General features: G+C 43.6%; 7 protein-coding genes and 3 long non-coding RNA genes across 30 annotated transcripts; 5 read left to right on the top strand and 5 right to left on the bottom strand.

The window, feature by feature from the left end:
- Positions 1-3,368: 3,368 nt before the first annotated feature.
- Positions 3,369-48,381, top strand: COX16 (cytochrome c oxidase assembly factor COX16). 3 transcript variants are annotated; one of them, XM_085062199.1, is made up of 6 exons: positions 3,400-3,528; positions 9,799-9,909; positions 10,754-10,793; positions 15,952-16,029; positions 34,189-34,251; positions 48,013-48,381. In XM_085062199.1, the coding sequence occupies exons 2-6, from the start codon at positions 9,863-9,865 to the stop codon at positions 48,127-48,129; spliced, it is 345 nt and encodes a 114-aa protein (XP_084918325.1). In that variant the 5' UTR covers positions 3,400-3,528; positions 9,799-9,862; the 3' UTR covers positions 48,130-48,381. The 3 variants fall into 3 exon arrangements, with proteins under 3 accessions (XP_084918326.1, XP_084918325.1, XP_084918327.1); XM_085062201.1 differs by lacking the exon at positions 10,754-10,793 and having other exon boundaries at positions 3,404-3,528; XM_085062200.1 differs by lacking the exons at positions 9,799-9,909; positions 10,754-10,793 and having other exon boundaries at positions 3,369-3,528.
- A 32,645-nt stretch (positions 48,382-81,026) lies between these two features.
- SLC8A3 (solute carrier family 8 member A3) lies at positions 81,027-192,077 on the top strand. Of its 7 annotated transcripts, XM_085062187.1 has the most exons (9): positions 81,027-81,182; positions 81,357-81,606; positions 101,699-103,510; positions 167,288-167,394; positions 178,029-178,046; positions 186,787-186,911; positions 187,445-187,544; positions 188,583-188,858; positions 189,182-192,077. In XM_085062187.1, the coding sequence occupies exons 3-9, from the start codon at positions 101,745-101,747 to the stop codon at positions 189,556-189,558; spliced, it is 2,769 nt and encodes a 922-aa protein (XP_084918313.1). In that variant the 5' UTR covers positions 81,027-81,182; positions 81,357-81,606; positions 101,699-101,744; the 3' UTR covers positions 189,559-192,077. The 7 variants fall into 7 exon arrangements, with proteins under 7 accessions (XP_084918313.1, XP_084918316.1, XP_084918315.1 ...); XM_085062190.1 differs by lacking the exon at positions 167,288-167,394 and adding an exon at positions 168,762-168,865 and having other exon boundaries at positions 81,037-81,606; positions 188,586-188,858; XM_085062189.1 differs by having other exon boundaries at positions 81,037-81,606; positions 188,586-188,858.
- A 7,675-nt stretch (positions 192,078-199,752) lies between these two features.
- On the bottom strand, positions 199,753-365,772 carry SMOC1 (SPARC related modular calcium binding 1). 8 transcript variants are annotated; one of them, XM_085062182.1, is made up of 14 exons: positions 365,606-365,772; positions 364,192-364,360; positions 289,864-290,035; positions 281,021-281,133; positions 271,347-271,446; positions 268,829-268,876; positions 249,016-249,105; positions 244,151-244,231; positions 226,620-226,812; positions 225,492-225,574; positions 222,898-223,003; positions 212,056-212,303; positions 204,941-204,991; positions 199,753-203,221 (listed from the first exon to the last, which is right to left on the bottom strand). In XM_085062182.1, the coding sequence occupies exons 3-14, from the start codon at positions 289,931-289,933 to the stop codon at positions 203,205-203,207; spliced, it is 1,200 nt and encodes a 399-aa protein (XP_084918308.1). In that variant the 5' UTR covers positions 289,934-290,035; positions 364,192-364,360; positions 365,606-365,772; the 3' UTR covers positions 199,753-203,204. The 8 variants fall into 8 exon arrangements, with proteins under 8 accessions (XP_084918308.1, XP_084918310.1, XP_084918311.1 ...); XM_085062184.1 differs by lacking the exons at positions 364,192-364,360; positions 365,606-365,772 and adding an exon at positions 331,932-332,197; XM_085062185.1 differs by lacking the exons at positions 364,192-364,360; positions 365,606-365,772 and adding an exon at positions 331,932-332,193 and having other exon boundaries at positions 249,016-249,072.
- Positions 365,773-367,614: 1,842 nt separating this feature from the next.
- SLC10A1 (solute carrier family 10 member 1) lies at positions 367,615-378,735 on the top strand. The gene is made up of 6 exons (XM_085062176.1): positions 367,615-367,892; positions 368,868-369,547; positions 370,250-370,460; positions 371,417-371,595; positions 372,526-372,722; positions 373,798-378,735. Exons 2-6 carry the CDS (start codon positions 369,144-369,146, stop codon positions 373,962-373,964), a joined length of 1,158 nt encoding a protein of 385 aa, XP_084918302.1. The 5' UTR covers positions 367,615-367,892; positions 368,868-369,143; the 3' UTR covers positions 373,965-378,735.
- SRSF5 (serine and arginine rich splicing factor 5) lies at positions 376,092-380,639 on the bottom strand. 3 transcript variants are annotated; one of them, XM_085062173.1, is made up of 8 exons: positions 380,480-380,639; positions 379,888-380,034; positions 379,655-379,725; positions 379,370-379,465; positions 378,951-379,020; positions 377,571-377,644; positions 377,140-377,250; positions 376,092-376,981 (listed from the first exon to the last, which is right to left on the bottom strand). In XM_085062173.1, exons 2-8 carry the CDS (start codon positions 380,011-380,013, stop codon positions 376,732-376,734), a joined length of 798 nt encoding a protein of 265 aa, XP_084918299.1. In that variant the 5' UTR covers positions 380,014-380,034; positions 380,480-380,639; the 3' UTR covers positions 376,092-376,731. The 3 variants fall into 3 exon arrangements, with proteins under 3 accessions (XP_084918299.1, XP_084918301.1, XP_084918300.1); XM_085062175.1 differs by having other exon boundaries at positions 376,092-376,978; XM_085062174.1 differs by having other exon boundaries at positions 379,888-380,031; positions 380,480-380,636.
- An 11,391-nt stretch (positions 380,640-392,030) lies between these two features.
- Positions 392,031-472,538, bottom strand: SUSD6 (sushi domain containing 6). Of its 4 annotated transcripts, none has more exons than XM_085062169.1 (8): positions 472,422-472,538; positions 465,279-465,371; positions 439,838-440,025; positions 435,366-435,395; positions 403,941-404,138; positions 400,905-401,043; positions 399,311-399,732; positions 392,031-398,293 (listed from the first exon to the last, which is right to left on the bottom strand). In XM_085062169.1, the coding sequence occupies exons 3-8, from the start codon at positions 439,956-439,958 to the stop codon at positions 398,268-398,270; spliced, it is 936 nt and encodes a 311-aa protein (XP_084918295.1). In that variant the 5' UTR covers positions 439,959-440,025; positions 465,279-465,371; positions 472,422-472,538; the 3' UTR covers positions 392,031-398,267. The 4 variants fall into 4 exon arrangements, with proteins under 4 accessions (XP_084918295.1, XP_084918297.1, XP_084918296.1 ...); XM_085062171.1 differs by lacking the exon at positions 472,422-472,538 and adding an exon at positions 472,004-472,238; XM_085062170.1 differs by lacking the exon at positions 472,422-472,538 and adding an exon at positions 469,308-469,492.
- LOC146436309 (uncharacterized) lies at positions 410,596-413,523 on the top strand. Its single transcript, XR_014852622.1, has 2 exons — positions 410,596-410,936; positions 413,434-413,523. It is a non-coding gene; the product is annotated as an uncharacterized LOC146436309 (long non-coding RNA).
- Positions 472,539-474,193: 1,655 nt separating the features above from the next.
- LOC146436307 (uncharacterized) lies at positions 474,194-486,010 on the bottom strand. The gene is made up of 5 exons (XR_014852620.1): positions 485,896-486,010; positions 484,016-484,151; positions 479,808-479,925; positions 478,620-478,732; positions 474,194-475,458 (listed from the first exon to the last, which is right to left on the bottom strand). It is a non-coding gene; the product is annotated as an uncharacterized LOC146436307 (long non-coding RNA).
- CCDC177 (coiled-coil domain containing 177) lies at positions 485,050-490,798 on the top strand. Its single transcript, XM_085062167.1, has 2 exons — positions 485,050-485,272; positions 485,920-490,798. The coding sequence occupies exon 2, from the start codon at positions 485,928-485,930 to the stop codon at positions 487,824-487,826; it is 1,899 nt and encodes a 632-aa protein (XP_084918293.1). The 5' UTR covers positions 485,050-485,272; positions 485,920-485,927; the 3' UTR covers positions 487,827-490,798.
- On the bottom strand, positions 488,777-499,485 carry LOC146436305 (uncharacterized). The gene is made up of 2 exons (XR_014852621.1): positions 499,327-499,485; positions 488,777-491,792 (listed from the first exon to the last, which is right to left on the bottom strand). It is a non-coding gene; the product is annotated as an uncharacterized LOC146436305 (long non-coding RNA).
- Between the last annotated feature and the right edge of the window lie 515 nt (positions 499,486-500,000).

Below are 500,000 nucleotides of genomic sequence, written 5' to 3'. Positions count from 1 at the left end.
CAGGTCCCTTCTCTCCCTTGCAACTTCTCTTAGCTACACAAAGGAGGATAAAAAAGGAACAGGCACTGTGTTGAGACAGAGTTGCCATTTTACAAATGCTGTTCTCAACAGCTACTACCAAGTCAGGATTTCCACCCCACACCCAGAGAGAACTACAAGTCCTTAAGATGGTGGCTGTTTCCTTTTTTTGGTTGCAAACGCATGCTAAGTCCAACCAGCTGTTTCTTTAGCTCAGGTATCCAGGAGTGGGTGCTTTCAGGGCTGAAGGTCTTGGCTATGACATACATCATGTCTGCACAGACAGCATTTTATGGTTTGTTATATGTGCATGCCCTTAGTGAAGCAGGAGGCTCTGGAGAGATCTACTGGATGGAAACATAACTCACAGGATGGCCTCACTCCACTGCCTCCTGAAGTGATGCATGTTTAGGCAACAAAACCTTTACAACATGCCTCTCATTTTCACCCTCTGTACAAACTGCTGCAAGCTCTGTACTGAACAAAAATCGTGTTCCTTATTAACCTTGGCTGCCCACAGCCAATGCTGCATTGTGAGCAATTCTGCAGCTCCTGGTAACCAGTCCAATACCAATCTTGATTAGTCTGGCTTGTCCAGGGATGTTGGTAAGATTTCCATCCTGATCTCCATCCTGATCTCCATGCCGCTGCCCAGAAACCATGTTACACAATGTACTGTTTCACTCTGTATTCCCCTGCAGTTGTGGTCATTGCAGCCTAAACCATTGCAGCAATGCAAGCTTCATTTGTCTGAAGTTCCCAGGGTTTCTGCCAATAGCCAGCAGCACATTATGTGCAGTGAATTTTAAAGGTCCTTCTCAGGGGGAAAGTGAGAAGAGGCTTTCCCAGAGCTTTTGTCTAGGCCAGGGAAACTGCAGTGAGAGGCACCTCATTCCCATTGTTGTGACAAAAGCCAGCCAGCCATCACCCTTGTGTTTCTGCTCTGCACCTGACCTCCAGATAAAGCATCATGTATACATCTAGGAGGGAACTAGGGCTCCAGAGGCACATTTCACACAGAAAAGCCTCTCACATTACTTCACAAATTTGAAAATGCTTAACTGGCTGTATGGTAACCTGGACAAGAAAATGACATTCAGCCTACTTGGGCTGAATACTTGAAGTATTGGGAACAACATGGGCAAGCTGTGAATATCATAAAACCCCCAAATGTTTGTTTACCTGCTTTTATGTTTGTCTATCTGTTTATGACAGTAGGGGTCACATCAAGGAGGCATCAAATTTCTGCTGTAAATCAAACTCAGAATATATTCCAGTCTTCAAAACTGTTTCTCCCTACCCCTCTCTGTTCAAGGTGACTGATCAACCAACAATGACAAGAACAAAACGACACTGTGGAAATAAAATATATATTGATGATGGCTTTACCTCTGTAAATTAACAGCATTTTAGATTATTAAACATGAAGACATTTTAAAATGATAATTTACTGTTCATCTCTGGCACAGTGTGTTTGTTTTAGGCATTTTTATTATCCTTCCCATTATTACAAAATTATTGTCACTATTACATAATTACATCATATTTGTATTTAGTTACTCATTTGCTTTCTCTTGCTGCTTTGTCTGCATAATACCATGTGGAAAATTTTAGATACCAACAGCAGTTATCAATGAAAACAAAAGAATACCTTATGAATCTTAACAAGAGTGCCCCACTGCAATGGAACAAACTCTTAACCCTTCTTCTTACTGCCAGGACTTTTGGTGTCCCTTTAAAAGCTGGGATGAGAGGGCACCAATTCTGCACGTGGGCCTCAGCAGCTGTGGGTTATGCCTCTAGCAGTGGCATAATAGTATTCAAATGGGACACTAAAACTGGAGGTGAGGTTAGCCTAACACTGGAATATCAGAGGTACAAAACAAACTGATTCTAGGGAAAGCATGAGAGGAGCGAAATAAGTAATAACCTCTTTCCTCAGCATGTTTTCATAGTAGCAACTTCCTTAATTTTATTACATGGTTCTTACTGGTTTCTTTTTGGTCAGTTTGGTCAGACTCCTTTTCACAAGTCTGTGAATTGAGGCCTAGTTTTCTCAAATTCTTACAAAGTTTTAGAAGGGACAGTTGTGCTTTCAGAGGCCCTGGTTAAGCTGGTTTCCCAGCACTGAGCCTGTGGTATATGATGAGTTCATGCCAGGCTCAGCACAGCATGGGGATGGACACAGACCTGATCTCTTGCTCTCACTGCTCCCAGCTGAGTGTGCATCTCTGGAATTCAGACCCATGTTGTCTTTGTGGTACTGAGGTACTTAAGAAGGAGTCATTTCCTGCTATGTGGGTTGTTTTTTTTTTTCCATTCTTCAGTTCTGCTTATTTGTCTCTAGACTGGTAAGGCTCTCAGAATAAGTTAGTGGACACTGGGTTACAATAATATTATCATCTTATTATATGTGTTTTATTTTCTTCTCATTTTAGTTTGTATGTACATGTGCGGGCTTATTGACATGTTCAGAAAATAAAGTATCTTCACCATTTCCCTGACTAATGGAGAAGACCAAAAGAAGGGATCATCAGTGTCCCATTTTCAAATGTTTTTAAATTACTCTTTGAGTTGAGGCAGCAGATGCCTTGTTCCACTTTGTCCCTGCCCTGCTTGCCATTAGCAATGTCTTGGAACGTGAAAAGGCTGTGTAGTGATTCAGAAGTATGCAAAAGAGGACCTGACATTCTCCTATCTCCACTCTGCCACTGCCCCAGGCTACCAGAACAAGGCAGAACCTCTGGCTAGAGTAATACATAAAACCAGTGCAGCCCTTGCGTGGTGCTCATCGGTAACAGGTCAGCACTCCAGCGTGGTGTGTGTGGCTGTGGCTGAGAGGTGCTGGAGTGGATGGCACAGCACACTGAATTCCCAGCAGGCAGGGCGGACAGCTGGCTCTAAATGTCACAGTAAGGCTGTCCACTAGCGCTGTGGCACTCAGCTTTGTTTTGAAAAGTTTTTTGGTTTCATTTTGACTGGGACAAGGGATAACAATGCAGAAAACCAGATGATCACGGATGGCAATCTTCTTTCCTTAGCAAAGCAGGCTACAGAATGAAAAGATCTGGCACGGGGCTAGGCCTTCTCAACCGCGTTCATCAAGGAGCTGTGAAGGACAGCGCGTGGGGTGTGTGTGGGCGTGGGGATGTGAGTGTCGCCGCGGTGTGTGTGAGAGAAGCGGGCTAAGCCGCAGCCCCCGCCGCCCAGGCCGCAGCGGAACCGGGCTCGCCGGGCGCCTCGCAGCGGAACCGGGCTCGCCGGGCGCCTCGCAGCGGAACCGGGCTCGCCGGGCGCCTCGCAGCGGAACCGGGCTCGCCGGGCGCCTCGCAGCGGAACCGGGCTCGCCGGGCGCGTTCCCGCCGTGGCGGCGGAGCCGAGTCCCGCCGGAAGCGCCGGGGCCGGGCCGGAGGCGGGAGCAGTGCCGGGCCCGCGGGGCGGGAGCAGGGCATGGAGAGGCTGCGGAGGCTGTGGAGGGGCCGAACGATGACCTTCGGGCTGCCCCTGCTGGTGAGCGGCGCGGCGGGCGCTGCCGGGGCCGCGGCGGGCGGAGCCGTGCGGGCAGCGAGGAGGCTGGGCGGCTCGGGTGGGCGCTGGGCTGTGCGCCGCGGCTGGAGCTGAGCGGGGCCGCGGGAGCCGTGTGCCCGCGCTGCCCGCAGGCCTTCGGAGCTCAGGGACACTGTTATGTGTCATAAGGCATTCCTCTAAAGATATTCCTAACTGGAAGCCGAGGAAAACGCGTTTTGCTGGTGGTTTGGTTTTGTTTTGTTTTGGCTTTTTTTTGTAAAACACCGCTTGTGTTTCTTGTCTTACTTTCTTTAGCTTTTCAATGGATTTTAAATTGCGGTGGTACTGTTGGTCTGATAATCTGTACCTCTAAGTAAGTGGGAAGATTTTGAGTGCAATGAGCTGATGGGTTACAGGTCACAGCTGTGCTCACAGTGGTAAGTGAGGCATAACTTTTTAGAGTAGTCGCGGTTAGAAAATATCAACAATGTCAAAGGAATAAAACAAAATTATAATCCTTTCTTACACACATTATCTCTGTACATAGTGCACGTTAGATTGCACTTCCCTGTCCTGAGTACCTGTGTTCATTAGGGGAAAAATGAAACAACTCAGAGATGGATAAAAACTCAGGAAGGAAGACAAAAGCAGCACCAAGGCCAGTGTGGTTTCTGTTTGTGCAATTCATGTGTCATTTTCCATATATACAGTTTTGCGAAAAGTAAGCAAATTTCAAGGTGGATAAAGAAAAGGCAAAGGATAATCCCAACACTTTTATAATGCTGCTAGAGAAATCACTGTCATCTTCCCCAAATATTCAGCAGCATACCTTGGAAAAATGGAGTGGACCAAAGGACACTGACCCTTGTTAGAGTATAAAAAGTTTAAGGCCATTATTTTAAAGGGATATTACAGAGGTTCTAGAGTAAGGACTTCTATGGAAGTTATTCATGCAACTGAACACACTGAAGTATCTTTTCTCAAATATTGATGAAGGCATTTGTAAGAAATGGAAACAGTTAAAACAAACAAATCAACAAAAGTGTGATAATACCCCAACTTCTTCATTTGCGTCAGCAACTCCACTCCGTGCTCTTGCACACAAACTTTACCTGTAACACCTTTCTCACAGTGATTAAGCATGGCATTACAGCTGTCTGGATATCATGCTGCATGCATGTATAGCTGAGAGGCTGTCCAGAACTGTGCTGCTTTCATGCTTAGACTGAATTTATTTTGTTTTCAGATTTTTCATGTAATTTTTTTTAGTGCTCTGACAGTATTCTTCAGTTTAATAACACCTTGCCTAGATGTTAAAAGTTGGATATAGTTTTAGCTCACAGTGCTTTTGTTTATGTAATTATTTGAGGTTTTTTTTATGTAATTATTTGAGGCTTGCTACTTTTCTCCCAAAGTGGGGGAAGACCAGGCAATTTAGTATTCTCCAGCTCAACTTTAACTCTGTGGAAAGCCTGGGGAAAATATTATGTGATTAAATTATAGATACTTAGAGCTGGTGACCTGGTGGAGGAAGAAAAAACACCACTGCTTTTTAATAATAAATATATCAGATTAACTGGGGCAGTAGGTGAGAAGAGTAAACTGATACGCAAGATTCTGATTTTGATAAAACTTTCTACATTATCTTCCCTGTGAGAACTGCATTTCAGAGAAGTAGAGCAAATATATGCTTCTTATCATTTGTGTTCTCAAAAGGATTAAAAGGTACTATAAGATGTAGTTGCCATGTGCTTGCCAAATGAAAAGGTATCTTTGGAGGTAAGGTGGGTCATGCAGAAATAATGTGGGCTGTAATATTGTGAAAAAACAGAAATGTCATTATAAGACAGAGGAAGTTGTCAAAAGTTGAGTAAAACATGAAACAGAACTCTTCCAGTGTACTCAGTCCTCAGCTGTAGTAGTTTTTGAGCTCTGTGGTGTCATTGTGGAGATGATGAAGATGAACTGTAAAGTCTAGAGGAGTGCAATATAAAAGGTGAGCAGGCATTCCACCTTTAAGGAATGCTTGAAGGAATTAAAAGTTTATTTAGAAAAGTCTGCGAAGTTCTATCTATTGTACATTGAGAGTGGTGGTTGCTCTTCATAACTTGGGAAAGTACCCCCAAAATAAAAGATCAGGTGTTAGGAAAATACTGCTCTTTTTTAGGAAAGAGCACTCTGATACATAACTAGGGTTTTTAAGATGAGGTTAAATAACTCTCTGGCAGCAGTGGCATAGATTGTCTCAGTTCTGCCTCAGTGCTGGAGCAAGGACTTCAGCATCCCTGGCCAGGCCTGTGGTTGTCCTTTTGGCCATCCCAGTGCTTTTGCATGATTTTCCGTAGGTCATAGCAGGAATTTTTAAGACTGGTTTCTTTGACTGCCTGATTTCATTCTGTTCCTGTTACAACATGCCTATTTCCTCCAGACGCAATATTATATATAGAGAAATAGTCTATTATATTTCTTCCCAGAGTTTCATTTCTCCCTGCCTTAAAATTGTTCTCCCTTGTGAATACTTCAGAATGTTTCTGTCTTGCTGCCCAGACTTCTTAGGGAGTAAGAAAAAGGAAAATTCACCCAATTGTCAGTTACCCAGCTGTCTGCTGAACTCTGAAGGCATCTCTGAACAGAACTGATCTAAAAGATCAATTACAAAAAATAAAAAAAGGCAGTAAATCTAGACAAAGAATCAGAAGGAGCATACCTTTGCAGCCCAAAGGTTTCTGTTAGTTTCTTACATTCTGTACATTTTTTTTTCTCACTAGACAGATGCAGGACTGTTCTTCAGTACTGCTGAACTTTTCATCACTACCATATTTGCTTTTTTGGCAGAAAAAATCAAATGGGTTTTTTATATCTTGCCTTTTTATAGTGCATATTTGAATGAAAAATCCCTGTGCCAAAATCCCTAAGGCTCCAAGGTTTGAAATCCTAATTCAAAGAAAGATGAGTGTCTCATTATTCCCCCTCTCCCCCCCCACCCCCCCATATATATATCTTTAAAATATTTCTTACTTTTCAATGTCAGTTATCTTGATCGTTTTTTATTTGTTCATTTGGTCTTGGGGCTGTTAGACTATTACAGTGGAGAAGGAATTTTCTTGGTTGATCTTTAAACCCCATACTGACAGCAGCTTTCAGAGTAATATGTGTAAATCACAGTTTTCAGTCATACTTTCTCAGTAGCTAAAAGTGTTTCTTTGTGAGAACCAACAAAACCATAAGGGGTAGGACTTAAACCTGCAGGAGACCTTGATTTGTGAATTTTTCCATAACTTTGTAAACTTTGCAGATAAAGTATCTCTGTATGGCATAAAATAGTAAACATGCAGGAGGGAGTGATGTAACCTGGAATGGAATGTCTTGAGGGCTTGAAAGCTGTCAAGTGAGTAGTCCCAAAGCATTTCTGGAGATGGTGACATCTGTGTAGATACTGGGATGAACACCAGCAACATTACAGGTGTATCTAAAATTTGCTGTTGCAGTAGAGGGCTCTGCCACTTCTGTGATAACTTAAACATCTTTGTCACCTATATTGACTTCTGTTTCCTGTCTTGATAATGAAAACTCTTTTCTTATCATGCGAAGCTTAACTTACAAGTCTGCAGCACACGTGGTCCTATTATAAAAGGAGAGCTTCAGTCTCTGCTGCTTAATATTCCACATCCAACTCTACCTGACCAAAAGAGATGTGTCTGTCAATGTCATACTGCTGGAGTGATGCTTCTGTAAGATCCTGAGAGAGCAAGGCTCCTTGGTTTGCAGCTGGTGGATCCAGCGTCAGACCTTCCTGATGAGACACCGAACATGTAAGGTCAATTCACTGGTGCAGTTGGAATGTTTGAAGGCAGTTGCAAGGTTTAAATGATGGCTTGGTTGGAAGGTTTAAATTATTTAAACCAACAGGTTTAAATGATGGCTCTATATCGCTGCGGAAACAAGTTTGGATTTCAAAATTGCAAAGTAGTAACAAATCTAAAACACATATTAAAAAGCACCATGCTGCTTCATGTGTTCACACCACTTCCCTAGACTTGCCTTTGTGGTTGTGTCTCCATCTGATTCTAGGCAAGGATTTTTCAAGCTCGCTAAGCTGCAAAATGAACGTATAGATGCAATTCCAGTTCTGTCAGCATGTTACAAGGGAAAAATTACGTTCTGAGTATCTGAAATTACATTTTAGCAGAAAGAAGATACAGTCTATGGTTCATTTGATGATTTTTATTGCGCACCTAAAGTAAGTATATTGCACTGTGTATGTAGTAATGCACACTTTCAGATTCACTCGATGTTGTAACATTCTCCATACCTGTTGCTGGGGATTTTGACTTTCATTTTTCTGGGGTTTTGTGAGTTTTTTTCTCCTCATCCTGTAATGACTGCTTTTACAAGTACTTTTCTTCTCCTTCTGGATCTTGTCTTTGGTGTTTTCCATGGCATGCCTAGTGTTGCCAAAGGAGATGGTACAGGTAGCTTAGAACAGTGAAAGATTTTTCTACGAATAAATATGTTTCTAAAATCTATTTCCATCAGTGATTATGAACGCAGACTGTATTACAATGCCATCTACACTGCTGTCTTGAACAGGGCAAGTTTACTTTGATAAATGCTTTGTCAAGGGATGCCAAGAATGCATGTTTGTACAGGACAAGAAAAAACATCAGATTAGAGCAAGTCCCTAACAATGCTGCAGCAATGTGGTCAGTGCTTCCAGGCACCGTTAGAGAAGCTCAGTGACATCTCAAGCTCTCATTAATGAGCCAGTTGTTTTGACAAACAAAACAAAACAACTTTTCCAGACAACAGGACATGAAATTACATGTCCAAGGATTAGTTTTGTTCACTGGTGAAATCAGGGTCATCTGGGAGCAAGGATTTATGCCCAGAAAGGTTTTGCAGATGTTGTGAAATGATATTTTGTTGTCCTGTGAGTTACTGAAAGTTTGGAGGCTTAATGGGTTAAATTTTCATAGATTTCTTTAAATTCAGCATTTTTAGTTCATTTCATGAAAAAAATGCTGAATTTGGAGTCCTGGGGTGGGCTAAATACAAGGCCCACTTTTCCCCACAGATTCTGGAAGATCTGCCCATGAAGAGATTATATGAACACTAGGAAATATGGAAAATTCTTCTTGGGAGTAATCACGATTCTGAGATCTTATTGTTGCTGTCAGTGCCTATGAGTAGAAACTGTTATTACATTATCTTCTGATGTTGTTTAAAGACAGATTACTGCAATCAGCATTTTTCACTTTTAGATATGTCAGTGTTATTGGTAACATCTTTCACATTATTGCCTTGAACAATTTGTAATACTGAATTGCAGGACTTTTATTAATATCTATTACTTGATGTAACTTTACAATAAAATTTGACATATGCAGAGCAGTTGATTTAAATGCTAATACATTTTTGAGAGATGAATAGAAGTTAACATTCACCCATGAGAAGATAATTCTGACTTCTAGTATTTGTAGATAAATTGTGATTGCCTGTAAAAGTCACAAGTATTACATTTACAGCCTAGAAGAGCAATAAATACAAAACTGTTTTTAGAATTTTAAAGTTGTTGCTCCCAATCAGTGAACAACAGAGTGTTGTTTTTATGCTTCAGTGACTTGTATTAGACATATTGGGTCTCTAGGCCTGTGATGAGATATCTTCGACTTCTGCTTTGCATCTCCTGTTTGTCTCTGTGTGTTTGAATCCACAGTGTGGAGCTGTTCCAGACAAAACCCTGGAGCTGTTTGGGCTGGTGTGGAAGTCAGAGTGTTCAAGCTAAATGGACTTCTGTGGACTCCAGTTGTGCAGTCTGAATTCGTTGACTTCCATCTTTCAGTTGACTGTTAGGTCTTAAAACTTCTGAGTTCTCCTTTTGAATTTTTCATTCTTAATCTTTGAGTACCATTTTCCAGATACATGTGACAAACAAATAGGCACTCTTTAGTACTTTACATTTCCCCTTTGTTTCATTTCAAAACATAAAGAGTGAATTTGCATTTTTTAATGCTGTTAGAATGGACTAATCTGGCATTGGGGGGAACTGAGGTTCTCTGCTGAGCCTCAGAACAGAAACAGAAGAACAAACTTGGCTGTTTTCACCGTGTGTTTTGTCCTGCTCTAGGGTCTCCAACTTATTCAAGGGATTGTGATGGTAAAAGTGTAAGATTTGTGTTTACTCTATAGAACATTTAATCTTCATTCCCTATCCAGGATTAGCAAAAGGGAAATAACACTTCTTGTGGTTTCTTTTTATGTGCTTTCATGCAGGTTTCAGTTTATTGCAGTTTTGAGCAGGGCTTGACACATCACAAGAGCACCAGCTTGCCACAAGATGAAAACACTTTCTCATTGTAGCTTATGTTGGCTAGATTTGAGCCTGTGAGTAGGAAATGATAATTTTAATAAGGAATTGAAATTTTGTATTTTAGAAGCTTGTGGAGAAAAAATGAAGGTGGTCAGAAACTGCAGCTTGACCACCAGGGCAGACTTGGATTTCAAACAGCTGCAGCTGCAGAGTGAAATTCCCTTGCTGTCTGACCAGCCTAAGCAATGTGTATAAAGCAAAATGGCAGTGCTGTGGCTGAAAATGCCCTTTTTTGCTCATGCTCATGTTGAGGAACATACGGGTTTCTATCTCTTCTGTGTTATTCTTAGCTTGGTTTCTATTACATGCATTTTCTTTGGTTTAAAACCTATTATGAATTGGACATTTTAACAAACAAAGCTTTTGTTTTCTCATAAGAAGTTGAATAGTAACATTGCAAGGTTATGGACGGGAGCTTTTTTTTTGTTCACTGGCCTGTAGCCATTCATATTTGCAATCTTTAAAATCATTGCTTTGAACATTCTCTTACACTGAGCCAATTAACCTGACACATTGGGCCAAGTTTAATATTCTGCACATGTTGTACATGCTGTGCAAACTACACTGTTCTGCTTTATCACTCAGTTACAGTTGGCTCCAGTTTGTACCAGCTGCTGTTCCTGAATGCTAGCATGGTATCCATGTGGTCATCTACTGCCATATTTCATCAGTTTTTTAATATAATGCAGTTCAGTCTTTCTACAGTGTGTGATTTTAGTATATGCATTAAGTTAGAGCATTCGCTTGCTTGATGTGCCTTTGAATGAAATAACTGCTGATGGATGCACAGTTTTGGTTTCTGTTTTCCTGCAAAGGAGACCTCTGATGTGAACTAAAAATTATTTCCATTTTTTGCAGGAAGGATATAAAGGTAGACCCTCTTTTACTTCCACTGAGGGTGAGGAGAGGATTTAGTAAGTTTCTGAGAAGACTTTGCACCATTTTTCCCTCTTCTGTGCAGTTTCAGCATTCGAGCCAAGTGCAGGAATGGCTGTGGGAAATAAACTTTTGAGAGTTAGAGCTGGCAGAGGGGGGCGCTTCAGGTTAAGATGACTTGCCTGGTCTTTTCTGGGACTGGCAATTTGCCCTGCTACTTTATTTAGGGGAAAGAAAAGAGACTTCAGTCTTCTGGACTGCCAGATTGTCATCTTTCACCAGTCTTGCACTGCACATCTGACAGTTCTTTAAAAAGGAGCCCCCCAAACTCTCTTCACTGTGATCACTGAAAACTGAATTAAAATAATTCACTACTGCTGTAGTTTTGAAGCTCCTGGTGAATAGCGGGAGAGTTCTGCAGCAGCAGTCTTGAAGAAGAGGTTAGAAAATTACTGTGTTCCTTCTTGTATCATAACATTTTCTACCACTGCATGATCTGTGTTGCCAGTTCTAAACATTGTGATTTGGTTAATTTAGGGATTTATGACTTTGTAATAATGTCTTTCACAATTGGTACTGTAGTAGGAATAGCTTTCTCTAACAACAGGGATGCCTATACATGGCAAATTGCTGGTTCTGCCAGAGAAACAGTTTCTTATTACTTTGTTAACCCAATGAAGTTGGCTGCTTTAGTTTATGCAGGAAACTGAAAAAGGGATCTGTTGGAAGTCCTAAGTTCTGCTATTATAAGCCCTCAGTGACCACCCACTGTAGCTGGTGACAAATACAAGTATTTCCCATCCTAAGATGCAGTTCAAGGGATCAGTCTGATGCCATCCCTAACTGATTGCATAACATACTTCCCAATGGAGACATGAACAAATAGAATTTTTAAAAGAATGTTATTAAAGAGAATTTTATGTCATTTTTTTACATAAAATGTTTATTGAGGTTGCTGAGTGTATGTGACAGATGGTGCTCTTATGTCACATCCTATCTTTCATTTTGTTTTGGAACATGCAAGTCTTCCATGCATGCATAATTGCATTACAACATTGTAGGGGGGTTTTTTGTGTACTCACTGAAACATAAAGGAATAATCCAATGTGGGATCTTTAATGGGGGTTGTGCTAGCAGTGCTGTTAAGCTCTTTGCTTGGTGTTAAGTGCTGGCTAAATAGTATGATTAATGATTTTTGCCTCCAAAAGTTAAACTTCAGGTGTAAAGGAAAAAAATTAGAACTTACTATCGTTGCATCAATCTGCTGAAAGCATTTAAATAACTAGATAGATGATGTTCACTACATAATGTTTTTTCTCTGCATTGTGAAGCAAATAAAATTAATAGTTCCCTCACAATAAAATTATGCAGGTATATATGAACTTTCCAGTTTGGTTATCCTTCAGATGCCAGTGCCTTAATATTTTATCATGCACATTAAGTATCTGAATGATTCTAAAATTGTAATGAAAAGAATCTATTTTAATTTTCATTATATGTGACATTACTTTTCCTCTTCAGTTAACTGGAGATTGAACTTGAACCTGACTTCATCAAAATGTTGCCAACGTAACTTATATTTATATGGCATCCTGAATAGCTTCTACTGTTTCTTTGTGCCTGGACTAGTGGATGGAACATACTGGACTTCACTGTTGCCCTTGGCTTACACTGGGCAAATTTGTCCGTTGTAGTGCTTTTTTAACTGAAGAGTGTTTTGCAACTAATCTAGAGATTCTCTGATTTACAGATTGGAGAACTAGAAATGTATGTGAGATTTACAGAATATGCAAAGTCAATAAGCCGATAATGGTGCTGAAAATTTTGATTCTTATCCCACTTCTAATTATTTTGACTGGTGATTCTTGCTGGTTCATTATTGTTTGTCTGTAAATACAGCTAACTGAAATTAAGGTAGCAAGAACATCTTCCCTCATAATGCAGCAGAAGAGAAAGGGAGCAGTTAAAACCAAGATTAGTATTTCTACTTGATGCATTGTCAGTCACTGAGTCCTTTGCTACCTTTAATGCTATTACAGTTGCACAAATTCATTTATACCTTCTTTTATTGGCTTTTGAACACAGTTTTCAAAAAGGTAATTGACTGAATAGCTGTCCATTGCTGCTCTGGCTTGTGTAGATGAATGTGATTCCTGCTCAGGGCTGTCAGCTGACTGTACTGACAGTTGATTAAATAAGTGCCTCAATATGCCTGATTCTGGTCTGGTTTTGCAATGAAGTCAGACATCATGTTTGGTTCTTTAGAACATTGGTCAAGTGAAATTGTATACATATTATTTATATTCTTTGTGTATATTCTGTGTTTTGGAAAATTACTTAATCTTAATCCTAACCTTCCAGCATTACACTGGGTAATATTTCAGCAGGATTTGTACTTTCTTACAGCATCAATGTGCTTTGTCTCTGATGGAGCTTAACTGATGTTTCATGGTAAGATAAATCAGCCATTGCAGTATTGGAAATGTAAAGGCAGCTGTACTGGTAATGCCTGATAAGCTAAATGTGCCAACTTGCCAGCCTTGTTATGCTGCTTCTGTTCTACGAAGAGCAAAAGTAGAAGAACAAAGATCAGAAACCAAGTGGTTTTTTTCCTCTTAATAGTACCATGGTGATGTGAGTAAAACTGCAATGTCAGGCCAAAACATGAATTCCAAAATAGGAATTGAGAGGTGTGTGTATATCAACTTCTTTACTGTGTGTAGCTGCAAGTGTAAAATGCACTGTGTCATGGATGGTTGCTGTCAAACAAGTGATAGAATGTGATGAGACAAAATGAGTAGCACGTGACTTACTTCATGCAACAACCTTCAACTTGATTCTCCTTAGTTGCAGTGTACGTGATAGAGTTTTAAAGCTAAAGAATGTAATATTTCTTTTTTAGCTTGGAGCATGGCTTTGTAAGCCATAGTGTACTTTCTCACCATGTTAAATAATAGTTGGATTATGAGGAACATGCCCATTAAAAGTCTGCCAATTGTTCATATTGCATCTCATAACAGGATATACTCCATGCAAGTTTATTGTTGGGCAAATTAATTTTTAATTGATGTCACAAGTAATTGCTGCTTTCTGCCTGGTTTAACAACTGAACCATTTCTAGCGCAGTTGCTTTTGCCCCTGCTGTAGACAACATACTAATATGAAAAAAAGGCAATAAGCTCTGGTTTGTAACAGTCATAAATTCATCTATAGCATTTTAGATTTGTTTATTAGGACTTAAAGTTTATTAATACAGTGGCTGTTAATTAACATAATACTTGTTAGGAATTAAAGGAGGTCAGCTAATGAAAATTCATACTGAGGCGTCAACCATGTTAAAATTCAATTACAGTCTGATCCATATCTTCATCTGACAAATCTTCTGATTTGATTGAATAAATTTTGAATAATGTTCAGGTTCTTTTTAACCATTTTGAAGACTTTATTTTCTGCGTTCTGTTATTTTTTCTTACCAAAATACTGACATAAGGAAGATATTCTTTCCTCTTTTTTTCTACTGAGTATTTTGATGATTCAATATCTGCAAGATCATCATTAATTCCTTGAAACAGTTACGGCACAAGTATGGTGCCATCCAGTTCTTGGTAGTTCATATTTCTAGTCACTGGAAGTTAACTTGCTACCATATGATGATTTTCTGACTGGCTTTCTGAAATCAGTGGTCTGTGGCTGAGCAAATGGATGTTCACATGGCAAAATTTATGTCTATTTGTTTCTAATTATCAGCTAGATTTTTAGGCTTACTGAAATGGCCAGAAAGAGGCTCTGGAAGCATTTAACTCCTGGCTATTGGTGAAGGGTTTCTTCTTCTTTGGACAGAGTACCTCAGTTCTGGGGTAGCAGTCTGTACCAACATACGGGTGTGTGTGGAGAGAGTGTTCACATGTTCGTGAGTAGTTTTAACTGCTTGGTGGGAAATAATACAGTCCTGCAACTTTGAAAATGAGTAAGTGTAGAAGGCTGTTTTTTGTTTTTAATTCCTGATTGTTTGTGCCCACAGTGACATGAGCTTCTACTTTTTGGAAAGAACATGCACTTTGACTACCTGTGCAGCATAATTATAACAATTCTTGGATGCAGGCCATTGCTGCAAACCTAATATGTAGTAAGAAAGCAGCCAGCAGTGTGTAGAAAACAGCAGTGCAGCAACAGCCTGTAATGAAGGACTGTAACAGCAAAATTGCATGATGAAAGAGGGTGGTGGTGATGGGTTTTGTTTGTTTGTTGTTTTCTTTTTTTTTCTTAACTCAGGTCCTTAGAGCTTCCTCTTGCTTCCACATTCCTTAGATGTGCATCTCTAGGTGTGAAGCCTTTTGGCCTCCTATGTATGTGCATTGTAGAGAACAGCAGACAGTCAGTCAGGTCAGAGCAGTAGCAAGGAACCTGACTCTTACACAAACCAGCTAGATTTCTAAGCTAATTTTCAAGTCACTTCTTTTTTTTTAACAGTATTTGATCTTTTGATGGTCTATCTATTTCTAATGGTAAGAATACATAGAGAGTTTTGTGATATCACTCTGTCATAAGAAAGAATAATATAATGATTTCATATGTGGATATGAAGTCCCCCCATTTCTTCCTTTATTATTCTTAAGCTTCATAGGCATGGAGGAAATTGCAAGAGAACTAAGGAGTAATAAAAGTGTAGGTGTGCTGGATATGATTTCTTAGCCTGGGTGATAATATATTATTGAGCTATAGCTACAGTCGTGGTCTGTTCAGAAGCTTAATTAGATCTCTCACTCACAGACATCAGAGTAAGTCAGTGTGGCATTGTTACTTCCCCACAGAGTTTGAAAATTTATGAGAATAAAACCTGTGGCAGTGAGGTAAAGGTTCCTTTGCTGCCAGTTTATCAGGAAACCACATGGGAAGGGAAAAGAAGGGGTAAGAGGAAAGGAAGTCCCTAGAAAGTCTGAGTCATGTAACAGTTGTCTTTGTGTGAGAGAGGAAATAAGTGAAATGCAGGCCCAGAGAGTGGAAGAAGGCACCTATACTTATCTTCTGATGTATTATTTTCTTCAACTCCTGGTGGTTTTGTTGGAAAAATAGAGTCTCTTGGTAAATGAATTGAGTCAGTATGCACAGTGGTTTTTATAAATATGCAAAGTGTTCTTTTCATAATAGTCCTAACATGTCTGTTTTCATTTTGTTTTCAGCTGTATCTCATTGGAGGATCTTTTGGACTTCGTGAATTTGCTCAGATAAGATACGATGTTCACAAACTACATGGCAAGGTAGCTTTAAATTGTTTTCTTTACTTTTCATTTCATTATGCCTACATGCTGCTTTCTAAAGAATTGATAGGACAAGCATACTTGGTGTAGGGTATTTGCCTTTCAGTGCTTGGCCCTGAGCTACAGCTGAGTCTCCAAGGCAATAGGCAGAGTAGGTAATAATAAAGGGGCTGACATGATGATGAATCCTTTTACCATCTGTGAAAAAATCAACATAAATAATAGAAACATTTTATTGCTTTGGTTAATTGTGAGTGGCAATTCCGAATCCTGAGAAAGAAGTGAGCACATCTACAAGGAGGTTATTACAAGGGTACTGCATTCAATTTAGACTAAGAAAACTGATATTTTAAAAGGTTTGGTTTTCAAACAATACTTGACAGTAAGTATATAATGTTAGATGGTTTCTGGGGCTTGGCTTTGCATTGACTGAAACAAGCAGATACCTTTGACATTGTGCTACATCCTGTTCTTTAACCCCTGTGAAAGAAGCAAGAGCTAATCTCTACCGAGTGTGTCAGAATATACTGTATATAAGAAGCCTTTCTTTAAATGAACCTGAAACCTTCTGTCTGAGGGAAATAGCGTGTTTACTAGTGCTTACACCTCCAAATGTAGCACTAGTTCCAAATTGCATATGAAATGATCTGAAAGGAGTGTGTCAGTTCAGGGGAAAGTAATATTGACTTGCTTTCCTTGATTTGGTAATATGCGGGTCTGCTGTTGCAATGCAGAGAGACTTTCTGGTCTCAGAGCTGCTGACTTGCAGGTTGCACAAGTCTTGTTTTAAAGACTGTAGCCACTTTGTATACTAAAAAAGAAATTGTGCAGGACTCTGGATGTTGTGGCTTTCTACTATGGTAAAATCTTTGAGATCCTGAGCTGTTGAGAGTTTGGAGAGCCCTTTGTTTTGTCTTAGACACTTGTGGACCGTGTAAATTACTTTTATCTTTCCTCATTGTTCTTTTTGTTGCATACCTGGCTGTGGCCTTTCATCCACCATGTGGCTGACTCCTGCTCAGTCCTGTGTATGACAGAGCCTGTAGACTGGGCAGAGTAGTCTTACAAATCTTTTCTCCAGTGCTGTCTTCTGGGTGGCTTCTTTTTATAATTTCTAGCTTTTTAGGACTGGTTGGAGCCTTGAAGGTTTTCCCCAGCGAGATGGGGATTGCAGCAAGGGGCAAGAATTTGCCTGTTTTGTTTTTGTTATTTTTTGGTCAGATTCATACTGAATCTGGTGAATTGGTGAATTGTGTTTGACCTCGTGATCTGCACTGTGACTGCAGCCCAGGGAAAAACACTGTTAATAGTTGTGCTCATTCAGATCTATGAGGCTCTTTGTCCCAGCATTTATAATCAAGGAAAGCACCACTGAATTAGTCAGTAGTACATGAAAGCTCTGAGTGGAAGCTGCTTCACCCTGGAGTTCTTAAACTCTGAAAGGCTACAAGAGGACTTCTGAGTTGTGTGCTAAGCAGTATTACTTAAGTCTGCAACGTCTCTTTTGTGTTTTCTTTTTCTATTCCTTGCAATTTTATTAGAAGTAGATGACATTTAAATAAAGACCAATGCAATATTGGCTTAGAACTAGCAACACTAACTTTGGGCTGGTTTGTAGACGGGCATATCAAGGCAGTGTGTTCCATTCATTTCTGTTTCTGTGTCCATAAAAATAGTGTTGAAAGAAACTCTAATTCACTAAATAAGAGAGCAAAGGAGATTAAAATGTATTTTAATGGATAAACAAATCTAGTTTAAAATGTACATGAAACTCAGGAAAATAACTTTATAATAAGTAATTTTAAAGTGCTGTTAAAATCCTGATGCTTTTCTTTTATAACACAGTTTGACTATCATAAATCTTTATCAAAACAGGGACAGATGGACAAGTGCACATTTTGGGGGGTTGGACAGGCACATGCAAAATGCAACAGGCAGTAAAAGAAATAAGATTTATTTTGTTACAGTTACTCCTTCAGAATAATAAGTGTATTTAATTAAATAACACTTTCCATACAAGGACCTCAAAAGACTTTCACAGAATTTAAGTGAATTAAGCTTCATACTCAAACTGTCAGAAAAGACAGGATTATTATTCACATTTTACTGCTGGAAAAATGGAGGTTGCACAAATTTAAGCAACCCATTTAAAAGTAGGCTAGGGTTTATAATACCTGACTGCCTGTCTTTTTTTATTATATTTTAAGGATGTGCAAAGTCCAGTATGTCATCTTCTGTAAACATGGTTCCTGAACTTGCTTTCTTGTTAATTCAACTGCTAAAAAGACAGAACTTAAATAATCCTTTTGTGGTAAATCTCTAATACATTTCAGATGCCATACTATGATCCTTTGCCTTCAAAAGTACCTTTCTTTTCCTTTTTCACTTGTAACTTCACACTGTGCTTAGAGGGAAACTACATTAATAAGCAACTTCTCAGTCAACAGTAATATTTCAAAGGCAGCACTACAGTAGAACTGCTGCTCTGTAGTCTGTATTTTAGTGACTGAGGGGCTAGCTGCCACTTTGTATTCTTGTGGCTTAATGGAAAAAGCTGCATTAGTAATAATGACTAGGCTATTAATGTCAAACTGACTTTTGAAGATCAAGGAATTGAAATTCAAGAGAAAATGGTGATTTGGACCCTTGAGGGGGTATGCTTTGGTTGTGATGCATTGGGCTGGGGCTAGCATTAGGGCTGGGAGAGAGACAGAGCCTAGAGCTGTAGGTGGAGTGGGGCTGAGAAGGGGCTGCAAAAGGAATTGTGTCCTCTTGTTTATTTGGGCTGTGTCTTGGGATCTTGGACTGCAGCTCAGCCAGTGTATAGGATAGAGCCTAGAGCTGCAGTTGAGGAGGGGCTATTAGTGGCTAAAGAACAGATATTTCATCCATTTAGTATAACATCTTTGGATATCAGGGCCTTGGATATGCCCATCTCTTGCAAAAGCAAAAAAACCATTTTGGCTACACTTTTATCCTCTCAGGATCCCTAGATCAGTTATATGCCCTCAGCACAGTGAATGCCCTGCATTTAAAGGAAGCTTGCTCTGAGGCTCTTACTGATGTAATGCCTGTTTATGCTAGTCAGAATTCTCCTGAAACTTATCAAGGATTTCTCCATTATCTATTGTTGCCAAAATGTCCATTAATGGAGAGATCATTAGATTAGGTAATTGTTCACTTTCTGGGAAGAATTTATGCAAATCAAAATTGTTTACAGAAAACCAGGTATGCTTATGGGGAAACCATGTGGAATTAACAGAGAAGAAATTAGTAGGTTTGTATAGGCATTATTCCAAATGCCTTTATTCATGAATGGAAGACTAGGCCATTTCTTTGTCTTACTTCTTGTGTATGTAATTGGAGATGCTTATTAAATTTTTTTTTTACAAAAAATGTTACTTCTATTAAATATACAGAAAACGTTTTTTTCAACTATATAACAAGAAATTATTTTTATTTACTGTGTACTCATTGTTGTCATTCCAGATGTTGTAGAGACTTGCTGATTCAGATTTCATTTTGGATATAAGAGTCTTGGAACATGTGGTGTGGTCTGTACTGTTGGCTAATAGCTCCTGTAGAGACTTGAAGGGAAGTGACATATTAACTACCTGGAAAACTTTATGCTTTGCCTCATCAGCAAACCTTTTAGAATAAGACAGTTTTTAAGCACCAAAATGACTCTGTTGAAGAAGTGTCATTGCGAGGCAGGTTCTCGGACTTTTGGGACAGGATAGGACTGAGTGAGCTCCTCCAGGGTAATATGCAGCAGAAGCACTTCTAAGAAAGCTGGAATCTCAATGCCATTTTGTTAGGAAAAAAGACAACAATTAGCCTTTGAAGTTTGCAAATATTTCCTGCTGTGGGTTATGTACTGTAGTGTTACATACTTATCTCTTTACAAGCTATGTAGCTCCTGGTCACTTTTCCTTTGTCCTTTACAAAGCGAGTGCACCCCAAAAGTAGCATGCTAAGAAATAATACTGATGTTTTCTGTCTTACTGAGGTAGAAAGTAGAGGCAGTAAAGAGTCAAAATTACAGAATTTCAATTTCTCCTCCATGAGTTTTACTCTTGAATCAGTTGTGCATTTAAATATGTATGACTGTTGCATGGCATACCAAGAGTTGAAATCCAGATGAAAATGAAAGTTCCTGACCTGTTCTTTCACCATTCTCTATGAGCAATAAAACTGTAAACCCTGAAGGAATACTAAAGGAGTGGTGGTGGTGGTCGGAAGCATACTCAGTGAGTGTGCTAGGAGTATAAAGCCTGCTTTATGCAGACTGAAGATTGCCTTTAAAATTTCTTAAGCTAGTGTTTTTAACCAATTGACTGCCATGTAGTTACCCATGAGGCATTGCTTGACACCTGTAGAGTGTTAGTGTGGCCACTGTCAATCTTCATTTATTGTATATTTTCTTTGTCCTAAGGTCCTAATTCATGAAATTGTGTGACTGTGAGTATCTCAGCTTTCATTTTATGATCCTGGACCTTGAATTGGGAAAAAGACCACATGTGGCATGTAGAGGATTATTCTGGAAACCTTGCTGTCCTTTGAAAAGTGAAAGAACGAGGAGGAGAAGAGAAAAGAAGGTCAACATGATCACTTATGGCTGTCTGACTTTGATTCGTTTACAGCAATTCTCATAATTGGGCTTGATAGTGATGTAAGTGCATTGACTGTCTGGCTGGTTATAGTTGGTATTACAGTTTTAGAATATTGTTGGTTGGTGCCTAGTGCTGTTCTTTAACATCATGTCTTTAGTCTCATGAGTGGGTGTCAGGAGACCCACAGCAGCATGTCACTTAAGTAACACCCATTGATCTCACTGAAATTTTATATCCATCTTGTTTAGATTCTTCAGTTACCTCCTTTACCACAGAGCTTTCCTCTGCCTATCTCACTTTCTTGGTCTGTAGAATATAGGTGATTAATGCTGCTCTACTTTACATAGGAAATAGGAAAGTTCATTAATTCAAATAAAAGGAATTATTTAAATTCATATGAGTATTAAAAAATTTTCTCAGGTGAGATCCATTAATTCAAGTGTTCTGGGGCAGGGTGAAATAGCTAGGAAGAAGTAGGAACAGAGAACTGACCAGTTTCCATGAGACCTTTATGTCAAGCAAGAGCACATCTGACATTTGCCTCAGAAAGGTGTAGGAAGTCAGTCCAGCATTTTCTCATTGTTATAAGTGGATAGTTGAGAAGTGGTATCTGCCTATTGGAATTCTTTCATGTTGCTGTCAAAACATTGCTCTGGTTCACACACATACTGCAATGAGTTTCAAACTGTTGAGCTGAGATGGTTGCAACTGCAGCAGCACAGTGTTTAAATGAGGTCCAACATCCACCCAAAAAGGGAGTACATCTGCAAGTGACTGGTCAAGTCTGTGCCTTGTTGCTGGCTGGCACATTCCTATTGCTGTCCTTAGGTAAACTGCCTCAGGTATGTCTATGGGAGTTGAACATACGGGCACATCCTGAAGTATTGCAGTGGAAATGGTCTGTTGCTTATTGCTTCTGTTTTATCTGCCTATAAAGTCCACCTGGACAGGATTTCTGTGCCCCAGCAGAAGTTTGGTTTGTTTCTTTGGTTTGTTCTGTTGTTTGTATGTTTTCAGAAAAAAGAAGCATTACAGAATCAAGTGTGATTTCAGTGTTTCGTGTTATGTTAGTATGGTTTAAGAATAATGTCATGTTTTTATCTGTCACATCATTTTTTCCTTTAAATAATGTGTTTCATATGAGGTGAAAATTTAAAAACAAAATCACTTTAATCTCTGAACATGCCTGTAGTGTTTAAAATTGCACAAATCATGTGATTTTTTAAACTTGGATTTGCAGAATGTCAGTGGATTGCCCCCATCACTACACATATTGCAAGGTACTAGATTAACCTGGTTTACTGCAAGCTGCCTTGTTTATCTTATTTGAGGACCTGCTTCCATGTTAAAAACAGTATTTGCTGTTTAAAAGGCTGTCAAAGATACTAAGAATTTAACTGAAATAGGTAGCAAGATAAAAAAGCGTGGTTTTAATTTTCTTCCACAAACTCTTCTTTTGACGGAAAACTGCAAGATATATTTATTGGAGTTCTTGGTGGATATGCATCCATGTTTGAAATCCTATTACACTTTGGTGTTCCCCAGGATCCTCAGTCTGACCAAAACTTGATGGACTTCACCATTTCAAGGAGTAATGTGGATAGGCCAAGTCATTGTGATTGGACTGGACTGGCAAAGTCCACGGTGTTCTAATGACAATTAATGGACTTAATGCTATTGCTGCCAGCCCAGATTGTTTCATGCAGTCAATTATCCTGTGTGTTCTGCAGGCTTTCTGCTTTATTTTATTCCATATGGATTTAGATGGAGTTAGAGTTGTCCTCTAGACTTCCTGGTGTGCAAACATGCCCTACCAATGTTAAGGTCAATTTAAATTAACACTTAATACTCAAAAGACTCTAAATGGGTCATTTGTATTGTTAAAGATAGGGAAGTGAAATTTCAGTATCTGCTCAGCTAAATCTAAATGTATGTTTGTGGTGCTGTGCACTAAGTCAGGGTTTCATCTTGCTCATTTTTCCATTGTCTTAAATGAAATGCCTAGTTTGAGGTAGCTATCCAGGTAGTCCACAAAGGTGGTTTGAGAGGAAATGCCCCCACCACAGGCTTCATTAAATTTTAAAATAGATACTTGAGAAATATGTTTTTCTCTTTTGATGGATTGAAAAGTAGAGAGATTGAGCTCAAGATTTTATTACCCCATTGTAGCGAGACAAGTACTTTCCTTAGTATATGAATATAGTTATATTTTATTTGACCAGTGAATAAGAGGTGAGATAAAGCTCTACCTAACTTCAAGGTGCAGACAAGTTAGGGTATATATCTTCAAGGGGGACTGACTTTTTCTAGGAATGCCTATCTACAGCTGGCTGGAGGAATAGCCTAAATAGAGACTTTATGCTTCAAGTCAAAAGTTTAGATGGATGAAATTAGGTGAGATGAAGCCTGCCCTACATACTCTTTCCCTGGAGCTTCATTGGCAAACTAGCAGATGGCTTGAAGGTAGAGGAACTCTTATTTAATCTGTCTGTGCCTGCGGTATTCCTGCATTCTGGAGAATCTGATTTCATAGGAGTTTGTATTAAAAACATCCTGCTTGATTTGAGTGTGAACAAATGCAGAATATCTTCAGTTGGTGTCTGGTGAAATATTTTGATTGAGAAAGGTATCCTTTCTAAACCTGTCAGCCAAGGAATGTGGAATCATTTTAGTGTCTGTCAGTGAACTTGGCAGAATAATCAAGTCTTCTCATCTAGCATTTTAGCATTTATTTATTTATAACTGCATCTTCATTTGTTTAATTGGTTTCAGTAAGCTAATGAGACAAGTGCAGCATGGCAAGGAATTGATGTTGGCGATTATTGTTTTCTTCTTTTTCTTTTCCTTAAGCAGGTCAGGTTGGCCTGGGTCTCAAGTCTAATGATAAACTGGCTAATTTCCTTGTGTAAGTAGATTTAGTTGATTTTCGAAGACTAAATTCGTTACTGAGCTTGGCCCTAGGTCCTCCGAAAATTAAGAAAAAAATACACTGAAATGTTTGGTGCTATAGAGAATGTGAGAGACATACATTTAGGATTGTATACATTTAGGTCAGGAGAAAAGGTCTTTGTCAGTCAATTACCTTTATGTCATGAAGCACATTTTACTCAATTAAAGCAAACCTTGCTTTCAGGCATGGCCTGCTTAGCAGAGGGGTTTAGAATTATATGTTAAGTCAGGCAGCTTGGCTCCTTATTGATGGCTAAGTGGTCACCCTTACAGTGACTCTGTCCCTGTTTGCAGGAGGAATTTGGAGCTTTTTACATCTTTTGACCATGGTTCAGAGCTATCCAAGGTAGTAATTTCAGTCCTGCAATGTGGCACAAAAATGAAAGGGAAGCAAGAGCTTTTCATACCCAGTATTGTGGTGGTACCAGATGTTCAGATGTTTTCTTTCTCATTTCAGTTCAGTCCAGAGGGATTGAATGGAAATGAGCTCTTTATCTAAGTTATTCTTGATGGTTCTAAGGTTCAACTGCTAGTGCTCGGTTCATGTTTTTGCATCGATTTCTGCAAAAACTAATCCATTTTACTTGAGCTCAGATGACTTCTCTACGTTGTCTGTGAATAGCTGCTTACTGAATTTGCTATGATACCAGACAGAGATGTATGTTTTCTTTTTTCAGACATTCTTCCAGTTTGGCATATAAACTACCATTTTTCTGTAAAAGGTAAAAACGGAGTTAGCTCTGGGATTCAGTAAGATTTTTGTTGCCACATTCTGAAGCACACTTTGTATGCATACTTTTGAATGGTTTGCAGTGATTGGATCCACCTAGACCCAGTACTTTTTGTCACCACAAACAGCTTACAGCACTGTAGGAGGGCTTGGAGTTAAGATACTACCTCAGGTTATTGAGCCTCGCTGTGGTGAAATACAATATACAGTGCAAGTATTAAGAGTTCCTTGTTTTAAAGACAAGCAATTTTTCCAGTTTTTACTTCTTGATGGTGGATCTGTTGTCAAGATTAGATTCAGATGAAGAGAGCAGTATTAACTTGAGAAACTCATTCTGATGCCACTGCAAGTGGAACTAATTCTGATACATAAAATGTTGATAGCTTTCAGATATTTACATTTTATATACTACCAAGAATTCTGTTTGGTTTATTTAAATCCTGTCACATTGCCACAATTAACTACTGGTATTTTTGCCTTGCAATTGAAGTGATTACATGTGTGTAACTTAGCTTCAGCCAGCTTTTAGCCAAAACATAATTTAATATCCAGCTGTTTCTCCCAACACCTCCCTAAAGCACCAGAAAACATCTTGCTTTCCTGACTCATCTTGAGAAGCCAATAGGCATGATGTCAGCAGATTGAAGCTCAAACAGAAGTGCAAGGGTCCCAGTCCCTAGAAAGTGTTGAAAGCCTTTTCCCAGATGTGTTTCCATTTTAAGTGCAATGTTTGTCTAAATGGACCTTCCCTTTTCTCTCCTTTGTGTTTTGAGGCTTGAAGCCTCATTTGAAGCCAAATAGTGCTGTTGCAAACTGCAGCTGTATGACAGTCTGAACAAGCAGAGCCCAAACTCATATTGGAGTGAAACCAACTAATGAGAGGGGGAAAATGCATTATCTGTCTCTCTTCAAGTATCTGTCACTGCAGAAAGCATTTATTGGTTTGTTTGTCATTCAACAGGTGATGCATTTTCCCCAGAGTCAGCACTAAACCTCCTGTATGTTATGTCAGGCAGTGCTCAACTGTCTTTTTTCTGATGAGGCATAAAAATGAGAGTTTGCCTTTAGAACCTTAATGAGTTCTGAAATTAATGTTGTAGCTGGTAGAGCATCATGTCTTGCCTCCCTGGAGCACAGCTCAAGGAGGGTAGAAGGTATCTGAGGTTGTATCTTGTCCCTGTGTGAGTAGATGGGCAGCTCTGGGGTCAAGGAATTCACATGCTGTCCCTAACAGTCCTTCCATTTCTGCACCCTCAAAGACAATGTGTGCTGTCCATACAGCCTACCAAACCTGAGCTCTGGGATGATTCAGGGCAGGAGGCTAATTAGATATGCCCAGAGGAGCCTTTCTTTCTTCATTGATTACAGAGAGAATGTAGGAATACAAACTTTTTGGATACTGCTTAGAGAAGAGAGATGACTTGTCTTATTAAATCAAAAATGTATGAATTAAAATATTTTGCATTCATAATTCCCACCAATTTTAGTAGAATTGTTTCATTAATGTTGGATGTTAAGCCCTTATCAGGAAAACACTTACTTTGCTATAGATGTTTTAAACTTAATTACACCAGATTTTCCATTGTAACTTTCTCTAATATACTCATCAGAATGTCTGATCCTTTGGCAGGTAAATATGTTATTTATTAAAAATAGTGGCAATATATCTTTCAAAAGAAAGTAGTGTGTCATGTACAAGTGTGTTGCAAATTCTAGTAATTCAAAGTACAAGTAATTTGGGAAATTAAAAGCTTTTTGTAAGTATAAAGTATTAGAATATGAATTTTCTTCTTACTGTAAAACTTCACTAGATGTCAGTGTGGAAAGTATTTTTACTTAAATGCAATGTGAACTTTAGAATGAGAAGTGTTAATTCCTTCAATACATGCAGATTTTAAGATGACAGTTATTAGAATTTGGTGGTAATTTATTTGTAGAAATGCAGTTTCAGAGCACTGAAAATAATTTTATTAAGTTCACACTGGATTCTAAAAATTGTTTCTGTTCAAAAAGACATTAAAAAGTCAAAATTTGTTTTAATACTCACTAAATTTCTGAGATACATATTGTAAATCAAAATAAAACTTTAAAACATCATTTAAACTATTTTAGGGTTAAAAACAGACCTTCTGGTTTTGTTTTATATTCTTGATTTTTTTCAGTGAGAAAAAATGTTAATGTATCTTTTCTTGCTGTTGGTTGGTGGAGACTGGAGTTGTGTATGTGAGGGTAGCAAGGGTAGCAAGTATATTTTCACATAGCTAAAGATGGGGCTTAACGTATACACTTAGAGAAGAAAAATATGCATATATATTTATAGATGTTTAACTCTGATCAAGGAAAGCATTCCTAACCTGTAAATGTGCTTGTGCATTTTTTAAACTGTGTTTTTATATTATGTTTGAAGGATCAGACTATCTCTGTTCCTATGTGAGAAGGTTGATTATTTGAAGTTTTTTGGGAGCTGGGTTTTTTTTGGGTTTTTTTTGTGTGTTATTTTATTGAATCTTCAGTGCTTTTATTGAAGGTTTTGTCTCCTATGAGATTGACTTTTCCCTTTAAATTAATTCCTTTGTGTTTCTGAACTGACACACCAAGCGAAAAATAGTGGTTTAGATATTGTATGTTGCCTTTGGTTTCACTATGTTGTTCAAGTGAGCAGCTGCCAGGAGTAGTTCAGAGATGAGCCTAGTTGATCAGTCAGTGAGAAAACCTGAACACAGGTATTCCTGCTCAAGTACAGAACTAACAGGACACCCTCTCCAATCCTGCCTGATAGTACAGCAGTGAAAAGATTCTGATGAGATCAACACAGGCTGCTTGCATGCTGCCTTCAACTTCCAATTCACCTTTTCTCTCTTGGAGTTGCTTACTTTGAGCAGAAACTCAAGTGACCTTCCTGTTTTTCAGAGTTACCACAAAAAGGCTGATTCTGTGCGAAGTTATGATATGATTAAGGAAGCCATAAGGGAAACAAACCCTCTGTAAACTCTATTTGCACTAGTTCTCCAGCTTAAACTTGCATAGTAGGTACATAGCCATTAAAAAGGAATCTTCAAAAATTTATGCCAAAAAAAATTGACTCTGCTGCAGTTGCATTGGAAGTTGGATTTTGGACTGTCTCAAGCTGTTAAGTATCTTCTATTTAGAGGCAAAAATGGTTTTTTCCCTAAATGTTGGCATCACAAATTTACATATTTTTTTAATACCAAAAGGAACATTTTCTGAATTTTACTGTCAAATTAAATTTTTGCTAGCATACTCAGAGCCAAGGTTTACAGCACTAATTTGGTACAAATCAAATAAATAAATGTGCAACTGAAAATCAAACTGGATGTAAAAGCATACAAAAATTCATTAAATGATATAGTACTTTCTTCTCAGAACTGGAAATTCTAGAATCCTTGTTAGTTTGGTTGACCATATATGTGAGAAATCTAGGTATGTTTAAATGTTTGCTGAAGTATGGAATGGTTTGGTCATCATATTAGCCTTTAACTTAATTGCATTTCCCATGTCTTTGGGATTGTAGGTCTTTTTTTGATCAATCTGGAAGCAAGTACAAGATTTGGATTTTGAGAGATCACTGGTGCACTGTGTACTGTAGCTCTGGGAAGTGCTGCTGTAACAATTTATATTGCTCCTTTGGAAATGTCTGCATCGATTTCTGTCAGAAGCTGGATAAAATATTTTTTTTATTTAGCTGTCTGTGTTCTATGCAGATCATAGGAAAAAGTCAAAGAACACAAAGCTAGGGTTTACATGTACTCTCAGCTGTCTCCTCACTGTTCATAAGTATTCCTATCCAGTTGATATCCTTGGATCTTACCCTATGCAGTGTAGAATCACATAGCCATAGAGCCGTTTGGGTTGGAAGGGACTTTAAAGATCACCTAGTTCCAGCCCCCTGCCATGGGCAGGGGCACCTTCCACTAGACCGGGTTGCTCAAAGCTCCATCAAACCTGGCTTTGAACAATTACAGGGATGGGGCATCCACAGCTTCTCTGGCAAGCTGTTCCAGTGCCTCACCACCCTCACAGGGAAGAAAGCAACCTTACGTAAGTGGTTTTTGTGTATTAAATATTGTAAACAATATAGTTAAAGGAGTGTTGTGAATGAAGTTGCACAGAAATGGTATGTTTTGCCTTGCCCTTTTCTGTTACCTAAGACTGTATGCCAAAGAACTTGGCATAAGTACAACCCTTGTTGTACCTTACAACCTCTACAAGCTTTGTTCCTTTAATTTCTTAAGTAGAACAGCACTCAGCTTGGCTGTAGTTTACACTGCATTTCCTGAGTCCTGGGATTTATCCTTTCTTGTCTACAGCTTCTCACTCTGCTCATAAACCACAACTTAGAATATTTGTGACAGTCTTTTGTAGCAATTTATGGGAGTCTTCTCAAGGAAGATTAAAGTTGACTGATCCACGCAAGATTGCTGATTTTCCGTTTAGAGGAGTTAGGCATATGATAAATGTTTTCGAAGAAGATACGCTGTGGGAGAGCTAGAATTGGTGATTGTGGTTTACTCTTAAGTTTACAAAATTGGTGGGGAGTACAAATTGAAGAACTTCATATAAACAGTAATTTTGTGGACTCTCTAGTGTGGATACTGCAGGAAAATTGTGTCCCACATTTTTATGCTGGGAGGGGCAGATGAAAACCAAAAAAGCTTAATTCATGTTCATTAAATTCTGGGCACCACCTTCTCCCATTTCCAAAGCTGACATCTTTCTCAGTGGGGCATTATTTTGTGGAGGATAGGGTAGGAACAGAAACTCATGTTTTAGTAAAAACAACAAACTAGTTTTAGAGTAGAAATAGCTTCTACTGTTTTCTGGAAATGCTTGCTAGAGGGAAGGTTCTGTAAGGCTTTGGCTTACAAATATTTGGTCAGTACATGCCAGGACACAAGTATACAATTTACTGCACAGCCTTATGTGAGAGGAGATTGTTAAAAGCACAGTCCTCTTCTCATGACGTGGCTGTCTCCTGACAGTTTCCTTGTGTAGTAACTGAACCCATCATTTTAGAAGATGTAATATTTTTAAGTCTTGGTTTGCTCTAAAGCCCATGGCCACAAATAATACATGGACAAATAAATAGTAATGTTTATAGCATAGAAGGACTGCTTGTGAAAATGGGCTATTTGAGTTAAGATCCAGGCATATGTGTACTGTGGACAAATGGGATGTTAACCTGAAAATTATAATGTGAATCAACTTGTTCCTGCTCTCTGAATGTTGAACAGGAGTGACTCTGCTAATCTGCTTTGTATTCCTGTGTTTCATGGAATCATACAATAGTTTGGGTTGGAAGAGACTTTCAAAGGCCTTTTAGTCCAGCAGTCCTGCAATGAGCAGGGATACATTCAATGAGATCAGGTTGTTCAGAGCCCCATCCAACCCGACCTTTAATGTTTATAGTGATGGGGCATCCACCACCTTTCTGGGCAATCAGGGCCAGTGTCTCACTGTCCTTATTGTAAAAAACTTCTTTCTTATACCTAGTCTAAATCTACCCTCTTTCAGTTTGAAACCATTAGCCCTTTTCCTATTGCTGCAGGCTTTGCTAAAAAGCTGGTCTATGTCTTTCTGTAAGCCCCCATTATTGAAAGGCCACAATCAGGTTTGCCTGAAGCCTTCTCTTCTCCAGAATGAGCAACTCTAGTGCTCTCAGCCTGTCCTCACATGGGGAGGTGTTCCACATCTCTAATCTTCAAAAGGGGTAGTGATGGGGTTCTTTGGGTTCCCTTGTGGAAGAGCTATCCTTTCCTTATCCTGGAGCTGAAGTTTGTGACATTCACAAATTTCTCAGTCACTCTCTGCCCATATTATTGGCTTCTGAGCCAAAATGAACTGTGTATGAATGAACTGAGTATCAATACAAAACTGTTAGCTGGAGAATTTTTTTAGTAGCAGCACTTTTAGGTTTGTAGCTGTACCAGAAATACTTGTGTCACAAACAAGAAATTCCCTTTACTGAGAGGAGTGTACATTTTCTGCAGGGCACTGCAGGAGTCCCTGGTTTGGTAGGGGCTACAAGCACCAGGTATTCCTGCTTTGCTATGTAATGATTTGCCCATTATCTGCACCCCAAGGTGCACCGTTTTTAACTCCTAGAAATGCTGTCCAGGTTCTAATTGAAAAACTGAAATGTTAGCCTTAAAATGTGATGCATCAGCCATATTTTAAAAGGTTTTTAGTTACTTACAGCCTCAAGTAGCTGCCTACTAAGATTTCTAAGAATGTTTCTGTGCTTAACCTCTATTACTTTTAGCCATGTAAGAATCTTTTAAAAGTCTGTTTCTTTGGGAACCTTTTGAAGTTAAGTAAGGGTAAATCTGAAGGAATGGTGGGAGTGTGAAATGGGACAAAATTCTAATTTGAAACCTGTATTCTTAAACCTTCTTTGAGATTTTTCTGTATTGCACTTGCCCTTGCCCTTTCAGTTGATGTAATATGAGATAAGCCTGTATAATGCAAAATACTCTGGGAATGTTTCATTCATTTTTGCTGCAAGTGCTAAAAAAGAAAAAAAAAACAACCCACCCCAGATAAAAAAAAAGTAAAGCCTTTAAAATTGCATCTTGTGAAGGTTGTCTAAATACTTGCATCAAGTATTTCACTAGTCTGTCAATCAGAATTTAATGTGAAGTTATTCTACAATTATAGATGCACACATCTTTGAATTCTACATTTAGGGACGAAGTTTGAATTTAAATGGATCTTAAAGGAGCATCTGAGATTTTGCTGAACAAGAAGAGTCCTCTAATGTAAAGGAATAGTTTTGCTGTTCCTTCCTGCCTCCTAAATCATGGTGGAGAGGACACTGTTATGGCATTTGGGCTTTGTCTGCTGCCATCATCATATTTGCTAATACAGATTTGTACCCATAATTTAGCTGAAGATTCATTTGCCAGAACATAGCTGAATACTTCTAGCTCATTTGGCAGTATGTGTTGGCATAGCAGTCATCATGGAAGCAAAATGTATGTTTGTATTGGGATCTTGTGCCAGATATGTAATACAATGGAGCTACTGCTTTGGCATAGGCACTTTCCTGGCTCTGCCCCCATTTTAAGTGTTCCCTGGTTATGATCTGTGATTGTGGCTCAGACTGATGTTTATCTTCCTTTTCAGAATGAAAATAGCATCATTCTCTTTTCCTTTTTTTTGTTCTTGTGTTGTTTCAAAAATAGTGCAGCATCATACAAACACAGTGGAAATAGAACTTCATAATACATTTCTTCTCAGCTGCTGTGTGGGTTCCTGAAACAATTTGTAACCTATCTGTCTCACTTGGTAGCTGAAAAGCAGGGGTTTGCAGTCAAGGCAGGTGACTGAATTGCTGTGCGGGCTCAAGTATGTTTAAATTATTCTATATGAGTAAATATGTATGTAGAGAACAAAAAATGATAAAGATAAGGGGAAATACATACTTGCTCCCCTTTTTAACTCTTTTTTTTTGTGGAACTTGCAGCAAAAGAACATGTTTTGCAGAAGTGAGCTCAAGATGCGTATGTAGTTTGCTCTCAAAACAGGATTTGACTAGTCTTTTTGGGTAAATTAATTTGCTGAATAAAATTCCTGCTTCCTGAGAAGCAGCACTCTGTTCATTTCACGTTTACAGGATACTTTTTAAAAGAAATTTCAACTAGGCTCCTTCATTTCTGCATTTTTGTTAATATTAAAGCTACAGCATCAAACTGGAATGCTGTGTGTCAATTTTAGCTGCCTTTGTGCAAGCAGAGGAGAATAAAGACAGGAAAAAGTAAAGACAGAAGGGGCTGGAAGGGAGGAGAAGCAGCAGTAACTTGACTGATTATTTGCCTTTGCCTTGCACAAATGTGGCCATGCAAACACCACACATCAGACAAACACTCTAAAAATTGATAAAATAAAAATTGATAATGGGGATATTGAACTGTCTTTGTAAGTTAAATTCTGGCTGTGGTTAATTAGGTAAAAACGATATTCCAACCGTGTTACTTTGTCTGCCTTATTATTAAATGAAGGGGAAATGTAGGATGAAATAAAACTCTGTTTCTGCCTTACCTACTGGAGTTTTTATTTCCCCTTGTCCATATGTGTATTGTGAGAGCACAAAGCATAACAAATAGTGTTTGCATTTAGTTCTGAATACACTGAGGTCCATGATCACTCTTCCCTCTGTGAAAGCAGGCTTCAAAGCCTGTCTGGCTGCCCAAAGACTTTGCATTTCTGCACATGTGATGGATGGGTTCGTTGTTCTAGTGAAGCATGGCTGTTGTTGGAGGATGTGGTGGCCACGGGAGAGAGGCAATCATTCTTTGATGAGGGGCAGTTCTACAGAGGCCTTGAATGCCAAGACAGAGCATTTAATTTTTTTAATTTGATAGAGAGGGCCAGTGCAGAGACACTATATTCTATATTCTTTTACAATTTTTTTTTTTAATTACGAAGAAGGTGAGAGCTGTATCCAGTATAAACATTAACCATTTTAGATATTTTGGCTTAGTTCCCAATTGTAATGAGTCTGGAGGTTGCAAGTGCATGTATTTCTATGGCCAGATCGCTGATGAGATAGAGAAATCAAACCTCTGGCCATGCACAGATGGTGTTAGACTTGCCTGTCTGAGCATCAGTCCTTAGGAACTGAGGTCTCACAGGCTGCATGCTAACTAGCAGACAGTGTCTGTAATCAAGGGGAACATCATGGCCTAGGGAAATCCTTCAGAATAAGTCCCATCAATACAGATAATAGGTGAGTATTTTAAGTACCTCTGATGAGTAAGAACTTGAACTAGGGGAGAATCTGAAGGTAGATCTTCTCATTGAACAGGCAAATTCTGTTATGTGTATTCCCTCCTTTTTGTTTTCTAGACTGCTTGTAGATGTTTGACATTGGTTGTGATGAGAGTAACTGAGCCATTTTCATTCAGATCAAGAAGCAGCAAGTTAACAACTTCTCTTCACTAAGTTAGTTATAGTTGGACTAGTGTACCAGGGGTGTGGAACTACACACATTACCAGTTGCCTTAGACATCTATTTTGGCTTTTAAGGTCTAAAAATGAGATTGTTCTCTCATGGTAGATTTATTTGGTGTTTTAATTAGTTTGCCTGAAGACTATGTCTGAATACTGCATATGTGGCTGTTCAGGAAGAAGGTAAAATGCTTTCTATAAGCATGAAGAATGCTAATTGTCTTTTTCCCCTCTTTGCTTCTACTCTTAGGCCTGTGGGAGACAGATGTTATTTAGCAGAGGGAGGGATGAACATCACTTCTTCCGGGCTCAGAAGAAGTTAAAACATAAAATGTGTCTGCTGTGGTTCATTGACATGTCTGTTCTTAGATTTGTTCTTTCAATAAGCTTCTCTGAAAGGTGGCAGGAAACACCAGCACTGTCCGTACAGAATCAAAACTAGGAGAGAGTTTTGGAGAGAAAATTGAAAATTCAACTCATGCTTAGACTCTAAAAGCCAAGATATATTGTATACCTATTCACTGAACTCAACATTCAGGAGTATAATATGTTACATGATCACAGTTTTCTCTTTCTTTTACTTGTTTCATTTATTTAAGCTTTGTTTAGTTTAACAGTTTTAAACTAAGCAGGTACGATCTAAGGTAATGCAAGTGCAGGGCTGTAGTTGAAAATGTATTTCCCTTTGGAGTTTAATAATTTGGCTGTTGACCTGTTCCTTTTCAACCTGATCTTGTGCTGTTCTCATCATCCTGGTGTCTGAACAAATGGCACATAAACTAATTTAGAGGAGAGGAGGGTTTGCATGTACCAATATTTAGTTTATTTAAAGTCAAGATTTCTTTAAAACAATATTGTTAAAAGCAAACATTTTTTGCTGTATTTTTGTTTGTCTTTCAGGTTGATCCAGCTTTGAAAGAAAAATTAAAACAGAACACTGTGACACTGGAATCTGAATATGAGGTAAAATAAATTTGTTGCTTGGGGCTCATAACCTTGGCTACCCTTGATTACCCTGGCCGCTGGTGGGTTGTATCTGTCCCTAACTAAAATTAGATCAACCATCTGCCTTTGACTCACTGATGTCCAATAAAAACAAGGGTTTATGTAAAGAAAGGTTTTTGAACACACAGTGCTTCTTTCTGAACACAGCTTTACTTTGATGTCCAGGCCCCAAGTACATTGGTACAAACAAATTCAGTATTTCTGTGGTTAACCTAGTTTATAAATGTAGAGCTGATATTGCCTTAGATGGAATGTGTGTGCATGTAAGTTAACACTTCTACTGCATGAGTTTTGATGACCTTTAGAACAAATACAGAACTATGTGCATGATGTACTTTAGGTTATTCCTTGCTTCTGAAATATATGTGTATCTTTGAAACAACTGTCATTCTGTTTACATGGTTTCAGAAAATTTTATAAAGAAATAGTTCACTCTTTTCTCAATATTGCATTTTCTTCAAATATTGCTGAGCTCTAAAATGTCTGTTTTGACCAGTTTAATATACAGAGTTTCATAAATTTTCAGGCCTACAAAAAGCCATGTTAGAAAAACTGGAAAAAGCCTTCCTGTGACCAGAAACCAAGCATAAAGCTAGTTAAGATAATTCCTAATGTTTTAAAATTAATTGAATCAAATGTCTGACTAACATCTCATTTATCTCTATGGTCCTTATGCTGAACACAAGTTTTTTCTTCCCAAACCACATTTCTGTCACAAGCCTTTGAAGATCTTGATTGCACCCATTGCTCTCATACTTAGGTATGCCTACTTAGGTATGCCAAATGCCAGCACACAATCTTGATAATAAAACTTTACTATTCTATTACTCTTGTGATTTGTCTGAAATAAAGATAAAACTTACTTTTTTATATTTTCACAGGCCTAATTTCACAAAATATCTGCCAGCTTTTACCATTATTGCAAATAGTTCTGGGCTCTCCCCTACTATAAAGAACTATAGTATGTGTAGGGAATAAAAAAAAATGGAAAGTTCCAGTGGAGACTCAAAACTTAAAAATCTATTAAATTCTGATTGCCTCTGGGATTATTGTCTCTCAGTTTCCATTCAATATACTGTAAGACTGCTCTGATTTATTTATGTGGAAGAAAAAGTAAAAAGAACCACAGGCGGTAAAAAGAGCCACATCTCAAGCTCAATACCTAACCTCAGAATCAACCAATCTGTATTCAGATATGCCTTACTTTATTCTTCAAGATAATATTTAAATAGCCATAATTGCATTATCTTTATGGATAAATCAATGGTAATAAAATACATCTGGCATAACAATATATTACAAGCCTATTTGGGTAATGAGGCTCTTTTCTGGTGGACAGAAATGACAGAAGCAATCTCATTTTTTTCTTAATCCAAACTGCAGAGAGTTCCCAGACTGAAATTCTACCAGAGTTTGGGTGTTATACAGGGCAGATCAGTTCAACAAAACAAATGAATTTACATAATGAAAATAGATTTGGATTATTGTTTTGAACTCTAATATCAATACATACTTAACTATGGGCACCAGCTTGCAAGCACATACTAATTTCTTGCTTCAGTGAAATTCATGAAACTACCAGCAGCCATGCACATACTTTGCAGGCTCCACACTGTGTGACAATTTTAAGTCACTCTATATTCTGGTGGACAAAATCTAACCAATCCCCAAGTCACAGCTGACATTTAGAAGAGTCGTTTTCTGTGGATCCTGTCTCTTCCAGACTAGAAGGGTTTGGGTGGACATTTTTCTCCTTTCTTTATTTTCTGACTTGTCCAAAATACAGCTCTTAGGAACACCTTCTAATTCAATATATAGGTCACATTGAAGGATTACACTGGTGGCTGTTACTAAATATGGTGTGATAAGAGATCAAGGGCAGTCAAAAAAAAGTTGCTGTTTTGATATGTAAAGCCTTGTTTTACAATATTGTTAGCATTGTATCTGCAGCTGTTACTGAGGATACCATACCACCTCCTTTGAAGAGTGGTTGCCTGATACATGCAAATGTCCTTTGTCCCTCCCTAAGACTTTAAAAAATACCTCACTGTCCTTATGGATATGTACATATTGAATACTTACTGAATTCTTCCAGAACATCATAACTTCTTCTATAAGCATACATATGCCCTTACGGGCATATTGCAGAAAATGAAGACATTTTAAATATTTCAAATATGTTGAAGTCTGCATTTTGTCTCCAGTGTGGAGGTGGTGGTGATGTAAAAAGTTCTAATTACAGACCTAATTTATTGTGAGAAAATTAACATAAAGCCATTTTATTACCTTCTAATTTACTAAATTATATCTCCTCAAACTATAAAAATTTTATTTCATACAGGAGCATTTCTGGTGAGGACACTATTTTGAGGAAGGAGGAATTTACATGTGTAGTTCATACTGCATTTCTTTTATCTCAGATTTGTTAATAATGGAATTTATCATGTGCCATGGGACATGTCAGAGGAGCAACTACCTTTGCATACACTCTCCATTGTTTATGCATTCCTCTCACTCACTTACATGTCCTCTTATGACCAATTAGTCCCTGCTGCTCCCCTTTGCCTAATAAATCATGGCTCTGTCCACTAGTGACACTGGTGCTAATGTGAATGTAGTTCTGCTGCTGAGCTGGGCCTTGTAGAACACACTGTAAAAAATGTCAAGTGTTTGACCTGTGACAAAAGCCTAGAGTATTTTATTTGAAAGGGTAAAAATACTGCTTGAAAAAGGAAGATAAAAAACCTGATTAATGTGATGAGTGAAAAACATTCTCTTGGTTGTTTAACAATCATAGTACATTCCTCTTCATGCATTTAATGCAGTCTCAAAATAGCATTCCTTATTCTAGCACTTGGTTTTTGTATTTCTGTGAAAATAACGGTCTAGTAAACACTAAAAAATCTGGCTTCAGTCAGTTACATCAGACCCCAAATTATAGAATCGTTCTTAAGGATTTTTTTAGCAAATAAAAATGTCCTTAAGAATTTACTAACATTTTACAATGGAATAAAATAAGTTTCAATCAAATATGTGATATTCAGTGGGAATCAATAGCAGTTGAAAGTAGAGGAAAAAATATCACAATAAATAAAAACGTGAAGGATTGCTATGGAAACAGTAAATGAGTTATAAAGCAGGGAAGACTGATAAAATATGCTAAGGGCATCAGAGCTATCTGATAAGTAAGCTGACAAGGATAAGGGTAAGAGGATGGTGTTGCAGCAAACCAAGAATAAAATAATGAGGATGTAAAATCATGAGTAACCATGTTGGCAAAGTAACAACATTCAAAAAAGGTTTCTGTTTTTTTTAGAGAAAGAAGCCCTTTATGTTTGAATCAGATACAGTCCCAAATCCCTTAATAATCAAGCAATATGTTAATTAATATCTACTAGACTCTGATGGTTTATAGCCATGTTCTAAGAATGTGCTTGGAACACTCCAGTGGCTGCTGACAATTTCAGTCTGGGAATGCTGGTTCTCTGAGAAGCGTCCCTGGGCAGGAAGGTGCTACTATTAAATGAGTCCTGTGAGATTTGGGACATATAGGCAATGCTGAGTACTTTTTTCAGTGATGTGAAAGAAATTGTGAAATCATTACTAATGCACAAGTGATATGAAAATATTGTGATAGTGAATGTATGGCAAGGCAGGGACAGAGAACTGTTCATAATACCTGCTAAGATGGGCCCATTAAATGTGCAAAGTACCTTTTAAAGTAGCTGATGTTAATTTATTTAAAAAACTGAAAATGGAGGCCAGAGTGGACTGTATTCTGAAAAGCAGCAACTCTGGAAAAGATTTAGGAGCCAGTGAATAAATAATTCAGCTTGATCTTCTACTGCGATGTTGTGGCACAAAGAGCTAATTCAGTGTATGGATATAAACAGGAGTGGTAGATGTAGGAAGAGGTGATTTTACTTATGAATGTGGCACCGATGAGGCTGGTACTGAAATTCTGTCTCTCCTTTTACTCTTTGCATTTTGAACAGGGCTTTAAGAATGGATTAGGTTGCAGAACAGGCTGACTGTACTAACTTAAGGCTCTAGAAAATGCCTTAAAAGAAACTTACAGATTTAAATAATATTAAAGAAGAATGTTGCTTTCCTAAGAAGAAAGTGATAGCTATAGAGAAAATTTTTATTGCAGAAAATATACTAAAATTATAAGTCAGATCCATAATTAATAGATGGGAACATCATTTGAACACGACAGCAAAAAAATGAGTCCTTTGTCTTTCAGAATATCAAAACTGTAAAACTTTCAAAAGTTTTCCTTCAGCTGGTTACAGGGATGGCATAATTGACATAATATGCTGGTCTGCAAATGGTCAGACTAGAAAATGCTGCTTTCTTGACTTGAAGAGTATGAATATTGAGCAGGGTTTGTTCCTTATAATTTGATAACTCCCAAAAGGTCAACATTAGCTCTGGACAAAAGTTTTTTAATTGTTTGTCCTGAGAATTACAGCAAAGGTCTTGTAATTGCAGTATTAAAATGAATATTGAGGACAGTTCAAAAATTAAAAGTAGCTATATGGAGAGGTGATTTTGGAATATAACCTCTATATTTATTGTCTTAAAAGGAGAATTTGAATAAGCTCTTCTGAAAAAGATTCAGGCCACTTAATGCTCATTGAACTTAACTTCAGGGGTTAACTTCTGGTCTCAGCAGAATGGATGAAACTTTTTTTCAGGGAATGACAGTGTAATAACATAGTAATTGCATCCAAGTGTGTGGACATCAGGAGTACTCTAGAAAGAAATTCCTCTATGCCAGTTGTTGAAATCTGCAAGTATCTTGTTGCTGTCATTATCAGTACCAGAGGATTACTGATTTTGTTGCTGTTTAAGAATGAACATATTACTGTATTGAATTGATTTGCTTCAGCGTCTGTGAAGATACTAGTGGCTTAATGCCTTGAGCTGTTTGAGGGCAGACAGAGATGTTGGGAAAATACCCCTCCTTAGTGACTGTTATGACACTAAATTAGGTTTCTAATACTAAAAGAGATACTTTTCTTCCCCCTTTAATCACTCTGTTCCTTCCACACTCTCTTCTTTCTTGGTGCATTGTCCAGCCTAGCCATTAGATTCCAGCTGCCCTGCAGGTTGTGTCTGGGACGAGCTGAGTGTCTTGCATTTCAGTTTATTCACATGTGAAAAGGTCTTTTATGTTTTTATTTCACTGTGAATCTACAACACAATGTTTTGTAGAGAAGTACAAGGCTATGTTATTTTATCATCAATAGAAACTGCCATGGGAAAGGATTTTAGTTCAAATAGATTGGGTTAGGCATTTTTTTCTGAGTGGATGTACAGTCCATAGCCAGCCTATAGTTTTGATCTTGTCTTCTTGACATCTCAAGAGTTTTCTGTATCATAGGTCAATGTGTTCAAACTACAAACTATGTTCATAGTTTTTCATAGAGAAACACAAGAAGGTGGAATTTGGGGATGAGTATGGCACAGGAAGAGTTCTGGTGGAAAAGCCTTCTTGCAGGAGGAAAGAGCCTCCAGAGGAAAGTTAATGGGGTATCACTTTTTACTGGTCTTACTTCTGGAACTCATCTCTATTGAATAGTCCTGTAAATTATTTCCTGGTCATCTCTTAGCACAGGATTTTTCGTAACTGAGAGTTGTTTCTTTCATATGTGTTGCGTTTGTACATTTTTATCCAACAAGAAGACACAGATTTCTCATAGATGGAAAGCAAAGTGAGTGATTAACAGTCAGACAGCAAACATGGTTGAGACATGCAAATGCATGTTATAAATGATCTCTTCTCATCACCCTTTCTCCAAAATAGAGTGCTTAGTACCAGGCTGCATTCCCTGTGTGGTTTTTTTTGTTTTGTTTTGTTTTTATTGCCACATAAATTGACGAACTCTTACCATGTTAGGGCCAACACGATGTTGTCTCAGTCAGAAAAACCTCCAAAAGTTTGAGTAGGGCAAGTTGTATCCACACATCATGGCTGAATTCTTTCATTTATTGTGTTAAGGAATGCTGCTAGCTTCTGCCAGGCAGACAGTATTTCTTGTGCAGCTGGCTAGGTGGAAATGTTAAACACTTCTGCCATACTAATGGGCCCTCAGTGGGGAATTGTTGGATCTTTGGTGTGAAATATCTCTGAAGTAACTTTAGTGTAGCTTGTGGGAATTTAGCTACACTGCTGAGGCCATATACATTCCTCTCATTGTCTCCTTCTGAAGACAATACAGCAGAACAGATAATTTTGAAGGGAGTTCTTGTCTCAGCAACCAGGCAAAGTGACTTATTGCAACAATATCCCCCTGTTTATTTTTCTTAAATATTTTTCTATTTTTTTGGCCAATTTCATAAACACTACCTGGAATGTTTTGAGATTGGCAGTGTATTTCCAGATGATGCCCACAGGGACAATCAAGTCTAAATGTCAAATGCTTTAAAAGGTTATTAGACAATTCTTTAAAAGGTTATTATACAATTCTTGGATATTCTTTGCTTCTCAAATTATTGTTATCCATCACTATTTAATGTTCAAAATATACTATACAAATGTACTCTGCTTTAGCAAGTTACTGTCAGAGAATGGGTCACTGCTTGTGCTAACAGATTTACTGACCAAACAGAAAAACGAGATGCAAGATTATGGTGGAGGCTGACCATGCAAACGCACGCTTCTTAACTAAATAATAAAACTTCTAAAAATTGAATGGAAAAGTTCCCAAGTTTAACCCCTGACTTCATTGTGTGTCTACTGAAACTTGTTCTTTGCCCAGGTATAGGTGGGAGGCATCACTGAGAAGTTCAAAGCCTGAGGGAAATGCTGTTGGTAATTCAATATGTAATAATCCATCTTGTTCGTAGCATCTTCCCCTCAAGTCATTGGAAAGCCACAGTCCCTCTGTGCCATCTTACAGCTCTAACATAAATAGTCTTTAAGCACAATGCCATTCAAAACCAAAATACCTTCCAACTATGGAAAGACTCAGCCCTTACCTTCTAAACTTCATCTTGATTCTTGTAAAAATTTTAAAAGATGCTGTAATCTTTCTAAGATAGAAATCTTTCTGATTTGATTTGAAGACCTGTTGGTCTGATAGAATGAAAAGAGTTATTCAGAAGTTATTTTGAGCTTTACATCCAACAGTATTGCTGTGTAGTTTTACTGTCACTGGCAGTATAGTGGGGGACTAGCACTCCTATTACTGTCCTCATCAAATAGACAAGGGGTGTTAGCCACAGAGAAGAAACAGGAGGATATTTTTTTCCCTACGAGAAATTGCCCATCAGCACAAATCAAACAGTAGCCATTGATGTTACTGAAAAAGTGTTTATGGCTGAAAAATTTGAAATTGCCCTGTAAGCATTTAGCCCAAATCATAGTTCCTCCACAGAGAAAAGCATTCTGTTTCAACATATAAATTGATAAGCAAGTTCTGAAAGAGAGGTGAGTGGAAAATGAAAAGGGAAGTGTAGATGAGAACCAAAGGTCCTAAACTACCCTAACTGTGAATGTTATCTGAACTGAGATCTGGATAGAGAGGGAGCATGTGAGAGGCAGAAGATTTAACCGTCTAATTCCAAAGGGTCGACTGCTTAGCAAGGTTGACTTCTGATTTGAAGGAGTGTGGTTACTTTAAAGTAGTTACTTAATGGCCTGGATTGAAGTTGAATTTGATACTGTATTGTATACCTTCTCTAGTAGTTTCTTTTCTGATGCCCACACACTTCTGTTAGTAGTTTCATAGTGGTAACTGATGATTTCCTGTGGTAGTCTCTTAGCCCTTTGCTGTGGTATTTATTGCAGCTTTTTCTCTCATGTAAGAAACCTTGCTTTTCAGATCTCTTCAGAAGGAAAACACCATGTGTGACTCATGGGTCTCATATTTTTTTACCCAGGTACACCTCATCCTTTTTTTATTAGAGTATCTTTTTATCTTTATTAGAAGGACATACTGTGCCAGGTTTTTTATACAGAAAAAAAAAATTGTCCACACTTCCAAGTATTCATAGTCCTAGGAAGCTGTTTGAAATAAACCAGTTCTGTGGTGTCAGGAGGGTTTTCTGGGCTCCAGATAGACACATGCTGTAGAAGTCTATATGCTCTTCCTAGCAGCAACAGAACTGTCATTTTTTTACTCTTACTGGTCTCCTGCACTGTTAAAGATCACACATCCCCTTCAGTCAAGTTCATGATAATTTAGTTGAAAAAGATGCTGCAAACATCTCAAAAGTCTGTCCCTGGTTGCTCTTATTTTAGAGAGTTGTGCTGCAGTAACTAGGACATCCCTTTACAAAGTTTAATATGATACAAAGTTAGCAAGATTAAGCAGTCAGACTTGGGAAATTCCTTGATACTCTTGACTTGGCTAGGTCTCCCAAGTTGTACATATGGGGATAAATCTTAGTAAGCAGCACCTCTCTTTCTGGGGCAGAATAACCATAGCTTGATTACACTTTCCTATATGAGGGAAATGAAAACTATCCAAAATGTACTTAAATGCTTAATTAAAAGTGGAATTTGCTGAATTTTGGATGTTTGATCTTGAAGTTGTACTATTGCACTCATGCTATTATCTATGTGAGATCTTCCTGAGCTTCCTTTTTGCTTAAGAAAAGAAGATACACTAAAAGTAAATGACCCTTGCAGGAGTTCCCTTGAATTTATCATAAAGCTTGTGAATCTTCTGGACTGAGAAGTCCATCTTGGGTGATCTGCAGGTGTAATATGTAAATGGCACTGGGTTATCCTCTGAGGTTTAATGCATTTTTTAAGAGATTCTGAATTTTAAGAAGGAAAACTGCTTGTAAATTAGGAGGAGATCATGGCAAGGCCTAATTCCTGATGCAGGACTGTCTGATGTTATTTTCTGTTATGTTAAAAATTCAAGGCTGTGTAATCATGTAGTTTTCACTGAGTGATAAAATTGTTTAGTTTACTGAACACTTTGTATCACTGTAACACCTTTACACAAAAGTATGAGAGTAATGCTCTGTGAGCATTAATTATACTCTGTGACACCTCTGAGGTGGAAGCAAATTCTGTTGGCATGCTTTGCATTGGGAAAAGGTTGTACAGGCAAATGGGTGGTGCAGTTCCTCAACACACATATTTTACGACGTAGTCACTCAAAGATTTTTCTCTTCTGTCTCCCTGCAATGTTCCTTTCAGCTGTGCCAGTTCAAGTGTTTGCATAGTGCTATGCATATATAAGATTTGTTCATAAGTAGTACTTTGTTTTCCTAAAGTATTTTCTTTTTTTTTGTTTGGAGTACAGCCCCACATAGTTGAATTGACATAATTAAAGGGAAAATAATGCATGGGGAAAGAGTCTCTTAAACCAGTTCACCACAGGTTAATTAATTGTGCCATACATTAATGGTATTGGATCCCATTGAAGTAAGCCACAAAACCTCTGTTGGTTTCATCATTGTGGTTTTTGCCAGTCTTCAGCAAAGCCAAAAAGAGAAGCAGCTCTCTGGGTGCTTACATGCCAAACCCCCCACCCATTTCTTCCCTTAATGAACAAAAAAAATCTTATTCTGGCCATAGTTTGCTGCTTGATAACTTGCTTGTAAACTAATATGATAAAAACTAAACATTCTCTAATTGGAAAAAATACTTCTTTTTAACTGAAGAATAAATCACTAATCATGGGCTATTAAATCCCAGATTATTAAATCACTAATAACAGGTATTAAATTATGCCACTTCCTAAACAAAGTAAGTAATACCCAGTTTATATTAAGAAAATGAGATATCAAAAAGATGGCTCTGGGAAAGATTTATAAAAGAAAAAACCCATTATGGCCATATCAGTGTGATGATGAAGTTAAGATTAAGTCATGCACAAGAGAGCAGATTCAGTATTAGCTGTAATTCTGTACCTCTTCATCTGTATATCATCACACAGCTCCTCAATATACCTTTTGTCTCTTCAATCTTTTTTGACACCTTTGCAAAAACAGATTATTCAATTGGTTTAATTCTTTCACTGCCTCTTTCAGCTATGAGGATATTTTTCCCTGGCTCATCTTTTGTCTGCAAATGGGTTTGCTTACTATAATGATGGGAAATAATTGTCTCTCTAAATTAGAGCTATTTCTTTCTGTGGTGCTCATCGCAGAATTTATTTCATCAAGCTGTAAAGTAAACAGGATTCTCTTATCTCTCCTTTGACATGTGAGAAGCTGATACGAAAGCCAAACATTTTTTGCAAGCAGCCACCTTGAATTCACTCAGCCTGAACACTAATAGCTCTAAATGAATTTCTGCAGACTTCAGTTTGTGTATTGTGGCATGAAGACTATCCTGCTAGAGTAGAATTGAAATTTTAATTTTTTAAAAATTTTTTAATTTTTATTTTATTTTAAGGCTGACAGAGGATTGTGACTTCTACTTAAGCCAGGCATTTGAACCCGCAATTAAGAACTGAAAGTCTCTTTATGTCCTTTTTGGTACCTTTGCACCAGTCAAGCTGTTTAACAAGTCTTAAAAGTCAAGTGTGGCAAACAGTTGAACATATTTTTCTTTTTCACTGTTCCTGTCTGAGTAACTGCATTTTTTTCCTTGAATTTACAGCTTCTGTCAGTCCTGTACTCTTAAGAGGCAGTTTAGCTGATTTAGGGAGTGAATCAGTAGATTTAATGGACTATACTGATCTTACTTTAAACAGCTAATTTTCAATATCCTTTGGGCTATTTAAGACAAGCAGGGAAAAGTGCTGCTGATCTGATCTGATTACATTTCATTGTAGTCTCCAATGACTGACTGTTTAGTACATTTAAATTGGGAGAAGAAGTCTTATGGTTTTAGCCTTCCAGTTCATAGGAATTTCAGTTTAGTAAAAGCTGAAAGTAGCTTAACATCTTTATGTGATGTCTTCATAAAGTTAGGTAGGCAGAGTCCAAGTGGCTAAAATGAAAAAAAGAGAAATAATAAATTAAGAAGACTTAGCCAGATAGAATGAAAGATTTTGACTTCATCTGAGAGCAGAACTAGCTGCTTAATTCTTACTGTACAGCTCAGGAAATCTGCAGGAGCTGAGTAACTTTGTAGCTGCACCAAATTAAGAGAAGGACTGTTGATCTGGCCTTACTCTCATCACTAAGATGAATTTAAAATGTAGCTATGTGCATGTCTTTAGCCTACATCTAAAGTAGGCATGTATTCTGGGAGGATACTGTTGTAAGAATTTTCATGTCAATGACCAAGCAAAGGGGGTAGGCTTTTTATTCAGTTATGTGTGAGAGACTGTCCTGGTTTAAACCCAGCCTGCAGTGAAGCCCCACGCAACTGCTCACTCACTTCCCCAAGATGGGATGGGGCAGAGAATCAGAAGGGCAAAAGTGTGGAAACTCTGAGATTGAGATCAAGACAGTTTAATAGCTAAAGCATAAGGTGTGGGTGTAAGCAAAGCAAAATGAAGAATTCGTTCACCACTTCCTATGGGCAGCAGGTGTTCAGCCATTCCCAGGAGAGCAGGGCTCCATCATGGGTAAAGGTTACTTTGAAAGACAAATTCCATCACTCTGAATGTCCCCCTGTCCCTCCTTCTTCCCCCAGCTTTCCATGCCAAGCATGGTGCCGTATGGTGTTGGATATGCCTGTGGTCAGCTGGGATCAGCTGAAAATAAAAATATAGTCTTCCTATATATGCATTAGAATCTTTATTTCTATTTTAGTTGATCAATAGATCTTATCTGTCATGTCAGGCAATGCCATTCACTGCACATAGCCCTTGGTTGTTTTATGCTGTCAGTATATCAGAGTGGGTTTTCTAGGTACTTTATGATTTCTATCAGAAACTTTCAAGATACTCTCTGGTAGTAGTTTGTTTAGATAGTGTAGTTTTTAAATACTTCCTGTTTTTGACAAACCTCCTCTCTGTAAAGCCTTTGTGATGTTTCAGGGGCAAATCAATATGAACGTTTTGGTAAAGATTTTCAGTATGCATGTCTCTTTTGACAGACTTCTTTATGTAGCCTATCTTTAGATACCACAAGTTCTGTTGTACTTATTGTAAAAGTTGATTAATGTTCCCAGGCTTTGGGAGCCAAACAGCTTTGGGAATAGTTTAGATCCTCACAACTGTGTGATACCTTTGTGTTTAATTAAATCAGCATTTCAGTTAAAGCACGAGGTTGTTTTCAGTGTAGTTTCCTTGAAGCTTCCATCAGAATCAGATGTTAAATTCGGAATTTGAAATCAGAGGGAAGAGACACTGTTGTGTGGGATGATGAGTACCTTTCCTCCTCTCTCCTTCCATGTCAGCTCAGATCCCTTCTGGTTGAAATGAAGTACCAGCTAAGCATAAGATGTATAAAGTAGTAAAGACAATTCTTCCGGAAGACCTATTCCAACTCTACTGTACAAAAAATTTAGTTGCTCCTACCTTGTGAAAGTCTGCTATGTTTGTGCATGTGTTCTCTTATGTCTTCTCTAGAGTGTTGCCTAATTTCTTTTGATATCTGACTAACCTCATTGCAATTTCCTCAGTTGTAGAAGTGGCAGGAAACTTTTAAATAACATGAACTAATAGCAGGTCTATTGTGTTATGGCTGTTGAATTATTCTGCAATTATTATTCAGGTCCCTGGGTATTTGCCATTTATTTGAATGATTGATAGTAGACAAATTAGGCTGCAGGCTCAGGACAAGGTTTAAGTATTTTCTGGTGTATTTTTACAGCATTTGCTGAGATGAGGCCCTGATCACAGATCAGGTTTAGGTCCCACTGCAGTACGAATCATTTATTACTGGAATGCAATATTCCAGTAGGTGTGGAACAGCCCTGATTCTGGCTGTGGTGCAGACCCTCTCCTCAGTCTCCCCATCATGTCCAATATGCTGTTCCTCAGTTGGTATGTGAGACTTGAGGTCTGTGTCCTGGGAAGGGACAGTTGCGTCTCTGCCAATAGGACTGTAAAGATGTAATGCATGTTTGTGTTATTCGACTGCAGCACAGGGTAGGTGACGTCAGAAAGGCGCTTGTTCTTTTTTGTTGCCTCTAAGTCTGGATAAATACTTCAGTCATTGGTAGTTCTGAGTGGGGATGATAAGAATAGGCAAGGAGGTAATTAAATCTAGATAGTGTTTAAATACCTGACAGTTCAGTCAGTTAGCATATCTCACGTCTGACTTAAGAAGAGGCCTGTCTGGTGGCTGGGTGCCATGGGAGACTAGTCAGCAGAAAGTATTGCATACTGCCATCAAGTTAAAGCCACATGGTTTGCACTGTTGCTGTCCCTCCTTGTGAGATGCTGAATCTTTTCCAGCGTGCTTTGTATTTGTGCTGACAGGATACTTCAGGTCACTAATTACTAATCTGTCTGTTTGAGCTGTACCAATGCTCGTCACTCCTACTACTTCAGTGCTTGGCAGACTTGCTGTTGAAGAACAGATCTGGAAAACAAGGTGAGAGGAGAAAAAGCAAATACAAGGTATCTTCTGTCTTGTTTAGATGCTGCAGTGCTTTCTGTCCTAAATACTATTTCTCTCCTGACGAGCAGAAGCAGTAATGCCCATCTTAGTCATTTATGTAGCTATATGGATAACTACTAGGTTTTTTCCTTCTTGTTGAACTTCTCATGCAGGGTGGATTGAAGTTCATCAACCCAATGGTGATACTGAGTTTCTTGTGAAAAAAAGAAATCAATTTGGAGTCATACGTACTTTAAATCATGGATCACTCAAAGTGACACTGTTATTTTTGCTGTTTGTCTGCAGAAGCTGGAAAAATCTAAATTGGATAACTGGGAGAACATCAGAGGACCCAGCCTGTGGGAAGATTCCAGGACTGTTCAGAAGCAACGGCGGGAGGCTCTCCGTCACAAGACAGAATGACTGACCAAGACTACTCTGGTGCCTCTGAAAAAAGTCTCAGGCTGGACTGTCCTAATTTTTAATCCAGTGTCACAAACAGACATGGGAGTAGTTGCACTGAACAATTCAGCTGGTGTATATATTAGTAACTGTGAGATCAGTCCAAAAGGCACTGTATTATATGAAGCTCTTTGTTTGCATCCATTTGCATAGAGTACCACAGGCTGTATATATGAATTTTCAATTAAAAAAAGCTGATTATTCTACTGAGAATATCCCATTGTTTTTCAATCTCTAACATTCAGAACTGCTTCAGCAAGGAATAACATTTCAAGAGTCACTTGTCAGTACCAGAAGTTGTCATCCTAATGAGAACAACAGTGCTGTCATCTAGATGTGTGTGACCAGATAAATGCTGCTTCAGGGAGCCCCTGCATGGCTTCAGGCCCTTTAGCTTGGAAGGTACTCCACAGGCATATGAGCTGTTCAGAACAGTGAGTCCAGTTTTAGCTAAATAATACTCTTGTGTTTCATTTCCAGGGGCTTGACTGTACAAAGGCGTGTACTGAGTGTCAGCTGGTAATTGTTCAAATAACATTTGTTTAGCTGTGGTTAAATTTTTGTGATTAGTTTATTGATACCTTCATGCAGGCAGGACCTCTGCACTGGAACTTCTCAGTTTAAATTGGAAGAACTCTTCCTCACGAAGAGCTGTGCTTCTTCTCTGTGAGTAAATATTGCAACACAATCTTCTTGAACCACTGTATAGTGGCAAAGCTCATCTTACATGTATTATTACATGTATAATATTTGTGCATGTGCACAGAGATTTTTTGTTTCAATCAATTCTTCTGAAATGCTTGTTTTTTTATATTTCTCTTAGTGTGCTAAATATTTGCTGCTAGAGGACATTGTGCTAACATTCAGGACGTTCCTGCTAAGAGAATTAAATGAAGAAGCATCTACTCAATTTTTCAAATGAAATTATGCTTTTGATAAGGTTTTGCAACGGACTTGTGAAACTCCTCATTAGAGCAATGGAGCAGTAGAGCACACATTAACAGTAGATTCTAGTTTCAAAGCTCTCAGTGACCCATATGTAAATCCTTTTGGAACTGTCTTTGGAAAAGGTGTGGCCTCACTCCCCTCTGCAGGATGTGTCAAATGCAATCTAAATGTCCCTTTGGACACTTTTTTAGGATAGTCTCCTTGCCATCATGTAATTTTTCCTCAGCACTTAATTTCTTTAGTCTCTCAGTGGTGAGGTCCAGGCTTTCACACAGGAAGAACAATGAACATTGATTTTTAGGGAGTTATAAAGGAATTTATAAAGCATCATATGAAATATCTTAGGCATGTTTTGTGCATGTTTTCTTCTCACAGAGTTGTGAAAACCATCAGAAAGTGGTGGATGAAATCTGGAACAAAGCTGGAGCTGTGTGTTTGTGTATTTCGCTGCTCAGTGTCATAGATATCCCTACTTCTAAATCAAAGTATGAACATAATAAATCAACCAGGAGAGAAATAAGAGGAACAATACAAGAACAGGTAATAATAAATGCTATAGGGAAACCACTGAAAAACTAGAATACGGAGACATTAAGCTGTGCTAGACCTAGACAAGGAGGAAATTGGTTTAAATGTTTTGTCATTAGGCAAATAAAATATAAATATGACAACTAAAGAGTAATTAAAATTGCATAACTTGTTAAGCACTTTTTCAACTCTTAAATATAAGTTGGGGTGCAGTTCCACTGACTGCAAGATTGTTCACTCAAAGGACATTAGAGCTTTGGCTACACTGACATGTTCTCTCAGTTAGGACTCCTGGAGCATTGCTGCTATTGTTAAGATGAGAGCTGGACCATTGGAAATGTATCTTTTTATTCTCCACTTGTGTGGACTCCACAAATTCACTGCCATTTTCAGAGGATGCACATCTTCCTTTTCCCTGCTTTAATTGAAGGATATGGGAAGCTGCCATTGCTTTGCATATGGAGAGGCGTGCTCAGCTCCCAGGCTTGCACGGTGGCTCACAATATGGACCAGCACTGCTCCTGAAATAAACACATGGCTTTCTAAGAACAGCATGTGTAGGAGAAGCAGCCCCTTCCCCCAGGGGAAAAAGCAAAGATATTTCTCTTGCATGAAGCTGTTAAGCTTATCAGTTTTCTTGATGAGCCAAACACTCACTGAAATATCCTGTGTATTTTTAGTAATTTGATATTCTGCAGAGACCGTTTTGGGAATGGTCATCTTATTTCAGCAGGTTTGGAATGTAGTTGTAAATAATTACTTATATGGAGCACATTTCATGTGTCCTAACTTAGGAGCCAGTTTTAGCTGGTTGTTTGCTAGTTGTGGGGCCCCTCCACCTTTCCCTTTGTCTTAGGCACTAAATTCTGTAGTTTCTGAGGGCATATTTGTAACTACCTTTGAAGTGGTATCTCTGGAAAGTGACAGATTTATCTTAGCATCTCTGAGAAACAATGATATGCAGTTGGAAAACTTTCCAACTTGTCCTTCTTTTTAACTTCCATTTTAGAAGACATCCTACATCTGTTTATTGTCCACTAAAATAAAAATCCACCATGTTTTTTAATGCTGACTTATTTTAATAATCTTTTTATGTTGACTCATTGATGAATTAAAAAAAATCCCCAAACCAGCAATAGCTGGTACAGAAGCTGTACTTTTCATAAAATGGGAAGAGCCATTTCAGCAATTCATCTTTATTGTCATGCACTTGAACAAAGGCTTGATGTTTTATGCTGTGCTTTTCTTACCCATTGAATTGGAAGTAATATTTTTGAAAGGCATGTTGAGAGCCAATTAAGTCTCTTAAGTTGTCATGCAACCTAGAGTAGAAGGCACTCCAGAAATGTGGAGAATTATAGATCATAACACTAGCAGGAGAGGCAAACTTCAATTAGTTCAGAATTCGTACTTAGTTTGGCTGCTTATTTGAACTTTCTTTTCAAAACCAGTTAGAGCACTTCTGGTTGTCTCTAAGGCTCCTGGAGACAATCTTGTTCAACTCCTGAATTGTAATTCTAAACATCTGTGAGTGGATGGGGTCAGAGGTAATTAAATACAATTGTCAGTCTGAGACACCAACTGACATTTTTGCATCCTCTTTGATAACTGGCATATACAGGTCTGAGGGGAGTGAAAACAAGGCTTTAGTGAGAGGTATTCAGTATTACAAGGATAAAAGCGAGGACTGAAAAAGTCAGATCTTCTAATCAGTGTTGCTGAAATTAATTAGAAATAAAAGAAGGAAGTTTGGCCAGGTGTCTGTGTGTATGTGGGCTGAAAACTCAGTTTCAAAATCCCTGTTCTGACAGTAAGGGAGAAGGTGTTTATCTCTCAAAGAAATTGAAGCAAGGTTGGTCTTTGGGATCTTCCATAATGAGTAGGGCATAGAATTGGAGGAAATCTGGGGCACCTGTCTCCAGGGATAGGGAGAGGTCAGCATAGCACTGCAGATCCGTGGTTATCTGCTTGGATGATTCCCAGTGGCAGCTGTCTGCAACTCAGAATGCTGATCAGACCTCTTTGTGAGATCTGCCCCATGGATCCTGCTTATTGTGTGTGCTTTTCCTACAGCACTTTGAATGTGCTGACACGTGGGTGACCCAAAAGGCTCCATATCTCAATTCAGCTGTAACAGATGAAGGAGAGCTTTAGCAAAAGCTGTAGCTACCATGGTGCAAAAAGCTTTTAAAACTACTGAATAGTACAGTAGTAGATCATCTGGATGAGCAGTTGGATGTTAAAAACTAACAGAAGCAGAATGCAGAGAGCTATCTTGCTCACAGTGATCCTTCAGGGTCTTGAAAAAGGGTCCAGCTACCAAAAAAAAAAGATAGGCCATGGCGTAGTAAGACATGATTGATGGGAGTGTTAGACCAGAATATAGAATGCAGAAATTTCTGAAAAGCAACTTAAATCTATCCCATCAACAGCTGGGGACTGGTCCCAAACAGCAGAGGAGGAAATCCATTTCTTCATAGAGAACAAGCAACTTAGAGAGATTTAAAGGTTAGTGTTCACTGGATGTTTTACATGGGCACTTTGTGTTTCACTGTGCTTGCTTGTGTATAGAAAATCAAAACTGTAGGTTTCACCTTGTGAAATAAATACAGAGACCCCTGTACTTCTTTATGATCTTGCATTTGCTCTGAGCTGCTATGTTTGCATTTCCGGCTTGAATCCAGGGCAAGTTTCATTTTATATTCTGTATTTTCCAGAGGCACTTATTTCTGCAAGAAATGGGAGAGCCTAATATTATCCTTTGCTACTAACTACTTTATGTCCATTTGGAAAAAGAAAAAAAAAAAAGAAGAAACAGAGAAGGGCATGATTTGAAGCCTTAGGAAAGCAGAATAACTATTTTTACATGAAGATGGTCAAAGAATTTTCCTTAAAGCTTTCATGGTTAGAAAGGCTGCTTATTGCCAGTTTTTTCAGTGGAAAACCACCTTTCATCATCCTCTAGTAGAGTAAGGTTCACAAAAAATTTCCACTCTTATTTTAGACTAGCTAACTAGAAGGCTTTAATCAAAGGAAGGTAATTGCTTAGTGTTAGGCCTTCATTTCTTACAAGGACTTGCAACCAGACTCAGCCAACACAGAAATAATCTCTAGACTTAGAAACAAAAATTCCATGCAGATGTTTTTCTTAAAACTTGTACTCTCCCCAGGAGCCAAAAGCAGTCTTTCATACCATTGGAATCAGACTGACCAAATTTTCTTTTTAAACATGTACTTTAACTGCATGTGTAGCTGTCTTGCTTAACACAGTCAAACAAAGTTTCATGCTCACCGTTTCCATGCTGCTTGGGACGTGTTAAAATTAAATGCAACCAAAGCAGCAGGAGGTAGTGCTGCAGAAAGGACATGTAAAATAGCTTATACATTGCAAATGTGAAGAGTATATGTGTCATAGTCACAGGTCCCTTGAGACAGAAAAAAAAAACCACATCAGAGAAATCCCCCAGAAATAAGAGAGTACTGTGCATTGCCAGTGCCTCCGTAGAAGAAATGCCCTTTCACCTGGCATATTTGGAGTCTGGCATGATGTGCCTCAGTTGATGGAAATAATGACCATAGCTTTTCAGTATGTCTGCTTCAAGGCAATTGATGAGATCCTTGATGTTCAATACCAACTCCATTGTGAGTGTTCAGTATCAAATCCATTATGGTATCAACCTCAAGGAGGCCCAGTGGCTCCCAGGAGTATGGCTTAATCCCACACAGAATCAAGGTCAAACCCACCTCTCTGCCCTACAGATCCATTCTCCTTCCTCTTTCTGTCCTGTCTTCCAGTGTTCCTCCTAAAAGATAGCAATTCAGTCTCTGAGCTGCTCTTTTCTAATGGAACTGGCTGTAAAATGTCACCCTCTTTTTTTAAAAGTTCACTGTCTACCACGAATTGAAGAGTAGTTGTTTCTAAATGAATTTGAATATGCCCTGTAAAATGTAAGCTCAGAACACAGACCCAGTATTATATCCCCGTAAGGATGGTACCCAGCAGACACTGGGGTCTCTTTTTATCTTCAGATACACAATGCTGTGCTCTCTATTTTATGTACAAAGGAAATTAAATGTACTTTTTTCTTTAAAAGATGAGATCTTCATCTGTCTCCAGCTGTCAGTTCCTAATAATGTTGCCCAGAGAAGTGTTATCTGTGATTTAGTGACTCTAGTGGACTATCTTTTCTTCAACAGAGGACAGCAGAATAAAATTTCAGCTTAATATAGCTCTTTTCTTACTCCTTCTGAATAAACAGAGGAAAAGAGGAGAGCAAGAGCAAAGAATCTTGGGTTCCAGACTCAGTTTTCTTCAGCTTTGCAATAGATAGGGCATTTTAAGAAAGGAAAGGAAGGAAAGTAGAGAAACAAGAAAGTAAAACAAATATGGAAAGAAAAAAACACTTAGGGACAAAAATAGTAATAGAAAACAGTATTTTTTCTGACTGGTCCCTCTGGATAGAGTAGAAAGGAAATTTTTTTTTGTCTTAAGAAAAAATTCTGAGGTCAAAAAATACTCAGGTCCAAATGAAAAGTCAAGTATAATATTTTTCAAGTTAATGGCTTTAGAAATACTTTTATTTGGGTGAAGTACAATGTTTTCTTCTGGTTTTCATGTGTTTCCATTCTTGATTTTTCTTCCTCAGGTACCTTAACTCTGGAAATGAAAAACCATCACTGATCTTAAAAATGTAGTTTTGACTTAAAAGATTGACAGCATGAAATACTTCAACAGTTTTCAAAACTTTCCACAGAAACTGTTCTCAGTAAGAGTAAATCTATAAAAATAAGGTCTTTCTCAATGAACAGATTGCAAAATGTCCATCAACCAGATTAAAAAAAAAAGTAAAATGTCTTTTTCCAGTGTTCACCAGTCAGTTCCTCTGTTAGTTGGCAAGTGCTGATTTACTGATGAGGATGTGACTGCACAGCCCTGTGGCTGGGTGTGCCAGCCTTCTCCCCACCAGATGTGCACACCTGCATTTGGAAAGTGGCACTCTTGTGGTTTGACTGAGGACTTCACTACTCAGTAACTTGTAAGAAAAGTCCTACCCCATACTGCATTCAATATTCTGCTATGCCAGGTCATGACAATGTAAGTTTTACGTGAACTGATGAAATATCTTCAAAAACTAGTTCCTTTTCCTCCCTGCTTTTGCTAATTCCACAACCTAAATTTATTTAGTTAGATCCTGTTTAATGTCACTTTTTATTAGGTGATCAAACAGCATGCTTATATGTCATGATACATCAAGAAGAAACCAAACATTCTTCCCAGTCTAAAAAAAGGCTTCACCCCTGCTTAAGTGCTTGGTTCAGGGTTTCCATAATTTTAAGTTGCCTGTCTAGCAACAAATTGGCAATCAAAGATGGGAATACTTCAGTCCTACTCATATTCATATGTATTTAAGTGTCTCTAGTCCATACAGTTCAGGAGTCAAGTGTCACTATTATTTGGTTATCCACCCCACCACCACAGATACTCTTTTGCCTTGCAAACATCCTGACTCAGATGCGATTAAAGATATGATTAAAGATAAACACGTATTTTCAGTATGAAAATCTGAGACTGCACATTTCCTGCGTGTGCTGAGTGCTCCCTGTGAAGTACACACATCCTAATCAGCTATGCTGGAATAAGAGACAGCAAAAATTGTATGTTTTGTTTTTATCATCCTTTGAATTGAGATGAACTTGAATATAGTCTGATCAAATTTTTAGAGGTTCACCCTGGCCCTGATATGGGTCTTTTGGGAAGGTTTAAAAGAGGATTATGACAGACAGTGTTTTGCAACTTGGCTTAGAGAAGTCATTGCAGAGGAACAGCTGGGAATATTCCCAGTATGTTTCAATGAATGTATTCCCCCCTGTATTTTAAATAATCAGAAATTGAAATGTCTTAAATACTTCTTTGCATGTTTCAATTTTAGTGTGTCTTTCAGGACCAGCATAGAACAAGTCCATTTTTCGTAAGTGGGCTGAAGTTTCTGACTGCAAGAAAAAGCTGGATATGGAAACTTTTACTTTGTATGGACAGACCCAGGTGGCTGGGCAGAGATTTGGTATATGAATAGGAGAAGGAGACCTTTATCTCCTATCTTTCATCTATTCAGGAAGATTTCTTACCCCTGTAATGAATTATTCACAACAGAAATTAAAAATTGAGCAGTCTTTGTGCCTTGAAGCTACACAGGGTTGTGCAGTGTTACCTGACAGGTCCATTTTTCTCACACATACTGCTCATGATCTTAAAAGTTCTGTCACTGGTGTGCACTATCCACTCTAACAGCCACATATTCCATACAGTCTTTATGCATTTCCCTTTCTGTGTGTTCAGGTAGTGCCAAGAAACTAGGAGGAGAACAGGTGTTAGTTCTGTGCCCTCTGCCCGGAGATGCTGTGATCCAGGAACTGCTGCAGCAGTCGATAAAGGTATCTCTGTGCCTTGTTCTTTTGTCCTTGTAGAGGTTTCTTTTGCCCTAGAAGAATTCACAACTCTGCTTTCTTTGCATGAGGAATGTAGTAGAAGATCTGAAATTTAGAAAATAGGTAATACCTTTAAGTCTCTTATGTGTTGTCACATGACTGTAAAGCTGTCGTATGACTAAAAGCAGGCCCTTCTAGAGGGCCTGTATTATATACCAAATATAGGTGTAGATAGAAACACACTTTAGGCAGCCCCAAAGACTGTTTCTCCCTCTCTGTACACACACAATGGAGAGCTGGAGCATAGTGTCCCTTCCCCATCAATGCCCTGCCAAGGTGGGGCAAATTGCAATCCCAGCATTGCCTAGTACAGAAGCAATGTATGTAAGCTACCTTTCTGAAAAAAATCTGGACAAAAAGGACAAGGGGAAGTCATATTATAGGCAAGACTGAATGCAGTCCTGCCTGCTGGATGAAATAAGATAAGGAAATATATCTTTCCTACTTCAAAAAGCAAAGTTTTTCCTGGGCCATCCTTCAGCCAAAGCTCGTGTTGTCTGGACAATAAGGTCAGAGGATACACAGTATCATCTAAGTCACCAGGGAGCAATAAAAAGATACTTTCTGCCATTAAAGATAACCTTGTATACAGCAAGGGCACAAACAGAGTGTCAGCAAACTAGCCCTGTGGGACTACTTTATTGATGCTGCTTCAGGTTTCTTGTAACATGCAAAACAGCATTACTATTACAGTAGATAACTACAACAGACCTTTCAGGATTATGTATTAAGAGCTGCAAGTCAAATGCCATCTGCCTAACATGATAAATGCTAAGTGTTATTCCAGAGAGGTTTGCCTGCATCTCCTCTGCAGAGGACACAGAGGCAGCTGCAAGTCACTTTTATTCTCAGCCCCCTCCCCATCATCGCTTCTTGACCTTTTGGCTAAGATCAAATGTAGTATCAGTTGGAGTCTTGGCTTGTGCTCTCTTTGGGGACTCTGTCCTGGCCTGGCAGGAGGCTGGGCTCAATAACCTCCTAGCTCTTACCCATCTGTAACTACTATCATTCCTGCTCTTTAAGAGACCTGGCAGCTTTTAGAAGTCAAGTCCTGTTTAACATGCCTTGCAAGTACAGCTGAAATGCATTGCCCTCAATCACTTCTGTTTCAAAAGGCAGGTGGGTCTCAGTGTTCTGGAGTGGGAGAAATTGTAATGTAGCTTGATCCCCTTCTGTTGAAAGCCATAAAAACATTTATCTACAATAGCAGATTCTTTACTTTTTTAAGATTGTTTTAGTGCTTTGAGGATATGAGGATAGGAATATTTTTGGAAGAAGATAACCACAGGTAAGTCCTTTAAGAGCTTTGTACCCCTGCATGAATGGGGTTCTGAGGCCAGGCAAAAACATCTCTTATGTAGGAAGACCTTAAAGTCCTGTGATAATATGTTTGTACTTGGCTAGGTTTGTAAACTTCCTAAATCCAGAGCTAAGTATCCACAAGGGACACAGTAATTGCCAGCCAGACTTAGTGCCTGAAAACCTTATCTAATCCTGGCTTTTATACACAGATCTATTAACTTGTTCTGGGTGGTTTGTTTTGTTTTGTGTTTTTTCCCAAGTCACTTGTGGAACCGGAAATAATACATATTATCTCTGGGAGAGACCATAAAATGATATAGTGGAACCTTATGTGTAACTCAATTAAAGGCATTTCACTCTAGCATTCCTACATCAAACACAGTAACTAGAGGATATCTTCCAGTCTTTGTGTCAGCAGCGATCACTTAAAAACTCCACCTTTGTCTCTGCAGCTGTCCTTTGTCGAGGAAGTACATGTAGGATGCTGTGAATTTGCCTTTCACCTAGGGAGGGCTGCCCATGTGCCCTCCAAAGCCATTTTCTGGGGCAGCACCAGCCAGCTCTTTGCATGGAGAGGGATGGAGGGGACTTCTGCTGTAAAAACTCTGGCTGGCTCTCATAGGAAGGCAGCAATACCTTCCAGAGTGTTAGTCTCTCAGCTGATTTTGTCTCAAAGATCTCTCTGGTCTAATGACACAAATTGTGGGAGGCCAGGTTTTGTTCACTGTCTCTTGCTGCTATTTTTAGGATGTGATTTTTCTATTTTGGTTGGCTGGGTGTGGAGGGAGTGTTGCTATGCTTTAGAGAGCACTGCAATTAGATTCTCTCAAAACAGTCATGATAAATAATTATGACTGGTTTGTTACTAAAAAAGGAAAAGGTAGAAATAAATAATATAGTAAGCCACAGTTAATTTGAAGGCAATCTCTGTCTCTTTGAAGAGCTATGAGCAGACCTAGGAGCATTTGGGCACTCCTTAGGGGATAGGAAGGCCCTTATTTCTGTACATGGCACTTGCTCCAGTGTAAGTAATCTGATGAGTTCTCTGATGGAAGAACCTCATTTACCAGTCGGTGAGTCCCAGATAACTGCAGCAGCTGGGCAAGTCTCAGCTGTGTTTCCCATAAATAGCAGAAGTATTTGAATCAATAATGGCAGGGAAGCCAGTGAAACACCTTTCCCAAAACAAATCGGTGAATAAACACTGAAAATTTTCAGCCCAAGTGAAATCTGTTTACCCAGGATAGCTCTTTTCTTCCTGTGAGTCCATGGCCTCAGGCCTGCGACGTGGAGTAGGAGCTGTTACTACCTGAAATGGCACTTCATTATCCCATTAGAAACGGGACAGAGAAGTGTCATACTAGCCTCCAGCCCTCTTGCCCTCCTATTGCAGCGGCGGGGGGATAACTCCGTGTCAGGAAACAGTGCTGACCTGGGAAGCTGCAGCCTTGCACTGCTGGCTTGGTGCAGAGCCTCGGGCAGGCCAGGGGAAGTGATAGAGGCCAAACGGTGACCCTGTGCGTTGGGAGGGCACTGCCAGCTGCTCCGTGGCAGGGGGACACTGCATTCCTGTAGAAATAGAGCGTGCTGTGCAGGATGGGCCTGGCAGCGTTGCTGTCAGTCTCTCACAGATGCTGCAGCTCAGTGCCTGGGTCTTGGCAGCACTAAGACAAGCAGTAAGTTCAGGGGGTGGGTGTGCAGGCCGCGCTGTCCTTGTGGCAGCAGCTCCGCAGAATGTCTTTGCAGCTTTTTGAAACTCTTAGATTTTGTTTATATATATATACACACACATATATAGTCAGTTCACTCTTGACTTTGTTTTATAGGAGCTGAAAAACTGTTTCAGTCGATTTAAACACATGTGAAAGTTCTTCATATTATCTCTTAAAATAATGGATTTTATATCCTGTAGTTGAAACAAAAGATCATCTTCTCTCTGCTTAATTTTTCTGTAGAGAGAGTGCTTGTTTCTGGGTTTACTAAGGAACTTGCTTCTATGCTCCCAAAGGAGTAATTCCTTAGCCTTTAATACAAACTCTATACTTAAATGATCTCTTAATCAATAATTGCAACATAAAGTGAATGTCCTGGGTTTGTACTTAAAGGTGTCTTCACAATGAAGTTTTTATATGAGGCTTATGTGTTGCTACAAAATGTCCACCTTGAAAAGCTTTTCTGATGTGTAAATGTCTGGTTTTAAGAGAATCAAAAATTTGGGGGCAACAAAAAATGCTTTCAGTTGCCCTTTTCGTCTATGACATTTTGAGAATTTTGGAGTGCTTATTTAAAGAAGTCTTTCAATAGTTCTCTGCTTTTGTCTGTACAAATCAATGACATAAAGACATTTTCTTTTGAAAAGACAAAGAAAAGCCAATGTCAGTCCCTGAGTTGTGAGATACTGACAGTGGTCCCGAGTAGAAATGTTTGTATTTTCTTAAGTGTCCTAATACAGAAGTATTTCATAGAATCTTTCACTTGAGGGGAAAATTTTCCCCCTAACAACTGAGGTTTTGTACCCAACTAATGTGTCCTGGTTTTAGATAAAAACAACCATGTGACTGGGTATTCTTTCATTTTGATACCCTGTTGTGGAGATTTATTACCTGCCATTTATAGCATTTGCAGCTTGCAATTAAGCCTTCTGTTTTGAATACCTAATGCATAAGCAGGAATTACCATAACTTAGTGTTTGGATATGTCTTTCAAACCACAGCAGAAAAATAACATGTTTCAGACATTACATAAAAGCATTTAAAGCTAGATAAAGATTATAGTGACCTAATGTTACATGAATAAATTGTAACTTTATTAAATTCTTTCCCATCATTTAGAAGATCTGCCCTGGAAAAAGTCTGTCTGATATCATCCATAGGCTGATTTTTAAATTTTGTTTTTCCCCAAAGAGTTGCAAGTGCATTGAGCATTTGGAGCAAGGAAAGTTTAATGTTTGTATAGTTAACTCTTTGTTTTCTTAAACCCTCTTGCTTTTCAATGCTCAGCTGGCTTTGTGCAGGAGAGACTGACTGAGCATTCATCTCTTGTCTGGAATGAATATTGGAGCACCTGATCAATGCATCCATGAGTTGTATTCCCTCTGGAAGGATGACTTACCCAGCCTGTGAACTGGCCCCCAGGGCCTCCTACAGGTGTCAGGCAGTTGGCTGCACTTTTGTGGTGCCCAGCTACTGGGAGGCTTTTGTTCTGGGTGAGTGTCTGACTGCTGCATGTGAGATGAACACGGGCCCTGTGTGTCTGCCATGTCCTCAGCCTAATGGTGAGGAAGGGACTCTGAGGACCTTGGCAAGTAGCAGAGGTGGACAAAAGCAAGGGTAATTTGGATGCTACTGGGCTAGAGCTTTAATCCTGCTGAAGGGCTGGAAGATTGAAGGATGGGCAGCAGAAAGGTTCTCTCCCCTTTGACTGGACTAAGACAGTGCTAACTAATGGTCATCCAAAGAACTAGACTGGACTCTAAGTCTGAGCCTTGGTTGATAGTGTGGTGTAAAAGGAGGAGATAATGAAAAGAAAGCAAAGGTCTTGTTTCCCCAAATGCCTTTCAGATTAAATCACTCTTTGTGGCTAACAGGAAAGCTGGAAATTTTGTTCCACCAGGGACGGGGGAGTGGAATGAAAGCCCATGTGTATTTTTAGCATTCCTTGTAATCATGTCACCTTTTGAAATGAAAGCATCAGTGCATTAGAGCAGAGAAAGTGGGGAGAGGACATTTTCTACCAAGAGAAATGTCATGCTCAGGGTGGATTGACTGAGTCACACATTGACTGAGTGATATTTGTGCTGGCCAGGACAGACCCATCTCCTCCCTGCTGCACGCTTCCTCCCCCTTCCAGCTCCTCAGTTTTATTTGGCTTCCTCATTCATGCATCTCTGCTGGTTGTCTCCTCATGCATCTATTCCTAGGTGATCCTATCCTCTGAGCTATATCCAGCCGGAATAAAACCCAGCACATGCAACATGCTTTGGGACGTTCACCTGGTTTCCTATGCAGAGGGTCAGCAGCCCTGGCAAGGTGACATTACATGCCTTAATGGAAGCTACTTAGCAATGCCTTTTCTTTTTTATTTTCTTTTGTCTATGAAGAAACAATATCTAACACAAGGAAGAGGGCAGGGTATCTGTTCAACTATGAATGTTTACTTGCTGTTCACCTCTGAAATGCCAATGAGCATTTGTGCTGTCTAGCTTGAACTGACTATTGGCCTTGGAGAAATTACTAATGTTCCTCTTGAATGAAATTGTCCCTTACTTTCTAAGGAGGTAGAATTAGTCTGTCAGTGTTTCCCTTTGTAATTAGACACATCATGTCTTTGCTTTGTTCTTTGCTACATCAAGGCAAAGGGAGTAATTCCTTCTTGTTGCTAACCTTTGCCTAGCCTTCATACACTGGTAAGAAGGCAAAACCTAGTTCACACTACTCAGAACAATGATCCTCTGCAATGGATAAATTCCTTGGTTCTCTTAGGAGGCAGCTCATGTGGTTAGAGGTCACTTGTAGCTGTTCACTCTGTGTCCCCTGGCTCAGCTTTTGCAGGGGTACCACCTGTGAGAACTAGAGGAGTGGTTGGCACTAGTTTTTAGCACATTATTCAGTGCTGGGTAGGATGCTTTCACCCCTGGAAGGTAAAAAAACATAAGGGATACAACTGCTTGAGGAGAGTTGGCTGCCACATGCCCATGCCATTCACTGCACCTCTCTCTCTGTGCTTTGGGGAAGGTGTCATCTGTGGCTCAGGTGACCTTCCTTACTGAACAAGGATGTGCAATTGGTGCTGTAATCCTTTAAACAGGTCCTGTTGTCACAGATCTTCTTGAGGTGCCCAAAAGTGTCAGGCAACCCTCAGCTCTACCCATTCCTTCCTCCACTTCTTCTGTTGAGCATTCCATTAAATCCCATCTCCACTGTACTGGCACAAGAAGTGTGTTGTTTCTGCAGTGTGCTAAGGCTTTGGTCTCATGTTTACACTGCCTCCTGCTGCATGGCAGCCACCCATAAGATTAATTAAGCTATGGCACTGGTTTTCTCCTCTTTCTTGTATATTTTCACTTGATATCTGGCTTCATGACTTGACTGAAGGTAGAAATGGAAAATTTCATGCTAAGTGTATGGGGAGTCTCTGAGAGCAGCCAGGCCACAAGTCCAGCTAGCAAGCACCAGTGGAGGGAGCTGAGCAGCAGCATGGTCCCACAATCACTGTGCCGCCCCTGGAGCTCCTGAGACAAGATGTGTGTTCTGCCCCTGTCTCCCAGGGCAAGATGATGCTCTTTTGGCACCTGGGGAGGGGTGTGGGTTCAGAGGCAGTCACAGGGAGGCTGCCTGCCTAGTGGTGTTTTCTTTAGCCTAATGAAGGATGAAGACCTTTCTCAAAGACTAAATGTGGCTTTAATAGGTAACTTATCCTTTTTTTCCCAGGCAGCAGGCCTAGCAAAAGGATCAGCATAAATCTTCCACCTTGCTTCTTTTTTCATTGTACCTGGTTATTAGTGATGACAATTTCTATTTGCACAGCACTCACCTAAGGATCTCCAGGCGTTTTTCTGAAGGTGGATATCTATTTTTAACCTTATTTTATAGAAGTGAAACTAAGATGTAGATGGGTTTTTGCAACAAACTTCATGCAATGCAGCTGTGCTGAGGTGAGCTGCCTGGCTGCTGGAGCCCTGCTGGCAGGTGGAGAGGTGCAGAGTTGGTGGGAAGGCTTTAGGGCACTGCAGTGTATGAATGGGACTGGATAGCCTTCCTCAGCCTGCATCTGTCCCCCCACCTCCCCTTCTTCCAGTAAATGTGGGTTATTTTCATCCAGAGTTGCTCTCTTGGTGACTTGGGTTCATGGTACAAATTTGGGGCATGGCTTTGTCATCCACTTGTGTGCACACCAGTATGGTACCTTGCTAAAGCATCTCCAGTGCCACCCAAGCAAGGCCTCTGTGGCTCCCCAGTGAGTCTTGGCTGAGTTAGGGAGCAGCCCTGTGTACACATAAGCATTTGCTTTAGGGACTCACCCATCAGTTTAAGTGGAATTACATGCTTAACTTACTAAATTACTCTAGGCTTTGCTTAAGTATGTAATTAAGAATTGTGCACTCAAAGATAACGATTTGTAGGGCTGGGGCTTGCTGTCCTGCTTCTATTTCCTTAACAACACACACAAGTTACTTGTGTTCTTGCATTGTTCTGCCTTGGCAATATTTCAGCTGCTGGGATCAGAGTGTACTGGAGACAGGAGGAGAGACAGAGCACACAGGCCCATAGGAACACCTCATTGCTCTGGGAAGCCATCTGAAAACACAGGAGCATTTCAAAGGTCCAGACATAACTGAAGAAACTTTCTTAAATGTTGCAGGGGGCCAAATACTGGCTGTCTTCCACCTCAAGTTCTTTCTTTGAGGCATCCTTCCCTCTGTGGGAGGGTTGGGAAGGAACTGGTGGCCATGGTTGTCCTCCGCCAAACTGCTGGCAGGGCTGTATCCCAGAACTGCCACCTGGCTGAGGACTCTGTGGTGTTTAGCAAGCTCAGCTTTGCAGACCAAAGCGCTTGTGCATGTCCCCTGCCAGTGGTTTCTCCCGATTCTGTCAGCATCCCAGGCAACAGCACTGGGGCAAGGCAAGCTGCTCCTCCCTTGTGGTTAAACAAGCATTGAAGGCTCTGGACAAAGAGTGCTGACTGGGCACTGTGACCACAGCCTCCTCCTGGAGATGCCCATCTGCAGAATAAACCCAAGAAGACCATTTTTCTGCATGCCCAGACAGCGGCAAGCAAGGAACTACCAAGTAAGAATGGGTCTGAGCCAATAATAGTCACAGGAGATGCCCTGGATCCATCAGCTCCTACATGCTGATGTCTCCCAACAGTGCTTTTCAGAGGGAGATGTTCCCTGGTCCCTCTGTGATTTTGACAAACTTTGGCTATGGCAAGAGAGCAGTCAGAGGACAGCTGTATTGCCTCCTAAGAAAAGAAGTGTGCTTTGGTGATGCCCATTGCTGTCCTTTCTTGTCACCCCTCTCACCTTTGTCCTTTTATCTGCATGACCTGTATTTGTAAAGATGGAGAATACAGCTTAAGGAGCTAAAACCCATCTAGAGTTTATGTGATTTTTAAATACAAGAGGCAGTTTTGGGGACAGTTTTTCCTTATCTTCTAATGATTTGCACTGCCTTTCCAGGGCTAGTTTGCCACAATTCAGAAAAGGTTTGGTTCAGTTTTTGTTTTGGGGTGCTTTTTTTTTTGCTTTTCGTTTGGTTGGTTGGTTGGTTGGTTCTGGGTTTTAAACCCCTTTAACTATGTTTTCTTGTACTCTGCTCTTTTCTCCCTTGCCCAGACTGGACCTGATGCTTTGTGGTGTCTCTTGCACCACCATCTCTCCCTTTGGGCTCCTCAAGGTATTATTGCAGATGGCATGTGGTGGTAGGCAAGGACCACTGCATGGTTCCTGTGGGCAGCTCTTCCTCTGCCCACATTGCCAGTGCAACCACCTGGGCAGAGCTGAAAGAGATGTCATCCTGTGCACGTGCTGTGCAAACAAATAGCAGGGGCTGTCAGAAGTCCTTGCTTCTGATGGTTGGCATTGTCACAAAACCTTGGAAAAGAGTTGTACTTCCTCCAGGCTGTCTTCTTACACAAGCCATGCTATCTAAACACATTGAGTAATCCCTGCCTCAGGCTCAAAAACTTCTGCTTGAAACAGTGTAGGTCAGTTAAAAATACAAGATATTAATTCTAACATCTTAAGTTACTGAAAGCTAGCTATTTTCCAGAATGCCTTGTACCAGAGGCTGGTTGTTCCCACAGCTCAACATTTGGGACCTGACTCTATCCAGTTCTTGGCTACTGTCAAATGTCACTTGTCTAGGCAGGTGCTTCCAGGTGTAAAATCCCATGGTCCCCTAAGAGCTTTCTCCTAAGCAAGTCCAGTGATGGTGACCACCCTTCATTGGCAGAAACATATTCCCCAGTGATATTGGGGTGTTGCCTTCTCCATGGTGGCATGGCTATGGCTAATGAGATCTTTGCTGTGCTCCTTTAGACCTTTTCATTTCTGTGGTGGAAGGAGTGATTGTGTTTGGTTTGTGTAGGTTCATGAAGATTTTTCTTTGACTCTTGGGAGAAGATGAACTGCACTATGGCTGGTGCCTACCCTTGTTTCTGCAGCAACAAGCTGTTTACAGTTTTTCTCTGTACTAGACAGCAAACCAGCTTGAACAATAATTTAATGGTGTCATCTACAGTATTTCTAGTATCTAAGGAAAATCAAACCAGATATCTAAAAATATGCCTTTGAAGCAGGCACTCTACTACAGCCTAAACTGGAATGGAAGATCATGGCCCACCAAAAGAGTGCCATGTTCAGTGCCCTTGGACTAATCTGGTTCTCACAGTAAACCTAAAAATGTTGCATCCATTAATCAAACAGAGGATTACCTGCCCACACTGAGTAATTTATACTTCTTTCTTTTTCAGTCCAGAGATCACAGTGACAAACTTTGTGTTGCTTCAGTGTTATTGTTCAATTCATCCTATACACTCAATTCAGTCTTCTGCAGCTTTTAGCAGCACTGTTTGAACATTGCTTCATCCCACATCTCCTTCCTGCATAACTCCTCTTTGAAATAAGCCAGAGAAAGGCAGGTTTGTGCGCGTGTTTGAATGAGAAGCAGCTCTGTCCAAATTCCTGCCCATCACACAGCTGTTCACCAGCCATTCCAGTGTTGTTTTTTTACGGAGGCGCCTCCTTGTCTCTGATCTGATACCAAATGTCTCCTTTCATGTCCTACATCAAGGCTGCTACTTTGGCCTCCTATTCCATTTACTCCTCTTTTTTAATGCTGTGCCAAACATATTAATCTCAGGCAGAGCTGCCCTGCATCCCCTGGCATAATTCCAAATGCAAAGCCCTCCCTTTGCCCACATGTCCAGGGCTTCTCTGGGCCAGCTCCTCCCCAGCCGCATGTGTGGGCTGTAGTGGTGGCACCATCCAAGCCATGGCCTGTGTATTGTCCTGTTTATTGTTCTCGAGCATCCAGAGGACTGGATGCCTTTTGGCCCAGCTGGCTCTGCTGCATCCATCTCTTAAGTGCATCTTGCTGCCCTCTAGTGAGAACTGCCCGTAGTCAGAGCCCAGCATTTGGGACCAGAAGGAGAAGTGGGCCCATGGAGTCAAATACCTGTTGTGTATAGACGGAGGTGTGCTGTCAGATCATGGTGGTGAAGGGCCTGTTGCTGCCCAGCTCCTTTAGGTGTCCATGCCACCTCCTGCTCCAGGCTTTGTGGGTACCACTGCCCCCAGTTCACCTGCTCACGTGTCAACTTTATCCTGAGGTTACAGACTGCAAACTTGAAAATCAAGAGCAGGCTGACAGAGAGTGGTGCAAGGGGCAAGATATTTGACAGGTGATTCTGGTTGGGGATTTTCTTCCTATTTATCCAGGTGTAGCTGCATGCAAGCCAATTGGAATGCTCACTATGGGCCCTGGTGAAACTGAATTTTTGCTGCAGCATTATGAATGTTGCCCCATTGCAATACGGAGGGAGAAGCTCCTCATCATCCACACGTCTAGTGCACAGGAGGAGTTTATCCAACCCGAGGGATGCCTTGCTACACAGCGCTGATGCCCAAGTTGTTAAGGCAGGGGAGGATCCGGTCACTGCATTACTGACAGCCCCCCTGGGCAGCCAGAGCACTGCGCAGTGTGACAGCTCTTGCTGGCTCCGGCTTAGCTGGCGATGAGTCACCTTGAGTGCCTGACTTCATGATAAATCCTGGGAAAAACAGGGCAGTTAAATGTCAGCCAATGGGGAAAATTTTCAGCTGGGGTAAGTTAAACTAGCCCTGCAGCTGTCAGGGCCACTTGGCCACCAACCACCCACCTGCAGATATGGCTGGTTCAATAGCACTCATCTGCTGTGAATCTGCTGGGAGGAGGATGGTGAGATGGCCCGTAATTTTTAAGGAGAGCCTGAGATGGTGGTATAGTTTTCTCTCTCCTGAGGCCTCAAAGTTTGTCTTATTTTTGAGGACAGGTGGGTAAAGAAAGAGCCTTTGTCTTTCCCTGCTTTGCAGGAATGTAGATGAAGGTAAAATGAGAAAATGCCTCTGTTTTTGCCTAATGTATGGTTTTTTCCAGGTTCTCAGCTGTTTTGTAGTCACTTTAAAAGCTGATGGGAATTATTGATCTGATTTACCTTCTGTATAGCTTGAGTGACTCTTTATTTGGAAACTGGATTCTTGAGATACTAAGAAAAAGCAAAGCTTGTCTCATGGACTGGAACAAAAATGCACTTTAGACTATCTGAAATCTGTCAGGTGGCTTTGTGTTTCTATGTGGTGAAATACCAAGAAGCGAGGGAGCTGTGACCCACTTATGTGCTGTGGAGGGGACTCTGGCCTCCTGGTCCTCTAGAGAGAGGCTCTTTTGCTACTGTCCTTCTGTACTTTTTCTCAACTTCCCTGAACTTGCAGCTCTGGGGAATTGCAGCTCCTGCTAGGAGAAAAGGAGTAAAGCCACAGCAGCATTTCTGCCTCTGCCCAGGCAGCTCTTGCCCTTTAGGGTTGATGGTTCTAACTGCGACGAGACAGACTGCAATGAGACTTAAGAGACAGACTTAACCCTTCATTCCCTTCCTTTCTGCAAAGTTAGCTTTGCACAAGCTTCCCTCACAGCTGTATCTCTCATTTTAGGTCTTTTAAGTGGGCTTGATGGTCAGTTATAAGAGCACTATGGGAAAGCTCAGTAAAGAATATGGTTGACTCTTTAATGCTGGGAGAAGTGAGAGCCACCTTTTCTAAAAGCTGTGCTCAACAGTGAGAAGTTTCAGATGACTCACCTGCAGGAAAGAAAAAAAAAAGTAAACTAATTCCTAATTCTGGACACTTCTTGACCTACTTCCAAGCCATGTTCCTTCCCTACCACCACCCACTGTGAGAGCACAAGCTTTGCAAGAAAAATTGCCTTGTGACTGTTAATAGTTAAATGCAATCTTGTTTATTGGATGTTTTGGAAAACATAAAAAACAGCTAAGTGCACAGACAGACTGTTGCATCCAAATGATTTAGGGCTTTGCCTTTTATAGCTCTTGATTACATCAGGTTGCTGCATCAATATCTTGTCTGTACAGTCCAGCCTGGTGGGGTAGCAAGGCAAAGAATATTGTTACTGGGTAGTTTTCCAGGTGGTGTGGCAATTAAAATAGCTTTCCTGGGGGATATAGGGCAGATCACCCAAATCTGGGACGCAATTTAAATTTATGCATGTTCAGATGCTTGTCCAGCCCATAGATGTAAAATAAAAATACACTGTTTTAATGAAATATTTGGGGCATTTTGCTTAGAACTACCTGGCTGTACTTGAGTAAAATCCTTGCCTGAGTATTTTACTACATCTGTCTTTGTTCAGGTTGCAGTCTACAAGCATAAATATCTGTCCATAGCTAGGGATGACTGAAGGCTGTGAACCTGGTTTTGGCCTCTCAAGCCTCTAGAATATGAAGCTGTTTGCATCCAGTTCAGAAATAGGCACCAGTAGTAATGCCCTTCCCCAGGCTGAGATTCACAGGCTTTATCTTCTCCAAAGTATCAGTAGAGTAGGATCCAGAATTTAATGTCCCAGTGCCATGTCATGGCTGTCTTTGCACCTGCAAGTCTCACGGTCCTTCTAGAAGAGTGTCTTCCCGACACACTGCCTGAGGAAGCATGGGATGGGATTTGACTTGGAGGACTCAGCAAAGCCCACAACAGGAACAGATTCCTAATGTTCTGTTATCTCCTGCAAGACCAGATCTGAATCCAAAGGAGATTTTTTTCTTGAATTAGAAAATCTACCCCTGCCCCATTGTTGTTCCGCTCCCTTCAGCAGACAAACCAGCTTTTCCTGTAGGATGCAGGAGGCAGCAGAATTAAGGTGACTAAGGTGGTGTGCTCCATGTATTACCTCCACAGTGGTCCAGAGGAGCTGGAACAAGAAGGAAAAGAGAGGGAAAGGGACTCAGTGCACTGAAAGAGCTTTCCTCACAGTGGACAGACAAGGTGGGGCTAGAAAAGCAAATACTAAAGCAGTTCTCTTGGTGAAAGAGGCAATAGTTGTGACTTTAAGCCCCAGACAGTACAGAATGGGGAAGACCAGGAGAGGACAAGGAGGCTCCCTGGTGAAAACCATTTTCATCAAGAGTTCAATTTCCTACTGTAGCCAGAGCTTGTGTCTGATGAGTGCACATCTCTAAATCAGATACACTTCATACTCCTGTTCTTTGGCTGTGCACTAGACACAAGCAGTGATGACAGGAAATTGAACACAGGACTGCATGTCTGCGGCTGTGTGGAATGTGATGGCATTAGCAACCCAACCAAGGGTCTCTTTCTTGTGGCTCCAGAAAAAGAGCCAGAGTACATCTGTACAGAGCCTCAGATCCAATTTCCTGCTCCCCTTTATCCTGGGTGTATATGTCAGTCAGAGCGACCTCCTGTCATTATCAAGTGATCCATCATATTAAAACAAGGGGGAAGGAAAAACCATAGCAGAAAGGAAGATTAATGTGTTGCAGACTTTGAAGTACTTTCCCTTTCATCCTAGCCCATAAAACTTTGATTTAGTTTTGTATCCTGGCTCAAGGGTTTCTCTCTGTCCCAGTGTTCTGATCTGATCAGCCCTGTTTGGACAGTGCTGAAAATCAAGCAGTACCTGCACAAGTGTGCTAACCTGGCCCAAGCTACCTTTGCCTTCTGGACTGGGTCAAGACAGGTGCCCTGGGGGACTGTCAGTCCATGCATACTGGTTAACATCATTCCATGCCCCAGGTTCATTAAACAACAGTCAGAGTGTAATACCAGGGGGAACAGTGACCTTGTTCCAGGCTAGTGTGTGAAGGAGGAGGACCTGCAGCATACAAGGGGAATGCAGGCTATTGCAGGAGGTCTCCATGCATGTTGTACTCTTCTTGTTGAGAGGCTCAGGCAGTGCCAGTGGGACTGCAATAACTTCCAGTCCAGTTCAAGGTCAGGAGGAAACCAACGAACTCTTTGTCTGTGATCTTGCATATTAGTAGCAGACATCAACTAAGCAGTTGTTATTAAAGGTCTGTTGTAATCCATGAGGGGACTGGTGGCTGTGACATTCTGATCAGAGTACAGATTTCATTCTGCTTCTGTGAATTCCCCTTGGAAGGTGTTGGATGCAGCATGCTTTTCTTTCTGCCCTTCACTGTTCTGCATGGCTTCTCCTGGCTCTTCAGCAGCTCTCATAGAGTGGTGTGGACTATACTTCTCACAGGGACAAAGTTCCACCTGATTTCCATAGGATCAGGATTTGGCTTGATCTCATCATAATCTGTACCCTGTGGCAGGGACTGGAAGCTCCCTGCACTGCTCTCCATGGGTTACAGTTAACACCAGGCTGGTTGGGACCTTGTTGCATGTGGCCCCGTAAAGGCATCAGAAGACAGAGATGTCTCACATTGGGCAGCTGTGGGTGTGGGTCATGATGGATTGTCTGCAGGTCCTCCAGCTGTCCAAAGTTCATGAACTTGCATTTCCTGAGCTGGTCTTACAGGATGTGGGGACCCTTGATCTGGCCAAGAGCAGTGAATGCTCAGACAATTCAGATAATGCCTGCATGCTGAGTCAGGTGCTTAATGTTTCACAGCTGGAGAACCTGGGCTCAGAGCTCTGTCCTCACTGCTGCTGAGAAGTGCAAGAGCCAGAGGTAACATGAATGTGTCTTATTTACTCTGTGCTGGTGAGAAATCTGTGAAGGGAACTTCCCCTGCTCAGTATTTCAGTATCCTGAGAGGTTTCTGTAGCAAGGACTGGCACTAGTCTGCCTGCTTTCATCAAAGAAAACAGGTGACCTGGTTTGGACTATTTTGTCTCATCCCCCCCCAGTGGTACCCAGGGTAAGGAGGAGAATAGCGGAGAAGTAAGGTAGCTGAGAATAAACCCACTGCTGCAATTGCATTCAGAAGAAGGTTTCTCATCCCCACCTTCTGTGATGAAAACCTATGTCATAAAATTAATCGGTGATTTCACACTTCCTGATATACTATGAAAATGATTAGACACAGCAGCAGCTGGGGAAGTGATGAGACTCATTGAGGCTTTGCTCCTTCTAATAATATATTTTTTCCTCTTTTATTTTTTTCCCTTTTCTGAATGCACTTTCATCGTTCATAAAAACTGACAAAGTACTTAAAATCGCAGCATACCTACTAAACAAGTCCAACAAGGGAGCTGTTCTTGCAGCCTGTCCATACCACATGGCAACAGCTCTGTCTCATCAAAGCGGTAAAAACCCATAAAACCACCAATAAAGAAATGAAGAGGAAGCTGTCTATACAGAGGCTAGATAAAAGGTGCTTCTGGTTTTTGTCTTCCTGAAGGCATGATGAAATGAGCTTCACCTCATGGCTCTGTTGCATGCTTTTGTCCCTGCATGCTGTTATGGGGATGGGATTAAAATCCTTACAGCAATGTGAAGTGGAAGCTCTGCCCTTCACTTCTCTTGGGAGCACAGCAGGTCTGACACTGACCTGAGCTAGGGAGCTGCTGCCAGGCTTCTGAGGGTGGTAGGTGACAGGTGGCAGTCTGGATCCCTAGAGACGTGGTGATCCTCAGGATAGTATTGGGCAGAGGGGAGATGCTAAGGGAGTAATTCTCCACCAGCCGGTGGAGAAAAGGGGACCATTGGTCTTTTCCCCAGGGATGGCTGTGGCAGCTGATGGCTTTTCTTCCCCTAGTAGCCCATCAGCAGTTGCAGTGCTGTCTGTGTCCTGGAGGACATGGAGCCATCTCTACATTTTCCTTCTCAAGAAAGTATTTGAGGAGGCCCAAGAAAGATGTTAAATGGAATACCGTAGGAATATAATCATATGGAGTAAGTGAGGGCTCAGTCTATTTCCAGATGCAGCTGAAACCTACTGCATCAGTGAGCTGATGGCAGTAGGGACAGCAGCTGAAAGGGGAGTGCAGTGGTTCATAGCAGAATGAACTGAAAGGGAATCCAAGCACTGCAGGGTTTACTGCACTTGCAGTGTGAGCAAAACCACATGATGCTGGGGAAGGAGGCTGCTTAGTAATGCTGCCGCTCCTGGGATGCCACTTTCCTTGCCTAGTAAACACACTGGAATGAGCCATATAACGAGTGTGTTGGACCACACCTTCATCTTTGAAGATGGAGAGCATCGCAACCAAGGGTCAAACAATTAGCCCTTGCAGTGGCTTTGGGAGATCAGTAATGCCCCCTTGCATTTGATGAGTTGCCTGGTGCTGCTGAAGCTCCTGGAGCAAGCCTGAGCAGGGCTGGAACCAGCAAATTTGTCCTTTCCATAGCTCTGGGGCTTGCTAGCCTACTGCAGGGAAACTTGGTAGCCAGGTAGTAGTTTCCAAAATTCTAATTTCCCAGTTGAGAGCAATTAGGCAGATGGAAGGACAGGCTTGGAATGCCCAGTCTGGGGGAAGTACATGGTATGTTAGGGCTCTGCTACGAGACACTGAGTGCTGCCAGCTGGGTCTTGTCTGCTGTCATCTGTGCTGAGTGATGCTGGGTCACTCCTGTCATGTGTGGCTCAGGTGGCTGGTACAGTGGTGAACCCTGAAAAATTTCTTACTGGTTTGTGGAGATGAGGTGGGGTTTTTCTACCTTGTTTCTGCTCCTGGCCTCTGGGGTGAGGTTGGTGTATTTGGTAAACAGCGCTGTGAGCAACTTGTGTGACTGGGATTTCTTGAAGCTACTTCTCTGTAGCTGCAAGATGGTCAGCAGTGCAAAAATGGGTGTGAGAAATCACACAGACCAGAGCCTGTGCAAAATGGCCATAGCCTCCCTCTGCCAGGAGCGCCCTGACAGCCAGAGAAAGGCAGCCCAAGACTCTCCAGGCTGAAGTGCTTCTGCCATTCCAAGTTATTCCCCCTATTATCTCCAGAGCAGAGCTGCTTCTGCACATTCTGGGATACAAATCTGTTATCATGGAGAGTGAGAGTTACTTTGCGCTCACATTTTAAGTGAAATGTTGGCAAAGAGCAACAGCTAAACCCATGTTCCCACAGGAACAACACAAAGAGGGGCTCAAAGAGGGTGTGTGGGGAGAGCAGCAAGGGCAAGAGGCATGTAGAGGTGGGAGACAGTGTACAGAAAGGGGCAGAAGAGAGGGCAGAGGCTGAGTGTACGTCTGTGTACAAAATACAGGACAAAATACACATTGCATGCAAAAGAAACTCTTTAGAAAGAAACCCTAGGCTATGGAAGACCACCTTATTTTTTGCACATAGCTGTGTCTTTCTATTCCACAAATTAACTTATTTCTTATCTATCTATAAAATTCTTTTGACTGCTCTGAGGGTGGGATCCTGTTGATGAGACTGTGGGACTGCTTCAGGTTGTGATGGCATGTCTTGGGCAAGTGCACTGTGTTCAGCAGGATCTAAACATATATAGGTGCTCTAGAATGACCCTGCTTGAGCAGGGAGGTTGCACCCAATGACCCTCTGGATCCCTTCCAATCTGACCCATTCTGTGGTAGATACATGTTGCATGTGCCAAAGTCCTTTTTGTGGCTGTACACTTTTTTAAAACAAGAGATCATATTCTTGTAAACTCAACTTTTAGGAGAGCCTCAATAAATTAATATTTAAAGGGATAACCGGTGCTTTATCATCCACTAATCCCAAAACATGACATATATCAGAAGGATGATTTTGCAACACCATTAGATACTATAAGTCAAGTCTTCAGTGCTGAGGGAGGTGGCAGGACTTGTGTGGTGTCCCAATGGCCAGCCTCTTCCCAGGGAGACTGTCTACCACCATCATCAGAGCAGTCTGGGGTCAGACTTCACACCAGAAGTGCTCATCCCATTTGTGTTTCCTGGATCCTGCCAGATCTGGACAGGAGCCACATGTATCCTAGAGACGGATGTGTCTCTCCATGCACAAGCTGCTCACTCCTTTAATTAAACTGTTAACTTTCATTAACAGCTGATCTTAATTTACTTTATAACTTTTTCACACACATACCCTCCCCCCCACAATTTTTATAAACCAGATTCTCCTGGAGGGAAGCACTGCTCTCTTCTAGCTGCTCAGGGGGAAGAGACAATCTGGCACTCTTCACTTTGTCCCAGATTTGTAAAGGAAGAGACACTGTTCCATAGGAGACTTTTTTTTTAGTAAGTCTCAGCTGTTTTGCTAAGAAAATTACAGTGACCTTAGGGGAATTGTAAAATTTTATTCTATCTTTATCCAGCATTTATTGTTATCCCCATTGGACAATGCTATCAAGGTCTGTAGCTGTGCTATCTGGTAACATCCCCTGAAGTTGGGGACCTTCAGTTCTGGCATTTTGCATACTCAGAAGTGGAGACAAATCATAGTGTGAAGCCCTGTTTGCCAGCCCACCAACAGCTGATGTTAAGGGAGGGGCACCCTCCACCACAGCAGCACTTGCTGCCTGTGAGCTGAGCACCCACAACCCCATGCCAGGAACTGCTCATGAAGGTGGGCAGCTGCAGCACGGCTGTAGGAGAGTGAATTGCTGGGGAAGACCCTTTGGAACTGGAGGCCAATCCAGGGGGTGACGTGCTCCTGCTACGGCTATGCTCTCCACAATGTAATGTAACCCAAACCATTTTTCATTACAGCATAGTTTTAGCCTGTTAGCAAACCCACTGGCCAGGGAGTAGCTTACCTGGAATGTGAAAGTACAGGCACAGGATGCAGAAGGAAGGGTTTGAAAGAAGTGTGAGAAAGCCTGTGTGTTGGTGCATGGCTGAAGGACCAGCTACTGCTCTAGAATCACTGTGAATCCTCCTCTCCATGAAGCACTGGCTTAGTTTAAGAATCATGGATATTTTGTCTTTTCATGCTGTTAGCCAGCATGTGGTGCAGTAAGCAGAAAAAAACGCCTTGGTTACAGTGTTTAACAGGGAAACCAGAGTGGTGGAGGTGCAATTGATTTTTGTCTTTGTTGGGTTTCAAAATCAATGAAATATGAACTTTTCCCATTGATTTTTTTAAATTCAAAATTATTTTGGGAAGCTGTTAAATGAATTGACAACTTTGTGAGCTAAATCCTCTTCTACACTTTGTAAGACACATGTGAGAACCCATCAGAATGTGCTGATGTGCTTACAGGCTTCTCACCATGTTAGTATCTGTTGCTATCTTCTGTCATACCAAACCTCTTCCTCTGAGGCCAGACTCCTTGGTCCTCAGTGAGAGTGGGGGAGGAGCAGATTCAATCCACAGGTGTAATCTGAGCCTCAAGTTCTTGTTCTGCAACTGAGAAAATGGATGTATGTCTAGCAGTGTTGGTGCTGGTTGCTCATTACTAGTCACTGCAGTTAAAATGGCCTTTTTGAATGTGCCCCATGTCCTGGCACATAGCCTGATGCTGTAAGCCATAGAGTCCCACTGGTCCTTCTGGGAAAAAGCTCTTCTTACAAAAACCCTCTGAAAACTGTAACGTAGTTTGTAATAGAGTTGCTGTTAAGCGATTCTCTAGGACACCAAAAGGAAGGAAAGCCTCAGAGCTCCTCAACCTGAGAAGGTCCCCCTGACCACCACCCATGGATGGCACTTAAAATGCTGAAAAAATCCCCTTTGAATGAGTCCTGTTTCCTGCCCCAGGTCACACTGGCTTGCCAGGCCAAGCCCCAGAGTGTTTGTTCTGACCAAAAGGTATGCTCCGCCACAGATGTCCACTTCTCTGCACCCTGCAGTAGTCAATCCATGGATCAACACAATTTCTGAAGCCAGTGCTAAAATTGGAAACTTTGGAATTAACATGTGTCCTGGATTCCACCATGATCAAAATCTGGTTGTGAGGTGAACCCTCATTTTCCATTGTCAGGTAGATTCTTTGGAAAACGTCACTTCTCATCAGATGTTTTCAAGGGTCTGACTTGCCCTGGACTCCCAGTGACTGGTTGCTATCTTTAGTTAGGTTTTTTATTTTTTGAGGGTTTCTGCATGGTGTCTGAATGCTGCCAAAAGTCTCTTCAGGCCCATGTTTACTTGCACAGAAAACCCTTGGTAAGCCTAGGCCAGGACGTGTTTGTGGTATCAGTAACCTACATGTGGGTTTTTCTCTACATTGCTCTGCAAACATTTGTGATAGTGAAGATGACTGCACAAAGTACTGCCCTTCCTTACAAGCTAGACCTGAGGAACATGACCTCTGACCCCGTACTTAATCTCTTGGGAAGGTTTGCAATGAGACTAAAAGATCTTGTTGCAACCTACAGCTGTCACAGACACATCTGTGGGTCAGAAGGATTAAACCCATTTTTTGCTCCTTTCTAATCATACACAAAGAATCCTTATCTATCTGTGGCAAGCCCCCCGTCTGCCAGGACCTGGTTATGGGGAAGTGCCCTAAAGAGTGCATGGACTGTCCCAGGTGTCCCATGACTTGTTTGATAGCAATTTGCACACTGGTGTGTGTATAAAGCCCAGCTTGGCTTTTGGAGCTCTAACCATGTTTGCAAAACAGACTTTCATGGGAGAAAAAAACGCACAGAATTTTATTATGAACTGCATTCATTTGCTTTGTAATCATGGATAGGCTTGAAGCTGCCTTCTACAGGGTGGCTCCTCTCCTCTTTTGCCTAGAAAGTAATTTTTTCTCAGATTTAAAATTTCATTTCAAGGCGCTGCAAATGCATCATACTAATAAAATGTCACATTATCTCATCCCTGACACAAATGTGAGCAGGCACCTGATGAAAGCTGATGAGAGAGGAAAAGCAAAGCTATGGAAAAATAGCCCAAAACATAACATAGGTTCACCAAGATCAAATCTTGAATGAGAGAAGGGGGCTGTGCCAGGCCCTACGTACAAACTTGAGGTCAGGAGCAGTTGGTCTGCTTGTATTCAAGGAACAAAGGCCAGTATAGTGTTTCTGGCAATTCTTGGGTCATTAGGCCAAGAGCTAAAAGATTGCAGGAGGACAGCAATAGTGGAAGCAATTCCTAAGGCCTAGCTTAGCCAGAAATTTTCCAAGGAGGAGCTGAACCTACAGCTCATAATGTCTGCCACAATAAAACAGTAATATGGCCCTATCCACCTGACATTTTGGATGGCAACTGTGTGGATTCTTATCTGTATGTGCTAGGTGCTTAGCTGGTGAATGAAGGGGAAAGAATAAGTCCTTTCAGACTCAGCTAACACACTCCCAGAATTTCCTCTGGAACTTGTAGGATGCTGGCACGTTTTTATGTCAATAGATGCTGTCTGTTGGCCTGGCAGAGCAAGTCAATGTCTGCTATGTACATTGTCTTTAACAACAGCACTGTTTTTGACTACGTTCTGCTATCAGCATCTTTATAATCAGCATGGCTGCTGGCAGAAGGCTGAAGTCATGGGATGTTGAAAAAATCTTCTCCGTTTTAGGTGGACAAGGAAAGGAAGAGCAAAGCCCCCATTTCTTGTCCTGCTTCAAATCTCAAGAGCTTGGAGACAGGTTTTAGAGAAGTATTAAGGTTCTGATTGTTCATGGGAAAAGTCCTCATGCTTTTATTAAGAACTTCCTTACTTATGGGGGTGACTGATCACTGGAACAGTTGCCCAGAGAGGTTGTGAAGATGTCCAAAAGCTAGCTGTACTCAGTCCTGAGTAACACGGCTCTAGGGGACCTGTGTGAGGTGGGAGGTTGGACCAGATGACCTCCAGTCGTCATCCTACCCATTCTGTATTCTTTTAATGAACTGGTGTTTGGAAGACTTCAAGTGGTTTTGGTTAGAGTCATACAATAGTTTGAGCTGGAAGGGATCTTTTAATGGTCATCTAGTTCCAGCCCTCTGCAATGAGCAGGGACATCTTCAACTAGATCAGGTTGCTCAGAGCTCCATCTGACCTGACCTTTAATGTTTTCAGGGATGGGGTGTCTACCATGTCTCTGGGCAACCTAGACCAGTATTTCACCACCCTCATTGTAAAAAACTTTTTCTTATATCTAGTCTGAATCAGCCCTCTGTCAGTTTAAAACCACTAGCTCTGGTCCTCAGGTGAGGTAACATTTGAAACATCAAGTGATCTTGGTAGTCGTTACAAAGTAGTATCCGCATTTATTAGTGAGATTGTGCTAAACAGCCCAGGAGTCTGAAACCCCTGTATTTTAATTGTTTAAGCTAATATAAACAAGAGGTGGTTGGTTTTGTTTGTTGTTTTGGCTTTTTAAAATTTTAAATAGTATTTTTATACAAATGGTTTGGTTGCTTTCATTTCAGGTTAGTACTTTTCAAGCACACCTTTAAGGCTAAGGAGATAAAAAATTTCATATACTCCCTCTTGTGATGAAAAAATTCTGCCTGAGCTGAGCAATGTAAGATCAGGCCCATATGGAAGGGAAAGGAAAGAGGGAAATGCCTGGGAGCGTTTCTTAAGCGTATTAGGCATGATTTTATGTACTGGGATGAGGTGAAATGAAACATCTGTGTACCATAAAGAGCTCTGTCTGTCTTAAGTTATTGTCAACTGTAAATTTGTGTATTGCCCCCAGGGCTTGCTCCTGCTGACGAGCATTTTGTACTGCAGTTCCTCAGCTCCAGACCCACTCTTGCTGAGCCTTAAACACAAACAGTTGTTTGAAAGTGCCTGATGATGAGCTCTGGGTTGGGAGACTTTCCCTGTGCCAACTGGGGCGATTTCCTTTGCTTGGTGTTGGAGGTGACTGGAGAGCTGCCACCATCGGGGGCTGTCCTCCCTGGCAGGGGTGTGAGGGGTGTGAGGTTTGGAGGTGGCCACCTGGAGATCAGGTGATGCTGGCCAGTGCCAGAGTCCCTGCATCCACACGGTTTTGGGTTTCAGTTATTGATGCTGTGCTGTTGATTTTGTGATGATGTCAGTAAGGGCTCTTCTGCAGCTTGGGTGAGACTGCTGGGCACTCAAATGTCTTGAGCCATCCATGCACATGTGCCTGTGTTCCCCCAGGCAACGGGAAGCCCTTCCCCTCCCTGACATCACACAGGAGCATCATTCAGAGTTGCTGGCCAGTGCCCTGAGCTCAGGCACTTCAGCATACATTAGATCTTGCCATGTTTCCTGGCCCATGTGCATCCCATACCGCGTTCCTACCTGGAACCCAGCTGCCTTGCTGGGTTATTTGAGGATATCAGTAGTGGCAGGTAGCATTTGGGGAGATAAAAGGCTGAGTCTGGGACCCACAAGATGTTCTGCTGCCATCTTGTACTTATTTGCAGCAACTGTGTTCTCTTGTGGCCTCTCCTGCTGTCCATTCACCCTGGACTTCCACACCCTGCTCTAATAACAGTGGGTAGCCAGACCAGAATGGATAACTGCTCTTCCAGGTCTCTGGATCCCATCTGTGCTGAGGTGTGGGGCCAGGGGCTGCCCTGTGGAACCATAACTAACATAATGTACCAGCTGACTTTCAGGGCCTTAGTTGTCTGTGCTGTCCTGCAGGGGACCACAGCCCATTTGCAGCTTTTCTTACCCATTTTTGTCAGCATGAAGCAGGTACAACTCTCTTACATGTCACCCTCCCAGTAAACTGTTCTGCTGCCCTTTCCTCTTCCCTCTGTACGTCTGCTGCCTGAGGTAAAAGTTCTTGCCCAGCGTAGAACTTGGGCTCAGGTTTCTCATGGCAGTTTATTCAGCTGCTTTTGACAGGGAGGGTTTGCACTTGCACATGTGCTTGGGTCTCACCAGAAAGCTTCTGTGCCTTCATCACCTCAGGGGGTATGAGGAGTCCCTGTGGGCTCCCAGTGACAGACCATTCTTTGGCAGGATAGCCGAGTGTCAGGGATTGTTGCCTTGTAGTACCTGGGCTTTAAAGAAGTGCGAAGTCATGCCAGAAGGTAAATTTCATGGAGGCACATGTCTGCCCATAACTGCTGTGGCATAAACAGAGGGGATCCTAAGGGGAGACAAATGTGTGCAAATACCATGCGTCTTGTGTGAGGCATAAATGTTCTGCTTTGTTCCATGGTCTGGCAAACTAACCCCCAAGCAGTCTTCTGCCATAGTCAAATAGCAGCTTTGGAGGCAACGTGTATTTTTTACCTTAAAATTACTTGCTGTCTCACAACTGGTTATTTGACTTTGGTTAAAAAAAATAACTGGGTGGTTTCTGCAGGCACAAACTAAAGCATGCAGCTTCAAATGGATACAAGGACCAACTCCGGCTATGTAATTATATTGCCTATATTTAATCTCTCAGAAGTGTTTGGCAGATGCTTTAAATTTTAGATATGCAATCAATTTCTTCTCTGAGGCTCAACTACCATGTTCTTCCCCTCCTTGCTTGAAATACACAAAGTCAAGTCAATATACTTGGAGGGTACAGGAGTGATCCCTGCTCAGTGAGTGTGTATCTCTATCTATATATACCGATGGAGACCTCGTAGAGGTGTGTGTGTGCGCGTGTTACATGCAAGACGTGCTCTGCCTTTATTTATTTTGGAAAGGGTTTGCCTTGGTTTCACCGTGCCTTGTTTTAAACGATCTGAAAATCCAACCCACCCACCCCCCCACCCCGGATTCAGAGGAATAAATATGCATGGCTTGTAATTCTGTTGCAGCGCTCGCTCCCAGCTGATAGGTGACGTGGAGTTTGGAGGCTCGCAGATTGGCTTTTTGATTTGGCTTCTTGCTGCAGTTGTGCAAACCTCGCTGGCTCCCAGAAATCAGGCTCAGCGCTTTGCCGTGCACCGTAATGCTGGGAAGCCTGCACCGAGCCCCGATGGTGTGAGCACGGGAGCGGGGGAAGCCCGGCAGATTCAGTGGCAATCTGGGGTACAATCCATTTTCGCTTCCCCCCTCCCTCGACCCCCATTCATCTCCGTCCTCCTCGCCCTCCTCCCTCTTCGCCAGATCTCCCTTCCCTCCCCAAACTCCACTGCACGGAGCTGAAGATCAAGGCTGGTGGATTTATCAACATTTTACCTCCACCCCCACCCCCTTTTCCAGATGCACCTCCCCGCTCTCCCTGACAGCTGCAAAAGGGAGCACAGGTTTTGTAGCGAGAGAGGCAACTTGGACTGACATGCAAAGGCGAACCCCCCCGTACCCGCACACACCGTCGGTGAATCACCGGGAGATGCGATGAGCTCCCTTTAGGAACCGGAAGGATTTGTGTTGGGGAGCCAGCGGAGCCCCCTCCTCCCCACATCCCCCAGCCCGACCCTCCAAAAAAAAGTCAGGAAAGCCGCCAGAAAGGGTAAGTAAGGGGGTGCCACCCCCGCTCCGTGGGAGACGCGGGGCTGGCGGGCAAGTGTCCTGCTGCCAAGCGGGGCTCCATGCCTTGCACGCGAATGGCCGTGGAGCGGGGGGTGCTGGGGGTGGGGGGACGAGAGCTCTTTGCAGGCTTATCTCCCGGGATAGCGGGGGGAATTAGCGTTGTCCAGGCGCTGGGAGCTCGCTTCATTCCCGCTGTCTTCCCGGCGCCGAGGCGGCTCCGTGCCCGTTTGTGTGTGTATGAGGGGGGGTGCGTGTGTGTGTGTGTGTGTGCGTGTGTGTGTGTGTGTGCTGCGGAGGGAGGGCTTTGCCTACGGCGCGGAGCGGGCGCTGCGGGGTGGATGCTCGCCGAGGAGGGGGCGCCGGGCCGGGCAGGGCCGGGCGCTGCGGGGCCGGGGCCTGGCGGAGCGGGCGGGATCCGGCGGGGCGTGCGCGGCGTGGGCTGCCCGGTCCCGCGGCACCGCGCGCGGCCGCCCCGGGATCCCTCCCGCCGCCGGGCGGGGGTGCCCCGGTTCGGCGGCGCGGCGCGGCCCGCAGGGATGCCGGGGAGCCCGGGGGTGGTTCTGCCCGGGGCTGCCAGGCGGGGGAAGCGGCTCTCATGCAGTGCTATAAATTTCCTTTTAAAAAATTTCCCCCCCTACTTTAAATTTTCCTTTTTTTTTTTTTTTTTTTTTTTTCCGCCGGGAGAGGCCGGGCCAGGCCATCCCCGGCCGCGGGGCGGGGGCGCCGGGGCCGCCGTCCCGGGCAGCTGTCGCTCTCCGTCCGCCGGGGCCGGCTTGTTTACCCCGGGTGTCAAATATAGCTGCTGCGCCAGGCGCTGTCCTAAATAGGGCACGGGGCCGCCGGCGGGCCAGCAGCCCCCCATGGCAGGGGGACAGCAACTCTCCACACACACATGCACACGCATCAGAGCTGACCTAAATGTGGGCTCATTCCATACTCTCAGCGTTGCTTTATGTTTTTTCACCTGTGTCTAAAGTATCGATCACCCAATCACCCGGGTGAGATGAAACCATTGCAGTTGGTTTTGGGGTTTTTTTGCTGTTATTCTAAAGCATGAGGCCATGGCCGTTTTCCCCTCTGCCTCCTCCAATGGAGCTATAGTGTAATGGTTGAGTTCCTGACTTCTTGGGTTGTTCCCGGACTTGTTCCAGGGATTTCACCCTAAAAATCTGTTTCAAATTTAGGGGGAGACACTAGAGGGACAGTCAGGATGAGAAGGGATGCCTTACACACATCTGCCCCCTCTTTGTGCTTATATGTATGCTCCTTTAATTGCACACGTCTCTTTGTGAAGCAAAAGGGTGATTTTGTTGAGCTGTTTTCTTTTTATTCCTGGAGATGACAGGGCTGGAAGACTTAGGTAACAGTCAGTAGCATCTTCCCATTCAGGAATGCTCATGTGGTGCTCACTGGGAGACTGACGGGAGGCCCAAGAGAGCAGAGCTGGCTTTGAGGGACATGAGACACAGAGAGGGGATGCAGAGGCCTTTAAGGTGCTCTCTAGGTTTGGTGTAGTAGGGAGAGGTATCACTCCCCTGCGGCACAGGCATTTCTAGGGAATCCCTTATCCTACTCCATCCACTGCTTTTGGAAGCATTTGTTTACCCTGGTCATGGTTTAGCTGAGAAAGTCATGTTTGGTGCTCATGTTCGTGCTTCTGTGTTCAACTGGAACGAGACTTGTTTCCAGAATAGAAGTAGTGATATTGGAAAAGACCATGTCCAGCTACTGCTGGGGGCTGGCTGGGGAGGAGCGAGACCAGGCCAGGAGCCCTCAGCTCTGCCATGAGTGTGCAACATGAGGCAAATTGACTACTCTGTGTTGTAAATAAAAGGGTGTAGTATCAAGCAGTGTGGGGAAGGAGAGGACTGATGGGGATACAGAGCCTTAGGCAAAAGGTGCAGTACAGCAGTCTGGGATTTTTTTATCTAAAGCCAAATACGAGTCCTGCTCTAATAAGTGAGTAGTTTAAGCATTACCCAAATGTCCAAGGTAGGACAGATTGTAGTCATACCACTGCTGAGAGCCTGTGTGAGAGTGACGGAAATGCAAGTAGGCTTCTGGTCTTTTGCATACCTCCAGTGTGCTGGTAGGCACATTTCACCTCTTGGGTCTCATTTGTATCATTAGTGGTATTTTTCTACCTGTGTGGTGATTTGGTAAGGACATGGTTACAGTAATTAGTGGGTGACCGAGAGGGAAGGCAAATGTGTAGCTGACCTAACACCCCTCTGCGTTGCACTTGTTTTTGCAGAGAGGTTGTGCTCTTGCTCTGCAGAGCTCCCAGCTGACAGGGTGGGATGGCAGATGCCATCATCAGGTGGGATAGTCCTTTCCGTTGCCCTGGGCAGTGTGGGAAACAGTATTTAACACCAATACCCAGAACAGGAGAGCACATGTGGAGCAATACCAGACACAGGCTGGGTCGTGCACAGTTCTGTGCTCCATAGGCTCTTGCTTGGCCAGTGTGGGGCAGGAGCTGCCTGTGTGATCCAGTCAGACTGGCGCAGACTGTGTTGTTGGGAGTCATGGGCAGTTGTTCTGCATGGCAGTCCTAGGATGCTCTGCTTCTCTGCTTGACTGGCTTGGAGGAAGAAAAGAGGTACCCAGAGATGAATCTACCCTTCTTTGCTTCCTCTGCTTTCCTCTGAAAACTGGCGGGTCTGGAGTCAGATGAGACTCGTCTGAGCTTGGCAGGTGCTGTGGTATTGCAGGTTAGAAGATGGAGAGATTGCTAAGGGCCTAGGCTGACCTGCTGCTGTGTTGTGCCTGATCCCACATGCATCCCTTATTTTTGAAGGGTCTTTCCTGTGAGAAGCATCCTCCATCCCCAAGATAGAGAAAGGCCACAACAGCATGTGTCAGCACTTTTATTAGAAACCAAGTGAAGATGTATTCCCTTTGCCAATATTTTCAAGTGAAGCACTATACAGATAAATGGTCTGTCTGTCAGGGTTTTGTTTGCTTGTTTAAACAAACAGCATCAGTCTCCTCCCCTAAGCTTCCCCAATGACCAAGTGGCGTTGACAAATAGTTCCTTGTTCTTTGCTGCTGTCATGTTTCAGATGCCTTTCATGTGCTTCACAGTTAAAAAGATGGCTTTGATTACTGGCCAATTTTTTTTTTATAAACCAGGCAGTAATATCTATTTCTATATTAAAAAAAAAGTGAAGGAAATTAAATTACAATGACAAAAACATCTTCTTAATAGGGAAAAAAAGTCTCTGAAGCCAGGAAATTGATAGTTGTGATGCTCCATCTACCATCACCCACTGTGTTTAGGTATTGTGGCATAGATTAATGCTATCGTTGATTTACTGTTTAGATAACGGTAACTCCTAAAGCATCAGCCTGGTTGGGGGCCCATGTTTCCAAGCATCATACAGATGTCTAGTAAATTATAGTCTTTGTCCTGAAGAGTTTCTTGCATTGAGAGATACATGAGATGATCAGCTGTTCTTGGGGAACCTTTAAAACACCTGCACTGCAGAGCTCGTGGTCCTGAATCTGCTGATTTGGGGTGACCAGTGACATGGGGCTGTGGGGTTTGAGGCTGGAGAGGAGCTCCTCATCATATCCCTGCTTACATGCAGAATGAGATCCAGGAATCACCTCAAGTCTCCTGCAGCTTCAGTGAGCTTCTGGGCTGCTTGAGGACTGACATGGTATAGATGGTAGTCGGCTTCTCCCCATCTGCCTTAAAGCTTTAAGTTGTGGTAGAGAGCCATCACGGATGTGAATGCATGAAGTTCAGCATGATGGCCTCCCCATGAGGCACTTCTGCCATAGAGTTTTGCAGGAATAACAAAGCATGAGGTGGCAGAGATGTGTTGTGCCATTCTGAAGGTAGGACCACCACCCCATCTGGGCGGTGGCACAAGGAGACCCAGGTGCCGTTGTTCCTGCAGTACAGCATCATAAAGTAATTAGTTTGCCCCATAAGACACATTTATAAAATGGTGATGATTGTGCCCCCATGCTCCTTCAGCTCTCAATTTTCTGGTAATTCTGTCTTTAAATCCGCTTGCTGAAGCCTTTGATCACACAGCTGAGCTGTCATTGATGTCTCTGACAGTTGACATCATGGGAGAGAAGGGAGCTTAGGGCTCTTAACATTTCTTTTATGATGGCTTGTTTTCTAACGAAACACTCCAGTGAGGATTTTCCATCATAATAAAACAGGGAGCTCTTCCAGAGCACTCAGATTTAGGGAGAAGCTTCTGTTTCCATTCACTAGCAGATGATTTCAAGGCTACAAAACTGAACTTGCTGTTTGCTGCCTTCCTGTACTCTGCTGTCTTTTTACCTAAGCTGCCTAACTCAGGACAGCAGCAGAGACAGCCAGGTCAAGAGCAATCAGAAATACTAAATATCCTATGCTGCTGGGCATGTTTTGCAACCAGCGAGGTGCCAAAGAGTTTTAGAAACTATAGACGGATGAGACTGCATTGCCATTGCTTTCATCTCCCCTCTCCTAGGCTGGTACTTAGAGGCTGTCTCAAAGCAAACAGCAGCATCACAGAATACAGTTTTAATCAAAAGAAGTGTAGTGATGCAGGGATGTACCTGCAAGAGGGCACTTAGATCTGACTGCTGAGGCTGTGTTGAAGGTGACATGTCCGGGAATGAACGTGGGACTCCAGTGCCGACAACACAAGGTGCCCTGCCAGTGTGTTCATATGCTGTGTAGTGGTGAAAGCTGCTTTCCACCTCCAGAGTAGGGGCAGAAGCAGGGAGGGTTAGAGCATGTCTTGCACCTCGCTCTGCAGTCAGGCAGCAGCTCACTCTAGATGTGTCCTAGCTCCCCTCAATGTGAGTAGCGCTAGGAGAGAATCTGTCACCAGGGTCCAGGCAGGCTGTGGAATCCACCACTGCCCCAGTGACACAGCTCCCCACAGACAAATTAGAGAAGGCAGCTTTGCCGCTGCCATGCGCTGGTGAGGGTACTTGGAATAATGCTCTGTGTGAAGTACCTGTCCTTTTGCGCTCCACACTGCTGTCAGGAAAATTTGTCTGGTGTTAAGACCTGGATATCTTAGTTTTCCACCTTGAGGGGGGGGCCTTCCTTGTTGGGAAGCAATATCTTGATGTTGAGCTTCAAGTTCATGTTAATAAGCACCTTTATCTTCTGTGGCTTTGGCTGGAATTACGCAGTGACTCTTGAACACATGCTTTAGTTGGGAAAGATGGAGTCAGAGATATGTCTCTGCCCTTGCATAGCAGGACAAGGCTATTCCATGGTCCAGGAGGTGTCACAGGATTCACTGCTGCAAGAGGCAAACCTGCCTCTGCCTGTACAGCTAATGCACTTGTCACGCTTTTCATCCGGACCTTGTTTTCTACAGCTTTCCCACCCTGACTGCTTGTTTGTGCTCCCGTCCCACCCCTGCAGGATACTGGCACAGTGGCACCTGTGCCTGGGTGGTGGGTTCAGCTTGCTTTTCTGCCAGGTAGATTCCTGGTCCTTATTCATGCCCCAGCCATGCAAACAGTTACACCAATAAAAAGAGGAGAGCTAGAGCAGAGTGGTAACAAGTGACCAGAGGTGGAAAATGTTCAGGTTGGCTTAAGAAGCCCTGCTTCCACCTATGAAGCTGCTGCCTGAATTGCCTGCAGCAGTTAAGGCTTGGAGTTGGTTCAGCCTTGAAGTCTGCGCTTGGTGAAACGGATAGTACTGAATGCAAATTAGTTGCAAAGAATCTAAGAGTGATGGGGTCTGCAAAGCACTTCTTAAGCTATTAAGAGGTACAAAAAGCAGAAAAAAAGAGACAAAATAATTTTTAATATAAAATCTTCCCAAGAACATGCACAGGGGTTGATCCTGATTAAAAAATAATCAGAGAGTCTAGGCCAAGCTATTTCTCAGATGCAACATGCCAAATGGACTCAGGTTTTTCAAGAAGAGAATAAAATGAGAACTTCCCCTCTGCTCTCAATTCTTTCAAGTCCCTTGAAAGCTTCACACTAGCACTCAGCACTTCATCAACAGCAATCTCTCCATGTCGAAGCCTCAGACTGCATTCCCTGGCAGTGCAAGTGGGAGCAGTGCCAACTGTTTTATTAGGTTTGCACCCACGAAACCCACTAGCAAGGAGGGAGGACCTGACTCGTCCTCACAGGACCGCCACAGGCTCAGTTTGTGCTGCTGCTGTGTGCTCACTACAGGTGCTACACTTGGCCAGGGTGAGAGTTCTGGGGAGGCTGCCCGCTAGCTGGGGCCCTGTGTGAGGACATGGGGACCTGAGTGAGGTGGAGCTCTGAGTGTTGTCTTCAAGGTGTGGTGCAAGATGTGGCTCTGTGTGTTTTTCTTTGTGACGGATTCTGATGAGGGATAAGGACTTGCTGCTGCTTTTGTTTGGCAGCCCCTAGACAAGATGAGCCTTTCAAAGCTTGGGTCATAGGAGGCAAGCAGAGGGAATGCTGCTGGAGTTAGCCATGATGGCGTATTCTCCTGTATGAGTGTTTTAGAGATGGGTGCACTGGACGTCAGCCTCACATAAATTACCACCCACTCTGACTCTTTAAGCTTCATTTTTCCCTTTCATTTTAACCTTCCAGAGTAGTTTCAGGTTCACTTCTTCTAGTAAATGTTTCCTTTGCTCTTAACTTAAATAATCCATCTCCCCAAAGCTGACCTGACAGATGTTTCCCCTGCAGTGACCCTGCGCACACAGCACACTTCATGAAACCCTGGCTTCCATGGGGAAATGCAGCACCAGCAGTGACCCTGCTGGTGTCCCAGCTAAAAATAAAGCCTGTCCCTCCTGGCAGTGTTGGGGTTTGCTTTTAAGTAGGTAGGCAGTTTTACCCATTGGCTGCAATGTGCTCTTGTGCCAGGCAGAAGGCACAGCTTAACCTTCAGAGCATGGTGGAGCTGCCTCCCCTCTGGGGAATCACACGAGGAGACTGAAGGTGAGAAGATGCTCTGCTGCACTTGGTGCACCTATGTCACTCCCAAAAATCTTCTGGCTTGCCTGCTGCCTGTCTAGATCCATCTCTTTCCTGCTTTGTGCATCCTGGTGAGCCACAAACACCCCTCTTTCCCCCAGCTGTGGCCCTTCCTCTCCTCTGCTTTTCCTTCTTAGATACATAGATTTCTTCATGATTCTCAGTAACTGCCCCAGATGCTGACTTCCCTCAACAGCTCCATGTCTTCTAGCTTCCCAGTGTTTTAACAGCATCATTCACATGGTCGGTCTGACATGTATCCTCTGTTTGTGCCTTTCTGTCTTCTCTCAGGTCCATGTGGGTTTGTGTGCTGGGACAAAGCAAGAGTTTGGCCCAGTCAGGATGCAGATGCCCAGTTAAGAAGGGCCTTTCCAGCTTTTGCTGTGCACGCACATTAGCAATTTTCCAAATCACTGTGAAGTTGAAATATGCACTGAAGCAAGAGGAGGGATGCATCCTGTGTGGTGAATCTATGGGTATTTTTAGTGTTCTCTGCACATCTGTTTTTCCTCTGAGTCTTAAGAGTATGTTTTTCTTACAGCATTGTGTTCCACAGATTGCGCAAATGCACAGCATAGAATTTTAGAAGTTTCCAGTGCTCACTAGATAAGGTAGCACAAGTCTGGGAGCTTTCTTTTGATGTTGGCCTCGAGCTTCCTTTGGCTTGGTTGACCACCTCTGTCCCTCAGACCAAAGCTAATTTCCCAAAGAAGGCTGAGGGAGGGGATGTGGGAGTTTTGCTGTGTTGTGCAGTATTCTGGGAACCTCATCTACTTATTGCTGCAAAGAGAGCATGAAGAGGTGGTATGGTCATCATTTGGAAGTATCTGTATGGGAGCCAACAGCTGCCAGCCGTGGTAGGCTTGCTGCAGTCACCTCAGGGTCTTGGTAGCCAGATTTGGGAAGGACCACAAGGGTGCTGTGGGAGGAGGTGTCAGGGGGATGATCCATAAGGGTCTGTATGTGTATCTGCAGAGAGACCACAGGTCAGGGAGAATGGGCAGAGGACGGGAGTCTGCAGAGTGGAGGGTTGTTTTGATACAGGGCTCAAATTCATTGAATACCCACTTTTATTCGTTTGTGTGTTCATTGAGCTCCTACTGCAAAATGGATTCATTTCCAGGCTTTGTTTGTCTTGAAAAGTGACCATCATTGTGTAAAAGATCATTTGTGCTTGTTCTTTTACCTATTCAAGACATTGACCTGAATGCAATACTAATGGTAGCTCTGCCTGGAATAATACTCTTCCTACCTCATTGCTCCTCACTTGCTGGTGTTGGGGGGCTGTTGCTTCTGTTTCGGCAAAGCATTTTTCTGTGACTTGTGACAAGTGTCAGCAGCAACGTCAGGAAGAGCTGGATTCAGGACACAGCCAAAGAAGTATGGCTGGGCACAAGAGGCTTTCTGGGCTGAGGCAGGAGGGCTAGGGAGTGAGTGTTGAGTAAGGGTGTGAAAACAGGCTGTTTATTCCCACCTCAGCTGTTACTTAAGTCAGTCCATTGAAACTCGCAGCAAGAGCGGGATCCTGCCATTTTCTTGCCAAAGCACTGTTTTAGGAGAAATTTGGACTTGAAAGCAAGTTAAACACATCTCAGTTTTAATCTTCTCTTTGCAGAAAGGATGAAAAGATAATTTCTGCTGTCCCTGTCCCTGAAGGGGACTCAAACTCCTGAGTAAAAGTGATGGAGATACAGGACCAGTAGCATCCATAATGGAGGCTATGCCCCTCAGTGGCAGGATGGAAGCTGTCCTCTCTTTTTGCCCTGGTTACATTAAATAAATTGTATAGCGAGTGCTGCATGGGATGAGTATGTTATTCAAGCACACACATTATGCCAGTGACTCCTGTCATTTTACCTCAGGATGTGCTGATCCAAGGTGACACCAGGCACACAGTGGAGAAGAGAGACTCCAAGCCTTGTTTGCTGTGATCTGGGATTGTGGGGAGAAGGAGAATTTTCTCCTTCTCTTGTCTGGTTTCAGTGCATTTGGCTGAAGTGGTCATCTCCCATGACTCAGCTGCTGCTCCTGTTGGCAGGACTAGTTGTAGCAAATCTGGGGCCAGCATGGAATATTGGGAGGCGGGAGGAATCAGGGCAGGATGGCCAGGAGTATAGTTGGTATGGAGGAAGCAGGAAGATGCCCCCAGCTGCTGTGTGTGATGTAGGTTATGAAGAAGGAATAGATAAGGTTTTCCTTTTGGAGGTTTCTGTTGTATGAAATGGTGCCAAAGTTCCTCAGGCAGCTCTTTCAATAGAATAAGCTTGCTCTGCTGACTTGGGCTCACTGGACCTGTGCTGATTTACGCCAGAGAAAATCTGCTCCTAAGTACTCTGTCTCTCTTCTCTCTTGCCAGCCTGCTGATGGTATGAGAATTGACTGGGCTGGAAAGATAGTTCCGATTTTTAAGATGACTTTGTGTAAAAACAGGCTTTTGGAGGGGAGGGTGAAGGGGAGGAACCTGGTGTAAGTGCTCTGAATACAAGGAAAATGCTATTTCTTCACTTTGGGGGTAAACAGCGGAATGATTATTATATACATTGCTAGAAAATTCCTCTGATACACGATGCCCTGCATCCAGTTTTCCAATGTTCTGTGGTGATATCTAAGTTAAGACTTGCTGACTGCTGGGAACTGGGATAATATCATTGCAGGCATGTTTGAAATGGCAAGGGAAGAAGTGTCATCCTTTTCAGACAAGGTGCTTTGTTGTATGCACTGTCCCCAAGCTGGCAAACACATATAGGTAAGCTTGATTTTTTTGAATCTTCTTTATGGACCAAGTCATATATTTACCTGGCTTAGCCCTGTGACATTTGGGTATGGAATCTGCCCAGTGCTCTTGGTAGGAAATCAAGAAATAAACTCATGTTGTTCTTTGGAGAAAACAGCAGTAGCCTCTCACAGTAATCTGTTTGGTTTTCTGCAGGAATTTCAAATCATGTTTAGGTGTCCAGGGGCAAATCTGTGATTTCAATGGTTTCCAGGTGTGCAAGTGCAGTAAAAGGAGCTGCTCTGTTAAGCTTCTAACCACCCTTTGAAATGTGGTCCTTTGTGACTCCTTTGTGGGAATATCTGAGGCACACTGAGACCATGGATGAGGCAGAGGAGCAAGTTAGTGCTGTTGTAGTGGTGAGAAAGAAGATGTGGATATTGAGGGTATCTAGCTGCAGACAGTATTTCAGATTACCTGCCCTTGGCAGGACAGAGTGGGGCAGCCAGCCAGGGAGGGCAGACCTGCAGTTGGAACACAAACCAAAAGGAAAAAGGTGAATCAACCTGTCTGGTAATTCTGTAGTGAAAAACAAATTTCTGCCTGTCTTTGCTGTAGACATCAGAGTGGCATATGGCTTTATACAGCCCACAGGGAAAGCTGTCAGAGGGTGGGGAGAGAAGAAATGGAGGTGGGGCAGCAGATAGCCTGGAGACTGCTGCCACTTACTGTAATTGCCGTAGCAGCTCAGCTTCCACTGTTTGTTGTCCATGTCATCTCTGCAATTACCATATGGTAAATATGACTTGAGTCTCTAGCAAATAACAGAGCTAATATTAAAAAAGAATCTGTAAACAGCTAGTGCATAAATGAACAAAGAGCAATAAACAGCCTGGACTTATGAAGAATGAATTAATCATGGTGGATGCGAGGGCTTATTTTTTTAAAGCAGTTGCAGAATTAGCAGCTGAAAAAACACCGAAGGATTAAGATATCTAAATTGTCAATAGGGGAGACGTGGGGATATACAGCAGTAAAGAGCGAGGGTGCTGTGTGGAATCTTATTTGATAACTGTATTCAAATTGGGTGAATTTACAGGTTTTGGCACCTTCCAAGTGAAGTGGGAGGTATTTTGAGGATAACCCATAGCTCAGTGCATTTTTCATGCCTCCTGCTGTGCTCAGATCTGCAGAAGCAGTGGGCGTGTTACAGTGTATTTCCCTCATCTCAGCTGGAGACCTTGACTTTTTGGTTGAAACTCTGGAAATCTCTGCTTTCATTCCGCATATGCCAGTCAGCGCAGTGCTCCTTGTGCCAGCCCCACTGTGCTCGGGACACACAGCGAACAGGTGGAGAGATCGTAAAAAGGGAGCAACACAATGAATTTCTGTGTATCAATCTTGATTTAACCTTTGTAACAGTCTAGTATCTTGTGGAAATCTGCTGTATAGCAGAGCTGAGAGGCGAGTTTTCACTGCCCAGGCTCAGCTTTCCTGCTCCAAAAAGTGCAGATCTGCTGCTGGTTTTGGTGGGAGCAGGCATTGAGCTAGGGCTCTCCCAGATACCCATCTGACTGCCTCGAAGATGGAGAATCAAGAGGAGATGAAGATAAATGATTAAAGGGCAGCGTGGGCTAATTTATAAAGATTAAAATAAATTTGTGTGCTTTGGCCAAAGAAAAGCTGTGGAGGAGAACAGCTATTTACAAGTATCTGAAGCATGTAAATCTCAGACAGGGAGGAGAATGGTTGAGAGTGCTCCAAGGACATGATAATGAGAACTAGCAACATAAATTTTCTTAATTTCATCCTAAATATAAGGAAGATGGCTAAAACTTCCAAGATAAATTACATAATGGCGGAGTCTCTATGGGAAGTTGTGGAAATGCCATCACTTGGATAATTTAAAACTCAGCTGGATAAAGTACTAGGAAATAATGGTCACAAGGGGAACAAAGCAGTGGCAGTTTCTGAGGCATGGACCAGGCGACTCTTCAGTCTCTGGCCTAGCTAACTCTGAAATTAGTGAAATCTGTGCTAGTTAGGCTAAGTAAGGGTGTTTCCTATCTAACATGACGAACAACAACCATTTGGTTTTGCTGCAGTAGTAAAGATGCTTTCTGAAGTGTAACCTTCTCTCCCCTTCTGGTTTTCTGCCCAGTTTCCCACTGCCCCATTTGCTGCTTCTGCCTCCATTCACTTTTTAAATATTTTCTTTCTTACTGAGCCAGGAACAAGCCCTTCTGAACAGACTTGTGGGGGGCTTATAGTTTCTCTTGTATGTGATGTGGCATTTTTAATTAAAAACTTTTTTTTTTGCTGTTTATTGACAAAAAATAATAAATTTTGGTTTTATTTTTTCTTGAAGGAGAAGTTAAGAAATATACAGGCTGTTCTGCAGGATGGGAACAGTGTGTGCCCCAGCTCCTGGGGTTAGCACCCAGCATGGCTGGCTGGTGGCTGTCCCAAGAGCTGGCCAGGGACAGGCTCCTTGCCTGCCTACTTGTTGCATCAAATCCAGCACATCACATGATTTGTTTTGTCTGCCTCAAATAGGTGCTTTTTGTCAGAAAACTTGTGTTTTTCTTAACTAAGTCTGGATCTAAAGATGAGCTATGACTAGAGCACCTCTTCTCTTCCTATGTACTATTTAGCCTGCCTCTGTGTGCAAATAACTACAGGCTCTGCGGCACAAATGTACTGTTGACAACAAATCCTAGGGTCTTTAATTGTAACAGTTGCAGATCTGTCACCAGAATGCTAAAGAAATGTCACGAGTTGCCGCTGTCATCTGTAGGATGCTGTGAGTCACTAGGTGATAAGTTGCACTCTGATGGTAGCACCTGAACCAGCAGTATAATATTTCTGTGAAGCAGGAGCAGTAAATAACACACCCTGTGTGCTGCCACGGGCAGTACATAAAATGTCTTTCATGGACAAGAAGTTTTCCTCACACTGCTGGAATGTTTTTCCCCTTCCCCCACTGCTCCCCAAATGGACTCCACTGCTCTTTATAAACCAGCAAGACAGTGTGATGAAAACCAGTGCCTTGAAAGCTGCACCAAAGGAGCCATTGCCTGGTGCAATCCCTTGTGTTGTCAGGTGCTCCAGGTTGTCTCCTTAAGCTGCAGTCCATGGAAGAGGCAGGGGACCACCAAGCGGGTGACCAAGTAATTCCACTTCTTTACTTCCCTCAGCCTCCTGAAGCTAAAAGCAAGGACTTTCAGCCTCTTCACTGGGCCTTTCACATCATGAGCATAAAATCAAGAGTGTGGAGAATGTGGTTGAAAGTACCTGCCGTCTCAGTTTGAGGCCTTTCATACTACGAGGAGTGGTGTGTTCACCTGCACTGGGATTCAAGCACCTAAGGGCATTAATTGTGTTTTGAAATTCCTCTAAATGCATTGAAAAGACAGATGCTTGAAAATCTGCCTCTAAATGTGCAATGGAGGCTTCCCAGTGACTTCTTGCTAAATGCACATGTGGTTGTCACCAAGACACTGCAGTGAGCTCTCAGTACACAGGGTGAGTTTGCTCTGGTTCCCATTCACTAACACCTGCACGTGGTGCTCAGAAGCAGGTCTGGACCCCATAGCTGTGCTTCTTACTCTCTCACCATGTGGGTGACTGAGCACTGGCAGAGGTTTACCAGAGAGGTTGTATTTGAGTATACTCAAATATATTTTTTAATGTATTTTGAATATGTTCAAAAGCCAGCTGGATGTGGACCTGGGCAACTGGCTCTAGGTGGCCCTGCTTGAGCCAGGGGGTTGAACTAGATGGCTTCCAGAGATACTGCTATCTCCTGTGTGAGCTGCCTGCTTGGAAATCCTGGAAAAACAACAGTGAGATTGTGTAATATGCATGAAAAGAAAGAGCCCTCATCTATATCTGAGCAGATAATACTGCCTTTTAAGTAAGAGGGTGCCCACTATTAATCTGTATGTCAGCCTAAATACCAGGTTTTGGTTTTTGAGTGTAAAAAATGCTACAGTTCTGGGGGGGGCGGGGGGGAAAGAGTAGTTCTTGCTCTCTCTCAGGCTGAGGAATCTCAGACATATGGATGTGTATGGGGAATGGAAGAGCAAACACACCATGGCTCTGAAGGAGGCTGTGTTACCCCACTCCATAAATAAGGATGGCTCTTAAAGTGTCGCTGTGGCTGCCCACTGAAGGTTTTCTGCAGTGTCTGTCACCTCCTATACATGTCTGTGTACAAAGCATAAACTGCAGCTTCTCTATCCATATATCTGTCTCTCCTATACAGATATTTTTCAGGTCAGGTGTGAGCAAGGAAATAAAATGCCTGGCCAGTCAAGTGCAGTCAGTGGGGTATTGGAAGGGGACAATTAAGTACAGGCATCTTTATGGGTTAGCTATTTATTCTTCTGCTTCTCCAGGAGCATCATGGATACTAAAATACAGAAAAAACAGCATAGTCTGGTTCTCTGGGGCAAGTTGAGTGTTTGGAGGTTGCTCCTAGCTGTACACAGACTTGTGCTCCTGCTTGGGCCAGTCCCTGGCACCACCAATTGTTACTGGATCCCATCACTGCAGCATTTCTGTAAGGAATCAGTAGACTTGAGTAGTTATGTCAATTAACACCCATTTACCATGCTAGAAGAGTAGGTACTACTCAAATTAGTAGAGACACCAGCTTGTAAATATTAAAGACTTGCTAAGAGAGCTGGTAGCTTTTTTAATGTTAGCTTTTTGCACAGTGTTGAGAGAAAAGATAGGTTGCTTTTGACACATACCAAGGGGATTAATCCGTAGGCAGCTAATTCTGGGCTTTGGCATGTTTACTGTGAAGTGCAAAGCAACAAGCACCTACAGCTCTCTGCCATAACTTTTCCATTGGGCAGAGCTGTGGGGATCTGTCATGGCCTAGACATGAGTTATGGTACTGTTTCCCTCATAAAACCTAGCTGGTGCAGTAGTACAGAGGTAAACTACCTATTTGCTGTGTCATAACCTGTGTGAAGTCAGCTTGGTTGTGATCGTTTCAGATGGGTGGGTGTGTGCCATCAGTGTGACAGTTTAAGGCCTGGTCTGTGTTGGAAATTTGTACTTGTCAGACAAAATGGATCTAATTACACTGCTGTAGCTTTTGGCTTGCAGGTAAATCTTAACTTGCATTCTGGACACTACTCTTGTAGTGATGAGCAAAGGGCTCAATAGCATTTCAATTGAGACAATTGAAAAATAGGCTTTGTTTTGTATTAAATATTTTACTGTGCTTTTATTTTGAGGGAGGGAGGAGTGTGCATTTGGTGTAATACCTCTTCTGTGAAAACTCAGTTATTTGTGTTCTTTGGCAGAAAGGCTATAATTTGAATTTTTGCTCATGGTTATAAAAAACTCTGTGTGTTCAATCAAAAAGATTTTATGTGCTTTGGAACTGAGGAATGTGAAGTAATGTTACTAAGCTGAGTATTTCTGTCTCCCCCAGCTTCAGAGCGGGGCTATAAGACAATGGCGATAGCAGTGCAGTATCTGCTCTGTGCTGGGACTGATGCTTGTCAAGTGCATCTTGATCTTGAGCTGCCTCTGCCTGGCCCCTGTGTGGTGCCCACACCTGTGTGGGGCTCACCCATGCTGAGATCTAATCAGCTGCCTTTCCTGGCTAGTCTCGAGTCAGGGAGAGAGGATGGATGTCCACAGATGTACTCTTGTTTCTCATTTATTTGGGAGGTGGGAGGAAGAGGGGAAGGAGAGGGAGGTGCCAGAAAGCCTAATCTTATTTGCAGGTCAAATCCAAAGGTTTTTGTGGTGGTTTAAGGGGTTTTTTGCCTAAATAAGAAATTAATAGGGACTTAGGGAGTTGCCTTTGGTTTTGTATTTAATGAGCAGTGACGTTGGGAATTTGGCATGTAGAGGTTACGTGTTATCAGCCATCGCTGTTTTATGTTGCCTCTTGATTTAATTTCTTGTAAATGTTTCCTTTTGAAAATATCCTTACCTTCAGAGTCATGTGAGAAGCTGTATACAAAAAACTAAATTATAAGGGATCAGAATGGCCTTGCCAGCTTTATGCTAAGTATAGGTCCACAGCAGACAAACCATCAGTCTTCTGAAACTCAGCTATTGTAAATATCACGGAATTGTCTCATAGAACCATAAAGTGGTTTGGGTTAGAAGGGACCTTAATTGTGACAAGCATGGTCCATACTGTCTTCTGGAATGTCTTCAGAAATATTTCAAGACTCATCTTTTTATTTATGGGTTCTATTTATGCATTTATATGTGGCCATTGTCAACTCTTGTAGAATGAGCTTCTGCTAAAATAACTATTGTGTGACTTCCCAGAGCCTTGCCTGCTGATTGCTAGCTCATCCTGGTGCAGTGATGCTCACAGGACTTTGTCTCTCTTTTTCATTGATTGATTGCTTTGAACTTACCCTACCAGACAGGGGACCCCCTCTGGTCCCCTGGCTACCAATGCCCTTATTTGCATGTATTCAATCTGGAAGCAGTAACAGGGCAGAGACTTGTGGGAGAAAATTATGTCTGGTAGCAAAGGGGTAGTGGAAATGATGATCCTCGAGATGACTCAGTACCAACTTTTAGCTGTTGCTGCAGCCTTCCGTTGTTTGCATCCCACAGGGCCAGGACAGTGACATTGCTGGAATGACACCTCTCTGCGCTGGACGTGGATGTGTTTTGTTGTGTTGGTGTCAGAGGGGTGACACCATGATGCCTCCTGAGTGCCTAGGAGTGACTCAGGATTGTGCTGCAAGCCCACGTAGAGGCCTGGTGCTCAGAGCAGGTCTCACGCTGAAGGTTGGCTCCTGTCACAGTCAGCCATGCTGAGATCAGTGCCTCTGCTTAGAGGAGGAGTGGGGGACATGTCTGCTGCACTCTGGGTCAACCAGAGCTACAGAGTTCCCCTCCACTGGTTTTTGGACTGAGTTTAGTAGATATATCTGAGGAAGAACTTGCACCTTGTATAAGCAACCTTGCTGACCTGGAGCTACAGAGTGAGTTTTAACTCTTCTATCCTTTGTTACCTGAGCATTAAACTGTTACCTCAATGTTTATTAAGAGCAGTTTTAAAATTTAATGCTTTTGTTCTGTAATAAGGCATTTTTGCAGCAGTTCTCAATAGGGGGATGACCATAAGAATGTTTCACTGTGTTTTTCAGATTGTTTAGGTTACTGTTTTTCATGTTAATGAAACATATTAAGATCTTATTAGACAGCATGGCTGTGAGCAAAGTTCCTGTTGATCCCACTGGGGAGTTTTATGTGTGACAAAGAATTGCAGGATTGGGTCATTTCTGTATCATTTTAGAAAAATGACTGTGACCTCCACTTGATGTCAAAGCAAGTGAAAACCAGTGAAGCAAAATACTCCCATATTCTGAGATTTTAGTTGCAGCACATAGCCTGAGTTTGGAGGTCTTAAAACGTAAACAGAGACTACCCTGATAGAGACTGTCTTTGAAACAATGCACTATTAGTTTGACAAATAATAGTAAAATTACCCTCTGCTTAAAATCAAATTAAAAATTTAAGCAGAACTGGCAAGGTCCTGGAGTGTGTTGAGGAATGCCTAGCAATAGAAACCATCATGGCATTACAGAAGGTAGACAGTGTTAATTACAGGAGTTGTTGGTCCTGCAGAGAAGGAGGTTGGTGGTAGCAGTGATTTATTTCAGAGGGCAGTTTAGTCATTGCCCTATTCCTAGACAAAGCTCTGTATTTAAGTTATACTTAGACCTCTGAATAATTTTTGAAACCAAATTTAGGTGCTTGAGTCAGGTAGATGTTTTTCAAATTACTTCTTTCTGTCAGCCATTTCTACATGGCTGATCTTGGAAGACACTGCACCTACTGGCTGTGGTACAGTTAAGTAGGAGCTGGGAGCTGAAAGTGTCAAGAGGTTGGTGGATACCTGCCAGCAGTTGCAGTATGGAAAAGGATGATCTGATGTGCCTGGGGTGTTTTTAGAGCTGCTGTGCTTGTGGAGCTGGTCTCTGTGTTCACCTTGCATCAGAGGCACCTGGAATGTGTCATCTTTGCTGTTATGTGCACACATCTACTTTGCAGCCCAGAGATCTCGGGCTTGTGGCTCATAGTCACCCTGCACATACTCACTGGTCCTTTCTCAGTGGTTTCCCAACATTCTGCAGCTGGAAATCTAGGCAAATACCATGCAGAGAAGGAAGGAGGACAAAGTGGGAGCATCAAACTGAATCTAAGTCATATGTTCCGGGTATTTCAGTTGTCCCTGTGACCCTGAGATGTGCAGGCAGTGGGGCATTTTAACGAGCCTTCAAGGCTGGGGATGGAGCTGTCTAACAGCCCTCACTGGGGCTGAGGTCCCTCTGATCACTGGGAGTTCAGTCAGGCACCAGGGCTAGGGAGACAGGAGGATAAGTAGGCATTGGAGTGGGAAAGTATGTAGGTGAACATGGGAGAATCTCGCTCTTCTGAATTAGTCCATATAGCATGAAGAACTGTATTGTTTTTTAATATCAAGGGTGTCAGATATGGATTTGTGATCCTGATACTGCATAATCAATTCTCTCCCCTCTGCTGTGCTTTGTCAGGAACTGTTTTGTTCATTTGCAGTCCTTGTTCACGCTTTCCTTCCTGTTTTGCTGTCTTTATAGATTTTTATCTGAAAGTTGAAAACATTTTTTGTTGATATTGGGAAGATTGTACCCACTTTTGGAAACAGGCAAGCGACACAACATGATGATAAAATAGCCATTTGAGATGCATTTATTACTGCTGATAACACAGTAATGTTGCCTGGAATATTTACAGTTCAGAGAGGGAGGATCTCGTCAAGTGTTCAGGGGCCAGTTCATCTCTTTGAACTGCTGCCATCTGAAGTTTAGGTATCTGCTCTAAACTGCCTGACTGGGCACCCTCTTGAGACAAGAGAGAGAGGTGGAAGGGACATAATCCCTTCTGGAGATGTGTGTCTTAAATACATCTTCTGTGTCAGAACAGGATGGGACAGGAAGGATTGTCTCCTGGAAATGACTGTCTCTTTCCTCTGACTACAAAGGGAGACTAACAGACTTCGTTTGACTTGCTGCCCAAGATTTGGGTAGTTACAATAGGGGAAATGAATCCCAGGCCTGCTCATTTGGCAGTACAAACCTCAATGAAAGTAAGTGGGAGTTAAGGCTTTTGAACCTTCCAAGTGCTGTAGATAATGCCACTATTAAGTTTGATGTTTCCTGTGAGATACTGGGCTGTGTCTGGACTCACAAATGTGATTTGTCAGTTAAGCCCAAGACCAAATTCTTCCAGAGGCCTGTTATGAAAGAAGGAGAATAGTGTGATCCATGATAATGTGAAGGGTTCAGAATCCAATTTTAAGCAGTGCAAGCCCTAGAGCAATGTAGTCTGTAAGTAATAGAAGGTATTATTGGGCAGTGATATGCCAAATCTGTGTGATACAAAGATCAGCTCCATTGTTTTTGTATGGTATTTTAGGTTAGAGATTATTTTCATTTCTTTAGAAGATATTTGAAAATACATCAATTTCTTAGGGATGCAGAGAGAATGTTGGTGGGTATGTGCATTTTGATCTGTCTTCTGAGTTTTAGGAGGACAACTTTTCCTAAATGTGGCATTTTTTGTAGGTTTCTGTGACCATTTAAAAGCAGGATTATTGATGTAAAATGTGACTGTCCAGATGGCAGAGGAAAGGCTAGTGATAAATGGCCTTTGGCGCTTTGCCGAGTGTGAGTTTTCTGCCCTATTTCTGGGTTGATATCTTTACCTTCTAACATGGAGGCTCTGTGCCTCAGAAGCTGGGGGAACCCTAGGACCCTTCTGCAGACTCTGCAGCCTATTAGGAGGGGCTGTTTGTGGGGATTGTTGTGAGCCACTAAGGTACTCAATAATTTATAACTGAATTACGTCCTACAAATGGACTTCATTTGCAGATTGCTCATTGGCCTTAAACAGTAGCTTTTGTGGTGCTAGGAATTGCTCGATTTGTTTTATTCCCTGGGTTCTGAGGCAGGGGAGTCCTTAGGTTTGACTTCTTGTGCTGAGTTGAAGTGCTGTGTGCTGGGGATCACCATGGCATCACTAGGTGAGTGGCAGCTGAGCACTCAGTTCTCCTGTTGCACATGCTGTAGGTCCAGAACGAGCTATTACATACATATACATATACATATACATATACATATACATATACATATACATACACACTTTTCCTCTGTAGTACTTTTCTAGCAATTGATCTTCATCTGCAGGGCATGTAAATGCTGCTGTTTGTTAGAGTCCCTGCTAAACACCTTCTTCAAAGTGACAGAGAGACAACCCATGCATCTCTACCAGTACTCTTCAGTGGTGAGATGCTAAAATGTGTTTGGGTAAATGTTGCATCTTCCTTCTCTCTCATGCTTCCCTCCCCCCCTCTCTGTTTTGTTTGTTTCAGGTTCTCGGCCTTTTTGGATCTACACAGTGGAAGCTGCATCTTGTGTATGGCGTGGTTAAGCTTGCAGCCTGTCACCTCGGCCTTCCTCCATTTTGGGCTGGTTACTTTTGTGCTGTTTTTGCATGGTTTGCAGGTGGATGCTGGCCTGACGGGAGACTCAACCAGTACAGTACAAAACAGCTCGTGTTCAGGATCTTTTGACTGCAAGGAGGGTGTTATCCTGCCAATATGGTACCCAGAAAACCCATCCCTTGGGGACAAAATTGCCCGTGTTATCGTATACTTTGTAGCGCTGATCTACATGTTCCTTGGAGTCTCCATCATTGCAGATCGTTTCATGGCATCTATAGAGGTTATTACCTCACAGGAGAAAGAAATAACAATTAAAAAACCCAATGGAGAGACCACAACGACCACCATTCGGATTTGGAATGAAACTGTTTCCAACTTGACCCTCATGGCTCTGGGCTCCTCTGCTCCTGAGATCCTCTTGTCTCTGATAGAAGTGTGTGGGCATGGATTCATAGCTGGAGACCTGGGGCCATCTACAATTGTTGGCAGTGCTGCTTTCAATATGTTTATCATCATTGCCATCTGTGTCTATGTGATCCCTGATGGGGAAGCCAGGAAGATAAAACACCTGAGGGTTTTCTTTGTCACAGCTGCATGGAGCATCTTTGCTTACATCTGGTTATACATGATCCTTGCTGTCTTCTCTCCAGGCGTGGTTCAGGTTTGGGAAGGCCTGCTCACTCTTTTTTTCTTTCCACTTTGTGTCATTCTGGCGTGGATAGCAGATAGACGTCTGCTTTTCTATAAGTATATGCACAAAAAGTACCGTACTGACAAGCACAGGGGCATTATCATAGAATCAGAAGGTGATCACCCTAAGGGAATTGAGATGGATGGCAAGATGATGAACTCTCACTTTCTAGATGGGAACTTAGTGACTGTGGAGGGGAAGGAGGTGGATGAATCTCGCAAAGAGATGATCCGGATCCTAAAGGACCTGAAGCAAAAGCACCCAGAAAAGGACTTGGACCAGCTGGTGGAGATGGCCAACTACTATGCCTTGTCTCATCAGCAGAAGAGCAGAGCCTTTTATCGCATTCAAGCAACCAGAATGATGACGGGAGCTGGCAATATTCTGAAGAAGCATGCAGCTGAGCAAGCCAAGAGAACCACCAGCTTGCATGAGGTGCGGCCAGAGGAACCTGAGGAATTCATCTCCAAAGTTTATTTTGACCCATGCTCCTACCAGTGTCTTGAGAACTGTGGTGCTGTTCTCCTGACAGTGGTGCGGAAAGGAGGGGACATGTCCAAGACCATCTATGTGGACTATAAAACGGAGGATGGCTCTGCCAATGCTGGTGCTGACTATGAGTTCACAGAGGGGACTGTTGTCTTGAAATCTGGGGAGACTCAGAAGGAGTTCTCAGTGGGAATTATTGATGATGACATATTTGAGGAAGATGAACATTTCTTTGTGCGTCTCAGTAACCTCCGTGTGGTGGAGACTGAGGAACCTCCAGAGCTCAGTAACTCCCCATACCCAAAGGCCATATTGGCTTCTCCTTGTGTGGCCACAGTGACTATCCTGGATGATGACCATGCTGGCATCTTCACATTTGAGTGTGACATTATACATGTCAGTGAGAGCATTGGTGTGATGGAAGTCAAAGTCCTAAGGACATCAGGTGCACGGGGTACAGTCATAGTGCCATTTAGGACAGTAGAAGGGACAGCGAAAGGAGGTGGAGAAGACTTTGAAGACGCTTATGGGGAGCTGGAGTTCAAGAACGATGAAACTGTGTAAGTACTCCATTCATTTCTGTTCTCAGGTCTAGTTTTGGTGTTTAACTCCACATTTTGCATCCATTACAGGTGAATGCTGGCAAGGGACAGGCTCCTTTTTTCAGCTTTCCATCAGTTCCCCTACTTACCTTTTTCAGGCAAGAGCCCACAGCAGGATTTAAGAGCTCAAAGCTCTTGTCCCTTCCCTCTTGGGAATGACAAATTGAGGCTCAGAAATACTGAGGACCAGGGGATAGGAGGAAAATATATTATTCTCTGAGGTCCTGTACTAAAGCTAAGGGTTGATGGAGAATTAAGGTAGAGAGCGAAGGAAAAGGATGGGGTTTTACTTGGCTGGGCAAATATGGGAAAGCCTCTTTCTGAACACCATAGAGAACACAGGACTTTGTTGCAATCCTTAAATGAAAGGTTCACAACAATTATTCCCAGGCATGCAAGAGCTGCTCAGTAGACATGGGGTTTTATTTTCACAGGAGTAATATTTCATACCTGTGTCCCTAGGCTTGCCTGTGCAACTTGCAGGTCTGTGTGGCAGCTAATTCACAGCACAGGCACAGCTGCAAATATATTCTGCTGGACATGAAATCCTTCCAGCCTTTATGACTCTGTGGTCTACCCATATTCCACACATCACTTTTTCTGTGATCTCTGTATGTCTGTTCATTTACTACTGGTGGTTTTTCCCCTTAAAAAATACCATGGCAAATGGCAATAATGGTCTAAAGCATTGCAGATCACAGCCTGCCTATGTGGCTCCATGACCCAGTGTTTTCATACAGGATAAAGGGAAGCAGCACCCATCCTATTAATTCAGCTTTTTTTATTGCGTACTAAGTAGCTGATACTAAGCTAGGAAGTAATAAAGACAAGAGAGGTGATAATGTCTAATTGCTCTAAGTACCTGTTGTTAACATTAGTGAGAATGAGAAAAATCCCTTAGCTGAGTAGGGAGAAGGACAGAGGTGTGAGCCTGGTGCCGAAACTCCCAAGTGTTAAGTGCCTAGGTTCCTTTTGTTAAAACCTAATCGCTTGACTTATCACAGGAAGAATTGTGCATCTGACATCAGAGAAAGGAAATATGTGTACCAAGCCTCCCAATACTGTACCTGGAAGGATGTTAATATATTAAATTCTATGAAGTAGGGATGTCCTAATTTGATAGCACTTTCTGTTTTAGCCCACTAAACCATTTGATCCAGCTAACATCCACTGTCCTAATGCTTGATTATAAGTATGTGCTCTTCCTCCTAAAGGAAGAGAAGCTCCTGTTGGCTGGCTTCAGCCACTGTCAGGGCTGGAAGAGGATCAGCCTCCTGATCTGGCCTTTTTTGGGAAGATGGGCTATGCAGGTTGGTCTCCTTACTTGAGCCTCAAGCTGATTTGTCTGGAGAAAGCAAAGAAGAATGTTACATTTGTGGTTATAGTCTCCTGTGAGCAGGCTACTTGAAACATAATGGGTAGTACTTTGCTTCAAGCAGGTCTTGAAGCAAAGAGACTTTCCTTGCTTGAAGAAGACCCATCAGTGAAAGGCCAGCAGATTTGGGGTACTAGAGACTAAGCCCATGAGCCATCTTACTCCAAGCTGTACTCCCTTTTTCTCATCTGCTGGCCAATGGAAGACTTCTTTTTGTCTTTGAAAAGTGTGACAGAAGGTCAGAGCATACTCATATGGTTTCTTCACTTGGGTTAAAACAAATCACTTTCAGCAGGACCAGGTGCATGCATCCTTGTGGCACAGACTCTAATGAAAAAAAATGGCAGTCCAGAAAACAAGTATGTGTAGGTTGCTTAACACTGTAGTTTTTGATCCAGCAATGGCCTAGAGCATAGACAACACATTTGTAGTATACTTAAAATGGTGCTCCCAGCTGATGCATTAATGTGACTTTCACCTCTGCATCAGAGGCCTGCTGGGAGCAAAGCCTACTACCCCCAGTGACCATGGAGACCACATGGCTAGCAGAGATTAATTTCTTTTGAAGCTAGAATTAGTGTACTGGCTCAACATAGCACTTAATCAAAGTAATAAGCCTAACAAGGAGGGAGATCATATCAGCCAGCACGTATCTTTATTTACTTCCGATTTACTCCTTTGTTCACACCTCCAGGAGTTATAGAAATGGAATTTTGGTCTGGAAGTGTGGAGGTAATTTTCAGTAATCAGTCCTTGGCCTGTAAATTCAGTGAATACAGGTCAGTTGCTGCATTTTGCTAGCTCTTCTCTGAGGTGCAGGTTGTAGCAGCTATAGAAACTTGGAAGCAGTAGTAGGTGGGTTCCATATTTTCTTCATTTTCTGCTGTCTAAATCTGAATGCAGAAAAATAATTTTGAGCAAATATTTAGGCTGCAAACAAATTTGAGGCGATTTAGGTCTGAATTTGGAGTTCAGACCCATAATGATACTATTCCAATGAACAATTTGTTCAGACCACTTTGGGAAGATTGGTGGATAGGGTGTTTGGTACAGTTTTGCTGACCCAGAGGGCAGTGAGTCATTGCATTGCTTGGTACAAGGCTGTCTGAAGACACTGGGTCACCAAATAGCCAGAGCATTGTCTGGCTGAATATTTGAGGCTCTGTCTCCAAGATGCCTTGCCAGTGAGGGGAATCCACCACGAGGTACTGACACCCCCTGCGCACTGAGGGGAGTCCACCAAGAGTCCACCAAGCCCAATACAGAACAGAGAGGAAAGCAGGGAGACTACGATGATCAGTAGGCAATACTAAGGGGGTCAGAAAGCAGTGAAAAATTACATGCTCCCCACTTCAGCCTCCTGATTAGATGCCCGCCTAGGAAAAGTGGAACTTGGGCTCTAGTTTCCATGCTGGTGTAAAATTCCTATACCAGCATGCCCACCACACTGCCTTAACCTTCTCAGTCTTCTCATGGAGTCACTTTGATAAAATTTTTTGACTCATGGAAGAGGGAATTATTTAACAGCAACTTGCAAACATGTAAGGCAGTGCTAAACTTTACCGTGGCTATGCTAAGGATCTGCAGAACTGCAGCCGCAGAGAAGCACTGATCTGTGTAAACTGAAGGAGAGCAAAAGCTCCAGTTCATGCTCTCAGCTTGTTCTCCATCAAATGCACAAAAAAACTCAGTCTTGCGTTGTGCAGCAGCAGATGATCTGTAAGCAGTTTGTAGGTTGACCTCCTGAAGTGTAGCAATGGCTAAATTAATCTGAGGGGCACTAGATTACACAGCATCCCTGAGATTAAACTATAGGAGAGGCGCTGCCACCTACCAGATTCTGAGGGCCAAGGATAAGCACTTTCCCTAGAAACTAAATGGAGAACAGGTCTTCACTTAGATATAACAAGATAAAATAAACTATATCTGGGTTGTCTTTGAGAGGCTTTCCCTAAAATATATGGGACTAAAAAAAGCTGAGTTGATGTGAGCATTACAGAACAAGAGGGAAGTGGATCCTGCCAGCGGGTCTTGCTTATTGCCTCTGTGATTCTTTCTAGACTAACACAGTCAAAGTTTCCTTACTCACTTGTGGGTGGGAGCACAAGAGAAAGGCTGAGATGAGGGGGCTTGAAACAATGCCATTGTTACTGAAATATGGTCCTATGCAGTGTGTGTGTGTATGGGTGTGTTTGAGTGTTGGATAGCTATAAATCAAGCCATGCAATCTTGAATGCTGTCATCTGTTGAGAAGGGAATTGATCAAGTCTCAAATATTTGATTATACTGCCTCCTTTTCAATACATTTGTTATTTCTGAACTCCTGCCTTAATGAGGGCCAGATATAACCTAAGCAGCTGAAGTGGAATCCTAGCTCTCTTGTTGACTAAAAGGATCAATCAAATCAAAAGCTTCTCTTTTTTTTGGCAAGATGACTGAATACTTTTCTTTTAAATGATTTTGCATGGAAATAACTGTTAGGTTCTTGAAGGTATGAAAATGTAGAAGAATGATTGACCCTGCTGCTTTATCATGTCTAAGCAATAAAGAAATCATTAAGAGCCAGAAGCAAAAAATGAATTGAGTTTTAAAGGATTTTCTTTTTACGTTATAAAAAGAACTCCTATTAAGTAATTAAATTTAATTTAAATTTTCTCTGTTTAAGTTGTTTCCTCTGTTTAAAACTGTTCAAATTCATATGGAAATTTCTCTATGTCTTGTTTTAGAAAGTTTGGGAAGATACACAAGTTACCAATAGCTAGTTGATATGCCAGCTAGGCAATGAAGTGACCTGTGGCCCTGTCACTTGCAGCAGCTGTACCAAGTTAAGGCTTGGGTGAAGAGATCTACTTTGTTACATGCCTTTGTTGCTTTCTAAGTTAGTTGCAGGACCAGTAGGCTACTAGAAGTGTAGCCATTTGCCCTGAGCCTTCACAGAGTGTTGCCTGTGGCTCAGGAAGGAGCTGGCTCTTGAGAGATGCTGCAGTGTTGGACTGGTATACAATGGCCTGCAAAGCCTCTTTGCAAAGTCAACATGGCTAAATTTTGGTAACATGTGGAAACCTATGTTTTCTTATGCTATATAACCTATGTAACCTTATCTATGTGTGTGTTAGGCACAGCAGTTAATATCAGAAGGGCTCTCTCCACCTCTCTTACAGAGACTGCTGGAGACACATATAAAGCCTGCCTTGATAGGCAGTGAGATACTATTCCTTCCCTTCAGGATTTGGGCAGGATGTTGTGCAAGTTGCATGTTACCTCTCCTTGTCTGCTTCTCCCTAGAGAATCCCCCAGGCTGCTATGTGCATGGCTGGGTCTGCACCATGAAGTCACTGTGAGCCTTGGGCTGTCTCCCAGTATGTGCTTGGTTTGGTAAGGCTGGTCTTCCAAAGTGCTGCCATGACAGTGAACAGTGAAAAATCATCTTCCTGGTGGGGGCTTCAGACACTTTCTGGCAGGGGCCTCATGAAATGTGTCTCTGTGTGCATATGTGCACCTAGAGGTGGTTCTGTCTGGGTCAAGGTCATGTTGGTGCTGTGCCCCAAGGTTGGTGGTTAACAGTTGCCCCAGGGCAAACAGCACATGCTGGTGGTGCTGTCCTCTCTCCTGTGTGTTGTGCCATCCTTTTTTGGTAGAAAGGTCAGTATCCCTTCCTTCTCCTTTTCCTCTCTTGTACACCCATGCCTGGACACAGACACAGCTGGGCCCTAGCCCCTTGCTCATTCTCCTGCCGTGATGGCTGTTGCCTTCTCCCAGCAGATCTGGTGAAGGTGGTAGTGGAGAAAAGGGAGGGGCAGTTTTCTGGTTGAAGGATGTCACACTGAGGCTTAGCATCATTGATTGGCCTTCCTTTTTGCCATGCAGCGCTTGAGGAAATTGTCAACTTAATTTTTTTAATTTGATCACCTACACAGTCATGATTGTGTCATTTTGAGGGGAATGCTACTATTGATACTTAGCTCTTTTGCTTGGTGTTTCATTAGTAGATCTTATAGCACTTTGCAAAGGAGATTGAGAATCAGTATTCCCATTTTGCAGATGGGGAAAAAATACAGAGATAGTGACTTCTGCATTACCCAGCAGATCAAAGATAAAGACAGGAATAAACACTGATCTCCCTGAACTGCTGACCTGTGCTCTATCTGTGTAGATAGATAGAAAGTCTGTGTACATCAAGCTTATAATTTCCTGTTACTCAGGGCCCCACTGAATTCATGCAGATTCACTGACCTCTCTCTAGCTGTTGAGAGTCGGGTTGGTACAGGTGTAGGCAGTAACTGGAATATCTCACTATTCCCCCAAGCTGACAACAGGAGCTGCAGTTTTGGATGCTCATTTTCCTAAATTAAATTTTGGCTACATGACATGGAGGTGTGCTGCATCAGCAGACTTTATTTATATCAGCTGTGATGACTGCAATTAAGGACCACGGTAATAACAAAATTATTTTGATACTCTAGTCTGTTCTTTGGTGCTCAAGTCAAATCTTTTTCAACAGCTCTCATACGCCATACGCTGATCCTAATGCTCTGGGCTTTGAGGAGACAACTTTCAAAAAATTAAGACTTATTAGTGGGACTCCGGGCAATGAGAATTTGTTGCGTGAGGCTGATACTTTCCTTCTCTCAGAACATACTTCCTTCCTGTTAGAGCCTGTTGAGATTGAATCCTCCAAACCTTTCTCTAGTTTGTCTCTGTCAGTGGGTAGGCACATTCTGGCTTTCTCTTCCTGCTCCTACACATAAATTAGAGCTTCTTGATCCCTATTTTAATTCACATGAAGGGAAAACAGTAGCAGCTGCCCTCCAGTTTAGCAAGCTTTCCCCCACTATTTTGCCAGTGGTGAAAGGCTGTTGTGTTTGCCTTTTGCAGTGAAATTCTCCTGTCAGTTCTCTTAGCAGTACCTCGATAGTATCTAATTTAATTGAATTCCTTTATTTACATGCACAAATGCTTTAATTTCTGCTGCAGTCTGTCCCACTGTAAGGTCTAGGTGATGTGACCTGCAGGGGATTAGTATAAGGCGTCAGGGGACTGTCTCTGGAGTGTCTGTAAAATCAGCCTGCAGAAATGTGAGACCTTGAAACCACACTGGGAAGAAGAGAAGCCCTGAGCTGACCTTTACCTTCCCAGATAGTCCTGTTGGCAGGTGTCAGGGGGACATATTTGCCCTCTGTCCATGAAGGACAAACAACATCCTGTCTCAGGGACTGTGACTTCTTGCCCATCAAAGGAGGCATTATGTGACAGCGCAAAACAGGGGAGGCCTGGGATCCCAGCTCAAAAATGAGGCATGTGGCAGAGATCAGCTCTTCAGCAGCTCCTGGGAAGCTTATGGATTCTTCAAGAAGAAGGCCCTGTAAAGGGACATTCTGGGATGTGTAGGAGAGAGCAGTGATATTCCTAGTTTAGGGCAAGCACAGGGAAATTCACCCTGACAAATGACACAACCATGTTTTGGGTTTAAAAACAAACAATAGACCAGAACTGATCCAAGATAAAACAAGTTTACTGTGACTTTGCCTGCTTTACTCCTACTGACTCATGCCTTAGTGAGTGGAGCACCTTTGCAAAATCAGTAACTTAGAGATCATGCCCTTTACACACAAGGTGACAGAGACACGGGTTGTATTTGTTTCCCACATGTAAGGAAGGAGGAGAAGCCACAGTTTGAATGATGCAGCTTCGGGGATAAGAAGAGGTGCTGGTGGCAAACTTGATGGACTCGCATATCATTCCAAGTACGTGCTGGGATTTTTTTTTTGTACCAGCAGTGGGAATGCTACTTACAGCATCATTATAAGGTGTCTGTGACTTTTAACAAATCAGAGTGCCAGTAAAGTTCGAGTTAAGTATGGGCTTATCCTTCTGTAAATGAGATCAGAGAACAACAGAATGTAAAGTCTCCCCAAGCAGAGGTCCTTCAGCACATTTTTGATGGTTAAAGAGAAGCAGCTCGTCCTGGTGCAAGGTGGCAGCTGTTTCAAATAAGAGGTAATTTACCTGTTGCTAGCAGTATGATTTGGTTTTTATTTACCTCATGTCAGGAAAAAAGGTGATAAAAGAATTTGCTATGCTAGCTGATTGAAGCACTAGGGACCAAGTTCATCCTCCATTTAGCTTCAGTGAAAACAGCAGATTTAAAGCTGGGAGGAATGTGGACTAGTGCATATTTACAGCTGTCTTAGCAGATGGGCTGTTGACAGATGAGGCCCCTCAAGTCTCTGCCTGGGTGCTGGGTGCCAGCATGTACTGCTGCGAGCATTTCAGCTGAAGTCAGTCCTGGTGTTGAGCAGGCACTGGCTGCTTGGTGGGTTGGACCCTTTGGGTGGATTGTGCTGGAAGGGCAGTAAGGTGGCAGTCGGAATATCAGAAAGTACCTGTTCTTCCTGCCAGGGTTTGCAGGAACTGTCCCTAGGAGGTCAGCGGAGATGTCTTCTGAGGTGCCTCAAAGCCTGAGCAGCTTCATGTGGAGCATGGTGCAGCCCCAGAGCTGGACTGCAGTGACTGGAAACTCCTCTGGACAGCACACTCCTGACAGCCTCTGCTTGTCCTGCCATTCTCCTTCCACATCCTCATGTGGAGACCTTCTGTGTGTTAAAAGGAGGCCAGGACTTGGTGCTTTACTCTGTGTGGGCAAAAGGCATGACTCTGATCTCCTGCTCCTTCTGTTAGATGGTGGAAGATCTCCTTTAGTGTTTTCAGGTCCTGAGGAGGAAATAGACTTGTTCTCTACCCCCTTTCACCTCTCCAAAAATTTTCCAGGAGTGGTTGCCCCTGCCTGTGCTGCAGCTGTTTGGCTGAGTGTGTTGTTGATGGTTTATCTGCTCCTACGCCTCTTCAGAGCTCTAGGTAAAAGTATGTTGTTAAAGTGAAATGGGTTACGAATTACCTTTTGTGCTTCTGTTTTTCTTTCCATGAGATAAGCAAGCCAAATATGTCCTACCTGTAGAAAAACACCTACCTGAGCGTTGTGCTGCTCTGCTTTTATCCTTTATAGAAAAAAGTGTGATAAAACTATCACTATTTAAAGTAGAAATTTTGCTCGACTTATCTCTGCTTTACGTGTCTTCCCTCCTGGGTTGGTCTCTCCTTTACCTCATCTGCTTGAGAATTTCGGTTTAATACTGCTATCTGTTTCCCTCAGTAAAGACAACTAGACCACAATGCTATTTAGGAAGGATGAGCCAGGACCAGTGTATTGGCTTTGCATGACATCAAATGCTCTGTTTTCTAAAACATCAGAAATGCTTACTTTTGTGTTGGGTTGTGGTGGTCTTGGGTAGTTCACCACTATACTAATAATACTACTTGGGTAGTATTTTCTCATTCTGTCATGGAGCTGGGGCGAGGGAACATGTGGATTGGCAGTTTTTCCCAGATGTGTCCTGTGAGCTGACACCACTGGAGGTGGGCAGAACTTTGAATAATGCAGAAGCACAGTGAGCAGACTATGTATGAGCAATAACTGCTTGCCAGATAACGGGGCTCCTAGGGCTTCATCGGCTGGATCCAGCCGTGGCAGGGTGGAGGAGCCTGGCTACTGCTGGTGTGAGAGGCTGTAGCACTGGGAAAGTGCGAGGAACTGAGCACATTATCTCACTGGCAACTGCGGTGCCTGTCTTATTGGAAAGTCTTAATTTTCTATAATCAGCAAATTCTTGACATAATTGTCTTTCTTGCTCTTTTTGTGGCCTGACAAGTGGAGCAGTGCTAGACATGGTCTGTGGGAGTCAGAGCTGATAGCAGCTGCAGTAGGTCATTAGACTTTGTGGTGGGCAGCTGGTGTTGCTTTCCCTTGAGGTAATGTAATGAAAAAAAGATTAGAGGCCTGATTAACCCATCCTATAGATGGTATGGGGCAGCAAAAAAAAGGCGTAACAGATGTGACATCTCCCCTGGCTTGACAGTAAGTTGTAGACAGCAGTGGCGGAGCAGGAAAGAAGTGTAGAGTGGTTTCTTTGGAGCACAGTGCCCAGAGGAGAGGGTAAAGAGCAAAGGATCTGCTGCCTTTAGTGCTGGGAGAACACCAGTAAGTGGCAGGTGGGTTTTTTTCTTCTCTGATCTCTGTGGGGAGCAGCAGCTCCCCTGTGTGTTCCTGTGCCGTGCCATCCAGGTAGAGGTGAAGCACCATGGTACAGAGACAGCAGAGCAGCTGGGTTTGCAAGCCTAGTGCTGCAGCTCCTCTGGAAAGATCTGGTTCATGAGGGAAAAACTGAATGAGTCCAGACTAAAATGGAGAGCAAAATCCAAGGATGGAAATAGGCCACTGGCTTTGGGTGCCCAGGTAATGCAAGCATGGCCAGCCTCAGGGGAACATGCTGCTTTGTGCTGGGGTCACTCCATCTGTCTCTGAGGGACCTGAGGGTGGCTATTCACAGCTCTGGGGCATTTGAAGGCAGGAGAAATGAATGAGTAGGCTGAGGGAGGACCCTCCCCAGCATGTGCCATATTGACTGGAGCCCCTGATTGGCCTGGCCTGGGACAAGGTCAAATGCCTTTGGAGACTGCTTCTTGGGATCTTTCTGAAGGAGGCTGAGACTCCCTCGTACAAGTAGCCTGGACTGTCATATCTCATGTGGTGCTGTATTTCCTGTCCCCATGGTGGCAATGGAGACCAGCAGTTACTTGTGCAGGCAATGGTGACTGCCTTTGGCAAGGGATTTCTCCCTTGTGGTATAGTGCTGTCCTGGTGGCAGGCAAAGGAGTTTCCCAGGGCTGTGAGGTTGTGGAGGAGGGGCCTGAGGAGCAAGTACGTAGCATCAACAAACTTCTGCTCAAGGTACCTTTCTTCCAATTTGAATGCAGGGGAGATGTTTTTTTAAAGTGAATTGCTGTATAAGGTAATGGCCTGCTCCCTGGAGAGAACATCTAATGGAATGAAAGGGTATCTCTGTCTTGTTTTGGGCGGTGAGAGCTTCCTCGAACCGCTGCCCAGAATACTTGTGAGACACCCTATAATTCAATTAGAAGTACCCTCCAGGGAGCATATAATTATATCATATCTATGAAACATAATGACAGCCCCCTCGTATCACATGGTGAGCAACTGTCTGCTGCTGCCCAGAACCTTTCACCGGTAAGGAACTAATCTGCTTAGCACAGATTGAACTCGGCAGTGTACAGTACTTACCCAAATGCTTCTGAAGGGAATCCCTGCCAGCAGAATAAACCTGTTAGCAGCATGTGAGCATCTCTGCACCGGTGTTCCTCTTTCCAACCTTCAGACCACTGCAGCCAGGGCTGCTCACCTACACCTTTGCCATCTTCTTTAACGCTTCTTGGGAATTTTAAAGATTGGGATAAGCTCCGCTGCTTGCTTTCTGCTGTCTCTACTCCCCCAGAAACAAACTCCCCCAGAAAAAGACTAGCACCTTGGACCCTACCTGCTTCCACTACTTATAGCCAGTGAATGCTTCAGGTCACACTGGAAGGGCATCTGTTCTTTTTCTGGCAGAACTGCTGTTGAGTATGGCTTGGAGCGAAGAGAAAATCAGCATTCTTCCCCATGTTCATCTTCTTACATCTTGGCATCTAGGTATCTGTAATGATGATCCCCAGCTCCAAACACTGCAGCAAAGCAAGAGTTTTTGCATGAAAGAAAACATTGAATCATTGTGTAAATCCTGTTGGCTCTTGAGCACCATATCATGGTCCAGAACAGGAGGCTTAAACAAACACTTGGGGCAGGCTCTTGCTGGCTGCATTTGACTTGTGTTTTTACCTCTGCTCTGGAGTAACTCTCACTGCTCCTATGCATTTGCTGTGGTGTAATGCCTTGGCTTTCTGTTTCTAAGGAAACCCATTTTACCAGCTGTCTCATGCTTCACTTGGCCTTAGGAGCAGTTGCATGCTTTTTCTTTAACAAGGAGATGGGACAGTAGCATAGTCAAGGTTATCTGACCTCCTGTAGGCATTGAGAGGCCCTGAGGAATATTGAGGTAATATTATTTGATTACCCTGAGCAGTTTCTCATAGAAATTAAAGATATACTGTGGTTTTATTCCTTCTTTTGTATGGAGAGAATTCCAAATTACTGAACAAACTGAGCAGCAGGATCATTTTATCTTCTGAGAAAAAGTGAGTGCCCATGGGCATGCTGTGTTTGGCAGACTGTGGTCCCATGAGGTACTGTAGGGCAGGGGGTTATCAGGACTAGGAGATGCCTGTGTTGGGCAGGTTTGGGGACTGGCACAGTCAGCAGTAGTGTGTCTGTCCCATGAGGAGGAGTGTGCTGCCCTTGGGAAGCATGCAGTGAGTGAGGTGTGAGCACCTCAGTGCTGAGCATCCTTAAGTGCTGGAAGGGTGATTGGAGAGTTTGTATGGTGCTCACTTGAAAACACAGGCTCTGGAGAGCAGGGTGGTTGACATGGCTGGGATGCAGGGACTAGAAACCAGACAGTTTCTTCATCAGGAACACAGATGAAGATGCTGCAAAAATCACAGGCTTCCTTCCTTCATGGGCACCAGGCACTGGGGACAAAGCCTCCCTGAGGTGGCCTGTCCAGGGTTGCCTCTGAGATGCTTCTGTTGCTATGCCCAGACGGGGCACATTGATCCTCTTTGGGAACAGTGATAGGTCGGTGGGCTTTATGTCATGCTGTGGCACTGCTGACCCTGGCTCCCACAGCCCTCTCCAAGGAGCTCGCTTGGATCTGAATGTCAGCTATTGCTGCAAGGCTCCTGCAGGGATGTGGTGTCTCACCAGAGCCCTGCCGTTTAAAGTATCAACCTCTTTGTAACCCCTTAGCAGCTGTGGAACTCTTGATCTGTGTCTGCCTTTTTGCAGCAGCTGGGCACACCATTCCCTCCTCTCACATGCATGTCACAGTTTTTGTGCACAGAAGGTGATGCCACTGTTTCCTCCATTCCTGCTTCCTCTACCATTCCATTCCTTGGAAACAAGTAAGGACTTGTTTCCAGATTCTGGTAAGCACCTCTGAGAACTGAGGGGACTGAAGTCCCATCCGTAAAGGTGCCAGGGTCTCACTCGCTGCCCGTTTGTTGGCTGATGTCAGGGTGTGTGATGTGGTCACATGCCCATCTCAGCTTGTGCTATAAACCCTTATTCACTCAATCCTTTCAACAGAGACCATCTGGGTCCTTAGCAACATTAAATTGCTTTTAGCCTTGCCTAAACTGAGAACCGATAAGGGAAAGCTTTCTTACAGTGAAGGACAACCAGCTGGGAGTGGATATGTGCTAGATTGTGCTCTTTCTAGCTGCAGGTGACTGGGCACTGTCAGCATGAGTTTACCATAGCAGGTCATGCCTGACTAACCTAATGGCTTTCTGTGGTGAGAAGCTTGCAACAGTGGTCATGGAGAGAACAGTGGGTGACATTTATCTTGACTTCTGTTTTTTGATGTGTTTTGATGTGATAGCATCATTATAGCCAGAAGATATAGCCTTTACAGGTGATACTAGATGGATTAACAGGCTGTCTGGTGTCCGCTTGAAAAGGCAGTGGTCAGTGCTGTAAGGTTTAATGGGTAGCCAGTTCCTAATCACAAGCTTGAGAAGTCAGTGTAAGACCTGAACAGTTCAGCCTCTTAATCCATGCCAGGGATGTCCTGGTGAACCCATGTGCACCATGGTCCAAGGGAAAGGTCAGTAGGTCGGAGTGTGGGCTGCTGACCAAAGGGACCTTGGTGTTCAGCAGAAAAGCACCAATGGGCCTTGGCAAGGTGGGAGAGAGAAATGCAGGTCCTGTGCCTGGGATGGGGTCAGCCACTGCCCTGATGCAGGCTGGAGGCTGGCTGGCTGGGAAGGGCTCTGCAGAGAAGGAGCTGTGAGGCAGGGAGAAACTGCTTGGTTCATGCAGTTAAAAGCAAATCAAGATTGAAGCAGTGTATTGATTTATCAGCAACATATAATTAACCAGCAATCAGTGCACTATATAAGAAGGATCAATATTAGCAACACAGGGAAGAAACCACAGTGCTGGACACCCATGCAATGCTAATGTTCAGCTACAAATTTCCAAGAGTCCTTCTGTAACTGACTCCCAGAAGTTATGCTCACACACACACACTATTCTGTGCCTCCATGGTGTTCCTGTCTCAATGGCAATTGGTACCTAGGGTAAGCTCTGTGATATCAGTAAGCAGCATAGCATGTCTTAAACATTTGCCAGAGTTGTCACTGCTACTGACTTGTGATTTTTGCAGGCAGTGGCAGAGGTTTATTCCCTTTAAAAGATGGAAGTAGCTCTGGCCCTCATTGAGATGTCAAGGAAAAGTTTCCATGGGCTGCCCACCTCCTTCCCTAGCCTCGGTAATGCCCAGGCAAAGCTGGTGAGCTTGAATTTCCCACCCAGTGCCCATTTAGTGACTTTCCCCCATCTGAAGTAGGTGAGTGCTCTTACATGCTGGCCAGCTGAGGAGCAGGTTACTAGACACATAGCAGATCTCCTGGGAAGAGCACAGCCCTGCAGTGGAGCCTATATACCAGTCTGGTTAGTGTTCTTCTTGCTGAACGTCCAGGCAGTGTTAGAGAATGTCCCTTTGCATGATACATGTAATAAGTGCTCACCATGTGTTACTCAATTTTCATCTGCCCAGGTGTACACAGCCATTGTTGGCTGCTGGAAATAGCTGAGGACATGGAGCAACATCCTCTCCTGATGATCTGTTGCTTTGACCTTCAGGTCTAAATTTCAAGTGTTCATCACACACAGAAATTGTGGGGCAGAAATAAGGTCCCCTGGTCTATGGTGTGTGTGCTGGTTGGAGACCAGCAGTGGTCTGGTGACCACAGAGCGGGTTTCTCTTCCAGACATTAGTGTTGTAGCAGATTTGGCATAAAGGGATAAAAAGCAGGAGAAGCTTTCCAGAAATAATAGTCAAAAAAAGGGCTAAAGATGAGGAGGGAAGAAGCACCATCTTTTTGGGATCTCAGATAATATGTATTTCATGTGAAGTACACAACAGCCAGCCTGGCAGTCTTTGAACCCTGATGTCTGGTTGAATTTTTTTTTCCTGTTAACATTCAATTTTAAATAGAGTAGCCCTCTGAGGGCCTGAGCTCAAGCATCTCAAATGTAGTAGAAAGACTCCTGCAGTTAGAGCGGGTAGAGTGAGTTGTGTTAACCATCTCTTTGCTGGTATTTGCTGTTTTGTTGGCAAGTTACTTCCATGTCATTTGGACTTGATCGGTTGGAAGAGCACAAACCATGCAGTCATGACAGCTTATTTAAAGCTTCCTTACTCAGGCAGTCTAGGTATCCGTAGATGGCTGTGTGCCATGAGGACATGTCAGTAAATAGCCATGAAATTGGGCTATTTACACAAGATTTTAACCAAGGTCTGCCAGGACTGGAGTGCAAGTAGGCACTGAAATATTTAAGTCCCCTGTGGAGTGAAAAGACTTTACTTTTCTGGCTGAAAGGGTGTGGAAATTTCACAGGCGCAGAAGAGCAGTCTGTGAAATGCTCTTTGAGAACCTTAGTTTTTAGTAGTGTTTCTTTGTGAAAAATGGAATTAAAGGGCAGTTCAGATTCTTTTGGCTGCATAGCATTTTTGTTCCTTGTGGTGATTTGGAAGCACAATAGGAGTCCATGAGAAGGTGCAATAATTCCTACTATTAGGAGCCTTACCTGCAATTGTTCCTCCTCTCTCTGGATCTCAGTCAGAGCAGGAATTTGGCTTTTCCATTGGCTTTCTTGACCTGGATGGAGATCGGGAAATTTTCTCTCAAGCAGCAGTGGGTACATACTTCAGTTATTGGAAGGGTTAAATCTCAGTGATTTGGGTTGAAAATGTGATATGAGAGATTAGAGCTAGAATCCCATTTTGCTGGTGCACTGATAACAGGATCTTATCAGCCTGCCACTCTTATTTGATTACTAACACTTGCTACTGCAGAAACTGAGAGGGAGAGATGGGAAGTGACTATTGATTGGCAATCAATAGGGGCTGAGGTGCTTACATCAGCCCCTGGGGAAGATGGCACATTCACCTGCTAATTGCAGCCTGCAAATCCCAGAGGGGATGCTCTGGCATGGCATAGCAGCATGTTGTACTATCAGACCAATGCTTTAAGGGATCAGTCTTGAAATTAGTACTTTTTGGCGCTGTCCCCATGTAATCTGTGCCATCCAGTGACAGAGCCACCCATGCTCCAGCCTAAGGTTAGGAATATTGACTGAATTCATCAAACATGCCCTGAGAGGATGCCAAACAACTGGATATTGTACAGTGGGGCTGACTGTGATTATTGCTTGAATACTGATTCTTCATTAAACAATAGGGGCTTGTGCAGTTGGGAATAGGACCAAGCCTCCATTTTTCTTGGTAGAAGCCAGATGGAATTTCATAATCTTTTTCCTCTCTCCTTTTTTCTGTGTGTGCTTCTATATGCATATTTTATTTCCTCTCCTTCTCTAACCCTCTTTTTCTCAATCCTTGTGTGTTTTACCTCCAAGTGCACTTCTGCTTCATATGCTTTGAAAGTCCTTGGAGAAAGGAGTGAGGATTGGCAAGTAATGCAAATATAAGAAAACCTGAGGAACATCCTACCCAATGGTGGTGTCACCTCCAGTAAGTAAGCTTTAAGGCATTAGAAAGGGCAATTTCTTGCACAGCCCCATGTGTTCAGCATGTTGTGGTGGATACAGACTGGGCTGAAGATGGTCCCTAGTTCCTGGTGACTGGGAGCCAGATTACAGAGGGGAGGGCCATCTCATTCCCTTCTGCTCATTCCTGAATTAGACTTGATGCTGGATAGGGCCAAGGTATCTCTTGCCATTGCTAGTTATCCGTACAGACCACAGAATGCTGCACCCTGACACAGGACCATTGCAAACAGGGACATTGCTGGGCCCAGATAAATAGTTTTTAATGTTCTGTACACATAAGCAGGATGGACATTTGATGGCATTTTTGGCATCAGGAAGGGAACATAACTTTGTTCCATGTGAAACGGAGACTTTGGACACTGCTTATTTCTGATATAGAGGTTCATGAGCACTGTGTTGTTGCAGCCACTCCCACTTTGCTTCCCCTTAGCCTGCCTCTCCACTGTTAGCATGACTTTTGTTCTCCAGTAAACTGCATGGAGCTGAGCATGGTGACGCTGTGCCCAAGTAACCCATACTGGGCAGGCCTGCCTGAAGTGGGAGCTGGGGCAGGAGGCTTGCTAAGGAAATCTACAGGGGTGCACCTCTGTCCGATGGCCTCCTAAGTGCAGTGGTCCAGGGCAAGGATGTGGCATGTCCAATGAGAGGTGGTTTTGTGTGAAAGCCTTCCCTGGGACAGAGAGAAATGCCCTTTGTCTCCTGCATTCTCCATTTAAACTCAAGAGAGGCAATTTAAAAAAATCTAGTTAAGAGAGTGTCCCATTTGCATGATTAAGTCCTAGAAGTCAATAATGCCAAGCAGAAAATTAATTCTGCCCCCAGTGTGTGTCATTATAAAATGATATTTAATGATACAGTTACAAACTGTTTATCTGATAATGAAATGTACTCTGTGTCTTCTACATGCAGAGCTTCATATGTGAAACTTCTCATTGGATTTTTGCAATCTGCTGTACTCTCATCATATTAATTACCCTGATTCTACCATGTGCAGCTGAATTGACCTGTGCCTCATTCTCTCTTAATTTTTACTGAGCCAGTGGTGTACATCAGAAGATGCTCCTTTCCCATTAAGAGAGTTACACTGGTGTAAACCAGGCAAAATAAAATAAGGAGTTTGTCCCTTGCATAGGGGTTGTCAGCCCTTTTCAATTTTTGCTATCTTCAGAATATTCTAGGGGGATATATGAGCCCCTTTAGAGACAACTGACTGTCTCATAGAGTACAGCAATCTTGTTTTTTCCAGTAACCTTTTGTGAATCCCTCAGGAGCAGTCTGCATCCTGCCATCAAAATGGCAGGCTGAAAGCCACTGCTCAAAGCCTTTTAGGCAAAAATTCCCTTCCAAGTCAATGGCTGTGTATTATGCCATTCACTGTCCATTAGCACTTTGCTTTGGAGGGTGAAACAGTTAACTTCGGAGCTATTTTAGCTGCAAAACTTCGGTGGCCTAAATAAGCCTGCAGCGGTTCTCTCATTATGTGCTGTTATACTTAATTTCTAGTATGTTGTGTAAGAGTAGTGTACTAAGCTCTTTTCTCATTAGGGACTCTGGGAAGTTTGGTCTGTAGTACATAGAGATGCGCTGTACTGAGCAGTATTGCACTGACTGATAGATTATGGCTTCATGGGATTTAAATAATGAGATGTGGCTGTGTTGTTGGTGTCTGCACTGTGTGTGGAGAGTAAGAATTACTTTTGGGAAAGCTTCTCTGTCATGCCATGGGACAAAAAAATAATTCTGCCATCACAGTGTTCTCCTTGATATTGCCCCTTAATTTGGTTGATATAGCATATGTGCCAGAAGGCTGCTGCGTAAGGCTGCAGGCTCAAGCTTCACTTTCCATGGCAAAACTAAGTCGTGCTTTTTAGTAGGGATCTTTTTTTTCAAATGGTTGAGTACAGATGTCTTTCTCTTGATTTACTGTTGCAATCAAGAAACAAGCACTAATCTTGGCACTACAAAATAGTAAAATAATATTCAAATGATAGTAATAGGCTGGCATTTAGAAATGTTCTGTGCTGACCAGAGCTTGTGGGGTGGAGCATGACTGCAGTGGTTAGTAGTTATTTAAACACCCTCCAGCTGTATTGGTACCAGCTGAATGTTGGTAGTGTTTGAGCACAGGCTGTGGCCATGCTGCTCTTCAGGAAGCGTCGGGTGGTTCTGTAGAGATGGTGATATGACTAGAAACTGTGGAAAACTTTGAAAAGGAATGAAACCACAGTGTGGTGGTTCTGGTGTCTTCGTTGGTGGCTATACCCTGAGCACTGTCAAGAGTTGAGTCTCTCAAAACAAGGCTGAATCAGTTCTAGTTTTATTGATTGAGGCTTTGTCTGCAGACATTAGTTAAAGTCTGTTAACTTCTTGTGTGGGTGAACTCATTCCCAGGACCTTAGTCCAGCTTAATTGCCTTTACAGGGAGATTAAGCTAAACTGAACTGAGGTCATGTTACTTCAGAGCATGATCATCCACATGGGGCTTTCTCATGCTTTAACTTCCCATTCCTAATTAATTCAGCTTAATTTTCCAGAGCATCCCCAGGCAGATGAGGCCTTCCCAGTGTTGCTACATTATATTTTTTTACATGATGTTGGAAGCATATGTCCTTCCTCATGCTAAACCTAGAAGATGGGGATTGAAGACAGGCTGTGGTAGGTCTTGACTTCTCAAAGAAACCAGCAGAGACTACTTGGAACTTCTGCCTAGGACTGTGCCATCATGCTGGGGCACCCAGTAGCAGCCCCAAGCTCCGGCAAGAGTGCAGCTCCATGGCAGTGCTGGCTGTGGAGCACCCGGTACAGGTAGTGCTTGGATTTTGGATTTCAGCCTGACCCAGGTCTGTTGCACTGCACTCCCAACAGCCACTGGGGTAATATCCATTGTTGCTGCCAAAAGAGAAATCACACCTTTATTATGGCTTCATTTGCCATAACTGAGTAGACTCAGATTAGATTAGACACAATTTCTGTTGGGATTTTTTCCCAATGGTGATGCAGCTAAGCATCTTTTCCTATTCTGGCCATGTTTAATAGCCAATAGTATATGATGCAGCTCTAAAGGGAGTAGTTGAGGAAGCATCTCTGCTAAGTTACTAGTAGTTCTTGCAGCAAAATGGTAAAAGGGTGTATGACGGGCATCTAGTTCAGCCCAGGACCAAGGTTCCCAGTTTAAGACTGCAGTGGTGGTTTGACTGGCCAGACTTGGTGAGCTGGGAGCACTTGTCGGGCAGCTGAGGCAGCTGCAGGCAGGAAAGTCTGTTTCAATCTGTTGCTAAAATGCCTGAGGCTACTTAAGGTCTGTGTGGCTGATTCACTTTTTCAACCATTGCTTTGTAACATGTAAAATGGGGTAAGCTGTGTTCTCCTGGACCTGACTCTGGTTTGCTGTGCAGCTGTGGGGAAGCTGCATTACTGCTCTGTGCCTCAGTTTCCCCACATGGAAGGTGGGAGTAATATAGCAGCCATTACCTTTTCTAATGCTGCAATATCATGGAAAGTCTCTTGCTCTGGGTCTTGTCCCTGGTCACTGCTTCCTGCACTGCTCTGTTCCAGGGAGGCCTAGCCCTGAGCATCTCTGCCCTAAGAGAGGACATGTGAGAAGGGTCAGAGTGATTTTGAGGAAGACTGGAACTGAATGAGAAGAGCTATGGGTAGGGATAAAGCTAAAGGCATCTGTTGTGCGCTGGGTGCCATATGGCAGGACACTGGCTTCAGCAGAGCAATGTGTAGGGTCAAGTCCTTATATGTATCCAGTGGCATGGACTGCAGTCAGGGGAATGCACAACTAAATTCATGTCAGACAGGGCATCTTCAGTGTCATGACCCCCACTACACTGACTATCTCTTCCTTCTGAGGACCTAATATGTTTTTCAAGTACATTTATTGAACTGCACGTTAGCTCACAGCTTAGCATCTTTCAGTGATAATGGAGAAAATTGTCACTAGGCATTGGGCTGAATGGTGGCAGGGTGACAACTTGGAGCCTTGGGAAAAATTCCAAAAGGTTTGGTATGAATTCCCTTGTGGCAGAGAGGTGTCCTGCTCCAGCCTTCTGGAGAAGGGATGGCCCCTGAGATCTGCCACTTCCGCATGAGGTGCTGGGAGAGTGGTGGGTAATGGTACGCTGTCTCCTCCAGGCTTGGTGGCTGGCATTCGTGCTGTGGTGGTGGGCTTTTCCCACTGGAGATGGGCTCCATGGCTGTGGCAGAGCTGTTGGTATGATGTTGACTGCATGGTAGGGTGCTCTTCCTGGGCTGCGCTGGATACAGGGGACGTGATGGATACCAGACTTAAAAAAAACAATATCTGTTCCCTTCTTTTACCAGCTTCTCAGCTTTAAAGTTTTCCTGGCCTGGCCTGGCCTTCTCTGTGTGAATTGCTTCTGTTTGTGCAGGCAGCATGGGTAAACTATTCTCAGTCCATCACAAACAGGATAGCTGTGGAAAAACAGACTGGGATGTCTTCTGGCTTGTCTGTCAGCACCAGGCTTTCCTCTATAATTACAAGGGGTCTGTATTACCAGGGAAAGCAGACAAGGTCATGTCTGACTCTCAAATCCTAGCCTGGGTTTGCAGAAGTGACAGTTAATAGCAAATAAATAAAAATGGTAATCTTTTGACTTGAAAACTGAACCTGTTTTATATGGGAACCAATGCAGGGGGAAACCCAAATGAGCAAACAAATAACAGCAACAAGAACAAAAAAAAATACAGAGTACCTCTAACATTGACCACACTCTGGGGAGCTAAATGGGTCTTTCTCTGACACTCTAGTATTTAAAGCATCTAATTAGCAAAACCACACAGTTACAAAGGAGACTACAGGTCATCTCTGAGCCTGACACCTGTGACTTGCTGGCAGTGTTTGCAAGGTCACCCATTTCCTATCTTTCCCACCCCTAAACCTGACATAGCAGGGAGCATCTACCATCCATTTCCCCCCGGCAGAGAGTGACAGGAAAGGTGCACTAGGAAGATGAGAAGTGTGACTGGTGGCAGCGTAGCTGTGCTGAATTATTGCCTATTGTGCAGGGAGCGGAAAGTTGCTTTTGGGATGTTGGACTCTAAATCATCCATCTCTTTCTTTTAAAGGTGAACTGAAGAGCTTTGCATGGGGGAAAGAACTAGCCAACTATTTAAGAGCACAGAAAGCTTGGAGCACTTACTTATTGAAAATGAGGACTGAAAATCACCTCCTTCTTTATTTACTCTTTGCTTTTTGGTTGTTGCTTTTGTATAGTCAAGAGTACCAAATAAGTCAGCGTTGGAAAGGGTTACAGTATTACTGTGCTGGACTTTCCAAGGTACTGCCTGTTCCCTCCTGTTCTCTTTAAATGCAATGGTCCTGGAGTGAAGTTGCTGTTATATCTTGAGATCTTTGAGATGGAATGGGGGTGGCTGATCAGCACAACCCCAGTGTGCACCCTTAGATACACTTCATCTAGAGCTGTTCAGGGCATACAAATTGGTTACATGTTTCTGTGTTGTCAGAAAATGCAAGTGTGAATACATATCTGCATGTGAGACAGGATTTGGAGTGCAGAATAGCTTTAAACCAAAACTTGTGTGTCACCTTACTGTGTGGAAATCCAGGCTTGGGTTAAAAGGGGTTAACCTCAGGGAACATCTGTTTCTGTGAATATGAAAATCTCAAACAGTAAAAGGATTCTTAAATTATCCGAATCTCAGTGTGATATCCCACTGTGGACCCACCCACGCTGGGTCAGGAAGCAGCAGGGCAGGGACCCTGCTGCAGGTAGGAAAATAGTCTGCCTTAAAGCCTCCATAAAAGCAGCAACTTTGCTCTTCAGTGGCACCTTCTAGAATTCTTTACAGATCTTGCACCCTGTTTTGTGCTAGCCACATGAACTAAGGCAGAAAGGCAGTTTTGTGAAGTTAAACCATGAAGCTCTGTGGAGGGGAAGAATGTGACTAAAGCCTCTAGGGCCGCCAGGGCTCTTCTCTGCTGCACTACTTTCCCTTCTTTTTCCTCCTGCAGGAATACGTTTTCTCTTTCCTTCTTTCCTTGTCAGGCTTGAAGGATTTCTCTCCCTTCTCCTTAGGTGCAAAAGCACAACCCTTAATGTGACATTACACCACACATGGCATCTGTCCAAGGAGAAGGTTGGTGGGTGCCAATCTGGCCTTGAGGAGCCAGTCTGGGTGCTGAGGGTGATGGAGATCTGTGTGGAGAGTGTTGCCTAGGGAATTTCAGGCTGCCAGTGTGTAGGTCCCCGTGTGGGAGCATGTGGACCTGAAGGGGCTATGTGAAGGAAAGGAATGAGTTGAAAGCCCTGCATTGTGCCTGCCACAAGAGAGGGAGACCTGATCTCATGTTCCATGTATCTGGGGACCTTAGTAAAGAGCCCTGGGAGCTGGGAAGAAGGGACTGGGGTTTGTGGGAGCAGAGGTGAGCAAAAGGCTCCTGCAGAGAAGTCTTCATCCAGACATCTTCCTGCAGCAGTGCAAAGCACGTGGTGATGGAGGAACCATTCAGACCCTCAGAGCCACCCTGCACCAGGAGAGCAGGTAGTGCTGTGCCATGGGTAATGTGCCTTGGTAGGAGTATGTGAAGTTTTGGTATCAGAGTAATGGTTATAATCATGGCCTTAGCCTGAGGTGCAGTGATGGGAGTAGGAGGATGGGAGTGCTCTCATGTGGCTACTTCTTGACTCCCCTGCTTGAGCATCTCCTTTCCCATCTGGTTTCTCTTCCACTCGAGGGCTTGAAAAGCCCAGAGCCCAGTATTCCCTTCTGTTTGAATTATCTCTTCTAGCCTTCTGCTGGGGTATCACATGAGTGTGGGCTGACATTTCCCTTTCCAGTGGATGAATTGCTTACTGCTGTTTGGTGTGGTCTCTCCCAGAGATCAGCATCCCCCCAAGAGCCTGCTTGGGCTTTAATGAAGCACTGCCTGCCTTGGAGACTCCCCCAGAGCTTTCCATCTCTTTTGTTTTTATTGCTGTAATAAATCTTCCCAGATTTCTCTAGCTGGAAGAGTGGGAGGGTTGAAGAGGGGAGGTTTCCTGCCTAGTGCACTGCAAGCTTTTATTGACTGCCAGAAGTAGCAGTAAATCTGAAGCGGGAGGTGGGCTGGCATCAATGAGCTGAGCACTGAGTCCCCAGTGGGGATCCAGCCTAGTCCCCATGGGATCACTGCTGCTCCGCAGTCCCCATCAGCAGACAGAGCTCAGCTTCAAGATGGAGCTGGGCTTACAGCTGTGGTACAGCTGAGTGAGACAGGTCATCCACTTCTCCAGGACTTGGGTCACTGTGTCTCTGCAGATCTTCAGCAATTGGGGAGTGATATAAATCTGACAAAAACCCCTACCCTGAAGTGTCCTGACTGGCACTGATTGAATGCTTGGCCACCTGGCTTCCAGGAGGTTAGCAGCTAGCTGTGTCATTTTAGCCAATTTTTTTTTTTTTCTCCAGCCCTAAAGCGCAAATATCTTTGTTTTTAGGATCACTGACTTTTTTCCAGTTAAAAATTTTTCTCTGTGGTTCTCAAAAGCAGTATCAAGGACTGGCACTGGTAAAATTTGTGTTGCCTGGGGGAGGTGGCTGCCAGTGCTGCTGAGGGGGTCTTCCAAATTTCTCCAGTGAGATTCCTGCCCTTAGGCATCAGCACTTCCTGCAACATGGAGAGGGGACTATTTCGGCTGGAGCAAAGTCAGCAGCACCAGTGGTTGTGTGTCCTGGAAGGGTGCAGGCTGTCGCTCTGAGAGCACAGCAGGATCCAGGCTGGGCAGCAGGAGGGATGGGAGAAAGGGAATGTTGAGTTATGTGTAGATCTGCACCCTGCCTCTCCTCCTGCACCACGCGTGGAGCAAAGGCACTGGATATGTTTTCAGAAAGCATTAATGCAGTCAAACCTTGGGGTCATCAAATGGATGTGAGCTCTGAGCGTAGGTGTCAACAGTCCTTCTCAGCAGGCTGCAGAGACAGCACACTGTATTCTGTAGTAAACAAATATTTAATACCCACCAAAACATTGTAGCTAGTATTTTAAATACTTATTAAAAGCTTTTTTCAGAAAAAGCTATTAGGCTAAGTCTAGTGGGGTTCTCTATGCAGATCTTCTCACTTTGTCAGGTTTATATGTGAGGCTGCAGTGTAACACTTGTACTTAACCTTAGCACATGCATACATAATTACATACTCCTCTGATTTTGTTTCAAAGATGCTTTCTCAGACTTATAAGGACAGGATAGGGGATGTGTGTCACCCGGATTCCTCTAGTCTGGGAAGAATGACAGTGTCTCATGTCTCATTTTTGCCATGGCTCATTAGAACTGTGTCAACCAGGTGGAGTCCAGGGATCCCTACAGCTAGCAACATTCTGCTGTTTGGTAAGGTTAGAGTGCTGTTCTTGTTTGCTAGTAAATCACGAAACTTCTGGTCTGCAGTCCAGGTCAGACAAATAATAGAGACCTGCCGAGAAGAGATCCTTTCCTTGGATTTCTCAATGCATGCCATTTCCCACCCACCCCACCCCATTAAGTCCAGCAGGTTAGATGAGAAATCTCCATCTCTCTGCTTCTGTGATCTCTTTGCTGTTCTCTTTTAAAGGCAGAAGAATCACAGCTCAGTGTGATGACAGAAGTGGTTGTGGCCCCTCTAGCAACAACAGTCACTTCTTCCTCTGATGTCATTCAAATGAGCATTAGAGGCAAAATGTAACTAGCAAAGGGACTGTTAAGCTAGAAAGCCCAGCTTTTATAAGTCATGGCATGAAAGGTATTGATGTGGCTTGTATCTCATCCTTCTGGCTTTAATGTCCTTTAATTACCACCCTAAGGAACTCTTCAGAACATGGCTCTGCACCCATTAGGAAGCATCTTTGCAGTCTGGCATCTTAATCCTTGGACAGGAAAGATACACACAGAGGTCTGTGTCCTCTCTCTATGCTGCTCTCATTTTTCTCCCCTACAGATAAATGCCTGTACGCAGGCTCCACACCTAGAAGGGATGTTCCTGTCTTTCTTGTGAAATTTGGATACTTCTTATAGCAATTCAGCTAGAAGCAAGACTATCTTTTCAAATTAGATTCCAGCACACTGACTGAATTTCTAGCCAGGATCTGGCAGTTTGTTGGCAAGAGAACAAGGAAAGAAATAAGGGAGAAGTTTAAAAAACGTCAGATTCTTAATGATGTTTCTAAAACTGGTGATGCTACAAAAATGGACATGGATCTTAACTCCGTAAAATCAGTTCTCACATCCTTAATTCATAGTCTGTCTTGCCCGAACAGTGGGGCCAAATGTCTCGGCAGGGCAGGTGATTGATAGCAACTCTACCACTGCATGCAGTGTAGTGCTCTGGCGTTCTGAGGTCAAACTGGGTAAGCAAAGGGCTTTTTCATCTCCCAGCTAGCCAGCTCTCAAATTAGCCTTGTTGCTCATCCTTTGTTGGCTCTGGTATTTATAGAGGAAAATGCCACTACTCTGCTCTTGTAGTTTGTCATCAACATTCACCATTAATGCCTGCTTTAACTGGGAAGAGATTTCTTGCTTCCCAGATATGGCAGTCAGTGCAGTGCCCTGTCTTGTGGAGGGAGTGGACAGGCAAGGAGACAGCGCTTAGTGAAATCCCTCTGGAGAAGCAGCTCAGTTTGTGAAGTGTTACAAGGATGGCCAACAGTTTACAAAATTCAAGGGATGATCCCTCTGAAGAGAGGAGTATCCCTCTTTTGCTTTCCTAGTTAAGCACAATGACTGTTGGTTGATCAGCTGAGAAGCATGGGCATAAAACAGCCATTAAAAAAAGGTGCAACATCATCTCAGCCTAGGGCAGAGCCACTTGCACCTTTGCATTTTCTGACAGATATTTTCCCAGTCTGTTCTTGAAAATCTTTGGTGCAGAGGCATGTACAATACCCTCTAGAAATTCACATCCTAACACTTTAGAAAAGGGTTTCTGATTTTTGAGCTAAGTTGGCCTTGCTCCAAATCCAGCTTCATATTGTTTATTCTCTCCATCAGGAACATGGAAAATATATGTTTCCTAGATCCTTTCTTTCCTTGTTTCTTCCTGGAGAAGTCTTATACATCTTTGAATGCTGTGCCTGAAAGTTGCACTTCCTCTCTTGTGTCTTCCTCCTCTGTGTGGTAATCCCAGTTGCCTTAACCTTTTTTCAAGTAAACCAGCTCTATTTACCATCCAGTTGTTCTCCTTGTTTTTCCATGAACTTGGTCCATGTCTCTCTGGAGGTACGGCACCCTGCAGTGGGCCTGCACTCCAGTTGAGGCCTTTTAAGTTGTAGGTGGCATGGAGAGATGGATTTAGTCTCAGGATAGGTAGTCCATATCTATCTCTGCCACCTTCTGTAGGTCCTGCCAGCTCATGTTGGTAGAGCGATCATTCCAACCCATATTTTTGCCTTGTTTCCTAGGCAATTAAAAGTGGCTCTCAACTGTCTCTGTAATTAGCACTGTGGTCAGCAAAAACTTCCCCTGTTTGATGAGGCTGAAGGCATACCTGCTGTGGCTGCTTTTTCTCTTCTCATCACTCCCGCTCAGCTTCGTGCCACTGTTATTCCTCCTTGTCTTCTTTTAATGCTCTCCAGGATATCTGCTTTCCTGCCTCTGCCAGGTTGCACTGGCTGCTGAGCACAAACCCTTGAGCCCTTGAGGGGCTATTCACTTCACACCTTGCCTATGAGGAGGTGGTTGTTGATCATACTTTATAAGCCACAGTCTGTTACAAAGCTGAGCTCCATCTGTCCTAATAAACCTCAATTCAGCCTTAAATGGTGGGATGGGGTAAGAAGCAGAAAAGGCCTTGGTGCTGTGTGAGCTCTGCTTGGAAGTAATGAAAACGTTCCTGTGTTACCAACACTGTTTTCAGCACAAATCCAAACCACAGTCCCATACTAGCTCCTGTGAAGAAAATTAACTCTATCTCTGCAAAAACCAGCACAACTTCCTATTACATCTTAGTTGTCACTAGGATGTAATAGGAAGTTTCTCCCCTCTGGATGCGGGAGAAAGGACTTCCCTAGTGCCTGTCTAGCTCTCTAAATTTATTGAAGAACTGTGAAGTCTGTAACATTGTGAAAATATCCTTTTTCATACATAGATAATATTTTGAAATGTACTTTTGGTCTGGGACAGAACCTTGATCCTATTTTTGGAAGGTCATTTGGCTATTGAAGAAACCTCCTGGTGTGCCTGAGGGGATACCATATTCCCACCAAGCCTTAGTTTGAAGATGAAGCAAGGAGAGAGGTATGCTCTTCCCTGGACAGAGGACAAATGGGAGATTATCAGACAGGATGTGCCTTCCAGTGCTGTCACATGTACTGTCTTGGCACTGGTCCTCTTACATACCCAGGAGACCTCGGGGTGGGATTTGCACATTCACAATGTGCTTCTCCCAGGCTGCCAGTGGCAGGGGGGATGGGAGACACTGTGGTGCCCTGTGTGTTTGCAGAGCTGTTGGTGACTTCCCATGCAGGGGTAATGCTGCTACATTGCTGAGCCCCACTCACAAGGGCTGGCAGAGTCTGTCCCTTCCTAGTGCCTTCCCTTGCTATGGGAACTTGCCCATTCATGTAAGGCAGGCTCATGCCTGAGTCAACAGCTCATGGAATCAAAGGAGTTTGTTCCCATGCCAGCAGTACTCCATAGAGGTGAGTGTCTGTGAGGTCAGGCCAGCATCACCTATCTTCTTTTTCTGTGTCTTGCCTCCCAGTGTAACACAGGCCTGGATAAGTGTGATACTCCCTTCGGTGAACAGCACAAGACCCTAAATTCTCCTGGGTCTCATCCCTCATTATTGCCTCCTCCTATTTTTCCTTTTACTTTCTGTCTCACCTCTCCTTGTCCGTGTCCATGTCCTGAGGGTTTTGGAGAAGACAAAGCTTAAAGAAAGCAGCTGAATTCCCACCATTTAGCCAAGATACAGGCACAGCCTGGACTTAGCTGTGTAGGTCTTCAGAGAACTCAGGTCGTGATGCCATCCCTTAGCCACATCCTCCATCCCCAAAAAGCTATGTCCAGGCAGAGTAGCTGGAGCAGCAGATATGACTGATCTGTTCCAAAAATCCTCTGAGATGCCAAGAGTTGCCAAAATCTTACAAAGAAAGGAGCAAGAGTCTCTTGCTTTCTCCTGTGGCCACCTGAGTGAGGTGGTGGCACTGGGTATTTCTTGGAGGAGCCTTTTGTTGCCAAATCTGAATTCAGTATTGTACAACACCAGTAAGCAGTCAGTTGAAGAGCCATTGAGATAATTGGAAAGAGACTAGAGAGAGTACTGGGTCCTTGGGGAGAGGAGTTAGGGAGAAGATATTTCTTTTGCAAACTAAATGTCTTAGATTGGTCTGTGGATCTGCTTGGGGACTGGAGGTAGCCCAAGGGAAAGGACTGGTGAAAAAGGCTGGGAAGGAGGGAATAGGTGGCTATGGTCTGTCAGTTAATGCCCATCAGGGTAGCAAACCCGTGACAGATGGGGCTGCCACAGGAAGAGACAGCGTGAGCTCTGCTGCAACCTTGCTCTGCAACCAGCGTGAGCTCTGCTGCAACCTATTTGGTAAGAGCTTTTCCTCCAGTGCACAAGGCTTTTTGCTCCCATTTGTGAACCATGTTTCTATGAATTAGACATTTCTCTGAATAAGAATAGCATCACCAGTTGTACAAATTAGGATGAAAGGAGTCCTCAAGCTTTCAGACAGGAACTGAATGCCTGCCAGGGCCAGGAGAAAACAAGACTGTTTAGAGACCTCTGATATCAGGTTGGTGTGCCGCAGGCACCATGCCCAAACCAGCTGGAGTTGGGCACTGCCAGGATGTTGAGGTGGATCAAACAGCTTGATGTGGCAGACGTCTGCTATTCTGTTGTGAGAAGTAGGGTAAGGACAGGGTCTGTCTAGCACTCTCTGGGAAGTAAGGAATTCCAACTGGCTTTTGCTCTTGGAAAAGCAGTCACAGCTCTTGGTGACAACTGCAGATGAAGAGGTAAAGGGATTGTCTGGGATGCCTTCACTTTCTGCCTTTTTGAAGATCTCAGGAGGCACTTCTAGGAGACTACCTCAGCAGCAGATATCAGGCAGAGAACTCAGAATTGTTCCTGCCCCTCTGAGACATAGGGAACTGCACAGAACTTTACTGCGGCTGTTTATACAATATTGCTTCCATAGTTATCTTCTAAAAGGTAACTCTTGTATCTTGGTGAAATGTTTGCTTTACACATAATTTCTAGCATTAGTTATTTTTAACTGCATATCTTTGATACACTCAGCATGTCTGAAGCTTGCTTTTCTTTCTGGGATGTTACAGTTGTTTATCCTATGTAGATGAACCTCAGGTTGGCCATCAGCTGTTAATCTGCCTTCCTAGGGAGGCTGTGTAGGAATCAGCTGCTTCAAGATTAAAGCTCCCCAGATCTGCTGGCAACTCTCTGAGTTATCCAGGCCCTGGAAACTGTCTTGAAAACATTTGTGTCTCAGTTCTCATGGTAGGCTCTTACGTGGTCAGTGCCTGAAGTTCAGAGGAGACAATCTTGTATGGGTCATGTCATAAGGTCATGATGGCACCTGTCAGACCAGGAGCTGCAGGTAGGAGGAGAGATGCTGTAATGGATCTGTAACTATTTGATTCCCAAGTGGCAAACAGTGGGGAATTATCCCAGCTTTTCTCCCATTCATTCCCTCAACAGGTCTTGCATGGACCATGTATTGCTGGGTTTTGTGCAAAAGAGGAATGCTGATGCCACTCACCTTAGTGCCTCCTAGGCAGGAGCAAGCTCTGCATGAACTTGAGCCCATGGGGTTCCCTTTTGTCCTTCAGGAAGTCAGGATTGGGTCACCAAAATTTCATGTCACCATTCACATGTATACATTGACCTGAGCCTGCTGCTGCAAATCTGAGTGCTTCCTCACCTCCTCAAAGGGTGTTAACCACAGCAGAAATATCATGCATGATACTTCAGCTATCAACACTATGGAAAATGTGATGGAAAAAGAATTTTAGTCCTTGGTAGGAAGCTACACATCTAGACATGGTCTTTTTAACTTTAATTTTCTAGGTAGCTTGAAATTGAACCTTTCATTTCTCTTCATTCTGCCATATCTCCACTAGCCCATTGAGCTCCTTCCTCTTCCCATGGACATGGCTTTTGTCATGTAGAGTGTTTTTTGTTCTGAGATGTCTCCTGTGCCTGCTTTCCTCAATGGACACTGATGTGACATGCAGAGCTGAGCTGTCAGAACTCGGGGGTGTTTTTTTCTTCACCCTGTGATGAGCTGTGACACTCCAGCATCCCAGCTCCACAGGCCATTTCTTTATGCTTTTGTTCATGTTTTATTGTGAATGCAGCAAGGCTCTGAGGGCAAAATGCAGTGGCTAGAGGTGTGCCCAGTTCAGGGGGGATTTTTGAAATATAGTATTTTTCATTTTTACTTGAAGAATCCACAAGGTACCACTGCAGATTACTCTTGCTCCCTTTCTTCACAATTCTTCCCCTCCTGGATTTTTTCCTGTTACTCTAGATTGTCCTGATCATTATTTTCTTCCCTCTGCTCCTCTTCTTTTGGCTCAGGGGAGAGTTTTGTGGGTGGATCACAGGCTCTTTGGGGCAAATTTACATCCCTTGGTGATGCAAATGAGGAAACACATTATTTGAGTTGGTAGTACTGAGCAGCATAAATGAAATGATCCCTGCAGGCTTATTTCCATGAAGTAAAAGAAGGCTGAATATGGGAAAGAAAAAAGTGTGAGTGCAGCTTCTTTGTTGGATCTTGTTTAACAGCCATTGCAATGATGGAAATTTCACTTGTGCCCCATCCTAGGGCCAGCTGGTAGGCTGGGCAGTGTGAAGGCATGATCTGGGTCTCCAGCCAGGCTTTGGAGCAGGGAGAGCCAGGAGCCTGGGAGCAGCTATGTGGGTCCAGCTGAGAAGGAGCAGGTCTGGGACAGGTGAAGCTGTGAGCTTCCAGGGCTGGAGGGGACAGTCTGGTGCAGTGGGGGCATCCAGCCCCTTTGCTAGCTGAAACACAGGCACTGACCTTTGGATGAGAGTGAATCCTGTCGACTGATCCTATTAAGATTTTCAGCAAAAGTCCCCCTGAGGCTTTTGCCCCCAAAAAATTAAGGCTGAGCGCTGTTTCATCTCATATTGCCTTTGAAATAGCCTCTCTGGCTTTAACCCTTTGGTGGCCTGCTGCTGTTTAACCCTGGTGACTTGACATGTTGGAGTTTTTCACAGAGGACATGTGGTGCCCCACTCTGGTGCCTGGAAATGTAGGATCCATCTGTTCCAGGCAAGGGGTCTTCAGTCAACACTGGTAGAGGTCCTTCCTGGGAAGAGGCCAAGCATACACTGTGTCTATAGGATGCTAAGAGGTCTGGGGTGAAGAGAATGTGAGGTTGTCTTTGGGACACCCTCTAAAGGGACCCAATATGCAGGGGAGGTTTGATTTTAGAAATCCTGCTGAGCAGTTATACTAAATGGGTGCTTGCATGGCTTCAGCCAGTCATCAATTTTGCCTGGCATTATTTGTCCCTTTGCCAGACAATCCCCAGAGTATTTTTTTAGAACAGCTGGTGTGCACTGGCACTGTTTCCCCTTGCTGCACGGGCACTAACATTGCAGGGGGCAATGCTTCCAGTGGGGAAACATTGGGGTCTCACAGGGGAGACAAGTGGTTATAAGAGAGGCAAGGTTTCTGGCTAGAAACATGCATCCACTTGGTCCCCAGTGATCCCAGCTGTGCATCAAGGCCAGAGAAGCCGTGAGCTGCAGACAGCATCACAAGTTGCTCTCACCTTGAGTTGCAGCTTCTAAATTTCAATTTCTTTCGGCTGTGGGCGAAGTCAGAAAGTGTGAGTGGTACCCTGGTCAGTGGGAGTTGTGGGAAGAAGCAGCCCTGTACAGGGAGCAGGCCAGTGCAAGGGGAGACTTTGCTTTTGTCACATCCGCTTGGGCAGAACCAGGAGGAAGTAGAGAGGGGAGCCAAGGTGTGCAGCCAGATGGGAAAGCAAGATTCACACTGTAACACCCCCAGTAGGCTGCTGGAAAGGGCAAGCAGGAAAAAAGGCATTTCCTTGCTCCAAAATCTGTAATTTTTACCTGTAATCCAACTATGTTCCCCACTCAGAGGTCCCAGGCAAGGACTTGTTTGAAGAAACCACGCATCTCAGCCATGTTCCTGATGGGGTAATATTGAACAAGATCAAATACTGGCAAGTATCAGCTGTCATCCAGCAGATGCCCTGGCAGGGAAGTCGACTGGAAATCCTCTGAGATATTATTCTGATCTTCTCACAAACACTGAAGCATGGAATAGAATAACTTATTTTAAATATTAATGCTAATTTAACATTAATTTTGACTTTGTTACTGGTAGGAGGTACTACTGTGACACTCCTAGCAAACTAAAATCCCCTTAGCGCTACAAAACTGAGATGGGAGGGACAGAACACAGCTTTGCTGTGCTCTTCTGCAAACTCATGGAAAATCTGCTGTTCAGTTGACTATTCTTCCACTTTGGTGATTCTTTGAATAGCATAGAAAAGCTTTTGGAAAGAAAACCACCCACCACTTTCTTGTAGTGGTGGCTTTTTAATTTTTTTCCAGTTTAGGAAAAAAAACTATAGTCATTCCAAAGGAAACAGTTTAATTTGTTGATACAGCATCTCAGAAGGTTTTCTGCAGAAAAAAGAAAACCTTTCTTTTGTTTCCGGAGTAGATAAACCCACTTGTTGGGAGACAGGTTCTCCGTAAGTAGCAGTTTGCACAGTAGCACAGATAACTAGAGATACAAATAGATATTAGAATGCCTAAAGATCTTCTAAGACCTGAATACTGAGTCTTGTACTGCGGTAATTATGTTGAAAATATTGCTGAATTTGGAAAAGTAATCTGTAAATTAGATTTGTTGCTGCACACCCACTGCCAATGATGGGACTTGTGCTGTGTCTGCAGAAGTAAGGGCTAACTTTAGCATTCCTTCCAGTGCACCTTAGGCTGAGCTTGAACTCTGATAACTTTGAGACTTTTGGGTGGATGTTTGTTGATAAAGCAGGATTGCAATATTGTGGCCCAGATCTTGGGAAGTGCCGGGCCTTCTCTGCACAGGCCTTCTCTACACACAGTGCAGGGCTCATTACTGGTTTTGCTGGGACACTGCAGAGCTGTTTGATGGAACTTGTCACAGGCTCTCCCAGCAGCAGAGCAGGGCTCTGCTCAGGTCAGGGCATTCTGTTAAAAGAAATCATTGTCCTTTGTGGCTCCATTAGCCAAATTTGATGAGATGTAGAAATACCACTCTCCCCAGCCCATTGCCTCAACATCCTAACTGTGCTAGAAATTCATCCAGGTATGTATTATGTCAAAGTGTTATGTAACCTTGGCTTTAGAACAGCACCTCTGTCTGTCTTGCAGCAGTTGAGAGTTTCTTCAAAGCATGTAGCAGCAAGCAGAACTCATAGAGCCATACAAGCACCCATGACTGGGCAATTCCTGCATCTCTTCTGGATGCAGTAGTATCTGTTTGCCTCTGTGAACATATTGTGTGATCCTTTTTGTCCCCCATTCCATGAATTTTGCAGATTTGCTAATAGAGATAGTTGAAATACAACCAAACTAATATTTGTTGGGATATTTCCTGAGCAGCACTGAAATATGAGGCTATTATCTTTATGTCCTGGCTATCTGGAGAAAAGAAATTTTGAGATATATCCCTTGGCTCCCCTGGGCCTTGTGTGAATGTGTATATGCATGTATTTAGAGATCTTTTTTCCATGTGCTGTTTATCTCACAGGTTTACCTCCTGTAAGATTTTTTTCTTGCTTTCCTGTAAGATAAGATTTTACAGACCTGCTGTTTACAGCATGCATTGTAGACAAAAAGGTTATGATACAGCCTCTGGGGATCAGACTCTAGCCTTGGTCTTGTGAAGGGTGAGGGCAGAACTGAGCACAGTGGTATCCACAGAGCACTGAGGCTGGGCTGCCTTTCAAAATAAGATGCTTCAGATTGTTCTAGTAAAAGTAATGAAAAGTCAAAGAAAAATAGAAGGTGACTCCAGGGGTTTTTTTTCCATGCTCAACCAAACCAGGCCTTTGGCCTTTAAGCTTGAGGCTGTATAACCTCTTCCCCTCAACCCAGCTATCATGCTTTTGGGATGGCTGCTGATGACCCTATTTCACTTTGGCAGGGATGAATCATGCCTGTGCATATGTCATGGTGCAAGAAACAGGAAAGGAGGGAATGAAGGAAGAGAGGAAAGGTCTCTCTGCTGTAGGGCACTTCCCCACTTCTATTGTCCTTGTCCCTTTCTGCTGGCATCCTATCTGGATGCACCTTTGTCCTGACAAAATAAAGGGAGGGGGAAAAAAGCCCTGGTGCAGGTCTCCTTTGTTTGGGTGCAATGTCTGGGGTAGAAGTAATAAGGTGCAGAGCATTTTCAAGGGAAGTCATGTGCCTGCCACTATTCATGAGCTACAAGGGTTAAGGAGATTAGCTGTTTCAGTGGATTAGCAAGGGGCTGCGAGATCTGTTCGTCTCCGTGTGGCTAGCTGTCTTGCAAATGAATGTGTTGAGTATCTAAAAATAATTCAATTATTTGTGCAAAATATCTGTCAGGCTTGTTTCCCTCAGGCAGGCATTTGCTTCCAGAGCAGTGCTCTTGCAGAGCAAGGTCCCACCCGAAGAGAGATGGGAGCAGATCCCTGCCATGGCTGTGGAGCGTCAAGCTGCTCGTTTCCCTCTCCTCCTCCTCCTCCTCCCTACAAACCAAGGAGATGCTGCCCCCGATGCTGTGTCAAGTGGTGACCTTCTCCCTTTCCCCTTTTCTCCACAAGCCCCCCCCTTGCTGTCTGTTCCTCAGTGCTGATGGCTGGGCAGGGTCACTGTCAGCAGCCCTCAGGTCTGGTGCTGCCCTCCCACTAGTGTGACCGTGGGGAGCATGTGCGGGAGCTCTCCTGGGGACAGGGCAGGCAGGCTGGTGAGGACAGGGCCTCCCTTCTCCTCCTCTGGCTGCAGGGGATGTTTCTCAGTAGGAATAACTCTGTGCCCAGACACCCAGTATTAGTCTTCTCCAATGTGAGTGCAATAAAAATCAGTGGCTTTGGGTGGTGTGAAATGAACTTTGGAGGCGTTCTGAAGCCTTGGCTGTAGATTCTCCGCCTGTTTCAATATATGAAAAATAATAAAATTTTTATAGATTCCTGAGGCATCTCTTAGGCAGAGCAGAACATTTCAGCTTTCTGTGCCAGCCTTACTCCCACCCACATGTGGCTGCTTGAGCTTAGAGGTCCCTGTGGTGGTATCTGATCAAGGTTAGAGCTGTGGGGTAGCACACGGGGTGGGGAGCAGCAGCTAGGGAATGGGGTCGGAAGGCAGCAGGACCTAGGATTCTGTCCTAATTTTTCCACTGAGCTCCTAAGTGTGCTGGCAAGTCACTTAGTTCACTATGTCTCATTTTTGCTGTTTGTAAATGGGAACACGTTTCACCTCGCAGGGCTGCTGCGAAGCATAATGAAGATTTGCAAGGTGCTTTGGTGCTGTATAAATGCCAGTCACTTTAATTAATAAAATGAAATGGCTGTGCTCTCTTGGCTTCTTTGTTTACCTAGGTGTGTGCAAGCAGCTGTTAGTGCAATGATATGCAATACAGCTGATATTCACACAGCTCTGTTTTACAAATGTGCTGTTTTCCTGAAGGCACCTTGGGATGCCGTACTGACCTGCTAGACTCACCCAATCCCAGACTGGACATCACCTTTGGAAATCAGGCATGAGTAACATGAAGCCTAAGTTGCAGGAACTCCCTCACTGCTGCAGATGGTCATCTGGCAGGGTATGTGGGAGAATGCAGCAGAAAGCACGTGTGTCCGTCTGTGCTTCAGTGTCCTGTTTTCTGGTGCCTAGAAGACAGAACAAGCTGCCTGCGTGTGCCTGGAGCCAGAGGGCTTGGCAGTATGTGGTGTCAGTGGTAAACAGCAGCTGCACAGGTTGAGCATGTCCTGATGATGGAGAAGCTGGGATGTGCAGGAGGAGAGGTCTGTGGTGATGAGACAGGGATGGGGAGTGGGTCAGTGTTGGCAGGATGTATGCAGCCAGGCACAGCCATGATAGACACACACCTGCAGCATAGCTCAGGTAGGGACTGGGGGCAAAAGCTGAAAAGCAGCTCCCTGATGAAAGAGAGGGTGAAGATCCAAGGTGAAGCTCAGGAGGAGAGCTGGTTTGGGGAGTCTGCTGAAGCTGCTCCTGGTTTGCTCCTTCACTGCAGGTCTCATTGGCTGGAGCTTGGGGAAGTGGGAAGTGGAGCAGCTCGCTCCAGGTCCTGTGCAGTAGAAGATGCAAAGAGTACCAAAGCAGCCCGCAGAAATGTCTTTCCTTTCCTTAGTTTTCCCTGACTGTGTCCAAGGAAGGATTTTGCCAGCTGTGTTATCAGCTTCTTTATAGAAAAGGCTTATTTTACATTCATGAGAGCCAAAAATGTCCATGAGGAAGAAGCTAACAAGAAGCTTGTTATGAGGTCTTTTTCTCAGACTTCCAGGTGCCAGATGTTCCAAAGAGTGCTCTTGGGTCTGTCTCTCAGTGCCTGGCCCAGATCTCCAGCAGTTGCTATGTCCAGTGCCACAGAAGCCAAGGTTCCTTCATTCTTCAGTGACCCAGTATTGTCACATGCTGGTCCAGTAAGAGGAACCCAGAGACCAACAGCCCTACATTTCTGGCTACTCTAGATATAGATCTGAGCATCCTTGCTCTGAAATCAGGAATCAAAATAGGATAGTGGCAGTCTCTTAGAGACTCCAGGTTTGACTCTGCATCTGGAAGATGCACTGTGGTCATGTCATTTCTGAGATCTCTGCTCTTTGGATAACAGAGGGTAGATTGCTCAAAGAGGAGTCTGAAATAAATGACTGTAGGAGAGGAGAAAAACCCGCATGGGTGCTCTCTGTTCCTGGACAGGTGTCCCAGATTGAAGCTGGTGGAAAGAGCCCTCTGAGAGACCTTTCTTGGACTTAATAGCCTGATTTTGCCCAGACTCTTGTCTGACGTAGACACTGAGGACAAGGCTTCTTCTATTCTTTATTTTTTGTTTGTTTGTGGAAATTGAATGATGTTCCCCTTGTGAGGTTGTCATGGTTAAACCCTAGCCAGCAACTAAGCATCACCCAGCTGCTCTCTTTCTCTCCCCTCGGTGAGACTGGGGAGAGAATTGGAAGGGTAAAAGTGAGAAGACTGATGAGTTGAGATAAAGACAGTTTAGGAATAGGAAATAGGAAAATAGGAAAAGCAAAAGCTGTGGGTGCAAACAAAAGAGAACAAAGAATGAATTCATTGCTTTCCATGGGCAGGCAGGTGTTTGGCCATCCTCAGGAAAGCAGGGCTCCATCACACATAATGGTTATTTGGGAAGACAAGCACTGTCATTCTGAATGTACTGCCTTCCTTCCTCCTTCTCCCAGCTTTCCATGCTGATCATGGTGCAATATGCTGTGGGATATGCCTGTGGTCAGCTGGGGTCAGTTGTCCCAGCTGTGTCCTCTCACAACCTCTCGTGCCCCCCCCAGCCCTCTGGCAGAGGGAGTGATACAAGAAGGAGACAAGGCCTGTTTTCAGCACAAATCCAAACCAGCCCCATCCTAGCTATTGTGAAGAAAGTGAACTTTATCCTAAAACCAGCACAGAAGTATAGTTCCATTTGTGGCTCAGACCTGTCCCTCTCCTTCACAGTAAGAAGGGTGGAGCAGCAGTGAAGCCCCATCTGTATGGTGATAAAGAGCTGTTGTCTTTCAGCCTTTACATTTGAGTGTAATGCAGCATGGGTGGGTCAATACCATAAAGACCTCAGATTCCTCAAGTTTGCTCTCCTGCTGTTGATTCTGATCCTAAGATATTAGGCCAGATGATTTTGTGAATATGCAGGTTTCCCGTTACTCTGTCCAAGGCCAAGTCTGCAGAGACTGCTTGGTTTGATGGATCCACGGTCCTTCTGCCTCCTCCTGTCTCTTACATCTTCACCCTGGCCTCCTGGGCAGCAAGAAGGAGAAGGAAGATGCTCTGCCTAACGTTCACTTCCCCATCCCAGGATGGTCACTATCATTCACCCATCAGTAGCTGATGCTGCCGCCAAAGGCACTGCAGTCTGGCACAGCAGCACATCCTCTCCTGGAGGAAACAGTGTGGGCAGGCAGAAGATCCTGTGACTCCCAGTGAGGATGATGTTTAAGCATGTGGGTATCAGTGTTGGTACACTCTGTTAGCATGCATTGCTGTGTGTATCTCCACACCTATCATTTGTACTGTAGAGAAGCACTACCTCTTATCTGGAAGTCTGCACCACAGGGATGAGTAGGCGTGTGTGTAGATGACTGCTTTTTATGAGCCGCCAAAGATTTGTACGTGCAACCCACTGGGGTACTTGTAGTTGAAAATCAAGCACACCTCTCTCTCTTTTCCACCCTAACCCTCTGGGTCAGAGTTTTCTGGATGATTTCTTAGCAGTCACCTCTGTGATGGACTAAAACTAACCTTTGGCTTCTGATTATTGCACCGTGGTTCAGGCTTCTAAGCAGAAATCCATATCATCTTTCTGCCCTTGCAGAATACGAGTAACTCAGAGCACAGGCAGCAGTGAAAGATCAGGGTGCTTACGGGCTCTCATATTGCTTCTTACTCATGTCTGTGTGACCCTGCTGTTATGTCACAGCTTAATATGCTGTCCAGAATGTAATGGGTTGGCTTAGTAGCAAGTACTGGAGAGAGTCACAAGATCAAATTAAACTCCATGCCACTGACAGATTTGATTTCAGGAGTGAATTTACAGCAGGGGATGGATATGTAGAGTTGAATTCTGAGACCAAAATGAATTACAAAAATATAATTGTGATCTTTAAAGACCAATGGGAATATTTTAATATTTTTATGTTTTACATAGCCATTTCCAGTATTAGTGATCATAGAATTGTAGAATGATTTGGGTTGGAAGGGTACTTAAGTATCATCCCTGATGCTTAAAGCCCCATCTGATGTGGCCTCAAACGCTTCAGGGATAGGACATGCGCCACTTCTCTGGGCAACCTGTTCCAGTGTCTCATCACCACGACAATCAAATTTCTTCCTAACATCTAATCTAAATCTCTCCTCTTTTAGTTTAAAACCATTCCCCCTTGTGCTATTGCTATATGCTGTGTAAAAAGTCACTCTCCCTCTTTTTTCAAAGCCTCATCTAAGTACTGCAAGGCAGCAATAAAGTCTCCCCAGACCCTTCTCTTCTCCAGACTGAACAACCCCAGCTCTCTCAGCCTGTCATAATATGCTGTTGTTTAAATTTAAAAGGGTGATCAACAGTCAGATCTAGCACAGATAGCCCTTTAACAGGTTATTGCTTTTTGCAAATCTGAATGCTAATACTAGATTAACCTTGTAACTTGAACACCAAGGAACAAATCATGTTGTTTCTTAAAAAATATATGTAAACTAAGGATCTAATTGATGTCTCTACTGGGGTTTGCACCAGATTTTAACCCCATTTTAATTAAACCACCACAATTTCTTTTGTGGTCAAAGTCAGTAAGAATGAGTACAAACTACTTGAAAGTAGTAAGTGTAATTCTGTGGTGAATATTTCCTTAAATCAATGTTACAAGGCTGTCAACACTTCCTATGCAAGATACAAAGGAGTGTGCTTTCCTGGTGCTTTCCTGGTGATACCTCTGTTGGTGAGAGGGTGAGTGGCCAGTAAAGGACACTGTCTGGGTGCCAGCCCAGAGAGGGGGTGAAACCATAGAAGTTCAGTGGGAGGGGTTAACTCTTTTTAGAGACACCCAGACCTCAGGGGACAGGGGACATCCTGAGAGGTAGGCAGAAAGCCACACCACCTTTGTCATTAGTGGTTCAGAGTTCAGCCCCCCTTACCTCAGAAATACCGTCAGGAGTGGACCAATGATGCACAGTGACCGAGTTGTGATGGAAATGCTGTGGGGGCCTCATTATTACAGGACAAGCTGGTACCATACAAAGCAAACGCAGAAGCCTTGGGTTTGGTCCTTACTAGTGCTGCTCAGTCTGAAAAGAACCATTGACTATGGCTGAAGTCAGAGCAGCATAAAGGTGTGAGACGTGCTCTTGGCTGCAGAACAAAGACAGTGAGCCTCAAAGGTGATCTCAAAGGATTTGATTAAAAGCATAGGCAGAATTGGAGTGTTTAAATGAGTTCAGGTCTCTTCATAGAAGCTGAAGCTAGAACTTCAAGAGGCCTGGCATTGCCGGGATGATGCTGAACACAATCCGCACACTGTGAAAACAGCATTAGTCTACTTAGCCTTTTCACTGTCCAGGCATGGAATTGCAAAGAGCAGGGAAAAGTTAAAAAGCTAAAAAAACTCCTTTGAAATCTCAGGAGTGGGCTTCAGTTCAGATGCTAGTAACAAAAGTTCAGAGAGTATTTTTTTCCTAGCTATAATAACATTTTATTCACAGGAGCAATTGGCTGAGAAACCCAAAACACACTATTCATTCACTGCCAGTTTTGACTTCTCAGAAGTACTGCATGACCATCCCATCCCACCATCAGCTGGAATGCCCTGCAGGCCCTGCGAACAAGAGGAAGGTGGCTTCTCTCACTGAAAAGTGGAGCCCACAGCAAGGCTCCTGCTGGCTGCTTGTGTTTGGGACCAGCTCTCTGCATATACTCTGGCCCAGACCAAGCATTTTTGATGGGTGTGTTGACTGCCTTAAGGGACCTGCCTTCTCTTAAGACATTTTTTTGGTAACAAACTGGGGTGTCCCATCTTAGTTGCAAAGCTGTGAGCAAGCCATGGGAACGGGAACATTTCCACGATCAGGGAGTTGCGGGGCTGCTGACTCACTGTGCATGCCAGCGGCACTGCTCTGCCATCCCCAGCGTGGAGGGGGAGGGAGACAGAGCCATTGCAAAGATTGGTTGATAAGGTCACCTACTGCCTCAGGTCATCAAAGCGAAGTAGCTGGGATTTTCATGATATTGTTTGCCCACACCAATGTGGGCAAACACCACCGATTTTCATGATGTTGTTTGCCAGTTGTGCTTAGATATGTGAGGTGTTTCGCACAGCTTTTAGAAGGTTGTTAGGTTTGTTAGGCATAGGTGCCCTCTCCTCCAGCAAGAGGCATACACCACTCTAATCCTATGCTCGGGATCAATTACCTGTTATAGTGATGTTTGTGGTTAAATCCAATGCAGGCTCGAGCTGTACCTGCCAAGGTGCTGTGTGGTTTTCTCTGCCAGGTGCAGCCCATGCCAGGCAGTGGAGTCACTTCCCGCTGGAGCAAGGGACCTCCCCAGACACTGTCCCCTCCCTCTCTAAATGTGGGGCACCCTCCTGTGGCCAACAGAACCACACAGCAGCAAGTACCCTGAAAAAAGAAAACCACTAAAGCCCACAGAGGCAATACTCTGTGCTGCATCCAGAGTACTCTGCACCCAGAGCCTGCGGGGAGGAAGGGAGTGTTAATAAAGCACGTGTGACAAGCGTTAGTCACGTTGCTTAACGAAGGGCTAGAAGGCACTTGCAGACCCAGAACAGATGAAGACAGCTATGTGGATTTTTCTGGCCTTGAAGTTAAAGAAAATAAGAGACCTTGTTTTTACAAGATTTCAGGTGAACTTTTTCTATCAGAGCTTTTTCTATTCAAGATAACCCTGTAAGAGAGCTCTTCAGAGTAAGCTGAAAATGAAGGAGGTTTGGGAATTTCTGTTCTTTTGCTTTGAAAATCGTCCACTAGGGTGGCAACCAGGGATTTCCTTGAGTTGATCCTCTTGACATTTTTAGCTTCCCCATCATCTTCCTCTCCTCTTCAGACTTTCATTTCTTGACCCCATTTCTTCCCTCAGGTAAATACAATGCCAAGGCTAATTATCCAAAAGGGAAACATTAGTGAAAATCATAGGTAGAATATAAGCTGAAAATCTCAGAACAGTGGGCCTAGCTGGCTGGTTAGAGCGCCCTGCCCAACATGATGCTCACACTGCTTGCTTTCTTTACAGACCCTTTGACTGACGAGTTGCAGTGCTCCTGCGATGGTTTGTAGTCCTCTGCTTGGCATTTTTGTGGCTCACTCTACACATTTCAAGTCTACCATCAAAAGGAGCCTCAGGACAGACTGGTGCAGAGAGACAGGCTGAGGTTCTCTTTTAGCCCAGCTGGTCAAAAATAGTGTTGGGAAAGTCTGTGAATCTTGGACAGGAGTAGAAAGAGCAGGGCATCTCCCTGTTTAAAAGTGAGAGATACTTTGTTATCACAACAGCAGCTGGTCTGGTGACCATGCAGGGACACTCTGCAGGCCACTGGTGCCCCACAGATGATGGTCTAAGAGCCACTGGCTAGCATATGGATTTTTAATAAGTTGGCTTTTGTGTTTTTTCAGTCACTTAAATATTTAACATCCTTTTATCACTTTCCATTGGCTGTTCTAGTTCAAGATCCCAGAATTGCATGGTTTGACTTTTCTCTTAACAATTTTCAGCCTTCATAATGATCAGGAACAGAGGGATAGGCAGTCATTTCTCTTAAGCTGCTTGTGGAAGTCCAGCCAGTGGTTTAATCCGTCTCAGAACAAGGGTCACCAATCCTCTTTCCTCTGTGGACATGTCACTGAATCAGGGGAGCAGAGAGGAAATCATTCCCTGTGTTAATCCAGTGGGATAGCAAGCATTTTCAGGATGGAAGGAGGTAGGTACCAGTGTGTTAATTAAAACATGCAGGCCAGTGCAATGGACCTTGCAGTAGAGACATTATTGCTACCATCAGCTTGAGTCTTACCAGCCCTTGCACAAGTCCCAGACAGAACATCAACTTGTGCTTACTCTGCCCGTAGAAGTTTTCTCACGGTACTCCCAGCACACGGCAACATATTTGGGCCATTTTTGGTTTGTTGTGCTCTTTGAAGAATGTTTATTCCATTGAAGAGAGGAATCTCACAATGATAATTTCACATTTTGTCATGCTGCTTATTCAGTTTTCGCAGAATCATAGAGTGGCTGAGGCTGGAAGGGACCCCCAGAGGTCATCTGGTCCAATCCCTCTGCTCAAGCAGGATCACCTAGTTATGCAGGAACTTGTCCAGGTGTTTTTTGACTGTCTCCAAGGATATAAACTACACAGCCTTCCTGGTCACCCTTGCAAAAAAGTGTTTCCTGATGTTCACAATTAATCTTCTCTGTTTTAATTTATGCTCATCGCCTCAGATACACTTACTGGGCGTCACTGACTGGAGCCTGGCTTCATCCTGCTTGCAGCTTCGGTATTTATATACATTGATAAGAGCCTTTTCCTCTCCAAGCTGAATGGTACTGACTCACCTAGCCTTTTCCCCCAGGAGAGGTACTCCAGTCCCTCAGTGGGGAGATCAAATGCTGTCTGCTTCAGCCCTCACTTCCCCACAGGGGTAACAGGGGCAGCCATGGTGGTGTAGGCAGCAGCTGTAACCTGACATCAAGGAAGTCCTCCATCCATGGTTGGCAGGACATTTGTATAATCCAGTGAGCAGCCTGGAGAATCTAAAGCCAAAGCTCTCAAGCAGAGGTAACAAGACTACTATAAATGTGAAGAGAAAGCAGGACCTCTGTCCATGTAGCACCTTGGGGGGTGGTTGTGGGGCAGAAAGGATAAAACCTCTATTTTAGGCCTTTGATTCTGGAGACTTTTGTGCAGGGACTGCAGCTTTTCAAAGAAGACCTGTGAGTTTTTAAACTGTTTTAAACAATTGCAGTAATTTGGAGAGCAATAGTGTCAATTAATTTTTCCCCAGACTTGCAGATAGGTTTAGCCTGTGGGGAGCCCCGCACTGCTGTGGCTATGTTGCTAGCAGCTGATGATAGCCAACACAAGGAGCTTGACACCACCTGTAGCTATAGCAGTGATTGCAGTACAGATGCAGCCCTCAGCATGCAAGCCTGAAAATATTGGCCTGTCTACCCGTATGTAAATCTCAGTGCATATATTTATTTCTGTCAAGAACTAAATTAAATAGAAATGGATGGTTTGCCAGGGCTATAAAAATGTCAGGTCTTCAGAAGAACCCCATCTCTGCAAGAGCATTTGAAATATTGCATATATATTGGAGGGGATTAGAGCCAAATGAGAAGATACCAGATAGAGCAATAAACTTAGCCTTGCAGCCTGTTTTGTCGGGTCTTAGGAGAAAAGAGACTGCAGATCTACCTTGCGTCAAATGAGTTATTCTTAGGGAGCATGGCAGGCTCCCTGTGTGCATGGAGGAGTTGACACAACTTCACTACATATATGTGAGGTTTTTTCTCCTCCCACTGAGCTTAACAGACAGGGTCTCATTCATGAGTTCATGCTCAGCTTTTTCAGAAAATGGGGTTAAAGCAGGGGGTAGGTTTCTGATATGGGGTTGGACGTGAGTATGGCATGCTAGCAGTGATGTGGGAGCTAGTATAGGCCCTCAGAAGTGTCTTCTTTAGGGCTTCAAGCTAAAGATTTCCCTTTTGACAATAAAGATTCATGGTGCCCCTTTTAACTTGAGCAGTTATATTGAATAACAAAACCCAAAAAGACAAAAGCAAACCCTTCTCTGGTCCCTAGTCCCAGGATTGTGCTGGCTGAGATAAGAGAACATGGTGAGAGCCAGATATTTGCATAGACTGAATCCTGTTTCTCACTCAGTCTGTAGACTTTCTCCTATTGCTGCTTTAGTCTTTGTCTTATATTCCCTCCTTTTCCACCACAGAGGTTATTGTTCTTTCCCTTTCACAAAGCAATAGCTGCCTATAAATGTCTTCATTTTGGGTAATAAGGCAAGGCTCAGTTTAGGCATCATCTCTTAGCTACCTTATGCAGAAGATAGGCTTTTATCCAAAACACACAGTACACATCTGTCACCTTTGGTGCTTCTGGCAGGCTGTTCCCCAGAGGTGATCAGGACTCAGATTGAGAGAATCACTTATGCATGAGCTGCAGACCAGAGTTGCTTGTTAAATGTGCTTTAGCAGGAGCTTTATCTCTAACTCCTTCTCTAAAATCCAGAGTATGGGAAGGGGAAAAAAAGAAGTGTGATGATTTTATTCTCTCCTCTCCTGTTGCCTGACCCAAATGCAACAACAGCCTGCAAGGAGGGTGTAATCTGTAATGTACTACAGACTTCCTTTACCATCAGCACACCAGATTGTGTACCTATTCTTAAGACAAAATAACAAGAAAAAAACCCTTTCTATCTTTGTGTATAGCCTTGTCTTATGAGCTCTTGTAAGTCAAGCCAAATACAAGGCAAATTGACTCCTCCTTGCCCACGTTACTAATGTTTGAAGAGCAGTGAAGTAGAAAAGATGCCTTTTCAAGGCATTCAAAACTGTAGCACATTCTCCAAGCCTTGGGCCCAGCTCTGAGTGCTCCACACAAGAAGCAGGCTGCCTAGCTCTCTGCTGGTAAGTATAAAAAACATACCTGTTCAGTAAGTTCAGCTCTAACTCACCTGGCTGAGAGGAGCGCATTCCTGGTGTGGCTGTGGGGAGGTATGCATGCTTCTGATTTGCAGGGCGGTAGCTTCAGCCAACAAAATCTCTCTGGACAATCTGGTTGAAGGCCTCAGACCCTGCCAGTGTTCAGGCACTGAACTTTTTCCGTCCCTAGCTGCCATCTATAGCAGCCCTTTTCTAAGGACAGGTCTTCTCCCCAGACAGGAGCCAGTAGCCAGGAGCTCTGTGGTGCCAGTGGGACACTGTGGATGGGAGCCACAGCTCCTACCTTAATTCTTCCTTTGGTTGCCATCTCATTGGCATTCTGCAAGAGTGAATGCACGAAAGTGTGTAAGACATTAGGGCGTGAGGAGTCCTGTAAGAAACCAGATTGCCAGAAATGGCTGTGGCCTTCCTATTCACAGCAAGCCTGTAAATGCTGCCAGCAAGCCTCATAATTGATAACAAGCAGAGGTCTAAGGGTCCGTGGCTAGGTTTTATCATTCTTGACAGATCTGCTGACTTCTTGGTTTGTGAGAGCTGAGGACGCAGCAGGGTTCCTGAAATGGACTAAGGAGCTGAGCCGACCACAGCCTTCATTCAGGTTATGTGCCACATGTCCCTGTCACGGTGTCATGCTGCTGGACACCCTCCTGCCAGCAGAGAGAAGATCCATGGAAGCCGAGTTTGTCCTGTCTTGACAGCTTCATTTCCCTTACAGGCAGCTCCCTGCCGGTCTCTGCACCACTGACTAGTCCCATGTTGCTCCTCCTAGGGATCCAGAGAATCTTGCCCAGGAACTCCTGGGAGTGGAGCCAGGAAGGGTGGGAAGAGAAGAAAAATGGGGCCAGTGTCCAGGAAGACTGTGCTGCTAAGAACATCCCTAAGGAAAAATCCTGGAAAGGGAGAGAACACAAAACAGCATGGAGAATATCTGAGGCCAGGTGGCTGAGCTGCCTGGTGAGGTGGAAACCTGCCAGAGCTCTCTACCACACAGTGAGGTGTGAAAACAACCCATGTGCAAAGCCTGTGAGAGTTGCTTTGGGGCCAAAAAAGGTGTTACCTTGTTTTGTATATGTAGTAAAGCAAGATTTCCAGTCTGTCTGGGAAAGACAATGCTGACAGCATGATTGGAGGAAGGCGGGCAGGAGAGGTGGTACTTCAGGTTGTCCTCTTTGGGGCATCTTCTCTGCTCCCATCCTCCAGGGCAGGGCCCTGGGCTCTGAAGGGAATCTTAGGGATGGCTTACATGGTTCCAGTTTCTGCACTGTGACTGCTCATCTCCAAACATACTGTGCTTTTCAGATGTCCTTGGCAGACTCACCTGGGCTCTTGCTCTTTACAAGAGATGAGGATCACCTTTGTATTTTTTAAAAGCTAGCAACTGCCCTTGCTGTGAGACTGTGGTCAGTCATATCGGAGCTTGTCTCAGGCAGGCTCTCCTCAGTCCTGGTGATGACTGAACAGACAGTCAAGAGCCTTCTTAAGGGCTTGGCCTATTAAGTTCCATGTCTTGCCATTTTCTGAGAGTTAGTGTTTGTTTCACCACATTGTATGAAATTGTTTTGCAAGGTTGGTGGTTATAGGACAAATTATCTCTTTGTGTGTTGCCTTCCCTATGACTGGAGCAGCAAATATAGTGCAATAATGGTGGAATGCATCATTGCAGCAAACATAGTAGGTTTCATCTTAGGTTGTCTGAAGCCAGAGCTGTGGTGGACAGCTCAATTGTTTCCAGAAGAAATTGAGGATGCCTTCTTATTGCTTTCTTACTTTTAAGTAAGAAGTTAATTAGCTATTTATGTTGTTGCAAACTGTGATGGCCTAAGGATATAAGTCTCTAGGGAGAGGAAACTTGAGCCCAGCTGATTGGTATTAGTTCCATGGAAAAGACAATTTAAGGCAATAAAGGCCTTTTTATACAGGCTTAAACACAAATCCCAGTTTTGAAACTGAGTACAAATGGGCACAAATCCCGTATGTTAAGATGCTCATAGAGCAATATTAGTTGAACTAGTAAAGCATATTACCCTCCTTAAAAACTTTGCTTCTATTTATTTATGCATTTCAAGTGTTCTCTCACCCATAATATTGAAGTGTTTTGAAATATTAATGCATTCATGCTTATGACATGTTTCAGAGGCCAAGGAGCACTTGCTCCCATTTTACAGGTGGGGAAAGAAGTGACTTTCTTAGAGTCACAACAGAGGACACTGTCAGAGGCAGAGCAAGGACTGCATGGTGGCATCCGCAGTACTGTGGTTCCTTTGATTAGGAAGTCTAGGTTAAGCTAAGGATCTTGAGATGGAAGGGGCCTCTGCTCTCCCTATATGCCATTCATAATTTAACTCCACGTTATGGGGAATGATAGTGGGTCATGCTGTAATTTCAAGTGAAATTTGGCCTTTGTGTAAGTAAAGGTGTGGACATGGCTGACTTCCCCATTCCCCACTAGTGCTGCACTCCTGCAGCGCAGGCACCTCCTTTGATCAAGAAGATGCTGCACTAGCTCCTCCTTTGCACTGTCATCTGTCAACCCAGAGAAGGGCATATACAACTTTGATGTCTGCTCATTTAGTTCAGAACTCAGTGGGGTAATGAAATTGGGTTTTGAACTGCACTGCTGTACAATGCAAAATGACTGTCCAGGCCTATTTCATGTCAAACGTTATTTTTAAGAGCTCTCAAGGGAAAGGAGAAAAATCTTGACGTGTGACCATTGAGGTTCAGACTACAGTATCCTCAGAGCAGGTTTGTATGGTCTAACCTGTGCATCTATCACTTTTGCAAAGAAATGGCACAGAGACCAGAGTGAGCTCCAGCGACCAGCTGTACTGAATTGGCATAAGCCATGGTGCCACAGAGGAGGGGAGATCTTGCCATCACGGGGAGACTGATGGTGAGATGACAGCCTAACAGCCTTATGTCATGAGGAGCAGGAAGGAAGGAAGGAAGATACCTGAACAGTCAGTATTTTCATTCCAGCTTGATGACCACAGATGGGGAGGACTGGGGCTGCCACAGTGCTGGTAATGTCTTTGCCTTAGCAAGCAGCTGTGGACAGTTTTCTGCATGGATTCCCTAAATTTTCCTGGTGTTGTTGACATTTTAATTTGTGGCAACAGTTTTAGTGCTGTGTGTAGTTTACCATGGGCCATGTTTCATCCTAGCAGCAGGCCCTTTTCATGGGGCAGAGAGATGATTTTCTAATACAGTTTGTGAAATGCCTCTCTTTGTGTTTCAGTAAGCTTGTAGCAGGACATGAACCTGGTTTAGTAGGAAAGATGTAACAGATGTGAGCTAATGTATACAAAATCAGCTTATATAAGGGTTCGGTGCCTCCAAGTGATGACTTTTCACATCAACAGGAATGGCTTGTTCTAGAGAGAAGGATACTGGGCAGATTGCTTTGAGTTGAAGGATGCCTGAATACAAGGACCTGAGCAGAAAGAAGTAGAAAACAGTGATTTTTGATTTTAACAAAATCAAGTTCAGATATACTGGGTTCAAACCATATTTGGGTGCCTGTCTGTGTTCCTTGATTTTAGGGATGCCTTTGTTTAGAGGCACTTGATTTTGCCAGAATCTTCCTTAATAAGCAGCAATTCCAAGGGCCTTGATTTATAAGTTCTCAGTGCCAAATATGTAGATTTGAGCAGAAGTTGGACATTCCTTTTTCCCATTAGATTTTATCATGCTTCAGTTTCCCATGACTGAAGTGAAAATGTTACTATTTACCTTTTTTTTTGAGTTGCTTTTATTCTTATTAGTCCTTAGGTAGGAAGTAGTGTTTCAGGACAAAGAGGAATAACACTGTGTGAAGGAAATAATAAGAAACTTCTGGGGAAAAAAAAATCTGCATTTTGGAAAAATACTGTGTCTTTATAATGGAAACAGAAACTTTGGTCTGTGACACTTCAGCAAAGGTGTCACCTTCTGAATAGCAAATTTAATCTGACTAGTAATAGGCTAGCTTGTCCAAGTATTTTCCACATTTCACAGAAATAGTCCATGGATCCATAAACATGTGTGAGGACAGGAGCTGCTGATCTGGTACTTAAAGCTGTGCACAACAAAGTGGGGTTTTGGCTGGCATATGTCCTTACTGTTGCACACAGCATAGGAGGATCAGAATGGAGGACAGGATGCAATCATCTCAGTTTTGTTCTTATTTGAAAAGCCATGCTTGCAACATCTTTTTATCCCAGATTTTTCATCAACAGTGTTGTTTTTTCACTGTGTTTCACCCCCCTGCCCCGCCCCCTGCACTGGCAGAGAGGATGTCACCCATGAAATAGAAACCAATACCACTTCCTCCGTGACCTTAGCTGTCCCCAGGTCTCCTGTCTGTACCGCCCAGTTCTACCACTACCTTTTGTCAACTCTGTGAGAAACCCACTTTTTACTGAAAAAGTTGTTTATACTATTGGCGGACTGAAACAGCCTCCTTGATTTATCCCTGTTTTAACATTTCTCCCTGTGGGTGATTGAGTTTAATTAAGGCTGACTAGTAAATATTTATTCTCTTGGAAGAAATAGGTCCAGGTTTGTCTGTTAAAAATACTACACAGCTTGCCTCTTTGATGGCAGCTAACTGAACCAAACACTCCACAGTTCTATTAATATCAGCAAGGAAAAAACCCTCAAACCCCACCGCCACAAGCTTTTAACTGTGCAGCTCTCCCCCCGCCAAGGAGCACCTCTCCCCCCAAGCATCCCTGTCCCCTGCATCCCGCTCCCTGCCGAAGTGAAGCCCGTTGCCATGGAAGCCTCATTAAATCTGCATCTCGCCTGGCCAGGGCTGCAGGGGCTGCGGCTGTATTTTTAGCCGGCGGTGGTTGCATAAGGGGGGCGGGATGGGACCGGGATGTGCCTTGTATCTTGCTTTGATGGAAGTCTGCCAGGAACCACCACCAGCCAAAAGACATGTCCTGCTCAAGAAAGATCTCTCGGGCAGGCAGCCCTTGGCAACCCCCAATGTTGCTAGAGGTGAGCATGGGGAAGATGCAGCATGCAGAGCTGAGCTTAATGGCCAAGCAAGCTTTAGGGTGCTGGCATCATTCTGCCACGGGCTCCAAAGAATGAGGGTCTCTTTAGATTAGACTAAAAGATAACAAATCTCTCTTGACTTGAGCAAAACCTTAACACCTGGAGGGGCAGGAAGAAACTCATCAGAGCACAGCTGAAGAACAGCACTGCACTCCTAACCATGAACGTTTTGGGGAAAACAATGCAACATTTAAGTGCATAGCTGTCAGAAGAAGAAAATGGAGCTAGATAGTGTCAGAGATGCTCAGGGGGAATCCAGTCTTGGGTGTAATGTTGCCTAAATCCATTTTTGGAGGGACTGGATTGGAGCCCATCTCCCTGTTTGATGAATGTAAGACACTGAATGATCTGAAATCTGCACTGAAAGCAACACACAAACACAGACCAAAAAACCAAACCAAAAAAAAAACCCACTATACGAAAAAAAAAATCAAAACCCCCAAACTGCCTCACATATACATTCCTCATAATTTCAAATCAGTGTTGCTGGAAGTAGACAAAAAAAGAGGTTTTAGCATCTCTGCACCATCAGGATTTCTTGGCTCAAAACATGGGGCTGGGCCCTCTCTCTGTCTCTCAGCACTGAATCACAGCAGTGCTAAATGTTCCAAAAATCAGATTTTTATCCTGAATTACACCTGGGCAATCTTTCAGTCTTCTGTGGGTCTCACAGATGGCCAGGAGAGCTTTGTTTAGCCTGCAAAACTGTTATTTGTGCTGAGGCATGAGAAGGAAGGAGTCCAGCTTGACTGTAAACTAATAACTCTTGCCTCTAATAAAAGCTGTGTCTTTCGTTGGAGGCTGTGAAAATTTGATCTGGAGCAGTTGGGCTAAAATTAAACAGTTCCCAATGCCGCTATCTTGTACAGTCACACTCCATCAGAGCAGAGTCATATGTGAAGCTCCGAGGGCTAGTAGGGACTGTTACTATCATTGCTTTTTAAAGAGATGGCAATATCATTAGTAGCCTTTTCTGTCCTTTTCCCAGTCGCAGATCTCCAGATACCTGTCTCTGCAGCAGGCACTAACTGGTAAACAAATGTTTAATAACAAAACCAAAAAAGAAAACAACAGCAACCTCAAAAACATGAAACCACCAACCCCAGCATTATTTCTAATTTGCTGGAAGTGGGATGTGACCTGGTTGTTGTAGGCAAGTGTGCCTGACAGAGCCAGCTTTTGCTGCTGCAGGCTATCTCTGGCTGTAGATCATCTCTAAGTCCTTCATGGGCAGTTATTTCCAGCTTCAAGGCTGGCTCCACAGGCCTTTCTCAACATTCTCAAACCTCAAAAAGGTTTGTAGGGGTTCACAGGGACTGCTTTACAGTTGTAGGACATGCAACTCACCTTCAGTCTTGCTGTGAGATTAGGCCAAGTGATGTTTTGCCCAGGCAGCCTCATTTCTCCTGATTCAGTATCATGATTGTGAGTCTTTCACAGCTCAATTGAAAGGAAAGTGGGCTTTTCAGACTACTTCAGAAAGCTGTAAATGATTTCCTCTGACTCTTGCTCTGAGCCTGACTCTGGTTTCAAAGACTTAGCCCGGTGAGCTCCTGCTTGGCAGCACCCACCAACCCAGGAGGGCACACGTAGGTACCTGGGGAGCCCAGGGTGCTCCTCGTTGGAGCCTTGCAGCAATGGTTCTGCAGATGGACAGAATTAGCTGCTGTACTGCAGCCTGGAGTCAGCACCACACCAGCAGCAGCCCCAGGTGCAAGGGGTATTCCCCAGTGGCAGAGAGGCCAGGCGGGTGCCTGGGGAGCCAACAGGGGGGCTCTCACGTGTGTGTTTCATTCCTGTCAGCTCCAGCTGATTGCTGCCTATGAAGCCAAGCAAGTCTTTGATATTCTCTCTGCTTCAGCTCTGCTTCTGGATGGCAAAGATAAGTGCAGTCTACCCACAGTTGAGAAGCCAGGGGAGAACCTCAGATGAATGAGGTGCATGTTCAAATGCACAAAACCCCTGGTTTGTGGCTGACTGGCAACTGTTTGCAGGTCTTTTAACATTTAAATTGTTTATTTCTCAGCATGTATTTTAATCCACTCCCTTTCGAGGGTGGTAGAGGAAGTGTGGGGCAAAGTGATGGCAAGGAGCAAGGGACAGCATCTGAAAAATAGAATAAGCCATTGATAAACACAGACAGACACCTTGGTAAACAGACAGACAGAGCAGAAGGCTCGTGCTCCTGACAGTCTCCCTGGTGTATAGCAGTCTCCTTGTAAGAGCTCTGACACTCACTGCAGGGCACATGTGAACAGAGCTGGAAGAAAGCAGAGGCTGGAGCAGGGAGGAAGCTCTGCTCAGGCACCAATGGCATTGCAAGCCAATTATGTCCTGGCTGGGCAGAGAGCTGGCATGGGACCTCCTTTCAGCAAAAAAATCAAAATCAGCATAAAAAACCTCAGGCGCACCTTTTCCTTTTTCTTCAGAAGCCCTTCATCTTGGGATTTCATGTCCTAAAAAGTTTTCTAGGTCCCAAAATGGGAAAAACTCCTGATTGAGTCATAGCATTACATTTTTAAAGTGAGAGGGCTAGGAGGGCAAAGAGGGAGCCTATTAAACAACAGCCCTTCCTCTGATACCACAAAGGGTTCATCATTGAGTTCTTTATGAGGTTTTAGCCTTCAGAGCAGTCATGTCATGTTGCTAAACCCCTGAGGACACGTTTACTGATCCTGGGGTGAAGGGTGCTGCATCCGCCACCAAGCTGGGTATCAGACCAGGGCTGAGAGTGATGATTTTTTCTTACTAGTTGCTGTTCCAACTGCAGATGAAGTATGTGAGACCAGCCTACAAACCCAACATTCAGTGAGTGTTTGATATATGCCAGAGGGTATCAAGATTATGGCTGGCCTTTGACAGGACAAGTCATACAGCTCAGTGGTGTTACCAAAACTTGGAAGGGAGAAGACAGAGTATCATTTATTAAATGTGAAGTGTTGAGTGTGTTGTAGTGGGAGGGCTTAGACAGCAAGAATGGGATTAAGAGTTGAGAAGCATGTTGGAATGAGGGTAGGGTAAGTTTTTAGAATGGCTGAAGGGCCTTGTTGTTAACTCTTGCCACAAGGTAGACATGACAGGAGGAGATTCTTGCCTGTCAGCCAGGGAACCCATGAGGAGTTTAGGCTGTCTCTCATGTGGGTCAGTCAGTATCTTAACCAAAACCAGATCAAGAGCAGCCCCGGGGAGAAGGACTTGGGGGTGCTGTTGTATGAGGGGCTGGACATGACCCAGCCATGTGCACTCCCAGCCCAGAGAGCCAGTTGTGTCCTGGGCTGCATCCAAAGCAGCATGGGCAGCAGGGAGAGGGAGGTGATTCTGCCCCTCTGCTCTGCTCTGGTGAGATCCCACCTGTAGTGCTGCATCAGCTCTGGGGTCCCAGCACAGGAAGGATATGGACCTGTTGGAGTGTGTCCAGAGGAGGCCACCAAGATGATCAGAGGGATAAAGCACCTCTCCTGTGAGGAAAGGCTGAGAGAATTAGGATTGTTCATCCTAGAAAATAGAAGGCTTGGGGTGACCTAATTGTGGCCTGCCAGTAACCAGTACCTGAAGGGAGCTGACAGAAAGATGAGAGGGACTTTTTACAAGTGCATGTAGACACAGGACAAGAGAAAATGGGTTCAGACTGAAAGAGAGTAGGTTTAGATTATATATTGGGAGGAAGTTCTTTGCTGGGAGGCTGATGAGGCCCTGGAACAGGTTGCCCAGAGAAGCTATGGGTGCCCCATCCCTGGAAGAGTTCAAGGCTAGGTTGTTCTGAGCAACCTGGTCTAATGAAAGGTATCCCTGTCCATGGCAGGAAGGTTGGAACTAGATGATCCTTAAGGTCCCTTTCAACCTAGGCCATTCTGTGATTCTACAGGAGACCTGCATGTGTGGGTGAGTGCTGTGCAGGCCATAGTGTGTTTGTTCTGTTGGGTGGGGTTGTGCCAGTGTGCAGCACTCCCCTGTCTGGCTGAGCCAGTCTATCTGCAAGGGGCCAGGCTGTGGTGAGGCAGGGAGGCAGTGCAGCAGCCCATCTCTCTGAGCTGAAGCTGAACATTAATTGTGGCTTGAGGGTTGCACTGCTCCTAGATTTAACTCTGAAGCACTGTAGTTCACTGCAAAGCTAGCTGATGGTGTGATTTTTGTTCAGTTTATGAATAAGGAGGTGGTTTTTTAATGGTGCAAAGCTCTGGATTCTGAAAGTAAAAGCCCAGCAGGGCTGGCCTCCGTCGGGGAATCTGCAGCTTCTCCCAAAGGGTGAGATCCTGGAAAATCAGAAAATGGCCCTGTTTGGTTTTTCCAGTGTGTTTTTATTCTGTAAGAAACAGAAATGAAACAGCCCCAAAGAGCGAAATGAAATGGTATAACTGAGTATCATTTGGCCTATTTTCAGTGCTACAGAAGAGAACTGTGAGTCCGATCAAATGCACAGGGCCTTGGATAAAGATGCAGTGTCTTGGCTCTGTGTAAATGGTTGGATATGCAACTTTGATTTTGCTGTGGCAATTCATTGTGCTGCCCCTTATCTTGGTCACAAGAAACCTGTGACTGGAGCCAAAGCACCCCAGCTCCGACTCCAGCTCCTTTTGTTCATATATAATAATTGTATCTGCGGTGTGCAGAGTGGGCTTGTTTCAGGCTGGCAGCTGCACAGTGTTGTTTGCAGCTCATTAATTTCCTGCAGATTGCTGCCTTGCTGCTTTGGATGTAGTGCAACTCCAGTGGCTGGGCTGAGTGCCGTCCTGCAGAGCTGAAAGCACCTTCTGTGTGGGTGTGTGGGCAGAGCAGGGTGAGGGAGGGGACCGAGGGACTCGTGAGGCTGTTATCTGGATGCATTTGTGAAGGGAGAGTTGGCTTCACTCTCCACCCTTTTTGATGTGCTTTGAGTGCTGAAATCTGTGGCTGCTGTCTCATGCAGGAGCCAGAAAAGACTGGGGTGTTGAGATATGCTAGCTTCTGTGCTGGGAACTGGGGGGACTATCCTGACCTTTCTTGAAAAGCCAAATGTCATTGCCAGTGTTATCCCAAAACAGGTTCTTTCATCTAGTATGCAAGAGGCTGATTCACACACAGAGTTGAGGTATTTGACTGATTTACAGTTCTGTGCAGAAAGGGGTGCTGGGTGACAAATTTACAAAGCTAGCACAAGGGCTATCAAAACTTTTCACTATTTACACATTTTAGCAAACAAAGGCATTAATGTTCATTGGCTGCAAGTTTTGTAGTGCTCTTACTAATTAGTATTCTATTGTCTATTGGTTAAATTATTTCAGTACTCCGCTCTATCCACTTTTCATTGCTTCTCATGCTAATTAGTCCATGTGCTCAGACTTTCTCTTCTTTTGAGTCTATTGGTTTCCTGAGTTGGTGCTCCATGAGTTGGTGGTCACAATCTACCCTTGTCAGAATTACCTTTTGCACAGTCAGAGCTGATATCAGCACAGTTGCTGAGTTGGCTTTATTAGTTTCTTCCTTATATTGGGATTTCTGCCAAATGTCCTTGTGGCCTGTAAATCCTACATTCTTTCTGTCCACTGTCAGTAGTATATGCTTCTCCCCAGGCTTTGTTAACCTCCCCCTAGGTCTGAGATCATTGAAGCATGTCAAGCCCTAAACTTTAACAACACAATTTTATCAACAAGTAATTTATCTTTCTAACACCTGGACATTAGCAGTGCAGAAACTGTAGGACAGTGAGTCTTGAACAGCCATGTTAGGAGGAGCCCTTGGTCTCACCTGTGTTGTCTCTGCTGGGAAGAGCAAAGTTGTTGGTAGTAGATGTCAATCTGCACATCTCTCTGTGCCTGCAGCTGGTGGCAGCCCAGGGGATGTGGACATGCCTGGCATGGGGGAGATCAAGGACCTGTAATCCCTGACTGTAGTCCACCTTCACTCCCACCATAGCCTGGCTCCTGTGGCAGTAGGATCAGCAAGCTGGGGTCTCTGTGGCCATCAGCATTCTCTCCTGTGCTGGGTTGTTTGTCCCCAGTGTGCCCCTGCCCATGCTTCTGGGGAGCCTTGGGCAGCTCTGTCCCCAGCTGCAGCTCCCTGTCTGCATCTACTGTTGGCAACAGAGACAAAGCAACCCCAGCTATGGCAGGAGCCCACCAAGTATGGAGTAAGTATGAACTTGTGAAGCAGCATGGCAGCAGTAGGACATGCATGGAGTTCCCAGAGTTCTGTTTTTAGCACCCAAGCAGCAGTGGCTGTTGTGTCTCTGTTGGGATGCCATGCAACACTGCAGGTTTTGCTTTGGGCACCCCACATCAAAAGGTTTTTTGCAAATTCAGTGGGAGTTCAGAGAACTGAATTTTGAAGAAGCTGTTTAGAGTTCAGCTGAGCTAGTGAGTCACATGCAGCGCTTCAGAGCCATGTCCAGAGAGGAGGACATGAGTGGTTGTCCTCTGCATGCTGGGGATGGATGACCTGATGGTGCAGGTGGCTATCAGCACTGAAGACGTGTGATGAACTGAGCAGGAACTGGTGCTCAGCACATGCCTTGAGGCAGCAAGCTCAGGTCAATGGGGCCACGCTCTCCCAGTGCTTGAATGCCAGCCCCTTGGGTCTCTTCAAACCTGCCATGACAAAGCGCTGAGCAATGCATGGCAGGGTCATGCCATCAGGCAATGCCAGGGGCTCATTTTGACTAACAAGCTCCAGCAGTTTTTGCCCTAGGAGGAATTTAAAGCCTTCCTAGGCTGGTGAGGGTTGTTTTGAATCTGGTATTTCTCATTCCTCGACTTCCTCTCCCCGTCTGTCCCCACCTTCTCATCCTCACCAGCATCTCCATGGCAACCCTGTTGCTGAAGAATAGAGAAGACATCTAAATATAGCTTTCAAATCTACATGCCTTCAGCAAAAAGTCTAAAACCAGGGGCAACTGCTTGAAGCACTGATCTGCCAATACCAGCCAATGAAGACTGTCTGTCTTGCAGGTGGGATTCAGGAGCACTGTGGTGGGACAAGGGGTCACTTTCAGCTGAATCCTAGTTTTGTGTTTGCTCAGGACATCTCAAGAGGCTTTGAGGTAGTCCAGCCTACCCTCTCTTGTCCAGGGCACTCCCAGTCCTACACCCTGTCAAGCTTTGGAGCCATTCTCTAGAACAAACAGAAGATCTTCAGTACTTTTTTTTGGCCATTGATTCCCATGATGGATTTTGATATCATAGGCATTTATTGTGGTGCACTAGACTCAGATGGATGCTTAGGAAGGAATAAATGTCATCCCTTCCTTCTTGCCTTCCTTCCTGCTTTCTTCTCTTTCTTCTTCTCTCTGTCCCTCCTTCCCTTGCCACAGTGTGGTTGTGACTGAAGTTTTGTTCCTTCTAAAATTCCTTTCTAAGAGAAAAAGGGCACAGAATCCTCAGTGAAGCTGTTCCCCTGGGAACCTGCCCAAGGTAGGGAGGAGAGAAATGTCTATGCCCAGGGCCTGGGTGCTGCTTTGCACCTGCACCAGGCTGATACCCACCTCAACTCTCTGGTTCATGGGCTGCCAAGTTGAATTATTGCATGTACAAAACACGTACTTATTGTACAGACCTCAACAAATAGCTCCACAGGCTGTTGAAATTTTGTCTGTTCTCCCCTGGCTGTGAAGCATCAAGTCTTGTAGGGTCAGCAAGAAGAAGCCGACTTGGAGCAGGCCAGACAAGGGCCCACATGTGTCTGTGCACGCAGCTTCAATATTCAAACCCAAGTAGCTTTATCAGACTGAGTAAGGAAAAGAAAACCTGTGGAGCTGGGCTATTATACCTGTACAACTCAAATAACTCAGCTAATCAGCAACATGGATTCAGCTGAGAGAAGCTGGGTTTAACAAACTGTGATTTTCCCTTTTTCGCAGAAATTCTTAAAAACAAACTGTGGCATCTTTCCAACCCTGTATATTAGAGCATTTATCATGTTTGAACAAAGTGAAATATAGAGTGCTTTGGAAATCTTGCCTGGCAGGGCAGACTGCATTATGGAAGCTCACAGAGAATTTTTTGGTGCTTCCTTACCATGGCCTTTCCAGCTCTCTAGGGCTTCCAGCTTGAGTGTGAGACATTTGCAATTCACTAGCTCAAGTGCTGATTCCCATGGCTCTCACATGGATATACCACATCTCTTGAGTTGCCCTGAATAACATATTAGGTACTCAGGGATTTTTTGACATGGCATGGAAGTGCTTAATGGGCTCACTTGCAACTTAGCAGCTCTGATTTCTCATTGCTGGTGCAGTTGTTTGCACTGGTACCAAGTAGGTGTGAAACACTGTCATGTGAAGTTGGCAGCATTTCACATTTCTTGGCAATGTTGGGTGGCAGTGGGAAGCGAGGGCTGGGCTGCTGTGCAAGAAACAGGCACAAACTCAAAAATGAAGATGACCAGAAAGACAAAGAAAGCCCTTTAGTGTTGTCATCTGGGATGGAGGAACCATAACAGTTACGCAGTTCTTTGTTTTTAAATTTGGTTTTATCTTTTTACCGGCTATCACTATAAATCTTTTCTGGTAACACTTTAAAGTTTTCTTACACAAGTAAGGACTAAAAAATACAGCTCTTAGTCTTGGCAATGTCCCTTTAATTATCATGTGTCAGTTACTAAAGCATTTTCAATAGTTTTAATTGAAGCATGAGCCAATTTACTAATTAGCCAAGATTACATGAGGAATACACAAAGGGAAGATGCCTTTCTGTGTCTATTTCCTCCTTTATGCCTTAGGAGATCTGGTGTGATGTGAACAAACTACACTGCTAACAGCCAGCCAGGCAGAGCCCTTGAGCTCCTGGTGGTCCTGTACGGTGTCCCACACATTTACCTTGCTGTCCTGCTTGCTTTTCATCCCGGCTAACAGCATTCCACAAGGGACTCTAAATTGTGCCCTTGCATAGCCCTGCCTCTTTCAGTGGTATACACTATGTGACGTCTCCTGACTCGCACTGTTTTTAGAGCTGAGCCTTATTTCACATTCCAAAGTCACACAGACACATCCTCTTAACCTTCTCAGCAATAATTCCTGCAAATGAGAGTGTCCACACAAAGAGATACTCAGTATTTTCTAGCACATTAATCAAATAACCATCCAGTTGTTGCCTTATGTGTTGGAAGTGGACGTGTTGTCAAATAAAATGATCTTATAGATTATCCTCTGTACTTCCCAGATGGGGAATTTAGCAACATCATGTGCACAAAGTCCTTTAAGAGAAGATAGATGTCTATTCATTTCATCTTCTGTTGCTTACTCAGGGAAATCTCATTTTTAATGTTGCTCCCCAGAGGAGTGTTTCCATCCCTAATATTTAAAAGCAATACTTGTTTCTAAGTGTATGTTGAAAGGACAGCTTATACTGCCTTCATCTGAGGGCTGTTGGTGGCAACTTGCAATGACCTCAGAGAAAAAGAAGCAAGCGAGCAACTATCCTGACTTCTGTATGGCCCAATGTTCCCTGGGAGTGCTGGCTTTTGTCTTGCCCTGCTGTGTCACAGGCCAAATTGAAAGCATTGCTCAGTCTACTGAAAATTCCACTAAGAACTGAATTAAAGAGTCCTTCCCATCACTGTACTCAGGCAGGTGTTGAGATGTGACCATTCTGTGGCTTGGTGCTGGCAGTGGGGCTTTGTGTTTTGCAGAGTTGCTCCTTGCTGCAAGTAGAGGCTTTTGGATGGTCTCTGTTGTTCTCTGCTTTTGAGCTGTCTGAGGTATGTCTTGGCCCCAATCAGGCTGTTGGAGAGAATGGGGAAGGCTGGAAAATGTCCTCCTTTCCTCATGTGAAGTGGCCAGAGGCAGGGGAATGGAAGCTGCTCAGCTAAGCAAGGTTCAGCTTCCTTGCTTCCCATTGTGGTGAGTGTGCCCATCAGGGCTACTGCACTGCCAGCCCTTCTTGTGCCTGCCTCTGCCTCCATTAATTTCAAGAATCTGTCATGATGTTCTCGCAGCAAAATGTTTTGAAGCCTCCCGCTCCCAACGCTCTCTGCCTCTCAGTGTCCTTCTGTCACATCTCTCACATTAACGTGATGCCTTCCTGGGGCGGTGTTACACTCCAGCCCTTCTCTCCATCCATCTCCTCTACTCTTCATGCCTTCTGAGGAGGCAGCTCTCGGTGTGGCTGCAGGTGAGAGATGAGATTGTGTGGGAGCAATCTGTGTTTTGGCCTCCAGACAATTTATGACAGCTCAGGACGCAGCTGTATTTATGGTTGCTTTCATAGCCCTGGAAAGGAGCGAAATGCTCGCTGTGCTAGGGAAGCTGCAGAGCCTGGGAAAGGGCAGCCCTCATCAGCCACAGCGGACTGGGAGGGGTGGCCTGATGGGCCACCACAACCCCCCGTCCGTCAGCACTGACCTTTCCGTGGTGACAGTCGCAGGAGCAGCCAGCTGAGAGAAGGGCACTTCCCCTCAAGGGAGCAAACCCAGCCCTGTGTCCCCATCTGTGCAGGCTGCAGAGCGGCCCAGGAGCAGGGATGCTGCTCTTCTCTCTGCCACAAAATTCCAGTGAAAGGTTAACCGCTCCCCATTATGTGGCACTGGGTCTGTGAGCCCTCGCCCACCTCCCTGTGTCACTGCACAGTCCTTGCCGACTTCCGCCCTTCTCCTTTCCTCCTTGCACAGGGAGGTCTGGCAACACACTGGCTCTGGAGCAAGAGCTGCAGTTTGGCTCCCATCACCCCCATCCCACCCCACCTGGGTCCCCGGGCCACACTTCCGGGCTCCTGCTGTGTCCCCAAGGCTTTAATGGGGTGGAGGCCCTGCTGAGCACTCATCACCTCTCAGCAAAGCTGAGAGCAAATCCCATCTCCTTTGGGATTCAGTCAGGTGGGGAGAGGTGGTGCAAGGCCCTGCCTGTGTCCATGCAGGGCACCTGTGACTTTGGTCTTTCTCTTCGATCTGTCCTTCACCTGTTGTTTTAGAGCTGGTTAAAAGGTCATTTTCTTCTTAAAGGCTTGTAGCAAAACGAGGAAACCAGGAATTCACTGGATTGGTCACCAAATTCAGACTTTCTTTTTGGAAAACCACCTAATGCTTGAGTGTTTGGTAATGGTGCAGTTTGCAGCAGAACTGAGTTGGTCTAGGAGCCCAGATGGTTTGCACTCCTGGAAGAAAGGAAGGAGGGGTTGGGTATATGGAAGCAAACTCAAATGGTCTGTGTGCATAATATTGACTGCATAAAGCCTTAGGGTAGCTTTGGTGCAATACCTAACCTGGCCCCCAGGAAACAGGGTCTGTGGTGTTTTGTCCAAATTTTTGCAGACAAGCAATACTGAGTGTTTTGAAGGTCCTGGAATGGAAAAACCATAAGGAATGGTACTTATGAATATGATTTTTAAAAGCAACCCACATCCAGAAAGCCCTGGCTGCTTTTGAAAATCCCACCTTCTGTTTTGTAGTAATGAGCAAGGAGAAGATCAAAGCTATGAATCAGCTGTAGGTTTAACTCAGCAAATTGAACAAGCTTTGCAAAGTATCAGGGGCCCAGATAACATCTGGTTCAAAAACCAAATTCAACATTTCCAACAAAAATGAAACAAAAAATCATCATTATAAAGTCTTAGCAGAGCAACAACATTTATACCAGAGATATACCATTTAAAATCCTACATCCTTCAGGCTGGATTAGCGGAGATTGAAGGCATCTAGAGAAGGGAAAGGAGGCTTGCTGGCATTGTTGCAGGGTATGGGTAGAGCAAGCACTGGCAAAAATAAAGCTGTTTTAGCTTAGAAAGAAGAATTGGAGGGGGTTTTTCTTGCATCTTCCTGCACTGATGGATAGGCAGAGGTTGTCCAAACTCTACCCCTACCCTTATGCCAACATTTGAAAGACAGCTGTTGGGACCAAGATCGAGACCAGAGTCAGCACAGGGAACAGGATTTCCACAGCCAGAGAGCAGGAGTAGTTATAACTTGAGGATTGAATTGTAGGATGATCGAATAATTTTTTGGTAATTAATGGTATTGGTAGGAATGCAAGCTGCAGTGATGATTCTCCTATTCTGTGCCGAAATAGTGATTTACCAGAGGCTGCTGGCCATGGCAGCATTCCCAGGGTGGGGATCACAGCATCCCCAGGATGCAGGGCTGGACTGCTTATTCTCTGAAGCGGTGTGGGACCAAAGATACCGGGTATATTTAATGCCAAAGGCTACAGGCTGAGGCACATAGAGATTTGAATTTGGGTCTATTTTTCCAGACTCGGTGATTGCCAGTTCTGCATTTCTCCTTCCCAATGCCAGTCAAGACTGTTTGGGCACAACACGCACCTTGGGCTGATCTGACTGTTGAGGGTAGGCAGGAAGAAAGAGGAGGTTGTAGCCGCAGGGCCACATGTGGATACAGAGCTGTGGGAAGCAGGGGATCTTTCACTGGCAGGAGGGGCAGCTGGCCTGGTGGCTCTTGGGGCAATTGCTTTGGGATAAGGGAAATGCTTTTTATGTGGAACTGACTTCTGGTTTAAAAAATGCAGTTCCAGCTTGGGGTGGGGGTCAACTAGAAGTTCGGGAGCCCCAAGATGGCAAGTGTGTGGCCATTCAGAGGAGTTACACATGCAGACAGTGCTGTATTTAAGAGTTTGTTATGCCAGCTCAGAATCAAAGCACCAATCTCTTTAGTCATGAGCGAGGGATGAGACTGCATGAAACTTGGCAGCCACTGGGAAAATGAGGGGGACTGCAGGGGTCATTTTGAGCTTGCAACAGTCAGTGCAGCCTGGGTGTAAGGAGGCAGTGGGTTGGCAGACCCTTTGACTCATTTTGCTTGTTCTCTTTGGGTTTGAAAGTTGTGGGACAATAACCTTTGCATAAAGCATGTATTTGTTTTGAAGGAAACCATGGCACAGTGAGCTCTTATTTTCCTACAAAATGGTCCAAGAACTTGTACAGAATTTGCCAAAGGAGAGACACAGGATCTGCTGCCCAGCTGCTTCTCAAAGCAGGCCAATGAAGCTGAGGCAGCAGTATGGTGCCAGTGGGGTGTGTGTGCTTGTGTGGCTGCTGTTGTACGTGTGTGTGTGCATGGGGGTAACAGGGTGAGGGAAGCCTGCTTCTCTGCTGGCCATCAGACCTCACTGCACATAGGCTGAGCCCTGAGACAGTTTGCTGGGGGGTTGTTTTTGTCTAACTTCACTTGGCACAGTATAGCCTGCCATTCTGCCTTTGGGTCAAACAGAAAATTGGCCACTGTCACTTGCAGAAAGGGGGCTTTAGCCTTTCTCAAGGGCCATGTTGAGTTTGTTCAGTGGGTGAGAAAACTTTGACTCTCTAATGTACCCATTTAACTCCTTCCTTCCTCTACTTTTGCTTCTCTGTTCCCCTCTGCCCTTTATGACCCTTATTATTTTTCCATCCACAGCAAAACAGTTCACATCAAGGTAATTGATGATGAGGAGTATGAAAAAACCAAGAATTTCTTCATTGAGCTGATGAGCCCCCGCATGGTGGATATGAGTTTACAGAAAGGTGTAGTACTGGCCCTGCAGACTAACATTAACGTTCTTCTTTCCTCCTCTCTTCCATCTTCTTCCTCCTCTTCTCCCCCTCTTCCTCTGATGTCTCTCTGTCTCCAACTGCTCTGCCCTAAACACTGCTGTACGCGCACACCGTGTCACATGGTACCCGTGGGGTGGCATGGGGAGTGGTGCTGGGGCTGCTGAGAGGCAAAGTGGTGAGGGGAGCAGAGAGAGAAGGATGGAGAGCAGTCCTGCTTGTCCATATTTCTGTGGTGACTTGAGAGGGATCTTCTGCCATCCCCACTGAAGGGCCCAAGCAAATTTTGTAGTGCCAGTGGGAAGATGCTGGCTAGAAACACATCCAGTATCTCAGGAGATCATCACCCAGCCCTGGTCCTATGGGTTGTTCCAGTCAGACCTGTGTTAGAAAAAGACAGGAATTGAGGCCTGGCAGAGAAGCAGCTCTGTGACTTCTGAGAAGGACTGGCAAAGGCTGTGCAACCCCTGGTCTGGTTGCCACAGAGCAACTCTGGAAGCAGGAGCTGAGGGCAAGGAGGAGCTGATGCCCCACTTTGCAGCTGTGTGCCTTGCAGGGGTACTGGAGGGGAGCCAGGTGAGCTGCCCTCAGGGGGAAGAGACTAGCCGTGCTACAATGCCCAGGGCATTTCCTTTTGAGCCTCAGAGGCATTGTCCCATTGTGTCCCCTGTGAGGTCCCAGCAAAGCTGTCCACCCCCTGGGAAGGCTGCATCCTCATTTGGGGAACAGGTCAGGAGGATGAGGCAGATACTATCAAGGAGAGAAAGGAATAAGATGTGCCATTTTAAAATAGAAGTTAGAACCATCAGCCTCCTTTGCAGCCATGGGCAGAGAGCTGCCTCACCCCACTGGGGAAGGTGTCTCTCTCGTCTCCTCAGGCTCCCAGCCCAGAGTCCTTGCAGATTTATTATTAATCATGAGGGTATTATTACTGTATTTATTATTAATGGTAAGAAGAAATTGGTCTTCCAGCTAAAACACAGTGGGTAACTCAGGGTGGTGGTCCTTGGTGGTTTTCAGGCAGCTGATACCCTTTCCATTACCATCTGACACTGAAAAAAAATGCGCTGCAGAAGTCGCCTTCCACTAACCATGAGCAAGGTCCTCCTCCCACTTTTCCCTCCTTCCTCACTCCCTTGCCATCTCCCTCTGCCCCTAACACCCCTGCTCTCAAGGAGCTGCTGCGAGGATGCCGTGTCCGACAGGCAGGCCGACGCACACCACCCCAGCGGGAAGGGGCTGCGTGCCAGGAGCCTGCACCGCCACTCTGCCGCTGCTGCTGCCTCGCCTCCAGCCAGCCGACCCGCTGTACACGGTTGTCTCTCTTGTTGTCCCTACAGGAAGACCATAAGGGTTAAGATAGTAGATGAGGAGGAATACGAAAGGCAGGAGAATTTCTTCATTGCCCTTGGTGAACCGCAATGGATGGAACGAGGAATATCAGGTGTGAGATTCTTTATGAAAAAAAATGAAAAAAAGAAAAAAAATCAGAATCAAGTATCCAAACCCCAAATCCAGAAAATATAACCTTATTTCTCCTCCTTACCCTTCCTCCTTTTCTCCTCCTCCTGTAGAGGGATCGACTTTTACTCTTTGCCCTCCTGTATTCTTGCTCTCACCCTGTTCCGGTGTCGTCTCTGCCTTTAAGAGCCCAGCTTACTTCTGATCCTCCTTTTGTGCAATGCTTAAGCCTAGGAGGCTGTATTATTTTTACTGGGTTTCCTTGTCTTGATCTGTTTTTCGTTCTGAGCACACCTTTGCTGTTCTCCCTGCTCCTGCTTCTTTGCCAGGACCTTGGGGAATGTAAAAGGCAAGAGAAGGGTGTAATGCATGGCTGCCCCCTTCAGCTCCTCCTGTACTCCCCCCTGCCCTTCCTTCTATTGTTGCCTCCAGTGGCATTGCCTTGGTGCTCTTGGGTCCCTATGAAGTGCAGTAAGAAGCCCACAGGAGAAGAGGGAGGGTGTGAAGTAACTCAGGTTGCTTTTTTTTAATGGTCCTTCATGTCTTCCATTTGAAAACCCCTTTAATGTGTCACAGACAATCACAGTCTGTCATGCAGAGGGTGTGAAGCTCTGCTGAGGTGTCTTTCCTACATGTATGTCTGTCCTTGTCCTATTTGTGTTTGACCACTTTCTCACTAAGTCTTGCCTCTGGCTTCACTAGCTTTGGGGTGGCCTGGAAGGGCCAAGATTTAAACAGAGGCACTTTACAAAAAGGAATTCAAATCCACCCTCTGGGTGCCTGTTACAGAGTAGAGCCAGGTGTGTGAGCCCACAGGTTTATTTCTGCTCCCAGGTACTGCAGTCAGTGATGGGACACCTGGCAGCTGCCTGTGCACAGCACAGCTTTCCCTTGCTGAAACATCTTCTGTCTCTTGCCTCACCAGCACAGCAGCAGCCCTCTGGCCAGTCCAGGCTCCCATACACAGCTCCATAGGATGTTCAGGATAGACACAGGTTCCATTAGCATGTCAGTATCATATAGCATCTGTGGACTTGTAAAACATAAACCTATAATTTGATGCTGTCAGACCACCTCCTGCAGCCCACAGGCAATGAAGAATAATAAGGTTTCACTCTGTCAAGCACAGGCCCTCAGCTTTCACCAAAGTCCAACTGCTCTTGAGCAGAAGCAGTGACCAACCTTGCCATATCCCAGCAATCAATTGCCCTCCAGGATAAAGATGTGAGCACAGCTTCTAGGTGGAGTTGTCTGGACTCAGCTTGTAGGCACTAATTATTTTACTACTTGTCTCCATCATATAAAAGAGCTATATCATGCCACAACTTCCGTGTAGGTATCTGCTCACTACACCTACTGTGTGCCCATATTCCTTCTTGGGCAATATGTAAGCCAAATATTCAGTCCTGGATCAAAGTCCTCAGTCCTAGAACCACACTGGGGTCTCCTCTCCACATGTGTCTTTTCCCATCCATGGGTCTCCCACCTCCATCTCAGCAGGTCTAGGAGGAAAATCACAGGCCCCTGTCGCTCTCCTGCTTATCCACTTGGCAGCTTGGAGCACCACACTGAATTTTTTTTCAGCTGTCTGCTCTCTTTGAGTCCTACATCCTTTTGTAAACCATGAGCAGCATCAGGACACAGAGTCAGAAATGGGCTGCATTTATGAGGTTCCGCATTTCTTTTTCCTATACAGGTCACGTTGCACCTGGCTGAATAAAAAACAAGCATTTGAAAAAAATCCAAATGGCCCTTGAAGTGGACCAGTTGTAAAACATCCTCATTATTATTAGGACTACAAAGCCAGTTTGCTGTATCATATGTCTCTCATTTACATCTACATCAGCTGGAGTCAGTGTGACTGTCTGATTTGCAACAGGCAGATAGGAGATCAGGGCTGGACTAAATTGATCTGCAGCATAGAGCCTGCAGGCCAGGAGGTGAGGGCACACCCTTGAACAGACCCTGTTTTACCTGGAGAAAGTAAAGGACCATGCCAGGGAGGAAATGCAGAGCCCTGATTGGCCTCATTAGAGAAAAGCCAGAGTGAGAGCACCGTGGTTTTAAAATCTAAGAGGCAGGAGATTGAACTGCATTTGCAAATGTTGCTGGCACAAGGTGGCACAGTCGCTACACTAAATCCAGGGCATCTGGAAAGATCCCCAGCTCTGTAGTGCTGCCCATTGCGGCATCTCTGATGAGCCTACCTTGTGCCTGGCATGAAGAATAAGGAGCTACGTGAGGCTTTTCCAGTGAGAGCATTGTGAGCGATCAAGAGCAGATGCTGTGGCCAGCAGCTTCACGGAATGCATGCATGAGCAGCTGGCTCCGGGCGGAGAGGAGGCATCCTGGGCTGTGCACAGCCTTGCACATGCTCGGGCATCGTGCAGTGGGCCATGCGGCTTGGGGATGGCATGCTCGTGCTGACGCCAGCACATGCGTTCCTGCCAGCAGGTGCAGGTGCTGCCATCACCCTGTGCCCCCAGACAGGGAAAATCCCACACTACAGCCACCTAGCTGGGACTTTGCTAGCTTTTCTTGTGGTGATGGACGTGCCCCCATGTGACTCACACAGCAAGGACACAGCACAGCTCCTGCCTCTCCTTGGGGGTCCACATCTGGTTGCTTTTGAGATAGAGTCTCTCTGGATTTTGGCTGCTCGTGCATTTGCTCCTAGTGCTGCAAAAGATGTGGTTTTCCTGACAGTGTGTCCTCATTTTGTTGTTACTCCCTGCTTAGCTGTGTCACACTGAGCCTGTGCCTAAGGAGCTGTAGGAGTATTGATGTTCTCAGCTATTCGCAGTGTCTTCAAAACCTCCTGGCTCTTCTGGAAGCAGGGTGGTCTTGGGCACCTCAGATGAATGGCAGTTGTGTTTGGAAGTAATCTGCAATCTGGGTCACGCAGAGACAGCCAGTTGTTCCTGCACTACCATAGCTTCCATGCTGAGGGCCTGTGCCCAGCCCTGGACCTCTCCATAGAGAAAGCAGCTCCTAGCTTACCTTGGAGATACAAACTGAGTGGCAGTGGTGAAATCAGGGGTGAAATGTCCCCTGAAGTGATGGCAGAGCTGATGACAGGGAGAAGTAGTATGTGCTTTTCAAACCAGCCTGGGGCAGAGTTTGAATGGCTTATTTTGGGATGCAGAACTTGGTCTGGAGCCTGGTGCTATTCAGACCCAGTGTGCTGTCCCTGAGGGTACCCACACTGCTGCAGGCTGCAGTGGCAGGGGTTCCTGACAGACATGCAGTGGAGGAGGATGGCAGGTGGGAGCAGGGCTCGCTACCACACGGTTGATTTGCAGTACTGTCTGTGCTGTCCTGTACACCTGCCAACACAAAGCAGTCACCTTCAGTCAAGGGAACTTCTCCTTGGCCCTCGTCAGAGCTGTGGGGCACAGGGGTCTCCAGGAGGGTCTCTGAGGGTCAAAGCTCAGTATGAAATTCATCCTATTGCTCTTGCTCTCTGCACCTGCTAGCACCTTACTGGAGGAAATATCACGTCTACTCAGAAGTGTGCCTGTGGTGATCCAAACACAAATTCCTGTCTTCAGGTAGATCAGGGCTTGCAGAACACAGAACAGCCACTGATACAGCCTTTTAAGTGAAACATTTTGCACCATCTGCAGATGCTGCTCCTTACTGTTCACCTCCAGTTACATCAGGGTCATGCTGCTTTGATCCAGGGGACACCCTGTTGTTAACCCTTGCTGTAAGGAGAGCTGACTGCTTACTGCTGTTATACAAATGTTACATCTACTTTGTCTCACAGGTCATCTGTTCTTTTTCACCAATCACTTTCTGCAGGTGGAGTTTTTCAAAGCCTTTCTGATCATCCAAACAAATCACATCGAGTAGTTTTACCATGGCAGCTCTTTTTGTTGCTGTGCTCCAATAATTCAAAGAGATCAGAACAGATCTGAGATTGGTATTTTGCCAGCCTGGCCTGTGATGACGACCAGGACTGACTCAGTAGTGGCATATCAGATTGCACAGAGCACCGGCAAAGATGGCGCTTGCTGCAAGCTTGTTATATTGAAGTGAGTGACTAAAAAATCAGACAGACTCACATTCTTTACTTAGCCAAGATGGTAAATGCTGATTTTCTCTATTTTCCTGGATGTTTCCCAGGTTTTCTGACTTTTTTGTCCTCTCCATTTTTAAGAAACTAATCTTCAAATCCTTGTCTCACCTTTCCTCCATACGCACAGTCATATAAACTGAATCCCTGTTTACTGAGCACTGCAGAGTTTTGAAACCTCCCAGCACCCTGAACCACATTTCTGGACTTTCTTTTTTCAGCACCTTTTTAAAGGGTTCCTGCAGTGAAACTAGTATCTTCCTTTATGATAAGGTGCTGTCTGTTGGTTTGACTCTTGCTCTCATGGCAATTCTGCTGTTGTGTTAGGTCACAACTCAGAATGAGGATTTTGCTGCTGTCCCAGCAAGATTTTGGAGTAATATGTCTTCACACATCAGCTTTCACACTTTTTCTACAGCCCTGGATCACAGCAGAAAAACTTGCTTTGCTTTCGCTTTCTGAAGTTGCTCTTCTGCTTAAATTGTGGCTAACCTTAGCATTGATACAGTCTGAATGGCAAGTGAGGCTACTTTGGAAGATATCACTTGATTGCAGATAATGGTGAAAACAGCATTTGGAAATGTGTGTTACAAAAGGGTAACTGGGAGTCAGCTTGTGAGAATTCAGCTCATGGCACAGCGGTGGAAGATTCAGCCTCGGGGCTGCTGATTGAAGGTTGAGTCTTGATGGTTATGTTTTGTAAAAGGGACTGACAACCTTCGCGGAAAGTTTTGTTTCAGAAAGCATGTCTCTCACAAGATACGACTTTGCTGGAAATGGGAGTACAGATGGCTGGCAAACACTGTTAACAGCTGGTTGGCATGCCCTGGCTTAGGAAGATGTTGTCTGAAGTCTTCTCAGCCCTCCCAGCACAGAGTCAACTGGTGCAGACAAATCTCACAGCCCATCTTCTAATCGAGTGTCAGCACCTCTGATGGGAAAGCTTTGCGCCCAGAGGGAGGATTAAAGTGCAAAGAAGGAAGGATTCCCAGCTGGGATCGATCTAACAAGTTACACATATCAAAACATTGATGAAATTATTTGACTTGGTGTAAAGATCCATACCCGTTTAAAATAAGCTGTATTGATACATGAACACATGTGCTGCGGTTTTCTTAAGGGTGGGCAGATGCTAAGAAACACCTTCTTCATTAACTCGCCCAGCTGCTGATGAGAACAGCAAAAAAAAGTTAGATTGCTGTTACCTCATTCCCTCAAGGTTTGATAATTTGCTCACAGCTCTGTGATTAAGCTGAACACTGCTGATTCTCCTGATGGAGAGGAGTTTCTTGGAGTCTGCAAGAGCTTTGCTATTGACTTCAATAATAATAGCATTCAGGTTAATGCTGCAAAATCTCTGTCTTATTTAGCCTATAAAAAACCCCGTGTTTACAGCTCTTCACAATCTCTTAGGGAGAAAGTTTGTTTGCCTCAGTGAACAGATCTGGAGGTGAGCCTGTGGACAGTTATACCTGGAAGATGGAGGATCCTTATCTCTTTGGGAACTGAGCCTGTCCTATGGTCACTTCATGTTCGCCTTTGAGTGTGCAGGGGGTGGAGGCAGTGTGTTCTGCTTGCCTTTGGCTTCCTGTGACTGCCCTGCTGTGTGACTGAGAGTGTCCTCAAAATTCATCCTCCCCTCTCATTTCAGCTCACTCTCTAAATCCCAAGCCTTTAACAAGGATACTCTTATCTACACAGTGGCTTCTCCGAGTCTTTAGGGATACTGATTAGAAAAGATTTATGTTAATGAAGAACGAGTGTAGAATAAAGCATGCAGCGCTGTCAAATCTCTCAGTGAGGTAAACAGCAGAGAAAAGTATTTCACTGTTTAGAAAAAGGCTGGGACACACATTGAGCACATCGGTTTGCTGTAAGCTACAGGATTGCTGGATTGCTGGATTGCTGGTTTACTTCAGTCCCAAGCCTGGTTCCTCTTGGTTTAAGCTCTTTGGAATTAAAACAGAAGGGAATTAAATTCCTGATCTGTAACCCACACCAACATGCATGTCACAGCACAATTTGACCCCAAAGTATACCAAAAACGTGCAGATGAAATAGCTTATTAGAAAACAAGTTTTTTTAACAGCTTTTTAAAATTCAAATCTAAATTGTCCACTTTCAGGGATGGCAGGGGAAGCAGAGTTCGTGCATGCAATTTTGACTGCACCTAGTCAAAATGAAACCTTCAGGGCAGAGAAACCCCAGTGAAGAAGAAACTGGGATCCAGAGCTGAAGGCTTTGGGTCCTCCTGGGTGAGTCAGTGTCACAGCCCCTTATCTGCAGGCACACGTGTTTGTCCACAATCACACCATGCAAGGGTTAGGTAAGGGATACTTGGGACTGCTATTTTGGATTTGGCTGTGGAGCTAATTTTAGCAGTTCCCTGTAAGAGTACGCATGTCAAGCCTCTGAGACTACCTGAGATGCCAAGAGCAGTGAGGTGGCCTGGCTTGGCCTCACAAGGAGCATGATGTGCAGAGCAGCAGTGCAGGAGAGGGAGAGGTGCCGTGGGGAGGACTGGAGGGATGCAGCCCAGGAGAGGGAGAGTGGAGGGAGGCTTGTGGGATGGGAACAGCACGGAGGCCGTCAGTGAAGCTGGTACAGGTACAGCATCCCCAGATGGGCTGTCAGGAAACATTACAGGTCAGGGCTAAGGGCACATTAGCAGATGTGTGTGCAGGAAGGAAGCTTTAGTCCGTGAAATCATTTTCTTGCTTGCGTGCACAGCATTCACTCAGAAACATAAAGATAAAATAATCCCTTGGTTTTCTGCATGCTGTATTTTTGATGTTTCATTCATAGCTTTATAGGCTTCTTCAAATATTCATGTATCATATCATAAGTGAAAGGGAGAAAAATTGTTCTTTTGCAGGCTCCTCATTTGAGGAAAAAAAATAAACTCAAATCCCAGAGTAGTATAATAAAAGTTTTAAAAAACATGAGGGACCAATGATTTTTTTTAACCACAGTAGCTTAGGGTCCCAGTAATATTTCATTGTATTATATTTGAACACCAAATTGACCCATTGTACTAATGCTTGTAATTGCAAAAGGCAAATTAAATTTCCGCACATTGTCTGGGGAACCAGAAGACCATGGAATAGTAAGGAGGTCACACGACAGCATGAATTGCAGCAGAACAAAGTTACAAAGAGACTCCAGATTCATGCTACCAGGGGTAGTGATGAGCCTGTTGGAGACTTCCAGGAGAGGTGTGTGGAAGACAGGAGGTGGTACAGGCAGAGTGAACATCTCATTGCATCTTATGGCTCAGTGGCACTGTACTTGCTGAAGAACATACTCATGAACATTTTCCCCAAAGGTTTTTGACTCTCAAAAGGAATTGACCCTGAAACACAAGGGATGTTCAGTAAGGAGCCTCTTCATTGCCCCTTCCCCTTTCACTGTGCCTCTCCCTGCCTGCATGGACAAAGGAGATCTCTTGGAATGCCCACAGTATTTCCAGATGGGGATGAAGATCTTGACTAGGTCAGTGTCTCTCTGCAGACGGCTGGGAAGGCTGTGCCCATGGATGCTGCTTAACAGAGCAAGGAAGTGACTGGGTGTCAGGACTTAGGATTAGTTTCCCTGGTTCTGCCATGGATGCGCTGTGCAACCTTTGATAAATTGCTTAGGAAATCACTTTCAAATGGCACAGATACAATTAGGTGCATCTATATAAAAGTGCCTGCTTTTCAGAGGCCTGAACCGGCAAGTCTGGGAAAATCAGCACTTTTGGACTCCAGCCCACTTCTGAGTTTGCAAAATGCTCCCTTTAGCTTCTTTTTGCTTGCTTCACCATCTGTCAAATAGGGCTGTTAATACTGACTCAGTCTTTGTACAGAGTTTTAAGCTTCTGAGACTAAAAGTGCATGATAATAAGTGTTAGTAATTACAATACTGTCATCACATGCAACCAAGTCTTGGGGGACTAGTTTGCTGTTTGAAAGACAAGAAGTTAAAGCTAAGGCACAGAGTTGGTGCTTGGCCTGTCTCAAAGAGCATTCAAGGTTTTTTGCTATATGGACTCTGCTGTAGCTAGTTTGATACCTGGATGTAGGCAGTGGCTGTCTCTGGATAACACTTCAGAGGGATCCAGCCAGATCTTTCTTTGTGACAGCTCTGGGGAGTTGGAAAATCAAGAGAGGAGAGGGTCAGGGGTTCACTGCCCAAGGGGGCTGGGCTGTGTCTGTATGGAAAGCCATGGTAAGGTCATCCCTTGCAAGGACCTTTGCCCCTTTTTCTCCTTTCCTCCCACCTCAAATCTTACAGGACCATGCAGCTGCCTCCCACTGCGATGGGATTGCATGGCCTGTGTCCATGCAACACTGTAAGGCAGACCAGCAATTTGGAACAAAGATAGCCAGAAGGACTCAAACAGTGATGCTTTACATGTGCCTATGCTCCTCTAGGCAGCCTGACCCTCTGAAAGTGGTACCTGTGGGGTATGGGATAGGTGTAGGTGAGCCAGGGCATCATCCCAAGGGATTGTGCATGGCCATGTTACCCCCTGCCTCTTTTGACACTGGAGGCCACCTGTTTTATCAATGCCTCCCTCTGATGCTGCGCTTCTCAATGAGCTGCCCATCTCCTTTTCTTAATACCTACAAGTTTATTAGGGCTCCTCAGCTGTGTCAAGCCCTGCCATAGCCACACATACCTGGCTTAAGAGGGGGCACCTCCCATGCCTTTGGGTCAGTTAGGGTTGTGTCAGGCCCCAATGGCAAGTGTAACTGCCCTCCTCCCTCCCTTTCCCTCCTTGCCACTTCCCCCCAGCTGCATCCCATCCCTCTGGCTTTGCTTGGGGGGAGGGGGTGACTTTGGGTATCCAGTGCCATGGTGCTCACTGGAGCACTGCAGTCTCCTCTCCATCTTGCTGCTGTGGTGTCTGCTCCCCAGCTTGTGCCCGACATGCAGCCCTGGTGAGCTTGCACACTGCCTTGCACCATGTCCATTGCTCACTGACAGCCTTCATCTGCAAAACAGCTTTTTCCCGTTGAATATTAACTTTTTCCTTCTTTTTCTTCTCTCTCCCTGTCTTTCTCATGTTTTTCTCTCCCCACAGCCCTACTGCTCACGCAAGGTAAGTGCTTTTTCTCCTTTCCTCTGGCTGCTCTGGCTCTCTGTTTGTCCCCTTTGGTCAGACCCTCCCCCCCTCCAACGTTTGCTGTGTTGCTGTTTGTTTGTGTTTGCTGTGCTGTAGACAAACCCCAGCTCATGGTGTTTGTGTCTAGCAGGAAATAGTTAAGAGCAATACAATTAAGAAAATAACAGTGATTGATTGACATCTAGGAGCATTTCCCGCATTCCAGATTTTTGGAATTCCCCCTGCAGTTTGGGGGAAATGACCCAGACAGAGTTGCAAAGCAACACATGCAGCTGTGGCTAGTCTCAAGCTGTGACTTAAGCCTCTCCATAGGTTACTCTTAGGTACCTAAAGTGTTTGGGTTGTGTTTGGTGTACCTAAGGTGTTTGGGTTGTGCTAATGCACTGGGGAACACGGGGATTTCTTCAGGGAGGTAGCATTCCTGAAGTGCAGGACAGTGTTGCCTGGGGTGGGTGAGGGTACAAGGTTATGCAGGTGTCCCCTTCCCGTGGAGGTCACATGTCACCCCTCGGTGCCTTCACCCGTGTGCTCTCCACCTCCCATCCTGGGGGGTCCCTGGGGTGTGCCCAGCGCCAGAGCAGTACTGCCAGAGCCTCATCAGCATCAGCACCATTTCTGTCCTCGACCTCAGCTCTGGCTCTGCATTCTTCATCTCCTCTCCCTGTCTCAGGATATAATGTGTTTTAATACTGAGCCTCTCTTCCTTGCCCGAAATCCCCATTACACTGGTCTGTCTTTATCCCGTTGTGGTGCAATGTACGCCTCCTGTATTGTTGTTATTCCTTCGATTCCAGATGTGATTGGTGTTGAATTTGCACTAAAGAAACATTTCTTGAAAGATAAGGGCAGGCATGCAGGGTGCAGAGAGGAGCTCAAAATCCCACAGGTTTGTGAGCAGAGCTGAAAACCAAAGCCATTTGTGATGCCTGAGCTGTGCTGCAAATCAAAGGAGCAGCATCTGCCACGCAGACTTCAGACCTGCCCCTTTTCAGAGGATGCCGAATCTGCTGCGCAGGGGATGTCCTCAGCCCGTTGGCTATTGGACTAATTAGAAAATTTCTAGTGGCAGGCAGAAATCCCCAGTTCCCCAAATACCAGCTTAGGGTGTTTATAGAAAACTCCTCAGAATGGTCTGGATGGTTTCCTTTGTTACCCCTTCAGATCCGGGAGGACTGGAAATAAGTTGAGCACAGCCTCCTTCCCAGTAATTTCATTGCTTTAATTCAGTAGCTGCCTAATTTGATCAGAACCCCAGGAACCAAATTATTTCTATTAAAATAACATAACTTTCCTCCCTCTGTTGTGATCCAGCCTGATTGCTTTTGGCAGCCTGTATTGGAGAACTTGGTCACCAGCTATGAAAAGTTACTTTTCAGTTCATAAGGGAAAGCCTCCTGTGTGTTTGATGGGGGTCCCTGGCATGCCCCAGGCTGCCCTCTGTGCATGTGACGTGTGTGGGGCTGGTGGTGCTTGGCCTCCACATGTGCTTCAATCCAGCAGCCAGCCAGCAAGCAGGCACGTGCTGGAGTGTCACTCAGCAGCAATCATGGCTAATCAGCAGGGAGAGAAGTGACGTCCTCGTTTAGTCCATGTCATGTTAGATTTAGGTTACATGGGCACGTGGGAATCTTTGTTTAAAAACTGCATTATTGAACGTTTCGGTGGAATCCGTCAGTCCCACGCCTCGTCCCTTTCCTCCTAGAGCAGCTTGAGCAGCACTTCCTAGGCAGCACTCTGTTCCTGGGGATGTGTCCCTGGGACTGCTGGGTGTCCTGGCTCTCCTCTGCAGCCCTGGGAAATTCCCCCCACCCATGGCACTGCTTTTGCAGCCCCCGCAGGGCTAGCAGCTGTACAGCCCTTGCTCACAGGGGTGACCCCTTCTCTTCACTGAAGCTGTGGGTGCCCTGAAGGATGAGCCCAAGTGACAATCCCTCTCTTGTCCCAGGAGCCCTTACCTGGGGAGAAATGAGGGATCCTGACTTTGGCCCCGCTGGCCTCGCAGGGCCCTCAGAAAGAAAATAGGGCTGTGAATTTTACACAAGGTGAAGTAGCTGGGAAGGGCACAGGTCCTGCTCAGCATTTACTTCTTCGAAATAGGCTCTCTGAGCCAGACTTGCAAGGCCATGCGATGCTTGGCCGTATGTCCAGTGCCAGTGTTCAGGCTTCAGAGTAGTATGGGGTAGCTGCGGAGAGACTCAAGAGTCTGGGGGTTTTTTTAACTTTCTGTTTTGACGCTGGCAATGATGTCTCTGTATACTCTTTATACAGGGAAGTATTTGATACCAAAGTGCATGGGTACTCCAGTTGTCCCTGCCTTTGCCAGCAGTGGAAGAACTGCTCTGAAAGTCCTTCTGGCCTTTGCAAAAGTCACTGAAAGCCTGAGCACTGCCTTTGTTTGAAAGTTCTTGGGCTCAGGTGTTCCAGATCTTTAAAGGGATGTGGAATTATCTAAATGGTGGGTACTTCTATATCATAATTTCTATATATTCACCCAGTTCAAAGAAAATATTTCTAAATATGTTACTTTATTTATACATTAAAACTCCCATGTCCACTTTGCAGTGGGAAAGACTGGGGAACAAAGATGCTAGTTGTCTGGACAGTCAGGGATGGTCATGTCAGCAGCAATCCCAAGGCAGAGCCAGAAGTGGAATAATGCTCAGTTCCCAGCCCTGTGCCTTAGCCTCCCTCTCATGAATGTGCATCATTTCCCAGTTAGCACTAAGGAATGCTGGGGCATGTATATGGGGTGTATCATGTCTCAAAAATAGCTTTCAGGCCTAAGTAAGCAGATTCCTTATATTTTAGAAAGCAGCCTGGGCTGCCAGTGCTTGTACATGTGCATGCGCCTCAGTAAAGGGTATATCCATATGCTAATCTCCAAAGCCAGAGTGTCTTTTAGCCAGAAGTCTTCCCCACTTGTGACTGACAGCTTGACAGTGCTCTGGAGAGAGGAACTCATTCACACTCACTATTTACGTTGTTTAGCCAGGATTATATCTTATTAAGCCACAACAACAAAAAAAAATCCCATTTTAATTGTTGTTTCAATTTCTTCCTAGCAGCACAGTCCCCAAAAGGGGTGACCTTCATGCAGATACATGCCCACTCCAGAAATGGATAGAGACAAGATAGGTGAAGGAGTGTGAAATCGCCTTCATAGCAATCTTTCATGAATACATTGCTGGGTTTAATTTAATTTACTCAGCAAGTTTCAGGGAATAAAAACTGGCCCATGGTTGTTTCGTAGTCTTGCAGGATTGCCTAGGTGAAGAGTATCTACCTCTCTGATGGTGTTACAGGGCCTTACCATTGCATGTTTTAGCTCCAAAGATGCAGTGGTCAGATTACACCATGGAAATGGGCTTTATCTAATTTTGATTTTTAATGTGTCCAGGAGGCCATGTCTAGTTCCTGTTTGATCCCCCCGCAGTCTGCAGGAGGTTGAGTGGGCAAGCAATGCACAATGTGGGAACACTGTTCACTACTCCCCTTTCCCTGGAAGAAACACAAGGAGGAGGGGACATGCTTACAGTGTTCTGAGCCCAAGAAAAGGCCTGTCATATGCAGGTCTGAAAGTGCTTTGCAGATCACTGAAGTTCAAGTCCTCGGATGGTCCTGCAGGCATAAGTTGAGAGAGACAGACTGAGACAGACATGGGGTGAAAGCTGAGCAGTGAACGTGGCAGGGACATGCCCAGGGCTGCAGAGCACAGCAGTGGCAGGACCATCACCAGGAGCTGCCAAGCCCCCTTGTCTGTCATAGCTTTAAGGGTCTGAACAAAGCAGAATAAGTGAGAGCATGGAGTGGTTTATCCAAAAACCTCTCCTTGCTTACTGCAGGGTCCAGCACCTGGCGGCTATCAGCGGTGGCCGTTGCTACAGCCCAAAGCAAAAGTAGACTTTATCCTCATTCCTCCCACCTGGCCTTTGATTTCACCAGACCTGTTGTCTCACCTGCTTGCAGCATCTTCTCTCTAAGCCATTGGCTCTCTGGCACCAGGAGCAGGGTACCTTGGTGCAGCAGCTGGCACAGCAGCCCCAGCTTGCCTAGCCTCAGCAGCCTGTGTGTGCCCTTGCAGCCCAGAGAGGTTCCTAACACTCAGTGGCAGCACACAGCTATGTGCCAGAGCAGGCAGGGTCTAGGGGACCCCTTTCTGGCCACCTTCCCCTTCCCAGGGAGGAGGTGGAGGCAGCCTAGAAGATTCTGGCAAGCTCTGTTTTCGATAAGCACAGCCAGACCATATCAGGCTTAATTGGAGTTGACAGCAGGGAGTCCAGGGTGCAATCCGCATTGAAAAGTAGGTACTGATGCAGATACAAACAGAAATCAGGCTAGTTAATAATTAAGCTGCAACTTGGCAGTATTCACCTTGACAGAGTTGACCTTCCAAATTAAAAATCTGTCTCCTAACGCACACACCCTTTGTGTTTTATTTATCTCAGCCTTGGTAGTATTCTTTGCAGGCTACCACACTGGGGTGATGTGTGACACACCTCATGGTTGTCCTGCTCTGCTTCCTAGAGGAGCCCTCCAAGACTCCAGCCCTACACCAGAGTACCACAGACTGCATGGGAGCACATTCCACTCTTGCTGCAGGGGCAGCAGCCTATTGCAGCTCCACAGGTGGGCTGGTGCACCATGTGCTGCCTGAAGTGCTTTTCTGAAAGGCAGGAACATTGGTATTGTTCTCTGCCACTGGGTAGTTGCAAGAGTTTATTCCTTCTCAGCTGTTGGGTCAGTACACACAGGCTCAATTAAGCCCTCAGTATCCCATTGAAACAGGCAGACCCAACAGGCCTGGAGCAGGTTTAGGATGGGATCTGGTTTTGCAGAGGTTGACAGTGATTCCTCCCACAAGATGCTTATGTGTCCTAAACAGTAGGTGGGCAGAATTGATGGAATCATGTAGGTGATTCATATCACTCTGGAGATGCTTAGCTCTTTCCCTTAACTGTATTGCAATATGGGTTGGGGCAAAAATATGTCAGCTGGGCTCCTAAATTTGTCCTTCCTGCTACTGCCCTAATTTCAGAGGGCAGTCAGCAGCCTGGTATTTGGCACCTATGGGTCACTTGCATGAGTGCATTGAGCAAGATCCAGCACAGTGCTGACATGTGAGTCCTGATCTGTGTTTGTCTCTCACATTAGGATGGAGGTTCAGTAAAAATACAATGGCAGCTTAAATGTTTTCAGATGCATCTTTGACATTTGTTAGGTTTCTGTGCTTTGCTTTTGTGTTGCACATTCACAAATGTGACTGTGTTTTAATGAGACATTAAGGAATTACCTCCTTTCTTCCTTTTCCAAAAGCTATTAACATTTCTATGAGGTACCTATTTGGATGTGCTGCCTGTGCCTGTTCTCCTGTGGTTTGCTTGCAGTTGACATTGAAAGACTTAGCTTGGCAGTCATTTTCAATCATCTGTTCCCACAGGATGCCCTTGATTTGCCTTCTTGGGTGCCCATGCTCTCTCTGTGCCCCCACACACATGGCAGAGGAGCTGCATGGTGACATCAGGGCCTCCATTATTCATGTCTCTGTGGATGTGCTGTCAGTAGGCTGAAGGTCTCCATTGCTGCTCAGCTTGTCTCTTCACTCCAAGTGGCCTACCTAGGGCTTGAAGGTGCCTCTGGTGGCACTCAGTGTGCTGGGAAGGTGTCTTCCAGAATAGCAGGGGTCCCACCACCTTCACTTTTTCGGGTGTCTGGTCCCATGCTGACACTAGCATCCAGCCCCTAGGCTGACACAACACTCTTGGACATGGTTGTGTTGCTTGATTTACTCTAAGAGCTGCCTGGCAAGTGATTGCCATGCTCATGGAATCAGTAGGTGATCCACAGGTGGCTTGCAGAGACAACAAAGCCACCTGCTAGAAGGTCATGTGGACACAGGCATTCCCTGCCCAACAGCCCTGGACCTGGCACACACTGAGGAGAGATGCAGGAGATCTTCATCCACAGGGAGGGCTTCAGATCTTGCACTGTCCTGCCTGGTGCAAGTACATGAACTAGGATAAGCAAGATGCCAAGTTCTGGGACAAAGCTGTGTTGGATAGCATTTTGGTGGAGATGAAAAAGTTTGCTGCACTGCATGTGCCTACAGACCTGCCTGCAGTTCAGCCTTGTCTGGAGGCATAACATTTGCATGAAGCTCTATGTTCTCTTGCCATGCCAAAGGCTTTTGTCATATCAGTTAGATTGGGGACTAAGGTTTCATTGCATCGCTTTTCCTGGAGTTGTTAAGCAGGGGAAATCCTGCCTGATATTCCCTATTTTCAAAGCATTTTCTCAGATTCCAGACATTTGCTCTCTGCACTCTGCAACTGCAACCAGTAGGTGGGAGCCTAGGGGATTGTGGGAGCCTAGGGGATTGTGCCACCAACTGTGACCACAGCTTTTCAGATGTAGTTACTTCCAGGGAAGGCTGTAGTGGGTCAGACTGTCACCAAGTCTGGGATTTGCAACCCTACCGGGATGGCTGTAGTGCTCTTGCTCAGCTCTGTATTGTCAGCACACGTCAGCATGAGCTCAGCTCATCTGCCGAGCTGGGCTTTGCGGAGCTGAGGGTTCCTTTGCCCCTGACCTTCAGGTTATGGGGAGCTCAGACAAAAGCTAAGTCATGTATGCACTATGGCAACTGATGTGTGAGTACCAGCATTTTCATTGATGGACACTGCTTGTCATTTTCACACACTCTCAGGTAGAGGAAGAGACTGGACTTTCTTGTTCTGTGTCTTAGAAAAAAAGATGTACATTATATCTGACTCCTTGTTCCAGTGTATATAAGTATCTTGAATCTTGTTCTTGATAATTATCAGTTCATGCCTCCAAGTGTAGCATAAAGCAGAGCATTTTGATGTAGTCATGGAATCATAGAATCATTAAGGTTGGAAAAGACTTCCAAGATCGAGTCCAACCTTTGACCAAACACCACCATGTCAACTAAATCACAGCACTAAGTGTCACGTCCAGTTGTTTATTGGTCTCTTCCAGGGATGGTGACTCTGCCACCTTCCTGGGGAGCCCATTCCAATGTTTAACCACTCTTTCAGTGAAAAAATGTGCCCTCTGCATCCTGCATTGCCCATCTACTTCTCCAGGTGCTGTGCTCCTCTGTCTCTGTAATATTTTTGTAACCTTATGGGGATTCCTAAATCCAGACTATGTTGTCTTGCAGCTAGTTGATGGTTTTGATGTACGTCATTGATTTCAAATGATGGATGCAACTTTTCTGTTTCTATGACGGTTTATAATAATGTCACCTGCCACAGGCATTATTATATGTTTTATAAACTTTGCAGGTCTTGCAAGGCTTACAGTCTCTGCAGTCAATCTAGCCAGGCAGATTAAGAGAGAAGTCAGAGTTTATAAATAGATTTCACTGGTACTGTGTAATTTCTGTGTGATTTTTGGTGTGAAGTATGAGATCTGCTAGGGTCCACATGGGATTAATCATGTCGTAGGCATTATTTGGGTGTTTGTAACCTCTGCAGGAAACCTCGGGTTTCCTCTGACCCCCCTGTTTAGCCAGAGCAAGAATCTCTGCCCTTATGATGTGCCCTCCCAGGTTCTTAAGAGCTCCAGCTCCCACTCCCAGGCTCACTCCCACTCCTGGGCCCTGTATTGCAGCTCTTATACCCTGACTGGTCAGGCACAGGAGAGCCAGGGGAAATCCAGCCCCTTTCTTGAGATGTCAAAGTTTTACAGAGAGCCCATCAGCATGTGCTTGCACTTGGGAATGTGGGTGGAAGAGAAGACCTGGGTCAGCTCTAGGGACACTGCCTGGGCACCCTTCCAGCTGGTTGGGATGCTCCTTCCTATCTGGGCAACCAGAACCCTCTTGAGGCACCTTGCTGGGTTAGCTGAGTCATCAACGAGATGAGCCTGACACAGAGTCATCTCAACATGCTGCTGACCCAGGGTCCTGGTTTAATTTCCTTCAGCAGAAAACTAAATATAGAACCACAGAATAGAATATGTTGGAAGGGACTTTAAAGAACATCTGGTTTCAACACTGCCCCCCCATGGGACACCTTTCCCTAGGTTGCTCTATGCTACATCCAACCTGGTCTTGAACTTCCAGGGATGGGGCAACCACAGCTTCTCTGGACAACCTGTTCCAGTCTCTCAGCACCCTCACAGTGTTATGAAAGGAAAAAACTACTTGTTTCATGACTTACTTCTTCTTGTTCATTTTTCCAATTCACATGTGTCATTCTGAGTGTAAGATCAAGCACCTAGTGGCACAAAGGACCAATGTGATTTTCTGCTCAAAGGGGGAAAAAGGGTTCTGTCTCTTGTTCATTTAAAGCAGGGAACACATCAGGGTGTTAGAAGTGTCTTAAAGGGCACTTCTGCCAAATGGCAGAATGAGTTGATACCTCGGTCTCACCAAGGCTGTGGCTGCTGTGGGGGTGATGGGAGGGTGTGTGTCAACCAAGAGCACCAATGCAAACTGAAGAAACATTCAAGGGGCTTTTTAAAATAAATTAAAAACACATTGCGTATGTTCTTAGTGACAGATATCCAGAAACCTTGGTCCTTTGTTTATGTGGTCCAGCACCCCACCACTGTCCCCCAAAGTGCTGCGTGAGCTTAGCAAGCTGTGAGGGGGCTGCAGAAGCCCATGCTCAGGCCCCATAGACAAGTCCATGTGGTGCCCTGGAGCTCCATGGCTGCTGCCCACAGCTTGATGTTGGCCTTGCTTTCACAGAGGTGGCTGAGAGGAAGATGACGGTTGAAGAAGAGGAAGCCAAGAGAATTGCAGAGATGGGCAAACCAATACTCGGCGAGCACCCCAAACTGGAAGTCATCATTGAGGAGTCCTATGAGTTCAAGGTCAGTAGGTGTCCTAAGGGTCCTTCAGGAGGGGAAAGCCATACAGCACTGGTGAGCAGCCTTGGAGAGCAGGACTGAGAGGGTGGCATGTGCAGGGAAAGGGCTGTTGAAAGAGGAAAATAAGTATGTAATGCAGTAAAGAGTGGGTAAAGGCTACAAGAAATGTCAAAAGTAGCGGTTGCTGGTTGGAAGGGGTGGAGGGAGAAAGGCAAGAAGGCCCTGCTGAAAGCAGTAGAAGCCAGTGTACAGGAGAAGGCAGGAGCAAAGCTGTCTCTGGTGAGAGAGGACTGAGGGAAGAAGAAACCTTGTCAGGATTAAGGTGTGGCAAACAAGCTGGCTCTGGTGAGGTTTGGGTCAGCCAGTCCAGGGAGAAGGTGGGCTCAACTCCAGTCATAGCCTGATCTAGCTGGTAGGGGAGTGCTTGTGATGCTCCCACAGTTTGGAAAGGGTCTGTGAGACTGCAGTGCACAGCAAGATCATCCTTGCCCACTAGCAGCTGGTTTAATTGCTATGCATCTTTATTCCCACAACAGAGCACCGTGGACAAGCTGATTAGGAAGACAAACCTGGCTTTGGTTGTAGGGACACATTCCTGGAGGGACCAGTTCATGGAGGCCATTACTGTGAGCGCAGGTGAGTGGGACATCAGAAAATCCATATGAACATCCAAAGGGTTCATGCAGCCTGGAATTATAGCATCTCCCTGGTCAGTGATGCTCAGCTGTGGTGACCATCCCAAAGAGCATCAGAGAGCTGTGGTGACCATCATCAAAGAGCTTCTCTGCTCCAAATATAGTGGGCTTTTGCAGGTCCATTAGTGAGGAGCCCAGGAGATCCATCTTCTGGTGCAGAGCCATCCAGAAGGCCAGTTTGCAAAGACTGCATCAGCTGGCAGTGCTCCTGCTGCTTCAGTGATCTGATGAGTAGTGCACAGGCAGCAAAATCCCATCCTGGCTGGGATCCTGGCCAGTGCAGGTAGCTCCTACTGGAAGATGCCCTGTCAAGCCAGTAAAGCTCCTGGGAGTAGGGAGGGTTACCACATGCAGACAGGAGATGTTGCCCCATGAGGCAGCAGCTGGTGAAGGGAAAGGTCCAGAGACCTGCGAGCTATTGCCTGAGGAGAGAACTCACTGCTTTCAGAGCCAGGCAGCTGTGGAGAAGGTATTTTAAGCATGTCTGTGCCATTAATGGCACTTGGGCATCTTTCTGAACCTTTACTCAATAGTTTGGCATTTTCCCCGAAGGGGTGGTTTCCACCCAGCTGTAGAGCAGGCTCTGGAGCAGGAGGATCAAGAGATCTCTCCATTTTCCAAATTCAATTACTTTCCACTAGTTTTTGGCCCAGAACATCACTTGCCTGTGTAATTTCATGGTGTTCTCAGTAGTGATCTCCACAGGTTGACTACCTCCTATGTGACTGCCTGTGGATGGGGACAGGGCTGTCTCTTTGTGGGTACAACACCCCACTCCATCACTCCCCATCCCTCTGGGCTCTGGGGTGGCTCACCCATCACTGAGGGACCTGGTGTGCCTTGAATCCACTGTCATGGCCAGCACCATACCACCTTGTCCCAGGAGAGCAGAATCCCTGGAGCCCTGGAGTGGAGGACACAAAGCACTGGCTGCCCCAATGGACTGAATGCTGGACCTGTCCTTCCATGTTGTTTGCAGCAGGCGAGGAGGATGAGGATGAGTCCGGTGAGGAGCGCCTGCCATCCTGCTTTGACTACGTGATGCACTTCCTGACCGTCTTCTGGAAGGTGCTGTTTGCCTGCGTGCCACCCACTGAGTACTGCAACGGCTGGGCCTGCTTCATCGTCTCCATCCTCATCATCGGCATGCTCACGGCCGTCATCGGCGACCTTGCCTCCCACTTCGGCTGCACCATCGGCCTCAAGGACTCGGTGACCGCCGTCGTCTTCGTCGCCTTCGGCACTTCTGTACCAGGTGGGGTGGCCGTGGGGCAGGGATGGGCTGGGGGGTAAGTCCTCCGGGGATGCTCCTGATTCCAGGGGACAAGCTCTGTCATGGGATGGGGTTTGGGCTGGGAAGGATATTCTCAAAGCCCTGTCCCCAGGCAAGGTTTGCACCCAGCTTAGTGGCAACACAGGGTCGCTGAACCCCAGAGGGGTTGTGCACAAGAAGAGGCCTGTGTCCTAACCTGGTTCTGTGCCACACCTGAGCCTCCCTTGTCCCCCAGACATGAAAGGTTGGCTGTTTTTCCCATTGGCCCCCAGTGATTTCTCCTTCCCTCCTCCCTCAAACCCCAGACACCTTCGCCAGCAAAGCCGCAGCCATCCAGGACATGTACGCTGACGCCTCCATCACCAATGTCACGGGCAGCAACGCTGTCAACGTCTTCCTGGGCATCGGGCTGGCATGGTCAGTGGCAGCAATCTACTGGGCGTCGCAGGGGCAGGAGTTCCAGGTGTCAGCAGGCACCCTGGCCTTCTCCGTCACCCTCTTCACCATCTTCGCCTTCATCTGCATCAGCGTCCTCCTCTACCGCCGGCGACCCCACCTCGGGGGGGAGCTGGGTGGCCCGCGGGGGTGCAAAGTGGCCACGACATTGCTCTTCGTCAGCCTCTGGCTGCTCTACATCCTCTTCGCCACCCTGGAGGCCTATTGCTACATCAAGGGGTTTTAGGTGGTGGAGGGACGGTGCTGCCGGGGGGAGGAACCTCCTCCTCCGTTACCTCACCGGACACCAGTTCTGGAAGCGCGGTTTCGCTGCAGGGCACGGCTGTCTGTCGGGGGCTGCCACTGCCCAGACGGTCAGACAGCTGCGTGCCGAGAAGGGCAAAACCATCACAGAGCGAAAAAAACAAAGAGACAAAACCCATCCAAACACGGTACAAAAGAAAGCAACAATGGCAAGTGTTGAAATAAAACACAATAAACCCAGGCACTGACCCTGTTCAATGAAATTATGAAGTTTCAACCATCTCCAAAGGCCACCTCTCCCACAGGGGTCCTCTCCTTTCCTGCCAAGCACCCCTCCACTGTAAGGAGATGTTTCCTTATTTTTACTAGTTGAGAATTGCAGAAGTCTGGTTCAGGACTTTGGGTTTTTTTTCTTTTTTTTTTGTTTGCTCATTGCTTTTTGGTTCTGGGGGAGCACACTGATGGATTTTTTTTTTCTTTTTTACTACTTAATCCAAAAAATGTTAAAAATTTAAAGTCAAAGCTTCAAGCTGCCGTCAGTGCTGGAATTAAACATGTATTTCTGAAGCCACAAAAGACTGTGACACAGTCAAAAAACTTTTTCACTATTACCGGTTCCCTCCCCTGCCGCCTTCCATTTCTTTCTTTTTTAAGAACATCACAAGACTGATATATTTTTAATACGAACACAGACACACAGTCACACACATTTAGTGACAAAGGCTGGAGCATGTAGCATCTCAATCACCTGCCTGGGCTAAGAAAAAAGAAGGAAAAAACCCCCCAACCCTCTAATACAATACGTGTCATGTATATTTTGACTATGGCATTTCTCTTTGTATAATTAACTTTGAGCTTGTGGTATTGCAGGGAGAGAAAATTGTGCTAATTTACAACTGTTAAAGAAATAAAACAGCCTGCCCTGTGGGGAGCAAGGGGCCCAGGGAAAACAGCACTGGCTCCTTGGGATGGTGGTGGCAGGTTTGCTGCGTGGTCCTGCTACTCAGAGGTGGAAATGAATTCAGGAAAACCTGGATAGTGTGCCCATATGTTCCCAGCACCATCCCACCCAGGGCTGTGGTGTGGCTGCCCTTCCATTCAGTTGCTACCCCAGTTTTCACAGCACCCACACCTCGCTGGTGGTCTCCAGGCCATTGACAGGTATGGGCTTAAAAACTGCCACCCACGTCAGGACTCCTGCGTCATCTCAAGTACCTTTTAGGAACACCAGACAGACAAAAAAAAAGGATCATTTTAATTTGAAATGCATTTCTTTTTAAGGATAAAGAAGAAAAAAACCCACCACCATGAGAGTATGTCATGAGTTACATCAACTGCAAATTGAAATGTTGGGTTGGTAATAAAAGAAATAAAAACTATACCTATATCTATATAAACAGTGCTATCTAGAAACATATTTCTTAATTGAGACCCCTGGAAGAGAATGTTAAAATCAGACTCTTTGTAAAGTGTTTGTGAGATGAAGACCATTTCTTCTATCAAGAAACAGGTGCTGTAAAGGGAACCATTTTCATCAAGTTCCCTATAATAACCCAGGCTTTGGGAGGCAGCAAGTAAGAGAGGGGCTGCCAAAAGGTACAGTTCTGCCTCCTGCGGTGCTTTTGGCTGCCCCAGGAGGCAGGAAGGAGGTGCCCGTGGGTTAGGGAAAAAGCAATGGGAACAAGATTATCATGGACAAAAAGAGATGTAACATTATAGCAGGTGACCAGATGGAGGCAACGATGGTCGTTAACACACAGATGAAGTATTTATTTTCATACAAAATGTTTATCAGATACCTATAGCTCTATATTAATGTGCACACCTAGGCAGATGAGCAGAAGAGGCAGAAGAGCTTTGTTGGTGGGAGCCCACAATGAGCAAAAGCCACTGGAGCTAACAAGCATCCGACATCCTGCCTCCTTACCTTCCCTTTGCCATGCCTATGGGGAAGGGCCTGAAAAACATGGGCAAGAGACCCTGAGGCCAGGCTCCCACCAAGCTTGCTGCTCCTTCTGGCTCTGGTAGTGCCAGCAGCCACCAAGAACAGCTGCTGCCACTGTCACCCTGCCCATCAGCCAGTACCCCAGAGCTCACATGTGTGACACTAAAACAAAAATTACAAGAGTCCCCACGTATTTTTCGTGGGGGTTTAAAGTGAAGCTCTCGAGGGGAGATTGTTATTGTTGCTGTTTTTAATTGGGACATACAGAGTCTGTTGAGCTTTTATCTTACTCATGCCAGCATAGCCATCCCTGGCTAAAGCCCAGCCTGGGCTCTTCTTCTGTTGCTTGTGCTGTATCCACTGTGTGCTTTTCATGCACTTCTTTCTCCAGCTGACTGCAGGGAAGGGGTGTGGGGGTAGGGCTGGCTGCCATGAGGGGACCCTGGTGCCCTCCATGCACAAGGGCAATTTGCACCAGGCTGACATCTGTGGCATGTTTCTTTTATTTTTCTTTTTTACTTCATTAAAAAAATATGCAAGCTAAAAAAACCACAACAGGTTTGGTGCCTTTGGGGATTTTTTTTTCTTAAGCTGTTACATTTTATTCCAGGTCTAGCAGTCTGCTTGCTTCTGTTTTCCTTGGGGCAGGAGCCTGGACTTGGTTGCAATGGCTCTGGCTGGTTTGCCTCACCACCCCAGCCCTCCAGCTTGGTTCTGCTGGGAGGACCCTGCAGCACTTGCCCCTGCCTAGCTAGCAGAGAGGAGGTTTTGCTGCTGTTTTTGTTGCTGCTGGTCTTTCCCCTTTGTTTCTCCCATCAGCTTCCCATGACAGCCTGCAAGAACAGCTGCTGGCCCCTCGCAGCAGCCCTCGTGCTTTGGGCTGCACATCTTCCCTTTGTGTCTTCTCCGCTGCATCACTGCTGTGGTTGAGAGTAAATAATATGTCCTGACATCAGGAGGGAAAAGCCAAGGTCATCAAAGGAATTGCTTTGTCCCTGGGGCCTACCATGGTATGGGGACATAGTCTGAGGGCCACACGTGGTGTGGGGACAGGGGTACCTCTGGCTGCCTTCCCATCACTGTTGCCATGGAGGACACACAGGACCCCACAGGTTTTGCTGTCCTGGTGATGTTGCACTGCATGGATGCTGGTCAAAAATCAGCCTTTGGGTAAAGAAGAGTTTTGCAAAGAGGAGACACTCACCTGTTCCCCAAAAGCCCTCCAGGATCTGTGCCCCAGTTTTGGCCAGTCGCATGCTGCTTCCTCACCTGGCATCATCACTGACTGATTTTTTCCACTTGTGTTTGGGCCTCAAAGTGTCCTTTACAGTGGCCCTTGAACTAGAACTGTTCCCACCTGCTCTCTGCAGCAAAGGGATTGCTGGTGCAACCCATAATCCCAGTCTCCCATTTTTACCTGACAGGGGGCCTGCTTATGGGGCTCCAGGGGAGCAAGGGACTTGGGCACCTCACGGAGCAATGCAGAATGCCCAGATGGGGTGGAAAGACTCCTAGCTGGACCCTCGTGCAGTAGGACAAGCAGCCCTGGCAGAGCAGCCATGGGAAGGCTGCCCTGGACGTCGCTTCCTCAGGCAGCCAGAGCTTGGCAAAGCCACAAAGAGATCACTGCCCTACCGAGTCCTGCACACTCCCAGCCCCTTCCACAGGCCTGTGGGGTCACTTCCCACCCCTTGACCTGCTGGATGGCTCCTGCCAATGGAGAGCACACCTACTTCTGACCTAAAGGGAAACACACAAGTTCCAGCTCTGGCTCTGGGAAAAGCACATTGCCTTGGACTCCAGTGAAGGGACCAGGAAGGGATGTGGGGATGGTTTGCTGCCACTGCTGCATAGAAGTTTCCTAGTCCCCACAGGTTCTGAGGCTTAGATCCAGGACCAAAAGGGGACAAGCCAGAGAAAGATGGGATGAGTAAGAGGAGTGTGCAAGCATCAGGAATCTGCTGTGGTACAGTACAGAAATGGAAGTGTTTGTTAGAGATATTGGGCAAAGTTTTTAAGTTAGGAAGGAGGCAATTACAGCACGTGGATTGGGTCTTTGTCACCTTTCTGGCAATTACTGCGGTGTTGGTGTGATCAGGGCTCTTCTGGACAAGCTCAGACAAATCACAGAGATATTCTGTGATATATATTTCCTCTGGTTTGTGACTTACTAATTTGTAAGTCACTTGTCCCTGGCGCAGAAGGACCACTCCACTGCTCTTCATCCCTAGGTACCAACACGATGCCACTTCACAGCACCATCTGCAAGGAGAAGCCCCATCACTGCATGTGCCACTCCAGGGTTTAGCTGCTGTAGTGGGATGATGCCTACCTGCATGTCTCCACCAGCACAGCCCTTTGCTTTGGAAAAACATTTTGAAGGACACCCAGTATTGTTGTACCTGGACACTAGTGAGATAAATTATAGGCAACAAGACCTTTGTTCACCTACAGTTCACCTCATCCACCTCTCAATAGCAGTACAGGATGTAGATATAGATCTAGATGGTAACAGAAAGGCATCCAAGAGATCTGGTCATGCTTGAATATGGCGTCAGTGCAGGAGCCAGCCTGCACAAGTGGGAGCAGCAGTTGGCTCAGCCCTGGCCACAAGCTGAAAAGCACTTGTCACCAAGAATAACCTTCTGAGTATTAAATGGAAAAAAATGTTTTTAATGACGTTGCCATCCGTGTGCATGTGCCAGCAGCAGCCAGCTTGCTAATGACAGAGCTGAGTGTGCCAGTGTTGCTTGGCGCCCAGCAGAGCACACAGTGCTCCCAGCCTGCCTCTGTGGCAGGAGGGCATTAACTCCTGGTATTTAAATGAGTCTTTTAAAACACACAAATAGTTAACACCATGAGTAGATTTACCCCTCCTCCCTGCCTTCCCTTGACCCAGGAGGTCTGTGCTTTGCCCAGAGGTAGGTGGCAGGGGCAGACCAGCCCCAAGGACCCCAGGGCATCCCTGCAGGTGGCTGAGGGGGGGAGGGGTTTGCTCATACTTTTGCCCCCCTGCCAGCAGCAGATAGCCTTGGTGCCTTTTCCACACTGCACGGGGAAACCCAGCACTTCCCCACGTGTGACCTGGGGTGTAGTTTGAGCTTAAACATGGAATCTAAAGGCATGATGTGAGGTGGATGAGCTCAGCAGATGCTCCCACTGCACTTAAATTGTAAGCACTCACCCATGTCCCAGGCTGCACCATTGCTATTGCCTTGTAAATGGCAAGTTGAGGAGGAGTTGTGGCTAAAAGAATAATCATGACCCACCTATTTGTCATTGCTGGGCATGCACTCAGGAATTGGCCCAGTTTCAAGAAGCTATAAAAAATTCCACAGGCCTAGGAAGTGCTTTGAAATGTGTGTGAAGTTTGGGTGAATTGAAAGAAATAAAAACCCTTTAAACAAAGGTTGTTTTTTTTTTTTAGGGTGTGAATTTTAGAGTTAGAAAAATACCTTCCCAGGAAGATGCCTCTGCTGAGGTGGAAAATAAGCTTACATTACAGAAACAGTGGTCTCATTTCATGGGAATTATGTGTGCAACCTGGGTGCATGTAAAAGCTATAGCAGGGGTAACAACAGGAAATCTTCAAAGGTGTTCTCAGAAAGTCCCCATGGCACATCCTTGGCACTAAGGCATATTGTACAGAGCACCTTTGTGTCTCTATTAACACAAATGCTGTCGAAATAAGCTCTTAAAGCTACCAAAAGAGATTTGATAGCCTCTTTTTGTGGAGCATCTTGTGCAGAAACTAAAAGTAAAGCCAAATGTGGGGTTTCTGTTGGCATCACTATTTTTTTTTCTTCTTGTTTTATTGACAAGGGCATAGAAAACAGCTTATTGTTATCCTTATGGTAAGAGGATTTTGTATGTGGCACTGTCCTTCAGGTTCTCCACTTGCTCCTTTTCCAGCCTCCAAGAAGTCATTTCTACAGGATTTCTGTCCAGTGGGTCTCACTTTGTGTTTGCACATTGTCACAGCTGCCACGTGGCAGATCATCCCTTGCCTCTGCTGAAACTCATCCTGTTGACTAAGATTGTTTCTTCAACTTACCAAGCATTCTGGTCCAACCCTCCATAGGTGCTGACAGACACCTCCCCCAAGCCCCCCAGTACCCCACCCCACATTGGATATCACCAGGAAAATTTATAGTGAAGCAGTTTGCAAAAGTTACTGCTGAAAATACTGAACAGATCTGTACTCTGGACAATCACTGGGAAGATTTCCCCAGGAAGCTCTCTGACTTTGACACTGAACCCAGCGTATTGTGAATCTAAATAGGCTGCAGTTCTTCTGCTCACTTACGAGAATGTCTTCTGGGACAGTGCCAGAAGCCTCTCCAAAGTCAAGACATATCACATCTAGTGCTGTTCCCCCTCGCCATGAGGAGAGTTATCCTGTCAAAGAATGGAATTAAATTAGTTGGAAACTATTTGTCCTCAGTGAAACCTCAACAAACCCCTTCCTGCCACTTATTTACAAATTTATAAATGTATTTAGAGGGTTAGGGAATAACTGGCCAGTAGCTTGCTCCTTTAAGTTTTTAGAGACAGATATCAGGTCTGTAATTCTCTAGGTTTTTCGTCATCACCAGTTAGGTGATGTTGCTATGCTTTCAAGTCCCCTGGCTGCTCACATGTAGTCTGCAATGCTCCAACATCCATCCCACGTTTCATATTTTTCCTTCTCATGCTTCAGGCGGTTGAAGAGCTCTTGATCCACTTTATTGATCTCTGCTTACTCTCCCTTCATTTCTCTTGCAGCAGGATAGTTTCTTATTTGGACTTTGGCTCCTTTTATCAGTCCCTAGATCTCTTTTATCATTTAGGACATCTCTTCACAGATCCTGCCCACGAGTTTTCTGAATTCATTTATATTTGATATCTTGATTTTTTGGAGTCTAAGTACTTTAGATTAACTCATTTTACAAAGGTCTGGTATCCAAATGCATTTTGAGGAGAAAAAGCTTGCAGCAAATATCTGAACACTTGTGTTATAACCCACTACAGAAGGCAGGGGTAGGCCAGGTTCTTGTTAATAGATCCCTTGGGGGCAAATTAGAGTGAAAAGACACTGAATTAGTGGTGTTTGTAAATATACACAGGTAGGCATTATTGTAGAACCATTTGGTTGCACTGTAAAACAGGGTATGTATGGTTGTTATGTATAGTAATATGGCAATATAAAAGCATAAAAATATCACTTTAAAATGTACAAGAGAAGGAAAGAATAAGAGTAGATCTAGCCCTCACAATGAGGCTTGGTTGTTGTAATTTTGGTATCTCTTGGTCACAGTGATAGTTGTAGACTGGATCCATTGGGTGGTGGGGAGAAATCCCCAAAACACAACATCTATTGTGTTTATATTCACTCAAGTTCAGGTGGCAATGCCCAGGTACCTCCTCTGGGGCAGGGAGTTGCAACTGGATGATATGTTGTGAATCACTTCTGGAATCTTTGACCTTCTAAGACAATAGAGGTGCCCATAACATCAGTGCAGCTGAGTCCATTGTGGCCCATCAGCAGAGATGAAAATCTTCAGGCTATGGATGAATGTCCCAGTACTTGCTGGGCAGGGGTGTTATCACAGCCGAGTTCAGATGAGTAAGGACAAAGAGACAGTGCCCTCCTCACAGGGTTTACCTCTTTCCTTCTCACAGAAAAGAGCTGACACAGCCTCTGGCTGAAGAGAGAGAGCTATTTCTGAAGTGACTTGGATGTTCCCACTCTGAGCTGGCAGGTTGTCTCAGAGAAAGCTGTGTGAAGGTGGCTGAGGCTGGATTTGTTCACCTGTAGCTTGCCCCATGAACGTTGGAGCCATCAGCATTCCTGTCTGTCTTCCAGTATCATTGGTGAATACATTCTTCTCCCCAGACCTGCAATGACTGGACAACAGTATCCTCTTTGTCTTATCTCAAGTTCCTGACACAGTCCACATTACAGCTGGCAGGCATATTTGGGGAGGGGTAGGCTTCTGTGGTCATAGATGGACAACAAGGTTTCTTTGCAGTCTGCTACAGTGGGCAAAAGTCCTCTGATATTTTGAGCAATATTTAGGCCATTAACTTGAAACATCTGGAACAGCTCCAGAGATGCAAAAATTCACTTTCATGTTGGGCTGCAGGTGAACAAATCCAGCCTCAGCCACCTTCATACAGCTTTCTCTGAGACAACCTGCCAGCTCAGAGTGGGAACATCCAAGTCACTTCAGAAATAGCTCCCTCTCTTCAGCCAGAGGCCATGTCAGCTCTTTTCTGACATGGTGAAGGCAGCAGGAATCACTTCAGTGGTCCCAGCCAAAGTCATGACTGAGGGAGATAGCAGGGGCACTTTGTGCCATGCAAGGCCAGAGCTGTGCTGTGAAATGGGATACTGGACACCAAAGATGCAATTTTTAAGTGCATGAAGCACAGCACTGAGATGCTACAGAACTTGTTTCACCAGTCTTTTGTTTACACACCATAGAGCAATGAGTTGAGGATCTGTTTTGTACTGGGACTGAATTTCTTTATTTTAATAAGGTGAGCTGAATTCATCTATATTTCAGACTCCCAGATCATGCACTGAGAAACCACTCAGAGGTCCAAACTAGGGCCACCTGGTCATGGGTCATATGCAGGAGACCTGAGCTGTTCCTGCTGGCACCAGGGAGGAGGTGAGGTGTGGAAACCTCAATCTCCACCAGAGCCACAAGCAGCTGCCTCCCTCATCATCCAGTGTACACCCTGTGTGCCTCTCTGCCTGCAGCACAGTGCAGGTCTAGCTCAGCTGGGCAGAGAGCAACCCACCACCTCTGCCTGGCCTGAGCACACTGTAGGGCCATGGCTCCTCTGCCTTAGCTGATGACCTTCAGTGCAGTCCCAATGTGCTGAAAAAAAAACATAATGTGGATCCTAACGTGGCATTTTTTTAACCCACTTTCTATTCAGGGTGTTCTCCAAACTAAGGAGCATCACTTCTGCAGATCCTTCTATCCAATTTAATATCAGCTTTTGAACAGTTTCCAAGTTACTTTGCCTGAAATGGCTTGTAAAGGCTGGCTGCTGAGAAGTCAGAAGGTGAACATTCTGCATGTCCATTTTGTTAGTTATGTCACAGATAAGAGGAAAGAAGGCAGGGGAAGGAGGAAGAGAATGAAGTCTTCCGGCAGTATCACTGTTGGAAGCAGAGGCAGAAGCAAGCCCTTTGAAGTTCTTTGACTTGCTTACAAAATGGCAGCACAATCAGGGAAGGGTGAAGACCTCTTGGGGTACCTTACACTGACTCCAGAACCAGGAAGCATGGCCAAGGAATTGCTCTTTTCTTTTTTAAAACACCTTTTTCCAGCTTTTAGCTAAGACTTGCAGAACTCCAGAGATGACAACTACTGCTCTTCCCTTAGCCCAAAAACTTGTTACCTCGGTAATACAAGGAAATTAGCTTGGTTTGCCAGCTTATTCCTGACAGATGCACGTTGGCTGTCGCTCACCTCTGCATTTTCTTCTTTTATTGTTGAATTTGTATCTAAAGACTTAGCAGAGCCCTCTCTGGCCATCTACAAACAATCCAGCCTGTGACTACCATACAAGCAGAAACTCTGCCTTGGGACTGCAACTGCCTTGCCTTGCATGTGCAAGTGATTTTGAGTGCTCCTTATTCATTGCAAGAGATTTCCATGACAGTGATGATAAAGCTGGTCACATGCACTTGAAGGGAACAGTGTGTGGCCTCCTGGACCTGGTGCTGCAGCCTCTGATGAATGCCACTTCGTTGTAGCCTAGGAAAACCTATGTTTTACAATAGCAGCAGTTTTCTAGCATGGCTCGTTACTTGTCTTCTCTGAGGATTAAAAGGTTTTGGACACCAGCTAGAAGATACTATCTCAGGCTCCCAAGGAGTGAGGCATGACCTGCTAAGGTAAAGGACAAAGGCTCCCACGTGAAAGGGAGGGGTGAGGACATGCAAGGTGCAGTTCCTGTCTCCTACCCCTGGTGTGGTGAGACTGTGCGATGAGATCCACCTGGCTGTGCAGATTCAGACAGCTGTCATCAAACCACAGAGATGCACTCTGGAGCTTGCTTTAATTCAGCTTGGAGGCTTACACACAGGGAAGAAACATCACAGACCTTCAAACCCAACCACAGACTGACACTTGACTCTGCAAGGAGGAAAGTCCCCTTCCCTCTCCTACAGCACTATAGGCATAACTGGAAATCAAGATTCAACAAGAAACCACCACAAGACACTGGAGCAAAAGTTATCTATTTTATTACAAAACCAAACAGATGCCTTTCAGTTTAACAAATGATACCATAGGCAGAAATGTGCTGGAGCAGGGTAAGTTCAATATAAACTCAGGCCATGGAAAGCAGTGCCTTCACACACATGAATCCCACTGTAATGCAATTTCCTACAACACAGTATGCCCTTGGAAGATCAGTAAGAAAGAAAAGTTTTTTTCTTCTGGCAGGAAGAACAGATGACTTGCACTGTCTAGTCCTGGTTCTCTTCTCTGTCCCAGCTGTTTTCAGCCATCATTCAAAGTAGAGCTGGAGAGGCCCAGGAGGACTTGAAGGACGAGGAGACACATGCCCAAGGGTCTGCTTTCAGACACAACACTGACACTGCCTGTGTCCCAGCTTCAGTAAGATGCTACTGACGCAAGACAGAGCAGAAGATTGCTTATGGCCACCAGATAAGGACAATTTGGCATGGCAGCCAGGCAGACTAGCAATAAAACCAAGAGGGGGAGTGGGCAGCCGAGTGAGCTGTACTCTTCTGATGAGTACAGGTTGTTGGAGAGCTCATAGCGTGGGCTGTGTGAATCAGGACCAGTATGGTCTGCACAATCCTCCAACACAAAGTAACCTGACCTCTACCTGGACATTACGCAATCATGCTGGTTGGGCCTTCCACGGCAGTGGACAAGTGTTGCCAGAGGCTGCTCAGAGACCCACACAAATTCAGCAAGTCAAGATGTGAGGACTTGGACTCGTCTTGTGAAAGGGGAAAGCAATGTAATTCTTGGTCCCCAATCCATCTGTAAAGTCAGCCATGGCCTAGCAACAGGAATACCCATGAATACCAAAATTAACCAACAGCCACCCCTTGTTTGCCTTCCTTGAAGAATCAACCCAATTTTAGTTGCAAACCACATAAGAATGCAGGCCTTTTGGAGGGGAAGGACACAAGGATGAGAAAAAGGAGGTCAGCAGAACGATTTATGTGACAAGCAGGAGTGGTGCCTGGCTGGTTCATTTCCAGAAGATGCAGTGAGTTTTAGTAGCTTTGCAGTCCCCTCACAATCTTGTGGGGCATTGCCCAGCCCCAGTGCCTGGCTGATAGAACTCCTAGAGGCATCCAGTTGTCTGCTTCTGCTGGATGTAACTATACATTAAAAAAACACCAACCAACAAAAAAAAAAACCAAAACAAAAACCCACCCCCAAAAAACCCCAAACCACCAAACACCAACCAATCCAGCAGCCAGAACTTTTAATTCCTAAAACTAGAACATTAAAATGGAGAGGGCTTTTTTAATACAGTTGGTTTCATTCTTTACTCCCTACAATAGGATTAGTGAGTGTTACAGGGACATTTCTAACTATACACTAAACCAAATCATTTCAACACACAAAAATGTGCCCTGGGCATTAAAAAAAAAAAAACAACATGAAACAATGACCAAAAAAAGAAGAAGCAGCAAGAAGGTGGGAGTGTGCAGGCCAAAAAAGCACATACATTGCATGTGAGAAACCACAAAGATCCAGCAGTAGGGTCTGCTCTTGCTAAAGAGATGACTTTTTTATATTATGGTGGTATGATGTATATTTCAGGTATTACCAGTGGTGTTTTCAACCATTCCATATGTTTTAAGTAGCTCTGATATACTTCCCAGAGGAAGAGTTACTACTCCTAAATAGTTATTTATAGAAAGGTTTGCTAGTTTTTCTTTTTTTTTTTAACTTTTCATTTTGTCAACAAACACTAACTTACTGCATCAGGACACTTTTTTTAATATGATATGTATTTATCTCACGTGACTGTCATGATGACATGCAAACTGAAAAAATACTGTGTTGTATCATGTTTTACCAAAGCAACAGAGCCTTGAGGGATGAATCAAGTCTCTACAGGAACCCATTGCTGTTACAAGCAATTGTTGGTGTGATGTCATATTAGCATGTAATTTCATCACCTTCCCTACAGTTTCTTCTAACAGGTTCTTGGTCCAGAGATAAGTGGCACAAGGATCACCAGGTCTGAACTGGGAGGCTGCTCAGAATGGCAAGTGCTGCCAGTGGTTGGACATACACAAAGCAAAACACTGCATGTCCCATCACACTCTGCCCAAACCTAGGATTGCTGATATGGGCACCCCTACCAAAGAAACAATTTTGGTAAAACTGCTAGTGGTTGAAACTGCCCCTGTGGCCTCCAAGAACACAGGACTCCTCACTCCTAGCCTTCACTGTTACTGCTAATCACACACCAGTGTCAGAGTAACCAGGAGGGACTGATAACAGCAAATCAGGCAAAGTGGGCAGGCACACCACTGTGCAGGAGGGGAGCTTGGATTCACAACTGCAGTGACAAGAAAAGTCACTGCTGACAGATCTTCACGGGTGAGCATGGCCCAAGCTGCATTGTTCAAACATAAGTAAAGCAGACTCTTGGGGACCAGCACCATGACTGTGTCTGTCTGCACTGACAAGTATGTTCTTTGCTCTTCAGCAAAGCACAAGGCAGGCTAATGCTGCTTTTAGTAGGCTTCTCAAAATGTTTATTGTTGTACAACATACAGATGAACACTTTGCCTGAGAGGAAGATCCAAGACTTCACTCCGCTGGCTGTACTAGGCTTATGGCTCCCACATCCTTCCTACAGCTTTAGATTCCAGAGGCATGGCACATCTTTGCTAAGCATGTTATCTGGGCCTGAATAGCAATGCATTTGTAATTCATTTCTGCCCAACTTGCAAGAGATGCAGAAACTACTTTTGTGCATCCCTAACACAACTCTTTTCTATCCCTACTTTAAGCAGCTTTGCAGTGCACCAATACTTAAAATCTGTGCTCTAAAAAGCCCAATTGCCTGAGTTGCACAGGGCTTTACAGTAAGAAAAGGGGTTCAGCTGCTCTCAAGAAGCATTTGGTATCTGGGGCACTGTGTGCTCATCTGCAAAAACAAGTGATGCTGATACACTGGCTCCTTTCTGTATGGGGGTGTTAAGGTTTGCCACTGAATGATGGTTTGGGGGCAGAAATGAATGCATTACTATAATCCATCAAATGCAAAGTGTCCCTCTAACCCTAACAGCCTTCAAAAGCAAAGGGAGGAACAGAACAGTGACTCCAACCCCTGTACAAGACAACTGTACAATTTACATATATATTTATATACAGTATATAAAATTCTTTGAGTCCCAGTGAGCTCAATTTTACATCATCAGTAGCTGTTCCAATTTTAAAAAGTCATGATCCTGCTTCCCTCCGCTTTCCAAAGTATTAGAAAATGGCATTGAAAAGCAATTAAAAACCCAAACCAATTTTTAAAAAGTGCAAACGTTCTGGGTGCCACTTCTGCTACACTGGATGTTGCTGGTGCTGCATGCTTGCTCACAAGCAGCAAGGTGTCTGTCTGTCTGTCACTGGATGTTTTCTTCCTGTGGGTCAGCTCCTGCCTTCCCTTCTTGTCTTCTGCTGCTACACCAGGCGACCTACTGAAAGGGTAGGATGGGGTGGGCAAGGAGGGAAAAAACAAACACAACATAAGCAGGACAAATCAGGGAAAAAGGCAAATTAAATCAAAAAGAAACCTGACATATAAAGATCCAGTATAGCCTCTGCTGATGCCATGGCCCCAGAAAGCTGAGATCCCAGAGTAAGCTGTGAGGCTGAAAACAGCCAGGGGCTAATGAGACAGCCTTGCTGAAAAAAAGCATTGAATGAGTCACATGGAGCCTTAGGGACTGGCATATTTTTAAACACAAAACACCATGTTCCTCCCCCTCCTTGGAAATGGGCATGCAGTCTACGGAAACAACTGGTCCAACATCCCTTCTTCTGCTCTTCTGCCTGGCACAGCTGATGCAGAAGCCCACAGCTGCCAGGCTGTCTTGCCACCATCTTCCCATCAGCCACAGCCAGCTGCCTCCTCTCCTAGCAGACAAGCAGGTCTTGGAGGAGGCCTTTCTTCAGAAAGCTTTTGTTAAGCCACTCATCAAAGGTCCTTAAAGATCCAAACCTCTTACAGGATCAGAGCTAGAGCTCTGTGTATTAATTACAGGTGAAAACATGCTAAAGCAAAAGTAGGGATTTGATTTTCAAAGAGGAGAAAGGTTACCTCACTGGGAAGAAAGGCTTCAGTGGGATCAGTGCTGATCAATATGCCCTGTCAAAGGGGGCAAATATTGTCAAATGCAAAATTATTTCAGGTAGCCATATTTGCAATCAATGGCACAGCTCTGCAAAAGGCACCTGCAGGGCTCAATGTCTGGCTCACAAAAACAGGAGATTGTTTTCCTGTCTGTAAGTGCAGTGCAGTGTGGGAGTGGGCATGACCTGTCCTCCACTTAGCACTCTGAGTGACTAAGAAAGAGGCTGAAGCCACAGCATGCAATTTTTCACATGCCTTTGCTCAGCTTTTAGCAGTAGGCTAAAATCAAGAACATAGTCAAAACAGAGGACACACCAGGAACCATCACATCCTCAATGTACAAGGTGTAGCTGATCTTCATCTTCAGTCCTCTGTTCAGCCCATGTCACCAGGACCAGATACATTCCCCAGAAAGATAAGGAGGACAGCAAGAGGTATGGGAAGACTTCTGGCATTAAACAAATACATAGCCTAGACCTTCTCAACTCAAAAAGAAGTCTAACCAGACACATGTAGGACAGCTATAGAACAATTGGCAGAGGATACAAGCAGGGGAGAGATTCTCACTGCTTCTTACCATCCAAAATGAGAAGTACCCAACAAAACCATGAGGTAGCAAGTCTCAGTGTTGTTGTTCATGCCTCATTAAAGGGTCTGTGTGATTCAATGCCACAAAATACAGGGGAGAGCAGACCTTCACCAGGGAAGAGTCTTTATGTGAACTTGTCCATGGAGTAATGTAATGTGAACAGAAGGTATCACCTAAATTATTGCTTGATAGAAGAAGGGAGAATAGGATAGGATTCATCCCATAGCTTCTTTATCCTATTCTAATTCCTTAGCAACCTATTGTCTGCTCCAGCAAGAGGCATAGAGCTGGACTTTGAAATGATGCAGTGGAGCTGCATGTTGGTATATTTATACCTCTTAAGAACAATTTTGTTGTTCTGGTTTCCAGCTGTTTCTATATTGCTGTTCGTGAACATGGGAGAGCAGGGGAGAATGAATTGTTCAATAGATGCTTATCACAGAAAAAAAAGAAACATTTTGACAAGATACTCACTGAAAGGGTTAAGGCCTTGTCTTTTTCCATTGGGCAGACTGCTCAGGCTACCTGTAAAATCCAAGAACCACATTAAAGGCAATAAATGCCATGGCATGACAATGGAGACTTCCCTTGTCTGTTGCCACATGGCAGGTTCAAGGGAGCCCCTCTGAGCACGCTCACAGCAAGTCCTGCCAACATTCCTTAAAGATTCACATACAAGAGTCTGACCAATGTGCCTGAGATGAGAGATGTTTGATACCTGGTGCTGTAGTAGCTGAATATCATGAAATCCAGAGGTTTTGCATGGACAAGAAATAACAATTACAAGGTTAAACTGAACTGTGGAAGGAGAAAGAAGAAAGGAAGGATGCAAGTAGCATCATGAAATTTCCCCACACAAGCAAAATAATGCCATGTAGAAAGGGACAGCCAGAAGAGAGTGAAGGTGTAGGCAATACAGATAGCGAAGGTTTATTAAATCTTCCACCTGGACCAAACAAACAAACAGGTGCCTAAAATCAAAGACTTGAACTTGTACCTGGCAAAAGGGCAGAGCTGTGACTGTGTTATGAGACAACAAGCACACACACCCTACACCAGATGGAGCTCATAGGAAGGGCCTCACCTCAAAAATAAACCTGTTCCTACCATGCACTGGGTACAGACAGCTCAGGGATTACAGGAGCTCTCGAAAGCATGTCACATTTCCTGCAAGCTGCTTAGTCTGATTTCAGAGGAGGGATTAGCTGAAAATGCCAGCAGCAGCATCAAGCCTGCTGCCACCCTCCACTCCAGCCTATGACTTGGATTGGTGCACACATGACCTGACCGCACTGCTCACTCTGCACATCAAGTACTCTACAGCACATTCTGCTCTGTGCAGGGATGATATGGGCAGAAGCTCAGAGGGCAGGGGTGAGGTGTAGGAAACCCTGAGGACCAGGAGGCTAGGCTGCAAGACAGGAGCGGAGCTGCTGGGAAGAAAACACATGGGGGACAGAAAGGTGGCAGTGGCTAAGACTGAAATGGGTCACAAAGCACAGCCTGTTGGCTTTAGAGAACATTAATACGAGAAACTGTGTCAGCACAGTAAATTATTCCAAGGCCCCCAAACACCAGCCCGGTACCAGCCACCTGCCCTGCTGGGATCAGCAGAACCGCAGCTCGCTGACGCCCACGTGTCAAACGTGGCACTGCTGCCATGAGCAGAGGCTCCACTGCCAGGGGCAGAGGATCTGCCCTGGCTGACCAGCACTCACAGCCTGGCCCCTCCATGGATGGCTGCCAGGCCCCCGGAGGGCACTGCTAGGCTATGCATCACCACTCTGGCCAGCAGCCTGGGAAGCCAGAGGGCATCCAAAGGAACCCTCTCCACTTTAACACCCAGTGCAGGTAAGCCTACAGCACAATGCTGTGCACGAGCACAACCTATCTTTAGAAAGGGTGAATCAGCACTGTCTGTCTTCAGAAAGAGGTGGGGAGCTCCAGGCCAGTCTGTGCAGAAGGCAGGAGCATCCCTCCCTGCCATGGCCAGTGTGGTCGAGGGCATGGCCCCGTGCAGCCTGCAGGAAACCGTGCTGAGGCTCATCCCCTGCCACTCTGGGGGCAGAGAGCGCTGCCTTCAGCAGGGCAGAGAGCACAGCCTTCAGCTGTCTGCCTGCCATACAAACCAGGCCAGCCATATACACCTGTGGAAGGCAAAACCCTGCCATAACATTGCATTGCTGACACAAAAAAGAGGAAGAAATATGGCAGGTGGTGACCGTGAGTTACTACCATATAGCTGGGAAGCCCTTGAGCATCATTCAGTAAGTTTCACAAAGCAGAGTATTTGCTCATCCTCACAAGTACACTATTTTGGATAACAGTTCTAGTCACATTGGATTAGGCCAGGTGTCCTTCAAAAGAAAAAGCCCCAAGGAAACCCCAGCAGCTTTTTATAGAAAGAAATTATTCCTCAGACATACTGAGCAAGTCTTTCACCTTCTGGGGAAAGAAACATGCTACCACAAGCCTTATCTTGTGTTCTCAACACAATACCGACGTCCTGATTCATAATATCACTAACTTTTCCCAAGATTAAAGGCAAATTATAGCACCTCTACAAAGCTCCAAAAGAGAGTATCTGAACAAGACAAACAAAACCAAGCACTGAACAAGTGCAGGTCCTTTGATTCTAATCTAATAGCAATTAGATGTACTTTGAAATTCCTTTTTAATTCAGTCATTACCTGGTTACAGTTTTCTCATGGCCACTCAGATTGTTATTTTCTACCATCATTGGTCCAGAGGCCTTTCCCAGATGACTGCTCTTTGCTACCTTCTTCCACACAGCTGCTTGCACAGTAATGATATAGAGCAACTTCATTCCCAGCCTCCCAAGTATACAATTACTTCTGAAGAAAGCAATAAGAAAGGCCCAAAACACCACTGAATGAAATCTGCTGTTCAGATTGTCCTTTACTTTTCCTTCTTTCTGTAATTTCTTCAGATTCAGTAGAAAGTGACATTCTGTTTAATTACACATACATACACTTTTTAATTAAGATATTTTGATCCTCTTTCTGGCCTGCACTCTTGGTGGCTGGGTTCCACCTCAGAAGTGCTCATGGCCTGTGAAGCATGCCCAACACCTACCATCTGACAAGCTCTTGGATAGCAAAGCAATCACGGGATCTGAGCTGGCAGAAGGGAACTTCCTGTCAGCTGGCAGAGGGACATTTCTCTGCTGTTTATTCCCTTAGCTCCTCTTTGGGCAGGCACAAAATGCTGACTTTGTCTTCTGAATTTGGAAGAATATAGAGGTACAGCTCAACTCCAGCATTTTGCAGCCAGCACAACTAGCATAAGCCTCACTCAGATCTACAGCCCTCCTCTCCAACATCACTGGACTCAAAATAATCTTGGGTCCAGTAACTTTCCAGCAAAGCTTTACAATGTGTGTCTATCTCCTCTTAAGGATCCTGCCTTTTGACTAATGCAGAGAGCTAAATTTGTTCTTTGATCACAGATGGTTCCCCCCTTAACTCAGGCTGTGCAGACTACACTGAGGAATGCTAACTTTTAACAGGCTGTAAATCAGTCTGTTTTCCTTCCCCAGTTCCTCAGACAGACAATCCTAGATCAAGTGATGGCAAAGACTGTTTCTGGCATACTCCAAGCTAAAAGCCCTGCCTGCCTGTTCTGCCCCAATTTAAGAAATTGTTTGCAGGCTTCTGCAAACACTCAAAGGCTGACTCTTATGTGGCTACTCCATTCTGAGATCCATGAATGGCATTTTTCCATGCAAATGGCCCCTGATAGAAACAAGTCTGGTTTAAAGAGGGCCAAGGGCTGTGCAAAGTGGCCACCAGACCTAGCAGATTTGACAGCAGCTTTCTAGGTCACCATAAGGAGGGAAAAGAGGAAGGGTTTCTGATGGACTGGGCAGTTATTTTCCTCGCTGGAGAACCACTGGTTGGCAGTACCCACATATTAGTTTACCACAGGTATAAAGAGCCTGCTCAGGAAGGGAAGACAGAACTATGCATCTCAGACAGATTTGATTCTAAGCTGGAAAGAGCTCAGATTCAGGTTTGTCCTTATAAATATCCCAGCTGAATCCCCACATATAAATCCTATTTGGTCTCTCTGGGCCCTGAGAGGCATGGAACAGTAGTGCATTATCTATGCCCTATGCTTCTTTTAAGCAACACTATTTCCACATTTGGTGGAACTGGCCACCAAAAAACAAACAAACAAACAAACCACTGACAAAAATGCAGAATGTTTAGTATTTGTTTTCCTCAGCATCCCAAATACTACAGAACTTGTATTATGTTTTATTTTCAAAACTATTACAAGTGTTCAATTTGCCTAGCAAGAGGCATACTTACCATGAATGATGACACACCTCATTTTAGTCTGTATGCTACTGGATACCCAAACAAGATTTGGAAAATCTAAGCTAAATTCACTTGTAATGAAGTATAGGAAGGAGAAATTATAACTTTCCTTGCCTCCCTCCAACCCCTCCTCATCCAAGCCAGACAGAAAAACCTTTCAAACAAAGCTTTTGTTGAAACAAAAACATTTCCATGAAAAGTTTTGTTTTCATCTGACTAGCAGTTTACAACTGAAAGTACTCAAAAAGGTTTCCAACTAGCTCTTGGCTTGAACCCACAGTGACTTCAGCTCCAGCAGATCTTTGGAGGCTACTGTACAGAGAACGAAACAGACAGCAAATACAGGGACTGACAACATGCAAGTATGACCAGGATAAAGCAAAGTTAGAAGAGGGGTAAGATCGCAGACTCTTGGAACAGTTTGGGTGGGAAGGCATCTTAAAGCTCATCTCGTTCCAGCCCCTTTTCAGGTCACCTTTCACTAGGCTAGGCTAGTCAGAGCCCCATCCAGCCTGGCTTTGAACACTTCAAAGGATGGGGCACACACAGCTTTTCTGTGCAACCTGCTCCAATGCCTCACCACCCTCACAGTAAAGAATTTTTGCCTCATACCTAATCTAAACCTACTCTCTTTCAGTTTGAAGTTATTCCCCCTTGTCCTGTCACTCTGAGCTTTTGTAAAAAGTCCCTCTCCCTTTTTCTTATACACTCCCTTCAAGTACTGGAAGGCCACAATTAGGTGACCCTAAGCCTTCTCTTTCAGGGTGAACGATCCCAATTCTCTCAGCCCCTCCTCACAGGAGAGGTGCTCTATCCCTCTGATCATCTTGGTGGCCTCCTCTGGACACACTCCAACAGGTCCATGGCCTTCCTGTGCTGAGACCCCAGAGCTGATGCAGCACTACAGGTGGGATCTCACCAGAGCAGAGCAGAGGGGCAGAATCCCCTCCCTCTCCCTGCTGCCCATGCTGCTTTGGATGCAGCCCAGGACACAACTGGCTCTCTGGGCTGGGAGTGCACATGGCTGGGTCATGTCCAGCCTCTCCTCCACCAGCAGCCCCAAGGCCTTCTCAGCAGGGCTGCTCTCAATCTGTTCATCCCCAGCCTGTGTTGATACTGAGGGTTGCCCTGAACCAGGTGCAGCACCTTGCCCTTTGCTATCTTAAACCTCATGAGATTCCCATGGGGCCACTTCTTGAGCTTGTCCAGGTCCCTCCAGATGGCATCCCATCATTAAGGCATGGCAACTGCACCACTCATCTTGGTGTCACCTGCTCATTTGCTGAGGAAGCACTCAATCCCAGGATGTCATTAATGAAGGAATTAAGTAACAGTGGTCCCAGTATGGACCCCTGAGGAACACCACTTGTCACTGGTGTCCATCAGGACTCTGAGCCATTGACTACTACCCTCTGAACGTGACCATCCAACCAATTCCTTATCTACCTAATAATCCAACCATCTCTCTCCAATCTAGAGAGCATTTGTGGGGGACCATGTCAAAGGCAAAGATACTGATTGTTTCTAAATGTAGCAGTTCTTATGAATAGTAAGCAGAGAAAACATGTCATCTACCACCTCACACTTCATGATTTCCCAAAAAAGATCCATCAGAAGCTTGATTACTGCCCCTCTAGAATACTCTCCCTCAGTTCTTTCTTACATGTTAGTACCTGCTGTCTGCACTGCCCCCTCCACTCCTTTTTAGTCTTCACCATCCTTTCACTTATCCATTCATCTTTGAACCTCAAGGCTTATCAGGTCTGTAGTAGGTATAGGGAGCTGTATGATGAAACAAGATCAGAGCCCCTTTTTGACCACAGTCCTGTTCTCATACAACAGAAGAAACTATGAAAGATCAAGGTTGTATTCTCAGCAAACAGTTGGACAATCAGGCACTCCCAACAATGTTTTGCTGCTTTCTTTTCCTTTCACATGGGCTCAAAGTTTCACATTTTCTTCCTTCTCTCCCTTTGATTTTTTACCCCTTCCATAAACTAAATTTTGAACAGTAAGTTGGCCAGGGCAGTAGATTCCAGAGAGTCTTATTCCAGGCCAAAAAGCAGTAAAACTCATTTGGCATATTTGTCTTATTGGAAAGGTAATAAAATTAAGGATTGCTATTTTTGTATGTCATTCCTCAGTAAGGTACTGATGACTAAAAAAACACTTCCACTGGGCTAGGGAAGCTGAATGCTCCTCACAGCTGACAAGTAACACTATATGCTTATTATGGTAATTAAGATGTTTTCAAAGCACCTAGAAAATGCAAATTCCCAACACCCAAATGTATTGACTCCCTTCCCACTCATGCTAAACCTGAGAAAAGAACTAAGGAAAGACTAAGATGGGAGAAAAAAAAAAAACTACCCACCTTTTCCAACTACCATGATACTTGTAACAACAGCTGTCTGCATAGCCAAAACACCTGCACAGGAAATTAGTCCACTGGAACCTCCCTGTTTGCTTTCCCCTGCCAAGCAAGTCTGCCCACAGTCAAGAATGACTGAGAATTTTTGAATTTGGGTTTAACAATTTCAATTCCTAAAATTTCCAAAAATATCAGTTTGGTTTGGGTCCCAAAGATGACGAGGTAAAGATGAAAAAGGAAGGAAAGGTAGGAGGTTGGGTTGATTACTCAGACACTAACCAGAAAAGAAAATAGGTTATTCACATGCCTTATTTCTCCCCCAGTCTTGAAGTACAATTTACTTCAAGAAAAAGGGCAACAGTACAACCCTGCTCTTTCTTTCTGGGTTGTTCTCTTTGCATCATCCACTTTCTTGCATGCTGAATTTAGCAATGAAAATAAATATTATTCCTGTTTGTCAACAGGGTCTCCAGAGAAAGACTGGGTCTGTGCTGGCTCATATGTCATCCAACCTGCATGGCTGAGACAACAGAATATTGTTAGCAGGGTATTACTCAGAAGGGTCCTGATTTGAACTGTGGTTTCCAAGGACTTCTACAGTACAAGCATAATTCTGGCCAAGGCTCATCTGTTGCCCTATTTCTGTACATTGCTTAGCACAAAGGTCTGTGATAATGCATAGAAGATGGAGCCATAACACAAGTAACAAACTATATTTGCATGGCAGTGTAGTAATCCCCTTCATTTGCTCACACAAACTGTGGCACTTTTGAAACAGCTGGGAGAAAAAGGATTCCTGAGTTTGCTGTAACTCAGTTTTTATTGGTCGTTTGTCAATTTTTATTGCCATGCAATGGAGAAGAAAAGGTACTCACCTCCTTCCTTGCTGACTCCCAAACACCCTTTCAGCTCCTGAAGTGAGATTGACTTGTCCTTGTTGAGGTCACAGTAGTCAGTGAAACGCCGGGCACATTTCTTGGGCTTGGCTTTCTTCTTCACGTAACGTTTGAAAGGCTTTAGCTCCCGCTTGTTGATGTCATTGCTGCTGTTGTTGTCCAGCTGGCTGAAATACCAGTGCACCACTCGCTCCTCTAGTGTGTGGCTGGGGTCTGGCTCAGAGAACCTGGAACAGAGAAAGCACAGGCCCCCGACAAGTGGGTGCTCTCACCAACACTGCCAAGAGCATGCTGAGGAGCAAGAGCTGCTCTCTGAATCAGGCAAGTGCTATGCTGTATTTAAAGAAAGCAAAAAACACAGGTCTTCCAATCTCCTCCTTTTAGCTGGGCTCTTTTGAGACAGATGAACTTTTTCTAAAAGTGTCCTTTAGCATTAACAAGTGAATTGCCAAGAGAATCTTGGAGTCTGATACCCTCAGTAGCTCTGGTTCTCCTCACATCAGTTGCTGAAACTCTGCCTAATCCCAGAACAATTCTCATTAGAGGGCAGGAGACCATCTCCTTGGTCCTTTTTACCCTTGGGCTCCCATTCAAGTTAACAGCAGGAGAGCCATGAGTGTCAGCTGTCAAGGTAGTTTCTGTGACAGTAACATCTAGACTTCAGAAAAGAAACAAATTAATTTAATGCAAGACACATTCATTATTTGAAAATGTCCTTGGCAAGATGCAATATTCTCCCTGTATCTGTTTATATAATCTGAACTCCTGTGCTGTATTCTCAGCATTTTTAATGCTTTTCACATAGCTGATTTATATGTAAGAGTTCCATAGCAGACAAACACCACAAATCCATTAAAAGCAGTATTACAGAGCAGGCAACTTCAGTTTGTTTCATTTCTTAACTCATTGTGGTATTACAAGTTTGATGCTATTTGATTCACATTTTCTTTCTGTAGACAACAATATCAGAGAGGGGGAGAAGGGAAAAAAAGGAGGAACAGCAAAAGGTGTAGACATACAAATAGAGAATGTTGCCTTTCAACATTATGCCATCGCTGAACAGGCACTGTTAAGTCATCCCATTCAAGCAGTGACTGGTGCTCTGCAGCAGCAGTGGGAAAGGGGTTATTCCTCAGTGATACTGAAAATCAAGGAAGAAACTCTTTCTAAACTAGTCTGCCTTTTCTCCATATAATGAGTATGCCAACAGTGAAAGCTGAAAAGATGCTGAAATGAGGCTGAGACCTGAGCCTTTCTTTCCTTCCAAGAATAAAGCATTTCAGTGCATGGAAATTAGTGGATAGGTAGTCAGACATGCTACACTGGCACTGATTGCTCTGACTTATTCCAGGAGACATATCCAGCTGCTGTATAAATTCCTTCCCCAGGAAAGAGAGAGGAACAGTTGCCTGCTGCAGACAGCCAGGTTCTAGTGTGAGTTTGGGGCATTCTAGCTGGGGAAATATGAACCCAAGTACCTTAATAAAATGCTAAGACTGTCACTGACCTTCTTTCAGAAACTAATAGGATCAATACTTATATGGTCACTGAATATATTTTTGTTGGGAAGTAGGAGAGAGAAAGTATTCAACTTTCTGGTGTGACCATTTTTACCTTTCAAATGCAGCTACAGAGCCTGCAAAATACCCCCTCCCATACTCTACCATCATGGTAAATTAAATCATTAGTGAGGGGGAATCTGCAATATGCAGAAAGCAAGAACTTGCACTTAGGTGGAGAACAGAGATCCTCACTGACCTTCTCTGATGCCTTTTACAAATGAGGACAGAAATTAGAAGAGTAGCCCCTATCCAGAGATACATGAATCCTTGCAACAAGTAAACACAGTACAGAGAGGCAAACAACCTGCATAACATTTTTCCCAGGGTTTTACTTGAAACTATTTCCTTAACTTAATTCTTAACTGAGAGGCAGGCTGGCATTCAGTCACAGCATGTGGTCAATGCACAATAGGATAAACACTGTGCAGGAGGAAGAAGGGGTCAGGAATAAGTCTGGCTTAGTTTGGGGAGCCAATATACCAGGTAACCCCCTGGAGTCACCTATGGACAAGCAAAAATTGCAAAATTCTCCCCAGGAAGTTAAGGGAGTGCCCAGATTTTCCAAACTGTATGCAATGACCAGGAGGACAGGAGAGAATATAAAGACATCCTGTGTCTTGTTTTTATGACATTTATTAACATAGCTATTGGACTCTCTCATTTTGGAAAAATTTTGGCTATCATTTGAAGACTAGAATGTTTCCAACAGCCTAGGGGAAGTTCTGTATTGCCTGGGGCAATACCCTGCTTTTGCTGAGAAAGAAGAATAAAACCTGAGCTTTTACATGTGAGATTCCCCTTGCCACACCTTGGCTTGCCCTCTTTTACTGAAGGCCCACAACTGGAGAGGTAGAAATGGAGAAAAGAGCAGAGCATCTTAGAACCAACAGCAGAAAGACAACAGAGTTTCTCACTATCTACTGAAGAGGCATTCAGAAGCAGGATTTAAAAGTGCCTCTTTTCCAGAGGCACTCCAAGGAGGAGCTCTTAGGAGTTATCAAGAAAGGCAACCTGGCTCTCTTCAGCACTTTCACAAAGAAAATCAGGGAAATTCACAGGCTTATACAAATACATTGACTCATGAGGTGACAATCTTTGCCATTACAAATATGCTGAGAGCTCATGCTGAAAACTGTAGCATGCTAACAGAGCTAAAAGGAATTAGTTTAACAGCTATGACTTTAGGAAAAGGGAAGATACAGCCATTTCTGAGTTTTTACCACAACATGATGGCCGGCTTAGCAGGATTGCAGTTCCTGAGATGGCTCATTGCCTGCTCTATCTGGTTATCATCCAGAATCCCAGCACAGGAAGCATCCCCATCATCTCAGGCTGGCCATATCTCCCTGGCTCATGAAATTACATGACACACTACAGATGGCTGAAGTTACAATACCATGTATAACTACCTTGACTGACTTGACCACTGCCTGTGCAAGGCACCTAGGCACCACCCATGAAACATGAATTTATGCAACTACACAGCACTGCTAGGCCACCTAGCTTTGCTGTTGTGCCATGACACCAGCCATGCCTGCTGGGTCAGCTGAAATAAGTCTGGGGCCCTAACTGCCCTGCAAGCACAGACTGGCCAGTATTCCAGGGCATTGTCCTTCTATTTCCTCCCCACTACTGTTTCAAGAGAAGTAAATCAGCCCTCAGATACAAACTTCATTATTGGGCTGTCTCTCATTCAGACCATAAAGGAACCAGAAAAAGCAATACAGAACAAAGCTGCCCTGTACATTCTCAATTTCCAACATCTTTTGCTCTAACACCAATCACACTAAAATCCACTGAATTCCAGTACCTCGCTTCTGTGCTGTAGCAGCTTTGTAGTATCTGTAGCAGACACTACCAAAACGTAGACAGCCTTCTCAACCTTCTCATGTTGACTGCATTACAGCTGTACTTACTTTTGTTCCAAATTGTTCCTTTTTAGCACTCTGTGGCAAAACAACCAATCCTAAAGAATGAGTGGTAGGGAAGAAAGGAGGTCTGTGAAGGCTAGTTTTCCAAATGTAACCTGCTGTTGCTGGACTGCTTTTGTACACAAGCCAACAAGTTTAGCTTAGTTATGCAGCATAAGCCCACCAATATTCCAACAATGAAGAGAAGCATGGTCTGTCATTAACAGCCTAGGACAGCAAACCGACTCTCTCAGCTTTCTTAAAAATTTGTTGGCATCAAGTATATAGTCTTTTCCAAGCAGGCTCTTGCTCCTCCTTCTGTAAAATGTGCTAAGAGCTCCCTCATAGCAGAACACTTATTTCTTAGGTGGCTCATGCTTGGAGATAAGTGTGTTAAGGTACTGCAACCTTTAACAATACTATCTTGTAGCTGAGGCACTCTTCCACAGAATACCTTCACATCATCTGATGTAACTGGAAGAATGCAAAGAGGGTATGTAAAAACATGGGCATACACTTTTGTGAGCTGCACTGAATTCTGGATCAGAGAATGACTGCCAAAATATCAAAAAGGCAGTGTGAATATGTACTTTGGGTGCAATCTGTAATGCTTTCCAGCCCTCGAGGCCCTTGCAAGAAAGGAGCAGTTAGCTCAGTGTGAAAGAGCAGGGAAGAAGTGGAGGTATTTAGGGTAAAGTATACAAGAGCAGCAAATGTGAGACATCACTCCCCTAACAGAATCATGTACAGTGTGCAATCACATTATGCTCCATGCAACTGTGCTATCAAAGTGTAATATGTCCCACGAAATTTTACTAAATAAATTGAAGTCCATTCCTACCAAAGCTGGTCCTTTTCTCCCTGAATACTTGCAGCCCCACTGCACAGGCTGCATGGATCCACAGCACTGGTGCAGTGACAAAAAAGCCTAATATAAACTACTGCTTGGACAGAAAGCAAGGTTACAATCTCTGAAGTACCCATCATGTGATCATCTGTTTGAAGACTTAGAAAATCTATTCTTTTGTAATACAAACTTTATGTAGCAACATTAGCAGTTGAGGCAGAAGGAGGGAAGGGCAATAAGATCAGCTCATCACCTAGCTGGACTGCAGAACCTATCAACCAGAGATCCTATTCCAGGATGAAAGAATAGTGATGGCCAAGAAGCTGCTAGCAAATGCAACAGAGTGAAAAAATAAATTAGTCCAGCTTTCATTCCTAACACACAAGGTATGTTTGTGGTCAGGATGTCTAAAGGAGTGAAAGCTGTAAGTTCCTATGACTTGAAAATATTTTGCAAGGATATATATGTACTTTGCTTGGTGCTGTTGTTGAATGAAGAATGGCTGGACAGTGACTGAACCCTCCAGCCAATGACCATAACAGCATTGATGATGTTCACCAAAGTGCCAGCACTGAGCAATGGAAAGCAATGAGTTTAACAAACTGAGATAAAATTCAAAATTGTTCTTGCTCTGCTTCTACTTCTTACTCCCATTTTGTTGTTCTTTGCAGTTGCCTAAAGTCTGTAACAGTGGAACATGGTTTGAATCAGAGAGGATTACTCTAACGGAATTGCAAAAGGATCCTGTATTTGTTTTATGATTCCCCCTTTCCTGTAGCCAAGGATTCAAGAAGCCAACAACAAAAAAAAATAAGCTGCGTTCAGACTAAACAAAAGGGTACTACACAGTCCAAATTCATTACGGGAAATGCATAATTCCTCTACAGTTAAAACTTATCTCCCTGTTACAGGCCAGTTTCTTCCTCTCCTCGGGCTAAGTTGTATATGAAACGTTACTCTGAACACAACTTTTCTAAAGATTGTAGGACAAATAATTTAGAAGGTTAAAAAATCACCTCCCTTCACTCCTCATTGATTGCTCAAAGACCCTCATCTTACATGAACCCTCCTGTATCTTTAATTAGGCTGGAATTTCCATCAGAGGACTAAGAGAAGTGTGTATCCAACATCAATTGAAATGCAATAGGAGTTGAGCATCAACTTTCCTGCACTGTTTAAAAGTGTCAATCTTTATTAAAACATGGATTGGCTTCAGAACACCCTGGAGATGTGCTGAGCTGTGCTTGCCTGCTTCAAAATGCTCAGCTAGAGCATGAAAAGGAACCTCAGGGCTATTTTCTGCAGTACTTTTTGGGGCTATTACATGGGGAATAATTGGCAACTTTAAGGGACTGATAGCTGCTGTGTTACATGATAAGGGTGGCCGTTGTAAACTGCCCATTTACCTTAAATTCCACAGAGCAATAATATTTTTGCTGATAACACAGCAAGCCATAATGCACACATTTTGGCAACTAAATCTCATTTCTGAACTGGCAGCGACCAAAGAGAATTTCTCAGATAAGGGAAACCCAGGCTGGGATTCCCTTTGATCTAGTTTAGTTTAGACCCTGTGTAATACAACTGTATCAGAATTAGAAAGTAGACTAAAATATACTAAAGCAAAATCTAAATTTTTAAGTGCTGTACCTATCACATAGTACTTGCTTGTGAACAATTTCAACACTGCTTTTTTTTCAATAAGGATACCAAACACTGGCTAATAAACCAACTCCCTACAAGTGCTCCCTTAATTACTTTGAAAACATACAGTAACAAGATGTGCCTTGGAGTTATTACATAAACTTAAAATTAAGAACGAATTTTACCAGAGATTTTCTGTTTCAAAACCCTAAATGAAGTCTATTTGGCTATTATGCTGTAATATAAACCAGGTCCATAAGGAAGGGAAATTCTCATCTCATTTACATTATTGTAAAGCAAGAGTAACTCAATTAAAGTCAAGAGCTTTGAACTTCCTTAAACAAGACAAGACCTATAAGGGATTACAAGGTTGTTTTAAGCATGCCCAGTTTTAAAAAAAAAGTCTTACCAGGTTTTGCTTACATGCCCTGCAAGAACCCAAACTAACTGCCTCAGTTTGCTGCTACTAGATTGTTTTTGGGTGCAATTTAGCACAGCTCTATGTAGTATTTCAAAGGCCAATCCCTAATTTCTCCCCATGCTTCTCCCTCCCTGCCAAACAAAACAAAAAACAAACAAAAAAACCCCCTCCAAAACCCAAAAAACCCTCCACAAAACAAACAAACAAACAAAACAAAACAAAAACAACCCAAACCCCAAAAAACACCCAACCCCCCCCAGCTAATATGGACATTTATTGCAAAGACACTCAGCAAACACAGGAAATTCTCACTCACATATGCAGATTCAAAATGAAGGCAGCAGGGTAATCTAATCTGATTTCCTGGATATCATACCCACAGAATGTGAATCAAATTAATCTTGAGACCATAACTCAGGTTTGACTAAAGCAAGTTTTTCTGAAATACATCAGGCCTAAGATGAAAGCCTTAGAGAGGGGGAATCAGTCACCTCCCTCATGATTTCATTCTGGCTTAGAATTGCCCTTGCTTTAAAGAAATTTTGATCACAAGTTTGTTTATATTCAGTTAATCATGTTTTTCCCTGCTAGGCCTGCAGAGCCTTTATCCCTATAGAGATACTCAGCTTTTATAAAATCAACTTCCAACCTTCTTTTTTATTTTTTTCTTTTAGTACTCTAAGGAAGTCTGACCTCTTTAAGACTCTTACTATTAAGCTTTTTAGTCCTTGACACTTTGGAAAGGCTCTTCTCTGCGTTTGGTCCTTTATTTTAATATTGATACTAAAGATGCGTATTGTACGCCTGTACCATCTCTCTGCTGCCACAGAGAAACAGGAATACTTCCCTGCCTTGCCCTAAAACTCCTACATGCAGCTTCTCTGTTTGGTTAAAATACATAGGACAAGATACAGCTGACATGGGGGTACAGCCTGCTGTTTACCTGGCCTGTCCCCTGCATCGGGCGTAAGTTTTGCTGGTGATATGTTAAAAATTTACCTTCGATAATGGGATGCATTTGCTCAAAATCTAAAAAAGGCCCAGGGGCATGAAACGCTGAACACTATAAAGGATCAGAAAGGAGGAGGCTACAGAGGGAATCAGTGTGTGTTTGAATACAGAACCTATTCTGTCATCATGATGGCAGTCAAGATGAAGAAGAACCTTTAAAAGTGAAGCTTGCCTCACAAATAAGAAAATTGACATTAAGACATTAAAACTGACATGACTGATGTTAAGACATATCAGATAGTCAGATCTCTAGTTTTTGTTTTCAACATGAACTTCTCAGTAAATCTGGGCCAGGGAGATATAGGATAAGCACTGTCATAAAAAGTTATTTTGTTAGCTGTTAAAGCTGAAAATTAATTAAACATGTAACTAACCCAATAGGTAATATACCACTTCACCTTGGAAAAGAACTTTCATTTCCAGTGCCAAAGTCAAGTTAGGTCATCTAGACAATTTCAGATATACCCAGAATCATAAAATTGTTAATTGGAAGAGACCTCCAGCAGAATTGGAAAAGACCTCCAAGATGATCAAGCCCACCTGTCAACCCAGGATCACCACCATGTTCGCCACTAAACCATATCTTTGAGCTCCACATCCACATATTTTTTAACTCTTCCAGGGATGGTGATTCTACCACTTCCCTGGACAGTCTGTTCCAATAATTTACAACCATTTCTGTGATTTTTTTTTTTTTTTTTTAATATCTAACCTAAATCTCCTCTGACACAACTTCAGGCCATTTCCTTTCATCCCGTCACTTGTTACTTGGGAGAAGAGACCAACCTTCACCTCACTACAGCCTCCTTTCAGGTGGTTGTAGGGAGAAAGAAGGTTTCCCTAGTGCTTCTTTTTCATCGGGCTAAACACCCCCAGCTCCCTCAGCTGCTCCTCTCATAGGACTTGTGCTCCAGCCCCTTCCCCAGCTCCATTGCCCTTCTGTGGATCTGGTCCAGCACCTCAGTGTCTTTCTTGCAGTGAGGGGCCCAAAACTGAACACATGGTTTGAGGTGTAGCCTCACCAGTGCTGAGCACAGCGGGACAATCATTGCTGTGGTCCTGCTGGCCACACTGTTCCTGATCCAGGCCAGGATGCCCTTGGCCTTCTTGGCCACCTGGGCACATGCTGGTTCATGTTCAGCTGCTGTAGACCAGCTCTCTCAGGTCCTTTTCCGCTGGGCAGCTTTCCAGTCACTCATCCCCCAGCCTGTAGCAGTGCATGGGGTTGTTGGGACCCAAGTGCAGGATACAGCACTTCACCTTGCTGAACCTCTTATCGCTGGCCTTGACCCATTAATCCGGCCTGTCCAGATCCCTCTTGCCCTCCCACAGATCAACACTCCCACCCAACATGGTGTCATCTGCAAACTTGCTAAGCCGGCACTCAACTCCCTCCTCCAGGTTGTTGAAAATTACATTAAAAACAGGGCTGGCTCCAATACAGAGCCCTAGGGAACTCCACTTGTGACTAGCCACCAGACACTCTCTGGGTCCAGCCATTTTTTACCTAATGAAGCATACATCTGTTCACACCATCAGAAGCCAACTCCTGAAGAGAGAATTCAAGATATTCCTCCCCTTGGGACTCCTGGAAAGGAGAGCTCACTGCACAAAGACAGCTTCCCAACTCCAAACACAAATGAAATGAAAGATGTACTGATTAAATTTTTATATGAATATAAAAAATTCTCTGAAATCACTTTAAAACAAAATGGTCCCATCATGGCATATTGGAAAAACTTGGCACATGTTCTTAGGGGCACATGCTTAGCCTAGCTGAGGCACATGGAAAATTACACCAGAGCAGTTATCTGAATTTAATCATGGCTCTGGGCAGGCAGATTATTTGGGTGGTAGCAGTCTTTCACCTTACCAAGGACAGCCTGCTGAAAGATTTCATTTTCCCCTCGCAACTGGGCTGCCGACATTGGAGTGGAAAATAAATCAATGTGATGACTGTGTGAGGACCTGGGCAGTGAAAAATTCCACCAGAAAGGCCTCTGTTGAAAGCTGAGAAATACACAAAGCTTGGGGAACATTAGGAAGCAAGCCTCCTGGTTTATAGAAGTGCAGTGGGGGTATACATCTCTGGTCTCTACAACACTGGTTTATATTAAGCTTTATTTTAAGAGTGATGATTACATTGGCTGTGTTTCAGTCCCAGTACCAAAGATGCCAAATAAATATCAAATACTCTCCAGGGCTTCCTACCACCCCTACCCACTGCATTTGAACCATCCAAATTAGACAGAATTGACATTGGAATGCTTAAGTCTGGGAGAGAGCGATGTATTTCCCATCCTTCGAGCATTTTTCATCCTGTTTATGTGAATACAGACATGCGTGGCATAGAGTGCTAATTCAATGGGTTACAGAATATTCAGCATTCAGGCACACATACAAGTCACTGGCCTGATTTGTAAGGTCCAAATGCAAAGTTAAAACCATATGAGTTCACAAGTAGTCCATACTGAAGCCAAGGGACGCAGCCACGCCACCCAGGACTTTGAATAGTCTTAAATAGTTAAAAGATGGCATTGATTCCTTCTCCATTATGAAAGGGGAAAGCAGGTGATCAACATTACTGTCAACACATTGGAGCAATACCCACAGAAGTAACATATGTGCCGAGGCACTGCCATCTCCAGACCCCTATAAACATGAGCACATTAGTCATTGTGCCACCCCTGCAAGCTGCCCCAGCACTGACTCCTTTTATAGTCAGGCAAATCCAGAACCACAGAAGCCTTGCCCAGCTGAGGCAGTGCAGCACTTTTTCAATCCATCACGGTTTGTTCGCAATGGCCTGTCCCGATGCAGCGCTGCAGGGAGCTGCTGTTACCAAGCAGGAGGGGGAGACACAGCCTCAGCTTTCCTCCAGTTCCCCACAAACACAGACTTCTGCCCACCTCTTGCTACAGGCCTGTTGCTCCTTCCAAAAGAGGTGGACAGGCAGCTGATCAGAGAGGAGGGCCATGAAAAACAGCTCCTCTCCTCATTGGCAGGCTGGCTGCAGCCTCACAGCAAAACCACAGTGCTGGTCCTGCCAAGAATTTGGTTCACATTCTTCACTCCCTGTGGTAGCCACTAGGCCACACGGTCTCCTTCAATCCATTTGCATTTTATTAGGTCTTTTCATGCACCAAGGGACAAAAGAACAAGCCACTTCCTCCCACTGAGCTCTCATTTCACACTTCAAATGGGCTATACTAACCTTTATGGCGGAGCAGCTGCCAGGGAGGAGGGGCAGGAGGAGGCAGGCAGTGCTAGGATGACAGGACAAAGCAGCCTCAGATCCTCTCCCAGCAACCCAGAGGAACCCATATCAGTCACAGCAACCCCTTTCCCTCCTGCCCCCACCTCAGGGGCACCCAGAGCTCTGCAGCCACCTGGGTGGCATTCAGCTGGAGTGTTTTCTGGACTCACCTCCCACCCCCAGTAGGTGCTGCTGAGTTAATAGCCTGTACCATGTCCGTAGTCAGAGCATCAAGTAAGCTGGTAATAAATTCAACTTTCTTCCCTTCTGGGCAGCCTGCAGAAAGAAAAGAGGAGGTTTAATGCAAGAACACACAGGCATGGTCTCCTACCCTGATTCAGCAAGAAACAGCCAGAACCTCCTTTGTTTTTAAGACAGCAGCCATCAACACAGTCCCTAAGGAAAGGCAGAAAAATCCCTCAGTGGGTTTCTTTGCGTGGCAATTTGTCCTGCAGCTTTTGTCCAGACACATGCAGGGTCATCAACAATATCTGGCAGGAAGACTGTGTGGTTTGCTTTATGGTCTCACCCAGTTCTCTACCAGCAAAACCACAGGGATGTGCTGGAAGTGCCTGGCAGACAGGAGCTCCCATAGTGACACTTCCAAAGAAGTTTAAAAAACAATTCAGTACCTCCTGGGTCATCTTCTGATGCAAACATGGCTGTTCTGAGGCCCTAAATGACAGAATAAAGTATCCCAGAGCATAAGGCAAGTTCTGCTGCTTGCATTCTCCTCTTCAGGCACAGAAAGCATTGCCTGCCAGCACCTACCACAATAATTCATTCTTTTCATGATCACACTACATAGGAAATACGTCAAACTGACTCAGTATGTGGTAGTCAACCCCAGTCACTGCTGGCTTAAGCAAGACAAACTGTGTTAAAGATGAGCTTGGTAACCATTTCCATTACTTAGTGCTGAGGCTGTCTAGTTCCCCACCATCATAACCACAGACTGACAGAGCCTCCTATTATAAGCAGTGCCAGGCCATTACAATGAAACTGTCCACCTCCTCACCTTAAAAAGGCAATCTAAGCTATATCCTTGCCACTTAAAACAAGCTTCATTTACTACCACATAAACCCTGTAACAATTGCTCTAGCCTGGAACAAGCTCAGGAACAAGCAACCAAGGAACAAGCATGCTTAACTTCAACACATCACCTCCAAAACTGTTGTCCAAAACCCATCACCTCCCATCCAATTGTTTTCTCTTGATATGACAGAGAAAGCATCACCATATCCCTCACCTCTTTGCCCAAACCACCAGGCACTACCAATTATTCAGCTGATTAAGGCAGCAGACATCAGCAAACAACCTCCCACAGCAACATAGAGCAATGTCAACACTTTCTGCTTTTCTTGAACAAGCAAAGAAGAACATGTACCCCAAATTGAGCACCAGAAACGTACTGTAATCCCTTGACAGCTGGAAGCAGCTTGCAAATTGATCTGACAAAAGTCCCTCCTTTGCAGGATTACAGGCTCTATCCTCTGCAATAGCTAACCAACAATCCCTTCACTGTCTCCATATTATGTACATTACACACACGCACACCTCTCAGCACTCATTTGGAATGTGATCCAGAAAATGTCAGCATTGTAATGGGTAAGCTGCTATTGCAGCCAGAGTAGACCACACTTATAGGAGCTTTTTGTTGAGGTAATGAAAAGGCTGAAAAACTACTTGCTAGAAGTCATCTCCCTGGGGTCTCAGCATCCCACCATCTGCAGGAATTAGCAGCTTGCCATTTGCTATGTACAAGCAACATTTTCCTTCCTTTTTTCTTTTTTACTTCTGGCCACAATCATGACAGGTTGTGAAGAGAGTATGTGTAGGTGTGCAATGATCTGAACTTATGTCTTTCCCACCAGGGCCTCTGCAGGGTCTCTTCACACAAGCCAAGAAGCATACTGCCTGCAGCACTGAGAGTCTAAAGAATGGACAAACCTTTACAAGAGGAATAAGGTAAGTGGTCCCCCTGACAGTACTGAGTGCAAATGATACAATCAGTCTTAAATTAAAGGAGGAATTTTTCTTAACATTTAGTTCTGCTAAGAAATAAGTGCAGAAAAAAAAGAAAAAGAAACATTCTCTCTCACGCCCTGGAGTTCTGGCTCACCAAGAAATTTTTGCATACAAGAGCAGCCAATCAAACAAACCTCAGACTGCATAAAAAGATCATGAAGTGCAGCATTTCTCAGGCAGACAAATCAGGATCAGATCCTCCATCTCCCCATCTCTCCATAGACAGGGGTATTTTCAGTGATAGAAATCACAGAATCCTAGAATGTGGCTAGGGTTGAAAGGGACTTTAAAGATCATCCAGTTCCAGCCTTCCTGCTATGGGCAGGGATGCCATTCACTAGTTCAGGTTGCTCAGGATCCCATCCAACCTGGCCTTCGGCACTTCCAGGGCTGGGGCATTCACAACTTCTCTGGGCAAGAATCATGCCAACCATTCTTCCCCCAGGAAGTCTCCAAGCATTCTGTTTTCTCTCCTGAAAATTCTAATCCCAGAAATGTTTCCAAAGGGCAGACAGGCAATAAACATAACCCCCCACAGGACACACCCAGCCTTTTCCAGTTCACTGTTGAAACTGGAGGTGATTTTAAAAAAAACACAGAATAAACCCCATGGTAAAGCATGCACTGTGAGGAAAATCCCCCATCTCCTCAACAGTGTTCTTTGCCTCTTAAGGTCCCCCCCTCTCCAAGGTGAGACAAGGTAAGAAGGCAGAGACAGGATCTTGTTCCTCTAACCTGGAAGTTCTCTGTCCTTGAAGGGATCATCAATCTCTGTGCTCTTTGATCTGGCATCGCTTTCACACACTGGGGTCTCATACCTGAAAAAGGAGAACAGCAGAAGCTAAACTATGGGACACAGGTTTAGTGTCATCACATGGTCACTAATCACAGACTATTCTGAGCTGGAAGGGACCAGCAAGGAGCATCGAGTCCAACTCTTAAGTGAGGGATCAAACCCACAACCAGGCCATTATTAGCACCACAGTCTGACCAACTGAGCTACTCTCAGGGTCAATGGGTTTTGCCTTGCCTGCTTACTGCAGGGGAAACCAACAAACCTCCAGAAGAAATACCATTCTCAAGCACCTGCTATTGGACAGTCAGCAACAGCAGCAGAAGTGGAAAGGAAGATCAAGCTTTGAAGTCCAGTACCAGCTATCAACTGAAACCCACAAACAGCACAAGACCCTCTTCCTATTCTTGTGGGCATAGGCTGAGATTTTTTTCCAAGCTATCCATGCTATGCAGAATCACAATTATCTAGCAGAGTTTAGGTCTCAGCTCTTACTATCCTGTCTTTACAGCCTGCCAGACCCACAATTTGTTTCCAAACTCCAAGCGAGAAAAGATCCCTCAGATAGTTTCAGATAGAGAGTAACTCAAAAACAAAGAAGATCTATTACTAGTTTAAAATCTACCCATGCACAACAAGCAGTCTTCTAAATCCCTACTGGTCGGGACTCAAGTGGCTACAACATGGAAGTCTAAAGCAGATAATAATGCAACAAAGACACTTGTCTTTTCACTGCTCATACCCATAATCTTTATTCTTAAGCAAAGCCCTTATTGCTCCCTACCTCACAAAAGCTGCAAGCCAGAAGAAAAGAAAAGGCTACTTTGCATGAATACTTAACACAGAGAAAAGTAAGGACAGTAGTTTCTGTCCACCAACTCCAACTATAGAGAGGGAGTTGCATAGTAATGCTCAACAGGGAACATCACATACAGCACTGCTTGCTCTAGGGAAGGCAGTGTAGAGCTGACTCCTCTAGAGCGAGGCACTGATTTCATATTGCAATAGTATTTTTTAATATCTCATCTTCTGCAGCCAGGCACCTCACCAGGCCTGCCTATAGCTCTCACCGAGTGGAGGTACCAGGGAGGGGACGTCCCGTGTCCACCAGGACACACCAGCAGTACCCAGTCGACTGGTGGCATTGCACTGGTTTGTAGAGTCCTCCAGGAGCACACTCAGGGATGACAATACCCTCCCGGGGGTTCTGCCTGGCCTCCTCCAAGGCGCTCTGCCTTTCCTGGTCACAGGAGTGAACTTTTTCTGGAAGACAGAAGGGAGGTTGGAAGGGGTAGAAAAAGAATCAAATCAGTATCACTGTCCTCAGGTCAGCATGATATGGGGTATCCTTCACATCAGGAGCCCTTTGTGTCTGTCTCCTTTGCATCAAACATCAGTATGTCTATATTCTCAGGTACTTTTGGGTTGAGAGCTTTCTCCTACATTTAGCTGTGACACAAGAAGTTTATGGATTATAGACATTGACTGCCAGGTGCCCAGGATACCAGAAACAGCAGGAAAAACTCTTCTTGATCATTTGGATCTTGGAAATGAACTATCAAGTAACAATAATTCACTATTAATGCAGCCATGAGGTACGCATTTCCCAGATTATGTTTTCACAAACTGAGAGATCATAAACTGTGACTTATATTTTCCAGTTAAACAAGGGAGGCAAACATCCTGCCCTGCCCCTCTGTCTCTTTCTCCAGACTGCAAAACACTCCTCCCTCTCAACAGCACCTCTCCAACATGATCCCAAGAGGAGCAGGTTATGTTTTAACATAGCCTTATCCAGTGTGGACAGCATCTGCACACACCTCAGCAGGGAACAGAATGGGATATCCCATTCTACCCACACTATCATCACCTCTCCAGAACTCTCCACTGCTGTCCTCACCTGGAAAACAAAGGGCACCCAATGCTTCTTTCTACTGAGGGGCAGCTAAGGCCCTGTCCCTTAATAACCTATTACACAGAAAGGGCTATTTCCAAAGATGTTGTCAAAGAGAACAGAAGTGCCAAGCACCAAAGAAGAGGAAGTAGCCCAGAAGGCAGCCAGAGGCAGCCAGCCTGCCACACAGAGCCCGAGCACTGCCCACAAAGGAGTGACAGGTGCATGTACAGTGCCAGGCTGCTGCCTCCAACAAGGACCAGCCATCTAAGGGAGGGAAACTCTGTTTCTACACAGAGTACCTGCAGGATGATAAGACCTATTCAGCTCAACAGCCAGAAATTCTCAGTTATATGTATTCAAGCATTCTTGCCCTGAGATGAGTTTGATTCAACTTGAAAATTATTTCAACTCTGTAAACTACTGAAGGTATCACAGTGAGGAAAAGCAAGCAGTTAAGATAGCTGAAAACACATCTAAGTCTAGGTTAACAAAAGACAACAATCTAACTCCTAACTTTTACCCTTAGGAGAGTGATGAAAAGCAGAACCAGGAACAGCTGTCCTCTTCTTTCCTAGCCTTCCTCTCCCCCACAGTTTACTGTGTTTTTTCTTTTCTTTTTACAAATAAGCCACAAGACCTGTAATTACTTGCCACAGCCAAGAGCCACCTCAGGCTTTCAATACATAAAATGCTTCCACTGACCACCAATGATAGCATAGGTTCATCCCAAATTTGTAGATGTTTGCATCATCAGCCCGCAGACATGGCATAACCTCAGCATCCTGCTCCCAGGAGTGGCTCAGCACACAAATAACACGTGCTCAGGCTCCCTATATTTTGCCTACCTGTTGGTACACCATATCTTGTATTTTGGTGATAAATTATGCTGTAGAGAGTAAGTTTTGTTACGTATTTGGGGAACAGAAGGGGTGCCAATTTGCAGCTTGGTAACAGCAGGTACAACAAAAAACTCCAGCAGATCTGCACAGCATCACCTGAGTACAGCATGCCTGGGAACCAGAAACATTTTTACTGGTTTCTAATTGAATTGTAGCAGCTGAAAGAGTCTCAGAGACCCCAAAAAGTCTCACTCTCCTCAACATTTCAGATCACTGTCAAGGCTGGGAATGCGAAGGGCACCTGAACTTTGCCACACACAAACCCATACAATAGAAACATAGAATAAAAACTTTTAAGTGTTGGTAAATCTGACTCAAGCAGAGAGAAACTTGACCATGAAGAAGCAGGAGGGGATAAAGTCAACAAAAACTGAAAGGGAGCTCAAGCTTCAGCTGATATTTAAGCTGACTTCACTTTGCTGACAGATTTCACATCTGAGGAAAAAAAAAAAAAAGACTGTTCCTAAGCTGTATGTGGACAGAGAAGTCATTGAGGCAGAGGCCTGCAGGCTCCCTAACAAACCACTCACATCAAAGGGGCCCCACTTACCCACAGTCTGCTGACAGCAATTCACACCTTGGCCATCAGGTGAGGCAAATCATTCAGGCAGCTTGGGGAAGCAAAAAAGCAAGAGCAAAATTCCCTATCATCATTTTATTAAAAGCAAAAGGAAAAAACCACAAACTTCTGCTAAAGTGAACTACATTCCGGGAATTTTTCTATCTAAATCCCAAAAGTTTCCCGAGTGCACAAAGTCAAACCAAGATTTCTCAAGTCCTTTGAGTCTTGCAAAACTCTCAGTAAAATTACTCTGAAAAAAATAAAGTGTGTTTTCTTTGTGTGTCAGAACAAAGAAATATGCCACTTTTATTGAATCAAGAGAAAAAATAATAAATGTCTTTAGTGAGTTAGTATCTTATTTTACATACATTTGCAGTTAGGTATGCAAATTACACTGAATAAATCTGCATACTTACACATTTGTGCTATGCCATAAAAAAATGGAAAAATTCTCTGCACATATTAGAAATTTGCGGGAATTGAATAGTCTCTACCAGAATACATAACTAATTGGTAGCTGTTTCTGTTTGAAGGGTGTTTAAAGGCTGAGAGAAACAAATCTTACAGGCTTTGTTCAGTTAATATCAGATAGATATAAAGATGCAAACTCTGCCATTGTCACCAGCATTCGGTAGCCCATCATTAGCAATGACAGCACTCCAACTGAAACATCAGGGAGATCCTACTTTATTAATTTCTAACATACATCTAGAAGTAGCTGCTATGGAAGTTCCTCCCTGCTTTACAGATTCCTACTTCATCTCTTTTACACGCTGAAGAGTCCCACATGGCACAGTTCTTCTCTGAACCCCTTCCAGATCCACCATGCCTTCCATGAGCTACAGGAGATCACAATAGCAAACACATTGACAACAGCCTTGTGGAAATTTCCTTCAGTGACATCTGTCTACTAAGCAGAATGTATTAACTAGCACTAGTCCCCAAAGAGACTCTTTCCTCCAGGATACCACTCTCTCAGCACTTAATTCCCTTAAAAAATAAACATTAATATTAACAGTTGGGGTATTCAAAAACCAGCAAAATCAGCTGGGAAATGCATACCAGAAGTTTCCCTAGCAAGGGTCTTGGCATGAACTGCATGCAGTGTCACCCTGAAAGATGGTCTCATGGGTAACAAAGGAACCATCAAACACTATCCAAGCTCCAGTACACTGGAGTCCGCCTGTTCCAGTCAAACTGCTTACTGGAAACTTTGCTGTTGTAGCCAAGGCCAGGTTAATGGAGAATAGTGAAAACCTATGGCCAAACTAGAAAGTGTAATGCCAGGTATGAAATTAAGCTGTCATCTTAGAAAGTAGCATGTATTTATTATATGTGCAGGGTACTTAAAAGCCTATTCCCTGTTAATGGGAGTTGCAGGCATAGAAAGAAAGGTTTTCCTTCTTTCCCTAAATTAAACATTTAGAGAAAGAACATTTAAAAGAGCAAGTCAGTGGGACACAGTCTTTCTAGAACAAATAATAATATTATACTAATTTATTTCTTTATTTTAAAGGCACTGTCACATTCTGCTGTTTTCTGCCATCTTTGCTTTGACTTGAGACAACCATCAGCAAAGAAACCAAGTAACACTTGCCAACTTGCTGTTGCTGAGGAGTGAAACCTTCATGAGACAGCAAATCTAGATTACCAAAAAAACAATTACAGAAAAAACAATAAGGAATCTGTGCACGCACACAAAAAGGAGAGCCATTGGCAGAAATATCCATTTTACCTCAACTGCTCAGCTCAAAAATTCTGTTTGCTCCTTCTTATTCTTGACTGCTTCTAACACTCATTAAAACATACTTTTAAGGTAGTGTCTCTGAAGCCATGAGCTATGGCAGGAAAACAGGGCTTGGACATCTGCAGTTGCACACTACTTATGCAACAATTTTCCCCTAGTAATGGCCTTCTGAGGAATACATCGTCAGATTCATAAAAAGGTCTCTCATTCCTGGTCTCTTAAGTATAGACATTCAAACATACATCTAGTGCCTGCACAATACAAATAAAAATGATGGATGAGGTAAGGGACTCATCTGACTGTCTAATAAACTATATGGTTATTAAAGAGATGGGGTGTTTGTTTACCCTACAAAGCTGAGAAGAGAGGGTGTCTAGTTGCATCTAGCCAATGTCTTGTGCTTAACACTTCTCATGCTCTTTTTGCAGGGCTCTGTGCAGCCACTGGGGACAAGGCAGCCTCCCCTAGCTGCTCTCCTGACACAGAACAACCCTCATTTCTACCAGAAACGAAGCACAAAGCATCATTCACTGTGGCTGTGAAGATGCTGTGGATGATTAGGGTAGGACATAAGGAACATCTGCCATCCAACCACAGCAGATTATTTTTTGAATGTTGCTCTTCTGCACCCTAATCTTTTCTTATTAAAAGAAGAGAGAGACTGTGACACCAAAACCAGCCACATTGAAGAGATTCCTACATCCTTAAGAGACAGAAGTCTTTCTTCCAAGTCAGGCAAAAGAGAGGCTCTAACCTCCCTCTGTGCTTCTGCCCAGCTCCAATGAACCCATGTGAATAGCCTAACCCCATAGCTACAGGCCATACCAGGCAGGGCAGATTTCCTTCCCTTTCTCTCTCTCTCGTTTCTTTTGACCAGAAATTCTGTCTGGACCAGCAAAACTTTTCCCATGGAATTTCCACAAAAAGCTTCAGTTTTAATGAACAAGCATTCATCACAAGCAGAGGAAAAGGTCTTTTACTGAAGAATTCTTGACTAATTCCCATTGTTAGTGCTGCAACAGGGACCTCACCTCAAAAAAACATTAAAAAAAAAAACAAACCCAAACACATCTCCCCCAAATTTTTTTTGTTCAACTCCCAACTTTCCCCTCAGTGAGGAATTAGTGCAGCACAGAACAAAGGGCAGCAGCATGGATATCTAGTGCCAAGTTCCCACTGACATCCTGTGCCAACCCAAACATAAGGACTATGTCTTTGTGCCTCAGTTTTCCTTTCAGTGAGAAAAAGTGCTTGCCTGTCTCCCAGGGGAGCTTAATTCAGACAGGGTCAATTTCTCATTTCTACTTAGTATGTCTTTACACTGCTGTGGCAGTGAACAAGAGATTTGAACTCTTATTTTATCATAGTATGCACACCAGCTTAAAGCTGCTTTTACATTGCAGAAGGAAGCTCTTACGTGAACAGGACCCAGGTCCACTCCAGTTCAACAGGTACCTCATCCCAGTACAGAGCTTACAAAAGCTGTGGGCAGAAAGCACGGTCTGATTCCACAAAGCAAGTTCAGGACAGGGTACATCAGCAGCCCAAATCTGCATCCTTTCCTGCTTGGAGGGGAAAGAGCATTTGAAAAGTCTTGGGTATGCACACACACAAGTGCTGGCAGGACTAGCAAAGCAATGCAGTGAACAGGCCCTTACTGCCTGTCCCCTGAGCAGGGCTGTGGGTGGAGGGAGAGAAACAACCCCTTCTGTGTTTACTGGGAGCACAATAACAGCTGAGCAAATACGGCTCATGGGGATAGCATAAATCTCTCCACACCTCTGTTAGTCATCGGTACTGATACCCACTCCACCCTGTTCTGTCTGGGATCATGGTCCCTCCAGAGTTTTCTGGCTAATGTGAAGATGAAAAAAAAACAAACCTTGCAGGTGTTCCCACACTGTACCAGTTGAGCAGTCCTTGCTTTAGCTTGATACTCACTCAGTTTCATTTCTCAAGGCATAGACTACAGAGGAAGCAGATGTTACTACATGTTCCAGTGCTGAACAAGTACAATGCAAAGGTTTAACAGGTGGGTTATAATTTTCAAAAACACATTATTCCAAGTGGCTCATTAAACTTCAGCTATCCAGGAACACATGCTTCCCCTGCCATTTTCCTTCTGCTCTAAGAGATAAGGCTGCACTGCATTCCCACCAGTGTTATATAATGAGAAGCCTGTCAAAAATCTACCCTCTAGCTTGAAATAGAGGCTGAATAGATGACTGAAGGAAGCACCATCTCAGGGATTAGAGCAAACTTAGTGAGGGACTTTTGGATGCGCAACTTGTGCTCATTTTGCAGAACCTGTGGGCATTGTACGCTGTCCAGCTAAGAAAAAAGACTGCTCCACAGGGTTTCCAACCCATAGAGAAATAAAGATCCACACCTGCACATCTTGAAACCTGTCAGCTGAAAGCTACCTGTCCTTGCAATTCTAACTCAACTGCCTTTCAGGCAGGCCTTGGACTCTTTATATCACCCCATCTCTCAAGCAGTCAGTCACATGGTCCTGGCCCTCCTAGAGCTATAGCCAGACTCGCTGAAGGATGGCAAAAGGAGAACATTGCATTTTTTATGGCTATAGTACATTATCCTGGAAAAAGCTGTGAATATTTTCACATTCATATACCATGCATTGGCTAGAGCTCTGACTAAATTCTGGCTCATTAGAGCACAATTTAAGTTGTGTCATTCTCGTAACCAAATGAGGAAAATGCAAACTACATACAATTACCATGACATAGCTGTCTAACACTGCAGGCTAAGAAAAACATGCTCTCCAAGACAGGAGGTCTAAAAAGTTCTCTGTGAAACAGTTGCTCAGTTTTGAAAGCTATCATGAGACTTGTATCAAATTAAATGACCAATCTGGCCAATGGAACAGAGCATCCAATTTACAGACTGAACTTCAGGAAAGAATTCAGTCACATTGATAAATGGCTTTAAATCAGCGGAATCACAACTTACAAGTACAAACCATAACAACCAGCAAGGAGAAATCCAGCGCACTGAGAGGAAATTGCTGGCCAGACAGCAAGACTTGGAAAAACTGGTCAGCAGCTTAGGTAGACTACCAAAAAAAGCCTGCAACTTCATAATGCTGCAAACAACAACAAAAAAATCAAAACAGGTAAATCCAGCTGTGGGATATAATGACAGGGGCTTCACATAAGGAACAGGAACTAAGTACTGGTGAGCCTTTAAATCAGCCCTGTGTACAAGCACTGGGCACTGCACTTTGAGGGACAGGAAGACTGTTTAGCAAGAAGGCGTGAGAGAGCAAAGGGAACAGGCAAAGGTCTAGGAAATGATCAATGAGGAAGGCTAAAAGAATTCAATTTGTTTAGTCTAGAGATGACATTCAGTCTTCTGAGACATAAAAGCTGTTCTCTACGAAAAAAAAAATAGCCATAAATAACTTTCTTTCCTTCACCATGGGTAGTTCAAGTAGGAGACAGTTTACTTGAAGAAAGGAAATTTAAGTTTGACATAAAAAAGCCCTGGCGATTAATAGTTCACTAACTGGAAGAGGCAGTGGGATCTCTGTTGCCACATTATGAACAGGTTACATATGTCAGAGCTGCTATTAATTAGATAAGACCCTGGGTTAAAATGAAAAGAAAAAAATACATGCTCTCTTCAGGTCTTTTCTGCTTTCCTCACACAGGCTGAGAAGCTCCAGCAGAGCCTCAATGACTGAGACAACCTCTTTGCTAACACAAACTAAAATCTTGAGTATATTTGATCTGGTTAAAGTTTCCAGATTTTGGGGTATGATCCCCTCTAGTGCTTCCATATTCTGTAGAACAGCTGTACCTGTGCAGTACCTTCACAATGACAACAGTTTCCACAGTCTGAGCAGAGAAAGTTTGACATCATAATGCAGCCTCTTCACTTCTTGGCATCAGGATAGTTCCTCAGCAGTAGAAAAATCTTTCAACCTTAGACACTGCCCTTGTCATTTTGAAACAAAGCTACACAGTCTGTGCTTTTTCTTCCCTAATGCCTCTTTTCCGTTTCACATAGTTTCTAAGCACTGTGGCATACCTAGCTTTGAGATAAGCCACCTGTCTCTGAACACATTCATTTTCCCTATACTCCTTTTTCACTTCACTTCACTTCACTCTTTCCATACTGAAGAATGCTGTTCAATAAAACAAAAAGCAATAGGTGTTTCCACTGGAGCCTTTGCATTATTGGGAAAATATTTTCACTTCCACACCTGTTTTTAATAGTCCTTGGAACAACTAGCACAGCAATTATTGGAGAACTTGCCTACCTCTTCTAGCTAGAGTTTACAAGCACACTATTTTTACAGTATTGTAACTGTGCAATTATAGGACACCAAATAGAAAGCCTTTGAAAACTGTCATAGGCAGGTAAAAAGTGGTTCAGACTGGTCTTCCTACCTCCAGCAACATTTTATTTAATGCTGCTACTGGTGAGGCACAGAAGGCAAGAGAGACAGGTTTATAGTGTGATGAGCCTTTTCATGTAGTGACAGATCAGCTTTTTCCTGTAATGTTTCGCACTTTACAAGGAGGCAGAGGGAATTGCCTCTGACAGGAGGCCAGCACTCACGTTTGGATATTTAGCTTGAGTCAGCTGTATCTGGGCAGGATGTCTGGGCTTTGGAAGTTCAGTGACGTAACATGGGATTCAGACATCAGCCATGGGACAGAGAAACTGCTCCCACTTTGTCAGTGCCATGAGATGGATGTCCATGCTCTGGCTTAAAAGGCAAGGGAAGTACTACACACTGACATTATAGCTGGAGTTGCTGTTCCCAGTGGGATTTCTCTGAATTGCAGCCTTACACAGGCAACAATCCCTCCATTTGTGGGAGCCCATGCATTCTGGGGGACTGAGCTCTGGACAGAAGCTGCAGCTTTGTGCTACCAGAACCTGTTCAGTCAGCCTAAGGTGAGGTGGGAGACTGCTGACACCAGTAGGACCACAGACTTCCCTGCATTATAACAACTGGTGAAACCAGAGAAATATCACTCTATTCACCCAGAGTAAGGCCAACCAGTTTAACACCTCCTCTCTGAAGTGTCCCAGAGGATCAAATGCTACCTTGCTTTTTAAACATACTCCCATCTCTACTCTGAAGGTGGATTCTCTGCCCAGCTTCCTTCCTCTTTAGGTGCAACCCCTGGAATCTTCCACCAAGGCCTTTCCAGCTACTTATACACCATTTCAACAGTCTGAAAAACATGTATATAAGCCACTTCTGCACTGCACCACACCACAAAATGTACTTATGTGTTCCCACTGATTACTTGCTTATTTTGGTGGTCTGGCAAAAAGCAAAAATAAGATGACGACCAAGGGAAAGGGAACATAAGGATGGCAGCCCCATGACCTCCCCAGTCTATACACAGGACTCAAAATACAGATCACAGGTCTGATAACATCAGTTTGAAAGTGAAGTGATGATCAACAAAGCAAGGTGGTTGCTGATCTCTTTTCCTATCTAACAAGTGAGAGAAGGGAAGGGAAGGGAAAGGGAAGGGAAAGGGAAAGGGAAAGGGAAAGGGAAAGGGAAAGGGAAAGGGAAAGGGAAAGGGAAAGGGAAAGGAAAAGGAAAAGGAAAGGAAAAGGAAAGGAAAAGGAAAGGAAAAGGAAAGGAAAAGGAAAGGAAAAGGAAAGGAAATAGCCTCCAGTTGCACCAGAGGTTGAGATTGGACATTAGAAAAAAATTTCTTCCTCCAAAGGGTTGTCAAGCATTGGAACAGGCTGCCCAGGAAAGTGGTTGAGTCACCATCCTTGGAGGCATTTAAGAAATAAGTAGATGTGACAATTAGGGACATGCTTTAGTGGTGAACATGGGTTAATGGTTGGACTTGATCTTAAGGGTCTTTTTCAACCTAAATGATTCCATGACACTTTCCCATGCTGCTGCTCCACAAGCCCTATTCAGGGGCCTCACACCATTTCCCTTATCTACTCACTCCACCTCCAAGACCCATCAAAGTAGAGAACTTCACCCTAAGCCTGGCACCAAAACATACCTACCATGGGAGGGGGCAGGGCTTTCCAAAGCTTTTGAATGCAGCTCTTCTCCTTCACAACCTTATGCTGTACTAGGCAATATTCATGGCCTTCCTGAACAATTCTGGGGGCAGCAGACACTCATAGGGATACACTGACCTGTGTTCTGAACCCTTTTTTTCTTCACTTGTCTCTTTGCAAATCACTTGCAAGCCCCACCAAGGCTTTCGGGTTCAGGAGAAGCCTACCTAGGGTCTAAACCTTTTCCAGAGGTTACCTAGGAGCTAGTAATGACAGTTACCTTAAAACAGCTCCTTTTTAATTGTGACACCTCAAAAATGTGAATTTGACAGGAACATTTCAAGAGAGGCAGGAAGGTGAGTCAATAGTGCAGTCTTTCTGCAGGCATCAACATACATTCAAATGAATGTCTGAAGGGCAGATCCACAAATGAGCCTGTGCTGAATGTTGCTATTACATACAGCAAAGAGCACTTTGGTGCTAAGGAAACAATTCACCAAATCAATGCAGCCCCTTCAATAACAAACCTGTATGTCCAGGTAATGCCTGGTGCTGGAGCTTATTTTCTCTCCCTTCCCCACCAAATCCCCAGTGGTTTTAAATATGTGGTTGTTTTCTATTTCCCCTTTTACCCCAACTTCTTATATCTTTACTCCTCTCCAACTGCTCCTTGTCCGCTTGCCTTAACTGGCAGCTGCAGAGTAGTAGTTATGACTCCACATCTAAAGTAATTTGTTTTCTTTCTTTGGGGGAAAAGGAGGGGGAAGTGACTGAATTCTTTGGGAATGATTTATCGCACAGCACTCAGGGGGAGCTTCATTTATTTGCCTAGCTGCATATGGTTTAACACCTATGGTTGCATGCTGATTATTATACAATGTCATTTTTCCCACTTGTATACTTTGCACCTTTTCATAGAGCAGATTAACTGGTCCCCAATGGCATGTTATTTATGACTTTATTTGCTGGCTGTCTGGGAAGGGTCCTGGTCCTAGATCTTTCCATTCCCCTGGCTTTTGCTCTCTCCTACACACTCCCTTCTTCACCACACACACCTGTCACACTGAGACCATGGGAGAATCACCCTTGGGCATCACACATATCATACTTCTCATAACTTCCAGAAGGGAGGAAGAGACAGAGGCCTCCCAAGCAGCAGCCAAGACAGGAGAGAATGCCTGAACCACAGATGGAGACAGAGGGAAGGGAGGGATAATAAGTAATGAACGAATATCACCTTTTGGCTTGCAAGGAAGCAGGAACTCAGCAAATAAGAGCATAGGTATTTGTTGTGAAAATATAATGGAATTAGTAAGTTTTCATTTCATATTCAACAGGAGCTTCTCTTAAAATTGCTTTATTTGATATCACGCCACAATCTAAATTAAAATCAATTCAAAACAAAACCAAACCAAACCCTCACAACAACAAGGGCTGCTAGCACTAATGCAGAGGTCTGAAGATAAATAGTTGTGGTGAGTGGGACAATAGTCACAGACTTCTAGCCCAATAGTTTTGACAGGTCAGAAGAGCACTGTGTTGGGAGGTACTGGCTCAAGATGCAGGAAGTGAAAAGGAGGATACATTAACAGAGGATAGTAGAAAAGGCAAAAGCTTTCTGATGCACTGGTTGCCCTCCATGAACTCTTGTTCTTGACACCATCGCTGACACTTTTTGCGTCTTATGCTATGGAGAAGTTCAAAAGCCATTAAGTAATCCCAGGTGTTATGCCCAGAGGAAGCAGAAGCATGAAACTGTTTACCAAGGAGGGCTGCAGTCAGCATTAGAATGTCATCCATAGGCACCACAATTTTCCAATTCAAATGCCATCATAACATCTTATTCAGGTGTTCCTAAAGCACAATTATTGCTGACTACAGCCCCTTTTCAACCAACCTGCTTTCTTGCCAAAGTGATAGCTATCTCCTCCGCTTGGTATCCTGACTAACACTAACCAGCCACAGATTTTGGGGAAGAGCCTACAATCCTGTATGAGACATCTGGACAGCAACATTAACAGAACTGGAACAGAGAGAGAGACAGTCAGTTTGGAACTAACACAACTAGTTTAGTAATAGTGGAAAATAGGAAAAAAGCACCAGAAGAACCAGAAGTCCGTGGTCTTTAAATAACATGGCGGTGAGTGCTGTGCACCAAGAGTCAGACAAGACACCTAAGCAATAAGGCTGAGAAGACAGGATAAAGACACGTGTGAAATTACACCCATTCAAAACACTGCTTTGCTTTTCAAAATCTTCATCTGAATCTACCTGTGGCTCCCTGTTCTCTGCACTGTTCCACATTTCCAAGGCATGAAGAAATTTGCTCCAACTCCAGATAACTATACATTCAACACATAGCTCCAAGGTCTCCCCACTCTGGAAAATAATATAGGCATTCAAGCTCTTTGTATTTATCCTCATTTCTGAAATGGAAAGTCCTAATAACAAATTAAACTCTTGTCTAACTTTGGCTATTTTTGGGGTATTCCACTAAAACTGCCATATTCCTTTTCAAGCTCTGTCCCATTATATGTTCATCTCACCTGACTCAAGAGGAACTACACTGATTCTCAATACAGTCTCAAGCAGACTCCTTTATAATGTATAGGATCACAGAAAGCCTCCATATGGCTAAGGCAACATACCCATGAGTACATTACCCACTTGAAGCAATTACTACCCCAATCATTAAGAAAGGCATGCAGCAAAATGGTGTAACTTCCTAGCTGAGTATTAGAAAGAACATTTTTGGGGGTGCCATGGGTGCTTTCTTATCGTTTCTACCCCTGCAAGTGGGAAAAAAAAAAAAAACCTTAAGGAACACAGACACACCAGAGAACCCAGGTCCTGGCAGTAACACTTGGTATAATTACATCCCACCTCACTGTGCAGATCTCTGCAGACAAACTGCACCCAAGAGTTAAGAGATTCCCTTTCAGGTGGATGGCGTAATATATGCAGCTGTGAAATTTTCAAATTGTTTCCCCCTTTGAAAAGCCCTAAAGTTTGGGCTCTGAGTAGACTCAATTAAGAAAAAGAAACATGAATACCACCATTCTTGTTTTCAAAGCTCATTCAGTTATACTCTATCCACTAAGAGCTCCTGACAGAAGAAAGTTCTATAACTGTATTGCCATCATGAGATGCCAGCACGATGCCTGGCTGCCAGAGCTGAACAGAATAGGGCACACGGAATAGGTCCTCATTCACCAAGCAAGATTTTGAAATAAACAGCTGTGGGTTTTTTCTTTTCTTTTCTTTTTTTTTAAACTAGGCACAGCACACACAAACCTGTCTTCAGCTGCTAACCTTAATATATTACTCATTCTTCCTTTCAAATAACGTCATTTTCAAAACCCCAGTAACTGAAGAATATTTACTTGAGGCTGCTACTGCTGGTTTCTCCAGAGCTGTTTATTTTTCCATGCAGGGGCTCATTACATCATTCTGTGGTCTTCTTAAAGGTTGTCATGGTAAGCTGGATACAGGCTGGAAACTCTTGCTAACTAAAACCAAATCACTAAGTAGCACAAATTAATTTGGAGATAACCCAACTCTGGAAGCGAGGAAAACCCTTGGATTCCTCAGCGGAGATAGGGTTCACTTAAACAAGTAGCCATTAGATTTTCTGGAAGTGGAGAATGTTATCAAGTGTTTCCCTAGATTAAGAACCTTAAAAGAAAATCATCACTTGGACTGTTGCAGGCTGGAATAGGATAAGGGTGAGGGGAGGTGGCTGAAACAGTAAAAGTAGAATAAAGAGTTCCCAGCCATGCTGATTAGAGAATGGCCACTGCAAGAATCCCATCTGAATCACCTCCTGCTCTGCAGTGTTAGAAATGACATATCACAGAGATAACTGTCTTAGCCTAGGGTATCCATGTGCATGCAAGTGTGGATGTGCATGTTTAGGAAAGGGAAGAAGGATCAAAAAATATTTTTGTCATCTTTCCACAACAATATTGTGTTGATCTAGACCTTTCACTTTTCACCCAAAAAGAAAAACGGAATTTGGGACTTGTAGGATACAAACAGACAAAAGATGTCATTTCTAAGTGCAGAAAAAATGCTTTTCTGCTGTGCAACAGTTTCAGATGTTCATATTTTGGTTCCTGCCTCTGGCTGAGAAGTTTGAACCTGCAAATCACCCTCTGAGAAAGGGCTGCCATTTAATTCTTTAAGGTGGGCTGGCGTAACAGCACTAGCAATCCCTCCTTGCAATGCTCTTTTAGTAAGCATAGAAAAACTCACCGGCAAAATGCCTGGAGACATATAGATTCTCACTCAAGTGCTCTAATCACCAGGCTGGAGTCATTCTGCTTTTCCTGATCCCTAGCTTAATTAGGATTTACACATGCCAAACAAAGTGCTCAAAAGAACAAACAAACAAAAAAAAACCAAAAAAAAAAAACCAAAACAAAACCAAAAACCCATTAAAAAAACAGTTTCAGAAGAATGTCTTCTCTTTGTCAACACTAAACAGAAGATGGAACACTCAGATTTCAAATGCAGCTCTTACAGGATACAGGCAGCATATATTAACGTGTGGTGTCACCAGCTCTGCAACGCTCAGCTGCCTGGTGGGTGGCTCATCTAACATTGACAAGGGAAAATGACAGCTAATTAAAGTGTCTATTTGACTTCATATAGTAATTCTTAATTCTCCTTACGGTTAACAGAGTTCTTATTTTTCAAGATGTCCAATGTCAGTGCTGATGAGAGAACAGCACACACCCCCTGAGAGCAGTATCTGGATCACTCTTCTCTGCAAAGGGCAGGGCCATATAATGACCACAGGGAGAAGAGAGATCAGTTCCAAATGTTTCACTATACAAACTCCAAGGAATGGAAAGTAAAAGAGTTAGGCTGGATATTACAAAAAGAAAAAACCTGAGATTGAATTCGGAGAGCAGAGCACCTTCCTGTGGGAAGAAATAAAATCTTTATTAACTAAGGCATTTATGATATCGTAGAAAATACTGCTCTCCTTACAGTATAAACATTCACTAGCCCTACAGCAATAGATTAGATGACCTAATACGTCTTTTCTCTTTTCTCACTTCCAATTTCAGTGATCCCATTAAACTGCTGCAAAAGCACACAAGGCTGTATCTGCTCCAAGACTGAGTGTAAGCTCAGATAGACTATACAGCTGAGACAATAGCAAACCCAAGAATCCAAATCTTGTGCTAGCAAAACTTATCTTAACCCTTTAAAAACAAATTTAAAAAATCTGACATGTGATAAGCATTAGTATCTCAAGTTGCGCCAAAGGCAATTAAAAGCATCTCCCAGTTTTGCATGCCCATCTCATGACAGCTGTTTCATCATCTACAGCCAAGACGGACTCGAAGACACTTGAAGAAACATGATTCTAAATTATAATTATCCCCCCCAGTTCTCTGCAGTTTGATCCCACCTACCATACATTGCCTTTAACCTACATTACAAGGGATGAAAAGAATGTAAGATACCAACCAAGGTGACTAGGCTTCACTATTTGAAAGAAACAGACTGAAGTAGCCCACATTTTACATCACCTAAACCACAGCTCTAGGCACCATTCCTTAATATCAATAACTTGCAAGAAACTGAGATGGCTGTGTATTTGTATGGCAGCGTGGGGAAATTTGGGGATAAAAGTTGGCAACCCAGTCTCTTAACAAGACCCTACATACAGCAAGTGAGCATCAGAGAGATCAGTAAGGCTGAGTCAGATGAACCACGTCTCTTTTTAGATTGATATTGTATAAACCACCTCTTACAGAGCTCTTGAATTTTCCAGAAGTTCATTTATTTTTCATTTGCAGCATGCACTCACAATAATTTTGTTTGAGTAACAGAATTGGCATCAGAAAAAAAACTGAAAAAAGTGGACAAAAGTAAACTCACACAAGGAACTGTTTTGTGGACAAAATTCCAGTTCACATCAGGCAGCTTCCTGACCAAACAAAGTGACTGCCTTTACAACATGAAAGCCAGCCTACTTTGGCTCTGTCAGGCCAAGAAAGGGTGGAAGACAGACCCTCCTGCTCCCAAGTCCCTTTGCAACCTCTTAGCACTCACTCTTCTTTCCATCAGAGCTACCAGGTTTGTGACATTAGAAGGAAAGTTGGCCTCTAAGATAGGTAGGACCCATTACAATGGATTTTAATATTAAACTGTCACCTTCAATTGCACTGTCAGCTGCTGGCTGTCCCAGCAGCTAACAGAAAACAGAAGCTGTGTTTGCTTTTCCCTGGAAGACATCCTTAAAGAAGGATGCTGATATTCACACATCATCTGAAGCTTCCTGATGATTCCCACTGCCAGATCCTACACAGACCACCCTGCTACAAAAACAGCTGGGAGGTGAAGCACAAGAAACTTGTTAAAACTGTGGTCTGGGCAATTCTGGCTGTTTTCCCACCAAGAGCTCTTCATTCTGCAGCAAGAGTTTCACCCCACCTAGCACTGATTTCACCCTGCAGCTTGGTAGTGGCAAAGCAAGGTTAAAGCAACTGTCATGAATGTTCTCTAGCTAATCCAGAAATATCAGATGATGAGGCACTTCAAGATATCACACTTTATCTGTTCAGGTGAATGGAATTATTCCCAACAGCCATTCTAGGCATGTATGTTTCATCAAATATATGTAATAGTAGTATCTCCTATTCAAACCCAGGAGTTTAAGTAAACCCATGGCTTCTTAAAGCAATTCTGTTCGTTTATATTCCCTTTAATTTCTTCATTTCTCCCACCTCAGTTAAAATATCAGACAGAAACCATTCTCACTAAGAATGCCTACCCTTCCTCCTCAGATTCTCCAGCTTCTTCTGATTTCAATGACTTCACACCACCATTTCACTCTCAACTCCAATCTCCAGTTTTACACCCTGACTTCACATCTTCCTGCTGCCCCTTTCCCCACTCATATTCATGATCTCTTCGCTGCCATTTTTAGGCTTGGGTCTTCCCTCATCCACTCCATTACCACAAAACAATATCAACATTTTCTTAGGCCCAAACATAAGTAACCTACTTTTAGTAGTGAAGTAATCCAATAATTTTTCTATCAAAAAATATCCCCTGCAGAGAAGAATCTTGAATTCACTGGAAAAGAAGCCCCTTTTTGTATTTTTTGCGACTGCCTAGACCAAAACCACAGCCCAGATTTTTGAGCCAAATGCATGAGTTCATATATCCATGCTGAACAGCAAACAGAATAAAGATGACAGATGGCTGAGATGAATTAACAGATTAAGAAATCAAGAGATTCCCCAGTTAGGGTTTGTGGAAACAAACATCCTTCCTCACACATTGATTATGGCCCTTTGGACACAAAAAAGGATGTTATCTGCAGTCATTTTAGAGCCTGGCTGCAAGTGTCCCTAGCAGCTTGATAGATACAATGAAGAAAGAATGAAGCAAGAACAGATGGTGAGGAACTACAGACTAGTTAAAATAATTATTTTTTTTTTTAGATGGAACATTACCTGAATTCCTTATACTGGAGCTGTTCATTTTGGAATCTTTGATGACCAAGTGCTTAATCCAAAGGGTGGGAGCTGTGATTTCTGAAAGAATAAAAATAACAGCCTTGAAGAAACTGCAGCAACTAGTAAATACATGATTGTTGTTCAGAATCATAGAATAGTTTGAATTAGAAGGGACCTTAAAGTTTATCTCATTCCTGCGGTCCTTGCCATGGGCAGGCAGCCATAGCAAGGGCAGGGACATCTTCCACTAGACCAGGTTGCTCAGAGCCCCATCCAGCCTGGCCTTGAACACTCCCAATCATGGGGCATCCACAGCTTCCCTGGGCAACCTGTGCCAGTGTCTCACCACCCTCACAGTGAAGAATTGTTTTCCTCACACCTGATCTGAACCTACTGTCTTTCAGTTTGAAGCCATTCCCCCTTGTCCTGTCACTACATGCTCTTGTAAAAGTCCCTCTCCAGCTCTCTGGCAGGCTGGCTTCAGGGACTGGAAGGTGCTAGAATGTCTCTTCTGAACAACCTCAACTCTCTCAGTCTGTCTTCATAGAAAACAAGATGTTGGCTACAATCATGCCTTAACTAATCTATCATCTTTGAAGAGATAGGTTCATCCCCTGGTGAGGTCTTCCACCTCTTGTGAACCACCATTTGTAAATCTTTCACAAGGTTCTCTCATTATCTTCCTGTTACAGAAAGTATATCTCTGCTGGCAAAACACTTTTTTTCCTCCTTCTTCCCACCATTTCCTAAATTCTCAAGTCTAAAGCCTTTTTCCTCAAGACTCACAGATCTCAAACATTGCATTGGGTGCTATATTATATGCTGCTTCCCCCGAAAGTACTTATGAAATCCAGATTTTAAAAAGTCAATCCAGACCTTAAATATTGCTTTAACAGCCCAAGAAGATCTGGCCACAGTCAGTTCCTTAAAACATGCAACAACAAAATCCGAAATAAATAAGCAGAGACATGAAGATATTTCTGGAAAGACTTGAAAGGAAGTCTGTTAAAGAAATAGGTTCTGGTTAGAAAAGCATGTCTGATGCACTAACCAAGACATCCAAACATAAATTTGTGGAAAAAAAATGCTTAGAGCACCTCCTCTGAGGTGTTATCATCAACTTCAAAACATATCTGAACCTGCCCTAAGCCACAGAAATGACATAACCTCAGCATTTGATTAGAACTGAGCAAAGCAGTACTTGCTACCATGGGCTAGAGCACCTCAAGTGACATTTTCAGGACTGTTATTTTCTGAAAAATTTTCAGTTTCCACAGGAACACAATTTAAATAGTACATCCTGAGGTTTTTCTGAAGTTCCTCTAAGAACTTTTCATATGAGTTTTCCTGCTCCCTTGTTGACATTTACATGTCATTACTCAGCTAAGGGAGAAGCTGGCTGACTAAAGAGAAACTGATTTGAAACTACAAGAGCATGAAAAGAAATGAAAAGAAATTTCTTCTTCCTAAATGTTTTCAGCCACATTGATTGTAGACATTATAGTAATCATGTTCAGGACATTTTTGTCACAAGGAAGTATAGGCTGAACACTGTTAAACAAATTTTTACTGTGCTGTAATGTCTAAAACTGCCTCATCTGCCAGTTTCACTACACTGATTTATCAACAGTCAGCCATTACGTGCTTCTACAAATACATATATCTGCATATGGTTTATGGACTTTGGTTTATGGACTATTTCTAGTTTTGTGCTTCTCCCCTTCCTAGCTCTTACTCAATTTTTAATTTGAGGTAGTTCTCCCCAGAAGGAGCATAAACTCCTAAATCTGGGATGAAATTAAGCTCTGACTCTGCACCATATGGACCAGGTATGTCTAGAGCTGAAAAAGGAGAGACAATCCAGTTAACCTGGACTTTTTTTTTTTATTAGAGGCAAGTAGCACAGACACCTCTGAACAACAGATCTGTGGAAAGAGTAGATTCCCACTGAATTAAGAGGTGAAGTTTACCAAAAAGAAGAGATGTTTAAAGAAGGTATCTTTAGGAAATTATTACACCTTGCACATGGAAACTATACAGATGGTGAAAGAAAAATAACAGAGCCTGGAAGTGCAGGAGGGAATACAATCTTTTAAAACTATAGCAAGGACATTAATAAAACACTCTTCAGCAGAGGAGAATCTTGTCCCAAGAAAAGATTCACTATAAACATCTCTAAGATCTGCATTATAATAATATTAAATAATTTTTAGAGAGATGGCTGTGTTATGATTCAAACCTTGGATGGGAGAGTTTAAGTTATCTGATTTACATTATCTCTGGCACTGCTCTATTATGCCCTCAGGGAAGATGGTAGGGAGTGGGAGGGGAATTTATGCATGAAATGTGAATTTTCATTATGCTCTAATGAAGGTGAAAACATGAGAAAGGTGAACCTTCATCTTAGAGATACTGAAGTCCAAGAGGTATCACACATTTCAGGGGCAGCCGAGTGTATGTAATGCCCTTTGAAAAAAGTTGGCCCCTTGTGCATGGAAGGTAGACAACCAATGGCAAAACATGAAAAAAAATTCTACATTGTTATTGTCCATTCACATTGATATCAGCTTCACCCTGGCCACCTGACTTTGAATATATAGGTTTACAGGAACCCACCAGTTCTCAATTTCAGCAGAGTGGAATGGGATCTGAACTTTAACCGCTTTGAACATCTATGAAGATTTCAGACCTGACAGGTGAATGGATAACTCTTTTGCCCTTTTCTGTCATTTGTGTCAGACACCAAGTACAAGCCATTCCTCAGGAAGACCTACCCAAGATACTGGGAGAGCATTCTAGTGAAGTATCACAACATGTTTGCTTCAGATATAATCAAGGGATTGCTCAGGATGTCCAACCTTCTGCGCCAGACCGGGTCAGCTAAAAGAACACACCAGGTTGCGCAGGACTTTCGAATCACAAAATATCCTGAGCTGGAAGGGACCCACAACAATCACTGAAGTCCAACTCCTGGTTCTGCACAGCATACCCCAAGAATCACACCACTGTTTACTGTTACAGCCACCACTGAAACCTACTCAGTCCTATTTTACTAACAGAAATGACAAAATATAGAGTGACAAACTTAGAAGAGGTTATTCATTGATGCATAGCTGGATTAACCTGCCTGTCAGGCTCTTCTCTGGAGTCATAAGGGACACTGCTAATACAACAGGAACCCATTGCATTGGTCATTCTTTCTCAAAGTCTAGGAGATAAGGTTTTACAAATATATTGCAACGTTTGTGAGAGGCAACCTGTCATCATACCGTGCAGGTCCATTTATCAGACTTGAGTTCACCCGCAAATTGATGCAAAGGTTTTTGATTGAAAATGTTTTTCATAGAAGATGGGATAACACTTTTTTTCAGATTCTGCTTGTCACCGGAAGAACCAGAAAAAGTGTGTTCACTACAACACTTCGAGAACTTTGCCCAGTTCTATCTGAATGACCAAAACATTGACCCTCTCCTAGAAGGAGCTTCTGAATAGGCTGTATTAGCCACATCATGTTCATTCCTGCACTCTACTAGTGCATTCTTTCCTTTAAATATCTACGAGTACCCTCTCGGGAAAACTTAAAGGTCAGAAGTTTGTGATTGCCAAAAATAATTTAATACAGTATCAGCTTACTGCCAGGAGGAACTCTCTTTTGATATAAACAAGCAAGAGCCAGCATGGCTTCAGTCTCCTTTGTTCATTTGAGATTGTTTTTTCGCTCAGAGCTTTGCTGTTCCTTAAAGCTTACAAGAAGATTCTTATAACAATCACTAAATATGAAGTGATAGGACTACAGTGTTTTGCCATTAAATAATATTATTTTAGCAACAATAAAACCCCACCACAGCACCTGTTTTTTCAAGAAGGCAGGAAATACCAACAGAAGAGTACCTGCTACTCTTGCTTAGTAGTCTCCCTTTCTGCCTTTGATCCAGCTTAAAAAAAAAAGTGAAGTACAGCAGTCCCCTAAGAAAATGCATAGGCTTTCCCTCACTGCCTTATGCTCCACAGTTTCAGATGGGTCACAGAAAAATTCATACTTCGGCCCATAGCTTTACTATAATTGTGGTTTAAACCTGTAGAAAACATGCATTACTTCTAAGCAATGTGAAACATAAGCAGCTGCTATTAAGCCCATTCACTACCAAAGGACCACTATTCCCACTGGTATTTAAGTTTATATGCGTAAAACGCTTGAACCCTCTGTGATGACAGCCATTTTATCCTTGTTTAAAGGCTTCCAATAGACTAAGGTCCAATATTGCCTCTCCAAAATAATACAGTTGCAAGATTGCCTATTTGAGAGGGAAACTGCCTGGGTGGGCCATGAATTAAGTGGGCCCAGGACAATGACTTCTTTTGCTTAAATAGTATGTGCGTCAATGAAAGCATTTGCTAAATAAAGAAACCTCCCAGCAATTTTCTTCCAAGTCAACATTCACAAGCTGTGGTTTAGCATTACCCTTCCTTTTGTGAAGCTGTAACACACTGCAGAGGTTATGAAATTCCCAGCATTAGTATCATAAAAGTTGAGATAGTAAGGGGGTAAGGACAATCTAAAGGAAGTGGTCACTTCTGATTTGATGCACCTTTTTTTTTACTTGCTGTGACACTTATTCCTCCAAGATTACACCAGGAATCTGATCAACTGGTGTTATTGTTGGATTCCAGAAAAGAGGGGAGGACATAAAAGGATTAGGGAAAATGTCTGAGGTCCCAAGGGCACTCTAAAATTTGGATAACTTATGAGATTCACTGACTTGTCTGCTTTGCAGGATAAAGAAAGCATTTGAACCATAAATCCTAGAGAAAAGAGAGAGGAAAGTAGCTTTTTTTGTTGTTATTTTAAGGGATGTTCTTACCTTCTCCATCGAAAATAGGTTGGGTTTCCATGGTGGGCGTTGGCTTCGAACCATCATCTGAATTGAGGGTTAAAAAGAATCGAAAAGAAACTACCATTATTGAGGTAAATACTATCTACTCTCCAGTACTGTTGAATGATTGGGATTTGTACATGGCCCGGCCAAGTTTGGAAGAGAGAGAAGACAGACAGAACAACATCATTTTATGCTAAAAGCAATAATGTTTTACTTAAAACATGCACCAAGCCCTCTCAGTACACTTAAAAAGCCTCCCCTCTCCCTCCACACACCAATGGTGTGTATCACCTGGTAGTCTCCCCAAAAGGCAATTAATTGCCTTTTTAGTTTTAGGTAAGTTTAGTTTTATACAGGCCATTTCCTGAGACAGTAAATGTTCTGGAGATTGCTGTCCCATTTTGCTCCCATTGCGTCTTTCTCCTCATTTCTTTTGCTCAAAAGAAAAATTCTTCTTCTGAAACTTACCTGTGTAGAACCTGGCACCAGCATTTACTGCAGAGCTGTTAGAAAGGGATGGTCAGTAGTAAATCTTTTTTCTTACAATGACTGCATCAAGGTGTTCTCTAATTGCAATGCGGTGGCAATGTCTTCCAATGGCAAAATTGTGGAAAAATAATTTCTCTTACATTAAGTTAAGGTTTAGTTGAGTTTGTTTTGCCCATGACAGTATTTGGTGAGTGATCTCTCCTGGACATTATCTCAACTCACAAACCTTTGATACATTTTCTCTCCTGTCCAGTTCCAGAGCAGAGTGATAAGAGCAGCTTTGCTGGGCACCTAGCATCAAGCCAGGGTCAACCTACTACACTTACTTTTTTTTTTTTTCTTTTTAAAATATAGTGACTCTAAACTTCTGATTTCTAATAACAGTTCTTTGCATGTGTTATGGGCAAGAATGACACTAGGCAGTAAAATAGGCACTAATCTAAAATGTAAAATCACACTGAAAATCTGTTGGATGGAGAGGTCCATGCCAGAAAAGCCAGGCTTTCCTCAATCTCTATGAATATCAGATAAAGAGGGAAAACACTGTTTGGAGGAGAGGTACATGGCACAGTCCTTCCTAGAGATAGCAATAACTGCCCTTAGACTTCTCTTATATCAGTTCCACCAACAAAAGTAAGAGACATTTGGAAGGGGAAAGGTGGAGATGAAAAACAGAAGCTTGTGGACTTTTTCCACCCATACCTGTATTTGCAGTTTTATAAAGTGAGGAAAAGCTTGAACACCTCTTCCACAGTTCATCAGTTTTATGCACTTACACACAAAGTAGGCTAATTCACAGAAAACAAAAACATGCTGATAATTCCATTTCAACCTCAGAGATCCACTGAAGTAAAGGTTGCTGACAGAAATGAGCAAGAGACACCCTGTTGCCATTTTCCCTCTTCACCATTGTATTTGACTTTATGCTTAACTGCAAGCATAACAAAAAATACTTGGAAGAAAAAAATACTTACCATTCCTCAGTTCTTGTTCTGAGCTTTCCTGTTATTGGGCATTACCAGTAATATGGATAAGCACTATTTATTTTTTTTTAAGTTTGAGCAAATGACTAGGAAAAAATTCCTGAATATTGGTTAAATTACAAGGAGGAAGGGTTTGCCCTTTAAAGACTCTTTGGATTGAAGTAAATAGCTGATCTTCACTTTTTATGTTAGAATAGGTTGCTCTGCTTCTGCAAGATTCCAGGAGCCACAGCTATGGCTTGTTATTTATTTAGGATGACACTTTACACTGTAATGAAGCAGTGAACAGTATGTAATTAGCATGATTGGCTTTAGAGATTGAGAAACCAACCCAAAACTGCTGAAGACACTCAGAACAACTAGAAAGGTGAACAATTCTTAAGTTATACAAAATAGGAAGAGACCTGGCATTAAAAAAAAGGCCAGTACAATAGTAAGTTTCTTCTTATTGTTCTCATGAATGCTTCTACACCAAGTAATTACAGAATTGCTTTTCAGATTTAAAGCAGAAACCCGGAAGCCAACAATGGGGAAAAACTGGAAGTGGATCTGAGCCACAGCACTTTATCCAAATCATTATTTGAACTTCGGCAGAACACAGGATGTTTCAGGTTCAGAGGGGTTCTTTTACATTCATGTATGTGCAAGGAACACAGACAGCAGCAATTACAATTTGTTACACACATTCTCATTAAAGAAAGAGAATTTTGCAGCAGCTTTTGTATGAAGTTAGCCATTAAGCTACTGGAAGGTATTAAATAAACCCCTCAGTTCAAAGCTACTGTTTAAGATAATCTCAGTAAAAAGGCTCAATGAATTACACAATCATTTCCTTACTGGATTACTAAGGCCAAATTGTCACTAAGTCCACACTGTAGCAGCACCCAGTACAGTACTAAGCGTTCTGCAAATAGAGAGAAGTATAATTACTCCCCTGTTGTTCAAGCAAGTACAGTTCTTTCATCACACAAACAAGAAAAAATGCAGTAGACAAGAGCCCTGTAATTACATTCACCATATTTCAAAAATCAAAAGCCAGGGATATTTCTGATTATTTTTTAAAGGTCATGAAATAGTCACATAAAAGACAAAAATTGCACTTCATTAAAAACACCACACTCACTTTCCCGCTGCCAGCTTCTTACTCTGAAACTACCAATTCTTTTCTTAAACTGGAGAATTCCCAGTAAGTCTCAGTGTTTCAAATTAGCTTATGGCAAAAAGTTTCACTGCTGTTCCCTTTCAGCAGAAAAACCTCCCTAATACTTGTCTGCTCTTATTTGATTTTTCCTCTCGCTCAATACTCTGTTCATCACACTGAACATTTGTTCCACTGGCCTGTTTGCTCCTCACAAAGAATAAGTCCTATTTTACATAACTGAAAGTTTTGAACAAATATTTTGTATTCCTAAATAAATATTTCAACACAGAACAAAACCCAAATTATTCCAGAGGCCTAAGATCTCCTGTGATATTATATGAGAAGTACAGAATACTGTTACTTTGAGTACAAAGATAATGAAGTATGTTCACTGGGTACAGCCTCTTTCTTTCTTCAAAGAGCTGTTAAATTCCACACTTTCAAAAGAGACATGTAACTGCAACAGTTCCTTATACACAGCATGTCACAGAGAGATTAAAGAGATCAAGTGTTACTTCCTAATCCCTCCAGATAGCAATGCTTCCAGATCAGGAACTCATTTAATTCAGAACCGCTTCCCTTGGCTGCAGAGTATTTTCAGAGCCTTGAGGAAGGGTTCACTGGCATACTTCTCTTCCAAGTTTTACAACCCAGCATGAATACCCACTTTCTTTTCCCAAGACCACTGACTACAGACAGTATCACTCAACAGAACACTTCTTCATAGGACATTTTAAAGCTATAAAACTCCTCCAGTAGATCGCCTTTTCCTAGGGTACACTTGCAAAGGTTAAGCAGATTTTTCTGGCTCAACTGCTGTCAACTTTAGAATGGTATTTTTATCTTGCCACAGGATAAGAGTGAAACAGGCAGGTCTAAATGAGACTCCCTAAGCCATTTTCATGCCAAGTTACCTTGGCTATAAACCAGAAGCCCACTTGCTCTACTAGTGTCAGAAGCTCATAAGCAAGAACAGTTTTTTTTGCCTTTGACCGACAGTAACTCAAAACAGGGACAATTACTTGCATGTCCAGATGTACTACTAGTGCTGAAAAAGAACTCGTTATGCTCTCACTAGAATTCCCCTCCCCATGTCTTATCCTTGAAAAATATCTAGCAAGCATCCACATCTGGAATGACTGTAGTGTACACTGGGGTTGAGGGAGAAGGAGATCCAGTTCATTCAAAAGACAACTGTTAAAGTGATCTTTCTACTCAGAATGACAAGCACTGAGGCCATGAGCAACTCAAGTTATGTCAAGAGAAAAGGAAATTCCTTGACATAAAAAAAGCATTAATTACTGTGGAAAAATCTGACGTTAAGTGCTGTAAACTACCATTTTTGACTCAAGCCACCTAATGGAAGCTGTAGAAAGGGGAAAACTTAGGAGATAAAAAGTGATGTACCAAAAAAGGTTGATGTTGCTGAGGAAGCACATAGGTCTTGGTCTGCCAATGTGATGCAAGTATACAGATGACTTGTGCACTGAGTGTGTTTTGCCTGGATAGGAGATGAGACATGGGAGGCTAATGTCATGCTCTCACTGGAATCCATGAGACAATCTGTAAACATTTCTTCCATTTTGAAGACCACAGGCATTTATGGAGTCAACCATCCAGGCTTTATACAAAATTTAGTATTTTTTGTAAGTCTATAGCTTCAACATCAATGGTTTCCAGACTTGAGTCAACCTGATAGAATAAGCAGATGACAATTTTAAGTGCATAGCTCTGCTCTGGGAGCAGGCAGCCTTCTTCCAGTGTCAAGTGATTCCTTCATCTACCATCATCTGGTTTTGGCTGTTATTAGAGAGTATAGCTGAAGCTAAATAGGCAAATTAGAGCACAGAGATCCAGGACAAGGAGTGAACTCTTAGCATGCTCAATGCAGCAATGTCCACCTTTAGCAAATCTGTCATACCAACAGCAAGGCAGAAAAGCATTCCTAGGCTTCAGTACTCCTGAGGGACTTAAGTCATACAAACTCATTCCTGTGGCTTTAGTAACTCTGGTCAGATGAACAAAGACCTGCCAGGTCAATTAGGCTCCTTGCATCCACGCAGCTCCTGAATCTTGAAGAAGCATTTTTGACTTTGACATTTCTACGCACTATCCCCAGGGGTCCGAGGGTGATGTTTAGGGTTTTTTTTGGTTTTTTGTTTTTTTTAATTAAAAGAAAAATAAGACAACAAAGCTTTTGTTTGCACTACATGGGGTCTTAGACAAAAATACATGTTTCTTCTAGTATTGCAGAGGAGGAGCAAATTGTTGCCTTAACCACAGTCCTTCCCTACATTAAATGAAACAATTTCAGCAAGTCATAATTAACTTAATAGTCTGTGTGACTTTTATGTACAGACATATATTGCCAATATAAGTGCAGAAAGTTAGCATTCATGCAAAAAAAATTCTTATAATCTGGCCAATCAAGGTAATTTTTTGCAAGCAGTTGAAATGGAAACACACCAGTGCAGATAGACTTCCCTGCCAAGTTTTCCCACTTCTGTCCATAGAATCATTTAGGAAGACCTCTAACATCATCAAGTCCAACCACTTCTATGCATGAAGATCCCACAGCTGTTAAGGAGAAAACCCCAACTTTTTAAACCAAATCAGCAAAAGCCAAGTTCACGCTCTTTACTCCCTTAATTTTAAGAAACAGCAGCAATGTGCTGCTTTTGGATATAACAACCCCCAAAGACTCAGACATGGATGACTGAAGTAAAGTTTTGCTTAAAAAGGTGAAAATATGTCTAAATTCTAAACATGCACAGGCTCTGTGAACTCTTAACTGCAAAGGTTGACTTGCACTGTCACTACAGCAATTTTTCTCTTCCTACATTCCGTATGCCATATGGACACAGGCAGCCTTTACTTCAGCACTGCACTCCAGGCATCAACCAGATAGGATGAGGAGCCTTTCCCTCTGCCTTCTGGAAGGCATTAGTTCCCCCCATTTCCTTCTCACATCTCCCTCGCAGGTGCATCAACATGAAAAAAGCCACTCAAGCCCCAAGGACTTTGTGGTCCAATGTACTCAGGGTTTGTTTGGCAGCACAATTCTTTGCCCTGCAAGAAAGCCTATCCCATGCACAGACAGCTGGAAGTAACTCTGACCTCTGTGACACAACTCAAAGCCTCCTCTGTTTAGCTTTTTGATTCCTGATTGACACACTCACTGCCAGGCGGAGATAAATGCTGCTCAGAGGACAATGTTGATCTGCTCCAACTATTCTTGTGAAGGACTTTTTCAGAATAATAAACAAAAAACACTGGTGTGCTTAAGTGTCTGAATAGAACTGGAGGTAGACAGAGAGGGGAGTGGAGTGCTTTAGAGAGGCTGGCAAGTCGATTGAAGAGTTAATTGTCTGGGTGTACAATGAGTTTATTCTGCCCACAAACAAAGAGCTCACTCTTCCTGGGCCTGGTCCTTCAAAAGCAAACGTGTCAAAAGGGGTCTGGAGCAGCACTCATTAATAGCAATGCTGTGGTCTCTGGGATTCAGTGGCTTTAAAACTATTGAATCTTGAGATTGATAGAATCTCTCTAAAATCCAAAGTCCTTATTTACTGCATAAGTTCTAAAGGTAGTTCTACAGTAATTAGCCAAAAGAAACCTGCCCTCTAACCTCACATTCTTTGCAGCCTTTAAACAGCTTATTTTGAAAATAAAGACATAGCAAGATACTACCCTTCAGACATAATGCTGCAGACACCTTCCTCAACACAAGATCCAGTTTTATATTATTTCAATTATGTGTCATGCAAAAGCAACCCTGAATATCTCATACTTGGGAAGATACAAAATCCCAGCCCACATCTGGGCCTGCATTTCAGAGCTTGCACTGTAATACGCCAAACCAATACAATGTCCAAACATAGCCCCTGCCTCTGGGAAACTTCAGATCCAGATTCAGATTTGAAGTTAGCAGGTTGAACCAAGCCCTATGGTAATTACCATTTAAAATACCTGACTCCCTTCTGTTAGTTATGCAAACCTTTCTGGGGAGGAAAAAGATCTTCCTAGTACTGCTGCATGAGGACAAGGCAGTTGATAACTGAGACATTATACTTTACCACTTCGATGGCAACGCTCTTAGGGATTTTGGGGTCAATGCAAAGACACTACATGCTGTTGAACAAGCACCAGCTATAAAGATGAGAGAATTAAGCTGCGCCGTTAGTGAACATCCTGGTGATGTAAATTTACTTCACTACTTGTGAACAGTTGTCATTTTAACACACTTCTAGAAATGTAACATTCCAAAGAACATTTTCCTCAAGTATGTGGGCTCACTTCCAAGCAGAAGACAAACTACCTTAAGATTATTAAAGCCATTATTTAAGAGCTCTTAACTAATTCAAACTTGAGATTCACCAGTTGCTCTCCCCTTTCTCAAGCTAAAATCCCAAATATAGTGCAATCAACTAATTTAGGAGGACAGCAGGGAGCCACAAGTTTGTGTGATCTCTCTTTTGTTCTAGTGAGTAATAAATGAGGGATTCAAAACCTCAAAACCTGTGAAATAAAATTTCTTGGTTTGCAGCCAGTTTCTCTCCAAATTGTAAACAGTAAACTGCAGTCTTAACCAATTTGCAGACTTGGAGTTTTGGACAAGAAGCAGCAGAATCCCTCAAGTAGCCTGACTACAGATGTAACTCAGAATATGGAACCTGCATGCAATCCTGTCGCTTAGAACTAGAATTCTCAGTTCACTTTTGGGTTGATCTCCAATATAGAAATGATCTTCTCTATCAAAGCAATCTGTACATAAGATATGGGTTAAAGAAGCAGATGATCAGATTTTAGTTTGGTAAACAGAGCATTCCTGAGGTCAAATGCAAGGAAGCTTGAATGGAGAAGACCTGTCACTGCGCAAAAAATGTACCTTAATGCAGTTTTACAGTTTTTAGGCTTCACAGCCAAACTCCTTCTCAAAAGGCAAAACAGGTCTCTTCAAAGATTTGAAGTAGTATGAAATATAAACGCCCAAGGCCAGATTAGAACTTTATCTGTTAAAAAGGTGAAGTAGGTAATAAAGGTCAGGTTACTTTTGAGACCATCCTCAGTTTAAATTTGCACAAAAAGCTGTATTTTTGATAACCATGGAATCACTGTCAAGATGTGAAGACATTGTCCTCACTGTGCCCTCCCCCACTTTCAGAAATTTATTATTCTCACCCTCCTGCAACAATTTCAACAGCAGTTTTATTCATCAAACTATATAGAAATCATCCTATGACTTAGAAATACATACTCGTGATCAGCTCTGACCTACAGAACCATGTCTGCAGTTATCTCGCTGTCCCAAAGAGAATGGCAACTAGCTTGCCAATGGTTTTAATTATCTTGATATAAGTCAAAAACTTTAAGTTCACTCACTGAGTGGCTCAAATTGCCAGAAGGGGGGAAAAAAAAGTAAAAATATTGAAAGAACCTGCATATCCATTCAAAGGCTCTTGAGAGAGCTGCTAAGATACAAGCAATTTTTCTTAATCTACCATTTCCACTCGATCAGATTCAAGCCCACTCTATCTGATTCAAGCCTTTCTCCCTCTGAGCTCAGTTCCTCCCTTCCATCATAAGCGAAGAACTGCAATTCTTTGGAAGAAGGGACAAATTTTTCTGGTATTGCTGCATCTTTTCTATCTAACTGCTGTTCTGGTTACTTTGCTGAGTTAATAATCAAAACTGTCAGTCTTTAATGACTGTATAAGATATACAGTATTTTTACCTTGAGAAATTACCATATTCTCAATCCCATGGTGCCAAAATTCATTCTCCTTTACATTGTTTATGTATCTTCTGAAATAAACTAGGCAGCAGCAGGGACAACACTAGAATTCCTCTTTGGCCTAGAGTCCATTAGCCCCACTGAACAGCTTGCCTAGAAATGCTACATGTAAGTACCGTATGTTGACTTGCATGTTTATTTCACAATAATAATGCATTATTAATAATTAAGATAATTTCAGACCGTAGTATTTAGCAGCAGACAAGCTGTGAGCCCATCCTCACCAGCAACACAAGCATGGTTAAAACACTCTAGCTCAATTACTTGTTGAGAAAGGAGAAGGCAAGTGAAGCTCAGAGTCCCATCTCAGCTTCCAGGCTCTGTTTCAGTCATCTGGTAAGTTTTCAGACAGGATCTCAGCCTGCCTGTCATTGCAGACTGATGTTTCACAGCTGCCAGCAATGTTCTGCATGGCTAAAGAAATGAATCTTGACCACCATGGAGTGTGACTCTTCTCCTTATGTACCAGCAACAATTTCAGTGTTTAAAAACCCAGCTACAACACCTGGGAAGGCTATTGGAGTGCCTTCAAAATTAAAGAACACATACAGGCTGCAGAAAGGGGCTCCCAATGGGAGCAAAGAATATTTTTCATTCAGCTGTGTACTTAAGCTGTCCTTCAAGAGTCTAATATCATCCCCCTACTCAGACACATATTGAAGGCAAAATGGACACACAGCTAAAAGAATCAGGGTTTTTGGGCTGGCCACAACACACAGCACCAAAAACTACCTGTCACCAAAAACCATGACTACCTAACACATACTGAAGAATGATGACATATTTGCCAAGTAACAATGGCAGCTCCTGTAGGGATGGCACTCAGTTTCGAAACAGCCTCCAAGGCTCATTTTGACCAGCAGACACCTTCACAGGACAAACGGCATAGAAAAGCTTTGCTGTGGTAAATACAACCCAACAATTATACAGCTGTAAATCCAGCACTTCCCTTTTTTTCCACAGAAAAGGATCAAGGTAACAAAGATGAGAAGAAGAATTGAAATAACCTTATTCTGCAAGGAGATTAACAACTGAAAGGAAATAAGCTGTAATAAAATAAACACAGAATAAAGAAGAATCAGGCTCTGTATCTGTGTAACAAAAAATGTATCCAAGCACATATCAATGTAGGCTACAACCAAACTGTTTGGAAAAGCTAATACAAATCCACAGAAAGGATGTTAGGCCATCTTGTTCCAAGGAGTAGTACTGTCTGTAGTAACAAACTGAGAAAAGGGAGGTGAGTTAGAAGAGGCCATGTAATATATGGCTGCTCCAGACAGCCCTGGCACTAAGCTTCACAAGGAAACTGGAGAGAAGAGGCACAAGACAGAAAAACAGAGCAGCAATATTTTACAGGCTGGGTAAGTCACAGTCAGCAAAAGTTGGAGTATAGACTATTAGGAATATGTTTGTTGGTGGCATTTTTTTTTCATCAAAGCAGAAACACCTCCAAAGTGTCAGCATTACTTACACTGTAGAGTGAGTGATGAGATCAAGAAATCAGCAATAGGTAGCACTGAGAATGTTTAAAAATAGGTTGAAGGAGGGAAGGTAAAGGAAGAGATGCTTAACTTTTATATAGCCTTCATACTTGGTTGAAGAATATATTTTTATTTCACCCTGTAAACACCACAAGTATTATAGATACTGCAGGATTTTAAGCCACAGTATCTTAATTTTGAACCATCTTCCATTTGGCTCACTGCCTTGAGTGACATTTGAAATAAAACAGGGAGCAAAAAGTTTCCACACAAAGAAATATTTTGCTTAAGGCACCATATCTCATAGCAAGATTTTAGCACTTGACATTGCCCCAAACTTTGAGCGAAGTTTGCAAAAAGCTCTGTAGCACTGTCAACAGCTGCCTGATCACTGCTGGCAAAAGCAACAACCACCATATGATTGTTTAGTTTAGCTACTCTGTTTTTATTCTACCTACAATATATCACTTTTTTTTTCCTCAGGAGCCTCTGCTTTGATGTGAAGTACTCTCTGTTTCCACATAGCCCAACAGACGCCCCCTCCTCAACTACCTCTCCTGAAAGGCTGCTCAGAGTCCACAATCAACTACCACCTTGTCACTTTTAGGCTGTGTAAGAGCCCAGATATCTACAGCTGTGGAAAAGGGAGCACATCTGAAATGCCCACCAGGACACTGGGATTCTGATCTTAAACCGCTTTGCTGAACAAGGAAAAAAAATTAACAATTGTTATGCAAGCTTTACATAGTAATAACAAGATTCCTAGCTTTGGGAACGCTTTAGAAGATACCCGAAAATATATGGTGAGCTGAGGCAAGGAGCATGAAGGGTGTGATTAGAATACCAGTCTCTCTTCCTTCTCTCCCCAATGTCACACACATTCCCTTTCACTCCTCTCCTTCCAGCTCTGGTCTCTTCAACGTAAAGACTATAAATTCCCCCACATCTTCAAGGCCTGTAAGTGGGGGGTTGCAGACGGCAGCAAATTTCCCAGATCAATGGCCATTTGAAATTCAGACATATGGCTGAAGCCCTACAGCTGCATGTGTTAATTACCACACGTGTCCCCTGTAAAGCAGTCTGTTAAACACAAAAGGAAAACAGAAGAGAAAAAAGCCTTTCCAAGGGATTAAGTAAATAGTCTAAATTTTTGACCCTGCTCCCCCAGACACATGCCTGTGTAAAGCTGCCTTCCTTTCTCCCAACACCTGCATACCGAGGAAGCACAAGACCCCTTCCACCTCTAGCCATGTGCAGTCAGCCTATCTCAGAGTGTACCTTCCCCCTTCTAGCTCCTCATTTCCAGCCTCTTCTCTCGCCAGCCCCTCTCCCTTTCTCCTTTAGAAAACTAATTCCTGGCTGACAACCAGACTAGCCTTGGGCTTACAATACGCCTTTTCATTTCCTTGCAGGCAAAGAGAATGGATACCTCACTGTTATATCTGTATTGCATGTGTGAAAATTAAGAAAAATAGTGGGGGGGGGGGGGGTGAAGAATATATGGTTTTCCACTGCTTGTTTCCACAGGTTTTTTCCTCCCCAGATCATTAAAAAGGAGTTTCAGAGCTTTAGTGAATAAGCACAATTTTGCTCTCCAACTAAATAGCTCCAGCTATTTCACCCCAGGATCTGAATTTTGGCTAAAGGAGGTTTTGTATTTGATTATGAAACCAAAGGAACACTTCTTCTCTATGAGGGAAGGAATGGAGAACAGAGGGAAGCAGATAGGGTAAGAGTACTGCTGGAAGGACTTCCAAAGGATCTAAAGTACTTCAGAAGGAAATGTACATGTACAGAACAAAGCATCTCACTGTACACAGGGTGTAAGTGACAACACATTCTCAACATTAAAATATTTTTATTTTAAGGTGAAGGTCAATCCTCAAAGTTACAGACTGCTAGACATCTATAGATGGATTGTTCAAAATGAACCAGAGACAACTGATTTTAAGAACCACCTCATTTAATGGCATATTTGTGAGCAGCTGAACAGTCAAGATGAAACCTGTCAAGTCCTTACATAATGTAACACGGTCCGGGAGGGTGGCACAGGCCGGCTGCCCCCCCCGGACCGGGTCTCTGGTTCGTGTTATTCCACCAGGTCTGAGGCGGGCGGCCCCCGAGGTCAGCGGCATGGCGTGAGTCTTCCAGCCACGTCAATTCAAGCAGGAATATCGTGAGGCAAAGGAAGAACTGGACTCCATCTCTGTTCTGCTAGAGAGCTTTATTTGGGGTAACGGGGAAAAGGGGGTTGCAGGGAAGGAGAAGGGGGAAGGGAGACAAGGCAGGTAGCATATCCTAGCAGCCCAGAGATGGAAGACCTTGAGCAGATCTGGACATTGCCTTATAAAGGGAAAGGAAGGGGAGGGACTGTCTCCCCCAGAGCCAGTCCCAGGGTGTCTGAAAGGAAGATAGGCATAGGGAACACACCAATAGATTTCGGGGTACAGCAGAGCATATTCCAAAATGAACCAATGGTATACAAAGCAGAGGGACAAAGAAGCACATGGAATCCTAAAACCCACGTTGCTACACTTACACAAACTGCTTTGCTGCAACACCTAAAGGTCCCATCAGAAACTGAGCACCAAGCTGAGCACAGGAACATGTAATAAAAGACACAGCCCAGAAAAATTCAGTCTGTGGGGAAGACTTCTCCCATTCTTAGCCTTTATCAAAGCATTTTGCAGTACATCTCCCTTACTGTCAACATAGAACAAAAGCCCAGATGAGCACACAGAGGAAAGCTATTATTCCAGCTAGATCTGTTTTAAAGAGCTTTAATTCCCCTAGTCTTCTCAGGAACTTGAACAAACATTAGGGTTGCCTCTCTATCTTCTCCCTACCTTATTTACAAGCACACATGGTCTGCACACATTCTAGCTACCCCATCACAGTTTCATAGTTTATCTCTCTTATAGAGAAACTTTGACAGAGCTCATGGGGCAAAGGAGTTGAAAGGAAAGTACTTCCAGCCCCTTTGACCAAACACCTGCACCACAACAACACACATTTCCTGGTGCATTACTCTGATTTGAAAGAAAGCAACACTAACATTCAGATGCCTAGATTCTATAGAGCATGAGAACAATAATTTCAACAATCCTTTAAAAAAAAGAAAAGGTTTTGAGCTTACATAAAGTATTTAAGCAACAAAACCAACTCACAGAGCCCAGATTTATTCTGTTTCTCTGCAAGCTGAAATGATCTGACACCAGAAATCCACATATAGGACATGAACAGTTAATAATACCTGAACAGATGTTGCTTAATCAATTGTTAGTTGACTTCTTAGATCAACTCACCAGGTTGCTCAATACTGAGAGTTAATAATTTAAAAACATTTACAGCTGTCCTTAAGACATTACAGACATGAGTTGTCTGTAGATGGCTATAATAACACTTGTAAACTACAATTTTATTAAGTCATATTATATAGACTAAGCTACCAATTGGAACTGTTACTTTATAGATGAAAGCAGAATTCTTGCATTGTATCAAACAAAATATACTTTAAAACAGAATTAGCCTTCTTTTTATACTTGCCAATGAAACTTTCTTCAGTCTCAAATTTGATACATATGTTCTGAGGCCCACAAAAAGTCTTGACGAAAACCAAACAATTTCAGACAAGGCAGTGATGTGGGAAACCAAAAGGTTTGGTTTTAGTTGTACTGCTTATGTAACAAATTTGAGGTTTTTTACTTCTAGACTTCAAGATTTCAAAAATCTGTTTGCTTCATGTGTTATATCTAAGTGTTTTCTAGAATACTGCTCTACTCTGGAAAAGTGATCCAATGTACACAGTATTGCAAAATTACATTCCTCTGTTCTCACAAAAATTGATCACAATTCCCAGTTAAAAGATGGGTTCTTGCTATCTTATAATATCTGTAATATTGGCAAACTACAGTCCACCATACCTGTGAAATTGACAGGCTTTCTACAGTTATATTTAACTGGAACTAAATAAACAATTTTGTAGATGATATACAGTATAGAGATAACAATAGGAACCAGAGAGAATTCTATTTACAAACTGGCAAACCTACTGATTAAGTTAATAGTATTTTTTACAGTACTCTTTTTATAATAGAAAAGCAAACTTCAATTCCACTGCTAAGTTTGCTTGGAAATATAAACATGAGCTAACCAAAATCTTATGTGCCACAAATTCCATCTACAGAAATTTTTGCTCACAGCCCACTTGAGCTGTTGCAGGACAGTTTTTGTTGCACTAACCTCTCCCCATAACTTCTCAGTCAACTGCGTTTTTATCCCAGTTTCATGGAAAGCAGCACATATTCATGTTTCTCCCATAGACTGCTTCCTAACTCCATCAGATTTTAACAGGGGAGACTGAGAAACCGTCACCATCAGTGTGTGGAAGGACAAATCAAGCTTTTGCACATCTGAAGGACTTGGACACTCTTGTAGCGCACACACATAGCAAATTTGTTGCTTTCAGGAAGCAAACTTATTACATATGCGTTGCACAGTCTGACTTTCCACGTAGCTACACTACACACTCAGCTCTATCCACAAGCATCAAATGGTTTGTGCAAATTTCAAGCACACAAGTATATTTCGCCCACAAAAGACATGACAAACATATCAGCCCTGGTCTAGGAATATTACATGATGAACTTAGTTCAGAAAATGGTATCTGCATGAAAATTCTCCTTCATCCAGATTTCCAAATTAGTATGTATTGTTTATTTTCAAATATGTACTTTACATAAGGGATCCAGATGAATTGTTTGGGTAGCACTGCAGACTTGATACCTGGTAATGTTCTGCAAAAAGTTAATCCTAAAATGATGTTCATCAGCTAGAACCATCACTTGACTTCATACTGCCCCAGTGAACTTGTATTTACTTCATCTTACTGATGAAGGCCACATAGTATTTATCTGTCTTTCCTATATTCTTCACAAACTGCTAAAGACATCAAAGCATTTTCTCAGTATTTATGAGGTTGGAGAGGCAGTTGAAGCTCGATTTGTGTAACAACACAATCGTACTTCAGATTTGATCAGTACCTACTTGAATCCAGAAAGACCTGGAGAAGGTAAAGACTAAAGTGCCAGTCTGGTGTTTTAGTCACATTTCAACTAAATGTTTTTGTCAAGATATTATCTGCCTTCTGTGAGACATTCGAGCCCCTGTGGAGGCCATGTGTTCCTCTCCCTGAGAGCTGAGGGCAGGTGAATTAGTGCCAGCTGCACCTGACTTCTTACCACCAGCAGGCAAAGCTTCCAGGTCCCCAGGTACAAGTGGCTCTATTTATTTACACCAGCACAAGCAGTCCTTCTCTTGGGTTTGCCTGAGGAGAGTGTTCGCCCTTTACCGCTCAGCCTAATTACTGACTCACACTAATGGCTCATTACTGATTCAAATTGCTCAGTCTATTGGCTGCAAAACTGGGCCATTAGCATTTTCTAGAGGTAAGACTCTTGGAAAACAGCAGGGAAAAAGCCACAGAATAGGCCAACTTGCCCATAATTGCAGCCCAGAATTTTCCTGCCAACAAAGCCTGCCTTTAAACTTATTTCTGACAGTTAAACCCACAAAAAGGAACCTAATTCTACATGTTTAATTGGCAGGAATTTCAAGTTGCTCATCTTAGTTTTCTCAGACTGCTTCAGTGTTTTCTTGCAGGCTGCAAAACTAATTGAGGGAAGCTTTTTGCAGCTCTATACAAGAGTCATGTCTACATGTAAAGATGCTAAGTGTACAACAAGCTCAACCTGGGCTTTGCTTTCTGTGGGGCTACCAGAGCTTACATTTCACCAACCGTTCAGGGCATAGCAGATGCTATTGTCAGCTTTTGAAATAGGGAGACAAGTCAAAACAGGCCTGGAACTTTTTGCACTGCAAGAGACTTTATGAAAGAAAAAGGGAGTTCATACCACTCAAGACTCTTCATGACTGACACTGAATGTTACTCCAGCCCAAATTTACCCTGCAGCTGCATCATCATTAAATTCCTGATTATAGAACCAACCATCCTTTCCCATTTCCTTCATTCAGTTGATTTAAAAATGGTATAACATAGTGTCCAGAACAGTAAACTACCACTAATGAACCCCACTTCAATATATTCCTCTTCACTCATTTCCAATCTTTACACTTTCAATTCACTCCGTTTCCAGTTTTAACAAGGAAGACCAAGTGACTTTACAGAGCTAAGCAGTTACATGTCTGACTTTTACATGCCTCTGATTCCTGACGAGCCTACTTTTAAAACCTTCTTGGTGACTGTAAATGACCAAAGTCCTGATTGCAATATGCTAAATCAGAGATAAAGCCTCAGCACTCCCCAGATAAAGAAAATAAAACTTTATTTTGTTTCATGTTTACTTCTTTTGTCTCAAAGTGTGGCACAATTTCCCTTTGGCTGGAAAGGAATGTTCTGCATTCCTCAGGCAGGGAAGAAATCCAGTAATGTTGGCTCCAAGGATGCCTTTCACTGCTTCTTAAAACATTAACATCCTAGTGGGAGAGACTGGAGAGATCCAGACCTCTAGAGGACAGCATGCATTTTCCAAGTATCTCAAGACTTTCAAACTAAGCAGCAACTGGAGCAAATTAATGCAAGAAGCTCCTTATGAGAAAGGACTGCATAAAGAGCAAGTCATAATAAAAAATAAAAAAAAAAGAGACAGCAATAGAAGTCTGCAGGTTCTGGATATCCTGATCTCACAGAAGAGTAATTGCATTCATTGGCAAAGGTCTTGGGAACATGTTCTTCACTTGCAGGACAGAATCAGCATAGAAAGGACAGTGGTAAGTGTTTGAGCTGCAAAGGCACACAACAATCATGTTCTGGGGAGCCTGGGTTTCCATTCCACCTTATGGAAATGCCTCCATCTCCCCAGGCCCAGGTCCGCTCTGCCTTCCAGCAGCTGAATGCTTCTCAGACACAGAACAAATCAATATGGTCTATTTCATAGTTTTACGTTTGGTGCCAATTTAATTTTATTTAAATTACCTTACGGGGCAAATTGTATGAGTAACTGGCATTGCATCACACAGCAATAGCAGCAATGCAAATATGGGTAAACAGAGCACGGAATTTGAAAATAAAAAGTATCTCTTGCCAGCGTGCTTGCTTGTTCTCTGCAGAAAGCTCCACAGAGCCACTTCTGGAACTACATGCCAAGCCACATGAACATAAAGCCATTTTGTTTTCTTCTCATCAGTAGTGAGAGCGCCTGTGAGTGGAATCGTATGTTACTTCACATCTTCTGGTACTCCATCATACCTACTGAGCCCCAGAAATTAGAGCTAAACAGGAAGGAAAAGAGGGCAAAAAATTTGAAGAAAGAGTTATTACCAATAACCAGCCTTTTTCTCCTTCCAACATTAATTTGCCTCTTCCAAGGAGAGATAATATGCTAGTAAATATGCTCAATTATTACCCAGCAGCATAAGCCTACTCATCCACTCTGTTTCTAAGGCAGAGCAGCCTCCACCCTTTTGCCCTGAAGACTTGAAAGGCACAAAGTTTATTAGCTCATATTTTACATTCCTGTATGAATGAGACAAAAGAAATCACTTTTGAGAGTCTTAGCTATTCTTTTTCTTCTTCAGAGTACCTATTCTGTGCCAGATTATGTTCTTTAACTATAAGACCCTCACTCAGGAATAGAGAGATGGAGGAGTCCACTGTGCAACAGGAAAATTCCAAAAGCTCCCTAATCAGATGACAGTTGCCCAAAGACATATCAGAAGTTTCCAGGTTGTGCCTCTACAACAGAAAGGTCATCACTGACTCAGTTCCTCATGGACCCCTCCTCATCCTGCCTGTTTTGTAACCCTGCAAAGGGCAATCTTTGCAAAAAGTCTCTGAATACTCAGCAAGAACAGATGTTTATGCGCATGCTGGCTAGCCAACAGTCTTCAGAGAAGTCAGAACAGCAGCAACCACCTTGCTTCAAGAAAGCCAGGCTGTTCTTGATTCCAGCTTCCTTACAACAGGAACTGATACTAAAATTTTCAATCAAGGTAACTTAAGAAAAAACACTGATAAGAAAGATTAATTCATTCTTAGATTAGTCGTTTTCATCACTATAGGAAAAAGTAATGCTATGTCCATCAAATTTTAAACCAAATTATTACAGCTTCTAAAAGCCCTCTTGACTTTAAAAGACCCATTTAATAGCAGCTCATAAGTATTCTTCTGACATGATGGAATAGGGCTAGACTTGCTTGTGTGTGGGTTTCCAGCAGATATGAACAGATTCAGAACAGGAGGAGACAAAGTTTACATGACTGCTTGAAGCACGCTGGCCCAAAGGGAAATGTTTCCCCTTTGGGAAACATGCACAGCTACTGCACAGGATGTTTCTGCAGACACATGACCTAGCATACCATCCTTGAAACAGGATGCCACAGGCAGCACCATGGAGAATCAATTTATATTACAAATTTTGAATTAATTCATACCATTTACAGTTCTTTTTGCATGTTCCAACCTCTGAGTTAATAAAGGAAGCGAAGAAGAAAAAACAAGTTCAGATGTTTTCCCCTTTTGCTCCTGTTTCTTATGAAATCCAGTGTCACCTGCTTTCAATTCTAGAACAACAGACCAGGACTATCCAGGTAAAAAGCCTACAAATAACTCAAAAATACTGCCGATTTCAAGAGCTATTTGATTTGCTTGTACTTCAAGTTAGACTGGCAATGACTGCATTAACAGAATTATAAGGATGTGTTCAGGTGCCAATTATACATTAATGCATAATTACAGGTTTAAAGACACATATCCTCACCTAAAATAAGAAACAGGCTTTAGCATTCAGTCTCAACTAAGTGATTTTCCCTTTCATTCTTCTCCTTACCTTTTCCTAAACTATTAAACACAAGCAATAGACTAGAGAGCAGATATGCTCAAAACATATCACTGCTCTGAACACAGCAATCTAATCCCTATCAAGTGCCTTCAGGACTTGATTGACATTCCCAGCATGGAAGATGTTCCTCAAATGAAAGTATTGGCATCAAAATCAGTATTTTCCTGGGTTGTGTCAGGAATAACTGGTTTAGAGCGTTAGCACTAAAAATCTTGCTTCAGTTATCAAAACAGGAACTTCTCCCAGAAAAGAACATTCATTCTCACCATGGAAGTGAGGATGCATTCAACATTGTTTTCCTGGAGTAAGAAGATAAATTCAAAAGTTGACTCTGATTTGGGGCTAGAGGGAAGAAAGGCTGAAGATTAGGGTACGGAAAAGGCCTAAAGACAAATTTGACTGTTCCTCAATGTATACTTCAGTGGTCAACCCTCCCAAAACAATTTCAGTGAATGCAAACCAGAGGACATTAGGGAAGAGCTATGAACACTGACAGAAGAAAAACAGTGATCCATCTAACACATTTCTCAGGAAAGGCAAGGAGTGAAGACAGGAGTATAAAGAAGAAGAATCAATGCCTGTGAGGTTTCCAAGCACAGCTCCAGCTGGCCAGAGGGTTTTTATGTGCTGTTAGAAAAACCCCACCTTTCAATGCACACAAAGCCACAACCATGACATTGGCACTCCTGTTTCCTGGAGTACTAGTCATGTTGACAGCCTTCCCGGTCTCTAGGGATTTTACTAAGAAATGCTCAGTATGTTACTTCAAGGTGAACAAGCAGAAGTTATTCTGGGCCAGCCACTCCTTTGGGAAGCTTGGCTTTCTTGTTCTTCAATTCAGCTGAGGAGCGCAGAGCAGAGCGCACCCTTTTCTACTCCACAGGGAGCAGAACAGTCATCTTATTCCTCCGCCTGAAGGGAAGCTCTAATGGCACATCCACCCCCGCACCCTGAGCTGGTTAGGAACCCACAGTCTGAGCTATCTTGAGGGACTTAGCTGGGCAGCTGCTATTACAAAACAAATTATTGAAGCACAGGACTCCACTCACCTTTCCTTCCTGAATTACCCTGGCTTGATGGTTTATCAGTTACAGAACCTAAAGGGGAGAAAAAAAAGATGAAAAAAGAAAAAGACATCCATTTAGATGTTTCACAATCACACAGAGCATATGATGTCACATTAATACAGTCAATATCTCAACCCATGAAACATCTATTTTACTTGACAACAGCTCCACTTAGGACTCAGAGAGCCTGTGGCTTCAACCAATGTGAAAAGCACAAGGAAGTTTTATGCATTAAGATGTTAAACTGGGATGAGGGTAAACAAGAAATCTTTAGTAGCTGAAGCTAGTGATTTGAAAGACCTCAACAGAGCAGCATGCTAGTAAGAAACCTGGAATAAATCCAAGGGCAAGAAGGAAAGATCAATAAGAGTCACTTCTGTCATTTGCAAATGTCAGGAAGAACAAATCAAGAACAGATGGGGAGAGTGTGCAGGGAATGCAAGCGCATTCTAAAGGAAAGGGATTAAGTGGGACAATTTGCAGAAAATGGATTTCAACCAACCCCTGAACATCCCCAGCTGTTTGAAATGGGACACTGAATAAGATCCAACATGTACTTGCATAGAACATATCTTGGTTTGTTTACTACAACTTAGATCTTCACACAGTATATATGAGTCTGCTTGTTTCTGCACTCTGCTTTAGTGCTTCATCACAGTTTTCTACTAAAACTTGAATGGGTAATAAAAGCTTTTCAAATAAATCCATTACCAAAGTGTATAAAAATCTATGACAAGCTTTTTTTTAAATAATTTTATTCACAGGAAACTGATTCTTCCATGCGCCATTACTAAAGAGTTCCAGTGATTACTGAACATTCAGGAAACATGGATCAAAAGTCAGCTCTAAAGAAAGCAGCTCTGACAGGCCCAAGAATCTGATCAAGACAAACTCTGAAAGTAACCTCTATTGCCTGGGCACTTTCACTTGCAGATCAGTTCATCACACATCTACTGTTGAATTACAAGTAGTAAGCACAAACTCAGTATTAGTCATTATATGCCTTACATCTGCGTCCTACAATACAACATGATCTTACTTTTCTGCAACACAATTTTGTAAACAGTGCAAGACTAACTGAATAGATCAGTAAAACTCTAAAACATGCCCTACCAAAGTGATAAGCTGGAAATGGTGCCATAAAGTCATATTCTAAAGGTTTAAGTCAAATTACTGTAGCATTTTACCTTACACGAAAATAGGATATTAATAATTTTTTCTTTCCATATGCCTGTGAAAAACCAAGCATCTCCTCAAGGTACAAAAGCTCACTGGTTCTCAGACAGCTCTCCCACTCAACTCAAACACTTATGCAAGTCACTTACGTTTGCTTATTACCACAGAACACCATATAGCCAAGAGGACACTGGATAAGGTGAGAAAAATTCAAAAACCCAATGGTTTGACTGCTGTCATGCTCCCACCTAAAGGGCAAATGCTGCAAGGGGTGAGAGGAGAAATACAATAAAAACCCCTGAGGTGCAGATGGTAGGGCATGAAGCCAGATGCAGCAGCAGTGCTTAGGTAGCATCACTGACCAAGTTAAAAACACATTCCTACACTTACTGCCTTTTCTTTCTTCTTTAATTTATTTTTTTCTTGGGGGGGGAGAAAAAAGTGACAAGGGCAGCACAATTCTAGTGCTGTCCTACAATCCTCCCCAAAGTACAGAACAGCTTCCCACCCCTGCCTGTGTCTACTGCGGTGTTGTCACAGCAGCACGGTTCACCACAGCTCACAAAGCCAGAACACTACTGATCAGGGCTAAATGAAAATCTAGAGCCCAGTCTCAATCCGCTTGAGCCATGGGCTCATATTGAATGGTCAGAGAAGAAAGAAAAACAGCATTACTCTGTTTTAAAGAAAATTGTGGATTTGGTCTCAATAAACCACAGAGCAACAAAGTAATGTCAGGCTCAGCGCCCAGAAACACATCACTTAGTAAACACGACTAACAGCCTGGTCTGGACCTCCTTCTTGTGAGCTGTAGTGCAAGCCCAGTGCTGCTCACCCCGTGACACAAACACAGGGATCCTAAACTAAGCAACATGGTCAAAAAACCCAAATTCATTATAACAGTAGGACCCCAGAAACTGACTGTTTCACACAGAACCACCTTCACTAATTAACTGAAATCACTCTGGACAAAAAACTACTCCATGTCCCACAAAATACAGCCCAAGAACCATTTCTTTAAAAAACAGATCATGGAAAAAAGTTATCCCATCTGTTCAACAAATCTTTGGTTTTAGTGTGCACAGTAGCAATGACTCTTGACCTGGCTGCCACAGGTTGTTACCCTAGTGGTTTTTCTCACTGAGCCTTGCAGAAGTGTTTGTATCCTAATTGCAGGGTGGACATAGCAGAGTCCAAACTGCAGTGTTAAGTGGGGCAAACTGGCAAAGTCACCTGAAAAGATCAGGCTCTCTCAACAGGATGCATTCACCCCAGCCCTCTTCGGTTATAAAATTAGAATTTGTTGAAGCCACTCCCACAGTACCTGAACATACAGGAGTTTTGTTCTGTACAGAAGAGCCGCTAATAGGCTTGCCATCAGGTGTCACACACCAGCAGTATCCAGTGTAGGTATGGCACTGCACCTGTTTAATAAAACAAAGAGCAGGCATTTCATTTCTCTATCACTCTATCACCAACCACTTTTATTATAATTCAGCATCTTTTTGGAAGTCCCAACCCAGATTAACCACAAACACATGCTTCAGAGCAAGAAGGTCTTACAGAAGACTACCTTTGATGTCATTGTCTTTTCTTCCCTCACCTTCCCCCCCCATCCAAAGAAAGGTTATTTCTCCTTCTCCAACTCCTGTAGCTGAAATTCGGGAGACAAAGGAAGTTACAAGTAATCACCTGAGAACACTTTAGTTAGTGAATGGAACAGTTGTGTCTCAGCTCATTCCACCTTCTGCTATATCCCTCTTACTGTTTATTGAACAGTATTTGTTACTAAAAAGTTGTCCCACTGCATCCCAGCTGGGTCATGGAAACGCCACCCTGTCCCAAACTGCATAGCCACTACTTGAAAGCACCATCTGTAGGCATTTCAAAAGCATTTTGTTCAGTAAACATCGCTGGAAAAATACAATTCTGACTTATGTTAACAAACCCTCTCCAGATATATTTAAGCCCTATTGTGTTACTATGTCAAACTACACAGTAGGAGCAAGATCCAACATGCTTGCTCCTCATATATTGACGTGGACTTCAGAACATTTGATGAAGGTTCTAATTAGTCAAAAGGTACACAATACAAAATTCATCTTGATTGACTTTAAAGCTCTACTTCTGAATGGAATATCTAGAGTTGCCCAGTCCCTTCCTTCACCACAGGAAGACACCAAAATTACTAATTCAGGTATAGAACCTCTCAAGTGAGAATATATTAGTCCTAGCAGACTGATATAAGTAACATCTATGCAGATATTAATTCAGCAGCAGTAGAGTTTCATTCTAACAAATCTAATTACAGCCTTTGCCTCAGCTTTCAGAGTGGCCAGCATTTAGATGAAATTCAGGATGCCTTTGACATCTTTGAGAAAAAAGTAAATTATCATTTACAGGCATCTGTGTAAATACTAATAGGTCCCAAAATCCTTTCTAGCAAACATACTTTCAACTGTGGCTAAATGTGCACATCAGGATCTTGAAATGGTACAGGAGTGCACATGTTACTATAAAACTAGAGATGGCTCCTTCAATAAATTTCTGGAAAAAAGCCATGACATGAGACCACTTCAGAAACTACCTTTTTATTTTACTTATAAAATTAATTCTGTCCATTCTCTGTTTTTCCAAACAAGTTCATTGAAACCAATTTCCCAGTCCAGTCCTCTTCACACAGAAGAGAAGAGTGATGGGGTGTTTGTGCTGTTCCCCTCATTAGAGATCCTTCTGAGCTAAACCAGTCATTCCCCCTCGCTGACAGCTGGCTTCAATGCCCTAAGGTAGCAAAGTTTGTTCAGAGACTTAATGACAGTTTTTTTAAAAGGCTTTGAATATCACATAAAACATGATCTAAGAGCAATTATAACACGGTATGTCGTGTTTATCTTGGGTTTTACTTGTTTATCTTGGGTTTTACTAAAGTGCAAATCAATCATTTTGCCTCAAGCATTTACTTTTAGTAGCCAAAATCAACAGTAATCTCATGTACCCATGTTACTGCAGTCACTGTCACCACTATTTGCAGTTTCATTTTTCTTCTCTCAATATATCAAAAAATTAATTGCAAATTACTTAAATGCACTATGACTATAATTAGCAATAATCAAGTTAGAAAATATTTGTTATTGCTCAATCTAATCAATTGAATACTCAAAACAAAGGTGATGGAACTGCTTGGGTTTGTGTTTAGAGTTTATCTTTGCTGATCACACACACCTAAAACTGCATTCCCAACAGCACAAGAAGCTGTCTTTACATCTGAGCATTAATTGCAAAACTCCTACCAAGAGATAAAGCTAATTTCCAGGACAGGGTCTTCAATTCGTAGGGCAAGACCATTCCATGTTACATTATATAAAAAAATCCAGTGTACCCAGCATTTGAAAAATTCAAGTATTAGTCACTTGAGAGTCCTTTAGCCAAAGCTTCAGAAAAATAACAAAGTACATAGCAGAGGAGTAAAAAAAAAAAAGTATTGACAAATTTAGGATAGATGCATTAACTAAGAGTATGTTATGTAACTCACCTCAGTGGAGAGCTATCAAGTACATACACTCACTTATGCAAACCAAGCACATTACATCCTTAGAAGTGAAATAATTTTGTAAATAACCAGGCTAAGGAATGCTAGTCTTCCTTGGACTGGTATCCCATTCTTCCTCCACATTGCCATTAAAAAAAGGAAGGGAAAAAGTCTGAGACTGACTTTCACAACAACCACAACCACACGTTCTACTGCAGCACCAAAGTACTCCCCTATGAGAGATAACTGCAATTAAAGCTCATTATCCTAAAGGCCAGACAGCTACCCAAGAAGAATGGACACTTCAGAAACCTCAGGAATCAGTACGCAGTTGTTCTTCCTGAATGTCTTCACTTTGAGACACACTACTTTTCACCATGATACCTGACCAGTTCTCAGCATATTTTGGTGTCCTAACAACAGTGGCCTACAGCTCTAGAATTTGCAACTTAAAGGCTGAGGGGAAAGGTATACTCCTCATCAGTTACACAGGACTGGTATGACACTGAAAAAATGTAAAGGCAGTGGCTGATCTATTACCATTTCTAAGCATTGTGTGTAAACAAATGTAAAATGTCAACTATTTCAGAGCACTTACAGTAAGGAATCTCTAAAATGTGGGGGTTTACTTTGAAGTTTTCCATTTATCTTATGTTTGAGCTTTTATTTCTAAATAAAATTTCAACTGTCAACCCAAAATTCAACCTCATTCTAAACCTACTCCCAAAGTAGTGAGATTTTTAAACACTGTTATAATCAGAAAAGTAACTACACAAGCATGACAGATGTTTAATGCACAGATTTGATCTTCAGTTATTGCATTAATTTTGCCTCTATCAAAATAGATGTCAGAGAAAGTGTGTTTGACTTATTTGGCTCTCAGTCTTCTAAAGCTAAGCATTGAAACTGAGGAAATACAATCTTTCATACTAAAATACAAACTTATCTACTACTTAATAGATTTGATTGTTAACCAAGCTGCAGCTACAGAACCCATTACTGCTAGAAAGGCACATGACAGAATTTGACATCTCAAATTAACATACACCTGTCCAACAGCTGAACATTGTAAGTTACATAATAGGAGATGAGACAAATAAAACTTGTAAATTGCTTGAGGTCTTCAACCGATTCCCTGTTAAAATCTACATTAAAAAAAAAATACAAATGCATTTTAAAGCACTGTAAGCAGCCAAATCCCTGATCATGCAGTAGGACACTGTTCCTATTTTTTATGGAGAGAAAGGATATCTCATCTGTGTCTCAACTGAAGGATGAAAAGCATGAGGAACAAACACAAGAAAAATTACTCCATCATCACTCCCGAAATTAAAAGTGAAGCAGCAGCTTCTCTATTTCACCCTGCCATTACAATGTGTGAAATCAAACAGCAGCCAATATACTGGCCATACAATTAAATATCTGCTCTCATAAAATTCCTTAGAATATGTAAACATTAAAAGAGCAGTCACTGGTAGATGACTATGCCTCTTTAGTTCCTGAAGGGAAAACAAAGCCATTCTTTGGGTTTCCTCAGTATCTCACTGGCAATGCCAGAACCAGATTCCCAAGTAGTCCAAAGCTTCTAAACAAGCAAGAAGTATCCCTTCACAGCTATTTGACAAAGAAGGATCAAATGCAAACTGGAAGTGAGAGAGAAATTGCATGCACATATATGACAGAACAGAGGCAAAGGAGCAATTCTGTGATGGCTGAAACCATTTTCCATGGAGTTACAGAAAGAGGTAGTTTTCTGTAAGAGGCTTGAGAGCACCTTAGACAAGCACTTGCTTGGCTGAGTGCAGGAACAGCAACACTCACACTAGCCTCTCACTGCTGTTCAGATTAAAAGTTTAGCAACCCATTCCCATCCCAGATCAAGCAAACATTTCCTGGCTCCTTCCACAATAGAGGGCAGAGATGAGAAGGGATGAACATTGCTTCTGTATTCAAAGCTACATTCCTATGAAAAAAGAAAAAAACATATGTAGTTTTTGAATGGCACTGCTGAGGGTAAGGGCAGGCAGCAGAGCTACTGACTACACTCACAGCACAAGGTAAGGCTCCAAATCCTGGCTGCACCCAGGTGCTCCCTGTAAACACTGTAAAAACAGCTAAATAAGTCTGACCCAAGAAGCAGAAGCCAGCTTCACACAGCAATTCTTTAATCAAGTCTTTCCTCTATTCAAGCCATTGAGGCTCCGCTAGAAAGTCCTCTGAATGCAAGTTATTGGTGTTCAACCGGCACACTGGCCTGATGGCTATTTATCTGAACTCTAAATGGTGATGCCTCTGTTCTGGTTCACATGTCTTGCTGTAATGCTTAGACCCTGGATCTTGCCATACTTTTTGCTACATTTAGAGTCAGCTGATTATTGTCAGAAGCCCATCCCACCCTTATAGGCAATTTTAGGCAGATATAAATCAGCCTGCATCTTGCATTTAAGCTTCTTTGGGACTGCAGCCCCTTAAATAATTTTTGTCACTTTTTCTGTTCTCCAGTCGTATTTAATTCTTCACAAATGATGTTGTGCAAATATTCTCACCAGGGTTTTACACAGCACCCACTTCCCTCAAGTCTATGCATCATTCAAGAAATGCTTGCTCCACAGGAATTTTACTATTCTTGTAACCTGGGAAAGAAATTATTTGAAGCAAAAGAATCTTAGTCATGATCAAGGGCATTCCCATCACACACACTGACACATATATTATTTTTAGCTCAGGAGAGGGGTCCCCAAGAGAGGCTTTTTACTTCTGACACAGAATGTGACACTTTGAAGCTAAGAATGATCTTACATTGTCACTTTCCTAAATAACGTCCACTCCCACTTTAAAAACCTGTTCCTTTGCTACCTCAACTGGTGCTTCTTTATGGCATTCTTGAAGAAATGCCATAAATAGCCAAAGGTCTTACCTCTTTACCCATTCATGGGTTATCTTTAGCACAACATACAAATGAGAAACATAATGAAAGATGCAGGAAGAAAGCAAGTGGACCAACCTCGAGAGGAGTACTCACTGAGAGCTGCAACTAGAATCTTTTATAGAAGTGATGTCTTTTAATAAAAAAGCCAGAATCACCTACCAATTAAAACACAGTTATTTTTATAAAGAGCTTCTTTAATCTAGCAAGATAGACTGTGCTCTTCTCTTCTGAAAGGAGAGATGAAGTCCTGGAGAGCTTAGTAGCGCTGGAATATGAACACTGAATAATGGAATAATAGACAGCATGCAGAGAATGTGGGACATGTCTACACAGTACCTTGCTGCATTAAGAAGTGAGTTTGTAATTCTGCCCAGCATCACACTACACTAGCCAATATAGAGGAGCCGACTTGGATCATGAAGTCACACTAAGGGCTGAAAGGGTTCCCCGTATCTTTAGAAAGGGCTGTTTGCGGAACTTGGGAGAAAACAGAACTCTGTATGTGCATTAGCATAGTGTGGAGTGACACTATTGCTATGGACCCTAATACAGATCACTTTCCAAGCAGACTTATCTTACTCAGACGTGAGAGTGCTCTGGAAGCTCTCTGATAATGGAGAACTTGCTCTGATAGTCAGCCCACTCACTGATCCTGTCATAAGACAACAGGTTTGACTGATGCTCTCGCTTTAAGAGAAATCTTAGTGCTGCATCATAATTGCACCCAGAGCCAGATTTTAAGAATCCTAAACTCAAAGAAACTCTCCAAGGAGACTTGCCCTCAGACACTTGTATGCAGTCTTGTGAGGAAAAGAAACCACAACTAGACAGTGAAAGGTGGCAGCAAATAGCAAGACATACCACAAAGTCCCACAAAACTACATCCCCAAGGCAGGATTAACATTATTCATGTTGATATTAATCTGTCTGAAACAGATCCCATTTAAAATCTCAGCAACCTTTTCTGAAAAACTGCTTGGGGAAAACTATAAAGAATGTGAGACTCCCTCAGCCCATGGCAACAAGCCCAATGGCACTAGGCAGCAAAAGAAAGTGTGCAGATTACCCACTAGTGCCTGTTGTTTATGAAAAACAGATCACAGCAGGTTAAGTGCTGCATGGAAAAGGAATGGCATTTATGCAAAATACAGCATAACAGCAAAAAGGCATAAGTCTTGGGAACAAAAACTGGTTTTAGTGATATTAAATTTTGCACAACAATACGTGACCTCCATTTTCTACAGTTAATCAAATTACTCATATCTAACAAATCTATGTTGTGAGTAACTTGGATTTTATCTGCCTACTTATGTTACTGTGAGCTAAATGCAGTGAGATTTTGTTATAGGAAGTAATACTCCCCACACAGACTTAAATTTAAAGACATAGCAATTCCAGAGGATATAATCAGGTCTGCTCCCATTTACAGTCATCCTACCATGCCTGCAGTGCCACAACCTCTTCATGATGCAAATCCACGTCACGTTTTTAGATACGTAAGCACTAAAAAGGTATTTGATAAGATCTTTGTAATACACATACTCAACAACAAAGGAAGCAGCACACACAGTGCATTGAAACAGTTATGACAACCAGTGAGCTGACAAGTGTCTGCTCCTCTTGATGCAGTACACAAACCCCACTATACCTAGTCATGCATAGGAAAACTGGAAAACTGATCAGCTGAGCAACAGAATCAGTAGCAACACTGCTTTTAGTCTAAATTGCACAGACAGTGAAAACCAGGCAGATCATACGAGTGTTTAAGACAATGCACAATGTCTCTGTAAGACACGGTTTAAATGCAAGACAAACTAAGGTTTTTGCCTTTAGGCCCTCCTCCCTTTCACCCTTGTTCCCACATCTAACTGTGGTAAATCCAACCCTACAGGGAAGCAGGAGGAGGTAAGGTGAGCACGCTCTTCCTCCTGCAGCTGCTGCCCATGTGGTACACGCTGCCGCTATCACAGCAGCAGAGGAGCTGTGCTCCCATCACCATCCTACAGCCCCATCCAATCTGCAGTGGATCCACCCCCAAAATTCAGTATTGAACTGGGTACAATTCCAGGAGCTGAAAGCAGGTCATCTACATCTTGAATGAGTGCTGTAACAATTCAGTCATTTAATATTCTAAATATATGCATGCATCTGTGTTTCCTCTCTGATCAGAATTTTTCTTCTACATAGAACACTCTTTCAGTAAAAGTTACACAGAAAGGGAGAAGCTGTTGAAAAAGTCTCCGTAGACAACTATACCCTGAAACATGTGACTCTGCTTAGACTCTTACTGGGATGGGGATTCCATGTTGAAGAGCACAGTGGGTATCTCCACTGGAAACTTCATTGAGAGATGCTGCTCTGTTGTAGACTTCCTAATTGAGATTCTGCAGTCTAGACAGAGCAACATTCTGGGTACTGAACTAGAATAAATTAGCAACAGTCCAGAGCTGACTTCAGCAAGGCCTAGGGACTCCAAGAACACAGCCTCCCTGTAGAACAGAACCCAGGAGCACCAATTCTCTGCACAAGAGATTCAGTTCCAAACAACCTCCCTCAGGCAAGATCTATTCATGAGTTGCTGAAAGCAAAACTGTTTAGCTTGTTCACCAAAATTGTAATTTTTATACATAATTTTAAAAATCAATTTAATTCATTGCAACCAGAAGCTAAAGGAAATATTCACCTCAAATGCAGGTTGAAATTAGTAAGCTTTCTTGGACATTATTCTTCACTTTAAATCTTATGCAGGGACTATTACCTAAAATGCTGCAATATAACTGATGAGGTATTTGGAACGTAGGGTATTTTTTCAACCCAAGGAATGATATGAATTTCAGTTAATTCCAGATACAAAGAGATCAGAGGCTTCCTTCATCAGGCCAGGTAAAACAAAAGCACTTTAGTGTTCACAGATAGAACTGAATGAAGGAAGAATGTGACATATCACTTGGCTGCCAACTGACAACACACAATTTTTGTAAGCAGTTTCATGCTGCCCCTCAGCTGACAACCAACACTAGCCACGGAATGTGCAGGAAACGTCCAGCAACTGCTCCACAATCCAGACACTGCCATCAACCTTCAAAATAAACCTGTCTGAAACAAAGCTTTATCAACTATACTATCGGTCCAGCTTATAAAGAAAAATTTCACCAACTTTACTCTCCAAGAGATTGATGGACAGGTGATAGACATTTCAAAGTCACCTTTCTTGCCTTTTTCTCTTGAACTGTGAAGTTTAATGTGGAACACTTTGTTCCATGTTGGCCCACTGTGCTAGGTTTTATATTCTCCTCCAGTGCCAACACAATCTGAGCAGCTCTACACAAAACCAAATTTCAGCAATTCACAGTGCACTTAAACTGCATGAAACTGCAGCCATCTTCTCTTACCCCAACCTTCTCATGATGATTCACACTGTACAAAAATATGATGCTGCCCCAAAGAGCATGCAAAGTTTGCAGGATGAATAAAACTTTTTCCACCTCACCATCAAAAAACAAAAACACTCCCACACAGCAGGGAGGGAGGGTACGGCTGAGGAGGGGAATAAAAATTTTGGTGGGTTATCACAAAAAAAAAATCTTTCCTCTCCTATTCCCCCAGGCATCACAAAATGTTTGAACCAAACCCAAAGCTCTCTGCCTTTCTCATCTTTTTTTAAGCCAATATTGATGTTCTTTTGGAATTTCTTTTACCTTCAAAAGACTTTGAAAACAACTAATGTATCTAAAATTTCTGAGGAAGAAGGTGTGTAAAGCAGTACTAAATGTATGGAAGCTAAGGCAAAAATCATTCTGTAATTTACCTGAATTCACAAAGTAGAGGTCACAGGGTTGCAGGGTTTTGGCTTTTTAGATGTGTGCAAAACTTAGCAGACAGCATAAAACTGTGTCAGGAAACCACGCATGAGCCACTTTTAACAGCCTGTTCAGTCAGCACTAGGACACTACTCAATATGCTAGTGGTAAGAGAACCAAGTATCACTCTTCATTTCTACCCTGCTTTGGCAAACTTCAGCAAGTGAACAGTGAAGAATCAAAAAACCAAACAAAGCAGTCTCATCTCCTCTCTGCCAGACCCCCAAATCACAACAGGGCATAGGACAAGAAGTACCCTGCAGAAGGAATTGGCTGAATAGATTGCTTTTTTCCTGGGATAGAAGAAACAGAGGTAACAGCAGAATCAGCTGGGCCCATCCTGCTCTGTGTAAGCCACAGCTCTCTTTACAGCTCCTCTTCACGGAAATATTGACCTCCCCTGCAACTGTTTTTGTTTCTATGCAATGCTGAAGCTTAGTGCCATTTGTCCCTGTACTGTATTGGAGCTGAATGCTATAGCATATATATGTATGTCCTTTAAGGTAATGTGATAGAATCAAAGCTTCCATTTGATTAAAGTCCCCAGCTTTCAAATTTTTACCTGAGTAACTGAGTCAGAGCATGCACCCACTCTGCTATCATCACTTGGCTCATGCCTTAAAACTGAATCTCCCACAGACACATAAAACCTGGCTGAAGGAAGTAAACAGAAATTTTACCTGCATGAATGATCCATCCTCGTTGCATTCTGGGATGAAGACTGCTTCCTGGGGCTTCTTTGCCTGTTCCAGAGCTTGAGCTCTCTCTAATCGACACTTGCTTTGGCCAGCATCTACAAAGAGAAAAACAAAACTTACATCACAAACACCATTTGGCATTTCCACAAGCTACCAAATGCCCCACACAGCTGTGAGGGAAAACCCCGCCCCAAACAAAAAAATATAAATCATAAAGGACCAGTACCTGCATGTTCACAAGGTAGATATGGAGTTAGCACTCACGATCCGAAAGACAAATATGAACCTAGACAAGCAAACTACAAGCCAGTTAATTAAGAGCTGCCTAATTTCCTAGTCAATAGTTTTCGTAACCATCTAAGAATCCTGGAAGCTTCTTTCAACAAGCACTGGAGCACAATGTCCATGCAGTGAAAGGCCATTAGCATTAACAGACTGAAACAGGATGGCTGAATATAAACCAAGGAATTCAGGCCCAGCAGTGAGCAATGTGGAATAGAAGTGATGACCCCATCAAAGGTTCTTCTCTGACCAACTCTCCCAAGAAGATACTCAGATAGCCAGTCACCCCTATGAACTTCCATAGAGGTGAACTTTGTGTGGTTCAGATGAGGCAGATATGCCATTTCATGTGCTTTCCTGAAACTCAGTTTCCACCTCTAGTCCCAGGGCTTACAGCCAGGAGTGCATTATAACTTTCTCCTATCAGCTACTCACTTTGGATCTAAAAAAAACCAATTCTCTACAAGCAGATTTTGAAGGGGTTAAGATTCCAGTTCTTACTTCAGATGATGGCAAAGTGTAGCAGGACCTTAACCCCTTCCAGGTCCAGTGCACTGTTGCAGAGTATACCAAGGTAAGTCTAACTCCAATGACTGATGGGACAAAGAGGAAAGTTCTGCCCTGCAGAGATCCACACTGACTCAGTGTTTATATTTAAAAACATGAGGTCTAAAAGTACTGCAGTTCAGTCTAGAATGAGAAGGAAAACAGTGAATATCTGTTTCCATGGCACTCAGACACAGGAACTAGCACCTTCCTTCTCCCATGAATCCACTGACTAGAGATTTTCAGTGCAGAAACTGCAAAATCTAATCACCAAAATCTTTTAGCAGCACCACAGAGAGTGAACAAGTTTCAATCCCCATTTTACCAGGTATGGAAATCATATTGGTTAACAAAAAATTCCACTGGACCCCTGAAGATCACATTCTGTTTCACAGATCACATGAACTTTGACAACAGAATCACTAATTCTAGCATTAAATTAGAAGTCAGTCTGGGTTCCTAAATCAACTGAATTCACATTGTGTGGCAATAGAAGCAACTTCCATCTAGGCATCTCTAGATCTAGAAATCAGTGACAGTGCTGTAAATAGTTTTGATAAAGACATAGACCAAAGTTTTCAGGCTGTAAATAGTTTTGATGAAGACATAGACCAAAGTTTTCAGGCTGAAAAACAGGCTGTGTTTATTTACACAACTGATGACTCTAACAGATTAGGTTTCCAGTTTGCCAACATCGTTTCATTTTAAACACATCACATTACTTCCCAAGAACGATTTCACAAGGCTTCTGAAATTACAAAAATTAAACCCTTCTCTCTGGAAGAAGAATGATTCATAGCAATAGTAAACAGCATAGATGCCAGTTTCTTAGGCACTGGGTTAGAAAGCAACAGTACCTGTATCAGTGCTGCCACTGATAATTGAGTGACTACAAGTTGGTGACCTCACCCCCCTGTGACCTCATGTCACTTCTGATCCTATGTCACTCATCTTCAGACGAATTTGTTGGTTGGGTGTTTGCACTATACCAAAGCACACAGAGCTTTGATCTCAGGTGGACGTTTTACGCACCTGTATAAAGTGAAATTGTTACAGACTAAAAAGACTTGAATAAAATTTACATTGGGTTTGGGTTTTTTTTTCCAGTTATCCATAAACTCTAACATGGATTTCTTTTTTGCCTGCTTGCCAACATGACCAGATGATCAGACTTTGTTTGCATATCTCCTGTGGAGGATAGTCTTGCCAATTGACCTTTACAAACACATCCTCACTCTTTCAGCTAAAAAGGAAGCACTGGCAATGCTGTTAACTGGAACACCTATCACCTGCAGATCTCCTGTTCAAGCTTAAGAGTCTAATCTTGCTTGGCATGGCAGAGGACATTATCTCAAAACCAGATGGTGTGCCTGCACTTTCTGTTTCATAGCTAGCTGCCTGACTGAAAACATTTTCAATTTCTGCTTCACAGGAGACAACCAAGTAGCAAAAAAAAAAAAATCAGCACAGATTATGCAGATGTACACTTGCAAGGAACAAAACAGGTGTGCATTTCTTACGTGACAATCAAATCACAAGTTCTCAAATGAAAGTGTTTTCTAGTCTCTGCATCTGAGGACACAAGACTGCAGACAGGCATTTCTGGTTCCCCTCCTGAACATAAAACAGAAGCATAAAGCATTTCCACACAGCATCTGCTTTAATGCTGGCATACTCACAACTACATGACTGAAACTGGATGCTTCAGCACAGAGCTGGTAGAAACAAACATTCTGTGATATCCCCTGCAGTACAAATACATTAGTAGCCCAGGCAGAAGGGAAACAAACCCAGATCTTTGTCCAATTTGTGTAATGAACAAAGAAACATACACACAATCAAGCCCTTAACGTAAGGAGAAGATAATATAAGCACATTCCTGCTAAGGCTACCATGTCCCTCCTGCCAATTTTAACTGGCCTTTATAGATTGAACTCCCTACTCCCACCCAGCAGAGCACACCACCACTTCATAGCACACCACGACTACTGTTGTTGCAGCATCTTTTGCACTTCAATCCTTGGCTCAAGTGGTGACTCTTCACAAATTGCTGCTGAAGTACAGAGAAGACAGACAATTTTTCTCCTGTTCACAGACATTTAGGACTGATTACTTCTCCTATCCTCCCTCATTGATTTCCAAAGGTCCTGACAGTCCTTTTACAGCCTTCATTTCGGACAAACATCTATATACCACACTAGGTGTAGATGTGCGTGCATATTGCTATCTTTTTTGTTGGTCTTCCACAGTTCAGTTCCAGTAAAAACAGTGCCTTTAAAATCAACATTTACCAGTTTGCTTTTAAAAGGACTGTCAATCCTTCTCTTCTCCACTTCACAGGCTGGTATTTTTATAATGTTTGCAACAACATGTGATTTCAGTGGGATGACTTCACCTTGCTATTTTTGCTTTGTTAATTAGAAAATGTAAAATATTACATAAGTGCCAAGTGTTTAAAAAGTAGCTGCCAAATAGCTCACCCCAAATAAGATGCATTACGAATTTTACTAAAGCCTGATCTTATTATTGTAGGTTCATATACCTTATTCTGCATTTTGACTGCTTACCCAAGTACTTCAGCACTTTCTTCCCTGTTTTTAGAAATGTTCTCTGGAATATCAACACCATGTTTATAAACTAGAATGGCATTAATGCATTCCAGTTTCATGGTTCAAGAAGACTGAATTCGACATTCTTCCCTCCATTACATTAGGTAAAAAACCAAAACAGCATAACTTCTTTTGAAAGCAGACCTCCTTCATTTTACTTTAAATATCTTCAAACTTGGGACAGATTTACTGTAGCTCAGAAACCTGGCTTTTAAAGAAAATTAATTCTCAAGCTGGCAGGAGTTAACAACCAGGAGATTGTTAACTGAAAGTGATGTTTTTGACATCCCTGGCCTAATCAGCACAATGCAGGTGCACATGATTTTGGATTTTGCAATGAAGTTGGCTAGTTACCATGGCTGATCTTATCCATGAACAGTTTATTCAAACAAGACCACCGTGTCCCTCATAATATACACAGTGCACTCCTGAATAGGCTCCAAGAATTCCAACATCCTCTCTTCAACAGGAAGAAGCAGTATTGACACCACACAACATCATGGTACAAAGAGCCAAGCTCTCCTAATAACACAAAGTAAAATATCTCCAGGATCCACATAACACTAGCAGCAAATCAATACAATGCAACCACTGAAATCTATCTATTCAAGCCATTTGATTTTAACTCTCCTATGTTTGTATCCAAAGTTTAAAGAACAAAAATTGATCCAAGCAGCTTTTTAACTACTTCCAGTTCCATTAAGTAACTATCTCACATACAGGCCAGGTCTCCACCAGGCACGAAGCAGTTCAGCTACACTCAAGTCAGCAGGTTCATAACCATTTACTCAGTCACCTGTGTATTTGCATAAACCAGGCAAAATGGAATCTGAGCAAACTACAAAAACATGCCTATCTGTTGTATAGGATATCAACCATTACTCACTCTCCCCACTGCATTCCACTTCAAGTTCTACACCTGGAATCTCAAACTTCTTTCATCCACAGAAACTGGATCAGGTTGGTAAGGACCACTGGAGGTCATCTCATTCAAACTCCCTGCTCACGCAGATTCCCTTAGAGCATGCTACTCAGGATTGAGTACAGATAGCTTCTGAGAATCTCCAGTGAGGGAGACTCTACAACCTCTTTGGGTAGCTTTTCCAGTGTTCAGTTACCTTCACAGTAAAAATTTTGTTCCTCATGTTCAGGTGGAAGTACCTGTGTTTCAATTTCTGCCCATTGACTCTTGTCCTATTGCTTGGCACTACCAAAATGCCTGGATCCATCCTTGACACCGTCCCTTCAAGACACTTATATATATTGATGAGGTCCCCTCTCAGTCCTATCTTCTCCAGGATAAACAGGCCCAGCTCCCTCAGCCTTTCCTCACAAATGAGGTGCTTCAGTCCCCTCATCACCTCTGTCATCCTCTGCTGGACCCACTCCAGAATCTCCATGTCTCTCTGGTACTGAGGAGCCCAGAACTGGACAGAGTGCTCCAGATGTGGCCTCACCAGGCTGAGAGGAGGGGCACGATCACCTCCCTTGACCTGCTGACAATACTCTTCCTGATGCACCCCAAGACAGCACTGGCCTTGGCCACAAGGACACTGCTAGCTCATGGACAGACTGCTGTCCAGCAGGACCCCCAGGTCCTTCTCCACAGAGCTGCTTCCCAGCAGGTCAGCCCCCAGCCTGTACTGGTGCCTGAGGTTACTCTTCCCCAGGTGCAGGACCCCATACTTTCCTGGATTTCAAAAGGTTCCACTCTCCCCATCCCTCCAACCTTCAAATCTTTCTGAAGAGCTCCACAGCCCTCCCAGCTTTGTGTCATAACCAAACTTGCTGAAGAGGCATCTGTCCCTTCATTCAAGTCACTGAGGAACAAATTAAATTATACTGAAGCCAATACTGAACCTTGGGGGACACCACTAGCGACATGCCTCCAACCAGACCCTGTGCCACTGATCCCAATCCCACCGAGACGTGGTGTTCAGACAACTCTCAAATCACCTCACTGTCCACATGACCAGCCTGCACTCCCTGAGCTTGCCTGCGAGGATATAACAGAGGACAGTGTCAAAAGCCTTGCTGAAGTCCAGGTGGACAACACCCACTACTTTTCCCTCATCTCTCCAGCCAGTTGTCCCACCATAGAAGGCAAACTACTTGGTTAAGGATGACTTCCCTACCTATGCTGACTGCTCCTAATCACCTTCTTGTCTTCTTTTCATGCCAATGCACTTTGCTCCTTTTTTGATACCCACACACCATTTCTACTCCAGAGTTCCCTAATTTATTCAGAGCATGACTAGAAACATGCCTAAATTTGCAAAGTGATTGCAAGTGACATTTTAGATTTTACTAACTGCTGCCAAGGAAGGACATTCTTATTCACAGTCAAGGGAGAATAAAGCAAATTCAAAGACAAAACACATGGATCTAGCAGGCAGACTAAAAGTGATTTCAAAACATCATCTCCTGTCCAATGAAAATAGTAGGTAGAGAAGACTATCTTCAAATAACTCATCAGTCAGAAGGAGACCTGCCTTTCTTACTACATTAGCCAAAAGCTGTGTTCATTTCCTGTGTTCATGTCCCAGGAGAAAGGCTACAGGTCCCGTTAAAATTTCCACCAGTAACTTACAGATGGTTTACTCTATACAGTGACTTTTGATCTATGAATGAACTCTGTACCAGCAGGCTTATTAACCTAATTAATAAACCTACAGGGAATTTTTTAGAACACTTCTACATTGTAATTAAAATCAACCAGTTAATACAGAACTTAAATGTATTCTAAGCTACAGATATATACCAATATAATAATCCCTGCATAAATGACTCTTGGCAAGCTGTCAAGATTAACAAGTATTTGTCCTTCGCGCCTGCAAAATTCTGAGGTATAACTCTCATTTAATATCAGATTTTATGAAGCCTCCTGAGAAAAGATACAGGTAGGATTGCTTGACTGTGTATTTTAGACACAGCTATACCATCTGGAACTATTCTCTAGAACCTCATCAGTGAGGGATGAGATTTGTCAGGGATGCCATAATTTGATCATTTTAAGATACTCCTGACTTTTAATCCTTTGCAATGTGTGAGTGAGGGTTTGGAGGGAGTTCAGATAATTTAGCACTGACGGAATTTCATTGAAAAGCACGTGAGGAAGCTAGCAAGGAATGAGAGCTGAATAAGGGTTACAGCTCCCAAAGGGCTGGCAAGATTTCATCCTTAAAGATCCTTAGTTTCTTGAGAGAGAACAGAGCTTAAAGCTGAATCAAAAAGGTTCTGTTCTCACTATGGAAACCATTCTGTTTTCCTTGGCAAAAGCACGGTTCAAGTCATCAGCATATACATTAGAAGTCTATGGTAATCTGGGGTGCAGAACTATGCCTTGCTGTCCACAACATACTTTCTCTTTTACTTATTTCAGTTGCCTGTTTTTTTCCCCACTCTAGAGAGTGAAGTGTAAGTTAAAAATTCTCATTCCATGAGGGTAAGTTCTTAGACACAGTATCTATCACAACTGACTGAGCTCCATGACCCATGGGATCCCTCACAGCCCATGGGGGCTCTCTTGTAGAGCACCTGTCACACAGGAGAAATGAAGGCTGTTCAATGTATACCCGGTGCCCTGCTGCAGTACAAGGTGCTCAAACACTGTTGGCAACACCTTCCTTTTTGCAAGTACACAATACAGACCTGGCCAACAGCCTGCAGTTCAGCACAGCTGTCTCACAAATGCGTGGATTTGCCAACAATTGTGATCTTTATGCACCAGAGGTCATGCTCCTTATGCAGCTAGAAAAACAAAATACCTTTGAATAGCAGCACATGTGGAAATTACCAGGAAGGTTAAATTTGCATGTCATAGTTGAAAGAATGTTCCTACTTCACAGGGATTGATGAGAGTGTTAAGTGGGTTAAAAGCAAGACTTGCAGTTTACAAACATTCCCAGGTTGTTAGCTACTCTTTAGTACCACAGGATAAGAGGAAAAAGGAAAGGATAAAGAAATTAGTTTCATCTAAACATTTCAGTTATATCAGAGAGCAGAAAGAGTGTACTTTACCCGTGCCCAAGACAAGACAGTCTCAGTTACTTCTCTGGGACTCTGCAATCAATATGCAGTAGGCCATGTAGTTTGGCAAGCAAATTTTGTCCAATTCCAGAAACAGACACTTCAGTATATGGATGAATTTCAGATCTCATGTTTTAAGCAAATGAACAGTGCCAGTTTATATGCCAGTATCAGCCATGGAGCTGCTTCTCTAAGCCACTGTGCTCAAGGGATGAAAGCAAAAACAGGGCTCTCACCCTAACACTTCTTATTGTGATACTCAAAAAATGCATCACTTGCAAGAACAATCCAAGTGTTTCCTAAGCCCTGGGAAGAAAGCTTCTGGGTTTCCAATACTCAAAAAGCAGCCCAATTCAAAGGCCTCAATCTATGCTATGGGAGAAGCTGCCATAAATCAACCCAGCAGCAGTGAAAAAACCAAACAAAAAAAAATCATACAAGCAAGCTTTTTTCCAATGAGAAACGGTTTAAAAGAGAGCAATATTTGAAGCCATGCTCATAATTCACCTACACTATAAATTCTGTCAAGACACTGAAAAGGGATTTCCATTTTATATCAAGTAATTATAACAAAAATACATTTTTCAACAGTAAAAAAGCCTTCATAAACAAATGCAGGCTTAAAGGAATGTCTATTTATTCTTTAACACTGATTTTAATGATTTTCTCCTGTCACTTTAATCAATTGCTAAAAACACCTGTACCATCTGCCCTCTGAGTCAATTGTGCTCTCAGAAAATGGACTCCACTTTATTTTTCACTTCACTGCAAAAGCCAACAATATGTGTGACATGACACCAATATTCATTTTAAAAGTTTCAACTTCATCTTTAGACTATGCTGAAGAGCTGAATTGAGGGACATTATTCGTACTTCTAAGGAGATGTGTAGCAGAAACAGGCAAAATAAAAAGCCATATAAAGCTTAGCATGCACTGTCTTCCTAATAAGCTCAGCACAGAAAGGCTGTGTATGCCTGAAAAAGGATTCAACGTCTAGTGTGCATCAGTCAAAGGTATCTCAGTTCCTCATCAACGCAGGTAGCAAGTAAGAAGTCTGCTTTCAGGATTTGGTTTTGTACTTCCATGGGGCCAGTTGTTTCTGCCTGCAGACACATATTTCAGCCCTTCTTCAGCGAGGCCTGTGGCTTCTTTGCCTTCTTTCATTGATAATTCAGTCAGCTCTTACTGTGTTCCCTAAACCAAGACTCAGATACCCATGCTTGCAGGAATGCACAATTCCAAATCAGATTATTCTCAGAACATGGTACTAAACTCAAGGGTCTAAGAATTCAAGGGTCTAATTTCTTAGGAGATAGGGCTCCCATTTCTCCTCTCAGAGGCTTTTGAAATCCACCTACCTTTGCACCGGCCACGATGTGTCACACTCAGACTCGGCTCACGGCATTTGGCTCTCTGGTAGTCGCACATCGACTCGTATGTTCTGCCATCAGAGGCACAGAGTGGTTTGGATTGGGACCTGGAGCAATGCAGGTTACACTGAGGGTCTCTGTCACGGTCGCTTATTAAAAACTGAAAGAAGTGAAAAAAGGAGGGAGAAAAAAAATAGTGGTTTTGTTTGGTTTCCCAAAGCATGGGTTTCCAGAGCATGGTGTATATTTTTCTTTATGACAATAACAATATGACTATAATGCATTTTAAGCTGCCTACCAAAGCTGACTTTGCCTGAAGGGAACTTTATATGAAACACGTACATCTCTAAAAAAATTAACGGTCTTTGCCATTCCATTTTCTTTAATAAAACGGAAACATTACTCACTCTGCCTCACCTCTAAAAAATAAGATGTGCAAAGCCAAACACAACCCACACGGGAAGGGCAATACTGAGTCACAACAGCCCAGCTTGCCCAGTGCTGTGCCACAGACAATATCTGGTACTAGATAATTTTAGTCAGTGGCACAAAAAACTTATCACCAAAGCCAGAGGAATCCAAATAATCTATCAAGATTGGCCTTGGTAGTTAAACCATGCATGTGACCAGTTTTATATCACCAGTGATGTTTTTGAAATCATTGTTTATATCATCTGTGAATACCACCGGCAAGAACATACCTGCACACTATGTGAAAACCTATTTCCTTTCATAAGTTTGAATTTATATCATCTTCCTGCATACCTCCTCTTCCTGAGCATTCCATTAGGATACAATCAATTTGTACAAATATGGCATTCCTTGTCAGTCTCCTGCAATTTGAACAAACCAAACCTTCCAATTTCTCACCCAGATCACTTCCTCCATATCATGATCACTACTGTTTTCCTTGGCATTCTGCTTTATTTTTGGTGATGCGGAAGCCCACAATGTACGAGTCCCCATCTTCTGTCTGCTTGTTCCCTGCAAATCCGAACAGTTGGCAGTAGTTTACTCCTGGGTATCCCTAAGGGCAGCTCTACTCTGAGCTGCCCATAGGGATACCCAGGCCTCTTTCCCAAATTCATATTGTCTTCCTGAGGATCCAAACTGATGGTCATCTTTCCATAACCACTTGCATAAAATTTTGGCAAGGTGTGATAGTAGCCAAATCCTTTTCTCTTCCCATACAACCCCATTCAGTGGTTCATCAGACCTTTAATTATTACCCAAAGCCAATCACCTGCTCACAGGAAGATTTCAAGTTCAACTTCAAACAACTTCCATGAAGATTAAGCAAAGAAAAGGGAAGTAAAACCTGCCTTGCACTTCCCCTTCCCTACCTCCCATTTCTACAGCCTCTCACAAGCCTGGGGGCACCAGAGCTGCTGCGCTGTAACACACTGATTTCCCAGCTCGCTGTCAAAGTAGTTCTGAGCTCAGCAGTTCAGAGCTGGCTGGCAAATGGGCACTGACTGACACCCTGCCTGCATGCACAAAGCCACAACTCTCCAAGTGTGTTGATAGCTGGATGCCTTACAGGGAAATGTGAGTCATTGCCATAATCACCTTGGTGTTACAGTTTCCTACAAAGCTGTCTACTCTGTGCTTTGAGGTTAAAGCTGTTGAAAAAACATTGCCCGAAGCCTAGTTTGGGTTGGTTTTTAACCACTCCAAGAACATGCACCTCTGAATTTGGTTGTTGGTGGGTTTTTATTTAAAAAAATCTTCACCCCTTTACTCTCCCTATTTAAATGAAAAACAATTGAGAAGTTTCATATTTTCATACAGTACTGCTGGATCTTTTGAAGACTAATGCATTACTAAACTCCTATTTAAACCTGACAGCTGGGAAAAGTAAGCAAGGTTTCCATTTGTTTTACTTTTGGTGGGGCAAACTTTTTTAAAAATCTCATCTGTCACAGACTTGACATATTTGTTACAGTACAGTGTTTTTGAAATGTTTTTGTTCCTTTTCTGCAGCACATTCTATAACCTGGCAACACCTGCTCCAAATGGGAAATTGGAAAATTTAAACCTGAAGGCAATTTTAAATGGTTTATAGAGACCTGGACTAGACTATAAAAACACTGTAAAGCTGGACCAGATTTTTTTCTTTTCAGGGGTTGGACTAGCGCAATTTAGCTTGGAATTGCTCTGGCTACAATATGTCTTTCTGTAGTCCCCAAATTGCAAAGATCAGTAGTGACTGCAAACATACAGCAAAAAGCAACAGACTGAAGATGCTGAAGCTTCCTCCCAGTGTGTAACATCAGAGACCCTGAAAGGCTCAGAAGGTTTTTCAGGTGTCTCTATGTATAAACAGACTTCCAAAGCAGAGCTCCCTGACAGGACAACATGGTGCACATGCAGCAATTAAATATTCAGTTCAACATAGGAGTCATTCCAGTTTAGAAGGAACACACAGATCTCCCATTTATCAAAACTGAGGGCTTGAGCTACTAGCATGACATTTTTTGCAAATTCCTTGTCAGAAGCTGAGTTCCACATGTCTTGAGTTATCCAGAGGTTCAACAAAAAATCTAGAACACTGGTTCTCAGCATCAAACCATATTACCAATTTACCGAAAGTCATCTTGTATCATGAAAACTCACTTAAGCCTGCTGCAACCTGTATCAAAATATTTAGAACAGAAGGGGCTTGTGCATCAAGTACACCTCTTCTTCCAGAAAAGCCATCTCTAAAGAACAGAAAGTTATACTCAGGGCTGACAAACAAGTTAAACCTAAGGCTGTGGAAGAGCTTTCCTCGGGTGCCTCCTCACAGACAGAGAAACAACTTGACATTGATTAATTATGAGGGCCTGAGGAAACACGCAGAGCACCCCAATGCAGTCTGTGAAGTTCTTGCCTACCCAAATTAAGCCAAGAACCACATTATTACAAAAAAAAAAAATTAAAAATCAAAGCCTTTTTAGCATTTGTAATTTGGATTACAGTAGGGAGCCCACACAGCATGTTCGGTGCTTTCCAGACACTGAAGATGCCACACCTGCCTTGCCAAAAAAGTTTATGGTTTACGTAGTCACACAAGATGGTGCTTGTTTTGTTCAGGTAGATTGTAACTGTGTAAGTCTGCATTAAATTCAAGAAGGATCCAGGATCACACCTGTCTGAGCAGGGTTCTTCTCACGCAGGCAAACAGCACTGCCAGAAAGGCCAGCTGTATCTCCAGGAGATCCAAAGGGCTTCAGAAACTTCCCCCTTACACTAGGACACCTGCTCCACTCTAGCTCACAGCCCACATCTTTTCTCAGCAGCACTGACAACATTCAGGTGTAAAACGGTGGTTCTCTGTGCCATTTCTAGAACGTAAGCATTTATGCCACAGAAGTGATGGTTGATACAGACCACCCAGTGACATTTAATATACTAGATATTTTGAGAGTACATCCCCTCCTGCCCAACACAAGAAGTCTTCCTTTAGCATTTTGGCTGTATGACAAAGCAACCTCAGTGGCATGAAGAACACTGGATGAATGCCGATACATGTCAGCCATGGGGAGACCACTTGGTTCTGTAATTTTAACAGCTAGAACTACAATCTGTATGTAGTCGTATTTATTTTTATAATTCCTACTTTGAGCAAGCAGGCACTGCTTTCCCAAGGGCACAGCCCTGCTCCAGAAGAGCTCCTTAGTCACTGCTGGAGATACTGCTGAGCTTCACTGAGGGCTGTGAGAACGTGCACAAGGTGCCCTAATGCCGGGTATCCACCCTGCCCAGACACAGCCGAGACAGGAACATGATTCTCTGGTCCCTCCAGGGGAAGAGCAGCAAGGTAAATATTCTGCCTTTAAATGCCAAATATCCTATGATGACCACTGAAGCTCAAATCAACGCTTGATGTCCCAGCAGCTTCAAGACACACACACAAACAGGCTTTGCAAACTACAGAATCACTACTCACAGAGCAGTGCTCAGTGCTCTACACACAGACACACAATGCAAGTAGACTTGGACTCGGGGAAAAAGGTCTGCAAACATGTGCAGCACCAGCAGGTTTCCAAGCTTCATCTAGAAAGAAGAGGAAAAAATTATCTTAACTCTGAAATTTCTCAAAGCTTCTTCCTGATTTCTGTGATCCCATTTGTTTCAGAACAGACTACATCCAAAGCAAATGGGATTGCAGATGGCTTATCAGTTCTTATCTCCTCCCTTTTCCTCCATGAGAAAAAGCTATTAAACGTAGAACTAAAAGGAAAACAAACAAACCACCACAAGCACAAAGCTCCACCAAAAAAAAACCAAAAAAACAAACAAACCCCCTCCCAAAACTGGAAGGAATAATCTGTTTTACAGGAAAAAGTTAAAATTGACCAGATTGCAAATGGGATCTGTTGAATATAGACTCAACACTAAAATAAGCATAAGTAACACTAGAATTAAACAACAGTATTTGTATTTATGTAACATTTGTTTACACTAAGGGAGTCTGCACAATTCCTATTCCAGCCAGTTTGAGTCCCTACCCTAAAGAGTTTCCAGTTCAATGCAGCTCTCAGAGCATCTTTTTATGTCAAATGTTCTATCTGTATAAGGACACAAACCTCCTCCTTTAGCAAATACATTTACACAGGTGCTTGCAGAAACCACTTCCCAAACTGCTTTCTGCTTCTTCGGACTTGAAAAGAAAAAGGAAAGATAAGAGGTCAGAATGAAGTTAACTTTGCCAACACAGCATATCTGTTCTTTTTCTCCACACCTCAACACCACTGCTGACAAACAACAAACACTGATTAAAGGGGTTTTAATGCCTGTGAAAGAAAGCAGACTCCCTGCAGCTGCACAGCAGCTGGGAACACTTGTGTTATTTAGCAGAGAAAAGGTCTGACCCCACAAGTGAAAATGAGCTTGGTGGTCACTCATTCTATTCACCATCTGGGTACATTATAAGCACAAACAGAACAGCACAGCCCTTTGTGATGGAGGTAACGAGAAATGGCCAAGGCATTGTAGTACCACAGTAACATGCCTTAGCAGGGCTTCAGGGAAAAGAGGGAGCAAGGGACACAAATGACACGAACGTGAGAAAGTGGAGATCTATTGAGAAACAAATCTAGAGTTCACTACAGATCAAAACAGAGGTGCCTCTGCTATTTAGGAGCTTCACTTCAGATTAGTACTGCAGAGTGCTGCTGCCTAACAAAACTGAGATAGACAAAACAGCACATGCAATACTTTAGTCCTGTTTTGGCAGATTTCAAGTTTGAAGACCCTTAGAACACATCTTGGGAAAGAGTGACTCATCTATCATATGGCACTGATCACCCACTCATTAGTCAAAGTACTCAGACTGGCCTGATTTAAGTACAAATAATCGAGTCCTTCCCAGAGAGAATTCCCCAGGAAAACCATACCGTTTTACACATTAAGGGAGACTATAAACTTCTCGACATTTTTGTTGCTGTTGGAAAGAATCATTTCACATATTTATGCCTTGGTTTCAGGCTCCAAACTGGTGCAACCAGCCATTCTGGAGGCAGAGACGGAGCCAAGTTCCAGTTTTAATCACAGCTAGACTCTCAGCCCCATGGCAGGTTGCCCACGGGGCACAAGCACTTCAACTTCAACCACTAGTTTTGGACCTCAGCCAAGTTTCCTGCCACTGAACCATAAGCCTAGCAGGCCTCACAGGGGTCAGAGACCCTGTTCTGAGCCAGAGACCCAAAATGGCTTGCTTCTAGAAATACAAAGAGGAAAATTTGAAAGTCTTGAAAACGCTGTCAGGGTTTGCAGTCTTACATGTGCAGAAAGATATCAACCAGCCAGAGCCACCAAACTCCCAACAGCTGACCAGGCTGTCCAGCCTCTGAAAATGCCCATGTAGCCCCAGGATCCATCAAGTGAAAAAAGGCTTTTAAAGTGAGCTTCCTGAGAAGTTTGTCATGTGTTTTGGGACAGGGGAAGGAAGAGATTGGTTTATTTTAATATACCATTTTTGGAAATGCTCACAAGTTTGTATTTCACCAGCAAGTGGGTAACTTTGGTTTAAGAATATGTTTTTAAAACAAACTTTCTCAAAGTCCTGCATCTTAACAAGTGCCTGTCCTTGGATGGTGTTTTCTAGCATCCTACAGTTTTGTACAGAGACTTAAGGCTTTCCCAACCAATTTTAGGAGGGTACTTTCCCAAAAAGAAGGTACTGACAAGAAAGATATTGTAATACTTTTATTCCTTGACTCATCCCTCTTGCAAAGTGAAGAGTCTAGCCTAACTTAAAGCACCACTTATCTTTCAACCCCAGGCCTCCAGCTGTGCAAATAAGAGCCGGTTCAAAGCACAGAGCCTGGGCCTGAGGATGGTAAAGGCTGGGCAAGTGTATGGGATCACACATTATTTACATGACTTGGATTCAAGATGGTTTTCTGCTCTTGCAGGCTAGAAACCTCACTTTTCTACAGTGATTTTCCCTTTCCTCACACTGTACTCCCTCAGTCTTTGTGTAAGCCACTACAATGAAGGGCAGCACTTAAGTATTATGCTTCATCCGTTAGATGACTTTTAGCTAGAAAATAATACTTTTGCTTTCTGTGCAAACTGATCCCCAAACATGATCCAGCAGCTGTGTTCTGTTTTCAGAAGATGGCATACTATATCCAGAAAAGCTGCCTAATGGAGTATTTGAAGTGCCCACCAAAGGTTTGGGAGAAAAGCCCATCAAAGTTCAGGAGAAACCCTTAGAACTGGACTTCGCCTCAGAGCAGCTCTCTGTTGGGGTTTGCTGTTCACAGGGGAAAAAAAAGAAGTCATTGCAGTCAGGGTGTGAACTTCTAAAATACTGTCTTTTTGCTTTAGACATGCAAGTTTATGAAAGTGCAAGTTTTACATTTGATTTGTGAGAAAGAAAATGCTAGAGACATCAGGGACAATAAATGAATTTCAGATTTTAAAATAATCCCTTCTCCCACACAATTTTTATATCCACATACTTGTATTACCTTCATAAAATCTAACACCAATTTTCTAAGTCACAAGTTTAGACATCTCGTAAGCTCAGTATAGCAATCATCTGAACAGAGGAGGAAACCAAAACTTAAACACAAACCAGAAATTTCATCTTAAGTCTCACATTTCTAACACACAACTTCTAAATCTTTCTAGTAAGTCTGGCCATATTAAGGTAGAGACTGATTTAATTCATTTGAAGTAATTACTTCAGTTTCTGTCAAAGCTCACTCTCCTGCTCAGAGTATTCCTGCAGCCAAGGTGACATGTAAGCCTAGAACAAACTTGAAATTAAATTTAATTTGTCAAACACATTGACAAGAGAAGGTATGTTTAACTTGGACTATTTCTTCTCTTTACCTTTGCTACCATACATGTTGAACCAGATAGAAAATCCAAATGTTTGAACAGTCAGGCAATAAACTTCTTGTCCTAAGACAATAACAGCCGAACTTCCATTAATATAAAAGGTGGAATCTTGTCTTTAGTAAATTGTATTGTTTAATAATATGATCCAGTCTTTCTGGTTTAAGGAGTCCTGTGCTTATTCAGCATAACCCGAAAAACAAACTCAAAACATCCTTCTGTATAACTTATGCCAAGTTAATCTCTCAGTAACCATACCCCCTACTTCGGTCAGTCATAATGGTAGCTGAAGCTGTTCCTCTCCGTCAGCAAATGTAGCAGGATTACAACTTCGTGCTGTCACTAGGTGAGAAGTCAGCTATTCCATTGTAATGGGATATGTTTTTCTCAAAAGAAATTCTCAGGAAAGAAGGGCTGAAGTAATACCAGGTGTATACTTCAACAAAGAACAGTAACTCAAGCAAGAGTTCTGTGAAGACTGATCCCCACGCTTACCCAAATGTTAGCCTACGGAATGCTTCAAACCATTGCACAGACTCTTCCCTCTTGGCCCCAGTTGTCTTCAGTCATGGTGACTGAAGTACGTACTTTCTTACCTTCCACTGTATAAACCACTAAAAGTCCGTTCCAGGATTTGTAGGGTTCTGTGCACTGGTGTGGGAAGTCTAGCCACTTACAGAAAGTGACTGTGAAATAATACTTTCTTGAGCCTCTTTTCCCTCTTGTACCACTTTTAGCAGGACTGGTTATGCAGTCAGCCTAGGAAACCTTCCTCCCCATTTATAAGAGCCTGGAGTACTGGAAACAGAATGGTCTTGATATAAGCTTTTCACATATGTCTTTGCTAAGTTCTGTGGGGTTACACATAAACTGCAGGCATGTGGGTGACAACTAAGTTTTGCTGAAGCATTCTTAAATGAATAATCTGATGAAGTACAAATTCTCTGCTAATTTTCCCTAAGCAGATGGATAGGTATAAAGGGCTTCCTTTTAAATCCAAAGTCCCTAAAATTTGTCTTCATCGCCTGACATCAAGTCATCCAGACCCCCTTCTCTTAAGCACCTTCTCAAGTTGTCTTTTTCTCAACTCAAAGTACTTTGCCCTGTACTTCCACAGTGTTATTGCAGAAGAGTAGATACCTACTTTAAGTGGAGTCTCCAAGTTAGTTGACAAGCTTTCTAAACACCCCAAACTAGGAAGATAAAAATGACATTTTCTCCTCCCATCACCCCTTCTTCCCAATAAGACAAAACTTCCTATCTACACCAGAGACTACCCACTGCAAAAAGCAGCTATCAAGTCTTATCAAAGACAGCTTTCTAACCTCCTGAGCACTGTCTCCTAGGTAAGTACCATTCCCTTTGTCATGCACACAAGGTACATAATGTCAGTACCCATAGCAAGACAGATACAACTGAGTTTACCTCAAGCCAGACACCCTTTTCCCACTTTCTAGTCTACACCACAACCACTGTCTCCCGTCAGTCACAGCCATATGTATTAGATACTACTACTGTAAACAAAGCAAGTGTATGAAGACCACCACCATCTCTGGAACTGCTCTATTCTGCTAGGACATAATCTCATAAGGAGACACAATGATTTAACATAGTTTACAAACACAGTTTGGCAAACACATCTTCAGGGGTGAGTGCAAATAAAAATAAAACTGTACAAAGGCACTTCTTCCATCACAAATGTTTTGTTCTTGTAGAACTTCCAGGATGGAGAATGCCATCCATTATGACTTGATAGCTCTACAAGTTTTGGTCCCTAAATCAGTTCCTCAAAAATGCTGAAAGAGGCATTCAAACTGAAGCTGGCATCCAGCCTTCATTATGTTTGGTGTTACTCCTGCCAACAGCAGAACCAAGAAGTAGATATTAGAAATAGCTGAGCTCATTAGCTCAAAACCTATCAAGGGCTGGCTGCCCATCAGGAGACACACTGGCACTCAATGAATGCTAAGTCTTAAATTCCATTGCACAGAAGGGATATTTAAAAAAGAGGTACTGGGAGCACTCAGGGGTTCACTTTCCTTAACTGTATTCTTACCCCTATATGATCCAAAGACAACAATTAACCAAAGATGCCTGCATCAGGACCTTCTCCCCATTTCATGTGGCTTTACAGGTATTATCATCAGCACTTCAGTGCCAAAGCTTCTGAAACAGTGTCTGGGGACAGACCTTACACACATCTCCTTCTACAGGCCTAACTTGCCATGTCCAGAGAGATGTTCAGAGTTGGGCTCTGGCCTGATCAGGGATACAGAGTGGTAGTCGTCACAGCACCCATAGGCCTCAAAGCTATACACAGTAATAAAGGAAATTGACCCTATTGCTCTATTAGTCCTCTGAAGTGTCAGAGACAGAAAAACTGAAGAAAAGACTGGAATTTCACCTTGTTCATACATAATATTATGTACTCTTATTAAATACAGAACAGCTTGTGAAAGCAGCAGCAGCTGTCTTACACTTAGTACTAGCATTACTCCAGTACTGTTAAAAAGAAAGGGTTTTCCTAACATCATAAAAGATGTGTTATCCCTGGACATCTAGTCAATAGATTAAGAGGCAACAATAAAGACATACTTTCATTAACAGAATGAGAGTATGTTCAGTTAATAGATAAATTAACAATTCAGTTAAATGCTATGAGGTACTATTCACTCCTCCTACAAATCACTGCAGCAGCGATATCCACCTACCAACAGACATTGTCTAAATGCAGTTATTTCACACTAAGATCACATGCATCTGATCTATAGACAAGTAGTTTCAGAGACTCAACTATATACAAGTCAGATGATAACATTTAAAAATGCCCTTTAGAAATCTTAACTCTTGCTTCAGCGGGACAGCAGAGACTCTTCTGAATAGCCCCTCAGTAGGATGCTGTTGACATCATAAAGATCCCAGGGTTGGCTTAACACTTACTGCTTCAAGTGCCAAACCCACTTTGGTGTAGTCCACAGTGACCCAAAGAGACATTATAATGCAAGGCAAGGTTTAAATTCAGAACAAAATAACCCCATCCTGCTAACCAAGAAGAAAGTTATCAGCCAGGAATTGTCAGAAAGAAAATTATCAGCCAAGAAAGTTGTCAGCCAGGAATTTAGACCAAGAGGGAAAGAATCAGGAAAGGACGTACAAAACAGAAATGAAACTCCAGTAAAAAGTCAGAAAAAATAAACTTTTCCCCCCAACTCCCTAAGGGAAAGATTCATTGTTTCATTACTTCGTTCAGTAGTTCTGTTTGCATTGTATTTTACGGTCTTTAAAAATAATTCTCATCTTTCTACTTACACTTAACTAAATGCTTCCCTCAGTTTTGTAAGGGTAACCATCCAGTTTCACCCTCTGTATGAAGAAAGTGCTGGACAACACTTTCTTTGACTGCCAGGCAGTTATAGCCTTTTGGGACAGCACAGGCAGTAGAAGAGAAGATTTCCCCACTACCAAAATCTTTCTGGATCGCAAATTGAAGAAGCTGCCGTTCACAAAATCTTCAGGATAGGAACTTCAGTTCTGCTGGTATGCAACTAACTCTGCTCTCTGCTCCTGCCTCAGAAAAATAGTCACTTAATATGACAGTCTAAATATATGATAAAAACCTTTCCAGAATAGACAAGATACTTGAACTGGTTGCTTCTGGAGTTAGAAGCTCTACAGAGAAACACTTGAAGGTAAAATGTTTGCATGAGGCAAAAAGGAAGGACCCTTGTTAGTGGCACTGTGGTTAGCTCTAATGCCACCATCTGCTGTTAGTGACTACATTCAGAAGAGTAAATACACTTTCTGATTCCTGCAGACAGAATTTGTTTATAATAATTACTTGTGCCTTTGTTAAAAATTGTAGCAGTAACCTAGGCGCTGAACTTGGAGAGAAAAGAACAACAGGTCAATCATTTCTACAGCATGGGCATTCACTGAAGAGCCAAACTAGGCAACACCACTCTAAACTTCTAAGTTATAAGTGTGCAAGGTTTTCCAGACTGTTCAAGTACAGTTCACATGCTTGGGAGTAAGATGCTGCATTTTATCACTACTGCTGAACTACTCAGCAATATGACTACATACTAGCATGAAAACCTGCTTTAGCATGAAAATCAGTTTACATAGGTCAGGCATATTTTCCATATTAAAGTGACAGATGTGGTTTGTATGATGTTCCCAGCAGAACCCCTCCTGCTGAGATCTACAAGGAATCACAGAACAGAATCATTTAGTTTGGAAAAGACCTCTATAATCAAGTCCAACCATTAACCCAGCACTGCCAAGTTCACCACTAAACCATGTCCCTAAACGCCACATCTACACATCTTTTAAATGCCTCCAGGGATGGTGACTCAACCACTTTCCTGGGCAGCCTGTTCCACTACTTGACAACACTTTCAGTGAAAAAAATTTTCCTAATATCCAATCTAAACCTCCCCTGGTGCAACTTTAGGCCATTTCCTCTTGTGCTGTCACTTGGCACCTGGGAGAAGAGGCCAACCCCCACCTGGCTACAACCTCTTTTCAGGGAGTTATAGAGAGCATCAAGGTCACCCCTGAGCCTCCTTTTTTCCAGACTAAACAACCCCAATTGCCTCAGCTGCTCCTCAGACTTGTGTTCAAGACCCCTCCCCAGCTTCACTGCCCTTCTCTGGACAGCCCTTCAATGCCTTTCTTGTAGCAAAAGGAAACATCTCTAAGCTGTCAGGTTGCTGCTATGAGGTCTGCAGTTTTATTATGCAGAATGGGAAGCAAGGACAGTGGTGACTTCAACACAAGAAACATTTACAGGTATCATGTTACTGCCCCAGACTGTTGGCATGAGCTTCTCCAGCAAGATACAAAATCCCTTTCCCCGCAAAACACTTCTCTTCCTCCCCACAGTGCTATACATGCATTTAACACCCACACCCAAGCAGAAAGGTGTTAGTGACTGATGTTCAATAAAGGCTGTTCACTCTCACATTGACAGCTTTTTCACAACATTTTGTACTATAGAACTGTTTATTTTTGTGTGTTTACTTTCAAGCTGCAGAAAGGATGATTCCAGCTACACTGAACTATTTTTCATACTTCCAGTGAGGAGCTGCAGAATACTCATGCTGCTTCCTTACTGCTAGAAGCAGACATGCTTTCTTTATCTTCTGGGGAAGTAAGTCTTCAAATATTTCCAGTTCTACAGTATTTAACCTTAAACACAAGTGAAGTTAACTTCAATTGTCACCAAGCCACTTGCAGTTAAAAGCTATCCAAGCCAGTGGCCTTGGATATCTTGGATATCTTTTTTGTCTTTTCATACACGAGTTGTTCTGTCTAGGATTGACAGCATTCCTTACAAGTAGCCATCTCTAGTCCAAATTCACACAGCACTCACCAGGTTAACTTTCCTCCAATTGCACTCACTGGGGTTCTGGAAATGCTCAGCCAACTTTATGCTGCGATTTGTGCGTCTCTCTAGAGGAAAAATTTCTAATATACATATCAGTCTATTTTTGCTGTCTGCCTCCCTGAAGGGAGAAGGATATCAGTCTTAATACAAGCAAATACGAGACCTTTGCACAATAAAATCTTTGACACAGATAATTGGCGAGATTATTGCAGTCTCTCATCTTCCTTTTCAGGGCATGTTATTGAAAAAGCTATGGGAAAACAGCTGCGGTTTTATCTGGATTCCTCAGATGTTCTGGATCTCTTTCTGTCTGGTCTAAGACCTGGCCTCAGTACAAACACATACTCAGGCTCACTGGTCAGACTTCTCACAGTGGACAAAGACCAAACTGACATTTTTAGTTGACAAACTTAAAGGAGGCTGTGATACCAGCTGCCACATTCAGCTTTGTGACTGCATCAGACCATTAAGAGTAAGTAGTACGCACACCATCACCACATCTAGAAGAATATAGTGAGCTTCTGTAAAGGGTTAAGCAGTTTTCTTTCTTTCTTCATGCCCTCAATAGCTTAAGAGGCGACTGGGCCTGATCTCATCTGAAGAAATTTGTTTTTCTGACCCAAGTAATTGAGGTTCCTCTTCTCATTGGAGGATATTGCCCACCTTTACAGCAGCCTGGACTGTGACCAATAAGATGATCCTAGGAAGAAGTGACACCAGCAGGAAGGACCAGAAGAAGCAGGACTTGCTTCATCGCTGAATAGCGCCACTGAAGGGTAGGCTGCTTACTGCTCATGTGATACTATACTGATTGAGAGGACAGCAGGAAAGCTAATGTATTGGCAGGGAACAATGGAAATTAAGTATTAATAATCATTTCTCCCCATTCACTTGCAGCCACCCATGCAAGAATTACAGCATGTATTTTTCCTCATCCAAACAACACAACAACAACACATTACACTCCCTCACCCAGCTCAAATGTAAGCCTCAGGACAGCTGCAGTTACTATAGCTATAAAGTGCTGCATGTCCCTGTTGAGGCTAGTGACAGCAGAATCCATGGCAATCAGTTCTCAGCATGCTTCTGGCTGACAAGGAGCCTGTTCTGGTGCAAAAGGCCTCTCTTTTCACCCCAGAGTATGAGAACCTCTTGCAGCTGAAGTTATCCCAGCCACTAGCTGTCTCAGCAAACATTGCTAAATCCTAGTTTCACCTAAAAAAAAAAAATCTTGACATGCTGAATCAGGTATCATTCAACTTCTTACAAGCATTTTGGTCTACATCAGGAGGCAAGAGATAATTGGAGGAGTAATCAAGTTTAAGAAATTGAAGAAAATCCAGCCATACAAGTAGGAAGGAAAGAGTTAAGAAAAAAAGATTTTATGTTGTTTGATAGGACTCCAGGCAGATACTGTCAGTTTAGGTCAACTGTGACTGAAGAAAAAAATATCTGGGTTTAAGAACTTAAGAGTGACAGTTTCATTAAAATTGGTTTAATAGGTGCATGAGAAATGGCTATGTGTCTGGCCTTGCTATAAGGTTTCATGGACCTTAAAGATGTGTGCACCAGTAAAAATTCCAGACTGATTCTGTCTGAGTTAAGTTGCTTATCCTTGTGAATCCTGCTTTTGCTGTGACTGTTTGCTCCACACATTTCTCCAGTCAAGTCTCCTTGTAACCAGATGTTCCCCATTCCTTATTCTTACCTGCTCACTCTTTGTCTTTGCTCCTTTTTAATTGCAGTCCTCTTAAGATTCACAGGTCTTACACATTTCATCTGCTCTCTTTAAGTATTTAATTAGAAAACACTGAAACATTTGAGAAAACTATTAAAGTCAAGAAGACTCATCTCTGTTCCTCCCTGCTGAAGTTTGCCAGCTCTCTCACACAGAAAGACCACACTGTACCTGACTCTGAAAAGACATTTTCCTCCTAGCAATTACATTAACATCTTACACACACAAATATTGTTACCAGCTCCTGCACCACACATCTTCTTCCCAAGTTTATTCACATGCCAGGCTGCCAGTTCATTTCTGTCCCTCATCACTGTTCCAGCTCCTCCACATCCATTCTAAACTTCTGTAGCTTCCTAAGCCTTTTCTGTCTTCCCATTTACAAACCCAAACAATTTCACTAGCCAGCTTCTCATTTATAATTCATGTAAAAGGAGGAAGTTATTAACCAGACTCTCAAAAACTCTAATTATACTCAATAACTGAGCTCCATCACTGGATATTATTTCAATCCCCAATCCTCTGTTACTGGTTACAGCTCAAGTACCACCATATTCCTTTTTTTTCCCAGGACTTCTGACTCCAGACTACAGAGAAATAAGTCAGTTCAACGTTGGTGTGTTTTGCATCAATCAAGCCAGATGACAGATTTTACATCTTGAAATCTGATATTTTATTCCTCTTAGTTTTTAGTGACAGAGAAAGATAAGTGTTGCCTAGTTTCCAATTACTAACAACCCCCTGGATGACACAGAGTTGCTGGCCACAGGGCAGTGAATCATTAGCTTAGTTTCTTGCAAAGATTTTTAGAAGTGCCCCACTACTGTTACACCTGGATATCAAGACAGTGTCAAGAAAGCATTAGCATTACCTAAAATAAAAGCAGAATCGGGAAAAAAAATGCAAACGCTAATTATCCTTAAGAAAATACAAACTATGTGAAAGCAATACTGAGCTGTCTTGCAGAGACTCCACTCTCTGGATTCAGCTGCCTTCATCCTGTGTCAACAGAGCCTGCTAAGAGCACAAGTACATTAGAGCTCACACAGGACTAGGACTCATTGCAATTCCCAGGTCTGTCTGTGAAGATTCTGCCAAGAAGCTTCCTTCTTCCCTCTCCCTCCTTCACTGGAATTCACTCATTAGTAAGCAAAGCCCAACACAAACTTTCTACAAAAAAGTTTGCAAGAAAATTTAGTCATCATTAACCCCTAGGCAAAAGGGAGGGAACACTTCAGGAGGTAAAAACCAGACCCAGATTTTGAACACCTGTGAGCAAGGTTTAAGGGAGGAAATTCTGAAGATTACACGCAAAGTGGCTGAGAGCAGCTTTTGGCTACAATACAGATTTATATCCCTTGATTATTTCACCATTCTCCATGCTCATACTCAGAAGCAGATTCCATTACAGAGTGTGAGAACTGCATCAGAGAGGTATCTTCATCTGAGAATTTTTCTTAAAATAGAATCACCTAAAGTCCTCTAAATTAGATAAACCCTGTGTTTGAAGTCAACAAATGGACTACTTCTGTGTGGCAACTCTCATGAGAAAGCCTCAAAGCAGGACCTGCATGTATCCTTGAGCACAGAAAGAAGCTTTCCCAGAAGTGCCAGAATGTAAGTAGGAATCCTTAAAAGCCTGTTACTGAATGAATTGCTAAAGAGCAGAAAGCAAAGCTGGAGTGCCTGGTCTCCCCAAAACACAGGTAACCTTGTGATAGTAACTCTTGCCACAAACATTCTTCTTCAAGTCAGTACTCTGAACTGGCATGCTCTGAAGATGTGTAATGCTTCAGGCGACTAAGGACTAATAAAAAGAGGTTTAGCTTGAACTGGGAAGACATCAAACCAAGGGACAAAAACAGCATCCTCACAGAAACTCAGTATAATGTGAATTTAGAGATGAGATTTTTGTTAGAAGGTGATTACTGTTGCTTTCCCAGGAAAGTTCAAGGACCTGAAGATTCTGTGAAATGGCAGCCCCTCTGATTTTAATATTTCTATACAGAAAAGATCTCTTTTCCAGCATTTAAGTCAACTCAAAGAAGCAAAAATAGTGTATTCTCTTCAAAACAGCAGCCTGCAAGGAAGAACATCCAAAAGACTCCTTTTTAGCTCAAATCCAGGAGACTGCTCTTATAGGATGATGCATAAATCATCTAGCCTTTGCAAAATTTTACGGCCTAGACCATATGGTTAAATGGGTAGCAATTAATCCAAATTATTGGTCAAATTTATTAGGTACGCAGTGAGAACATAGGAAAAACAACCCCATCAAGTCACTCTTCCTAGTCAATCCTATTTTTCTCATCTTTTTTCTACTTAAGTATAAGTCATCTTTAGCAGCAGAGGCAGCTCATGACAAACATTACTTTCAGACAATATTCTTCCCACTAGTATTAAATAGTCCAGGCAGAAAGAGATTGTTACTGGTTCAGAGTAGCATTACTCTTCCTGGTGGTGCCATGTGATAGATTCATAACTAGATACTGGAACTGCTCATCTTCTTTCTCAGTACTTAGCCAGGATTCCCCAAAACATGGAGTCAAAATCCATAGCAACAGCTACCCAAATGGACTGGTGCCATAATATATTCATGCAGGTAATGCATAATTAGGAACCTACCTGGCAGGTTCACTCTAGCTACCTTGTTGACTTAAGACTTGTCACCTTGTCTCTGGGCATCTCACTCCATTTTCTACTTAAAATCATTTCCCCAGCATAACAGTATTTTCTGATAAAGTTTACCCCTTTCAGACTTACACCAGTCATTCTTCTCCCCATGAGCACCAAAAATCACATACTACTCCACCCTTTTGATCAGCACCACCCTATCAAAAGCAGCAGCACCACAATCCTGAACACGCTGCTTTTTGCATTCACACAGTCTACTTTCACTAACTGGAATACTGGATGCAAGAGCCACAGAAAACTGTCCCCTGCAGATATGTACCACACTTCCACTGCAGAAGTATCACTAAAGGTCTGTTCTGAGGCACCTAATGAGCAGCTAGTAAGCTCCTACAATAACTTTCTTCACAGACGTTCTGACTACTCAACTACGTATTTCTATTACCCTTATGCAATATCGATGTATGCAAAGGATATTTATCCAAATGCAGAAGTTAATTTCATTTTTGTAAAGTCAGATATCAAAGAATTAAATTAGTAGCCAGAAGACAGTAGGTAGTTGCTTGGGACAATTCCCTAAGCTTCATGTTGCTGTGTGCCTATTTAACGAAGGAATCAGCTCAAGGTTTTTACAACAGCTTGTTTGGGAGAGAACTTACTGTTATGGTAATCATTAGAAGAACCATTCACTAACCTCTAGAATTCCTCCCACCTGCTAAACTGTTTGCACTGGCTTTAAGTGCTGGAAGAATATCTGTGTCCTAACCACAGGGAATTGGGATTCTCAAGTCCGCTGATCTCTTCAGCTTGCTAAGCTTAAGTTCTCCTCAAGAAGAGTGGAGAAATGTTGCCTGAAAAAGTTATTTAATCTTAATGAAATTAGACTGTTAATAAATCAGAAACACCAGAGAAATCCTGTAACTTTTTACTGTCTTAAGAACTGTTTTACATGGTGATATGTGACACTGGCTTAGTACCTAGCCTACACCAGCACAGAGCTTCAACTCTGCAATTAAGGAAAAAGTATCATACTTGCAAAGAAAACTTGCAGCAAAAACAACCTGAAGATCAGGAAAGATACTGACAGCTTTAAAGGACAGCAGGCAAATTGGCAAAGGAAAGGGTCAAATGAAAGGCCAGTAAAAGAGTTACAGAATTCAACTCTGAAGATCTTTAGGAAGACTGTATGAGGTTCTCCAAACACTGCCCACCACAAAGGTTTTTTTAATTCATGTCTAGCCAACCCATATATGGTTTATCAGCAGTGATCTCTATCTGCTCGAGCCTCAGTCCAAGGCCCTTGTCCACAATCTTGTAAGATTTAGCTTCCTGCACTTTACAGTAAAGAGAAAACAAGGCCAAAAATAAGCCTTTTTCCTTCTGAGATGTTTTAGAAACAGTGAGGACAGCACGTCTAGAGCCAAGGCAGTTCACAGATAGTATCACTCTTTTAGATCTTAACTTCTTCCCTATCGTAGGAATTCTTACAAAGCAAGCATGTCCTTCTACAGCAGATCAATGCATCAATTAGCATGAATTCTGTTTCAGACACTTAATTTCTATAAATAGGTAGCCCAAAATAACTGAGGATTACAGAGAACAGTGAGAGACTACTGCCATCTGAGGCATAACTTGTCCGGACTCTTCAGCTGGTAGCCTACAAACTGCATCATCCAGACAAGAAGGACAAGTCATCTCCTGCCACTCAGCAAGCCTACTCCTTGCACTGGGGCTCTCTGGTGTGGAGGAGAAGGGCAAGTTCTACAATATTAGCCTGTCCTTTCAGTAACCAGCACTTCTGAGTCAACAAGCACTGCTGTATACTGATGCAATGGAAACAGTGTTCCCAGAAACATCCTCCAGAAGAAACGGGGAGGAACACATCTAGGCTTCCATTCCAAGACATTGCTATTTCAGAGGCTGCAAACTAGTCCCAAGGCACTAGGGTGCAACTGCCTGTAGACTATCATAGCCTTATGCACCAGATATGCTTCCCTCATTCTTCTCACCCTCAAGCCTGTCTCCCTTTCCCAAAGCAAGTGTCTTCAGTAGACACTAATCCTCCAGTTCTCTCACAGACACTGGCCTTCACCCCCGACATTTGTTTCTAGTCCATCTGTCCAAAAATCTTTATTTTCTCTCTCAATTACAAAGGACTATGCTTACTTACATCAGCATCTTTTTCAATTTCAGATTTATTAGAAAGCATGAGATGCTTCTGTGATTATGTGGAGGAGTTTTCCTGTTGAGAATGTTCCCACTCTTAAATTTGAAGTGAGGATAAAGCAGACCCCCTAGTGTATCTTACTGCAAGTTTTACCAGACTGCAGGAATGAGACTGGAAGAATTTCTCCTCTGCAGTTCCCAAGCCAACACAGAGAAAAACACCCCAAACATTCTTTGCTCTTGTTTGAGCTTCCAGGCAGGAATGCTCCTAGGTGCTATGCATCACTTGAACAAGAATAATTTGAGGTCCTACTTAGGAAAAGGAATGACTAGGATCCCATCAAATGCAACAGGATACATACTTGGCTGCCTCTCGTGAAATAAAGACGACTTACTTAAAAACAGTTTAAAACATCCCTCATTAACTGGAAATTGCATTAGACATTGCCAAACAGCTGTTTAATGGGGATGTATTATACGCATGCTGTGCAGCTTCAGAGGTTTTGCACTTCTAAGACTTCTTTTATCTGTGGACTACAGCATGTTTACTAGGAAAAGGGCTCTGACACACACCTGTAAGGCAGGTATTATTCCACTCAAGGTGAAAAACTTTAGAGATGGTAACTCAGTCAAATTCACAAAACAAGCCAGTAGAAAAGATAAAAGAGAGCACAATCTACCACCATTCTTCAGGCACTTAATGCCTGGAAAGCTATCCTCCTTCAGCCTCCAGTCACATTCATAGTTACTCACCAAAAGCATGTCCAAGAAAAGAGTACGAAAATGCAGCGCTGTGGTCAGTGTAGTATGTAGTTAGCGCCTTACACCTCAGAGCTCTTTCCTCTTACCTCTGAGCAATTACAGCTTCACTTACATGCAGTGTTTGGACTATAGGGAGGCACTTGCTGATGCAGCCTGAGTGTCTAACGTAGGAAATAGGTGGATAACACTGGACAGCAGGGAATGAAGCAGTGCTATTGCTTTAAATCAACCAGTACAGCCAACACCCTTCAATAGGGAAGGGTTAACCAAAAATCTATCACTGTTCTTTTATACTGCTGCATGAGTATTACACTGGATCAAGACAGATCACCACTATGCATTGTCCTCAATTTTTTATCTATCGAGGAAAGGTTAGGTAGAAATATGCAAAAAGCAACCAAAGGAACCAAAGCTAGAGTCAGGCCAGTTGAGTGACTAGGTGGCATCCTTATTGTGGAGTTACTTGACTTGTTTGGGCTTTCAAAGAGGTTACATATGTAAGAATCTAAATACAAGAATGAAACTGCATGGATCCAAGTCTCAAATTCCACTTAAAAGTAACGTGCCAGTTTTTCTTGTAAAACTAGCTTATCATTTCATTAGTAGCTTACCCAAAACCCATAAAATACTAGCCCTCATTAGCAGAGGGGCAAGTTATTTTTTTACTGAGCGGCAGCAGCCTGCTAGCCCCTCCAACAACAGTACAAACAACAGTTTGTACCTTCCCCATCAAACCAGACTGCTCAAAATAGTAGAAATTCAACACTATCCTGGTGCTCCAATTTTGACAAAGATACTGAGAGCATCCATGTAAGACTCTGGAGCTTTCCATCACATTTGACATATTTACTCTTTGTTTGAAAGACTTGAAAATCCTCTTAAGTTGCCTAATCACATCCTCTGGCAAGTTGAAGACATTTGACATTCCTCTCTTCTCTTTCCCACCTTTGGGGCAAACTAAGTGTAAACAGGGCACCAACCCAACTACAGCAGAGCCAACTACTATTTAGGATCTCAAAGGAGTACCCTCTGAGGTTAGCACAACACAGAAGATCCAGGCACTGTCCCTTCCTATCACCTAACTAACCTGTAGGATAGAAAGCTCTGGGAGAGGCAGTGAAGGATGCATTTGCTTTTGCTTCCAGTGATGGCACTTCCACTCAGCTCTAAGTCTAGAAACACACTGTTAGTTCCTCTGTAAGAGAAGATTAACACTCATCCACCTAACCAGTAACAGAAATAGCATTAGGGTAAGGCACCCCAAAACAAGCAATGAGGAAGCACATGAAAAAAGGCAAACATCTCCTTCAAATTCTCAATTTAAAAGGGGCAGACAAGAACAGAGAAGGTACCCAGTCTGATGGTGCATTTAATTCTCAAGATGGCTCACAAGATAGCTCAGAACTCAAGTTCTTCCTGAAAACTTCCAGGGCAATTTCTTTAGATTGTTCCCACTCTGCAAAACTGTGGCAGAATACACACACTGTTGACAATCCATCTTAGTATACTTATGTACAAAGAGAAGGTCAAGTAGGTACTGTTGACATCATTGCCTTTCACAGAGAAATCCACTCAGCTGCTGACAAGCCCAGAGTTAAAAATATCACATCTCAGGCATGTACTTTTGTGGGAGACCAGCAGTTACAGGTTTGGCAGATGCATCCAAGCCAACTGCTCAAAGAGGCTACAGAAGTTGCATAGCTGCTTTAGGAACTGTCTTGCCATCTCAGTACTGCGTTTCCCATCCAACACAAGAATGTTCACCAAGTTCAGAATCAAACAAGATTGACTGGAGAAATGCAACAACAACTGTAAATCAAGTGTAGTATGCATGATAAAACCAGAAGCTGAACACTTCCAATTCAACACTTAATTATTGGAGCAAAGATCTGCTGAAAGAGTAATTGAGAGTCTTAAAGGATTCTCTCAACTGCTAAATAATGACTCTGTTTCTAGGCTTGAGCAGAACCCTGACTAGTTTTATTTTGACAATGTAGAGCCCACATTGTACAGACTGACACAGTAGTCAGCATCTGCTTACCTCCTCAGTTGTCCAGCCCTGACAGTGCAGAAAGTACAAGTTTAGATAGGTAAGTTTAGATAGTTTATAACTAGGAAATAGAAAGCTGCAGTAGCCTTGATAGGAAAAGAGACACCATACTGAGTTTGTTCAACAGCTTTATTCTCTTACTACTGAAGCAAAGAAAACACTGAACAGAAAAAATAAGTATCAGGCGTGCATCTTGGCAATTATACATCCACTGTATTAGTATAGGACAAAGTACCTTTAGAACAAAGTTCTTACCAAGCTTGTGATTTACTTTGTTGTATGGTAAAGATCCTTAGCATAGTGAATTTAAATCCTTCAGTTTTTGGTACAAAGTCTTAAAACACCGGGGGAGCACCCTTTCAAAGAACACAATCTACAGAGAAAATACAAGTCTTACTGCATTTTAGGCTCTTTTTTTTTTTTATCATGTTGCAGCTATTTAGGAGTCATCCAACTTAAAACAACCTGAGCAAATTACCAGAACAGAGATTCTCCGGTCTACAAGCACACTCAGATGGGGCTTGAGACTGTCTTCAAAAGCCAGATGCATAACCCAATCTTTGTTCATTCAGTACAGTCATCTAGCTACAACTTCCACATGCCTTTTTTAGCTGCTTCCAGAGGTAATTGCTCAATTTCCAGTTCAAAGAACTTTATAACTAAGCATGCAAGAAAGCCATCTCTGAGACACCTTATCAGTATGCTGCACACCAATGCATACACCTCTAAATGGCACAGTGAGTTCATCGTATTATTGGTCAGGCATACTATTCAAGTGGAATTAAAGCATCTAATTAACTTTCACCAACAGCATGCTGAATGAAAGTTGAATGAATACATCATTATTAGAAGCCACAGTAAATTTAAAGATTAGATTTAAAGGCAGAGTCTTGCAAGCAGTTTTGATCTTGGAAAGTCAAGGCACACACCAGTTTTTCTTCTTGGTAGTAAGCAAGTACAGATAGCCAATCATGCAACCAAACACCTTTTAACCTTCTATAGCCACACAAACACTGAACTGAAAGAAGTTTTATTCTTCAAAAGAACAAGAAACAATGTTGGAGCGCACACAGGCAACAGCATTCAAAGCTAAGCAGTTCCTTAAGGAGATTAACCTAAGGGTTGGTAGAGCACACCTGAAGCTAACTTGCACCTACAGACCTCCAAATGCTCCAAGTTCACAAACCTGTACAGTCTTCCATGGCACTGTAAATAAAGTGGTGTGCATTTTATCTACACGGTTTGAAGTAAAACAGGTTTTACGACACTGCTGATGCAGTTCTGCACTGTGTGATTCTGAAATTCTGTCTTGTCTGACTTTCCATTTGATCATCAAAGTATCTGATTATTTGCTCAAAACCCCAGGCTCTTTGAGAAGGGAATGCTGCCACTCTTCCACAGTGGGCTCCTCCCAGAAAGGGTTTATTCTCAGACAAAAAGGTATAAGTACCCCCAGATCTCGCTTCTGGAATGCTTGGCATCCCGTAATATTTAAATAATTCAACTTGGGAAGTCTTTCCTGGATGGTTTCCATTGTTTCTCCTCCCACCGTTAGAGCACAGCTGTGTGCCCAGCACACCCCCTCGAGCTCCCTCGTCCTACTGAGCAGCTCGCCTGAGGCTGGTGCTCAAGGTGACAAGGCAGCCATTCCCTGTACAGCCAGAGCCACGAGAGGGCAGGATTCCGGGTGAGGGACACACCCGGCCCTCTGCTTTACAGGGAACTCAGACTTCCCATCGAGCTCCCTCTATGTGAAGTGCTCTCTCCACAGGGATCACATCACCACTAGGATGTTCATGCCTAGAACCACATGAAAAACATCCCATGGTTATCATAACTTCCTCCATGCAAGACTTCAGCCTTTAGCTTACATCAGCCAATTCACCTAATCAAGCCACACAACACATCAACCCATATATTCCCACCATGATACACCACTGTGTACATTGGTCAAATTTTTGCCATCTTGTTCCAACTTCTTTGGTAATTTAGACAGCAGAAAGGATTTCTGAGCATTCTCTGCCTCATCTGAAGACAGCAATCATCTCTTCTTTATTTCCAGGCTAAATTCAACATCGCTACAAATTCCAGATCTCTTCCCTCATTCCCATCAAGGACCTTATCCACACTTGCAGACTAATTTTCAACATACTGTGTTTACAGACACCTATTAGAGATTTTCACTTTCCCATGCTGCAAACCTAAACAAGAAGAACTGAAGGCAAGTGACAATCCTGCGTTCGCATTTAACAAGCAACAGATGAACAGAGAAGCCCTGCACTCACCAGAATCATCTCACTGTTCTATTTCAATGAAGTACTTAAGTATTTGACAATTGAAAATAAAAAGCAGCTGTCAAGAGCCTTGCACAGGTTGGCCATAGGACTTAATAGCAGAGAGAATATAGATGTTAGAAGTCTGAATCAGTAGCATGCCCTAGCTAGGCTAGATCTGGTTCATTACACCTGAGGGCTTAGTTTCTTTTCCCTATTCAAAGACTTTTCAAGGTATATATAGGACCAAAGTCATCCACCAACACCTCTTGAAAATTCAGTTCCCAGTGCACTGTGGATAGCTCTCCCATGTTCTGAGGAGCCACATCATCCCCTCAAGTGCTGCTCCACATTCAGTTTGAAACCAGCTTGCCCAGGCAACACACAGCAGCATCATAACTAGTGTGATACAATCACACTGTGCAGTTCAGTAAGTGGAAGTATGACATGACCAGGTATGCCAGTTCAGAACACCTCGAGGTCATCAACCCAGCTTCATGAAGTCCAGACAATACCCTTATCAGATCACAGGTGTGTGTTCTACAATTGTTGGCAAAAGGTGGCTATCCTTGCAGAGTTCAGAAGTACATGTTATCAATCTGGGTCTACCCATCAACCACTATACTAGGTTTGTAGGGAAAGCTTCCAAACAACTGGCAGGATAAAACTAGTTATAATGCCAAGGTTGGGACATAAAAGTCACCCCAGACCTCTGCTGGAGAGATGGGTAGTTTTCTTTTAGCAGATAAACTCTTGTAGATAGCCCTGTGTTCAATTATATCTACTCTAGGTACAGTGCAGATAGGAAGTTCCGCCTGCACAGGACACCAGCAAAGTGTGCCTGTAATAAAAGTAGAATCTCCAACTAAAGTCAACCCAGACACCCTCACTAGTCTCACATTGAACTGGTCTTCCTCACTTCACATTATCAAAGAAATAATCCACTATTGCTTTGAGACATAGACCCTATTCAAGGAGGGCGATAAATTCTCTCTATTCAACAAGTTCTACATAGAGCCTTAGCCTACTCTGAAAGGCTGAAGAAACAGTTTGTCTCACACTTCCTTGGAAGTAAAGTTACTTCTCATGCATGTAACACTTAGCTGGAACATCGTAACAGAACACTGCAATTTTAACACAAATCTCTGTGGACTAGGGATCTTCTGTGATTTTAGCAGACATAGACATTTATTCCTATTCTCAACTATCAAATCATGGTGAGTACACACAAGTTCTGCTTTCTCTAAGGAGTCAGCACAAAAGAAATAGAACTCATTATTCTGGACAGAAGGTAAGAAGCATAGTTAGGTCAGTATAGCTCCTAAGAGAACAGGAATGGAAAACAGTGTTTTCTCTTTAACTTGCAGCAGAACCTCAGAGCTGTAAATCCTATTTGCATGGGGTTTATATAATAGGACAGCACTAAAGTTCATAACTAGCACTTCCAGACTTCAGCTGGTGTTCTTAAGTGTTCATAAGTCATGCCATCACCTCTTGCTTAGAGCCAAACACCAGGTACTATCACTGAATTAAGACCTCTGATCCAGTGATGTACAAGCATATGAATGGTGGAATGAGTTGTTAAACTACTCCTTGAGAACACTGAAGAAGCTGGGTTTCTGAAACAGGAGAAATGTACCAACTGTCACTAAGTTGAGTGTCCAGTCTCCAAAAGGTAAAAGCTGCAAGCAGCCACAGATTTATAAATTAGTGGGCTTCTGGAAGCTATTTCAAAAGTTAAACTTACTTATTTTTCCCTAGTATGAGGCACAAAAGGAACACCTGAAGCCCTTCCAAGGGTTTTAAGTTGCCAGATAACTAGAGGTGCTAAGCCAGTAGAAACAAAGAGCCCATTTTCAGCATGGTCCATCCCTACAGCCAGCACAGGTTGGCTATGAGAAACTGCAGTATCATAATGAGAACCCTACACTCAAAGCTGCTCCAGTTCCACAGTATGTCAGCACTTCAGCCAGGACGCCAGAGCTGTCTGGACCACCTTCAGTAGCTGTCCTTCATCCAGACTTGACCACCAAGACAAGTGACTAAATCCAGCTCCAGCCACACAGCAGGCAGACAAAATTCGTCAGTCTAGCCACAGCAGTTGCCTGGTTATTGCTCACAGCAGGCCAAAACAACATGTTCAGCCATAGCCAGGGATCAGAAAACATGCTCAGACATGAGCTTGGAAACACAGACCACAGAATGGATGCAGCATAAATGATTGTTTATGGGCAGAAAAACAGATGGGAAACTGGAAGCTGTTACAGCATGTAAGTACCCAACTAAACCTGTTGCCTGTTGCACTTAATTGCCAAGAATCTTAACTCAAGCAGTGGTATTGCTATAGCTAGGATAGATTTTTTTTTTTAATAAAATTACTACATTTTACTTACAGTTTGTACCTTCCACAAAACTCTGCCAAAAGGAAGGAAGCATTGCAAGTAAAGTAATAGAATTTCATTAGTGCTTTAAAGTGTAAGGTCAGTAAGTGTGAATTACTACAGGAGCTTAGTCTTCTTGGGGCTTTGAGAAGCAATTTGGTAAAGGTTTAAAACCTCAGATTAAAATGTTAAACTGTCAGATTCTGGTAACTTAAAACCACTTATTCCTATCCTGTTTGGAGATTGTTGGTGACCAAAACTACTAGCTCCTGTAAGTTTCCCAGGTCAAAGCTTGTCAGGAGATACAATATTTGGCAGTCCTTTTTCAGAATTATTTAGCACCAGGAGCAGTTATAGTGCTTATGATTAAGTGTGTGATCTCTTCCCCTTCCAAATGGGGAAGACGAAAGGCCAGTTCCAAGGTTTGAACGTGACAGCCCTGCCATATCAAAATTTTCAGAGGCTCTTCATGGAGCCAGAATTCACACAACTAAAAACCACGTGGGTGCTTGAATTTATGTGGGATTTAGCACTCAACTCACTGCCAGAGAACCTGCATCTATATGCCACAATCTGAAACACCAGTAGTGTGTAGAAGCTAGAATCCCAAAGAACTTCAAGGTGATCAGGCTTTCTCCTTCCTTACTATGGGAGTCACCCCCCATAAGTCACACACATGCCTGCAAAGCAGCTGTTTGCAAACTGTACAGAACTGCAGTGCTCTGGAGGTAAAGGCACTCATATGGGAAAAAAAAAAAAAAAGAGTAACACAATCAGTCTGAAATTTACATTCATATGGTAACAGACCTTGAAAATACTCAATCAATTTGAGGCTATATCTTAAAAAAATTAAAAGCACAGAGTAGAAGTTCAACTAGATGACATCTTCTCTGATATTGCTTAGGTGTGCTGTCACCTTTCACAGCAAAACCACATGCAGCCTCTCCAGAACATCCATACTGCCTTGACAAGGATTGACACAGGTGACTTCAAGGCACAACCAGTTTGACTGTCATGTGAACTCCATGTTGGTGGTACTTCCAGAAGCATGGCAAAACCATTGCAGACTACTGGGAGCTTTGCAATCCAAGGCAGCATTGCAGAAGAAGCAATGCTGACACACAATGTAGAACCTGGTCTGACAACGTGTTGGGTTGACAGGGTAAAGTTTTGGCAGCAGCTGCAGAGGTGGTCTCTGTGAGAAGTCAGGGGCTGACCTGTGCTGGACACAGCTGGTTCCACAGCACACCCACTGCAGCCCAAAGACCAGCCCATCAGCCAGGCTGACAGTGCCTCTGAAAGCAAACTTCAAAGGCAAAATGTCACATGGCATGGGAAGCAGAACAGGAAGTGAGAAGCCAAAGCACAATCAAGGTCCATGAAGGAGGTTCTCTAGATACCAAAGCGGAGATTCCTCTGCAGCCCACAGAAAAAAACATGGTGGAGCAAGTATTGCCCTGCAGCCCATGGAAAGGATGCCACAGTTCAACATTTTCTGAAGGAAGCTGCAGCCCATGGAGAGGCCATGACAGAGTAGATTTTTTTCTGATAGATTGCAGTCAGTAAGAAAAATCCATACTGGAGCATGGGAAGAAGTGAGGAGGGGTCTGGCAGCTGGACAAGATCAACCAACCACACAAGGAAGGAGAAAAGCAGAAACATTTCCAATTTGCAGATTCTAGGCACAATCCTCACGCTCCAGTCAAGTACAGCCCACGTTGTTTAGTCCTGTGGATAACTTGGTGCCAGCTTGCTTGTCATTAGAGGCACTGTCACGTAAGTGAGACTTAAGAAATACAGGGATGGTCTGAAATCTAGAAAGGAAGCTTTCCCTGGCACTGCTGAATAAACTAGTAAATAAATTAACCAAGGGACGGAATGAGGAAATCAAGTGAATGCAAGTGATTAATTACAGTTCTGTTTAATTTTGTCATTGTCTGACACCAACTCAGAGATTCTGAGCTATCCTGTGTTTTTAGAACTGTTGACCTTCTGTAGCCTAAGAGCTTATATTGCAATTACCAAAGTGGATTCCAAGCTTCAACTGAGACAGACACTTGCCATATATTCATTCAGCCCTTCACAATTCCCTCTTTAGTATCTTGTAGCATTTGTTGAATCAATGCCATTTGAGCTTCAAAGTGGATGACTTTATAATCTTACGCAATTTGCACAAAAACTTTCCCCAAGCAGGAATCACACTTGAAGGGAAGCCTCTTACAAAGTCAGGCTCACTGTCTGAAAGCAGTAGGTCCAACTAAAATTGTCCAAGCTGAGCAGACTCTGCATACAGCATTAAATATAACATGGATGTTACCCTACAGTACATCTAGAAAGATTTCCCAAGAGTCAGCTTTACATTCTCATAATCTCCACCTAAGAACAAGTTGTCACTGGGCACCATCAACTTCTTCCACAAAGAATACCGGAGATAGAGACATGTCACTTGCTACAGTAAGGGGGAACTTCCTGGTGCTTTTCCTTGATTTCAGGGATGTGAAGCTCTAAACCAAGTGCTCAAGATGAATAACAAACCAGGGCAGCAGCTTGGTATGAGTTTCAATTAAAGAGCTGATACTGAAGCATCAGCTTTATCAGGAAAATATAAGGTCAGAGCTGGGGAAAGTAAAACAAAGTACTCCCTGCTCTTTGGGTAAGAAATACTTCCTCAAACTCTGTCCTTCGCCTATTTTAAGAGGTTTCCTCTATTTAAATCCATCAGATCATGACTGCAATTCTGTACAGGGCATCAACTAAACAAGCTTCATCAGTGTCAGCATTTATAAATGCTGTCTTCAGCATTTATAAATGCTGTCTTCAGTTAGTATTTTTTTGAATCTAGTTGTGACTATATTCAGATGTTTTGTGTAAACAATGCCTAGCACTGGTGTCAATCATCTCACAATAAAACAGATGCCAAGAGAATCTTGTATTTTTACATCAACATCTTCTAGTGAAACAAAAGCCACTAGCAAGTCCCACTAACGCAATTTCATGTAAGTACAGTTCTACCCATCTGAACACTGGCATGAGATTTAACAAGATTATCTCTTCTCATTTGATCCTAATTGGTTGCCTTAGGAAATACATGGATATGCGTGAACATCAGTCTGCCATACACTGAAGAATTGACATGCTTGGCTTAGACTGTTTGTGGTAATCCCTAGGTTTGCTTTCTAATAAATACTAACCAGAAACAAGCCAAAGATAACACCCTGTTTTGTCCTCTTAATCTGAGGTGACCTCATCACGTCTATCATCAGCCTTCTGGCACTTCCTGTATACAAGTGCTTATATTCTCCACAGTTTCATGCAAGGTGAAGACAAGGAAAGAAGTTAAAGTCATCTTTAGCTTTTGCTCTGACATGCAGCACTTCATCATTGCCCTGAAAAGCTGGTTATATCTTTACAAGTGAGTTTATCAATGCTGAACAAACTGAAGGAAAACATGTCAAGTGGAATACATATGGGCAGTTTAACTTGATTTACTTGCCCCAATGATTCCAAAGAAAAGCATGAATTCCTGAAATTGGACACACCTTTACCAGAAGGAAGGCTTCAGGCAGAGTTCAGTAAAAACGACCAAGTTCAGAACTGTTCTCCCACTTCTGCTGTCCTGCCTGAACAGAGGCACACCCAGAGAGCATATATCTTAGAGGGAATGAAGCAGATTTTGACAGGAGTCTAGACAAAGGAAAAGCTAGTCAGAAGCTTTTAATCTATAGCTGTTCTGTAGGTGACGCTCTTAGTGGGCAGGCTAACTTGGAAGTAGTCATAGTAGAGGCTTCCCATTTAAGGTCAGATGTCATTTACTTAAGAAAAGCAATAAAGAGCTATGAGTTGCATGGGATACTTGAGAAGGTATGACATTTAACAGGAAGACCAATTACTTTGGTAAGATACCTACCTTTTTTAAACATGAGGGGGAAAAATATGGCTTTGTAACTCATTTTTTGCTACAGAGAAAAAACTTGCTGATAGCTGCAGTTAAAATTTCTATTTGTGACTGTCATTCACTTAAGAGCACACTGTTGCTTGATTTCTTTTTATCAAATCCTTCTCTTTTCAAATTGCATGAGGTTCTACTACTGAACTCTTCCAGATTCTGGGACTTCAGCAGGGAGTAGGGGGAAAAGTCCCTGGATTATGTGAAGCAACTGTGGTAGCATTTTTGCTTTTGTTTGCCAGCAGAACTACAAGCAAATTTGAAGACTTTTAGGTAAATTCTTAAGAGTTCCAACAAGAAACTTAAAAACTTAATTTGTTTCTGATAACAGCAATTCAAGCTAGATCAGATTCTCAAATCTTTGGGCTCAAAATGTACTTGTCATACAACTGGTCCAAAGCCAGAAACATTGAAGGACAGGTTTTAGGAATGCTCAAACTTACTCAAGTGTGGTGAATTTTTTCCTCCCACTCAGTTCCAGTCTCAGCACCCAAAAACCCCAATGTTCTAGAAGTCATACTGCATTTTTCTGAAGTTAATTATACAGGTAAAACTTGTTTTGGAAGTTTGGACTGACTTGGGTTTTTTTTTGTAATTACTTTCATGCAAGAACCACATACACATGAACCAGGATAGCTTTTATCCTAGGAGGATGAAGGTAACAGCTACACCTGTTTACACACCAACAGATTTTACAGAACAGTGCAGATGAGTTAGGATGCTTTGTCCTATGGGTGCTTTCAAATCCAGATTAGAAATCTGCAAAACATACACTGCAGTATACTGATTAGCAACAGCTAGTTTCAGCTCCAGTACTGCTGCCAAAGTGCTTCAGGTGAAGAAGAAATTTTGTGGTAAAGAAAAGCTCAACTCCTCTTCACAATCCAGCTAGTTTGAAACTTCTTTAGGTATCTATTGTTCACAATAAAAATCCTGACATTTGTTTAGTCTCATTGAAGATGAAGACAAGAAAAGTCAAAATTTCACACTGATTGCTTTTCACTCCCCTATTCACCTTTAAGAGACATCAATTTTAGTAACAAAATGGCAAGTGTTTAATTTGTCCAGTTATTTAAAGCTCTATAAGCCACCTTAAATGCAATCCTGATTTTCCAGGCTGATAGGTGAGCTAGGGAACTTCAGGAGAGCTCCAACAGTTAGATTTTAACACCTCTTCACGGTTTAAGAAGTGTAGTCACTTAGGTGACAGCCTCAAGTCCAGCAGAACACAATTTTTTTTCTACTAATACATTTTTTACTTCAGGGGAACTGAGGAGAGGACAAAACCTGACAGCCTTGGAAAACTTAGGTCTTCAACAGCTACAACCAGAAACATCCAGATTACTTCAGAGCCAACTAGATTACCTTGATGTAAGAGTCCTTATTTTGGAAAAAGGAAACCACCACCAAGCTGGAGCATAAAGCACTTTCAGAGTTCACTGTGAAGAGAACACTCGACTTCAGGAAATTCAAAAACAAAAAAATTGGGCTGTCATACTTCTAGACAACAGGTTTAACAATATCATTAATATGCTACCACCAGCAAAGCATGTTTATGTTCATTTTGTAAATGCCCGTAGCAATTACAGCTACTATTCCTTCTACAGTTAAGCTTAAACTGGCAAGGTAAAGGAGTGCAAAACCAGTTACTGCCACTGAGAGAACATCCTGCCTCTATGAAGGAGAACATCCCTGGCTCTACAAAGCTTTAGCCCCTAGAAGACAGCTTTGACTTTCAAACCTAGACTTAGAGGCATGATTCTTAAATCTCCTAAAAATACCCTCTGTACCTATGCAATAATAAAGAAGGAAAGATAGCCGATAGACACTGATGAAGTCAGAGGAATGCTAGTGGAGCACCCCTAATTAAAAAATCATAGAAAAATTCTTCAATGTTCACCCCCTTTATGGAAAGCATGAGACACATGTCAGGTAGCACAGCCACCAGCCACTACTGAAATACTTTATTCCACCATTAGGCATTACCTATGCAGATAAACAATGTCATTTTGCCATCACTTCAGATTTTTACCGACAAAGTTGCAGGCTAGCATCTCTAGAATAACCTGAGGCCTTTAGGTACCAGCAGCCAGAAGCACCATTCTCTTAGTCAAAAAGTAAACCCCTGGACTTCTACACATGTGCAGTGCATTTAAGAAATCCTATCCCATGGCAAGTACTTTCAGAAGCTATGTTAAAGCTCTAGTCAGACAGATTTCTGCATCTAGTCTAACTTCCAGGAATATTTCAGATGCATTGCAGCTAATTGAGGGCAAATTACACCACCAGCAGCAGCACTGAGAATCCAGTTGGCTACAGTTTACTACAACAGCAGGAAGATATGGCAGCACTTACACCCAATCCCTTACCTGACAGAACTCCAAAGTCTTGGCTGTAGGTACTGGTATTGTTTTTAATTTTAAAAGGTGGATCAAGTTCTTCTAGACTTTCATATTTTGAGGTTAAGACACAGAAAGGGAAATAAGCTTATCTCTAGAACTGTGGAGCAAAAAAAAAACAGTAGAGCAAAAAAAAACCATTGCATTAACATCCCTGTTCATTTTACATATACCAGTCTTACAGGTTTCAATGTTAGAAGTAATTTTTTTCCACTAAGCCTGAGAAGCATACACATTAAAACTCACATTTCCCTTCAAGTCTGGAGCGCATAAATCCTCTAGTGTTCCAGATGCACACACATTTTTAAAAGCTAATTTTGCACACAGCTTATCTACTTTTGCAACACTTGTCTGCTCACTTTTAAGAGAAAAGGAGTACGCCAAATGCAAAACTTCAGGCAGAAGCCAACAGGAGTTACCACCATTCTGTATGGTAACTAGACCCAAATCAGAAGCAGCCTCTTGGCTCAGACAGAAACCCCTTTTTCTGGCTAGTATCCACAAACTCCAACTCATTTAATATCCTCCACTTGGAAATTACACCCAAGAGCTTCTGGCTTTTTAGTTCTTAACTTGCACCTAGTTCTACCACATATTTGTTTAAGCCCAAGTGTAGAATGCATATAAATCTGCTTCAAAGAAATGGGAATGGAAGTGGTTTGATGTACTAGCTAGGGTAGGTTCTTTAATCTTCATGCTACTCAAGGGAGCCTATGCTGCAACAGAAGATTACCATACTACATGTTTCTGACTAGCATGTATATGGTACACACAGAAGCAAGATCTAGAGATAGTGTACATCTGGACATTATAGGACACCACTGCCTCTACCAGGTGTTTTCACCTAAGGATGCTTCCTTATCTGTTTGATTCCTGGTTCACTCCCCCTCTATACCATACATGGTCACACTGCTTCTTCTGCAACCCACGACAGCTGTAGAATTTAAGACAGTTACCTTTACATTAAGACTGTATTGGATTGTTTTAATTTCTTGCAGTGTCAAACCCTAAAGTATTAGAATTACAACTGAAGGATCATGTGATCTTGTATTTAGGGTTCTCTGTATAACCAAGGAAAAAGTTCTTAATCAGCTATTCTGGAACTCCATTAAATAATAGAACAAGCAACTATTCCATACATCACAAGCCTACATATAGCAGCTAGGTTAGTGGACTTTCTTCATCAGAAGGCAGAATATGGCTTCCCTGTGCAAGTCAAGTGATTAATCTCAGTCATGGAACAGGGAAGAGAACAGGGATGGACAACATTTTCCACATTCCTCCTAGTCTGTGACCCAAGTAATGGTAACAGAGGACTGGTGGCCAAGAGAAACTCTGAAACAGAATCTGCCCACTAAGTGTTTGGAACCTCTCCTCCATATTTGAGGATCAGCACTTCCCTCTGGATATAATTCCAACTATCATTAACTGGACCAGTGGCCAAGAAAAACCATAGAAAAACAAGTTATTTCATCTGTCCTACTTCCCCATCTTTCTTACCCTTACACACCTTCCGTTCCACTTATTGTGATTCTTTCTATCAGAGGTTCTCCCATGAGAAAGCCCTCACCTTTATCACCCCCTCAATCCCAGCTTTAATCAACATTTCAGTGGCACAGAAAGAGCAGGCTTCTTCCACTCTGAGTAGGGTGAAATTACATTCTTTCAGTTTGTCATGAGACTGAGAATAGAGAAAAATTATATTAGGCCAATGCTCCTTTAGCAGTGAATCAAATTTAACTTCAGACTGACAAGGGCTGCCATGTAGCCTACAGAGCCAATCTCAGTAGATTCTCAGAATAGAATCTCAATAGTCTATGCCTTCCACAGAAAGAATGTTGCATGCAAGTAGTCTGCTCCTTTTCCCTTAGCCACTTCAAGTCAAAAGTCTGTGGGGTGAGGCGACCCAGTTTACAGAACCCTGCACATGTTTTATGTCTATATACTCAAGTACTGAGCAGTTGTCCTCTGTGGCAGTTACTCAGGTACGATGTCCTGCTCACATTCCTTCATCTACTTCATCCAGAAGCAACAATTGTTTCTTCAGAACTCTAGCTCCAGCCTAAGAGGGGAGTCTGGGTGCCCATAGCAGAGCAAGTTATCTGCCTACACACACTAGTTTCTGTATGATTTCCTCCACCTGCATGAAGAGTCTGCCAGGAGCACTGGTGGATTGCTTGTCTAGGCTTTGCAGCCAGACTCTACTTGCCAAAACCCTGAGCCAACCTTTAATGATGCAGCCTCTGTTACTATAGCACCTAGTGTTATTTTCCTATCTCTAGGCACAGACCTTGGGGGGAAGTACCTGAGTTTGCTCTCGTTTCACACCTACCACTCACTTCCCCACTGCATAGCTACGTGCCACTCCAAATGAAAACCCCTGTCAGTCAGTGGGCTCTCAAAAACAGCTGGCCCAGCCACAAGCCTGTGGGAAGCAAATATGCACAAAACCAAAAATGCAGGCATATCCTCCTGAGCAGGCTACAGCTGGGAGACCACCGGCAAAGAGTTTGACAGTCCAGACAGCTGGAGGCTTTACGGGGCCTTCTAGGCCACTGCTGTAAGGACAGAAGAACAACAGAAACACCTGACAGAATCACAGAATGGGTCAGGCTGGAAGGGACCACAGTGAGTCATCTGGTCCCACCGCTCCGCTTGGGCAGGGCCATGCTAGAGCACATGGAACAGGTTTGCATCCAGATGGTTCTTGAATATCTCCAGTGAGGGAGACTAGACAGCCTTCCACCAAGGGTGTTACTCCAGGCTGCTGCTGTCACCTTGGCATCATCCAGCCAGGCCCAGGCCAGTCTTCAGACTATCCTGAAAGTGGTAAACAGACTAGAGTGAATCCCTTCACATGCCAAAGCCAGTTTACTCCATTGCCACTCCTGACACTGTAGGGATGGCACTTCCAGCATGAAGGCCTTGTACTCAGATAGTACAGGCTTCCTTTGGAGCAGTTCTTGTAAGGGAGCATAACAATCATATTTGTCACCTCAATTTTTAAAGAAATAGCATTTGTCAGAAGACAGGCCCACTATATGAAGCATTGTTTTCATCACCAAACAAGCAGATGACTTTTTTCTAATGCCCATGAATATTGCTAACATTTTCTATATTGTTACTGCAGCATCCCACAGGACCCTAGGTTGCATCAGGAACTTTAAGAAGGAGAAAAACCATCCAGGATAGGAGGCATGAGGCTGGTTTCAAGGTAAGGCCTTATCCTGGGAAAGCTGCTTCCAGGCTGCAGGGCTGCTGATAGCCTATCTGAGGCCATATACAAAGAGCTCTTTTGTATGGTGGGTGGTTTTCACTGTCCTGAATAAAACTTTACACCCTGGTGTGACCAGCTATGCTTTCCTGTTGTTATTCTCTTAAAGCTACGCCTCCTCCCCTAACCCAAAAAATAAGAAAGAAAAAAAGAAACGAGGGCAGAGGTGCATTCTTAGTCAAGGTTTTGGTGCCAGAATACTCCTTCCTCATACCTACAAGCAGTATAAGTCATCACACACAGGAAGCTTCACATGGCTCACATATAAATACGTTGCTGAACACAAGTTATAACTGTGCATGTGAGCAAGTCAGAAGAGTCAGACAGTTACATACCACTTCCATCACATCCTGGTAGTTTTCCTGCATAAGCAAAGATTTCACACTGACCTCTCACGTTATCCAAAAAGCTCCAGCACGGAATGGACACACCCACAGGAATGGCAGCCTTCACTGTTAAGAGCAAGAACTTCATAAACAGAAGTACTTCTCACAGGTGAGCACAGGAAGCTTACAGTCTTACCAATGCAATGACAATACTTAAGCTTGTAGGCTTCATAGCTGAAGTCACAAATTACAACAGCTGCTACTCTGCCAGAATGTCACTTGAAGACCAAAGCAGTAAACAACTCCCACTGCACACCACACTTGGCTCAAGGTCTGCTGTGCCACAAAGAGACCTTGTGGCAGCTGCTGGGGGACTCTGACAGGAAGCCATCACACTGTGACACAGTATGGTTAAGTATGGCTGTCAGCACAGCAGCCTTTAGGGATCAGCTTCAGTTCCACCTGTATTGCTTCCATGTTTAGCTTTTAATGTTAGCATAAAGCTTATTGTGTAACACTTAACTGCACTGTCAGATGTGCCAGCACCAGAAGAACTGGGATTCAGCAGCCAAGTAAGAGACAAATGGGGTTTTGTTTGTTTGGGGTTTTTTTGACATAGTAATGTCGCAATTAGTTTGAGATAACAGGATAAGAACATCTAAGATATTTAAATAGCAGTATTAATATTTCAGAGCTACTATACTACCAAAATGAGTTTACAGTCATCTTACCAATTGCTTCAGGCCATCTGGAAATGAAAGAAGCCAAGAGAGCATCTGTTCTGCACTGTGAATATTACCTTAGCACATGACTAGAGCTAGAAACTAGAAAACTTGTCAAAGAGGTTATCATTGTAGGTGTTCCACCAGCTACAGAGCTTGCTGCCACCACCAGCAAAAATAGATGAGAGCAGTTTCTTTTTCTGTATCTCATCTTTTGCTGGCCAGAAATCTTTCATTAACAGCACAGCTCATTAACATAAGTGGAAATATTCTTGTAGCCAACTCTGAAGCTCAGGCAGTTAAAACACCAACTCTGAGACAACACAGAGCAAGTCAGATCCTACAGCATTTTTCTGTTTAGAACAGGACCTGCTGTTCCAATTCGAATGGCATGTTTTAAGACTTCTCTACACAAGAATTAATCCTGTTCTTCAAAACAGTTGCATACTGTTTAAAAAACACAAGTCAGGTCAGTTTCTTTAGTACACACAAATTCAGCTAACATTAAAGACCTAAATAGGAGCAAGGAGAAGAAAAAATAAGCAGTATATATCTATATAGAATTAGAGCTTCCACTTGGGTGAAAAGCATCTCTCACCCAACCAAAACAGGGTATCTGTAACCAAATGCTGCTTGCCATAGAGTAACAAATCTGTCCTATCTCTTTTCTGAGGACTTGCCTTTGGGTAATTGTTTCTTCATTAAATCAATCTCTCCAAAGGTAAAGAGATCTAAAAGCATTAAAGTGCTTTAGTTGCTAGTTAGTGTAAACCTTTGCAATGCAGAGTGGTGACTGAGCTCAAACCAAGAAACAAAATTCAGTCATTGAAAACCTATCCTAGGGTTCATTCTTTTGCTCTAGATCTCCTGTGTATGAAGACCTCTGCTTTATACTTTCTTTACATGTGCTTTTCTAATTTCTTCCCACCCTAAAGAACACAAACTCCCTAATTTTGATAGGGCATGCATAAAGATACCTGCTTCGTGGAACCCTTTCAATGGGGCTGCAGTGAACACAAAGCAGAACTCACTTCTTGTGCCACTCCTTGGCATAAGCTGCTATGCTGCTTGGTCCTCCAGAGGGAACAACAAAGCTGCAGGAGCCTTTTTAGCACGTTTTATCAATATTCTTATTTGGTGTTCTAACTAGTAGCGAGCTGCAGCAAGGAATTCCCAATGCTCTGTGGCACTACAATTTAGGCACTGGAATCTGTTGGTAGCTTCACAATTTTACTATTTACTACCTTCCTTTGCACCAGCGCTGAAATGTAAGGTTCCCCATGCCACCCCATCACCAACCAGTGTGCCTTTTAAGGGAGGATTTTACATGCTTCCATGCATGAAACTAGGAGGAAAGTTATAGTGACTACCCAGTCCTCCCCTCCCATCTTACGGCATATCCCATTCTTACGGCATATCCCATTCTTACTCTGAAGTCACTGGAGGGGTACAGGTCCCCAGTCTTCCAGAAATCTAAGCCCATTCATAGGTCGGCTTTTGACTGCTACAGACACATTCTGGGCCTTCTGCAAGCATCCACCATTTCTCTGTGCTAGTATTTGTCATTGTCACCAACAGTTCTCTGCCATAAATGGATGAAGTTCATAATGGTCAGGAGTTACACTCAGAAAGCAGAGGGCCTACACAGAGCTCTCTCTCAACTAGAAAAAACAAAGGTCACAATTGATTGTCCAGATGGATGAAAACAGAGCTTAGTGGCACAATCTATACAATCTACTATGAAAGAATACTGCTTAAGTGCACCACGCAGTAGGAGATGCAAGAGCCAGCCCAGTCAAGCTCCCCATCTATCACTTTGGGATCAAGGAGGGGGGAAACAACAAGACCTGGCATGTCACACCCTCCAGATCTCATGCCAGCAGAGAGAGAAGCACACAGGAAGATAATACAAACAGCGAACAACACCTGATTGTCTTTTCCCAGAAGGTAGCATCCTTCAAACAGAGATTTTCCAAGCATAGTCCCACAATGCTCTTCTGAGCTACAAAAGCAGAAGTGACCAGGTGATTGTGTAACACAGCAGAAGCTTTACTAGAGTCTGTCAAGTGAGGAAACAAGTCACACAGCAGCCTTGGGCTTCCAAGTTATTTCTAGGACAAGATATTAGACTTCCTATGTGGCTTCACTTAGGACAGTTGTTATGAACTGTCATTGGGCAACAGTGTATATGCAAAAGCCAGATGTTTCCTACAAGTCACTGACACCAAGCCTAAGGAATTCACATCACTGCTCATAGTTTCACTATAACAAGAAACAGCAAGCTTCATACATCTTTTGAGAGCCAGAAGTTCTCTGCAGACCTGTAGGTACTAGCTGCACTTGTAATTTACCTTGGTATTCAAGTAATTATCCTGAACTCACTTCATCTGAAAGTTTCATCCCTTATTGGCACAAGAGATGCTGATATATGTATTTCTCTTCAATACTTACAATTTTTCAACATTTTCTGCAAACAGTAGCAAGCCGTGCTGGCTGCACAGCTTAGAACACTACAATAGCAACGGGGAAATGCAAGGAGGAAGATCTAGAACTTGCTTCAAGCTTAATTGCTGGCCACTTGAATTTACTGAGTAGGACTAAAAACTAGTTTTCACCTTCAAAAACATTTCAGCTTGCAAATATTGTGGTTCTAATACTTACCATTCAGAAAAGAAAGTGTGAAAGAGCAGGTATCAGACCTAGCAATTGAACACCTATAAGATCAAACCCCCAGAACTGCAGCACTGACACCCCCCACCACATGTCCAGGGAGATTTCCTGACAGGAATACACCCTAAATCGCAAGTCCACATGAGAAATACGTACTGATGTAACCTGGAGGTCGTTATTTAGGAAATTAATAATAAAGTATTTTTGTTTTCATTAGAATCTAAAGTCTGGCACCTTTACACTAATGACAACTTTAATGGCAGTGTCTAATCGCTGCAAGGGATGAAGCTCACGGGCTTATCTCAATCAGCCTGGTTGCACACAAGTAAACCAAACTCCTCACCTTCACATGCACTTAATCATGACACTCCAAGGAGGAAAAAGACAGATTTCATGAGTTAGACATCCTGGAAATGTACAGCTTTCCATTTTAAAATCTTGTAAGTTAAAACACTAAGCTAAAACTTTAACACACATCTTCCTACAGAATTGTGGATGTTAGTGCTTACAGCTGACATTCTCTCCCAGCCAAGAAGGAAGAAACAGCAAAGTCAGTTCACCTACTTCAAGCAAAAAGTAAATCAGTAGTCCTTTGTATTTCGTTTTCCACTTTCCTGAAGTAGCTCCCACTCCAAGACAGCACGGCACAGGGAGCAATTAAACTGCCTTGTAAAGTACAGTATATAAAAATGGTATATATGAAACTGTTTGATATACAGGCTCATTGTACAATCATGCACTACCATCAGGATTTTTTTATTCTGTTATTTCAATTGCTCTTCATTAAAGCAGTTAAGATACTTGTGCTGATGAAGGCCCTAGTCATCCAGCAGACTCTTACTTATCACCTCAAAGCTCCTCTCTGTTTGGAATCACTCCAATTTTGAGGTTTATGCTTGATATTGGTTAATAAAGATATATGCATAAGCACCCCTGTGTTTCCTGATCTTTTAAAGCAGGTCTCCAGTAATTTATGGCACATACCAGCTCTGACTTAGAACTGGTGAGATCAGAACTAACAGCTGCTGTTACACATCTGGCCATAAAAGAGGCTATACAGCACAGCTGAACACAAGGACATCAGTGCAGCCAGTAGTACACTTTCCATAGCTCTGAGAAGCATTTAATAGCCATGATGGTCACACAAAACTTCCATCAGAAAAAAAGAACACTGCACTAATGTCCCTTGTTGTAATACTTTGGCCACGCAGGGATTTCAAAGACTCCTGGTCTTGCCTAACCATGGTCTAAGTTAATTAGGTCCTACACTTCACAGGATTTTAGACTGCTGGGTCAAGAATGCACATGGCCAATGAATCCAACACGCCTGCAGAGAGATAAGTTTTTCCACTTACCCAGAGCTGTGCTTTCATTGCAGCATTGGCTGAAGAACAGCTACTGTTTTGCAGCTTTATAATTGAAAACTCTCACGCTACTCCGTAGTGGTGCTGCAGTGGTAACACTCACTGGGAGAACCATATTTAGAAAAATGTTGCCTTCTCCCCCAGAGCAATGTAATAGTTTAGTAAGTGAAATTAACAGCCCCAGTAAGAGTCAAACATTGTCAGATTTAAAAAAACAGAGCTAGACTCCTACAGGGAGAAGCCTGGGCTGAAGGCATCTAGCTTTATTGCAGGGATTCATTTAATCCCCGCTCGGGAACATAAAAAAAGAAAACTCCTAAAGCTATGTGCTGGGAACAGGGGCTACGTTAAATCCAAGTCGAGCAATATACAAACACAGCCTGCCAACCTCCCCCCTTCCGTGTTTTTCTGCAATAAATACCAACAAGTTAATACCGGTGTATGAACTCGCATGCAGCCGACACCCGGCTTTTAACAAGCGAGCGGGGAGGCCCTGGCGAGGGTCTGCGCCCGGGGAGCGGGCCGGGGGCGGCCGGGGCTCCACCTGCGGCGCTGACAGGGCGCGGGGGCGGCGGGCCGGGGCAGAGCAAGGCAGGGCAACCTGCCGCGCCGGGGCGGCAGCTCACTTACCCGGGGCCCCGTGGCTCGGTGGCCGCGACCCTGCAGCAGATGCACCAGCAGCAGCGCCAGCAGGAACGGGCGAGCCCCCGCGCTGCGCCAGGCCCGCGGCGCCATCGTCCCTCGGGGCGGCGCGGCTCTGCGGCCACCGGAGGCGGCTGTCCCGGGCGGCGGCGTGTCCGTCGGCGGGCGGTGCGGCGATGCCGGTGCCGCAGGTTCCCCGCCTCGGCCATGGGGATGCCCGTTATAAAGCCGCGGCGGGGCGGGGCCGGCCGGCACTGACCGCGCCGTGCGCCTATGGCCGTGCGGCCGCCGCGGGCCGCTGCCAATGGCGGGGCCGCGCCGCCTCTCGCCCCTCCCCTCAGCGCCGTGGGGCGGCGGGCGGCGCAGGTTGGCCGCGGGCGGCGCGCGGAGGGCGCGGGGCGAGTGCCGTGCCCGTGCCCGCGGCACCTGGAGCCCTCGGTGGCACCCGGGAATCCCGGCGGCACCCGGAGCCCTCGGTGACACCCGAGGATCCCGGCGACATCCGGAGCCCCCGGCCGTCGGACGTGTGCGCGGGTGCCGAGCAGCCCCGAAGGGGCCGCGGGAGGCGGCCGGCACTCTCCGCGGGGCTGCCGGGCTGCGCCGCCCGCCTCAAAGCCCTGCAGGGCATAGCCGGCCCCGGCTGGCGGCGGTGACAGCTAAGCCGTGCAGCCGGGTCGGGCTGGCGAGCGAGTAAATTGGGCATAGGAAGTCACCTCGTGGTCCACAAACTGTGTTTCTTTGGTGCTGCGCTCTGCGGCCAAGGCTGCCGTAGGAGCAAGCTCGTGTCTCAGGGGGTGCAGGTCCTCGTGTCACCTCCGTGCCGGGGCTCGGGGCATGGCTCACCCACAGCCACGGAGTCTGCGCCTCGCTGAAGATCTTGCTCTGCGGTCCCAGCTGCAGAAGTAGCCCCACAGGCCATTGCTTTGCGTTGCCCAGCAAATCCTGGGGACCTCGTGCCAGTTATGTGGTCAGGGACTTTGGTAATACATGCCTTGCACCTGGGAAACCATCCCAAGTCCAAGTTTGGTACTTCTTGAGACGACAAGCCCTTAGAGAGTGCGTGTGGATGCTTCACCCAAGCACCAGGCGCTCAGTAATGCGAAGTTTGGGTAGAAAGTGACCATCATCACAGAACGGGCAAGGTAGTGCAGCTGTAGAGCAGAAGCAGGAGAAGAGGGGGAAAATGGAGATACATCTACCGGCAAGGCCCAGGCTCTACAGGCGTGTCTAAAGAGGGAGCAGTACCTTGGTGTTGTAATGACATCAAGATGAAGGCCCTGAGCACTGGAGGCAGAGTAATGCCAAGCCCTCTACTTGACAGAGGGACTGAGTGGTGGAGATATCTTGTGAACCAGGATGGCTTGCATTTACATCAAGTCCTTAATTTTCAAATTACCAGTTGAGTTTGATGGAGGGCAGGGCAGACGCCCAACATTTTGCAGAGTAATACGCACGGGAGGTCATTGCTGTGCATGTAATACTGATAACAACCTTTATGTAGGACTGCTTTGTGGTGCTCTTATGGAAACACACAAGACATGACATTTTTTTCATATAATGTATTAACTTTCTTGACTCAGTGACCTTACAAGAGGCAATACTCACACTTGCAAAAATTCCCTAGAGTGTATCCGCTAGGTATGGGGAGGGGCTGCTACACCCACACAAAGAACCTTGTTACACAGTAGAAGTCATGTAATTCTGGCATCTTATCAGAGCAAAGCAGAGTGTTTAGGTATAGCGGTTGCTTTAATCTTTCTTTTCCTAAAAATAAAAAAAAAAACCTTAAAAAATGCCAATATGTAACATTTTGTCATTAGCCTAGACAGGATAAGCCGTTTGTTACTCATATGGAGCTCCGCCAGTATTCATTATTCTTGGCTTGCAGATTTCTCTGGGACTCCAAACACAGCACCCTGTACAAGCCTACATTAGTCCTAACCCTCACCACTCTGCTAGCCTAGTGCTAAGCTTTGCCAGTTCTTCTCCAATAAGGCCTGTGGTATCCTCTGATTTTCCATTTCAAAGTCTCTCTGATCCACACCTGAATTTAATGCCATTCCACGTGACATGAGCAGAGAGACCTTGAAGGGAAGAGCAGGAGAAGAGCTGGGAAATCTGAATATGAGTATTCTTGTGCAAGTTATGCCAATGCACACCTGAGTCTATGAAAAGACAGGCAGAACCTAGTACAGTTTTGTTGAGGTGGTGATCCCACCACTGCAGTACCACATCACCTCATACTTAAGTGTTGATTAAATTCCAGTCCAGATAACAGTATTACATTTGCCTGCATTCTCATCTCCAGTTTCATAGGGGGGTTTTTGCATCTGGCCTGTTTTGTGTTTTGCCTTCATGTGTTCTTTATCACTTGTACTTTAAACATGAATGTCTTTCTTTTGTGTATTTTTTACACACAAACACAAGGATATCGGAATCTCTATGCTAGATAAATGTTTGCTACCATCATGAAAAAGTAATTGTTTTTTCTTAATCCCTAATGGAGAATACCAGCTACACTGGAAACCTACCCACCAATACCTATGAGGCCCTGACACCAGGAGCATCTTAACACCAAGTAAAAGTTCCAGAGAGGGTCAGAAATTCATGGTAACAGAGCCCTTTGACCTCTTCATGGTCAAAGCTGTTCATAACCTTGCCACATGTACTTCCAGCCATGGCCAGGTGTTTCTCTGTAGGGTCATATATTTCCTTTGCAGATAGTAACTGCCTTAGTGCAGAAGAGACATCATATGCCTGGCCCATGTATCACCACTAAATTTCACTGAGCTGTTCCAAGCCCAGAAATCTCAGCAAAACACCATTCAGGTGGCTGGAGGGACATCCAAGCTCTGTTTAAAGACACCATTAAGAGAGAAAACACATGGTGTTTTTTCCAGTGGTGAGTCACTTTCACCATTGAAAATGTGTGCCTAACTCTTTGGCACACTGGGCCTGGTACTCTAGTTGGTATAGGTGCACTTTAATGGTGCGTCATCATCAAAGAAAAATCTAGGTAAATAAAATGAACTGCAGAAACAGAAAGCTTTGTGCCATTAAATTGTCAGTTATTTCTCTCAGGTTGCTGGCAGGTAGGAAGAGCCTGCACTGGGCATCAGTGGTATTGCAGAGATGTTGATGAGCCAAGAGAAGGCTATTGACCAAGCGTAAGTGGAATTGGGCACCTAATTTTCTTACTTGAACTCTTCTGAAAATCCCTGCCATCACTCAGAGTGCCAAATACTGTGCTGGCACAGTGCCACTTCAATCAGTGGTGTCTCACTAGCAAAGAACTTGCCCAGAATCTGTAACTGAAAACCACAAAGAGAGAGGGACACAGAATGGGAAGCGAAGTTGTTCTCCATGTCCCGGCATTTGTATACCAGGCCCAACACATGGATCCTTCAGAGGAAGGTGTAAACGCAGCCATAATGAATTCAACTATGCAATGCTGCTGAGGTAGTGCTGAAACTAGTACTGTTGAGGCTTGTTGTATACATGAGATACAGCCTACGACTTGCACCTCTGAAGACGTAACCCCAACCTGTGCCCGTCAGTGTTGATGATTAATATCTTGTTGCTATGGTGCTTGCATATCATGTGCACCACTGCAAACTCACAGCACAGGACGTGTATATTGGTGGTCTTGACAAGTGTTCAGGGAGAACTGTTTGATTGCTTTGATTATTTGCCTCTGCTTCTACTTGTCTTGTCCTCAAACAAGTTTCAGAAGATCGCTGACCTCTTTTGAACAGCATTGGCACTCAGAACCATCATGAGATTTATCTGCCACAGCTTCCACCAGGGCATGAATCCCCTCTTGCACATGTTTAGTAGAAATGATTACTTCCAATAGAGAACAATCTGCTTCCTCCAAATATGAGATGATTGCTTTTAAGGACTGATTACTGTTGGAGGTTATTTTTTAAGTCAGTGGATGCTACAATCACTTCCTGCAAGAGGTTTAGATTTCACTTGTCACAAGTAAAAAAAGGAGTAAAGAAGAACGTGGGAAATTTGCTGGAAGATTTGTTTTTGTAGGTTGTAAGGTTGTAACAATGCAGAATTTAGAGCTTTGTTTTGTTGGGGATTTTTTTTAACTTTGTGCCTGTTTAATCATTTGGACCATTTTAATCAGACAATTATCCATTGCTGCCTTAATTACTGAGGCCTTAATTGCTAAGAACCTGCAGTAGCAGAAGAACCTTTTCTACTATGCTGACACCTGCAAATCTCCATCCAGAGACAAGTTCAGGGCAGTCCAGAGTAAAGACTGAGAAGCCACATCTGAGCACAATCATGACCCTAATGCAGTTAGGAATAGCAACCACAGGAAGAGAGAGTCTGTGCAGTCACCCTAAAATGAGGTAGAAAACAATTTCCCCAGCTACCCAGACATAGCTAGAATATGGGGAGTAAGTTTGACTCATTGATTATGAGGGTGGAAATCAGATGCCACTGGGTTCAAAAGCAACAAAATATAGTCCCAATGTCATGACTTGTTGAGCTCACATCACAGCATACAGCGATTTTACAGTGTCACAGCACTGTCAACACAGCTTTTTACTACATCTTACACTTTACTGCTTTGTTGTATGTTGGTGTATGGCCAACAACCTCTTCCCATGGAATGGAATAAGAGTCTGTTGCTTCTGAGTGCAAAGTACTGACTCTTGTTAAGAAGAAGAGACACACTGCTTTGGGGTGTTCAGCATATTTTGGGGTGCATTTGCTGGATTATGTCAACAAAAAGGAGCCTCAGCTTTTTATAAAAGCTATTTTTTTATTTTTATATATATATATATATATATGTATACCTGAATGAAACAGAAACCTGTTTTTTTCAAAAACATTACAGGATTTTGAATATTTTCTCATGAAATCCATCTAGAGTCTGCCACTTCATTCATTACACTTCATACAGAAGTTCTGTTCAGACTTTTTCTCTAGAAACTATATTAAATTGTGTTGGTCCTGGCTGCACTACTTTTTTTTCCCAAAGACTTGCTAGTAGTCCTGATTAATTCCCACCACTGCCAGACCCCCACCTCTCACTAGTGTCCATCCATCTGATCCAACTGACCAGCCATACTTTCATGTACCTATGTTATCCCATCATGGGAAGAGGCTGTTGGTCATACACCAGCATTATTATGATAACAAAACAAAATGAAAACAAAAAGAAAGGGATGCACTAAAGTGCAAGATGTAGTAAAGAGGCAGTAATTCTCATTTGATCTTCGGTATGTTTTTTCATGGTGCTGCAGCACATACATATTTTTAAGGGTGGAACCACAACAATGACACGGCTGATGTTAGTCTGTAATCTGCCAGCTCCTTGAAAACAAAGATATTCTCCTTTTTTGTCCTTTTTACTCTTACTTATGTTTTGCAAATACTAGGCTATAATGTTAAAAATCAGTATGAGGCCCACTGCAGTGGTGGTGAATGATGGGTATATATGTGGCACTGGAAAATTGAATGACTCTTCCAAATATCTATCTAATAGATTTGTAATGTTAATTGTACACTTCTTTGAATTCTGTGAAGCAAATATAACATCACTCCAGGCTCTAAAAGAATGCCAATCGACCGTATCTTTAACCTTTAGAATCTTTAAAAGTACTTAAGGACTTGCCAATTTTTTTTTTATTTTGTCAGCTATGAGTTTGAAGTTGTGTTGGACTCCATATGGAGTCCAGAAAAGAGGAGCTCTGTTCCAATCTCATTTATCAATTTTATCAAGGCAAGGATTCTTTCTGCTCATCCTGTCTACCTGGGTGGGATAGATGGAAAGTGGGTGGGGAAAGAACTACCTCTGCACTGAAATTTTGAGGACTTGGTACTCTGGGCTCCAAATGCGGAGGAGAGCAAGTGGTGAATCTGCCATGAGAACTCTCTGCCCATGCAGAGTGGGCTCAGCATCAGCAGTACAAAAGAACCGTGGCGGGGTGGGGGGAGTCATGCTGGGGCGCATGGAAGGCAGGTCTCTTGCCTGACCTCTCCTCCACGTGGTCCTCCACCAGCACAGACAATGACAAAAAGGAAGAGGAAGCAACTGAGGAGCAGGCTCTGTGAGCTCAACAAGTCATTACATTGGGACTATATTTTGTGGCTTGAGCTCATTTATCTTGTCTAAGAGATGCTCAGATGAATGCAATAAAGTATTTTGTCTCACGGATTGGCACCTGCCTCATCTGCCTCTCTCCATTAGCAGTCCATTTCCTCAGGAAACTCAGAATCAGATTTATGTTCTAAATGGTATGAAACAGCTCAGAAATATACTCCAGCTAAGAAACCCTGACATCATATCAGACACTCTTTGTCTTCTCAGTTGTGGAGGCAAAATGGTGACAAAACAGCAGAATACTTTCTAAGATGCCTTGATCCTGCAATTTTTCATCAGGGCCAAGAGTAACACTCATCGGACAGGCAAAGTTTGTTTTTTCTTCCCTACCAGTTTCTGAGCACTGATTTAAGTTTCACACTGACACCAGTGAAACAGCACTTAAATCACAGCCCTGAGAACCAGCTACATGTATCCAAAGCTGAGCAGAGTTCAAACCTCAGCCCTGTGCTGATACAGAGTCTTTTCTGTTTTAAATTGCCCACCCACTCACTATTCCCAGCTGCCGAGCCACATAACGTTCAAAGACCACACACAAGGTGCAGGAGCAATAGGGGCCTGTTGAAAATTAAAGTGCAACAGCTTAGTCGAGAGGATAGACTCCAGCGTTGCTGCCTAGAAAATGGGGGCAAGGAATGAGACGGAAGGGCAGACAGGACCGTGGGAGTTCCATACAGAAAGCGATGGGAATCTAGAGTGTATTTTACAGAAATCCCCTACCCTCAGCTCAACAGATCAGCAGAGACACACAGAGCTTCCCATATGAAGACAGGCAAGAATCAGCTCAGAAACAGAGCTGCTGCTTTCCAGAAGCTAGACATGATACTAGGGCCCCAGGGCTTGTTCTCAGCTTGGCTGAAAGCACCTAGAGCTGGTCAAAAACTCTCTCTGTACCTTATTTCCCCTTCTTGAGCAAGTGTTAAGAAGTGTAAGAGCCTCACATGAATGTTTTGCTATGTCCCACTGCCCCCAACAGACAACAAAACTGTCAAAGAGCTCTGGTTTCTTCTCTCCAGCACTGCTGATGAAGGTACCTTGCTCTGAAATGCACTCATTTGAATGCCAGATAGTAGTGTCACCTGTTTCTCTTCATCCCATTGTAATAGCACATTGCCTTTGAAAACTACAGTGTTGCATTACCACTCAGTGGTGACACAAAGGCAGAAGTGGGTCAGCACCGTCACACATCACAGTGCAACACCCCCATTTTTAGAAAACAGCGTGGTCCCCCTGCTGACTCCTATCTAGTACTCACAGGGTCTGAGGCAAACTGATGAAAATAGACCTTATCCTGAACATATCTACTTATATGGTCAAGTTTGCAAAGAGTTTTGCACAAGAAGAGACTATTCACCTCAAAATGTTTTAAAACATTCTTAGGTTTTGTCCTGTTGCTTCTATACATAAAGAATGTGTGTTTGTATGTTTATACATTGAGATTTTGTGCTTCGTCACTAACCAACGCTGAATACTTAAAGGCTGAGTCAACCTGTACTCTAAATATGGGCTATTTAATCCATCACTAAATGAAACAGCTTCACTGCTGAGACAAGGCAATGTTGTACCAGCACACGGTGCAGCCCAGCAGTCGGAACAAGAAACAACGATGGTGGTTTCTAACAGAAAGCGCTCAGGGTGTTTGAAGAGGCAGACTGCCAGCACTGTACAGTGTCATCCTACTCCCTACTTCTCAGCTGGGACAGCAGCTAAGGCGAGAAGAAAGGAGGAAAGATGAAACACAACATGCCATGAACTTTCTCACTGCAGCTCTGATTACTGCTAGCAAAAAAAAAGCAAGTCAAGGAAGCACTGGAAGGAGAGACTCAGGGAAGTACCCCATACCAAATACACTGAGAGGGTGGTTTGAAGCCAGAACCACATAGGGTAGCTAGCATGTGTTCCTGTAATGATCTAAAATAGAAGCACAGGTACAAAAGTGCTCTCAGCATTGTCAGGCTCTTACATTTGGTCCCAGTTTTGGGCTTCAGAACATGCACAACAATAAACAGAACAAAAGATACCAAGACTGGAATTTTGGTTGTTAACTCTATTGCTCCATTAATTTAATTTCATTCCTAAAAATGGGAAATGCAAAATAAAATATAGGTATACATGCACACCATTTTGACCTTTTGATTCCTGTCAGAAACTCAGTGAAGAATAAAATCTTCCAGCACACAATTGTTTGCATCCAGCTTTTTGAAATATCCCACTGTGATACATATCAACCTTTTCCTTTTGATTGATAGACTTTGCTAGGGGAACACAGCAGAACAGATGTGTGTGCATGGGTGCCATCAAATTAATTTTAACGCTCTTTTTTTTCCTGCTCACCCCTCCCACCCACAGGCTTATAAAGTTATTCTGAAAGACATGAGAATTCTAAATAATGGGGGGAGGAAGAGCGGGGATTAAGGGACATCTGAAGAAAGTAGTATAAAATTGCACTGAAAGCAAAAAATCCTCCCACCATAACCTACCCTTGTCCACCCCTGTGTCAACAAATATGCAACCAATTAATGTAATTGCAGAGTTATTTATGGCACACAGGAAAGTGTAGTCAGGGACCCTGAGAAACAAGGTTTTGGGATAGGAACGCCTGGGTTTCCCCCTCACCTCCCCCTTTGCAGATGTTTAAGTTGACTTGTGGTGTCCATGTGTCTCATAACCAAGAGCTTGTCTACTTTGCAGGTGTTGCTTGCTGCATGGGGGTGGGTAAAGTGGATGAAAGGAGACCTGCACAAAAGTTGGGGTCTTCTGATTTCAAACTGTGACTAAAAGATATTGGTTGGGTTTAGATATTCCTCCCTCCATCCCCCTGCCCCGTCAATTCCTGCCAACTTTGTAGCCTACAAAAGCCCCATACTTAATCCCTTCAGATGACCCTTCCAACAGCAGCAACAACATTTAAACAACAGGGAAAAAAAATTTCTTAGCTCCATGATTTGATTGTTCGGGGTGACAGTTTTGTTACTGTTCAGTGCCCCGCACAAGAGAGGTTTTAATTAGAGCTATTGACTGGTTTGAATTGGCACAATTAGGGTCAGCATTAATGATTGCTGCATGTGTTCTTTTGAACAGTAAGGGCTTTTTTTTGCCCATGGACAGGAGGGGGTAGCAGCTAATGAACTAGGAGAGTGCAAATTATCTCTGCAAAACTGGGGCAAGTGTAATACACACCGGGGATAAAGTGGAGAGCAGGAAGAGAGAACACAGCTTATGGAGCTGATCAAGAAGGCTTCCCAGGAGTGTGCTGAGCACATCAGTCCCCAGTATGTGTCATTTACTTCTGAGGTGCTAAGGCTATGTAAAGCACTTACAGAGATGTGTTTCTTGTATTGCAAGGAACACCTCACAGGGCAAAGTATATGCAGTGTTTTCATACTGAAAAATACAAAAGGAGAAGGGGAAAGGCTGCTGTCTGCTGAGAACAGTAGTCTACTTCAAAACAAGGACATGCTCATGCAAATTGGTACTGCCATGAGTAGGCTTGTAGGCTTTACCCACCTCCCAATCACTTCAGTGGGATATTGGATCAGTTCAAAGGAACACAGCCACATAAGAGATAGAGATATATATTTGTGTACAAGCACCCTTCCTGTGTGTGCATAGGAATGCCTCCCAAATACACACACCTGCTTTAGCAGTACTGCGGGTGGATACCAGAGCCCCACACCCATGGCACCTCTGCTAAAGGCTGCTCCTTAGAAAACAAGAGTCTCCACAGAATGTGCTACTTGACTTAATGAGTAAACCTCTTGGAGGGCATACCTGTGGTCTTCTCAGAACTTGTAGATCTCCCGAAATGTGCGTATTACACAGTCCCTTCCTGATCCACAGACTCCCTGAAGGTCTTCAGAAATGCTCCCAGGTTTCAGGAGGAATACATTCCCATGTCATCCCAGCATAGCCAGAGACAATTCTCTTCTACAAAGCTACTTGGGGAAGAGGCATGTGGGTGATAGTGACAATATCCATGTGGGTGCAGCACTCACTGGCAGCACAGGACCTGCCCCATTCGTCTGAAGAACATCCATTGCTTCTAGACTGTGCATGTCCTCCCCAAAGCACATACTATTTTTGCCTCAGGCCTACAACAAAAATTTCCAAGTGTTCTCCGTTTACTAAAACAAGCTTTTGGTCAGGCCTTATATTAGAACCACAGGCCTCTCTTCATCTTCTAGGCATAAAAAGAGTTTGTTCCTGTGCCAGCTGCCCAGTGGTGGAGCTGCCCTCCCCCAGAGAGACAAGCCATTCCCTACTTATGCCTGCAATACATCCCTTTTTACTGATGGAAGGTTGACCCTTTGGTACCTGAATCAGCCTAGAAGTCTCTTCTGGGCTCCAAAAAGCCCAGATAGGACATCACTGCTAGGGGCAGCCGTGGGGCTTCCTCAGGTCTGGCAGTACCAGCTGAGTCAGATACTGACACTGGTGTCTGGTCTGGCCCCTGAATACCTGTGCAAGCCATCAGGCCTGCAGTAAAATGTCCTCTCTCATTGCATGTAGTGATAATGTCTTCTGAATGTAATCCGAAGATGGAGATACATTGCCAGGCACCATGAATCAAAGAAAAGGCTGATTGTTCAGTAAATTTAGTTGGTAGAGCAGAAATGTATATGCTGTCAGAGGACTGATCCTCATGCATTTTTGAGAAAACATTTTCAGCCAAACTTTCTGCAGCCATCCCAGAGTGTGGTCACCAACACCTAACCACTCAAATTTTTGAGGCTGAAGCATTGGCACCAGCCAAGGCTGCACACCCCACCAGTGCCTTCATTGGCAAAGCAGGTAAAACTGTGTGCACAACTGGAACGGAGGAGCAGGGTGGAATCCTGGGTGTGCAATCTTGGCTGGGAACTAGCCAAATACTTCACCTTTCATATATGCAAAGGAAGACAAAGGTGCCCAAAATATGGAGAGAATTAGACCTTTTGGTGTGGTTAAGCACAGATTTCTGTGTATTTCTATTAGGAGATATTTTAAGGTCTTTCAGTGTCTCACTGTCTCTCTAAACATTACCTTCTCTTAAAAAGAATCCAATAATCCAATTTCTCTGGCTTTTTTAAGTAGGTAATATAAATTGTGTTATTATTACCTAGGATACACAGTAGCCCAACATATTTGGGAAATAATTACAGGCCAAAATCTTGCCATGCAAACAGAGGTTAAACAGACTGTGCATAAAGAGCTCATATTCTCTAATAGGCTTAATCCAGTAGGAATTTAGTTTGCAACATGAAGATTTAAGCAGTGATGCTGTTGCGATCCATTTGAAGCCTGTGGATGGATACAAATCTAATGGGCAATCACAGCTAGGATAATCTCACTTAGTTCTCAAGGCAGAAAACTACCTTAGGCAGTAGCCTAAGGTAGACCCCTTCCCCTCAGGTGTGGGTTACCTACTCATTTGCGGCCTCACAAGTTCTTTACCTTATTACAAATTTTGTGGTGCTCGTGCCCAAGATTCATGAGAGCCTGCCTCGTAAAGCATCTTTCCGCAGGTGTGCCAGCCTCCAAGGCATAAAGAGCCCAGCAGCGCCAGGCAGAGGTCTACTGCTGCCAGCAGGAGCTGGAGGTGAGCAGGTGGATGGCAGGAGGGTGAGAGCAGAGATGCACCAGTTGTCCCTCTTGGGAGTGAGCAGTGTGGCTGCAGGTGCTTCATTTCACCCGGCCCCCCAAATGGAGAACACTTCCCCCTGCCCTCAGCTGGGCAGGAGGAACTGGTTCTGCTGGGGCTCAGCAGAGGAACAAAATTGGAGTGCTGAGGAAAGGGCAGAGACACAAGCAGCACCTCACAGGTGCTTTTGCCATTGGTTGCTTTCGTGCCCTCTCCCCCAAGTCTCTCTCATAAGGGCTTCAACTGTTCCCATGGCCAGCAATTTTGTTTGGGCAGGCATCCAGCATTGCTTAGCAGATCCAAAATGACACCTCACACATTCTTGAAGGTGTGAAAGAAACAACCAAGCTGCATAGTTTCACCACCCTCAGGGTACTAGAGGTGGTACCATAGACTTGCCAAGGAATGCACGAGGACATCCACAAACATTTCACGACCACCTTCTTTAAGTCTGCTTTGTTATTAAACAGTCCTGGGTTTTGGCATTAGCTGGAAAGCAGAACATACAACTGCTCAGACAGGACCTCTGCTTTGGCTTTCTTGTCATATATCCTCAAAGGCAAGACTTTTTTGTAACAAGTTAGATTTATGTCATGAAATAAATATATTAATAGTGTTCGTATGGATCATTTACAAGCAAATAATAACTCCACAGGCTGGAGGATGGGGCTAACACTGTAGGCACCAAGCTACCAGCTGGGCCCTGGCCTGAAGTTGAGCTACCTGGAAAGGGTCTGGAAGCTAATGGGTGAGAGAGTGGGTGTGACATGGAAAGCTGAATGTGAGAGGGAATATTGTGAGAAGCTGGCAAAAGGCACAGATGGTGCTGTGAAGGCTGGCTGGATCCCTCGTGTGGTTATGGGGAACGTGTGTGAGCAATAGCTGAGCCACACAGCTGGAGTGGAGCACTGAGGACATTCTGGGAAATAGGGCCTTGCTAGGCCAGCGTGCCTGGTAACCATACCCTTAATAGCACACAAGCCTGAGATAATCCGGTTAGCAGTAACAGAAATAACAAACTCAGAAATGGATATGGCAAAACCAGGAATACAAGGAAAAAGTAATTAGGTGCAAGTTGTGTCTCTACACTGAAGAATGGAAAGGGAGATGCAGGGGTGGTAAAGAAAAAGCTCAAGAAACACAGAAATGGATAATAAGATACATGATTCATGTGCCTGGGGGCATTTGTCAAGCAGCCCTATCCTTGACCACTGCAGCTGGAGCCAGACAATGAATCAAACCCAGTGTTTCTGGTCATGCCAGCAGAGTCAGACCTGCTTACACCCCAGCCAGAGTACAGAGGTTGGCAGTGCAGGTGATTAGCTTTCATTTGCTGGACAGACAGATTGAGCATCCCAGCATAACCACTCCGGTGCCTGTTCCAGAGCAGATCGCATTAGCAACCACCTACCACTGTGTAACAGCTAGGATTGTGGTTTTTTGGTTTTCAGTTCAATTAATACAGCTAAACTATTGGAACTAAGGAAGGTGTTTTGTTTACCTTCAAACTCATGGTCTACACCCATGAGAGGTATCTTCCAGGAAAACTATTTGCACTGAGAAATCAGTATTGCATGTCCTGTGCCTTAGTGCAGGCACTGATTAGGAAATACAAAATATGCAGTGAGCCTGTCTATGAAGTGGTACTTAGAAGTTCTACAAGCACTCCCAGAAGAAGCTATAAATGCAAAGTTCATAAACTTGCCAGGAAAAAGCAAGTTACTCAGAATGTACTTCACCTGAGCATTGGCTGAACATTTGACACAGACTAATTTTACTGAAATTAGTTAACCCATCTCCAGCTTGAGAGAAGTATATCTTGTCTTTAATCTCTACAACATTTTATTGTACCTCAGATCACCTATAAACCCGCAGAGGCTGTGCTTTCCATAAGTTCTCTGTATCTGTGTTGCCGTACCACTGCATGTCTGTGCTGCAGTCAGACCAGCTCAGAAAAGGTGATGAACCAGTCATGGAGACTGAGCTATGAGATATCTTTCATTGGCCTGAATATTGAGCAGTGAATTTACCCTCACAGCCTTTTCTTGATGTTCCCAGGTCTCCTTCCCCTGGCAGATCCCAGGTTTGTCCTAACCTGGACCTCTTGTAGGGAAGCCAGTAGCCCTATGCACCCAGAGCTTCAAGTCTTCTTTCCTAGGGCAGACCTCTCCATCTTACTTCAGCACTCCTTTTCCTTGCCCCCTGCTGTAACCTCTTCTGAAGGCATCTTTTGCTCCAGCTTCACTACAAGGAAAATAAGTTACTTAGATTCTGTATCTAAGAGCACTTTGGAAAACTCCATCATTGCCAAGACACTGGCAAGGGGATGAAAGCAGCCACGTTTTTTGCTGAATGCTCTCAGAGCTCAGAAACATGTGCAAAGCTGGACTCAGTATATCATCAAATTCATCAGATATGATAACCAATATCAACTGCAGAAGTGTTCATGAGAAAGCAACAGAAAGCTGGGGACCTTTAGCAGAGCTGGGCAAACAAACCACCATTAAGAATTCTACACAGTTTGAACTATTTATCCCATTGCCTTTTTATTTAGTTTTAAGCAACATCCCTTTTGCTGCCTCAGAGATTTTTTTCCCACTGTTATGGGGATTTTTCAATACTGTTGCCTTGGTTTGGGAGAAGGGTACATTTCTCCTTTTGTCACACCAAGCTACATTCTCACAGTAGAAAGAAAAGCCAGAGAACCAAATTGATTTTCAGCTATATTTCCTTTTAGAGCAGAGCTCTTCCCCTAGTTAACCAGTGGGGCACATCAGAAGACATAGCTCAGGGTGCATGGGGGTCTAGGCCTGGTCAATAAGCTGATAGGCCTCAAAAAGGGCAGCTGATGTGAGGGAAAAGCACTAAGAAGAGCAACATTAACTGCACAATAACTTGAGAATACCATCAGGAATTCTAATGTAAACAGTTCAGATTTTTGTGGGTAAAGCCATCACTCAAACTCACAGTCACGACCATGTATTCAAGGGTTTCTGCAGCCTGGAAGGGCAGCAGATCCTCCCACCTGCACCACAGCTCAACCAGCACCTTTGCAAAGATCACAGTGCCCAGGAACCCAGCCCCTTCACCACCACCCTGGCCAGGCCTGGACCCCATGCTTGGTACCACAGACAACAGTAGAGCTGCCTGAAGAAGGGGTACATCCCTGTTTGACTTCCAAACTTCCCTCCCTGCTCTGATTTCTCATGAAGCCTGAGAACCTCTGCACTAATTGGAGATCCTTACAAGAAAAGGTAGTTTGTTACCACAGAAGCACGTTTCACATGCAACACGAGTTTAGTGTGGTGTGAGTATTCTGTAAAATTTCGAGCTGGAACTATGGTCTTAAGTTTAACGCAACTGACTGGGGACCCACATTGTCATTTTCTTCAGCTATCCCATTTTCACTGCCTACAAATTACTGACCTTCCTGTAGCCCCCTCTCCTACACGCCTGAACTAACGCAACTCAACATAGCCTTTCTTGGTTCTGTGGCAGCTCGTGGCTTAAATATAGTATAAGTGAAGGCCCAGTGATGCAGCTCTAGAGTACAAATGAAGAACATTTGTTGGATTCTCTACCTGGTGAAGTAGTGCAACCTGAGAAACCAGACTCTGTTGGTATATGTGTACTGCCCCAGTTAGTTCATAGTGTAGGATACAGACTGTCTGCCTAGAGACAGTCCTGCAATAGCCCCCAGCTCAGGTGTCTGTGGAGCTGATGTCTTTAGCTCCTGCAACCCTCTCCCTTCCAGAGGGTAAATTACCAGCTGCGTTACTGGTGAGATTTCTAGCACATCATTCTTCCTCAATGAAAAGCAGAATTAGAAAGGTGAGCAAATGTTTCTCAAAATAATGATTAAAAAAAAAAACCCCAAACCAAACACAAACAAACAAAAAAGGCACTTAAAAGGATGAGCAGCAATTGGCCCTGAGAAACAGCCATATTGCAGCCAATGCAACTCTCTTTCCTAAATGCCACAGAGAGCCAGCATCTCAGAATTCATCTGGGGCAACAAGGCAAAAAACATCACATTCACCTTGGCGAGAACAGCCATTACAGAATTACCACATTTCTAATGGTTTTTTAAAAACTACCTTGTACAGTTCATAGGAAGAAGAAATGTGTCTTTTCAGCACAGTGTTTCCCAAGGACAGCTGCACTCTGAGAGGGCAGATATCTGGGTGCCAGGAAGCAAGAACATTTGGTTGGGAGGCAGATCAGGGGAAGAAATTCTAGTAGCACTGATCATCATTTTTGGAAACATCATTCAGTCAAGCAGACTGCAATGAAACAAGTGTTGTTCATTCCTGTTGATGGGTTGTAAATGAGTGAGGTGCTGCACCCTCCCAAGTACCAGAGAACAGAGGTGAATGGCTTCAGCTGGCTATCCAGCTTTTGGGAAGTTTTTCATGCAGAGAGGGTCTCAAAGCTGTATGCTTGCACTGCATAAAGCCTGTGCCATTATTTCTTGTTTCTTATGAATCTAGGTATCACTGGGCTTAATAGCAAACAAGTTTTGCCCTTCTGCCAACAATTTAACTGAGCATACAAGCATTGCCAGGTTACTTCAGTGCTTAAGGAGTACCTTTCCCACATAGCCATTGCTATTCACCAGAGATTTACCAGAGAAATCATCTGCAATTGCCACAGTCAGGACCAAAAGCATAACTTCCACTGTCTGAGCATGGAAACTCTGTGTTCCTTCAGCTCCACAATATACCTTGAAGACAGCAATAGCCTCCACCAGACTTTTCTCAAAAGGATGCTGAACTAGTCTGTCATATAAGTGTGAGTTACTGAGCAAAATAAGTAGGTAATTTTCTGACAGCAACTAAGTGCAATTCTGAATTTGAGGTGGGATTTCTGCTGAATACACAGGCCTTCATGTTTTCTGGGATCTCTTCAAGGTGAAACAGCCTAGGAAGGGGCTGATCCACCATGCCTCCCACACAAATGTCTGCTCTGCCAAGCCAGCACCAATAGCAATACCCTTTTTCATCACCAGGCCATCAAGAGCACAACCTCACATCCACAGGTATGTTTGCAATTAGAATAACTTTTAATTTTGTTATATTATGTGAGGCTCAAGCCTTTGGGATGCAGTGGTCTAGGGAGTGCAAAGCTGGGAATCTCAGCAGGCACGTACACAGCACCCCTGCCATGCTGCCCAAGTCACAAGATAGGCAGGGAAAGGATTTCCAGCAAGGAAGAAAGAGCATAACAGAGTCCAGCAGAGGCACTGGTATTCATGGTAGTCCTCATCAAGTTCTGTCCTTCCCCTTACATCATTCTTATCAGTGGGAACAGATACCAGTAACCTTGTCTACTCTCCACAGGTAACTCCCCTGCTTGGATGCAGAAGGCCAGGCTGGCACAAGGAACATAATTTAATAGTGTCTCACCTCATGCTTGGTAAATTGGGCCCCTTACACAATCCCCTGTCTGTATCACTGTACATATGGAGTACGTATTGATGAAGCAGGATTTTTGCCTGCTGAATAACCTCCATATGATACCCAGGAGATATTTCCTATTCTCAGCACTGTTGTGTCATTAACTTTCCTGCTTGTTTTGACTGTCTCTCAAGCTGAAGTGTCTAGAACTGGGAAAGCCACAGCCAAGAAAAGTCATTAGTACAAACATCACTAATATTTATCACAGACACTCAAAGAAAAGCATTCCACAATGCATTATTTTGTTTTCCACACAGCTCAGTAAGGGCTACAGTGCCTCGGAGTTCTATTCTGCTTTAGCTCCCTTCCATTTTCCTCCAAGCAGTGAGGGCACCTCAGAGCAATGAGGATTTTCTGGCCCTTTAACAATCCCCTTGTCCGCCAGACTTCCTCCTTTCATAGCCCCATGCGCTCCCTCCCCTCTCCCCCAGGGCTAGTTAATATGTGCCAAATCCTGACACCCTGAATGGTTTCCCAACGCCGACACTAATCACGTTTTCGGGAGCAGGTCAGCAGTGAAGGAGCTGAAATTCGTGTGAAAAAGTCCCCAGGATGGCCCCGGTGCCTCACACCTGCATGCCCTATTCATCTGCACTGTTTACACATTGTCATCCACAATTAATTCTTTCCAGGGACGCTCCACTGCCTGCCCTCCCGTTGCACAGGGACCCCATTCTGAGCTGTTGTGTCTGTTAAATTGAGCATGGGGTGCTGCGATTAAATTAAGTTTTGTGGCACTCTCTCTCTTTCTCTCCCTCCCTTCCCTTCTCTTTTCTCTCCATTAATAACGATGCCTGATGGAAGATTGCTGGCACTGGAGTAAAGAGGTAATTACAGGCACTAAAACTAGGGAAAGAAAAGTTTCTATGTGGAAATGTGAATGGGGACATCTTTTCTGTCTAGCCGACATTTCCTTCAGTGTGAGGTGGGAACCACAGCCACATGCAATTCCAGGGTAGAAGCAGGAGAGAGGAGAGGAGGGCATGGGGGCATACATGAAAATCTCCCATAGAACAAAGTGCCAAAATTTGGATTTGTGAGGGTCTTCAGCCACTGGCCTGAATACAGGTTTTCTTTGGCAATTTACATTCTCACCTTCTACTACAGCCACATTTGTGCATATACATAGTATACACCAGCCCAGCTGCTCTTCTCGCAAAATATCATACCCAAAGGCACCCAGAGAAATTCGCTGGCTAACAGGCCAGAAAGTCACCTCCTCACACTGGCACACTCCTGCACTGTTGGGTAAAACATGGGATGAGAACTGCTCTCTGGAGATGAGAAGGAAAACAACAGGAGAGGACAGGAATTTGACCAACTTCTGCAAAACCTCAAGGCAACAGCTTTTTCTTTGCCAAGTGTTTTGCTCATGCATGAAGTGGACAACTGGTTTTTATTACTGGGATGTCTTCAAAGTCAAAGAGCCATTTTTGCTGAGAACAGAAATGTGCAGCTTTCCGAGCAAGTGGAGCTGGGTGGATTTGGCTTTACATCTTTGTTCAGCTTCTTGCAGGACTTGTGGTAGTAACCACAATCAGGCTGCAGCCCCACAGCATGGCACACCAAGTGTCCCCTTCATAAGAAGGGCAGAGCTCAGACCCTTCCAGACAGCAGCCTGGAGTAGAGCTACAGCCAAGCTAAAGAGAAGCCTCTGTTTGCTCATGTCAGCCATACACCAAAAAAAAAAGACCTGAAAATCTCCTGAAGTTCTGAGGCCCCAATATCCAAGACATACATGAAACATAACAAAATTAATTGACTACAAGCACAGTCTTTTAAGGCTTAGCAAATAGCAGCCTCTCTGATTTTTATCCTATGCAAGAAAATTACCCCTGCAAGACAAAAATCTTTATGTTGGCAATTAAAGAAACAGCCTCCTCATAAACACCACTGTAAAATATTGTTGCATGCACATAGGAAATGTGCTGGATATAAAGCACGTGCTACATCCCCCTCTAGTGCTGAACGACTACAGAATAACAATCTCATACTGCTACTGCTTTCTTCAGGTGGAGCAGAGACTTTTCTGCAGCAATCCATAATTAAACCCATAGACATACCTGAACGGTGGCTGCCACATGTGAAGGCATCTTTATAGGGTGATTGCTCTACAGAAGAGGGATTTACAAGGGCTGAGATATCCAAGAGTCCTTAAAATTAACAAGGTTTTGAAACCTCCTAAATACCAATGGGAGTCCAGGACAAGTTTGTGTTGTTTTGCAAGCCTCCTTATCCATTCTGTGCTTCTTCTTAAAAACCAAGGGGCTGTACACATCACACACCTAATCAACACTAATCCCATGACATCACAGGTCTTTAGTGCTTCATACCAAGCACCTGGGCAAAACAGCCCCTCCAAGGGCACCAGCCATAATTATTACCCTCCCAATCAGCCTCTACCACAGCAGCCATGGTCTTGCAGGCCTTACTCAGGTAAGGAGCCTGGCTGAGTCACGCAGGGAGCACCAGCTTTCATCAGCTGCCTGTATTCTATTGCATCATCCTGTCTCATCTCCTGCACCTACAAGGACTATCAGGATGACATTGAGGGCGTACCAGCCCTCCAAGTCTCCAAGGAGCATGACAGCTCTCACCAAAGCCATTCTGACTGCAAGTCTTAGTTCTCAAGCATGCATGGCAGTGTGGGTTGCATGTCCCAGACTCTCCCATGCTCAGTGACACAGAGCTTTTCAGGCAGCCAGTCTACGTTTACCTTGCATCCCGCTGGGCAATAGTCACGGCTTGTTAACAGGAGAGGGAGAAAGCCAGAGAGCAGTCAAGCATCAGGGAAAGTCAGAGCCAAAGAAGCTCCTGGGGTCTGGAGAGGGGAGAGGCAGAGTGGCTTCAGCAGGTTACCTGAGTCAGCCTGGGTAGAGGTCAGGATTTACAACCGGCATGGGCAACAGATGTAGGTGGAGCTGGCATCCTCAATGGACATGGGAACAAGGCAGTACACCACAACACCAGCACCATGCTCCTTGTCTCATCCTTCCTCACCCAGGCAACACAGCCTGCTTACACAGTCCTCCCAGCCTGATACTACAGGCACAGAGCACAGAAATTTTATCAAAATGCCTCCATGGCCTCCTGACAAAAACACCATCACTCGGCACAGTGGAGCAGCTGAGGCTCCTATACCAGCCACGCATGTTTCACCACCAGCTGCAAACACTCTCTGCCTCCTCTTTTTATTCACCCTCAAGAAGAAGTAAGCTCAATCCTTCTTTCCAGGTGGGTGAAACTTGCCAAAGAACAGCTGAACATAGGTCTTTATAATGGAGGTGTTTGAGTAACCTTAGTGGCAGGTGTTGAGAGGGGCCCCACCTATGAAAACCTGAAGCGAAGGCTCATATTTTAATTGTTTTCCTGAAGCAGAAGTGCTAGCACTCTTAGTAACATAACTATTACCGCAAGCTGCCTACCCCCTTTCCTCCCATTGAAACAATGAGAGCAGAGGATGTTCAGCAAATTATACTGCTTGCCCAGTTAATAAACAATTCACAAAATTATGCATGGTTTTGAAGTGCTCTATAAACATATAATAATCAATCATTAAATAATTAAGATAACTCTCTGTTCTTTTTCTCTGGCACTCCCAAGTTGATGGATGTTCCTATAGCAACAGAGGAGCAGGACTGAGGGCAGGGGGAACGCAGGGCTCGGGAGGCAATGCTAGCACAGGACCTTTGCTCTCCAGCCCTCCAAAAGTCACGCAGGGCAAGCGGAAGGGGGCTGCAAGAGGTGACATGCAGGAAGGAGGCTTTCAATTTTAATGGAAATTCTTACGATGACAGTCTATGCAAATAGGTACATGAAAGAGGAGAGGAAACAGACGGGGGGGAAGGGGGAGAGAAATTAACCCTGGTTCAGATTTCAAAGCAAAGCCAGGAATAATTTTTGGAGCTAAGAATAGTTGCAGTGCACCTTGTTCTCCCTGGGCTCAAGCCTTGCATAATCCTTAGATTTGGGGTCTGAAATTACAGCCGGGAGGGGGAGGGAAGCCAGCCTGCACAGTCCAGGAAATGTGGCTGTCCAGGCTGCAGCTCCATCACCTTTCTGATTCTTTTGTGTCACCAAAAGGCACTATTTAACAAAGGAGCTGTCCTTCTGCTTTTGCAGGGCCCTTGCAGTTGTTTTGCAAATGAGATTGCTTGATTGGTGAGCAAAATCAGAGATCTTTTGAAGCTGTTGCCCAGGAAAGGGGGAGGGCAAGGAGTTCAATTATCCCTCACAGGAAGTAGTAGGACCTGCCTGGTCCTATATAGAGCTGTTCAGAACAAACCAAAGCAACTTCTGAATTTACTTTTATGTAAAGTTCATCAGAAATCCCGGAAAGACCCTAGAGCCACCTGTGGAAAAGAGCAGAGTCTGCTGAATACCCAGGAGAAACTCCTGTCCCTGTTGCAGCTCTCTCACCTCCCTGGGGGACAGCCAAGCCAGAGGCTGCCTCAGCCCCAGCCAGCCCCCAAGCAGGCAAGTGGAGGTCTTTAGGGTCTTTAGCTTGTTGGGAAATCTGCTCAATCAACACCAAAGAGCAGCTCCTCCAGTAAGTCCAGGGATCCAGGCTGCAGACCTCCCAGAGCTTATTGGTGTAGATCACATCAGCACTTATGTGGGCACTCACTGGGAGATCTTTTTTAATCAGAAAACAGTTTCTGCAACACAAAAAGTGCCTGTGGGAAGATATGGATGCTGCTGACAAGAAATTATATTTTGTGGTGGTGAACTGGAACAGAGCACTTTGCTTCAACTGCTACAAAATTTTTCATTCCAGTGAATTCAGCATGGAAAGGAACTTTCCCGAAAAGGCCTCTTTTTTCCTGTGTTTTGGGCTTGTGGCTGAGTACTCACTGAGAACAACGTGGACCTTGCCCAAGCTTTATGGGAGCCGGGCAGAGCTGCCAGGGAGCGCAGCCCAGAGGAGAGAATGGGACCCAAACCCAAGGAAAGGCACAGCCTACTTTAATGTTAAGCAGACTTGAAACTAAACATTTCATGTCAGTTCAACAAATTGAAACAAAACATTCCTACCTCAGAAATGTCAAAATGCTTCACTTTGATCCAAAAAATGTCAAAACAGAACATGGAAACATTTCTGAACATGACTGTTATAATTCCAGGAAACAATTTTTCCTATTTTTTTGCCCCAGTTTGTTCTGTTCTGAAAAAACAGAAACTCAGAATTTCACAAAGCTCTACTTAGAGCCATTTATCACAGGAGGGACCAATACTGCCTATATATGCATGTGTGTGTGAACACTTTCACTCACACACACAGCACATCCACTGTGCCTTTCAGTGGCACCCCCAGGACCCTCTCAGGGCTGGTTTCACCACCACAGAGCTGCCAGGCCTCCAGCCCCATGACCAGAGAATGCCCTTCAGTCTGTAGGAGGTCCTATGTGCCTGGGAATACCCAGTCCAAGCGCTGTCAAACACAGGTGGTGGCTGTCCACAAGATACCTTAAATACAGGAGTTTTAGGGCTGGCAGAGCCATCACTACCATCACCACAGGGTTCACACACAACCCAGCTTCGAGTCCTCCTGCTCTCATCCAGGGTGGACCCAGGGTTTGGTCTGACTAATTTCAGACCTCATAGTTTGGTGCTGATGTGAATAACAAGAAACTGGTTTGAATAATCTCCTGTTTTGGGAGCCAGTGTTAAAAACAGCACATACTTAAAGAAAAGAGGGAAGGGTGTAGGAATTTCACAACTTCAGTACAATTTGACCTGTGATGTTTATTTATATTGCTGAGGATCCTCTCCCGTGAGCATACATGCAAGTATGGAGAATGATGACATGCTCCTAATCATGCACTCCATGCCCAAGGTGGATCCACAGATCTGCTTTCACCTCAGTAAGTGTAATCATAACACTACATCCAGTAACAGTTTGACAACTTTGTATGGACATTGCTACAGTGTTCTTGCTGTCCAGCTGAAGGCTACAAATATGGCTGGCTGTGTCACTGGCCTCTTAGAGAAAGTGTTCCCATTGTCTGTGCCAAGTAACAGCTAACCAGGGAATAAAATCTTCCCCTGTGCTCCCTCTCTGCCCGCCAAAGGTTTTTAGCTGTTCTGTTTCCCATTTGCTTAGGATAGCCTCCTTCTTCCAAAAAGCTACAAAAACCCCCACATTTTAAAACATCTTTGTACATTTATCTTTCACAGTCTTTCAGTGTTGACTACCTCTCCAGGCCATATCTCCAAACAGAGTCCCCTGATGCCAGGTCCTGTCTTGCTTCTGTGAGGTGGGGACACTGTAAGGTGTACACTGGTAGTCTTGCACTGGTAGGATAGCTGACATGACCAGATTAGCCACATACACCATAGCCCTCTGGACCAACCTGGCCGGGACTGAGACTCCATACTCCTCTCCTGCCAGACTCTCAGCACCCATTGCCTAGGTTTCCCTGCTATATACAGTCTTTCCCTGGTACCTTCATCTGGGGGAATTTTCTGTATCTTGGTCTCTTCCTTACTGAGGAAAAAAAAGCTTCTTTTAAATATTTCCCACCTGGCATTTCTGCAAAAGCAGCACCTCTCATCATCCCTGGACATATAATGTTGCACCAAGAGATATATTTCTCTCTTTTTGTATAAATAACGCACAATAATGATTCATTCTGCTAATTCTCTGATTCTCTCCAAAGCTAACAAACTCATTCACCCTCTAAGCACGTAAAAATAAACTACAGGAACAATTCATATTGCATCTACAGCTAAACACTCTCTTTGGTTCCGCTGTTGCCCAGACAGTACCCTCTGGACTCGTTCCCTGTGGGTTGGCAATAGCTCAGGACTTACAGGCTCTCTGAGGCTTGTATCTGATGCAAAATCAGTTTCTTGCTGAGACCTTGCAGTTTCTTCACAAGGCTTCTGCAAAAGCTTAAAAGAAAACGCAGAAGACTTTATCCATCACGGGGCTGTCCTGGGCTGCAAGAGGAGAGTGGATGTGAGATGGGCTGCTTTCCAGGTGATGACTGTTGCCACCTCCTAGAAACATCTTGCAGCAGCCTTGCCAATTGCTGGGTTTCATCCCTAAATATAGGAAGGTTTTAGGCTTTAAAATGTGATGCAGATGAATAAGAGATTTTCCTTTTAGGGATAAAAGTGTAGTGACACTTCGTGGAAGCAGTATATCACCTTTGAGAACTAAGGCATGCATTGTTTTAAATATAGAAGATAATAAAGTAAAGAATAACCACAGGAACATAGAAAAACGCTGTGTAGGTTATGTTCCAAAAGTCTCCTCAGTGAGGCTTCAGATGTGCTCTGTTGCCACCATCCCCCTTGAAGATTATTTCAAGACTGTTCTAATGTGTGGATCTTGAGTGTGGCTGTTACCATGGGCACATATCTAATCAAATGGGTCCTAATTATGTGTATTACCCAATTTGGCACTTTGGGAGCACTTCAGTAATGATACTTCTGCCTGTCTGACAAATAACATGATTATTCAGTAAGCTGCATATGTTTTAATGCTTGGTTTTTGTTCTTCGATGAGAAACTGTCTAGCTAACCAAAAGTGCTTTTCACTTGCAAAGTCATAGTCATTAGCAACCAGATTCAATTAATTATGTTTAATAAGCTAATAAATATATTTAGGACTCTTTGTGCTATGCTCAGTCACCTTTAGAAAACACTTCATCATTAGTCACCAAAACATGAAGTGTTCTCTTTTTTTCAAGGATGAGAGCACTTCAAAAACTTCAGTTTAACATTATAAATTATAATGCAATTTGCTTTAAAAATAGATTTTAAAATTGATGCTTGTCTTCCTCTTCAAGACTGAAAACAGATTCTTCATATGTGTCTCAGATTTATGGGATATGCAAAGATTTTTTCAGAAACATGTCAGAAATAAGTTGGTGATGCTCATTCTTGTGGCCTCACATTAATATATTAAAATTGTGGAGAAGTTTGCTGCTTCTCCCACCCTGCTACAATGCCCCCAGGCACAGGCAGAAGGCAAGGTTTTTCCTGTGACACCCACAGAAGAGGAGATTGTCAGCAGAAGGACAGCAGGATGGGTAGTGACCGAGGCTGCAGAGCTGGGCCATGCTTTAAACAATCTGTGGCAATGAGCTGGGAGACAAGACAGGAACCTGACAGACTTGGATCAAGGTCTCAGGGAGATGAGCAATCCTACCTGTGCATACAGCAATGTGCTTTCCTCCTCTGTCTTTCTGCCAGCTTTACTCAACTATTTTTCTCATAATTATATTCAGGAAAAGGACATAGAAAGGCCCCTCTGGAATTATGTTATCTTACCTTCAACACCCATCACACCCACATAGCTGCCAGGACACATGGCTGGGAGAACCTGCCAGCTAGAGCAGCCTCTTTCTTCCCCTCTTCCATGCACTGAAATGATAATGAGAGAAGAAAGAGACCTTGTAAATCACTGTGTGACCAGAAGCATGTCACCTTCTGTGCTTTTCTTCATGTGACGAGAATTCCTCAAGTTTGTATGAGAGAAATATGCAAAGCGTGGAGTTGAGTACAGGAATGAAACAAACTCCTGAGCTGCAGGAGGAGCAGGTATAACAGAACAGAAAACCACCCAAACTGAGAGGCGTCTAGTCAAGATTAGCAAAAAGAGAGACAAAAAAGGGACACAAAAAAAGTGTCTCTACCAGAGTCAGCGATGAGTAGGTAAGACCATGACAAGACAGAGGAAGTACTCCACAGGATGCACCATGTGATGTCCAGATGAGCAATCACTAATACTGCCACAAGTTGTGGCAGGTTGGCTTTGGCACAATTATTTTAGAAACCCATTGGTGAATACAGCTGCTGATAGGAAAGAAGACAAGGACCCTCTTTTGCAGCCCCAGTGTGGACATATGAAAGACCCCCAGGTCAGCCCCAATTGCCCACTGTCCTCAGCATGAGTGGCCTCCCCAAACCACCAGACAAGTGGTCTGCAAGGGCATGACTTACCTGGTGCTGTGTTGAGTGCTCCTGCTCCAGCTGCTGAACTAGCATGTGAGTGAGCTGGTATGATTGGAGTTCGTATGGCTGCTAGGGTAACACTTAGGTTAGATGCCGTTTGCGTAAAATTTAAGCATTCATAATAAACCACAAAAGAGTAGTTGGAATATGGGTATGCTAGTTAAAGATGGGAGCATATCTTTCAATTCTGGTTGTCATCCGATTCAGCCAGCAGCCTCTGTGCAAGTCAATTTGGAAGTTCCCAGCTTCAGCTGCTCTGTGACACCAGGCAACACACGGCCTCCTCTCCCTCCCCCAGCACCCCACATCATTAAAAGTAATTAAACTTTTGTACCGTGGTGTCCAGGTGTCACAAGACACCTGGTAAGTCTCACCTCTAACTACCCATGTGGCTGTGCTGAAATAGCAGCACTGCAGATGCTGCCTGTGGGGCTCAGTCTGCTCACAACAAAGTGCTGGACAATGTGCTGGTGGGGCACCCCCAGCTCTGCCTGGCTTCCAGGGCACAGTAGGGAGCTGCAAGTTAATCAGCATGCCCCACAGCAGGTCAGCACACCCAGCTATCTGTGTTTTCCCTTGTTTGTCATTTTCCATCAGCCTCCATTTTCCTCCAAATCTCTTTGGTGTACCAATTAATCCAGAGGGTTTTCATTTACTCGGGCTGTCCAAATCAGCAACACACGAATACCCCCCACAATCACTGCCAACAGCTCATAATACATTTTAACTGCTCCTTGGCCTTTGATGTGTTAGCCTTCTGGGCAACATTATCATTACCCTTTATATACCTCTGTGGATGAATGCAGCGCTGCACAGCCACTTGCACATGCTAAGTGTGACGGGTTTGCTTGTGCTTGAAATAAAGCACATTGTCCTAAGAACATGCAAGAACTGTGCCCTCTTTACTAGCAAAACCCTGAACAAGCCCAAAAAAACCACCAATAATATCCTGGGTTATGTAGAGCTTATTTTCAAAGTGGATGAGCAAATATAGAGGGGAACAGGACGAACCAAAAGATGTGTTTGCCTGGGGAGAAGCCTTAGTGGGAGAAAGGAGTCCTGATATAGTCTGGAAGTGTGGGCACCATGTCAGGGTAAGCAGATAGTGTGCCATGCAGATGTGCACATGCTGGAAGTACATGTGGAATGAAATACATCATTCCATCTGAAGCCTCAGATGCAGGCAACTTTAGGAAAATATAATGGGGAAAATTTAGGGAGGCAGGATCATTGGAGTCCCAGACTGCGGCATTCTTCACAACTTTGGAGACATTTATAGTTTCGAGGGCTTTTGTAATTGAAATATTTACAATTGTATTTCTTAGGAAACATAAATCAGTGTGGGAGGAACCAGGCTGACATTTTGAAGGGTGTTCAGCCCAGCTAGGAAAATGTGAAAACACTCAGAGCCCTGAAAGATTAGTTGGAGATGGCACAGGTTAGCTAAGGGTGGTTCCACAGGACCACATGACCCACCGGTGCTTACAATAGGGGGGTGGAGAAACAAGCTCTCTGTAATAAGACATTCTTGTGGGAAATTATGGATATGCAACGTTGATATGGGTGCACCATATTAATGCTCATACAGAGTCCCCAAACCCAGCCAGTGAGAGAGAACATATGGACTTTGCCCAGCCAGCCTGTAGCCTCTGAAGTTTTCTGCTTATCTTGCCAATTCTCTCACCAAAGGTAATAAATGGCTCCCCCAGTCTCCATGGTCATCCTCTAGCTGTAAAACAAAGTACTGCTCCTTGTTGCCCTCCTCTATCCAGAGGGCTGATACTTTATTTTTTATAAATTCAAATCTTTGATTGGGCAGTCCAAAGCATAACTTCCCTATTGCAGGCATCATTGTGCAAAGGGTGGGCTGGCCCATGCCTATGCAGCACAGACCTTGATATAGTGAGCATGGCCAGTCTCCAGACCCTCCAGCTCTGCAAGAGACTCATGCTAGATTAAATTAGGATTACCTCAGAAAGCTGGGAAGCAGAGAAAGGGGCTGCTTGCAGCTTGTTGGTGCACTGGTCCCTAAACTAGGAATGAGTGCTTCCCCACTACCCCTGAAAGCAAGTGGGGATAAACAGATCACAGAGAAGAGCTATCAAAACACATCTGTGGGAGGCCTGGTTTCATGCAGGGCATGGGACACTGAACAATAGCTGCCATTTTGAAGCAACTAGAGCCAGGAGTGCTCTTGACGAGGTGGCAGAAAACAATCACAAGGAACGACCCTTGCTTGCAAAATAAATGGCCCCTGAGAGCTCATTGTGCAACGGCTGCTGGCATGCAAAGCCAGCACTGAAAAACACCAATTGTGCTTTCTAAAAATATGAAAGAGCAGTGCCCAAGGGAGGTGGCTTGGGAAGGGAGAAGCAGAGGGAAGAGCCCAGCAGTGTTGCTGTATCCCTGCAGGATTTCTGGGAAGGCACCATGCCTTTCTGTGCCCTGCTGAGAGCAGGGTCACGCTGTGGCCCCGCTGGCAGGAGTCACCAGCCATGCAAACAAGCCCCTGGAGGAAAGAGCTCCTGCCCGCCCTTCATGAGCCCTCGGGGAAGATCCCATCCCGACAGCAAGCTCCGCAGGTGGGAGACAATCCTCCAAGCCAAGCTGTTCACACACCCTGGCTGCAACCGAGCGGGGGACAACGTGTGGTGCTGCCCCTGCTGAGCTCCCCAGACCTTCCCCACCAGGACAGATGGTGGCTGCAAGACCTTGGAGAGGCTTTGCTGCCCAGCAGGTGTGAAGGACGTGGCCAGACACAACCAGGCAGGGCAGACCAGTCTCCGCCACTGGGGCGATGCTGGCCACTGTCACCACCTCTGGCTGCCCCTCCAAGCCCCCAGAGATGGGGCAGGCTCCTCAGCTGCAGGACAGGCCAGCCAAGAAAAAGGGAAAGAAATAGTTAAAGCTGGTAACTAAAATTCCCAGCAGAAAAATATGATCTGGGCAGAGAAAAGCATCCTTTCCAGCGCTGCCAACCCCACATACTCAAAAATTATGCATCAGGCTCCAGAGAATCACAGCTTTAAAATCTCAAGGCATTTTGTTCTGTTTTTTAAAGAAAATTATAAACATTTGAGCTTTTCATACTTGCACTCTGGTTTTGTGAAGTTTATAATCACATTTTCAAACTTTTCTGCAAATGCCTGAGGGCTAAAAACTTCTTTTTTTTATAAAATAAAATTGAGTAACTTACCTAATGTCCACAGCTTTGGGGCAAACAGCAAAGATCAAAAGATCAAAAGACTTACACTGAAAAGGGGAGTATAGGAAACATTGGAGGTCTCAAGAATGAAGACCCTTCAGTATACATCTCATTTTTCTCCAGGGCTGCACAAAAATTTTTAAGATGTCTTAACCAACATCACATTGCTTAAGTATTTTATTTGTCAGCATGAAGAACAGGTCTTCAGTGTCCTTTTGCTTCCAATAATAATGTTGCTCGCAGCCAAGTACTGCAGAAAAATTAAAACTGAGACTGCTGTCCCTGGCTTAGGGGCCAGAGGAGCACACAGTTTCTAGGACCATATTGTGTGCTCAAGGCTGCTGCTGCTCATGGAGCCAGGAAGGCTGTGGAACATTATCCAATGTCAAACCCAGACCCAACCTTCCATCTTTAGCCTGATCCATACAGAAATGTCTTGCCCAAAAGGGGCAGGTGGGTGCCATCAACTTATTTTCTTTGTGTCCAAAGGCACTGAAAGAACTGCCACATCTCTTACAGGGAGACCTGTGTTACAGGGCTGGTAAACTGTGGGAAATAGATCAGCCAGTAAAGAGGTCAGTGATCCTCCAAGATTAAAATCTGATCTGAGCATGAACTCGCTATCATGCCTCTTGAAAGGATTTGGCATCTAACAGCCTGATTATCGATTGCTGTCCTTAAGAGAATGTGATCCTCTCCTTTGCACTGATCCTGTTAGCTTGATTTACCATAACACTTGCTGAAACATCCTCTTGTAGAGATAATGGCTTCCTTTGGTTGCTGTCAGAATGAACAAATGGAAACAAAAACATGCTGCTAATAAATGTGTCCTAGTCTAATTAATTAAAGCAAGACAAAAGCACTGCACTGCTGGGTTTGGCTTGCCATTGCCTGGGTGCCTGGACAAGCCCCAAGCACAGGGGCTGACCACAGGAATACCAATAACACTGCAGTGCCTAATACACGAGATTTTCACCAGCCCAGAAAATCAGCAAAACATTCATGAGGACCAGGAATGTGTTTGGCACCCAAACTGGGATCTAGCCACCCAGAGGCTGCTGTTCTAGGCACACCTCAGCCCACGTGGGCCTAAGAAGCTGCCAAAGGTGGCAGATGGGTAAAGTACGCAAATTAGCAAAGGTTTTTCAACAATCCTCTTGAAATTTTGTGGCACATCTGCACCATGCAGAAGGACCAATAGCTCAGTTCAGGCAGGCAACAACAGGGCTTTAGCAGGATGGTGGAAGAGAGGCACAAATTGGCTGGCCTGCGTCCTACAGCAGGATGCTAATCAAGGAAATAGGTCCAGCTCTCTTCCCCTGCAAGTGAACACCATAAACTCTGTACATCCTGCCTCTGCAGACTGAATCAGGGTCCAATCACAACAAGTACAAGTTGAAGAAAAAGGGAACAAACAAACGGAGTGCACAAACCCAAACTAAAAAGCAGTGGCATAGCCACAGCACTGAGCACTCACAGAGCTTATGCTGTAAACAAACAGGTCACCATATCCAAGTGCTGCTGTACACACAGATACTTATTTAGGATTTGCTCAATGACGGACTGTGGATCACAAGAGCTTGGCCAGCAGCCCAGGACTACCCAGGCTTAAAACATACCTTGGGATGTGGTTTCAGGTGTCCCACCTCAGCTATAGTGCTGCCTTGTGAATCCCTGCTGTCCTCCATGCCTACCTGGGGTGCTCCCTCAGGCTGGGACACTCAGGACACCCCAGTGAGTGTCCTATGGGAGCCAGGCTTTCACACTAGCCTTTCTGTGCATGCTGCAAGCAGAAGAAGGCTTAGAAGGAAGCCCTTCTGTGACAGAAATGTGCTGTGCTTATCTCTTAGTAAGCTCAAATCACTTCAGAAGCCTTCCCCACTGCTTTTCCCACACAGGTGATGGTGACAGAGCAGGGAGCAAGATCTAGAGTGACTCCAACCATCCTGTCAATGGTGTTTCATTCCTGAGCCTCATGAAAATGTGCAGTGAGGCTGCTGCAGCCATTTCTGCTTCAAGGAGTTCTTTACTGCTGAACAAACTAACATGTCCTCGTCTTGAACATCCCAACACCTTTGGGAGAGAGGGAGAGAAGTCTGATCTCCTAATATACACACTCTACGGCTTCCCTTCAAAATCCATGAGTAACCACAAGTGTAGGAGAGAAGATAGGCAAGGTCATTTCCAGGCATGGCAGGTATTTCCAGTGATGCCAGGATGCCCGAAGGGGCAGACAAGAACCAAAAAAAGCCATGGGCTCTACAGTAGCAGCACCCTTTTCCTCCTTATTAGCCCTGTAATTCCAAGGGTCAGCTTGGTCCTACAAGGTGAGGTATGCTTTTATATATAGTTCTGCTTTGGACTGCATTACTTAAATTGTTTCTTCTTTCTGTTTCCCCCAAAAAAAGAGGTTTTTCCTCTTCATGATTTTAGAGGTCTCCCACACAGCCACCTGGGGACTCATTTCTAAGATTAACTCTGGTGGTAGTTTCCATACATTCTCCTTTACATGGGAATTTCTCTCACTTATAAAGTTAATTTGGCTGCTCTTCATACGGGAGCTTGGGGACTAGAAGGAGAGGAAAAAAATTGGTGATGAGTCTACCTTGTCATAGACTTCCTGAATCTCCCCAGGGGTTTGCAAAAGAGTCTTGTACTCTTTCATTAATCCTTGGCTATTCCTGAACACCTTATTTCTAACTTTTCCACTTTCCTAACCATCTCATTTATTTAATCTTCATATTCATTATGTAGGAAGGAGGACAAGTTCATGTCCCTAATTGAGCAGTTTAAAGTTATGACGTTAGAACTTGAGCACAGTCTACTCAAAGACGTAATTTAAAATGTAAGCTTTGATACAAAAGAAGCACACTCACCTCAGCTCAAGGTGCAATTGCCCTTTGTAGGTGTACAGCATCCACAGCTGGGAGTTAGGCAAGCGACTGGGCAACCTTCTGCTGCCCAGACCAGCTCTTACAAGTTCATGACAAAGAGGCTTTTCATGTGACCCAAAGAGAGCACAGCATTTTCTGTATAGTTATCACCCTGCAAAGGTCAAAAGAACAGGTTCATTTCTCCTGTGAAGCTAAGAGCAGTAGTTAAAGCTATACAGATTGGAGACAGGCTTAGGGAACGTCCTGCTGACAGCATTTTATCAAAGCTGCAAGAAAACTTCAGCTGTCAAATTTTTCTGAAGCTGTCTTTGACATCTGGTCCCTAAAGAAATCAGACATTCAAGATTAAGTAGAGCCACTAAATACATAGTAAAAACTAATTACATTGGACAATAAAAATATCTCTTCCTCCAGAGAAAAATAAGCACCACAGACATGAACATGCTTCATTTTGTAGAATTTTCTCACAAAAAATCTGCCCTTGAGGTGAACCTGCTTCAACACCACACTTGACACCCTTCCTGCAGGCAGAGGTAGGAAAAACAGAAACACCCTCTGTATCTAGGAACATGAGGTGACTCAAGTGCTCCCCTCAAACAATGAGCAGGGGTGTTTCTGCCCCAGACCTACAGCTTGCTTCCCACCAGGAGAAAATAGAGCCTTTCCCGTGTATCCTCACATTGCCCACTGCTACAGGTTCCTTAGGGAAACAGAGAATCTATCACAGCAGCCAGAAATCCATGGCAACCTGTGCTTGCCTACCATAAAAATCACCCTCCTGCAGCAACAGAGCTCTCTGTCTGGAATAACTTAAAATTCCTTAGGGTAGCAACACCACTGGAAGGATGAGCTAGGACCCTTCCCACCCAGCAAGGCCCTTTGGTACTTCCCAGTGCTAGTGGAAAGCCTTGTTCTAGAAATTCAGAGAAAGATTCAGGGTACTGATGTCATAGAAATCTTGGTCTAAATGACTGAAGCACCTCTTACTCTTGGGAGCAGCATTTCTTTCTCCAGAGTTTCCCACACTCCTCAAGGTATAAACAATACCTACCTAGCCAGCAAACTCAAATTTTAAAAAACCTCCTTAACACATAGAAAAGGCCTCAGAGCAAGCTTCTTTTTCACTGCTGACCAACTGGACCACACTCTGGCTGACACTACCAAGTCCATCCTAGGTCTCCAGCTGGGTTGAAGCCCTCAGCCACAGCTGGAGCAAGTCATGACAAACCATGATTGTCTTTTGCACAGGCTCTCCTTGTTCCATCCTCAGCTCAGCACAATGTCCCCATGTGGGCAGGGCTGTGGGGGGCAAATTGCCTCAAAATCACTCAGAAATGAGCAAACTGATTAGCCAAGCACATAACTGTACAGTTCTCACTGTTTTCACAAATCTTACCTGAGCAAAATATGGACACCAGAGGTCAAAGTCTTGTCTTGTATTGTGGGCCAACAGTGTGAAGTCTGATATAAATCAAGCATCGCTGCTCCTGTCGGGCACATCTGCTGAAACAGGGCCTTTGGGCAACCACTGGACTGAGCTCAGGTCACTCTCTAAAAACACAGAAGAGATGATGATGCCAGCTGTAAACTATGAAATTGGGTTTCAGCTCCCCACCACTGAAATGGGCACACAAGCCATTTTGTATTTATCAGATGAATTTATGAAGCTGCATTATGAAAGCATGAAGCACTAACTCCAAAAAAAAAAAAAAAGTCCACAACACAGCTCATTTTGAGCGCCAACAGGAAGTCTGTAAAGTTGTGTACATTTTCTTATTCCTTTTTTAGATACTCCTTCAATGCCTCCGGCTGGTTAAGGATCCCGCGGTGCCTGCTGCGTTAGACCGTACCTCTGGATGTGGGGATGCGAGCCGTGCGCGGTGTGCTCTGGGCTCTGTCCCGGGCGAGCGCGGGGCGCTGGGCATGCCAGCACTGCCATCCAGCGGCACCGGCCGGGCAGCAGCCGCGGGGCTCCGGGGACCAGGCTGCTGCAGCCCCTGTCAGCTCGGAGAGCAAAAACGGACAGCATTAGAACAGCTGGAAGTTTAGCTTTTAGGAACTGAGCCCTTGCAGGATGTGGCCGAAGGAAGGAAAAGGCACGCTTTGCCCCGGGGTTAAACAGGCGGCTTGTGAAAGGGAAAAGCATACCCTGAAGCAGGGCAGGTGACTCGGGCAGCAGGTCAGCAGCGTGCCCATGCAACACCCGGGGCCACTGCCCTCCGGAATGGGAGCACACTGCTTCCTCCAGCCATGCCGTCAGCCCTCCCACCTCCCCGCTCCACCGCAGCGAGCAGCAGCTTCAGAGCTGAGATGCAGCTCCCATTTGAAAGCAAACTCCCAGGGCTAGTGCCCATGTCAAATAACTGGATGTCCAAGCATGAACCAGGGTGAAATAATGATCCTAATTTATCCTGCTTTCCTCAGCCAGTCTCTTCCTTGGCTCCGGTGGCATTTCCTCCATTAACTACTGGAAACCAGTAGGAGTGCTTGAACAATGAACAACTAGCAGGCATTTTTTTAATTATTAGAGTAATTGAATTATTCTTCTACAGCCCTGCAAAGGCAAAGGGTGGCCGTGTTTGAATACTGTCATTTTGAAAACCTGAGCTACACTGAGTTTAGGGGAAGAGGGTGTGCTGCCGAGGCAGTGACACTTTATAACCACTTAATTGCTTGTCTTGACTCTTTTTGCATTTCTTAAAAAATTCAGCACACAGCTAAAAGGCAAACACAGTGAAAAACAATCATTTCTTTAGGAAAGCTGGGGATTCACAGGGAAAAAAAATCCTGGAGAGGGATACAAAGAGATAAGGAATTGCTGTGGGCTTTGCTCCTGGACATTTTCTTAATTCTTATGGATCTTGCCCATGTGCTACTTAAGCAGCCCTTGCTTGTGCCTGGCAGTCTTGCAGATGCCCTCAGAAAATGGAAATGCATGCAGTGCTGCAGACCATCTCACCCTGCCTGCTCAGCAATGAGCCCAGGCACTACTCTGCCACCACAGTGACCCAGGGGGCTCAAGGCACCACCTGTGGTTTGCTGAAGGGGCCCTTGTCCCCAAGAATGGCTGTGGGGTGGTCACAAAGGTGTAGGAGAAGCCATGGGTATGGATGTGCAGAGCCACTGGGAGCTGTAGGCACTGCTCCTTCCCAGCCCATGGGCGATGCCTGTGCTGGCCTCCTGAGCTGTTGTTGCTTTTCCGGCCTGGCTGCCAGCCTGGAAAACAAAGTTCCCAACCAAAGCAAGAGCAAGTGGGGAGGAACATAGAGAACAGCTCTGACATTCCTGCCTGCCTCCAGCAGTGTTTCCAGAGCAATAGGGCTGGAGAGGCTGAGCCTGCTGAGCTCCCAGATGAATAGGAGCAATAGACATGCTATTGCAGCATCATAATGCCCTTCAGCAAAGGAATTAGAGCTCAGCCAAAGTGCAGCAGATCTCCCTGGTTAAAATCCCTTCCCCAGTCCTGTTAGTACAACCATCATGTAGCAACAACTTCCCTATCTGTGAGGCTCTTTTAGACCCGGGCTTTATACCCTGCAAGCAGAGGACAGGATTTTACCAAGGAGGATTTTCTTGAAGCAGAGGGACTGAAGAGTATTATCTCTCACCAAGCTCAGCCAGGAAAGGACGGAGCAGCAGCTGACCTGCCAAAGCTTCCTCCAGCCGTATCCACTGGAGTTAAGGTAACGGCATCCACTTTGCTCTAGTTTAATGTGCTCAGCTCTGTCTGTTTCTGGAGCTCCTCCCTTGACCTCGGGGATGGCTCAGCTCGATCTGAAGGCAATAAACACCTTAAATGAAGGCAAAACCTGCTGAGGGATGAGGAAGCATGGCACCTGAGGGCAAGGCAAGGCAACGTGCCATGCCTCAGCATGGCAGGTGTAGGGAAGCACATCCCCTGTACAGCCAGGGACAGAGAGCAGTGGCAGGATGAGCAGCAATCACCATTGCAGAAGCTGGAGGATCAACCACCTTTCCAGTCTCTCTTCCCGCCCCAGCACCAGCTGCCCAAGCCCTGCTTCCCTGCACACCAGAGTACTGAGTGCATGTCATGCCATGCAGATTTGTACTGAGAGCACATGGCAGGTATGTCTGGGGGGGATAAAAGCTCCATATTTGGCTTTACTTAGAGAGTTTGTGTGATGTCTGCAGCCCCAGCTGGATCACAGTGCAGAATGTCCCAGGTCCCAAAGGCAGCACTGCTGTGCCCATCGAGCCCAGCCTTGCACTGCAGAGGTCAGGTGAGGTTCCTACCAGGCAGAACTTTCCCCCAGTGCCAAGGAGGGAATAATATTTTCAGTGCTGGCAAGGCTTGGAGAATTAATTCCTATACACAAGCAAAAGATTTCTAGACAGTGTCAGACTTAAAACATCAGGAAAAGAGATATGAAGGCCCCTAAGAATTTAGTAGAGAAATTACTCATCCACAGAGAAATTTCTTCCTAGACCTTGCTATCAAAAGGTTACTTTATGGCCAGAAGAAAAAGTATTTTATAATCTCATTAAAAACTACGTACCCTGGATGCATATTTTCAAGCATTAGCCTCAGCAGTGTCTTGTGGTGAGAGGAGCTCTGATTCATTTTCCTTTGTATGAAGTGCCCATCTTTACCTGTCTTCTCTACCCACCTTGAACTGTCTCCCTCTTGCTCTCACCAGCTGTCTCATTGTGAGGGTGGATGCTGGAAGAGGTGGAGGACCAGAGCAAAAACTACACAAACTGCAGAGGATATTTCCAAAGTGAGTGGGGCTCACAGCCAATTGCTCTAAACATGGATTTATGTTTCAACAGCTGCTAAAGGCTAAGAGCAGTGTCCTGAAAGAGAACTCATGCTTTGCTTGCATTAATTTAATGTTATGTGAACTTTTGAATCAATCCTTCCCTCACCTTCCCAGCCACTTACAGAAGAAGGGACCTCCTAACCCCTCAGCAGGATGAACAAGACCAAAGGAGCTTTTGATAGCCCAGAACTCTGGAGCTCAGGTTGCATGCAGAGCAGCACCTCCCTGAGCAGTGTGGCACCACCACTTGCATTTGGACAGCAGGCCATGGACACAGCCCTGAATGTAATCCTTATCGTGGTCCTCCTCATCATCATGGTGTCTCTGGGATGTACAATAGAGATAGCCAAGATCACAGCTCACCTCAGGAGACCTAAAGGTGTGGCAATTGCCATAATGGCTCAGTATAGCATCATGCCCTTGACAGCATTCATACTGGGCAAGCTCTTCCAGCTGAGCACCTCAGAATCCCTGGCCATCCTCATCTGTGGCTGCTGCCCAGGGGGAAACCTCTCCAACATCTTCAGCTTGGCACTGAGAGGGGACATGAACCTCAGGTAAGGAAAACTATGTACCTGCTCATTGTCCAGCCAATCTAGTCGTATGACTGGTTCAGAGACTAGTTTAACCAACATTAGCAGGCCCCAAGAAGCTGGACAAAGACTGAAATACTAAGTCCAAAGTATTTTTAAAGCACTCATATTGCTCAGTAAGTTATTTGTCCCTATTTTACAATAAAATAGGATTTTGTTCCTTTCTCAGAAGCATTAGCATGCTGCTCGTGATGATATGGGTGCAGGAACAATTTTTCATCTCCATGTAGCAGTACACAGAGCATATATATGCTGTATCTAGCCATGCAGTTCTGTGTAAACTGATCATGCTGCCTGAAAATGCTGCGTCAGTGAGAAATATTGAACCAGCAGAACACCACTCTCCAACAAACCCTAGCGATAAAACAAGATCCAGCATGAAAATACAAAGCGTTACTTTTTTCTCAGTTGTGAATTTCTTAAATGTGACTTCTACCCATAACAAGGGTCCTTTCTCAGCTTGTATGAAACCTGAGTCATCTCCCTTCTCCATTCATACCACATCCTTCTACAACCTGACAGTGATGTTGGGGAAATCTCAGTAACAAGTTGGGAAAAAGCAAAGTAAAGTCTTATATTAAAATCTGTCCAGGCAAGTAATCAGATTAGCATATTACATTTTTAAAAGTGTTGCTCTTCTACTGAGGGTTCCTTTCTTCATCTCAGCATTGTAATGACTGCATGCTCAATGGTCCTGGCAACTGGATTAATGCCACTGCTTCTGTACCTTTACTCGGGAGGACTCTATGAGGGTGACTTGGAGGGCAAGGTACCTTACAAAGGAATAATCACCTCCCTGGTGCTGATGCTAATCCCCTGTGCCATTGGCATCATCTTGAATGAGAAGAAACCACAGTACACTGGCTTTATCACCAAGGTAAGAAGTATCCTGGGCTAGTCACCTTTCAATCAAGGATCTTGGGGAAGTTTTCAAAAATAGAATCAAAGATGTATTTATTAACTTCTTTAAGACATGCTACAAATCAATGAAAGGTTGAGGATAGAGCTCAAGACATCCACTTCATCACTTTAATCATTAAAATATTTGCCAAAGTAGAAGTTCTCCATCTTTGAGGCAGGCATTTTGTGGCCAACTTCCTACATTACTCTCCTTTGTTTGCTTCAGTTTTAACTTTGGGGTTTTGTTAAGGTATCAGCACTAATGGACCTCATAGGCACTGCCCCCAGCTACTGCTGTAAGCAAAGCAGAACCCAGATAAAAACCAACCAAACGATAACCATCCCAAAGCAAATGAAAGCCACCCCACTCTTCTCAGAGGTCTAGCACAAGGCAAAAATCAAATCACAAAACTGCTGCTTAAGTCATGGAGATACCTATTCAACAGAAGCCACTAGACCATTAAGTCCTCACTTATCCCTGGAGTCACGTCCCTGCCTCCTTTATACATTGGGCATTTAAACAGCAAAATAGAAATCCAGACAACCACATACACCACTGTCCATCTCAAGAGCTCCACTAGGCTCTACCTGCAAGTAAAATGGTTTTCTCAGCTCTTGCTTGGGGTGGACTAGAGCCACAAAGGTACCTGGACAGAGAAACATAGCAAGGCCTGAGAAACAAGCAGCTTGTGCAGCAAGAGCAGTCACTTTGCATACAGACCAGAAGGATATTTGGTTAAAGTCTCTCTAGGTTATATCCCAGGATGGACTCTTGTTGATTACTGATAACATTTATGCCCATGAAAGCCACTTATGCCTGCTGTGTACTTCACAAGTGAAGGACAGGGAACTGGGTACAGCTGCCTCCAACAACTGAGGCAAATTTTGCTGGGGATTTATCTCTTGTCCACATCTCAATTACTTTTATTTTAGGCAGGGATGGTTGTTCTTCTACTGTCATCTGCTGCTATAATTGTTCTGTCTGTGGCCAATGTGGGAAGCTGTATCATGGTCATCTTCTCACCCTCTCTCCTGGGATCTTCTGCCTTAATGCCTCTTATTGGATTCCTGCTGGGCTATGCTGTCTCTGCAGCCTTCAAGCTGGATGACAGGTATGTTCTTCCACACCTCCCTGCCCTCACTCTCTCCTCAGGAACAGAGAGGTATGGCAGCTCTGCTTTGCAAAAAAATGGTGAAAACATGGATTTCAATAGGGATATACTTCTGTAAAACACTGATCCCAGTCACCCAAAACAGGACCTAGGAATACAACCAGACACAGTACAAGATGGTTGCAAGGCAGTTAACTCTCACACCTTGAGTGAGAAGAGAAATTACTTTAACCTCTGCTTGGCTTGTCTGAGAGGGGAGGAATAGCTAAGCAGGTTTTTTTGACACAAGCACCTGATCACCATGGAAGGTTCACTGAGCAAGCAGATGGATGGATTTGGCTTAAGGTCACTGGTGCCACATTACCTCTGCTTTTAGTAATGAAGCTGGGACAATTATTAGCACACAAAAAAACCAAACCAACCAACCAACCAAAAAAACAACCAAAAAAAAAAAAAACAACAGAGCTCAAACCCCAAGTGACACAATTATTCCCCAGCAGATTAATAACCCAAACCAGTCAGTGCATTCTGCTGCAGCCCCAGGAATTTGGAATGAAAACCTGGCATAGAAAACCTGCTCCTCCTTCTTTTCCTCATTCCTACCTAAACCAGGTAGGAATCCTGCTAGTCCTATTTTATACCTTCACATGTTGGACTTCTAGCACCTTGGAAGGAGATTCCTTCCCTGCAGGAAGCTGCAGAGTCCAGGGCAGGACATAAGGCCTCCAACACCATTATGAACAAAGCTCACATGTGTAACGTGATCTGCCTCTGCCCACTGCAAAGGGAGCAGGAGGCAAAACCTTCCAGGGATTGCAGTATTGTTCCTGACAGAGCAGCTTTTAGCCACAGGCAAATGCACCAGCAAGGTGGGCAGGGCTCTTAAGTTGTTTGAAAGGGATTTAAATCTGTTTAACTTTTCTCCTTCAGGTGCAGGCGGACAGTGTGCATGGAAACTGGCTGCCAGAATGTACAGCTATGCTCAACTATCCTCAAAGTTGCCTTCGCCCCAGAGATCATTGGCCCCCTGTATTTCTTCCCACTACTCTACTTGCTGTTCCAGCTTGCAGAGGGACTTCTGCTCATCCTGGTCTTTAGGATCCGTGACAGAATAAAGCAAGCCAATGGCAAGTACAGCTTTCCTCCTTTATTTCTTACACTTTCCAAGCTAAGCCAAACATGATTACAATACAACTACCGATGAATTGCTGCTTTGTAAAGGCAGAAGCCAGTCACTCCAACTCGGGATTACATACCCAAAATATTAAATTAAAATCGGAGTCAAAAATGCAGAGGTAACTGAAGACCTGAGAAATTTCATGGACTTCTTGCATTAGCAGGGTGTTTTATACAGCTACATACTATCAAGACTATCAGTACTCAGGCTTTCAGTCCTGTCCTTTAAGCTACTCTGCAAAAGTCACAACTTGCACAGAACACAGGGGTATTTGCATGTTGCTAAAACTACACAAAAACATTACATGTTCTTTAATACAACAAATCCCAAGCTTTGCTTCAAGCTGTTAAGTGATTCCTTGAAGGGTGTCACTTTTGGAGCGGGATGAGGGAGAGAACAGAACTGCAAGTACTGCAGCCAAAGGAAGGAAACATTTGGATCTTTTGCTAGAAAAGTACATAATGAGATTGAAACTTAATTAAAAAATATATACAATATTGGTATAGATGTGAGGTAGCCTCTTCTCCAACTCCAGCAGCTCCCTAATGCCAAAACTCAGCTGACTGACTGCACAGAAAGCTGAAGAATGCACTGCTGAATGAGATCCTCCACCAGTCACCCATCTGATGGTGCCAGTCCAGCTTTCTCCAGTGCCTCAGGACAGAAATGCAGCAGAGTAGCTGCTTCCAGATCACTTTACCACATCTTATGGCTATGCTGAAGGATAACTTATGGGGGGAAGAGGACAACCACACTCATTTGGATCTTTGGGTGTGTGTTCTGTGCAAAGCAGTTGATACTGGATAGAGCCATGCAGGTGCTTACAAGACTACCGTAACAAATGGGTTGTTTTCCAGCCTGAGTCACAAATGACTGAAAATAAAATGGCTTCAGTCTTCTGGCAGGACTCCCATGTTCCTTCCTGTTTTAAGTCACCTAGTAATCCTAGTTGTAGCTGGCACAATCTTCCCCTAAATAACCTTCTTTCAGAACTGCCTATTCTTAACATTTTTCTCTTCCTTCAGATGCTGCAAAAGTGATCTGTGCAGGTGTGGACACAATTAGTGCTCAAGAAATGAAATCAGTGTCAATACATTGCAGAAACAGTGGGAAACGAGGAAAACAATGTATGGATTCTGCAGCAGCTGCTCTCCCAACCCTCCAAGCTCTGCCTTGTGCAGCTAGCTCCTAGGTGTCCAGCAGTTGTGGCAAAGGCCTTTATCTATATGCTCATTTCACACCAGCCAAAGGGATTAACAGAGAGCAATTTGCATCTGTGTTATTTCCCAAAGACCTTGCTCCAGACTAAGCCTCACTGTCAGCCCAGAAGGGAGACTTTCAGTGACTTCAAAGTTATTATGACAACCCTTTGGGATAGCTGAAGAACATGCTGCCAAGTGACTGTCCCGGTTTTGCCTGTAAGAAAAATCACTGCCCACATCAGTTCTTTTTTTTAATTTCACTTACCTGTAACTGGCCTGCTGGCACATGATGGAAGCAGATCCTGAAGACATCACTGAAGATTAATGTAATTTCGTTAACAGAGACCCAGAATGAGGTGTAAAAGTTTCTCTGTGCAGAAGCCAGCAAGATCCAGTACACAGACAAGAAGCCCATTGGCTGTTGGTTGCTCCCATTTTCCAGTGCATACCCTGTGGTACCACTGGATCTCACATAGAGGCCACAGAAACCATGACCACAACTATACAAAACTGCCTTTGTAGGTTGAGTTCCGGGCCAGCTAGCTGTACCTCCAAAACCAGATGAACCTTGAATGTGCCTTCTTTTGTGGGAGTCAGTGAATTCAACAACACACCTGTTCTGGACACCATCTAGGTGTGGTCACGCTATGCACAGGACCAGGAAAGACTGGCATCAACACCTCCCATGTCCAAAGTGTGCCTTGTAGCTGAAGTAGTTCAACTTGAACTAAGAGTGAACAGGTTCATACCAAGAACATACACGTAATAAACAGAGAATTGCTGGCCAGAAATCTACATAAACTTCCATACTGCAAAGCCTGGGAGTTTGTTTTTAACAGGAAGTTCATCATTACAACAGTCAGCTCACCAGGGAAAATGCAGACACCTACTCATGCTGCTTGTAAGGCAAGTGGTGTGGTGAAGAAACAGATTTCAGAACAATTACTTGTAATGCAGGTAGTACTCCACATTTAGCCCGAGAAAGTTCATGACCCCTTTCAGCACATCAGGTACCTTCAGCCACCTGGGTTCCAGCTGAAGCCAAGTCCCAGTTGGACACAGACACCCATCATCATCCAAGTAGAATCAATTGACTGGAGATCTCAACACAGCTGACGTTCTACCCTGATGAGTGTGAATGCTGCCTGAAAGCCCCATTCTTTCACATCTCTTGGGGTGATCCAGCAACTGCACTAAGGCTCTGAGAATGAAGCTTCCTATCCCAAAGCTGACTGGTAATGATACAGTTAACTGTGGATCCTATCCCCCCTCAATGCCTGCTCTCAGGAGCGTCAGGCAGTCTGATACACTGCTGCCTCTACAGGCACGTGGCACAGCTCCTCCTCCTTCCTTAGCTTGGCACACAAGAAGTCAGCAGCAGCAAGGAGAGCAGACAGCCAGGCTGCTGAGACCAAATGCCTGACCTCCACCTGGCCACACCTAACTCTGACAGGAACAACCTTGCATTTCCTGTGATCTATCCAAATGCTAGCCTAGACTACAAACATCTTTTTAAAGGTTGCAACAAATTACTAGAATAGCTTTGTAAAGCACTTCATTAAAAAAAAAAAAAAAAAATCACACTTTTAAAATTAAATTCTTAAGTTCTCTTGTGGGTGATGGCTTGAGAAACACAGGGATTGCAGAGGACTGCTACCACTGGGAGGCACAAACACTGAAACACAGAACCTCAAGGTACCACTGCTGCAGTACTCCCACCCACCAACTTAAATCCCCCTTCCCCCCTAGAACAAGGACTTACGTGTACAAGAATGGTATATCTACACCTCAATGCTCTCATATACATGTACACAAACACACTAAGGAAGTATGCTGACTACATCTGTCTGTAACATTCCACACTTATTATCCCAAGTGATTAAAAGCTAAGTGACTCATCCACTCAGTGTTTTGCTATGAACTATGACAGCCTGATTATCTGTGTTCTTATTTCAGAACATAGAGACATCGAAGGACACCACATTATGTATTTAAAAGGACACTAATTCTCCTTCACCCAAAACAATTACCACTTTGCCACAGCCCCATCTTCAAGAACCATTTAAACACCATTACAACCACTTTATTAACACTAAGAAACGAACTAGAAGCAGAAATGTTTCTTTATACTTTATTTGAACTATTTCAATCTTAGGTATCAAGAAATAAGAGTGCTTTATAGAACATTATTACCACAGGGCAGTGAAATGGGCATTTTCTTAGTGTAGTGCAAGTCATATTAAATGAAAATATTTTAAAATAAAGTTTTATTACCAGTACCGATCAGCACTTAATCTGCTGACCTATAGCTGAAACAAAGTTTTAAAAGCACAAAAAAATACCCTCTGAAATAAAGCTTTATGTACAGCACATATAGAGCTCTTAGATGCCTAAAGCTATTAGTCTGAGATAGTAAACTAATGGTTTTGAGTTGCTATTCACAGTTGAATACTCTGAGAATTAAGTGTTCAGATAACTTTAGAGTACAAAAAAAATTTGTCTGCTTTAGTTATAAAGAGCTCTGCCAATATACACAAACTATACACTTCAGACAAGTCACAAAAAAATGTGAGCAAGAAAAGGGTTATCAAAAAACATTTAATACAATTAGTCAATAACCCTTCCCACCATGGTCCACATCTACAAAGTTCCCCCATCCCCCCCATCCAAAACCTTCCCCGCAAAAAGTCACATACTTACCACAAGTTTTAGCAAGTATGGTTTAAAAAAGGGCCCCCAGGGCAAGTTATTTATAGTTCAGTTGCCACTGTCAACAGATCTGGACCTTGATCTTGACCTCTGCCGATCCACAGATGACGGAGATTTGGATCTGCTGGAAGAACCCCGTTTCTGACTCTTGTTTGGCAGTGGAGATCTGCTAACTGATCGAGACTTGCTATGGCTCCTACTCCGTGACCTGCTGTAGGACTTGCGGCTGCGGGAACGGGAGCGGCTGCGAGACCCAGACGAGCTCCTGCTGCGCGACCGCGATCTGCTCCTGGACCTACTGAGGGGGGACAGACAGCACGGGTGTCAGCGACACAACCTCGTGGGCCACATCTGTAACCAGGCAATCCACTGCTCTCCAGCTTGTCTGCCTGGCCACTGACATCAATGTTTCTCAGTGAACGTTTAAACACTATTTAAGAGAGCAGAAATCCATACCTGTGCCTTTTGCTGCCTTCAATTAGTTTGATTTTCCTTCCATTAATTTCTTTACCAGAAAGCTTTTCGATAGCATTCTTTAAATCACTGTAAGAGGCAAATTCAACCACCCTATGGGGAAAAAAAAAAAACCCAAACATGAAGTTCACTATTAGAAGTTGTATCCACCAAATTACCAATACAAGCAAAATTTACACTGGGAAAAAACCAAACAAACTCCCAAAACCTACACTAGTCAGTGTAATTATCCCTTGTTATCACCGAAGCATGAAAAATTCCCCTCCCCCAACATTTCCAACATGCATTTTCCAAGGGTAGCTAAATTAAGCCATGAACAGCTGCTGACACTGAAAGTAGCCAGCTTCCCTCCCCAAATATTACACATACAGGTATTACTCCACAGCTTTCAAGAGGTCACTTGATAGGCTTACCCTTCATTTAACTTAGGTCTGTGTGCATCTGCAAAGGTTACTTCCCCGGCTTGTCTCATGAAGTCTTTGAGATCCTAACACAAGACCACTTATGTTATGCAAAGAAGTGAAATTAACGCTTATCTACACAAGAACAATTTAAAGCAAACAAAAGACATTTATGACTACTGAAAAAGAAGTTGTTAGATAAGTCACAAACATGGCATCTGCCATACTTGTATTCTATCAAAATTGCATTATCTGTATCATGATCTGTATCAGGGCACGAAATAAATGAGAAAAAGCATATTGCTTTAAGCAAAATGCTAATAAAGTGTCTTAACATTAAGGTAAATATTAGTCTATAATGATTTTACAGATTAAGTAACAAAGAGAAAGAAAGAGAGAGAGAGAAAGAAATAGAGAAGCACATTTTTATATATACTGGATTGATTTTGAAATACTACCCATATATTTTTGGACTATTTCAGTCTCCATTTACGTTACAAGTCTTATATGAATACAGAATTACATTTACATAACACCAATTATTTTGTGCCCCATATGTCATTAAAAATATAGTTTACTTTACCTTTATTAACATTTCCCTAGGCTAGCCAAGCAGCAAACTGCATTAAGCGACCGGAGATACCGTCATGACATATGCCCGACTGGCTCTTCGCCACCCACTTGCCGAACACTACCCAGTCGATGGAAGCCTTTAATCGCACTGCCCTCCCTATCAGGAGACTATGGATGGATCCAGATATTCTCTATGCTTGATGTCACCAAGGACCACTTTACTGCGATCAGGATTCCAACGACCACCTAATTTCCAATCTTTCAACTCTTTTCGACCAGGACCTCGTTATTCGGAAGCGTTACAGGAAGAACAGCTCTCAACTTAGGAATCAGATCTCGTTAACGCTCTGGGACCGCTGCAATGTGGCACTTTAAGGAGTGCATCGATTACGTCTAGACCGGCAAACACAGATCTAGAGGTGGCCAAGTGACATTGTAGGAGCTGACTGGAAAGTCAACCAGGCCCGACCAAGAGTGACCAAGACAGAACGATTAGGATAACCCACAGGCACTCCTCGTCATAAGGCCAACGACACAGATAGGCTGGCAAATAAAGGGTTTAATATGTGGTTAAAATGGATTTTAAAAACAAGAAAAAAATAAATATATATCCTCAAACATATAAATTTACCATTATTATGAATTAAAGTTAACTAGCTTTCATTCAAAATATTTAAGTTACATTATTAAAAATCATATTAATTACATAAACATTTTAATAAATTAGGATTTAATTTAATTAATTATTTTCCAAAATAACTACATTACATTACATACCCATTAAATGAAGTCAAAATAGTTAATCGTGTTTCAACAAACCTGCCAGCTGACTCGGGAGGACAAATTCTCCACTATGAGGCGATTTTCTGTTCTTAGAGGTGGGGCATTTCTGTTTTGAAACAAACAATTCCGACTTTTGTTAGTAAATAAAATATCACCATGTTAATGCTAATGAAAGCTACATCAAGAGCTGGTATCAACGTATCATCATTAATACTACAACGTGACCTACGTAATGCCCTGCGCAATCTAGGGCAGGCATTAAATACCACGGGGAGGGAGCGTAAGGATGACACGCATATCTGAGAAGTTCCACAATCCTCATTATCCTACTGCCACATCAAACGGCTGACTTAAATGGCAAATAAAACTTTTTAATAGCTCATTCCAGCTCACGTTCTTTGGGATGAGCCCAAAGCATATTTTTTTAAGCTGCACTGGTTCGAAGCTGCATGTACCTCCTGTCACTGCGCGGGCGGCGGCTACTGAACCGGTCAGAGTACCTCCCTCTGCCTCTGCCCCTCGACCGTGCTCTGGCATGCTCAATTGTCACCCTGGGAAGAGAAAACACAGCAAAACACGTTTTAATGTTCTTCTTATTTTATATCTAGTTATAGTTGTTGGGGGGGGGGAACACCAAACAAACATACAATAGTTTGAAAAATACTGATTACGCAATTTTAGTTAAAATTGACTCTCCTTATTTTAAACACCCACACTGATATACGCATTAAATAGGATACCTCTCGCTGCAAAGCTCTTTTCCATCCAATTCATAAACAGCATCATCTGCATCTCTCGGATCCTCAAATTCCTGCAAAACCAACACAACAAGAGATTACACTCCACTGAACGAACAGACGCCTATCTGTCATCTGATGTGCGTTGACGGGGGCATTAATGGATTTTGTTTAGAAGTTGCTTCTTAAGCCTCAAACGCGAGTGAACAGTGGGGGGGAAGGGGGGGCGCACTCACCACGAATCCGAAGCCCCTCTTCAGGTCGATGTCGCGGATGCGGCCGTACCCCTTGAAGAACCTCTCCACATCCTTCTCCCTGGCGGCCGGGTTCAGCCTCCCGATGAAGACGCGGCAGCCGCTCATGGCTGTGTGTGCGCGGCGCTGCTGCGGGGACAGGCGCGTCAGGTCAGGCCCCGCCCGGTGACTCAGCGCCGCCCGCCGCGGGTGCCGCAGTGCGCCAGCTGGCGCCGCCCTCGCCCCGGCCCAATGGCAAGGCGACGGGCGGACACCGCCTCAGCCCGCGCCAATAGCGGCCCGGCGCTGCGCCCTCGGCCCCGCCCAGCTGACACCCCGCACCTAGCCCCGCCCGCGCCGAGCCGAGGAAGAAAAGCAAACGCCATCGCTCTGCCACAAAATGGCGCCCGTGCCGCACCCGGCAGCGGCACCGACCCCGACGCGGCGCGCACCGAGCGGAATGGCGCGGCATCAACGCCAGCCGGGGGTCCGCGGGCCGGCCGGGCACACGGCGGAAGTGCCCCGCGCCGCACACGCGCTGCTGCGCTTCCCCGGCGCCCCGCTCCGCAGGGAAGAGCCTGGAGCTTTCACGAACCTGGGCTGCGTGTCTCGGTGCTGGCCGAGCCGGGTGGGCGCGCGGTGCGGTGCGGCAGACGGTCGGTGCTCAGGCTGATGCGTCCTACCCCGGCGACGGTCGGCTCCGACTGCTGCGCAATACCGGCGCTGCGCCGCGAAATGGAGGCGGCCCCGCGCGTCAGCACCGCCCCGCGCGGCGATTGGCGGAGGCGGAGGCCACGCCCCTCCCCGGGGAATCCAGGTCAGGGCGGGGGGGCCGCGCCGGCGCCCCTCAGGTGGGAGCCATGTTGGGGCGGCAGCGGGGGATAAACAGCCCCGGCCTAGGAAAGCAGAGCTGGGCGGCGAAGCACCAATGTCTGGCCGCTTTTATTCAGCCAGTACACAACAGGCGAAAAGTTGTGCTGCTTTTATGTGCGAGTAGGGTCCTGCGTGCGCGTCGGGCGTCTCTGGGCCCTGATAAGCAAAGAGTGAGATGAAGAAAATATCTAAAGAGCTCATGATATGCTTGAATCCTCATTTGGATCAAAGTGTGTAACGAAAAGGTCGAGAGCTGAGCTTCGTCTTCATTTCACATAACTCTGCCGGATTTATCTGAGCTTGGCTTCTAGATGTTGCAGTAGACGCAACAGATTATCCCAAGGGGTATTTGAAATGCAGAAGACATCTGGAAGCTGGAGATAACACCCACTAGTTTTCCAGTGCAGGGAGAGGCTGCAGCTCGGTGACCGTCCTTGCCGGATTTGTGCACTGCTAGATTGGTTGACTTTACACAAAAAGCCGTCAGCTACAGCTGCACCAGGCTGCTTCTTTTGATGCGTTTTGATAATTACTGTGTGATCCTTTTAATAGCGTTTTCCTGACTTGTCACCTGGAGTCCCATGCTGCCCTGAGTCTCACCCCCTTCCCTTTGTGGACCATCTTTGTTACACCCAGGGTCTGTTATTAATGACCTCTATGGGATGAATTTCTCTGTTTCATGCTTAGTCACCGACATAAATTTCCCTGGAACAATACAGCACGTGATGGTGCTGACATCATAGCTTTATATGACTGCCCCCACACTCGCTCCTCAAACTGCAACAGCAGAGTCCCCAAACTAGGAAAGTTATTTCTGCTGCATGCAGTGATGAGAAAGACTACAGTATAGCTAAAGGTTTGACAAGAGTGCTGTCAGCATCACTTGTTTCTCTCTTGTGTTCTAAAGACGCATATTTCCGTCCTGCGCAGAGGCTGCATCTGCGAGAAAAGCCAGGATGATGCACAGACAGGAAAATATGCAGTACAGGGAGGACTATGAGCAAAGAAAGACAATGCTTGTGATTATCCCTGTGGATCATAACCTTTGTCTGCTGAGGAAGATACATTCAGATATGCCATCTAACATTTAACAGTGCCAATTTCATAATGAGTTACAGCGCTTTAACAGGTGTCATGGGAACAGTTCTGTTCTGTCAACACTAGGAATCTCCTGTCTGCAGAGTGAGCTGGTAAACAAAGCTAAACCAGCAGAATCTAGTACTGGAAAAGGCAAGCAGATTTCTGAAGGTCTAAGTCCGTGAAAACCAGCTTGTAGTAGGACAAAAACAAGGGTTAGCACTGAACAAAGAGGAAGGGGCAGGAGCGCCCCTCTAAGGAAGAGCTGCTCATTTTAGCAGTGGCAAGCTGCAGCCTAAAAAGCCTTGTCCTTGTTACTGCAAAGCAGTAATGTCCCTGCATGTCATCATCTGAACACTGAAAAGCATCAAAAGTTAGGAGGAGGTCCACGAGACAACAATCACTCTTTAGAACATTCCTGTGTTATCTAGGTCTGTTATCAGCATAAAGGTCACAAACCCTTTTACTCACATGGACTTCTCACGTGAGGGTCATGAGCAAGCACATCTGTTTCCTACCCAGTTTCTCTGAGTTTTATGTAAACAGGACTATTTCTCCGTTTGGCTTGAGGTTGTTTGAAGACCACGTAGGACTTGTTAATATTATTGCTGCTGGCTAGCCCAGTAGCATCCATACTCCTACATTCCTGCAATTCTGGTTGTTGAGAGCCACACAAACAGGCTAAAATCCTTGCCATTTGTTCATCAACATAACTAAGTAAATGCAGTTACTATTTGGAAGTGAAAAGGTCACGAGGCAGCAGAAGATTAAATGAAAGTTGAAACAAAGTTGAAAGTTGAAAATAATTGATAGGGATTAACTCTTTGCTGTCTCTTCCAAATTAAATTTTTTAAAAAGTGATCAAATGAAACTAATGAAGTTCAAGTCAAAACATGCAAAAGGAGGTGGTGCTTCACCAACTGATTGTAGACCTCTGGCATAACTCGCCACATAATGTTCTGGATACAAGAAGTTTATATTGCCTCACCCTACAGACAATTTTAAACCATGCAGGAGGAGGAAATAGGGGGAAAAAGGAGCGAGAGAAGAAAAAAGAGAGATTCCAATTCAGAGACTCTGCCTGTCATTGCTGAAGACCCTCTACAAAAACTACTGTCCCACAGATCCACAGTGAAGCTGCTGTATAAGCCATGCAGCCAGAGACTCAGCACCTGCCCAGTTCTGCAAGACTTCTTGAACGGAAGCAGAAATGTAGCTTGCATCCTCTCCTGCTACTGCTGAATATGTTTGTTACTTCTTCACTATGGTTATCCATGTTCTCGCTACCTTCCTTTATTTTTTCCTCTCCTGTACTCTTAGTTACCTATGCATTCTCTGTTCGTTTTTTTCCCCAAAGCTCCACTACTAACTAAACGAACATATTTCTGTTACTGCTAGATAAGTGTAGCTCTCTTAGAAGAACCAGTAATGAGGGTTCAAGAGCTGCTTTACAAAAGTCTCAAGTAGATGGCAAAAACTGAATAGAGAATCTAATCTTTGAACAGCAATTGCTTTTTTTTTTTCAAAATATTTGGAGAGAGAAAATGTAAATTGGCCTAAAAATAATAGAATAACACATTCAGAAATAAGTTTGTCACTTTCTTTTCATGTTTTTCCACTTTTCAGGAAAGCTAAGCTTTTCAAATTGCTCAGATCTAAAAATATAGATTTCTTATATGTTAGTGTCAGGCTGAGAGCCCTTGCCCACCACCCAGAAGTATATTTAGCAAGTAGAACCCTTTTTTCAGCAGACTGTAATTCAGGGTGAAATGTGCTGCCCTGGGGCTGCATCACTGAGCAGTCAGTAGAGTTAGGGAGCCTGACTGAGGGCTTCTCTTCCACAGTCCAAACAGACCCTCACAGCCTAACCAGCCTTCCTTCAGCTGCTGCCAGAACCTCCTGGATACCAGTTCCTCACATTCATCTTTTCTGACCAAATGTAATAATTAACATCCCATTAATTATAGCTCAGCAGCAGTATTTAGCTAATCCTGGAGGTACCTTAGGTACAGGGGGATCTGTAGCTCCTCACTGAAGTTGGAGACTTTACCTTTTAGCTCAGGTAAGTCTGTGAGTCTTCCATGGCTATGGCTCAGGAAAAAGGAGCAGAGGCAGAAACTGATCATCCCCTCTTCTCTAGGATATGGAGCAGGTGCTGCCCGTGTCTCTGTAGTTTGCCACTGTGGGAAGCAGTCAAGGCAGATTGACAACAGAATAGTGCACCATCACATCAGATCATATCCCAGTAGAAATTTAATGATGACAAGGCATTGCACATTTTTACATTATCTATTATTGCAACAAGGTTTAGGTTAGCTTTTATGCAATTTTATGCCAACTGCAGACAGACAGCTGGAACCTGGTCCAGCATGAAGATTACAGGTACAAAGTGGAAAAGAATATTTTTTTTCTTCTTGGGTTAATATTTGAATGATCAGAACTAGTTTACACCAGCTCAGTGTGTTTAGTTTTAGACGCTGAATGTGAACATGTGAGGAAATCTCACAACACTATGAGAGCGAGCTGTAGACTGCTACAAGAACACCTTACAGGGTCAAAGCTATTTATAAATCTTCAGAAGGCAACAGGAGATCATCTGCAGGATCATGTGTCCTTCCTTATCTGGCCCTTTCAGACCTTTCCTGAAAGCCACCTAAGCCCCCTTCTGATTTAACCTAGTGTTAGAGCTCCCCCGAAACTCAACAACTGAAGTCATGGCCATGGTCTGCCATTACATTTCCAAACAGCTTAAATCATATTGTACCTTTATTTTGACAAACCAACTTCTTTGTGTACAAAGACCCAGGGACTAACATTGGCAATAGTTTTTGTTTTCGGCAGAGGGCAGATTGCAAACACTGAGCATGTAATCTTCACCTTTTGCTTAATTGAGAGAGACAGTATTCACTTTAAATAGAGTATGAAGAACATAGGTCATAATAGGGGAAGAATAGGATGAAGAAAGTTCACCTTTTCTCTAGAAAACAGCACTTTTAATCCTTAAACTTGATGAAGTAACCAATGAACCATTCCTGAGAAATCTTTAGCACTATACCAAATGCCTAATTTCCTGCTGGTGCAGTGATTTTTCGATCGACAGACTTCAAAGGTCAAAAAAGCAGTGAAACAAAAGATTAAATCATCAACTTTTATGCACTTTCATTCAGTAAACTGGTCAGCTGCTCATGCCAACAAGGCAGGCAGTCAAGGTCAAGCTGTTTCAAATTAATACAATACTCCTTACTGGAATAATCAAGTTATCTGGCAAGGGGGAAAAAAATAGAGATGTGTTAACCCTGACCATAATAAATATTTTGGTCCATTTTTTTAGCAAATAGGAAAATGCCACAGTAAAATTCAACGTAAGCTGAAAGTACAACTTTTTCAGAGTTTGCATTCAAAATAGCTCCTTGACAAACCTGGGGACAATTCCTTTGGGGAATCTGGGATCTCTTCTTAGCACAGGATCATTAAACACCTGCATTAATAATTTGTTAAACAGATTAGAGCATGCAGTGTTTAAAAATGCAGAAAAATCAGGCTGGGAAGAGTTTCAAATATTCTGAAGACAAGGACAGAGGGTGTGATATTTAAGGGCCAAGTTACAAAGTGAATGGCAGAATGTCAGTGAGGTAAGATTTAACAATAACTTCAGTTTCCTTACCACAGAATGTCACACTGTTCATGAATAGCAGTATGGATTGCTTTGTGCCATCTTTAAGGAGTAGACATCAAACCTTTGTGGAAAGCTGGAGTGTTATCAATGCTGTAAGTGTCTTGTGTTCATCTAACCCTCTTTTCACATCCTTTTCAAGTCTGGGGAGGATAGTATGTGTCCCATCACTGGTGGATTTATTTCTTATTTTTAGGCAACTGTTATACTGAGGTAAAACAATATTAAAACATTCTACCACATACCTGCACAGTCCAGGAAAAGTGTGACTAAGCTAAAGTGTCGCTAAAGTGTCACAAGAGACTCTTTAAAAGAGATGTCACATCACATAGATTAAAACACAAAGTAGAAGGGACAAATACATAGATGACATCCTGGTTCCTCCAGCCTTCTGACAGATGTTGCTTGAAAGCAAACTGTAATTTCAGTGACTATTTAACCATACAGGAATTACGCATACAGCCCAGTCTCCTCACCACCACCTCCTGCCTTTCCACAGGAAAATAGATCCCCTTCCCAGCATACAGACAAGCCTGCGCTTCTTCTGCTTTCTGTGGGAAGTCACTTCAGTTTAACAAATGATGCTACAAGGCACTTTTTTTTTGCCTGTTTAGCCCATATTTGTGTTTCAGAATTTCTCCTGTCACATTGAGTTATAAGCCCTTGAAGCAGGATAAAGACTCCTTTTTCCTCTCTAGGGACTGTTCCCTTTGGATGGTAATAACAACCCTTCTTAGGCATCCTTGCACAGCTGAGATACACATATTTATGACTTTTCATCTTTTCTTGTAAGTCCTTTCAGCCTCTGATCATTTCATTGCTCTTGTGTGACCTTTTCTCTGTTTTCCCCATGTCTTAGACTCAACTGCAAGACAGCTGATAAAAATGATAAATATCATGATGCTTAAATATGTTGCTGCTCCCACAGGTTCCTCTCACCCCTCCTTCTCATCTGTTGGTGTGAGGGTATCTCCTGGCAGCTCAGAGGCCTTTTGTTCAGACTGGGCTGAATTCTGGGCTGAGAGCCTCTGCTGCTCTGGGCTGTGCTGCTGAAAGGAAGGAAAATGAACTCCCTGTCTGGTGAAAAATGCTCTCCATGACCCTAGCTCCCCTGTCCGACTGAGACAGAAATATGGACATAAAGCACTGGCTCTGGCAGGTAGCTTCATGGTAGAGGAGAAGAGTGACTCAAGGAAAATACTGCTGGGCTCTGCATTCAATGTGTAACATGCTGTGACCAAACTGTGTACATAGGGAAACTTGAAGTGTTCCTGACAGCTGCACTGGGGCTTCAATCCTATTTTGGGTTGGGTTTTTTCCCCAAAGCCAGAGAAACAAAAATAAAAGGAAGAAAAAAAGAAATAAGAGCATTAAAAAAATAAAAAGAAAAAAAAAAGAAAAAAAATCATTCCCTATTTAAAGACAATTTTAAAGGTTTTTTTATTTGTTTTACCAAATCCTTTTCATATCCCTGGAAGAAAAGGGTCATTTTATACTCTAAACTGACACCCCTGATTTCAAAGGTAAAAGTAGCCATGGCTATGTAATTGCTGGATGCTTCATGATCTAGGCTCCACACTCTAGTAGATAGCTAGGTACACAGATAAAAATTCAGGCTAGATCTGCCTTGGGTGACTATGAAGCATCAATCACAAGACAATATCACAGAAGCATCTGAAAGAGGGAATAAAGACCCTCACCACATTATTATGCTCCATTTTTGTTAAGCACATTTTTAACTTCAACAGCTAAATAACATACTGGCTCACAGCTGCTTTATTTAAAGTTTCATTGATCTTACTCTGTTGGAAAGCTTATAATGAATAGCAGATCCCATATCCCTTATATTTTCTATAGAGACGGGCAGAGGGAAAACACTTAAAACAAGGCAGGCTTTCTTTGGGAAGCAGGGGAGGGTGGGAATCCCCCTCAAGCAGTAATATCCCCCTGCTCCCTCACCAGACTAAAAAGGAGACACTTATAAGTTATAAATAACTTCTTTTTCTTGGTCATGGAACCCAATAAAATAAGAAAGATGTTCTGGACTTTATAAAGCAAAAAAATCATAGTTTGTTTTTGAAAATTTCAAAGAAAACTGCATCAATTGCCCAGAAGGGCATCATGTTCAGAGAATTTATTAACTTAGTCATTAACCTGGGTGGGAAAGCATCTCCTCTGTGCCCCAAAATATCACGTTTGGGCTCCACTGTCACCCTGGCTGGAGAGAGACTGGAAAGAGTGCTTTCCCTTCTCCTGTTTACATCCCTTCCTTAACCCCTTGGCTTCCAGTAGCAATAAGATGCTGCTGGTGAGTTTGTGCTCCTGGGGGAAGAGTTAAAATGGAACGATGATTGACATCCTCAAAAACTACAAAAAGTAATCGCAGATGTAAAGGGAAGAAGACTTCATATAAATGGAGAACAAAGGGAAAGGCAATGAAATAAACATTTAATCTTCCTGAATCTCTCATAATTGTCTTTGCTAGTTGCATGGGGAAGCTACAAGGCATTAATCCTTGCTTCTCAATTCACTGGGACAAAGACCACCCTATTAACTGATAAATCAACCAAAACAGTAACACACTTTGTTCCATATTGCACTAGTAAGCAAGAAAACCTTACTCCAGAGCCTCGGAGGTACAGCACTACATGCCGCTGCACCCAGACTCCTCCCACACTCCATTGCATTTTTACCACTTTGTTCTGAAATTCCTAATTTTGCTGCCAAAATTCAGCAAAGAAGAAAGGCAACTTCCCTGCATGACTCTGCCAGAGTCCCCACTGACCTTTCTTAGGCTGGAAACAGCAGGGCCTCCATTTGATACTCCAGGGCAGGGCCCTGACTGGTTTATCTCAAACCCATTAGCCACAGGGCAGAGTAAGAAGAGAGTGATTATGTAGCAGGTGTTACCCTTGGCATTAGGCTTCCACGATGAGGACAATCAATATCTCTGAATTAGCATTTCAGCCATTCCCTTCGGGCACAGCCTGGCTGGAATAAAGGGGCTGTCCCTCTGTTGCCACGTGCAGAAAAAACAGGAGTTCACAGCTAAAGCAGAGGTCTGGAAGAAGACGTGGGGAAGGTGTCATTAAAAGCATTTGTTTTCCTGCCTACCACACAGCCTCTGGTACAGCATGGAGAAGGTTACTTCAGTTTTCTGTGCTTTGTTTTTTTCCCCTCTCCATCAACAAGGACAGCGTGGGCCTTCCCACCCACGGAGATGCCACAAAGATAAAATTCCCTGTTATTTGTAAAGCTGTTGAAAAAACCACCAGGGAGGCATAAGAGAAATACTGAACAGTTTGACTAACAAATCAACTATTTTAAAGCTTCCTGGAGGAAGCAATTATTTGCAGCCAGGTTACATTTAGGAGGGGAAACACACACTGTAGGATGGTAACAACTCTGTCTGCAGAGCTGAACCCAGGATAATAAATCTCCTGGAAACAGCTGTTAGAGGGACATTACTGCCATCCTGTGCAGGCAGCTCATGGAGATGGAGGAAAGTTGTTTGTGCAAGTTTGGAGTCGTGTCACGCACAGGAAGCCCTACAGTGCCATGCAGCATCCAGGACGAGAAGCACAAAATGAGAAACCCAGCATCTGCACCCTTGGGTACCAGGCTTCCACTTCTGGCTCCCATCAGGAGCTGACTCCCTAGGAAAACTGCTACTCCCAAATCTGGCCCCTGATCTTTTTAACAGGCAGAGACTTTAGATGTGTGTTTAAAGATGAACATTATATACCTTTTATTTAAAGGGTATTTATATATCCTTTAATTATGCACACCATGTTAGCCCTTCTCAGTGGAGGATCTTCCTGATGGGCAGAGCCAGGGCAGAAGCAAATCCAGCAAAGCAGCCAGCAGCTCAGTCCAGCCAACAGCATCCCCAGTTGCCACTGACCTGTCAGGAGGGTTGTGAACTGCCACTGCCAGCTCTCCCAGCTGTCCTCCCTGCCACTGAACCCGATGAGTAGGACAGGTCTCCTTGGTGCTCTCTAGTATCCAGAGGATGCTCCAGCCCCCTCCTTTCCTGAGAGCATCAACCCTGCGCCCAGCGATGCTTGGCTGCCTGAGCTGTTCGTGCTGTGGTTTGACACGTGTGGGGACAAAGGAGAGCGTGTCTGTCCCATGAAGTGGGTCCTCCAGCCTCCCTGGGATACATGGGCCTGGAAGATAAACCCAGCATACCAGGCAGAGCTGCTAAACTCAGCAGGATCTCAAACAACAACCACCAAAAGAGCTGCAAGGAGATCTGAGCAGCATGTCCAGACAAGGAGACAAGGGTGTTTGTGCCTTGAATACTGGCACCAGTCTCTGCCCTCTTGCCCCAAATTCTGTCATTTTGTCATGGATGTAGCATGAAAAGCCTCAGCTGTGTCCCATAGGCACACCGTGGGCTCAGCTTGGGCCTCATGACAAAGAGCTGTCAAAGAACAACCACCTTGTGCCAAGGGACCCTCAGGGCAGCTCAGCTCTGCCTGTCTCACTGAAGGTTAAGGCGAGGAGTTTGCTGGTGAACATCACTCTCCTGCAAAAGGGAACAGAGAGAATTGGGAACTCCATTGTGTGTGCTTTCCTGTCCCTTTCCCCGCAACCCAGCTTGGTGCCAAGAGAGACCATTCAGTTTTGCCAAGTACCACAGGCAATGAGGGATGGGGGCTGGCAGTGTGTCCTGGCCAGACCCTGCTCTCCTCTCCAGTGACAGCACTGTAAGGAACCCTCTGCATGGCCCTGGCAGGTGAGGACTGTGCAAACGCTTGCTTTGTGAAGCATGGGGCTTGTTGGCACGCTGCCTGCTGGCATTCTGCTTTCCGGAACGGGAATCTGCATTTTCACGCCACCCATAAAAACAAGTCAGCGGCTCCGGGAGCTGTTAGTGCAGGGCTGGGGCCGGCGGGGTCAGAGCTACCGCTGCTGAAGGGCAAAGCTTTCCGATGGTGGCGCTGCGGCACGCGGCAAGAACAGCGACCGAGGCACTCCGTCCTTGTGCGGGGCTAAAGCACGTGGCTGCTCCGGGGCTGCTGCTCACGGCTTTGTGTTCCTGGAAAATCCACGTGTACGGAACATCCTGTCTGGGAGCCAAGCAGTGCAGTGCGCCGGCTGCCTGGGGAGGGCAGTAGCCCATCTATCGCCTTTCCTGAGCAAGTTTCTCAAAGAGGCTTTGTGGCGGGGTCAGTCTTTGTGGTGAGGCTGTTTTTCTGGACGCAGAGATGTCCCTGTGTGCCCTGGCCTTTTTGCCCTTCGGCCAAAGGGCCAACTGTCAAGGAAGCTTGCCCAGACCACCCACCTCAGGCTGGCTGCCCTCAGGCTCATCTCCCACAGTCATTTCTCATTGCCAGTACAAACTAGAGGTGACAAATCATTTCCAACGTGTCAAGAAGGGCACATTGCTGGCTGCTGGAACTGCTGTGGCAGGAGACTATTGCCCAGTGAAAAACAGTAATTAAAAACAAATCCTGGAGGCCAAAGACTCCCACATGCCAACTCTCTGGTACAGGAAGGCATACACAGGCCACAGAGCTCCAGTTTCGCAGTAGTAAAATTACAGTAAGATCCGCTTGCTGTGTGGGAATAGTTTTTTGGAACAAATTTAAATGGGAGAAAGGTAGATATCACCCATTCCCTTCTCTTTAACCTGGCTATTCCTTCACAAAGAATAAAAATCACGTATAGACGTACACAAAAATCTCAGCATCTTTAAGAACTTCGCTTTGAACAAGCTGGCCAAAAGGATCTTCTCCCTCCTTCCCTTCCCTATCACATTACTGATAGGTTTTGTCAGAAGAGCACTCATTAGTACACTTGCCTGAAAAGGCAACAATACCTTATGTCTTTGAAGCAATGCAAACATTAATAAAAATAATAAAGGCCTGCATACTGCACTAAAAGAACAATGGGTGTCTGCTCCTCTGCAGTTTCTCCTTCTGCCATTGTCCCAGTGCAGCACAACTACAGAAGAGGGAAGATCAGAGCCTGCCCCAGCCTCCCCTCTGCACTCACAGCTACTCTGTCTAACCCACATACTTGTAAGATCTTTCTAATGTCTCCTATACCAGCCTGCTACTCACTTTGGATTATTATTTCACCAATGAGAGCTATCTTCCCTCTAAAAATAGCACTCTCTTCCTATACATACTGTTCTTATAAAGACTCCAAGATTAATTAGCCATTTATTATATTTACCTTATCCTCCTCTCTGAAATCCACTCATACCATACATGATCTCTTTTAACCTTTCCCCCCTGCCCGGCCTGGCCTCATTCCTCAAGCAGTTCTATGCAAGCACACCAAGGGCAGCCTTTGCTCCTCAATTTGGAAACAGAAAAATCCTTCTAAGGCTGTGCCAGCTCTGAACATCTCTTCCCCAAGCCATTTGAGCATCCCTAGCTTTAGCTTCATCCTGGTTTTCACGTAGAAAGCATTGCACTACTGCAACATATTCATTAATTATCTGCTAGACTTCCAGGCCAAAACACCTAAGCAGTTAAGAAAAACCCAAAAACCAAAAAACAGCAAGAAATTATAGCTTCACTTCAAAAGAATTTTTTTTAATTTAGAAATGCAGTTATATACATAGAACAATTAAATTAAACTTTGTACAAATATTAAAATACTATCTTCACACCCACTGCAATGTACAGGATACCAGAAAATACATATAAAATAAAGCAAAATAAAACCGATTGAGTGACATCCTGCACAGCATCAGTTATCGTTTTAAATCCCACATATATATGGAGTACCATTCTGCAAATAATTCCATAGTGGTGCAATTCAGATAAAAAGAAAACACATACAGGAAAGAAAAGATTAATGCAGAAAGGCAATCAAGCTCCCCCCCTTGCACTTGCATCAGCAACTACCAGCAGTTTACCCACCACATCATAGGACATCTGCTTTACAGACACTTCACTTCGTTTTCTTTTGGAAGGAAGCAAATTCGAGAATCTGAACTCAAACATTTTCCAGGACAACTCAGTTGCTTCTGTCTGTTCTCACTCAAGTGCAGAAGCAAAAACATAGCTTACAGAAAGCATACACAGAGCATCAATGTAGCATGTTCTGGTAGGTACATAGAATCTGAACATCACCTGCAGAGGGTTGAGTTTGAAAGCAGTGCTGAACACAGGGCCCTGAAGTGTGGGAAGGGGCATGTTCTGTCCTAGTGTGCTAGGACTGGAAAAAGGCTTACTTCTTGTATAAAAATACACCTTAAAATGAAGCCTGCTCTAGGAAACCTCTTTGCATTTTCAAAGCATATTGTAGAGACAAACTGTTTTCTAATGAAGTTCTTCTGCAAACAAAGGTTTTCACATAGAGCAAATTAAATATGCTGTTCCCTGCTAAGGACTGAAGGTTGAGGACAGGGTGAGGCAGGATGTGCAAAATGAATGGGATTTATTGCATTTATATACAAAAAACCAGAAGGTGAAATTTATTTAAATAGTTATCTGGATAGAGTAACAAGGCAGATTTTTTTTTAATTGCTATCAGAACAGTAAAACCACATTTTGCAAGTATGTTCTAAAATGTTTAGCGAGGACAGCTCAGTGTGTCCAATCAGTTGTACATTAATTTTTTTTTATACAGCAAGCCTGCTGGTGTATGCTAGATCATCTAACAAAGCACAAGCGTCCTTACAACCAGGTCATGATTGCATTAGCTCATTAGTCTGTAGTATACCTCTGTTTTCAGCTCTTCCTTAGACTCCTCCTTGTATTCCCTTTTCTGTGCTGCAAATGACTTAATCATCTGAGATTATTTCCAATGGCTGAGCCAGTTGCTCTCTTAGACCCACTCCTCAGTATTGACCCAAGTCACCCACCTATGGGAGCATCTTGGGATGTTTCTTCCCAAAGCACTTGGAACAGATTTCTTCCTAACCCACCTGAGTTCTCCACACACTGAAAGGCCATATTAAGACTACAGATGCAGTAAAAAATTCACCACACCAGAGCTGAAAGGCCAAGGAGAAACCTCAGGGGAGATGTCCAAGGGGTGAAAAGCACTCTGCTTGCTGAGTACACATTCTGCTACACAGCAACTTCCCTGGTGGCTAAGGATAAAAATGCATTAAGCTTTTCTCCATCCCAAACTCGTGATGTTTTAACTCAGCAACAACTCCACAGGCTCACATGCTACAGCACATCTCTCCTGACTTAATTTTTACCTCTTCAGCAGTTAATGATGGGGAGGCACAAGCTATTTACAACCAGAACACACAAACCCCTTCTCTCACCAGTGATGCTGACACCCTTCAAGGCTGCAGGAGGCTCTGACACAGTCCAAGCTTGCTCATCATTTGAGGTGAGCTTCATGATGCAGAGCCTGACAAGAGACTGGCCCACTTCTGCATGGGTCACTGCCAACCACACTTCCTGGTTCTCTCAGGCTGGTTCAGCTCTACAATGCTCAGGCTGTAAATACTGCAGTAAGTTGCATTAATTTTTTTTTAAACTGTGTAATTGGAAAGGAGCAAGGAAGTTTTTCTATTGCACATAATATCCTGAACTTCTGAAATGCCCTTCCCCCCCCCCCCAACTATCAGACTCCAAAAATAATGGGAACCTTTAAAATAAGTGCTATTTTTATTTTTCTCAATATAATTAAATCATTTTAATGTTCTTCAATATCACAGGATCCGGCATGTATGACAAAGCATGAGATGATTATGTTGGAAGTGTTAAATAAGAAAAAATACCTCCCTTTGAAATCTTTTGCCAGACATAGGTGGGGAAAGAAAAGGTATGGAGATTGTGGCCCCATCTGGAAAAAAAAATAATAAAAGGAAAAAAACCCTTTTACTGTGTTACATCTTGCAAGGCTGAGCCTCTGTGGTTTCCAACCACCACACTGAGATCCAGGCTGCATCCTACTTAAGGCAAAATCCAGAGAGAACACACTCTTTGCTCAGAGATAATGAACACTCCTGAGCCAGAGCACAGCTCACAACTGAAGGATCTTTAGGCTTCAGCCCTTGCTCCCATAAGTAAAGACAGGACTGTGCAAAGTAGGTTTTCCTCTATGACTACCCAAAGACTTCCCAGTTCTTCAGCCTCTGCAGAATTAAAACAAACACAAATGAAAAATAATCACTTGAAGTGAGACCTTCCTCTCCCTCCCCCCTGAAAAAGTTGCCAGACATCTTTTGGGTTACTGCCCTGCAGTTTTACCTTACTTAATATGAAAATTAACTCTAAAGCTGAGGATGTGGACAAGAGCAATGTGATGCCCCCAAACTGTGTTCTATGTTCTGTCTCACATAGATCCTTGGGGCCTGTTCCCACAAGATTCACTGCAGAGCTCTTCTGTAGGACCTTGAATCATCACATGGGATTACCAGCCAGCACAGAGACTGGCCTGGAAGCTGCTGGCTTACCCTCAACAAGCCAACAGAAGCTGCCTGTTTATGCCTGATCACAATAACTACACGTGCATATTTCTCTCCACCTCTGCATTTCCCCTCACTCGTTAGTAAAGCCATTTCCAACAATTTTTATAGAATCCAACAATATGAGGCTTAAGAAGACCAAGTGCTGGGTCCTGCACTTTGGCCACAACAACCTCCTGCAGTGCTACAGGCTGGGGGAAGAGTGGCTGGACAGTGGCCAGGCAGAAAAGGACCTGGGGGTACTGATTGATGGCAGACTGAACATGAGCAAGGAGTGTGCCCACATGGCCAAGAAGGCAAATGGCATCCTGGCCTGTATCAGAACAGTGTGGCCAGCAGGACCAGGGCAGTGATTCTTCTCCTGTACTCAGCACTGGTGAGGCTGCACCTTGAGTGCTGTGTCCTGTTCTGGGCCCCTCAATTTAGGAAGGATGTTGAGATGCTTGAACATGTGCAGAGAAGGGTGACAAGGCTGGTGAAGGATCTGAGGCACAAATCCTATGAGGAGGCTGAGGGAGGTGGGGGTGTTTAGCCTGGAGAAAAGGATACTCAGGGGTGACCTTATCCCTCTCCACAACTCCCTGGAAGGTGAGTTGTAGCCAAGTGGGGGTCAGCCTCTTCTCCCAGTGACACGATGAGAGGACACAGCCTTAAGCTGTGCCAGGGGAAGTTTAGGCTGGGCATTAGGAAGAAATTCTTCACAGAGTTACTGGGCTGCCCAGGGAGGTGGTGGAGTCACCGTCCCTGGAGGTGTTTAAGAAAAGACTGGATGCATTCAGTGCCATAGTCTAGTTGACAAGGTGGTGTTAGGTCATAGGTTGGACTTGATGGTCTCAAAGGTCTTTTCCAACCTAGTTAATTCTGTGTGATTCTGTGAAATTAAAGTACTCCCTCTTTGTACAGCTTGCTTCCTTTTCTTCCCCACCCAAACTGAATTTCCTCTCCCAAGCTGGCAGCTGCTTGCTTTGTAACAGCAGAGAGGAGGCCAGGCCACAGAGGATGTGTTTTCTGCTGGTGGTGCAGTTACTCGTCCAGAGCAAGGTCAGGCCTTGGGATCAGCTTCCAGCTTCTCCCACCAACCTGGCACTAGCAATGCCCTGTGGAGGAAGGCAGCACATTCGCAGCTTCTATGCCCTGAATTGCTGAGGGTCAGTTTGACCAAACAAGACCTCAAATGCATAGAAAGCAACTCCTGCTCCAAGCTGATTAGGAGGCAGGAAAAGTCAGACAGACTTTCCTCCACACTCCCTTACTACTATGCTTGCTTGACCCCTCCATCAGCATCAGCCCTGCTAAACCAATGAATGAGAATTTGCTCAAGCTTAGACCATTTCCAACTGTCAAAAAGCTAAATGCAATCGTTCCCATGCTTATTTTTCAAAATTCCAATAGCAGATGTGTAAACAACATTTGTCCTCTGCAGTGCTTGAAGCTGACACACCACCAGCCCACTGTAAAATGACACAGGATTTTCACCATCTAAACTGAACAAAAAATACCTAAACCATCCAAATGGGACTTATCAAATTCTCGTGTTAATGCAAGGTAATGTGAGCAACAGAGAAGGATGTTTAAAGCATTGTATTTTTAAATTAACACCCCTCTATACCAATGATAGGGAAAAAAGGATTCTTCCATCCACAAGCACACACTGTTCCATGTGTCCTGGGATTTAACAGCTATTCAGGAAAAACAGCAGATACATAGCTGGATTCTATGGCCAATCCCCATTTCAAGGAACTGGAGCTAAGCCACAGTGATTTTATAGGTAAAAATGTTGCATCACTTTTGTCAAGTGTGGTAATGGTTTTTTACTGTAGCAACAAGGATGAGGATGTGAGGAGTGTAAACCAAAAGCAAAGCAGCAAAGACAGCATCCCTATTTACCTGTACATTACCACATGGTGTGTAAGGCCATGACATTTTGCTCCTTCAACTTAAAAATTTAGCAGCTTCTTACAGGGCAAACACTTCCCTGGTTACTTCAAGACAGTTATGACAAGGTACATGCATCTAAGAAGCCAACTCTTCTTGCTCAAACCAATCCCATGGAACTGTGTCCAGACCTCACCAGTGAAGAACATTACAACCACCACAGCACTTGGATTGGATCACCTACTCCAGACAAATGTGGCTTCCTGCAGATATAGAGTCCCAACACGGACATTCTGACCTGCTGTAGATAACTGTGGGGGGTAGAGGTATATTTCTGAATTTTCTCTTCCCTACTATCAGAACTTGAAACAATCCTGAAAATTTCAGGAACGAGCTGTGGTGTCCTCTAGCATTGCTTTCAGGGTACTCGACCTTCCCTCACAGCAACAGGCTGGCACTGTGTTTAGGCGAGGCTGTACAAATGCTGCTTACCCCCAGCCACAAGGCAGGAGCCCTTCTCTGTGGGCCCACTGGAGCCCACCAGGTTAAAACAGCAGACCCTTTATTTTATGAAGCTAGGAAGACCCACCAGCCTCTGAGATGGTAGACACCCAGGATTCAAGTACCTGCTGTGGCTGGAAAAGGAATTTGGGATTGCAGCAATGGCACTAGGAATTCACTGCCTAGAGGCATTTTTTTGTCTTGGTATTTTCAAACACCTGAACCTCTTCCAGTGGGCTGCACTGGTAGAGGAAGAGGGAGGAGACAAAAGTGATTTTCAAGAATGGACTCCTGCAGAGATGGGGCAGAAAGCATTCCTACATGTTGGACTTCTCAGCCTTCAATGCTTTAGCAATTCTCAGAGAACTGTTCCTGCACGCCTAAGCTGTCACACAGCCCATCTCATCTGAGGCGCTTCTGGACACCACAAGCTGCCCCTTAACTGCAATCCCTCCCAAGCCCAATCTCAGTCCCAGTGAGGCGTTTTGTCCTGCCCTATCACAAAGAGGATGCTGGAAGAAGAGCCTATATAACGTATATACATATATTTAAACTGTGTCTGCGCCCAGCGAGCAAGCGGGTTTAGCCCCTGCTCTCTGGGCAGCAGGAGGGCTAGAAAGGCTGATAAGCTGCAACAAGCCGGTGTGAGGAGGAGAAAGGCACAAGAAAAGAGCAGCTCTTCAGAGACTGCTGTCAAACATCTGGCTGGGGAAGAGGAGAGGAGAGGAGAGCTCAAATCCACTCTGTTCCTTGAGCCCCTGATGCTGATGGAATGGGGAAGCCAGCGCTGCACCAACTCCACTGGTGCATCCAGGAGGCAACCTGGCAACATCCTTTGGATCTTCAGCTGAGGGCATCTCTTCTTGGAGGTATCCGGGGTACAGCTTGCGAGGATGGGGAAGACTGCACAGAGTGCTTCTGTCCCAAAGGCAGGGAGAGGGGTGGAGGAAGAAATCCAAGATGGAGAAGACTAGACAAACACAGCAGACCTCATGCTTCCTTCAATAGGGGAATATCTGAATGGTGAGGGGAGAAAAAAAAAAGAAAAAGTAGTCAAACTTCTGCAGTTCAACACACATCAGAAAACCTACTGTTGAAAGCAAGACAGGCTCCCACTTCCATAACATGACAATGCAGTGGTCTCCCTGTCATCACATCAAGCAGAAAGGAACTCTGGAGGACTCTGCTCTAACCTGCCCCTGTGAGTGGGACCATCACCAGCTCCAGCCAAGAAAAACTCCGACAGAGTTTCCATCACCACTCTGGGTGTCTATCTGGTCCTGTGTTACCATCCTAGCACACAATATTTCTTAATACTGTGGGAAAGGGGAAGTTCTGCTCTGAGCTATCTACAGGCCAGTTACATTTCTTGCCTACAACACAGCAGTCCCTGCAGAAACAGCCTTAAGCTCCACCGTCATATCAGCTCTGGCATTGCAAAGCCACTCCTTCAGGACTATTCCGCACAGAAGTGAGGAATAAAAGATGTTTTGACTGTTTAACAGACTTGCCTCTCTGCTCTCTACAGCAAGTTCAAGCACATCCCTCTTAGGACTTCTTGCAGGCTAAGGCTGCAGCACTGAATACTCCGTGGCAGGAAGCTGCTTACTAAAATAGTCTAAAAATGAAGAAGCCCAAACATCACAAACTGTTTGTATTCCAAGCATGTCCTCCCACTCCCACCAACTTAGTTTCCATAAACACAGTTATTTTACTGCTTTTGCACTATGATGCTGGAGGCTGGATTTCTCTGAAAATCCTTTGCTAAAACAAGAGTAAGCTGTAGACAATTGTGCTCAAGACTGCCCGAGGCTCCCAGTCTGAGAACACTGAATCCTTCAGAAGAAGGTATTAAATACGGCTTACATTTTTAAGTCATGAAACATGCTATGGAGGCTGGATCTTTTCAAAAGCTGCTTCAGTGGCAGACACACATAGGGGCATTCCTTGCTGTTTTCATCCTAGTCAACCCATCCTAGTAGAACCCACTCTTAAAAGGGTCTCATTTAGTGCTCCTTGCTCAAGTCACTTACCATCTGTGTATTCCTCAGAGGAAGTGAGTGATAAAAGACTCTGTATGTCACTGCTTTCTGAATCTTGGACCTCTTTGTGTACAGGTCTACTGCTAGCCATGCCAGCTACCCAGGAAGAGGTAGCAGCCTGATGCACAAGAACAGTTTCAGAGCGCTGAGAGCTACTGGCTTCACACAGTCCAGAATGTCCAGGGGCTTCATCTTCTCTTTCAAAGCTATTGTGAGCCCCTTGGTCCGGTTGCTGCATCTCTCTGGGTCCATTCTGTCCAGCTCCCTCCGAGAGCACAATCTGCACTCGGGAGTCCGAGGGTGGAATGCAGTTCCCTGTGCTGCCATACACTGCTTCTTCATAGGACGGCAAGGCCACTTGGACACCATCCACCATAATGGAGACCTGATCACCAGACACACCTTGGTCTCGCCTCAATAAAAAGAAACAAAGAGCAGGGAGGAGAAAAAATAAATCAAGTTTAAAATATTTATTTTATTATATATATCTTACCAAGAACTCCATTAACCTCCCACAGCAGAACTCTAATTCTCATCATTGACTTATTTGGGGGAGAACAGAAAGAAACTTGAATGGTAGTTTAACAAGGTCAAGCAAGCACACTCTTGCAGCCCCACTGCGAATTGCCATTAAACATGAGCAGGGGCTGTAATTCGTGGCACCCAATGGATTTAGCAGCAAGAGCTGAAAAGGTTACAGTGCTTCCCTTCCTCACTTACCTCCATAGATAAATTTGACAAAGGTCATGATGCAGCTCCATGCTCTTGGCAAAGAGCATTGTTGATTCCAGCCTGGCGCACTGCTACATTCCACAACACTCAGCACAGTCTGTTCCACTGCTGGTCAGATAACCTCTAGCAGGGTGGAGATGACACCTCTGGCATAGCATGAATCACCTAACCTCATAAGGCTCAAGAGTAAATTTTTCCTTTCTAGTAGTTTGGACCTTTTCTGAAGAGGGCAGACTCCAGAGCCCCACCTCTCAACCTCCCTGCTGCTCAGCAGGAGTGTCTGCCTCACAAACAGACACAGCAGGAGTGTCTGCCTCACAAACTGGAAGCAGTTATGGCTGGGTCCCTCCTCTCACCTACAAACCCAGGCCAGGAGGGTTCTCCGCTGCAGCAGGGGAGGATGGCAGACTTGCACATGTATCTGAAAGCAGTACTGCCTAAATTCGGGTCCACAGGACCTCAAGCAGTCTGGGGGATATGCACATGTATATATACACCCAGACACATACTTCAGTAGCTATCCAAGGCTAGAAGAGGGAAGAAATTGATCTATAGCCAGGCTAGTAAGGATCTTAACTTTTTCCATTCAAGGACAAAGCAAAAGCGCAAGGAAGTCACTCCTTGGGTGGCATATAAGAATGGGGACTGCAGGAGGGTATCACAGACCAACATTTCAGACTAGTGCTGGACCAGTAGTGTGGGGCAGAGATGTCACTCAGGTGATAAAAAGAGGAACAGAGAAATGAGGAGCTAAATTGCTCCAAAATGAAGGTCTAACCCAACTACCTTAATGGGTTTCTGCTGCAAAGAAACAGAGTGCTTCTGAGTCCCTCCAAGTCCCAGCTACACTTACCTGCTATGATGGAACGACTTCAGCTTTGGCTGCAGTAAAACAAACAGCACAACTAACAGTAGAATCAGGGCGACGGAGCTCGCTGTGGAGGCTACTATGGACAGTGTGGGCACTCCAATTGTTGGAGGAGAGTCCTTTTCTACAAAACCAAGGGAAACACAAGGTAAAATAATCCATTCACTCCCTTAAATAACTGCCATAGAGGAGGAAAAACATTCACACTGCCCCTCAGGAGTTACACTGGATGTGCATATCAAGAGTCCAAGTTTCCCATACAGTCAAGGCACACCACCTATCTCAGTTAGCAGCTCAAGCTGACACCTCTCCATCAGCTGTAAAGGGAAGCAAAAATAAAACAGGCACATAGAGGGGTCCTTTCGAAAAGCATAGAGCAAACAGAAAAGCAGTGCAAGCAGGTCATGGGAACTGAGAGACGGTGGTAAGGGTCATGTTATATATAGATCTGCCTGAGCAAAAGCTCAGGAATGTCCTGATGTCACCAGCAAGGCCAATAATTGTCTAGCACAATAAGCAGCATACTTTAGGCCAAACAATGGAAAAAATTCCAAAACATATTTTTTATCAACTAATGTAACAGCCTTGCAAAGAGGGTTGGAAGTCAACTGGCTGGGTATTATTATGCACTTACTATAATTAAGACACAGAAAATATTAAGTTTCTGTCTCACACAAACATATGCCAGAGGACAGAGAGGAAAGGCAGGTGTTGCTTCAGGGTGCTGAGTTGTCAGTGTTAGATACATGTGTTCTGTTCACATTACTCTTTCGTACCCTTCTGCAGCTGTGCTGTGTGACAGTATGGAAACCAATTTGGCTTTTAAAGGACTGTCTGTATGTGTTGTTTCTGTCCCTAATTTGTGTCTTTGGTAAAGATTTGAAAAGCCTCACCTACGCATCACCAAATATTACTGTGAATTTCACATTTCCCATTTATGCAGTTCCTCAATTCCTGTTGGCTACATCCAACACATTCTTCAGGACCACAGGACTCAGATTGCAGAGGGAATTCAGGACACATGCAATGAGGGGTGAGGGGAAGAGAACAGGTAAACACAAAAAATAGCTGGAAGATCACTATTTTTAAGTCTACAACCTGAAATTTATGCCCAAAATAGGTATTTAAGATGCAAACCTAGCTTGCAATTTTCTGCATCGTCTCTTGGGGTCAAACCTACTGGTTTAGTGGTTTTGGACTTGTTTCTTTGCAATCTTTTAGGAGTAGCTTGACCTCTTCCCAAGAAAAAGACAGTGACTGGCACATTTTTCCCTGTGGCAAATAGGGTTGAGTAAGGGTTTTAATTTTCAGCATTTCTCAGTTACTTTGAGTGAGTGTACTTTGAGTACACTAACAGGAACAAGGGTAGGCAAATAGAGATGCTCCATTTTCAGCATCAGTACATGATGCTGTCAAACTGCTCACTATCCAGGGTGTACTCCAGAACATTTACCTTCTCATATGCCAAAAAAATGTCACTAACTCATATAATAAACTTGCAAAAGTCTATGGAGCTGACAGGCTCAGAGCTGCACAAAACCTGTGATGGTAACTGTTAGGGACTTAATTTATCCTATATGGAGCAGGTGGGATCTTACCCTTACCATTGTAAGTTATTTTAAGACCTACTGTCTTTCTAGAGTCTCCCACCTCCTTCTCTTCCTTTTAGGCTGATGAAAGAGACCCACTAGTTAAAACTCAGCTATCTCTGACCCTGAACAGTTGATTTAAAGCTTGTGTTGAATCAACTTGTGAAAGCAATGGCTTTTTCATTGGGTCAGACTTTTGAGGCACCGTATTTTTGATAATGCCACTGGATTCTTCAAGATGCTAAAGAAATCAGAGGGATTTCTGCTCATCACAACACAATCCTTCAGCTAGACCAAGTGCCCCCATGCAGGAGTGGCATTCAGGGAACACTATGTGCAATAGCACAGCTTTGTTCTCCAGCCTGGGTGCAGCAAGGGGAAGGGGAATCACTGTGGAAAGGAAGCTCATGCTGAATTTGAAAAGCCTCTTCATGATCTAGTTGCTTCCAGGTAAACTCCCAGATCCTTCCTTATACATCATAGGAAGGGGCTACTGGAGTGGCAGAGATACTGGAAAGACAGTGTCTTTGGGACAGGACAGGATGTTCCATAGATCACAGGTATGCAGTGAGCTCCACAAAGAGCTTGATGAAGGTACTTTTCTGTTTCCTTCCAATTAAGCTGACACATTTTGCTTTATGTATTATGAGCCTTAATTCCAAAGTGTACATCCTGCTGGCTCAGGATGGCTGAGTAGTAAGGTTCTATCAACAAGCCCACCTGGAAGAGGGGAGGGAGTTCCCCTTTTATCCAGTATGCCTACTGTTAAAACCAGAAGAGTAATAGGCAAACTAAGAGCTGTGATGAACATTTTCCTGCAAATCTTTTTACTTTCCTGCTTTGATGCAGGAATTCCTGTTCAGCTGGGAGAGACAAAACAAAAGCTGTCCACTTCTTTGTGGAGAGAAGTAGAAATCATTTGTCAGCAATGTCCTTTCCTGCCAGTAGAGTGAAAAGCAGCACCATCAAGCTTTCTGACACAGGAAGCCAACAGTTACTTAACCTGTTTGTAAGGAAGATACACACACACAAACACAAACACACACATACACATGTGTACAGACTCACTGAGGGAGATGTACTGTCAAACCCATCAAGGAAAACCAGATAGCATGGAAAATGCTTTTCTTAGGCCTTCCCCCATTCCTGGGATGAGAGCCTCAAGATAAGAAGCTCCACAAAAGAAACAAGTTGCCTACTTTTATACTCCTTTCCATTACTTTTCTCCTTGTATTAAGGACTCTAAGTCTACATCTGCTGGGCTGCTACTGAAGAGACATTTTTAAGAAAGGGCCATGATTGTTAGCTGCCTTTATGAAATCACTGGAGCAATCAGAGACAGCCGTATGGACTTCCTTTGCATCACACTAAGTGTTTAAGAATAATCTGAAAAGTCAATGCAAGGGCAATTCTAGGGTCAGGGAGCACTCACCTGGGCTGAGCCTGCAGCTGACTTCCATGGCTGGGTTCCACTCTCCATTCTTGCAGGTCAAGTATTTATAATCTCCTTTCAGCATATAGCCTTCAACACACAGATACTCGATGACACTGCCTGAAGTCAGAGGGTTGTTGCAGGGGCTGGGGTGGCATTTATAGCCTCCATTCTCAGGTTGTGGTGGCTGGGGACAATCTGGAAAAAAAGAAAGTATCATGAAGGACATCTCAGAGGAAGACACCTGTTACACAAAATGTCTGACACACTGGCAGGCTTCCGCCTACGAACACCCACTAAATTAAGAAACTACTAAAACCGAGAAGAAAGGCTGTTACACAACGGCAGAGAACACCTCTGATAAGTTTCTGTGATTGGTTATTATCCCAGTAGTACAGTCCAGTCGGCAGGCACCAGCCTGGTGGTATTTTTGAACAGTGACACAAGAGAGATTCCACATGAGAGAGGCCCAGAACATCCTTTGTGATACCTTTTCCCCAAAACTGTTTCACCAAAGACTGGGGTGAACCTAACAACCAGGCTTTCCCTGTAGTCTGGCAGGGGAAGAGCATGAGACCTTCTGAAACGAATGAGGAATGCAAAAATCCCTCTGTACTATGGGTACACAATGTCAAGGTGCAGAGCTGCCCCATCATAAGGCACCCTCAGAGCCTGTAAAAGCACACAGATTTTGATTATTTTACGTAGATGTGCCATCAACGATATTGGCAACAGAGCTTTGCTGCAGTAGGAGGAATTGCTTCACTGAAAGAGTGGTCAGGTGTTGGAGCAGGCTGCACAGTGATGTGGTGAAGTCACCATCCCTGGAAGTGTTCAAGAAACAACTGGGCATGGCACTTAGTGCTATGGTTTAGTTACATGGTGCTGTTCTGTCAAAGGCTGGACTTGATAATCTCAAGAGGACTTCTCCTAAGACCAAATATTCTAGTCTACTTTTAAAAAGGAATTAGGTATATTATTAAAACATTCCTAAAAAAAACCTATGTTTCCTTGTACGAATTCTGGAGTGCTGAAGGCACTTCACATTCCTCTTTGCACCTCTATGACCCTGACTAGTGGGTATAGGCAGAGCACATGCCAGAACTTCTCTTGCTGGATTTTCAATAGCCAGTCAAATAAAAACAGCAAGCCAAAACTGAGGAAACTGCACTGAAAACAGGATATTTGTCTTGCTCAGAACTTCCTCTCTTCTGGCAGGTCACAATGACGCTGCAGAACACCCCAATAGCTTCTGCAGTATCTGCCTGGCTGAAAGATAGAGAAATCCAGATTTTTCCCTTAAAATTCACGTCAGCTTCCCAGACTTCATTAAAAAAAAAAAAAAAAAAAGACCTCATAGACCACTCCTGAGATATTTTGGGGCATGGAAAATCAGTCAATCTACTCAGGGTGTTCCATCAGAGCATGGTGACCCAGGCCTGTCCTTAAACCCCAGAGCACGCATTCTCATGTCTCACTTACTGTGGGCCAAACAGCAACAAACAGCTGGGCAAAGTTCAAGTAATTGGATTTTGAGCAAGATTTAAGGAGCAAAAAAAACCTTGAGATTCATTCACTATGGAAAAATTTGCTACACTGCCTTAGTGCAAACAACCCTTGAACCTAATCACATGTGAGAATGCAGCACAGGTAGTGCCTTGTAAATGCCAATAAACCCTGAGATGAAGTGCTGACTGAAGCCAAAACCCCTCTAGTATGAGTTCTGCCAGCTTTATAACTGCAATTCAATTTACTTCTTCAGAAAAGGTTAACAGGGGTCTAAGCAGCAGCTTTTCAATAAGACTTTGCTCTTGAGGAGATTTATTCTTAAATAAGCTTCAGAGATGCACTGTCTTGTGCCTCATGAGTTTTAACTGTTGCCTCTTCTGTGTTTTTTATCTTTTCTTTCTGCAATAACTTTGTAACCAATGTTTTAATTCTGCACCTTATGAGGCTAAACTTGCTTCTACTTTGAGCCTGTGCAACACTTCGGGACAGCTGGAATCAGCCGAAACAACAGATTAATGGCTCATTTCCCATTTAAGCACATAGACAAATGCCCTGGTTCATCTGCAGTACAGGAGAGGTTTTTTTGCTAAATTGCAAGGACCCATTTGTGCATCAGAGATATTTTTAGCAGTTTAACATGTACCTCTCTAGGCACTGATGGAGAGCTGTGGGTAAAAGCCAGTGTTGCCACAGCAATTGCCAAAACTGAAACGTAGAGAGGACACCTTCCCTACACCTTTTTATACCACAGCAGTTACCTGGAATTGCTTGGGAGTAATGCACAGCATCTTTCTGCTAACTGATTGCAGCAAAGACCTCATTCCCTCTGTTTTGTTTCTCCTGAGCTATGCCCTTGTGTAAGCCTGGCCACTGCACCAGGAGCCCTTTTGCACACAGACGCAGCTCACTTTTGGTTCCCCTTCTATCATAAAATGCCACCTACGCTGATGAGATTTCTCAGTTATGTACAAAACCCAGCCAGCCAACAAGAAACAGGCACTCACTTACAATGCAACAGCACTCTCATAGGCTTGGAAACACCACCACATTGGGCACCTGCAGAACCCTGACCTGGCCTTCTCAAGCAAGGTCTTCAGGGGATGCACAGCTATGCAACTGCAAACTGGATTCCTCCTCACCTCCACAGGCCCCTTGGCACTGGAAAGGAGAGAAGCAGCTGATGAGTGTGTTCAGGCAGTTGTGCCTGACATGTCCTCTTCACAGGGAAGAGATTGGTAAGATGGACTGGTGGAACCTGAAAAACTGAGGAAGTCAAATACTTCTGCTCCCTGCTGGACCAGCTCCCTGTCCCTGGCATCTCTGATGGAATGCAGCACTCCTGCAAACCAGGGCCCAGACCAGTGTAACAGAGGCATCCAGAATGCCTGGGACAGCAATGCAGCGACCTGTTCCTAAGCTTTCACACTCCATAAGCGGTTTCTTCAGTTGCCTCCATATGTGCACTCTAAACTAGGGCTAATAGAAGAAAAGGTAAAAGTCTGATTCTGCACAGCCCTTTATGTCCCCAGCAGCAAAGCTTACACCAGAGTTTGCAGCACTGGTATATTCACAGCAATACAGAACCAGGCAGAGCATCCCATTTACTGCTGTCCACAGAATAAACCACTGACACTCCAGGGGTGAAAAAAGCTGAGTGCCAACTGCTGCCAGAATGCAAATCCAGAGCAGTCCACTCCTGGCTATGGTTAGCTGCGAGAAGGTGCAGGTGGATGGGAAGAGCTGCCTGTGTGAACCGGTTATTAGCACTCCAGAGCATAGCCAGCATCGTTCAGTACTGGGAACAGAAAGATACATGCAGGAATTTCATCGACTCCCTCCCTGAAACACATGTTTTTGGAAGTATACCAGGACTTGTGAGACATCTTAAAACATGTTAAAATGTTCATGCCAGGCAGGGACAAGTAAGAGAGCCAAGTTACAGAAGTTACCAACTTCCTAGGGGGTTACTGACAGTCTAGGCTTGCAAAGCTATTGCCAGTATTCTGATTTGTCAGGCTTTGAGGATGCACAGAAATAGGTTTTAAGCATTTCTCCACTGTGTGCAAAGGGTGCAAATACTCCCAAAGTCCCTGTTTCTAGGAGGTACTGAAGTTTATGACATCTCCTGAGAGACTTGGTTCTCTGCCAGGACACACTGCTGGAAAACAGGAAGGAAATAGAAGTTCAAAGACTCTTAACATCACTGAACTCCATTGGGAGGTAAAGAAATTGTCATTTCCAGATTGACAGGCAGAAATTAAGTTACGCACTGGAGCTTGGTATTTAAAATACAGACAATTTTTTTAATACACAAATGAAGAAAATACTAAGCCAGTATGTACCTCCACCCAGTTTCCCACCAAATCACCTGTAAAGCACTGTATTTTTCTGTGTTTTGGTCACATGAAAAAATACTGTCCTCCTTCAAGAAGGGTTAACTGCTCTGATATTTTTTTTAATAGCTGTTATCAGCTTGACAATAATCACCACAACACTCTTTTAGAAACTCTTTTTTGTTGCAGTGACAGCAACATCACATTGTACCTTCACCGCTTCCCTTCCCCATGGCTCTGTTTACAGTAGCAAGCTCCACTTGCTTCCTCTTCCACCAGATTCACAAACAGCTGTGAGGAGCTGAAATCCAGCTTCTTTTAGCGACAGTAAGAGATGTCAGTTGGCCTAATTGATTAATGTAATCACCAAAGGATGAAATGGTTCTTCCATGAACTGGCTGTGCTGAAGCTGAGCTGTGGACCTGAATGCTAACCTGATGCAGAACTAAAAGCATTTCCAGCATAATGTAATAAAGACGCAAACCCAAGCCATGGTCATATATAATGTCACAGATGGAAGCATGTGGTCTGTTGTGTGTTGACACAAAAGTGAGGGGTTTAAGTGCTCAGAACATAAACCACAGGAGCACAGTTAAGCCTTGATCACTGAGAGTGAAATTCACAGATAAGCAGAAGATTTACAAAGCTCAAGCAGGATGAGCCTGTTGTGGCAAGGATCAAGAACAATACACCCCACTCACATATACAAAGAAAGATTAAATCATACTTCAATTTGACTGGATAATTGCGACAGAATAATAAAAGCTCCCCAGTATTAACCTTCTTTACACAAGCACAACACCATGCAGAAGTCTAAGACCCCTCTACAGTCTTATTTGCTTGGCACTGTCTCTTTCTTTTTTTCCAGCTAGTAAGATTCATGGACTCCAGGAGGGGTCTTACGCCCCTCTTTTCTACACCAAGCACCTGAACTGTTTTTCAGTCACTAACCTGTTTTACTGGGCAGTCTGACCACACAGAGATGAAAACCCTATCCTCCTTTCTTATAAGACAAGAAAAACAAACCAAAATCCAAACAAACAACTAAACAAAAAACCCAACCAACCAAACTAGTAAACAAAAAAACCTTTCTAATCATGATCTGCTAGAGTGCATAACTGTAAGTTTGTAAGTAAGGGAGAACAAGCCATGGCTTTGCTCACCTTATGTGGGCAGACAATTGCATATAGCATTGCTTAACAATGGGATGTTTTGCGCTGAGCATCCAGTAATATTTCTTCTTCTCCACAGCAGGGCACAAAGGTCACTAAAACTAGGACAGGAACAGTTCTGACAAATTAAAGTTACTCTTCAATGAGTCAGGCCCAAATCCCAGCAACTTCAAGAGGAAGCTGGACTTAGCCTCAGGTAAATTCCTCACTGACCACACAAGTGCTCTAGCAGGTTTGACCATCCTCAGAGCGGTGTCAGAGGAGCCTCAAGGTCTGTGCTGAAGCACTCTAGAAGCCATTTGTATTTACAACTGCTCTGCTGGATGCCTTGAGCACGTGCCAGGCTTGGATGTTGTTAACACCTTCTGGCCTTTTAGACATAGCACAACTTTTGTGTGATGTGAAAACTGGAAATGAAAGATGCTAAGCTCAGTGCTTCTATTTCTTCATCTACAGCCTTTACTCCATTTAACAGACAAAGAAGAAAAACACCCTACAAACAAAACCCACCCTCCTAATCAAGATGAACATTCCCCTGGCTAGTCTGGTTAAACTTGTCATGATGTCCCATGTCAGCAGGTCTTACCTGGTGAGCAAACACCTTTGTGAAGCACCCAATTAAACTGTCCCAGTGCTAGAGGCCATGTCATTTCTTTCCTGCTGTTTCCTCTGAAGCCTCATCCTAACTTTCTTGTACTACTTTGACTACCCTACAGTAGGATTTCTGTGGAGTAGTTTAGAAGATGTTGGCTTGCCTCAAGGTCTGCCACCTTTTTGTCTCTTCTCTTAACTCCTGCCACACAGGAAGGTTTCCTCCTGGTCACAGTCATTGCCTATTCACTCTCTTACAAGTTGTGCTTCAGCATATTCCACAGTGGCAAGGAGAACTTCTCTGTCCAGGTCTCCAGTTCTCCAAAACACTGCCACCTTTATTCTCTCGGATAGGACTTGACACTAGCCTTAACAACAGCATAACTAGAAAAGCAGCCAAAATAAACACGAGATATCCCCATCTTCCACTTACTTGTCCCTGCTGTGGAGACTTTCATTTTCAACTTGGATAATTTGTGTATGCATCACATCAGGATAGCAGAGGGAACTTCAAAAACTAGTATTAATTTCTGGCAAGGACCTTTCCAACAGCCCCAAACTCTCTCGGGGAGTAACCCTCCCTCTCTACTCCCACCTTCAGTCTGGGTCTTGCCACTGATAAATGGGTGGTCTGAAACACCAGTTCCATCTGAAGCCTTCTGCAGAGGCCATGCATTTTCATCATCTCAGACTTGAGGTTCAGATTTAATTAACACCATGCTGAAAACAACAGAGACAGATTCACAGTTCTTTTCCAGTTAGTGCTCTGAACTGGCTTACAGTAATAGTGGGGTTTTTATCAGTTGCTATTTGCATGCAAATTCATACACAGGGCCTCTTTTTTTTTTTTTTTACACAATGTTTTTTCACAATAAAAGCAGGACAGCTTCATGCAGTCAGCAGGCTAGAAATGCAAGCCAGGGAGCAGCAAGAATGCTCACTTCAGCTTCTATAGGTGTGGTAATTCTAGTGGAGTGCAGCCCATGGATCCCACTCAGGGTGATACCGAACGTTGGTTTGGCGTTAGGAAGCAACTGAATGCATTTGCTAACAAAAGCTCTGGCCATACTTGCTGAGAGGAGAAGAGACATCGTTTTCTCTCCCTGCAGAATTTCAGTTCTTGCCAGCAGGGTACTACCAGACCTCTCCACTAATCTGCTAGTTGTTTAGTAAATCAATAAGGAAAGAATTTACTCCTCCCTTTCCCCAGTTCTAGGATATACTCCCAACCTCTGTCACCAGTACTCAGAGAAGCATGAATGTGATCCAACCAGATAATAGTGTCACTACTGTCCTTAGCCACAGCGCTGAGCAGACTTAGCAGCTTCTTGAGCAACAACAGAGGGAACGCATCAGCCTCCCAGTGCTGCAGACAGGCTCCAGTGCCTCAGGTAACACCTAACAGAACACCCTGCAAGTAACTTTAATTAAATTTATTTGGTTTGCATCTTTTTCTGTTTTGTTTTGGTATGTTTGTTTCCATTTTGGTTGGGTTTTTGTTTTTCAGCTTAGCTTTGCCTCCTAGAGAAGACATTGTTTCAAACACTTCCACATTTGCTAAGGCAGGACAGATCCCTACCTGGAATATAATTAACTCAAACCCCACTATGCACCTACTGAGAGAAAAAAACTGAGAAGTAGCACCAAAACTAAAGGCACACATGCAACTGTTTTTTCAACAACAAAAACTTTTTTTATAAACCCTTGGGAACTATTGGACAGAAAATTCACTGCCCAAGTTAGCTGCTTTTCTCATGACAACTTTATCCCCTATACGCTGAAGAGTCTGGGCTACAGGTGGTTTCCTGCCTTGAGAAGAAAAAGATTTTAAAAAAATGTACACCTATTTTATTCAAAGAACACACAGCTACTTGTCATGTCCCTCTAATCCAAGCCTCCTGCTGTGTCATTCTCAGGAGAAGCAGAAGAAAAACATGGCTGCAGTGATACCATGACTGCAGAACAAAAAAATTTTTCAGTCAGGAATTTTTCTTCTTAGACCAGGGCCTTCAGTCACACACAAGATTTCCTTCTACCTGAGGCAGGACTGGTGTTTTGCTCCAGGAGTTTTCTGCAGAGAGGGAGATGATGGAGGAAGATGACTAGCCAGCTTCATTTCCAGTGTGAAATCCAGAGAGAAAACATTCTTGTTTTTCTTCTCTTCGCATGTACACACAAAACAGCCTAAAACCTGCAGAAGCCACTTTTGGCAACCCCTCTCTCAGCAGCAGTTCCATTTGACTAAGAAGCAAGTCTGTTACCGTTTCATACCCCTTTTAGACTAGCTACGTCAACCAAACACCATCTTTTACCAAAGAAAAATCACTTCCCAGGCAGTTGATCTGCAGAGAAAAAGCACCTTGATAAGCTTTGATCAACAGCACTGCCACTCCCCACCCACACCTTCCTTCCTGTTGAGAAAGCAATCACAAGGGGATGTGCTTCAGCGGTAGATAGAAAAGCAGTCACCTCCACCCACATTTTCCAGCATGAGTGCCAGCTCCATTTCTGAGTGCTAAATACCTTCAGGTTTCCAACTAACCATGTTTGCCTGGATGCACTCAAAAGCTTTCAGCACAGAAGCTTCCCACTATGCACCCTCTGCTCCTGCATTGTCCTTCCCAGGCAGAGAGCCTGGACTAATATTAGGCTAGGAAATGGCTCATCAAGTATTTCAGGGACAAACGTCACTGCTTGTAACAGCAGGTTTGTGCTGAACACAAAGAGCCACATGCTTTAGACCGGGGTTTCTCTTGGCAGGCTGACTCCAAGAAGCACAATGACCTGATCTGGGAATAATATTTGAGATTTTACCCTCTTCCAGCATTTTCAGAACATTTTTTTAGCCCACACAATGAAATTCCAACACAAATGTGTGCTGTGGTCATTAGAAAGCCTTTTCCCTAGAGGACAAGTCAGTCCCTCCTGGTGGCAGTGAAGCATGCTTTGCTCCCCTTTCAGGTAGCTCAAGGTATTAGTGGGGTTTTTTGTTTACTGCCCACTAGAGTACTAACCTGTGTGTTTTAACTACATAAACACAATAGCTGCAGATACAACATGTGAAAAGGGACCCAGACGGTAGCCATCCTCTGCCAGCTGGCAACAGTCGAGAACTTGGTGTGTTTCTAGCTGGACACAGGATTCACTCCATAAAATACAGATTTTACCAGATGCCCAGGTTTTCCACTGGTCTGTAATTTCTGGGGTGGAGATGGGAATTGGAAGCAGGAGAACAGATTTTGAATCTTCTCCTTTTCAGCACTCTGGCTTTCTCTAGCACATGAGCAGATGGGTCATTTCCCAGAGGGACAAACTCAATACAGCAGCTGCTGCCGGGGCCCAGTCACAACAGCTGAGGCTAAAGGACCTCTTTATATTTAACTTACAGGAGGCAGAAGTCAATAAAAGGCCTCCATTGTGAGTGCACACACTTCTCACTGACCCTGCCCCTAAAATATTTTAAGCCTTCCTAAAAACACACTGCAAAACATAACCCTCTTTTGGGTTCTGTGTATTAAGCAGAGGCCAAAGTCCACTGAAAAATAAGATCTCTGTCTTTACTGGCTCCAGATGCTGCTTATTCTGAAGTCAAAGACAGAAGACCAAACTGAGCAGGACTGGAGTCTTCACAGGGAAATTACAGTATCCCCAGCAAGGGCATACTCTGAAGAGGAGGCTTATTTTTTTTTACATCATAATGTGGGTAAATGAGAAGAACCAAAGCAAAGAGATTTGTATATATAATCAGATAGCTATGCAGTTATATAATTAGACACAAGCACTTAAATTGTGTACAGTAACAGACACCCCTCACAGCCATCCCATACACACTAAAGCTGCTTTTTGTTTCTTTTCCTTTTTTCCCCTCTTTTTTTTTTTTTTCCTTAGGGCAGGGGAAGAAAAAGCAAGAAAGAAAAGACTCTAATTGCAGCCTTCCACCGATGCAGTCGCCATCTGGTAACTCAAGAGACACATGGAGACGAATTATCTTAATTAACATGTTACAAAAGTATTTAAAAAAAACTCCATGCTTATTAACACTCAGCTGTGATTAGCCAACCATGGAGGAAGCCTGCTAGTGCAACAGTAATTATGGGTCTTGTCTGTGCTTCTATTAGAAATATGATTTTTTTCCCCCCAGTAGTTTATCTCTCTCCTAAAAAGAAAACCATTAGCATCAAAGCTTGCTCTAAAATGCAAATTATATTTACGTTGTACAAGAGTCAAAATGTTTAGGCTATATGAAGCTGCCACTGGTGCTCCTACAGTGCTACAGATTGTCTGGATTTAAAATGTACTTATTTCTGTCCCTTAGAAAGCCTTGCTTCCATTAAAAAACTCCCAGTGTCACCGATATTTTAGCAGAAAAATAAATATTATACCTTTCTAGTTCTTTTCCCCCTCCAAAACAGGACAGACTTTGCTGTATGCTAGGCACTTGGAAAACCAAGATAGAAATTCCAGGGCTAACAAACACCACATCTCTGAAAGGAAGATTTCTGCGACAGAAAGCAGCAACCAAAACACAACTGCACTCCAGCAGCCCATCTGTCTCCCTAGAAGAGTGCTACTCACTGTGACAACTGTATTATTTTCCCTGTAATAGGCTCACCTGTAATGTGCTCCCCTCAGATACATTCCCAAGTGATTCAGCCTGACAGGCTCAGAGACTAACACTGGCAAGGTTTGCAGCATTGCCTCTCATCCGTGCCAAACATTCTGGACATCAGGATAGCACCAAATCATGAGACAAAAACCTGGTGCTTTTAAACAAAGCCAGGATGATAAATTAATTACGGAAACATTAACAAGGAGGAGGAAACAAACCGGGAACAACTGCAGAAGTACTTTTAAGATCTTCTGATAAAGTAATCTTATTGCTGCACACACACACACAAATAGAATAAAGTTGTTGGTGATGTATGTGGAAGCTCATGAAACTTGCTCAGGTCCAGCAAAGATGAAGACCAGCTGACCAGTACTTTACAGCATCCCATACTGCCAGGACAGTATAAACAATTTGCATCTGGGCTGCAGCTGAAGTCAGCAGTACAGTGGCTCCAAAAAAGCCAATTTAATACAGAAACCTGCTCTCACCCATAGGCACAGTGCAGCTTTCCAAGTGGAGCTTTTCCACATTTCATTTGCTTTTGTTTTCCAAGGCTGCTTCCAGCCTGCCTGTGCCTTCTTGCAACCACCCCATGATTACTTTCACATGTTCCAAGAAGGAAATTAGGCAAGTGCTGCAACAACACTTTGTATTATCAACAGGGTCCCAGATTCTGCTTTTGAACCCAAAACCCAGCAGCCCCGTAGGGTCATAAGAGTGGGTTCCTCCCCCTTCAAAAGTTTCCTTAAGAGGGTCCCCCTAAGAAAGTTGCGTATGGGTTTTTGTGTGAAATTCTGATTAAGAAATATAAAGAAGCCAAAAGTGTTTGTCACATGAGGCAGAGGCAGCTAACACTGATCAGGGGCGTCTCTTCCTCTCACTGACAGATCTTCCAATTCTAAATTTTACTTTATATTGCAACAAAGAGATTATTTAAAAAGAATAAGAATTGTCAAAATAATTGGATGGTTTTACAAAAAAGAAACAGACAGCTGTACAGGAACTTACTTCATACAGCTGTGATTTGTCATCTTGTCCCTGCTTACCTTTTCTCAAAACTTACAAAACTAAAATTGGTCTCAGTTCAGGGGTGTCCTATGCATATATCCCGTTGTTTCCTTCTCTGTTCCTAAGTGGGTTTTCAATTTGGATATAGCAATACCCCAAGGTGGTTTTTTTGGATAAAAGCCTGACACACACTATGGTGTCATGAAAAAAATCTCATGCTTCAGCAAGAACAATGAGACAGTATCAGAAAAAGCATAACTGTTGTTCAGCATAACATGATGTTCATGCTGATTCTGGACACCAGGTTTTGCCAGGACACAGGTGACTGGTCTGTTATGGCCTGCCTGAAATGAATACAGTCCCTCTATTGACATTAGATGAGGACACTGGGGAAACATACCTTAAAGACACAGCAGAGCAAAACTTGTCTCTATCAGCAAGTGTCAGGAGGCCTTCAATTTAGCAGTGCCTCAGGAGGCTTAACTTGCTTGTGGATTTTCGTATGACTACAGAACTTCCACTCCTGAAACTTCAGCCTAGCACAGCAATCAGGTTCCTTTTTCAAACAAGGCCTTATAAGTTCTTGCTATGGGAGTTTCCCAAAATATGTTCCCGTTGTGGACTCCAGCATGGCCACTCAAGCTCAGGATGACACATTATCACCTGGCTGGTAATATCACCAGCAGTAGGAGTCCATTGCTCCCCTTTCAGAATGAGGTGGAATTCAGGCAGACGCTGCCAACCACCACAACAACTGGCTTCCCCTTACCCTAGAGGCCACCTTCTAACCCCAGGTCTGCTATGGTTTACTCTTGAGACTTCACAAAGATCATTGCACAGTCATGAGTCTGCTCAAGAGGCAGTCCTAAAGTCCCAAGGGACATGGGAATCTCTGCAGTAATAATTTTTGAGTTTAGATATGTTAGCCAAGTCACTTTAAAGCTCTGCCCTGGTAGGCCTCCTTCATTCACTAATGAACGTTTTGCAGCTGATTCATTTTTCATCCTTTCAGCAGCAGCAGCTGTTGCCTCTGACTCAGCCTATCCAAAAGTACTAATTTGGAAGTTTGGCCAAGGCTGATCTAGTAATGGCTTGCGCACAGGAGAGCGCTGTGTGTTAAATATTGTTCCACCTTCATCTGTGTGAAAATCAAACTGGGAAGCTCAGAGTCCTGGGTTACTGAAGTTTCCCTCTGCAATTCATCTACTGACAGCTTTACTAGGGAAAGGTGGGTAAGGACAGGGATCTTGAAACCTCAATCTGATACATCAACATACACAGGAGGGTACTTTTTCATTCTGCCATGCTATTACTCTTCTGGCTTTTGGCTCTGCTCAGGACCACTGAACATAACAGGATCTAATATCTGGGCAGATCTGTTTATCCTTTAAGAATGACTCATCTGTATCACGGGACTTGTCAAAACAAGCACTCAGATAATTTACCACTGACTAGGCAGAACTGCAAAGACTTACTATCCTTGTCTCACTGGAAAGCCTCTCTTAAGCACATGCCATATTTTCACTCTAGTTGTGGTTAGGTTAGCTGTAAGTATTAAGTCATCTTTCCTACCAGTTTTAAGAGAAGCTCAGCATCACAAACAACTTCTCTGCAGAGTCTAGCAGGACAGAAAAAAAAAACCCAGACCCATCTGAACACTCCTCAAGTCATCCTGTTCAAAATGGGAAGCATCTCAGACTACACAGTGACAGAAGTACTTGCACATAGCAAACCTATCTTTCCCAGAGACCACAGTCCTACAGACTCCCACTTACACAAGTTCAGTCAGCCTGAGCTTCACTTTCTTGAACTGATTAGCTGATACAGACTCAGTCCAAACTCCAGTAATTCAAAAGCTCTAAGACACACAGAGTGAAGCTGAAGAACTCATCTTCAAAGAAAAGTAAGAAGTTTTTTCTACTGAGAAGAGCTAGCTATGACACACCTCTCTAAATTGCCTAACACTTTAACAGCATTGGGGCAATTTAAGAGCTAGGGAGGTGATAGTAGGAAAGGTGGTGTCAGACTCTGTATAACCTGCACTGAAACTAAACACCTACTCAGTATGTAATCTCTATTTACTGTCAATACAAGTAATTAGAGAGTGGTTTTTGGCAAGAAGGGAGGAAACCCAGTGAAGCTATCAGTGAGTTTGCTTTGTGACTGGAGCATGACTAGCAAGAGGCATCAAGGTCTAGTGGGATGCTGCTGCTACTTTGAATTACCAGTCACAGCAGACATCATCATCTCTGGCAGAATAGGCAAAGTCCCACACATTCCACCCACTTAGAGTCTGCTGGAGATCAAATGGTACATGGAAAGTAAATGGCAACTTAGTATTATGCATACAAAGGCAGTGTATAGAAAATTCAGATTTTCAGCCACCTTATTTGAGAATACTGTCTTGCCATACAGATGTACTTATTTCAGAGTGTTTGTTTTTTCATCTCCATTTTCCAAGTTCCTACAAACAGCTCTAAGCAAATAAATGGATATGAAATAGCAAATTGTCAAAAGTACACCTGGCAGCAAACGTGAATTCCTCCTGTCTGTCTTGGTAGCTCCTCATCCCAAACACCCACAGGGTAAACATAGCTGAACTGAAACAAGCCAGGATTGGGAAACTGTTTAAAAAACAAGCTCCTTCCACAGCTGGCAAGAAAAGTGTTCAGAGAAGATGTGTAAAAGGAAGTCTCACCCTTTGAAATACTATTTGTTCTTTGACACTTTCACTATAGCCACTGGAACCAAAGCACAGGCATGTCAAAATATCCAGCTGAAAAAGCGTATAATAAAAAAAAATAATTAAAAAGGTCAGAAGTAGCAACTGTCAAGACAGAACTCATTTGTAGCCCTTGATGCCTGATAAAAACATACGAAAAGATGAAATTCCATTCCTTCCATTTGGCATAAAAAGAAATTAAAAAACATACAATCCCAAACCCTACAGTGTAACCATTTTCAAAATAAAATCTTCAGGAAAGAGATTGGGTCTCCTCAAGGACTGCTAAACTTCAATCTTGTTTCTCTGCAATTCACTGCTTTTAAGCAATAAGAAATACAAGACTATACATATTCTTTGCTTCTTGTTTATATTCCCTGGTAACCTAGAGAACTTCTTTGTTCTGTAACAATTAAAAAGCCAAATTAAAGCCACAAAAACCCCCAAATATTCTCACAATGCTTTATTTTGGGGTTGCTTTTCATAGAAAGGTTTGGGTTGAAAGGGACCTTAAAGATCATCCCGTTCCAAACCCCCTGCCATGGGTAGGGACACCTTCCACTAGACCAGGTTGCTGAGCTCCATCCAACCTGGCCGTGAATGCTTCCAGGGATGGGGCATCTACAGCTTCCCTAGGCAACCTGTTCCAATGTCTCACCACCCTCACAGTAAAGAATTACTTCCTAATATATAGTCTAAATCCACTTTTTTCCAGTTTAAAGCAATCCTGTCACTACATGCTCTTGTAAAAAAGTCCCTCTCCAGATTTCTTGCAGTCCCCTTTAGATACTGGAAGGCTGCAACGAGTTTTCCTCAGAACCTTCTCTTCTCCAGGCTAAACAACTCCAGCTCCCAGCCTATCTTACAGGAGAAGTGCTCCATCCCTCTGAGCATTTTCAGACTCTCCTCTGGACCCTCTCTAAGAGGTCCATGTCCTTCTCCTGTTAGAGGCCGTAGAGCTGGATGTAGCACTCCAAGAGGGGTTTCAGAAGATTGGAGCAGAGGGGCAGAAGCACCTCACCATACCTGATGGCCATGCTGCTTTTGATGGAGCTCATGCACAAGAGACCCAGGCCTAGGGACATGCTCCACTAATAGCTAAGCTGAGGTTTTGCCTCCCTGCCTCAGCTTCCCCCTTCAGAGAGCTCTCCTTTTGTCTGCTTCTGTGAATATAAGGTTTCAGGTTGGAGCATCTGATGCGATGATTTAAGGGTTCTTGTCATCAATGTAATTATTTTCAATGACAATGATTTACAGATTATTTCGACTGCTTTAATATTCTTCTATTGATTTTCTGTACCACAAAAAAAATTCGATAAAGTATTTCATGGTTCACTAGCTCTTCCACACAGGTCTCTCTGGCCAGGAATTTACTTCAGCCTTTATTGCCATAAATAGGACTACCACATGGCTCAGGATGCATATTCTACATTACCATCTTGCAGTGTTACCCTCCCTTCTTCTGCTTCTTGCATGCCAGCTGGTTTTTTTTATATTATTTGTGACATTTCACTATGTTTCCTTTATTGCTCTGAGCCACTTATTTGCTCAGCATTCTCAAGTGGCTTCCTTCACCTACATCGTAGCTACACAGCATCACCAGTCATGTCAGAGCAGCTCTTGCTAAAGCAGCAGGAGTATTTCTCAGGGCAATGTACATTTAACAGGGTAACAACAGTGTGAAAATGCTCAACTGAGTTTTGGTCACATAAAGTACCAAGAATCACACCTGAGTGACTCATTCTTGACTTTGACAGGCAAAGTCTGATTGATACTATTATAATTACCTGCCAGCCAGACCTTGAGGTCTAGAACAGTGCCTACATGAAGAGGCTGTTGCAGGCCAGGTTCTTCCAGACAATTCAGGTGATTTCCAGATGCTGTCCCAAATGCTGTTTCCTTGAATACCACAAGAACCAAAACAACATGAGACCATTTTGCTTGTTGTCTTATGTAATTTCAGACAGCATTTACATACAGCATCAAGTTGGAGAAATTTCAAGTCCCTCCTAAGCTTCTTACAGTTTTTTCTCCTCCTTTCTAAAATCGTACCGCTCCTCCTCACAGCCATCTTCCACCAAACATGCATGAGAAAATTCCTGCTCAGCTCCAGCATCCCCTCACATCAGACAATAACTTTAACTCCTGTTCATTCAACTACCTAGCTCCATAAAAGAGATTGTGTGGTTAGCTGGGGTTTGCAAGGTGTGTTTTGTTGTGTAATTTAAGCTGTAGGATGGGGGGGGGGAAATTAAGCATTTAACTGCAAGTACAGTTTTTGTTTGTTTAAGCAATGTTTAATGTTACTATTACGTTTACTATATTAGTAGATAATAATAGTATCCACTATATTGCTACTTGTTCTTTTTTGTCTAAACTGTCTAATCCAGCAGGACAACATTTCAAATTTGATTTCAAGAGCTGCAAAACCATCTTATTATCACAGAGAGACTATCAGAATGAAATGCTGATTTTACACTGCAAGATGTCATAATAATAGCTCAATTCTGTGATGCTCTGAAAAAGAGGATGAGGTGGGAGAGCCAGATTATTCAAAAAATCCCAAAATAATTACTTAAAGGATTTATTTATTTATAGGTTCATGATTCCCTAGAGCATAAAATCTGTTCCACTGCCTAGGCCAACACAGCATATATATGTGCAGACACTGATCTTGCCGACAGATTTCACAACCACCACCTGACTCAGGCTTTGGAAGGGAAACAGTAAGCAAGAGCAACCAAGACAGTAGGAGCAGTTATAGCCTGTCAGCTAAAAACCACATAATCTTTCCCAAATCACGCAAGAACAAAGCAGTTTCAAGTTCCTACACAGAAAAGAAAAGTGTATTTCAGATGCTCCCCAGGGAAGAATGCAGTAGAGGAAGCTGTTGCAGCATGCCTGAATGCCACAGGAAGTGCTCTGCTGAGCACAAAAGAGGAAAATTCATGAGCTTTCCCAGCTTCCTCAGAGCTGGGGCCAGAGCTCAGAGGAATGCTGAGAACACCCTGGAGAGTCCTCACAGTCACACAGCTGGACCCAGATCTGCCTCCCATATCATCACATGAACATATGTGGTAGGAAGCAAGTATCCAAACCCCAGCTCTTCCCCAGTATCAGTGCTCCCATCTAATACTCCCTTAACCTAGCAAAAAAAACCCCAAACCCACAAACAGGGGAGAGCAGAGGTTATGCTCCCTTCCTCTACAGAACCAGCTGCTGAACCTGCCTTACACACTTTCCCAGTCCTCACCAGGCTTCTGCAATCAATCCTGACACCAGACACCTACAGGCCCTGGGCACAGCCTCCCCAAGCCCCACTTCTGTGAGGAGGCAGCTCACAAACAGATCATCTCACACTTTCAAGAAAAACACAAGATCCCTCCAGATCTAGGGCACCCCATATCCTCACGCATGTTTCCAAGTCACTTTTTCAGAAAGCTGAAAAAAGCCCTTCCTGCCCTGGACTCCCCAGAGAAAGAGTTCAATTCAGACTCAGTTAGTTGTGAGGCACCAGACACCCACACAAGGCTGGTACACAAGGCACAGTGCCTTCAGGAGCCCTGCGCCCTTCCAGAAAGGAAGCTGAAATTTAGACTGACTTCAGACCACTCTCAGACCAGCTCTACAGCTGAACACTTCCCATGCTAATTCAACATTCCTGAACTAAGAAGTCTCTCTTCCTCATTTAAATATTCACTAGTTAATGGAGTTTTTCTTTCTCCCTGCAGCAGATGCTGCAGTTTCTCCCATCACACCTTCTGGATTGTAATACAGAAGAGAGGCAATAATCCACCATGAGTTAAGGCCAGATGGAGATCACCAGTAGACAAAAATGAAGACCTAGACACAGTGAAAATAAACAGTATACAGACTTTGTCCCTACAACAACTGTGTCTTAGCTGTAGAACTTCCAGGTCAGGCTACAACCTAAAGTCTCTTCAGCTGCTCGGAGTAACTCAGTCTACCAGATGGTTTGGCAAAAAATGCCCAGACAGTGCTGATAGATTTCTTGGTAGTGGAGCAAAAGCTTCCCATGAAACTTTGAGATCCATTTACAATATGGCTCAACCTCATTACAATTAGTAAGGTTTCTCACACAAAGGAAATGGAAGACTCAAAGAAATCATGCTACAAATAGCAAAACCACTGCCCCCCCGAGAGACACACACTTAGGAACTCTTCTTGAGAATGCTCAAATAACACCTTAAGCCTGAGAACTAGTGGGAAAAACAGTGTGGAGGGAAGTTATTTGATGCTGATAAATTAACATCCGGACTGTAAAACACAGTTACAGAGAAAAACCAGGAGTCCATTACTAAATCAATCAGTTACTGTTCTGTACATGATTTCTGTTTCATACCAATATAAAAATTTTCCCAGAATAGCACATGCATTTAATCAGGAACAATAAGCATTACAGGGAAACAATATAAACAGAAATTTGAGAGCTCCAAACCCAAATTTGATTACTTGGGTCAAGTTTGCTAGGAACACGTGGTGTCTTGAACACATACCATCTAGGAAGCCTACAGCAGACCAACAGCAGCTATTACAGTGTCATTCTGATACTAAAGACAGAAACAGTATCTCCTTTACCCTTTCTTTCCTGGGTTGGTTTGTTCGTTTCCCCATCTCCTCCATATGATTGGAAAAAATGGTATTTGAAGTTTTTAGAGGAAGGAAATAACAGAAAACCCAGTGTCTTAGTAGTAAGGCAACAGGCACTGCAGAACCACACTCAGCAGGCAGCAGGAGCTACCAGGACAAAAGGCAGTATAAAAATGCCACAGCCCCTTCTTCCAAACTTCTGGTAATTTTCCTTTTTTCCAATCTCCTCCTCCCCCATACAATTTGCTCAGCACACAGGAGTTACTGTTTCTTACCAGATACATGCCACAGACACTGTCAGAACTTTCTTCCTCTTGCCAATTATAGTCAAAGATTGTCCAAAGACTGGTGTGCCCAATTTCACAGCACTCATCATGTTAGACAGCCTCCAGCATCATCCTTTATTCTGTCCCTTGTCCACTCCTACCTTTTCTATTAACTTTAAGAAGGATACTTTAGCCACACTTAGTATTGAGGATGCCACTCCGAAAACAGCTATATTCTGGCAGTTGACATAGAGAGCAGATGACAATGCTCCTAAGAGACACCTTAGCTTCTGTTGAAAGTACCTCAAGTTTGGGAAAGAAGAGAGAAGTGTTAAAAGTTCCTACTTCCCAACTGGACTTCCTCATGATTTTATCTTTCCTCAGGGTATTAATGAAATACCTAATAGCCCAATCTAAACTTTTCAGTTCTTGTGTCCTCTCCTCCCAAATCAATACTTACTGGTCAGAACACTCAACTGGAGTATGACAGCACATCCTCCACTAATGCCACCTTCCTTCTGTGCAAGCACACAAGATCCTTCTAAAATCTCACAAGGGATATATTAGTACCAATGTAGGAAAAGCCCTTTCTGGATTAGATAGATCTTTTCACCAAGGATCCAGACATTTCCAAGTTACTATTTTTAAAATACATGTTCAAGAATTAGCACTGTCAAGATACAAATTTTCATTCTCTCATAGTCACCCAGCAACAAACCTCAAAATAGATTTTCAGTTCTTAACTTAATGCTGCAATTGTGTAAAGGCTATTTGATGGCTAAACACCATTATACTGTGTCAACTCCCACTGGAAGTCAAAGTGGTTCCCCAAGAAATAGAGTATTTAATGTCTGGAAAAATAGAGTGTTCCTCAAAAGATAGAGCCACTGCTCTTCTTGATGCTTTTTCTTGCTATCTTGCCTGAGGACAGAGAAAGCAAAAGTCTCCAAAGCACTGGGAAAAGTCACCCAGATTGTGACACTGGACTTTTTGCTCCCCTCTTTTCCTCCCAGTCAGTATGGCTTTATCAGAAAGTAGGGTGGAGGTGTCTGCTTATATTAAACGCCACGTTCTACTTTCACAGCCCTGCCCTCACAAGCATCCATTCTTAATGCCATAAACACAAATCACAGCAACCTAGTTATTGCACATCAAAGCTGTCACTGTCACTCATTCTCAGGGGAGAAGAGACAACCAGACAGTTGACATTTACTCTTTAGCTCACAGCGTAAACAGAACCAAAATCACAATATCTCTTTGCTGCTCTGGTAAGGCACTGATCCTCTACTATCCTGCAACAACCGCACTGTCAGGCCTAGATTTCAACTGCACCTGTGTTTTTCTCTTAATACCTGTGCTTTTTGAAGTTAGCACTTACCGGTCTTTTTAAACTCCTCATCACAATGAAAGTCACCCTAATGTGTAGAACACACTTCAACAATAGCCTTCCTCTGTTACAGAGGCAGTTTGTGATCACGTCTTCTTATTCAAGGGCACATACCTCTGCCAATTACAGAAATCTGCTTGCATTGAAAAGCAAAGAAACATTCAAAGCTTTATTTTAACACAATTAGAACAGTTTGAAAGTAAGAAGCTGTCATCATGTGGCAGGCAGAGCTACATGGGCTATTGCTACGTGTTCCAAAGATCACTGCTTGGGAACTTCTAATCCCAGTCTAGCCTCTGCAAACATCTACTGGCAACAGATTTCCAGTCTAGCCTCTGCAAAAAGCTCCCAGAAAATTTTTCCATAAGAGTCCACTCTGAGAGGAAGTCATGCAGATAGAAAATTCAGACCTATCAAGTAACTTGCTCTCCTCAGTAAAAAAGGTCAAAAGCAAGGCTCATAGCAATGGGAACTTGACATGGAAATCCTCTTGAGTAATCAGCCTGCAGTGAGTTTCTGTCTAGAATTGCAAAATGCCTGCACAGATAGGGCTATACTGCAGTCAAGGAAATCTCCAGGACTGCACTGGTCGAGAGGAACAGGAAGGATGGTTTTGCAATAGGTGAAGATAGTACTGTCTGGGGATACATACAAGAGGAAAAGGTATATGGTACTACACTGCCTTCCTGAAACAACTCAGAACAGGCTGCCACCACCGCAAATTGTTTAAGGAAATGAATTTAAGTCTTTTTTCAAATACTCCCTCAGTCTACTTATGGTCAAGCAACCTCTAGAGAGAGCCACCTTCAGCGTCTGTTCGCGGATTTACAAATGTTACTAACTTGCTCTGTTACTCAGAGTAATCTCATGTTACTCAGTTGTCATGGGAATTTTGCAGCTCTCTTTCAGTAATGTACTGCCTACCAATTTAAGCAGCAGAATACTAAATCACTCTTTCAGATTGTTAAACACACTGGGCAAAACTTTCAGCAGTGTTAGCATGACTTGAGACAACCTCTCCCAACCGATTACCAGTGGGACACAAACACTTTGGAAAATTTCATGTGATGGTAATGTACCTGACATCAGCACCATCCCACCAGGTATCTTCCTAATTTAAAGATGCAATGCTGATTTTCTTTGCTATTTACTTCCTTAGCTGCTGTATCACTTTATACTGTTAAAGCTGACAAAAGAACAAACAATTTAGTGGAATCTAAACTATACCATTAACATGTGAGAAATATCTGACACATGCTTTATTTATTGTACTAAGACCCTTTTCTGGCACTCTGCCCCTTCTTTCTCCCACCTCATGCACTCTTGCTGCTTGTTACACAGAATCCCATTACTCTATACAGCCATTTCCTTTCCATATTTGTCTCTATTTTTTGTTGAGAGGAACAAAAGAAAAAACAACTTTATTATTATAAGGATCTATTTGAAAATCAGTGTCTCACTTGTTTCCCTGCATTTAGAATTGCATTGTATATTGCCCTGGTTTCTCCCCTCTCAATACATCAGAGGCATATTAATTCAGTTCTCAACAACTGACACAAAGCACTTTCAATGAGGGATATAGTGGTTAAGGTCTTATGTCTTCAATTATTTTTACTGAAATGCCTCTTCTTTTAAAATTTGCAGTCTTGTATAAAGTACATTTGAAAAAAGCCACAAGTTTGCTACTAGCTATTTCCAAGTAATTAAATTCATTAATCCAAACAGGGAGCAAGGGAAATAAAACTACTTTCTCCTTCATGCTTTTTTCCCCTCCTCTTACTCCATAATAATTATAAATGCTCTTAACTCAGTAAATATTATGACTAGCGTTTATTCATTCTGGTTTTTGCTGTCCTTATCTTTCTTTTGCAAACCTTAAAACAGTAATTGCCCTGAAATTGGAAAGAATAAGAGGGTTTCCTCTACAGTAAACCTAAAAGTTGATCAGCCTCTCAGAAAGCCAGGCTGTTTGCCGCTTCTTGCACTCTTCAGTTCTTAGGTTTTTAGTTCACAGCATTCAGATCTACTGTTTTACTTTTTCTACAGCTTGCCTCCACCATGATACTGAATATTTCATTTCTATCATCACTACCAGAAAAGGAGTTTCAAAAAGAGGATTCAAAAACTCACACATCCCAAAACCAGCCACAGGTAGATGCACAGGAGCTAAGCTGAACTGCAAATTCAAAAGCCTCTACAGCTAGAGCTGGTTTTACAGCAACTTGGTGACTAACTTCCCAAGGAGACAGCTGGTAGGTTTGCATAGCTGTGTCTGCTGGTACATCTGCAGGAACAAAAAAAACGAGCAGACAAAACAGAGTGACGGCAGCTTTCTGTACAGCACAGGGCACCCAGAAGCTCTACCTTCCCTCCATGTAGGTTCAATTGAACATCTAATGTTTAAGACATTCCATCCTTGTTGAAGTTTATAGACAGAAGTGCACTGTACAGAAATAAGCAGATTAGAACATGCCTGGAGATGGGCAGAGCTAGAAATACGCTGAATAAGCGTGCACACGTTGTCAGCAGCCACCACACTACTGGGAGGCCTTCCACAGTTCCTGTTTTCACACAGATAAGTTAAATGCCTCCTTTTCTCAGCACACCAAATACCCTGCACTGTGTTCGAAGAGGAAACTACTTGTGCTCCTCCCTGGTGCCCAGAGGGACAGCTTATCTGTGGCTCAGGCCTACCACCTCCCTCAGGAAGAGCTGCAGCTGTGCGGGGAGCCATGAGTCACTGGAGAAGGCTGGCTGGGCTCCCCAGTTGGGCCCAGAGCAAGGGACACGTGTGGCACATCAGCACTGCTCTGCAGAGCCACTCGGTGAACTATGTCCCATGACAACATGCAAGAGAAGTCCTTGTGGGTACATACAAAGATTAAGGCCTGTGAGCACTTCAACCTTCATATCTAATGACGTCTCTTCAAAAGACACTTTTCCCTCCCTATTCAACAGTACAATACACCAAGCACTAGCAGTACTGCTCCAGGCAAGGCTCCAGGCAACAACCAGCATTTCCTGCTGCACGCCCTCCAACTGTGCTCAGTCAAGGCAAGGGGCTCCTGTTTTGGACACCGTGGGTCAGCTAATAATTTTAGAGCCCACACATGGTTGGAGAGGTTGCACAAAACAGTCTTGCCTCTCTCTGGCAGGCAAAGAAGGCAATTCCCTTTGTTCTCTTCCCCAGGGACCAGTTAAGCAGCCTGCCTGGCCTGACCAGTTATTTCTATAGCTAATGGAACTGGAGAGGAAGTAGCAAGCACAGAGATTTTCCACCATAGCCCAGCATATTTAGGGCCTTAATGCAAGTTTCCAGCACAAGTAACATCAGAAAGGGAAAGTGAACTTACTGAAAAACCATCAGCTGAATATTGATCAGACTGAGGGTAATGCAACAGAATTGCAAGAATCAGGAGTTAAGTTTCCAAAAGAATTTTTGTTGCTAAACAAGACCTTATAAAAATACAATTATTTCCCAAAAAACCACCCTGAAATCCTGTGCCTGGGCACAGAAAGGGTTTTTTCATACCACAAGATGTGTGGAAGGCAGACAATGAATAGGATGCATGTACTGCCCATTTCCTTTAGTTGAAATATACAAGACAACCTAGTAAAATGTAACTTCTTCCTGTAAGCATGACTTCAGGATAGTTCTCTAGCATACAGTTTTGATCACAACACATCACAACCTTTAACCTTTCCATCAGGAAATTCTCAGGCAGTCACTCCAAATCAGCAAGAAAGAATGCTATCAGAAACAACTTTATATCTGCCAGCCCACATTTACACCAATAAACAACCAGCTTCCTTGCAACAACAACCCACTTTTAACATGGCATGGACACCTCCATCAACCCTTCAGGATCCACGGCAGGAGGAGGGGGAAAAATTGACAGAGGTAACCAGAAAGCAGCTTTTCAAGTAACAGTCAAAATACCCTATCCTCAGAAGCCGGGGGTTGTGGTAATCCCGTTTTTGAAATGCTAATGTCATTACAACCATAGCACCAGAAGACAAGCGTGGGCCTGAGTGACAGAGCCTCTACTGTGCCCTTACACAGATGATTTAAACTGGGCCTTTTGTAACTCTCCTCCCCAAAGCTCCCTGCCCGGCATCATGCTTGACAGGAGCTGCAGCTGCCATCCGACCCTCCCGAGAAGCAGGGGTGCAAAGATCAAGCTGATGAATTCATGTGTGCGGGCTGGGGGTGCAGCAGCCATGCACTGCAGCCTTGTGTTCTCTGAACACACAAGCCAGGACAAAGATGGGCTCGGGGAAGACTTGAAACAAGACAAAGCAAAAGGTCCCCGACTGCTGTCTTGCTACTGCTAAACAGTTGCACGACAGTAAAAATCATTATAGATGGTCATTAAGCTGGGCACAGCATATATCGGTGTAGGAGAGCATGGCTCAGAGAAACAAATCAACATAAATATCAACCTGTCCTTACCACCCAGCAAACCAGCAGCCTTAGGAAGAAATGCCTCCCGTGGAAAAAGCTACTCCAAAGGGACAGAACAGTCAACTTCCCCAGCAAAAGCAACTGGAACTATTTGCTGTGATGAGATTGGAGACCACACCAGGCACCACAAGTTTCATCTTGCCATCACATGATATTTAACAATTGACAGATGGTAACCAGAGGGCTTTCTAGTTTTGTTTTCAATTCAGTATTCAGGTTTTGTTGCCTCCAATACCCATCAGGGAAAACCAACTTCAAGGGATGATACCGTTGTAAATACTACACAATTTACTGTAAAAGTGTTTCCTGGAAGTTACTATTTCCTACCATCTCCCAGAGAATCTCCCACTACATGAAAAAAGAGACCATCACCACAATGCCTGAGAAGTAAATCAAGCTAAGTTTCACACCAAGTGAAATACAGGTTAACTAGAAAAGCAAACTACAGACTGAAACATTTGCCATTCATAAACACTGCTGCATTTACAGCAATTCCCACTCCACCACGGCATTTGGTGAAGCTACCTTAACCCCACAGTCAAAGCTGGTCAAAGCAGGTGATTGTCCTGCTCTGCTCTGCATTGGTGTGGCCCCATCTCAAGTCCTGTGTGCAGTTGTGGGGGTGTCCTGTGCAGGGCCAGGATTTGGACTTAAAGATCCTTATGGATCCCTTCCAATTCAGCACATTCTATGAGTCTATGAAATAATACATAAGAGTCCCTCATCCCACTCCTGCTTAGGTGTTTGAACTCTTACCTATAGAGAAGTATCTGTATTTAATGAGGAGGCCAGCCTCTATTGCCACAGAAAGAAGAAAAGGTGACAGACTACTCTGGAAAGAGAGATGTGTTTGGTTTCATTTGTGCACAGGGCATGCTGGCAAGCAGCTTTGAAACCCTGGGTTCAGCGCCAGCTTTTTAGAAATAAAACCACAAAAGCTCAGATTCTGCAGGCACCCTCCCTTGGTGCTACTAAGTAACCAAAGTCAGGAGAAAAATTTCCTCCATCTGAAGCAACTAATTAAGTCAAGAGTTCAGTGGATGGAAACAGACTTAATGATAAGATGCTTCCCTGCTGTCAGAGGATGTAGAACAGACATTAATTTTCATCCTCTCAAATCCCTCCATGACAGCCAATGCAGCCAAGCATGAAATACTCCTGACCTGCCTCAGTCAAGTGGCCAGAGGTATGCAGTAAAATAGTTAGGAATTTGCTCACCTTGACTATAGTCAGAGAATGAATCTCTTCACAACACCCCTAATTAGCACCTTATACCAATCCCTCTTCGTTTTACTAACAGCAAGAATCAAGGATGCTAAAAGCAGCCCTACCTGCGTACCAGATGACAGGCTGCAATGTCCCTTTTCCCCCCATGCAGTCATACCACTGCCTACCCCAGGACATAACTCATACATAGGATCAGCTCATGACTGGAAAGACCTGGATAAACTGGGGACCAACCATGACCAAGGCAATACTGACTAAAATCTGAAAAGGTGCTCCAGCCCTGAGGAGCCTCCACAGCTGGAGGCACATGCCAAGAGGCAGTCATATCTCCAGGGCGCTAAGAGGAGGCAAAACTTCTTACAGGAGCTAACCTCTTTCAGCACAAGCACCACACTGCAATTCCAGCGTATTTGCCCACCAGAAGCACAGTGTTACGCCAGCAGACAGCAATCTGCCTGCCACTGCACACACCTCCTCTCCCACACAGCACAAGTGTGCTAACAACGCCTGACTGCCAGTCTGGTCATCAGCCTCTGTGTGCTTCACTACTGCTCCAGTGACAAAACTGAAAGAGCATCCTGTACCAACACAGAGCTCAGCCCTCCCAGGACTGTACATCTCCCCTCAACTGTTCCACAAGTGGAGTCTAGTTTACTAAATGCCATGGAGGAAACAGTCACCATCAAAGCACGAACTGTCAACTTGAATACAACATTTAAATATTTGAGAAGTAAATGCAAATAAAGAGATTCAAAGTGAGAAGGCTCAAAGGTCAACCCTGCTTTGGGCTAATGGCAATAACATTTGCAGCAAGACTAGCTTGCTGGGAAAGGCAAAGAAGTAGAGGACTAAAACATAAAATTGCAAAAAGCCAAACTTGCCACCTTCATGGGTTTCATTAAGACTTGCTCTTAAAGGCAAATTCATTGCAGCTTGTGACTATGTTCATATTTTTCAGCTTACATATGAAAAATTAATAAATTCCTCCTTTGAGAGAAAAGTGACAGTTGAACCCAAACATGCAAATGATAAAGCTTTTAGCTTTTCTTAGTATCTTACAACCTAAGTCATTTACACCAAAGAAAGTGTTTACAATGAAACCTGAACATTGTTCTCCAGGAGCATTCAACTGTTACTTCAGCTAGGGAAAGCAAAACCAGTGACAGAAGGGAAGTGTTTTAGGATAATACGAAGTATTACAGATACTTTACACACTTTGCCTATAAAAAAGAGAAGGTGTGCTGCAGCATAAAGCATGGCTTAGCACCACTCTTACAGTATGGGTCCTTTTCAAGAAGCACACCAGCAGGCCTAAAACTTGAACTGCTGGAGACAGGTTACACAGCAGGGGCATCCCCAGGACTCTGAGTTTCAAAGATAACTGCTCTGAAGTCACCAGTGGAATGGGCGCAGGAAACTGTTAGAAATCCACATTTCTCGCCTCCATGACAGAGAAAATCCAATAGCTGTGAGTTTGGTTTAACACACCAGAAGTACATTCCTAAAGGCCTCTGGAGATAAGTCTCCAGTATGCTGGTGGTCCAGAATAAAGGCAGCACCAGAAGTCGCTTACCCATTCTAATATAATTTCATTCCACACATACAGTGACATACAGACCCCACCTGGAAAGCACCACCATCGGCAAGCAGTGTTGACAAGGAACCAGGGTTAGGCAGCTTTAATAGGTTTATCTTCTTTACAAAAAGGGTTCCTCTATAGCGGGTGAAGCAACCAAACAAATGCAGGATAGGAGAAAGAGCAAAGCAGCTTTTTGCTATTAAAGTGAACACAAACTAAGAAAAGCAGAACTTTGAGAAAGTCAGATACTACTCTAAACATGGCAGCAACTTCCACTTGAAATTCCTCCCTACATCATCTTTGACACAAAATTGCTATATGGTCTTTCACAGTTTCTCACCCACCCAGACCACCATCCATGATGTTAGAGCACTTATAGACAGGCACAGTCAATACTCCAGTAACTGACATCTTCACCCTGATCTGCTTCTGCCTGAAGCTTCAGTCCCTGGAGGGCACACACACTTTATAACCCTTAAATTCTTAAGCTCTCTGTCAGTGTCTCACAAGTCAGTCTTGTTCCCTATGGAAAAGTCTAAGAACCTTGATGTTGTATAGGCATCCTCCTGCATTCAGACACTCTTACCTAACCCTTAAAAAATAAACACACATGTATTTTTCTACTAGAATTCTCCCTCCCAAGGCCATACTATTGTCAACTGCTCTGATCTGCTTGCATAACTAAAACACTACCTTCTTTTAGGATTTGCACTACTTAACCACCAAGCCACTAATTGGCTTTTTAAACCACTAGGATCTTTTTCATAGCTCCACCTCTGGAAACATTCACCCTCCTGTTTTGCTGCACACTCCTATCCCCCTCCTCTCCTTCTTAGAATTTTACTCTTTACTGATCCTCATTCACCTTCTATCTATTCTGTCATTTTCCTACAAATCTCCATTTGCCTCTAGTCCTTTTCTATGCCTGCAGACTCTCCAGATAGATCCCTTTCTTTCAAAATATTCTAGTTCTACCTAAAACAGAAAAACTTCACCTGCTGTCTCACCAGCTGACAGCTCTGCTTAAAAAGAAGCAGAACGAAATTTGTCTAAACAATAAAATTGGTAAGAGCACAAAAAAGTTTTATTCTCCGTCTGGACAGTTTTATGAGTGCCTAAGGATATGTCTGACACTAATTCTTTACACACCGTGTTGGTCTTTTTCTCACGACATAGAAACAGACGTTTCTGTTCTTTCTAGCCAGAAATGCAGCAGCAGCCTTCCACTTTCTAGTTATGACTCTGCATGTGTCAAAGTTTGCCATGTTTCTTCCCTGTCTGTGGGCTGAAAACTAAAGACAACATCCACCTGAGGTGCTTATCTCACTCTACAGCGAGGCAACATTTTTCAAATAAGACATATTTTTCCCTTTACTGACAAAGTAAAAGATGTATCTCAAAAGCAGCAGCAATGTTTTTTTCTGCTCTCAAACAAGAAATATTTTCCCAATTGAATTAAGATGACTATTTAGACCTAAAATGCTGAGCCCACACAATTTCAAGACGCTCTTTTGTTACCCTACTGTTCAATTCTTTGGCTTCTGCTCCCACTGAAATGCTTCTTACTATGCCAGGTGGATAAACACACTTATTCTTGCATTCACAGCATCAGACCTATAGAGAAGGAATGCAGGAGGCATCTCCATCCAGCACCAGCCATGCCAAAGTACACAAGCAATGAGGGAGCATCCTCACGTTCTCTTGAGATTAGGCAGTCCTCTCAGCACAGGAAATCCAGAAGTTCCCCTCCCTGCTCCATAATAAAAGGATCACTGTACTAGGCTGACCCAAAAGCTCATTTTATTCTTCAACTGTTTAGCCACAAGCCCTCTCCAGCCCAATCCATCTAGCACATCCTATTACTGATCTATGCATCCCCATATGTAACGGGTTGCTTCAAATCCCTTCAACAACATCTGGAAGCAGTCCTCCAACTCCAACACTTTGCAGAAGCAGAGCCTCGGGATTTCCTGTTTGCAGGCTAAGATGAAACCTCCCCAGAGGTTTCAGTTCATTAAAAGGAAAATGTGTTTTTAGATGCAGATCACCACACACAGATAAGCAGGTACAACCTCTTGTGACAATGCCATAATCCTATTCCAATTACTCTCACAAAGGTAAAACATTTCTGAGCTTGCTGTTCAAGTGCCTTCAGTATCCTATCTTCACTCCTGACTACTGGCAGCTTGTTCCCAGCAGTGTTTTAGTAGTCCTCATCTAGACACAGATTGCTGGGTTTAGCAGAGCCTTGACAGATTCAACCACATAAGATGAAGACTCAATAATCTACAGTTTCCCACCTTGCCCTACCACTTGTTTCATCCTTATCATCCATGTCAGCATGCTGAGGTCATATCCACAGCTTTAGACACCACACACCAGCTATTCTAACAGTATTTGCAGTAACAGCCCAGGCTGAAGTTTCCCACAGTTCCACAGCAAGTTTACTTCCTGCTCTGCCATCCCCACAGCAGAATCACTATGAGCTGGCAGCATAAACAGCACGTGGTCACTGCTCATGGTACTTCAGTTAAGCATAAGGGCTGGAGAAGCAATGGCAGGCATGGGTTGCACAGATGAAAAACATTCCACACATGCTAAAAAAATAGTGCCTCAGCTGTACTGGGAATCAATGTAGGATTGAAAAGGGACAGAAGCAGGAAAGGAGTTGGCACAAGGCGATAAACAAGCAAACTATCTTCTACCCCACTGCCAGGACTTTTCTTATGATACTAAGGAAAAACTCAAACTCTTCCCAAATGATTGACACAAGCAAATAAAGAGGAAGGACTCAGTGAAAATAGGAAGAAAAGGACAGAGAAATCTGTATCTTCAGCCTAGCGGGCAGCAGTCTTCAAGGGACACCAGGATGGTGATGAATCTGTAGTTCACAGCTAGTTTCTCCTGAAGAACAAATGATATTCAGCACCTGTCCTGCTCCCCTCTACAATGAAACTGCTATCAGTTTCCATCTTTCTCATTCTAACCCAAGAAGCTACGGTGAATTGGACCTAAATTGGAGGCTTTTCCTAAAACAGCTTATTTTCCTGCTAGCAACCATAGTCAAGAACTGAAAGCCCCTTAATACTATGTGTGTGTGATACTACTCTTCTTGCCAGGAATAATATGCAGGCACTGAATAAAAACAGAGGATTCAGATGACTCCACCAGCACTTCTCTTAACCCCCATTTTCTGAAGACCAAAATTTGATAGGTGGTAAAATTCCTCTCCCACACCTTTAAATTCTTCTTCATTCATCCATTCCCCTCAGATTTTGTTCCTGTGTTCTTTTTTTCTTTTTTTCAGAGGGTGGGGAGAGTTCAGACTAAACAGATCATATTTCAGAGTTTAACAAAAATATACAGAAAATTTTATTTTATATATTTAGAAGAAATAAGGAAACCAAATATGCTTCCCAACTCCTTCCAAAACTGCATATATCCTTAACATGCCCACTGGAAAGACTAGACCTTTTTCTGAGCACATGAAATGAAAAGCAGAAGTAACCAATGGAACACATCAACAGTCATGCTGAGATGTTCACTTTCTTGATTAAAGCAAACAAAAGATTTTTTTGCCTCAGCCTGTCCTCCCTGTCCTCTCAATACTCTGTCAGCCTCTCAAAACTCTCACAAGCAGCATCTCCTGAAATATTTATTCTGACTTGTTGTTTTCTTGAGTAATTTGAAGTTAAATTCTGTAGAAGGCACAAGGATCCCTTGAAGCACAGTGAAAGATACGAAGTTCTCCCTTTCTCAAATTGAGGGCAGCTGTCTTTCCCAAATACAAGGGTCAAAAACTAAAATGGGGCATAGAGATGAATCTCAGCCTATCCAACACAACATAAAGCACAATGGGAATCCTAGCTCACAAGCCACTTTATATTACCCAGTAAAATATCACACTCATTTCTTGTAGGAGAGCAGTGAAAATAAGTTTACTCACATGCAGGTCCTTTGGATTTGCTTAGCCAACCTAAGACAGACAAAAGGAAAATTCAGGATTATTATTATTATTATTATGCTATCATGATTTAAGCCAGCAGTTAGCACTAAACATCACAAAGCTTTAATTAATCCTTCAGCCACTAGAACTCCTTAAAATTAAACAAGTTATGTGGTTTCTTGAGATCCTTGTTACTCCCTTCAAGGCATGTACTTCAGTGACACTGCATGGATCAGTGTGTGTAGCAGTGTGATTGTTCTTACTATTATTCTATTCTGAGCCCACCTGCATCACTTCCTAGCCACCTTTGCAGCCTGGCCATTATTCTGCAGCTCCTCACCATGCTCTTCCATACCACTTTGCTCTTATTAAGCTATCCAAAGGGACTGGAAAGAGGAATTGCTCCTGAAAATGCTCCCCCCTTCTCTCCATGAAGAACATATGCTGCTTTGGGCTGACCCTGTCATTTCTCCGAACCCACACTTACATGAAGCATACATGTTAGAATCAAGATCATCTGTTCATGCATGACACCTTCCACATTTCTGTCTGGCCATCCAAAGCTATGGTGTCCTTGTTTTCATGGCCATTGAATTCATCCCTAGCTGTATAAACGCCTTCCTTTCAGCTGCATAATCACAGACAAAGGAAAACTCTGCTTCGCACAGATTCTCAAAGAATAGGAACAAGTCTGAATCTGCTCCATGAGTGGAGTGTGCACTAACGAGCTGCTCTGTGCAATGCAAACAAATACCAGCAGTATCCAAGAGCTTCTGTGCAGAATAACCTTGGCACTGAAAAGACCTTAGAACAGCAAGCAGCAGATTGGCTGCATTTGCGTCAAAGACAACACACAGGAATGATGTAGTTTCAGTTTATTCAAGCTCAATTTATCACTTTAATGGCAATCCTAAAAATTAAAGAGCTAACTTTATAGCATTTCACACGTGCAGTCAACAAAAATCAGATTGTGTCTAAATCTAAATGGACTTAGATTCACCGAGCCTGCATTACTATTAATTTTTAAAGGTTAATATTTAAACTCTCTCCTTTATGGGTATTGATATTTGCTTAATTCAGGATGTTTAATACTTTTACCAACATATTTACTTGTATTTTCCAGGATCAGGTGATGCTATTATTAATAATGAAAGGCCCAACCTGTTTTGATAGGTTTCTGACAGAGCCAGTCATGAATCCAAGAGAGATTACACATTTGGAACATAAATCATTGGAAGCTTTCAGAGAATTTTACAGACTGCATGTTAAAATTTAATGAACAGCTTAATCTGATCCACTGTCATTCTTCCAAAAATAGCCTTTCCAGGCAGGAGGACCATTGTGAATGAGATATAAACACAAGGCCTTCAGGGACAGAGATGGGAGGGAGAGGGGGGAAAAACTGGAAAAATCACAGCAACAAAGAAAGAATGGAGAGGCATTATCTGTGGAAATGCAGACAAAAAGGTTGCCACTGCTCCTCTCCAAAGCTTCAAAGATTCCCCCACCTCTATCTACTAAGCATCCTGGCTCTTAGCTACATTCCTGATGAACCCTCAAAGAAATAGAAGAGACAGATGAAGAACTAAGCCTCAGTATTACTGAGGAGCTTTCCAAGTCTCCTTGCCTGCTCATTCCTTTATTATTTCCCACAACTAATCTTGGAGAAATTGTCAGATGAGGAAAAATAGTACAACAGTGATAAAGCTCAAAAAATATTTCTGAGCAGCACTCAAGTTTCCATAAATCCTCCCCTTCTGACATAGCTTCACTGCTTGCCCATTACCAAATGCTGCATTTGTTTTGTGTTAATATATGTGCAGTGGTTATTTTCATATTCATGGATATCTTCCCATGTTTCCCTGAATTCTGCACTGTGACTAAGCAACTTATATTCATCTCATGGCACTCGAGGATATTTGGATAGATTTCTTGAGACAAAGTGCTGAGGATTTTTCTTAAAAATCCATGCATAAATAAAATTGATTTATTACCAGAGGACGGAGCAGATGCTTGCTGACTGAAAATGAGTCTGCTCTCTGCATCAACCACATGGCAAAGAGAACATCTTCCTGCCCAGATCATGAATATATCTCTAAGCTTCCTGGAATTTAAGCAATAGAATTTCTAAGCAGCAAAATGATGGCAATACAATATACCTCATATGGTTTTATACATATGAATCACAAGCTCTGCTTTCTCACTCAGAGCTGAGCCAGGCATTGTCTCCATGTTTGTCTTTTTATGAGAACATTCTTCAGCTTTTGTAGCAATTGTGAGCATGTCACATTGGCCCCACATTCAAGATAAGCATTACCACCACGAGATTTAATACAATCTCTTGCTTCATGTTAACATCGTTTTGCTCTGCTTGCTCTGAACGACTTTGCTATACAAAGTAATAAAGTGAGGATGGCGAGGTGGCTGGTGGACAAAGAGGAGGCAAAGACGGTTTTCCAAGCGCCTCGCCAGTACTCTTTGTTTCTCCATCTGGCTCTCTGCTCCTCAGCTGACTGGCTCATTAATGTTACTCATGGCTGGCATGCTGCTGCAGGTGCAGCTCCCTGGGCCCATGATGCATCACAGAGCACTCCCATTCCTCCCAGCAACTGGCAGTTGGGTTGCCACCTCCCAGTCTCAGAAAACCCTTACGTGGAAGCGCTCCTCAGCAAAAATCCTGCCCCAGGATTTTTTTCCCTGTGTGTCTTGCCCTCTGCTATGACCCTGGCTCCCCTCTGTTTTCTCACTTCCCTGCAGGAAATGGGTCCATGCCTAACCACTATAACCCTGTTCAGCTGATGATCTGCCTTGATCAGTTCACCACAACTGGTTTCAGATCCTGAAGCAAAAAGAACACAGAAAGGGAAACAATGTAGAATCACTCTCAGGTCTTCTGGCATACCTAACTAATGCTTTTGTAATGTGATTGGATGTCTCAAAAATTTTATTAAAAAGGCTTGCCAGTATTGTGGCAGCTTTTCCCCATCCAGCAGCCCATGCAGCACAAGGCATTTGCATACTGATTACAGTCTCAGTTGAAGGTGCTGCAGTGCTTAATGGGAGTTTCTGATGGTGATGGTGCCCCAGGCTGGGAGGCATATCTGACAGGCCTACATCTGAAATGACGCAGAGACACTATCAGCAAGGCTGGAAGAACACATGGATAGACCAGATCCAAAAAGATCTTGTCCCCTTCCCACTCTCACTAACTATCCATAACAATTTGTCATGCTCTCAAGTGTGTGTCCCCCACCCCCTCATTACCTACAAGGCAAAAATCAGGCCAGAAGACATATAAGCCTAGTATATCTGATTTCAGCAGTCTCTCCCTTCCTAAATGAAGAGCCAGGAATAGTAAAAGGAAATCAACTCCTCCTTCAGAAGTTTCTTTTCCATACAAGATCACCTCAACTTTGAGTGCATCTGGCAGCTAATGTTTACTCTGCTCTACCACACTGATGCTAAGGAATGTTAGTCACATGACATTCTCAAGTGCCATGATATGTCAAATAAATAGGACTTTTTAGAGTCATGGCAAGAACTGAGGTTTTGTTTTCAAAGGCAAGCTAATGCTCTACGTTACAAGAGCTGCTCAAGTCAAATCTATGAGGTTTTTTTGGGATTAACTCCTTCAAAATTTCTGCAAAAGCCCACAAAGTTCCTCCTTCCACCTCATGCCTCCTACAACCAGGCATCTCTCTAGACAAAAACAACATCATGGCTGGTCTGAGAAAAAAAAGACATATTTCAGGATATACTGTGTAATCAAACACATACTTCATATCATGTATTACCTTCTAAGTATCCACTGCATTTCCTTCTTCCACCCATTTCTAAAAGGCAGATCTCTCATCTCTGATGACATTTTACATATCATCCCATTCCACTGCTATTTACACTATTCACAACACTTATCCATCAGAAAAACATCAAGGGATGAGGGCAGAGGGAAAACTTAAGCTGAAAAAAAGGATCCAACAGAGGGGTGCAGGTAGCAGGTACTGAGGTGTCAGAAGACAGAATACAAGGAAAGACTGAACAGATTCATCAGCTGTGCAAAAGAGCTGAACATAATCTCTGCTTCCACCCCTCCACGTGAGCAGTTACTGCAGGGCACAGAGATAACACTGCCTTCATGAGAATCTCACTCAACAAAAACCCAGTCCATGCTCTAGAGATGGTCCAAGTTTCCCCAGCTGCAGTGAAGGGATGAGAATAGAGGGGGAAAAAAAAAAGCCATGGGAATCAAAACTACAGGATGAAGGACAAGCACTTATTTACCAATATGCAAGACTCATTCGGTTCAGACACTTCACGCTCTGCTTAACTAGGAGTGATGGAATTTTTCCTGTGAGTACTGAGAGATGTATAAAAACACATCAACCATCACCAATTTTCACCTGGAAATATACAGCCACTTCCAAACTTATATATCTCCCCCTCCCTGTAGCATAAATAAAGGTTTCGCTTACCTGTGGACTGTGCTTCCAAGATAAAGGTACCAAAGATAACTAGCAGACGAAATAACCCATGGCTAGTCAAGGCAAGAGATGATCCTGTGTTGCTCTTTGGTGCTACCATTCCATGGCACATCTTTTACACACCTAAGTTTCTTTTTAAAAAGTTTCTGAAAGATCTGGTTGATCAGGAGCACGTTGGTCTAAAAAAAACAAAGACAAAGCAAGAAAAAGTAAATGTTGAGCCCAACACCTACAACATCTGGAGAGGGAAAAGGGAAAGTCAGAAACAAAGAGAAACCTTTTATGTGTTCTATATCACTTAGGAATCTTACCAAGTATTCACAGTTCTCAAGGTAACAGGAACAGAAAAAACAACCTTCTACACAGGAAAGACTAAAAGGAGCTGTATTACAGAGAGACCATAACTTTTCACTCCCTGTCTACTGTTTCAGATGTGAAGACTGCCTAACTTACAATTAATTTTACCTTTTCCTTTCAAGACAGCCCCTGAGGACATAGCATCTGGAGGATTTGTTTCAAAAATTCTTCAAGAGAGCCAGTCTTCCTATAACCCCACCACTTTTCAGAAGGTCTCCAAGACACAGCAGACTGTACTAGACAGCTAGGATAAATCAATCAAATGCTTCTTCAGCCACCTGGAGAGGCACAGCAATCCTGACAGGCAGCCGGCAGGCAAACACACACTTGCGAGGAGGAATGTAAAACAACTTGCAAACCTCAGGTATAATGATCTGACAGTACAGAGCTTAGCAATTAAAATTGCAGGATGTGACACTGCTCATACCTGAGGACTGAGGGATTCACCCACAGCCTATGAGGCACTGTCACAGCAAAAACAGACTTGTACACAAACACACAAAGCACAGCTGGGAAATAGAGAAAGCACAAAGCTGAACCCTTACTTTTAATGAAGACCCAGCAGAACACTTATTTCACCAACCTACTATAGTTTTAACCTGCAAGGCCTCCAATGGTAAACACACCAACAAACAAAAAAAACAAACAACCAAAAAACATCCTGGGAAAAACAAAGCAACTAATAAAATAAAAACAACCAAAAAACCTCACATCGAAACACATTTCAACACTTCTATCTTGCTATTCATTACACATCTAAAACTCTCAGATTAAAACAAATTCGCAGAAATTAATGGTTTTTTACACCTGACAACAGGAATACTTTTAATTTTGAGGAAAACCTCATTCAGCCACAGTTCTTCAGTTAAATGAATACTCAGACTGAAGGAGGTTTAGGTTTTTTATTTGGCCAAGTTTCCCAGGGAAATTCAAAACTGCTGGATAACTCCAAAGAGATCTGACAAGTGCAGAGGCAGGTACTGTACTCTTTTGTACCCTGTGAGGACAAACAGGGCACCTGGGTTAGCACTCTTACTACTGGGGAAGGTAGAACCTTCAGATTCTTAAGTACGTCTGAGATGAAAGCAACACACCAGAAACCCACTACTCAAACACACAGAAACACGCAACTCAAACAGCCCCAACTCACATTTCCAATTACTCAGGCAAAACAGTAGATGCATTATGGGAGGGAATATGTAGATTTGTCAATAAAACTGGTAGCCATCCTAGTGAAAAGAGGGTTTTTTCTTAATTCCATGTCACTACTACTGTCATATTTACTTCACAAAAGGGCTATCTTTTTAGTCTCTATCAAAGAAAAATTCATTGCCTGCATACACCCTGCCTTGAAATGTCATTTCAAGATGACATTTAAAGTGTTATGTGGCAAGTCTGGAGCTGCTGCTACAATAAACTCTGTGTCTACCCCTTTTGTTTCTTGCTTCATTTGGAGGGGAAGGGAAAGGAGTCAATCTATCCCACTATGCCTGCAGCACAGCCTATAGATTTCTCGTGTGTTCCACGGATAAGGAGCCATTGCTTTGTTCACCAAACTCTCACCATGCAGAACAGAATAAGGATACTTTCACTTACCTGCTAGAATTTCTTCAGCAACAATTACACCATGGAATGAAAAAAAATACTCCATATGAAGAAAGTCAGTTAATCTACATCTGCCCTGTCCTCTCAAGTCAGACCTCTTGCACAGTATCTAAGTTCATTACCAATCGCAAGAGGCCAACCTCTGGCCTATACTCCAGGTCAACAGACAGCTGCTCTCTTCTAAGAGTCACTGCTCTACACAGAATTACAGCTCTGACAAAGCAACACACCACCTTCAACAAATGCCCTTCTGGTTAGATCAAGAAGGTCAGTCCTCCCTATTCCTATTTAATGAAGCCTCATTAGTATAACAAACTCTGAAAGTATTGCCAAGGTATCTTGTAAAGGTGGCCCTCCCTGCCCTTGGAGCAGTGCATGCCAGGTGACATAGCAGCAGCCAGGAGACTAGGGAAGAAGGCATGCAATTATCACAAAATCTGCTGAGCCGCCTCAGGTGTGCTACCTTGTCCCAGAGGCATTTCTCCCCCAAAGACTGCACCTTGAAGTCAGCAGTCCAGTTCTGGTATCTGAATGGCAAACAAGTTAGAAATACCTAAAACAGGAGTACCTTCTGGGGGAATAAATTATTGCTTATTCTTGATTCACTAACATATTTCAAAGTACAGCACTGTTTCTCTCCTTTCTTATAAAATCAGGCATGGTTTCCACATCTCTTTTCAGCCACCAAGTCACTTGAATCCCAGGTTCCCAGGATACAGGCCTGGGGCTGCCACACCAGGAATGCTGTAAATTGATGCTGCTCTGCCTAGAGTAACATCCCACTAAACTGATTTAGTTCAGTGTGGATTTGAAGGAAACACGAGGGTAGCCAGCCCATTCAGTGGGTGACAGCACCGATAAACCCCTCACAATTGTTAGGAGACAAGGGGTACAGATACCACTTGCGAGGATTCTCCCTTTGGGCTTCAGCCAAGTCACAAAACTTGTTCCCAGCCTTGACTGTTCCTTAGCAAAATTAGAAAAGAGAGATTCTGACTAGATAAAAAACTACCCCTCTTCCCAGAGGAGAGCTGGTTTGGAGGCTATTTAGATAGACATTCAATTCTCTGAAAATTGACTGTTGTTTTAGCACACTCCTTATACCTACAGCTCAGGGGGAAGCAGCTTTCATAACAACTCTTCAGGCCTGCACCGCCTGAAGTTACCTGGATTGCACTGTAGATCACACACATTTGCCAGAGACACTCCAGGGACATAGCTTAACAATTCAGGGGTTTGGGAGAATCAAAGTGGACACAAAGCACTAAGGAATGGGCTGGTTTCTTTAATGGATACTAGGAACAATGAGGCAGAAGCTGACAATAGCACAAGTATGCAGAGCAAGGGCATTTCAGACCCATTTCTCATGCCATACCCTAGGCTAAAGGGTTATATAAGGATTAAGTTTAAACAAAGATGTTTTCAAAGATAATATTTAATATAGCCAGCAGTGCCCATAAATACAATAAGGAGTGGAGGAGATTCTTCTGTTAAAAGTATATCAGTCAATACAGGTGGAGGGTTTTTTGCTTTCTTTTTGATGTGAACCTTGAGAAACACCTACTAAATATGGATAAGACAATAAACCATCCTCTATATACACAAAGTCAATAGCCACACACCCTCTTAGGGAATGCTATGAACAAGTGAAAGGTACCCATTGCTCCCAGCTTACAGACATCTCCACCTGATTCTTCAAGTCTTGGCATCAAGCAAGCTTCCCAGTGATGCTTCAGCAAGAGTCCCCCTCGTTGCATGGCCAGCCCTGCTTGCACAAGGAGCAGTAGTTTGCTTCTACATGAAGTCCTGAAGCAGGCATCAGCTTCCACTGAAACCAGTGGAAGCCAGTGAAGGCCAGACCTCCTGCTTGCTCTTAAACCACTATCAGCCCTTTCCAAAGATGACACGCTCACATATGGCAGGCGCTCTCTTTAAGATATGCTCTTTGGGGACCTTTGCCATTTATCTTCCAGACCTTCAGAAGCTGCAAACTCATATCCCTTGATCCAAGATCCCTTTATAAGCATAAGCATAAGTACATTTTCACAGGATTATGACTTAATTTTCTTATTCTTCTTATTTTGTCACAGCACGACTCCTATGTCCACATGGAAAAGCATTCTTTGGAAGGTCATATGCTCAGGACATGCTCTAGACAACCAGAGACTGGACAGTCTGAAGCTCTCTAGTTGCTCAAGACGCCTGGCACAGCTCTGTCCTGTGTCACTATTGCTGGAAAACAGGTTTTCAACCTGAATTCTTCAAAGTTTATTTAGGGAAGTGTTCAGAATGTTTGGAATGCTACTGGCTCGCTTTTAAATACCATACTTGAAACTTACCAAAAGAAAATTAGCTATCCTCATGCACATCAGAATTCTCTATTTTATCCACATGGTTTCCCCCTCACAGAATAATATTCAGATATTGTTTGCTAACTCTTGAATGCACACAGCAAAGATCTTAGCAGTGGCATGTGTGATGGGTGTGCACAGCATAGCTTTTGAAAAGCTAAGCACAAGCATTGTTCTTGCCTCATGGCCATGCCGCAAGTGGAATCTATTGTAAGCAGTGTGGTTCAGAAGATTTAACCTTCACCCTTAGTTGCTGCTTTTGTTGTATCTTTATTTTGTCTGCTTTCAAAGAGCAGTTAAGCTTTAAAACAAAAAAGTCATCCTCTTGGCTGCCACAAAAAAAACCCAAAAACAAGAAAAAAAAAAGAAAAAAAGAAAAAAAAAGAAAAAAAGAAAACAGAAAAATCAAGTCCAAGTGCCAGCAGAGGGAAAAAAAATTTCTTAATTCCGCTTACCTTCTGTGGTTAAACCAGTTGAGTTGAAAGCTTTTAAAAACAGAATTGTGTTTTTAACATTTAGGGATAGCATCACAGTTCAATTGCACTGTTCAGTTTAAACTAGGCACAAAGGAAAACAACAAAGCCTTTGAAGTTACCTGCAGGCAGTTCAGAAAAATCTTAATCATCTGACTTTTGAGCACAGCCAGCTCTCAATTATTCAGGATAATGGGAAAAGGTGGAAGAGGAAAAGAGGAAATATGAAAAGCCAAACAACATGTAACATTCCCCATCATCTCCTGCCCAATAACCAGATGAAGTGTTTGTAGCTTCATTTTACACCTTCATATTTGAATTATAAAAAGGCAGATATCTGCATAGCACAGTCACAGCATAAAGCAGACAACCAAATTACACAGATTCTGCTACAAAGAAGAATCACTAGGAAAGACCAAGCTGCTTATTCTGGACATTGGAATCCACACATATCCTGCAAATGAACCCATTGCTGAAGTGGAATCTGCATAGTTGGATTTTCTTCATCATTCCCCAGATGTGCCAAGGGTTTGGCCTAAGACCTGCAAATTTGGCTGCTTCTTTCACATAATTATTTCAGTTTAGCTTTTACCTACTCTCTCCCATGCAGGTTTCTAAAACACTTCTTCTAAATTTTAAAATTTTAAATTCAAAAAGAAACCCCAACAAGCTAAAACAATAAATGTTGGTGATGCACAACTTCCATTTTCCAGCAGGAACATTACAGTTTGCTCAGAAAGAAGCTTGCTGGACAGGTTCAACTCTGAAATTCCATTTTAATCTCTGATAAATGGCATGTGCCTAACTCTCCACGGACTCACTGAGGCACACCCAAGCTTTAAGCCATGGAACTGGATTTTTCACTACTGGATAACTGGTACCTTTACTTGGTTAAGTCAAACCAATATTCCTACCCTAATATTCCTTCCCAAGTGAAGAAACCTGCAAGATTCACCAGTTTGCACAGTTTACTCCCCAGCTTCCTCCTCTCTATCCTTCCTATCACAATCTAAAGTCCTTTTGGTATCCTGATCATGCTTTTGACTGCCTCCTTATCGCACTTGATGATCCTCTAAAAGTCATCCTGAGGTTAGCTGAGCATACTTTTTTGTGGGCTGATGGCAGGGAGCACTTCATCCAGCTATCCCCCTTCCTGCTAGCAGTTGGGTGCAAGCATTTGCAGATGAGCTTCTTCCCTGCTGCAGCCCAGAGAAATGGACAGCAGGCTCAAAAGCATTCCTGTGTGGACCAAACAAGCTTCAACTTCAACACTTCTTTTAAAGGTAAGTAACAAGGAAGGAAGAGACTTTTCAAGGTGTGCAAAGAAGAGATGTAGGGTTGCCATGGGGAAAAGGGGTGGTATTCTGGTATTCACTACCTTTCACTGTCCATTGTATGATGGAAATGCTCAAGTCAGCTGTGGATTAACAACTGCCAAGCAGGGCTCAGTTTTCCTTCTTGCAATCATTCGTACATCTTGCAAAGCATTCATAATCAGAGACAAACCATCAGAAGCAGTCTCAGTCTTATGATGATTCTTCCCCATTTCCACATAATGCGGTTGTCATGCCAGGCCTGACACATTCACAGAAGATTTGAATATTATTACTTAAAAAAAAGATAAATAGTAATAAAATTTTCCAATTTCCCTTGCTGTGGTAAGCCAAAATGAAAGTCCTAAATACTATTAGCTCCCCAGATTTTAAGAAGTTTCCTTTAAAGTCACAGAATTTCACAGGAAACTTTTTCTGTTTAACTTGGGAAGAGGAAGATAAGAGATCAAAATCCAATTGTCCTTCCAAATAAGGAAGGAGAAGCTAGTCATGGGCAGACTGTGAACTTCCAGAAACCAGTAAGAAGAAAAACAGAGCTGTGGAGGAGCAGTGGGGAGAGTTAGGTTAATGCATTACAACTTCGCACTGCAGATTTCTGCACTCTTATAAAAATGCTTATAGCAGTGGGATCATGTCACCAGTGAGTGAAAAGAAAACAGTTATTTTTTTTAAAGTGCTGGATCTGCTTTAAAGGATTTTTTAAAAACATACTGTCATCTGTGCAATCTACAGGAAGAAGGAGAGATGGGGGGGATTTGGAGAATACATCTCTCACAATCTTTCTCAGTTTTGGTTTTTGGTAAATTTTTGTTGTATGTGGGTTTTTTGAAAACATCTTTATTTGGAAAAGTATTCCCTTTAGAAACAATTGTTTCAGCATTTCCCCCCTGCTGCACTGCATCAGAAAAGCTAGGTTTCATACTTTCAGCTTTAATCAGTACAACAGCACATTTACAGAGGACCATATGCACAAAATGTTCCAGAATGCCTTCCAAAAATAATAAGTCCTAAAAAAGAAAACTCACACTAAACTGGAATGGCTTCAGGGAAGGAGAATAAAGAAAAGCCGTGCAAAGGCAGAACCTCTTGGAACCACATCCAAGCTTGAAATGTTACTTTCAGTAACAGGGTTCACAAAGAAGCACTGGATTGGTGAGGCCACTTGTATATCCAGGATGCTATTCTCATTTTGCAGCTGTGTTAATCTGTTTCAGAGAATGAGCCACAAAGCCCATGTACAGTAAAGATTTATTTTATAATGCCTCACTACTAGAAAGTGCATCTCCCCATCCTTACTGTTTCTGTGCTTTCATTTCTACTAATGTGGCTAAAAGCATCAGTCTGCTATACATGCAGCTGCAATACCACCAGGCTGCACAACCACTTGAGAGGACATCCATTTGGAAGTCTTTTTCCTATCAAATCCCTCTAAATATAAACTTCAATGAAGCAGTCTGACATTTAAGTAAGGAACTCTACTAGAAGATGGAGAAACTCTTACATTTATTCCTAAAAACACAGCTGTGAGACACAACTCAAGTTTAAAATTATTACATTCCCCAGATACAAAAATATCCACTATACACAAGTACCACTCACTTTCAAGGAATGACAACAAATGTTGTACAGTGCTTGTTATTTGTATCCCACCTTATACAGAAAGTTCTCGCAGATGTTTTGTAATATCAGAACATTCCAGGCTAACAAATCCTTGATGTTCAATTGCCTGTCAGCACAGGTCTTTGCAAAGATAAACACACACACACATAAAAACTCTGAAAAATAAAACTGTCCCTTAAATCCTCTGAAAACTTAATCTTCCAACAAGATAGATCATTGACCAAACTAAGAAAGTTAATAAGCACAGTTTTAAATTCTGGTTTTGGCCTTAAGACTGCACGTGGGATTCCAACACAGCAGAGAATTACTTCAATACATCTCAATAAGTCAGGCCTTTCAAAAGGTCTCAGTGCTATGTCTCAGTTTTGTATCCATTAGTTCCCTATTTGCTTTTACTTTTGTTTTTTAGTAGCTGCAAAGTTGCTAGATGTTTCTTACTGCTTTTCCTCCTCAGAATGCACTGTGCAAATGGCACAGTTGCATATGTATTGTCACAAACTCTCACTGTGGCAGACACCCATCACAGTGGCACTGGACACGTTTTGTTCCACAGAGCCATATCACTCCTGCCAGTGTACAATGAAAAAAACAAAAGATTTTGTATCCCCATTTAACCCCCTTGCAATTAAAACCCCACTTTTAAGTGTCAGAGGGATCCCCATTCCTCCAGTCCCCAAGGAGGGGCTTCTGCCTAGCTGTTATCAAACAAACTCAAACAAAATGTTAAGCTAAGGATCCTGAGGCAGACAAGGAGTACTGCTTGATAGTAACTGCTCATTTAGCAGCTCTCATCTTGTTTATATAGCAGCAATGGTTCCTCACCCTTTACTGACCTGCAGTCCAGTCCACCTCTTGCACCTCAGCATCTCTCCTTTGCAGAGCCAGCTGGGGTTGAAGCCTGTCCCTCCACCATCCAAGCACTTACAGGCTACCTTGGCTGAAGGATGATTCCTTGCTCCTGGGTGACTGGACATCCCCATGCTGCTGCTCCCATACCCACCTTACAGCTAACCATCCCCTCTACAATAATCAAACTTTCAGGAACCTCTTGGGGAAACTGGGTCCTCGCACCAGGACAGCTCTGGGGCCAGTGGACACAGCAGCTGGGGAAACAGCCCCAGCTCAGCTTTGCTGCCAAAGCCCAAAGTGTGTGAAAACACTCTCTGACTTAAGCAAGCAGCCCAATATGCTGGGCCAAGAACGTGCACAGGCTTCTTGCTCCTAAAATCATCTCCATTTTCAATCCACACTGACGTGTGGAAAAAATAATTTACTATGCATAAAGATGCTCTATATCTAAATCATTCCTCTAAATCATGGCTCCAGCATCACGGTTTCCATACAGATTAAAAGCCAGAAAGCTGGGTGAGAGTGCTCCACAATAGCCAAAGGTAACAGAGGCTTTCTTAGGTAGAGGAAGTCAAATGAAATCAAACCTGAAAGAGGGGGAAAAGATACACAAAGCAGAACAGCAAGAGTCAGCAAATTGCTCAGCAGAAAATCTTACAGTTTTGTGCAACAGTGAGAAAGGCTACAAAGCGGTGCTGCACACAGGCCAGACACATGCCCATGGCTAGGTCAGAAGGAGATACACCCAGAACTCAGAGCATACAGGTTATTTAACCTTCTACCTCACACTTCGTCTGTTTTGCTAGACCACCTAGGACTACAACAGCACCACTAGGCTTTGTCCAGTCTGCCTCAAAACTCTAAGGAAAACCCTTCCAAAGATCAGATTCCCTCCTAATACTCAAAATGTGCAAAGACAAACCCTGGTAAAGCCACAGGCAATGCCTTCTCACCACTGGGATGAAAAAGTAGAGGCAAAGCATGGTGCTAGTGACCTGGGCAGTTGCGTCACTGCCTGCTGTTCCTCAGCCAAGCACACCACTCCCAGGTGCTACCTCCCTCCTGGCTCCAGTCATAGTCCTCCACCCCTGAATAGGCCAGCTACCAGGCAAGCATCCATGAAACACAAGCAAGAAGAATATATTATAGTCTTCACTGGATTTCTGCATTTTTTTCACTTGTCCAGAATACGTGTATTCAAATGTCAACAAGCTGAGCACATGATCATGAAAGATACCACAGATGCTGTCTCAGACATGTCTTTCCCTTGCTCCTTTTGCACACATAGAGCTCAAAAGTGGAATATCTTCCCCATTCCCTCTAAAAAGTGCATTTTAGAGCAGGCATATTTAACTCTCTGCTATCTGAAGGTAAGGAATAAGTATGTCAAGCCACTAGCAGCTACGTGAACAGTATATTCACTTGGGAAGCAGGTCACTTCCTGCTTTGCATGGGGTTTTGAAGCGTCCCCAAGCACCCTGCATGAGTACACTGAAGCCATGAAAATATTTGTCAAGAAAAAACATTCTAGCACAGAATTCCCAGTGACCTCTACTCAGCCTCATGGGAAAAGCACAGCAACTCCAGTTTCAACTGCCTTTAAAGGAAGACTGATTCTATTATTATTTTTTTCCAGACATTTTGCAAATAAATACGAAGGTCCTGCGACAGCCAGTAATCCTCAAGCAATTTCCTGTCTCTGGAAACAAGGTTCCCTCAGACTGAATTGATTAAATAAAGGTTATTAGAATTAGTATAAATCCAGCTGGTTTAAAAGTCCTTCTCTTCATGTTTTTTACCTGTAACACACTGCTCCAAGCAGCAGCACAAAGATCAGCTATGAGAGCTTACAGCATAAAAAAATTAATATGCAAGATCCACCAAAGAGCGAGTTGATTTAAAATTACTCTCAACAGCAGAGGATTTTCATGTTCATTTAATCTATTTTGAAGTGAGTTTCTCAAAGGGTATGCACCCTTTTATACTGTACCCTTAAAATTAGATTTGTTTTCCCCATTTTGTAAATCTGATATGCAATTTAGTCTTTTGAGAGTCAGCAGTTGTCATCACCAAAGCTGTTTTCCTTTTGCCTCTGCAGCTTAAGGATTTGCTGCAAAACAACTGGCTAAATCCATTTACACCATCTTTCAGTGTTACCAATTTCCTTTTCCTCTAAAGCCAAACATTCTAAATAAAACCCATACAGATGTGTTAGTTTCTACAAATGCTGCATGTATGTAGAGGAATGCGAACAGCTTGACATTAGGATCAGAAACTTGCTCAACAATTCTCTGGCATCTCTTAAACAGACAAGAGGAAGTAACAGGAGACACTGGTGCAACTGTTTAAAAAAAACAGAGCAACCATTTAAATTAAGGCATGCTTTACAAATAAAAAACCTTGAATCTTGCAGAAAGGTGTAAACACCAACATCAGACTGGCAACTGTCTCACATGCACAGGTTAACTGAGCTTCTTGCTCTTATCCATAAGAAAAAAATACATTACTCAGAGTTTTCAGAAAGGGTCCCTGCATAGGAATTGACAAAGAATTTGGGCATTTTTTTGTGTTCTTTGGGTTTTTTTAATAACCTCACTTCTCTTCACTAAATGCAGAGAAACAACTGCTAAAAAAACCCAACGAAACACCAAATGTCATCTGTAGCTCCACCTATAACCTATTCAAGGATAGATTGTATTGTGAATGTCACAGCAGACATATCCAGAGGAGTTGGTGGTCTGCCACTTGCAACTATCCAGATTTCCATCGGCATCTTTTATAAAGCCACTTGCAAGCTTCATTTTGTGAAAAGACTAGTCTCTGTGTGCTTTTATACACATTCTAACTCACCTAAACCTACTCTTCTGGATAAGCGAACATTGCACTTAACAGGTGTAAGAAACAGCTGGCTCTGGACAACAAACCAACTGTTATCCATTGTCTCCTTTTGCACTTCAGGATCTGCACTCCTCATGAAGCAGAATCTCTCTTTCACATGCAGAGGGAAGTGGGGAGAGGACGAAGACAAGCCGGCATTGTGGAAGATAAATAGCTCCACTAAGGCTCCACAGGACACTACAAGGCACATTTTGAGGAAACCACCCTACTTACAGCAAACTACACAGCACAATAGCTATCAGAAGCCTTTTCTCCAACACTCACATACCCTTCCCTAGTCTCCAGCAACACTGCCACAGCCTCCAAGTCCTGCTCCTCAGAAGCACTGGAGTATAGCTTCTGGAAATCACTGCGAAGGCTGCTTCACATCACCCTTGCAAATGAAAAGAAATCCCAGTGAAACGCTACTGTGAGCCCTTTTTGAAAGGTAGGAACACATGCTGGTAAAGACAGAACTCAGCAATGTACTTCTGAGGGACCAAGGTTAAGTTTTGTCATCTCTGCCAAGCACAGCCATGCTTTATTTACATCAAAGTCATTAACAGTCTTCACAAGTTCCTTGCAGACAAATCAAATCTGAAAAAGCTAATTATATTTAGGCTACATTTGCTATGAAACAAGTGTAATTTGGCAGGAGTTTAAGTTCTTTGAAGCAGTCCCACTGATAAATTTTTATTTCTGACCAAAGAAAACTCAGGTTTTGTCACTAGACCAACAGCAAGTTTCAGTCTTGGAAGTCATGACATAAAAAGGTTACTCTTGCCCAAAGGCAAAGACTCTTGGGAGGGGGTCGACTTCACCAACACCATCGTCAAGGGAACACTATTCCTTGCAAGCACTGCAAGTATTTCCACCAGCAAGGACAAAGGCAGAGCAGGTGATGGTCTGCTGCATCAATAGTTACAAGATGCCCAACCCTAAATTTTTGCTCTCTTTCTTTTCTGGGGAAACAATCCTGACTTTCTAACTGCAGGAAAGACTCCTGATCTGGTGTGAATGAAGAAACACAGAAAGAAGAAGGAACTGGCCTTGTGGCAGCCATGTAATCTCAGAGCACAGTAATGCTCAATGCCCACTGCACATTCCTGAAGGCAGACTACAGAGCTCGCCTGCAAATCAGTCACGAGATGTGAACATGCAGAGGGATCCCAGCTCCCTTCCACAAGTGCTCACCCAGGCCGACACACAGAACGCAAAGGGTTTGAGACCAGTGAGGTAAGACCAGCGACGGTAACGTGAAAGACATTGCAACAAAAGAAAGATGCACAACCTACAACAGGACTCTCAAGACTTTGCAGAAGCCTAAAGAAGAGCTGAGGAGGAGACTGGAACATAGGACATGCACATTACTGCCTTCATGTCATCAATCCTGGGAGGGTCTGGTTCCTGAAATTAGCTGAAGTTGAGAGCTGAAACTATTTTTCAGATATTAAGATTAACCCAAGGTCCGCAAACATCTCCATTTAAAGATGCCAAAAGGAATCCTTCACATCTTTAGCCAAGAAATTATTAAATCCCTATTTCCAAGAGACAATTTTTTTTCTCCCCTATTGTAAGTAAAGAGAAAAGTATGAGGGGGAAAAAAGGGTATCAGGAATGAAAGTCTTAAAGAACTTCAGAGAGGTGATTAACATAATCAGCACTTCTTTTTAAAACCACACCTGAAGTGTAGGTGGATTTGTATAGGTGACTTGCACAAGAAATCGTTTACCAACAGTCAAACCTGAGCTCTAGAAACCTTGGAAGGGTGTTAGCTTACCACCAGCTGAATAATCCAATTATGTTGACTTAAGAAATGTCAGGCCTACCCCCAGTAATGCTTGGCTAAATCCCCTCACCTACTAGTAGTCAGTAGACTTTAGGCAAGCCTGCTCTTTCACCAGAATTAAGGTAGAGAGGACTAGTCTTTAAATAGCATAAACGTGGGCAATAAAGGCTGCAGCTACCACAGGTCTCTTTGGTCTGTTTTTCTACAGTTGAATGCTGAGACACATTTTCTGAAATAAATGACAGCCACATGCTTCCTTACAGCAGGCTCTCCTTGCCTTACAAGGAAAACATTTCTTGTAAGACATGCAGGAAGCAAAGGTTAGATCAGATTTGAGTTGTGGGATCTTTTCATACTGTGCAATAAAAAGCCCACTGATCTCATGCTGCTTCCCCCTTGGCTGCATGCTACTCCCCCTCATACAATGAAAGCCTCTTGGCTGAAATGTTATTTCTCATCCCTTCTCTTTAGCACACGCTTTTTAATATCTTTTTTCCTACAAAACAGCTAGCTGTTGTGACTCACTGGAGAAGTCCCTGCAAGGGAAGAGATGCAGACAGGAAGCCTGGGGCACATGCCAAAGGATAAACTTTTGCTTCAGACAGGTATGTGACCAGGCAAAAAAGCCCTTCACAAGCACTTCTTGACTCATTAGCACTTGCAGGTTAAAGAAAGGCAGAAATTGGAGCCTACAAATCAGACCGTGCTGTACTAGGTGTTGTATAAACACAGAGCAAAAAAACGACCTCAGCTACAGGGATATCTTAAGCTCCTATCACGTGGAGAGAAAACACCTCTTTAATCTGAACCATCACTGGTCACAGAGATCTTCCTCTCACAGCAGATTCTTGCTACATCACACCCAGAGAAATACAGAGCTCTTTGGTCTACTGCAAACACGCAATAAAATCTGCACCACGCCTGCTCTTAATGCTTTCTTTGTTCAGTACAGTTCATTACTCACTACAGTTCAGAAGACTGAAAAGGAAATTAAAAGGTCACTCAGACACATGAGCTATTTCTGTCCCAAACATGCCAATAATTTGACTCAGCAGCAAGAAACAAAGAGCAAAACTACTTGAAAACAAGTTTCCCTCAAATTCTTATCAGTAAACATTTAACCCCCTTTATATTTTTGTAGCTACAGTCACTGGCATGAGCTCGATACTTACTGATACATAAAATAAGATTTATGAAAGGACTGAAAACTAAGACTCTGCTAATGGCTACCCTCTCCAGTTTCCAGCTCTTTTCCTTTGTTTACAAGTCTTAACACTGCCTCACCTCTGTTTCGTTTCTCTTTCATTCCTTCTTAAGATTTTTACCACACCTCCTTACCCTCTTTGCACACATTCTAGTTCACGCTTCACACGCAAGAAGGAGCCTCCCCTCTCCCACAGTTCCTTGTGTGATTTCCTCAGCTGAACTCATTAACAATGTCTCCGGGACTTCCCATGACTGAAAAAAAACTCGCCGCTGGGCAGATAAGAACGAGTTTGCAAGGTTTTGAGGGCAGTTACTTTGTGCATTTCGCCAAGGTCCTGTGCGGCTGCAGCAGCAGCAATCCAGTGAGGCTTGTGCGGGCACACCACCCCCTGAACAAGGCTGAGCAGTGCTCCCACTTTTCGGAGCTCAGGGCAGAGGTGAGCTGCTCACGGATAGTGGAGGCTATGCTCCTTCGTGCAAGGGTTTATCACCACCCTGTAGAAACCTGCAAAAGGCTTCCCTAAACAGCCACAAATGGGAACACAGGAATCTCCTGCTCCAGTCAAAAGAGCAAACTGACTCCTCTCCCATGGCAGATGAGCTTTCAGAAAGCGTGCAGGTTTTGCGGTAGGGAGACTGGTTGGGGGGAAGGGACAGGAGTGGGTTGTGGGGGTTTTGTTTTGCAGGTTTTTTTTACTGTTCCCAGTTTAGTCATGCCTCCTTAAGACACAAAACCTGTACACAAGCATACACCCCCTCCTTGGCTGAGATCATGAGCTGCTGCTGAACATATCTTTCAGAGCTTGATACTAAGCCAAAGCATGCCTGCAGCATGGACCATGGTGTGCTGCAATGGCAGTGCAGGGCAAATTACTGAGAGCAGTGGGACAGAGAACAGAAAACATCTCCAGTCATCTTGGCTACTGATCTTGTCCATCAGAGTTTAAATACTTTTTTTTTTTACTTAAAGAGTGTACATTGTGGCAGCACGTCAAAGACTGTAGTAAATCATGTAAATACAAATGAGACTACTGCAAAGAAATGTGTCTCTTCTCAGTGTCTTAGCATTTATCTGTCCTTTCCTTGCATTTTATCACCCCCAGAGCAGCTGTTCCTCTTTTGTTTATGGACAAAGATGAAAACGTTGCTTTGTTGCATCCTTGTAACTGGGTCCAGTGGGATTCTCAGGGAATCCGAGTCTGCTCCCAAACACAGCTATTAGCAGGTTTCAGTCTTGTAGTTTTTTAAAATTTTAGAGCCATCTATCATAACTGACTATGCCATAAATCCCACTGTCCTCAAACATACACTTTCCCCCTTAGATGAAGTACTCTAGGTTTAAGTCTCCTCAAGCAGATGCTTAAAACAGTTCAGTCTGTTGATGGGCTCTGCCAAGGGGCCACACTAAGTTTGGAAGTACCTGCAAGTGGAAGTATTTTGCAATTAAAGCTGCCTGCAAGACCACCTTGTCTCACTGAATGTGGCAAATACAAGCCCTCACATGTTAAGCAGAGTGCACAAACCATCACAGCTAACTTACAGCATCAAACAAAAAACAACAGGCCCAAGAGCACTCAAGACACAGGTTTTCCAAAAAGAACTAGTGGTTTCTGAACACAGACAGGAAAGGCAGTTCCATACCACAGGTTTCTTCAGTGCATGATCTGAGGCAAGCCCCTTGGGCCCTGAAATAAGCTCCCCTTCACTTCTGTTTCCTTCACCAGAAAGACAGAATCTGTCCTCTAGAAACTCATGTTTTCCCCAAAGGGGAATTACCCCGTGTCACTGCCATAGGCCTTTCAAAGAAAAGCAAGAGATAAGGTATACAGACTGGTCACAAGACCTGTGCTAGTGCCTCTTCTCAGTATCACACTAACCACAGAGTACAATCAACCACACACACACATACTTTGAACTGTTCCACATTTGGTATCTGCATTCTCTCAAAAATGAAAGACTAAGATAATAATTGCTTCACCTTAAGCAATCTCATCACCATATACCTTACTGAACTATGGACAATTTTTTCTTGTTAAATCATGGCAGCTTCCTTGATATTAACAGCAAAACCTTCTCATTCTAAAAATCTTTAAAAAATCTACCACCACATACTCCTGTTTTACACCCTTCTTAGTAAGTATGTCCATACTGTCATGTGCTTATCTTTACAAAGAAAACCAGCAGGCAGGGTTCCTGAAAAGGGAGTAGAAATAAATTTTGACCACAGCTGGATTTACAGAGAAAAGGGAAGGAAGGAGCTGCCTTCAAGTATGCCCAGACAAGTAGCCTGCAGAAGGGCTCAGTTCATAACCATGCCTGTTCCAGCTGCATGTGTGAAAGAGTTTTCACAAAGGTCAGCATGGCAGTGCACACTCAGCCAGCTGCTGACATTGCCTTCGGGCAACAGAACTCCAGAGGCAAAGCAATGTGCCCCTTCCCACATAAGGATTCCTAAGAATACATGAAAATAGGAAGATCTGAGTTATTTCACCAGCAAGGATTAACGTTTGAGTGTCGTGTCAAGCGCTTCATACTCTGTGCAAACAAAAGACACAACAGAGAACTACTCTTTATGGGTGCAGTCCTCAAACTCCTGCATCCAGACTGCCAACTGCCATGGTCTGTCTGGCACTCAGACTGCAGTTCACCTCCATATGCCTACTCTTCCTTAGTAAACTGGAAAAGCAGCTCATGAGTACATAAGAAGACAAACTGTGCTGGCAGGGAGAATATAGAAAACAACCACTTACATGCAAAAATATCCTCATTCTCTCACTAGAAGAACAATGCACTGGGATACAGAGTGATGCAGATTTGCAAAGAAACTGCTTTCACTAGCAAAACCAAACCAAACTACCATAAAGAAGGTAGGGTGGAACATGGTTTTATGCTGAAGAACAAAGTGCAAAGGCTGTAAGTAAACAGCAAAACAGGAGAAACTATTGAGCTGAGCATACTGAACTAGAACACAGGGCTGTTACCACCTATACACATACATCAGAGCCACTACCCAAGCAACACTGCATACAACCCCTGCCTTTTTTGTAAATCCACATTTAGAAAGTCAGAGCAATAAGCTGATACAGTCAAGATAAGCAATGTTACAGCCCACTGCAGACACGACAGAAAGAAAACAAAGAGAATTTGTGTACCAAAGCAAAATACAGCAGAAGAAGAAGGTCTGTTACTTTTACCAGGAATACCATATGGTCAGTATCTGAGGAAAGGAGAATGAGTTCATTCATATTTAGAAGCAAAAGTAATAGGTCATTGCTTCCAAGTTCAGAGGCAAAATGCCTGCTCCTCTTTCCCTGTTACAGCCACATCATTCCCAGTCCAGATATGGTTTTCCAAGGAACTGGTACTGCTAGTATTCTGGTCCAGACAGTCACACTCAGGGCACTTTTTACATAAGGATGACAGAAAGAGAAGGATGAGAATGCTCATGTAGGAGTTTTGCTTAGTCCTAACATAAGCCTGGTTTATCCACAGCCGAGTCAGAGCTGCAACACTGAAAGACCAGTTTTGTCACCAGCAGATTACAGTTACATTCTGAAGCTGTGAGGCATTTGGCAGCAGTAAGCACGGTTAGCACAGTACATCTCAACCACTACCATGAAGCAATCTTATAATAGCAATTCCTGAAAGATCTGCTCAGAACTGCAACCAACACAGTTGATTTCAATCAGAGCACCCAGAAACATGTCTTTATTCAACAAATGTGAGGGCAGGCGCATGGCAGCAATGTTTTCTAACATATTACAGAACACATGCCTGCCAGCTGAGAAAGCTTCTACCTCTGTAGTGCTACCCCACATATGGATCTGCCATGCAGCAAAGTTACAAGGCAAGAGAGACAATCTTAATGTATCCTCATTGCCTCTTAAAAAAACCCAAACCAGATCAGTAAGGTCTTTTTCTATTTGAACACCTGTTGGGGGGTACCACTGAATTGTGAAAACAGACAAGACCCCTGATACCAGCAAAGGCCCTTAACAGCTGCCAAGATACAGCACACTAGTTAATTCACCTCTGTAAGAGCCCCTCCATCACAACAAGGCCTTGCCATATTTGCTGGTTCTTCATTCTTCCCAAGCCTGAATCCACAGTTGCTCTCTGCAATTCAAGTATTCACTCTGTCAATTGAGTTTTCGTTGCAAGAGACAGATAGCAAAAAGGATTAGAAGGATTTTGTAGCAGTGCTGAGCAGTCTAAGCCACAAAGAGAACACAGTATAAAAGCCTAGTCTGACAATCAAGTGCCAGGAGTAAATAAAACAGAAAATGACAGGCCAGATTAACTAGTGCCAGCATTACTTCCCAGATCCATTCAGGTCACAACATGTCCTAGCCTCCCCTCTTCACCCCTTTAAAACACTCCAGTCCGAGTCCAAGCATATCATTGCCTTGACCCATACATCTTACTTTGTATTTGCTCTCTGCCTATGGAAGGGAATTCAGGCAAGAAAGTCAGAGATGAACATTCTTACGTGCAGAGCAATTCATAAGTGTCTCCAGCAGAGCCAAGCATTTGTTTACAGGAAGACAAAAAGGCAGTGTCCCAGGTATCTGGTGTACAGCTATCATGTGGGGCTCAAGTCACTGTTGAGATGGCAAGGCTATTTCAGCCTCCTCCCAAGCAGCAGGTGGAAAAAGCAATGCAGCACAGAAGAGATGCAGACAAGTGTCTGGCTATCAGCCCCACAGCCAGAAAGTGCCAGAGGCAAAAGGAGATGTAGTATCAGAATTTTTGCTATTGACAGGATAAGTATTTACCAAGAGAGTTGTCTAGAAGTCTCATCTTAGGACCAGGAGTTTCATCTTTTATGTTTATGAAAGCCAGCTTTTGATGATAAATTTGTAGAACAAAGTGTCATTTTCTTACATGTTTTGTCTTCATCATTTACTGATGATTCTACTATAAAAGGATACATTTCACACGAAAGTACAGCACAAACTTCACTTCTGTGATGTAGAAACCTATGGAAGCTGAAAGCTGGATCCAGGCTTCTGACTCTAAAGCCTTGCACAAATCAGGCTTCTGCACATGGTTTATGTTATTGTTATTTAAGTTTTTCTGTGACACCAGTCTTGGAAATCAGAAAGGTTGTAGAACAGCTTTAAGCAAGCCAAAGGCTATGGGGAGAGATTAAATACAGACTTTTACAAAAAATATTCTCAGGCTTTTTTTTGTCTAGCATCATTCACTTTGCTTGTGGCTAACAGCAGTCTAACCACAGCAACCTTGTTACAATTTCCAGAAAAGGCAGATTTTGTGGAGACAAACGAAATCCATTGTTTTCCTGTGTGAAACTTTGGGTAGCCCATCCATTTTAGGATCACCTGAAACCAGAGCTGGACAGCAATCTCTTTGCATGTAGAAGGCTAAGTAAAAAATGTCAGAGCAGTGCAGCAGTTGCGTGTGTCACCTCAACAAAAGCACACAGGACGGCGGAAAAATGAAATTACTCTGTATGTGGCACCTGTCATCTGCCAAGGATAAGGAGGTCAAGGGGGCAAGGCCAGTGTATCACAAGTAAGACAAAAGACTTTTACATTGTCTTTTCCCAAGTCTGTCCTCAGTTCAGTAGGGCCAATATTAAGCTTCATTAGGAGAGCCACGATTACTTCTACCTTATAAAATAAGCTTTGCCTCAAAAGTCTCACTTTGATCTGCATATTTGTCATCTACCCAATAATTAAAGGATTTTTTTTTCTCTGCAAATTTAAAGAAGCTTCAGGTATTAGCAATGGCCCCCAGCTGCTCTGCCAAGGTCTGAACTTTAGATACAGGACAGTTTGGTTGCTCTTTATCTCATGTAGCACAGAGAAGAAAAGCAGAAACATAGCCAAGCCTTCAAATCTGGAAGGACCAACCAGATTTATTCAGTGGGATATCAAAATAACCATGCCTGTGTCAATGAGCACACTATGATCTGAAAAGGTAACATTTCACCCTCCAAACTTTTTCATAATCTTACATGAACAAAGACATTTCTTCAAAGACAGCCATTTCCAGTTGACCAAGCTCCTATATGTAGTCTGCTCATGAGGCATTAAGAAACCCCAGAGCAACAGGACTTTTTTTTTTTTTGGAACACCAAGTACTTCAGCTTTCCTGCCCAGTGAAGCCTGGTGAGGAAGCACTTCTGTTTGATAAAAAAGGAGGTAAGGTCTAGCTCCGCACTACTGCAGAAAGAGATCAGCAACAGCACCTAAATGCTTTTCTTCCCTGCGGCTGCCCATGCCCCACAGGCCTACAAGGTCACCACCTTCCTGTGTGCCAGGTGTGGCTGGCACAACCCTACACCAGCAGCTGAAAGCCTGGCAACCTTACAGCCACACATTGGGAAAACCACAACATAATGAAGTCGCACACCGCAGTACAAGGCATGCAGCAGCCACACGTTACATCCTATTACACTGGAAACAGCCATTAATTGTGGAAGTACATAATTTATACTCTATGAGCTTTTGCTTCTGTACTTCAGCTATTTTAGCTCTTCTTGTTCCAGGACATCAAATAAGCTCATCTTTTGTTACAGAGTTACCTATAGAATACAGTCAAGTTATCCAAGTGCAAGGCTCATCCCAGCAATGTCTTCATCGTAGAAAAGCTGAGGAGAATGAATGGGATGTAAGCTTTTAATAGCAATACAAAACAAACTGGATTAAATTTACCTAAAACTTATTTCACCAAACACATCCTAAAGGCAAAAACCTATGGCCAAATGATAATTCTCCCTCAGAGGAACCTAAGTGACATCATTAAATTCCAAGAACTAGCTTCTGGAGACTGGTAGGTTGTTGCAAGGTTTGTCTTCCCAAATGTCCTCATATCATCAACATAAGAGTAATGTCATATAAAAGAAACGGGCTATTTCAGTTTTAGTTAGTTACATCTTTATGTGTATCCTCCATCACAGGTTACTGGCCTTTGACTGTGATTTGTGTCCTCACTAGGGAGCACTGCCTAGCACACACTGGGTTACACCTCGATTACAGACAGATACATCCTGAGGAAACCAATCTCCCCTCAAAAACTGCACACATACAGGGGTGCAAAAATCTACAAGTGACCAAAACAAGTTCATCTAGTTTACTGCACCATTTCCTGCAGATGCTTTGAAAGCACACAGAGAAGACCAGGCAACAGCTACAGAACATTCATGGCACTATACAAAGCTTGCATTAATACTGCCTAATCAACTTTCCTAACCTCACGGGTTTTTTTTCCTGAGAGACTAATAGAGCCTCAGCCTCTATTCTCACAGGCAGTGAAAGTCAAATACCTTTCTCAGTACCCAATTCCTGCGTAGCAGGTGTAGTGTCACACTCCTCAAGGTATTCCACTCACTCTGGGTGCAACATTCTTATTTTACCTCCCCTGGCCATAAAGAGGAGAGGATCTCTGCAGTACCATTATGTGAGGGTGTAACAGCAACCACCTTCATGACGCAAATCTGAACTAACTCTACTGAATTCATGGGATAATCCCAGTATACTAAAATATTAAGCCAGCTTCAAAAAGCCTCCTTAAAATATCTTACTGTCCTCCTGGAACCTCACCTACATTCAAAAAATTTTTTTTTTCAAACTGGAAAACAGGCTGCCTTCTACACCTAGACGGAATTCTACCACTGTCACGTATAACATTTTTGGCTCCGTAGCCAAGAAAAACCTCAAAGACAAGAAAGACTAAGGTAATTGTGAGTCCTAGAGGAAAAAATATCTAGATAAAATTTACTGATTTTACATTTAATGTTGATCTTTGCGGCATGGAAGACAAGAAAACCCCCACTGTTATTGTATCCATCCTACAAAATTCACCACTCATGGGGATTAAACAAACTGAACAGTCAGTATGAGGTGCTGCAAGGGAAGAAAATGTTGCCTTTAACTTCTCTGAGCGCCTTGACAGTTCGTGTCTGTATCTTCACAGTTTAGGATATACACAAGCCCTTGTTATGACACAGTACTGTGTTTTCTAAGCTGAATAATACCTCTTAAGTACCTCTTTAAGCAGATAGAGGGTGCAAAATTCCCCTATGTACTGGGAGCCTGTTAAACAAATAGTATAAAAAACACCGAAATTAATGTTGGCATAAATCCCCAAAATCAATCTGTGCTTGACATAGAAGGAATCAGTTATGCAGCAATTAAATGCGCAATGCAAGAGGACTATAAAATACCAGCTTGCTTTAGCAAGTACGGTTGCTTGACACCAAGTACATCAGAGAATAAAAATAAATCTTATCACATATCTCAAATTCAGCAAGGCTTGTCTGGAACAATGCCTGGAGAGCCTGCAGCATTGTGCATCACTGTAAGAAGCACAGCTGGACATGGTGGCACACATGTCAACAAAGCTAGTAGAGATCAACTTACTTTGTTTCAAATCACAAAAGATGAGCAGGATGTTGAAAAGTGATAGAACATGAATAATTAAATACAGGGCACCCATTTGCAGGAAATGCCTTGCATAAGCAAATCAAGGGTAAAGAAAAGATAAAACCAACACCACGTACATCTTCCAGTTTTTCTTTTCAGGTCATAAAAGCAATCACTCTGAAAATTAGCATTTCCTGGGATTTAACAGTTGTTGGGTTAATAGCACTAGGCAAAAGCAGCTACACCTAGCCCATAATTTTACCCATATAAAATGTGTCACACCGTATCTGGTAGAGATGCCTCTTCAAGATATTGTCAACAGAATCAACCTTAAAAAACAACACTGTTTGGAACTGCTGATAAACCCCTTCCCACAGCTAATGTTTCCATGCAGGTTTGCATCAAGGAGCCAGGCTGGATTAATTTGAAACGTACACCCCACATCTGTACATAGTCACTGGCAGAAAGCACTTCAAGTCAGTCTCCTCAGTGGAGCATCTTCTGATGGGGCTGTTCTCCCTCTGCCCCATTACCTTTTTGCACACATTTTTGGGCTCAGCTTATCTAGATATTATATGTCTATATAGTCAAAATTGTGCAGTTTGCAAAGAGATCAGATTTTTACTGCAGGACTTCCTCAATTCTGCATTAGGAAAAAACACTCCACCAAAATGAAACATTAGAGCATTGCACCAATATGCATGTGCTAGCTGTGCAGACATACATAGTCTCTGTCTTCTAGGGAAGATCTTTAACTTGTCTAAATCATTCCCATCCCTCTATTCTATACTGATACCAAGAAGGGTCTCAAACCACCCTGCAGAGGGACACAGCCCCTAGTGAAAGACAGCAAACTCCCTTACAAATTCACTAGAAGGCCAGTCCAGCCAGACCCAGGACAGATTATCCACGCAGGATTGCCACCATTGATTCTCAGAGAGCCCACTAACAGCAGTGCTGTATTAGCAGACCTGCATTTAGGAGCACAATGATGAGCTCCTCATCAGCTTCCTACTGCCAAGGAAAGGCTAAAGAGGCTAACTCCAAACACTTCTTTCCTCCTCTTCTTGATCTGCATGATGTTTTTAACAGCTCTGTCTGATGCAAGCATTTCACATACGACATAACCATATTTTCACCACCATCTTTTCCTCATTATCACAAATAAGATGTGGTGAAGAGGCACTATTTTTTGTGTTATATCACAGGCAGGGTCATATTTCACTTTATAGCTCGGCTTCAAGCTTATCTCTGATGCTGTGCAGATTATGTTTAGACTGAGAGCAGATTACTGGTGTAGCCCAAAACATTTTGTAGGTTGTGCACACACATTCACTCTAGAAAACTTACAGAGCTCTTTAGAGCACGTATCAGAAGTTAGTCTCTTAAGGAATCCTTAAAAGCATCTGAGAAACAGCATTTGTTTGCTTTGGCCAAGAAGAGACAGAAGGAAAAATACCTTCTAAGTTTCAGTTACATGTCCCAACATGTAGCAAAAGATGTCACTGTATTGAATCCAATGTGTCTTGCATCAACGAAGAGTTGGGTTTTTGTTACTTAATGATACAAAAAATAAGAACACCCACAAAACCACCAAGATACCTATTAAACTGAAGCGTACAAGTACCGCCCAGGAGCACTCCAAAAAACCTCAAAATATTTAAGTAAGCATACCTAATGAGGCCCTCCTGAATCTTTGCACTCAAGGTAGGAGTTACAGAAAACAAGGACATCAGGCAGGCACAGCAAAAAGAGAGGTAGCAAAGAAGCTTAATGCCTTATCAATGCTAGAGGAATCTGAGAGGAAGAGGGTGTAGTCAGAAGAATTATCCCTATCTTGATTAGCATCAGAACAAAGGCTCACATTAGTTTGTCTGCACTAGGACTCCCCTAGAGCACTGGATAATAACCTTGTGGAAAGCATTAAAGGGATTTCCTCCCCACTTCACCCTCCGGCAATCTACACCCCTTCTCTAAAGGGGGATAATAAAAGGATGAGGTCCAGATAACAGCTTTATGTTTAATTCTCTGAAAGACATATCTGGGTAGCTTTTTACAACTAAAACATCAAATATACAAGTAAGGTCCTTCTGAGATAGCTTTTCAAAGGTAACATTTGGGAGCAGATAGGGGAACAAAATCAAAAACAAAACCCATTTTCTGTTCAAGAGAAAAGGTCAGATAGCACAGGTGACTTATCATGCATGCTTAACTCTGGAAGACAGGAAGGACTTCAGTAGTTTCTACAGCAAAACCAGGGAGTGGTAAGGGAGTGAAGAATACAAGGAAAAAAACCCACAGCTTGTGGTATCTGAACACCACAAAAACCAGGTTAACAGAGGTGTCAAGAAAAATGCTAAGGCATGGCTACAAAGGAATCAGAACCTAGGAACATTTTAGAATACTTCCTGCTTCAAAAGCTAGAGATGCTAACACAAGTGGCTGTCTCACCACAGGAGAATATGGAAGGCAGCACATTCTGCCTTTAGTTTACAGAAGAGTCATGGCATTTGGATAAAAAACAGGTTTTAAAAGCAAAGACTCAGGAAAAACAAAGTAACAGCATCAGCTTTCATCTTACCTGGTATTAACACAGGCTGGCATACAACGGTTGTCACGTTAGCAAGATTAAACTGACCATCCAGTGACGATAGGTTGATTCACACACCTAGGACTGCACAAAAAAGTAGGTATTAGTTGTGAATACACAGGGGATAAGAATGGCACTCTGTCACTTAAAAGAGCAGGAGGCTTGAGGGGTAGAAGTAGCTTTATTATGTTTTTAGGACACAGGCACACAGCCATGCATCAGGTACAGACGTTACCCACAAAATTCAGATGTGGGTCTGAGATATAATGCACAAGTTACTCAAAATCAAAGAATATGCAAACCACCCTCACACATTCCATTTAAAAATCTCAAGGATAAGAACAGTTTCAAGCATAGCAGAGTGTTACCAAAAACATTTTTCAGCAGCACTCCAGCTTTGTTTATGGAGCTTTTTTCAGTGGGACAGAAACTTCCCAAAAGTTAGCTGAAATACACATTAAAACTGCATCAAGTCCAGCCATCAGATACACACCTGCACTTCTAGTGATTGCAAATACTGCATACTTCCTAGATAAGCATAGGAGAAATTTGTGTCTACAGTGCTAAAATTCACAGGTATGTTTTACTGTGTCATCACCATATACACCCTTTTTATTCAGCATTACTACTAAAAATTCCAATACTTAAAAAGATGGTTATTAATAAGGTAATCTTCTCCATTTTGGAAAGTACAACAGCAAACTGAGAACTGGGAAAACTGGTCATCCAAGTGAGAGTAAAAGCCATGCAGCTGAAAGGAATTTTTGTCTAGCCTGCTTAAAGATCTCCTTTGTTGCTAAACATTTCATTGTCACATTTAAATGTCAGCTCTTTAAGTCTCAGAAGCGCACAAGCCCTGCAAGACAGGAAACCAGAAACAGACTTGAGAAGAAGGTTCTCACAGCTAATGAAATGAAAAGTAAACCTAGCAAACTGCTCTTCACATCTCTCATATGCTTGCCAAAAGACACAAACCCTGATCTTACAGCCTTGCTCCCCATACCCACGAACTTATTTTTAACTAATCTCCGTTAGTAAGTTTGTATGGTTTTCTAGTCTACATATATATACCAGGGAAAAGCTTGCAATGAGTCTCCAGCACACTTCTGTCGCACATCACAGACCCAAACCGCAGCATTTCAGGATCACACAGCTCTTTGCAATAGTGCTTTAGCTTATAAAGACATACTACTCAATCTTCCTCAGGGGAAAACAGGAGCCTCCCTTTCCTGAAGCAAGTAGCATGCCCTTTTTGGACTTTGAAAAGGAGTGAGGGGCCCTGGGAGAGAATCTGGCTTTAAAGCTTTCAGGATGATCGCACATATGGCCACTGGCTCGCCAGTGGCATATGCGGCAGCAGATGGAGAAGCGAAGCTTTCATACCCTCTGAGCAATGCTCTGCAATTTTGACACTTCTCTTGAAAAGCAGAGATGTCAATCACCCTTCCAGGCTGGTGTTTTGGCACAGAAGGGATTCTCCTCAGTCTGCGTACCAACACCAAAGGATAACTTACACAGGCTAGTTTAGAGGCAGTTTCTGTCTTGGCTTTCAAATACAATGAATCCATACACAGCAGAGAATGATAAATTACTGTTGTCTTCACTGCACTTCAGCTGGCTTTTGGCTCATTACAGAGCAACACATACCCAGTATGCATCCTTTCCTTTAAAGCAGGAGAGGGGGGAGGTGTTTTAATTAACATTAGAGCACCTTACTAGGTCGAACAAATAAAAGGCCTTTAGAGAGAGGACAGCAAAAATGGGCTCCAACACCCAAAGGGGATTCTGGCACATCCCCCAGTAAAACTGTACTAGTGTGGGCTGCTCTAATATATCATCCTTGAAGACTTTTAACAAGTTATTTACAGAGAAAAGAAAACCCAAACAGCCTAAACAGGTCAAAGACAAACAGTTCACTAATCCATACGTTTAGCACTACACATACAAACTACAGCTCCTTTCAAAGCAAGTAGCCTTTAACAACCACTGTTACAAATCACATTGCAAAGTTTAGCTATTGAAAGATCTGCATTTTTATACAGAGTAAAAACATAATTCTCAAGCTTACTTACAGAAATTGGGGGTTTGGGAAGGGTGTTGTTTGGTTTTGGTTTGCTTGGTCATTTTTTAAAGACCAATACATCAACAGGCTTTCCCTCTTAAAACTTATGCTCCCCTGAAAGACCTGCAGGAAGAGACCCAATATAACAACATAACTTCTTTACTATCTGCATTCCCAAACAAGCTGCAAACTTGGTCTTGATCAGAGATTCTTTCAATTCCCACTCATTTTATTACAAAATCCCATTAAATCAATGCAGGAAAAAAAAGCCAGGAACAGCAGCAAACCACAGCAATATTATAAACTGTGAGGAAAATTAGTTAAGGAAAATAATAAATGGCTTTAAAGTTTTCCAAATGGTCCTGGCACTTTTGAAGTGTAAGCTAAGGGAGCTATGGACAGACACAGTATTGAAAGGGGTTCACTTCTGAGCATGAGGTTAAAATAATGCACATTTCAGCCCTGCAAAGTTCAATCAACTACAAGGAAGTCATTCCTATGGCAAGTATACACTGTGAGAATGAATGCCATTCTACTCTATTGCACAAATATGATGTGGTGTTTCATTTGCCACATAAAAGTGATTCCTAGGGCCAATTTCCATTGACTCTGCTCAACCAGCTCCAAAAGCTGTACTTTGCCTTGTCTACAAGGTTACTGCGGCAGTGATGACCAACCCGTTCCACTCAACACTCACTTACACCAGGAAGCCAATTTACTGCTGGTGGGCTGGTTGCCAGGATAGCAGTTCCCCTCAGGGAATCACCAGAGTGACATGAGACACATCGATCCTTTGTGCTGCAGAGAAAGTTCTCAATGTACACTCCACTTCTGGAGCCTGCCCACTGTTCAGCACACAAGGAAAGACAGAGGCTGGGGGAAGGGGCCAAGTGAGGCAGTGGGAAAGAAGTAGGGTTTTTATACCTCTAACTTCTGGTCCTGCAGCTCTTCGACATAAGCTTCCTCAAGACACTGTCTTGAATTACCACACACAAATAGCATCAGTTTAAAATAAATAAATAAGCAAGCAAACAACAGGCCAGGCTTTCACTGGTTTCTTACTAGCATCACTAAGCTTAGTCTGAAAATACTTTGCAGACTGCATCATGTAGTAAGCCATATGAGAGCACTAAGCTTCCTGTGAGAAGCGGTAGCTGCCACTACTCAGTAACAAAACAGCCAGCATATAAACGGCAGATGAAAACTGTTTTTGCTACTTACAAAAGCTCACTTCCTGACATTTACAGGAAGCATTTCTACTGGTTAAACTTAAAATCAATTTTCGCAGCTGCATAAACAAGACTTCTACTAGAATCAAGGAAAATACCATCTGTATAACTACAGAACAGCAAAGCCAGAGGAATTACACACATGGACTTAAAAAGACAGAGAGCGCTTCACTGAAGTTATATACCTATTCCCAACTACTACACTCTGTGCTGGAGGTTAAATTGCTACATCTGAAGCAATTCCATTTGTACCCAGAATACCTTAATGAGAGGAGATTACACATGTTTGATGGCATTTCTAAGGACATGTCATGACACTTGTCATGACGACTAGATAAACATAATTACAGACTACTGTATTTTGGCAAAAGAAATCTACTGTAACTGATACCACAATACCTTTGCTACGTATGGGTTAAATTTTCCCTTTCCCAGTTCTAGGAAACGCCTTCATGTTTCTATTTACATATTCCTAAAGCAGCATTCAGTCCCTGCTGCCTCTCCTCCCTCCCTCCCTCCCAGTCTTTCAGGCAAGCAGGTTGTGGGACCAACCCTGCCAGTGAAAGATGCCTCTCTCCCAGCTAAGCCTGATCAGCTGGGATCAGCTGGTTATAGCAGTCGACAAGTGGCTCAGAGGGCAGGGGAGCTGCGGGGAGTTCCTGTGCCAAGCAGAGTGCACAACAGGACACAGCCCGGGAAACTCTGGAGCAAGGCTTCCAAGCTACTGACCTTTCATGCAGTTGGTGGTAGATAATGGGCTTCTCTGGAAGTATCTCAGGCAAGAAAAAGAGATGCAACTTTCAAAAGGAAAAGAAAAAATACAACAGCAGTGGCCTGACACAGACCCCGAGTGCAGCATCAAACCTTCCTGGACTGACAGAGGCAGCAACTTACATCCGTTTGCTCACGAATGCAGAACAAGCAAGAGGCGGATTTGGGCGGTACAGCAGTAGATGGCTGTGGTGCGAGCAAGCACACCGATAAAAAGCAGAAGTGACTCAACAGGAACAAGTCACAGAAACCCAAATCTGCAGTTACGATGTTACATAGCTGAGGTTAAGACTATGGCAGGCTGCTATTACTGAGAGGTGAAACAATTCTCCAGGCAGGAGCAAAGTAGCTGAAAACAACCATGACCCCAAGACGGAACAAATTCCATCAAAACTGCTACACTACAGGCAGGACACACTTTTAGTGACTTCAGTAACCATTACTTGCTGACTCCCCAGGCAGCTGTGCTCAAGCAGCCATTTCAGTCCACCTTCACACGCTGCACCAAATATAAACTGTTGATAACTGCATGAAAACTGTTTCAGCAGAGACAAGGTGCACTGCACAACTCAAGGACGTTGGGTCCTCCTCAAAGCCAACAGGTGGTCAATCTGCATAAGCAGAGGGAGAAGGGGACAGAGCCAAAGTCTCTGCTACACTTGTGGTTGGGAAATTTCTGCCACGAGATCAGTACTTTCCCAGACCCATACTTCACTGCGTCATCTGCCTTTAAATAGAAAATATGGGGGCACCTGGGTTTTGACAATGACTTGTCTAAGAGGAAGTTATGGCTCCATTACGATGTGCTACTTTGCTCTACAATGATCTTCAGTTTTAAAATCTAGTTAGATTAGGTTGCAGATCTTTCAAGCACGTCCTTCACTCCGTGGCCCTTAAAGGAACATACTTTCCTACTTTCAGATGGCACTCTCTCTCCTAAGGGTCCATAAACCACTCATTTAAATAACAGGACAAGTCAACGTAACAGGGCAGATGAAACTTCAAACAAGAAGAAGAAAAGTTTTTTTCTCGAAGTTTTGCTTAGAGAATTACTACCAGAAACAACATGAAAGTTATAAAGACAGAAATATGATCTGTAAAGCTGCCAGTGCCACAACTAGAAAGAATTCTAATACTAGAAAGAATTATTCTCTCTGCATCAAAATATACCCCCAAAAATAGCATGTCACAAAAAGAAGAAAAGGAGGCAGACTTGCAAAGAGATTTATGGTAGACACCTGAAGAGGAGGTAGATGAAATCAACGATAAACTACAGACACCACAGAGAGCACTGATCCTTAGAGCACTGGCATTTAATATGCAAATTCCTTCTCTGCTTAGGCGTTTTGCCTCCCTTTGATGTATGCAGACAAGTTCGAACTAGAGATGAGAACTGGGAGCATTCCCTTTCTCCATTATCTCAAGTTTTTTTTCTTGTCTAAGCAACAGTTAAGTACTCTATATCACTTTTGATTCTGTTCAGAAGGGAAAGGAAGAAAAACCACCACTAAAAAGAAAAGTACAACAAATATTATTAAAGGAGAGAATCAATGTTTTCCCAGCTCTGATGCAGGGCGTAAGCAGCAAGCTGGTGCCCAAAAGCTATAGCGCAGCCCAGGAGAACAGAAAGACAAGCTGAACAACAGAGGACGGTAAAGATACTCTGGAAAAGATCCAGATGTCTTGAGCTTAGTCCTACTGCATGAAAAATTAAAGAGGTTAAAACCTCCTCTTAAGAACTTTTCTTCCCATTGTTCTGACCACGACTATTCTGAACAAGCTGCATTGCTCCAGAAACCTCAGGAATTACGGTGACAATAGATTCCTGCCAAGAGAAGCACCATTACATAATAGCATTTATGGGAACACGCACAAAAAGCCACTAGGAAGTGCAAACAGACAAGTGCAAGATCCTCTCTGCTCATCGGCTCAGTTTAGCTCTTGACCATTCTAAAGACTACTTCAGGATATTTTTAATTTATACATTTGCTTCTTCTCACCCCCTTCCACTCGACAAAATCTGTGTTACTGTAACTACACTGAGATCACGTCCATTCCCCACAATAACCCCCTTGAGAATACGCCCACTTGAAACTACTGTATTTGCATTAATCTGTTTAAAAGAACACTACAAAGATGAAAAACTGTGTCACTATTTCCATTAGTATATTACAAATAAGAACAATTTATCATGGTATTTTTTCATCCTTTACCCAATTTTAGGGATACTTGGAACAATTATTGCTTTTCAGTTCTGAGAAGCCTAGTGTGGCTATTTTTGAGTTCCAGGTCTTCCACAGGGGATTTACCATAGATTTGTTACACGCACACGTAGAGGCTCAGCCTAAGCACTGCACACGTGTAAAGGCAGCTGCTAGGGAAGCTCTGACCTCTGGGCACTGCTAAGACACCACAAAGAAGAAAGCACAGATGAAATCCTAACAAAAAGTTTCTCCCGTTGAATTATCCACAGCAGTGCCTTCAGTACCACCTTCATCTCAGACACCACTTTCCCCGTGTCTCCCTACGCACCCAAAAGCTCTATGAAAGGAAAAAGAGAAGACAGCGGTGGACGTTTATCCGCTGTTACTCAGGGGTTTTAAATCCTAGAGGTTCACCCCGCACCAAGCGAATCCTCACGCCCAAATACACACTTTAAGACCGCTGGCCGCAGAGAAAGCCCAGCTCTGCCGTCACGACCGACCAGCCGCCGCTGTGACACGCGGGAGCCGCAGGTACCACAGGTGACATTATGTAAGGGAGGCGGCCGGGCGGGCAGCCGAGCGGGGAAGGGCTCCCGGCGCAGCCCCGAGCACCGCGAGCTCCGTGCGGGGCCGCGGCCGGGCAGGGCTGCCCCTCTCTCCCCGCGGGGGCCACCCGGGGGAGCGCCGCCGACACCTTCCGGCTCCCGGCCCCGCCGCCCGCCCCCGCCCAGCACAAGCTCCGCGCTCCCCGCACCCCGGCGGCGAGCCCGGTTCCGCGCCCCGCCGCGGCCAGCTCGCTGCCCCCGCCCCGCGCCCCGGCGGCCCCTCGGCTGCGCGCCCTCCCCCCGCGGCGGCGGCGGGTGCTCACCGGGCGGGCGGGCTCGGCGGGCGGGCTGGGGGCGGCGGTGCCGCTGGCGCTGCAGGTCGGCGGCCGCGCGCCCCGGCCGCCCCGGCGTCTCGCCCGCCCAACGCCCCGGCCGCCGCCGCGCGCCAGGCCCCGCCCCGCGCGCCGCCGGGCCCAGCTCGCGGGGCGGGGCGGGGCCGCCCTTAAAGGGGCCGCGCGGAGGGGCGCCGCCGGAGGGGGGCGCTGCGGCGCGGGGCCGGTAGCCGCCGCCGAGGAACGGAGCGGAGCAGAGCGGAGCGGAGCGGGGAAGCGCCGCCGCATCCAGTGACGGCCGCTGTCGGAGGCCGGCGGGAACGCTGCGAGCCTCCTCCCGTCATCGCGGCTGCACGCACACGTGGCATTCGCTCCCGGCCCGGCACCGGGGAACAGCGGCTGTGAGCGGAGTTGGAGCCCTCTGCGGCCCTCTGCCGCTCTGTGCCGGAGCAGGAGCGCTCCGCAGCCGCAGGGCACAGCGGTGCTGCGTAGCCCGGGGCATTTCCTTGCGCTGGCAGCCCCTTCTCGCCGGGCCGCGGGGGGCAGCGCACGGTGGGTGCCCCTGGCCTTTGCCGTGGCTGTGGAGCCACCCCGGAGGTCGGGCGGTGCGGAGACTCAGCATGGGCACGCTGCTTCGAACCTGACACAGCGGCACAGAAGCCATGCTGTCGCTCTTGCCGCAGGCACGCTCCTGCCAGCCCGTTCAGTGCCCTGTCCCACGAGCTCACCTGCTGGCAGACCCTTCGTCACTCCGCTGGTGACAGGCCTGTGGGAGCACAAGCCACGGCTGGCTCCGTCCTGCCGTGCAGCACCAATAGAGCAAGACTGCTGGCTGGAAGGTATAAGGTTGGGCTGTTGTAGGAGATAACACTCATGCTCACAGGGGGTAAGGGCATACAGGTGTAGAAGGATGCTCTACACCTTCTTGCCACCTCCTCTCTCTTCATCTGCTTTTATGGACTCTCCCAAGACAGCTCTCCTGTATCCAGAAGTGCACTCAGGGAATCAAGGAGGATTCCTTGCTTTGCTTTCCTTTTCATTGCTTGAATTAACACCTACCTTCTATGGGTCTGCTACATTATTCATATTTTGCTGGAGAGTGAGCTGTTCTCCTGTTTTCTGTAGGGAAGGAACCATATGTAGTTCTACTGGAAAGGTGAAGGGAAGTTTACATATTTTTTTGCAATAGTACGTTGATCAGTCATAGTAAAAGCCCATAATAGGTTATATCTTACCAATGGCTTACCATCACTTCATCAGATGTAGGAGATGAATATGTTACACTACAAAACATTCCCTATAAATATGCCCCTTGTAAGCACTTCAACACCAAAAAGCAGGAAAAAACTACATCATCATCATCCGGAAAACATGCCTAAAGGCAGGAAGGAAGAGTGGGAGCTAGAGCTGCACACAAACCTGCTGATTCACACAGCTGCTCTTTTTGCGAAATCTCAGATGCAAAGGTGGAAGGCACAGAGTGAAAATATTGGCCTGTGTTTTGCTGTTATTTGATCAGTTAGTACAGCTGTCCTGGACCTGAAGGAAAAGTTCAGAAACCTTTGTACCTCTGGAATATAAAAGCTATGAGGGGGCTGCCACGGTACTTCCTCTGCTCATGGCATTAATGCATACAGAAAGGTGCAACTCCTGGCAAATTTTCATTAAAATGCCCTCTAAATGGCTGATTCATCACATTTTTGGGTTCAACCAGTTCAACCTTTTTAAACATTTAGAGATCTTTTTAATTTCTGTTCTATACTTTGTTTCCATAATTCTCATTCATACATATTTCTCTTTATAACTGCATCAAGCCATAATAAAAAATACTATGCTCTTCCTTTGAGGCCTCAGATACACTAATGTGGCTGCACTTGTTTTTTTGTTTATCATGGAATTGCAGCAATCAGCATTTACAGACCATCTTATATGTCTAAAGTATCACACAGACATTAACTAATGCCTTTCACATTGGATTTGCCACCCTGCATCAGACCACCAGCCAGTCTAATCCAACATCCTCTTACCAGCAATAGCCAACTGCCAATGCTTCAGAGGAAGTAAACGGCACAAATCACCCCAAAACAGTTACAGCCCTTTTCCAGCCCAGAGCCTGTGACCTACTGGTTCCAATCTTTTCAGGCTCCAGGTCCTGAAGAAGGAGGTGAAACATTTTATTACATGTGTCAATTAAAGGAAGATCGGGAGCTGCCACCATTCTCCCCAATGCACAAAGCTTATGGTCTCAACCAGGTATTTTAGCATAATTTTCCTGATGTTCACTTTCAGGTTGCTTGAATAGAAACAAAAATAAATAGTTCCTTGAAACATTTCAATTTGGATAGTAGAAATTTTTAAAGCATAAAAGCTGGCAAACTCTGCTGAAAGGTCAAAACATGCTTATTTTGTGCAGCCCCATCTGATTAAACAATTAATTTCTTATCCAGTGGTTATTGATGTTGCTTTTATTCCACAAATGGAGTTTTACTGTCACATAACTCTTAGTCTATCAATACACTCCTTTCTGGCAGAGACAGCAATGGGATTTGGTCAGACTCACTGGCACAGGGCTGGGAAAAGAGCAGCCCGTATATGGGAGCAGTGAGACACCCCACACCACATCTTGCCCTAGATCCTTTGGCAAACCTGCAGCAGTGGGATGGCAGTGGAGGCAGGGCTGGAGAAGACATGTTTTACAACAATATAAAGCATCTCTCATAGTGATGCAAATGCACATTATTCTGCATGCCTTGATAGATCCCACTGGGACAGTTGCTGCCCTCCAGATTCAGACCAGCCACTGGATTATTCAGATAAAATAAACGTATTTTAATCCCAGACATGAAATTTGTATCCTGCCATTCAAACTGCCAAAAGTCCTTCAAAACCTTGTGAAAATAACTGGTACTTTTCACCCTCCTGCACACACCTGCTCATTCCTTCCATCCCATGGTGAACTTCTGTAGTAGGTTGATGCTGGCTGGATTCCAGGCACCCACCAAAGCCTCTGTGTCACTCCTCTCTGCAGCTGGACAGGAGAGAGAAAATACAACAAAGGGTTCATGAGTTAAGCACAACAACAGATCACTCATCAAATACCATAATGGGCAAAACTAGGCTAGAATTAGAGATATTAACTGAATTTATTACTAGCAAAATCAGAGCAGGTTAATAAGAAGTAAAATAAAACCTTCAAAATAACTTCCTTCCACCTCTCTCTCCTTCCTGAGCACTACTTCCTCCCCCAGCAGCACAGAGACAGGGAGTGGGGGTTATGGTCAGTTCATCACCCATGGCTCCTCCTGCTGCCCAGGAAGAGGAGTCCTTCCCCTGTTTCACTGTGGGGTCTCTCCCACAGGAGACAGTTTCCCATGAACCTCTCCAAGCTCAGTCCACCTCACAAGCAACAGCTCTCTGCCATGCAAACCCAATACAACTTCAAAGGTTATTCAAGTCTCTTGACTTGAATAGGTGCCACAGATCTAACATGACCCCAGTTTCAAGGTAACTTCACTTCTGAGAGAAGCCACTGATAAAATATGATTTCTGATGATAGTGCTCAGCTGGGAAAGGTCTCGTGACAGTCTGAGCACTCTCAGAGGAGAAAAAATATAGTCTAAGAGATGTTACTTCAGGCTGTCACACAAGCTATCCTTGGCCATGAGCCCTGGTAATGTTACCATCCTATGTGACCTCCTCCTCCCCAGCACTGTGTGCTCCTGCAGACAAGGCACCAGTGCTGTACCTGCTCCATGCCATTTGTTCTCTCCTCCACATTGCTGCCCAGCCAGCAAACCAAAAGATTAAGACAGCTTCATGCGAAGGGCAGGCTGCTACAGACACCCTTCAGCTCCCAGCTCAGTCACCAAACATGTTTTGGCTTCAGAGGACTCTCTTGCAAACCTTTTCTTCTTGGAGACAGAGCTCTTACTGCTAAGATGCAGCAGAGCTACTCACCTTTTTCTGTTTCCGTCAACCTCCCACATCCAGATTCCAGTGGGAAAGCAAGTAGCTGGCATTACACCACAGATGTCTTTTGTTTCTTGGAGCTGCCAGCATGCCATGCCTTGCTCTAGCAAACAGCATTTCCCACTTAGGCATACATCATAGCCATGCACACTCTTGTTCCTTTGCCTTCTTGCTGATAACACCTCTGTGACCTATTCATTGGTAACTTGTTTGAAATGGGTTTTGTGCAGGAGTTAATCAGTTTTTAAATGCTTTTGAAATACTCACAGCCCATTAGCCCCGTGTAGAGTATACCTCTCCTATTTTGCTTTGTTTTTTCCTCATTTCCTTCTGCACACATCTCCTGTTCTGTTAGCCCTTGGTTACATTTCTAGTATCATATACTGGAACCCACACACATTTTTGTATTTAGCAGGGCATTATTCATTTATTAATATTCAGAGTAGATGTAAATAGAGCAGCTCATCTCCAAAAGACTATTAAAGCAACATGGGAAAAACAAGAATAAAAGAGAAATCTTGGCACACCATCCACCCTTCTGCCTTGCTAGGGTGCTTGAGTTCATAATCCGCTGATGAAGAACAGGTAAGGCTAAACCAGGCTATAAGCATCATCCTTGCCACGGCCTTTCCCTTCTTAGTGTACTGCCAACTGGACTAAGAGATTTTTTCTTTCTGTGTTGAAAAGCAACATGCAGTTGTGGAGCAGTCACCAGGGCTGTCATGCTGTCATGGGAGCCAGAAGACTCAGCTCACAACCTGAAGTTTATAGGGATTTGGGGCTTGAAACTGCACAACATTTGTTCTGTACATATAGGTCTGTACCAGAGAAGCCTAAAAAAAAAATCATCTCCTGGAAACTACCCAGAGCTTTTCCCTCTGAGGAAAACAAACGAGGCCTTAATTAATTTTCTTTCAAATACAGCAAATTGACTTCTGCTCCAGTTGTGCTAGTTTCAAGCCACACAGCACAATGGTATTAATTCCACTTCAATTAAGGGCTAAATATTCAGAGCAAGGAAAAGGGAGTTTCCTGTAGGTCTTGTTCATGTTGAAGTCAACAACCAAACCACCCTGGTTTTCACAGAAGTGGTTTCTTCAGAGTCTGCATTTCTGAGGGTGACTGTGACATGCCCCTGGGTTAGCACAGCAAGATGCAGGATACATGAAAGGCACTGGCTGAGCAAATTGCCTGGTCCTTTGCATATTTTTAAAAGTCTACCACATCCTGCCTCAAATTTCATTTTACGGGCTCAAAGACAGAAGCACTTTTAGCGCCCTGTCCTAGGGCTAGCTTACTGGTTCGCTGATCATCCTAACTAGTCCTGCTGTCTCAAACTTAATTTAATCTTTCTAAACACCAGAGTTTTGCCTGCAGGATTTCCAAACACTGGAATAACACACAGTGTTCTGCACAGGGTCTCCTCAGTACCTTGCAAACCAGGGGTGTACCTCTCACCTCTATCAGAGACACTTTGCTCAATAAACCAGAGGATCGCATTTGTCATCTTAGCATTTGCTTTATTTGGGTACAATCAGCATCTACACCATGTCCCATAGAATTGCACTCAAATCCCAGCAGAACAATTTGCCTGGGCACAGTTGCACTGTGCAGCAATTGTCCTGCACAGGTATCTCACGGTGGTGCTCTCCAGCGCCATGGACCTGTACTAGCACCATTTCATGAATCTCATCCTGATACTGTGCTAAAAAGCATGAGAGTTGGAAGAAAAATTGTACAACAAAACCCGAATCACTGAGACTGTTAGTTCAAGCAGAGAAACTGCAGAATCTGACCTATATATCCTTGTATATGAAGCACCAATTCTACAAAACTGTTATGGGAAACTATCCATTCCACCCCCTTTAGTATGTTCAATGATACAGTAGCTGCATCATTGCTTAAGCGTTACAGTAAAGAGGTAAAGGGGATCACTCTTGCTTGTCTGAGTAATTCTGTTTCAAAGAGGATGAAGAACAAGATCTCCTTCACCTTAAAATCCTGTAAGTAATTTAAGTTACCTTCCAATGATCTTGAAATCCTCCCACTGCCAAGTTTATCTAATATATTTAATACACAGCTTCAGTATAATATTGGCTAAGCACTGCTTAGGGAAGGTGATGTTATTCCTCTTCACAGATGGAAGAAGGCTGTACAGATCCCACAGATACCAATTCATACCATTTGCTTAGTAAAAAAGTGACAAGCAAAGAACTGAACCTGTTCCTGTGTAACACCCATTGTTCTCAACCCTTCCTTCTTTCCAACAACTTCATGTTCCAGGATTTCTTGAAAAGCAGCCCAGTTTACTCTCAGCTTCTCCTCTGTCAACTCTGAAAATTAAATTAAGAAAGTTAGGCATCTCTTGATTGCTTCTTCAAAATTGAGTAGCTGTAGAAGTCTTTCTATTAAACAGTAGGTTTTTATTATAGGACATTCATTAACTTCTTGGATTCCCATCTGTTCTTTCCACATGATTTTGCATTGTTTGGCTACATACAGACTCTGTACACCTCAAGGAAGCAGCAAATCTTCATTTTCTTTCCTTTTTATGAAACTCAGCCCTTTTCAAGCTGCATACTGAAACTACTGTCTGCTGACTCTCATATTTTCTGAGGCAACATCTGGCAAAAAATTGATTGCAAATATTATCAGAGTTAGGAGGATTTTCTTCCAGCAGTCTTCCAGCTGGCTTTATTCCCAGAAATCAGCCCAATGGAAAAGAAAAATCTATTTGGCACTGTCTCCAGTTGCAATTTCTCATTCCTCAGGTAGAACAGTTTCCCCTCTTGGAGGGGTTTTGTTGACATGGGATTCAGGTGATGGGTTCTGAACTGCACTGGAACTGGTATTGCCGCTGGGATTCTGGACAGATGCTCTCTGATGCCTAAGGAATTCAGAATCCCAGCTCATGCTGTAAAAGAATAATGGAATTTATCCCCTCCAAAGTCTAAACATATACCTACAGGTGTAACTTGAGGAATTTAAATGTAATCTTATGAGTAGTAGGCTTCATCTGCAGACATTTGCCCATAATTATGCAGAATTATTCATAAGGGGCTTTGGCTGCAGTCATGGCAGTGTTGGTAGCTCAGGTCATTGTTAAACAGTGTTAAAACAGCAAGGGCAACGCAGCCCTGAGCAACCTCCTTTGGACCTAATGTGGATGAGTGATGCAACCCTGCCCACATGTGTTCACTTTGCCTCCATGAGTGGGATATTTGTTTTCCAGTTCTCCTGAATTCAAGACCAGGCATCATGGGTTTAACACCTCCTTGCCTTTGTCCTCAGGCTGTAATAAACACCAATGTAGACTGGGTGCAAAGGCCCCATATACATCCTTTACACTCCACAAGCATGGGTGTATGGATAACAAAACAACAAAAGGTCCAGCTTCCAAATCCTGACCTCTCTTATGCTCCTTGATGTGCATCACTCCCAGATGAGAGCTGAAGCCAACAGCAAATTTCTTCCTTCTGTCTGTTAGCTCCTTGGCACAGCACCACCAGCCAAGACCAAGTACAATCTAGGAATGGAAAAGTAGCTCATGTTTAGATCGGCACATAAAATACTTTATCCTAGAATACTATGTTCTAATTTGGCTTCTGACAGGCAAAGAAGGAGTGATGTGAGATTTTTGCAGTTCTAAAAATACCTAATAGATAAAATCCAAGCAATGACGAAGGTAGAAATCATACAAAAAGAGAAAGGATCTAACTATTCATCTAATAAACACCTCAGATTAGTTAAAACTAAAATAATTTAAAATCTCCAGTCTTAATCTGACAATTTGTTCTGTTTGATTACTCTTTGCATTTTACTTCCCTTGAAGAGCATCACCAGCAATGTCATATTTCCCATTGTTCTTCAATAGCTTCATGTTGTGATTTTCAGGCTGTGCTAGAATAAATAGTGCAGCTTGGAAACTGAAGCAGCATGCAAGACTGATCTTTTGCTCCAACCAACAGTTTTCAAGCAAAGGAATGGGATGTAATTGCATTGCAGCTTCAGCTTGAAAATGTAACCATGTAGCATTAGGATGTAACCTTCCTGGTGAGTTTACACTCAACGGCATTTGCTTATTTAGAGACTATTCTGGGTCACTGAACTATTTGGATATGGATAGTAGCTCATGCACATGTAGTTTGTAGTGCTGCGTGGATCACTCCACTGGTGTACCCTGACCTCTCATAACATAGACATCCTCATACTATTTTCAGGTATTTGTTTACCCCATTTTAAATTTGCTCTATGACCTTGGGGTCAAATTCTCCATGATTCACCATGTGCAAGGGCTCCATAACTCCCTCACAACCCATGAGTTCTCTAAAGAAGCCAAACCTGACCAGAAGAACTGAGTGCATTAGGTTCAACAGCCACATCTGGGGTTTGGTTTGTGCCAGTATATGCCAACATTCTAATTGCTCCAGAAGTAATCACAGACAACAGAACATCCTGAAAACCAAATAAAATCTACTCTCACATCCATACTTTTTTCCGTGGAATATGCAGTGACAAGGTTTTTTCCCCTCACTTTCCCTTCCAGCCAACCACTTTTTTTTTTCAAACAGTCCTGGTAACTGACTAGGTTTACTCAAAACAAAACTACTGCTGATGTGCCAAACTTGCACAAAGCCAAATAGAGAGCCGTTCAGCATGACCCCAAGAAAGCATCCATGCAGCAACACTGCTGACAGTCCTTAATAGAGAGAGGGAGACAACTCTCTACAGATCCTTTCAGCCAAGGACCAACAAAATCTTTTCATCACTGAGGACTAACTGGTTTCAGTGAGACAGTAAACAGCACACACCACGGTGTTATCCAGCAAGATGAACATGAATAACAACTCACTGTCAGCACACTGGCCTTAGACTCCAGCTTTATATTAGAGTGTAATATATGGTATTTGCAGTGCAAGTCTGTCCCCAGCGGCTGCCAAACATTTTCCTTCTGGCAGTAGCCCTCTGCATCACCCCCCACCATATGTCACCATTCCCAGCTACCTCCTCGTGCCCCACCTCTTCTCTGCTGCCTTGCTCTGTGCATCTGCCCCAGACAGAAGGTCCATTTCCCTAGAGACTCTGATGAGGATCAGCCACAGATGACAACATTAGGCAGAGCCTCTAGGCTGTGAGTGGTGGGGATGGTGCCTCCTTTAGCTTTAGGCAGTAACTTGGAAGTCTCTCAGGGTGTTGTGCACTCACCATACCAGACCAGCCTGGCAGGGAGCCGCAGAGGAGAGAGGCTTTGCCCACATCTCCCCAGCAGGCAGTCTGTGGCAGCAGCAGGAAAGCAAATGCCTACCCTGCCACCTGTGGAGGAAGAGAAAGACAAGCCATATCAGGACTGCAGGCAGAGCAGAAGCACAGAGTGACAAAAACCAAAGGCAAAGCATGGAAAATGTATAAAAAGGAGCCAACACTGAAATCTCACAGAGGACTTTGGCTCTTGTCAGGTTGTTACACTGATATTGTGGCATGCTGGGTTTTGGACCTTGCCTATCAGGCAAGTGCAGTGTATAAAGTCAAATGGGACTTTATGTTCAGCATTATCACATAGCAGGCTGCAAAATCACTCAGGTGGGTGGGCTGCAGGACTGTAAACAAAGGATTATGGCATGTGACAAGTGGCTGTTCAGAGGGAAGGAACCAGGGATACCATGGCAATGGGAATCAGTAAGCCATTAGACTGAGTGTCTCATTAAAGTTTTAAACTGGGGCTTAAACTATCCAGCTGACAGAAGAAGGTTGTGCTGGAGACGTTCTGGTGTGTCCTGGGAGAGGTGCAGGAGCTGCAACTGGGCAGTGAAAGGACATATTTGGGCAGATGCTTGGTGCTTGTGCCCCAGCAGCAGCAAGGAAGAGAAGGGCAATATGCCTGGGAGATACCAGCAAAAACTGTGCCAGAGGGTTCCTTAGTCTCCTCTCCCCAGGGCTGTCACTTTCCCTTTATCCGCAGGGCTCAGGAAGGTGCAAGAATATTATGGTGCAAAACCAGGAAAAGTCTAAGCAAGAGACCATAGGCTGAAAGCTGAAGTAGCTACACAATATGTCAGGGTCTTCCCAACAACAGTACAAACACAGCCTGAGACAGAAAGTAGAAATTGCAAACTAGATGAAAACAGGATTCAACCTCGATTACAAAAGCTATTTAGCAAAGAGGAAATAATTCACCAACTAACATTTCTCTAGGCAGAGGAGGGAAGAGTTCTGGAAAGTCAAACTGTGTTGATCTAGCCTTAGGAGAGTCAGAAAATTAGAGAAGGGGACACAAAGTAATTAGCTGGAGAGGAGGAAGGCAACACACCAGCACCAGGAATGGCCACACAGCTACCCTGCCAGGCAGCATACAGCTAAGCGCTGGGCAGGACTCCACTGCTTAGTTCAGGGCTGTGGCTACCATGACAGTCTGACGCCCTGGGAGGAGACAGAAGGTGAGAGCTCCTTGTGCAACAACGGAGGATTGATTTGTGATGACAGTACATGTTCCTTGTCTCTGAGGGGACATAGAAACCATTTACAAACATTTGTAGGGCATACACCCAAGCAAAAAGGAGTGCAAATTACTTAGAGATGACAAAGCAAAGAGAGGGAAAAACCAAGCTGAAAGTAACTCAAAAGCTTTTACCAATGAGCCGTACTGGGCTGTGAAATAGCTCTCATGAAGAGAGCAGAGAAGAACCCACGTATCGGCAGTTTTAAAGTTGAATGGGAAGAAAGTAATTAATACAGGACCAATGGAAGGCATGTGGAACAATTTGTCAAAGTGATACAAAAATTTCCACCCACTCAATCTGTAGTTCCAGTTTTCCACTGCCCTGTATCTCTTGCTATCATTACTAGTGATGCAAAGCAGGAAAATGTTTATTAAAGCGTAACCTTATAGTACTGGTCCACCTGAGCACATGGATTTCTAGACATATCTAGCCAACAAAGAATCAGGCTTTATAATTGTGTCTAGGAAAATGACTCACTAGCAGTGATCTACTTAAACTCCTCCAATGATCTCCTCCCTCCCCATCCAAGTCTCCTTTAGTCTTGACAAGGTAGGGATATGATTCCATGTTTGGATAGTGTGTGTTAATGTCTCCTAAAGTCACATCCAGCTGCTTCTAAAAATCTCCTGATAAATCCCTCTTTAATTGCATTTGGGACACCATTTATGGGGCTCCCAAAGACCCACACAGAAACCTGAAAAGGCCCAAATACAGTCCTGATTAAGGCTGAAATAGCTATCTGCCAAAAACTTGGAGGAGCCTACACCTTATCTGGCATACATACTTACCAACTTAATATTTTCCAGAAGGGAACACAGCCATAGCTTGACAGCTACAGTGCTACATCAAGTATTAATGGTTAGGCCCATCAGCCAGAAAGCTGGGCTCTTCAGACAGCAGAAAGCTGTTCCCAGGCCAGGATTTTTCACGTGACTCATAACCAAGCTTTATAACTGTCCCCTGCAGACTATCATGATGATGAATGAATGAGATCAGACTAGTCAATATGGCTTATTGGTGGAGTTTGCTCACTTACTGTGGATGCATCATTACCCTGTGGATTCATCAGCACAGGATAAGCACGATTCTTTGCCCGTACAATATGAAATGACAACCAACCTGCAGTTCCTCAGCTTTCTGCTAAGAACCCCCAGGCCTTCTTGGGTCCTTCTGTTGCTCTGTATCCTTGTCCTGGGCCATCCTGGAAAGTTGTTTGGTGTGCTTCCTTATTAAAACAAAGCATATTAAGCTGTACCTGTAGAAGTTAAATGATAAATTGCTGAAAAACATTGACTTCATAACACAGTGACTAATGGTGCATTTACTACTCCTGTCCTCTGCCTGAAAAAATCAGAGTTGCTCCACTAAGTGGCACAGATGCTCTGCAGCTCCACAAGCTACAGTGATCCTATTTTGGCTGAATGGTATTTCCAGAGCAGAGCATTTCTCAGCTGCACTGAGGCTGTGGAGCCCAGGATCCCTAGAGAAACCAGGGATATTTCAAAGTAACTGCAAGCACCCTATTCGAAGTGGGTACTCAAAAAGGTGTACTGTATCGCCTGACACATCTCTGCATCAAGCCATAGCTTACACTAGCACAAAGGGGAATAAGGTTTCATGGTTGGAAACTGCTTTGAGCTGAAATCTGAGAGCTTTACCATTCCTTTCCAGCTCTGGCGTGAATTCCCTAGGTGGCCCCAGGCAGGCACCTTCATCTCCCTGGGGCTCAGTTTGCCATCTGTAAAACTGGGTTAGCATCTCCTGCATCTTACACCCCTTTTATACTTGTCTATATTAACGGTAAATACAGATGGGTTTGTTTGTGTGCAGGAACAGCGCAAAACGGAGGGCACGACCGTGAAAGTGCCGCTCATATGGGGAAGGTCTGCAGGGAAAGACGAGCTCGGAGGAGCAGGTGCAGGGCAGGACGCACGGATGGAGAGATTCGCACACAGGGAGGGGGGATGCCTGCAGGGAAGGACACTCTCCTGGTGGGCCGGGCGCTTATCCGCCACCCGAGCCAGCCCCGCGCCGCGCCCGCCGCAGCAGTGCCCGGCCCGGCCCCTCGCGGCGGGGAGGCAGGGGCGGGTCTCCCGCCCGGCCGCAGCGCTGCCCCCGGCCCGGCCCGGCGCCGCCGCGGGGCTGCGGGGCGGGCTCCCCCCGCGCCCGCCTCCGCCCGCCCCCCGCGCGGGGCTGCAGCGGGCAGCGCGGGGCGCCGCAGCCTGCGGGCGGCCGCCGTGCCCGCCGCCGCCGCCCCGCAGGTGGGGGCGCCGCGCGGGGCCCGGGGTGCCATGGAGGAGCCGCCGCCGCCGCCCGCCTGATCCCCGAGGCCGCCGGCACCGAGACAAAGAGCGGGGCTGCGGCCGCGCCCGCCCGGTGAGTGCCGCGGGGGACCGGGGCGGGCGGGGGACTCCGTCTTGCGCCGCGGGCGGCGGTCCGGGGGTAGGTCCGGGTGCCGCTGCCAGCCCCGCCTGACACCCTTGAGCATCCCTTTTCCCATTCACGCGCGGATACCCTCGTCCGCCACTCCGTCAAGCCTGGCGCACCTAAAGCATCCTTGTTCGTAGCCCGGCCACCCTCACCCCAGACTGCCCTCCCAGACACACGCCGTGCACCCCCAGCTCCCCCGCTCCTTGCCGAACGATTCGGCAGCCCCTGCCCAAACCTGCCGGAGGACTCTGAACGCTCCCCACGTCACCCCGAACACCCCCGTCACCCCAAACGCCCCCGCGCGCACTACCGGGCGCAACCCGCGCGTCCTAAAGTCTCCCCCACCACGCCCCTGCGCCCGACCGGCAAACACAGCTCCCCTCCCCGGGCACCGCCGGCCCCTGACACTGCTCCTCCGCTCACAACACCTCCCGCAGCCTGCCCCCTTCCTGCACACATACAGCCCAGCCCAGGCACCCCCGGTGCAGACCCCGCCGCCGCCTCCCAGCCGCTCCTCGCCCTGCCCGGGGACACAAAGGGGTCTGCGCGCCCGCTGCCCGCCCGCTCACCCGCCGCCTCTCTCTGCCCCGCAGGCCGAGCCATGGTGGAGCCGCCGGCCGAGCCTCCCCCGCAGCCCTGCCCGGCTCCCGGGGGGGCAGCGGGGGGAGAGCCGGCCCGTCCTGGAGAGCAGTCGCCGCTGCTGCACCTGGACCTGTACAACTTCGACTGCGCGGCGGCGGAGGGCAGCCGGTACGTGCTGACCAGCCCGCGGTCGCTGGAGGCCTGCGCCCGTTGCGCCGTGCGGCCCGTGGAGCTGCTGCCGCGGGCGCTGGGGGACCTGCTGAGAGAGGCGCCCGGGCGCTCCATGCGGGTGGCCGCCGGCCTCTACGAGGCCTACGAGCGGGAGCGCCGCCGCAAGCTGCAGCAGTGCCGGGAGGAGCGGGAGAGGATTATCCGGGAGGAGAAGAGGCGGATCCTCGCGCCCCTCGGCAGCCTGCCGCCTTCGCCCGCCGCCCGCGTCTCCACCCGGGCTGCGGCCGCAGCTGCCGGCGGGCCCCGGACCCATGGCGGGGGGAAGGGCAGGGCATCGAGGGGTGCCAAGGGCAAGAGCCACTCCCTGGACTCGCTGCAGAAACGCCGCGAGGGTAGCTGGGGCAAGACCTCCTCTGAGTCGGGTGCCTCGTCGTCCTACAGCGGGGAGAGCTTGCGGGAGCGTGGGGGCAAGGTGTGCGGCCGGGGTCGGGGGGCAGCTGCCGTGAACGGGACCCTGCTGGGGCGCAGCTTCAGCCTGGGCGACCTCAGCCACTCACCACAGACTGCCCAGCGAGTCGAGAGGATCGTCAGGGAGGTGAAGAGGAAGAAGGGTCTCTCAGAGGTGCCTGAGAGAGACAAGAAGATCGCGGCGCTGATGATCGCCAAGCACCAGGAGGCCAACATCCTTCGGGAGCAGCGGCAGGCGGCCCATCTGCAGTGGGACAGCCAGCGGCGCCTGGCCGAGCAGCGGAAGGAGCAGGAGGAGAAGGAGAAGCAGAGGGCCCTCCTGCAGGGTCAGCGGATGTGGGAGAGCCAGGTGGAGAAGCGGCGAGGGAGACTGAACCAGGAGCAAGAGGAAGCTGCCCTGCTGAAGCAGAGGCAGCTCCTGGTGTGTGAGGAGAGGTGGCGGGAGCAAGCAGAGAAGCAGGAGCGGCTGCGGAGGGAGAGGCTGGAGAGGGCCATCCAGGAGGACAAGCAGAAAAAGCTCCATCAAGAGCTCAACCTGAAGGCAAAGGAGGAGGTCAAGAAGGAGCACCAGGTGCGAGAGGAGCAGCTCCTGCAAGAGAAGCTGTCCACAGCTGCACAGAAGAGGCTGAAGAAGGAGGTGCAGCTGCAGAAGGAGAAGAGACTGTTCAACCAAGCAGAGAAGCTGAAGCATGAGGCCTTGCTCAAGGAACTGGCCAAGCAAGAGGCAGAAGAGAAGGAGATGCTGAAGGCATCCCTGAAGATGAGTTTGACAAAGGCTCAGGAGAATTACGAGCAGCTTGTGGAGAAGAGGAACCAGGAACTGAGGGAGAAGGCTAGGCGTGAGGAAATGCAGATCCAGAGAGCTAAACTGGCAGCAGAAAAGAAGGAAAGAGAGCAGAAGGAGCACTTGGAAGCACTGGCTAGAGAGACAGAGAGAAAGCTCCAGCATGCTGCCCAAGTGGCTGAAGAAGCTGTCCAAGAAAAAGCCCGCAGAGTGGTCTTGAGCCGTCTAGAAAAGGAAAAAGTGCAGAAGATGAACAAGCAAAAGGTGGAACAGTATGAGGACTTAAGGCGCAGGGAAATTCTCCTGTCTATAGAGAGGAAGCTGGAGAGAAGTGAGCAGATCTTCAAGGAGAAGAAGACTGTCATAGAAAATGCCAGGTCTGTTGCTCGAGCATCCTTCCATGTTCGGGAAAAGGTGCGGGAGGAGACGAACGTGCGCACCTTTGACAAGATGGCCTTCGAAGCAGAACTGCATGCTCACCTTAGTAAGAAATGAAAGATCTTGTCATGGATGAGTGAGGATGCACCACTGGTTGCCCATTGTAATGTGACAGAAAGCTCCTCGGCATGAGTGTTTAAACAACGAAAACCAACATCCACCCTAATTTCTTATTTTGGGGGAGCAGGGTACCGCACAAAAATGTGGCAGCTATTTCACATACTGTTTTAAATATGTTTTTTGTTCTGGGTGTGTTTTATGGACTGACCTCAGTCATCTTTACAGAGAGGAAGCAAGTTTTTATGTCCTCCACCCCACAAGCACATGCATTTTCTCAGAGAGGGCTGCAAAAGTCTGCTTGAAGCCTCTGAGTTACTGATTGATTGTTTACACCAGAGATGACTACAGCTGCACTCTCCAGCTGGAAATGCAAACAGAGGTAACTGACTACTAGAGCCTGCAGAATAAGAACCAAAACCACCCAAGCTGATTCTGCCTGGAGTGATGGGCAGTTTGGCCTGAGTTACAGGACTGCATTTTCAAAGCTGCTGCACTCCCATGCTGAAGGTGAGGAAGGCTGGAGTACAAAATGCCATATGCCCTGGGTGCCCCTTGCTTGCTGCTGGTACCAAGTTAGGGAAAGCACAGATCAAGGCCCATGTAAGTAGACATCATCATCAGAGCTGGGCAGAAAGTGCTCACAAACACAGTGTTGTTTTTGCTGTTTGTAACTGTTGTCCGTTCCAGCTAATCTCACCTCTCCTTCTTCTCTCCAAGTTTCTCTTACAAGCATCTGTAGAATTCCTTCTCTTTTGGAGGTGGGAGTAAAGGAGAGAAATTTGTGGGAAATCTACAAACTGACGGGCACTCACACAACCCACTTGTTCATTCAGATAGAGAAATTAATGAACCTGTGGAATCTGGACTTTGAGGGAAATATGGAGGTCACCTGTAAATGGAGATCACCACCCTCAAGAAGACCCTCAGCCACCTTATCCAGTTTGCCCTACCCTGAGCAGGATGTTGGACCAGATGTCCTCCAGAGTTCCTTTCCAACCTTATAGTTCTTACGGGCTGAATACAAGGAGACGTTCACCCAGCTCTTATCATTGTCTACTGAGTAGGGCAGCATTTCTCTGTCCACTGGTGCTAACAGTTGTATTCTTATATAGGGCATAAGAAAGAGTAGATGCACAAAATAAGGTACGTTACAGATTCTCTTAGATGAGGATCATGTCTTTTTTTATAACAGTTAACTCAATACTGTTTAAAAGAAACTGCATCGTTCTGTAATTAAATGCACCAGAAATGTGAAAAGCCTACCTGTACCGTGTGCACAACATTCAAGTACAACAGTGTTCTGCTCCAGATTTCCACATTTACTCTTTGTTGAGTTGGAGTTGCAAGCACACATCCAAAGCAGGCACTTTGCTTTTTTTTTCTGGCTCCGGGCAGCATCAGCTCTCTGTTTCACCATCCGTGACGCCGTGTTGGGTTGCTGTGGTGATAGCAGTCAGACCTGGAGCATGGAGGAGAAGCAGCAAGAACAGACAGGATCTTGTTTCTTTGCGGGTGTCTCTGACGTACAGCACAGTAGAAGAGAAAACCAGAAGAAGGTTGACATATGGCACAGACATGCAGTCTCGCATGCATAGATTGCTTACCAGAATTTACCAGGAGGTAACAGCAGGTCAGAACCCTCCTAGAAGGCTTTAAGGAAGGTCTTAGATGAACAGTAACAACTACAATAGACCAAACACACCTTGGTGCCCTGCAAGGCTAGAGACATTACACAAACAGTGTTGAAAATGAAGTAGGGATTTTGTTTTATTTTTATAGAACTTGCTCTTCTTTGAATCATGGTACGATTGGTGGTGTTAAGGGCAGGCAGCACAAAAGCAGGAATTAGAGCACCTGAGCAATGTTTGCTCTGTCAGTCATTGGCCCACTGTGTAATACCAGGCAAGTCTTCAGAGGCTGGAGTTGCTCCTATTGATACAAACAGAAGTGGAGTTGGGCTCTTGGGGTTGCTGGGACTCACAGGAAATAATAAGACTTGGCTTGGCAAAGCACTTCAGAGACTTTGGAGAAATGTTGCTTACAAAGCACAAAGTAATATTTTATTTATGTATCTATTTATTTATTTATTTATTTGAGTGGTTATTAAAGTAAAACATTCCTTGGTGAGACACATTAATACCAAAATCTGGTAGCTGTGGAAAGGACAGCTGTATTTCTGTTTCCAGCAAGGAGGCTGTTCCCTCACCCTCGTCCTCAAAGCAGCAAATTAGAACAGTGAAACAAATCCTGTTGTAACACTGGACAAGGTCCATGAAAAAACACAGTCTTATCCATGTGTTGTCCATGCCGCAGTAATCTGTGTGTGCCCTTATAGCTGCAAAGACCTAGAAAAGAGATGGCTGGTGGCCCAAATCCAGCCAGTACAAAACTTCCCTTGCTCCCTGACAGCACTAGAATGTGGATAAAACCTGCAGTGACTCCAGCATAGCCAATGCTTCATCTGGTTTGTAGCATTTGGGGCTGCAGAGAAAGTCTGCCAGCATGGATGTGAGGACTTCTGCTTCCTGTGTGGTCCAACTGTGGTTGAAATTCACTGCTCGGTTCATTTAGCAGAGGGAAAACGGAGAGAGATAGGAAACAGCAGAAAGAAGGCAAATGGTGGTGTGTGAATGAGCAGGCAGCCTCTAATTGGAACAGCATTTTTCCCCTAAAGCTCTACTGCAATCTACCTGAAGACTGTCCAAACCTCCCTCTGACAAGGGCATTTCCAGACTGAGAACATTCTGCAGCCCAGGAGACATGTTTTGGCCACTGACTGTAATTACATCTGGGCTCCATGTCCTGCTGCTGACTGAGTTTGACACCTTGGGGCTACAGCTGAACTAATCAACACAAATCTACATGATGATAATTGGATTGGCAAACTAGTGTTCCTGTACTGTGCAGTGTACAGCTCAAGTTTTGAATGTGCAATCTAAGAAAAAATATTTTTTTTCAAAAGACAATAATCTGTGTATGGATATTTTTTTATTTCTGTAGTGGTTTAAGTCCAAAGTCCATGAAATTCAGTGGAGTTTATGAGTTCGAAATTGCAGCTTGGCAAATTTAAGTCAGCAGTTTGGGTGGAGGCATGAGAGGTATTTCTTGGGTCTGCTTATGGTTCTGTTTATTTGAGAAAATTCTGCTGGATTTCTGAAGGAACAGAAATTAAACCCTTCCTCACATGTAAAAAGTATGGCTCTTCTAGATGAGGCTTATTTGGTGATTTTGCTATTGAACTGCAGGCTGGGGAGAACTAAAAGCAAGCAACATGGAGGAGAAGCACTGACTAAGGAGCAGTGTCATGTAGCTGAGCTCTAGAGGAGTGTTGGAGCACAATGGAACATACTTTGCATGTTCACAAACTATCTTGTTTATGTGGATTGTCTAGTTTTTAACTGCATCTGGGCTAAAACTGGAGCCCTTCAGTGCCAGAGAGAGTGCCAACAATCTCATCTGCATGCTTTCTCTTCACACAAAATTCATCACTAAAACACAATCTCTGTCAAGGTTGAATTTGGCAGATACATTCAAAAGCTATTAGGAGGAGCAGCTGCACCACCACTAGTTAATATTTTACAAGGTAAATTTTGAGCCAGTTTATAGTAAGTTCTTTCACCACATAAGAGGGATGCAAGGATTAGATTTCTCATCTTGGTTACCTACTATTTTCCTCTTAGGATGCTCATGGAGCTCCAGGCGCATTCTGTGCTAAAATTTCTCCTGATGGCAGGGGAATTCTGTTCACTAAACAAATGCTGATTATGCAGCACACACAGGTTTGAGAGGGGACTTAGTTAGATGTGCATGTGTTTGTTAAGCCAAGGGTGGACAGGGAGATGTGGGAAACACAGAATTTGCAATACAAAGTCAGCCAGGCTGATGATATCCTACCTGAGGATGACTTCTCATTGCTTCAGTTGTTGCATCAAGGACTTGCTTTCAGCTGTGGGCTTTCTGCTGCTGTTAGAGACAAAAATGTATTATTTGAAATGCCATTTTGAACGTGGTTTTTTGGTCTGGGCTTTTTTTGGTTTGGTGGGGTTTTGTTTTAAAGAAGACGCAGGGAGATGCAAGGACGAGACACAAAGCTAGTTAGATGTATCACATTACAGATGGTAACTGTGACTGTCTTCACACATAGTTCTGCTCTGTGGACCTGGGACTGTGCTGGAGTTTAAGTAAAGCAGCCACTACATCCAGGAGAGTAGAGGTGCACTGGGAGCTGCTCTGTGTCCTCAGATCACGCAGGCTCCCTTCAAAGCAATCAAAGCTTTGCTGAGTCAAGCTCCCAGGAAATTTAGTTTGTTGGGATTGGACTTACCCTACATAGTTGTAAAAGAAGGCTGTCATAGGCAAACAAGAGGAAGACACAGGCTTAGCCCTGGAAATCAGCCCTGAGACATCTACTGTGCAGCGCAGTACGGGATGTTGCGGCATGAGCTGAGGGAGCCCTAATACAGCTGCTTGTGGCAGTGCAGCCCCACAAGGCCTTGGTGAGCAAGTAGCACCCACTGTAATGAACCAGTACAGAGGCACGTGAAGTAAGGAAATCATAATGCTTGTGGCTTCTGGGGAGGTGGCAGCTCTGCCCTCCTTTTTGGTGAGATACTACTAGGTGATGTTTTGAAGAGAAAACCCTGGGAAGAAGAAAAAAATTGCAAAACTCTTCCACACAAGATACCCAGAAACAGATTCTGCATTTATGGAGAGCATCCAGCGCTAGGGATGCCAGTCTTCAGAGCTTTCATAATGGAATGTGCCCCACATGCCTCTTAACACTAGGGCATGAAAAAAAGAAATTCAGTTCTAGGTCTGACATGCTGCTTTGTTGTGAAACGTTACCTTGTTATTGTAAGAGTCTAGTCTGAAAGGATCCAAATCTTTCTCTGGTAACTCTGCACTCATCTCCTACATTGCTGCCATTCAGCATGGAATCATCTGCATTACAAAACCACTCTGGCAGTAAGAATTATCCTGTATTACAAAACCAAACTGCCACTGCTGTTTTGTTCTTATGTGCTTCACACAGCTCTCTGCATCCAATCTCAGGACCTGGCTGTGAGGTAAACTATTTATCGCCCCCAGCCTAAGTACAAGCAAACTGAAGCAGAAAGAACTGATGTGATTTGCTCCGGGCCATGATGGCCTCCCTGATCTAGCTGTAGCTCTCACTCGCATCCTCCCTAATCCCCATGCAGTCCTCTAATTAACCTCTCCTGGTTGCAGTGGAGGGATATGTCCCTGTGCCCTTGCTGTGGCAGCTCGCCTGACTCCTGATCTGTGGCTGGTGCTTCATGGAGGATGAAGGTTTTAAGCCATCAGCCACCACTTCTGGGAATTGCCCCCAAACTTTGAAACACTTTTGAACAGGGGGCCTGAAGGTTAGATAAGACTGCACTGGGAGCCTATGACGGGCAGGGTGAGAAGAAAGTGCATTAGCAGAAATGGGCAGGAGCTACAGATAGAAATGTTAAATGAATGAGTAAACATGGACTGAGTACACTTATACCATCCTGGCTAGCTAGAATCACTTAGATCTCTATGTATGACAGCATACAATAACAATCTTTCAGCACATTAAACTTACAGGGCCCAGTTCATCCCATTAGTTACCTCTCTAGGGCCAGCAGAGTTATTCCAAGAGTGAATACAGCTTAGATATATTAAACTTTTCATTATTTATGTAAATCCCAGTGGCTTGGCTTATGCTCTCAAGAGCTTGGTGGAAATTTCCTCCTGCCTGAGCAGTAACTGGGCAATGGGATGGGAGGGTCACATATCAGTTGATATTTTTAGACTGGGTCACAAATTTGTCAATAGCCTGGTGCTGGACACAGTGTTCCTGGGTATTTACAAAGCAGTGGCTGCTTAAGCAGCTCAGTGCAGCTGAGGGGAAGAGCAGCTGGCACAGAAGTACCTTGTCAGACAGCAAGCTAAACAGTGGGGAGTAAGAGATTTGGCTCTTTGTCTGTTAAGTGCTACTGGGAATGTTTTGGTTTGTAGGAGGGTGGTGTGATAATTTAGTCTCTTTTTTAATCACCTCCAAAGTAAGCTGTGCTGGTTTTGATAATTATTTAATGATCTATAAGAGACAGGAAAATAAATGAGGAATGGAGTTCAAAACACAGATGTGTAGGTAAAGCTGAAAGACATTTTCCTTTCCCTTCTGAAAAAAAAAACGTATTACGCCAGCAGGTGAAAGTTTTGTTAAGTGCCCAGTTGCATGCAATTTCTTAGATCCTAGGAAGGGACCACTCTGTTCACAAACTTTGCAATGTACACACCTGTCTCCTGTACATGCTGACAAGACAGGCTTCATGTTTACCTCCCAGCAACAGCTATTTATTCAGATTTCAAGGAACAGGTGAGATCCATGAACAGGCACTATTTTCACTTTAGAGGGACCGCCCCACAGCCATCCTGATCCCACACAGACTGCTATCACCACTTGGTCCACATCTGATATGAACCCTGAAGGAAGAGTGGTTCTCATCAGGGAATTTCAGCAGCCCTCATCCAGACATTCTAAGAGCCTCTGCACCATTTTCAGTTCCCACCTGAAGCTGTCAAGCTGTCCTTGTTTCCTAGTTTAATCCTGAGGCTCCTGCTCCCATTGCCTGCAGCTAGGTATCTGGGGAACTGACCACAGGGTGCAGCCAAGTCTTCACTTGTCTGCAGAGGCTTCAAGAAAACTAATTTGCCCTGCTCTTCCTTAAACTGGGGCATGTTTGTGCACGAGCAACTGTGGGAACTGTCTGAATCTGGGCTTTGGGTGGCATAGATTGAAAACCTACAGAAGAACTGGGGTGTTGTGGCATAGCAAAGGGATGCTACTGTTTTAATTATTGACATCGCTGCTAATTTGCTTCTCTTGCTCTGCTTTCCCAGATAGTACCGTGAATAGGGCGAGGACTAACTGCCCCAGAGGAAATGCTTAGCTGTTGCCCTGCCCACTTAGACCCACAAGGACAGTGCTTGGCATGGGAAGCAGTGTCCCTTCTTGCCTGAGAGGGAAGCTTTCCTTTCTGCAATCATCATCGTGTCATGCACAGGTGCTCTGGGGACAGGCTGGCATCCTAAGATACATCCACACTATCACCAGCTTCTCCTTATGATCTGAACTCTACCAGTAAATTCATGTGTAGCTCACATAGGTCTGCATGACCTGTCATGATAGGAATTTTAGATATGTCATAACAGCTATAAGTTATGATATTGCTTTTTTTGCTGTCAGTTTCACCTACTGCTGCTCAGGAGGAAGTAACGCCAAGGAGGATTGTTTCAGTAAACCAGAGGTAACCTGCCTGCTCAGAAAATGCTAGGCAGGTAGGCAAGCTGAGGGCTTTCAGGGCTTTATGCAACTCTGCAGCACCTGACATCTTAGGTTAGCTCTATATATACTCCATATCACTTTTCATGGTAGCTGTCACTCCAGCTTACATCTCTTGGGTGCTTTGAGTCCTAATACTTTCCAGGCAGAAGGCATTCTGTCTTGTAACAGAAGTTTTCTCTGATTCCTACAACATTTCAAAGAACCTGCACAAACTGTTGGCAGAATCAGATACTTCAATGCATTTTACTTATGGTTCCATCAAAAAATTGTAGAAGTAGAGATTCCTGAATGCAATGATGTTCACACCCAGAGCTACTGTCCTGTCTAAGTGTCTCTGATCAGACTACACCGTGCTACTCCAGAGATTTCTTGCTGCTCCTGCCATCTCTGGGAACCTGCAGATCCCTCTCTGCAAAGACACTGTACTATAATGTAGATGCCACGTGATTCAGTCATAGCCTGCAAGACCCCAGATTTGCTGTAAGCTACCAGGGGAATTTCTGCAGAGTCTCCTGGAAGCAGCAGGGCCCTTTCTATCCATCCTGATGCCAGTGCTATATAAACTCACATGCTGTACAGTACCTGCTGACCCAGTAATGCTGTCTGAGTCCTCTCCATGGCAACGCACTGCAGTGTCCTCAGGTACAGGGAAATATCTGCAAGCAGGCAAGCCTGGCCAGGGAGTCAATGTATCAGATGTATAGAGAATAATTTTAGCATAAGTTTTTTCTGTGGGGATATTGGAGGCACAAATGCAGAGGAAGAAAATGACTCCCCAGAGGAAATGAAAGAATGTGTAAGAGAAGAAAGAAAAAACAAAATGAGATATTTAAATAACCTTAAAATCATAGGAGACAGGGTTTATATGTCTCATGCAGTGGATGTACATGGCCAAGAATCTTCATGCATTTTAGATACCCTCAGGGAATGAAGAATGGTGGAAAGTACTTTGGACCTCAGGTAAGGAAAGAACGATGTTTTCCATCAAGGGTTGGGGTTGGGGTTGGCTGGAGTGGAAAATTGTAGAAAAGCTGTTCTAGACATCTCCAACTTTGATGGCTCACACCACTACTGCAAAGAAACATGTCCTGAATGCATGGTAGGAGTAAGGACGGAAGAGAGAAAGCTGGGATAAGCATATACAGGATTTAAACAAATGTATAGTATAATGAAAACAAGACTGGGACCCTACATTAAAGTCATGATGAATTCTGAATTTTTTTTAGGTCTCCTTCCTGTTGATGGCTCCTCCATTACAGTAGCAGAGAAATGCCTTCTAGAGCACCCCAGCCCAGTGGCTTCCTCTACCCCAGGCCTGCATGGTTGCTGCTCCAGGCATCTGTCAGGCAGCACCCCAGAATGTTAGAAAGGAGCTTGAGCTAAACCACCACTCTTTGGGCTCTAGGGCAGCAGCCAAGTGTGTCCAGGGTTCTCCTGGGAAGCAGAGGGTGTGAGGAACACTTCTTTTAGTATTTGATTCTGGGCTGACAGTGAAAGGATTTTACCATTTGTCAGTGCTAGGATCAGGAGGATGTGCTGGGAAGAGGTATGTAACTCAAGACCACAGGATGAAGAAACACATTTCTACTAAAGACTGTTTTAATTCTGATTTTTCAGAGGGTTTTTGGTTTGGGTTTTTTGTTTGGTTTTTTTAGGGGGTGGGTGGTTGGTTTGGTTTTTGGTTTCGGTTGGAGATTTTTTTGTTTGTTTGTTTTTCTTTTTAAGTTGTTTTTTCTTCCTTAAAGACCAAATTTAATATCAACTGCCAGGGGTTGGTAGAGACCCACAGCATGTCCATAGTCCAGTTCTCATTAGGGAACTGGATTGCTGGCTGGCAGCATTTCCCAAAGACCAGATCCATACCCGCCTTTATTTGTAAGCAACCATTTCGATTCCGTCATCAGACCCAGGATTGGTTCCTGCCTGCTAAGGTCAATTGCCCAAAGGCAAGCACATGGGGACAACTAGCACTTCCCTGTGTCCAACAGAGGTGACACCACAGCCAGAGGTAACCTGAGGCTGGGGCTGTTTCCAAAGAGAGCAGGGGACCTTCTGAAAGGGAGAAGCCAGATTAAAGGGGAATCATAATCCTTAACTATGCAGTGACGGCCTGGGAAGAGAGGATTGCTCAAAAAACCCAAGGGTCCTCCCTCAATAATGATAGTGTCTCATTTCTGGCAAACTGGATGTGGGCTCATGTCTCCTCCTTCTCTGGCAGGGGCAAGAAACAGAATTTCAGCAAAAAGCTGCGGACAGAAGTCTGGCTGCCGGGATAAAACCCCCTAGGTGAGACCCTGTCAGTCAAAGCTCTCCACAGTTTCACTTGCAGACAGAACCCTAAATACCACTGGGGAAGTGGGCTTCAACCTTCAATTTGTACAACCTGAAAGCTGGTCATGCATACATGCTCCGATGCATTTGCTGCACTTGCTTGGACGTAAGGCAGGCATGTGGGGCTTTCTAGCATGCCAGCTGCGTGCTTCACAGCCATATCCCAGCCACAACTTGGAAGCAGCAGGAAAGGTTATATCTCATTCTTTCCCAGTTCAAATCAGCAGGATTAGTTGTTTATTCGAGAGTCCCTTCCCCCCTCGACAGAGTGAAGGGAAAATAATGATAAATGTTCTTTCTATATATGCCAGCTAGCAGACAGGATCAGTATGCAAAGGGACTCCCTGATTTCTGACATGCCTAAGCCCTCAGACTGTGGGGTTTTTGCACCATATGGCTCTATCACTTTACAAAATAGTGCCCTAGATAGGCTGGTTGTTTTGCAGTCTGCCACCAAATTAACCTAGGAGGATGGGCACATACAGCCACAGTTTCTGTATTGTTGCCACCACTTCTGAGGTCTCCAGACCTGTCACAAGCCACTGTATTTTTGCAGCCCCTCCTGCCCCCCCTCCAGGACCAGCTACCAAAGGGATTAAACACGGCATGTTATCTACTGCAGTGGCTTAATCACTAAGCAAAGCACTCATCCCCTGACCACAAGGTCAAGGAATTATCTTCCTGACAGATAATGCAGCCAGGGCTTGGGAACAAAATGAGGAGCTGAACTGTCATTGCAAGCCCACAGGTCACAGCTTTATTGCTATTTCTGGGGAAGTAATGCTGCTAAGATGCTATGAAAGTGAAGCATGACTCTTCCCACCTGCCCCAAAACGTCTCTCAGTGTCAGAGGAAGATAAACTCAGAAAAAAAAGGTATTTGGTTTTGGGTACATATATCCCCCTCCCTTAAACACCCCTTATTCCAAACCTGTCCCTCTGAGAGCAAAAGGTTTTGATGGTTGGATGGTTTTGGCACTGGGTACTAAATAGACTGAAGAACTAACTGAGCACTAAGACTGGGCCAAAAGAGGAGTGACATTGGGGGGAGCATATATATCTAGAAATATGGTTTCAGAAGGCATAGATTCTACACATAAGTTTCAGCAAAAGGTGGGAATTCCTATTCCTATGTAAACTGGCCTGTTGGGGCAGAGCTGCAGGACCTGCCAGCCCCGCAGCTCACTGCAAGGTGATGGGCTGCAAGAGGGCAACTCACACCAGTGAGGGGAAAAGCTCTTCATTTGAGATTTAAATATAGAGAGCCCAGGTCTGCTGCCACCATAAAACAGTGAGGAGAACTCCTGACACAGAGAGCTACAAAGTGAGGTTCTTACTAGGCACAAGCACAGGGCATCAGCTCCCACGGCATTGCTGTGAGTGCCTCGGGACCCTCTGCACAGAGCTAGGCAGGATGAGCCATGGTCTCCTGCCTGGTGGCTGCCAAGAGCAGTGCCTTTTCTTAGAAGGGGAAGGTGTAAACTGAAATTACAGAAAACGGCTGAGAAGATGAGGGTCTCTACCCAAAGCTGGGTAATACAAATAGCTTGCAGCTCTCCAAGTGACTCTTTCATGGTCACATATATAAAAGGAACTGCAGAGGAAGAATCCTCGTCTCTCTGAGTCCCTGAGTCTCGTCTGGGTCCCTAAGACTCTGGTTGAAATTACACGTGTGCTAAATCTTTCTTGTTGTGCCTTTCAAAAGCAGCTAAGCAATCAAATAACATCTTGTCACCTCCCTCAGCACATCTCACCTTTTGCAGCCCAACTGCTCCATAAAAGCCCGTTTGTCTGTCAAACGTTCACACCCTGCCAAGTCTGTATGCCTTACCTGTGAACAGCAAGTGCCACACTGCAGCCAGAGGCACTGCTCTTCTCCATCTTCCCACCAAGAGATGCTTCCTGCAGCACTGGTGTGGAATGTGAGAAAAGCAGCTCCCACCTTAAAGCACAAGATTACCCCGGTTTAGCAAATTCCATTGTTCTTCAGCTATAAATCAAAAATAAAAATGTTTTTATTACTTTCAGCTCAAAACATGAAGGATCTGATTGTCTCTGAGATGTCTGTCTCTATTAGGCTTGGGGGATCCTCCAAAGAGCTCAGTGAGGTTATGCACATGCTGTTCATCCTCCTGGGGCAGGGCACAGACATCAGAGCCCTTTCCATACACCTACCTCCAACCTAACACAGCAGAGACACAGGCAGGACTGGCAGGCAGAGTAAGTAACCTGCCTGCTCTGCAAGGGGTCTGGATGAGCTAGCTGCAAATAAAGGTCCTTCTTCCCCATCTCTTATCTCAGGCAAATGAGACAACACTCCACAGTGCTCTGTGTGCGAAACAGAGCACTAATAAAGCTTTAGATTTTCCACACAACCGCTGCTCCTCAGCTCCCCTCACTTTCCCACCTGCATTTCTCTGTGCCTTTGGGGAAATCTGACATTATGTATTTTTCTATATTGTTCTTAATTAGGGAAAAAAAGGTCTGCCTCCATTAAGTGGCTCT

This window comes from Lichenostomus cassidix, chromosome 5, assembly GCF_008360975.1.
Source record: "Lichenostomus cassidix isolate B80296 chromosome 5, HeHo_3.0, whole genome shotgun sequence".
Classification (NCBI taxonomy): domain Eukaryota; kingdom Metazoa; phylum Chordata; class Aves; order Passeriformes; family Meliphagidae; genus Lichenostomus; species Lichenostomus cassidix.
Note: the sequence above shows the minus strand (reverse complement) of the source record. Positions and strands in the feature narration are given on the sequence as shown.

Bases quoted from the DNA above. Each gene is read 5' to 3' on its own strand.
- COX16 (XM_085062199.1), top strand. From the start codon at position 9,863: ATGAAAACACTTTCTCATTGTAGCTTATGTTGGCTAGATTTGAGCCT. The intron at 9,910-10,753 runs GTGAGTAGGAAA...CATTTTTTGCAG, and splicing joins TGTTGGCTAGATTTGAGCCT to GAAGGATATAAAGGTAGACC. The intron at 16,030-34,188 runs GTAGCTTTAAAT...TTTGTCTTTCAG, and splicing joins TTCACAAACTACATGGCAAG to GTTGATCCAGCTTTGAAAGA.
- SLC8A3 (XM_085062187.1), top strand. From the start codon at position 101,745: ATGGCGTGGTTAAGCTTGCAGCCTGTCACCTCGGCCTTCCTCCATTTT. The intron at 186,912-187,444 runs GTCAGTAGGTGT...TTCCCACAACAG, and splicing joins AGGAGTCCTATGAGTTCAAG to AGCACCGTGGACAAGCTGAT. The intron at 188,859-189,181 runs GTGGGGTGGCCG...CTCAAACCCCAG, and splicing joins CTTCGGCACTTCTGTACCAG to ACACCTTCGCCAGCAAAGCC.
- SMOC1 (XM_085062184.1), bottom strand. From the start codon at position 332,036: ATGGCGCCGCGGGCCTGGCGCAGCGCGGGGGCTCGCCCGTTCCTGCTG. The intron at 281,134-289,863 runs GTAGGTGGATTT...TTCTCTTTGTAG, and splicing joins ACATCGTGGCCGGTGCAAAG to ATGCTGGCCAAAGCAAGTGT. The intron at 244,232-249,015 runs GTAAGAACATCC...TTATTCTTTCAG, and splicing joins ACCTATTTTCGATGGAGAAG to AAATCACAGCTCCCACCCTT.
- SLC10A1 (XM_085062176.1), top strand. From the start codon at position 369,144: ATGAACAAGACCAAAGGAGCTTTTGATAGCCCAGAACTCTGGAGCTCA. The intron at 369,548-370,249 runs GTAAGGAAAACT...TCTTCATCTCAG, and splicing joins AGAGGGGACATGAACCTCAG to CATTGTAATGACTGCATGCT. The intron at 370,461-371,416 runs GTAAGAAGTATC...CTTTTATTTTAG, and splicing joins ACACTGGCTTTATCACCAAG to GCAGGGATGGTTGTTCTTCT.
- SRSF5 (XM_085062173.1), bottom strand. From the start codon at position 380,013: ATGAGCGGCTGCCGCGTCTTCATCGGGAGGCTGAACCCGGCCGCCAGG. The intron at 377,645-378,950 runs GTTTGTTGAAAC...GTCTTGTGTTAG, and splicing joins CCTCCCGAGTCAGCTGGCAG to GATCTCAAAGACTTCATGAG. The intron at 376,982-377,139 runs GTATGGATTTCT...GTCCCCCCTCAG, and splicing joins GAAGGCAGCAAAAGGCACAG to TAGGTCCAGGAGCAGATCGC.
- SUSD6 (XM_085062169.1), bottom strand. From the start codon at position 439,958: ATGTGCCATGGAATGGTAGCACCAAAGAGCAACACAGGATCATCTCTT. The intron at 435,396-439,837 runs GTAAGCGAAACC...TGTCTGTCTTAG, and splicing joins CTTGGAAGCACAGTCCACAG to GTTGGCTAAGCAAATCCAAA. The intron at 401,044-403,940 runs GTGAGTGCTCCC...TTGGTTTTGTAG, and splicing joins CAGCTGCAGGCTCAGCCCAG to AAAAGGACTCTCCTCCAACA.
- CCDC177 (XM_085062167.1), top strand. From the start codon at position 485,928: ATGGTGGAGCCGCCGGCCGAGCCTCCCCCGCAGCCCTGCCCGGCTCCC.